We start from the raw sequence: 576,716 nt of genomic DNA on the forward strand, positions 1-576,716 counted from the left end.
CCAGCTACTCAGTAGGCTGAGGCAGGAGAATCACTTGAACCTGGGAGGCAGAGGTTGCAGTGAGCCGAGATTGTGCCACTGCACTCCAGCCTGGTGACAAAGAGAGACTCCGTTTCCAAAAAAAAAAAAAAATTAAGGAAATATATTTACATCTTACTGTTTAAAAAGTCTCTTCTCTCTTCATTGTTAATCCTGAAACATGCAAGAAATATAACTGTTCAAAATTTCAGATTCTAATCAAAATCTAAAGCTGACCTACCTTAAACAGGACATTTGGTAATTGTATTAAAAACCACTCCCTTTTGTAGACAGAAGGAAACAGAAAACCATATCAGCCTGTAGAAATGGTTGTAATGTTCTTTATAAAATCCTTAAGGCCACAGAGTTCTCATTAACTATTTGCAGGGAGGAGGCAACTGGGCTGGGTCAAACAGGCTAGATCCAAAGGTAATAAAATCAAATTTTTGTTTCCAGGCCGGGCACAGTGTCTCAGGCCTATAATCCCAGCACTTTGGGAGGCCAAGGCGGGCAGATCATTTGAGGTCAGGAGTTCAAGACCAGCTTGACCAAAATGGTGAAACCCCGTCTCTATTAAAAATACAAAAAAATTAGCCGGACATGGTGGCACATGCCTGTAGTCCCAGCTACTCAGGAGGCTGAGGCAAGAAAATCGCTTGAACCCGGGAGGCGGAGGTTGCAGTGAGCCGAGATCATGCCACTGCACTCCAGTCTGGGCGACAGAGTGAAACTCCATCTCAAAAAAAAAAAAAAAAACTGTTTCCAGCCTTAAAATCCCACTGGATGTTATCTGCCTTTATACACTTTTCTTTATAGTGTTTCAAGAACAAACTGTCACCAACTAGTTATTTTTTTCATTTAGGTCCAGAAAATGTATGTTATTTTTTCCTTCCTACTTCCCACATGCCAGCTAAAACCACTTATTTCCATTTATTCAAAGCTGTCTTCAAATATATCTCCTCCAAAAAAAGAAAGTTGCAAAACCATTACCTTCTGTATAATCTCATATTTCTTTTTTCCGACATATTTCCTGAGTGATACATCCTTCAAATTGAGTAATTTATATCTTGTCCAAAGAGCTTTGTACTGTTCTTTGTAGATGCTTTCTTGTTTTTTTCTTTTTTTCTCTTTTTTGCAGGTGCATGTGTTTGTGTTGGTGATCATAGTCGGAGGAAGAATTCATCATTCTTTCTTTACTCTTAAAAATACATCATCTCTTACTTTTCAGTTTATACAGGGGCTTCCATATTGGTGGGGGGAGTATGTATAGCTTTACAGATATAGATGTCCATTCATTCATCCATTCAACAAGCACCTATAGTGTTTTGGCACTGTTTTAGGTGTGCGATAGACAGCAGTGAAGAAAAGTTGAATTCTGCTCTCAGAGATCTTAAATCCCAGTAGGGATGATAGGCAAAAATAACACAAACAAGTAGACACATAGTATAATATCTGAAATGTCAGTAGATACATAGCATAGTGGTAAGTGCTATGTTACAAAAATAAAGCAGGGCAAGAGCAGTATAATGTCTTGTTTAAAAATAGCAGATGAGATCAGAAAATCTATGACACAATATGGTGACTATAGTTAAAACCAAGGTATTGTATTCTTAAAATTTGTTGAGAGTAGATTTTAAGTTTTCTTACCACAAAAAAATTATAAGTATGTGAGGTAATGTATTAATTAGCTCGATTTAGCTATTTCACAATGTATACTTATTTTGAAATAACATGTTGCACATGATAAACATATAAGATTTTTATTTGCCAATTTAATAACTACTTTTTAAAAAATATATAGCAGATGAGATGACCATATAGAATATGGCTCTGGAATTAAACTGCCTGGATTTTAATCCTGGCTCTGATACTTATGAGCTTTGTAACCTTAGGGAGGTTATTTAATCATTTGTATGACTCAGTTTGCACGTCTGTAAAGTGGGGATAATATAGTATCTACCTCAAAGAGTTGCTGTAAAGACTAAATGAGTTAAAATATGTAAAACAATGGCAGGGCACCATTGCTTACACCTGTAATCCCAGCACTTTGGGAGGCTGAGGCGGGCAGATCACTTGAGCTCAGGAGTTCCAGACCAGCCTGGGCAACATGGCAAAACCCCATCTCTACTAAAAATACAAAGAAAATTAGCTGGGCATGGTGGTGCACCCCTGTAGTCCCAGCTACTCAGGAGGCTGAGGTGGGAGGATCACCTGAGCCCAGGAGATAGTGGCTGCAGTGAGCTGTCATTGCACCACTGCACTCCAGAGCCCGGGCGACAGAGTGAAATCCTGTCTCAAAAAATAATTATAATAAGGCCGGGCACGGTGGCTCATGTCTGTAATCCTAGCACTTTGGGAGGCCGAGGTGGGTGGATCACCTGAGGTCAGGAGTTCAAGACCAGCCTGGCTGACATGCCGAAACCCTGTCTCTACTAAAAATACAAAAATTAGCCAGGTGTGGTGGCGGGCGCCTATAATCCCAGCTACTCAGGAGGCTGAGGCAGGAGAATCCCTTGAACCTAGGGGGTGGAGGTTCCAGTGAGCCAACATTGCATCACTTCATTCCAACCTGGGCAAAAATAGTGAAACTCCATCTCAAAAAATAATAATAACAATTATTATTATAAACTATTAATATTAAGAACCGGAAGTGATGGGGGTCCTATTAAAGTTTAATGAAAATCAATCTGAGGAGGTGATTGAAATGAAGGAAACAAATCTTGTGATGTCTACCAGACAAAACCTACCAGGCAGAAGAAAAAGCACACAGAAAAACAGATGAGGTTGGTATGGCTTGAGCAGAATGAGTGGGTAATAGTTGTAGGGAATGTGGTGAAAGAATGGAGTTGGAGTTGGGCCAAATCAGCTAGGGCCTTATAGGTCATAGAAAAACCTCAGGTGGTATTCTAAGAGTGATGGGAAGTCATCAGAGGGCTTTTAGCTGAGCAGTGTCATAACCTAATGTTTAGAAGGATTATCCTGGCTGCTATGTGGAGAATAGGCTAAAAGGGGCAAGACAGCTGGTTGTTAAAAACATCTACCAGCACACTACTGGATTCAAGATATACTAATAAATAGAAAAAGGCAAGGTGTGGGACAAAATGCGTGATATACTGCCATTGGCATTTTAAAAATCTCTATATATGTGTATTTATAACATATGTGTATACATACACATATGTACATTTTACACCTATACATAAACATTACATATATACATATACACAATGTATATTAGATATGTATTTTCTTCATATACATATCCTATCTCTGGAAGGAAGGATATGTAGGGGTGGGTTGCCCCTCCACACCTGTGGGTGTTTCTCATAAGGTGGAACGAGAGACTTAGGAAAGAAAAAGACACAGAGACAAAGTATAGAGAAAGAAATAAGGGGACCTGGGGAACCAGCGTTCAGCATATGGAGGATCCCGCCAGCCTCTGAGTTCCCTTAGTATTTATTGATCATTTGTGGGTGTTTCTCAAAGAGGGGGATGTGTCAGGGTCACAGGACAATTGTGGGGAGAGGGTCAGCAGACAAACACGTGAACAAAGGTCTTTGCATCATAGACAATGTAAAGGATTAAGTGCTGTGCTTTTAGATATGCATACACATAAACATCTTAATGCTTTACAAAGCAGTATTGCTGCCCGCAGGTCCCACCTCCAGCCCTAAGGCAGTTTTTCCCTATCTCAGTAGATGGAGCATACAATCGGGTTTTATACCGAGACATTCCATTGCCCAGGGACAGGCAGGAGACAGATGCCTTCCTCTTGTCTCAACTGCAAGAGGCATGCCTTCCTCTTATACTAATCCTCCTCAGCACAGACCCTTTACGGGTGTCGGGCTGGGGGACGGTCAGGTCTTTCCCTTCCCACGAGGCCGTATTTCAGACTATCACATGGGGAGAAACCTTGGCCAATACCTGGCTTTCCTAGGCAGAGGTCCCTGCGGCCTTCCGAAGTTTTTGTGTCCCTGGGTACTTGAGATTAGGGAGTGGTGATGACTGTTAAGGAGCGTGCTGCCTTCAAGCATCTGTTTAACAAAGCACATTTTGCACCACCCTTAATCCATTTAACTCTGAGTTTGACACAGCACATGTTTCAGAGAGCATGGGGTTGGGGGTAAGTTTATAGATTAACAGAATCTCAAGGCAGAAGAATTTTTCTTAGTACAGAACAAAATGGAGTCTCCTATGTCTACTTCTTTCTACACAGACACAGTAACAATCTGATCTCTCTTGCTTTTCCCCACAAGGATATGTAAGAGACTGGTAACAGTGATACTTTGGAGAAGGGAACTAGATTACAGGATTTAAAAGATTATCTTTTGCAATTTTTCAATTTTGTTATTTGAGACAGAGTCTCGCCTGTCGCCAGGCTGGAGTGCAGTGGCGCGATCTCGGCTCACTGCAACCTCTGCCTCCCGGGTTCAAGGATTCTGATGCCTCAGCCTCCCGAGTAGCGGGTCTACAGGCGTGCACCACCATGCCCAGCTAATTTTTGTAATTTTTAGTAGAGACGGAGTTTCACCATGTTGGCCAGGATGGTCTTGACCTCTTGTCCTCGTGATCTGCCTGCTTCAGCCTCCCAAAGTGCTGGAATTACAGGCATGAGCCACCGCGGCTGGCCTTGGATTTTGTTCTATGTGAATGTATTACCTATTTAAAAAAAGATAAATATTGTTGGAAACATGAAAAACAGAAAAATAAAAAAAAAGATAAATATACATTAAAAGGGAAAAAAAATCAGAATCATTTTACCCAAATGTTAAAAGGTGGTAGTGAAATCAAGGTTGAGGGACAGGGCTATAACTAAAGGTACCATGATGGATTGGATATGCTCGATAGGAAAAAACATGAACATCACCCCCAAAGGTCCTAGTATGTGTAAAATAAAGTAAAACATGGCATGGTTTCCTGATGCCTTTTTATTTCAATGATAATTTGACTAGTGTCAATTGGGTGTACAATTATTGTGTCATACTTTATTTCCTTGATTTTTTTTTTTTTTTTTTTTGAGACAGAGTCTCGCTCTGTCTCCCAGGCTGGAGTGCAGCTGTGCAATCTCGTTTCAATGCAACCTCCACCTGCTGGGTTCAAGCAATTCTCATGCCTCAGCCACCTGTGTAGCTGGAATTACAGGTGCGTGCAACCACGCCCAGCTAATTTTTGTAGTTTTAGTAGAGACAGGGTTTTGCCATGCTGGCCAGGCCAGTCTCGAACTCTGGACCTCAAGTGATCTGCCCGCTTCAGCCTTCCAAAGTGTTGGGATTACAGGCATGAGGTACCATGCCCAGCTTTCAATTCTTTCTAACTTTAAAAAATTTTGGTCATGTGTGATGACTCATTCCTGTATTCTCAACACTTTAAGAGGTTGAGGCAGGAGGTTCGTTTGACCCCAGGAGTTGGAGACAAGCCTGGGCAACATAGGGAGACCCCATCTCTATTAAAAAAAAAAAAAAATTAGCCAGAGGTGGTGGTGTGGACTACCTGTGGTCCCAGCTACTTGGGAGGATGAGGCAGGAGGATCACCTGAGCCTGGGGGGATTAAGGTTACAGTGAGCTATGATGGTGCCACTGCACTCCAGCCTGGGAGACAGGGTGAGACCCTGTTTCAAAAAAATTGTTTCTGTCGGCCGGACGCGGTGGCTCCCGCCTGTAATCCCAGCACTTTGGGAGGCCAAGGCGGGCGGATCACGAGTTCAGGAGATCGAGACCATCCTGGCTAACACGATGAAACCCCGTCTCTACTACAAAAATACAAAAAAAAAAAAATTAGCCTGGCGTGGTGGCAGGCGCCTGTAGTCCCAGCTACTCGGGAGGCTGAGGCAGGAGAATGGCATGAACCCAGGAGGCAGAGCTTGCAGTGAGCCGAGATTGTGCCACTGCACTCCAGCCTGGACAACAGAGCGAGACTCCGTCTCAAAAAAAAAAAAAAAAAAAAAAATTAGCCGGGTGTGTGGCGGGCGCCGGTAGTCCCAGTTACTCGGGAGGCTGAGGCAGGAGAATGGCGTGAACTCGGGAGGCGGAGCTTGCAGTAAGCCAGGAACGCGCCACTGCACCTGGACGACAGAGCAAGACTCCATCTCAAAAGCAAAAAAAAAGTTTCTGTCACTTAAAAAATGTTTTTCTTTTTAAAAAAGAAAAATCCTGCCCTCTGTGTACATCACTGTGTTTTCAACAATGTCTGTTTTCCTTTGTGCTGCTTGCACATCACGTTCACTTCCGCAAATTTTAACATTCTTTTCACTTCTCTCTAGGCCCTGCTGTCTCATGTTTCGTCAACAGGAAGAAAAATACGTCTTCAAGTTTGTTTTGTTTGTTTGTTTGTTTGAGATGGAATCTCGCTCTGTCGCCCAGGCTGGAGGTGCAGTGGAGCGATCTCGGCTCACTGCAACCTCCGCCTCCTGGGTTCAAGCGATTCTCCTGCCTCAGCCTCCCGAGTAGCTGGGACTACAGACGCCCGCCACCATGCCCGGCTAATTTTTTTGTATTTTTAGTAGAGACGGGGTTTCACTGTGTTAGCCCGGATGGTCTGGATCTCCTGACCTCATGATCCGCCCGCCTTGGTCTTCCAAAGTGCTGGGATTACAGGCATGAGCCAACACACTCGGCTGTCTTCATGTTTTATCTTATCTTCCCTGACGTCTATATTTCTGATTTGTGTTCTTTTAATTCATGACAATTTGTTTAGTCTCAACTTTTATTTGCTCTATGGTGAGAATGCTTTATCTACTATTTGTTTTGCCGGGGCGGGGGCTGGGTATTCCCATCTTTTCTTTTTTTTATAGTTCCTATGCTAGTTTTTATTTTACTTTAGGTCAACTTTAAATAAGGTGAGTTCTTATCTATTTACTGGAGTTTTGTATGAGAGAGGCCAAGATGGTATTCATTGTCAGCAGAAACTCTCCTCATGAGACAGGGTTATGTGCTATGTGTGTGAATAAACTTTATGTTTTGCTTCTCTGCAGCCTCCTTGAGATCAGCACCAATGGGATGTCACAATGCAGACTCTCTCCCCCACTGTTTCCTCAATTACAGACTACTTCCTGAAAAATATGATTAGTTTATGATATTTCTTGCTCAAATCTGCTTCCTCAGCTTTTTCTCAGTACCAAACTGTCCAGAAAAGTTCCCACCATCGGAACCTCATTCCATTGTTGCAAACAAAGAGATTATTGATTTTTCATCTTAGGCTATGCACTTCACGTTAGAGTCATGGATTCTGCTGGCTCTGTACATTTCTGTTTGATCTTCACTGCTTTTGGCAGACTTTTTTTCTATTTTAGTTTCAAATGTCTTCTAGTTGCATCAGATATAGAGTTGACATTACCGTTTCTTATTCTTCTTATTACTTTTGGGTGGCTAGGCAGTAAAGACCTACGTTCTTTGCCATATTAATACCTAGATAAGATCAGAAGATGATTTTGCATTAATTCTGCCTGGCATTTAGTAGACTCTTCCAATCCAAGTCTGGGAAATGTTTTTTTATTTCTTTGATAATTGTCTCCCTTTTATTCTTACAGTCCTATAGCTGTATAATTTTAGTTATATTTATCTTCTGTATCTCTTAATATTGCTGTACTTTTTCTTTTTCTTTTTTTTTTTTTTTCTTTGAGACAGAGTCTTGCTCTGTTGCCCAGGCTGGAGTGCAGTGGCACAATCTCGGCTCACTGCCCAGCTCTGCCTCCCGGGTTCACACCATTCTTCCCCCTCAGCCTCTGAGTATCTGGGACTACAGACGCCCGCCACCATGCCCAGATAATTTTTTTGTATTTTTAGTAGAGACGGGGTTTCACCATGTTAGCCAGGATGGTCTCGATCTCCTGACCTCATGATCCGCCCGTCTCTGCCTCCCAAAGTGCTGGGATTACAGGCATGAGCCACCACGCCTGGACTATTGCTGTACTTTTTCTTTTGTTCTTTTTTTTTTCTTTTTTGCATAAATTTTGGAAAAGTCTCTCAGCTCAATTTTCCAACTCATTAATTGTATATTCAGGTTAGGGTAAGGGTTATTGTATATTTAGCCCAATTATTGGATTTAGTCATTTTTTTTTTCTTTGAGAAGGATTCTCACTCCATCACCCAGACTGGAGTGCAGTGGCGCAATATCGGCTCACTGCAATCTCTGCCTCCTGGGTTCAAGCAATTCTCTTGCCTCAGCCTCCTGAGTAGCTGGGATTACAGGCGCCTGCCACCACGCCTAAGTTTTGTATTTTTAGTAGAGACGGGGTTTCACCATGTTGGCCAGGCTAGTCTTGAACTCCTGACCTCAAATGATCCACCCGCCTCGGCCTCCAAAAGTGCTGGGATTACAGGCATGAGCCAGCATGCCTGGCCGCAATAATATTTTAAAATTTCCATGAATTCTGGTTGTGTTTCATAGCAGCTGTCTCTTGTTTCAATGTGATATACTTTAAAGCAACTCTGAGGATCTGAACTATGTTTAATTTCAAGTTTTTATCTGTTTCTATTGACTATTCTTTTTAAGTGGGCTAGTTCTATTTGTTAAATTTGGTGCTCTCTTTAATGCTCTTGGTTTCTCCAAATGTTTGTTGGTTCTTTTGTTGTTGTTGTTCCATTTGTAGGAACAGAATTTCAGTCTAGACTGAAATTCATAGCTGGACGCATTTCCTCACTTCAAATGAGAACTCATGTTTACCTGGCAGTGAATGCAAGTTTTGATTACAAGAATCTGCCTCATGGGATTTGGTAGGGATAGGCAGACTCTGTAGGTAACGTCTCTTCTTAGAATGGTTTCCTGACCCTCCAGGGTATTATCCTTTTCCTCTGACCTTAGCTTACTCTGGAACAGTAATATGTTGGTAAATGTTTGACAGCCAGCTCTGGGTGGAGTGGGGGAAGTCCTAGTTTGCAGCATTTCCTGATTTCCATGCAATGTAAAATCTCCCACCCTAGCCAATTTTCAAGCTAGCAACATAACAGTCACTGAATGGGGAGTTAAGAGATGTGCAAACTAGATTCTTAAGAGACTGACTTCATTTAGCATACCATTGCTGTGGGGCTGCTGTACTATGTCAGAAAACTATACCCATGACTCTCATCTAAGCCCAAACAATGGAGCCAGCTGCTCCAAGAGCAACTCCAGGAATTGATGGGGACTTAGGGGTATGGCTCCGTTATTTCTTCAGTTAACAAAGTACTTTGTTCCTTTGAATGGTTTTAGGTTCTTATGCCCTCCTAGATTTCTCTACTGATTCCCACGTTTCTTATTTTTTTCAAAAATTCCTTTCTATATTGTTTGCTGGAAGCACCTTTTCTGGTTTTCCTGTGCTGCTTTGAATTTATTTTTCTATTTCTTTGTGATTTCAGTGGAATTTGGAGAAGGAATGGCAAAGCGGAAGTCCTTCTCCTATTTGATGTCTTAACTTGTTTTTACTGGAAGTCACTTCCTCTTTTGTCTCGGAGGCTGATTCGCCTCCCATAACCAGTGATTTTCCTGTAAGCTCATTATCCTGGATGATGGTTTGACTAACCAAGGCTACTGGCTGCTGAGGGGTTTCTGAGGAAACTTTGGTAGCCTGATTGAGGCCATCTGCCTCTCCACCTGGGCTGTAGTTGTGGAGTACACCACTCTGTTCATGGAGGCCATGCACACTGGCCAGAGAAGAGCAGCCCATGTGCAAAAGGATCCAAGTAAGCATTTTCCATTCTCACAGGTCAAATAAGAGGACTTCCCACATTTATTCAGAAGGTAGTTGAAAGTGGTCAGCCCCAGATCTCCTCTATGTGACTCTTTGGTTGATGCTACTTGTACCTCAACACTTGGAAGGCCCGTTCTGGACAGGAGCAACTTTCACTTTACTCTGGAAACGTGGGCAGGTGGGCACAGAATAGAGTGAATCTGAGGCAGAAACTCCTTCAGGCTAACTTTGTGACGGACACTGTTCTAAGTCTTCAGGTGAGTTAACTCATTTAGTCTTCAAGACAATCCTCTGAAGTAGGTATTTTTATCATCCTCAGTTTACAGACACAGAAACTGAGACACAGAAAGGCCATTCAGCCACTCAGTGGTTGAGGCAGGACTGACACTCAAGAAGTCTTGTGACAGTTGTAATGAGTTAGTCGTGATGGTGGCTACCAGGTAGGTGTGTGGATAGATATGTAGTGGCCTCTCCTCCGATGGAAAACTCCCAAAGCACTGAAACAGTCTGGTAGCTATAGTTGCCGAGGTGTGTAGGGGCATCGGTGAGCTCAGCAGACTGTGTTCCAAGTCACATTAAAGAGGCAGATTTATTGCAAGCCTATCTCCTAGAGACAGAATGTATTTTCCAAAAATGGGCAACACACTGTGTCCCATCTCACATGCTGTTCTTATAATATAACTTTGATACTACATTCTTATTTAGAAATGGAAGCCCATGTTTCCTCCCTTTGATGCTGGGCAGAATTGTGACTACAATGAAAATAATGCTATATGGCTTTTGAGGCTAGGTCCTAAAAGGTAATGCAATATACATATAGTTCTCTTGGAATATTTAATATTGAAATCCGACCACCATGCTGTAAAGAAGACTGCAGCCCATGGAGAAGTCCACACAGCCAGAAACTGAGGCCCAAGGCTCACATCCCCAGCTGAGCTCCTGGCCTACAGCCAGCCCCAAGGTGCCGTCATGTGAATGAGACATTTTGAAAGTGGATCCCCCAGGCCCAGGCAAGCCATTCCTGACAATAAAATGTGGAACAGAGATGTGATTCCTTTTTAAGACCTCCCCAAATAACAGATTCCTAAGCAAAAATAAAGGACTGTTGTTGTTTTAAGCCACTAGGTTTTGGAGTGGTTTGTTATGTGCCATAGATACATTCCTGCATATTACCTGTTTGTCTCCAAAAAATTCAAAACTCAGTCTAATAGGTGGGACTTCCCCTGAGGGCTCTGGCAATTATCAAACTTTCCCCATAACTTTCACCAAATTATTGAGCTGCTCCAGGAGAGGAAGAATATAAAGAGTATATTTACAATTCTGTCTGGAATTGGTGGGTTCTTGGTCTCGCTGACTTCAGGAATGAAGCCAGAAACCCTTGTGGTGAGTGTTACAGTTCTTAAAGATGGTGTGTCTGCAGTTTATTCCTTCAGATGTTCAGATGTGTCTGGAGTTTCTTCCTTCTCGTGGATTCATGGTCTCGCTGACTTCAGGAGTGAAGCTGCAGACCTTCGCGGTGAGTGTCACAGCTCTTAAAGGCGGCGCATCTGGAGTTGTTCATTCTTTCCCATAGGTTCGTGGTCTTGCTGGCCTCAGGAGTGAAGCTGCAGACCTTCACGGTGAATGTTACAGCTCTTAAAGGTGGTGCGGACCCAAAGAGTGAGCAGCAGCAAAATTTATTGTGAAGAGCGAAAGAACAAAGTTTCCACAGCATGGAAGGGGACCCAAGCATGTTGACGCTGTTGGCTCAGACAGCCTGCTTTTATTCCCTAATCTGGCCCCACCCACATCCTGATGATTGGTCCATTTTACAGAGAGCTGATCGGTCCATTTTACAGACAGCTGATTGGTCCATTTTGACAGAGTGCTGATTGGTGCATTTACAATCCCTGAGCTAGACAGAGAGTGCTGATTGGTGCATTTACAGTCCTCTAGCTAGACATCAAAGTTCTCCAAGTCCCCATCAGATTAGCTAGATACAGAGTGCTGACTGGTGCATCCACAAACCCTGAGCTACACACAGAGTACTGATTGGTGCATATACAATCCTCTAGCTAGACATGAAAGTTCTCCAAGTCCCCACCCGACTCAGGAACCCAGCTGGCTTCGCCTAGTGGATCCCACGCTGGGGCCATGGGTGGAGCTGCTCATCAGTCCCATGCTGCGTGCCTGCACTCCTCAGCCCTTGGGCGGTCGATGGGACTGGGCGCCGTGGAGCAGGGGCAGGGGGCGGTGCCCGTTGGGGAGGCTCCGGCTGCACGGGAGCCCACTGGTGTTGAGGGAGCTCAGGCATGGTGGGCTGCAGGTCCTGAGTACTGCCCCGCAGGGAGGTGGCTGAGGCCCCGCAAGAATTTGAGTGCAGCGCGGGCAGGCCAGCAGTGCTGGGGGACCCGGTGCACCTTCCACAGTTGCTGGCCCGGGTGCTAAGCCCCTCACTACCCGGGGCCGGCGGCGCCGGCCAGCCACTCTGAGTGCGGGGCCCGCTGAGCCCACGCCCACCCGGAACTCACGCTGGCCCGCGAGCACTGTGTGCAGCCCTGGTTCCCGCCCCCGCCTCTCCCTCCACACCTCCCCGCAAGCAGAGGGAGCCAGCTCCAGCCTCAGCCAGCCCAGAGAGGGGCTCCCACAGTGCAGCAGTGGGCTGAAGGGCTCCTCAAGCGCAGCCAGAGTGGACACCGAGGCCGAGGAGGCCTCTCAATCCCCCCTCTAAACAGGACACCCCAACTGCTGTTGGGAATTTGGCCGATGACCGCTCTAGCTACTTCTTGCTGGATAGGGGTGATGAAGGGGTCCTGCAGTTGTAGTTTCCTCCAGAGGGGAACTCTCTAGGCCAGTGAAAGTGCCAGCAGGTTGGTTCAGGGATCCTCGGTAGAAGTTGTTAGTTGAACTCATTTGGGGTTCCATTTGTAAGACCATCTGTAGCTTGATGGCCTCGATTCTAGAGGAAACAAATTTAACAAGGATGTTAAAAATACAGGGTCCATAGGCGAGTAACAGCAAGATGGCTGCCACGGGATCTAGAAAGGGGAGAGGCCATGTTTCCCAACTCCAGAGGTTGGTATAAGAATTTGACAGGCGTTGCCTGATTTCAGGAGCCTTTTCCTGTAAACGCCAGGTGGCATCTTGTACTATCCCTGACTGGTTAGTGTAAAAACAACACTCTTCCCCTAAGAAGGTACGGAGTCCTCCTTTCTCAGCAGTGAGGAGGTCTATGCCTCGGTGGTTTTGGAGAGTCACTGCTGGCAAAGAGTCTATTTGGGATTGTAGAGTAAGCATAGATTTCGTTATTTCTTGCAAACTATCTGAGAAAGCCTTTGAGAGTGTGTGGTAGTAGGATAATGAAATAGATAAACTGGCTATTTTGGTTTCTGTAGCAGTAGCCATTCCTAACCCTATAAGTAGGGGTATTAGTTGTATGGCTCTGTGCTGATGGACTTGAGCTTTGAGGGATACTGATAAGGTCTGGCTTCCTGGGGCAATGTTAATGTTGGGACTTAGAAAGACTAAGGTGCAGGTGCCTGTCCAGTTAGTGGGGAGGCAGATATAGGTCAATGTTCCACATAAGAAGAATATACCTTGCTGGGTAGACAGAACTGGTTGTGTATGTTAAAAAGGTGTGTGTATTTGTTGTTTTCATTTTCCCATACTCCTAGAGTACCTGCCAAGGTAGCTCCAGTGAGTGGCTGGAAAGGGGTGTTGGGAGCAAACTGAGTGGCTCCCTGTGTTCTATTTTCCCATTGGAGAAAAAAACGTTTTGTATCCACTAGGAACCATTTGAGACAGTGATTGAAATAGGGGATTAGAAGGCATTCACTAGTGGTGGGGGAGCTGCTATGGGGGGTCCAGGGGTGAATGGTCATGCAGGGAGTATGTTTGCCATTACCAAACCTGGACTGTTCATTAAGCAGGGAGGAGGTGATGATTTTTGGGGGCCCTGAGAAGTGGACAAGCCATCTGAATGGAGCTGTTTGGGTGACTTGGAAGTTACTATGATCAGCTGGGGCTTGAAGTTGTAGGGTGTAATTACACTGATGCGTTAGTAGGTGCCCCAGGGGCAGGCCTGATAACAGGTTGCGTTGGATGCATAAAGGGGCTTGGAAAGTTAAGATGGTATTCATAGTTACCGGGCCATGTATGGGCTTTTCATTGCTTGTGTAATAGGTGAGGTTGGAAATGTAAGAACGTAAAAGTTGGATTGCACGTCCTGTTAGGTTATTCTTGGTCCTATCAGGGATGGAGAAGTTGGCTAATGATTGTATATTTAGAAGTCAGAAAGAGTCTTTTCCTTCATAACAAGGGTGGTAGGTTAAATTGGTAAAGAAAGACCCAGTTTTTTGCGGGAATGGGAGTGGCAACATAAGTAGAGGTTGATAGAGAGATACAAAGCCAACAGTCATTTGCCAGGGAAGGATTGAACTGGTTTAACAGACAGTGGGTTAAATTGATAGTCTTGTAGAGGTAATTAGGAGCTAGTGGAAGGGGAGGGGTGATTGTATGAGGTATCCAAGGAAGCAGGAGGGATACATAGGCAATGAGCAAATAGGAAGATAAAGGGGGTGCTCTGGAAGAAGAGATCATTTTATTGAGTCTGAGTTAAAAGTAGGAGTAAACTGCTGTTAAAAGGAAGGAAGATAGAAAGAAGGTTGATGTGATTAGGATTTTTGTCCAGGCAGGAGCTACAGTATATAGTCCTATCGCAAAGAGTATGGTTAGAGCTGTTTTCACTTATCTTTTTTAAGGAGGAAGGGTTTTTTCCTCAGGATCAGTGGTAGGAGCCTTTTTAGTCTGGGATGTTTCCTTCTAAAATAGGAGATGCAAATCCTCCAATGGTTCGCAGGTGTATCGAGGCTGGTCTGGCTGATCTTGGGACTCCTAAGCTGATAGTCCTGCAGCTTCCTCAGGGGGTGTTCAAAGTTTAACTTGGGTGTGGTGAATCCAAGATTCCACTCCTGCCACCTTAAGTGCAGTGAGTAGAGAGGATTAGCAAGTGTGGTCCTTCCCACAAAGAGTCCATAGATGGGGAGGTAGAGGGGAGAGATTTGACCAACACTAGATCTCCTAGTTGAAACAACTCTGTTCCCTTTTCTCTGTGACATCCTGCAGGTAGGTTTTTAAGGTTTTGTTGATATTTTGCCAAAGAAGCTATATCTTTGATCAAGTTGGCCATTTCCTGATCAAGTAGGAGGTCATTTGTGAGAAAAGGTCATCCATACCGCATTTCATATGGACTGAGCCCTATTTTGTGGGGAGAATTTCAGATTCTCACCAGGGCCATGGGCAAAAGAGTAGGCCATGGGGGATGAGTTTCTTGTGTTAGTTTCCTTAAGTGCCTCTTGAGTGTTTCATTTGCCTTCTCGACCTTTCCTGAGGATTGTGGCCTCCAGGAGCAGTGAAGGTGATATTGTATCCCTAGCACCCTGGAAATTCCCTGAGTTATCGTGGCTTTAAAAGCTGGACCATTGTCGCTCTGTAAGCTTTGGGGAAGCCCAAATCTAGGAATTATTTCATGAATTAGGACTTTAGTCACTTCCTGAGCCTTCTCTGTCTTGCAGGGCAAAGCTTCTATCCAATTTGTAAAGGTATCAACACAGACCAACAAGTATTGAAATCCCTTTGACTTAGGCATATGGGTGAAGTCTACCTGCCAGTCCTCTCCAGGATAGTGACCTATTCTTTACTCCCCCAAAGGGGCCTTATGATGGACCAAGGGATTATTCCTTTGGCACATCTCACAGGCTTTGACTACCTGTTGGATAGTTCGGAGGAGATTTGGCCCTGTTAATAGGGATTTGGCCATTTGATGAGTGTTTTCAATACCCATATGAAAAGTTTGGTGGAGGGTTTTAAGTATTTTCCACTGGCTGGCTTAGAGTATAAGTACCTTTCCTTCTTCTGTCGCCAACCACCCTGAGGGGAGAAAACTATGCCCCCATGAAAGTCACCACTCTGCTTCAGTTGGGGAATACTGGGGCTTAATCTCTTGGAGGGGGTTGTTCCATACCAAGGGTCCTTCCGTAGGTATTTCTAGTGGGAGGTTCTGCCTGGCAGCAATTTTGGCCTCAGCTTCTGCCTGACAGTTTCCTCCTGCCTTTTCTCCTTCACCTTTCTGGTGGCTTTGGCAATGTAAGACTGTCACCTCCTTGGGTTTTTGCACTGTGTGCAATAACTCTATAATTTCCTTGTGGTATTTAATAGGGGTTCCCCCAGAGGTTAGGAATTCCCTTTCTTTCCATATTGCAGCATGGGCATGTAGGATTAGATAAGCATACTTGCTATCTGTATACACATTTATTCTTTTTCCCTTTCCCAGTTCTAAAGCTCGGGTAAATGCCACTAGTTCTGGTAACTGGGCACTGGTCCCTGGGGGAAGAGGCTTACTTTCAAGTATGGTTACATCACTAACTATGGCATAACCTGCCCTTCGTATCCCATTCTCCACAAATGAACTTCCATTGGTATATAGGTTAAAGTCAGGATTAGCTAAGGAGACTTCTAAGAGATCATCTCGGGCAGCATAAGTCTGGACTATAATTTGTTGGCAGCCATGCTCGATTGGATCCCCATCTTTTGGGAGAAAAGTGGCAGGGTTGAGGGCCATGCATGTACATTTTTGAAGCACCAGTCCCTCAAGGAGTAGCACCTGGTATCTAAGTAGGCGGTTGTCTGATAGCCATAAACTTCCTTTGGCACCTAGTACGCCATTTACATCATGAGTAGTCCAGACAGTGAGATCCTTTCCTTTTATTATTTTGATAGCCTCTGACACTAAGACAGCCACCGCCGCAACTACCCGTAAACAGTGAGGCCAGCCTTTCGCTACTACATCAGTTTCCTTACTTAGGTATGCCACTGGTGTGGGGTTTTCCCACGAGTCTGGGTAAGGACTCCAAGAGCTATCTCTGCTCTCTCTGTGACGTATAAAGATAAGTTTTGTCCTGTGGGAAGGCTTAAGGCTGGAGCTTGTACTAGGGCCTGCTGTTAGGTTTTGAAGGCTGTTTCTGCCTCTGGTTCCCATTCTACTAGACGTGTATTTGCCCTCTGGGTTTCCTTGATTAGAGTATAGAGGGGCCTGGCTTTCTCACTGTATCAGGGGATCCATAGTCAGCAAAAGCCGGTGATTCCAAGGAACCCCTGCAACTGTTTTAATGTCTTAGGGCAAGGATAAGCCAGTATAGGCTGTATTCATTCCTTGCTGAGGGCCTTGGTCCCTCTGGGCCTAGATATTTGACCTGCTGTAGGCAAAGCTGGGCCTTCGACCTAGATACCTTGTACCCTTGATTAGCTAGAAAGTTCAAGAGATCTAGAGTAGCCTGCTGGCATGAGGCTTCTGAACTGGTAGCCAAAAGCAAATCATCCACATACTGAAGGAACAGAGGGCCTGGACTTGAGAAGTGGCCTAGATCTTTGGCCAGTGCCTGACCAAACAGGAGAGGGCTATCCCTGAACCCTTGGGGCAAGACTGTCCACGTAAGTTGGGATGTGTGGTCTGTGGGATCCTCAAAGGCAAAGAGAAACTGGGAGTCAAAGTGCAGGGGAATACAGAAGAAGGCAACCCTGAGGTCCAGAACTGTGAACCATTCTGCTTCCTCTGGTATTTGAGAGAGGAGGGTATAGGAGTTGGGTACAACTGGATATAAAGGAATTACTACCTCATTGATGAGTCTAAGATCTTGCACTAGTCTCCACTGAACATTCGGTTTTTGTACTCCTAGAATTAGGGTGTTGCAGGGACTGCTGCATTTCCTTGCTAAGCCTTGAGCTTTTAAATGTTTAACAATATCCTGTAATCCTTTATGAGCTTCAGGCCTTAAGAGATATTGCCTTTAATAAGGAAAAGTGGTGGGGTCTTCTAGCCTGATTTGGACTGGGCAGGCATTTTTTGCCCTTCCAAATTGTCCTTCCAATACCCAGACTTCAGGGTTGATTCCCTCCTCAAGTAGGGGACAACAAATGGGTAACTTGTTCCCCATATTCATGTAGATAATAGCTCCAGCTTTGGCTAATATATCCCTCCCTAATAAGGGTGTGGGACTTTCAGGCATAACAAGAAAGGCATGTGAAAAGAGCAAAGTGTCCCGATTACAACTGAGGAGATGGGAGAAATACCTGGTTACAGGCTGTCCCAGGATTCCTCGGATGGTAATGGACCTTGAGGACAGTCGTCCAGGACAGGAGATTAGCACTGAGAAGGCCGCGCCAGTGTCCAGGAGGAAGTCAATTTCCTGGCCGTCAATGGTTAAATGTACCCGGGGCTCAGTGAGGGTGATGACATGAGCTGGCACTTGCCCCAGGCACCCTCAATCCTGTTGCTGGATCATCTGGTTGGGGGCTTCTGACCCAGAGAACCTTTGTCCTCTGGGGCAGTGCACCTTCCAGTGATTGCCTTGGCATAGCAGACATGGACGAGGGGGCAGCTTGTTTCTCACTGGACAATCTTTTTAAAAGTGTCCTTGCAAACCACACTGGTAACAAGTCCTACTGGGTGATTGGCCTGCTCCACCCTCTGTCCTCTCTGAACCACCAAGGCTTGCTTGTGTGGGGGCCAAGACTAAGGCTGCAGCCTTTTTCTGATCTTGCTTTTCCTTTTGGGCTTGTTCCTCTTGGTCCCTATTATAGAACACTGAGGTTGCCAGGTTTAATAATGCCTCCAAATTTTGTTCAGAGACCAGGGATTGCTTTTGGAGCTTTCCCCTGATATCTGCAGCTGACTGGGTAATAAAGTTATCTTTTAGAATCAATTGACCCTCGAGTGATTTGGGTGACAGGGGAGTATATTTCCTTAAGGCCTCCCATAGCTGCTCAAGGAAGGCAGGATTTTCTTCCTTTCCTTGAGTTATGGTGGACATCATTGAATAATTCATGGGCTTTTTCCTAATTCTCCTTAGTCCTTCTAGAACACAGGTCAACAGATATTTATGACTCCAGTCCCCATAATCTGAGTCAAGGTCCCAGTGGGGATCCATACTGGGCACGGCTTGCTGACCAGAAGGGAATTTATCCCTTTCTTCGGCTGTCATTCTATCATTCACTTGACTAAGATACCAAGTATCTTTAAACTCTCGGGCTGCAGCTAAAGCTGCATTCTTTTCATTAAAGGCCAGGGTTTGATCTAACAGTAGCATGACATCTCTCCAAGTGAGATCAAAGGTTTGCCCTAGACCCTGTAGGACATCTATGTACCTATCAGGATCATCTGAAAACTTCCCCAGTCTGCTTTGATCTGCTTTAAATCAGACAGGGAGAAGGGGACATGTACCCGGGTTGGGCCAAATTCCCCTCCCCCTACAGCTTGAAGGGGACATAACCGATAGCCTGGGGGTTTTTGTGGTCCTTTGGAGATTTCTTTGCTTATTTCCTTCTGGGCAGGGAAGATTAGAAGAAGATTATCATTAATAGGAAGGGTAGCTATAGGGATGCTAGGATATGGGGGTAAGCTGAGAGGTCCTCCTGTGGGATGTAAATTGCAAGCTTTGCATAGTTGTGTATTCTCCTTCAATGAAAAGAAAGCTTGGACATAAGGTATTTCACTCGATTTGCCTTCTCTCTTACAGAAAAGGTCAAGCTGCAGAATAGTATTATAATTTATACTTCCCTCAGGTGGCCATTTTTCCCCATCAGAGAGAGAATATTGGGGCCAAGCCATAGTGCAGAAAAAAATGAGCCACCTCTTTTTCAGGGTTTGTGGGTCAAATTGGTCCCAATGGCTTAGGATGCATTTCAAGGGTGAGCCTATTGATGCCTGTTTCCTATCTGAAAGACAAAACCGCCCATGGTTTTGGTTTGTTTTGTTTCTCCCCCTGCCCAAGAACCCGCAACAGTCCCTGGACCCTGCTGATCAGAACAGTTGCACTCACCAACGCAGCAGCAGAAACAACCCCTGCCCAAGAACCCGCAAAAGTCCCTGGACTCTGCTGATCGGAATAGTTGCGCTCACCAATGTAGCAGCAGAAATGCTAGTTTTCCTCCCAGACCACAAGGAGGACTGAGGAAGGTCGGATTTAGTGGCCCTTATTGATGCATTCTCGAAAACCTGCACCCTTGCCTGTCCTCCTAGACCACAAGGAGGACCCAGAAAAATCAGATTTAGTGGCCCCTTACTGACACATTCTCAAAAACCTGTTAGAGTCCTAAGCATTCTCCTATTAGTATTGGGACCTTACCCATGTCCTATAAAGATGTTATGCCCCAAAAATGAAATGGAGGGCCATACCCTGAGGGAGGGAAGAGATTCTCCAGGGTTGGAAGAGTGACACCTTTTGTCCTCACTTATATGAATAGAAAGGACACAATTTCTGAGGCTCCCCATATCCTAGCTTCAGGAATAGCTTTTGTTAGGCCTGCTAGTCTGAGGAGGGATCCTACAATTCCAGGTAGTCCCCCCTATGATGGGGCTTTGGGCAAAAATTATGTCTTTCTGATTGGTGAGCCCAGGTGCCTAAAGAAGGGAACAGAGTCCTAGAGTTTATACTAGCAGTCATTCTTATAGGAGAAACTAGAAAAGCACCAGAGACAGGGAGTGATTTTTAGAAGTGGGACTAGCCTCGGAGAAGAGAGGCGAGAGGAGGTTTGTTTGGCAGGCATTAGGACCCAGGGGGAAAGGGTCAGGGTAGATAGAATAGATGGGCGAGTCTCGCTTGGGCGACATGACTTTGAGAGTTCTGCTCATGGCTGCAGGGTCAATCAACTTGTTTTCGGGATCCTGGAGCTGAATGGCTTTCCTCTCTGTCAACCCTCGGCTCAGCCCAGAAGTACAGGAAAAGGAGAAACTGGTTCCAGGCAAACCAATGCTCCCAACTCTGAAGAGTTGGGGGTTGTTAGCCCTCTCCCAGAAAGCCTGACACCTGTGTCTTTAGTCTGGCGGCCGCACTAGTCACTTTTAACTGGCCGACAGGTGCCCAGTATTTAGCCCCCGAATTCTAAGGAAAAATAGGACAGAATAGCAAGCAAAAGGGGTCCAATGGTTCTCACTGCTTGGTGATAGGCAATAGTCTCACCGCTTGGCAATAGGCAACAGTCTCACTGCTCAGCGATAGGCAATAGTCTCACCGCTTGGCGATAGGTGATAGTCCCATCTGGGTCACCAAAATGTGTCTGAAATTGGTCTCGCTGACTTCAAGAATGAAGCTGCGGACCCTTGTGGTGAGTGTTATAGTTCTTAAAGATGGTGTGTCCGGAGTTTGTTCCTTCAGATGTTCAGATGTGTCCAGAGTTTCTTCCTTCTGGTGGGTTCGTGGTCTCGCTGACTTCAGGAGTGAAGCTGCAGACCTTTGCGGTGAGTGTTACAGCTCTTAAAGACAGTGCATCTGGAGTTGTTCGTTCCTTCTGGTGGGTTCATGGTCTTGCTGGCTTCAGGAGTGAAGCTGCAGACCCTCACAGTGTTACAGCCCTTAAAAGCAGTGCGGACTCAAAGAATGAGCAGCAGCAAGATTTATTGCGAAGAGCAAAAGAACAAAGTTTCCACAGCGTGGAAGGGGACCTGAGCAGGTTGCCACTGCTGGCTTGGGCAGCCTGCTTTTATTCCTTTATCTGGCCCCACCCACATCCTGCTGATTGGTCCATTTTACAGAGAGAGCTGATTGGTCCGTTTTACAGAGAGCTGATTGCTCCATTTTGACAGAGTGCTGATTGGTGCATATACAATCCCTGAGCTAGACACAGAGTGCTGATTGATGCATTTACAATCCTCTAGCTAGACATAAAAGTTCACCAAGTCCCCACCAGATTAGCTGGATACAGAGTGCTGATTGGTGCATCCACAAACCCTGAGCTACACACAGAGTACTGATGGGTGCATATACAATCCTCCAGTTAGACATAAAAGTTCTCCAAGTCCCCACAGGACTCAGGAGCCCAGCTGGCTTGGCCTAGTGGATCCCACGCTGGGGCCGTGGGCAGAGCTGCCCATCAATCCCACACGGCGCACCCACACTCAGCCCTTGGGCAGTTGATGGGACTGGGGGCCACGGAGCAGGGGGCGGCACCCGTCGAGGAGGCTCAGGCCACGTGGGAGCCCACTGGGGGTGGGGAGGCTCCAGCATGGTGGGCTGCAGGTCCTGAGCCCTGCCCCACGGGGAGGCAGCTGAGGCCCGGTGAGAATTCGAGCACAGCGCGGGCCGGCCGGCAGTGCTGGGGGACCCAGCGCACCCTCCACATCTGCTGGCCCGGGTACTAAGCCCCTCACTGCCCAGGGCCAGGAGTGCTGGCTGGCCACTCTGAGTGTGGGGCCCGTGGACCCTGTGCCCACCCAGAACTCGCACTGGCCCGCGAGTGCCGCACACAGCCCTAGTTCCCGCCCATGCCTCTCCCTCCACACCTCCCCACAAGCAGAGGGAGCCGGCTCCGGCCTCAGGCAGCCCAGAGAGGGGCTCCCACAGTGCAGTGGCGGGCTGAAGGGCTCCTCAAGCACAGCCAGAGTGGACGCAGAGGCCGAGGAGGCGCCGAGAGCGAGGGAGGGCTGCTAGCACGTTGTCACCTCTCACAATCTTCCTTTATTTCATTTATTTTTAAACCTTTTTTTTTTTTTTTGAGATGGAGTCTCAATCTGTTGCCCAGGCTGGAGTGCAGTGGCACAATCTTGGCTCATTGCAACCTCCACCTTGGGTTCAAGCGATTCTCCTGTATCAGCCTCCCAAGTAGCTGGAATTTACAAGCATGCGCCACCACACCTGGCTAATTTTTTTTTGTATTTTAGTAGAGATGGGATTTCACCATGTTTGCCAGGCTGGTCTCGAACTCCTAACCTCAAGTGATCCGCCCACCTCAGCCTCCCAAAGTGCTGGGATTACAGGTGTGAGCCACTGCACCCAGCTTACCTTTAAATCTTTAACCTATTTAGAATATAGTTTAGATGGAGTCATAACATAGGAATTTAACTTTATTTTGTTTCTAGTTATAACACAACAGTTAATTAAATTTTTCATCATTTTGCTATTGATTTAAAATATCACCTTTATCATAAATTGGGCCCGTAAAGGCAATATTATCAAGGTAAAGTTGAGCACAAAATAAATCTACACACAGAAGGGGATAGAAAGGAAATTTGCTAATTTGACCTTCACACTAGATGGAGAAAATCTCTGCTAAAAATTCATAACCACAAAGCAGGACTTACATGAATGTGTAGCCTGAGTTCATGGTACTTAAAAAAAATCAACCAACTCTCAAGCAGAAAATGTATTTCAGAGTGGCCCTGCATTACTTGTATGCCAAGTAAGTAGCAGAGGCAAACATAAATTTTCTCTGGACAACAATAATTTCAACTCATGCCTCAAGAACTTCCACAAATAAAGTTCTAAGAAACATGAAATAAGCAAATTTAAAAATCACAAAACACAAGGAAATCAGGTGCCATAAATAAGAGAGAATCACACATACAAAGAATTCAGATATTGAAATTATCAGACACAGAGTATAAACAACTATGTTGGCTGGGGGCAATGGCTCATGCCTGTAATCCCAGCACTTTGGGAGGCCAAGGTGGGAGGATCACTTGAGGCCAGGAGTTCAAGACCAGCTTGGGCAACATGGTGCGATCCTGTCTCAAACTAAAATAAAAAACTTACCCAGGCATGATGGCATGTGCCTGCAGTCCTAGCTACTCAGGAGGCTCTCTTGAGCCCAGGAGTTTGAGGCTGCAGTGAGCTATAATCATACTACCACACTCCAGCTCAGGCAACAGGGTGAGACCCTGTCTCTAAAAAGAAAAAAAAATTATGTTTAATATGTTTACACACAAAAAAGACATTGAAAATAATAAGCAAGAAAATAAGAGACTATATAAAGTAACCAGATTTGAAAAAGCATTAACTAGAACTTTTAGTTCAATACAATAAATAAAATTAAAAATTCAATGGAAAAATTAAGTGGAGGATTAAACAGAACCGAAGACAGAATTAGTGAACTGGAAGATTAGATATCTGAAGACAGTGAGAAAGAGATAAAAATATTAAAAAGTGGCCAGGCCCGGTGGCTCATGCCTCTAATCCCAGCACTTTGGGAGGCCGAGGTGGGTGGATCACTGGAGGTCAGGAGTTCAAGACTAGCCTGGCCAACGTGGCGAAACCCTATCTCTACTAAAAATACAAAAAAATTAGCAGGGTGCGGTGGTAGGCGCCTGTAATCCCAGCCACTCGGGAGGCTGAGACAGGAGAATCGCTTGAACCCAGGAGGTGAAGGTTGCAGTGAGCCAAGATCGCACCACTGCACTCCAGCCTGGGTGACAGAGCAAGACTCTATCTATCTATCTATCTATCTATGTATCTAAAAGTTATTAAAAGACAGACAACAGAGTGAGGTCTAACAAACATTTTATGATATTCCACAAGTAGACAAGAAAATATTCAATGTTTTAGAAGTGAACTGGTAAAAGTTATTAATAGGTATTAATCTGCATACCTAGCAAGACCAATGTCTCCCAAGCAGGATAAATTAGAAATATTTCCACAAACAGGATAAATTAGAAGGATTTCCACACTATTTTAAGATCTTAGAAACAAAGAGAAAAGCAGATGACCTATCAAAAAAATGAAAAAAAAGGTAATTCTCTGGGCATGGTGGCTCACACCTATAATCCCAGCACTTTGGGAGGCCGAGGCAGGCAGATCACCTGAGGTCAGGAGTTCGAGACCAGCCTGACCAACATGGAGAAATCCCGTCTCTACTAAAAATACAAAAAACTTAGCCGGGCGTGGTCACACATGCCTGTAATCCGAGCTACTCAGGAGGCTGAGGCAAGAGAATCGCTTGAACCCGGGAGGCGGAGGTTGCAGTAAGCCAAGATCGTGCCATTGCACTCTAGCCTGGGCAACAAGAGTGAAACTCAGTCTCAAAAATAAAATAAAATAAAATAAAATAAAAAAAGGTAATTAGACTGAGGACTTACTTGTCAACAACAACAATTTAAGGCTCAAGACAGTGGAATGATATCTTCAATGTGCTAAGAGAAAAAAAAATCAACCTAGAATTATCTGCCCAGTGAAAAGATCTTTCAAGAAAGAAAGCAGAATTAAAAAAAAAAAAAATTAGGCAAGCAAAAATAGAATTTACTACAAATGGTAATATGATTAGGCTGTGTCCCCACTGAAATCTCATCTTGAACTGTAGTTTCCATAATCCTCATGTGTCGTGGGAGGGACCCAGTGCGAGGTAATTTAATCATGGGGGTGGTTATCCTTATGCTGTTCTTGTGATAGTTGTCATGAGATCTGATGGTTTTATAAGGTTCTTTTCCCCCTTTTGCTTGGCACTTCTCCTTCCAAATTGCAAAATCAACAAAAAAAAATTTTTTTTAATTGGGACATTATTATTCAATATTAAATACAAAACTACAGGAATTTAACTTTCGGCCGCAAAACAAATTTGCTGTGGACAGAAAACGGATTAATTGAACAGTAAATGTATTTATTAATACCACACATCCCACCATTTATGTGCAAACTTCTGGTAGATAGAAAAATTTGAAATAGTCGTCTATTTTTTTTTTGGCCAGATTTGCAAGTAAGATTAAATTGGTGGCTTTGGAAGATTAGAAAAAGTAACAACGCCAAACAAAACTTTCTTCTGATAATATGAAGATTAACTGGAATGGCAATTCCTATCAGAAAGCCACAGAAGATAGCTTAGTACTGATCTCTGGTGCAGCGGAAACCCTGAAAAATAGATATTAAATAACTCCATTTGGCTGGTTGCCAACAAACACTTGAGGAGCTCCTGTCTTTATCAATCATCTTTAATTTGGGATTATGACAATTCATTCCTTTGGCTGATGAAACTATAAGACTTAACCACATTAGATAATGGGTTAAGGACTAGTGGGCCCCTTGTTCCTTCATTAACCCTGAGTGAGTCTTAACTGAATGTCTCTCTTGTTTCTTTCCCACCCCCGATGTGTGAGCCCAATCAGAGTGGGGAAATGCTCCGCACACCAGCAGTGTGCAGTCTTGACTACCATCATCAGGACTCTATGTTGTGGCATAGCAAACCTCACAATCAGACAGAAACAAGCAACCATAAACAGATATATCAGGCCTTTGGACAATAATGACCTGTATCAGTCTGATACTTGAGCTCTGTGTTGGTAATAACTTACCTAAAAACGGGTGGCAGTGACAGTAGAGTATTTTTGTTAAAGCATGGGCTCTTGAGTCACACTGATCAATTATTTGGGTTCAAATCCTGGTTTCATTACACATGACTTATTTGCTTCTCTGTGAGCCAGGAATAATAGAACTTACCTCAGAGGCTGTCAAGATTAAATGAGTTAATATACATAAAACACTTAGACATGTCCTCATTCATTCAACAAATATTTACTGAGCATTTACTCTGTTTCAGGAATTGTTCAGGGCACTGGAGATACTTAAGCAAACAAAATACACAAAGCCTCTGACATCTTGTGAAGTGTACATGCTATTTTGTTATTGTTATTAAAAGGGAACTTCAATTTCCCAAGAACTCTCTGGGTCCTTGCTAACTCAAAGTGAGTGAGGTCCATAAACAAACAATGAGGCATCACCTGGGAGCCTGTGAGAAACGCAGAATCTCAGGACCAATCCAGACTTAATGAATCAAGAGATGCATTTTAACAAGATTCTCAGGAGACATACATGTACATTAACGTTTGAAATGTCCTGTCTATATCATAAACACTGTACTTGGACTTAAGGAAATATCTTGAAAGTTTCCTGCATTCCAAGGTGAGAATGGCATTGAAATTTTAAAACTGCTCTAAAAAATGTTAAGATTATTTTCATGTAAAAATGCATGTTGAAGTAAGTGACCTTAAGGGGTGGAAATATGCTTATTATATGTATATGCCTTACATTCCTACAAAATACTGTTCTGATACTAACATTCCAGGGTTAATCTAGGTAAATGGCTCCCTCTAATGGAAATATTTTGATTTATACATCACTGGGTATAGCTTAAGCTTAGAGTCCTAAGAGAATCTCAAGAAAAATAAAACTCATTCTAAGAATCTTAAGGAAAATGTGCATGCCTACAAAGGACAAATAAACGATGAGGTTTAACAAAAACAGAAATGCTTGTAAAATCCTAGCATACATGGGAAAGATTTAGTAACCTTCAATTCCTTTCTTTTCACATATAAACAGTGGGCCTTCCAACAGGTGCTAACTTTTAAACTGTAAGGAAGTGTTAAGAAGAGAGCATCTCAGATATACTTTTCTAGTTGGGAATATGTGCCTTCAAAGTGAAAAAGTGAAAGTACTTAAGGAATTTTGTCAGTAAAGATGACAAAATTTCAATGGTAAGAACGTCAATTACTTTTGCATCAACCTAATGTATTATCTGTCGTTGTAGAAAATATTGAATACTTGAGTTTAACAACAAAAGCTCTTATACTCTTTAGTTCCCAAGAATACTGGATTAGTAATGATCTTGAGTTAACACATCATATAATAAGTTAAGTGTTGTTATAAATTTGCCTTTTTAGGATGGGCATGGTGGCTCATGCCTGTAATCCCAGCACTTTGGGAGACCGAGGCGGGTCAATCACCTGAGGTCAGGAGTTCGAGACTAGCCTGGCCAACGTGGTGAAACACTGTCTCTACTATTTAAAAAAAAAAATTAGCTGGGCATGGTGGCGGGCACCTGTAATTCCAGCTACTCAGGAGGCTGAGGCAGGAGAATCGCTTGAACCGAGGAGGCGGAGGTTGCAGTGAGCCAAGATTGTGCCACTGCACTCCAGCCTGGGCGACAAGAGCAAAACTCCATCTCAAAAAACAAACAAAAACACACACAAAAAACAAACAAAAAACTGCCTTTTTTCCCAGTCCTAGTTCTATTGTAAAAGGCAAACTTGCTAAAAAAAAAAATAATAAAAATAAAGATATGCTGCCATTGCATAGTAAGCAAATAGGTCTTCTCTGGTGCAATGAAGTTATGTGTGAAATGAGTATGTACCATTTAAAGAATATCCATGTGCCCACCACCCAGGTACACAGATGTTCATGATTGTATTCTCAGCTCTGCTTCAAAGATGTAACCATCTTAATTTTGTATTATACATGTATACATGCATCACTATGTATTTTTTGTTTTTAAACTTCGATATAAATGGCTTCTCTTTAGTTACAGAATTGAGACTGGCTTTTTTGGCCAAGCTCTATTTTAAAAATTTGCCCATTCTTTCGGGCATTTGGGTTATTCCTGTTTTTTTGCTATTATAATGCTGATATACATTGTTTCCTGGCACATATGTCAAGTTATTCTAAGGCATATATACACTGTACATACACCTTGGGGGTAGAACATAGGTCTAGGGGTAGGCATAGGTTTTAGCCTACGCAAGTGTTCAACTTTACTGGGTAATGGCAAATTGGTTTCCAAAGTAGTTGGACTAAATCATCACTGTAAATTCCTATTCCTCCATCATTCATCCTAACAATTGATAGAGGCTGAGTTTTCAATTTTTGCCAATTCAGTGAATGTGAAGATATTTAGCACCTTTCCATTTGTTTATGGGCTATCATGCAGGTTACTTAGGGGATGATTTATAGGTCAAACTATACACACACACACACATATATGTATTTTAAACATATTAGTAATTTGTAAGTTCCCTTCATGTTGTACTAATTTACTCCCACTAGCTATGTGTGAATGTCTGTTTTTGTATTCCCTAGATAAGAGTATGTCCTCAAACCTCTTTCACCTTTAATGTGTGTGTGACCTTTTAAATTTCAGTTGACTGGAGTGACTATCTTTAAAACTTAAATTCAAACTAATGAACTATACATACCCATTGCCTACTTTTCTATTGGGCCATCCTGACTTGTAGTGCTTTATAGATTAGAACATTACCATTTTCTGTGAAAGGAGTCTGTCAAGTTTTTCCCAAGCTTTACTGTCATGCAGACTTTTGTTGCTGTTGTTGTTTTTGAGACAGGGTATCATTCTGCTGCCCAGTCTGGAGTGCAGTGGCATGATCATAGCTCAGTGCAATCTTCAACTCCTAGGCTCAAGTGATCCTCGCGAACCAGCCTCCCAAAAGTAGCTAGGACCACAAGTGTGCGATACTATGCTCGGCTAATTTTATTTTTTGTAGAGATGGGCATCTCCCTAAGTTGCCCAGGCTGGTCTTCAACTCCTGGGCTTAAGCAGTCCTCCCAACTTGTCCAACCAAAGTGCCACAACGCCCAGGTAATTTTTGTACTTTTTGTAGAGATTGGGTTTCACCACGTTGCTCAGGCTAGTCTCGAACTCCTGAGCTCAAGATCCACCTGCCTTGGCCTCCCAAGGTGCTGAGATTATAGGCATGAGCCACCACACCTGGCCTTTTAAAAATTATACTTTGAAGTGCCATAAAATAGTTTCCAAATATACTAGTGTATTTAGATGTTTCTAAACTTAGTTCTTCTAAGCTGCCTATTCATGCATCAGTTTTAATTCCTGAAGCCACAATTTAAAAGAATGTCAAACTGGCATTGTCCCACACTAATTATTGTTTTAACAATTTTTCTGCCTTATCTTACTTTTTCATATGAACTCTAAAATAATCTCATCTAATTACAAAAACTTGTTGCTCATCTTTTTTTGGGGATGGTGTTTTATTTTGAATGTAGACACTACAAGCTGGTAATATTCAGGGTTGTAATGTGGCCACTTTGGCCTGTTTATTCACTCTTCATAAGCTTCCAAATTTTTTGAACAACTCAGTTTTAAAGAAACAAAGCCACTGAACTTGGCCTTGAGGAAAACAGAAGCCCAAGCTTTGTAGAACCCTAGAAGAGAGGAAGGAGATGGCCCTCATTCTACGTCTCCCATAGCCATACAGAAATACGCCAAAATAATGACCTTCATGCTATAAATGTAATTCTCACTGCAGACAATATACATCACAATACTACGCTCCTTTGATTTTTAGTCAGCTCTCAGACTTTAATGTTAAGTGCTACAGGGTTAGTCCCTACCATCTTTAATTGTTCCAGTCCTCAGATGATGTTCTTGTCCAATGATTTGAAACAGTATTTATACACCAAGTTCCAGCTTTCCATCTTCAGCCAGGTTATCTCCCTGAACTCCAACTGCCTACTCTACTTCTCATGGATGTCTCCAACCAAATGCCAGATCTTCCCTACTCTGGTTAAGGTAAATTGCACCCTTCCAGCTGCTCAAGTCAGACCAAAAGTCTTAAGAGCCATCTGTGATTCTTCTCTCCACAACCCAAATTCAGTATGTTGACAAATGTTGATTCCTCCTTAAAACATATCCAGATATCCAGCCACTTTTCACTTTCCCCACTACCACCCTGATTCAAGCCACTGATAACTCTTCCCTGTTCATAGTAGCATCCCCAAAAGGGTCTACTTGCTTCGACCCTTGTGCTATAGTCTATTCTCAATTACATCAGTTTTCTAACCCAAAACCCTACAATGACCCTTTACTTCATTCAGATATAACACCTATACCATCTGGCCTTGCAGTTATCTCTTAGATCTAATCTACTCTTCTCCCTTACTCTGGGTGCTCAAATTAGAACCCTCTCATTTGTTTTACACAAACGCATTATGGTTCTTGGGACATCTGTCCTTATTGTTCCCTTTACCTGAAGTATTCTTCCTCAGACATCCATCATTTCTTCAGCTTTTTGCTCATATGATGACACCCTCTCAGACCTACCTGCTTACTCCATTTGAAAAAGCAACCTCCCCCACTCTATCATCACCTTCCATCTCCTTCTTTCCTTATGGGCACTTGCCACCATTAACACACTACTATCTGTCTTCCTAAAAGAGAATGTTAAGCTCCATGAGATCACGGAACACTGCCTGCAATATAAGACTCAAATAACTGTTAAATATGTAATATAAAAACCTAGATTTTGTATATAAAATTTCCTAAAATTAGAAAATCATGCTATTAAATCACAACTTACAGCACACATGACAGAATCCACCGGAGTTGGTGCTGGATATGAAAATTAGTACAATTTAACTGAAAGGTAATCTGACTAGACCAACTACCTTTGACCTGCTAGTTTCACTAAGAAATCGCTACAGATGTTTGCAAACATTTAAGCATTGCAACTCTCACTAAAACTTTATTTCTAAGAGTGAAAAATTAGAAATAACTTCTGAATGTCCAACAACAGTAAGACAGTTGCATAAATTGCTTATAGAATAATATGTAGGTGTGTCCATGTATATTAACAAACAATTCTGGATATAACTAAAAACACAAATTCACCATATATTTATATATGTGCACAGGAATATTAACAGCAGTTATCACTAGGTAGTTGTATTACAATTCATTTAACTGTTCACTTGTCTTTCTTAAAATTGTTTCAAGTTCTTCAAGAAGTAACACAAAGCTTGAAAAGAATACTTAAGATTTAAATCATCAGAGTGAGACTGCCATAACATGCATGTAAGAATTGACTGGCACAAAAACCTAAAGGGTCTCAGTATAACAACTCTTCTCTGTATTGTTCTTGCCAATGGTTTAGAAATTGCGTTAAATCAGGGGTGGTGGCTCACACCTGTAATCCCAGCAATTTGGGAGGCAAAGGTGGGCATACCACTCGAGGTGTTCACTCGAGGTCAGGAGTTCGAGACCAGCCTGGCCAACACGGCCAAACTCTCTCCTAAAGGAAAAAAAAAAAAAAAAAAAAAAAAAAAAAAAAAAAAAAGCCAGGCGTGGTGGCGTGTGCCTGTAATCCCAGCTACTTGGGAGGCTGAGATGGGAGAATTGCTTGAACCTAGGAGGCGGAAGTTGCAGGGAGCAGATATCGTGCCACTGAAGACTGGGAGACAGAGCCAGAGTCCTCTCAATTAAAAAAAAAAATTTACAAATTGTGATGTGTAAATTATTTGTGTCTATCTGAATAATGGAGATGTTTCAGGGGGTTCTTAAACTTTTACATCAAATTAACAACTCAGAAATTAAGAATTTTAAAAATGACAGAGCTTTGGTAATTCCATATTCAACTGTATAGAACACAAAGGAAATTCAAGTTAGCTCTGTAGTTCCTACTGCCACTTTTCCAATCATTCTTAAAGAATCACGTGAAATTGTGGAGTCATACTGATTATGAACTCATTACAAGAATGCCCGCCAGTCCAAGAATTGTTAAGCCAGCCTTACTCATTTATCATTACGATGGTTTCATCACCTGAACTGAGAAGAAAAAGATCATTTGCATAAAATGGGTAGGGCTTTAGTATCACTAAAATATTGACGACTTAGAAAAGACTTTTGGTTCCTAATCTTGAACAAGAATTAGGATGACTTTAATTATCTTTTCCCCACAACCTAAGTCCTAAAATTCTGGAATATTAAACTCTTGAGGCTGTGTTTTAGAACATGATATCCAAGTTTCAATTTTATTTTCTTGTTAACACAAGAGAAGTATCTCTTCTCAAATATTTTCTTGGCCAGGTAACAAAGAAAAAGAAGCCAAGCCTCACCTCTCTTAAAAGTTTTGGAATTGTACTGATTTAATTTTAGGCTCTTTCCTGTTCTAAATCTCAAAAGACTGTATGACAAGGCCGGGCATGGTGGCTCACAGCTGTAATCCCAACACTTTGAGAGGCCGAGACAGGTGGATCACCTGAGGCCAGGAGTTCGAGACTAGCCTGGCCAACATGGTGAACCCCCATCTTTACTGAAAATATAAAAGTTAGCCGGGTGTGACGGCACATGCCTTAATCCCAACTACTTGGGAAGCTGAGGCAGGAGAATCGTTTGAACCCGGGAGGCAGAGGTTGCAGTGAGACAAGACTGTGCCACTGCACTGCAGCCTGGGCAACAGAGCAAGACTCCATCTCAAAAACAAGATAAAAAACAAAAAAAACCATATGACAGTTATGCACACATACTCCCTGAAATGTGTTAATACATTTAATTAGTAACATGCAACTATATTAATGCCTTACAACCTGAAGAAAAAATTACTCTTATAAATGTTAATTCCCCAAATTACAAATCTTAACTGTTTGAAGGATAAAGAGGAAGCCTTAATAGGACATACATTCATACACACTCATGCAATCTCTCCTTACATCAACGTTTTATATTCACAATTTCGCCTTTAATTCCTTTTACAGAAGAGTATGTCCCCCATCCTCAAACAGCAGAACCTATCATCAACTGTTTAAAACACATCAAGGAGTTCAGTTAAAATGTGGAAAAACAGGTTTTTACTATACTATACAAATAAGAAAACACTTGTTTTAAGAAATAAATGATGTTCAACAACAAAAGTGTACTAATATGTAAGCTAAGGAAAAAACAAAACAAAACCTCAAACTAAAAACAAGGAAAAAAATCCCAAAAAACATAAGGCTTATCTAGACCCAAAATGGGGTAAGAGGGAAAAAGAAAACTCATTTCCTTTCATTAAAAATCAGAGTGCAACATCTATAGTTAAACAACTTTATTAACATAGTCAAGCAGTGATTAACATTCACATCTATTATGTCACATCATACAAATGTAAATACAAAATTACTACAGTACAATATATATTCTCTGCATGATCCAAAATATTTGGTGGCCCCAAAAAACTCTCTTTAAAATTCAGCAGCTTATCAAAAATTAAAACCGTATTCTATTTAAAATGGAGATCTGTTAGCACAGAGTTAGACTTCAAGAAATATCAATTTAGTACAGTTTGAGAAGTTGCAGGAGGATATGTTTGAAGGACACATTCTAACATAGTGTGGCAGGTACAGGAAACATCAGATTTAAAGCTTTTAAGCATAACTCATACAACCTAAGTTGTCAGCAGAAAGATCCAGTTATTTGTAACTAAAGCTAATGCTACTAAATTATTGCACCCAATGTTAACATATTAAGTGTAAAACTGTTTTGTAATATGAAGTGATTTACCACGTTTAAACATCTCTTCTCACAAGATGATAATCTATTAAGTAAAACTAATTATACAGTATTGTCTAATTACTGTCTCCATAAAAATCACCCAAGCTCAATTTGCTTATATATCCACAAAGGAAAACAACAACAAAGTAATATGCGGAAAGTACAGTGGAACCCCTTTATGAGGCCAATATTAGAAGGGGACCAACACCGCCTTATAGGCTAACCATGTTATAATAGGCTTTTAAAAAGATGTAATACCAGCGAAATAGCTAATCTTGAATAATACCAAGCCACAGTATAAGGAAATTCTACGGCAGATAAACAAAAACTGCAATAAAAGGAAAAACTGCTTTTCTTATTAGTGATACACTGCTTGGCAAATAGATTTGGCCTGGTTTTAAAATGTACAAGAGGTGAAAAAAAATCACCATTTTAACTTCTTTCAAAGTCATGCATACATTCAGCTATTATGCATCTTTTAAAAAACACAATACATTCTGGGATACAAACCACAATGAACAATTGTGTAATTTAAATGTATACCTTAAAAATTAATATGTATAATAACTAGGCATAAAGAATTATCTATGTAAGTAATGCTAATGGGTGAAAGATCTATGTAAGATTGAAAAAATTAGTCACAATTCACTTGGAAAGCCTAAAGGTGAATAAAACTAACTTTTATGTAAAATTTAATTTTAGAGAGGCATTAGAAGTATCTCCATATTTAATACAGTATAAAATGCACTAAGTTGGTATACAACGCTATATTGCATGGTATTATTACCAGATAATATTGTTAACAACACAGCTCATTACTGATCTCACTTTTCACTTAGATTATCCCAGGCCCTTAACTATCTGAAGACCAGTTTTCTTAAATGTTCCAAGGCCTATACTTCATTAACAACACTAGTAGCAAGTTAGTTTCCCCTCCTTGTATTATTTGCAAAAATAATTCAGTAAGCAAAGCTGTGTATGTTTTGAAGTATTATCAAAGGAAGGACTTAAATTGCAGTTATGCATGATACACTCTTCCCCTGGGAAGAATGCTTTTGCACCATTATCTGTTAATACATTCAATATGAATAATATAGATTTACCATATGAAGCAAAAAACCACTTTTTCCTCATGGCAAAGGACTTAAATTTAGACTAAAATGTAATTAATTTATTTCTGGCATTTCTGCTAGGCAGAATAATTTTATATAGGGGAGAAAAATTTCCACTTTCCTATTTTGAGAGTTTGAAGAAAATGACGACCATATGTAGCTCATTTTCAGGTAAACCTGTAGGCAAAAGGCTTGTCAGGAGGGCTTTATACCACCCCAGCCTGCTAGAATATTAGGAAAAAAAATCAGACTAAATGGAAAGATTCTCAATGAAATACACTTAAAAAACAAAGAATGTAACTAGGATGACCCTTTATAAGCATGTCACCAAAGCAAAAACAATACAAGAGTATTCACCTGAGATAAAACTTGTATCTGAATATTTTATAACTGAGTAGACAAAGCATTTCAAGAGGAAAATCCATTGAAATTAGTTTAAAATATACATCTGATCCTATTTTACAATATATGCAATTTAAGCAATTCAGATCAATGAAAAAGTCTTAACCAAAAAAATCACAGTGTTTATCAATGTTAATTACAAAATGTATGCTACTTGTTTTGTTTTTAAGATGTAATGGCTTGGTTAAGTGTTTTAAAATCTATTCTTCTGAAATCTAACTTGCATAACAAAATCAAGTAGCAATAATGTAAAGCATCAGAACTGGCTCTTAAAAGATTATTTACATGTTGATTATTTGGGAAATAACCAACCAAAAAATATTAAAAAGTGATTTTTTTTTTACACAGTATGAAGTCATTGAAGAGATTAGACAATACAAAAAGCAAAATTCTTTCCTGAATAAATGAATACCTGTGGCACTAAGTTCACTCGCTAATGGACTGTAACATGGAACTGCCAAACATGCATTTAAGTTATATTAATTACACTTTCTGTTTCCAACTTAGGTTGATCAGCAGCTTTGTTCTGTTAGAATCCTTCAAAGAGAGAAGCTCAAACAGGAAAAAGAAGGCATATATAAAACAGTAAACACTGACCTCCTGAGGTTCCTACAACATAAAAATATTCAAGTAGAAAATCTACATCACTTAGCAGCGGCTATTTCTGTAGTTGAGCACACTAACAGCATTTTAGTGTGTAAGGAGCAGATGAAGTAAGCCGTGCTTTAAGCATGCCAAGAGGCAGAAACACTGGAATGTAACAAAGACAAACTCACAATTTCATAGACATTCAGTCAACATTCAAAACTATTAAGACTACACCACAAGAATTAAGTTGCTTTATATATATCCCATGATGTATTAGATTTTATCAGAATAAATGCTAAATCAGAGCTTACCTCAAAAGATAACTTAAATGGCTTCTGCAAATTCCTGTTCTACACTATGTATCTGAAATATAAATTAGGAAGAAACAATAACCTCAAGGGGGAAAAATACACAAAGAATCCCAACTCAAATTCAGGTTGCCAGTCATATTTACCTAATTTTATTTTCTATTTTCAAATTAAATTTCATTTAAATAAAAAAAAGTCAAGTGACTACAAAACTGGGTGCATTTTTAATAGTGTTATTCATCTGCCTAACTGGAAACTAATTTTTAATGAGACAGGTGACAATATTGCCTTTAGTCAATACAGAATTGTCAACCACAGGTTCAAATAACTTTACTGAAGATTGTTATGTGTTTGTTTTAAATTGAATTTGGTCATTTCAATTTAAAATACTCTCTATTCCAGAATATTAAACTATCTCTCATATTAGAATTCTAAGTATTTGAAGCACTACAGAATATCACTATAATCTAAGAATAAAACAGCTACTCTACTCAGTTATTAAAGACTAACAGGGAGGCAAATTTTGAGCTCCCAGTGAAGCAATGGTACTAGAAAACAAAATGCTGTATACTCTTTGAATCCAACTTATAATATTAAAAATATCAGGCACTATAAAATAATTTAATTTCAGGCTCTACAGACTGAAATTTGCAAAGCCAAAGTAGAGGAAAGGTGAAAGAACATGTTAAAAAACAGAACAAAACAAAACAAAACACACACACACACATAGTAACAAAAACCTTTCTACATGCTACCATGCATTTGAAATTTTTGAAACAGTATAAATTCACACGCACACAGCTCAAACTTCAGTGCAATGGCTGTATCATTCAACACTTTTAGAGAATAGAACCATGCAAAGAGGAGCAACTGCTTATAAAAATGGTTACTCAGTATTTATTCTGCAATGCAAAGGTGACAAACTAAAATATAAAAAGGCTGTTATGGCTTAACATTTTTGTTGCAGATTAAATATGCAGCATTGAAAAATGGAAAGGCGTGGCTTCATCTCTGACCAGCAGAGTTAAAAAGAAAAATCTCTCCATTTTCCTTCATCATCATGGGATACACTGTTCAGGCAATCCAAATTAATAAAGACTTGCACTTTCATATGAACACAAGATCAAGTGTACCAGTTAGGTTTTCACATTCACAGTATATAAGAAAATACACATGGAAGGAAAAGTAAAGGGTTAACTTAACAAGGATTTATTCACAGGAATACATGTAAGTAGAGAAAAATAACAGAAAAGCTAAACAAATGAAATGAAGAGGATCCAAACCAACTTTCACTCTGTAGCTTTTAACTTGCACCCTGTGTGCATATATCTAGGGCACGGAGGGCCACCAACATGCGCCAAAATACAGTGTAGGAACCCTGCATTACATCCATTAACTTAAACATATCTTTAAGATCATGCTTTGAACAAAAAAAGGGAAGCTTAGAAGGCAGTATGTTGAGTGGGAATAAACATTGAAATATAGCAATCATTTTTCAACTTCTACAATTGTCTTTATGTGCCAACTAACATTTATGCAGCCTTTTACAGATCTTTTACCACGTAATTTAAATTTTAGAAGTTTTGATAAAATCACTAGTAGTATATAACCATGCAGAAAGCACATCACACTGACAGCACAGAGGCAAAGATTTTGCACAGGTATATTAGCTTTCCACATTGTGCAGGTTACACACAATACAATATCAATCTTATTCCTAACAGATCCTAAAAAAGATATTTCAAGGCCTACCTGTAAACTACAGTACTTTATATATCTATGTTCTTAATAAAAATAAAATCCACAAATCTTAAAAAGGAACTTTAAATGCAGGGCTATATTGAATTGGTAAACTGCAACACAAACTGGCGCAACATAGGTAAATGAATACCAATCTCACTCTATGTGATGCAAGCATGCTACTTTCCCACTAATTTAAATTACTTTCAACCACTATGAGCCAGAATGCATGCCTGAACCTTAAACTGCACTTTAAAAAGTAACATCTTGGCCTAGAAATTAAATCTAATGAAGTATAACCATCAAATTATATCCACTACATTAATGTTCAATGCAAAATTAGGATGTCATCTTTAGTTTGATATGCCTAACCCCATTTATTCCTCCCTCCCTGCCCACCCCAAAAAAGGTAAAAGGAGTGACTCATTTGGCATTTCACAGGGTGCTTCATTGTTTGTTTGTTTTGTTTTATTTCCAACTTTTTTGGGGTACCTTAAATTGTAACTTCCAAGAACCTGCTTCTACTACGGGAAGGCAAGCTGACTTTTAACTATATTAGTTTTGTTTGTGTAGTTCTTCATCAACATGCAAAACAAGGCCCCATCATGTGGGAAAACTTACATAAAAAAACTTTAAATTAAAAAAAAAAAAAACTTCTTTACTATTTGTAACTCCCATTCTTAGGTTTCCTTTATTGTGCGCTATAGAATTGTTCCTCTTTCTTGTCCCTAGGCATCATTTATATGGTTCTTGTTTTGGTACAATTCCCCATAATATTCCACAATGTACTGTTTTGTGAGTAGACTGAATAGATTTTTTTTTTTTTTTTGCTTCTTCACATCCACTGCGGAGTTGTAACTGGAGACATATTTCCACCCACAAAGGCTCCAGATGTTAAAACGTTTCCCAACATCGACTTAATACAGTGACGGCAACACCTCCCTCCCGCCCCTCCCAGTAGGGTTGGGATTGTACTGTATTCCCTACTGGTTTACCCTTCCCCCCTGTAAAGGGTAACATTTTCCCTGGGTGCAGAGGCTCCCTTATAGTCTCCAAGACTGAAGGACCTATAAGAAAAAGAACAAAAACAATTTTATCTTTAACAATCGTTTGTCTTTCAAAGCCAGTGGAACAAAAAATTAATCAAATAAGAATGCTATCTTTACCTATAAAGAAAACGAGAAATTTGGACAAATTGCCTAATATCGTGTTAGTCACTTATAACCATGCTGCTTCCTTCTCCTATGGCACTGAATTGTTTGCTGCATCAGGTATGAAAAGTGAGGTCAAGCTGGGTAGGAGAGTTGTATAGACAGGTGTACAACACTTTGTATAGTGAAATATGCCTCGTATGATGCTATCAGTCTAATTCTTTATCCCCTTTTGCAAAATGGGACCCAATGGGAACTCGTTATTTCTTATATAACAAGTGGCCTTACTTTCTTAAAAATAAAGTAGCACTTTCTTTAGGACAATCCTTAGAATGAAAACACCATCTTTTCCCCCCCCAGTATTCCCAATATTAAGCAAACAGAAATCCAACCTATCAAAACACAAAAGAGCATTTGTTATTTGGGGTTGTCTGGTATTTTAGGCCTAGAAGGCACTAGAAGTGTTCATTACCACAGCAGGGTCACTACATTCAGTAAGTATCAACAAACAAATTCTACATAAAAAAAGAGAGAGAAAAAAGTAAATTTAACATTTATTTATTTATTTTGGAGATAGCACCTTGCTCTGTCACCAAGGCTGGAATGCAGTGGTGTGAATATGGCTCACTGAAGCCCCAACCTCCTGGGCTCAAGCAATCCTCCTGCCCAGTCTCCTGAGTAGCTGGGACCATAGGTGCATACCACCATGCCCAGCTCATTTTTTTCTTTTTAATTTTTTTCATAGAGATGGAGGTCTCATCATGTTGCCCAGGCAGGTCTCAAACTCCTGGGCTCAAGCAATGCTCCCACCTCAGCCTCCCAAAATGCTAGGATTATAGATGTGGGCCATCACACCCTGCCTACACTTGCCTTCTTGATGTTCCTAATTAGTTCTCATTCTGATCCTATTTCACTTGGTCATTTCCACTATCTTCCAGTCACTTGGTTTTTCTGGTAGGAACTTTTTTCTATGCTAAACAGTTTTAATGATAAAAAGGATATTAAGAAATAAGGTAAGATTACTGGGAGATTTAAACTGTTACCTGATAGTGGTCCTTTTACAAACAGAACTCTACTACCCAATCATGCCAAGTTTTGGCCATTTATGAACGTTCATGTGAATTCACAGAGGGCAGTGAATCCATCTGTGTAGAAATACAAGCAATCCCTTTTCTCCTGCCTCTGAAGAAAGGGAAGAGGAGTACAAAAAGGCAGGAATAAAAGATACTGATCTACTTTTAGCTCTAATTACAAAACCGAGAACTATTTCATACCTTGTCTTAGAACAGTTAATTCATGATTGGTGATGAGACCACAGAGGTAATAAATCTGAAAGTGCTCAAGACTTGTTAGTAGCTCATTGAAGCTTTGAAGCTACAAGTCATTCTCATCTTTTGCATTCTCATAATTTAACATAAGGTGAATCCAGCACTTTTCCAAAATGCCAAAGCCATTTTGGAAAACAGCTCTTGAGGACTCAAGACTGAAGTAGGACAACACATATGAAGGGCTCTGACACATTCTGGAAGCTTTGAGTCCATTTCTACTACCTTCTAGGTTAGACAGCTTGGATGGTGAAATCTTTCCAGATTTAAATTTTAGCTTGGAGTAAACAAGCAAGCAAGCCAAAAAAACTCCTCCAATTCAATCTAAAGTGTAATTCAACTTGGTGTACATCTTCTGTACATGCTCATTCAGCACATCTTCTGGCTTCCAGTCAGATATGTCTTAATTCATGTTGAAAATCTAAAGATGAATGTCAAAACCCTGATATTTATTGTACTGGCCCAGTTCCTAACCTTTACTGAGTAAACTTAGTGTGCCAGGCAACATACTAAGTTCTGGCATCACATACAGTATAGTATTTAATCCTCAACATAACTCAATGACAAAACCGAAGCTCAGAGATGAGAACTGCTAGTCCCATTTAAGTACAGAAGAGCTCAAGGAGCAAGAGTCCAAACGAATATAGTCCATCCCAAATTAAAACAGAATATTTCATTACTTATTTTAAAATATAGTCCTAGGCACTGGGCTCAGTGGCTTACGCCTGTAAATCCCAGCACTTTGGGAGGCCGAGGTGGGTGCATCACAAGGTCAGGAGTTCGAGACCAGCCCGGCCAACATGGTGAAACCCCATCTCTACTAAAAATACAAAAATTAGCCAGGCATGGTGGCATGTGCCTGTAATGCCAGCTACTTGGGAGGCTGGGGCAGGAGAATTGCTTGAACCCAAGAGGCGGAGATTACAGTGAACTCAGATTGCGCCACTGCACTCCAGCCTGGGCGAAAGAGTCTCTGTCTCAAAAAAAAAAAAAAAGAAAGAAAGAAAGAAAAAAAAGTGATGGGCACATGGTAGGTACTCAGTGAAACATACAGTGAAAAACAAAAACAGTGGGCCAAAACCCAACTGAGTTTTCTTTCAAAGCACGTGAAATGAAAAGTCCTTGTTACAGCAGAGACTATAAATTCATGCTCCAAAATGAAATCAATTTTACCCCATCACTATGAATGCCGATGTCTTCTTGCAGGAAAAAAGAAAGAAAAAAGGAATAGTTGAAGCAATGTTGAGAAATCCAACCAGCGTACCAACATGGATTTCTTTATACCTACGATTCAAACTGGAGCTAATCGTTTTTCTTGGCTTGTTGGTTCTATTAAGAAAATTTCTTTAGCCTTCACTTAGGTAATTTTATTTTCTATTTATTTGAGATGGAGTCTTGCTCTGTCCCCTAGGCTGGAGTGCACTGGCAAGATCTTGGCTCACTGCAACCCCCATCTCCCAGGTTCAAACAATATTCCCACCTCAGCCTCCTGAGTAGCAGGGACTACAAAAGCACGTCCCACCACACGTGGCTAATTTTTGTATTTTTAGTAGAGATGGGTTTTCACCATGTTGGCCAGGCTGGTCTCAAACTCCTGACCTCAAATGACCTGCCCACCTTGGCCTCCCCAAGTGCTGGGATTACAGACATGAGCCACCACACCTGGCCCACTTAAGTAATTTTAAATTTAAAGCCCAAGATAGAATGATATGAGGCTATGTTTTATTCAACCTCTATAGAAAACAAATAGCTTTTTATTCTATTTAGTAGTTTGAAATGATAGCCCTAACAAAATTTTCTTCATCCTGAAAATTTCCAAACTTCTTATAACTTACCCCTAATTTTGGGACTGCAGCTTAAGTGTATTAGATTAAACACCATAAAAAGCTGCAAGACGCTCTTTTAAGGGAAGAGGAAACTGGTCAGAGAAACGCCTCCAATTTTCATCGCCAACTTGATTTTTAAATCCATGAAGGATCTGTAAGAGTGAAAAACCATTAATTTATCAATAACAAGAGAAAAATTCAGATCAGCATAGCTTCTGAAATCCAACACAGCTGATTTTTTAATAAATTTTATCCATTTTAAAGTAGCAATTCTCAAACTTCGTAGGATTCTACACCATTCCCTGCTAATATGGTCTGGCTCTGTGTCCCCACCCAAATCTCATCTTGAATTGTACTCCCATAATTCCCACGTGTTGTGGGAGGGACCCAGTGGGAGATAACTGAATCATAGGGGTAGTTTTTCCTATACTCTTCTGGTGGTAGTGAATAAGTCTCATGAGATCTGATGGTTTGATAAGGGGAAACCTGTTTCATTTGATTCTCATTCTCTTTCTTGCCTGCTGCGATTTAAGACTTGTCTTTCACCTTCCACCATGACAGTGAGGCCTCCCCAACCACATGGAACTGTGAGTCGAATTAAACCTCTTTCTTTTGTAAATTACCCAGTCTTGGGCATATCTTTTTGTGTGTGTGTGGGGGACAGAGTTTCACTCTTACTGCTCATGCTGGAGTGCAACGGCACGATCTTGGCTCACTGCAACCTCCACTTCCTGGGTTCAAGCGATTCTCCTGCCTCAGCCTCCTGAGTAGCTGGGATTACAGGCGTCCGCCACCACCCCTAGCTAATTTTTTGTATTTTTAGTAGAGATGGCATTTCACCATGTTGGCCAGGCTGGTCTTGAACTCCTGACCTCAGGTGATCCACCTGCCTCGGCCTCCCAAAGTGCTGGGATTACAAGTGTGAGCCACTGAGCCTGGCCCTTGGGCATATATTTATCAGCAGCGTGAATATGGACTAATACACGTGCCTTGCCTAAAAGTACCTCATAGCATATGCTTAAACTCTGCTTTGAGAAGTTTAGAATTTGGCAAGTGTTCCAATAACAGATATACTCTAAGCAATCTCTGATACCATACTAATGAAAAAATAGAGAAGTCATCCAAGCAATACAATTTTTATGTCTTATTTTTTCAAACTGGAAATACACAAGCTTTGAGTTCATGACAAACTATAGTTCACTAATTTTAATCTTGGGTGATTCAAATGTGTAACTGCATTTTATTTTTTACTGTGGTTGAGTACTGACGAGTTAATCAAAAGAGGGTATTAACAAAGCAAATAATGACATGGGCTTACTCCTGTGGCAGCCATTTAGATTTACTCTTTTTCAGATTATACTCCAAGTCTCCATTTCCATCTTGAAAAACATATACTATTTTCCTTAAATGGAATAATGGGACCACCTAAACTAGTGGTACACTTGGGAAAATACTTTCAAAGTGCATCCTCTACAGATAAGAGTCACTGCTGTATTTTAAGAAAAGATCAAGCCAACTTTGTTACCAAGAATAAAGGTTATATATGTAAACTATCAATACTGACTTGAAGAGCCTAACTTTCACAAAAAATGTAAACATAATTTAAAGTTTTCCACTAGGATATTAACAGTCTCAAGATGATGCATTATAAAGACTTATTAGTTACCTTACAGAACATGTCTCTGAGATCATCTTTTGGGTTAATCCATGATGCAACGGCATCACAAAAAAATATAAAATCCTGTAACAAGCAAGAAATACATCTTAGGTTGATATTGTATTTGTCAAACTCAGCAAAAGATATATGTAAACCTCAGAGTTTATGTCACAATAGAATCTAGCTTAAAAAAGGAAACATTTAAAAATTAACTATGATCATAAGGAATTAGAAGAGATTACCTTAATGGCTGTCCCTATTAGCCCACAGTCAAGGAACCTCAACTCATTCAGTTTATACTGGACTTTAATGTCCTGCATCACACAACAAAATAACCCCCTGTGCAATAAATGTTCAGCATCAGAAATGAACTGAAAGCACCAAATCGACACCCATAAAAATACTCTTTCATTTACCGGATTAAAGAAAAACATAAAACCAATGATCTTACAGTTTTGACTGGCCTAGAAAGAAATTAAAGCTAGCTAAATATATATTAAATGATCTTGATTTGAAATAGAGAAATTAGTAATTTCAAGGTCCATTTTCAGACATAACTTAGTTGAAACAACCAAAAAATTGAAGAAAAACTAATTATGTAATTACAAATACCCAATCCAAACAAGAACAAAAAACCCAACTTTTGGACAATTACTTAAAAGATAATCAGGCTATTCTGACTACAAGAACAAGATAATAATATGCTTTAAGCATTTCATTAAAATATTCTCAATCTTGCCTATCATACTGAAACATTAACAGTTCAACAAACAGCATTCAACATATTGCTGATTTTCTGACATGTCAACTATAAATTTTACTATTATATTCAGAAAACTTCACTAATTTCAAAAAATTTGGTAATACTACAGTGTGTGTATGTTTATTTAAGCAAATAAGATTTGCTTAACACAATTTATTCAAATTATGTCTTCCAAATACCAGATCCGATGTTAAAAATTTAAATGCACAGATACCTAGAATTTGTGATTTAAAAATTTAAATGTAAATAAACCTATGACATTTTATTTTAACCATATCCAAAATAAGGTATGTGAATAAAAGTTATAAAACAGAAATTTCTACCAACTCTTAAGTTGGTAACAATTTTATGATCATACATGTGCTACTTTTATCATCTTAAAACATTAATTCAAAAAGAAAGAAATAAAATCTTGGTCGGAAGATACTTTTGAAAAAGATGGTACATGTCATATCAGATACCTCTAACACACATTTGAGATCACACAAAGTTCTTAAGTATTAAAAAAAAAAAAAAAAACCCAGAAAATGTCAAAAGCTTATTTTGTAACTAGAAACCTCTCAAGATGGCACTGGCTTGTTCTAACAGCAAGTTATGAATATTTTATGAGCGTGAAATCAGTCAGAAGTTATTTTCTAATTCTAACTTGTAGGTTTTCAACGTCTATCACCTATATCAATTTGAATTTTATAAAACAGAATTAACGTTTCTAAAACCGAGTTAAGAAAAACCACAATACGAGCTAGGAAACATCAAAAGGTCACAATTTTAAAATGTTCAAAACACTCCTCTCGGAGTGGAAAGTTTCAATTTTCTTGAAAATTAAGAAATGTGAGAAAGTTATTGCTATAAAAGCATTTTTTTGGGGCAGTTTTATAACTCTTGTGTGCATTCCTGGAAACCAAAATTTAGTTCTTTGCTTCCCTCCCTCAACTACATTTTTTTTTTTTCCAGATGAAGTCTCGCTCTTGTCCCCCAGACTGGAGTGCCATAGCGCGATCTCGGCTCATTGCAACCTCTGCCTCCCGGGTTCAAGCAATTCTCCTGCCTCAACCTCCCGAGAGCTGGGATTACAGGCACCTGCCACCAAGCCTGGCTAATTTTTTATCTGAAGTAGAGATGGGGTTTCACCATGTTGACCAGGCTGGTCTCGAACTCCTGACCTCGTGATCTGCCCGCCTCGGCCTCAACTACATTTTTCAATTGATTTGATGTATCTTGGGTCTCTTGTCTACAGGATTCCTTCCACGCTTTCTTTTCCTTAAACGTGTCTGCTGAAGAATCCAGGTATTTAACCTAGAGTCCCACAGTTAGCATTTTGTTCACTGAATATACATGGTGTAATTCAACATGTTTTTGTTTTGTGTGTCTAGAAAATTGGCAGTTGGATCCAGATGCTTAACTGGACTCATGTTCAATACTACTGCCGAATAATTAAAATGTCTACATATAACTTGAACTTGGAAAACAAAGTAAAGATGAATAAATCATAAGCTCTCAAAATTAGAGCAATTTCAATGGCTGATTTGTATTTTATTCATTATTTCTAAATCTGATTCAAAGTATTTTATTCAGAATAGAGAGACAGTATTCCTACTATTTGGTCACTCTATTAACTGTAGATATCCACAAACTGATATCCAGGGATGGGAGGCAGGGACAAAGTAAATAAATGAGGTCTGAAATTTGGATGAAAGAAGCCATAGCCTGATTCAAGACAAGAATATAACCTTGTTGTCCCAATCTGCTGTTACTATCTCATTTCATGACAAAAAAAATTTAGGAAAAAAAAAAGGCATTACAATTTCAAGATATTAAGAAATATACATTTTAAAGGTTTAACTGTATTTTGATATCTTTGAAAATAGTTAACTTTTTATAATTAAAGTATTAGAATGTTTCTTCCTTTAAAATTTTATTAATTAGACATTAAAAACAAATCTTTGTGAACATCTTACTTGGATTACGCCACTGGGATTCACACTGATCATGGTACAAATTCCACGGAATGCTGAATCCTTTTCCTCATTGTCTCTTATGTTTCTCAGAGAGGTGCACCTATTGAATTACAGAATTGAGTTTAGCATTTAAGTAACAAGCAGATTCAATGACAATACTAATGGACAGTATTTAATGGAATAAGCACCACAGTATAGATAATGATTATATTAAAAGAGTTTTTCGGAAAGCTTTAGTTTCGTTTACTCATACTTCCTGTTTGTTGGGCCCATCTTATCTCAATACAGTAGAAACAGTGAAATCCACATTTTCTTAATAAATTGCATTTATAAAGTAGATAACTAATTTGAATCTCCCATTTAAACTATTAATCAGCCTGAGCCAAGAAGAACAAATTACCAAATTAACTTTTAAAATTGTACTCATGACTTGTATTCCATTAAACACTACTAAAATGATTTGAATTGAAAGATTATCAATTGAAAGAAGCAAAACATAGGATATAGTGCCACAATATAAACTATTACTATATAGCTTATGGTATAGATGTTTAACTTTTACATTAACAAGCAAATAATATTTTTATACATAACAAATTTAAACATGTATTTCTTAATGCAATCCAAGTTTCCAAATTAATTCTAAAAAAGAAACGTAATGCAAAAACCTAAATTTATAGAATTTGCATGCATCTTTATTTTTCTGGTGGATATTTAAATGCTTTTTATGTATAATCAAGCTTTTTTAACACAGCAAGCATGTGACAATCTTATCCCATGCATCAATTAGTCGTTAGCCACAACATAAAATAAATATACATGACGATGCTATTGAAAAACCTCACAAACCTGATAGGACAAGATTAGTCACATGGTTGGCAATGATAAAGGATTGTGATTTTTGTAACCAACTGAAAATATATCTAAAAGTGAGATAGAGAAAGAAAGAGTGAAGAAAAATGAATTAAAAAAAAAGATTGAATAATACACACCAGGGTCTTATAAACTGCTGTAGCATGGGGGCCACCTCTTGAGGACAAACGTAACCAAGACGACCAATTGTTATTGCTAAGGTAACGCAATCACGGTTATACACCACCAAACGCCAACCAAGACATGAGCAAATGAGGGGGAAGGAGAAAAAATAAAGAAAAAACAACAAATAACTCAGAAACAGAAACCAACAGAATTTGTGTATGATAATAAACATAAGATTTCACCAGTGCTGTTTATTACCACCCCCTAAAATAAGGGGCAGCAACATATATGGCATACTCTTGGAAAAAGAAAAACAAAAGGAATTAAAAAAATCTAAAGATTGAGAGAACACCAAAAACCATGATGAAATTGCTTTTCTCGCTCAATCGAGTGTCAAGGTATCATTCTGTTAATAAGATGAGCAGTTAAATGGACAAATTTAGAGAACCTTCATTCAAAAGCCAGCCAAAATTTCAGAATTTAATAATAAAATCTATAGTTTTTTTCATGAGAAAATATCAGTAAATGGGATTATATTTCTCAAGCATCTCAAACTAATACAGGTGAAAGTGATTTCCATTCCTTGGAAATTATCTAGGGAATTTAAACCAAATTTTTGGTAGTTTCAAAAATTTTTTCTTTGATTAACATTTGCCAAACCAACCAGTGGAAATTTGTTACCTTACATCAAAATCAACTGTCAGATTTTAAGTCTCATGTTACTCACTGAATGAATGGATTAGAATATTGCTATGCTACAATGTCAAATCTCATGTTGTCAAACCTCTGATAACTCAGGTAACAGTCCACCAACTTTAAGCCATGTTTGAAATAAAATTCTAATAAAGGAAATTTACAGTCCACTGCAATGACATATGATATGTGGACCATAGGAAAAAATAAATATTCTGTTTCTGCTATTAAAGGTATAGCACAAAATAGATAATGCATTATACTAATTACACACTATTTTTTTTTACAATTTTGAAGTGGGCAAACATATATTCACCATAAAAATTGAGGAAGTCTTTAAACTTACAAAGAGCTAAAATAAGTGCAACTCGGAACTGCATTCTGCAATTCAAAGGTACGTACATGTAAATACATTCATACACAACAGGAAAAAATACAAACAGAAAACAAACCATGAAGTACTTTAATGGTGTTCTCTCAAAAACTTACAGGTTAACCTTTCATAAAAAAAGGGTGGGGGGTAAAGAAAAATGTTTAAGGATTACTTGAAGCAAACTACACAGATAATACTAAAATCCAGCAGATTCATATGAAGCAAGAGAAAGAAAACCTATGTTCAAAAGACACAAACTATGCAACATTCTCATTAAACAGGCAAGTATGAACAATCCAATGAAACATGCGATAAAGCAGATGATGGTCCATTGAAAAAGTTCAGTGCAGGATATACTAATCGGAAAAAAGCAAATTAACGGCAGACTAAGGAATTGGCTTTATGAAATATTGAGATAATGGTAATTAAAAGCTGCTAAAATCTAGATATTAGCCATTGACAATGATTTTAATAATTTAAAAAAACCCACTTTTTTGGGTAAGAAATAAAGAAAACAATACTTTATGCAGCCACTTGTGATAAGAGGTAATCTAATGAATCCCAAGTGTGTTTCTCAATAATATCAATTTAATCCATCAACTTTAGGGCATTACGACTTATTTATTTATGTAGGATATAATCATACTTAAAATATAATCTTATAAATAAAGCCAATTTGTTAAACAAACTATGTAACAAATTCACCAGCTGATATCCCACAAGAAACTTTCATATACATTACACTCAACATTTATTTGCAGTTAAGCATTCACATTTAAAAATAAATAGAAGTTTCTTTAGGTTCAACAATAATTTTATAATGGCAAGTGTTTCAAATCTGAATGTCATGTATAGGTACTGCATTCTGAAAAGATAAAATCCTAACAAGATTTCATAACCCATCCTATACATAGATTTTTGTACTTTTCAGCAAGAAAATCTAATTCACTTTGTGAAATAAACAGTACCCATACAGCCAAACAGCCAGATAACTGCTTCATAATTAAAAGATTTCCTTCCATACCAATAAACATTATCAATTTTAATAGCATTAGAATAAAATGAACTTTCTATAATTTAAAAATATCAAATAAAAATGCCTTTGAAAAGTAACTTTCTTATTTGGAAAACCTTATTTTAATCTTTGTCTAGTATTTTGGTAGAATACTCATTGAATTATAAATAAATTATGGGAATCATCTTAGTATGTAAAGAAAGGAATGTGCCTGAATGAAAACAAAATTTCTGTCTTTCTGGATTGTTAGCAGCAATCAGGGAGGGTAGAAAGAAAAGGACCGAATCCACCCACAAATGTGTTCTATAGTATGGAAGGTACTCTTTAATATAAACATGCTCTCTATAAATGCAAAAGAGAAACAAGCTTCCTAAAAAATAAATAAATAAATTAAAAAAAAATCCCATAACATACTGCCTAAATTCCCAATTCGAAGAAAATTATATGATGAAATACAAACTACAAATACCACTGTTAACCAATTTGCCACTGAATCTTTTTGACTACATTTGGACAGATTAAAAAAAAAAATTACTTCCCAGCTCCCAGTTACTCTCCGAATTAATTTAAAAGCAAAATTCAGGTGGTTCAATAGTTATCTTTGCTGGGATCCATTGCAGGAAGTACTAAAACACTGGAATAGGGGAAAAAAGTGTTTTTCTGGTTATACCACTGAATATATAACCACTGAAAACTGGTTATAGAATGTAGCTGCAACAGTCTATTTCATTACTGAAAATCCGAAATAGCAATTAAATACAAAATAAGCTCGATTTTAAAAGCTAGTTTTGCTTTGGTTTCTCTACGCATATTAAAATTAGAAGGCAACAAATTTTCTCTTCACTGAAACAGTTCAGTCATATGGTACCTGTATTCTCTAACAACGTCTTTGGTGTGTTGGGTCTGTTAATGATTTCTACAAGCTGGTGCAACACCATAGGAATATAAGGCTGCATCTCTATACCTAGAGATCATCCCAAAAAGAAAAAAACAAAAAAGAAAAAATTGAACGTTAAAATATCAATGTGAAATATTTTGCTTCCCGTATTAACTCTGACATGTCATATAAATATAGAAATACAAATAATTAAAATTAAAGCAATTACAAAAATATCAAGGCACCTAAAAATTTATATTTTATTTATTTATTTTGAGACAAAGTTTCGCTCCGTCACCAGGCTGGAGTGCAGTGGTGCAATCTCAGCTCACTGAAACCTCTGCCTCCCAGGTTCAAGTGATTCTCCTGACTCAGCCTCCCAAATAGTTGGGATTATAGGCACCCGCTACCACGCCAGCTAATTTTTGTATTTTTAGTAGAGATGGGGTTTCACCATGTCAACCAGGCTGGTCTCAAACTCCTGACCTCAGGTGATCTGCCCGCCTCAGCCTCCCGAAGTGCTGGGATTACAGGCGTGAGCCACCGCGCCAGGCCTTATGCTTTTAAATAGGGAAAAACATCTTACCCATTTGAATGGAGATTTCTCCAATTGCCCATGTGGCATTGTTGCAGACTGAAATGAATTCTGGATTTAGGTTGGTTCCCAATATTGGCATGAAATCAGCTAGAAAAAAAATTTAAACTATGTAGTAAACTTTTCAATAGCAGTATATTGTACTTTAAAGGAAATCTACTAGGTGGAAACAGAAATCTAAGCAAGAAATAACAAGTTTCACCATTAAAAAAATTACTGCAACATCAATTTTAAAATTGGTGGAAATAAACTAGGCAACTTTATTTAAAAATATTTTTTAAAGGAGTTGGTAACGTTTATCTTAAGAAACTGAAGAAAACAGTATCTGGCCAATGAACTTTCAAATAATGTGGAACAGGAAATACAAGTTTGGGTATATTTTACATACCACTAAAAAGAGTTGGTCAGAGTAATCTCTTGTAATTAGACTAAAAAAAAAAATCAATGATTTTGGCTTTTAAAGCAACTTTCACTCTTGTGCTCTGATTGTGGTCTCTGAGTACCATTTTCCACTAAAAAAAAATGGACTCTCAGAAAACGTCACATTACAGGCAAAGGCAGGAAATGTGCCAAATAAGTGGACTATCTTGTCATAATGAAAGGACTCAGGAGCCAACTTAAGTTCTCACTGCAAGCAGTACAACAGCTTGAACATCATGAAGTCACACTAGCACTAAAAACAATCAAACAAAAACAAAACTCTGAAACATCAAAGATACCTTTGGAGGATGATACGAATCAATTCATTATTTTGAAAATTGGTAAATAAAAAAAAGAATCAAGTATTTATCTTGCCTCTGCTATATGATTTTACCTCAGGATAGTAATTTATTGATATGGGAAATGTCTCCCTATATAAGTATCTTCATTATTAAATGAAGAATTAGAATATCATAATTTTTTAAACTCCTAATAAATCAGGAGATGTAAGCCAGGGTTTCTTGATCTCAGCAATATTGACAGTTTGGGCCAGATCATTTTTTTGTTGGGGGGAAGGGGAGCTGTCTCCTGTATTATAAGATGTTTAGCAACATCCTTTGCTTCTACCCACTAGACATCAATGGCACCTCTCCAGCATCAAACAAAATGTCTCCAGACATTGGCAAATGTTCCCCGAATGGCAAAATTGCCCCAGTTGAGAATCACTAATTGAGACAATCATCAAGATTGGTAACATTAAAAAAAAAAAGGAGGGACAACTAGACACTATGTACACTAAGTACACAATACCATCTATAAAGTCTTAAAAACAAAACAACGTAAATCTCATTAAACCTCGGTCTCTGCATCCAAACAATTTACAGTAAATACAACGGACAAAGGAACATGTTAAAGACAACAAAGATGCAATCAGTAAAATCCACAGTAAAGGAAACTCTTTAGAATAAAAAACATGGTTTCTTTAACAAAAAACAATTGTAAGAAGAGATAGTATAGTATGTACTAAAATATTAAGACGTCAAATGCTGTGTTTGAGATTTGCTCCAAAATATCTGAGATCTATGTGTCTCACCACTGACAACAGTATATAGGAAACATGATTGGACAGTTGAAGCTGGGTGATAGGAGATTTGTTACATTTTTTCTACTTTTGTACGTCTTAAACACTTTATAATAAAAAAATTAAATCCTTTCATATAAGTTTCAACTAAAAAACTAAATTAGATGGTAAATATGAGAATGATAAGCTTCCCATAAGAATTCATTACACTGTTAGGTTTAAACTTGATGGTTCTTAATATATCATAATTAATGTTAATTATGTTAGTTTTTTGAGAAATGGTTATCCAAAAGCACAATTATATCAGATGACAAAACATTCAATTAATATTTTAAATTAAGGTTTAAATGAAGTATTAAAACAATTTTTTTTTTGAGACAGAGTCTTGCTCTGTTGCCCAGGCTGGAGTGTAGTGGTACAGTATCAGCTCACTGCAGACTCTGCCTCCCGGGTTCAAGCGATTTTCCTGCCTCAGTTTCCCAAGTAGCTAGAACTACAGGCACAAGCCACCACACCTGGCTAAGTTTTTGTATTTTTAGTAAAAGCGGGGTTTCACCGTGTTAGCCAGGATGGTCTTGATCTCCTGACTTCGTGACCTGCCCGCCTTGGCCTTCCAAAGTGCTGGCATTACAGGTCTGAGCCGCCGTGCCCGGCTGTATTAAAACAATTGTTACCCAACATGCTGAGATGCAGAAAAGGGGGAAAAAAATTCCATAACTCATTTATAACCCATAGGTTTAAGAACAATTCCGGGTACAACATTCAAGGAATTTCTTATCATTGTCACAGAAGGCCAAGACAAATGCTATGCTAGTCTCGAACCTCGCACTCCTGACCTCAAGTGATCTGCCTGCCTTGGCCTCCCAAAGTGCTGGCATTACAGGTGTGAGCCCCCAGGCCCAGTCTCAGTTAAAGTGACATTTGTTGGAAGTTTTCTGCAATATCTGAAAAAGTATGCTGGTTTGCTAGAGAAGAAAACCTGATTATTACTATTTCTGTGTACCTCTACCAAAAAGGTGGCTACTCAAAAAAGAATCTATTAACTAGTCCATGGTACCAAGGCTTCCCTGGTGGGCATGTCCTTTACTCTAAAGTATATTACTAAGCTTTCCTCCAGTCACAGGAGTACCTAAAAAGCTGAGATGACGGCAAGCTCAAGGAAATATTAGGGGTTCCTGCCATCTTGCCTGTTTCAATCACAGCAAGTTTACTTTAACCAATAAAGTGTACATTTATAAATGTTGGGATTCCATGCAATTTCAGTTTAATAATAAAAAAACAAAGCTGATGTAAATGTTAACTTTAAAAAACCATATTCATAGCAGTAGAAAATATTCATACCTATACAAGGCTTAACATGCTGAAAGCAAGCTTTTGTGAGGTCACCTAACAGGGCAAAAGAACTCTGTCGAACTTCTGGCATTTTATCCTACAAGAAATAAGAAGAAATTAACCCCAATGTGACACAGAGAAACAGGCTTCAATTCATTTTCACCTTTCAAGTCTCACCTGCATGCACTGATACATTAGTGTCAGGATGTTACTTCGGGCTACCAGCTGTTCAATGTTGCCTCCAAGTCCTTCAGCCAGGCCACTCAGTAAATCAAGAGCCACTATCATAAAATCTTTATCTGGAGCTTCATATTGATCTGGTTGAGCATTGTTTAGCTGAAATTAGACACAATGTTTTTTGTAAGTTTGTTTTTAATTAACTACTTAAAAAGTCTGTATACATTATACCTATCTTTAGAAAAATGTCCACCATGTCAAGAAGGGGAAGACATTTTAAAAAAAATTACCATGGCTTGTGCAAGAGTCTTCTGTACTAGGTTTACACAACGCTGATACACAGGTTCACAGTACGGAAGGAAGCCAGACTGCAGTGCTGTGGCAACTGAAGATAGGCACTAGGAAGAATAAAGTACACATGCTAAACTTTCTGGGTATACTGAAGATTATGATGAATGCTTGAAACTGCGCTCTACAGGATCCTGATCATTTATGAGCTTGCTCTACTAGTTTCTACAGTAGCAGGTTCCCCTCCCCCCACCCCAATCCTCTCTTTTGGAAGCCATTCATTGTTGTTAGTTTGCCAGCCAATCAGGTCAGGTTTACTCAGAGGAAGCGTTTCTACAAGAAACATTATCTTTCAAGGACAGATTGAGTATTATGTGTTCATATTTTTCCCTCAAATTGAAGAGATTCATTTCATGCTCCCATCCTGGTCAATGTTGTGAATGGACTTTACTGGGCACATTCTGAGATCCCGCCGGAAAGTAATATATATACAGTTGGCCCTCTGTATCTATGGATTCAACCAATCTTGAATCAAAAGTATTTAGAAAAACAATTAAAATGATTTAAAGTATATTGGGAGGAGGTGCATAGGCCATATGCAAATACCACACCATTTTATATAAGGGACTTGAGCATCGCTGGATTTCTGTATCCAAGGGGAGTCCTGGAAACAATCCCCTGCAGATACTGAGGGACGACTGCATACAAAAAATGAACCATAATGATTCTTCTTGTTTTGTTGGGCCCAGAATTGCTCTTGGTCATAGAAATTTAACTTCTTTGGCTAAGAACAATCCACGGTAGAAGATGGTGAACCTTGAAATAACAGGGAGCAAGAATGAAAAGGCCTGAACTGGTTCTATCAATGTCAATTCAACTAAGTTTAAGTGACTACATTTCACAGTGTGTTCAGTTACTAGAACATCATATAAAAGTTTGCAATGAAAGGGGTGTTAAAAAAAAAAAAGTAGTAAGTACACATGGAAACATTTTCAAATTTGAAAATAAGTACCTCCTTACTGGCACCAAATCCCACTACTCAACATATATGTATGAGTGAAAAGATATATATATATATCCTGGTATATATATCCTCCCAGTATGTTATCTAACTCTATACTATATAGAGTAGTATGCTATCTACTCTATATAGAGAGTAGATAACATAAGAGAACTTAAAACTCTAATTTATTATCAATTAAGTAAAGCAGGTTAGAGAACAGTATGTATCATACAATTTCCTCCGTCTACTTCAGAATATAAATTTATTAACACTTATCATATATACCCATTTTGGATTTGAACATGTGTTCTTGGCAACAGATTAAATATTACTAGCCCTGCATACCTCAAGTAAAGGGAAGAGATCTTTATCTTCATCCTTTAACATGTTCCATTTCTGGATCAGTGGAGGCATTAGCATCTGAATATATTCCTATTTACAATGATGAAAAACATATAAAATTCCACTATCACATGTCAACAAGACCATTTTGAGTCTTTGAAAATTAAAATCCATTTTGAGCAATTGTGTAAAATCATTACAAAAGGCATTTTAAGAGTCATTCTTCACTCTGCACAGTCCCTTTTAAAGTTTTCCTTTCTTTTGCCTACCTTTATACTTACATGACCGTGTTCTAGTTTTAGATCTAGAACTAGTGATCTACTGATCTTTTATCCTTGTTGAAAAAAAGAGTCTATCAATAAACACACAGCTAATCAAAATCTATTACTTAAAAAAGTCACAATCAAGGAAGATCTAAGTTTTTCTCTTTTTTTTGAGGCGGAGTCTTGCTCTGTCGTCCAGGCTAGAGTGCAGCGGCGTGATCTCAGCTCACTGCAAGCTCCGCCTCCCAGGTCCACGCCATTCTCCTGCCTCAGCCTCCCGAGTAGCTGGGACTACAGGCACCCGCCACCACACCCGGCTAATTTTTTGTAGTTTTAGTAGAGACAGGGTTTCACCGTGTTAGCCAGGATGGTGTCGATCTCCTGACCTTTTGATCTGCCCACCTCAGCCTCCCAAAGTGCTGGGATTACAGGCGTGAGCCACTGAGCCCAGCCCTAAGTTTTTCTCTTTAAGTTACAGAATATTTTTAGTTCTGGGGCTGGGCATGGTGGCTCACACCTGTAATTCCAGCACTTTGAGAGGCTGAGGCAGGCAGATCACTTGAACCCAGGAGTTTGGGCCAGCCTGGGCAACATGGCAAAACTATCTCTACAAAAAGTTGGCCAGGAATGGTGGTACACGCCTGTGGTCTCAGCTACAGGGGAGGCTGAAATGGGAGGATCGCTTGAGCCCGGGAGGTGGAGGTTGCAATGAGCTGTGATCACACCACTGCACTCTAGCCTAGGTGACAGAGTGAGACCTTGTCACACACAAAAAAATTCCTTTTAGTCATGGAACTGTAACGTGTAATATGGCTGTTACTATATAGTACATTTTTAAATCAACAGGTAAACTTACACAGATGCTTTTGTAGAAAAACAAACTTAAAATCATTTAAGTGTCAAACTAAAGAATGATCCATAAAACGACTAAACATAGTGATCATGTAAACAGGGGCACAGACTCTAAAGACATTCAGAAAACAAACCCCCACAAAAGCCAAACCAAACAACCAACAGCAAAGCAAACCTATAAACTGCCCTGTACCAAATCTTAAGTGTAACTTAAAAATAAAACAATTTCTTAAGACTTTGGATATAGCAATCATATAGAAGTCTATTCAGCAGGGTATGTGGAGCTATATTAAAATTCTACTATCACTTAAATCCTCATTAGACAAATCCATCCTCCTCTTCTACTAACACTACTGGAAACAAGGCACTTTTGCATTACTATTTAGCATTTTTAAACCTTCTACCCCAATTTCTATTTGTTTTATACAGTATACTCCCCATACCTGCTGAAAAAACAAAGATGTCTAGATATGGTACTCTAAAGCTACAGTGTTTATGAAGTGGTAGATTCAAAAACATTAGGAATTAAGTAAAAGCAGATATCCAGATTATAAAAACTTTTTTATCCCTTTGCTTTAGTCATTCTAAAAAGTATCAGAGCATTCATGTGAAATGCTGCTGTAGTTTCCACACCAAGTATATACTTAAAGAATACCACATGAAAGGGGATATACTTGCTGCCTTTGTAAGATCTATACTCTTAAAGTAGCTAACGCTAACTATTCACATCTCCCAAAACATCTTAATTTCCAAATATATGCTAATCTATTAATTGTAACTATGCTACACATTATTTTCCCTAATAGTTCTTAACAGATACTTACTGGTTTGTTTAAATGATGTCCTACTGAATCTGCTAATGTTCCTATGGCATCGTAAAGAATGAGCAGGTTCTTATGCTGGTATTTACTAAATGCAAAGACCAGGGTATCAAGTATATAAGCAAGGTAAGGAACAAGTTCTGTACAAGCCTCCTCTTCTAGGGTAGCAAAGGCACTGTTTAAAAAAAAAAAAAAGAATAGTTATTGACTGTAAGATATATCTAACTCTTAATTGCTAAAATGTTTATGTTCTGTTTTACCCAATCAGGAATTTCCTAAAATGGTCTAAGCCATCTGTTAATGAAAGCCCTGGTCATCAGCACTGTGAATTATTTACCGATTTCTTCCATAGCACTTGCCATAAATGATAATTGTGTTGCTGCTTTGTATTTCCTACTAACCTGTAAGTCTCAAGATGGCAGGGACTTTATGTAAACTCAGCATTTAGTATATGCTTAACAATTAATAGCTAAAAAAAAAAAACCCAGGTACTGAATGAATAAATTATAGGATCTCAAACATAATCTATATCATCCCTCCCTTAATATCTTCCAGATATGACTGCTTCAGATGGATTAAGGTCAAACTCAAATTTACTATCCCTGCCAGGCGCGGTGGCTCACGCCTGCAATCCCAGCACTTTGGGAGGCCAAGATGGGTGGATCACTTGAGGTCAGGAGTTCAAGACCAGCCTGGCCAACATGGCAAAACCCCATCTCTACTAAAAATACAAAAATTAGCTGGGCATGGTGTCGCACACCTGTAGTCCCAGCTACTCAGGAGGCAGAGGCAGGAGAATTGCTTGAACCCGAGAGGCGGAGGTTACAGTAAGCCAAGATCGCACCACTGCACTCCAGCCTGGGCGACAGAGCAAGACTCCATCTAAAAAAAATAAAATAAAATTTTCCTTTTTTTTGTTCAGTTATTTTTTCCTACTATCAAGGTCAATGGTAAAAGCAAACCTACTTGAAAAATTAAGAACTATAAACATAAGCAGAAGGCCCTTTTAAAATATAAAGGTATGTTGCAGGAAACTGGAATATTTGTAGTAATAAAAGCAACTGCTGGCTTGATATAAAGAGACAGCCTCCAAACCAACCAATAGAATGGCTACTAGAGCAGAACTACTAAGCACTCAAAGACCTTTAACTGGTAAGTGACAGACCACAGGTCCCTGTGGGACTTTCTGAGTTATGGTGGTTGACTTGTAGTCTAAGGATGTCAATCTGCTCAAACTTTGTTATTCCTTCAAGAGTAGGAGTCCTGCCATCACTAGTTCAGACGTCTGAGGGAATTAGGGTGTAAGATAGTTGTTATAATAACCACTGAGTGGGAAAAATGAGCCAAAGAAGAAACAGCTAAGATCGATGTTGTCACATTTAGATCTACAAAATCATCAGGTAAAACCCACATGACAAAATTCTCCTGGCCAAACAAAATGTATAAAATACGCTAACATGCAAACCCAAAAGCTACAGATCCTGCAAAACACTTCACCAAGAAGAAAAAAGAAAACTTAAGCTTTCTGATATAACTGGAAAATTTTCAATTATGAAACACTTCATTATAGGTTTAACACCAACACTCCATCAGAAGGTTGAAAATTAAGTTTTTCACTACCACAAAGAACACTGTGTTATGAATCTGTCCCACCTGCAGGCAGCTTCTTGTACTCTCTTGTTGCTATCCAGGATGCGCTTTAGCAATTCTGTCATTAATGGCTTCAGGTACGTGTCTGGCGGCTGGCTGACCACCCAGTGTGCATAGCGGCTAAGAGTCCAGCATGTTATGGAACGCACAAGAGCCTTTTTATCAGAGAGGCACTGAATAAGGTGAGGAATAAGCTCAGGCAAGTATGGAATCATGCCCTGCATGCAACCTAGAAAAAAAATAAATCTTTCAAAATGCTAAAATTTAGTTAACATTATTTTGGTTGATTATGAAAATAAAACACGTATCTATGAAAAAATTCAGAATATTTCTACTGCTATACACATACTACAATAACCTATACCAAAATTATTTTTAAAACCCTGAAGTTAGAGCTACCTGCTCCCAAGCATCTTACAGTGTTTCAATTTCTTCTAATAGATGTTTACTGCCAGGACATCTGGCAGTAAAATCAATAATAACTCTTCATAGAGAATGATGAGAGTCTTGCCTTATTGTGTTTCCTATACTTACCTAAAGAATCAAGGATTTTTTTTTAAAGCAATGGGGATGCTTCAGACATCAGAGCCTTTCATTCTGTTCCCTTAATTTTTTTTGTTTTTATTTTTTATTGAGATGGAGTCTTGCTCTGTCACCCAGGCTGGAGTGCAATCGCACGAATTCAGCTCACTGCAACTACCACTTCCCAGGTTCAAGCAATTCTCCTGCCTCAGCCTTCCAAGTAGCTGGGACTACAGGCACATGCCACCACGCCCAGCTAATTTTTGTATTTTTAGCAGACGTGGTTTCGCCATGTTAACCAGGCTGGTCTTGAACCCATCTCAGGTAATCCACCCGCCTAGGCCTCCCAAAGTGCTGAGATTATAGGCGTGAGCCACCATGCCTGGCCTCTGTTACCTTTATTATAACAAAAACATTTTGCAAAATATCTAGCTGGGGTTAGAAGACGGCCTATGGCTGTTTAATACTAGCTATCTGGTTCAAAATAGAAATTCCTTAAAGTAGCCTAGCCTTATTAGTACCTAATAGTAGTAAGAAGCCAACTTACATAATTCAAACTGGACTTAGGCTTACCTTCAGCAATTGCTCCTAAAACCAAAATGCCTGATTCTTTAACAACCCATTCATGATGAAAAAGTAATTCTTTCAAAAGGGGCAAAATATGTGGCAGCAGTTCATCACGATACACATTTGCAAGAACATCCAGGGCAGCAGCAGAACATTTTCCTAAGGAAATATTTAATTCAAAAATATTACATTAACCTCTTATTACTTATATATTATTTATTGTATATGTAACATTTTATTCGTATCTCTAATACGGAGTTTTAAAATAAGAATTCAATTGAATAGGAGGTAGTTTGTCACGTGAAAACATTTTGTTTTTTTTTTGACATGGAGTCTTGTTCTGTCGCTCAGGCTGGAGTGCAGTGGTGAGATCTTGGCTCACTGCAACCTCCGCCTCCCAGGTTCAAGTGATTCTCCCGCTTTAGCCTCCTGAGTAGCTGGGATTACAGGTGTGTGCCAGCACGCACAGCTGATTTTTGTATTTTTAGGAGAGACGGGGTTTCACCATGTTGGCCAGGATGGTCTCAAACTCCTGACCTCGTGATCCACCCTCCTCAGCCTCCCAAAGTGCTGGGATTACAGGTGTGAGCCACCATGCCCAGCCAAAAACATTTTCTATTAAGATGAATATTTTTTATGACAAGAACTTACTTGGCAAATTAATTGTGAACACATTGTATTCTGTACATAACTGTCATACTAGAATTCTGTCTATACAGTAAAACAAATACTGTGCCACTCAATTCAGTGCTTCTAACATAACCATTCAATATGATACACTCATATTACAATCATGATTACAATCACTGTTACAATCATGCAAAAAACATACATTATTAACTCTACTTAACATTTCCAGCAGTATATCATCTAGAATTAAACAGACAATTACTTAGCTGGACTTTAGACACAAAAACTGGAAGAAAAGTCACTGGCACATGAAACATAACGCATGCTAGAAAATACTCTTTACAAAGAATTAACTATGGGACTATAAATCAACCCAGATTTTATTATCATAATAATTTAGACAAGAGCAACAAAATCGAAAAGAACAACAAAAATATCATTTAACTGTTATGGGTAGGAACGTGTTCCTGAAATTCATGTATTAGAAACCTAATCCCTAAAGCAACGAAGATGGGAGGTGGGGCCTATCAAGAGATGATTAGGTCTTAAGGGTTCTGCCTTCATAAATGGGTTAATGTCGTTATTGTAGGAGTGGGTTAGTTATCAAGAGAGTTGGCTTATTATAAGCGTGAATTGAGCTCTCTCTTAAGTGTGTCCTTCTGTCATCAGATGATGTTGCAAGGAGGTTCTCACCAGATGCAGCCCCTCCATTCTGAACTTCGGGTATCCTGTTATAGTAGCACAAAATGGACTAAGAAAATATCAGAAATTTCCAACGTGAACTAGGCATAGTAAATGGCTAATCACAAACTACTAGACAATAATAAAATCCTCAAAAAAAAAAAACCAAACCAAACCAAACCAAAACAAAACCATTACATTGGCCAGAAATTAACACCTTACCCATCAATAAGGATCTTAGTTATACCACATGGTAGAGCCATACAACTAAACAGTACACTGACATGCAACAAAAGGAAATCTAAATCTGTATGTACTGAGGAAGAATGAGGCATATGATACACAGAAAGAAAGCAGCAGAGTACATATAATCTGATTTCACTTTTAGAAAATTGGCTTCTCCTCTAAAAAAGATGCCTGTATGTTTTTCCAAGCACGCACAGAAAAGCTTTTGGAAGGATACAAAGAATGGGATGTGAAGAGGAAGTGTTCCCCCATCCATGTATGTATATTATTTAGTAGAGTTTTCTGTGTAATGATCTTGAGCCATCCTGCTCCCCTAATCTGAAAGTAGGGATACACTGGGAAGTAATTTGTAATAGTAGTAAACACCATGTGTTGTCTTAACAAGTGAGACTTGGGTCCCAGTACTAGATGTGCTATCAGTACTAGCTATGCTAACCTTGGGTATATCTCTCTTTCTGCAGTTTTCTTGCCTATTCAAGGTTGTTGGAAATCTTAAATATGACTTTATTCTTACTTATGATTAAACAGACTTTGATATGCATGCAAAGTCCTTGGCCTAGTGCCTGGCACATTAGGCACTCTAAATAGAATGTTAGTTACAGGAAACTGAAGAGGCAACAGAGAAATTAGCATTATCTAACCAAATGAAGAACACAGCCCAGACTGATAATGTCTGTTCTTAACTGCTTTAATCATAGTTATTAGAAATCCCAACACTTTGAACTAGAGTAGTGGCTCTAAACTGGGGTTGATTTTGTTCCCCCAGGAGATAATGGTTGTCACAACTGTGTTTGTGCTGCTGGCATCTTTGGGTAGAGGCCAGGGATGCTGCTTAACATCCCACAACGTGCAGGACAGCCTCCGCAACAAAGAATTACATGCATGATGTGGCATTCACATGTAGAAAAAAAAAAAAGAATTATGTGGCCCAAAATGCCAATAGTGCCAAGGCTGAGAAACCCTGAACTAGAGCAGCAGAGGTTTAAAATCCAGCAAACAAGCAAGCAAAATCAGAACACAGGTGTTTAGGTTCATCCCCAATTAGGAAGCGTGGGCCAGAATGCTAGCTCCACAGGTGATATGATTTGCAGCTAAGGTTGGAAATTAACATATTTTAAAAAGCATATTTCATAAGTTTTGAATATAACAAAGCAACTTATAATAAATTTGAATATAATAAAGCAACTTACATTATTTTAGAATTACCTATGATAGCCAATTTTCATGCAAATTACCAGACAGAAAACACTCATGTTAGAAAAACCAAAAAAGCTTGTGGCAATGTTCTTACAGTATTAAAACAAACAGCCTTTTGAGAAATGGTAGTTTAAGAATATAATAATGATAAAATAAGAGCAGGTCCACCAGGAAAATGCAAACCAAAACCACAAAATACCACTTCACATCCACTAGAATGACTATAATAATAAAGAGATAATAAAGCAAGTGAGCATGTGAAGAAACTGGAACCCTCCAGACAATGCTGCTAGGAAAGCAGAATGGTGCAGTCACTTTGGAAAACATCCTGGTTATTTCTCAAAAGGTTAAACATACAGTTACCATGTGACCCCAACAATCCTTCTCCTGAGTGTTTACCCAAGAGAACTGAATACACATTGGGCCAGACACAGTGGCTTATGCCTGTAATCCTAGCACTTTGGGAGGGCAAGGCGGGTGGATCGCTTGAGCCCAACAGTTCAAGACCAGCCTGGGCAACATGGCAAAACTGTCTCTACCAAAAAAAAAAAAATTCATCCAGGTGTATTGGTGAGCACCTGTAGTCCCAGCTACTTGGGGAGCTGAGGTGGGAGGATCACCAGAGCCCAGGGAGGTCAAGGCTGCGGTGGGCCATGACTGCGCCACTGCATAATCATGCTAGCCTGGGTGACAGAGACCCTGCCTCAAAACAAACAAACAAACAAACAAACAAACAAAAAAAGTCTACACACAAAAATTATACATGAGTATTTATAGCATCACAACTCAACAGCTACAAAAAGAGAAACACAAATGTCCACCAACCAATGAATGGAGAATATGTGGCATATTACAATGAAATATTATTTCACAATACAAGTGAATGCTACAACATGAACCGTGAAAACTTTATGCTAAGTTAAAGAAGATGGTCGCAAAGGACAATGCATTGTATGACTCCATTTACATGAAATGTCTAGAATAGGCAAACCCAGAGACAGAATATTGACTAGTAGTTGCCCAGAGCCAGTGAACAATAGGGAGTTACTGCTAAAGGGTATGGGTGATGAAAACATAGTCTACAACTGATTGTGGTAATGGTTGAACAGCTCTCTGAATATACTAAAAACTTTAATGGGTAGTAAACTGTACAGTAGATGAATTATACCCCAATAAAGTTATCATCAAAGTAGGCAACTGTGCATTTCCCTTTCTGACTTACTTAGATTCCAGTCAGAAATTGTATCATCATCATCAATTTCATCATCATCATCATCTTCCTCTTCAATTCCATCTTCATCATGCTGCTGAGCCACCGTCCTCGATCGGTGAAAACGTGGCCGTATATCCTGTTCACTATCAGGAATCGTTTCGTCTTCTTCAACATCACCCTGTTGTTTTTTTAAGAGAAATTTTTGGTGGCATTCATTATAGGCTAATAGTATGTACATGAGTAAGAGAAACAGAATATCCAGAGATGGGGTCATGCACAGAATTCTGAAATATACTTCCAGAGTGATTAAGAACCACGCCCATGTACAGAACATATTCCTTATGGAGGGGCGAATAGACTGACCTAACACACCTGTTAGGTTATACGGCCCTTTCAGCCAACTACATGGCCTCCACTGGCTGGTATAATCTAAGTTACCTGAATCAAATTCAGAGCAGCATATATAAGAATGTTTTTAAAATAACTCCAAGTAATTAAGGGGAAATTAATAATAACCCTACCAATGTCCCCATCTAGTACCAAATTAAGCAAGAATTTATCATTACTTAAACTTATGCTTCTATCTTTAAACTTCTGTAACCTATTATGGATAATAGGAAGTCTATTTACAGGAGATCTATTCTCAATGAATGTTTTATTGGCCAAATCCAAAGATGTACTAAGTCAATATAAAAATCTTGTTCCCTATTCATCAAAAAAGCTTCCTTACCTTAAGTAGGATAATATCTATGTCTGAGTACTTCATGCCATTCACTAACACAGGAATCAACCTATAAAGAAAGAAATTCATGAAACAAAGACCTTAAGATCTCAAGAGAATAATTAATAAGTCTTAACCTTACATGTACTAATAAAACCAATGAGATAATCAATGGTAATATTGTCTTTGAACTTATTCAGTGATATATGTCTGCTCTCATTAACTGAAGAAATGCTAATAGAGAAAAGGAAGCAGTCAAATATAAAATCCCCTGGATAGGTTTAAGAAATGTGGGCCAGCCAAACTTTCATGCTCAAAGTCCTTCTAAATTCTAAAATAGAAAGATTAGTAGTAATTAAACATTAGAGCTAGCATAATTTAACTAGGTAAGACTTACAATACATAGAGCTATATTTTGTAAGATACAGGTATTTTGCAGGAGAACCAGGTGTATCCGGATCACTAACAGTTAATCACTGATGATCTTTATCAACAATTTCAGGGAAATGGTGAGGACAGACATCAGAATGTTAAGATAATGAAGAGTTAACAAGATGTGGGTTAAAGAAGTGAAGACAGTAAGTCCCACTCAAAAAAAGTTTGAGTTTTTTTGTTTTTTGAAGACAAAAAACTGCAGCAAGTTATAAAGTTATGGAAAATGAGGCAACAAGGAGAAGCTAAGAGTGAATATTTATCTGGTACGGTGAGGGTCTCTGGGTATAAGAAAAATTTATACTATACAGACCTTAAGGAGAAAATTGGTTAGGGGAGAACAGCTCATATGAAATTACTACCTGTAAGTTTTGGGGCAAGATAAAGGGTCACCTGCTTTCTTTACAAGCCTAAGTGCTCAAAGTGAATTAAGAGAATATCAAAAGAGTAATAAAGGTTTCAAACAGTTGCTCTTGGTGAATAAAAGATAAAAGCTGATCTGGAACATGAATTAGCAGATTGTGAAGAGACCACTTGCGGTTGAAGACCACAGATTTCTATAGCCAACAATCCCCCTAGGGGAGTGTAAATTTCCCCAAAGGCATTCAACAACCTGGTTAAAGAAAAGAGTTCAGAGTTCAATTAGTCTAGAGCAGGGTAGATAGAAGTTTTGGGTTAGTATGGTTTATTCGTGGCTCTGATGTTTGTCAGATAAACAGAGAATAAAAAGAATCAGATTAGGTCGAGGCGAGCGGATCACGAGGTCAGGAGTTCGAGACCAGCCCGGCCAACATAGTGAAATCCAGTCTCTACTAAAAATACAAAAATTAGCTGGACGTGGTGGCACATGCCTGTAGTCCCAGCTACTCAGGAGGCTGAGGCAGGAGAATCACTTGAACCCGGGTGGTGGAGCTTGTAGTGAGCTGAGATCGCGCCACTGCACTCCAGCCTGGGAAACAGAGTGCGACTCCATCCCAAAATAATAATAATAAAAAAAAGAATCAGATTAGAACACAAAGAGGTCAAGGGCCTTGGAATGGGGTGGCAGATGGGCCTAGTAAGGTTTGCAAGAAATAAAGGACTGGCTGGTAAAGCTGGGCAAATAAGAAAAAATGAGGTCAGAAAATAAGACATGGAAATTAACCGTGACCATGTGGCAATTTGGCATGTGCCTGCCCAAGTCTAATCATGCTAGGCAAACTCTTATTTTTGAACAGGTCTAATTGTGAAGATTTCTCCTGAAGCCCCCATGTAGCCATTAAAAATGAGGTTTTTTTTTTTTTTTTTTTGAGATGGAGTCTTGCTCTTGTCACCCAGGCTGGAGTGCAATGGCACGATCTTGGCTCACTGCAATCTCCACTTCCCGGGTTCAAGCTATTCTCCTGCCTCAGCCACCCAAGTAGCTGGGACTACAAGCATGCGCCACCACGCCTGGCTAATTTTTTATATTTTTAGTAGAGATGGGGTTTCACCATGCTGGCCAAGCTGGTCTTGAACTCCAGACCTCAGGTGATACACCCGCCTTGGACTCCCAAAGTGCTGGGATTACAGGCATAAGCCACTGCACCCAGTCAAAAATGAGTTTTTTAATGCAACATCACATAAAGTAATAACATAGACAATAAACGTTTACTGAATACTTAAGTATGGGCTGAGCATTGGGTTGTTTCACATGGAAAATCCACACAACAGCCCTATAAGACATTAATGTACAAGAATAAAGGTGGGAAAAAGCCAAAACAATTTTGTAAAAACGAGAGAAATCAAGAGCTGCTATACCAGATCACAAAATACATTAATGTTCAATAATAAAAATAGTACTAGTTAAAAAAAAAAAAAAAAAGGGAGACTATATAGCCCAGAATAATAGAACTTAATATCCTCCTTGTTACACTGGTGCTTTTTTTTTCTGAGAAAGGGTCTCACTCTGTTGCCTAGGCTGGAGTGCAGTGGTGCCATTTCGGCTCATGGCTCACTGCAGTCTCTGCCTCCTGGGTTCAAGTGACTCTCCTGCCTCAGCCACACAAGTAGCTGGAATTACAGGCATGTGCTGCCACGCCCAGCTAATTTTTGTATTTTTGGTAGAGACGGGTTTCACCATGTTGTCCAGGCTGGTCTTGAACTCCTGAGCTCAAGCGATCTGCCTGCCTCAGGCTCCCAAAGTGCTGAGGTTACAGGCATGAGTCACTGTGCCCAGCCTACAATGGTGCTTTCTAAATGAGTTTATGAGTGATCTTGTAACACACACAATTTTAATTCCTATGCAAACACTTTTTGCTCGTATTATACTAAGCAAGTGTGGTTAATAAATAGGAAAAACAAGTTATTTCACTGTGCTTTTTAATCTCAGCATCAGATTGATGTTGATATTCTGCTATCCTGTCAATACATTATCTAAAACAATAAAAACAGCTGCGTTTTATATATAAAAGTGGCTCCCACTGGGTACCGTGGCCCATGGCTGTAATCCCAAAGTTTTGGGAGGCCAAGCAGTGTGAATTGCTTGAGGCAAGAGGATCAAGACCAGCTTGGGCAATACAGTGAGACCACCTCTCACAGTAGTAGGGAAGACATAAGTAAAACTCAGTCATGACTGGCTTGAGTTGTTTAATGTTGGCACTAATTAGCACAGCAAAATGGGTGGTGCTAATCTTTTAATTTCCTGCTTGGTTTAGGAATATTTGGATTATATTAGTGCAGTAATAGAGTTAGAGTACCTAGTTATAATTCCATATTTTTAACATCATCTCTAATGTTATAGCCTAGGTTTTCATTAGCATAGGTTTGTTATAGCATAGGTTTATGTTATAGCCTAGGTTTTCATTAATAAAATCTCTGGAGTGAAGCAGCTGCTGCTGAAATTTGGGGGCAAATAACTGCAGCCTGCTGGGAATAGGACTTCTAAAAGGAAGTATGTCTGGAAGGCTGTGGCCCAAGGCCTTTTCTGCTGGCTAAAAGCAGGGTCTCCAGAACCAAAGGAAACACACAGCTCTTGTTAAAATTGAAGATGTTGACGCATGAGGTGAAACAGAATTCTCTTTGGGCAAGAGATGTGCTTATGTACATAAAACAAAGAACAACACAAAGACTCCTGGCGGCAAACTAAACAAAGCCAGAGTAATCTGGGCCCATGGAAACAGTGGCATGGTTCGTGCCAAATTTCAAAGCAATCTTCCTGCTGAGACCATTGGACACAAAATCTGAGTGATGCTGTACCCCTCAAGGATTTAAACTAACGAAAAGTCAATAAATAAAAGTGGATTTCTGCTCTTGAAGAAAAAAAGAAAATCTCTGCAGTTTTTATAAAAATTAGTGTCTATGACATTTAGAATTATATGACCCCACAGAAACTCAAACGTATCATTAAAGTGGTATTACAAAGTAAAGAGAAAAGGAAGAACAATTAATAGATTTCCTAAAGAGAAAAAAATCCAGTCAGTGTATTTGGAGGGCAAGGTTAAGCAAGATACGACGCACCCTGCTTAACCTTACCCTCCAAATACACTGACTGGAATTGTTGCTTTCTTGATGGAAAGAAAAAACTCAGTTGACCATATGAAAATAGGAACATTCAAGTACCATAAACATCTGGGAAAAAAAACAAAACCCTTTACTATTAAGACATATTAAAAACTTTTTTTTTTTTTTTGCTTATCCAGATGGCTAAGATTTGAGAAATTAAAATTCATGGCTGGCAAAGTTGTGACAGAATAGACACACAGTGAGGTATACAGTTCTATAAATTTCCTAGAGAACTATTTGGAATATTGTGAAAAAACATTAAAATGCTCATATACTTTGAGGAAAAAAATCACTCCTGGTAATTATAACAAAAAGAAACAACCCTTTATTGACAAAGAAAGATATTCACTCCAGGATTATTTAAGAGGGGAAAAAAAGCCAAAACAACCTAAATATTCAATGGCAGAGAACAGTCTCTCTCTCTCTCTCTCTATAGCGTACACATATATAATCGTCATTTATGTAAATATGGTTATGTATACCATGATGGAATAGCATACCTCCACTGAAGTTTTAAAGACTAATGACATGGAGGAAAGCACACAGCATACAATAACTGAAAAGAACAAACCATTAAATAGTATATTTAAAATTTTAAGCACTAACTATAGGCGAGATGTCATGTTAATGTATTATATATTATTAAATCAAATTCCTTCTCAAACACCCTGAATACATGCTATTTAGTATACGGTACTTTCACAGAAAAGAACATTAAAAGATGACATAAAAAATACTACCAGTGATTACTCAGGGTGGTGAAAATGCGGAAAATATAAAATTTTCTGCAATTTAGTTTTTTCCCACGAGCTTATATTACAATACTTTTAGAAAAATGGGCTTAACATTAAGTTAACTAAATTCTGTTGCATCACAACTAGTGGGAAATTATTTTTCGGAAAAAAAACAAAACTTCACAATAGAGTCTGTGGTTAAATAACAAGGATTGTTTTTTAAAAACAAAACAAAACAAAAAACAAAAAAACCCCACAAAAATACTGTGCTGTAAATTATCCGAAATCAATTATAATTTAGAACAAACCATACTCACATAATTTTTTTTAAAATAGGCAATTGCTTTTTGAAAAATCTCTTTACCAACAATAAAATTAAGTCTGGCTTCTTTAGAATCTCACTCCCTGATGGCAAAAGAATGAATTTTATAAAAATATGAAAATGAAGAATCACTTAAGAAATTAAAGAATAAGGCAGCATTTATAAGAGGGAACACTTACTTAGGAAGATGCCTTACGAGTACATCTTTGCATATTGGCTGTTCAGCTAAAGTTAGCCAAAATTCACAGGCTTCTAAAGCCACATTTTCATCTTGATCTTGAGTCCTCTGTAGCATGTACTGGAAACACAATATCCTTAATATTAGTCAGTTTAAAAATCACACAATTAGTATCAATTCAGTCCTATTATCAAGCAAGCTTTTGACCTTATGGTTTTCAACCTAGGCAATTTTTTTTTTTTTTTTTTTTTTTTGAGATGGAGTCTCACTCTGTCGCCCAGGCTGGAGTGCAGTGGCGTGATCTCGGCTCACTGCAAGCTCTGCCTCCTGGGTTCATGCCATTCTCCTGCCTCAGCCTCCCGAGTAGATGGGACTACAGGCGCCTGCCACCACGCCCGGCTAATTTTTTTGTATTTTTAGTAGAGACAGGGTTTCACCGTGTTAGCCAGGATGGTCTCGATCTCCTGACCTCGTGATCTGCCCACCTCGGCCTCCCAAAGTGTTGGGATTACAGGTGTGAGCCACCGCACCCGGCCAGAATTTGAATTTTTAAAAAGTTTCCTAGGTGACTATAAAATACAGTTAAAATTAAGAAACACTGATTTAAACTGCTACTCAATGAAAAGTGTTCAGTGAATGTATTGTTTCTGTGTAGTTTTTTTATGATACTACTGAGATTTTTGAAATGTGAATGTTAATCAAATATTAAGCCTTCTTAGAAACATAAAAATAAAAATTAAGAACTCATTATATATTTCTTAAAATGAAGACTCTACAACTACTCAAGCTGTCTCTTGTATATAGACTTTCACGTATTTAAAGTGACATATACATACTGAAATTATAAAGATAATTTTTCATTTGGGAAGTAGTAGTGACATCTCTTAGTGCGAATATAATTTGTAATTCTCAACAAAATAGATTTCTCATGTCCTCTGGAACACACCAAGCCAAATTCACTCACGTGATTTTCACAACGTACCTGAGGGTAGAAGTGCCAACTAATAGACTGTACACATCCTCTTACGGACTGAAACATCTCACCTAACAAAATATGCCCACACAACAGTGTCATAGGCCAACCCCTATTACATGATACATCATGTCCTACTCTTTTGCTACTGAGTATTGTGGAAGAAAGAACTGTAACATTATAAATTAGGCTCCCCAGCTGTGACCAAGCAACTGATAAAATTTCTTCACTTTAGTTAACACTAAGCTTTCAATCAGTCCCGCCTGACTTTTCAAAGAAAAAACAGGCCTACTTTATGCAGTCATGTGTAAAGTTTTAGAACAGGAGTTGCTGCATACCATGAATGCTAGCCTTTTAACAGATCTTAGACTGCAACCTTTAAAAAAGATCCTCCCTTCTCTCTACCATATGGAACTTTGGAAGTGAAAAGGAGGCTCTAGAGAACATACTACTTAAAACACTTCCAAAGTTATACAGTATGTACAACTATACCCAGAAATACAAAACTCCCCACAAAGATAACTTATAATTTTAAGACAATTATAACTATTTTATAGTCCCCTTCCCATCCGGTATGTTGTATTTTCTACCTAGTATTTCTCTTAGGGGAAAGATGATGAAAGAGCCTTTAAATTGCCAGTGTTACCTCAACTATATTATGCATGTGAGGAAGCAGGCGATCCATTCGAACTTCGAGCAACATCACAAGCGCTCGGCACACATTTTTCCGTACCTCTGGTTCTTCATCACCAGCTAATGCAAAGAGATTCTGTTGCACAAGAAATAATTTTTTCTAGTTTTAGAAAGGCTTACACACAAGTAATAAGTAATCTGCAAGTTGGTGACATTTAAAGAAACCCTACAAAGGTACCAAAAACTGACTGAATTGGCCTACAATATTAGATTACAAGAATTAAATGTGGAATAACTGACAAAGATTATGATTTTGATAAAAGATGAAGAGCTATTCTTTTCTGATAGAGTACAATCAGCTATACTTTGAGGAAATTTTTAGTTTTTAAGAAACCATGTCATTAGGACATAGGAGCATTTGTTTGCTCACCCAGAAGCAGAGACAAAAGACTATTCCCTACCAACCCTGATTTTTAAGGTGAGAGGTGGTAATAGATTCAAGATTTATAAAAAGGTGATACAGATTCAATAATCGACAAATATTAGTATATACTGATTTTCTAACTTAACCCTAAACTGATGTTGTTCCATAAAATTAGTAATAAATATTATGCTGTTCCCTACGTCTGCAAGTAAAAAGCAATGTCTGAATGGACAACAGACTATTTTATCTTCAAAACTCTAAGACGTTATTATTCAATTTTACAAATAAGGAAATAAATTAATAGAAGTTAAGTAACTTGATAACCAGCAGAAGATCTGAATCTGGCTTTCATGGTATCAGAGTTCACACACTCATTTCCCTACACCAACAAGCTTCCACTAGAAGAAAAAGACATCTCTCAGAGTGGGGATGTGAGAGGAAAACACAATGAAGCCTTCCTCATGTCACACATAAAGTCTTACTTTATTTACACATACATGTATTAAAAGCAGTAAAACAAGCATTTAAAAAGTTAAGTAACATCCAATGTGTCCCACTGTCTTTTTCCAGGAAATCACAGAAATCCTCTACAAAATGAACCTAAAATCTCATTACAAGAAAGAGGAGAAATTCAACGATCAAATGGGACACTGTGTGAAGTACTATTGCAGCATTTTTAAAATGTTGATTTCCCCAAGTCCTGCTTCCACATTTGACACTCTCAAAACTACGTAGTTCCTGTTTTAATTGTATTTTACATACAAAAGAGCACTGTTTTCCCAGCAGGCACTGCCATTAACAGTACATCCTCCATTAAATTTTATTAAAAGATTTCATTAATTTACTCTAGAGAACAGCAACTGGGTTGGGGGTGGGGATACCCAATGCCATCATCTTGCATTTGTCACTTTTGTTACTACTGTTAATGAATACCCAGCTTTGCCAAGGTTATACATTATAGCCATGTACTGGTAACCAATAAACTTTTCATCAATATGTTAGACTTAGCAGACATGATACCATGAAAACAATGGCAAGTGAAGAAAATCAGTTTACTTATTCACTTGGCAAATTGCTATTGAGGGCCTACTATATGTTAGAGGCACTTCCTCCAGAGGTTTACTGTTTTTGTAGGGTGGAGAATTGGCTAAATCCTGTAGGACTATCAAGTAGTAAACAAGTATTAACATATTTAATAGTAAAGCAAAATATTTTAAAATGTTAGAAAATGTTTCTGCCTCACTTGCTGAGTACAGTCCTATGAAATTTTTATTTTCAGAGATAATTCAATTTCATTTATTTTAGATTATATATATTTCCTTATAAGGTGCTGGTATGTCTATCATTGTCCCCTTTATTAAACTGTGAAAGAGTAATACTAAAAGAAAACACCAGGATAATTGCAACAGAAATACTACTATTAACACTTTAATAGCTAACATGAAGTGCTTGCTTACTCTGTGGCAGCCATTGTTCCAATTTACTTATATCAACTAGGTTTATAACAATCCAACAAGGTAGGTCAATTATTGACTCATTTTACAGATGATATAAAGAAAACATCAGTTAAATAAAGCATCTAAGGTTAAAAGCTACTAAACTGAGAAGCTGGATTTGAACACCAATAGTCTACTCCAGACCTCTAGTATTATCCACTACATTATACTACCTCTAGACTAGACTGAAAGAAAACACCTTGCAGGCATAAAATTTAAGTATCCCTAGTATCAAACACAGTATCTGTTCCATAGTAGGTAGTAGTCAGTAAAACTATTTAAGACACATTTTGGTTTTAACTTGTAAATGGCTAAAGGATCTTTATGGCTACTACTCTTAGTTTATTGGTAAAAGATGCTCAGAAAGAAGCTGGTCAATTTAAGTGACGAGAAAAAAAGTAACGTAACCCCCCCTACTCTTCCTTATAATTTCCCAACAGTAGTATCAGCAGTCTGACTTCTAAGGGACTTTTAAAATTCCATTTCATGAAAATAAAAGTGAAGGTGCTTAAGGAACTTTAACAATCCTTTTAATTGTTATCAAGTAGCAGAGATTTTGAGAAGAAATTGTGGTGCTTATGGTTCCTGGCCAGAAAATTATGCTCTTTTCTTTCCACTTTTATCAGAAAGTTCAAAATGCCTAAAGAGTCTATTTTTCCTGATGCCTCTAATTTTACAATGGAAACCAATGGAAAATACTGTCCTTGTAGTCTGTGCCTTCAGATTCTACCAAATCAACTTAATCTAACCTCACCAATTTTTCACATTTCAAAAACTGCATGAGCTGAGGGACTTGGTTTCCATATGCAATTTGAACAGTATATTGAAGGAAAAATTTTTAAAGTAGTCAAGATACTAAACATACCCCGCCACCAAAATCAGTGTTTGTAGAATGATACAAGTAGAAAAATTAGTAAAAGTGCCTTCTCAGCTAACAAAAGTTAGTCTATCCCATATCCAGTTTTAATACTATCAGAAATAATTTAATTAAATATTGAGTTTAGAATTATAAATGATTCTTGTTTTAAAGCAAAACTACATGCAGTTAGCATCACCTAACCTTCTCAAAAAAAAAAGCTGGGGGGTTGGGAGGGAGACAAGAACAAGTCTTACCTCAATAAAAGAATCAATGTGCAACATTAGAGCTTGAGTCCTACTGATGATAAACTGATTGACACATGCAACAGCGTGAGACCTAGAAACAAAGTTTAAAATTTAACATATGCTCATTGTAACTTTGTTCTATCTATAGAAAATTGGTAAAAACATTCCTCCATAAAAATATTATGGTATGTCTATCAATATACCCACTAAAAAGAATACGTCAAACTTCTGTATCAACAAGGAAAGAATTTGAATGATATACTAAGTGCAAAACACAAGCTGCAGAGCAATATGTATTTCTAAGCAACTAAAAAATGTTAGAAAGGACATGTGCAAATTTTTAATAGTGCATACCCATAAAGAGTGGAGGTTGGGGAGGGGCAAAATTTTTTTTTTAGATACCTACAGATTTAAAAATGATAGGTAAACATTCCTTTTGAAACTAAAAATGGAGAATAGTCCATGTGATCTGGCATATGCAATTCAATTGCTCAGCAGTTCTTATTGACACCAACTTTAAAAATTTACTCTTAATCTAATCATTTCTCACTGCTTTCACTTCTCTCATCCAAGCCATGATCTCTGATCTCTTACCAGGGTTAATGAAATAGGCTATACTTGGTTTCCTGACTTCCATTGTGCCAAACCCCACTACAGCCTGTTTGACACACACAGACCACACTATACTCTCATTCAGATTGCTGCAATAAAACTTAATCTACTTTTTCTACAAAAGGTCAAACAGTAAATATTTTAAGCTTTATGGGCCACATGAAGACCTTTGTTGTCATTTTTTTCCCTCTTAATTACAACCTCTTAAATTTAAAAATCATCCTTACCTTGCAGGTCATGGGCTAAATTTGGCTCCATGGGACATAGTTTGCTGACTACTTGCCTAGACATTCCTTTATACTGTGGCTCCTCCCTTACCCCCTAACTTCAATTCCCATTATGCTGCTACAACCCAAAGTTTCTTTCTTTTGTCACTCTCAAAGGCTGATTCCTAATTCCAGAGACTTCTCACTTGCTGTTCTGTCTTAAACATTCTTCACCATCTTTCATAGACTCACTTCCTTACTTTGTTCAGTCTTTGCACAAATGTTTCCTTTACAGAGAGCCATTTACATAAAGTATCTCTGAATCACTGTCTATCCCTGATCTCATTATTTTTCCATTGTACTCATGACTGTATGAAATCATATTACTTATTCATTATCTGTCCTGTCTCCTCTTCTGAAATATAACCCCATGAAAACCTTTCTTTGTCTTAACCACTGTGCCAAAAACAGTTGATTTTTGGTTCTGCAGTTACAGCAAAGCACATAAACATTTACCAAGATAACATTAAGTGAAAAAAGCATACTATGGGGAGCTCAACCCCTTAAATGTTCAACACAGGGTAAGCTACCTATGCTTTAAAGTGTGTTTTTCTCATTCTATAAAACTACTACTGGCTGGGCGCAGTGACTCACGCCTGTAATCCTAGCACTTTGGGAGGCCGAGGCGGGCGGATCACTTGAGGTCAGGAGTTCTAGACCAGCCTGGCCAACATGGTGAAACCCTGCCTCTACTAAAAATACAAAAATTAGCCGGGCTTGGTGGTGCATGCCTGTAATCCCAGCTATTCGGGAGGCTGAGGCAGGAGGCAGGAGGCAGGAGAATCGCTTGAACCCGGGCAGCAGAGGTTGCAGTGAGCCGAGATCGCGCCACTGTACTCTAGCCTGGGTGATGGAGTGAGACTCAGTCTCAAAAAAAACCAACTCTGTCTCAAAAACAACAGCAACCTACAATTCATTCATTTGTTGGGGGGATTAAACTACATGAGCTAATATATATGTTAAGTACTTGGCATAGTAAACAAATGGAAAAAAAATACAATAAAGTCTTTTAAAGGGCCTTTAAATCAAGAACAAAAATCTTTTAACTTGCATTTTTTTTGTGTGCATGTAAGGCAAAATTTAAAGGCAGAAATCTCTCCTATCCCCAACCTCCAGAGGCACCTACTACTAGCCTCCCCAAACCATTTTTAGAAACTTGGGAACAGTTAGGACATAACATTTTAAATTAAAAGAAACAGTGTGACGTGCTTTCTTTGGAAGTTTAATATAGTTTCTATACATCAGCAATGAAGGAAAAAACTAGAAAGTGTAACTTAAATGCTACCATTTACAATAGTATCATAAGACCAAGTGCCTGGGAATACATTTAATATGTAATATGTTCAAGGCCTCTAAAAATAAAAGTATAAAACTTCATTAAAAACAAGCAATTGGCTGGGCACGGTGGCTCACGCCTGTAATCCCAGCACTCTGGGAGGCTACGGTGGGCAGATCACCTGAGGTCAGGAGTTGGAGACCAGGCTGGCCAACATGGTGAAACCCCATCTCCACCAAAAATAAAAAATTAGCTGGGAGTGATGGCATGCGCCTGTAATCCCAGCTATACTTGGGAGGCTGAGGCAGGAGAATCGCTTGAACCTGGGAGGTGGAGGTTGCAGTGAGCAGGGATAATGCCATTGCACTCTAGTGTGGGAGACAAGAGTGAAACTCCGTCTCAAAAAAAAAAAAAGAAAAGCAATTAGTATTGTGAAAATGACTATTTCTTCTAAATTGATCCACAGATTTAATGTTATTCCAATGTAAATTCCAACAAAGCTTTTCATAAAACTTGACAACTGTAGAATTTATAAGGAAGAGAAAAGGCATTCCTACTGTCCTACTGTAAGCTCTAAATATCATTTCCCAATAAAAGGAATCAGATCTAGGCCAGAAATACAGATGATAAACTTGGAATGCTATGGATATCTATGTATATAAAAATAAAACTTCCTTGTATTGATTTCTGGTGATCAAAGGCAATAACAAAGGCAGAATAATTACTCATGTCACATATTCATAATCAATATCAATTTGTTAATTAGATCTGTCTGATACTATATAAATGGCATTTGTTTGTGAAGAATGAATTTTTCTCCAATATGATCTCTTCCTTATAGATTATAAGAAAATATTCCCCCAGAAGCATCTGAGGTATTTAGTAAGCTCAGAGTAATTCTGTTAAATCATGTATATTTTCAATTCTAATTTCTCATCCTGAAAGTCTGCATATTCCAGGTCAAATTCTGATTTTTAGCCTTTCTTCAACTCATATTTTTATAAGGTAAAACTGTTTTTATTTATTTATTTTTTTGAGATGGAGTCTCACTCTGTCACCCAGGAGGGAGTGCAGTGGTGCAATGTCAGCTCACCACAACCTCCGCCTCCTGGGTTCAAGTGATTCTCCTGCCTCAGCCTCCCAAGTAACTGGGATTACAGGTGCATGCCACCATGCAAGGCTAACTTTTGTATTTTTAATGGAGGTAGGATTTTGCCATGTTGGCCGGGCTGGTCTCAAACTCCTGACCTCAGGTGATCCACTCGCCTCAGCCTCCCAAAGTGCTGGGATTACAGGTGTGAGCCACTACGCCCTGCCATTTATTATTTTAAAAGTCCTGCCAAATTTATATGTTGTAAAACTGTAGGCCTTATTTTCATTCCATTCTGGGACATAATATAAATTTACCTTATAAATAGGAGTAACGTTACCCAAAATTTTTTTCAAGTTGAGATAAGCCAGAACACAATAAAAATACGGAAAAATTATCTTAATATAGTTTCAGCTGTTTGTACAACTCTTTCCTTGCTGTGTAGAAATTCATTGCAGTATGTTATAAACTTTTTTCATTTTGAGATGGAGTTTTGCTCTTGTTGCCCATGCTGGAGTTGCAATGGCACGATCTCGGCTCACTGCAACCTCCGCCTCCCGGGTTCAAGTGATTCTCATGCCTCAGCCTCCCAAGTAGCTAGGATTACAAGCGCCCGCCACCACGTCCAGCTAATTTTTTGTATCTTTAGTAGAGACAGGGTTTCACCATGTTGGCCAGGCTAGTCTTGAACCCCTGACTTCAGGTGATCCACCGCGCCCAGCCTAAACTTTAAGTAACTGCAACTTGTTAAAAAAAGAAAAAAGCCTCAAACACTCCAATTTTTGCTCTAACATATATCAGAATTCAATTTGAAGCTTTAGTCATGAAACAGCAATAGAATAAAATAGAGGGCCCATTAATACACCTATGCACGCATATAACTAAGCATATAACAGAGGTAACATTTTAAACTGATGGGGAGAAGGGACTATAAAATAAATGTGACAGCAAGAAAAAGTTACATAAATGGAAAAGACAGAATGTTTATCTACCTCATAACACACCCACAAATGCCTGATATATTGTTTGTTTGTTTGTTTGTTTTTTGAGACAGAGTCTTGCTCTGTCATCCAGGCTGGAGTGCAGTGGCACAATCTCAGCTCACTGCAAGCTCCGTCTCCTGGGTTCATGCCATTCTCCTGCCTCAGCCTCCCGAGTTGCTGGGACTACAGGTGCCCGCCACCATGCCCGGCTAATTTTTTGTATTTTTAGTAGAGGTGGGGTTTCACCATGTTAGCAAGGATGGTCTCGATCTCCTGACCTCGTGATCCGCCTGCCTCGGCCTCCCAAAGTGCTGGGATTACAGGCGTGAGCCACCGCGCCCGGCCATATTAAGCTCTTAAATGTCAAAAAGCCCTTAACATTTTAAACTCTTAGTAAAGACAAAAAAGGATTAAGATATTCTCTACACACATAACTGATAAAGGATGAGAATTCCTGTAAATCAATGGAGTACAAATAACCTAGTAGAAAAAAGGAAGAGACAAGAACAAGATAAAGGCAATAAACATACAAGATCTTCAACATCATTAATGATAGCAAAGTATTATCAAGACCATAATGAAACACCAAATATCTATTTGATTGGCAACACTTAAAAAATATGCTAATTGTCATGCAATGGAATATTACAGAGGAGTCAAAATGAGCTATAGTGATTCAGTACAGACGAATGCAACATAACATTAAAGTTGCCTATGTCTACATTCAGTACTGTGCAGTTCTTACAATGCTAAAAACTAAGATATATCTCACCCTTTGCATATGCATGCAATAAAATTATCTATCAAGAAATGTAAGGGAAGTATGAAATTGTGATTTAGATGTAGACTGTTGTCAAGGTCTTCATTTTGTTTCAGGTGGTGGATCTGATTGCTTATGTTATTAAAAATAATATATAACTAAAGGCTAAATACGAGTAGGCCATGATGAGAATGTCATCAACTAAGAATAATTCAATTCTGAGTACCTAAAGTCTGATAAAATGGTTCTTATTTTTAAATTGTTTAGTCACTGCCTATAGAACTAGGCAATATATTTTCCTATACTCTAATTTTATATTCTTGAAGTCAACAGTTACGTTGAGAGAGAAGAACGCTTAAGAGTACATAGTAAATGTCAGTTAAACTACATTAATAAGGTATTAAATAATGTAGAATATCATCATATTAAAGATGGATGATACATTTAGTATATATTTACAGCAGATAGTTATTTACCCAAATATACATTAAAGAGAAAAATGCTAAAAGTATGCACAACAGAATCTCAAATGGGTATTAATCAACATTCACGGAACAGAATTTTTTTTTTTTCAGGCAGGGTCTTATTCCATCACCAGGCTAGAGCACAGTGGCTCACTGCAGCCTTGAATTCCTGGGTTCAACTGATTCTCCTGCTTGAGCCTCCAGAGTAGCTAGGACTATAGGCACACACACCACTACACTCAGCTAATTTTTTAAACTTATTTTTTGTAGAGAAAGGGTCTTGCTATGTTGCGTAGGCTGGTCTCTAACTCCTGGCCTCAAGCAATCCTCCTGCCTCAGCCTCCCAAAGCGCTGTGATTTTAGGTGAAATATTTCTGAATTGCTCTACTTTACCTAACATTTTAATCAAATGACCATCTACAAAATAAAAATCGTGAAAAAATATTAATATTTAATATCCAGCAATGGTGTATCGATTACCAGAAATATGATTTTTGAATTTTTTCTGTTTTTCTTTTTTGAGACAAGGTCTCATTCTGTCGCCCAGGCTGGAGTGCAGTGGTACAATCTCAGTCCACTGCAACCTCCTTCTTCTGGGCTTAAGCAATCCTCCCACCGTGACCCTCCAAGTAGCTGGGACCACAGGTGTGTGACACCATGCCCAGCTAATTTTTATATTTTTTGTACAGATGCGGTCTCATCACGTTGCCCAGGCTGGTCTTGAACTCCTGAGCTCAAGCGATCCACCCACCTGGGCCTCCCAAAGTGTTAGGATTACAGGTATGAGCCACCAGGCCCAGCTGTTTTTTTATTACTGAGAATCAGTCACAAAAAGTGAAGTATGTATATTGCCACATTTTCATTATCTTAGTTAAAATGTTAAAAGGGGGAAACTTCCTGGAAACGTGAACTCCTATCCAGTTAACTATGCCAGAAATAACAACATTATAATAATGTTGTAATAATGGAAAACCAAATACCTGCATGTTCTCACTTATAAGTGGGAGCTAAACATATGGTACACCTCGACATAAAGATGGGAACAACAGACACTGGGGAATATAAGAAGAGGGAGGGAGAGGGCCAAACTAGCTAATGGGTACTATGGTTACCACCTAGGTGATGGATTCATTTGTACTCTAAACCCCCAGCATCCACGCAATACGCCTTTGTAACAAACCTGCACATGTATCCCGATTCTAAAATCAAAGCTAAAAAAAAAACAAAAAAACAAACAAAAAAAACCCACAACTAATCCTGGCCTTAAATAAAGGAAGTTAGAAGATGCCTGTTAACTATCATGAATATAATTAACCACTGTAAAAGGCACAAAACTTTTATCATGTTTAACAAAAATTTCCTCACAAAGAGTCAACATTTCACAGGTTTTGTTACTGAAGTAGTCAATTTCAATTACATAAGTTCACCTCTCTGGAACATCCAATATCTTTTGATCTTTTGCTAATGTCAAAAATATTAGGTAATGAAAACTAAGATAATGGTCAGGTTTATCTCACAGTTAATCAATTAGTACTGGCAATATAAGTACCTTATTTTTGGACTACTATGCTTGAAGAACTGTAAAAATTTGGGAATCATGATGTTGAGAGGACGATCTAAAACATCACTGTCTAAAATCTCAGCAGAATCTTCACAAATCTTCTGAAGGGCACCAAATGCTCCCTGTAAGAGACACATTTAAATTATCAGAATTTGTTAAAAATGAAGCCATTTGAAAACAAACTGAAGAATGCTGATTAATTTGTATGGACTAATGTTCTCAGCCCACATAAAATGCCTTCTAAAATCCATGAATTTAATCATTCAATTTTTTTTTTTTTTGAGACGGAGTCTTGGTGTGTCGCCCAGGCTGGAGTGCAGTGGCACCATCTCGGGTCACTGCAACTTCTGCCTCCCGGGTTCAAGTGACTCTCCTGCCTCAGCCTCCCGAGTAGCTGGGATTACAGGTGCCTGCCATTGTGCCCGGCTAAGTTTTGTAATTTTAGTAGAGATGGGGTTTCACTGTGTTGGCCAGGCTGGTCTCAAACTCCTGACCTCAGCTGGTCCGCCTGCCTCAGCCTCCCAAAGTGCTGGGATTACAGGCGTGGGCCACCACGCCCGCTCTAATATTCAATTTTAAAACAAATTATTATATCATCGAGTATGTAAAAATCTCAGTTAAAATACAACGGTATATTTTAGTTTTAGCATTAAATGACTTAGAAGTGGAGGATATTTTGGTTGGCAGGAATTAAATACCAGTTTGTTTAAATTAAATATAAAACTCTACATTTACACAGAAGAGTAGTTAACCACTGTAATACTTTTCTTTTTGAAGCACAGAGAGGTCATTAATACCATTAAAAAGTTACTTAGGCCAGGTGTGGTGGCTCAAGCCTGTAATCCCAGCACTTTGGGAGGCCGACGCGGGTGGATTACCTGAGGTCAGGAGTTCAAGACCAGCCTAGCCAACATGGTGAAACCCTGTCTCTACTAAAAACAAAAAAATTAGCTGGGCGTGGTGGTGCATGCCTGTAATCCCAGCTACTCTGGAGGCTGAGGCATGAGAATCACTTGAACCTGGGAGGCAGAGGGTGCAGTGGGCCGAGATGGCACCACTGCACTCCAGCCTGGGTGACAGAGCAAAACTCTGTCTCAAAAAAAGGAAAAAAAAGTTACTTATAGAAAAAAAAAAAGTTACTTACATATAAAAGTATTCACTGGGTAACTGGTGACAAAATCTGTTGCAAGGGCAGGCAATGCAAATTGGCAACCATTTTCCTATAATCATTTTAATACTAAAGGGGATAATCCAGAGCCTTTGTACATAACATGTAACCTACTAGTTACCCACCCACCTACTTTACTGTTTATATTATATAATTCCATCAGCGGCAACTTGACGCTTATTCTCCATAGTACAGTTTTAAAGTGTCCAACAGAAGGTAAAATCCTTTAAGGAAACTACCCAACATCCTTTTAGATTTTATAATATCTTAAAAATATTAAATCTGAAAATATTTTTAAGTCTAAAATTTAATCAATATATTAAATTTCAGTCTTCAATTTAATATGCATTAAATATCAGGAATTTTAATTAACATGCTAAAATAGTCATATTCAATTATTAAGGTTTTTTTTTTAAAAAAAAGCTTTACTTCTGAAAGCCTATTACATCAAATTAAATGTGAACTTGTTACCCATGTGGCAATTAAAAATTTCAAATAAGAACAAACATTTAGCTATCACTCCATACCAACATCTGGAAAACCACTATCTTTAGTTCAGATGGATGGGAATATTGTTTATTTACAGTATGACTTCTATGTAGTACACTAGCTCAACAATTTCACAATTACTGCAGCTTAAATTTTTTATTCTTGGAAAGCACTTGCTTAAAATTTTGATCTTCTTTTATGTTATTACCATCACACCAAAGCACTATTTAAATGCAATCAACTGTCACATGATGACTTATTTAGCTTTTCTGTAATCTGTAATCTTATCAGTGTATTTCCAAAGCCTTTTTTTTTTTTTTTTGAGATGGCTGGAGTGCAGTGGTGCAATCTCAGTCCACTGCAATCTTCGCCTCCTGGGTTCAAGCAATTCTCCTGCCTCAGCCTCCAGAGTAGCTGAGATTACAGGCATTCGACACCATGCCTGGCTAATTTTTGTATTTCAGTAGAGATGGGGTTTCACCATGTTGGCCAGGCTGGTCTCTCAAACTCCTGACCTCAAATGATCCACCTGCCTCAGTCTCCCAAAGTGCTGGGATTACAGGTGTGAGCCACCACAGCCTCCTGAGTAGCTGGGACCACAGGCACACATCACCACACCTGGCCAATTTCTTCTAATAGGGTTTTACCACATTGCCCAGGCTGGTCTTGAACTCATGCAATCCACCCACCTAGGCCTTGGGATTACAGGTGTGAGCCACCATGGCCGATCGTTTCTTTTTTCCCTTTTAGGTTAGGTTATTCCTGTGGGGTTTTTTTGTTGTTGACAGGTTATTCCTGTGCCTGCCCTGCCTTCAACCTCTGCTCTTTGAGAGGTAGAGGAGTCGATGCTTTACAGAGTCAAAACACCAAATATGGTTTCCACAAAAAATAGATTTCTACCCAAATTGGAAGCCTGCTAATTAAAGAGATACTTACAGTATCCACTAACCATGAGAAATCATCCTCTCTCCCCAAACGAAAAGGATGCTAGTGATCTAATCAGTGGCAAAAAAAACCAAAAAAACCAAACACACACACACACACACACAAAAACCCACAGGTCAGAGTTAATGTATGATTACAACGAAGACAATGGTCCGGCGCAGTGGCTCACACCTGTAATCCTAACACTTTGGGAGGTTGAGACAGGTGGGTCATTTGAGTCCAGGAGTTCAAGACCAGCCTGTCCAACATGGTGAAACTCTGTCTCTACTAAAAATACAAAAAAATTAGGCGGGCGTGGTGGCTCATGCCTGTAATCGCAGCTACTTGGGAGGCTGAGGTGGGAGAATCACTTGATTCTGGGAGGCAGAGGTTGCAGTGAGCCGAGATTGCACCACTGCACTTCAGCCTGGGCAACAGAGCGAGACCCTGTTTGAAACAAACAAACAAACAAAAAAAACGAAGACCAGTTTAGTGAAGTGCAGTGGCTCATGCCTGTAATCCCAGCACTTTGGCTGGAGGATTTCTTGAGCTCAGGAGTTCAGGGTCAGCCTGAACAACAGCGCGACCCCATCTCTACCAAAAAAAAAAAGAGAAAAAATTAGTCTAGCATGGTAGTACATGCCTGTAGTCCCCACTACTTTGGGAAGCTGACGTAGGAGGATTGTTTGAGCCCAGGAGGTTGAGGTGAGCTATGATGGTGTCACTGCACTCCAGCCTGGGAAACAGAGTGAGACGTTGTCTCAAAAAAAAAAACAAAAACAAAAAACACAAGTTCAGCATCCCTTAGATATCTCATATAAGAGGCATAAAAACAATTTAGAGAAGCTAAAAAAGTACTCATGGTCCAGGAATTTGGTAAATTTCATTCTATCTTTAACTGATTAAGCTTGACAAAAACTGTATATTACATACATATACATCCAAGAATAATTTTAGAACAGAAAAGCAAGATACGTCCTTGTGTGAAATACAGTAAAAGAGGTTTATAATGTAACAGTTTTTATAGAAAAATAAATGATTTACAAATGTAATATAACACAAAGGTAACTTTAGGTTTCTAAGTTTTGAGAAGCTGTATGTTTCAGAGGAACTATTTTTCCCAAAAGCTGCTAATACACAACATGACAAGAAAAACAGAAAACACCCAATTATGTATGAAACAAATATCCTTACCTCACAGGTATTATAATCTTCAGAATCCAACAGGCTACAGAGTTTTGGTAAGAGGTCAGGCCAATTCTGCAATTCTCCCTTGGAGGCTATAGTTGTGATCAAAATACCTTGAACAAAAACACACTTCTTTAGGAAATCCAACAGCATTATGTCAGGCATTGCCATGTGAGCAACTGTGTGCACAAACACATTTTATGTAAATAATAACATTTGGCCAGGCATGGTGGCTCATGCTGTAATCCCAGCATTCTGGGAGGCTGAGGCGGGCAGATCTCTTGAGCCCAGGAATTCCAGACCAGCCTGGGCAACATGATGAAACCCTCTCACTACTAAAAATACAAGAAAATCAGCTGGGCGTGATGGTATGCGCCTGTGATCCCAGCTATTCAGGAGGCTGAAGTGAGAGGATCACCTGAGTCAAGGAGGTCGAGGCTGCAGTGAGCCATGACTATGAGACCACACTCATGCCTGGGCAGAGTGAGACCCTGTCTCAAAAAATTAGTAACACTCACCACCAACACCCATATCACCATTCCGTACCTTGTGGGAAAAAAAACCTCACATAAACCAGATCTGTTTCTAATAGTGTTTTTCAACATTTCACCCTCTAAGGTTTTTTGAGTTAAATTTACCAAGTATAAGAATGCAACTTCTTTTTCTGCCATAATACCAAGAATAGCTCCACCAATTAAAATTAATTCTAATGGCTGGGCACGGTGGCTCACACCTGTAATCCCAGCACTTTGGGAGGCCGAGGTGGGTGGATCACATGAGATTGGGAGTTCAAGACAGCCTGACCAACATGGAGAAACCCCATCTCTACTAAAAATACATAACTAGCCGGGCATGTGGTACATGCCTGTAATCTCAGCTACTCAGGAGGCTGAGGCAGGAGAATCGCTCGAACCCGGGAGGCGGAGGTTGCAGTGAGCCGAGATCACGCCACTGCACTCCAGTCTGGGCAACAAGAACGAAATTCTGTCTCAAAAAAAAAAAAAATAAATAAATTCTAATTTATCCATACAAAAGAGTAGAAAGAAAATATGCCAAGATGTTAGCAGCACTTAACACTGGGTGATAAACTTATGAGTCTGTTAGGTTCAAATAAAAGACACATTAAGAAGCTAAAAATAGCTCCCTGACTTAATCTGGAACCAGAGCCAAGGACCATGGTAGGAAAAACTTAAGCAGATGAGTATCACTTGAGAATAATCCTGTATGTTTCACTGCTTACAACACTCTCCCTCATGTAGGCAGGCTACATACTCCTACAACAGTTTCCACTTACTGGATCAAGAATGAGTCGCCAGAAAGGCAATCTTCGAGGCTGGGTGGCCCATGCTCACTGATCATGTTGTTCTGACTGAATGGATTATCTCAACTGTGTTATGCAGTAGAGTTGTGATAGTCAATGAATTATGCAAATACACACAAACGTAAGGAAAGTTTTGTGTTAACACAAACACAAGGACAACAGAAAGGTTTCAATATTTTTTTCTGCCTTAGTAAACATATTAGTGATATAATATGCTTAGTGATTATGGATCTTTTAGTGCCAGAAGAGTATAAACTCTGACAATAGGCAAATTATATGCATTCTAAGCTGCAAAATATGAGTGTACAAAAATGAAAAAAGAAAACTCTTCATAGGGTTATTTTGAAAATTCAATTGCATATATAGAAAATGCCTGGCATCTAGTAAACACTCAATGGCTATCACTGAACAGCAAATATCACCATGTGTATAAATTTTCTACCTTTAGTTCTGAAAAGGTTGCTCTCAATGATAAAGAACTAAAAAAGAATCTAGAAAGTAAAGCTCCCGGCAAATTTATTCTCCACACACAAAAAAATTAAATTGTATAGTAAGAATTAATGTACTGATAGCATTTTCAAGATATAGCCCTTACAATAAAATAGCCTTCCATTAAGATCCAAAAGCAGCAAGATCTGATCGTTCCTGCAAATTAGTCTTTCCTAAAGTTAAAATATAAAAGAAATAAGGGAATGAGAAAGATCTGGATCTGTCTAAAATAAACCAAGCATAACTTAATATTTCTCAGTATTTATAACAAATACGGGAATGAAATCAGTGTGCTTGGCAACACCTATTAAAATCTTAAAAATGTTTAAACACACTTTGACCCAATAATGCCAAATACACAAATTAATCCTATAGAAATTTTCCTGTAATTGTACAAACATACACAAGAGAATATTCATTGAAATAATAAAATTACAAACAAACTGTATACTCTCTAAACAAGAGAAACATCTTTACTTCATCTGATGAATTACCCCACAGTCATTCAGATGTGGTCCCTTCCAAATAGACTTCCTTGGTAAGATTCCCAACATGTATTGTTAAGGTTAATAAAAATTTTAAAAGCCAAAGCTGCTAGTCTATTTTTATAATCAGTAATCTTTTAATTAAAATATTTAAGTATTGTATATATTATTAATAGATGCTAAGAAATACAAAAATAACACATGGTCCTTTCCCTCAAGGAGATCAGTCAGGCACTCCCTGACCCCAACACGTGGCATGGTCTGGAGACATTTTTGGTTGCTACAGCAGGGTATGTGGCTGCTGCTGGTATCCAGTGGGTAGAGGTCAGGTGTGCTGATTAACATCCTGTAGTGCACAGACAAAATAGCCCAACAACAAAGAATTATCCAGTCCAAAATGTCAAGTGCTGAGGTTGGAAAACTCTGGTCTAGAGGAACAGAGTCCTACATCAACTGATAATGTAGAGTCAGAGTACTTGCACTACTATACATATACCAAGAATTTTCTGTGAAGGTTAGTAAGTGATGAAGAGTCTGTTGCCAATTCTTAGAGATGATTTTCAGAAACTCCAAAAAATTATTTCACTTACAAAATATGTTCCTAGAAGTGTTTTAAATCTTTTTCTCATGTAAACTAAGATTAGGCAATTTGGGTGATTAAAAAAAAAAAAAACCTTCCCAGATTAGTTGGAAAGCACCAATGTGTTTAAATAACTCATCAATTTTCCTGAAGCAAAACAAACAAAACAACAACAAAACTATAAAATACTTTAGAGTCTTTTTTTTTTTTGAGACGGAGTCTCACTCTGTCATTCAGGCTGGAGTGCAGTGGCGCGATCCTGGCTCACTGCAAGCTCCGCCTCCCGGGTTCATGCCATTCTCCTGCCTCAGCCTCCCGAGTAGCTGGGACTACAGGTACCCACCACCACACCCGGATAATTTTTTGTATTTTTAGTAGAGACGGGGTTTCACCATGTTAGCCAGGATGGTTTCGATCTCCTGACCTCGTGATCCGCCCGCCTTGGCCTCCCAAAGTGCTGGGATTACAGGCATGAGCCACCGCACCTGGCCAATACTTTAGTCTTAATGCTGTGCCCCCAAAATAATTTCTCCCCTCTTTGGGAAGAATCTGTCAATCATACTTTCCACCACCTTCACTAATACATATCAAAAAGTGGGGTGGAGGTGGGTGTGAAGGCAGGAGGGACAAAAACGAACTCATTTTTAGCTAACTTATTTCAAGCTCATAGCTGTTTTATCTAGTTAATATTACAGACTTTTTAAAATAGAAAATTTCACATACATATATAAAAATAGAAAAATATAATGAACTAAATGTATCCATTAACTAGCTTCAGCAGTCATTAATACATGGTCAATCTTGTTTCATCCATACTTCTACCCACAACCACCTTCACATTCCTAATTGCTTTTTTATCAAATCCTAGACTTCATGTCATTTGAAAATACACTGCAGTTATGCTTGAAGCTCCTTCATCTGTAGTAAAGCAACTAAATAAAAGCTGTTTCTATACTGAAAACTGCAGTGGTCCCTCACAATTAGAATACTTAAGTATCTATTTAACATAAACAAACTAAAATGAAAGACCTTTCATATTCTACTAATACACAGCAAGAAATAAAAATGCCTACATAAGTCAATTTCACCAATCTCTGTTTTAAAATAAGTCAGATAATACCTAAGTGCTTAAATAATTCCAAAGATAAAGTCAGCTCCTAAACATGTTCAAAAACCTTATGGAAGGTGAAAGTACTCATTAGGAGATAAAACCAATTCTTCTCTCCCTAGTACTATTACTTCTAACCTTTCAAATTTAAAGACACAAAGTATTGTAGTTTGAACCAAATGGCACTTAAAGATAGGTTTATAATGAAATACAGTTTAGGAAGAAACAATCTCATAACTCGTTTCTATATCCTCTCCTTTCCTTTCAGCTGAGTTGCCAACACTCAGAGGAAACCCACCTTCCTTCTAAATTCCATTCCACTTATGTATGGAGATTTCTCTCCTGGATCCGAAATGGAAAAGGCTGGCACACGCTCACCATTCTTTTTAACAGTGTCAAGAGTAGGTAAAGCCTTAAGGTACGTAAGAGTACATTAGAGTAATCTAGGGAGTTCTTTTTCTCAAACCACAAATGTCCTCTACCCATCAAATGTAAAATCAGTGTCAATGATGGCACTGTTTAATACAAGAATATCTGCAGGGAGGTCATAGAGCCAATGCTTTGTAAGTAAGAGATAAATATTTTTCAAACCCACAAGACAAAACAGGAACTCTTTTTTTTTTTTTGAGACAGATTTTCGCTCGTCACCCAGGCTGCAGTGCAATGGCGTGATCTCAGCTTACTGCAACCTGCACCTCCCGGGTTCAAGCAGTTTTCCTGCCTCAGGCTCCCAAGTAGCTGGGATTACAAGCACACGCCACCACACCCGGCTAATTTTTTTGTATTTTTAGTAGAGACAGGGTTTCACCATGTCAGGCTGGTCTCGAACTCCTGATCTCAGGTGATCCATCCGCCTCAGCCTCCCAAAGTGCTGGGATTACAGGTGTGAGCCACCGTGCCCAGTCAGGAACTCTTAATGAAAGCATCTGACTCATTTAACGGACTTTCATTTAACCAGCCTGGGTAGATTAACAGAAGCTTTCCAGGTCCTTGTAGAAGTTAGCTGCTTAAGCCCATGGTATATTAAAGGCTGCCCATTAGTAGGCTCCTCTTCAGTATGGCTATTTATTACTGCTTCCATTGGTTGGCAAATTGTGTTAACCAATAGCCAGTTGTGTGTGTTTCCAAATAGATTTATACGAGTTACTATAATTAAGCATGTTAATTCAGTATTACATAAGCTAACAGAAAGTTGTACTGCCCCTGAAAATAAGCTGAACGCTCTGAAAAGACTAAAAAGTTGCTGCTGAATTACTGACAAGGCTTATATTTAAAAACAAGGGAGAAAATAGTAAAAATCTAGAATCCTATATACACTTAGGTTTTTCATAAGCAATTAAAAAGTATTTCTTCACATGTAAAAGTGAAACAAGAAATTATGCATCATGCTAGGCAGAAAATAGGAACTCCAAGCCAGGCGCCATGGCTCAGGCCTGTAATCTCAGCACTTTGGGAGGCTGAGGCAGGCGGATCACCTGAGGTCAGGAGTTATAGACCAGCCTGGCCAACATGGTAAAACCCTGTCTCTACTAAAAAGTACAAAAATTAGCCAGGCATGGTGGCGGGTGCCTGTAATCACAGCTACTTGGGAGGCTGAGGCAGGAGAATCGCTTGAATCCAGGAGGCAGAGGTTGCAGTGAGTCAAGATTGTGCCACTGTACTCCAGCCTGGGCAACAGAGACTGCTTCAAAAAAAACCAAAAAAACAAACAGAACTCTAATCTGCATGCTCAAGAAAAAGTAGTGTCCGCAAATTAATATCACTTGTTGATGCCCCATTTTAACCAACTCTGATTAGGCTAAGTTTGATCAGGCTCTCCTCTTATCCAGGGTCACTAGTTTCACTGGATGAGAGCGCTTTTACCATGATTACACCATTTCAAAAGCATTTAAAGGCAATGAAAGTTTCCCCATCACAATTTAACATGAAACAGATAAAAATTCCTAAGGAAATAATCTGTCATCTCTAAAAATGACCCAGTTACAAACAAAGTAAGCAAAACTGTTGTAATATAACTTACCAACAGTGGCTCTAATCAGAGGAGAGGAGTCACCAATATTATTTAAACATTCACTTTTAATAAAGTCTGTTACACCATTTGGGAAGTTCTGAAAGTGTGCTTTCACATTATTCTTCAAGATAAGACCACTCAATGATCTTGTGGGTTCATCTGTAATAAAATAGTAATAGTAATGAGTTTTGAAGTAGTCTTAATTTCAAAATGTGCCGATAAGTTTTAAAAACATTTATATTCAAAAGTTGATTGACATTCAAACTTGCTATAACCAGTTAACATAATCATAACTGATTAACAAAAGATTAGCTCTATCATTTATAGCTCAGGGTTTTTCAACCTTGACATACTGACAATTATTTGTTGGAGGGTGCTGTCCTGTGCATTTTAAGATGTTAAGTAGCATCATCAGCCACAGATGCCAGCAGCACCCCTCCAAGTTGTGTTAACCAAAAATGTTTCCAGATAATGTCAAATGTTTTCTGGGGGTTAAAATTGCCAATGGTTGAGAACCACTGATTTAAGAGTTAATTTCGTTTATATATATGGCCACTGTGCTCAAGCTTTATTGTTTCCTGATATACACATCATTATAGGGCTGGAAGTATTAGTCTTAAACATATCCTATTAAAATTTTGTTGCTGGTTTTTTTTTTAAGGCTGGGCGTGGTGGTTCATGCCTGTAATCCCAGCACTTTGGAAGGCCAGGAGTTCGAGACCAGACCGGCCAACATGGTGAAACCCCGTATCTACTAAAAACCCCCAAATTAGCCAGGCATGGTGGTGTGTGCCTTTAATCTCAGCTGCTTGGGAGGCGGAGGCAGGAGAATCACTTGAACTCAGAAGGCAGAGGCTGCAGGCAGAGAAGCCAAGATCATGCCACTACACTCCAGCCCAGGCAACAGAGTGAGACTGTCTCAAAAACAAAAAAAAATTTTTTTGAAATCATTTTCCTCCAGTGTCAAAAAAATATAATATTGAAAAATTAAGCGCACAAAGAATATATAAGACCTTCATGTAACAAATATAATTGCTGTTAATTTATATCATGTTTTTCATTTGCCTCTGAACTTAAAAGCAAAAAAATACCTCCAAAAACATTTAAAAAGAGTTTTCTTAAAATAAGTTTAATCCATAGATAGTATTTACAAATTTTCAAAAAGCTACTTAATACTAGTAGAACATAACTGACGGCTTTACCAGTTGGCATCAACACCAACAATATTAGCAATAGTTAACATCTTCGAAATGCTTATGACTTATTAAACATTGCTAAGTGCTTTCCAAGTGGCACTGCACTTAATCCTTACAACTTCATGAGGCAGGTATTATTCACCCCATTGCACAAGTGAAGAAACTAAGGACTTTGAATCATTCTTCAGTATTACCCCCCCTCAAAGGGCTATAAGATGAAGAGCTGGCATGTTGAACAGAATGTTATTGTAACACCATTGTTTTACCCATCTTATTAAAAAATAATATATCCCAAGCTTGTTCTAGTTAGTATGATGTTCCCAAACTCTGAATGGCACTGAAATCTTCAAGAGTGAAGCACATGTAGAGGCAAAAAGAGCAGTTTCTCTGCACACAAACTTCATTCAGGTCATCACAGCACTATAAAACCTTGTATGTCATCATTTAAAAACTACTTTCCATTTTCAATTACAACCCATTGCGAGACTCCGTCTCAAACCACAACAAAACAAACAAACAAAAATACCTTTAAATTCTCTTAAAAGTTAAAAACTGCCATGAAATAAATGAAGCCAGATATTTAACTTCTTTAAGCAATAAACTTGCCTTAAATTACCTGTTAATAATTCAGCCATATAATTATTTTAAATGGCATGACTTTGTTTACGAGAAATATAGTATATTGTTTTTACCATAAAGGTTACAAGATGAAGAATTTTAATAAACCACAACATGAGGTGAAACAATTCAATATTAAAAGTATATACTCTCTTAAAATCCATTTTAAAAATTCAACGACTAACGATTTCCTCTGTTTTACAAAAATTAAGACTACTTCAGTGTACCCTCAATTTGTTCATTTGTAAAGTGAGATAATTAGAGCAGCTGATCTGAGGTCTCTTATAGATCAAAAATTTTACTCTACAATTCAGTGATAAGATTACTACATAAGCATTTTCATTTAAGATGTTACTTGTATTGCTGCTTTAATATGAACAGCCATGATGCAAAGATTTTTTTAAAATGGAAAACTACATGCAGCAAACTTGTGTCCCAATCTTCCCAGGGAAAAAAAATAAATGCATAAACACAAGAAGAAATATCAAGTGTTACACCAACGTAAAACTACTGCATCCTCAGAGAAACTGCATAATGAACATAAGAAACACATTTTAGGGTCAAGAAAATCTGAATAAAATCCTTTCCAACATTTTATGGTTTTGTAATTAATGTCTTTGTGGAAGCAATGACTTCCAAACTCTCTTGACACTACTTAAGTTGTGTGTTTGTGTTTTTTTAAGTACTTCTGAAGCACTTAAGTACACTGGAGTGCAGTGGCACGATCACAGCTCACTGTAGCCTTGACCTCCTGAGCTCAGGTGATCCTCCCACCTCAGCCTCCTGAGTAGCGGGACCACAGGTGTGTGCCACTATGCCAGCTAATTTTTACAGAGATGGAGTTTCACCATTCACTATGTTGCTGATCTTGAACTCCTTGCCTGAAGCAATCTTCCTGCTTTGGCCTCTCAAAGTGCTGGGATTACAGGCGTGAGCCACCTTGCCTGGCCTGAGGTATCCTTATATCCCAAGAAAGAGCCACCTTGCCTGGCCTGAAGGAAGTATCCTTATATCCCAAGAAAGCTGTACTCAAGAGTATAATATTGTAACAATCCTAATATTTGGAATGTAGGATAAGAACATGAGAGTGGACAGCTTAGTGAAAATAAATTTAAAAATTTCAAATAAAACAATTAGATTTAAAAAATCCATTTATAAATATCTTAGTATAAGAAACAAACAGGTTGATCACAAACTGTCAGAAAAATTTCTATATTAAGAAGCAATGTATCGCAAATATCAAACTAGGAATATTAATTGTTGAAATAATTCTTAGTTTCTTAAAACCTAGACTTAAGAGTTCTAAATTTTCTATTGTGTCCTTCATTCACAAATTAAAATCCCCCAAATTAACTACAAAATCAACTGAAAATAATTCAAAAGAAATCACCGTGCAAGAATTATGAAAATCTGAATACAAATCAGTGAGTTTTTACTACACATTAACACCATTAACCTGTCAGAATTTGGAGCTGATACTTTACAGATGGTCTGGTTGTCTAAAACTTGTTATTTCCCAATTCCAAGTGCAGTGATTTTATTAATTGCACCATGGCTTCTAAAACACTAATCACTGAATAGGGTACAGTGCTTTCATTTAGAGGCCAATCAGTTGCGCAATAAATATTTAATTGACTTCTATGTGTCCACAATGTTTCAGGAAGGGAATACCCAAATAATGCTATGAGAAACAACTCTCACTATAACGTAAGCTCCTTGAGGGCAGTGATTTTTGTCTGTTTTGTTCACTTTTCTCTCCTGAGCCTGTAAATTGCATGGCAGAGATGGCGCTCCATAAATATTTATGAAATAATGTCTAGTGGGATGCATTACATATTATTAGAAATAATCAAATGACCATGTTATTTAAAAATCAGACTACTCAGGCTTTAAACTGTCATAGAAATCATTTAAATTTAAAATTAAGAGTCATGAAAAAGTTTCATGTAGACTTTTAGAAGTTTTTTAAAAAGTTACAAAAGTCTACTTATGAATAGAATGATCCCACTTTTTGCTAAATAATTTTAAAATAGTATGTGACCATATAAGAGCAGAGAAGGATATAATTGAAGAGATCAACAATAATCATCTCTGGAAGATGGGATAAACAATTTTTCATTTTGATTATATGACCTTTCAATTTTTTTCTACAAAAAACACACATATTCAGTTATTAAAACCTACATTCAATCTTTGTATTACAACCTTTGTTATACCCATCTATATGCATGAAAGCAAAACATTAAAGTAGACTTTGCAACAAGTTTTTCATCTGCAAAGAATTAAGTAACTTATTATACAAACACCCTATTAAAAATGAATGCTGGCTGGGCACGGTGGCTCACACCTGCAATCCGAGCACTTTGGGAGACTGCGGCAGGCGAATCCCTAGAGGCCAGGAGTTCAAGGTTAGCCTGGCCAACAAGGCAAAACTCTGTCTCTACTAAAAATACAAAAAAATTAGCTGGATGTGATGGCGCATGCCTGTAATCCCGGCTACTAGGGAGGTTTGGCATGAGCATTGCTTGAACCCGGGAGGCAGATATTGTAGTGAGCCAAGATCGCACCACTGCACTCCAGCCTGGGTGATAGAGTGAGACTCTGTCTGTACATACATTAAAAAAAAGGAATTCTTATTAAACATGTAAATACTGAGTGGTATTAACTAAGACTGTTCATCCCACATCTATAAAGCACAAGGTTACTACAAAATGAAATCCTTTGAAATGAATAATTCTCAGTACATTTAAATAGGTCTTAAAGAAACTTTAAATAGTTATCAATACAAATCCTACTTACCTTCAGATTTTAATTTTGTAAGAACAAAAATCAAGTAGTTGTTAAAGTCTGGATACTGATTAAGTTGTTCCAGTTTCTAGAACAAACAGTAGTTAAGGAAACTTCTCTGTGTAATCTCAGGAAGAAATTAAGCATTTTAAATCTAAAAATCAAGGATCTCTTTGGTGGTATTTTCAGTCCTGCGTTTTTTTTTTAAACTAAGAATAAGGATATCTTACTAAATCTATCAACATCTATTTCAAAAACACGCTAGTGCTTGCTAAACCTCTTAGGTGCTTTATGGCTGAAATGTATCAGTTACATGCAATACAACGTAAGAAAGTTCCAGCTTCAGCATGCTCAATATAGCAAAAAATATTCAAAAAAATTCTTGGATTTCAACTTTAAACCACTCTAAATAGAAAGGTATTTAAGCATAAAATGACAAAAATAAAAGCATTCCAAATGAAAACAAGTCTTTCAGAGTTGAAGATCATTTAGAGAAATTAACTTTATAGAATAACTTTTAAAAAAAGATACTTTTCAGACTCATTTGTTCTTTAGAATCCAAAAAGATAAAGTGCCATTTATGCACAAGGCTATATATCTTATTATAAAGTCAGCATTATGAGATTATTGCACTACAGCTGTACAATTCTTCCCCTCATCCCCAAGACGCAACATTTCTAGTGATACCAATTTGCAGGTATTTCATCGCTGTCGGGAGGCAGCTGTGACAAAATGCTCTATTACATCTTTCTTCAAGCCCTGACTCCCAACCCCTAACTAACATGCTTCCCAATTGTGTTTTACTACACAGAAAGATTAAAATGTTTTGTTACCCAACAAATCTAAATTTCTGATTAAATCCATGAATCAAACTCCAGTAACACTTTATTAGCTATTTATTACATATTTGAATACCCTCAATGTTTATGGGTCAGAAAGTAAACGAACCAACAACATAGTCTCTAGTAAAACTGCAAGGTGTAACTACTTTCTCCAACCAAGACAGTAATTCTTGTTTTAGTGAATGGCCCAGATTAACAACAAGCTGATATGCCAATGAATTTTTCAAAACTATTTCCTGATAAAGTTTACCTTCTTACAACTTAAGCTACATCTCTTTATCCTATTATAGCGGTCTTTCAAAAAGTACTCAAAAGCCTATACAAAATAATAATTAAATATATTATCTTCTTAGGAGAAACAAAATAAGGCACTCTGAAACAGCAGTATGTATTCTTAGCTAAAGTAGTTTTCCTCTCACAGCAACAGAAAGTTGTTCTTTCTCAGAGGACATACTAAGTTCCAGGCACACAGAATAAACTGTAAATTGACTACTAGCCCAAGCACGGTACTAAGCATTTATGACGTACCTAATAAATGTAGACTAAAACAAGAAATTATGATATATGGTGCCACAGAATAACTACAATGCAGGATTGGGCTTAGCTAATTTAAGAAACTAGTAACTGTATCATATAATACCTGCAATTAATCAACTATCAACTTCTATCATCCCTAGAACTATGACAACACAAATTAAGACTGAGCCATAGCACTGTTTACAAGATACAAACGGCAATACATTCCAAAAGTGTTCTTTCCTCAGTACTAGAAGTATCCAAACAAAATGGCTTTAAAAAATCCAAGCAGATCTAAATCATTATCCCTTCCACTTTTAAATGGGAAGTATTACATTAACCAAGAAGGTAAGTACTAATTTTGTCATCTATTGAAGGTTTTAAATTACGGCAATGCAGTATTTCTGCGAAACCCTCGGGGTAAATAACTTCATCTTTACAGATGTTTTAAATGTAAATAAACTCAAACACGAAGAGCTTACTTACCAAACTCCATATTAAGTAATTTTGCTGCTTTTTGACAATAAAAATCAAGAGGCTTTTCTGCAAAAAATAGTAGACTTAACTAACTTCTTTAGGCTTAAGAGATCGGGGGTTAAAAGGTTATTCATGATATAATGAGTGAATGTTTCCTTTACTGGATCCAGTAAGAGCTCTACATTTGAGCACGGTTTAGGGCACTACAGAAAGCATACGTGGTGGAGTTTTGGTTCTCTTAATCTTTCCTGTCTCTAAAACCGTAGCAACAGGATCACTACACCAGCACACTCGGTAAAGACCTAGATAATTGTGCAGTCAGCCTTGAGCCAAAGCTTTAAAAAGAAAATCTCACTTGGGTGACAAGGAGTTCGCAACAGGTGTTAACACCAGTAACCCCAGGGTGAGGCATAGAGACCCCTTTCCCCCACCTGTAGGTCCCCAGCCCTTTTAGGGCAAGGACGTGGAAAAACCCCCAAGACTCACACAGCTGCAGTTCAAACCCCGCGCCAGCTCCACCCATTTCTGGCCAGTCAGGCGGCGAGCTCCGCCGCGCACAGAGCGCCCTCCACCCGGCCTCCCGCTCGGCCTGCCACCCCCACCCACGGGGCGCATTGTGTGGGCCCGGGCCGCTCCCGCCCGCCCGCTCCCTACCCCCGCGGCAGGTCAGCGGCGGGCGGGGACGTGGCGGCCCGGCCCGCGCACATGTCGCGATCCCGGGCGGCGGCCGGGGGCCCCCGCCTCCTGCGCGCCGGAAGCCGGTGGCCTTGGCGGCGTGAGCCCCACGCGGCGGCGCCCCCGGCCCAGGCACCAGGGCCGCGTGCGCGAGTCGCCCGGCAGGGGCAGCGGCGGCTTTCCCCGCGCGCGGACCCAGGGAGGAGGCCGGTCTCGGAGGATGGGGGAGGGGCAGAGGCGGAGGCGACGGGAGCCCCCGGCCGCCGGGAGCTAGGAGCTGGGCCGCAGCGCGGGGCGAGCTGCGCGGGTGGCGGCCAGGCCTCGGAAAGGATACTTGTTGCACGGTTCTCTGGATGGTGGTGTCTGGGGACTGGGACTCCTTCAACAACTGCAGGATTTGCTGGAGCCCTTGCTCGTCAGGTTTCCACTCATACTCCATCTTGGTTTGCTGCAAATAAAGCCAGACACAGGAAGAGACGGAGCAAATGTTACTCCCGGTGCACAGGCCCAGAGGCTTCCCGCGCGCAGCTGACCCGTTCTCCCCGCCACCACAACCCCAGCGCTCCCCAAACGCCGCGGACCTGCCTGAGGTGCCCCGAAGGAAGTCACGAACAGTGAAACCGGGCGGAACTGCTCCTGGCAGCCCGACCGCCAACGTCTGCTGCTGCTGCCGCCGCGGCCGCCGAGCGCAAGGAGCCGACCAGACTGAGTCACCGCGAATTTGCAATCTGGCCCCAAGATCCGCTCACGGGAGCCCCCTGGGTCCTAGTGCCACGCAGTTTTCTCCAACCCAACCCATCTCTAATTCCGTCCAGATTACTACTGACTTAAGGGCTAATAAAAAGTCAAGTCCTTATCAAAACCCCTGCGAAACACCTGAAGAGATCTGTTTTGGGTATATTATTTTACATACACATGGTGAATTAACGAAAAATGACTGAAATAGGGTAAAAAGGTTGTTCATTTCCCTGACAGTTCAGCAATAATTAGAAGCAATAAAAATGTTTACATTTCAATTTGATATATAAGGCACTAAAAAGTCTAAAATATTGATGCAGTCGCAACCCAGACCTCGAAAACCATTATATGCAACATTTGCAGAACTTGACTTAAAAAAAAATTGCATTTCTGCATAAACTTCAACTTTTGAACTCCTATTAAGGGAAATAAATTCCATTATGAAATAACTACATTCTAAAAGTAAGGACTTTGGGTCGAAGGAAACACAATAAAAACGATGTAATTTTACAACTGGGTAGTGTTTAATTCCATTAAAGTATTTTCACATACTACATTTTCTCATTTGATTTTCATTACAACCTAGTGAGGTATTATTTGCCTCCATGTGGCAACTAAAGCGAAAAAAGATCTGAGCAAACAACCACACTTAATCAGTGAAGACTGAGACACGAATATAGGTTTTTAAAGCTACTATGAGTTGCATCTGCTACAGTCAACTGAAGCTATTAATGACATTTTTCACTAAAACTAAATGCTTAAACAAAAACAACAGAATGTAAGTATCAAGCATGACTTATTTGTAAAAACCAAACAGTTTGATAAAGCAGAGGATTTTTAACATGAAAAGTCCCTTGCTAGTAGGGGCTTAAAAAAACTACCTTTCCACCTCTCTAGTTAGCTTTTTCTTTCTTTTTAAAAATGCCTTTTCCTCTCTCTTTCACTCTTATTTCTCTGCTTAATAGCCTGTAATCTGACTTTGCTCACCAAGTTCTAATGACTTCGTAAATGGCCCAATCTAATAAACTGTTCTTAAAAAAAACCTCAAAATAAAATCACCACCATCTGGACATAAAATGTATTAATACTATAGTGTTTTTATTCTAGTCTTCATTCTGTGTGTTTTTATGCACATTATATTTTATAATAATGGGATTGTCCTGTTTCTTGCCTGACTTCGTATATCATTATTTATTGAAAATATTTCAATAAAAAGTGAATAGTATTCCATTGTACCACTATGTCATTTATTTTTATACACTTTTATTTGATACAATATAGACACAACATTGTACAAATGATAAGCATATGATCCATAGATGGATTTTTACAAAGTGAACTCATCTGTGTAACCAACACCCAGCTCAAGATAGAGATCGCTGAGTATGAAGAGGTTTCTTTTGTGTCCAATCCCAGCCATCAACCCTTCCTAAAGTAATCCCCAGTATAATTTCTATCACTATAGATTTCTCCCCTTCCCTCTCTTAACTTCAGAAACTTTTAAAAAACTACAAATATTATAATAAATCAAACAACATGGTTGTATAAGACAAGTTAATTCAATCCTATCTCCAGGCTCCCTAGAGAACCCGTTTTAACAGTTTTATGTGAATCTTTCTACATTCTAATCTCACATATATTTTTCCTCTTTTTTTAAGATCATCCTCCATACTACACTAACTCTACAACATTTTTTACACATTAATATGACATGGCCATAATTCCAGGCCAATACATACCAATTTAACTCACCTTTTAATAGATGCACATTGGTCTTGAGAATGGATACAGCATAATTTGTTCAACCATCTCCTGATTGGCTTCCAGATTGCTTCTACTTTTTTGCCACTACCAACAACACAGCAAAAAAATTCTTGTACCAATGTCCCTACATAATAGTGGCAACCTGGTGGGGTTATTAGGCCAAAAAGTATGTGAATTTAAAAACTTTAAACAGTTATTACCAAATTACTTTCCAAAAAGTTATGCAGTTCACACACGCCAACAATATGAATGTTTCCTTTATCTCCACCAGCACATTCTTTTAATTTTCATGAAGCTAAACAATGACAATTTAATTTCCCCTGATACTAGTGGGGGTGGGGAACTTAAAGTCTGAGCCTTAGTAATATTAGAGTTGAAGCTGCTACCAGGCATACCCTACCTGCTGAGGTGACATTCGGATAGCCCACTTAACCCCCTAGCTGCCCTTTTAAACAAGAAACTAAAGCAAGGGACCAATAGCAGTCAAGTCTGAAAGGCATCTTCATTATCACATCCATCCTGAGGATGGCTGTACCATAATATCAGGCCAATAGCATGCTTCCTTCTTTATTTCTGTCGTCAAACAGGGTTTTCTTTTCAAACAGCTTGGTATTAAGGACATTTAATTTGATCAGCCTATGATGACAGAATAGGTGTTTCCCCACACCTTACTCAAATTATCTGTAACAAAGGGCTCTCAAGAATATTTGATTCAGATAGCTGCTTGATAAGAGATCTTAAGCCACTTTGAACTTTTCTATCACATCTTTTTAAAAAGTGTGATAAAATCTACATACATAACATTTATCATTTTAAGTATACAGTTCAGTGGCATCCATCTCCAAAACTTACCATATTTTAAAAGCCATTAAAATAAGGAAGAATCTTATACCCTGGGGTAGCCAGACATTGCAGGGTTAATTAGATAACATCTGAAGTACTTCAAGCTAACCAAGCACATCAGGATTATTATATGAGGTAGAAATCATTTATTTAAATAGTAAACTACATTTATATTAATTAAATAGAATATCAAGATCAATATTGGATTTTCTTATAAAATTTAAATATTACCTGGAGTATTCTTTTTGCATGTTGAAGGCTCAGCTTTCTAAATGTCTCAAAAAAAGGAAGTAGTACTTCAAATTTCGCTCCCTTAGATGATACTCCATACTACACTAATATTAACTTTACAACTTATGCCTGATTGGCCCATGACATTCAATGGTGACCAAAAAAAAAAAAAAAAAAAAGGCATTTCAACAAGCCAAAATACAGTTATTTGAAAAACAAGACAGAAGACAGCCCCAGAGTAAAAAGTAGCCTGCAAGTGGTGAGTTACTGTGATACCATTTTGGACTTTCAGAAGACTAGAGCTTACTCATGAGTAAGTTTTTAACTTAAATTTACATAAAAATTTTGAATTTGCTACAGTTGAGAATCATGTGAGGTAAAGAAGCCAGACCAGCTGAAGAGAAAGTAAAAATATATAGCTTCTTCCTTGTTGGATAGTCTGTAAAATATAGTTTAAAAAGCAGACTGGAGATATGGACCCAACTGACCACGTTTGAATTCTAGTTCTTCCACTTAGTAGCAGTGAAAACCTGGGCAAGTTAATTAATCTAAGTCTTAGTTTCCCAACCCGAAAATGGGAATATACTAACTCTGTATGCAGATCATAGGTCCCTGGCACACAATATGTGTAATTTGAAAAATAGTAGTTTTATAGTTAAATGAATGGCTTTCTAGCATCTGCAAGATAAAATCTAACTTCTTTTCATGGAAGAAGTCTCTTCATCATCTGGTTCATCACCTTCAAAGGCAATTTTATCTATGACTCAACTTCGAACTTTATGCTCCATCATCTTTTCCTGCACCTGTCCTACCTCTGAGCCTTTGCACAGGGATTTCCTGCTGGGAATGCCCTCCTTAAACCTGACCAATTGGCAAACTCCTTCTCACTCTTTAGAGCTACCCTCATTCACTGATTTTCCAAATATTTATTGAGAGTCTTTCTTGGCACTATGATTGATACTGGATACTATTTCTCTTCTGTGTCATTATTCCAAGATCTCCCCACAAGACTTAAGTGTATTTTTCATTACAGATCTATGGTTTATAGCTATTTCCATTCTAGAAACTGTCATATTGTATTATAATTATTTCTAGGTCTGTCCTGGCAATAGATCACAAGTTCCTTGAGAGCAGGGACAGTGTCTTTTCACTCTCTTTGCCTGGCAGAGTCCGATTCAACAAATACTTGTTGAATAAACGCTATTGTTGTTGCTATTAATTCAACTGAGTAACTATTAAGTAGAACTACCATGTGCTCAGTGAATTTTGGAGATTCAAAGATAAGTAAAATATAGTTTGTTTTTATCCCCACTAAGTTCTCATTTGGTGAGAGAGGCAGATGACCTGTCAATGAATAAAGTATATGATAAAGTACAATACGAAAAGAGAGAAAAGCAAATACATTCCACCAGGAGACAGAGATGCATTTTACCCCCATCTGGTTCAATTAAAATTTTTTCCATCTAATTTCAACTAAATTCAAAGTTAGATGTTTCTATCTATATGCTGAATCACTATGAATGTGAGAAATGTTGCTATTAGTGACGTCATTTCCCAAAATGGTAAACAACTCTTGGTAGAGATCCAAACAAAACAAGGTACAATTGTCCTTCAATAACATAGTAGTTTCTTGTTTTTTGGGTTTTTTTTTTTTTTTTTTTGAGATGGAATCTTGCTCTGTCACCCAGGCTGGAGTGCAGTGGTGCGATCTCGGCTCACTGCAACATCCGCCTCTCAGGTTCAAACAATTCTCCTGCCTCAGCCTCCTGAGTAGCTGGGATTACAGGTGTGTGCTAGCACGCTCGGTTAATTTTTGAATTTTTAGCAGAGACAGGGTTTCACCATGTTGTCCAGGCTGGTCTGGAACTCCTGACCTCAAGTGATCTGCCCGCCTCAGCCTCCTAAAGTGCTGGGATTACAGGCGTGAGCCACCCTGCCTGGCCATAGTTTTTATTCCTAGAAAATTCAACATATATTAAAACTCTGCAAAAAGTTCCACATGTATATGTAAAATTGAGTTAGGCTCTTGGCTCTGATATCTATAAACAGATTTCTTACACCTTTGTGACTATCTAACCAGACATTTACAAGTCATACAAAGCTAGGACAATTCTTCATGGTGAACATCTAGCACTCTCAGCCCTGCCCAGTAAATGACAAGAGCACCTCCCAGTCACTAGGACACCTCCAGAGAGCAGCACTGCCTCAGTGGAGAATGACTATGGTAAATGACTAAGGGCTGTGAAAACATTATGCTAACCCAGTTAGGAGGTCAAGAAAGGACTTCCTTGAGGAAGTGACTCTTTATCAGAAATCTAACAGGAATTATCAAAAAGCAAAAGTGAGGCTAGGAGGACCTCATAGATGATGTTAGGAAGCTTGGACTATCTTAAGGATAATACAAAGCTTGTGAAAGGGGTTTAAATTGATAAAAAACATGATCAAAGTCTGGAAAAGAATTAATCCTCCTAGAAATGGGGAAGGAGAGGTTCATCTTTTGTTCTATAGCTTTAATATTAGGTTAATTTTTAGAATGTGTCATATTTCAATAAAAATGATTTTTAAAACCCATCAGTTTGCAATGAGGGCAGGAGGAGCCATAGGAAGACCTAACTGTCCAATCTGCATATAAAATGGAGTTCCAGTTTGTTAGGGGAAAGGCAGTCCTGTTTCACAGAGAGCCAAGATGCTACCAAAAACTCTGGTACTTAAATATTGAAGACTTAAACACATGCACTACTTTGTTAGTAATAGTGATAGCTAATATTTTTGAGTGCCAAGCAGTGTTCTAAGCACTTCACAACTCTATGATGCTGCTCTATTAATTACATTTTACAAATAAGTACATTGAGGCACAGAGAAGTTACTTGCCTAAGGTTGGTCAGCTAGTAAATGCCAAAGCCATGATTCAAACCCAACTAATCTGGCTCCAGTGTCCAGTCTGGAAGCCCCTGATATACTGCCTTTCCAAAAGAAACATCAATCTCCATAAACTGGGAAACTACTCATAAATACAACCATGTGCATACGAAAGAACATATATTTTGATACCTTTGTGGTGAGGTAAAAGAGAAAAGTAAAATCACACTTCACCATCATAAAAGTCATAATAGATCTAAAAAACCAGTAGTATGTATATAGTATGACAATATAATAAAAATGAGGTATTCTCAGAGCACTGAGTAAATGAGTTAAAAACATTCTAAATATAATCTTCACAACACCCCTCTGTTGTAAGTAGGTAGCAAGTATTATTTTTATTTGACAAGCAGATAAATCAAAACAGCTTAAGAAATTTGCTGAATCATTTGCTGAATGTGAATCAGATATGTAGACTTCCACAGAAAATCTCTCTTATACTGTTTTTTTTTTTTTTTTTACAGAAAAATGCTATGATGAGCAAGGACAAAAAAAATCAGAGCTATCCAATGATCTAAAAAGAGCACGCTATTTAACGAATACAATTATTTAATAAAACTTTCATGAGAAATTGAACCAAAGTTCAGGTATGAAGGGAAAGAAGGAAAAGTTTACAGGCACCTAATGATGAATCAAAACGTTGACAAACTTGTTAAATTATAGCTATCAGTGGAACTAGAAAGTCCTTTAAGAAAGTCTATAGGCTGGGCGCGGTGGCTCATTCCTGTAATCCCAGCACTTTGGGAAGCCGAGGCGGGCGGATCACAAGGTCATGAGTTCGAGACCTGGTGAAACCCCGTCTCTACTAAAAAAATACAAAAATTAGCCAGGCGTGGTGGCATGCCCCTGTAATCTCAGCTACTTAGGAGGCTGAGGCATGAGAATCGCTTGAACCTGGGAGGCGGAAAAAAAAGTCTATAATGAGCCGGGCGCGGTGGCTCACGCCTGTAATCCCAGCACTTTGGGAGGCTGAGGCGGGTGGATCGCCTGAGGTCAGGAGTTCGAGACCAGCCTGGCCAACATGGTGAAACCCCATCTCTACTAAAAATACAAAACATTAGCTGGGTGTGGTAGTGGGTGCCTGTAATCCCTACTAGGGAGGCTGAGGCAGGAGAATCTCTTGAACCAAGGAGGTGGAGCTTGCAGTGAGCCAAGATTGTGCCATTGCACTCCAGCCTGGGCAACAAGAGGGAAATTCGGTCTCCAAAAAAAAAAAAAAAAAAAAAAAAAGAGAGAGAGAGTCTAAAACCAGAGGTTATGGATCAAGAAGGAAGAGAAAAAAATGCAAAACTAACTGTTGAGCTCATATTAGTTACGGAAATGAGCTCAACTAGATTAGAAGGGCAGGGACCATAACTCACGTTACACAGTGCTAGGCACATGGGGTTTAAATCATACTCGATTGAGACTGATGGGTAAATCATCTAGTTCACCACTTGAAAATAGGCTAAGACGTTAAAATTTTAACTCTCTGGCATTACAAAGTTATTGTCATCTAAGAGTTTAGAGATTAACAGAACACAGAAAATGGAAAATAGGTACTAAGGAAAGTTTGAATAAATGTATGCTTAGAGTGTCTTTTCTGGAAGAACTTTGAAGATGATTAGACATGCTTACCAAATGCTAGTTAAAGTTTACAAATCAACATTAAAAAAAAGAGTGTGGTATCAAATTGAGTGATAAGAAGGAAAGCTTGATCTCAAAATTTGACCCAATCTGTAACCAGACACTTCCTATACTTTAGCCCATTTAATATTCACAACAGCACTATGAGGTAGATGTTAACTCCATTTTATATTAACCGAGGTTCAGAGAGGTTAAGTAGCTTGCCCAGCTAGTATGTGGCAGATTAAGCATTCAAAACCAAACCTGTGTGATTCCAAAGTCTGAACCATGCCTACTAATAACAGCAACCCTGTTATCATTAATGGGTCCTTCCATGTGCCAGTTATTATATTAAATTCTTTAAATACATGATCTCATTTAATTCCATGAATATGTACTATAATTATCTCCATTTTACAGAAGAGGAACAGGCTTAAGAGAACTTAAGCAATGTGTCCAAGATCACACAGTAATGAACAAAGCGAGGACTCAAGCCCAGATGCACCCAACTCCAGAACCCATGCACTGAACTACTACTCTGCCATATTATTCTCGTTCTGCCACCCCACGAACATGTGACTAACCCTTAGAGAACTTAACAGTGGGCAGACTATGAGCAGTCTGCGTTATACAACTCTTTCCCTTTCTATTCCATGCATCACCAATAATTCAACAGCTCTCTTGATGAATGTCTACTTCAGGTCAATCACTTCAGATATGATAACTGCACCTTGCTTTTCAGAGCACAATTTTTTTCATTTTTAATGAAAACAAAAGGCTGATAGGAGTAACACCTCCCAGATATTTAACTTTTAGTTATCTCATTGTCACCCTCAAAACATCAACTCCTTGTTGAGTTCTAAAACAGATTTAACCCTCACGGTTGGTCTCACTCTCCATGTATGTTTAAGCAACTTAAATCAGTGGTTCTCAACCCTAACTACACATTATAATTACTGGGAACTTATAGCCAGTTGAGAACCATTATATTAAATTAATATATCTGCTCCTGGCAATTTCCATTATTTCTTACTCTAATAAGCAGCGGTGTTCTAGCTGTACTAGAAATAATAGAAAACAGAAAAAGACAACAGAATACAGACTGCATCGATTAATATGGGAAACATTACTAATCACTAAAAAAGTCTCTGATGAAAACCAAAACATAAGAACATACTATTTAAAGTTACATAATAATTTGTACCTCTTAGTAAGGACTAGTAAGTACAATGTTTATTTACTTTGTAATTTAACAGTGACAGAGAATGGGTAAGAAGTTCCACTTAAGTTGTAAGACAGAAATGAGAACTTGGGAAAAGTAAGTTTTGGGGGAAGTTTATCTCCAGTAAATAATAACAACACACACTAGAAAATTATGATCCTTAACTGGCAAAATATGATTTACATTTGTATATCAAATCAACTTATCTTGTGAGTAACTAGATCTTTCTTCAAATGGCAATATTAAGTCATTCATAAAAGTAAACTCTTCTAATAAGCCTACACATTAAAAACCAATTAATCAAAATAATTAAGTCCCTGATTCTCTTAGTATCATAGGATTTATTAATGTGCTTTACTAGGGATTGTCCCACTGCTACATTCAACTGGAGAGTTAGTTTTTAAGTAGTTCAATGGACTACTGTCACTGCCTATTGTTAACCCTAGTCCAATAGTTTTCATTTCTGTGACACAGATTTAAGAAAAAAAGCTTTTTAAAAGCCTTATGTATTATAACATGATTATAAATTTCCTTTCAGAACATTGATTTATCACTGCCAAGTGGTTTTAAGTAAACACAGTGCTTAAAAAGTTTCAAAGTACTTTCATATTTTACCTCATTTAATTTTCAAAACTACCCTGTGAGTTAAGGAAACTGTCTCAGTGATATTAAGTCACTTGCCAAAAATTGCTCAGCTAGTAAATGTTAAGAATTGGGTTGGAATGAATGTCTATTTCCGGTCGAATGTTTCTACTACTCCAAACTATTCCTTTAATTCATAGTTCATTAAATATGTAAGTACCATCAATTAAAAGAGTAGCTTGTCTTCAAGTAACACTGCTCTACACTGATTATACATCTGCTGATTTATATGATGATATGCATAAAAGATGGAGACAAGCTGTAGTACTCTAGGTAAAATAATGGCACTGGATGACAAAATATGAGCACCAGGCAAGTTACTAATTATAGCTATACTTACTGAATTTAAGGAGCTGGTAAAAAAGGCTATGATGCAAATAGCCAAATATTTTCCTGTGAAACACATCTGAAATTGTAAGTTAATAAAAGGTATGATTCAATATTTTAGAATCCACTTTACAAATTAATAAAGTGAGATATACCTAAACAGTTGATAAGCCAAGCTGATAATTAAAAAAAATTAGCACACTGGGATAACCATTATAGCTCATTTTGATAACTGCAAGTATACTGTTTTATTGCCGTTCGATTGCTCCTGAAGTTCTGAAGTGAGAAGGATCCAGGAATGTCTTATTCATGTCCAAAGCTATCCTTTATTAAGTATAATGTATGGATTCAGTATTTCACATTTTCAAGTGTATGCAGAAAAAGGAACACAGCACTGTATTTATTGGTAAGGGCTGAATGAGAAAAGGATCAGAGCAGTTTAGATAGCAAAATAGAAAGGTTAAAAAAAAGTTAAGTGGTTAGTAGGCTGATTAGCATTAGGTTTTACCTAACCATACATTTCTTCATAGAAATCTCACACACAACAGGGGCATATATTAGTCAGATCTCAGTTATGAAAAGAGACATAGCAGAAAAAACTTTTGAAAGGGAATCAATTTTTACAAGTTTAGTTCCTGATGGAGTAGAGGAAGCATGGGTTCTGGAGTCATACACTCATTGGCTCAAATCCCAGTTCTGTTAATTATTGACGCTGTCTTTTTTAGGAAAATTGTCCAATCTTCTAAGCCACAGTTTAGTCATCTGTGAAATGGGGTTGATGAGAAGATTAACTGAGAATGTAAAGTACCACAATAGTCAGTACTTAATGTTTGTTCCCTGCACACTACACTCCCAACTAAAATTGTCATTGAGACCCAGGTTTACTGATGGCAGTTCGTACCATCAGATAACAATAGGATGAAGATTTCTTAGATTATTTTTGTACAATCAAAGAATATGTATCAAAATGGACTGTTTAACTTGTCATTTAAATGAAGCGATGCTATGGTTTGAATGTTTGTATCCCTCCAAAATTCATGTTGAAACTTAATTCCAAATGCGATAGTATTAAGAGGTGGGGACTTTGGAAGGCACTTTGGACTGCCATTGTCATGAAGGCTCTGCCCTCGTGAATGGAATTAATGCCCTTATAAAAGGGCTTGAGGGCATCTATTTGGCCCTGCTGCTCCCCTTCAGCCATGTGAGAAAATAGTGTTTGTTCCTTCCTCCATGTGAGGATGCTGTAAGGTTTCACTTACAAAGCAGAAAGCCAGATTTCATGGCACACCTAATTCACTGGTGCCTTGAACTTGAACTTCCCAGCCTCCAGAAGTGTGAGAAATATATTATACTACTTACAAATTACCCAATCTAAAATATTTTGTTATAGCACAGGAATGGACTAAGACAGAAATTGGCACCAAGAAGCGGGGTGCTACTATAAGAAATACCTAAAAATGTGGAAGTGGCTTTGCAATTGGGTAATGGGTAAAGGTTGGATGGTAAAGGGCTATTCTGGTAAGGGCTCAGAAGAGGAGAGCTGCATGACATGCCTCAATCCTCTTAAAAGATTTCTTAAGTGGTCCTCTCTGTACTGGTAGAAATACAGACAGTAAAGGCTATTCTGATGAAGTCTCTGAGACAGATATGAGGAATATGTTATTGGAAACTAGAGGAAAGGCCATTCTTGTTGCAAAGGGGCAAAGAACTTTGCTGAATTGTGTTCATGTCCTAGCATTGTGTGGAAGGCAGGACTTAAGAGTGATGAAATAGGATATTTGGCAAAGTGTTCAAGGTGTGGCATGGCTTCTCTTGACTGCTTATAGTAAGATGCAGGAAGAGAGAAACAAATTAAAGATGGAATTTGTAACTAAAAGGAAGGCAGAACTTAAAGATTTGAAAAATTCTGAACCTGACTGTTTGATAAGGAGATTAGTATGGACAGAAAGAAGCTAGGTGCTATTCATCAAGACAATGAGCAAATGAACCAAAAGGCATTTCAGAGATGGTTGGGACTATCTTGCCTATTATAAGCCCAGAATGTCAGTGCCTTGGGAACAGAATGATTTCAAAGCTCTGCTACCCACATTATAGTGCAGCACTCCCTGGCTACCCTAGCTGTGGCTCAGCCACACCCAGGTGCAGCTCAGACCACCCCTCCAGAAAGCATAGGTGGTAAACCTTGGTGGTGTCTACATGGTGCTAACTCTGCAGGTGCACAGAATGCATAAGCTGTGGGAGCACTATTACCTCACCTAAATTTCAAAGAACACCCTGAAAAACCCTGGGGCTCAGGCAGAGCACCATCACAGGGTGGGGCCACCGCAGAGGCCCCACTAGGGCACTGCCTAGTGGAGCTGTGGTAGCGGGGATACAGCAGAGAGCCTACACAAGGGCAATAACTAATGGAGCTGTTGGAGTGGACCCCTTAGACTGAAAGAGCCACTGGAGTGCAATTCCAGCTTGGGAGAACCACAGGCAGTAAACTAACTCATGAGAGCTGCAGCATAGGCTGTGCCCAGCAAAGCCATGGGGACAGGGTGACCTGGAGACTTGGGGGCCCAACCCCTACCCAACTGTATCTGGAAGGCAATACATAAAAGTCAAAGAAGATTATTCTGGAGCCTTAAGATGTAATCTTGTTTGCCTTCTTGGGTCTTGGGCTTACTTGGTTTTGCAGGCTCATAGCTGGAGAGCAATTTGCCTCAAGATGAATCATACTTTGGGCCTCACTCATATCTGATTTAGATGAGATTCTCGGCTTCAGACTTTTGAATTAATGCTGGAATGAGTTAAGACTTCTGGGGCTCTTGGGATAGAATGAATGTATTTTGATAGAAGCACATAAATTTTGGGGGGCCAAGGGCAGAATGCTATGATTTGAATGTGTCCTACCAAAATTCATCTTGAAACTTAACCCTCAATGCAACAATATTAACAGGTGGAGTCTTTAGGAAGTGATTACGTCATGAGAGTTCTGTCCTCATTAATGGGATTAATACCCTTATCAAATGGCTTAAGGGAGCCAGTTTGGCCTTTCTGCTCCCCTTCCACCATGTGAGGGCGCATCCCTTCGTCCATGTGGGGATGCAGCAAGAAGGCTCCATTTATGAAGCAGAGGGCAAGCCTTCACTAGACATCAAATTGGCTGGACTTCCCAGGCTGTGTACTATTATGAGAAATACATTTTTATTATTTTGTAAATTACCCAGTCTAAGGTATTTTGCAACAGGAACAGACAAAGGCAGGTGATATTCTAAAGTAGAAAAATCAAAACAGAAATATTGGAAGAATAAGAACAAAGAAAAAAATGGAAACCAAGTGGTGGACATTAAAGCAGATATGAATTAAATCAGTACAAAAATTGTATAAGGGCAAAAACTTAGTCATGTGTCAGTTAAGGACAGGGATACGGTCTAAGAAATGCATTGTTAGGCAATTTCCTTGTTGTAGTAACATCATATAGTGTGCTTACACGAACTTAGATGGTATAGCCTACTACACACCTAGGCTATATGGTATAGCTTGTGGCTCCTAGGCCACAAACCTGTATAGCATGTTGCTGTACTGAATACTGCAGGCAATGGTAACACAATGGTAAGTACTTGTGTATCTACACATATGTAAACATACAAAAGGTACGGTAAAAAAGCATAAAAAGATAAAAGGCATAAAAATAAAAAATAAAGTATAAAAAGCATGAAAAATAAAAAAATGGTTTATCAATATAAGGGACTTAACATGAATGGAGCTTATAGGACTAGAAGTTGCCCTGGGTGAGTCAGAGAGTAAGCGGTGAGTGAATGCAAAGGCCTAGGACAATACTGTACACTACTGTACTTAAACAACAATTTCTTTCTTCAATAATAAATTAACCTCAGCTGTTACTGTAACTTTTTACTTTATGAACTTTAGATTTTAAAAGTTTTGACTCTTTTAATACTTAGCTTATAACACAAACACACTGTACAGCTATACAAAAGTATTTCCTCCTTATATCTGTATTCTACACACTTTTTTATATTAATTTTTGTTTTACTTTTTAAACTTTTTTGTTAAAAATGAAGACACAAACACACACATTGGCCTAGGCCTGCACAGGGTCAGTGTCATCAATGCCACTGTCTTCCACCTCTGTATCCTGTCCCACTGGAAGGTCTTCAGCAGCAATAACAAGCATGGAGCTGTCATCTCCCATGATAACAATGCCTTCTTCTAGAATACCTCCTGAAGGACCTGGCTGAGGTAGTTTTACAGTGGACTTTTTAAAAAATAAGTAGAAGTACACTAAAAATAACAATAATATAGTAAATACATGAACCAATAATAGTTATTTACTATCATTATCAAGTATTATATATTGTGCATAATCATATGTGCTATATTTTTATATAACTGGCAGTGCAGGTTTATTTACACCAGTGCCACCGCAGACATATGAGTGAGTAATGCATTGCATTATGGCATCAAGACGCAATAGAAGCTTTTCAGCTCTATCATAATCTTATGGGACCACCATGGTATATGTAGTCCATCATTGACTGAAATGCATGAGTGCAGTTAATGGAGGGTGCACCTCATATTATGCAAAGGGATAGGACAAGAAAATTCTATAGAGATGGTCCAAAAGTGGGAAAAAATCAGTAGGAACTAATGTCATATGATAGACTACCATACAACTAAAAGTTTAGTACAAAAAACAGCAGCATATATTCTGTAAGTGTTCACATTATTTTTCTGTTACTGTGATAAAGAAACATTGAGGCTCAACCAGGATTAATGAGACGTATAAAAATTCATGAGTATAAAAAACAGAATGAAATGTGAGATGGGAAGGAAATCTGAAATGACACTGGACACAAAAGATAATGTTAACCTGTACACATTAAGAAAGTGTTCAGTTTATAAGCATAGACCCTTAAAACTGAATCTTAGGTTAAAAAGCTTATTTTAGTCTTACAAATAGAGATATTAAGTTGTTGGCCAATTGAATATCATGTCCATTCATTCCCCTCAGCCCACAAAATAAAAATTTATTAACTTTAACTGTAATTAGAGAATGGCAATCATAGCATCTAAGCTTCAGAATGTAATGAGTACTAGACAACATCTATCCAATCCTCTTATTTTAAAAATGGGGAAATAAAGACCCAGAAATCAACATTACAGATTAAGAGGGGCTGTGTGCAGTGGCTCATGCTTGTAATACCAGCACTTAGGGAGGTAGAGGTGGATGAACTCCCTAAAACATTCAAATTCTTCCACTTAAAGCAAAAACATCTTGGGACTAGTTTGTCATAATACATAACATTATATAATTATGTAATATATATAATCATGTGGTATATATTTGAATTTTTATCTAATATTGCTATCCTGATTAAGCTCTTTTATTTTCAAGAGGGGGAATAACTCAAATTCGGATTGTCTAAGAGAAAAGGGGAGGTTTATTTTAAGTCATTCATGGATTAGAAATAGAAAGCCATCAGGAAGACGGCAGTTTTCAGCAGCAGGGAGTTCTCTAGGAATTGCAGGGTTGGTACAATGAAGGCTGATGACTGCCATGGGAATTAATTTCCTTTGATTTGAACACCAATGTAAATCTGAGAGCTGACATGCAAGTCTCTGAAAGGTAGGAAGTCTAATGAATATACCCAGATGGGTGGAGAGTAAACTGAGTGGGAAGAGTAGAGAAAACCCAGAATAAAGTCATCTGCCAATTCAGGTGTACACCTCTTTATGGACAACAGAATTCATTCCCCATCTACTTCTATCCCTCTCCTCTCCTCTCTTCCCCTATCTTTTCCAAATTACACTATTTTGTTTCTGAGCACTGACAATCACTGCCACTGATGCCATCAAGGGAAAAAATACCTCACAATATTCATTTTACTAACACTTTACACCAGGAGAAGATGTAGGGACAGTGGCAATTTACTCTCACTATGATGCTAGCTTTCAGGTAGTACTTGGTTCTCAAGACTCAGACACTCCATATCTCAAAGGACCTACAACATCTCTTAGGCATTTCCAGGAGGTACCACTGTTGACAAATATAGCAGATGAATATCTGCTTTATATGAACAAGCATAAAAGAGAGCTCCTAAAATATTCCAACAAGAAAGCAATATATTAGTAACTTTTCTGGGAAGCTAATATAGAACCAATAGCAGCACATGAAAGAAAATTCACAGGAGGAAATACAACATTAAACAAACATGAGAAAATGCTGAACCTTACTAGTAATCAAATAAATGTAATAATAAAGTAATGGTTTTAGTCCAATTAGCAAAGATAATTTTGGAATGATAATATCCTATGCTGCTGAGGAGATGATGATTCAACTTTTAACAAATTACTGATGGTAGTGTAAAACTAGTACGACCTATAAGAAATAACTCAACAATCTATATTGAGCCATATACATTTTCATACACTTTGTCCTCATGATTACACTTCTGAGCCTGTATCCTAAGAATCCTAAATACACAAAAGAGAGTATTATACTCAAAGATTTTATCCCAGGGTTACTTCTAGTATCAATAGTAAATATATGGCAAATAATATAACCTTCAACTGATGGGGCTATTATGCAACAATCAAAAAAAGAAGGTTAATTTCTGTAATGACGTGAAAAGTATTTATGCTTAAAAAGTGAGAAAAAAAGATAAAATACTTAAGTTACGGTACTTGAACGGTTACGTTTTAGTTACCTAGACAATTAATGTACTTAGAGCAACTTTTTCCCAGATTAAGCTATTAAAATAAGTAGGCATACTACGAAGAAAATACTGAAAACAAAAAATCCTCATAGTTATAAAAAAAATGGATTCAACTTTTGCAAAGCTCAAGCATTATACCAGAAAAATTGTCTGATAATCCAAGAGACTTAGTTTCAGAGAAAGGCTTTCTTGAATATTAGAGAACAGAAGTTTTACTTAGATAACAGGAGTTATTACATATTCTATACTTGTGATTACTGTTCTGATACCTTGTGTATACAAAATAATTTTTAATATGTTAATAATATGAAATTCATGTTGACATTTAAATGCCACAAAATACTAAGTAAAAAATACAGAAACAGTAATAGTACAAAATTTAGAAGAACAAATCCCCAAATTTTATTTTATATCAAAAGACATAATAATACAAGGATCTTTCACTGATTTCCTAATTTTTCAAATGCTGATACAAAATTCTGGAAATATAAGAAAAAACAATATATAGCTCAAACAATATGTTGAACTAGAAGAACTAAGAAAAAACCCTACTAAATATGTAAAAGCCAAAAGCAAATGAAAATGAATTTTAGCTTAGAAAAGAGGGCCTATATTCTTCTACAATGGTTCTTGAGACTTCTGCAGAAATAAGTTCTACAGACTGTCTCAATAATCATAACTAAAATATGTTAAGTAAAAAACTAATTCATAATGAAATCTCTACTGCAAAAACAAATAAATCTAAAGTAGTTATGTTAGAATCATCAATAGAGTCTTCTTAATACATTTTTCTGCCGAAGAAAACTAATGTGGTAAGTAAGAAGGGATGGAAAGAACATGAATGCTTACAAATATCTTGACTAACGAGCTAACGGCATAATTCTGTGTGCCTGTTTAGTCTTTAAGGTAGATACCATTCATGACTATACACTTACAACTGGTAGACCTAAGAGTCTAATTACTATTTCAAAAACACATACTATTTCCATTACGGCAAACTGATTCTTAGAAAAAAACATAAATTCATTTATTATAAACTTGTCCTAAATCCTGGAGGAGGGTTGAGAGACACAAAAAGAAAATCTTTGTCTTGAGTCACATGAAATGATACCCCAATTTAAAAAATAATTTCATGTAGTAACTGATCCATATTATTTAGTTAATAAAATACATAATCTTCAGTTAAGTCTTGGTCATACATTATTATAAGCATACTGTGCATCTTCCAGAAGGACGGAATGCCAGCTATTAAATCAAAAGCAAACATTTCTTAAGTGCTTGTATGTGCAGGATCTCACAGCTGGAAACTACCAATATAATAATAAAACATCCGAAATGAGAGGATGAACTCAGAAATTCCTAAGATTTCTTAACTTATTAATTTAAATTGTTATTAAATTCAGTAATTCGATATGTGGGTAGGCATTTGATGAACCTGCCCAAAAACATTTGAGATGTTCAGGAGTTTGTATTTCCCAGAATCAGAATACAATAATTTTATCTAAAATGACAATTTTGCCCTAGCTGCTGAGCAATTTAAACTCTACGGGAATCACACTCCAGTGAGTGTGTGTATATTCTGCTTTACAAATAAAAATTGCCTGCCACGTACCTAACAAAAGTCTCTAGCCCATTAGGATGTAAGGTTAAAACAAAGCTAGAATTTTTATTAGCACCTTATCCTCTTTATGTCTCATCCTTTTATTTCTCTACTCACTCTTAAGCTTCTCCATCAAATTCCTACATTAAATATTAAACTACTATACCACTGTCTTGATTCAGAGCTTATTATCTATGCTAAAATCAGACTCCAGGAAAATCTCCTACCTTCACAATCCCTTTATGGTTTTATTGTTTCCTACTTGGGCAGGGGTATCAGGCCAAGGGAAGGATGACACAGACACTTAAACTCACAGCCACAACCTGTCTAGAGCTAACAGCCCAGGGTAACTGCATGGGGCTTTAGGACTAACTGCCTTCCTCTAAGGGTGTTTAAGTCTTCAGTGCCAAGAAGAGCCAAAATAACATCAGAAAAAAAGAAGGGGCATCAGGAATCTGGGGCTCTTGTCTCAATTCTCTGCATAAGAACAGCCAGCTGGGAAATCCTACACCAATCACATACTCTCATTTGGTTTAGTTCCTCACCTATAAAGTAACTAAAGACCATGTTCCTTTCAGCTTCTAGAAGTAAAACATTTAGATAACTATAAACAAGGAATAGTCATACTTCACATACAAAAGCTGGCATTACTTCTTATACTTGCTACTGAAATTCTCCAAGCCACTCCTATCCTTGAGGGAAACTTGTATTCAACTCGATTGTTCAACAGTAGTTCTGGGTCTAAGTTACCTGAGTGAAAGCTACATGTCACTTGAATCTTTCAGCAAATACTTGGGCTCCTGTGAAAGAGCACAGTACTGTGCCAGCCTTAGGTGACTTCTTGCAGAAGTCATATTCAATAGCAGGAACAATCTTTGGTTGAAAATGTCGGAGACAAATTTTCATCATAACTTGTGCTTCTATCCAACGGAAGTCTTTACTCACTAACCCTCAAAACTGTGTAACAGAAAACTGTGTTCATCACTGAACCAAAAATCCAATGGAGCATTCTAATGCCTATTCTGAAGCACTTGTGGTTCCAATGTTTCACTCTTTAATGCTCTTTTCCTAAATTAAGTCTCACAATATTTTCTAATAAAGGTTTGACATGCAGGATTTTATGAGCTGAAACAAACTCTTTTTGAAAAACTCTTAAACCATGTCCATATAATACTGCCAACTCAACCCTATCACAAAAGAATCCAAGTTGTTTTACCTTTCTAAACAATGAGTACCAATAACTCTGAAAACACATAATTTATTTATGCCAAAGTCTGATAAATTTACATATAAAGTATCTTCACTTTTCTTGCTCTTCCTTCTGTCCTAATGTTTATCAGGATGACATATTAAACTGATCTACCATTATGAAGAGTTATAATACACATCTAGAAATTTTTAAATTATCCTTCTGATATAACGATCATTGCAAATACCTCTCCATCTAAAAAGACATGACAACTAAATATAGCATAAAATCCTAGACCAGATCAGGTACTGGTAGAAGAAAAAATGCTACAAAAGATGTTACTGGGACAACTGGCAAAATTGTAATGTGGGCTGTAAAAAACTAAATATCCTGAATTTGCTCACGTATGCAGTTTCATAAGATAATATCCTGGCTCTCAGGATATGCACATTAAAGTATTAAGGGCTAAAGAGGCACAGATGTATGCAGCCTACTCTCAAATGACCCCCCAAAAATTTGTGTGTGTATGTGTGTGTAGAGACAGCGAGAGAAGCAAACAAATGTAGCAAAATGTTAAAAACTGGTGAATCCATGTAAAGTAAATATGGGAGTTTTCTGAATTATTTGTACTACTTTTCTGTAGTTCAAAATTAATTTAAAATAATATCTTTAAAAACCAGCTTAGACTCCGTTCATCCCCCACAACTAAATTTCTCCACTCCCCACCATTCACAGAAACATCTTGAAAGTTGTAAATAGTCACTGTCTCCCATTGTACTCCACTCCACTGAGAGATTTCCATGGTGCCAAACCCAACAACTTCTTCTTGGCCTCATCTTAATTTCTTCACAGTGCTCAATGCAGGTGACCACTGTTTCACCTCTTATGGCACCACATCTCACTGGTTCTCCTCGTATCTCACTGGCTGCTCTTTGTCTCCTTCGCTGGCTCCCCTCAATATCCTAGACCCCCTTCTATTCACTATCTATATAATCTCATCAGTCTGCAACATTAAAAGCACCCTGAATTCCAGATTCAAGTATCCAACATCTGACAAGACATATCTGCTTGTTTGTCAAATGGGCATCTCAAACTTTGCTGGTTGAAAGAAAACTTTTTTTTTTTTTTTTGGTAGGATCTCCCTCTGTTGCCCAGCCTGGAGTGCAGTGGCATGACCACAGATCACTGCAACCTTGACCTCCCAGCCTCAAGTAATCCTCTCACCTCAGCATCCTGAGTAGCTGGGACTATAGGCACATGCCACCATGCCCAGCTAATTTAAAAAAAAAATTTTTTTTGTGGAGACAGGGTCTCCCTATGCTGCCCAGGCTTGAAACAAAACTCTTGATTCCCTTCTCCAACCCATTCCAATCTGCTCCTCCTCCAGTTGCCTAATACCACTAAATACTACTAGTTTTCACTCAGTTGTTCAGGCCAATTATGGAGATCAGAAGCAATGATCCTTATTTCCCTTGATTTCCTTCATATCCCAAATCCTAACCATCAGCCAAGACTCTTAAAATACACCATCAAAATATACTCTGAATTGACCACTTCTCACCCCCTCTGCTGTCTACCCTAGTCCATGGTTTAGGCAGATTTGCCTGCCTCCTCTTTTGTTCCCTTATAACCCATTGTCTGAGACAAAGCAGCAAAAATGATCTGTAATTATTAAATCTGTAATTAAATCATGTATTCCCCCCATCAAAATCTTCCAGTGGTTTCCTATCACACAGATCTTATATCCTCATCACAGCCTGCAAAGCTGTACCTAACATGGGTGCCTGCCCATCTCTCTGAACTTATCTCCCAGTAGTCTCTGTCCCCTTTTTCACTATGTTCATCACACTGGTTTTCTTACAGTGCCCAGATCATGCTAAGTTTGTTCCCACCTAAGGGCCTTTACTTTTGCATGCTCTTTCCCCCATATTCACATTGCTCACTCCTTCCCCTCTTTCAGATTGACTGCTGGCCAAATACGACATTTAAGAAAGGCAATGTCCTCTTCCTTTTCTCTCTACCCTACGCTTTACTCTCCATTTCCTCTCACTGCTTTATTTTCTTAATATGTATTTGTTTTTTTCTCATCTCTTCATTAAAAAAACTTAATGTAAAACATTAACATGTGACTGTTTCTCATTGCTAAAAAAAAGAAAAGCAAACAATACATATGAAATTCAAGGTCCTTTCAACTATCTCTCTTAATCTTGGTCCCCTCCCCAGAAGTACTTTAGTATGCATTTGGTTATGTATCCTTGTAGCGTTCTTCTCTATGGAATTAAATACACAGGTATCTGTAGAAACAAAAAGTGTTTTAGGCCTGTTCTGTAACAAACTTCAAAATACGCCTTAACTTTCCTAGTCATTATACAGATTTTGTTACTCATTGTGATATATAGGTCTATTGGTGAACATTTAACATAATTACCATTTTGCACCATCACGAACAATTCATTTAACAAATACTTACTAAGTGTCTACTACATTCTAGGCTCTGTATCTGTATCTCGCAGATACAGCAAAAAATAAAACAAAGATCTTGCCCTCTTGGAGCTTGTATTCTTGCAGGAGGAGGAGGACAATAAACAGAATAAAATACATAGTGTAAACTTTTTTGGAAAAGGGACAGAGAGTAAATATTTTAGGCTTTGCAGGCCACATATATATGTCACGTATTTTTTGCTTTGTTTCACAACCGTTTAAAAATGTAAAAACCATTCTTTTGCTTATAGGATGTACAAAAACAGGGCAGAAGCTCATGGAGCTGTGGCTTGCTGACCCCTAATATAGTATGTTAGAAGGTTGTATGTGCTATGCAAAAAATAAAAAGGAGTCCAGGATAAGAGTGGGTGGGGAAGGGCAGGATAGAATATAGTATTAAACAGGGTGTTCATAGATGGTAAGATCTGATCAAAGACTGGGAGGTAAGTCCATTGAGCCAAGCAGATATGTGGAAGAAGTACATTTCAGAGAGTGGAGCCAGCAAGAGTCCTAAAGTAGGAACAGGACAGACATAGCAAGCAGGCCAGTGAGTAAGGGGAGAACAGTGGTAACAGTAAATGAGGTCAGGAAGGTAAGGAGAAAGTGGAGTGGATTGGGCAGATCATGTAGAGCCTCACAGGACCAGCTTTTCTCTGAGTGAATGAAAGGGAATGTCTTAGTCCATTCGGGTTGCTATAACAAAATACCATAAATGAGATAGCTTATAAATGACAGAAATTGATTGCTTACCATTCTGTAGGATGGGAAGTCCAAGATCAAGGCATATTCAGTATCTGGTGAGGGCTGCTTTCTAGCTCACAGACTTCTTGCTGTGTCCTCAAGAGACAAAGGGCAAGGCATCTCTCTAGAGTTTTGTTTTGTTTTGAGACAGAGTCTCACCCTGTCACCCAGGCTGGAGTGCAGTGGCGTGACCTCAGCTCACTGCAACTTCCGCCTCCTGGGTTCAAGCAATTCTCCTGCCTCAGCCTCCCGAGTAGCTGGGACTACAGGCACGTGCCACCACGCCCGGCTAATTTTTTGTATTTTTAGTAGAGACAGGGTTTCACGGTTTTAGCCAGGATGGTCTCGATCTCCTGACCTCATGATCCGCCCACCTCAGCCTCCCAAAGTGCTGGGATTACAGACATAAGCCACCGCACCTGGCCTCTAGGACTTTTTAAGGGCACCAATCCTATTCATGAGGACTCCACTCCCATTTCCTAATACCTTGGGAGTTAGGATTTCAACAGTTTGGGAGGACACATACATTCAGACCGTAACAGGAGCCATTGCAGGAGAAGTGACAGGGTCTGTCTTAATTTGCGAAAGGTTTATTCTGGCTACTGTATTGAGAAAATACTGTTGGAAGGGGATAGGGCAGAAGGGGCAGACCAGGTAGTAACCTATTTCAGTAATCCAACAAGATGTGATGGTAGTGGCTTGGACAAGGGTGGTGGCAGTGGGGGAAGCAGTGAGGCATGATAGGATTTTGGATGTATTTTGACGATACAGAAAACAGATTGTCCTGAAAGAACAGATCTGAAGAGTAAAAGAAAAAGTGAAGTAAAAAAATAAGGCCAAGATTTTGGTCTGAGCTACAGGAGGACGGAGTTGCCACTGACAGAAATGGGGGAGTCTGTGGGCAAAGCAGGCATTGGGGAGAAAGTTTAGGAGTTTAGTTTTGGATATGCTGACTTTGATGTCTATTATTAAACATTTAGGGGAGATGTTGAATAGGTAGTTGCACATGTAAGACTGGAATTGAGGAGAGGGGCTAAAGATCTAAATTTGGGTATTGTTGATATTTACATGGTATTTCAAGCCATGAGACTAAATGAGATTACCAATAAAGTGAGCATAGACAGAAACAGATAAACAAACAATTAAGACTTGGGGCTCTCCAACATTAAGAGGTCAGTGAAAATAAAGGAAAAGGAGAATTACAAGGACCAGCACTGAGACAGCAGATAACCAGGAACGTGTGACGTCCTCGAAGGCAAAGAAGAAATGGTTTCAAGGCTAAGGGAAGCAAACAGCTGTGTCAAATGCTGCTGACAGGTCACATAGGATGAGAATCAATAACACAGGGCATTTAACAATATGGGGGCTACTGAAGAACCAGAGGAGCTGTTTCTGTGGGAGTGGTGCAGACAAACACCTCACTAGAGTGGGTTTAACAGAGTACTAGAGGAGAGAACTTGGCAATAGCAAGTACAGACAACTATTTTGAGAAATACTGCTCCCAAAGGAAACAAAAAATTGGGGTAATGTGGTGAAGTGGGACAAGATTTTTTCCTAAGAGGGGAGAAATAATAGCATATCTGTTTGCTGATAGAAATGATTCAATAAAAAGAACAAAATTGATGATGTGGAAGAAGAGAACCTGAAGCAAAGTCCTTGAGCAGATGAGAGAGAATGGGGCCTAGTACAAAGGCAGACAAGAATATGAACAGTTAATCTAAGGTAACAGGCAGGAAGACAGCCATGTACTGAGCAGATGCTGCGCAGACCCTTTCATAAATAGAGTGCCAGAGGTATGTGGAGTGGTGGCAATCTATGGAAGTTCTGATTACTTCAATTTTCTCAGCAAAGTGGGAAGCAAGGTCATGAGCTGAAGGTGAGGATGGGAAAAGAGATATAGAAGGTTTGGGGAAAATAAGATATGAAGTAGTCATTTAGAGGAGTGGAAGAGTAAGCAGACTAGGAAAATACAGTACAACCATCAGGCAGCATTACAGACCCACTTAAGGTTTGTGGCCATGTGTGGTTGTGTGGTTTTTTTCTGGCCATGCTCAGTTACATAGGGGCAAGTGCAAAAAAAACCCCAGAGTTTGTTTTAACTAGAGCTCTGGTTTTGCCAAACAAGCAAAGAGCAAGGAAAGGGATCCAAAGAAGTAATTAAACTGATTAACCATGAAATTTAGATGAGTAAATTCCACATAAAAGGGAGTGAAAACATCAAGAGGGTAAGGGGCAGGGGAGCAGTAATAGGATCAATGGGTTGGAGATTCCATTGGGGTCAGAAGATGGTTAGGGCTGAGGCACTAGGAGTGAGCTGCAAAAATAGGAAGAAGCGGTAACAGAGCAGAACACATGAAATGGCAACTATGGAGGGACTGCAGTTATTGACAGTGCACGAGGGTATCACTGTGGAATGAGTGGCTGATAAAACATAGATGGGAAGAGCACTGGAAGAGAGGTCTAGGAAGTGAGAGGCCAGGGTTTGGGTGGATCAGTTATGTACATTCTTATCAATTTCAATATAAAGACTGGAGAGTGGGACAGTGGGCCTTTATGACATAATTCAAAACTGAAGATTATAGGGAGAAAGGAGGAAGCATAGTCTGAAAGAAGTAAGAAGACTCATGACAGATATCTTTCCCACCGCTAGAAACAGTGGAAGGAAAGTTACGGAGCAAACAAACAAAAACAGCCACAACTGCACAGTGGAAGAGAGTCCGGTTTCCATTACAGCAAGAAAGTGAAAACAACATCTAAGAATGGTTCAGACTGGATTTTGCAGATGATGGATAGTTAATTTCACAAAGTACAGTAGAAGGGTATTAAAAGTTGAGAAGAGGTTTAAGAAAAAGCATAGACCCTGCTCCAGCCTGGACAAGAGAGCTAGACTGTGTCTCCAAAAAAAAAAAAAAGTGTAGACCCAGGCTGGGCCGGGCGCGGTGGCTCACACCTGTAATCCCAGCACTTTGGGAAGCCAAAGTGGGCAGATTGCCTGAGGTCAGAAGTTGGAGACCCGCCTGCACAGCACAGTGAAACGCCATCTCTACTAAAATACAAAAAATCAGCTGGGCATGGCGATGTGTGCCTGTAGTACCAGCTACTCGGGAGGCTGAGGCAGGAGAATTGCTTGAACCCAGGAGGCAGAGGTTGCAGTGAGCCGAAATCATGCCACTGCACTCCAGCCTGGGCAACAGAGCGAGACTCCATCTCCAAAAAAAAAAAAAAAAAAGTGTAGACCTTTTTATGAATGGAATGCCAGAGATAAAATGTGAACAGGAAGTCTGGAGTTTCTGTGGTTACTGACAAGGACTAATCCTAGCACACATGACTCCTGATATACTCATGTGTTTCTCTAAGAAATGGAAACTGCTGGGTCAAAGATGTTTTTACTTTAAAATAGCCGTACCGATATATTCAATGTTATCCCTACAACCTTCTCAATACATACTAACAAAACTTTTTTCTCTTTGGCCAGTATAATGAGAAAAAAAAAAGTCACTGCTTTACTTTGCATTTTTCTGCTGGTGAGGTAAATCATTATTCCATGTTTACCTGCTAGCCATATTTCCTCTTCTGTGGAACTTGCCCACTTAAAAAACTGAGTTGTTTTCCCTTTTAAATCGATGTAGAGTGCTTTAAAAATCTATTTTATTCTGCTCTTAATGATTCATACAAATCAATCTTCTAGATTCGTTTCATATCTTTCAATGGCTCATGATAGGGTGACATAAGGCTCAGTAGGTTCTCTCTCTTCAACATCCCTCTGTACTATATATTAGAGTTTGTCTAATTAAGACCTTAGTCAAATCTGGCCATACCATTGGTTTCATAACTGTTTTTGCACTACAGTGGTAGACATGGTGTGGCCCACAAAGCAGAAAATATTTGCTATCTGGCCCTTTACAGAAAGTTTGTGGACCCCTGCTATATACCTTTCAGGGCCCCTGAACCGCTTAAGAGTTCCAAGAACACAGCAGATCTTTATGTTTACTGACACACTCACTGAAATGCTGTTCCTAGTTCCCAAAATGCTCCAGACATTCCCCCTAATCTATTCAACGAATCTATTACTGGCCTTTCTTGGTGTTTTTACAGATTTATATCACAAAAGCTGTAAATACACTTATTGAACTTGTTTATTTACATATCTCTTTCTCCACTAGTATGTAAATCTCACGACAAGAGATAATCCCAGCACTAATAAATGGCACAAAAGTCCTTCATGGTTTGCTAGCTCTCTCATCATTTCCTAGTTCTGCTATGCTCCAGTCAAAATATATATTTAATTTCATTAAATATTTTTCAAAAACACAATTTCAAATGGTAGCATAATAATCAATAGTTCTGTACTTTTATATTCATATCTTTAAAATCTTGTTGGATACCACCTATTCCTAATAATTTATTTGCATTTATTTAGTATATTCATGATTTGCTGAAATACTTCTCTTCCTTAATTCCTTTCTTAGTAAAAACAAAAGTGATGGAATCTTATCCTTCCTAGCATTAACTTTTTCATCTGTGGTAGAAACATATGCATCTAGGATAAAGGGGCTCCACTAATAAATTATTTTACTAATGGCTTCCGAGTCATCTATAAAATGCAACTCAAATATGAGTGTTTTTTTCTCTAATTTTCAGTATAAATTTAACTTCCTACACCTTGTAGGCAGTTCTATTCTCCTTATGTGAAACACATATTTTTTTGCTTGTTTCCCCAGTAAAACCTTCATTTACTTTACCAGGAGTTTTACTAAACGTATATTTCAATTTAAGCACTTACGGGCCTTTTCATTTCTCTTACTCCCCAAATTTAATCAAATTTGAGATTTCTTTGGTTTTCTCTCACCTATTTGTGTTAAGATCATTAAGAATTGCACCCACAGATATTTGGTGCATTCACTTTAGAACCCGGTTTTATATAGTTGTTACCAATTATATCTCATCCAGGTAAAGATTTTCTTTTTCTAAAACGTGGAAAGTTAAGCCCTGTCTTGTTTAACTTTGCAACTTACCCATTCATTATTCCCAGCTCAGTTTAGCTATCTTAAAAATGTGGTCTGTGATCTATAGTTAGTTACAGTATAAAATTCTGAATATGTATATGATATAAAAGTATACAAATAAAACAGCATGATGAGCTTTGCAGTCAAGCAGATCTAGATTCAGATTCAGGCTCGAACGCTCTGAGCCCTTGGACAAAGTACTTACCTATTTACACTTTGTTTTCTCATCAGTAAAATAGAAGTAACTTCCATGTATAACACAGAGCCAACATAATAAATGAGAAAAATGTACATGAAAGTGACAATGTATGTTAAATGCCTACAAATGATGTCTAGTACATTACAAGGAAAACGTTAATCCACTCTCTATTCCTCCAATCCCAAAGCAACAGGAACAATACTGTGTAGTCTCAATTTATTATATTAATAAGTTCATTATTAAATTCCCTTAAGTAAAAGCAATTTGCAGTATGGACCATGAGCTTTGGATGTTTACTTTGACTCAGTATTTTTGCTTTGGGGACTCTAAATAATCCAGAATGCAGAAATTGATTTTTGTATGAGGATGTTCATTGCAGTGTTTCTTATAACTGCAAAAAAAATTAGAAACTGTTTAATAATGAGAAATCCACACAAACATGCAAACATTAAATATGGTGACAAAATAATTAAGTAGCATAAGAAAATGCTTATGGTGAGAATACAAAATTACTCACATAGTAAAGTCTCAACTGTGAAAAAAAATCCAATAAACTCAGAAAAAAAATTGGAAGGAAATGCGCAAAAGGGCTTACAGTAGTTACTACGTAGTACTGATATTTGTAATTTTTATTTTATGGTTTTCTATAGTTTTCTGAAATAATTAACAGTGATAATGACATTGATGATAACAGCAGTTATTATTTATAGAAAAGTTAATACATGTCAGGCCCAGTTTTAAGAGCTTAGTGTATTAACTCATTTAATCCTCATAACATAAGATGAAAAAGTGAGATTAAATAACTTGCCCAAGGTCACACAGATAATTACAGAAGGTGCCAAAATCTGAATCCAAATAGTGTGGCTCCAAAGCGCCTGTTCTCTACACTACATTGAAAAGTTTTGCTTTGTTTTAAAAATTTAACCATTAAAAAGGCATATATCAATCCCAACTTTATGGTCTCACGGTTATCAGCTTTTTTTCAGTACTGAGTTGTAATATTCGCTCTGGCATGGAGTGTCTTTTTGGATTAAGATGTAGCCACTATTCCTATATGTATTCTATCTACTCCAGAAAATTCCAGGACAAATCCACCTCCCTATTTCCCATTTCAATATCTCATTTGACCATTCAGACTCTAGAACTCTAATATTCCTACTTACTACAGCAACTTACAGTACTTCAAAGGACCCTTCAAAGCAACCCAATCAAACTTGCTTTTGAAAACCTCTCCTAACTAACATCCACGCATGCAACTACAAATCAGTTACCACTTGCTGTGGTTTGAATATGGCGTGTCTGTCTCCATCAAAATTCATGTTGAAATCTGATCATGATCTGGTGGACATGATTTAGTTCCCTGAGGGTGAGTTGTTAGAAAGCCAGGCCCTTCCCTCAGATTTCCCCCTCTTTGCCTGGGGTGGCTTCCCCTTTGACCTTCTCTAGCAGGTTATGATGCAGCACAACAAGCTGACCAGATGGCGGCGCCTTGCTTCTTATACTTCCCAGCCTGCAGAACCGTGAGCTAAATAATAAACCTCTTCTCTTTATAAATGACCCAGTCTCAGGTATTCTTTTACAGCAACACAATACGGATTAAGGCACCACTCTTGCAAACATCTGTCTTCCATTGTGAAGTTCATCCCTTGTACAACCCGGAAGACTCCTTCACCTGCCAACACTCAACAGATTTACCAAGGCAATGGCTGAATAGGGTCAACTAAGAAAAATCCTCAACCTCCAGGGGAATTTCACTGTTTCTGATCCTTCCTCTTTGAGGATGGCATTGTTCTCCATTGTTTTTGAAAACCTCATCAGTTTCTTTGATTCTCTCAGCTTTCTCATCCTTTTGCTGGTAAACCAAACTGTTTTGAGGGGGGAAGATATCTTTTTAGCACCAATATGTATTCAAATATCAATCTCAGGAAAAAATATCACAATTTATACCCTGGCCAATAAAAAGAACTCCCCCACTTACTGCTGTGCTCCTCTCTGCAGTTTATATTTGATAAATTCATTTATTTCATTACCTATGTCACTTGGTTTGACTTCACTTTATAACCAGGTTTCTTTTCTTAAAAAAACATTTGCAGAATCCAACATGGTTAAAATTCAAGAAATTCTTCTAAATATAGATGTTTACATTTAAATGTAGTAGCTCATTTACAACATTTAGAAAAACTGAGTTCATGGAATGGCTTTAAAATTATAAATAAGCAAAACTACAGTCATAAAAACAATGAATACAATAAGAAATGTTGATATTGGAAAAGCTTACAACTAGAATCATGTATTTTTACAAAAATCTTATTCTGCTCACATTATATAATGGTAATAAAACCACTGAGAGTTGAGGTAGAAGTGCAAACAAGATTTTTATAGATATTTCAGTGGGAGGAATTTAATAATTCCTGACTAGGAGAAAGATGCAGCCACATCAAGGGTGGCGGCCCCTTTTAGGAAAAAGAAAACAGAACACTAGTACTTCATTAGGCTCACGTTTAATTGCACGAAGTAAAAATCGTACTGCCAAACTAGTATAAATTTATGCACTGCATAGCTAGAGACTAAAAAAGATATCTGCACCTACAAACTATTGTTTCCCTTTTGTGGTTGCTAATTTTCATCCTGGCACAGCCTTCTCTAGGAACAACTACGGTGCCAGGTAAGGTGAAAGTGGAAAACAGATCCTTTCCCAAAAAACGGAACTTTCCCCTTTTCCACTAAACATAGCTTCTTCACCACTCTAACATGAAAGCTTTGATATAACAGGGAAACTTAAAATGCTGCAGGAACTTTTGTTATTCTAAAAGTGAGTAGTACGTCAGGACAGCCATTTTACAACCTTCATTTCCAAACACCTATTACACCATACATCTTGCAATTTTAAAAGTATCTTTTCTTTAGGGTAAAAAAAGTACCACTTACACATTCATCATTTAAGTCATTACTGTTTCAAAGGACAGTTATTAAGCTTCTTAATACAGCTGTCAAAATCAATTTGTAGATAGCCTCCAATTTCAAATTTCTACATTTACATCTACTGATAGACCATCCTGATTAGCGATTAAGATAACAGACTTAAACTCTAAGCAATCCTTGCAAAATCCAGTTGATTTTTAAAATCAGTAAGCAACACGCGATCATTTTTAAAGAAAGTCATTCCGAAAATAGCTTGATTGTGGTGGCCAGTCTGCTCCTCAGCAGCTGTTCCCTGTTGCTTGTACGCATGGGAGTGGAGGCAGAAGGGCAAAACCCACAAGCCCACGCAAAACGTGTACAGTCACAAACATTATGTAAACATGTCGTGAGGCCAAGCGGCCCCAAGGAGAAAGAACCGCCGGGAGGAAGAGAACGGCAAGCTGCATGTAAGGACGATGGGCGCTGTGTGCGGACGCAGGAGACCCGGGCAGAGGGGCCCAGGGCGGGACAAAGACTGGCCCATCTCGGGCAGCGCCGGCCAGCGCCCAGAACCAGTGAAAGGCAGCCGTCCCGGGGCAGCCGACTACAGCACTCAAGGGCCCTCAAACGCCACAGCTTAACAGGCGAGGCAAACGCTCCCCTGAATATAAGACCCTTCCCTTCCCGCCCCTTGTAACGGGCTCCCGCCGCCCCTAACGGGATCCTCGGACACTTGAGGAGCCGCCGTCGCCTGCTCCCTACCCGGGTCCCGCAGGGCGCCTGGGCGGGCAGCTGTTGGGGTTAGAACCGCGCCGCCGCTGCCTCTCGGCTTCAAACGGCCGGGCAGGCGCCGGGAGAGCGGGCGCGCCCGGCGTCTCTCCCGTAGGCGCGTCAGGCAGCTCGGCGCTCCCAGCCTCCGTTCCCGCCCCTCCAGTTCGGGGCCGCGCACCCTCACGCCACCTACCCGGTCCCACACCATCCCAGACGCCTCGGGCGCTCGGGCCTTCGGCCGAAGCGGCGCTGCCTCCTGTCCGGGGCCTGAAATGGCTGCGGAACAAAGAGAATCTGGGCTTCACCGAGCGCCGGTCCGATTGGCCGGGGGGCGGAGCCCGCCGCGGGAACGTTCGGCGGCGGTCGCCTTGGCAACGGCGGCGGGGCTAGGAAAATTGCTGCCTGGGTCGGCTGGGCCTGTAGGCCTGCGTCCGGCAGCGCGCGGCCGTGCTTTCTAAGCGGGCTCGGCAGCACCAGACTTCACCGGCCCGGCGCGGGGCTCACAAGTGCTCGCACTCCCTGCGGCCGGCGCGCTGACCGGAGCATCTGGGTCTCGCACGCAGCAGCTGCAGACGCTGCCCGGCGCGGTGGGGCTGTGAGGAAAACGGCCCGCTGGTGTGGTTGCCCAGACTGTGCTGGGCCCTCCTAGGTGGATGGCCCTGCCCCAGCCTAACTTCTGTACCCCAGCATAACCTCCAAAGTAACAGCCGTGCCCTGGGAGCCTGTTCAACACTGAACATATCCCACAATAACACTGTTCCAGCGTCGCTGGTAAAAAGCAGAAATGGCTTCGGTAGGTAGACGCGGGTGGATGGCTGCCCGCTTAGAACAAGATAGGCTTTTGACGTATGTTGTATGTGGCGTATAAACTATGTAATTAGAATTCAGTGATTTATAAAATGTTTACGCCTCCAGGTGTGCAATCCTATAAAACTGTAGTTTCTTGCTCTTAGAAATAACAAGCCTTTCTCTCCCTAACCTGCCATCATGAGAAATTAAAATGTCCTGTATTTTCTGTACGGCAAATGATTCAAAATGGGAGTGGTGGACGTTTTTATACCCAACTGCAACAAGGGTAATGAGATAAATATCAGTTTCCTTCCCTCAGATTATTCTTATATGTAAAATTTACTGTATAAAAATACTTAAAATTTGCATAGCTAGCTGATTTTTATTTTCTAAGGTGATGATGCCCGTGATAATATTCCTCACATGATCAGTGTGAGTAGAAATACCAGAAGTTCCGACTATCTTACTGGAAGTGCTGTATATATTTTGAAAATGTGTGACAGTTGTTGCCTTCCTGTCATAGTTTAGGTAAAATTACAGTACATAATACTAGAAAATGTCTGTAAATTTTTACTAAGATAATTTATTTGTTCTTCTAAACGTGTTAACAATTTTCATTTGAATTACAGTCATTTTGCAGGAACAACTAGTTTATTTAACTTAAAATTTGAGACTAAAAGTACCATTTTTTAATCATTGGGAAATTGAACTTAGCAAGGGAAAATAAAGATAACTAAAATATTCATGATTTCAACGTGTTATAATATTAATTTGATAGTAATTGGATACAGTAGTGTATATCAAAAAGAGCCCCCCCCCAAATAGGAGTAGATTACCAAGAAAAAAATGTAATATAAACTTTTCTAAATGGTAGTTTATCTGCAGGAAAATATACCCAGAAAAAGTATATTTATCCAAATAAAAAATGGCTTATTTCTGCATTTGAAAAGTTACATCGTGGACTAGGATCTATACAAATCAGAAGATGTGTAGTATTTGCATTCTACTTTGCTAAAGGAAAAAACACAAATATTTCTAAAATCCAAAGGATTAGCAAATAATGACAGATGTAAATACTACTGACTAAGCAATTAGTAGGAGTTCACTTGATTAATAGTTTGGAAATAACTGAAATGAATTGAAGAAAAAGTAACATATTATTTAGCATAAGAGGATTTATTGGCCAAAACATTTTGAAAGAAAAAAATGTTGATTATCAGATGTTGTAAAATTGAGATTAAGCAAATTAAATATGTATTCTTTTGTAAAAATTAAAGTGAATGAAAATACTAATATAAAATAATTCTGTTGAATAGAGATTCTTACACATGTAGCCTTTTTCTCTCTTCTAGGTCAAATTAAAAAAACATGTTTTAAACAGTAAATCTTATTCACAAGGATTTATTAACATGGCTTATTTTATTTTTCTTTGACAGTTTGCACATATAATAGCAGCTATCCAGTAGTATTTTCTCTTTATACCTAAATATGCTCATGTGGTAAAACTTTGAAGAATTATTAATAATTTTTAAATGACAAAAATGAAGTTAAAATTTATAAACTTTGTTTTTACCTTTAAAACATAGCTATCTTATATTTAAAATTTCTGTATTAATTTTATTTCCTTAGGTGAAAAATTTACCAAGATAAAAATAAAAACATGTTAGAAGTTACAAAATAGCATCTGAGGGAGAAAACATACCTATAAGCTTTCACCTAGGAATGACAAGATGCTTATTTTGTCAGGTGTAGCATTGTTAAAACAAGTGTGGAGCTTGCAGGCAGAGGACCTATATGCAGATGCTGGCTTTACCATTTATGAATGCTTTTGGCTCAGTCTTTCTGAGCTTCACTTTCTTTTGTCTGAAACAAGATTAAGTAAGATAAGTTACATAAAGAACTCATTAGCAGAGTGCAGGGCAGGTTGTTAGAGGGCAATGAATGAAAGTATTACTAGACATTAATATAAATCAAAGATGTTTGAGAAGGAGGAATATTATTGAAAAAGTAAGTCTGGAAATTCAAAAATTGTTAAATAAATATCTTTAATAGGCAATTGTTGGTGAGTATATGGAAACCTAGTAAGATAAGTAATTTTTTATATACAGGCAAGCTTCTAAAATAGAATAAGCCTGGGCTCAGTGGCTCACGCCTGTAATCCCAGCACTTTGGGAGGCCGAGATGGGTGGATTACCTGAGGTCAGCAGTTTGAGGCCAGCCTGGCCAACATGGTGAAACCTCGTCTCTACTAAAAATACAAAAATCAGCTGGGCATGGTGGCGGGCGCCTGTAATTCTAGCTACTCAGCAGGCTGAGGCAGGAGAATTGCTTGAACCTGGGAGGCAGAGGTTGCGGTGAGCCAAGATCAGGCCATTCATTTGCACTCCAGCCTGGGTGACAGAGGAAGACTTCGTCTCAAAAATAAATGAAAAAATAAAAATAAATAAACAAATAAAATAGAATAGGATCTCCTACAATATTGTCACCATTTATACTTCTGGAAGACAATTATTTCACATTAGGTAGTTTAAAGAATTGCCTTACACTGAAACATCTTCAGGTTGACACTATGAAAAAAAGTTTCAGTAATTATTTAGAAGAATTAAAATATTGAAGAGGACAATTGTAGTCAATATTCAGAAATGTGTAAATAATCTACAGGCATTTCTCATTTAAAGTAAACCCAATATATAAAGTTTGAATTCTTAAAAATATAAATTAGGGAGTTATTAACTGGGAAAAATTAACTTCAAATCTCCTTTAAGTATTAATATGTCCTAGTGATTATAATATGATTCTGCTTATAAAAAGGTCTACTTAGACTTCCACTTTTGGGAAGTTGGAATAGATATGCTTGTCCCTATTCCTCCCACTAAGTATAATTAAAACTTCTGAATATTATGTATAAAACAAACATAAAGGTCTCCAAATGGTGGAAAGAAGACAGATCAACTAGAGACCTTGGAACCCAAGGAACAACATGATGGTTAATTGCCTGTGTTTTCTTTTTGCTTTAGAGTCTTTAGAGACTTGAAACTTTACACATCAGCAACCTAGAAACACCAATGGCACAGACAAAAAAGGCCCCATCAAAACACTGCTCCAGCTGAAGGGCCAGAAAAGGAGTATAGCAGACAGAAAACTTTTTGACAATAATTGCATACTCTAGGCAAAACTACAGACAGAATTGTGACCCCATCCTACTCATGTCAGCAAAGTCCTAGTGGAGAGCCTAGATCCCCACCCTCACCAGACTATTAGGTAGTTTAAAGAATTGCCTTACACTGAAACATCTTCAGGTTAGCATTATGGAAAAATATTTAAATAATTATTTAGAGGTGCCCTAAGCCCGCCTTCCCAGGGTGGTGTCAGAGAAGGTCAAATAAAGAACCAGTACTTTCATCATCACAAGCCAGTAACAAGGGGTCTCCCATCCTGGGTGTCAGTGGAGGCCAAATGAGGAACTTGGATGTCTCCTCCAACTTGGCAACAATGAGGTGGTGCCTGTTCCCCATACCCACTTCCCCTGCCAGTACCATGTTAGAAAAAGCCAGCTAAAAGAGATTTTAATAAGATTCAAAACCTCATAAATATCCCATACGTCCAGGTTTTATGAAAGTCACTCATTATATCATGAACTAGGAAGATCTCAAACTGTATGAAAAAAGACCATTAATAAATGACAAAACCAAGAAGACAGAGATGTTAGAATTATCTGACAAAGATGTTAAAGCAGACATCATAAAAATGCTTCAGTGAGCAACTACAAAAACACTTGAAACAAATGAAAAAAATAGAAAGTCTCATTAAATAAGCAGAAGACATAAAGAAAAACCAAATGGAAATTTTAGAACTGAGAAATACAATAATCAAAATAAAAAACTAAATGAATTGAGTAACAGAACGAAGGAGACAAAGGAATGAATCAAGGAACTTGAAGACAGAACAACAGAAATTATCCACTCTAAAAAAGAGAGAAAATAGACTAAAAAGAACAGAGTCTCATGGAACTAAGTGACTACAACAAAAGATGTAACATTCATGAAATCAGAGTCCTAGAGGGAGAAAAGAAAAAGGGTGAGGCTAAAAATACTCAAATAAATAATGTCTGAAAACTTCTGAAATTTGGTGAAAGAGATAAACCTACAGATTCAAGAAGCTGAGTGAATTTTCAACAAAGGAGCCAAAACAGTTAAATGGGAAGAAGATAGTTATTTTTTAACAAATAGTGCTGAAACAACAGGGTATCCACATGTAAAAGAACAAAATTGGACGTCTGCTTCACACTGTATACAAAAATTAACTTAAAATGGATCACAGAACAAAATATAAGCGCTAAAACTATAAAATTATCAGAAGTAAACATGGAATTAAATTTTTGTGACCTGGAGTTAGGAAAAGACCTCCTACATATGACACCAAAAATGCAAGCAATAAAAGAAAAAGTAAACAAGTTGGATTTCATCAAAATTTCAAACTTTCATGCTTCAAATGGCACCACCAAGAAAGAAAATGAAAAGACAGCACACAGAATGGGAGAAAATATTTGCAAATTACATATCCAATAAGAGATTTATATTTAGTATAGATAAAAAACTCTTACACCTCAATAATAAAAAACAACCTAATTAAAAATGGAGAAAGGATCTGTATAGACATTTCTTCAAATAAGATATACAAATGACCAATAGGCTTATGAGAAGAAGCTCAAGATCATTAGCTATTAGGGAAATGCAAATCAAAACAAGGAGATACCACTTCACACTCATTAGAATATCTATAATATGAAGTACAGATAACAAGTACTGGGGAGGATATGGAGAAATTGGAACCCCCATACATTGCTGGTGGGAATGTAAAATGCTACAGCTGCTCTGGAAAACAGTGTGGCAGTTCCTCAAACAATTAAATATAGAGTTACCCTGTGACTCAGGAATTCTACTCCAAATAAAAATGAAAACATATGTCTACACAAAAAGTGGTACAAAAAGCAGGATTATTTGTAATTATTTGTAGTGTCCAAAAAGTGGAACAACTCAAATGTCCATCAATTGATTAATGAATAAACAAAATATAGTATATATATACAATGGACTATTAATTGACACTAAAAAGGAATAAAGTGCTAATACATGCTACAGTATGAATCAACCTTGAAAGCATTATGCTTTCTTTAAGTGAAAGAAGCCAGGTACAAAAGCCACATGTTACATGATTATGTGAAAGTCTAAAATAAGCAGATATATAGAGACAAAGCATATTAGTGGTTTCCAAGGGTCAAGGAGGGAAATAGTGATTACTAATAAGCATAGGGTTTCTTTTCTAGGTGATTAAAGTGTTCTAAAGTTAGATAGTGGAGGTTACACAATGTTGTGAATCTAAAAACCACTGAATTATAAACTTTAAAAGGGTGAGTTTTATGGTTAAAAATTATATCTCAATAAAGCTGTTACTAAAAAAAAGACAAATGAAACCTAATAGGATAAACTCAAAGAGAGTCATGCCAGGATATATCATTCAACTTTTGAAAACTAAGAACATAGAAAAAATTGTTAAAAGCAGAGAGCAAGAAATGACACCTTACTTGTAAGGGAAAAGCAATTTGAATGACAGTGGATCTTACATCAGAAACCATGGACTCCATAAGGAAGTGACACAACATCTTTCAAGTGTTGAGAGGAAAAAATTGTCAACCCAAATCCAATATCCAGCAAAAATATCCTTTAGGAATGGAGGGGAAATCATGACATTCTCAGATGAAGGGAAACTAAGAGATTTTGTCACTAGCAGTTTTTTTTCTAAAAGCATGGCTACAGAAAGTTCTTTAAACAGAAAGGAAATTATGAAAGAAAGAATATTGGAACATTAAGAACCAAGAAAACACTAAGTAAAAATATGAGTAAATATAATAGGCTTCCCTTCTCCTCTTGAGTTTTCTAAATTATATTTGAAGGTTAAAGCAGAAATTTTAACATCTGATTTGGTAGAGAGAATACTTGAGCAATCATATTATAAAAGGAAAAAGGCAAGGAGCTATAAAGGGAAATAAGGTTTCTACACTTCACTTGAACTGGCAAAATTACACCACAAGTACACTAGGATAGGTTTGATATCGATATTGACTTAGTCTGCTTATGCTGTTATATCACAATACCTGAGACTGAGTAATTTAGAATAAACTGAAATTTATTTTCTCACAGTTCTGGAAACTGGGAAGTCCTAGATCAAGGCATTGGCATCTGGTATCTGCTGAGGACCATCTTGTTGCATGAAGCCTCTTTCATAAGGGCCTTAATAACATTAATGAGGAAGAACTTTCATGACTTAATTACCTCTTAAAGACTTTACTACCTAATACCATCACATTGGCAATGCCTGAATTTTGGAAGGGACACATTTAAACCATAGCAAATATATGAAAAAATTTAAGTTATAAAAATATGTATAATTTTAATACCTAAAGCAACTAGTGAAAAAGAAATAGATACACTCAAAAACAAAAATTAATATGGAATTCTAAAAAGTAACCCACCGGAAGTAACCCACAAGAAGATAAGGAAAAGAAAACAGAGAAATGAAAAACAGAGAGAATAGACAGAAAACAAAATACAAAATAACTGACTTAAGCTCTAACATATCTGTAATTACATTCAACATAAATGGAATAAAGGATTGTTGGAGGTGGGTGGCAAGATGGCTGAATAGGAACAGCTCCAGTCTGCAGCTCCCAGTGAGATCAATGCAGAAGGGTGAGTGATTTCTGCATTTCCAACTGAGGTACTTGGCTCATCTCATTGGGACTGGTTAGATAGTGGGTTCAGCCCATGGAGGGCGAGTCAAAGCAGGGTGGGGTGTTACCCGGGAAGCACAGCGGGTCGGGGAACTCCCTCCCCTAGTCAAGGGAAGCCGTGAGGGACTGTGCCATGAGGAATGGTGCATTCTGGCCCAGATACTATGCTTTTCCCACAGTCTTTGCAACCTGCAGACCAGGAGATTCCCTTGGGTCCCTACTCCACCAGGGCCCTGGGTTTCATGCATAAAACTGGGCAGCCATTTGGGCAGACACAGAGCTAGCTGCAGGAGTTTTTTTTCATACCCCAGTGGCGCCTGGAACGCCAGCAAGACAGAAGCGTGCCCTCCCCTGGAAAGGGGGCTGAAGCCAGGGAGTCAAGTGGTCCAGCTCAGTGGATCCCACCCCCACAGAACCCAGAAAGCTAATACCCACTGGCTTGAAACTTTGCTGCCAGCACAGCAGTCTGAAGTTGACCTGGGATGCTCAAGCTTGCTGGAGGGAGGAGTATCTGCCATTACTGAGGCTTGATGGTTTTCCCCTCACAGTGTAAACAAAGCCTCCGGGGAGGTTCGAACTCAGTGGAGCCCACCGAAGCTTGGCAAAGCCGCTGTAGCCAGACTGTCTCTCTAGATTCCTCCTCTCTGGGCAGGGCATCTCTGAAAGAAAGGCAGTAGCACCAGTCAGGGGCTTATAGATAAAACTCCCATCTCCCTGGGACAGAGCACCTGGGGGAAGGGGCGGCTGTGGGTGCAGCTTTAGCAGACTTAAACCTTCCTGCCTGCCGGCTCTGAAGAGAGGAGTGGATCTTTCAGCACAGTGCTTGAGCTCTGCTACGGGACAGACTGCCTCCTCAAGTGGGTTCCTGACCCTCGTGCCTCTTGACTGGGGGACATCTCCCAGCAGGGGTCAACAGACACCTCATGCAGGAGAGCTCTGGCTGGCATCTGGCAGGTGCCCCTCTGGGATGAAGCTTCCAGAGGAAGGAAAAGGCAGCAATCTTTGCTGTTCTGCAGACTCTGCTGGTGATACCCAGGCACACAGAATCTGGAGTGGACTTCCAGCAAACTCCAGCAAACCTGCAGCAGGGGGGCCTGACTGTAACAAACAGAAAGAAATAGCATCAACATCAAGAAAAAGGAGGTCCACACAAAAACCCCATCTGAAGGTCACCAACATCAAAGACCAAAGGTAGATAAATCCACAAAGGTGAGGAAAAACCAGCGCAAAAGCCTGAAAATTCCAAAAATCAGAATGCTTCTTCTCTTCCAAAGGATCACACCTCCTTGCCAGCAAGGGAACAAAACTGGACACAGAATGAATTTGACAAATTGAACAGAAGTAGGCTTCAGAGGGTGGGTAATAACAAACTCCTCTGAGGTAAAGGAGCATGTTCTAATCCAATGCAAGGAAGCTAAGAACCTTGAAAAAAGGTTAGACGAATTGCTAACTAGAATAACCAGTTTACAGAAGAACATAAATTACCTGATGGAACTGAAAAACACAGCATGAGAACTTCGTGAAGCATACACAAGTATCAATAACCGAATCAATCAAGCAGAAGAAAGGCTATCAAAGATTGAAGATCAACTTAATGAAATAAAGTGTGAAGACAAGATTAGAGAAAAAAGAATGAAAAGTAATGAACAAAGCCTCCAAGAAATGTGGGACTATGTGAAAAGACCAAACCTACATTTGATTGGTGTACCTGGAAGTGACAGGGGGAATGGAACCAAGCTGGAAAACACTCTTCAGGATATTACCCAGGAGAACTTCCCCAGCCTAGCAAGACAGGCCAACATTCAAATTCAGGAAATACAGAGAACAGAGAACACCATGAAGATACTCCTCAAGAAGAGCAACCCCAAGACACTTAATTGTCAGATTCACTAAGGTTGAAATGAAGGTAAAAATGTTAAGGGCAGCCAGAGAGAAAGGTCAGGTTACCCCCAAAGGGAAGCTCATCAGACTAACAGTGGACCTCTCTGCAGAAACCCTACAAGCCAGAAGAGACTGGAGACTAATATTCAACATTCTTAAAGAAAAGAATTTTCAACCCAGAATTTCATATCCAGCCAAACTAAGCTTCATAAGCGAAGGAGAAATAAAATCCTTTACAGACAAGCAAATGCTGAGAGATTTTGTCACCACCAGGCCTACCTTACAAGAACTCCTGAAAGAAGCACTAAATATGGAAAGGAACAACTGGTACCAGCCACTGCAAAAACATACCAAATTGTAAAGACTATCAACACTATGAAGAAACTGCATCAACTAACAGGCAAAATAAACAGCTAGCATCATAATGATAGGATCAAATTCACACATAACAATATTAACCTTAAATGTAAACAGGCTAACTGCCCCAATTAAAAGATGCAGACTGGCAAATTGGATAAAGAGTCAAGACCCATTGGTGTGCTGTATTGAGGAGACCCATCTCACGTGCAAAGACACACATAGTCTGGGGATCAATGCAACAAGAAGAGCTAACTATCCTAAATATATATGCACCCAATACAGGAGCACCCAGATTCATAAAGCAAATTCTTAGAGACCTCCAAAGAGGCTTAGACTCACACACAATAATAGTGGGAGACTTTAACATCCCACTGTCAATGTTACACAGATCAACAAGACAGAAAATTAACAAGGATATTCAGGACTTGAACTCAGCTGTGGACCAAGCAGAGCTAATAGACATCTACAGAACTCTTCACCCCAAATCAACAGAATATACATTCTTCTCAGCACCACATCACACTTATTCTAAAATCGACCACGTAATTGGAAGTAAAACACTCCTCAGAAAATGCAAAAGAACAGAAATCATGACAAACAGTCTCTCAGACCACAGTGCAATCAAATTAGAACTCAGGATTAAGAAACTCACTCAAAATCACACAACTACACGGAAACTGAACAACCTGCTCCTGAATGACTACTGGATAAATAATGAAATTAAGGCAGAAATAAGTTCTTGGAGACCAATGAGAACAAAGACACAATGTACCAGAATCTCTGGAATGCAGCTGAAGCAGTGTTTAGAGGGAAATTTATAGCACTAAATGCCCACAGAAGAAAGTGGGAAAGGTCTAAAATCAACACTCTAACATCACAATTAAAAAAATTAGAGAAGCAGGGGCAGGCAGATTCAAAAGCTAGCTGAAGACAAGAAATAACTAGGATCAGAGCGGAAGTGAGGGAGATAAAAACACGAAAAACCCTTCAAAAAGTCAGTGAATCCAGGAGCTGGTTTTTTGAAAAGGCTAACAAAATAAATGGACCGCTAGCTGGATTAATAGGGAACACAGGAGAGAAGAATCAAATGGATACAATAGAGAATGATGGAGGGGATGTCACCATTGATCTCACAGAGATACGAACTACCGTCAGAGAATACTATAAACACCTCTGTGCAAATAAACTGGAAAGTCTGGAAGAGGTGGATACATTCCTGGATGCATGCACCCTCCGAGGACTAAACTGGGAGGAGGTTGAATCCCTGAATAGACCAATGACAAGTTCTGAAATCGAGGTTGTAATTAATAGCCTGCCAACCAAGGAAAGCCCAGGACCAGACAGATTCACAGCCAAATTCTACCAGGGATGCAGAGAGGAGCTGGTACCATTCCTTCTGAAACTGTTCCGAACAATGGAAAAAGAGGGACTCCTCCCTAGCTCATTTTATGAGGCCAGAATCGTCCTGGTGCCAAGACCTAGCAGAGACACAACAGAAAAAGGAAATTTTGGGCCAGTGTCTCTGGTGAACATTGATTTGAAAATCTTCAGTAAAATGCTGGTGGGCTGAGTTCAGCAGCACATCAAGAAGCTTATCCACCATGATTGGGTCGGCTTCATCCCTGGGGTGCAAGGCTGGTTCAACATAAGCAGATCGATGAACGTGGTCCATCACATGGGCAGAGCCAGTGACAAAGGCCACATGATCGTCTTAGTGGATGTGGAGAGGGCCTTTGATGGAGTTTGGCACCCCTTCATGCAGGAAACTCTCAATAAACTAGGTATTGATCGTATGTATCTCAAAATAAAGGGAGCTGTTTATGACAAACCCACAGCCAATGTCATGCTGAATGGTCAGGGGCTTTGAAAACCAGCACAAGACAGGGGTGCTCTCTCTCACCACTCCTACTCAACATAGTATTGGAAGTTCTGCCCAGGGCAATCAGGTAGGAGAAAGAAATGGGGGGTGTTCAGACAGGAAGAGAGGAAGTCAAATTGTCTCTGTTTGCAGATGACATGATTGTGTATTTGGAAAACCCCATTGTCTCAACCCAAGATCTCCTTAGGCTGGTGAGCAATTTCGGCAAAGTCTCGGGATACAAAATCAATGTGCAAGAATTGCAGGCATTCCTATACACCAATAATAGACAAACAGTGAGCCAATTCGTGAGTGAACGCCCATTCACAATTGCTACAAGGAGAATAGAATATCTAGGAATACAATTTACAGGGGATGTGAAGGACCTTTTCGAGGAGAGCTGCAGGCCACTGCTCAATGGAGATAGGAGAGGACACAAATGGAGTGTTTCAGGCTCATGGATGGGAAGAATCAATATTGTAGAAATGGCCGTACTGCCCAAAGTGATTTATAGATTCAATGCTGTCCCCATCAAGCTACCATTGACTTTATTCACAGAATTAGAAAAAACTACTTTAAATTTCATATGGAACCAAAAAGGAGCCCGTATAGCCAAGACAATCCCAAGCAAAAAGAGCAAAGCTAGAGGCATCATGCTACCTGACTTCAAACTATACTACAAGGCCACAGTAACCAAAACTGCATGGTACTGGTACCAAAATAGATATATAGGCCAATGGAACAGAACAGAGGCCTCAGAAATAATGCCACATATCTACAACCATCTGATCTTTGACAAACCTGACAAAAACAAGCAATGGGGAAAGGATTCCCTATTTCATAAATGGTGTTGGGAAAACTGGCTAGCCATATGTAGAAAACTGAAACTGGACCCCTTCCTTACACCTTATACAAAAATTAACTGAAGATGGATTAAAGACTTAAATGTAAGACCAAAAACCGTAAAAACTCTGGAAGAAAACCTAGGCAATACTATTTAGGACATAGGTATGGGAGAAGACTTCATGACTAAAACACCAAAAGCAATGGCAACAAAAGCCAAAATTGCCAGATGGGATCTTATTAAACTAACGAGCTTCTGCACAGCAAAAGAAACTATCATCAGAGTGAACAGGCAGCCTACAGAATGGGAAAAAATTTTTGCAATCCATCTGACAAAGGGTAATATCCAGAATCTACAAAGAACTTAAACAAATTTACAAGAAAAAATCAAACAACCCCATCAAAAAGTGGGCAAAGTGTATGAACAGACACTTCTCAAAAGAAGACATTTATGCAGCCAACAAGCATATGAAAAAAAGCTCATCATCACTGATCATTAGAGAAATGCAAATTAAAACCACAGTGAGATAACATCTCATGCCAGTTAGAATGGTGATTATTAAAAAGTTAGGAAACAACAGATGCTGGAGAGGATGTGGAGAAAAAGGAACACTTTTACGCTGTTGGTGGGAGTGTAAATTAGTTCAACCATTGTGGAAGACAGTGTGGCAATTCCTCAAGGATGTAGAACCAGAAATACCATTTGACCTAGCAATCCCATTACTGGGCATATACCCAAAGGATTATAAATCATTCTACTGTAAAGACACACGCTCATGTATGTTTATTGCAGCACTATTCACGATAGCAAAGACTTGGAGCTGATTCAAATGCCCATCAATGATAGACTGGATAAAGAAAATATGGCACCTATACACCATGTAATACTATGCAGCCATTAAAAAGGATGAGTTCATGTCCTTTGCAGGGACATGGATGAAGCTGGAAACTATCATTCTCAGCAAACTAACACAGGAACAGAAAACCAAACACTGCATGTTCTCACTCATAAGTGGGAGTCGAACAATGAGAACACATGGACACAGGGAGGGGAACATCACACACTGGGGTCTGTCTGGGGGTGGGGGGCTGGGGGAGGGATAGCATTAGGAGAAATACCTAATGTAGATGATGGGTTGATGGGTGCAGCAAACCACCATGGCATGTGTATACCTATGTAACAAACCTGCACATTCTGCACATGTATCCCAGAACGTAAAGTATAGTAAAAACAAACAAACAAAATAACAAAACATAAATGATCTACAACATTGTATTTTGACTGGCAGAATGGATTAGAAAATATGAACTGCGTATATGCTTTCTACAAGAAACTCACTTCAAGTATAATAATAGGCAAGTTGAAAGTAAAAGAATGAAAAAAGATATATGATGTAATAACCAAAAGAAAGTAGGAGTGGCTATATTGATATCACATAAAGCATACTTCAGAGCAAAGAAAAGTACCAGAGTCAAGGAGAGATATTATGTAATAATATAGGGTCAGTCCACCAAAAAGACACAGCAATTGTAAATGTGTCTGCACCAAATAACAGCTGCAAACTAGTGAAACAGGAAAAGTTCCGTTGTCCCCCTCAGGTCATGCAATGTGGGTGTGGCTTGCTTCTTCATTTCCCTGCTGGTCAAACCTCTAGAGGAGCATACAAATGAGCAATCTGTGGGCCTCCGACCCCATGGCAGTGTCTAGGGATGAATGTTTATAGCTGAACCCCCAGTGGGCATGTGTTACAGGGTGCTTTTTTAGTTTAGCCATCCATAGGTGGCTTGTATTAGCTCAATTAGGCTCCTGCCTTATCGCAAAGACAGAGGGCTTTCTGTATCCCAGGGTTCTTGCCTTGGTGTACCAGAAGAATCAGATCACACACGGGCTTGGAGAATGTGTGGAAGGTTTTATTGAGTGGGAAGTAGCTCTCAGCAGATGGGGGAGCCAGAAGGGAGATGTTTTCTCTTGAAGTTGGGGTGCTCGGCAGCCCAGGGTCTCCATCGATTGCCACGGCCAAACTCTGCCTTGTTCTGCTGGTCGATGGCATGCTGGTGCCTGTCATGTGCTCTTCTGCCAGTGTGCTCCCTCGCATTCCTCTCGCCGTCCAGCTGCTTGTGTGCCTCCCTGCTCGAATCTCGAGAGTTTTTATAGGCACAAGATGGGGGTGTGGTGGGCCAGGGTGGTCTTGGGAAATGCAACATTTGGGTATGGAGTCAGGAGTGCGTGTCCTCACCTAGTTCCACGGGGACAGGGCCAGCAACTAAGCCCTTGCCAGGGACCTGCCCTTCCCTTCCCAGCACTTCCTTGCCCACTTCTGTATCACTAGGTGAACTGATAGTACTAATAGGAGAGATAGGCAAATCCACAATTATAGTTAGAGACTTCAGCACCTCTTAATAGTTTATAGAACAACTAGATGAAAAATCAGGAAGAATACATAAGAACTCAACAATACCATCAGCCAAAAGGATCTAATCAACATTTATAAAATACTCTACCCAACAACAGCAGACTTAACATTCTTTTCAAGTGTTTATGGAACAAATATCAAGATAGACCATATCCTTGTTATAAAACAAAGCTCAATAAATTTCAAAGAATTGAAATTATATAGTGTTTTTTTACCATAACAAAATCAAACTAGAAATCAGTAACTGCAAAATGTTCTCCAAACATTTGTAAACTAAACAACACACTTCCAAATAACCTATGGGCCAGATAATTCTGAAGGGAAATTTAAAAATATATTGAACTGAATCAAAATGAAAATATAACATATAAAATTTTATGACACAGCTAAAACAGGGCTATAAGGGAAAGTTATAGCATATGTTAGGTTAAATTTAAGTGCATTTATTAGAAATGATGAAAAGTCTCAAATCAATAATCTAAGACAATAAATGTAATTTACCCTTATATCTCTTTACTGTCTCCTTTTTATAATTGTCTTAAATGTTTCCTCTAAATACATTTAGAATCACATCAGATAATGTGATTTTTCAGCCATCAAACGTAATTTAGAAAACTCAAGGGCCAGGCGTGGTGGCTCATGCCTGTAATCCCAGCACTTTGGGAGGCTGAGGCGGGAGGATCACGAGGTCAGGAGTTCAAGACCAGCCTGGCCAACATGGCGAACCCTGTCTCTACTAAAAATACAAAAATTAGTCGGGCGTGGTGGCGGGTGCCTGTAATCCCAGCTAGTCAGGAGGCTGAGGCAGCAGAATTGCTTGAACCCGGAAGGTGGAGGTTGCAGTGAGCCAAGATCATGACATTGCACTCCAGCCTGGGTGACAAGAGCAAGACTCCATCTCAAAAAAAAAAAAAAAAGAAAAAGAAAAAAAAAAGAAAAGAAAACTCAAGAGAAGGAAGCTTGTTGTATTTAGGCATATTTTTGAGTAAAGTATTTTTTCTTAGTTATCAAAGTTCCTAAATTGCTTCTTTTGTAATGTACTTTCTGTTTAGATTTTTTTTAGTCATTCTTTTAAAAGAAGTCTGCTAGTGACAAAATCTCTTAGTTTCCTTTCATCTGAGAATGCCATTATTTCCCCCTTCCCACCCCAAGAACCTAGAAAAAGAAAGAAAAACCAAAAGCAAGTGAAGAAACAGAATTAATAAAGGTAGAAACAGAAATTAATGAAGTTAAAAACAGAATAGAGAAAAATCAATGAAACAAAAAGCTTCTTTGGAAAAAAATTAAAATCAACAAACGTCCATCTCTTTTTCTTATGAACAAGAAAGAAGAGAGAAGACATGAATTACCAAACTCAAGAATGAAACAGAGGATATCACTACAAACCCTGCAGATATAAAAAAGATGATAAGGGAATAGTAAAAACAATTCTGCACGCAAAAATCTGACAACTTAGATGAAATGGATCAATTCCTTAAAAAGCACGAATGACTATAGTTTGCCCAAAATGAAATAGATAATTTGAATTATATAACTATTATATAAATGTAACTATTAAGAGAATTGGATTTATAATTTTAAAACTTCTTGAAAATAAATATCAAGGCCCAGGTGGTTTCACTGGACAATTCTACCAAACATTTAAAGAATTAACATCAATTAAATATCTTTTCCAGAAAAAAAGAGAGGAGGGAGCATTTCCCAATTCATTTTATGTAGCTACTCTCACCCTGTTATCAAAACCATACAAAGACAACATAAAAAGGAAATCTTCAGGCCAATATTTAACGAACATGAACTCAAAAATTCTTAACAAGATGTTAGCAAACAGAATTCAACAATATATAAAAAAAATTACATACCATGAAAAAGTGATTTTTTTTAATGGATGCAAGTCTAATCCAATATTCAAAAATCAGTCAACATCATTAGCCATTAGAGAAGTGCAAATTAAGCCACAATAAGGCATCACTACACACCTATCTGAATGTCTGGAATTTAAAAAATAAGTGACAGCACAATATCTGGCAAGAACTCAGAGAAACTGAATCACTTATACATTGCTGTTGGGAAAAAAATGAAACATGTGATTACCCTTTGACCTAGCCATTGTTAGAAGAGTTATCAAAGAAATGAAAGCTTATTTTCACAGAAAACCTGTACATGAGTGTTTATAGCAGTTTTATTTGTAATATCTAAAAACTGGAAACAACCCAGATGTTTTTCAATGAATGAAGAAAGAAAGTGTGGTACTTCCATAACCAAGGAATATTACTCAGAAATAAAAAACAGACAAACAATTGATACAAACAACAACCGGATAAATCTCTAGAGAATTTTAAGGGAAAAAGAGCCAATCCATGGTTCCCCTAGCAAAGGCCATTCCCTGTACATTATGTCCCTCCAGCCTTCTCTCTCCTGACTTCTTCAACCTCAAGTGACACATATTACCAATTTACCATTTAATCTCCTTCCTTTTGCATCTTCACAATACAACTCTGATTTTCTTTTTTCTTCTTTAAGAAGTAGTGAGCACAAGAGTTAAAGGTAAAGCATTAATGCCAGGTGTATCTAGGCTCAAATCTTGGCTTTGCCATCATGGAGACATCAATTGGCCTTTGGAAGCCTTGGTTTCCTCATCTGTCTGATAAGAATAAAAATAGTACCTATCTTCTAAGGTTGTTGAGAGGATTAAATGAGCCTATGCATGTAATGGACTTGTCACAGTGCCTAGCTCAAAGTAAGCACTCAACTAAATGCCAACTATGATTATTTTTATTCCTTGGGGTGAATAATAATTTGTTCTAGGTGAATTGAAAATAATGCCAATTCTACTAACATTATTAACAGTATAGCCAAAATGGAGGAATGCAAACTTTTTTCTTTAGAAATGTCTCAGTATTGATAAATGTTTTGAGTGAAAACATTAAATAAAGGTGAGTTGGGCATATTGTTTAATCCCAACAAAGCAAAACTAGTGGCAAATAATGGCAAAACTTAATGAGAATGCTATCTAAAGGTATCTCAATTTTAGATCTTTTGTTGAAAGGCATGGGGGTAAAAGACTGAGTTAGTCTTCTCTTATCTCTTGCATGATACTAATCAGAGTTAAAAATCAGTTTTCTTCTATTGCCTGCATTCTTCACCCACCCCCCCGCCAAGTTCTTTTTCTTCTGATCATTTTTGTTTATGCCTTTGATTTTGGAGGCTTTCTTTAAGTATCTGGTGAGGCTCGGTTCTCCATTCAGAAATATTTAAGAGTAAGGCACCGAAAAGCTGTTTGGAAGCTGTGTTGTAATGAGGAACTTGTAGACAGGTGGGCATCTCTTGAAGGATGTGGGACATTAAGACAGCTTTTGTGTTGAGGGACTTTCTGGGTCTCCATAGAAGGCTCCTCTGATGTCTTGATTGGGAGGAATAAGAATGATTCCTTGTGTCGTGGCACCTGGAAGGAGTTACAGGGCTAGAAGCGGAAGGTTGATTATGACTAATTAGTCCCTTATATTCTGGCTGGTGCCTCATCCCTGCTCTCTGTGTTCCTGGAGCCCTCAAATCTGGGGCCTCACTGGTTCAAATGCCATAGAAAATAAACCTCCTCCTTCCCGAAGGGTGAGACAAGAGTAGTTAGCTGGCTTCATAAGGTAGGGCTCCAGTGCTCTTTTCAACTGGTTCTCCCTCTGTCAGTCCCACCCTGCATCTCTGCCTTTTCTGTACCTCCAATTCCTGAGCCCTTCTCCAGCTTTATGGAGAGAATCAGCGTACTTCAGTATGGTATTAGGAACTTTGATTTCAGCTTTCTCTGCTCTTCTAAGAGCAGAATTTGGAAAAAATAGAAGAGTTCCATTTCCAAAATTTAGAAAAAATGGAAGACATTTACTCTCAGTTTTAGGTGCTTTCAGAAGAGAGAAGTGACAAAAATATATGTAGTAGCTTAAACCAAAATATTTGATACTACTCTAAAAATACTTTTTAATTTTTTTTTTTTTTTTTTTGAGACGGAGTTTCGCTCTTGTTGCCCAGGCTGGAGTGCAATGGCGCAATCTCGGCTCACTGCAACCTCTGCCTCCCGGATTCTCCTGCCTCAGCCTCCCGAGTAGCTGGGATTACAGGCATGTGCCATCACGCCTGGCTAATTTTGTATTTTTAGTAGAGACAGGGTTTCTGTATGTTGGTCAGGCTGATCTTGAACTCCCGACCTCAGGTGATCCGCCCCCCTCAGCCTCCCAAAGTGCTGGGATTACAGGTGTGAGCCACCGTGCCCAGCCTAAATTCATTTTATTTTTTAAGAGACCAGATAGGCTGGGCGCCATGGCTCATGCCTGTGATCCTAGCACTTTGGGAAGCCAAGGCCAGTGGATGGCTTGAGCTCCGGAGTGAGACCAGCCTGGGCAACATAGTGAACCCTACCCCTACAGAAAAAAACGTACAAAAAATTAGCCCAACTTGGTAGTGCGACTGTGGTCCCAGCTACTCAGGAGGCTGAGATGGAGGATCACCTGAGCCAGGCAGGCCAAGGCTGCAGTGAGCCAAGATTGTGCCACTGCACTCCAGCCTGGGCAACAGAGCAAGACCTTGTTTCTATTCCTGTTTTTTTTTTTTTTTTTTTTTTTTTTGAGAGACAGGGTTTTCTCTGTTGCCCATACTGGAGTGCAGTGGCACAATCATAGCTCACTGTAGCCTCAAACTTCTGGATTCAAGCGATCCTTCTGCCTCAGCTTCTCAAGTAGCTGGGACTACAGGCACACATCACCATGTCTGGCTAATTAAAAACATTCTTTTTTTTCATTTTTGTAGGGACTGTGGTGGAAGGGTGTGGAGAGTGTCCCACTTTATTGCCCAGACTGGTCTAGAGTTCCTGGGCTCAAATGATCCTCTCACTTCCAAAAATGTTGAGATTACAGGTATAACCCACAGTGCCCAGCCTGATACTACTTTTTAGAGCCATTAAATGATATTCTAAACATGGTTTCATTTTTAATTTTGATTGTAAGAAAAAAAGTAGTTCCGTGTATGACTGTATGTAATTTTGAGTTAGCAGGTTTACAACTAGAATTAAGTATTTTAAACATTTAGTTTCAATTTCATTAATAATTTAGAAGTCACTTATAATTTTATTATAATTACATGTGGAATAACATGTAATTGGTCCAAATAATCTGCCATATCATTTTTCATGTTTTGTATGTCACGAAAATTCTGCACAAAATTAATTTATACATGAATTCACAGCTTTCATAAAAAGAGACATTCTATCCAGAAAAGTGTATGTTCTCAAACCTAGATTGTTATAGCAAAATTTACAGATTGAAAAGTCAAGATTCCTATATACATATCTCTTAAATTATCCCTGGAGATAGAAACCAAATAAGGGCAATAGGAAAGTCTGTTTATAATTTTTAATTTCTGTACCAGAAATTCTGGAGTCATAATATCCAAGCATCAATGCTTTCCACCAAACCATGGAGCCTTTCTGCTACGAAGATGACTTCCAAACTTTTAAAGTAACGAAAGATTTCCTTATGAAGTTTTCCCTTGGGGTCTGAAGTCATACCTATGCTGGACTGGCTTCTTTTTCTCTTCCTCTGCATTTTTAGTTCAATTTCAACTGCACTTCTCAGCTATTACCTCTGTTTTGTCCTTAGTATTCACTGTTTTTCTTCCTTTAAGAGTCAATAGATTGGCAGTTTGTCAAAAGACCAATTTGTGATTCCGTATGTTATGCTTTTTCTAGCACTCCTGTCAGGGAAGATTTAAAGAATTCTAAAATGAGAACTGTCTCTTTTCTAGTTGGCCTGAAGTGTAAGTGGTAATTTGGATTTGCTTTGCCCATACTGGTAATGATTGTACAGTTAGAGAAATGAATTTTAAAGCATGAAAGCTCTGCCTCCATTTCACAGGGCTTGTGTTGCCCGTGGGGAAAAACATATCTCACGGTCCCTTAGGACTAAACAGAAGGAAGGCTTTCTAATCTGGGAAGTGGATTTTTTCTGAAGGCATACATATTTGCATAAATTACAAAGAAAAATCATTAGGGATTTTATTATGAAGAATATATAAGTTGATAAGACATCTACAAAAATCAAAACAGAGGAAAATTTCAACAATAGTTGTGGATAAGCTATTAATTTCTGTCCCTTAACACCTTTCCCACTTCCTCATTAACTCTTTTCTCTATGCTGGTTAGTCATATTTATGACTTTTTGCTCAAATAATTTGTATTCTTTCCTCAGAAGTATGTTCTGATATATGGAGTGCATAATTACTTTGTAATTCTTGTGGATATAATACTGGAATTTGACTGCTGAGGAAGTAGGAGGCCATCACATTGCTACATCAAGGATTTACCATGATTCTAGTATATCTTAAGTTGTTTTAATCTAAAAGATTATTTCTCTCAAATTATCACACATCTTTTATTTTTTCTCTCACTTCAAGATCTGAGAAGCTGAAATTAAGGCCCATCTTACAGGTGCAACAAAAATCTATACATAGTTTACATAGTGTCTAAGATCCTGTAAAATCTTCTTTAACAGACAACTGTACTACTCTGTGCAATAGAATCTGAAGGAGAAGGGCTCAGAAGTGACAGATTCAAGGTGAAAATATCTCTAAGCCACACAGATCAATTTTTGCTGGAGAAAGTACATCTTGTACTAGTTAAGCTAATGGGAAAATTTCAATTTAAAAGGAAGGAGTAATGTGAGCAGATAACTCAAGGCACTCTCATAGAAGTCACAGAGATGAACAGGGCTATGGGAAAAGTAATCATACCTGCTGGGAAGATTATCTGAAGATGAGAGATTTCATCTTATTAGAAGTTGCATTCTTTTAGATTTATTTATTTTTATTTATTTATTTTTTTTTCGGGGGAGAAGGCACCAAACAAGACTCTGACCAGCTTAGGCAAAAGGAAGAACTTATATAAAGTATACTGAGACGAGTTGAACAAACTACTCTACAGATAAGAAGCCAGCTAGCCTAGGGACCAGCAATATTAGATTCTCTGCTTGCTTCTTTTTTCTGTAGACCATCTTTTCCATGGGAACATATCTGCCTAGCACACCAAGGTTTTCACTTTATGGCTTCAAGAATGAGAGACCAACTTGCTTTCCATATTTTTTCCTATCCAAGACCCAAATTCCTGAAGATGGGACTCACTGGCTCTGATTAGGTGAGGTATCCACACCTGGATCACACAGATGATTAGCTGTGGCCAGGAGGAAGGGTCACATTATAGCTGCACTATGATGGGAGGATGAAAAAGAGAGGGAGGAGCAGTTCCTAGAACAAGCAGAGAAGCTAGAGAGACTACCCCAGAGTTTTCCATTGCAGAGGTACTACTCCAAATCATATGATTTGTGAGATTTAATTGGAAGAAATGACTTGATGTTTGGATACAAAAATTCCACTATCCCATCATCATATTTTGATAAGATAGCAGTACCTAAAGGTTTGCCAAGGTTTAACAATTTAGATATGAGTAGTTTATTAATATTAATTTTATATATTTCTCTAATAGGTTATTCATTTTAAATTGCAGCTGGAGGCATCGACAAATCTAATGCAGTAACCTCATTTTACAGAAGAGAACTCTAAGAGGATAACTAACTTGGCCAAGATCACATGGCAAATAGCGAAAACATCTGGGCTGGAGTCCAGGTGTTATTTTTTATCTAGTGCTACTATCTTGATCTCATTATTTGTTTAGAAATACTTTATCTTTTGCCAAAAATATATAACAATTATGGGTTCTTATATGTACAATCTTTGAATCGAAGTATACATAAATCCCAGGTCTCCCAGTGTCCATTAGCAGCAAGACTTAGAGGAGGTCAGAACGTTAGCTCAGAAACTGAGGAACGTGAATTCTATGTAGTACTCTGTGCTGAGTGAAAGGCCACTTCTGCACAGAGATGACTTGCAAAGAAATCTGCAGGAAAAGCCAGGATTTAGGAAGCAGCTTTGGATTCTATTAGCTCCAGGATAGTACTGTAATGCTAGATCAGGGTGTATCACAATTTAATATTGCAAAGATGATCTGACCAATAAAGATTTCAAAGCAAGCATTACCAGTAAGGGCGCCATGCATAGAAGATGGACAATAACATGTAAACCAGTGGCCCCCAACCTTTTTGGCACTAGGGACCGATTTTGTGGAGGACAGTTTTTCCAGGGACTGGAGTGGGGTCTGTGTAGGGGGGTGTGGGGGTATTGGGGGTGTGGGAGTGTATGGGTGAGGTGGGTAGGAGGGTGGTTTTGGGATGAAACTGTTCCACCTCAGATTATCAGGCATTTGATTCTTATAAAGAGTGTGCAACCTAGATCCCTCATGGTTTTGGGATGAAACTGTTCCACCTCAGATCATCAGGCCTTAGATTCTTACAAAGAGTATGCAACCTAGATCCCTCACATATGCAATTCACAATAGGATTCATGCTTCTATGAGAATCTGATGCCTCTGCTGATCTGACAGTAGGCAGAGCTCAGGCAGTAATGCTTGCTTGCCTCCTGCTGTGCAGCCCAGTTCCTAACAGGCCACGAACCAGTACCAGTCTTCAGCCAGGGAGTGGGGGACCCCTGATGTAAACAAACAAGTTAATTCAAAATAACAATAATAACTGCCATGAACAGAGCAAAATGAAGGATGTGATAAAGAGTGAGAGGGGAGGCTACTCAAGATTGGGGAATCAGGGAAATTCTCTCTCTAAATCAGTGAATGATTCAATGAAAAGGAAACTCAAAAATCACAGATCAGTAACTTCAATAATAAAGCCATATGTCAATAAAAGCCTCTAACAACATTTGATAAAATTCAAAAATCCAGTTTTAAAATACATTAAGTTAGAATATAGTTTTGCTATTTTATTACATCAAAAAAGGAAAAACTAAGAGTTTAAAGTTTTATAAAGGGTAGAACAAATCTAGAAACATTTTCCTTTAAAAAATGAACAAAGCAGCTGGGCACAGTGACTCATGCTTGTAATCCCAGCACGTTGTGAGGCAAAGGCGGGAGGATCACTTAAGGCCAGGAGTTTGAGACCAGCCTGGGCAACACAGTGAGACCCCTGTGTCTGCAAAAAATTAAAAAACTAGCTGGGCGTGGTGATGCATACCTATAGTCCCAGCTACTTGGGAGGCTGATGTGGGAGGATCACTTGAGCCCAGGAGGTCAAGGCTGCAGTGAGCTGTGATCGTGCCTCTGCATTCCAGCTTGGGCAACACAGCAAGACCCTGTCTCAAAAAAGGAAAAAAAAAAAAAGTAAACAAAGCATAAGGCTGTTTGTTATCATTATTTTCCAATTTAATGCTGAAAATTCTTTTAATCATGGTAGGTCCTCCAAAAGCAATGAGAATTAAATATTGGGAAAAGAGGAAACAAAGTTATTTGAAGAAATCGAAGACCCAAATTAAGCCATCTCCACTTGCAACAAAACTATTAGCAAAATCAAAAACATTCAGTGAAATGGGCAAATACAAGATAAATCTGCAAACACCTGTATCTTCCCTAAATATCAGGAATAGCCAACTAGAAAAGTTAATTGAAAGGAGATCTTATTCACAATGTCAGCAAATGATAAAATATATGGAAATTAATGTGGAATGTTGAAAGCTATAAACTGTGAAAGGAAAATAATCTTGGGGCCCTCAAATCAATAAGCTAAAGGGAAAAGCCAAGCTGGAAACTGCTTAGGGCAAACCGGCCTCCCATTTTTATTCAAAGTCACCCCCTCTGCTCACTGAGATAAATGCATATCTGATTGCCTCCTTTGGAGAGACTAATCAGAAACTCAAAAGAATGCAAACATTTTTCTCTTATCTACCTATGACCTGGAAGCTTCCTCCGTGCTTCGAGTTGTCCTGCCTTTTCTAGATGGAACCAATGTTCATCTTACCTATGTTGATTGGTGTCTCATGTCTTCCTAAAATGTATAAAACCAAACTGTACTCTGACCACCTTGGGCACATGTCATCAGGACCTCCTGAGGCTGTGTCACGGGCATGTGTCCTCAGCCTTGGCAAAATAAACTTTCTAAGTTAACTGAGACCTGTCTCAGATTTTTGGGGTTCACAAAAATATAAAAACTTAAATGAAATAATTTTTAAAAACCCAAATGAAAGCAAAGACATAGTATGACTATGAATAGTAAAGAAAATATTTCCCAAATTAATGTATAGATTTACCATATTCCTATTAAAAACCAAAGAATACTTTATAGAACTCAATAAAATGATTCCAAAACTGTTTTCCAAAATAAATGGGCAGAATTTTCATATAGTACTCTAAGAGAAGAAAAATTATAAGGAATAACTATTCTTGTTAGATACTAGGATTTTAAAAGAAATGAGTGGAAATGATATGGAATGAGTTTAAAAAATGAAGTAAGAGGTAATTGAACAGATAGATAGCCTAGTTTACATAGATGTTAAAGATATGATGAAGTCAGCTTATGCAAGTAATGAAGTAATTAAGAAAAGAACCATGATTTAAGAACTAGTAAGAAAACCAACAGGGCATGGTAGCTCATACCTGTCATCCCAGCTGTTCGGGAGGCTGAGGCAGGAGGATTGCTTGAGCCCAGAGCTTAAGAGTTCAGTGAGCCACTGCACTCCAGCCTGGGTGACAGTGAGACGCTGACTCTAAAAACAACAACAACAACAACAACAACAAAAAACAGCATGGGTTGGAAACTTAATCCTCAATGCAGTAATGTTGGGAGATAAGACCTAATGGGAGATGTTTATTTTCCACCCTCATGAATGGATTACTGCTGAATAAAAAGGAGTTGAGGCTTCAAGTTTGATCTCTTGCTTGCTAACATGCTCTCTTATCTTTCTGCCCTCTACCATGGGATAACACAGAAAGAAGGCCCTTGACAGATGCTGGCCTCTCAACCTTGGACTTCATATCCTCCAGAAATGTAAGAAATACACTTTTTTTTGGTTTTTTTTTTTTTGAGACAGGGTCACTCTGTCACCCAGGCTGAAGTGCAGTGGCACGATCATGGCTCACTGCAGCCTCAACTCCTGGGCTCAAGTGATCCTCCCACGTCAGCCTCCCAAGGAGCTAGGACTACCTGGCTAATTTTTCTTATGGTAGAGGTGGGGTCTCACTATGTTGCCCAGGCTGGTCTCAAATTCCTGGGCTCAAGTGATCCTCCCAACCTTCGCCTCCCAAAGTGCTGGGATTACAGCATGAGCCACTGTGTCCAGTCAAATTTCTTTTCTTTATAAATTACCCAGTTTGTGGTATTTTTCTATAGCAACAGAAAATGGACTAAGACAACCAGATATTAATATGCAAAAACTTTAACTTGGACCTTCACCTCACACTACTTTATTCATTCTGCAAGAGGCTGCACATCAGGACTTTACTTTTTTGGAAACCTGGCATTAAATCATTTAAAAGTTGCCAGATATTTTTTTTTATAAAGATAGAGTCATTGATTCATCTTTGGAGCAGGCTTTCTTTGTTTTGGGAGAATTACCAGAATAGGCCTTTTGAATTACACACATCTAGAGCAAGTACTCACTTGTTGCTTTTTGAGGAGATTGAAGTTTCTAGTAAGCTGACAAGTTTCGTTTAGAAGTATAAATTGGGTTTAGTGGCTTGTGTATATCCTTTCAAAATCAGAGGGGGAAAATATGTAGCCTTAGAATTGGATTTTGGCTGAATTGTCCTTGCAAAGTACTGTTTGTTTATTTATTTTGGAAGGAGAGTCAGAGAGAGAGAGAGAGAGTTTTGTCTAAGTAATTGGTAACAGGAGATTGTCTCACTGGACCATGCCAAGAGTGTTGTGTAGATCTCAGCTCTTTATTATGGAGATAAAAATTGTGAAAGGGAATCAGGGGACTAGGATTCGTATAATACCACCTGGATTTGGAGCACTGGTGCCTTTCACATAGTGGTATTTAAGACAGAATAACTCAGACTTGTGTTATTTAAGACAGAATAACTCAGACTTGTAAAATGTACTGCTGACCTTTATCATTGCCTGTCTGGCCATAGGAGCCAGACCGTACTCTGCATTAGTGGGTGCTCCCACTGTCAATTATTTAATTTAACTCATTTAATCTTCGCAACAGCCAAAAGAAGCAGGGCATGGATTTGAAGAGGAAAGATCTCTCTCTGAATCTCTTTGTCTGTCTCTACATCTCTTTCTCCTCTCTGCACACACACACATACTCCCACCACAGCGGTTCTTAGGGCCAGTGTTTCAGAGTGTGGAGATGCCTGGCGATCTTCTGTTGGTGGGGTGAGCTGGCCATTGCCACATTGTGTTCCCAAAGTAACTCCTTCCGGTAGTTGTTGGAATCTATACTGCATTGAGAGTTTCACTCTGTCACCCAGGCTGGCGTGCAGTGGTGCGATTTCGGCTCACTGCAGTCTCCACCTCCCAGGTTCAAGCGATTCTTGTGCCTCAACCTTCCAAGTAGCTGGGACTACAGGTGTGCACTGACATGTCTAGCTGATTTTTGTATTTTTAGTAGAGACAGAGTTTTGCCATGTTGGCCAGGCTGGTCTTCAACTCCTGGCCTCATGTGATCCACCTGCCTCGGCCTCCCAAAATGCTGGGATTATAGGCATGAGCCACTGTGCCCAGCCTGCATTGTACTTCTTTCATACCCAAGTTTGCAGTACATTTTTGTTAATTGTTTTATTCATGTGTTACCTGTGCTTTAGATAATTAAGGGAGGGATCAGAGTCTATGCTTGGAGAATAACTCATAGGGCGAGTAGTGTTCTAGAGAAGCTGGTTATCTGATGGCAGAAGTGACTTGCTGGACTCTAATAGCAGTGACAAATGTAGTACTGATTTAGTGGAACATTTAACAGATCCATGGGAAGGAAATCCTCCGGAAGAATAGTTTTTTTGTAGCCTATGGAATGCAAGTTCATAGTTTTTATAAGTTGGCTATTAAAGAAAAAGTGACCTTATTATGTAATCTCAAGTGGGTGTGGTCTGTGGACTGCTGGGGCCAATTCAGTTGTTCCTTCACTTACTCATTCATTCCACAAATATTTATTGGTAGTTCATTACATGCTGGGACTGGGCTAGGCATATAGATACAATGATGATTAACAGAGTCTCTGCCCTTTAGGAGAAAACTACAGGAAGTTAAATATTAACAAACCAAATTGTAACAAAATAAGAAGATAAGAGGAGAGCAATCAGAAATGAAAAAATAGAAGATGGACACACATAACTATACAAACATTTAAAATATCTATTATGTGAAAAACAATAAAAGGAGCTTAAAAAGAAAACAAGAGACTGAGAGAATTACTTGTACTAAATATGACAGATGAAGTAACGAAATTTTGAATATGTCAGTCTTTAGTCAAAACTAAAGCCTGGCCGGGCATGTTTACTTATGCCTGTAATCCCAGCACTTTGGGAGGCCAAGGCAGGAGGATCACTTGAGGCCAGGAGTTCGAGACCAGCCTGGCCAACATGGAAAAACCCTGTATTTACTAAAAATACAAAAAAAATTAGCCAGGTGTGGTGGTGAGTGCCTGTAGTCCCAGCTACTCAGGAGGCTGAGGCATGGATCGCTTGAACCCAGGAGGTGGAGGTTTCAGTGAGCTGAGATTGTGCCAATGCACTCCAGCCTGGGCAGCAGAGCGAGACTCTGTCTCAAAACAAACAAATAAGAAAACAACAACAACAAAAAAACAAAACAAAAACTAAAGCCTAACACCAAACCCCTAAAAACAAAAGGGCACTAACAGCATTCAAATAAGAGGAAATAGTCACTTAACTTACGAAACACCTTCAGTAGCAATTAAATAAATTCACATTAAAAACAATAAGGTAATGAATTAGAAAATTCATAAAGTATAAAAATAAAAATTCATTCTGGGCAACAGAAACAAGTGGAAACTCGCAGTTACACACTTTCAACCATTGAGATTTCTAATTTATGATGGATTTATCAGGATGTAACCCCATAGTAAGTGTCAAGGAGCATCTCTAGGTACCACCTAGATGCTGAATCCTACATGCTGAATTAATGCCAGACACTTTTCTAAGTGCCTTTCATATGTTAACTGATTTAATCTTCATAGCAGCCATATGAACTGGGAATTTTATTATCTCCATTTTACACATGAGGAAACTGAGGGAAACAAAGATTAAACAAATTGCTTAAGATCACATGGTTGGTTAATGGCAGAGCTGGGATTTGAGGCTAGAGAGTATGGCTCCAGGGTGTGGCCTCACTATCATTGCAGCATGCTGCTTCAGTGGAGGAAAAGAGCTCTATATACAAAGATGATGCTTGCGGCATCATCATTTATGAGGTAAAAGGAAAAAATATGGGGGAAAACTACATGTTCCACAGTAGGAGAATGGTTAAATATATTATGGCATATTCATTCAATAGGTAATTGCTCAACAGAATTGTTCAGAACTTTTCTTTCCTTTTCCCAGGGTGCAATGGTATGGGCCACAGACTTCATAAAAGTATTACTTGTCCTTTTGCAGTCCTATGTCCCCACATATTTGAGCAATTCATGAGAATAAGGAGGCCCTGTCCCAAATGGACACTTCATCATTTTCTCCCACAGTGGTCCGTGTCTCCATATATTATGTCATTAGATGTACTGAGAGTTGCTGGAGTATGAACTCTTTAGGAGTATAAATAACCACCTTCCCTGGATACTTAAGCCACACTTAATGAACTCATACATTTCTTTGACCTCACAGGTCCATCCTTGTTACCTTATCCAAGTAAAGCTGTTTCTTATCATAAATATATTAACACAATTATCAACCATTTTTTATCATAAAGGGCTGTGAAGTGCTAAGATTTTTTGTGTTGTAAATGTTTTCAAAATATTAAAAATAATTTTTATTTATGCAGAAACAAATTGAAACAAGGAAAGAAAAGCATATTATGTATTTTAGCATAAAGTCTTTTCATACTTAAAAAAATTAGTTACAAAAATGGTATATCACATTTATTAGATGTATACCATGTGCCAGGAACTATGCTAAGCTCTTTACGTAATTTATTGCTTTTAATCCTCTCAATAGCCATATAAAGTAGATATTATTTATTATCATCATTTTACAGATGAGAACACAGAAGCTTAGAGAAGTTTAGTCGCTTGCCCTAGGTCACACAGCTCATAAGTGGAGGAGCCAGGAACTGTCTGAATCCAGAGATCAAGCTGTTAATCATACTGATACTATCTTTTTCTTCCTCTTCTTTTCCAAAAATAAACTTGGAGTTACTGTCTCTAATGCTTAGTTCTATGATAAAGTTCTATGTCTGTGGTCACAAATAACATTTTAACCAGTTGCCTTGGAAATGAAGACGATTTAATAAATTACCACTAGAAGTGGCTTACCATATTGAATACGAAGTTCTTTGAGGAGAACCCTGCCATAATCATCAAATAAAGAAGAAAAACAAGTAAGGGAACATAAAAGCGGAATACAGAATACTCTGTTAACAAAGTTACATATATGGTTTACAAATATGTTTTCTAAAAGGAATATTGTATACAATAAGTGATAGTCTTAATAGGGAATGAAGTTTTGAAATTGCCTAAATATGTATTGATTTCAACTATAACTCTTTCAGAAGAATCTCTTCCTTCTTCTACTGGTTCATCCATACAAAGTACAACCTACCCACAGGAATCTCACTCATACCAAACATTTTCCATCTGACTGGAAGGCTGACACCTGTTCCTGAGTGGTAAGGTGTACCATTTTTGACAGAGCTCCACCACGCTGAGCCATGAATAGCCTCCAATATTTCTATTGCTTTTTCTTTCTTCCTTGATCATATTGTTGAATTTGAGAATAAAGAAGGTTGTTACAAACATAGGAAAAGATTGATAATTCTGAAGCCATGATAACAAGTAGCCACTATAACTTGTTTTAAATCTGTTTTATCAAACAATTCACCTCAGTAAATACAATTTTGCAATCCAACTACTCTGTCAATCTCACTTCTGAAGGTCAGCCAATCAGGGACAAACTCACTCCAACAAGCATGTCTCTGAGTGCTACCCAATCAGTAATAGTCTCACCTGAGTAATCACACTTCTACAGATGATGTCAACCTACTTGTGTTTCTGAGAGTCAACAAATTCCTGAATGCTATGCTTTCTTGAAACACTATATAAGATCAGCCATTTGTTCTGCTTGAAAAGGCTGTGCCTGACCCACATCTCTTACTGTAACAAGCAATAAGTTAACTTTGTCTTTGTATGTTAGATATTGAATGGTGGTCTTTTGACAATTATGGAGGTTCTACCAAGATTGTTGTAAAGCCCCTCATTTGGCAACCTTCTAGAGGACCATTAGGCCAACAGATGCACTCATTGGACACCTTGTACCAAAATTCTACTTACCCTTCAGATATGTTGCCAAGTTAGTTAATCTCAACAACAATGTGATCTCTGGCTAGTTTCATTGAGTCTTGGTGCTGAATTTATTTTGTTATTCCAGAATTTGTGGCCAAATAGGTCTTTGTTTAGGCCTAGGTCATTGCAAAAAGCAATTAGGCCTTTTTTAGTTATTAATATAAACCATACAATAAACAATTAGACTTAGGACTTTGTATAAGACAACAACTAGACCTTTTGTTTTGGAGGTATGCCATTTGATATATATATATTTTTTACTATTAACATGCTTATTCTTTTGCTCCTTGCTTTAATTTTGATTTTGTTTGTCTGTATGTACAAAGTCTTGTTTCATGTGTTTTGTTTTATCCTGGATTGTCTGTTTCTATTGAGTGTATAAAGGAGTGTTTCATAGAGAACATGTGGGAGTATAGGCCAGATAAGTTTCCAAAACAATGAAGGTGGCCTTAAGAACTAATGGCTGGAGGTCCATTAGACCAGCAATCACTTGGTGAAAAAAGGGTTAGTCAAACATTGTCTAGGGACTCCTATAAATCCTTTATGAGGGTACCCTTTTTCTTGTTAATTTGGAAAAGAAGCTTACTTTTTTTTGTCCCTTCTATGGAGTCAAGAATTGTCAGGTTGTTGACTGTGTGGCTCTTGTATAGTTTCTTCTTGGTTGGGGAAACCTAACACCCTTCAAAACCTCACAATGTAAACTGACTGTAGTGGCTTCTTTCTCTTGTGTGTTATGGGTTTGTCCATGTGAATGCCTCATCCTCCTCCTGAAATAACTTCTATTTCCTTTAAGAAGCACCATAATTTTAACTTTTCATTTTTATTGAAAAACGGCAAAAAGAAAAATTGTCTTGGAATAACAATGTCATGTTTTGACATGTCCAAATCTTTAAATTAATACCTTTAAGAGAAATGCTAAAAAGTTAGGAGACAAAATACCAAATAGTCAATAGTCTCCTCTAATTGATATTCCAAAGCCTTGAAAAATAATTCTAACTCCAAGAGAGTCTCTCTCAAAGACTTTGTAAACTTTTGAGACCTATCCTCTTTGCATTTTTCTCTTTTTCTACTCAGCTTCACCTGACCTTCTAAATGAGCTACTCTTTTGTCAGGGCAATAATAATTAAGTCATAAAATTTCTAGGCCATAAGGATGAATTAAAAATTCTGGTCTACAGACAAGTTAAGGGCCATGATAAAGGATTATGCTAAATTTTCAGAATATTGGTAGATCATTGTTATGGAAGTCAAAATTTTATTACATACTTGGTTTCTTCTACTACAGATCTGTACCAACTAGTTCAGCTAAGTGTTAGCCTCTTAGTTACAGAAAATGCTTAGTAAGCAGAAAGATAGGAAAGATTTGTCAACCAATTATGTAAAATTTTTGAACATTGTCTTAAAACAGCAATAAAAATTTAAAATTAACTACAATAAGGAAACTTAAGAAAACATTTTGATAGAAAAATTTAAAAGGTTCAAATTATAAACAAAGCAAAGATGAAAAATAGACTTCACGAAATACTCAAGAAGCTACCATAAAACTATAGCTGAAGTAGAGAACTGTATCTTCTCTTATTATAAATTGGATCCATCCCGAAATAGAGAATTTAATAATGAAAATTAAGTTGAAATGTAAAATTGCCAATTTAGAAAGTATTCAATATGTGTCAGACATTTCCAGAGCCTTAGAAAGTAAATAAGCTAAAACTCAATATAGTGTTTGGCTCTTCAGTTAAAAAACAACCAAAAAAACCTCTATTCTCTAAAAATTAGAAGCCTATGGATAAGGATACCTGTAGCTGTTGCAAGTACAATAGTAATTTAAAGACTCAATGTTCCATACTGGCTAAGAAACAGAAGGACAATTATTCGAAGTCTGTCCATTTTATTCATTGATCAATTAATCCATTAATGAGGGCAGAGCTCTCATTATCCAGTCACTTCTTAAAGGTCTCACCTCTCAATACTGTCACATTTGGGATTAAATTTCAACATGGGTTTTGGAGGGGGCATTCAAATCAAAGCATTCTGTCCCTGGCTCCTCAAAACTCATGTCCTTCTCACGTACAAATACATTTATTATATCCTTATAGCCCTAAAGTCTTTCCTCATTCCAGCACTAACTCAAAAATCCAAAGTCTAAAGTCTCATCTGTGAGCCTGTGAAATAAAAATGTTATTTGCTTTTAAAATATAATGGTGGGACAAGCATGGGGTACACATTCTCATTCAAAAAGAGAGGAATAGGTAAGAAGAAAGGGGTAACAGGGCCCAAGCAAGTATGAAACTCAAGAGAGCAAATATTGGGTCCGGAGACTTCAAAATAATCTCCTTTGACTCCCTGTTGGGCATCCTCTGCACACTGGTGGAAGGGTTGGGCCCCCAGGGCACTGGGAAGCTCTGTCCTTTTGACTTGGCTGGGCTCAGTACACCCAGCTCTCCCAAGCTGGCCTTGCATGCTGGCAGCTCTACAGTTCTGGGGTCTCAGTAGCAGTGAGACCCACTACCATGGCTTCAGAAGGCCTTGCCCTCTTGGGAACTCTCTGCAGTGACCTCACTTCCACAATGCCACTAGGCATTGCCCTGGTGGGGACTTTGCAGTGGCCGAGCTCCCTTGACTAGATATTACTGTAGTGGGACTCTCTGTGATGGCCTCACTTCCATAGCTCCACTAGGAATTGCCTTGATGGGGGCTCTCTGCAGCAGCTACAATCCTGTATTTCTGCTTGGCATTGGTCTAGTGAGACTTCTCTGCAGTGGTTCTGCCCCTGTAATTAGTCTCTGCCTAGGCCCCCAGGCTTTTAACAATAGGAATATCTTTTTAAGTCTAGTTAGGGGCTGCCAAGCCTCTACAGCTCTTGCTTTCTGTAAGCCTGCAGAATTAGCACCATGTGGATGCCACCAAGGTTTATGACTTGTACTTTCCTGAGCTGCAGCATAAGCCATACCTGAGGCTTAGAAGTGCTGTGCTGGGATGCAAATAGCACTCTGGGTCTGTCCCCTGAAATATTCTGCCCTCCTGTGCCCTTGAGCCTATGATGGGAGTGGTAGCATTGAAGGTCCCTGAAATGCCTTCCATTGTCTTTTTTTCCACTGTCTTGAGGAATAGCACCTGACTCCCTTCTATCTGTGCTAATCTCTTTAGCAAATGGTTTGTAGGCGTATTATACCCTTGGTTTCCTCTCCTGAACAAGCTTTTTCACTCTTTACTTTCCTAGGCTGAGGGTTTTCCAAATCTTTCCATTATGCTTTCATTTTAGTTATAAATTCTGTCTTTAAATTATTGTTTTTCTCCAAAATCTCAGCATAAGCAGCTAAAATTAACCATCGGCTCCTTCTATATTTTGCTTAGAAATTTATTCTGCTATATACCCTAGTTCATTACTCTCAATTTTGGCCTTCCACAAAGTTCTCAGGCATGGGCACCGTTCAGCCACGTTCTTTGCCAATTAGTAACAAGGATAGCCTTTACTCCAGTTTCCAATACCTTTGTCCTCAGTTCCATCTGAAACCTCATCAGAACGGCCTTTATTATCCATATTTTTTTCTTAAAAAATTTTTATTGATGCATAATAATTGTAAAGATTTGTGTGGTCCATTTAATATTTGATACATTCATACAATGATTAAATCAGAGTAGGATATCCATCACTTCAAACATTTATCATTTTTCTGTGTTGGGAACATTTCAAATATTTTCTAGCTATTTTGAAATATACGATAAATTATGGTTAACTATAGTCACTCTACTATGTTATCAAACACTGGAAATTATTCCTTCTGTTAGCTGTATTTTTGTACCTATTAACCAACCTCTTTTCACCCCCAATTCTCCCCTACTCTTCTCAGCCTCTGGTAATCATCATTCTACTCTGACCAAGAGACCAACTTTTTTACCTACCACATTTGAGTGAGAACATGTGATATTTGTGTTTCTGTGCCTGGCTTACGTCACATAACATAATGTCCTCCAGTTCCATCCTTGTTGCTGAGAATGACAGAATTTCATTTTTTTCATGGCTGAACAATATTCCATTGTGTATATATGCTACATTTTCCTTATCCATTCATTTTTGGACACTTAGATTGATTATATATGTTGGCTATTGTGAATAGTGCTGCAATAAATATGGAGTGCAGATATCTCTTCTGTATACTGATTTTCTTTCTTTTAGCTATATACCCAGCAGTGTGATTGCTGGATTATATGACAGATCTATTTTTAGTTATTTGTGAAACCTCCATACTGTTTTTCACAGTGCCTACACTAATTTACATTCTCACCAACAATGTACAAGCATTCCCCTTTCTCCACATTCCACAAGCATTTGTTATTTTTTGTCTTTTCAATAGCCATTTTAACTGAGGTGAGATGATATTACATTGTGTTTTTGATTGGCATTGCCCTGATGATTAGTGATATTGAACATTTTTCATATACCTGTTGGCAATTTGTGTGTCTTCTGAGAAAGGTCTACTCATATCATTTGCCCATTTTAAAATCAGATTTTTTTTTTTTTTGCTGTTGAGTCCTTGTATATTCTTTTTATTAATCCCTTGTCAGATGGATAGTTTGCAAATATTTTATCCCATTCAACAGTCTCTTCAGTCTACTGATCATTTCCTTTGCTGCACAGAAGCTTTTTAGTTTGCTGTAATCCCATTTGTCCATTTTTGCTTCTGTTGCTTTTGAGGTCTCACCCAAAAAATCTTTGCCCAGACCAATGTCCTAAAGCATTCTCCAATTTTTTTCTTCTAGCAGCTTCAGGATTTTTAGGTCTTACATTTAAGTCTTTAATCTATTTTCATTTGATTTTTGTATATGTTGAGAGATAGGGGTCTGGTTTTACTCTTCTGCATGAGTATATCCAGTTTTCCTGGCACCATTTATTGAAGAAACTGTCCTTTACCCAATGTATATTCTTGGCACCTTTGTCAAAAAATAGTTGGCTATAAATGTGTGAATTTATTTCTGGGTTCTATTCTGTTTTATTGGTCTATATGTCTGTTTTTATGCCAGTACCATGCTGTTTAGGTTACTATAGCAGCTCTTTAGTATAATTTGAAATCAGGTAGTGTGATGTCTCCAGCATTGTTCCTTTTGTTCAAGATCGCCTTGGCTAATCATGGTCTTCTGTGGTTCTATGCAAACTTTAGGATTTTTTTTTCTATTTCTGTGAAGGATATCATTGGTACTTTGAGAGGAGTTGCATTGAATTTGTAGATCACTTTGGATAGTATGGACATTTAAAAAACATTAGTTCCTCCAGTCCATGAGCATAGCATATCTTTCCATTTGTTTGAGCCCTCTTCCATTTCTTAGTTCAAGTGTTTAATCGATTTCATCATAGAGATCTTTCACTTCTTTGGTTACATTTATTCCTAGTTTCTTTTTTTCATAACCATAGTAAATGGGATTGCTTTATTGGTTAGTTTTTCAGATTGTTGGTTGTTAGTGTATAGAAATGCTGCTGATTTTTGTATGTTGATTTTGTATTCTGCAACTTTACTGAATTTATTGACCAGCTCTAACAATTTTTTTGGTGGCATCTTTTTCTAAATATAGGATCATGTTATCTGTGAGCAAGGATAATTTGATTTTCTCCTTTCCAATTTGGATGCCCTTTATTTTGTTCTCTTGCCTAATTGCCCTGGCTAGGACTTCCAGTACTATATTGAATAAATATGATGAAAGTGGGCATCCTTGTCTTAGTCCAGATATTAGAGGAAAGACTTTCAATTTTTCTCCATTTAGTATGATGTTAGCTGTGGATTTGTTATATATGTCTTTTATTGTTTTGAGGTATGTCAGTTCTATATCTAGTTTTTTGAGAGATTTTATCATAAAGGCATGTTGAATATTGTTGAATGATTTTTTAGCATTTATTGCAACTATCGCATGGTTTTTGTTCTTAATTCTGCTAATGTGATGTATCTGTTTATTGATTTGCATATGTTGAACCATCCTTGCATTCCTGGGATGAATCCCACTTGATCACAATGAATGAGGTTTTTAATGTGTTGCTGAATTCAGTTTACTAGTATTTTGCTGAGAAATTTTGCATCTATGTTCATCAGGGTTATTTGCCTGTAGTTTTCTTTTGTGTGTGTGTCCTCGTCTGATTTTGGTATCAGGGTAATGTTGACCTCATAGAATGAGTTTAAAAGTATTCCCTCCTCTTCAAATTTTTGGGATAGTTTGAGTAGAATTGGTGTTATTTCTTCTTTAAATGCTTGGTAGAATTTAGCAGTGAAGCCATCAGGTTCTGGGCTTTGATGGGAGACTTTTTTTACTGCTTCAATCTTGTTACTTGTTATTGATCAGTTCTGATTTTCTACTTCTTTGTGGTTCAGTCTTGGTAGATTGTATGTGTACAGGAGTTTTATCCATATCTTCTAGACTTTCCAATTTGTTGGCATATTTGTTCAGAATAACCTCTAATGATTCTTTATGTTTCTGTGGTATCAGTTATAATGTCTCCTTTTTCAACTCTGATTTCATTTATTTGGGTATTCTCTCTTTTTCTTAGTCTAGCTAAAGATTTGTCAATTTTGCTTATCTTTTTTTAAAAATCTACTTTTTATTTTGTTAATCTTCTTTTTTTGTCTCAGTTTCATTTATTTCTGCCCTGATCTTTATTATTTCTTCTCTTCTACTGATTTTGGGTTTGGTTTGTTCTTGCTTTTCTAGTTCCTTGAGATGCATCATTAAGTTGTTTATTTGAAGTCTTTCTACTTTTTTGATGTAGATATTTAATGCTATACCCTTCTTTCTTTGCACTACTTTTGCCATATCCCATAGGTTTTGGTACTTTGTGTTTCCATTTTAATTTGTCTTGAGGAATTTTAAGTTTTCTTTTAAATTTATTCATCAGTCCCACCATTTTTCAGGAGCATGTTGTTTTATTTCCATTAATTTGTACAGTTTTCAACATTCTTTCCATTATTGATTTCCAGGTTTATTCCAGAAAAAAATATGTTGTTATTATTTTGATTTTTTAAAAATTATTAAGATATATTGTCTCTCCTGGGGAATGTTTTGTGGAAACATTCCATGTGTTGTGGAAAAATATGTGTATTCTGCAGCTGTTAAATGGAATGTTCTGCAAATATCTGTTAGGTTCATTTGGTCTAGAGTACAGTTGAACTCTCATGTTTCTTTGCTGATTTTCTGTCTTCACAATCTGTCCATTGCTGAAAGTGGGGTGCTGAAGTCCCTTACTATTACTGCACTGTAATAATACATGGTATTATAATCTCTCCCTTTAGGTCAATTAATATTTGTTTTAAATGTTTGGGTGTTTTGGTGTTGAGTGTATATGTATTTGTTGTATCCTCTTGCTGTATTGACCCTTTTATCATTATATAATATCCTTCTTTTCCTTTTTTTTAAAACTGTTCTTGACTTAAAGTCTATTTTCTCTACTGTAAGTATAGCTACTCCTGCTCTTTTTTGGTTTCCAGTTGCATGGAATATCTGTTTTAATTCTGCCACTTTCAGTCTGTGCATGTCTTTATAGGTGAAGTGGGTTTCTTAAAGACAGCATATAATTGGGTCTTTTAAAAAATCTGAACCCATTTAGCCACTCTATGTCTTTTATTTGGAGAATTTAATACATTTACATTCAAAGGTATTATTGATAGGTAAGGATTTATTACTGCCATTTTGTTATTTGTTTTCTGATTGCTTTGTGGGTCCTTCCCTCCACCTTCCCTCTCTTACTGTCTTCTTTCTGGTTAAGCAATTTTCTCTAGTGATACATGTTGATTCCATGCTATTTATTTTAAGTGTCTCAATTATATATTGTTACTTTCTGGTTACTATAAAGCTTACAGAATCCTCTTATAGTTATAACAGGTTATCTCAAACTGATATTGACTTGACTTTGATTGCAAAGTAAAGAAAGTAACAAAACAAACTCTACAATTTAGCACCCTTCTTTTTGATTTTTGATTTTTCAGTTTACATCTTTTTATATTGCTTATTTCTTAACAAATTGTTGTCATTATTTTTATAAAATAGTTTTGTCTTTTAGTCTTCTTACTTAAGCCATTAGTGGTTTCTTTATCTCAATTACAGCATTAAACTATTCTAAATTTGTCTGTTTTCTTTCTTTTACCAGTAAGTTTAATATATTTAGATGTTTTCATGTTACACATTAGCATCCATTTCTTTCAGATTGAAGAACTCCCTTCAGTATTTCTTGTAAGGCAGGTCTGGTGTTGATGATTTCCTCAGCTTTTATTTGCCTGGGAAAGTCTTTATCTCTCTTTTGTGTTTGAAGGATAGCTTTTCTAGGTACAATATGCATGGCTGGCAGTTTATTTTCCTTCAGCACTTTGAATATAGCATCCTTATCTCTCTTGGCCTACAGGGTTTCTGCTGAGAAATCCATTGCACATCATATTGGAGCTCCATCAAATGTGATATTTTTTTCTTTCCTTTTGCTGTATTGAGTATCCTTTTTTGTCTTTGATTTTTGCTAATTTGAGTATGATGTGTCTTGAAGAATTCCTCTTTGGACTGAGTTTGGTTGATAACTTCTGAGCTGCTTGTACCTGGATGCTGTCATCCTTCTTCATTGTTTCCTTAAGTATGCTTTCTAAGCTCTTTTCTCTCTTGTTTCCTTCAGGAATTCCTATTATGCAGAGGTGAGTTCATTTAATGGTGTCCCGTAATTCTCATAGGCCTTCCTCATTCTTTTTAATTCTTTTGTTTTCTCCCTTGATTGGGTAATTTCATATGTTTTGTCTTCAGGCTCATTAATTCTTTCCTCTGTTTGATCAAGTCTGCTCTTGAAGCTTTCTAATGAGTTTTTCAGTTCAGTTATTGTATTCTTTATTTGTAGGTTTTCTATTATTTTAAAAATTGTTTTCATTTCTTTGTCAAATTTCTTATTTTGTTCCTGGATAGTTTTCCAAATTTCATTTAGTTTTCTATCCATATTTGCTTGTGATCTCTGAACTTGTTTAAGAGGATTATTTTGAATTCTCTCTCAGACATTTCATGGATATTCAATTCTTCTGGGTTCATTGCTGTAGCTTTGTTGGTTTCTCTTGGTCATGTCATATTTCTCTGAGTTTTCACAATCTTTGTGTCTTTACATTGATGCCTGAGAATTTGAGGAGACTGCCACCTCTTCCAGTGTTTGCAGATATTCATTGGTGGTGTTAGACATTTACTACTTACTCTCAGAACTTAAATGCTGTTCTGTTGTTGCTTCTCATTTTGGGGAGGACTTACGGTGAACTGAACTGACACACTGCAGTGGAACTAACTTGTTGCCCTATTGTTGTTTCCTGGCCTGTGGGAAGACTCATATTGAACACTGGAATTTAAATGCTTCTCCATAACTAAATTGTTGCCCTCATATTGTTTTTGAGTCTGTGGAAAACTTACAGTGATCACTGGAACTTAGATGTTGCCCCAGAAATATATTGCTGCCCTGCAAATATTTCCCATTCTGAGGAAGACTTAAGTTGGCACTGTAACTTAATTTTGACCTTTTAGTTGTTTCTGGGAAGGGAATGCTCCACACAAGCACCTGGGCTTTGTGGAACATCCAGCCAAGGATTTGGGCTTTCCTGTGGGTTGTGACCCTTGCAGTGCTATGGTGCTAATCAGTCTCTTCAACTTGGGATCTCCACTTATTGGAGTGCAGAGAAGCTCTCAAGATCTACTTTCCAATCATCGTGATTAATGCCCTGCTTTTTGTCCCCAATTCACTGCAGGTGGTTTAGCCCTCCTGGAACTCCTGATGATTCCTGTGGGACAGGAGAGGAGTAGGCTTCCATAAAGATTTGAAGATCAATGGAGAGATAGAACGTGCACCTCCAATTCCCTCCACTCACCACAGAAACCATGAGTTTAAAGAAATTCTCTATGAGTGGTATTTTGCTGGCTTGGGAAAGGCAATGGCACAGTCTGAAATGAACATTTCTTTTACCAGTTGTGACTTCTCTCAATTCTGTGGATGCAGGGGAGGTCTCCATTTCTTCCCCAAGTTCTGGAGAATTCAGGGTGATATTCTTGCCTTTGAATATTTTCTAGTTGTATTTTTGTTGTGGAACTGATACTGGGGAATCTTCTACTCCACAATCTTGCTGATGTCACTGTACTGTTCATATTTCTATCAGCATCCTAATCACAACCACTTAGGCAATAACTAAGGAGTTCCAAACTTTCTTTAGTCTTCTTGTCTGCTAAGCCCTCAAAATCTAGGCATTTTCTAGCTTGTTTCTACAAATTCTTCCAACCTTTTTCCATTACCCAGTTCCAAAGCCACTTCCACATTTTCAGGTATTTGTTATCAGCAACACCCCACTTCTCTGTACCAGTTTTCTGTATTAGCTTGTTTTCTGTTGCTTGTAACAGAATATTTGAAACTGCATAATTTAAAAGAAAAGAATTTATTTCTTACAATTATGGAGGCTAAGAAGTCTCAAGTTGAGGGGCGATAGCTGGTGAGAGCCTTCTTGCTGGTGGGACCTCTTTGAAGAGTCCCAAGGCAGTTCAAGGCATCACATGATGAGGGGGCTGAACATGTTAGCTCAGATTTCTAGTCCTTGTCTTATAAATCCACCAGTCCGACTCCCATGATAACCCATGAATCCATTAACCATTTAATCTATTAATTCATGAATGGATTAATCTGTTCATTATGGCTAAACCCTCATGATCCAATTACCTCTTAAAGGCCTCACCTCTCAAAGTTGCCACATTGGGGAGTAAGTTTCAAAATGAATTTTTTGAGGGGACATTTAAACCATGGCAGGGTATAGGGTTTCAGATTTGCAAGATAGAAGTCTGGAGATCTGTTTTACAACATGTGAACATACTTAACACTATTAAACTGTATGCTTAATGGTTAAGATGATAAATTACAGGTTATGTGTTTTTTACTATAATTTAAAAAAACTATGCCTGTTTTAAATAAGTAGCTCACTCTCTTGTAAAATTTACTACCTTATCAAATTGTTCAAATTGAACCAGTGACTAAACTGTGGTCTTCTCTAGGGTACTTAAAATTACTAAAATAAAAGAATAAGTATATAAACCAACAGCTGGTAATGCTTTTAAAATAATTCACTTATTTAAACTGTGACACAAAAAAGAGGTTTTAAAATCTTACTCAAGTACTCTTTAAATATAACAAATATATTAATTACTTGATGTCTTTACTATATCTAAAATAATTGCTGTAACAGAGGTAGGGACACAGTAAAAGAGGTACTATTGAAGCTAGTATACTATACTGTGGATACTATTGAAATACGTTAGAAGTACTATTGAAATATTTTAACAGAATAGCACACTAAACAGACTGACTGAAGTTCTTATACAAAGATCTCATGTAAATAACAACAAAATAATAATAAGTCCATCAATTCCATAAGAGATATATACAAAATTTGGATGCCAAAATTCTTTTTTTTTTTTTTGAGATGGAGTCTCATTCTGTCATCCAGGCTGGAGTGCAGTGGCGTGATCTCGACTCATTGCAACCTCTGCCTCCCATGTTCAAGTGATTCTCCTGGCTCAGCCTCCTGAGTAGCTGGGATTACAGGCATGTGCCACCATGCCCGGCTAATTTTTGTACTTTTAGTAGAGACGGGGTTTCACCATGTTGGCCAGGCTGGTCTCGAACTCCTGACCTCATGTGATCCACCTGCCTCAGCCTCCCAAAGTGCTGGGATTACAGGCATGAGCCATCGTGCCTGGCCTGGTTGCCAAACTGCTTAAAAGAAACATGGGAAGTTATCTCGTTATAAGCTCCATAAGACTAAGATCTGGCAAAATCGGATCTTGAAGTATGCGATGAAACCTCACATTGACACTTGCCAAAATTCTCCATTAAACACCCCATCACAGTAGGGATAAATTTGCCATGGTATTAAACACTGACTAGAAAACTTCTGTAGTATAGCAGAGGACATGTCCAGTTCATGCATTATCTATACTAAATTAAGCTCAGTATGGTTTTGGGATAATTCAAGCACATTACATTTATTGTGCACTTTATTTCTGTTATTATTACATTGTAATATATAATGAAGTAATTATACAACTCACCATAATGTTGAATTAGCGGGAGCCCTGAGCTTGTTTTCCTGCAACTGGAAGGTCTTATCTGGAGGTGATGGGAAACAGTGGCAGATAATCCTCACAAGGAGTAAGCCACCTAGATTTCTTGCATGTGCAGTTCACAATAAGATTCACACTTCTGTGAGAATCTAATGCCACCGCTGATCTGACAGGAGGCAGAGCTCAGGTGGTAATGTGAGTGATGGAGGACAGCTGGAAACACAGATGAAGCTTTGCTTGCTTGCCCACCACTCACCTCTGTGTGGCCCAGTTCCTAACAGGCCATGAACCGGTGCCAGGGGTTGTGGACCCCTGCTCTAAGTAATAGTTTTAGCATCCCCAAATAGATTTATATAATTTGTACAATTGTGTTTATTAATGTGTACTAATAGGTACAGTTATTTTCTGGGTAAGTTGAAGTATTTGCCTATCAAAAATCCACAGCCCTTACTATAGCAGAAAACAAAATAAAAACAAAACAAAGCAACAAAATAAAAGCACAATTAGATTTTGTGTTACTAACTTAGAATATTCCAATTATCTAATACAGACATATTTAATTAGAATGCTTATTTATAGAATGCTTACATAAAAGCTATGTAAGTCTTTTTCCATTAGTCATAAACTTTATTATCCTTATCACTCTTAATCCTCTGAAAAAACGAAAAGGTCCTTGACCAAACTGAAAAGTTACATCTGCTAGATATGTTAAATTGAGGTTCTCCAGAGCCTTCAGCAGATGGTTCACAGAAGTTGACTGCTAACCCAAGAGCCTCAGAATAAGCTAATGATTACATGGAGTAGATAATTTTGGCTCAAGATCGTTGGAAGAAGATTCTTCTATATATTACACTCTCTATTGCATATTCTTATATATTATGTTTGTGGTAATACTATTCTCCTTTATTGCCTTAAAGTATTCTACTTCTGACTTAGCTTATCATATTCACTTTACTAGTGATAATGAGTTACTATGTCTAGACCAGAGTTGACAAACTATGGCTTACAGACCTAATCTGGCCTGCCACCTGTTTTTGTAAATAAAATTTTTTTGGAACACAGCCACAGCCATTTTTTTAACATGTTGCCTATGGCTGCTCTTGTGCTACAACAGCAGAGCTGAGTTGTGACCAAAAAACAATATATGGCTCACAAAGCCAAAAATATTTAATATCCAGTTTTTTACAGAGAAAGTTTGCTGATCCTTGATCTAGATAATTATCATCATAACTGTATAATTCAGCTATTCCAAGCTATTTTTAGCTCAGCCATTTAAATAAATGATGTTAAGGTATGTTACTCTGACTTTCCAATAGCAATACTCTTTGTCCAAGAAGCATAATGAGAAGGAAAACAACAACAACAAAAAACAGAAAAAGCCAAACAAACAATACTCTGCATGCAATATATAAATGAAATAAAATGTCCTTGCACCAGGGAAATTACAAAATACAGACAACAACTATTTGTCAACAGTACTCAGAAACAGTATATCTGGAGTTCCATCAATGTTGAATTATCTCTTGTATATCTTTTTGTTAATTTTTTTCTATAAAACAATGAGACTCTTTAGTGCCAATATAGGACCAAGATTAATTGTTCTGTTGAATTATTAGTTAGGCCATTCCAACAGTGTAATTTCTATGGTAGTCAGTCTCTAAGATAGTACCTAATGATTTTCGCTTCTTGGTGTTCATGCACTTGTACACTGTACCTCTCCCACACCGTGCTGAGGTTGATATATGTGACCTCTATGGCAACAGTGATGATATGTCACTTCCAATGTTAGGTAATAAAAGACAATGTACTTTCTGCCTTATTCTCTATCATACAATTCACTCTAGGGAAACTTAGCTGCCATGTTGGCAGCAGCTCTGTGGAAAGGCCCATGTGGCAAGGAATTGAGAAATCTTGCCAACCGCCCATGAGAAACTGAGGCCTCAAGTCCACAGCCAGGTGAGTGAGCCTTCTCGGAAGTATGTGGATCCTATACTCTATTCCAGCCTTCAGAGAACGGCAGCCTTAGCTGACATCCTGGCTGCAACTTTGTAAGAGACACTAATCCAGAACCACTCAGATAAGATGCTCCAAAACTTATAAACCCTCAGGAACTATATGACATAATTTTCTTGTTTTCAAGCTTCTAAATTTGGAATCATTTGTTATAGAGCAAACGATAACTGATACAATTTAGCTCCCCAACTAAATTCCCCAACATCCCGAATGAATTATGTATCATTTCAAAGAGTATATAAAACCCTTTATGGAGAGAGAATTCTGAGAATAATGATTCTATCCACAGGAGTGAAGCTACTAGAAGCTTTCATAAAAAAATTACTTTGGTTGACATAGTAAATACTACGTCCCAAACTGTGAGGCACAGCAAACACAACAAACCAGTTTAAATTCCTTAAACCAAGTAGTTATAAATAATAGAATTGTCTTGGATTTTATTTTGGCCAACCAGGGAAGATTCTTTACGATTGCTAACATTGTGTATTATACCTAAACACTTCCAGTGAATTGGAATAATCTACCTCAAAGCTAAAAGAAAAGGCAACCTGGCTATCTAAAATAAACTTGGAAAATCTTTGAGACTTGTTTTTATGATCAGGTCTGGGAAATTTGGGGTCATGGTTCTGAAATATCTCCCGGGCCTTTCCAGTTATACTTATCTCACTGGTGTTCAATGTCTATGTTCCAGAATCTTAAATGCTTGTGTGCAGTCACCATCCTGACAAATGATTCAACAAATGATTCAAAGAGAAAAACCAGATTACAATTATTTTGATAGACACGTAAAACTGAAAATCAAATATCCACAGATGAAACTTCACCTTCAAGGAAAATCTCCAACAGTGGTAAAGAGCTGCACAACACTTGAAGTTTTCTCCTGCAGCTTTGATTGAACAAGCACCAGTAGGAGGGACTAAAAATAAAGAGGTTCCTACAAACATAGAAAAAGACTGTTTTTTTTTTCTGTAGCAATGGAAACAAAATAGCCACAAGAACCAGTTTTAAACCCATTCAGTTGGTCAAGAATAACCTGCATCAGTGAGCCCCTCTCGCTTGAGTCAGCTCACGGGGAAAGATTCACTCCAATAAACACCCCTCTCAGTGCCAGCTAATCAGCAGCAGTCTCACCTGAGTAACTGAGCTGCCGCAGATGATGTCCAACCACTCATACCCCTGAAAGTCTGTCAATTCCTAGCACTTCATGCTTCCCCTAAAGAAAAATCTGATATAAGGCTGTCTGCTGTGCCTGACTGGCATAGCCCTCCCTGATTATAGGAAGCAACGCATTCAGCTTTGTCTTGTCAATATTTTTGATGTTGAGTGCTCGTCTCATCATCTTCTGACCAATTCCCCTGATTCTTTTATCATTTTTTTAACCTCTTCCTGTTTAATACTACTAAGAGTAATAGTAAGGATGATGATGATTTTGTAACTGCTACTCACCATATGCCATGCACTGTGCCAAGGGCTTTCATTATCTTAATATCTGGCTACCAGCACTTTTTAGATTTTCAGGTAGCACTCACACCTGAGGCTATCCCTGGCTTATTCCATGTGTCAGTCATTTGCTGGTTGCCTTCGATTCATTCCTCACCCTTTCTCTGTTCTGTCACGGAAGGCTGACTCCTGCCGATGGAGTTTGCCAGGCTCTTCTGTCAGCTGGCTTCCAGCTCATTTCTGCTAATGGGAATATGTGGTGAAAGATGAAAGGCTGGAAGGGAGAAAGGAAGAATATTTCTTCCCTCTCTGCTTCTGGAGGTGGCTTGGCCAATATCTGTGTTTCTTCCCATTGCTCCAGCTCCTTTGAACATGCCTTATTTCTTTTGGTGATGAAGGCATGATGCTGTAGATATCTAGGTTGTTTGGCAATCCTGTTTGGATTCTCAGCTTTTACAACACCCAATAATAAATTATTTTTAAAACAGCTTCAGTCTTTGTAATTTCCTAGAACATTGACAGAATGAGCAAGAATAGGTGGTAGAATTTATACCAGGTAGAATTGAGAGTCTTGAGATTTAGTCCCAAGTCTGTCTCTGAATCACGTGTGACCTTGAAACAATTACAGGTTGGTGCCTTAGTTTTGCTATCTATATAATGGAATTACTGATCTTTAAAGGTTCCCCTCCTGGCCACTACCCTGCCCAATTAGAACCTTCTATAATGCTGGGATTGCAAGAATTAGTTTAACATTTATAAGAGTTATAACTGTTCTATTCTCTCATGTAAGAGTTCAAAAATTGCTTTAAAATGAAAATGCAGAGCCCTCATTTAAAGAGCAGGAAAAAAGTGTCATTAAAAGTGTTATAAATAAAGATTTTCCTTTAAAATTTGTATTATTTATAAAATGCTATAGAGGTAATAGTGATATATGAGCAACAATTAACTTAAAAAGTACAAAAAATTTTCTGGCATTATAATATTATACAATATATAATACTACTTTATTAATGTCATATCTTGATTAATGTTAAGATTTTTCAGGCTTGCTTTTCCACAAACTCATTTAATGGATCATCAAAATTTAAACTTTTAGAAATTTTATTTTCAATTGATGCAATTGAAAGTGACATTAGTTTCTCTTGGAAAATGTCAGATTGCAAATAATTTTTGATAATTTTAAATTTTGATGAGGATCTTACTGCTGATGCAATTGTTATTGGAGCTGTTAAGAGTATTTTGTAGCCTGTTACATTTGGGATACATTTCTGATAGATTATTATTGCTACTATATTTTAAGACTAGTTAAGTATAGTAGTGAGAAGGCGGAAAGAGTAGAACAAAGAGTTTGATCTGTAACTGACTGAATAATCAATTGAGATAACTCACTACTCTCAGGTCAGCCTGATAAATTGTTTTGAAATAAAAATTTTAGCATATGTAGAGCTGATGATTCTCTTGGAGCAATTTTTCTAAAAATATTTAATTCTTTATACAAATTAGTTTTGTATAAGACTAAATTTAATTTTAAATGTAAATTTATACAATGGTTTCTTAATGTTTCCTTTGACATTTCCTATAACTTGTAGAGGCTGTACAAGAAATTAAATGTGGCTTCTTGATTTGTATAAAATTCAAAATGATGGTTTATGCAGTCTACCAATGTATCTTCAATTATAAGGAAAAAACTAATTTAAACATGGTCTCAGCTGCCATGATGGCACCTACCTGCAGTCCTAGCTCCTTCGGAGCCTGAGGCAGAAGGATCCCTTGAATCCAGGAGTTGAAGGCAGAATCCCTTAAGTCCAGGAGTTCAAAGCTATAGTGTGCCATGATCATGTCTGTGACTAGCCACTGCTCTCCAGCCTGGGCAACACAGCAAAAGCCTGTCTCAAAAATAAATAAATAAATGTGAAATTGTTTTACTCATTAATAGTTTGCTCATTTGAAGCTTCATATGAAACTAGTGTATTTTTCTATCAAATGCCACCATCTTTAAATTTGTTTTATATTTTTAAGCCACGATCTTTAAATTTCTTTTCCATTTCCAAGCCTATTTCTCTTTCTAAGCAGCTTTGTAATGTTGAGGCTATTTTCAAAATGTAAGATTCTAAACTCTTTAGAGAATTTTAATGACTCCCTGATATGCTTTCTCGCAATGTCCGTGTGTGCAGTTTTATTTTGTAATAATCTACTGAGAGTTTACTGCCTGTGTCCTGGCAGTACCTATCTTGGCCTCAGGCCAGAATTAATATTTGTACAGACACCACAAGGTTAGGCTCCAGGGACTGATGGCCAAGCCCATCTCCCTCTATGGGTCCCAGTGATGCCTACACGCAGAATCCCTTCTTTCTCCCTTGGCTGCAGCCACTGCTGCTCTTGCGGCTGCTGTCACTCTCCCTGCTGCCATCCTGGTCCCATGTCCAGGTCCAGCAGCCTTAGTCAGTTAAATATAATCTTTTTGTGTACTTAAGACCTTGAAAGATGAGCAGAATACTGCACAAGAGGAGCCAGGGGTGTTTATCTTCTTTGTACAAGAAATTTTTGTAGCCTCAAATGTGAGGGACCTCAGTCATTGAGACTTACTGGCACCAGTAAGTCTAAAATCAGGGGCCCAGACACAGAGCCACAGATGCTCAGGAAAAGCCTTAGCATTGCCAGGGGACCCAGGGGATTGAGTACAATTGTTTCCGAGATGTTCAACAACATATTCAGTATTATAGGTGACTGAGAATCTTCCAGAAGTGGTGTTACGTGAAGATCGGTGTGTTGGAGCAAACAGTATCTGACCACCTTGAGGAAACTTGACAAGTTTACTTACATGCCAGCATGTTATCTTTAGTACTTCTTGAATATTCTACATGATTCATTCACTGTAGGTGTGAGATATATTGTACTTTTTTTTTTTACAATGATACTGTAAAAAATTTAATGGAAATGTGTTTTAAAACAAGTTTTGAAAACTTTTTGTTATGGAAAATTTCAAACATATTCAAAAGTAGAGTGAATAGATAGTATAATGAACCCCGCTTTAGGTACCCGTTAATTCAGCTTCAGTGATTTCTTGACTGAATTTTATCTACGTCTCCATTCCCTTCCCTCAGTCCTGGGTTATTTTGAAACAAATCCCGAACATCCTATCATTTTATCAGCAAATATTTTAATAATATCTTTAAAAGATTAAGTACTATTATTTCACCTAAAAAAATGAATGATTCTTAATACTATAAAATAGTTATTAGTTAAATTTCTCTAATTATCTCAATTTTTTTTCAGAGTTTGTTTGAACCATGATCTAAACACACACTGCATACTGCTATTAGTTGGTATGCTTCTTAAGTCTCTTTTAATATATAATTGTTGGCTGGGTGCCATGGCTAATGCCTGTAATCCTGGCACTTTGGGAGGTCGAGGTGGCCAGATCACTTGAGCTCAGAAGTTCAAGACTAGCCTAGGCAAAATAGAGAAACCCTGTCTCTACAAAAAAGTACATAAAAAAATTAGTTGGGCACGGTGGCGTGTGCCTGTGGTCCCAGCAACTTGGCAGGCTAAGACAGGAGGATTTCTTGAGCCTGTGAGGTGGAGGTTGCAGTGAGCTGAGATTGCACCACTGCAATCCAGCTGGGGTGACAGGAGTAAAACTCTGTCTGAAAAACAAGAAACAAAACAAAAAAGAAAAAAGAAAACCCTGTCTCAAAAAAAAAAAAACAACACGAACAAACCCAGATGTATGTGTGTGTGTGTGTGTGTGTGTGTATATATATGTGTATATATATATATATATATTTGCCCCATCTCCTCTTTTTTCCTTTGTAATTTCTTTGTTGAAGAAACTGGCTCATTTTGTCCTGTAGAATGAATCATGGTATGGATTCCGCTTCTTGCATCCTGCTGTGGTCTGAATGTTTGTGTCCCTGCAAAACTCATATGCTGAAATTCCAGTCTCTAAGGGAATGGTATTAGGAGATGAGGTTTTTGGGAGGTAATTAGGTCATGAGGGTGGAGCCCTCATGAATGGCATTAGTGCCCTTCATCAAAGAGATCCAAGAGAGACCTTGTGTTCCTTCCACCGTGTGGGGACATGGTAAAAATATGGTTGTCCATGAACTATAAGTGGGCCCTTGCTAGACATCAAAGCCTTGATCTTGGAGTTCTTAGCCTCCAGAATTTGAGAAATAAATTTCTGTTTTTTATAAGCCATTCAGTTTATTGTATATTTTTTAGAGCAGCCTGAATGGGCAAAGACACACCTCTAGGTGATTGTTTAACACATTCTGCTGTTCTTTGTATTTCTGTAACTTGTTCCTTGTATTTTTGTAGGCTTAAGAGATTTCTCTTTGATTATTTGGTGTGTGGCTACTTCATAGATGGTCTTGTGTACTTCTATCCAGACACAATAATGTCACTTTTTTGTGATGTTAGCAGCCATTAAATCTTTTTTCAGATCCATTATTTCATGAGGGTTTACAAAAGGATTATATTTAAATTGTATCATTATTTATTAGCTGGGCTATTTCTATAAAGATAAACCTCTCTGTATAAAATATGGTTATTATGGTCTGAAGTATAGTATGCATAAAAAAATAAGACTTATGCTTATGCTTGATTCTTTCTCTTTATTTATCAGTTTTCAAAATAGTGAATTGCTTCTCCAGCATCCTCCATATGTGACCAATGAGTTTTTAAAAGAATAATTATGAAGTCATGAGTTTAAATTTATTTGATGTGTTTTAATCCCTACTAATGCCCACATTGTCTCATCTTTGGCCAGTGAGAGAATTGCTTGGCTCTTGAGTCCTTTGACAGGCTCACACTAGTCTTTTATAGTTTCCTTGCTTTTTGGTATAGTCTGATATTCCAGCTTCATCTGGCACATTTTCTGTCCCAGGTTTGGAAACAGCTATTTCTCCAATGTATCCTGTGTTTTTTAGTGGAAATGATGTTTTCAAACTACAGTCAAGTTTGTAGGTGTTTCCAGTAGACAGAGCCAGGAGTTTTAAAAAATAAAATAAATGATGAATTCATACTGATACTTCTAATTCAAACTCAGGATCACAGGGTTTTTGTTTAACATTATCAATCTTATGTCATCTGTATCTTCTTTCTCCATGAAGAAATTGGTTGCTTCTCAAGGACACCAACATAATTATTCATTTGCTTTGTCCCACAGAACATAACCCCCAAAAATAACTGTATCAACACTATACCAACAATGTGTTTAGTGCAGACAATTTATAATTATTTTATTTTATTTTTAGAGAACAAGGTCTCACTTTGACACCCAGGCTGGAATGCAATGGCATGATTACTGTAATCTTGAGCCCAGAATAGCTGGGACTACAGGAGCACTCCTTTACACCCAGCTAATTTAAAAATTATTTGTACAGGCAGGGCCTCACTATGTTGCCCAGGCTAGTCTTGAACTCCTGGGCGTAAATGACCCTCCTACCTCAGGCTTCTAGAGCCCTGGGATTACAGGTGTGAGTCACTGCACTGGCCCAATTTATTGTTATTTATATAGTACTTTTTGTCTTTAGGTTTAATCCTACTAGGATTAAACAACCAAATTATTGTGTTATAAAGTCATTGGAAATAATTTGTGTGATCTATTTTTAAAATTTTGTTTTTGTTTTATAGAATTTAATTTTTAAATTTAATTTTGTTTTATAATTATGTAAAATATTTATGTGTCCTCAAAGTCAAATATACAAAATGAAATATATTCAGAGTAGTGCAACTTTTGCCTCTGCCCCTACTCTATTCTCTCTCTCTCTCCCATAGTTTTTTTAAAATTAAATTTTTGGTTTAGTATTCTATTTTTTATAGTTATTATAGTGTGTCAAGAAGATATATAAAGTTGGTCAGGGTCATTAGCAAACTAGGTATCTTTCACAACCTGAAGTTGTAGAATCTGGGGGTGAGGAGGGAAAAGGAGGATGGAGGTAGGCATTGGGCTTCTGATGGGCACAGCAAGAGTAAATATGACCTGGAGATTGAAGAGTCTGCTGTTGCTTGCTCAAGTAAACAAAGGAAAATGCTATAAATACCTGGGAGATATTAGAAAAACTAGAATGATAGTGAGAAGCAAGGTAAAGATTCATTCAACACTTATCAAGAACTCATTGTTTTCTAGGAATGGTGACAAGGCAAGACTGATCAAGTTTCAGGGAAGGTCTAATTTCTTAGTCAGTATACATTTTCATTTGTGATTCCTTGGGTTCTCTTATTTTATTCATATAGTAATGAAGTAGTTGAGAAGAAGTTGACTTTGAATTGGGCATATCAGGAAATGTTTCTAAGGTTCTATAGTGTCTTGTTTCAGTAGCTGGCTCTTGGTAGATAGACAGCCAAAGAGATAGATAGAGAGGCAAAGAGAATAGATTGAGAGGCAAAAGCTAGACAGGGAGACAAAGAGAAAGGGCATCCCAGGAAGAAGGGGACAGGTGACCTAGGTGTGTTTGTGAGCATTCATTCATGGCTGTTCTCATATGAATCATTTCTTTTTCTTTTTTGTGTGATGAAGTCTTGTTCTGTTGCCCACGCTGGAGTGCAGTGGCGTGATCTTGGCTCACTGCAACCTCTGCCTCCTGGATTCAAGCGATTCTCCTGTCTCAGCCTCCAGAGTAGTTGTGATTACAGGCATGTGCCACCACACCCAGCTAATTTTTGTTGTTTTATAGAAACAAGTTTTCACCATGTTGTTCTTGAACTCCTGACCTCAAGTGATCTGCCCACCTTGGCTTCCCAAAGCACTGGGAATACAGGTGTGAGCCATTGCCCCTGGCCAGGTAACTATGGAAGGTGATGGATATATATATATATGTATTTTTAAGAGATCGGGACTTGCTATGTTGCAGGCTGGTCTTGAACTCCTGGGCTCAAACAATCCTTGCACCTTGGCCTCCCAAAATGCTAGGATTACAGGTGAATCATATGAATCATTTCTAAAACCAGGACTTGGGCCAAAATAACTTAACATGCCTAAAAATACTAGATGATTTGGCAGAACCAACAAGTATAGGATAAATGGAACATTTTAAAATAAGGATAATTTATTTTCTCTCATAGAATTATGTTATCTGGAGTAAGATGATTAATTGTGTGTGTCCACTTGACTGGCCACAGGGTGCCTAGACTAAATATGATTTCTGTTGTGTCTTTCTAGATGTTTCTGGATGAGATTAGCATTCAAATTCGTGGACTTATTAAAGTAGATGGCCCTCTCCAATATGGGTGGGCATCATCCAATCTGTTGAAGGCGTGAAGAGAACAAGAGAAGGAGGAAGGAAGAATTCACCTTTTTTCTTGCTGCCCACCTGCTTGGGCTGGGACATTGCATCTCACCTTCTCCAGCCTTTGGATGAGGATTTACACCCTGGTTCTCAGGCCTTCAGGCTCTAACTGGAGCTACACTATCAACTTTCCTGGGCCTCCAGATTGCAGATGGTGGATCACGGTACTTTTTAGCCTCCATCATAATGTAAGCCAATTCCTAATAATAAATCTCTTTCTCTCTCTATCTATATATCTATCTCCTCTCTAGTTCCGTTTCTCTGGAGAACCCTGACACATAGAGTTAGAAATTAGGTTTTTTGCTTTTTGCTTTTTTTGAGATGGAGTTTCGCTCTTGTTGCCCAGGTTGGAGTGCAATGGCGTGATCTTGGCTTACTGCAACTCCAGTTCTCATGCTTCAGCTTCCTGAATAGCTGGGACTACAGGTGCATGCCAGTATTCTTAGTAGAGACGGAGTTTCACCATGTTGACCAGTCTGGTCTTGAACTCCTGACCTCAGGTGATCCACCCACCTCAGCCTCCCAAAGTGCTGGGATTACAGGCGTAAGCCACCGCGCCTGGTCGAAATTAGTTAGTTTTTTTTTTAAATTTAAATAAGGCCCGTCTGTGAAAAAGGCAAAAAGAGCCCTTTTAAACAATCCTGTTATTTCACAAAAATCTCAGTTGTTCTTATCACAGCTCTAAAAGTGAAATAGTCAGGTGAAGTGGGAAAAAATAGTTCTCGATTATTCTAAATGGTTGTAAGGCACCCCTTGTTATAGTGCTCCTTTTATTTTTTGTGTTACTTGTCAGGTTTGTGAGGAAGTAAAATACATTCTTGGATACAGTAGTAAGAGAGAGAAGAAATTTCTGCATTTCATCAACTTAAGATGCCATGGACTATAAGATGTACTGTTATTTTATGCACATTAAGAAAGAGAAAAAAACTGTCCTTAAACCATAACACAATATAAGATCCATTTCAATTTCAGAGATGTTAAAATGTGAAAATAAGTGTGCATTTTAGAATCAATATGATATAGTAATTGTTGACTGCCTACTGTCTACCAGGCTTTGTTGCTGATCCTTGACAAACACTATCTTCATTAACCTAGTGATGTGTGTACCCCTGGCCCTATTTTACAGATGAGAAAAAAGAGGCACAGTGAAGCTAAATATATTGGCTAAAGATCACAAAGCTAGTAAGTAGAACAAGCTACTTACCTACTTGAACAAGAAACTTCCTCTTTTCAAACCTCTGTTCTGTTCTTTTTTTTGAAACTACGACAGTCATTTATTCTCTCTAACAGTTACTATTGGTGAGGAATTTTGGAGTAATTTGATTGGGTGTTCTGGCTCAAGGGTCTCTTATGAGTTTGCAGTCAGATGTCAGCTGTGGCTACATCATCTGGACACATGACTGAGGGTGGAACATTCAATTTCAAGGTATCTCACTCATATGGTTGGTAAGTTGGTTCTGGCTGTTGGCTAAGAGTCTTAATTTCTGGCCACATGGGCCACTCCATGAGGCTGCTTGAGTGTCCTCTCAACATGGTGTCTGGATCTTTGGATTACAAAAGACTAATGTGGAATCTGCAATGCCATTTATAATTTATCCTTGAAAGTTCACACACTTCTGCTGTACAAACTTCTGTTCTTACCCGTGACTCTTTTGTCAAGCTGTGTCTTGATAAATTGTAACACTTTTGAGTCTTTGAAGAAAGTGATCTATTTTTAGTGTGGGTACTTTTCATTGATCTCAAACACTTGTAGCATAATACTGGGAAGATAATGAGTCACTGAGTTTTAAATCATTACTTGAGTAATGTTAATGAACATCTTTTGGGGTATGTATTTGAATGCCAACTAGTTATTGACTATCCAAAAAGTGGTTTTCCTTGGTCTCTAGACAGGGACTTTGCATTTGTCAAGAGTTCTTAAGTAGATAGAAAGAAAGCAAGATAAATCAATAGATAGATTTAGATACAGCCATATGAGAGGGGATTTAGTAGGGGAATTGGCTTACATGATTATGGAGGCTGAGAAGCCCCACAACAGGCCATCTGCAAGCTAGAGACCCCAGGATACCTGTAGCATGTCTCAGTCTAAGTCCGAAGCCCTCAGAACCAGGGAGGCTGCTGTTTAACTCTCAGTCTGAAGCTGAAGGCCTGAGAACCTGGGGGGCCACTGGTATAAGCCCTGAAGTTTAAAAGCCAGAGAGCCTGGAGTTCTGATATCCAAGGACAGGAGAAGAATGTATCCCAGCTCTAGAAGAGAGGAAATTTATTTTTGTTCTATCTGGATCCCCAGCCAATTGGGTGGTGCCAGCTCACATTGAGGGCAGATCTTCACTGGTCAGTCTACTGACTCACACACCAGTCTCCTCCAGAATCACCCTCACAGACACACCAAGAAATGATCCATTACCAGTTCTCTAGATATTCCTTAATCCAGTCAGGTTGGCACCTAAAATTAACCACCACAGGGCTTTACTTTATATGTCTAACATTCCTCAAAGAGTTCCTGGCCAAGGGCTATTGTTGTGTTCAATGGTAGAATGCTAAAATGCCTTTTATCAAGACAGTTCCATATTGCTTTTAAAACGCTCTGGGCTATTTCCATTCTAAACTACTGAAGCATACACTTGTGGAAAAGCAGCAAGAATCCTAACACATAATCTAGTTGAGAGCAGAACTCAGAAAATGAGACACTTAACAGGTAAGCATTTGTCTTTGGGGTGAAACTTCCCTTTGTTTTAGTGTGGACAACTTGAGTGAATTATTTTAGTAATGTATTTGTAGAGCAAACACCTATCCAGTTTTTTGGGGGAAGTCCAAGATGTAAAGTAATAATCTCAAATGCAAAAGTTTTAGAGTAAGATATTAAGTGTTTGTTTAATAATATAAATGTAGTGTATTAGCAAGTTAATGAAAAAAAATCCTAAATCTGGATTTAGACTATCCTTTACATGAAAATTATTGTGTTAGTGGAATTACATGTCTTTTTGTTCAAGCAGCATCGTTTCAAGGTTGGGAACCATGGCAGGAAGATCATGCAGGTCTGGACTTCCTTTCCCCTCAAGGCAAATAGAATTCTGTGATAAAGATATAGAGCGGCTTGAAGCTAGATGAACTGGACCATTGGTGTCCTACACAGAAGCTATTTAAGAAGGAACAGCCCTGATTTGGAAAAATGTTTAACGACTCACTCTAGTGATTGTCCCGGGTGTGTCTTTGAGATGAGGGCAGCCTCACCCTGAAGGAACTGGGTTCTCATATTCCTGCCATCCTGAGGTGAAAAAGAAAAGGGTCTTGGACAATGGAGTGAAGGCAATCAATCCTTGTTTCTTGGGAGCAAAGAGGGAATTGAGATTGTCCTCTGCTATATGGAAGTGTCTGAAGATTTCTGTGGATGGGGGTGCAGCTGACTCCCACTCCTATTAGAAAAAAAAACCTGTGGGAGTCGGGTAGAGAGAGTCAACTTGTGTTTGGTCTGTGGCTTTCAAAGTAACCACCTTTAGTCATGCTATAGGTTGCCTTCTAGGGGTATTCTATTCTTTCAAATCTTTTAGTGAAGCCTTATTTAAAGGGATAGCCCCTTCCTAGATGTGCCTTGGGGGCATTAATGAAAGGATCTATGTCCATACTTGGGGTCTACATGACACTGGGGAGGCAGAAAGAGTCTAGGGCAGGGGGTTAGGTCTGAGCGGAGATGCTGTGCATGGAGTAGCCCAATAATCCAGAAACAGCATCTGTCTGGGGGATCCCAAGAATTTGCAGAACTTGCCATCATTCCTCAGGTTTTCACTGCTATACTTGAGAAAGTAACCAAATGAAAGATGTGACTTTCTGCTTTTACAGGGATGTAGGTCAGGCTATTGTCATTTGGGCATTGAAGAGAAGGTTGCCTTTGGAAAGCAGGAGAACTTGGGGGGAATAGCTGACTTGCACATCCTTCAATACTCCACTTAGCTATCATTCCTTCTAACGTCTCCTCAGCTTCATGTCTGAGTTCAGTGTCTTTTCTAGTGTTCCTTTAGTCCCCGGATGCTATCATTTACACAAGCAAATAATAATTACAACAGACTCTTATTGAGTACTTACATTGTGCCAAACACTAAGTTAAGTGCTTTACATGGATTATCTCATTCAGTAATTTGGTAATCTCTATTTTTCAGCAGAGGACACTGAAACCTAGAGAAATTATGTGATTTGCTTCAAGTCCTACAGAGGGACACTCATAGAGCCAGATTTTAAACCAAGATGGTCTAGTCCAGAGCCAGTACATGCAGGATTTAGAATATACTCATTTTATTTTTCCCCTTTTCCAGTTTTTTTTTTAAAGTACTATGAGCTTTCTTAGAATAGTCTCTTTCCTTTATATCTGCATCCTTATCTTTTAGTATAGGGCTAGGCACCTTAGTAAGTGTTTGACAAATGTTTGTGAAAAGGATAAATGAAAGACAGAGCCTAAGGCATAAAATTTTAAGACAATACACTGAAGCTGTTACAGTTTATGACTGAATAAATAAAGTACTCAGCACTCCTCTTGGTACATAATCATCATTTAATAAGTGTTAATTGTTTGTTATCATTAAGTTAGTTATTTTATTATCATTTAAGGCCGGAGGATCACTTGAGGCCAGGATTTCAAGACCAGCCTGGGCAACATAGTGAGACCCCTGGATCTCTGCAAAAAAAAAAAAAGTTATATTTATTTAGAAAAACAATTATTTTTGCATAGGAATGCATCATATGTCTTAATTTTTCAAAATTTCCTTCGCTTTAATCACGTATTTCCATATGATTTTAGAAAGAGGTGAATGGTTAGTTTCTATGCAGTATTTTGAATGTATAGGAGTTAAATGTCACTTTTGATAGTTTTCCCTTGAAATTTGAGCTGTGCTTGCTTGAAATATGAATATAGTTAAGTAGAAAAGCAGGCTGCTACAAGTTCAATTTAAGAAATCTGTAGTGTAACAATTTGGGAATGAAGATGACAGTAAATGTAAATGGTTTCTTATCATGTGTGTCCAGCTACACAGCCTGAGGACAAAAGCCAACCACCAGATTAGAGGAATATTATGATTTTGGTATACAAAACTTAGCTTTCTCATTTTTTGCTTCACAGCCAATCTATTCCCATTATTCTTACTACAAAAGTTCCTAAATTGATTTTACATTAAAAATTTTATAAATCTAAAATGTATTATGATACCTACTTATGGTATTGGAATATCCTGATGTGGATGTCTTTGAGGAGGTATCTCAAGTAAATTATTATATCTCATTATTGTTATATTTACCCTTTACCCATTTGTGGCAGAGCCTGGTGGTTGTACATTCAAATATCCATTCTCTCTCCTCCTTACGAACAGAATCTTGCATTTATATGGCGGCAATACACCCAAATAATGGACTTAAGCCTTCCTTGCAACTAGGTGTGGGTGGATTATCTGCTCAAAAAGATAAAAATGCAAGTGCTGTGAGTTATTTTGGGAAAATCTCTTTTAAAAGGAGAGAGTAGACCCTTCTTTCCCCCTTCTTTTTTCCCATTGCCTGGAATGTATACCTAATGCCTGGAGCTCCAGCAGCTATTCTGGAACATGAGGTGACATCAGGAATAGAAGCCATAAATGGCAAACAATAATGTAGAAAGATCCTGGGCCTCTAACACCATGAAGCCTTAACACTAGCATTGAACTACCAATTTCTGGCCTTCTGTTATGTGAAAGAGGTATAAACTTTCATCTTATTTCCACTGTTACTTTGGGTCTTTCTGTTATATATGGCCAAACCCAATCCTACTAAATAAACCATTATTTTAATAAAGTATCAGAAACTTTTCAAGAGAACTTTCTTTGTATTTCTATCAGTGTGTCAAGGTGCCTTCATTATGTGGTGTTTTGTTTTTGTTCATCTCTAGCCTCCTGGTCCTATCTTCCCTTCTCTAACACTCTTGTTAGTTTCCCTTTAAGATGTCAGCTATTTTGAGGACCCTTATTGCCATACTCCTGTTTTCAGTATTACTGTAAGGATCTTATCATTTTCTCAGATATCGCTCTTTTCTCTGAAATTTGCCTGGGGCCGCAGCATAAATCTACAGTTACAACCATGAAGATAGAAGTTGCTCATTAATTCAGAGGGCAGGAACTTGTGAACATAACTGTTGTAAGTGATATTTTATTTAATAGGATTTGTGGATACTAATTTTTAGATGGTGTTTCTAGGATGATAGATTAGCAAATAATGAGTTGAATACAGATAGTCTTGATTTCAACCAAGCATTTGATAGTCTCTAATGAGAAACAGTGCATACAAAGAACCCTGACCAAGGAGTCTAGAGCTTTGACTCCCATCTCTGACATTCATTAGCTATAAGAAAATATATCTTTTGACTTGGAAAAGACATCTAAACTCCTTGACCCTCTGTTTCCTTATCTGTAAAATGAGCTGTGATAATGATAAAATGAGTTGTGATAAATATTAAATGAGTTAATGCACATGTACAAACATTTTTGTTTTTAGTTCTAACGTACTTTGCAAATATAATGTACTATGCAAACATAACGTACTTTGGGCCAATGGTAAAAAATCTGAGTCCAGAACTAAGTATAGTCTTGCTAGCTATGTGATTTGGGCCAAATTATTTAATGTCTCTGAGCCTCAGCTTTCCTATCTATAAAATGAAAATGATGATAGTACAGCCTTACATGGCTGTTATGAGAATTAAATGAAATAATATATGTGAAGACTCCAAGGCAGTACCAGGTACTCAAAAAATGAAAAATATTAGTATTCTTATGGTTATTGCCATTATTACTTTCTTGGAGATAAATGGTGAACTTGGAGATAAATGTCTTGCTGACATTTAGAGTAGATAAATGGATGTGTAGTTGACCCATACTATAAAAAGAATATCTATTACTAGCTTAAAATCAACTTAAAGGAACAAATTGGGTAGAATATTGCAGGCTCAGCCAATGTTTTTATTAATGTGATGTGTGAAGATCAAGTTTGCTTATTACATGTGATCATAACACCAAGTTGATAGGAATGAAACCATGGATGTAATATAATGGAAAAGACTTGGAGTTTGAACACTTTGGCTTTGAGACCCAAAATTCAACCATATGACTCAGTTTCTTCATCTGTAAAATGATATTAACGCTAGCAAAATTCCAGGAAGATGCATTGTGAGTATATGTTTTAAAGTATCTCACATAATTCATGACTCATTCTGAAAAATGACAGTAGGTTTGCTTGTTTACCATTTAAAGTAGATCCAATAAATGGCAATAATATAAATACCATTTACAAGCTTCAAACTTATGCAATTTCTTTTAAAAAATAGGGAATTTGAATTATTTCAAATTTTATGCACAAAATATACCTTTACTAGTATTTCCAATTCATGTACTAAAAATTTGCATGTACTAAATGTACTAAATGCATGTACTAAAAATGAATCAACCTGGGCTGCTACTCAGGATATGGCTGGATTTTTTGGATTCTGAAACCAGCCTGAAACATTGGGAAGATTTGAGAAGAGCAATTTGACCAAAACCTGATGGTTGTTCCTAGAAAGATCAATTTTGATAGAAGACTGACAATACATTTTTTTGTCTCTCAGCTGTATCTCGAAGACAATGATGCCCTGCTGGTATGGGGTAAATGCTGGCTGAAGCTGACTAGATAAGCTAGATTTATGTATTAAGTTGGATAAAACTGAAATTTGAAGCTATACTGGGTACCTGTTATTTTCCTGTTTGTCGTTCAGACTACAAGAAGGGTCTAGCCACAGATATCTACCAACAATGGCTATATCAAATGTGGTCTTTCAGTCTTACTTGACTTCTAAAGCCTTGTGTTTTTATGGCTTTGCCATAGCTACTGTGGTGAAGAGCTCTACGTGGGCCCATGCATTTCTCTTACCTGAGGCTAACACTCAGAATCTCTGGCCTATCTTACCATTACTAGATTTCTATGAAGTCCTACATAGAAGACTAGCTGCTAGTGGCTGCCGAAGTGGCCACCGCCTGGGTGTTCAGAGGAATCCACTCCTCATAGAGCAAATTTTGATTAGGGGGAAATAGGAATCAGGATGGAGCTAGCAGAAAAATTCCCTCCCTACTTCTCCCTGTAGTGGACTGTTCTGAGTTATGATTTTTCCATATAGCCTGCCCAGACAGGTCCTGCATGGCCAAGTGGGAGTCAAGCAATGCTTGTTTTGGAATAGTAGCCAGTGTGATCAATGCATTACCTTACATTTGCTTCCCATATTCTGCTGCTTCAATTATCTTTTCCTTTTCTCTTGCTGCCCTGGGATTACGCTTGTCCATAAGCCTTGCCTCACACTCATTTTTTTTTTTTTTTTTCTAGAGAACTCAGACTAGAGCACTTACTATGAGCAGTAAATTCAGCTAGGTACTGAGTCCGTACTTTCTAAAAGCTACCATTTAGGTTAAGAGACAGACACATGAAGCGTACAATACAAAACCACACATGATGACAACACATGATCTCATCTTTGAGATCCTCCAAAACTTGGGTAGTTATCTCGGGTTCTGGTGATTTCTTTTTGCACTACTTATCACATCCTAATTTGCCTCTAACATTGCAGTTAGTCCTCTGAGATTTATTTAAGCTCTTCACCTTATGTGAAGGCCAGCATTTTCCTTGGAGTTTCAATAAAATATTTTGAATGTGTTTGTTTCTGTGGATATTTTGCTTTAGAAAATATACCACTTAGTTTTTCTTTAATAATAGCATTTTATCATAGTTCTCTTTTAAAATCAAATTACTGTCAGATTTTTTGGCTATTCTTCTGAGTCAGATAATTGAATATAATGATGTTGTTTACCCATAGATACTATTTAGACTAATTTTTGTTCTGCTTTGTTAAATTAATTTAGCAGTCCTTGCAGCCTAGCTAGCTGCCTGTATGGTACTATGGTGGGTGTTTTGGACCCAGACTTTATATTTTTGAACACAGTTGTCTCTAAGTGGAGACAAAAATGTGACTCAATTTGAAAAGTGCCAGAAATTTGCTTTAGTTGACTAAAGGTAGAAGATAAAATGTGTTGTGGGGGAAGTCTTTTTCTTCATTTGGGAGGATTACTTTGTTGTCTTATTCATGTAGATATAAATTAGGTATATAGGTTAAATATTGCTGCTTAACAAATCATCCTAAAACTTGCAACAAGAACAGTAATTTATTTTTCACAAAGTTTCTGAGGGTCATTAACTCAGGAATAGCTTAGCTGCATAGTTCTGGCTCAGGGTCTGCCATGAGATTTGCTAATCCATCACTTGGCAGTTATGATGTTGATCAGGGCTGTAGTCTTCAAAAGGCTTTACTGGGGCGGGAAGATCCATTTCCAAACGGGCTCACTCATAGGGTTAGCCAAGTTGGTGCTGGCAGTTGGAGGAGGCCTCAGTTCCTCACCACTTGGATATCTCCATGGGGCTGTTTTGGTATTCTCATGACATGGTAGCTGGTTTCCCCAGCATGAATGATCAAAGAGAAAACAAGGAGGGGGTAGAATGTTTTAAATGACATAGCCTTGATAGTCGCACATTGTCACTTCCATTGGATTCTGTTGGTTGCACAGACCAACCCTGTTACACTGTAGGAGGGAACTATACAAGGAAGGTAATGAGCACCAGGAGGCAAGAGTCATTAGGGAGCCATCTGGAGGCTGGCTACCACATTAAATTATATCTGTTATTTTTCTTGAAAGCCTTTTAACTGTGGAGTAATCCAAATGCAAATCTTATCAGACAGGGATGAGAGGTATTTTGTTTGATAATAACATTCTCAAAGGCTGACCTGATGGGAGATCAGCATGCATCTCTGTAGAGATTAATTTAATGGTAAGTGATTTTTCTTCCTCCTCTGCTGGAGAGACCACCAGTGGTAGTGAGAAGGGAAAAAACGAGATGCCCATTGGAAGGACTCACGGGGATGGGGTAAAATCTTAAGTTTTTGGTTTTAACTTTAGTAACTCAAAGTTCCTGTAGCTCACACTTCTGGCAAAATTCCCACAGAAAGTTCTGTGATTCTCCAAAGGGCCCCTGGCTTCATGCATGCCCACAGTCCAGCCTGTTAGGAGCAATCATCACATGGGACTGCTGTGTTCTCTCTCATGTTCCAGCTTCCCTGAGTCCATGTCTGCAGCCTCCATTTTTTTTTTCTGGAATATACTTTTTTCCCTGAAGCTACAAATCCCCTAGGAGCCAAAGGGATGCTGGATCCAGTGCAGCTGATTTCTCACAGGGAAATCAGCCCTTTCTCTAACTTTTGGGTCCTACGTCATTGCCAGGGCCCTGAAGCTGCACCACCTATGCCCAGACCATCGCAAGGTGTTTCATGAAAACAGGTCCTTTATATCTTTGATTAACTATCCACCAAAAATGCGCAAGGACCAATAGTAGCGTTTAGGCACAGTTAGTCTAAAACCACAATCCAAAAGGAAACATGCCTCCAAAGGAAATGGTGTTTGCAGAAAATCAGCTCGTCCTATAACATAGATAACATTTTCTTGTCTCAGCTTGAGCATTCTTTTTTCCTTGAGAGGTACTCTCTTAACTATTTCTTTTTTCATTATGGCCTGTGACTTGCATACCCAAAGACGCTTTCTGGTAGGCTTTCCTAGAACAAAGAGTGAGGCTTCTGTAATGCCTTATCAAAATCTCTACTTCTTAGGCTAGCAGGGTGGCTCATGCCTGTAATACCAGCACTCTGAGAGACTGAGGAGGGAGGATCACTTGAGCCCAGGAATTCGAGACCACCTTGACAACATAGCAAGACCCCCCATCTCTAAAAAAATTAAAAATTAATCGGACACGGTGCTTCAGTGAGCCATGATCACACCACTGCACTCCAGCCTGGTGACAGGGTGAGATCCTGTTTCAAAAAAACAAAAACAAAAACTCTACTTCTTGCATATCAAAAGCTCTTGCATAGCTGGACTAAATCCTTCTTGGTCATGGTGTATAATTCTTTTTACACATTGTGGGGTTTGATTTCCTAATATCTTAGAGGATTTTGTGGCTGAGTTCATGAAAGATGCTAGTCTGTAGTTTTCTGTTTTCTGGAAGAGATTGTGTAAAATTGGTGTTAAATTTTTGGTAGAATTCTACAGTGAAACCATCTGACAATTGATCGGCTTCTCCTTCCCTCTTTCCTTCCCTCCCTCCTCCCTTCCTTCGTCTTTCTCTTCCTTCCTTCCTTTCTTTTGATAGACTTTATTTTTTAGAGCAGTTTTAGGTTCACAGCAAAATCGAGCAGAAGGTACAGAGATTTTCCACATGCTCTCTTGTCCCCACGCATGGGTGCCCTTCCCCATTATCTACTTCCTTCACCAGAGTGGTGCATTTGTTACAACTGATGAACCCACATTAACACATTATTATCACCCAAAGTCTGTGGTTTACATTAGGCTTTACTCTTGGTGTTATACCTTCCATGGATTTACACAAATGTATAATGACATGTATGCACCATTATAGTACTGCACAGAGTTGTTTCACTGCCCTGCGAATCCTCAGCCTATTCATTCCTCTCTCCCCTGGCAACCACGCATCTTTTCACTGTCTCTGTAGTTTTGCTTTTTCCAGAATGTCATATACTGTAGTATGTGACACACAGCACAGCACATAGCTACGCACAGCACGTAGCTTTTTCAGGTTGGCTTCTTTCACTTAGTAATAAGCATTTAGGTTTCCTCTATGTCTTTTTATGGCTTGACAGTCATTTCTTTTTAGTGCTGAATAATATTCTATTGTTTGGATATACCACACTTTATCTATTCATCTACTGAAGGACATCTTGTTTTTTTCCAAGTTTTGGTAACTGTGAATAAAGCTACTATAAACATCTGTGTGCAGGTTTTTGTCAATTATATCCAGTTGATTGATGGGTCACTGAGTTCAACTATGTCCTTATTGATTTTCTGCCTAATGGATCTGTCCATTTCTGACAGAGGGATATTGAAGCCTCTAACTACAGTAGTGGATTCATCTCTTTCTCTTTGCAGTTCTATTAGTTTTTGCCTACTTTATTTTGATGTGTGCTTGTCAGGTGACAGGTTGTTATGTGTTCTTGGAGAATTAGGCCTTTTATCATTATGTAATAATGCTCCTCTCTATCCCTGAGAACTTTCCTTGCTCTGAAGTTTGCTCTAACATTAATATAGCTAGTCCTGCTTTGTTTTGGTTAGTGTTAGCATAGTATATCTTTCTTTATTCATTAACTTTTAATCTATGTGTGTCTTTATATTTAAAGTGGGTTTCTTGCAGACAATGTAGAGTTGGGTGGTTTTTTGATCAATTTGGATAATCTGTCTTTTAATTGGTACACTTACACCACTGACATTTAAAGTGATTAGTAATATATTTGGATTAATATCTAGCATATTTATTACTGCTATTTGTTCCTCCTTTTTCTTATTCCCTTTTTGTCTTCCACTCTTTTTCTATCTTTTGTGGTTTTGATTGAATATTTTATGATTCCTTTTTTCTCCTTTCTTCACATATCAGTTAAATTTTTTTTTTACCTTTTTTTCAGTGGCTGCCCTAGAGTTTGCAATATATATTCACAACTAATCCACGTTCAAATAACACTATACTGCTTCACAATTAGTGCAAGTACCTTATAATTAAAAAATAATCACAATTCCTCCCTGCCATCCTCTGTGTATCACTGCTTGCATTCATTTCACTAACACAGAAGGATACATAATCAAATACAGTAGTCCCCCCTTATCTTCAGTGGATACCTTCCAAGACCCCTAGTTGATGCCTGAAATCAAAGATAGTACTGACACTGATTGGCATCAAGTGGAACACACTTCTGTTCACGTCTTCCACCCACAAATTTAATGCCTTTTTCATCTTAACAAAGCACTTATCATGCACTGTGACTGTAACTTTTGCAGTCTGAGGTCTGACAGCAAAACTAGCATGCATTTGTTTTTCTTTCTGCACAGTTCATGGATTGAAATTCATTCTTATTGTAGAATTTAGCAACCTCAGCATTTGGTTTTTTCCCCTTTCCCTATTAAGTAAAAAAACTCACCTTTTCATTTAAAGGGAGCACTTTAAGGCTTCCCTTTGGCCTATTCAAACTGCCACCATCACTACTCTTGTGCTTTGGGGCCAAGCACAAGGACTGCGATACTGAGGCAGCTGATCTGATTACCAAAATGGCTGCTAAGTGACTGACATGTGGTTAGGGTACACAACAGAGGTCCCCCACCCCCGTCGGTCGCGGACCTGGACCTGTTTGTAGCTTGTTAGGAACGGGCCGCAGAGCAGGAGGTGAGCACCCGGCAAGCATTACCTACCGCCTGAGCTCCACCTCCTGTCAGATCAGCAGCGGCATTAGATTCTCATAGGAGCGCTAACCCTATTGTGAACCGGTATGCGAGGGATCTAGATCGAGTGTTCCTTATGAGAATCTAATGCCTGATGCTCTGAGGTGGAACAGTTCCATCCAGAAAGCATCCCCTCACCACCCTGCCGTCCGTGGAAAAATTGTCTTCCACAAAACCGGTCTCTGGTGCCAAAAAAGTTGGGGACCGCTAGTATACAGCATAGATACGCTGGATGAAGGGATGATTCACGCCCCAGGCAGGATGGCATGAGTTCATCACATTGCTCAGAACGGCGGACAATTCAAAACTTACGAATTGTTTATTTCTAGAATTTTCCATTTGGTACTGGTATTGTATTGTATTGTATTGTATTGTGTTGTAATTATTTTTTGAGACAGTGTCTCTCACTCTGTTGCCCAGGCTGGAGTGCGGTGGCGCCATCTCGGCTCACTGCAACCTCCGCTCCGCCTCCCGGGTTCAAGTGATTTTCCTGCCTCAGCCTCCCGAGTTTAGCTGGGATTACAGGCATGCGCCACCAGGCCCAGCTAATTTTTGCGTTTTTAGTAGAGATAGGTTTTGCCACGTTGGCCAGACTGGCCTCAAACTCCTGGCCTCAAGCAATCCACCTGTCTTGGTCTCCCAAAATGTTGGGATTACAGGTGTGAGCCACCGCGCCTAGCCTTCATGTAATATTTTCGACCTTGGTTGACCATAGGTAAATGAAACCAAAGAAACCGGAACTGCAGATAAATGGGAACTATTGTACATTGTTGTTATTATTTTTTTGAACAAACTCTTCTCTGTGGGATTAATTAAAATAAGAACAAATAAAACTTTTAATTTTACCTTCACTTATTCATTCTTTCTTGTTCTTCCTTTATGTAGATATGAGTTTCTGACTTATATATTTTCCCTTCTCTCTAAAGAACTTACAACATTTCTTGCAAGGCAAATCTATTGGCAATCCATTCCATCCATTTTTATTTGTCTGAGAAAGTCTTTATTTCTCCTTCAGTTTTGAAATATAATTTTGCAGAATTTTAGGTTGGCTTTTTTTCTTTTTATCTCAACACTTTGAATGTTTCACTCCATTCTTTTCCAGCTTGCATGGTTTCTGAGAAGCTGGATGTAATTCTTATCTTTGCTTCTCTGTAAGTTAGGTGTTTTTTTCCCCTGTGGCTTTTTTCCTGATTTTTGGTTTATCTTTAGTTTTCTGTAGTTTGAATATGCTGAGGCATAGTTTTTTGACATGTATCCTGCTTGGTGTTCTCTGAGCTTCCTAGATCTGTGGTTTGGCATCTGACATTAATTTGGTAAGGTTCCCAGTTATTATCGTTTCAGATATTTTTCTTCCCTTCCTTTTGTCTCTTTCTTGTATTGTCATTGTGTGTGTGTTATACCTTTTATATAGTTGTCCCACGGTTCTTGAATATTCTGGGGGGTTTTCAGTCTTTTTTTCTCTTTGTTTTTCAGTCTTAGCAGTTTCTGTTGAGATATCCTCAAGTTCAGAGATTCCTTCCTCAGCCATGTCCAATGTGCCAATAAGCTCATTATTCTGTAGTTCTGTGTTTTCGATCTCTAGCATTTCTTTTGGGTTTCTACTTAGAATTTCACCTCTCTGCTTACATTGCCCATCTGTATGCATAGTGTTTACTTTACACATTAAAGCCCTTATCATCTTAATCATAGTTGTTTTAAATTCCCAATTTGGTAATTCCAACATCCCTGCTATATCTGGGTCTGGTTCTGATACTTAACTCTGTTTTTTCACATTATGTTTTTCACCTTTTAGTATACCTTGTAGTTTTTTCTTTTTTGATGTCATCTGAAATAAAGATAATTTATTTTTCACTTTTCAAACTGAAGGTCTTTTTTTTTTCTTGCATAATTTTCCTGGCATCACCAGAACAATGTTTAGAGGAAATAATAAAAGTGAACATTCTTATCTGGTTCTCAATCTTCTGAGGAAAATATTCAGTGTTCAGTCTTTCATCATTAAAACTGAGGCTGAAGCTGGCCACCGTGGCTCACGCCTGTAATCCCAGCACTTTGGGAGGCCGAGGCAGATGTATCATTTGAGGTCAGGAGTTCAAGATCAGGCATGCCAACATGGTGAAACCCTGTCTCTATTAAAAATACAAAAATTAGCTGAGTAGTAGTGCGTGCTCCTGTAATCCCAGTTACTCTGGAGGCTGAGACAAGAGAATTGCTTGAGCCTGGGCCTGTAATCCCAGCTACTCTGGAGGCTGAGACAAGAGAATTGCTTGAGCCTGGGAGGCGGAGGTTGCAGTGAGCCGAGATCGTGACACGGCACTCCAGTCTGGGTGACACAGTGAGATGGAGTGAGACCCTGTCTCAAAAAAAAAAAAAAAAAAAAAAGATAAAAAGATGCTAGTCACAGATTTGTAGTCTTTATCAGCCATCTGTAAATAGCAATCTTTTTTTCTTTCTATGTAATTTTTTTTTGATAGCCTGACATGATGTACTGGGTAAAGAGCACTTTGTAAATAAGCCTTTAGTAATTAAGATGTGGGGTGAGGGGAAGCCTTCCATAGCCCTGTGGTTAGGTCTCAGTCTTTTAGTGAGCCCATGCCTCTGGACTGTAAACTTAGGGGGTGGTTCTCAGTTTTTCCCCTTTAGGTGGGACAGGATGGCTAGAGGAGGCTTGAGTTGGGTATTTTTCTTGTGTTACTAAGAAGGCTTGAACCAGCTGGTTGGATATTTCCTTTCCCCCAGGTCAGCTAGGCTCTGATAAAACCCCAGCAGGTTAGGCTGTGATTTGTTTCTTCTGAGGGCAGGCTTTGTTAAGAAGAACAGAATGCTCTGGAGCATTCACAATTACTCATTTTCTTTCCTTTTACTGGAATCATTAAGGGATGTTTCTCTGATATTTACTCTCACAAAAATGTGCCATCTTCCCCATCCCCCTTGACTGGGTATCCCTGGAGTTTTTATCTTCCAGACTTGTCCACACTGAGCCTCCAGCAATTTGTCAATTACAGTTCAGATTCTCCCACCCTGTCACCAGTTCCACATAGGTTTCTGCTCATGAGTTCCTGCTTTGGTAAATTATGATTCTCTGTATTTACCTGCTTCCCAATTTGGGGGGCAGCAGTTTGCCCTACAAGCTCTCTTCTCTTATGGACCTAAGAGGAGCTGTTGATTTTTCAGGTTATTCAGCTTTTTACTTGTGATTAGGGCAGAGTGACCACGTCAAAGTTTCTTATATGTTGGACCAGAAATTGGGAGTCCAAGATTTCTTATTCAGAAGCTTTTAAATTATAAATTTGATTTAATGGCTATAGGGGTAATTTGGTTATCAATGTAATCTAGGCAGAGTATTGGTAGTTTGTTATTTTTAAGGAATTGATTGGTCTATTTCTTCAAAGTTGTTGACTACATGAACGTGAGGTTGTTATATAGTGATATGGTTAGGCTTTGTGTCCCCACCCAAACTTCATCTTGAATTGTAATCCCCATAATCCTCATAACCCCCATGCGTCAAGGGAGAGACCAGGTAGAAGTAATTGAATCATGGGGATGGTTTCCTCCATGATGTTATTGTGATAGTGAGTGAGTTCTCATGAGTTCTGATGGTTTTTATAAGGGGCTCTTCTCCCTTCTCTTGGCATTTCTCCTTCCTGATGCCTTGTGAAGAAGGTGCCTTGCTTCCCCTTCACCTTCCACCACAACTGTAAGTTCATGAGGCCTCCCTAGCCATGTTGAACTGTGAGTCAATTAAACCTCTTTCCTTTATAAATTACCCAGTCTCAGGCAGTTCTTTATAGCACTGTGAAAATGGACTAATACATGTAGTATTTCCTTATCATCCTTTTACTGGCTGCAGGATCTGTAGTGATATCTTATTTCATTCCTGCTATTGATAACTTTTGTCTTCCCTTTTTTTATTTTTTACCAGTATCGCTAGAGGATTATCAATTTTATTGATTTTTTTAAATCCACCCTCTTATTTCGTTGACTTTCTCTATCATTTTCCTATTTTTTATTTCATTGATTTCTGCTCTTATTATTTCCTTTTTTCTGCTGGGTTTGAGTTTGCTTTGATCTTGTTTTTCTAATTTCTTGAGGTGGGAACTTAGTTTATTAATTTGAGATCTTTCCTCTTTTCTAATGTAAGCATTAGAAATGTAAGTGCTGTAAGTTTCTCAGCATTGCTTTAACTGCATCCCACATATTTTGATATGTTGTAATTTTAATTGCATTGAAATTTTATGTGTTTAAAAATTTTTGTTTGAACTCCATCTTTGACCCATGGGTCATTTAAAAGTGTGTTGTTTAATTTCTAAGTATTTTAAGAAAATTTTATCTTATTACTGATTCCTGGTTTGTTTCTGTTGTGATTAGAAAAACACTCTGTATGATTTTAATTTTAAAACATTTGTTGAGGTTTTATGGCCCAGGAGATGGTCTACCTTGGTGAATGAATGTTCCATGGGCACTGGAAAAAAGTGTCTATTCCGTTTTTTTTGGGTGGAATGTTTTATATGTCAATTGGGTACTGTTGGTTAATTATATTTTTCAAATATTCTATATCCTTGATGATTTTCCATCTAATAGTTTTCTCATTTGCTGAGCAATCAAAAGCTCTTTAGTTTTAAAAAGAGGCTTTTTGGAAGAATCATCATCCTCAATAATAAACAGTTAAAGATCAATTTCAAAGCAACATGTGCTTTCTTTCCTTCTAGGAATATCTCTGTTGTTTCCAAACTCAGGCTAGAATCAATCAGTGGTCACTCTTTCCTTTTGCAAATAACCCAAATTATATTCTAGATTCTTTATTTTGGATGCAGCTGAATAACCTTCCAACCTGACTTATATTTATAGGTTGCTATTTTCTTCCCGTATATTTACATAGTCTGCTAGTTATTCCCCATACTGCCAAATGTCTTCTGAAATAATCAGCTGTCAGAGGTGAGAAAAATCTGTTAACACATGATGTGTGGCATAGCACAGAGCTGTGATTAAAAAATGATCTGGAGTATTAGAAATTCAAGCTGTCCTCTTCTAGCTAAGCTTTAAGCAAGTGCTAGTCACCTGCCCAAGGTCATTTGACTTTTGCCAGATTCTCTGTACTTTGAACGCTCTTGTAATACTTCTTATGTGGCACCATTTACAACTTCCTTGCATACCGTCTAGATATTTTACATGGAACTGCTAAGTAAACTGTGCTTAATGTCTTGGATCCATCCAGTCTCTTGGGCCAGAGCTCTGGGAATCCCTAATCGGCGGTTTCTCTGTTATTGCACACATTGCACGTATCTCCTGTGGATTCTGCCTCCAAAATTCCTTTCAAATTTATCTCTTTCTCCTCATCTCCACTGCCATTGGCTTGGTTCAGGCCCTCATCAAGACTTTCCTGGATAATTCCAATAGTATGCACACTGGACTCACCTTGCTTTAATTCATCCTCCATGTTACTACTGTGAGAATAATCTAAATATAAATGAAATCACATTTCTCCTTCTTTAAGTCCTTCTATAAATCTTCTCATAGGTACTGGGATCAAATTCAAGCGATAAGTTAGCTGACAGATATTTGCCTACCTCTCTAATCTCATTTTCACCAACCTCCCTTCTGTGCTTATTTGCAGCCACTTAAACTGCAATTACCTTAAGTTTATGCTATTTATTGCCCTATGCATTAGCAGTCATTGTTGCTTCTGCCTTACATGAATTTTCTACTCATCCTTCAAGACCTAGGTCAGGCATCATCCCCTCTAAAATGGCTTTCTGGTGTGGGTTGGATGTTTCTCCCATGTTCCACAGCATCTTCTACATGATTCCTTCCATATGAGATGCTGTATTGCATTGTGTTGCGGGCTCTGAAGCCACAGTATGTGAGTGTAAGTTGCCCTTTTTAATTCTTGTTTTTGACAGAGTGTTGCTCTCTCACCCAGGCTGGAGTGCAGTGGCGTGATCTCGGCTCACTGCCACCTCTGTCTCCTGGGTTCAAGCGATTCTCCTGCCCCAGCCTCCAAAGTAGCTGGGATTACAGGCCTGTGCCACCATGCCCGGCTAATTTTTGTATTTTTAGTAGAGACAGGGTTTCCCCATGTTGACATGCTGCTCTCAAACTCCTGACCTCAGGTGATCAGCCCGCCTCGGCCTCCCAAAGTGTTGGGATTACAGGTGTGAGCCACCGCGCCCGACCATAAATCAGTTTTTTAAAATGACTACCTGTGTGACCTCTGCAAGTTTTTTAGCTTTTTTCATTCCTCAGTTTCCCTGTCTGTGGAGTGATAACAGTATCTGTCTCATGTGGTTGCTTTGGGTTTTATATTGAGGTGACAAACATGGAGTCCTTAGAATTATGCCTACATGAGAGTCAGACGCTCAATGCATGTCAGCCGTTCCCAGTAATTTATTTTCTTTTCAGTTTGCTGTTTCATAAGATCCTAAACTTTCAAAGGGATGGAACTAGTCTTTGTTTTCTCAGCATCTAATGCAAAGAAGGCATTCAATACTTTGTGAATGCATAAATGAACTATAAGCACCATATGTAAGGTGTTATTTTACTTGGTGATACTTTCCTATTCCCCAGTACTTTCTGACACATTTAGCTCATACAAGAACAAGCTAGCAGTGTGCATAGCAAGTCTTTAAACAATTATAGTAAATTATAGCATATATATTATATAAGATAGTATATTATTTATTTCCAAAGCAAGGTTTCTTAAGTTAGAGAAGAATAATCTGTAAATTTGATAGAAATTTATTGTTTGGGTGATTTGTTTTGAAAAGCCAGCACTGTTCTTTCTTGTTGGTGTGTGGCATCTTCTATGATACCGTGTGCCACTAGCTTCAAATTATGACAAAATCCACATATTGTTCATGTTGTTGACATAGGGGAAAATTCTGTTTCCTATCTTCTTTGAATCTCTCACATATTTTTGCATTTTACACAATGTTTCATAATCATATCATGTGTGCAATAGACTAAAAACAAGCAAGCTCCTGCCATCTCCCTGAGAAAAGGCTGCTAAGTGGCACAAGATTTCATTTTCCAGCAACATTGTCTGGCAAATATATAAGACGTTCATCTTCCTCCATTTCTAGATTAATATGTTTTTATTTAATAAAACTAACCACATTGTGTAGCAGTCCATAGTCTTCTGGATGTCTATATTAGAATTAGGTTTGACTGTGAATGATAGAAACTCAAAATAACAATGGCTTAAACAAGTTAAAAGCTTATTTCTCTTATGTAAACAGAAGCAGTCCTGAGCTAGAATGGCAGTTCAATCATCAGAGACCAAGGCTGTCTCCAGCATGCTGCTCTGCCATCCTTAATACACAGGTTCAACTCCTAGTTTAAGAGAGCTCTTCCTTTCCAGCCTTCACATCATCAGTCCAGCCAGCAGGAAAACGAAAACACCCTGCTGCTATTTAAGGACACTCCCTGTAAGTTGCATATGCGTTCCCATTTATCAGAACTTGGTCACAGGGCCACATCTAGCTCAAAGGAAGTCTTGGGAATGTAGTCTTTGTCCTGGGTGGCCATGTGCTCAGCTGAAAATTGTGGGTCCTATTTCTGAGAAGGAATAAATGTATATTAGATAACTACAACCAGTCTGTGCTACTTTGTCTTTGCCATTTAAGTGTCTGAGCTTACTTGGGTCCAAGATTAAAAAAATAGTGGGGTAAAATGGCCTATTGATGTAAAAAATATGTATTTGATCCTTCAGAAAGGGTCAAAATTAGGGTGTTAGCTAGTATGAGACTCTTTTTAAATTTTAGAAGCTATGTTAATTTTATGAATTGACTCCAAAATATTTTTTAAAATGTTAATATTGTTATAGAAAATGTTTCTCATAAAGGAGCAACACGAAAATAAACTGGCATATGACACCAAAGGCACAGGCAACAAAAGACAAAGTAGACAAATTGTACTTCATCAAAATCAAAAGCTTTGTGTATCAGTGGCCAGGTGCAGTGGCTCATGCCTGTAATCCCAGTACTTTGGGAGGCTGAGGTGGGAGGATCACTTGAAACCAGGAGTTTGAGACCAGCCTGGGCAACATGGCCAGGCCCTGTATCAGAAAAAAAAAAAAAAAAAAAGAAAAAAAAGAAAGATATACCTGAGATATCTGAGAAGGGAGAAATATCAAGAATATGTGAAGAACTACAACTCAACAACAAAAAAACCATACAATCCAATTTTAAAAATGGGCAAAGGACTTGAGTAGACATTTTCTAAAGAAACTATATAAATGGCCAAAAAGCACATGAAAAGATGCTCAACATCACTAATCACTAGAGAAATGCAAATAAAAAACACAAGGAGATACCCCTTTTCACCTATTAGAATAGGTATTATTTTAAAAAATCAGTAAATAAGGGTTGGCAAGAATGTGGAGAAACTGGAACCCTTGTGTAGTGATGCTGAGAATGTAAAATGTTATGACCTTGGTAAAAAACTGTATAGTGGTTCCTCAAAAAGTTAAAAATAAAATTACCTTATGATCCAGGAATTTCACTTTTGAGTATATACCCAAAAGAATTGAAAACAGGGCCTCAAATGGACATTTATACACTCATGTTCATAACAGTATTATTCACAATAGCCAAAAGGTGGGAGCAATCCAAGTGTCTATCAGTGGATGAATGGATAATACAAATATTGTGTCTACATATAATCAAATATTATTCAGCATTAAAAAGAAAGGGAATTCTGATGCATATTACAATATAGATAAGCCTTATAGACATTATGTTAGGTGAAATAAGTCGGTCACTAGAGGACAAGTACTGTCTGATTCTACTTATATGAGGTATCTACAATTGTCAGATTCATAGAGACAAAAAGTAGAATGGTGGTTGCCGGAGCCTCGGGGGAGGAGGAGTGGAGATGTTTTGTTTAATGGGTATGGTTTCATTTTGGGAAGATGAAAGGGTTCTAGAGATGGATGATGGTGATAGTTGTACAATATGAATATATTTAATGCCACTGAACTATACTCTTAAAAATGGTTAAAATGCTAAATTTTATGTAAATTTTATATTTTACCATTTTATATAAAAATATTTTATATTTTTATACACATGCATTTATAAAATCAGTCTTAAAGGCATTTCTAGAATTTTTTTCCCAAGAATCTTGATCTTATTTTGAAATGTTATTTTTTTTAAAATGCTATAAAACATACACAAAACAGAGATAATAACATATGGAAAAATTCCTAGTTCCCTTTACTTAATGTTAACACCTCAATTTGTAATAAATATTTTCTGTGAATGATTAGACCATTGCCCCAATTGTTGAGTGCCATTTGTATTCATCCCTCTCATTCCAGTGATTTGAAAAGCCAGCTATGAACTTTTCATATCTGTGAACTGAACTGAACTAAAAAAGCCTTAGAAAACCTGACTTACTATAGATTCTGCAAAAATAGCAGCATTGTACAGACCAAGAGTTGGCTAACTTTTTCTGTAAAAAGCCAGATAGTAATTAAACATCCTAGGCTTTGTGGACCACATTAGGCCTGTTGAATAGTCTTTAAAAAAATTTTTTTAAACATCCCTATAAAAATATAAAAACTCTTCTTAGCTAGTGGGGCCCTGAAGTAAAAGGCTATAATTTGCTGACCTCTGGAAGATCATGAAGCCCTTTTGTCACCAAGCCACAGTTAATAGGTAGATGTGGGCATGAGATAAAGGTAAGCCAATCTTTAGAGTGCCAGCAACCCCTCTCTGGGCCTGACTCAGATAGAATGAGTGAAGCACATTGGGTTTATTTCCTGAAACTCTGATAAGGAAGCATGTAGAAGTAAGCCACCCCAGGAGGAACAGAGTGGGTCCTAAGTGAGAGACGAGGGGGTGGTTATTCCCTAGAATAGGCTCAGTTCCAATCCCACAGTATACATATAATAAACCACTTTTTGTTGAGGGAATTTATGTGTTCCTTGTAACCAGAAGAACCTAAATTACTTTCATCTATTACAAATGTAAATTGATACAACAGAAGACAGCCTGGCAATATTTAATAAAGTTGAATATGGGCATATTAATGATCCAGCAATTCCATGCTTAGATAGTTTTCCTAAAAAATTATTGGACATGTGTACCAGAAGACATTTATAATAACACTCACAGCATGTAGCAGAGGGTCCACAGAGTCTCTTTTAACCTGATCAAATCCCAGCTCTGCTCCTTACACAGTTGTGTGACCTCGGATAAATTGCGTAGTTCTCTGTGCCCCATTTTCCTGACGTGTGGGGTGAGAACAATTATTTTATCCTTACAAGGTTGTGATGGGGGTTAAATAAGTTAATATACATAGAGTGCTGGGCACAATCCAAATGCTATATTTTTAGCTATTATTACAACTCTCATGATTATAGCATCATTGTTCGTAATAGTAAAAAAACTGAAAACAAGCTAAACCTCTATTACTAGAGCATGGGTAAATAAATTGCAGTATGTTTATACTATAGAATCTTATAGCATAGGAGTAAAAAGAGTGAACTAGAGCCACATATATTAATAGGTACAAATCTTGGACACATAGTGTTAAAAGAAAAGTCCAGGCACAGAAGAACACATGTAGTATGATCCCTATGTTATAACATAAGCAAAATTAAACCTATTCTTTAGAGACACACATATAGGTAGCAACAGTACAAATTAAAAATGGGAAAGAAACAAAACTCAAGATAGTGAAGAGGCAGATGGGATTGGGAAAGAGCTTCAGAGACCTTTGTGAGGTTCGTAAGTTCATGAATTTGGTGGTAGGTTCATGAGTGTTCTAAATGTGGAACAATTAACCTCAATGAACCAAATCTTTAAGAAATTTTCTTCAAGAAAATTTACATGGACGTGAACTGCGCAGTGGAAAATCTGGAAATAAGAAGGAAAACAAATAGTTTTAATAGTTAATATGCTCTTTCAAGAATTCATTCAGGAACTAAATTGGTTGAATGAAATTTGCTCTATGAAATACTTTTTGATGGAAATTTATCACTGCTAGTATACTTATTAGGATGTTTGTCTTAATATGTCTCAATAAATTCAAAGTCATTATGATCTGATAGTCATATTTAGCTGAATAAAATCATCCTGTGCATAGTTAACAAAAACTTATGGTACACTAGACGTCGAATTTATATAATGAGCTTTACATATTCATAGGAAAAACAAGGTTTTGACAGAAGTCTGGGTGGGAATCAGGTGTCAGGTAAACCTAAATGGCCAACTAGCTAAAAGGCAAAATAGCAAGAAAGTATTCATCTCTGGAGATAAGAGAAACAGGAAAATACCAAGAAATAGATCATCAAGGCAGAAAACTAACAGATATTTGGGACCCAAACTTGACACTTGACCAAATGGACCTAACAGACATCTATAGAACACTGCACCAAACAACAGAATATACATTCTTTTCATCTGCACATGGCACATACTGTGAGATTGACCACAGACTCAGCCATAAGGCAATTCTCAACAAATTAAAAAAACCTGAAATCATGCCAACCACACACTCAGACCATGGAGCAGTAAAAATAGACATCAATACCAAGAAGATCTCTCAAAACCATACAATTACATGGAAATTAAGCAATCTGCTCCTGAATGACTTTTGGATAAAGGCAGGAATCAAGAAATTCTTTGAAACTAATGAAAATAAAAATACAACACACCAAAATCTCCAGGATATAGCTAAAGCAGTGTTGAGGAAAGTTTATAGTGCCAAATGCCTATGTCAAAAAATCAGAAAAATCTCTAACAACCTAACATCCCACCTAGAGGAGCTAGAAAAATTAAGAGCAAACCAACTCCAAACCTAGCAGAAGAAAAGAAATAACCCAAATTCGAGCTGAACTGAACAAAATTCAGATGCAAAAATCCATGCAAAAGATTAATGAAACCAAAAGTGGGTTTTTTTTAAGAATAAATAAGATAGTAATAAAAAGGAAGATCCAAATAAACAGCATTAGAAGTGACAAAGGTGACATTACCACTGAACCCACAGAAATACAAAAGAAAACCCCTCAGAGACTATTATGAACACCTCTATGTACACAAATGAGAAAACCTAGAAGAAATGGTAACATCCTGGAAGTCTACAGCCTTCCAAGATTGAACCAAGAAGAAATTTAATAACTGAATAGACCAATAATGAGTTCCAAAATTAAGTCATTAATAAAAAACCTACCAACCAGAAAAATGCCCTTGGACCAGATGGATTCATAGCCAAATTCTACCAGATATATAAAGAAGACCTGGTAGGCCAGGCACAGCGGCTCATGCCTGTCATCCTAGCACTTTGGGAGGCTGAGGTGGGTGGATTATCTCAGGACAGGGGTTCAAGACTGACCTGGAAAACATGACGAGACCCTGTCTCTACAAAAAGTACAAAATTCACTAGATGTGGTGGTGCATGCCTATAGTTCCAGCTACTTGGGGGGCTGAGGTGGGAGGATCACTTGAGCCCAGGAGATCAAGGCTGCAGTGAGCTGTGATCACACCACTGCACTCCACCCTGGGCAACAGAGTGAGGCCCTACCACAAAAAAAAATAAATAAATAAAGAGCTGGTATCAATTCTACTGAAAGTATTTCAAAAAATTGAGGAGGAAAGACTCTTCCTTAACTCATTCAGTGAGGCCAGCATCATTCTGATAGCAAAACTTGGCAGAAACTCAATGAAGAAGAAAACTTTAGGCCAATATCCCTGATGAACATAGATGCAAAAATCCTCAACAAAATACTAGCAAATCGAATTCAGCAGCACTTCAAAAAGCTAATCCACCTTGATCAAGTAGGCTTTATCCCTAGGAGGCAAGGTAGATTCAATATATGCAAATCAATTAATGCAATTCATCACATAAACAGAACTAAAAACAAAAGCCACATAATCATCTCAATAGATGCAGAAAAGGCTTTTGATAAAATTCAACACCTGTTCATGTTAAAAACCCTCAACAAACTAGGCATCAAAGGAACATGCCTCAAAATAATTAGGGCCATATATGACAAACCCATAGCCAACATCATAGTGAATGGGCAAAAGCTGGAAGCATTTCCCTTGAGAAATGGAAGAGACGGATGCTCACTCTCACTACTCATATTCAACATAGTACTGGAAGTCCTAGCCAAAGCAATTAGGCAAGAGAAGGGAATAAAAGGCATCTAAATAGGAGGAGAGGAAGTCGAACTATCTCTCTTCATGGATGATATGATTCTATACCTAGGAAACCCCATAGCCTCTGCACAAAAGCTCCTAGAACTGATAACTTTAATAAAGTTTCAGGATACAAAATCAATGTACAAAAATCAGTAGCATTTCTATATACCAATAATGTCCAAGCTGAGAGCTGAATCAAGAATGCAATCCTATTCATAATCACCACAAAAAGAATAAAATGCATAGAAATACAGCTAACCAGGGAGGCGAAAGATCTCTACAACAAGAATTACAATAAAATACTGCTGAAAGAAATCAGAGACGACACAAGCAAATAGAAAAATATTCCATGCTAATGGATAGGAAGAATCAATATTGTTAAAATAGCCATAACTGCCCAAAGCAATTTATACACTCAATGCTATTCCTATCAAACTACCAATGACATTCTTGATAGAAAAAAAAAACCGTTCTAAAATTCATATGGAACCAAAAATGAACCCTAATAGTCAAAGCAATCCTAAGCAAAAAGAACAAAGCTGGAGGCAATCTGACTTCAACTGTACTACAAGGCTACAGTAACTGAAACAGCATGCTACTGGTATAAAAACAGACACATAGACCAATGAAGCATGTTAAACAACCCAGAAATAAAGCCACACACCTACAATCATCTGATCTTTGACAAAGTCAATAATAAGCAATGGGGAAAGGATTCCCTTATCAATAAATGATGCTGGAATAACTGGCTAGCCATATGCAAAAGACTGAAACTGGACCCATACCTTTCACCATATACAGAAATCAACTTGAGACGGGTTAAAGACTTAAACATAGAACCCAAAACTATAAAGACCCTAGTGGGGAGAACCTAGGAAATACTATTTATTCTGGACATAGACCTCGGCAAAGATTTCATGACAAAAGCTGTAAAAACAATTGCAACAAAACAAAGAAATTGATAAATGAGACCTAATTAAACTAAAGAGCTGGGACACAGCAAAAGAAACTATCAACAGGGTAAACCGATAGTCTACATAAGGGGAGAACATTTTTGCAAACTAAACATCTGACAAAAGGTTTAATATCCAGAATCTATAAGGAGCTTAAACAAGCAAAAAAGAAACCACCTCATTAAAAAATGGGCAAAGAACATAAACAGACGCTTCTCAAAAGAAGACATACAGGTAACCAACAGGCATATGAATAAATGCTCAAGATCATTCATCATTAGAGAAATGCAAATCAAAACTACAATGAGATACTATCTCACACCAGTCAGAATGGCTATTATTAAAAAGTCAAAAAATAATAGATGTTGGCAAGGTTGTGAAGAAAAGAGAATACTCATACACTCCTGGTGGGAATGCAAATTAGTTCAGCCACTGTGGAAAACAGTTTGGTGATTTCTCAAAGAACTTAAAACAGAATTACCACTAGACCCAGCAATCCCATTACTGGATATATGCTCAGAGGAATATGAATTATTCTATCATAAAGACACATGCATGTGCATGCTTATTGCAGCACGTTTCACAATAGCAAAGACATGTAATCAACCTAGATGTCCATCAACAGTGGACTGGATAAAGAAAATGTGGTACATATACACCATAGAATGCTATGCAGCCATAAAAGAGTGAAATCATGTTCTTTGCAGCAACATGATGCAGCTAGAGGCCATTATCCTAAGTGAATTAATGCAGGAACAGAAAACCAAATACTGCATGTTCTCATAAGTGGGTGTTAAACATTGAGTATACCTGGACACAAAGGCAGGAACAACAGACACCAAGACTCGCTTGAGGGTGAAGGCTGGGAGGAGAGTGAGGATAAAAAGCTACCTATTGGGTATTATGCTCACTATGTGAGTGATGAAATCATTCGTACACCAAACCCCAGTGACATGCAACTTATCCATGTAACAAACCTGCACATGTACACCCTGATCCTAAAATAAAAGTTGGAAGAAAAAATAAATAAATAAAAAAGAATGAATTCAATGTTGAGTTGATCATTTGGATGATAAGTTTGATCAATGAAGCTGGCACATGCAGTTTAGGAGTGGACATATCTGTGGACCACGTCACTTCCAAAAGCCGCTGCATAGTTAGCTGTTTTCTGAGGCAACAGCAAATACACTGCCTTCAGGATATCTTCAGGGGGAGAGTACAGCGATTTCTAGAATACATCAGCCTGTAAGCTTTTATGACAATGTGTTGAAATAAGAAGTTAATCAGAGCATTCATGAGGTCTAAAGTGCGAGACGATATGCCTCTACAGGGCACCACTTCCTTTAGGACCTTGTTTACAAAGAATGAGTAATTTCCGTGGCCAAAATCAATGCTGGAATATGCTTTCTTTGCTTTCTTTCTGGAGGTTGGGGTTTGATGTCTTTTGGAGTACTTATACTTTTTGGTGCTGGACCTAGCCATTGTGGATGTTGTTCCTCTGATCAGTTATGAATGGAGAGGAGAAGGGCCCAAGAATAGGTGGGAGTGCTCATCTTTATTATTATTATTATACTCTAAGTTCTAGGGTACATGTGCACAAAGTGCAGGTTTTTTACATATGTATACATGTGCCATGTTGGTGTGCTGCACCCATTAATTCATCATTTTCATTAGGTATATCTCCTAATGCTGTCCCTCCCCCGTCCCCCCACCCCACGACAGGCCCTGGTGTGTGATGTTCCCCACCCTGTGTCCAACTGTTCTCATTGTTCAATTCCCAACTATGAGTGAGAACATGTGGTGTTTGGTTTTCTGTCCTTGCGATAGTTTGCTCAGAATGATGGTTTCCAGCTTCATCCATGTCCCTACAAAGGACATGAACTCATCATTTTTTATGGCTACATAGTATTCCATGGTGTATATGTGCCACATTTTCTTAATCCAGTCTATCATTGATGGACATTTGGGTTGGTTCCAAGTCTTTGCTATTGTGAATAGTGCCGCAATAAACATACATGTGCATGTGTCTTTATAGCAGCATGATTTATAATCCTATGGGTATATGCCCAGTAATGGGATGGCTGGGTCAAAAGGTATTTCTAGTTCTAGATTCTTGAGGAATCGCCACACTGTCTTCCACAGTGGTTGAACTAGTTTACAGTCCCACCAGCAGTGTAAAAGCGTTCCTATTTCTCCACATCCTCTCCAGCACCTGTTGTTTCCTGACTTTTTAATGATCGCCATTCTAACAGGTGTGAGATGGTATCTCATTGTGGTTTTGATTTGCTTTTCTCTGATGGCCAGTGATGATGAATATTTTTTCATGTGTCTGTTGGCTGCATAAATGTCTTCTTTTGAGAAGTATCTGTTCATATCCTTTGCCCACTTTTTGATGGGGTTGTTTGATTTTTTTCTTGTAAATTTGTTTAAGTTCTTTGTAGATTCTGGATATTAGCCCTTTGTCAGATTCGTAGATTGCAAAACTTTTCTCCCATTCTGTGGGTTGCCTATTCACTCTGATGGTAGTTTCTGTTGCTGTGCAGAAGCTCTTTATTTTAATGAGATCCCATTTGTCAATTTTGTCTTTTGTTGCCATGGCTTTCGGTGTTTTAGTCATGAAGTCCTTTCCCATGCCTATGTCCTGAATGGTATTGCCTAGGTTTTCTTCTAGGGTTTTTATGGCTTTTGGTATAACATTTAAGTCTTTAATCCATCGTGAATTAATTTTTGTATAAGGTGTAAGGTAGGGATCCAGTTTCAGCTTTCTACGTATGGCTAGCCAGTTTTCCCAGCACCATTCATTACATAGGGACTCCTTTCCCCATTGCTTGTTTTTGTCAGGTTTGTCAAAGATCAGATGGTTGTAGATCTGTGGTATTATTTCTGAGGACTCTATTCTGTTCCATTGGTCTATATCTCTGTTTTGGTACCAGTACCATGCTGTTTTAGTTACTGTATCCTTGTAGCATAGTTTGAAGTCAGATAGCGTGATGCCTCCAGCTTTGTTCTTTTGGCTTAGGATTGTCTTGGCAACGTGGGCTCTTTTCTGGTTCCATATGAACTTTAAATTAGTTTTTTTCCAATTCTGTGAAGAAAGTCATTGGTAGTTTGATGGGGATGGCATTGAATTTATAAATTACCTTGGGCAGTATGGCCATTTTCATGATATTGATTCTTCCTATCCATGAGCGTGGAATGTTCTTCCATTTGTTTGTGTCTTCTATTTCGTTGAGCAGTGGTTTGTAGTTCTCCTTGAAGAGGTCCTTCAGGTCCCTTGTAAGTTGGATTCCTAGGTATTTTATTCTCTTTGAAGCAATAGTGAATGGGAGTTCACTCATGATTTGGCTCTCTGTTTGTCTGTTATTGGTGTATAAGAATGCTTGTGATTTTTGCACATTGATTTTGTATCCTGAGACTTTGCTGAAGTTGCTTATCAGCTTAAGGAGATTTTGGGCTGAGACGATGGGGTTTTCTAAATATACAATGATGTCATCTGCAAACAGGGACAATTTGACTTCCTCTTTTCCTAATTGAATACCCTTTATTTCTTTCTCCTGCCTGATTGCCCTGGCTAGAACTTCCAACACTATGTTGAATAGGAGTGGTGAGAGAGGGCATCCCTGTCTTGTGCCAGTTTTCAAAGGGAATGCTTCCAGTTTTTGCCCATTCAGTATGATATTGGCTGTGGGTTTGTCATAAATAGCTCTTATTATTTTGAGATACGTCCCATCAATACCTAATTTATTGAGAGTTTTTAGCATGAAGGGCTGTTGAATTTTGTCAAAGGCTTTTTCTGCATCTATTGAGATAATCATGTGGTTTTTGTCTTTGGTTCTGTTTATATGCTGGATTACGTTTATTGATTTGCATATGTTGAACCAGCCTTGCACCCCAGGGATGAAGCCAACCCGATCGTGGTGGATAAGATTTTTGATGTGTTGCTGGATTCAGTTTGCCAGTATCTTATTGAGGATTTTTGCATCGATGTTCATCAGGGATATTGGTCTAAAATTCTCTTTTTTTGTTGCGTCTCTGCCAGGCTTTGGTAACAGGATGATGTTGGCCTCATAAAATGAGTTAGGGAGGATTCCCTCTTTTTCTATTGATTGGAATAGTTTCAGAATGAATGGTACCAGCTCCTCTTTGTACCTCTGGTAGAATTTGGCTGTGAATCTGTCTGGTCCTGGACTTTTTTTGATTGGTAGGGCATTAATTATTGCCTCAATTTCAGAGCCTGTTATTGGTCTATTCAGGCATTCAACTTCTTCCTTGTTTAGTCTTGGGAGGATGTATGTGTCAAGGAATTTATCCATTTCTTCTAGATTTTCTAGTTTATTTGCATAGAGGTGTTTATAATATTCTCTGATGGTAGTTTGTATTTCTGTGGGATGGGTGGTGATATCCCCTTTATCATTTTTTATTGCACCTATTTGATTCTCCTATCTTTTCTTCTTTATTAGTCTTGCTAGCAGTCTATCAATTTTGTTGATCTTTTAAAAAAAACCAGCTCCTGGATTCATGGATTTTTTGAAGGGTTTTTTATGTCTCTATCTCCTTCAGTTCTGCTCTGATTTTAGTTATTTCTTGCCTTCTGCTAGCTTTTGAATGTGTTTGCTCTTACTTCTCTAGTTCTTTTAATTGTGATGTTAGGGTGTCGATTTTAGATCTTTCCTGCTTTCTCTTGTGGGCATTTAGTGCTATAAATTTCCCTCTACACACTGCTTTGAATGTGTCCCAGAGATTCTGGTATGTTGTGTCTTTGTTCTCATTGGTTTCCAAGAACATCTTTATTTCTGCCTTCATTTCGTTATGTACCCAGTAGTCATTCAGGAGCAGGTTGTTCAGTTTCCATGTAGTTGGGCGGTTTTGAGTGAGTTTCTTAATCATGAGTTCTAGTTTGATTGCACTGTGGTCTGAGAGACAGTTTGTTGTAATTTCTGTTCTTTTACATTTGCTGAGGAGTGCTTTACTTCCAACTATGTGGTCAATTTTGGAATAAGTGTGATGTGGTGCTGAAAAAAATGAATATTCTGTTGATTTGGGGTGGAGAGTTCTGTAGATGTCTATTAGGTCCACTTGGTGCAGAGCTGAATTCAATTCCTGGAAATCCTTGTTAACTTTCTGTCTCGTTACTCTGTCTAATGTTGACAATGGGGTGTTAAAGTCTCCTATTATTATTGTTTGGGAGTCTAAGTCTGTTTGTAGTTGTCCAAGGACTTGCTTTATGAATCTGAGTGCTCCTGTATTGGGTGCATATATATTTAGGACAGTTAGCTCTTCTTGTTGAATTGATCCCTTTACGATTATGTAATGGCCTTGTCTCTTTTCATCTTTGTTGGTTTAAAGTCTGTTTTATCAGAGACAAGATTGCAACTCCTGCTTTTTTTGTTTTCCATTTGCTTGGTAGATCTTCCTCCATTCCTTTATTTTGAGTCTATGTGTGTCTCTGCATGTGAGATGGGTCTCCTGAATACAGCACACTGATGGGTCTTGACTCTTTATCCAATTTGCCAGTCTGTGTCTTTTAATTGGAGCATTTAGCCCATTTACATTTAAGGTTAATATTGTTATGTGTGAATTTGATCCTGTCATTATGATGTTAGCTGGTTATTTTGCTCGATAGTTGATGCAGTTTCTTCCTAGCCTTGATGGTCTTTACAATTTGGCATGTTTTGCAGTGGCTGGTACTGGTTGTTCCTTTCCATGTTTAATGCTTCCTTCAGGAGCTCTTGTAAGGCAGGCCTGGTGGTGACAAAACCTCTCAGCATTTGTTTGTCTGTAAAGGATTTTATTTCTCCTTCACTTAGGAAGCTTAGTTTGGCTGGATATGAAATTCTGGGTTGAAAATTCTTTTCTTTAACAATGTTGAATATTGGCTCCCACTCTCTTCTGACTTGTAGAGTTTCTGCCAAGAGATCTGCTGTTAGTCTGTTGGGCTTCCCTTTGTGGGTAGCCCAACCTTTCTCTCTGGCTGCCCTTAACATTTTTTTCCTTCATTTCAACTTTGGCGAATCTGACAATTATGTGTCTTGGAGTTGCTCTTCTCAAGGAGTATCTTTGTGGCATTCTCTGTATTTCCTGAATTTGAATGTTGGCCTGACTTGCTAGGTTGGGGAAGTTCTCCTGGATAATGTCCTGCAGAGTGTTTTCCAACTTGGTTCCATTCTCCCCATCACTTTCAGGTACACCAATCAGATGTAGATTTGGTCTTTTCACATAGTCCCATAATTCTTGGAGGCTTTGTCCATTTCTTTTTATTCTTTTTTCTCTAAACTTCTATTCTCACTTCATTTCATTCATTTGATCTTCAATCACTGATGTCCTTTCTTCCAGTTGATCGAATCGGCTACTGAAGATTGTGCATGCATCACATAGTTCTCGTGCCATGGTTTTCAGCTCCATCAGGTCATTTAAGGACTTCTCTACACTGTTGATTGTAGTTAGCCATTCTTCTCATCTTTTTTCAAGGTTTTTAGCTTCTTTGTGATGGGTTAGAACATACTCCTTTAGCTTGGAGAAGTTTGTTATTACCAATCGTCTGAAGCCTTCTCTCAGCTTGTCAAAGTCATTCTCTGTCCAGCTTTGTTCCATTGCTGGTGAGGAGCTGCATTCCTTTGGAGGAGAAGAGGTGCTCTGATTTTTAGAATTTTCAGCTTTTCTGCTCTGATTTCTCCCCATCTTTGTGGTTTTATCTATCTTTGGTCTTTGATGATGGTGATGGACAGATGGGGTTTTGGTGCAGATGGCCTTTCTGTTTGTTAGTTTTCCTTCTAACAGTCAGGACCCTCAGCTGCAGGTCTGTTGGAGTTTGCTGGAGGTCCACTCCAGACGCTGTTTGCCTGGGTATCACCAGCGGAGGCTGCAGAACAGCAAATATTGCAGAACGGCAGATGTTGCTGCCTGATCCTTCCTCTGGAAGCTTCGTCTCAGAGGGGCACCCAGCTGTATGAGGTGTCAGTCGGCCCCTACTGGGAGGTGTCTCCCAGTTAGGCTACTCGGGGGTCAGGGACCCACTTGAGGAGGCAGTCTGTCCATTCTCAGATCTCAAACTCTGTGCTGGGAGAACCACTATTCTCTTCAAAGGTGTCAGACAGGGATGTTTAAGTCTGCAGAAGTTTCTGCTGCCTTTTGTTCGACTATGCCCTGCCCCCAGACGGGGAGTCTACATAGGCAGGCAGGCCTCCTTGAGCTGTTGTGGGCTCCACCCAGTTCGAGCTTCCAGGCCACTTTGTTTACCTACTCAAGCCTCAGCAATGGCGGATGCCCCTCCCCCAGCCTTGCTGCCACCTTGCAGTTTGATCTCAGATTGCTGTGCTAGCAGTGAGCGAGGCTCCGTGGGTGTAGGATCCTCTGAGCCAGGCACAGGATATAATCTCCTCGTGTGCCATTTGCTAAGGCTGTTGGAAAAGTGCAGTATTAGCGTGGGAGTGTTCTGATTTTCCAGGTACCATCAGTCACGGCTTCCCTTTGCTAGGAAAGGGAATTCCGGGACCCCTTGTGCTTCCTGGGTGAGGCGATGCCCCAACCTGCCCTGTGTGCTGCACCCACTATCTGACAAGCCCCAGTGAGATGAACCGAGTACCTCAGTTGGAAATGCAGAAAACACACGTCTTCTGCATCGCTCATGCTGGGAGCTGCAGACTGGAGCTGTTCCTATTCAGCCATCTTGGAACCTCCCTGCTGGGAGTGCTCATCTTTATAGAGACATGTCACAGTCAGACTTCAGAGGCTTCTCTCTGATTGGAGGTTGCTTTACCTATGTCAGAATCACCCAGCAATAGCACTGATTTGTTGTTAAGGGCAAATCTTGTTCTTGACCACTTAAAGCTTTCCTAAGAAGGAGGATTGAGGCTGATTTCAGGGCTGAAAAGAGGAGTACTCATTCTTTCAACTTTGTTTCTTAGCAATTTGCAAGCATAATATACAGTATCGTCAGATTTGCAAAATCCCATCAAACTGGGAGGGTTAGTGAAAGGGAAGGAAAGTTGCCATAGGCCTTTTCTCAGGGCCACTTTGTTCATAAAAGCATTCATAAATTCATTTTATGAGCAAATGAATAATTAAATAAGCCACTAAAGTCTCAAAATGATTATTTTATTTAAAAAAGTATGGCTAATCTGGTTTTAAGAATTGTGACCATTACTTTAAAAATGCTTAAGTTTTTGTCTAGACTCATGCTCCGCAGGAGTGAGTATGTACAACCGAAGAATAAAACAAAAACTCCCCTATTTTATTGTTAAAATTGTGACATGTGGACTGTATTTTTTAACCTTTTATAATGACATTAATATTATTCTTGCAAATTTCACAGATTTCATTGCATGGTCTGCATTTACTTGATATTGATTTTTTGTTTTTTGTTTTTGTTTTTTTTTGCAGAGACAAGTGAACATTTATTTTTATGCCTTTCTTCCTATGTGTATTTCAAGTATTTTTCAAAACAAGGCCCCAGGACTCTCCAGATTCAATTATGCCCTTGGCCTTGGTCTACTGCTGCAGGAGTCTTAGGGAGCCTTGTACAAATGCTAGAGTGACTCATTTACCAACATTAAACCCTAGGATAGATGCAACAAAGCGGGACTCCTTCTTCCATGGAATGTGCTGATTTCAGACAATGCAGCACCCAATGTAGAAAACGCCGGAATTTTTCCTTGGAACTGGACTGTGATGAGAGGTGCTTGCCATGAACATAAGCTACTGTCTTTTCCTTTCTTTTTTTGAGATGGAGTTTTGCTCCTTGCCCAGGCTGGACTGCAATGGCGTGATCTCGGCTCACTGCAACTTCCATCTTCCAGGTTTGAGTGATTCTCCTGCCTCAGCCTCCCGAGTAGCTGGGATTACAGGCATGCACCACCATGCCCGGTCAATTTTTGTATTTTTAATAGAGACGGCATTTCTCCATGTTGGTCAGGCTGGTCTCGAACTCCCAACCTCAGGTGATCCACCCGCCTCAGCTTCCCAAAGTGTTGGGATTACAAGCATGAGCCACCACGCCCGGCCAGCTAATGTCTTTTCTTTGACACTTCCTTTCCAGTTTTTGAAGATAAAGCAGGAAATAACCTTCTCTGAAGATACTTGATAAAAATTCCTAAAACAGCAAAACACATGCTTCCACTTCATTGATAAAAATTTACCGCAGTTTGGCACGTGGGTCTAGTTCAGCTGGCGGATGAGCTGATTGATGCGTTCACCCCGATAGCCAGGTGTGCCCATCTCCTTGAGGAAGCCCACTCTATTTTTGGTAGCATGACGGGCCACTGAGAGGTGGAAAGGGCGCAAGAACCACGAGATCTCCTGGAAATGCTTCCCTGGGAAGGCAATTTCATGAATGAGGTCTTCCAAGCAAATGATGCCAAACTTCCCCAGGTGCTCCTCAATCACTGTATTGTCTGTCAGAGGGATGGTCTTATTCTTGACCTTGGCTTGTCCACGTTTCAAAATGAGTTCTCGGACAGACTTCAGATTTGGAAATCCCCAGGTCACATAAGGTTCCACTATACACAGCATTTTTAGATTCTGGGGGGTGACTTTTACAAAGACACCACTAAAAATTTTCTTTAGGCGAAGTCTTGCAATGATTCTCTGCACCAGTAAACTCACGCCATCAATCCTTTTGATGTGTACAGCAAAGGCCAAGGAATGTTTATCTGGCAATTCCAAGGCTTGAGGTTTCACTTCTAGTCTTCTGAAATGTCACGTTTCTGCTGCCAGGAATCATGTAGGAATGATTCCAGTCGCTTAAACCTGAGCCCTTTTCCTTTCTTCTGCTCCTTCTTTGCCAAAAGTGCCTGATTTGACTGGGTGGCATTGAGGGCTTGATAAGCCTTACTCTTTTTCAGGAGATTTTCTGGAACCAAAGGGATTTTTCTTTGCTCTTGCTCCGCCATCTTTCTAGTGGTGCAGCTACTGATCATCTACTTGATATTATAGTTCTGTTATTAACCAAAAGATGTTTGTAAGGTCACTCGAACATGTGCTTTTAAAACATATTTCACTTGCTTTCTTAATCAAATTTATCCTTAAGTAAAAGAAAAAGACATACAAGTAACTATAAAAATAATAGGCTTGGTGCCATGGTTCACACCTGTAATCCCAGCACCTTGAGAGGCTAAGTGGGGTGGATTGCTTGAGCCCAGGATTTCAAGGCCAGCCTGGGCACCATAGCAAAACCACATCTCTACAAAATATATGAAAATTAGTGGAGAGTGGTGGTGCACACCTGTAGTCCCAGCTACTTGAGAGGCTGAGAAGGGAGCATCACCCGAGCCCGGGAAGTCAAGGCTGTGGTGAGCTGTGATTGTGCCACTGCACTCCAGCCTGGGCAATACAGTGAGACCCTGTCTCAGAAATAAAAACAAAAAACAGTGTATGAACATTTCAATTATTCACAATTGCCACAACTCTTAATGCTGTCACTAAATGTCCTTCACTAGGAGCTTCTTCACAGACAAGGTAGACTGGCTAATGTGTAATTTCTGGAATGTTATCTGTAGTTTCTCCCCTTTCTCTCCCACTCAAGAAAGTAAATCTGAAATGAGGTAAGAATAATGTTACTATAGGGATACTTTGAAAAAGCTCTGAATTCTAAAGACAACAGACATCGTTTGAAAATAGCCATACCATATTGTAAGTAACACACCTCAGACTGTTCATTACACTAAGAGGGAGGCTGCTGCTTCCAGGGGTGCTTGGGAGTGATGGATCTTTAGTCAGCTCTTGCTAATTTTGCTTTCAAATTTCTCTCTATATAATTACTTAGTTAGCTTAATTATAGCATAGTTTTATTTGCTACCATTTAGAAGTAACTATCAGGTGGAGAACATTGATTCCCTCTTCTTCAATATATCCATGTTAAAGAGCTTCCACAAGCCTAACGATCCTGGCCTCTCTTCCTGCATCACTTACTCTTCCCTGGAACAAATGACTTACTGATGGGGAGGTGAAGACCGGACAGCCACGCGGGTCTCAGCCCCTTCAGGATTCTCCCTGGGATATGACTGTGGGGAGCTCTGTCACTGGGAAAGGGTCACTATTTGCCAGCTGCTTGTGACTGAGTAGGTCCTTCTGCTTAATGATTTGGTGCTATATTAGAAGCTTATTGTTGCTCCACACCTAAAGACTGTTCTCCAAATAGCTTGCCAGTAATAAAGCTGATGTTTTCTTCTCCATCTTTCTGGCTCCTTTGACTCTCTCAATTGGTTCTGTGCTTCAGTGAGGAGAAGGAAGGATGCAAAGTATTACAGTAGCTAAAAGAAAAGCATTTTTAAAGCCCAAACAATAAGCTGTCTGCTAAGATACTGAATGACCAGAAAGTCCAGAAAATGAGGAATACTGGTTCTGTAAAAGTTATGGCTAACTTAGGGTTAACTCAAATTTCCTTCTAAAATTCAATGAATTATTCTAAAATATGTATGAGTTCACCACTGATAGGCTGTTTTTTTTTTCCTTCTCACTTCCTCCTCCTCCAGACAGACTGGGACAAAGGATAAACACCTTTTTGCATAGTGGCCTGCAGGAGATGCCCACAATATGATTAATCCAGGCAGTGCAGCAAGTCTGTTTACTTTGCATCTCTCACACCCTGAGAATGGACAGTGTAAGAACCTCTGTCTCTTCTCCCCTTCCCCTCTGCCTCCATCCCAAGATCCCAGCTTTAGAATGAAGCCTGGTGTCCTTCAGCAGGAGACACAATAGATTGAAAGGACTGATGACTAGTATACCAGAGGTCCTCGGTCTCCAACCTATTCAAAAGGCAGACTGGAGTCCAAAGTCAAGAACTGTTTCATGCATTTTTCCAGGCTCTTGTTTTGTGCTCCATCATATTATGTCTATATAGGACATGGACTATATTGTATCCTCCTTTCCATGATTGAGTAGGTAAAGGATTAGAGTTATAGCGGCTTTTTCTTTCATTGATGACTCAGGATCTTGTAATGATTCAAGGTCATCAACAAGACTACCCGTGATTATCTCACAATAATATAACTGTGGCAGAGGTGACATTAACTCAAAGCAGAAGCATGCACTGACAGGTATGAGTGTACTCTAGGAACATTTTTATACCCACAGTATTAGTTTTCTATTGCTTTAACAAATCACCACAAATCTAGCAGCTTGAAACAACACAGATCTACTGTCTTACAATTCTGGCCTCTCGCTGGGCTAAAATCAAGATGTGGTCAGGGTTGCTTTCCTTTCTGGAGGCTCCAGCGGAGGTTCTGCTTTCTTGCCTTTTCCAGCTTCTAGAGGCCGCTTGCGTTCTTTAGCTTTTCCTCCGTCTTCCAAGCCAGCAGTGGCAGGTGGAGTCTTTCACACATTGCATCATCCTGACCCTGACTCTCCTGCCTCCCTCTTTTACTTAGAAGGACCCTTGTGATCACATTGGGCCCACCCCGATAATCTCCAGGATAATCTCCCTATCTTAAGGTCTTTAGTTTAATCACATCTGCAAAGTCCCTTTTGCCATGCAATGGAACATATTCATAGGTTCCAGGGTTTGAGACATGGATGTTTTTGGCAGTGGGGGTGGGGGTGGGGATTTATTTTGCCCACCACAGCCACCATCAACAGAATGGGATTGTCATAGAAGATCTGGGTCACTGATGGTACAGTAGTGAGAGATGAAAAATACTGTCCTTAGTAGGTGACCAGAAATATATTCTAAAAAATACTTTCTATATCTATGGGTTTTCTTGTCACTTGCTTATTTTTCTTCTAAAAAATAGAGAGAGTTGCCTTGGATTTTTACTTTCTGTGCTGTGTCTCTACATTATAGTTCCAAAAATATGCTTAGTAAAACATTTTACCCTTGGAAGGCAGGATGATGACAGTAGAGGTGAGGTATTTCTTCTTCTTTTTTTTTTTTATTTGAGACGGAGTCTTGCTCTGCCACCCAGGCTGGAGTGCAGTGGTGCAATCTCGGCTCACTGCAACCTCTGCCTCCATGGTTCAAGCAATTCTCCTGCTTCAGCCTCCCGAGTAGCTGGGATTACAGGCAACTGCCACCACGCCCGGCTAATTTTTGTGTTTTTAGTAGAATCGGGGTTTCACTATGTTGGCCAGGCTGGTCTTGAACTCCTGACCTCAAGTGATCCACCTGCCTTGGCCGCCCAAACTACTGGGATTACAGCAAGATATTTATTCTTTTCTTTCTTACTTCTCTTCTTCTCACATTCCCTTCTCCATCTCTTCTCTCCTGCTTGCTCTTTTTCACAAGTATTTATCTGATGCCAACCATGTGCCAGGCACTGCATGAGTTACACTGTGCAGATACAGAGATGAAGAAGATATAATTCCCACTCTTAAAGAACTCACAGTTTATTGAGGTAGGCAGACATGGAAATAGCTGATTATTATAAACAGAGAGATAAAGGCTATGCCAGGCATCCATAGGGCTTAAGCAAGGAGAGAGCGAGAGACAGTGGTTTGTAGATCACTTGGCCTCTCAGGGCAGTCTTCTAAGAGGGGGAGTTACTGTTTTAGTTGCATTTTGAAGGACACAGATGTTATTCAGGCAGATAAGGTTGGTGGTGGTGGGGAGAGGGTGTGTGGGGCACGCAAATAAAGTACTTTCAGGAAATGTTTTCCTTTGTGCATGCGGATGGGAGACCCAAGGTCTAGAAGAGGCAATGTGGGGCCTGAGATTGACGGTCCCATCTTGTCTGGCAGTACTCTGGTATGGGAGGATGTGGAATCTCCAGAGAGAGGCGCAGGAAGCATGTTTGCCAGGAGATAATCTAGGTACCAGTTAAGGCAGTAGTTCTTTAGACTGGGTACACCCTGGAAACACCTAGGGATGTTAAACAAACAAAACCAAAACAACAGAACATCCACGCCAGGGCTAGACCCAGGCTAACTAAATCAGATTCTGCAGGGGCCAGGAGAACCAATGAGCTAAGACAGAGCAAAATATTTGAAGGTGTTGGGGAGCTTTTTAATTTTTTTCTCAAACACAGAGGAAAGGGTTAAGAGGGAGGGAAAAGAAGAAGGATAGGAGGTGAGCAGATGGGAGGGCAGATGAGTGGAAAAATGGCCTCAGAGGGCGACACATGTTCTCTGATCATGAGACTCCTAGCACTGAGACATGAAGAGAAGTAGACTTTGATGTAAACTTGTTTCTGTGCATTATAGATTGAAACAATCTGAAAAGTTCCTTCAGCGTTTGACAAGAAAGAGATCTAGAAGAACTGAGAAAGGCTGAGGAGGGAGGAGCCAGGCTGGTGTCCTCTTTGCTGGGGAGACCAGTTTAGCTTTTGCCTGTCTTATATTTCTATGTTTGGAAATAAAACAACAAACAATGTTCCATGCTCCCCTTTCCTGACTTGTTGACAATTTTCTGGCCTAGGTAATTTCTCTTTGACTTCCCCGTCTTTCACTGCATTCCTAAGGCTAATGTTCCTGACCTCACCAGTGCAGAGATCTCCCACACCCAAGTCACTTGTGTCCTGCTTTGGCTAATCTGAAAGCTGGGTCATTGTTCTCAGGTGACCTGAGAGAGAGAGAGAGAGAGTGAGAGAGAGAGAGAGAGAGAGAGAGAGAGAGAGAGAGAGAAATTAGAGTAGCTTTGTGCAGAGTAAGAATGTCATAATAAAGGAATTAGCCTTGAGATTAAGTTGAAGGTTGTCAAATCCTGGATGAGTTTCCTGAGAAGTCCGAAGATCTTTAGTAGAAAACGGAAAATGTACTAGGACAACAGAGAGAAGAAAATTCTAATTTTGTTTTGGGTTCTCATTCACTTATTGTAGTAAAACATAATGAACTAAAAAGCAATTAAAGCCCTCTGAATCAATACTTTTATCACTGTAAGTGGATTTTTCTCTTACTATGCTAAGAGTGTCCTTGTTCAGCACACGGAATTGGCATTGAAGTTGCCCAAGATCACATGCCTGCCAAGTTATGGAGCCAGAAGGTAAACGAGGCCTGTCAGACATCTAAGCTGGGGCTCTTAATCACTGTACTACACTCCCTCCCATTCACTGGCCGGAAAGGGAGGATGTTCTAAGCAGGAAGAAAAGAATAAATAAAAACAGTGAGGCATGAAATCACAAGCTACATTCAAGAACTAAGGGGAAATTATTTTGCTAAGAGTAGAGAGATTACGTGTGAGAGAGAGATGGTTCAAAAGGTATGGTCGGGCTGGGCGCGGTGGCTCATGCCTGTAATCCCAGCACTTTGGGAGGCCGAGGCGGGTGGATCACGAGGTCAGGAGATAGAGACCATCCTGGCTAACAGGGTGAAACTCCGTCTCTACTAAAAGTACAAACAAACAAACAAACAAAAACCACACAATTAGCTGGGCATGGTGGCGGGCGCCTGTAGTCCCCAGCTACTAAGGAGTCTGAGGCGGGAGAATGGCGTGAACCCGGGAGGCGGAGCTTGCAGTGAGTCGAGATTGCGCTACTGCACCCCAGCCTGGGCGACAGAGCGAGACTCATTCCCAGAAAAAAAAAAAATAGGTATGGTGGGCTCAGTTTATAATGTCTCAATTGTAGTCTAAGGTATTACAATTCTTCTATAGGTATTTGAGAATCACCAAGAATTGGAAGCATGAATGTAATTGGCTTAAAGTGATGTTTTGAGATGATCGATTTGGAGCCAGGTGCAGGAGGGAATAGAAGAAATGAGGTTAGAGAGTCCAGCAATGCTATTGCTCAGTGGCTTGGGAGGGGCAAAATAGAGGCCTGGACTGGAGGCAATGGGAATGAAAAGGAGGAATCATCTCTGAAAGAATTGGTGAGGTGTGATGATTGATTTACTACTTAGACCAAAAAGAAAGAAGCCTCTAATAAAATGCTAACATGTACTGAGCACCGATGATGTGTCAGGCACTGTTCTACATACTTTCCAGGTATCAGTCGGTTCTCACAACAACCCTATTATACAGGTACTATCATTAGCATCTCCTGTTCCCAGGTGAGGAAACTAAGCGGGCCTCAGATCACGTAGCTAGTAGCAGAGCCAGGATTCAGAGCCAAGCACCTTGGTTGCAGGCCCCATGCTCCTTACTCTCAGACACCCTGCTTCTCCCTGGGCCCTTAGGTGTGTGGTGCTCTACCTGCACGTAACCATTGTGTCTCGTTCATCTCCACAGGCGTCCAGGCAAGCAGGGAGTACTTCTGCCTCACAGCTGTAAATTAGCCGTTGCCAACAAATAAGTGTCAGAATCATGACTTGAACCCAGATCTTCTAACTCTGTCTCCAGTGCCCTGGCCAAAACTTCATGCTTGAGACTACAAGGGAAAAAGAAAAAAGAAAGATTCATGAACCAAAATAGTGCACTGGGGGCAATGGAGAAGATATGATTTCAGGATTTAGGATGAAAAATCTGATTTTAAGCAACTTCAGGAGTATGCTTTTCTCATTTTATGTTCAGTAGAATTCCTGAGGCTGTGGTCTGTATAAAGGGGGAATCATTTCTTTTCTCAGCAAAAGAGAAGATTCTGACAGCCGTCATGTAGGTTTACATTCTAGATGAGTCGGAAGGAAAGCGACACCTTTACCTAGGGGGAAAGGATGATTGATTCTAAATTGGGAAGAAAGGATTTAAGGAAGGGAGCCTACACTAAGAGAATCCTAATACGGTTTTAAAAGCGTGTATCTTCTTCAGTTGTCCTGCAATGCCCTTTTAAGCTGGCTTACACATAAAGAAACCAGAAAGATGAATATATTACACATCATAAAATTAGAGGCTAATAAGCATAATAAGAAAATTATGTCCATTGCAAAATAGCCAACTAGAAACCAGGGGCTGCCAAGTGTTTTCTTTAAGTGCACAGGAATATTTTCCAGTCTAAGTGATATAATAAAGTCCTGCCTTGGTTATACTCAAATAACAAAATCCAGTATTGAATTTGGTGATATCTAAAGACCTAGATCCACTGTCCCTCCAGGGCCCGATGAAAGAAAAGAATTCTCTAAGGAGCTCAGTCTGAAGACATTCATGCCAAGGCTAGTTCCCAATGTTCTTGTTGCTGAGTTTTATTTTAAATAAGTTTTATTTCAATGTAGTACAGTCTTTCTCTTGGTTTCCCAGTCTCTCTAGTCTCTCTGGGCAAGGCTGTGCTGCTAGAGACCTCTTAGAGGAATGCTAGACTGAGTGAGGCAATTCATTTCAGTGTGTGCTGGAGGCTGCCATCTGGGGACATAATCTCTCTGGTCTATTGTTTCCCGAAATCATCATTTATGATTAACATCTGCAGAGTACTTTCTGCCTTCCAAAATGTCAAGAGTTGATCAACTGAAAGAGTAATACTATATCCTGGAGTAGGCCTTGTCAGTTTCCCTGATGAGGCCCCATCTCCTCTCTCTTGTATAAAAATGTATTATTTTTTCACAAGAAAGGGTTTAGGGGACATCTGCTTACATGGATCTGTCTAGGATCCACAGAATATTGTAACCAAGAGTCTTGGGCCAATAGAACACCTTAGACGTGCTTATTTTTTTCCAGCTATACAGATAAGGCAAGTTATGATATAATTGAGGACTCTAAAATAACACTGTGGTTCTTCTCTGAATGGTGCTTCCAACAGAGCTGGTTCAAGAAATCTCTTGGCTTCTGGGCATTTTATCTTCACTATTGAGAATCTCATCACCTTGAAGAAGTCAAGGCAATACAACACAAAGAATTTTTAAAACACAGTTTCCTTCCATTTCCTTACTAATCCTTTGATATGAGCAGGCTAGCCCTACTGCTTTACAGGTGAAACTCAGAGAAATTAAGCTACTTACTTCAAAGATGCATACCCCAGAAATATGTTAAACTGAGCCTAGAACTAGGTTTTTTTGTTTTTGTTTTTGTTTTTTTGAGACGGGGTTTCGCTCTTGTTGCCCAGGCTGGAGTGCAATGGTGTGATCTCAGCTCACCGCAACCTCTGCCTCCTGGATTCAAGTGATTCTCCTGCCTCAGCCTCCTGAGTAGATGGGATTACAGGCATGGGCCACCACTCTCGGCTCACGCTTGTAATCCTAGCACTTTGGGAAGCCAAGGTGGGGCGGGGGATCACCTGAGGTCAGGAGTTCGAGACCAACCTGATCGACATGGAGAAACCCCGTCTCTACAAAAAATACAAAATTAGCAGATCTAGGTTTCTTTACACTGCATTGTACTGCTGGAATCAAAGCACATACCTAACTCTGCAGCCTTAGTGCAGTTGGTGGTTTTCAGGGGACTTAGTAGTATTTGTTAGAGAGTCTCTTTGGGGTTCTGCAGGCCCTTCATTCGTGTAAGAATCTTTGATGTGCACCCCAGTACTTAGGGAAATACTGACTTACATGTCTCAGAGACTCATGAACTATTTCCTTTCCAAAATGCTCTTCTTCTCCTACCTGTCACTTCATGATTTGTTCTACCATCTTGCCATCCAAATCAACTGCAATTTCAACAAAAAGAGAAAAAACTATTATAAAAAGGACTGTGGAAGTAGTCAAAATTGGCTTATTTTTTCTGCGTGGGCCTTTCCTCTGGCTCCTCACCTCCACTACAGATCGTACTCCTAACAACCTAAATCACTCACTTAACACTTGCATTTCTCTACCTTTTCTCTCTTCACTTAAGTAGGATTTTAATGCACTGAGAGGTAAAAACAGATTATGGAGAGGAGCTCAAATTCTGGATCTGCCACTGAAGTTTAAGCTGCATGTCTTTGTGCATACCCATTCTCTATCAGTGCTTTCTCCATCTTTAGGACATTCTCTAATGGAAGACAGGGCCTAAAATTCCTAGAATGATAGGAAATGGGAGCTCCTGAGGGTCTTAGTCATTATTATATTCCTAGTGCTAGCACAATTACTTATACCTACTGGTGTTCAAAAAGTAATTCTGAATGAATGAATAGGGCCCTCCCAGAGCAGTTGGCAGGCCACATCTCAATCTTTCACATTGCAGGGAACTGCAGGGAACAAATATTTGTGAATGCTGTTGTGCGGGTGCTTTATATGTGTAATCTCATTTAATCCTCGTAATAGCTCCATGAAGTAGGTTTTATGAGCGCTGTGCTCCAGTGAGGGAAGCAAGGATCACAGATAGAGGTGAAGGAATGTGCTCAAGATCATAAGTCAGTGATAGGACTGGAATTGGAAGTTCATTCTGCCCATCTTTGGAGCCTGTGTTTTCTGATACACTGAGCTACTCCCAAAGGACATAGGTATTGTCTCTAGAAGTCACCTTATTTTATTTCACTCTCCTCCACCCCATCAGAAGGAACCTTGAATACCACTATATTCAAATATTTAAACGTTTTCTCTTGGGCTCAGTTCAAAGTTTTCTTTTTTCCCCTTGGCTGTTTGTCTACTTTCTCACCTATGATGTAAGTATTTCACAAAATGCTCCTGAAGTTAAAACCCAATATAACAATATCAAGAGCAAATTTAGAGAAAAGATGTCATATGACTTAAGAGAGCTATATTTAGCAATGTTTATAATACTGTAAAAATATTTTTGTGGAATAGCTCTTACTACAGAAGTTTTTAAAATACTTAATCAAGAGTTGAGGTTATTACTGATTCTCTAGCATGCAAGCAACCTCCACCTTTTGTAATTGTTAGTCCCCTCCATGGTGAAGTGACTCCATGGCTGAGCTGGGTCTGCTGTGCATCCAGACCCTCAGACATCCTCAGGTGTTAGATCTGCCACAGGAAGCAATGAGATGTGAGATGTGTCGGCTTTATGTCTGAAGATGTCTTGTGCCATGACAAAATTTAACTGGTCCAATATTACTTAACCATGCATACTTTGGAGTAGTCAATAAAGATTCCAAATGGGTTCAGAAACCCGGGAACAGGAATGAGCAACCTAAAGCTCTGGAAGTAGTTTCATGACAAAATGTTAGAAGCTAAATGTTATGACATTTACCTAATTTTCCTTCATATTATACATGTTTTGTCTTCTCTACTAGACTGTAAATGACTTGATAAAAAGAATGTTTTTGTATTCCTCCACTGCTCTTATCACAGTGCCTTTTAAAGAACATTTTTTCAATAAACATGTATTTTTCCTATTTATTTTCCTATTTCATATATTACACCTTGCTAAATGCTTCATTGTTTCATTTTGGCCCTCATCAGCAATGTGAGGAAGGTATTTTTTCCCTTAAATTAGTGGTTTCATGGTTATCCCTATCAGTATATTTACCTTTTCCTATTTCTTACATTCTTATTTCTTTTATTTCTATTTCCTATTTCTTACGGAAAACGGGATAACTCTTTTATCTTTCCTAAGTAGCCAACATAAACTCATATTTTTCCGAAATAGTTGATTTCTATAGAATCCACTAGCCTGTTAGAACCAAGGTAATTCTTCTACTTAGAGTAATAAGATAAGGTTCTGGAAGGAAAAGATATTATGCGGATCTCAATTTTCTTAGCTGTGAAGTAAATAAAAAATAAATATGGACTCATGATGCCCTGAATTAATAGAAAAATAATTTCCTGGAGACCAGGAGAAAGTGTTCCTTAGGGGAGATGACCACCTTCTTCTTGGAGCAGCTCCTGCTGGTGTAAGGGATGGCCATGGTCTGCAGACACAGTAACCTTTGGTAATGAGATCACATCAATTTTTTTTTAACTGAGCAAAAATCACTGAAGTTGTTGAGTAATTCATGTAAACAAAGAGGAACAAATTATTGAGTGCCTACTATGTGCTAAGCGCCCTGCTAAATGCTTCATTGTTTCATTTTGGCCTCTCAGCAGCAATGTGAGAAAGATATTATTTTCCACAAATTAGTGGTTTCATGGTTATCCCTATAATTATGTTCACTCACTTGTATTCTGATATACTTCCTCGAATAAGAAAAAAATAGGGTAGGGCTCCAGGTTTTCCACAAGAAGTTGCCCAGAAGTTCAGACACTCACATGAGATTGTGCTGGCCATGGCAATGCCATCTATGTATATCTTGGTGGAAAGAAAAAAAGATTGAGAATGGCTGGACTGTAACTTGAAATGTAACCCTGGGCAGAATCACTGGGGTTTCCTATCACTGGGGAAATAGTAGGTGGCTCATTCATACATATTTTTATTTTTAAAGTTGTATTATTTAAGGTATAAGTGAACAGCACATCCTCAAGTTATAATTTCTCACATGTTATGACTTAGGACAAGTATAAACAAAAACCCAGGATGATTTACTTACAGACAATGTAGAGGCGAATATTAAGTAATTAATGGTGATACGAATGGATGATATGCAGATATGACAAAATCTTGGAGATGACATGTGATTGACTGGCATTTGGAAAACCAGGGTGCTGCCTGGTCTGAGGTCTGGAGCTCTGTGTCAATCTTTATTGAGTAACACTCACTCACCTTCTAGGACCCAAAGAATCTTCTCTGGGTGACTTTAGGCACTCCAGATTGGAGTGTTCAAGAGTGGAATAAAGTTGAATCTGAGTCAGACAATCAGTACCCTAATATGTCAGTTCTCCCTTCTAAATATTGGCAGAGAACAAATTTATTTTATAAATTTGTATATATCTATCTATAGAGAGAGATGGGGGGAAGGAAAAGAGAGATTTGTTATAGGAATTGGCTCATGCCATTTTGGAGGCTGGGAAGTTCTGTAAGCTGGTGTCTGCAAGCTGGAGAACCAGGAGCTGGTGTTGTACAGATCCAAAGGCCTGAGAACTAGGGGAGCAGATGGTATAACTCCCAGTGGGAGTCCAAGGGTCTGAGAATTGGGGGCAGGGGATGAAGAGGGGAAAGTGGGTGGGGAGGGAGCTGCTAGTGTAAGCTCTGAGGTCTGAAGAGCCTAGAATCAGGAGCTTTGATGTCCAAGGACAGGAGAAGATGGATGTTCAGCTCAAACAGAGGGAGTGAATTCACCCTTCCTCCTCCTTTTTGTTCAATTTGGGCCCTCAACAGATTGGATGGTGCCTACATGCATTGGTGAGGGTGGATCTTCTTTATTCAGCCCATGGATTCAAACATTAATCTCTTTTGGAAACACCCTCACAGACACACCCAGAACTAATGTCTCACCAGTCTTCTGGGCATCCTTTAGCCCAGTCAAACTGACACATAAAAACCGTCACATGGGTGAAACTCAAGGACTCTTATCAACCGGCTTTCTGTGGAAGAGACAGAAAACAATCTGTTTTTCTTTGACATTGGTGAGGCTTCCTTGACTCTTGCTTTATTTTATTGTAGTGGTTTTCTTCACTTCTCAGAATGGAAAATAGTCCAGGGACAGTTTATCAAGTACTATCTATGTGCCAGACAGTGCTGACTAGAGAAATGACAGAATCATGCCCCTGAAAAGCTAAGTAAAACATTTTTAAGGGGATCTCGGGATACTGATCAGGGAGATGCAATACATTAAAGATGCTGATTAAGGACAGGTAAGCCCAGTAAATAACAAAGACTTCTAAGAAAATCTCTGTGTATTATACTGTGGTGAAGAGGGAATTGGATTCGAGAAAATTCAACACAGAATCATAGCTGCGTATGGATGGATGCATTTGTGAAAGCTCAGGTATCCCAGGTATCCAGTTTGCCCTTAAGCCACTACTAAAAGATAGTAGTTACCCTTATTTCTTAATATCTTCAAAGATGGGATTTCCACATTTTCCCCACAATGCTTATACCCAGGCTATTTTCTAATGTCTATCCTAAATCCCTCCTCTTGAAAGTTAAGCCTGTCCTTTCTTGGGGAATGGTTGTCTCATGTTTCTTTCAATATCGTGAATGATTGAAAAGAACTTCTTATGAATCTGCCCTCCCTGTCCATCTATATTCCATTCCAAATTCTACTGTTCTCAGCACCTCTGGCCATGAATGCTATCATCCTGTTTTTTCCTTCTTGTATTTTTTTTCTACCCCCAGATAATTGCACCATTACTTTTAGTGTTTCCTTCAAACTATATAAACATAAATTTCTTTTGGCTTGTCATGCCTTCTCCCATATTTCAAATCTCTAAGGTTTCACATTCTCCCTTTTTGCATTTTTTATTCTTCTTCAAATTTCTCTTCTCTTATAAACTCTAAATTTTAATTTTATTTAAGGTCCACATCTTTTTATCTCTTAGCTGGATTTAAATTCCTTCTTAGAATCAGTATTGCCTCTTTCATTCCAAGCCTCAGAGTGTATTTAGGCATTTTCATTTCTCTCTCTCTAGAGATATCTTTGGGCTGAAGCTTGATGAGAGGAGTCTGCTTCATGGAGATCTGTACAGATGGGCTGAGAAGGAAGTGAAAATGCTTTCATGTGCCCACTGCAGTTGGTGCATCCCATTAGGGGCAGTTATTGGGAGGTACATACTTCTTAAGGGAGTCTCAGATTATTTCTTACCTCGGACCAGAAGAAACATGGACAATGGTCACCTCTCATATGTATGTACCATCGTACATACAAGACAAGGGAGCCCACCGGTTTAAATTGTGCTTTGCTGTGTTCTGAGCGTTATCACTACATTATTCAGTGTGTGAGAATTTGAGGGAAAAAATTATACTTCCACTGTTTTGAATGCTTTTCTGGGCTGTAATTTCCAGGACCTGGATCTTTAGGGGTGTATTACTGTTATTGCAAGAAGGGAGGGAGCAGATGGAAAATAAATATACTCAAGGGCTCAGAGGCTATTACTGATGCTGGAGGCAGGTAGTCAGGCAACAGGAAGTAAATACAGTGAAACAGTGGGAAAAAGACATTTACCTTTGGTCTCTTGAGCTGCACGAGTCAGGAGCTAGGGGATGATTAGTCCCAGGGCTTCTGCATGGGGCAGCCTTAACAGGTGGTTCATAGAATATTCTACTCGTATAGCAATTGACTCTGAGCAGCTGCATCTTATAGACCTAAAAATAGCCCCAAAATGAGATTTCTGAGACCCCAGAGCTGCATACGGCAGAGCTGGTGACAGTAATGACAGCTGGGCATCAGTGATATTGAACAGCTCTTTGCAAAGCTCCTTCCATGCCTATTGTTGGAAAGAACCTGGTAACAACCCTGTGAGGGACAAGGGCAAATGTCACTAAGACTGTTGTGCAGATGAAGAAACTGAGGCTGAAGGAGCTTAAATAAATTGTCCAAAGCCACGTACTTAGTTTTAATGTTACCCCACGCTTCCCAGGGCATAACAGCTTCAGGGTAGAATTGGATCCTAATAACATTTTCTAAGCAGTATTTCTTTTATTGCTATTCACCAACTTTTGGGAATTCCAGATCTCCTAAAATTCCTTATAATAATAACATTAATAATGGTAATTGCATTTAAAATTAGCTATTATTGTTTAAGCATTTACCACATGCTCTTTAAACCTCACAAAAATCCTAACACCTCACAGTGTTATTGTTACCCCTACTTAAAAAATATATATATAAAAAAGGTTCAGAGAAGTTTAATAATTTCCTGAGATAATACAGCTAGTGAGCAGCTGGTCTAAGATCATAACCACCGGATATATAGTTCCAGAGTCACGTATTTGCATTAGGACATATTCAGGTACTCATTTAGGGAGTCCCCAGGGATGTTCCTGTGTGCTAATAAGCACAGCCCTCCTGGCAACAACAGCCTTTCCTCCTTTCCCGCGTGTGGCACATTGGGTCTGCTCTGACTCTTGGCCTTGGTGGATGTGGGTCTGGGTCTCTGTTCATGGTGGCTCTGGCTGCTTCATCTCTCTCCCCATTTCTATTCCCTGTTAAAGTGGCAGTAGTCACTTCAGTGAAGGAGGACCCAGTGTAAACTACTTCTCCAAGAATCACAGCCTGATGCTCTGGTTTCTTAAAGAGATGTCAGCAGTAAATACCTTTTTACCTTTTTATGTATCTCTTCTTCCTAAGAACTTGGGCATGAACCCAGAGGGGCAGTGCAGAAGGGCATGCTCTTTGATCTGTGAAAAATTGCTCTTCTCTTTCAACTGCTACTTCTCAACTTTACACAAATCATGCTGCCCCTCATCTCTTTCATGCCTAAGCACACTTTCTTACCTTTCACCTACATAGGGCCCAGGGGGCCATTCAGATGTGAGCAAGACGGTCTGACCTCTCAGAATTAATATTTCCTTTGGGGTCTTAAACTGGAAGACCCATTATCCCCACTGTTACAATCATTGCTTATTATACATGTCTTAAAACCTCTCCTACTAAGTTGTGGATGTGAGGGGTTTTTTTTGTTTTTGTTTTTGTTTTTGAGATGGAGTTTCTCTCTTGTTGCCCAGGCTGGAATGCAAAGCTGCGATCTCAGTTCACTGCCACCGAATGTGAGGATTTTTTTGGGGCAACACATCTTTGCATTTCCATACACAGCAGGGTGCTTGATATGTAGTTTATGATATGAATGAAAATATGAATGAATGCATGTAGGTAAACAACATTAAGTAGTGTAGTTACTGTTGATTTTAGATTATATTTCTATCAGAATATTAAATTAAACCTTGGCTTGTACTCATTGGAAAGAATTTACATTTTTATTAAAAAAGAATGTTAAAATAAACCCAACTCATTTCTGCCACAGGGTATTTGTACTTTCTATTTCCTTTCACCGAATACTCTTCGCTGAATCTTGCATGGCTTCCTTTCTCATTTCTCTTAAATCCAATGTAACCTTCTTATAGAGGCTGTCCATGATAGCTCCATTTAAAATATTATCTACAGACGTTCTTTACTCTTTTACTCTGACCTATTTTTTCTTAACAGAGCTGTTGAATGTTTTCTTATTGTGGGTAAAATAAAGTTCCATGAAGATTGAGATCCTTGTCTTATTTCCTGCTCTATCTCTAGGACCTTGAATAGTCACTGACACGTAAGTAGTGATGGTGGCAGTGGCCCATCTGGAGCAGCTGCTGTGGGAATGCCAACTGCAGCAGGGGAGGCATGGTTGGGGCTGTACACTCCATGGAGCTGGCAGGGCCTGGGAACAGGCAGAAGCCTCGCCCCCTACTGAGTTGGTGGGATGGGAGCCCTGTGATCCTGGGCAGGGCTGCAGCTGCCCAGCCATGGCTCCAGATCCAGGCATCCCTGCACTCTAGGGAGCCCAGGAAGCTCTCCTTCTCCACAGGCTCAGAAGTGCCCACTCCTGCTCCCTGGCCTCTCCCTGCTCCTGGTGCCTGCTCCAATTTCAGAGCAAAGTTGAAGCCAAGCCCAGGCATTGTTGCAACCAGCCCTCACACTGCCTCAGCCCCCTCTGAAACTTTGGGCACCAGTGAGCTCAGGGAGGGAGGCTGGGGGCTGCTGAGGGCAGTTCGGAGCAGGCCTGTAGGTGCCCCTTGGTGCAAGCAGTCTGGGCACCATGGAGAGCATGTTGATAGTTGCAGGAGGCAGACAGATTTCTAGGAGGGAAGGGGTGGGTCCCTGGTGAAGATCCACCTTCGAGCCAGGGATGACCTGCAGCCTTGGGGCCAGGCTGCCAGTTCCAGGTGGGGTCCGTGACCCAGGACGAGAACTTATGGTGCATTTTCCAGGCCTGCCCGTGGCCACCCATGGTCCATTCAATATGCACTTCCTCCCTTCTGAGCCCATAAAAATCCCAGACTCAGTCAGACTTGCACACTCATTGGGATTACCTGCCTGCTGAAAGGACCTACCCACTGCAGGTCTCCTCTCCGTTGAGAGCTGGACAACCTGTCTGCAGAAAGGAGCCACTCACTTCAGGTCTCCCGCAAGCTATTCTGTTACTCAGTAAAGTTCTCGCTGCCTTGCTAACCCTCCAGTTATCTGTATACCTCATTCTTCTTGGATGAGGGACAAGAACTTGGGACCCACTGAAAGGTGAGATTGAAAGAGCTGTAACATAAACAGGGCTGAAACATGCTCCCTATTCACCACCTTGCAGGTGATGAGAAGGAGAGAAGAGCTGCCACCTTTCTGGGAGCCTAGACCTTGGAGCTCCCCAAGCCAGGGCCGTGGCATGCTGTAACACCCTCTTTGGGGCTCTGCAGTTCCTGGTGTCTTTGAGTTTTCTGGCACCATTGCGTTCTCCATGTCCAGACGCTGGTGCCCACAGCGGAAGCTGCTTGCAGTATGTCTGGTCCAGCTGTAGCTTTACATGGAGCCAGCACCTGTGCTGGCAGCTGGAGCTGCCTGCCCTGCTATAGCTGGTACACCTGGCTGTACACAGTGGCCAGACCCTGCACTCACTCACTCACACACCTCTCACTGCTCTGCAGCTGGCTCACCCTTGGCAGGTGTGGGATCTGGGCCAGTAGCGCAAGCTGAGTGCAGCTGCTGGACTGAGTGGGCAGAATGAGCCAGCGGGCACAAGCAAAACCCAAGTAGAGGCACTGCTGGCCACAGAGATTTCCAGTTGGTGAAGCGACACCCTAAGGACCCTGTGACAATAGGAGCTCAATAAATTGTACTGAGTCAATGAATTAAGCCAAGAAAGGCTCCCTAAAGGGGTGTGTGCCCACATGCAGAGGTTTCCTTAGTTTTTGTTAGATGCCACTCTAGTGAAGACATTCAAAGTTCAACAGTTTGGTAACATCTAAAATGTCGACTCCTCAAAAAAGTTAATTGTTTATTGATCTCTTGTTATTGCTCCTTGAAAATGTGTATCTAGACCTATACAACTCTTAGTTCAGAGTCCATTATTTCCTAGTATTTACAGCTGGACAGTCTCATGATGAACAACAGCTTATATGAAAACCTGGTTTTATCTGCCAAAATTGAAAAATAAGTAGACTTGAGTGCAGTGTAGATTTTAAAAATACATTTATACTAAAAAAACAAACTATTTTGCTGACATTAAAATATTTGACAAATTTTGGACCTTTGCTTCTGGTCATGATGAAGTAATAACGATTAGATTTGCTCTCTTGCCTGAAATAAGTAAAAAATAGGACAAAGTATATGAAACAATGGTTCTCAGGATATTGGACATCAGATCGGCAAAACAGTGACCTTTGAGAGACAGTAAACAAGCAAGGCGAACCCTACAGTTGCCCCAGCTTACTGTCTTGAGACAGTGTCTAGGCTGTGGAACAGGGAGAAGAATCCAGAACAGAGCTTGGCAGCCTCCCTGAGTCTAGGGGCTGGAGCTGGAAGTCCAGGTAAGTTAAGCCAAGTGGTTGGAGTTCAAGGACAGAGTACCAGAGAAAGAGAGATGCACAGAGAACTCAAGAGACATGCATAGGGTCCCCTCAAGCATTCAGCTGAGTACTGATCAGCTCATGCATATGTAAAACCCAACTGGGCTCTGGGAATAACCACTCAGAATGATTAGAGGGAGCAACCTCTCGGGCTCACATGGCACAGGGAATAGTGCCTGCTCCCACCAGCGGTGGTGGAAAATGTTGTAATTCACAGGGTATCCAGTGAAGTATTAAGAAGTATTTTCTCTCAGTAGCACAGCAAAATTAGCTGTATCCTAAATGCTACTCTGGTCCTGCCTGACAAAGCCTGAAAGCAAGACTTGAAGTTTCCAAGTAACTTAACCATGTCCCAGATTGTGATAAATACGAAATACAACCTGCAATTAGGTAAAAAGAAAAAAAAAAATCTGTCAGTAGAAACTGACCCCAAACTGACACAAATGTTAGAAATGCTAGACCAAGACGTTAAAACAGCAATAACTATATCTGTTCAAGAAGCTAAAGGAAAGGTTGAACATGTTAAGTAGAGATATGAAAGATATTTTTAAAAGACCCAAATTGAACTTCTAGAGATTAAAGCAACAATAAGACCAAAAGCACACTAAATTGTGTTAGTGGCAGATTAGACATTACAGAAGAAAAGACTAGGAAACTTGAAGGCATATCAGCAGAAACTATAATTGACAGGTTCAACAGTCATATCTCAAAAATTGCTAGAATAAGTAGACTAAAATTCAGTAAGAATATAGAAGACTTAACTAATACTATCAACCAACTTGACCTTTTTGATATTTCTAGAACATTCCACTTCATGACAGCAAAATACACATTCTTTCAAGTGTACACAGAACATTCACCAAGGCAGGGCATATTTTAGACCACATAACAAATCTCAATACGTTTAAAATAATTCAAGTCACACACATTATGCTCTCTGACCACAAGTGACTGAAATTAGAAAGCAACTGAAAGATATCTGTAAAATCCCCAAACATTTGGAAGATAAAGAAACATTTCTAAATACACTGTGAGTCCAAGAAGAAATTAATAGAGAAATTAGAAAGTATTTTGAACTGAAGGAAATGAAAATATAACATATCAAAATTTGTGGCATACAGCTTAAGCAGGACTTAGAGAAAAAAATACAGTGCTATATAACTGTGTTAGAACAGAAAAAAGTTCTCAAATCAGTGACCTTAGCTTCCACCTTAAGAAAGCTGTAAAAGAAGAGCAAATAAAATACAGATAGGCAGAATAAGGAAACAATAATTATCAGAGCACCATTGAATGACACAGAAGACAAAAATAATAGGGAAAAGTTAATGAAACCAAAAGCTTATTGAAAGGTCAATAAAATGGATAAACCTCTAGCCAGACTGATTAGGATTGAGAGGTGGCGTCACTACAGATTACAGGGATATTAAAAGGATAATAAGGGAATACCATGAACAACTTCTTGCCAATAAATTCAACAATATAGATGAAATGGACAAATTCCTTGAAAGATACAAATTACTAAAGCTCATTCAAGAAGAAATAGATAACCTAAATATCCCTATATCTACAAAGTTTGAGTTTGTAGTGAAAAACATCCCGCAAAGAAAAATTCAGTACCAGATAACTTCAATGGTAAATCCTACCAAACATTTAAGAAAGAAACAATACGAATTTTCACAAACTCTTCCAGAAAATTGGAAAGGAGAAAGTACTTTCCAACTCATTTCATGAAACTAGAATTGCATTGATACCAAAACCTGACAAAAACATTACAAGGAAAAAAAAAATCACAAATCTGGAGCCTGGCTCTGGCCAAAATTCTATGTATGATCTTTTAGGGCTGACCAAGGTAATTACAAAGGTTTTATCTAGCAGGTCTCATGAGGAAAGCTGCCCTCCTAACACCAGACTTGCACTGAAGTTTCTGAAGGGAGTTGCAGTCCAGGACTCAGGCCCCTTGGCTAGCCACTTGGAGAGGCCTTTGGTTGGGACATCGCTGCCAAGACCTCCCTCCTCATTGGAAAGTGGAGTTGGGGAGGATTTGAAGACACTTTTCCCCACTCTGACTCAGTACTCAGTACTTTTCTACTCTGGTCCTTCCCCTTTACCCTCCCTCCCCACCCTCTGGGTCCCATAGAATGGTAGGAGCCTTTTATATGGCGAGCCCTTGACCATGAGACAATGTCCCTCAGTCCATGCTGAGACATCTGACCCCAACTGGATGTCATTCTATAGGGCAAAAAGGGGACATTGAGGGAACCAGCACTTTCTCCTGTTTGGCCTCTTGCTTATACTATTGCAGTAAGTGATTCAGTTAGGGGTGTCTAATCTTTTGGCTTCCCTGGGCCACATTGGAAGAAGAATTGTCTTGGGCCACACATAAAATACACTGACACTAATGACAGCTGATGAGCTAAAAAAAAAAAAAGCAAGAAAATGTCATAATGTTTTAAGAAAGTTTACAAGTTTTGTTGGGCCATATTCAAAGCCATCCTGGGCCACACACAGCCTGTGGGCCATGGATTGGACAAGCTTGGATTCAAGGCTTCAATGTTATTTTCATCTTGGTTTGTCTTAATGGCTACTCTGACATCCAGAAGCTAAGCACTCTCCAACTCAGTTCAACTCTTGACAAAACCAATATTCTTCATGAAATATAGAAAATCAAACCCTACAATATATAAAAGGAATACATATCATTACCAAGAGAGGTTTATCCCAGGAATGCAAGATTGGTTTAACATTTGAAAATTAATGAAAATAATTCACCATATTAAAACAAATTTAAAAATAATAATCATATGATCATCTCAAAAGATGCAGAAAGAGCATTTGACAAAGTCTAATAACCATTCCTGATTAAAAAAATAATCTTAGCAAACTAGGAATAGAAGAGAAACATCCTCATTTTGATTAAGGACATTTATGAAAAACAAAACTAACATCATACTTAAAATGCTTTCTTCCTGAGATAGAAACAAAACAAGGTTATCTGTTATTATACTTCTATTGAACTGGAGGTTGTAGTCCATTCAGTAAAGCAAGAAAAAAATAAAAAGCGTCTAGATTAGAACAGAAGTAGTAAATTAGTTTTTATTCATAGATCATCTATGTGGACAATTTTATGGACTCTACAAAAAAGTCACTAGAATGAATAAGTAAGTTAGCAAGTTTGCAGGATACAAGATCAATATACAATTAAAATTGCATTTATATTTACTAGCAACAAATAATGTGGAATTAAAATTTTAAAATAATATTATTTATAATAGAATTAAAATCATGAAAATCATGAAATATTTAGGGATAAATCTGACAAAAGATGTGCAAGACCTGTGCACTGAAAACTATAAAATATTGGTGAGAGGGATTAAAGAAGACCTAAACAAACAGAGAGAGATAATGTCTTCATGGATCAGAGACTCAGTATTTTAGAAATTTCAATTGTCCCCAAATTGATTGATAGATTCAATGCAATCTATCAATCTAAATTCCAGAAAATTTTACGTAGAAATTGACAAGCTGAATCTAAAAGTTATATGAAAATGCAAACAGCCAAAGAACTTTAGAAAGGAGAAAGTAGAAGGCTAACACTACCTTATAAGATTTTAAAGTCTTATAGTAATCAAGGTCAGTATGGTACTGGCATAAAAATAGACAAATAGATCAGCACAGCAGAATATAGAGTCCAGAAATAGAACTACACATATGGGGTCAACCTGATTTTGACTAAATAGCAGAGACAATTCAAGGAGGAAAGATACTCATTTCAAAAAATGGTGGTGTTACAATGGGATATGAAAGAACCCCTGATATTATACACAAAAATTAACTCAAAAGGGATCATGGACCTAAATGTAAAACCTGAAACTAAAAACTCTTACTGTCACTGAACTGAGCTGGGTCCATTTGCCAGTACACAATTGAAAGCCAAACACTGAAGCGCTAGGTTTTTGTACAGAGAAAAGTTTGTGGCAAGGCTGTTGAGCAAAGAGATCAGTGCCTGGCTCAAATCTGGAGCTGGGGTTCAGGGCAGATTTTATAGGCAGAGGATAATGAGGCATGATGTGATTGGATCTTGCAATGAGGTGATGCTGGGAGGTCTAATTTGACTGGCTTCTACAATGGGGTGACACCAGGGCTTGATCTGATTGAATCCTTGATCCTGCCATTTGCCTTCTGCATCTTAATTTGGCCCCTGTTTCTTGGTCCAAGCACTTATGTTCTGCTCATCGCTGCAGGCTTAGTTCATCTGGGTATGCTCAGGTTACATGACCTTCAGCCTGGGGGCGGTCTGTGGCAACTGAAAAACAACTCAGCTTTGTTACATAAAAGTTGAACCAGATTGATTTGGTGATTAAGAAAACATGGGGAGAAAACTCTTTCTGGCCTTAAATTAGGCCCTTCCCTTCCCTCCCCTTCCCTCCCCTTCCCTCCCCTTCCCTCCCCTTCCCTCCCCGTCCCTCCCCTCACGTCCCCTCCCCTCCCTTCCCTTCCTTTCCCTTCCCTTTTTTTTGAGACAGGTCTCACTCTGTCACCCAGACTAGAGTGCAGTGGTGTGATCTTGGCTTACTGCAACCTCCATCTCCCAGGTTCAAGAGATTCTCCTGCCTCAGCCCTCCAAGTAGCTGGGATTACAGGAGCACACCATCATGTCCAGCTAATTTTTTGTATTTTTAGTAGAGACAAGATTTCCTCATTTTGCCCAGGTTGGTCTTGAACTCCTGAGCTCAAGCAATCCGCCTGCCTTGGCCTCCCAAACAGCTGGGATTACAGGCGTGAGCCACTGCACCTGGCAAAATTAGGCAAATATTTCTTCATGAAACACCAAAAACATGATATATAAAAAAACAAATTAAACTGAACTTCACTAAAACTAAGAACTTCTTCTTTTCAAAAGATCCTTAACTGGCACAAGACAGGGAAGCCCTCTCTCACCACTCCTATTCAACATAGTGTTGGAAGTTCTGGCCAGGGCAATCAGGCAGGAGAAAGAAATAAAGGGTATTCAATTAGGAAAAGAGGAAGTCAAATTGTCCCTGTTTGCAGATGACATCATTGTATATTTAGAAAACCCCATCGTCTCAGCCCAAAATCTCCTTAAGCTGATAAGCAACTTCAGCAAAGTCTCAGAATACAAAGTCAATGTGCAAAAATCACAAGCATTCTTATACACCAATAACAGACAAACAGAGAGCCAAATCATGAGTGAACTCCCATTCACTATTGCTTCAAAGAGAATAAAATACCTAGGAATCCAACTTACAAGGGATGTGAAGGACCTCTTCAAGGAGAACTACAAACCACTGCTCAACGAAATAAAAGAAGACACAAACAAATGGAAGAACATTCCATGCTCATGGATAGGAAGAATCAATATCGTGAAAATGGCCATACTGCCCAAGGTAATTTATAGATTCAATGCCATCCCCATCAAGCTACCAATGACTTTCTTCACAGAATTGGAAAAAACTACTTGAAAGTTCATATGGAACCAAAAAAGCACCCGCATTGCCAAGACAATCCTAAGCCAAAAGAACAAAGCTAGAGGCATCACGCTACCTGACTTCAAACTATACTACAAGGCTATAGTAACCAAAACAGCATGATACTAGTACCAAAACAGAGATATAGACCAATGGAACAGAACAGAGCCCTCAGGAATAATACCACAGATCTACAACCATCTGATCTTAGACAAACCTGAGAAAAACAAGAAATGGGGAAAGGATTCCCTATTTAATAAATGGTGCTGGGAAAACTGGCTAAGCTGAAACTGGATCCCTACCTTACACCTTATACAAAAATTAATTCAAGATGGATTAAAGACTTAAATCTTAGACCTAAAACCATAAAAACCCTAGAAGAAAACCTAGGCAATACCATTCAGGACTTAGGCATGGGCAAGGACTTCACGTCTAAAACACCAAAAGCAATGGCAACAGAAGCCAAAATTGACAAATGGGATCTCATTAAACTAAAGAGCTTCTGCACAGCAAAAGAAACTGCCATCAGAGGCAACCTACAGAAGGGGAGAAAATTTTTGCAATCTACTCATCTGACAAAGGGCTAATATCCAGAATCTACAAAGAACTCAAACAAATTTACAAGAAATAAACAACCCCATCAAAAAGTGGGCAAAGGATATGAACAGACACTTCTCAAAAGAAGACATTTATGCAGCCAACAGACACATGAAAAAATATTCATCATCACTGGCCATCAGAGAAATGCAAATCAAAACCACAGTGAGATACCATCTCACACCAGTTAGAATGGTGATCATTAAAAAGTCAGGAAACAACAGGTGCTGGAGAGGATGTGGAGAAATAGGAACGCTTTTACACTGCTGGTGGGACTGTAAACTAGTTCAACCATTGTGGAAGACAGTGTGGCGATTCCTCAAGGATCTAGAACTAGAAATACCATTTGACCCAGCCATCCCATTACTGGGTATATACCCAAAGGATTATAAATCATGCTGCCATAAAGACACATGCACATGTATGTTTATTGCAGCACTATTCACAATAGCAAAGACTTGGAACCAACCCAAATGTCCATCAATGATAGACTGGATTAAGAAATTGTGGCACATATACACCATGGAATACCATGCAGCCATAAAAAAGCATGAGTTCATGTCCTTTGTAGGGACATGGATGAAGCTGGAAACCATCACTCTCAGCAAACTATCACAAGGACAAAAAAACAAACACCACTTGTTCTCACTCATAGTTGGGAATTGAAAAATGAGAACACTTGGACACAGGAAGGGGAACATCACACACCGGGGCCTGTCATGTGGTGGGGGGATGGGGGAGGGATAGCATTAGAGATATACCTAATGCTAAATGATGAGTTAATGGGTGCAGAACACCAACATGGCGCATGTATACATATGTGACAAACATGTTGTGCACATGTACCCTAGAACTTAAAGTATAATAAAAAAAAATTTTTAAAAAGACAGAAAAAAAAGAGAATAAAAAGACAAGCCACAGATGGGGAGGAAATATTTGCAGATCATATATCTGATAAAGGACATGTACAAATAATATATAAAGAACTTTCAAAGACTAATAATAAGAAAACAAACAACGCAATTAAAAAATGGACAACATATTTGGATAGTAGTTTTACCAAAAAATATATATGTATGGGAAATAAGCACATGAAAATATGCTGAACCTCATTCGTTACTAGGAAAATACAAATTAAAACTACATTCAGATACCACTACAGACTTGTTAGAATATCTAAAATGAAAATGACTGACTCTCTACCATGTGTTGGTATAGATATGAAGTAACTGGAACTCTCATCTACTGCTGGAAGAAATGGAAAATACTACAGTCAGTTTGGAAAACAATTTCTAAAAATAATTTCTGAAAATGTTAAACATATACCTACTGTCTAATCCAGTCATTCCTTTCTAAGGTATTAATCCAAGAGAAACGAGCATATCTCCATACCAAGAGTTATACATAAATGTTTTCAAGAACTTTATTTTTAATAGCCCCAAGCTGGAAACAATTATAATATATCCATCAACAGGTAAAAGGGTAAACAAATTATAGTATGTTCACATAATGGAATTCTATTCAGCAATTTGAAAAAAATTAACTATTGATACACACAGCAATATGGATGGATTTCAAAACAATCGCATTGACTGGAAGAAGCCAAACAAAAAGATTAGATAGTGTATGATTCCATTTATGCAAAATTATAGAAAATGAAAACTAATCTACAGTGACAGCAGATCAGTAGTTGCCCAGAGATTGTTCATGGGGCGGAGATATGCAGGAAAAAGGCATTACAAAGGGGTGTGAATAATCTTTTGGAGGTAATAAGTATGCTCATTTTCATAATTTTTGGGATGGTTTTACAGATATATTCATATATCAAAACCTCCAATAATGTACACTTTACATATATGGATTATATTGTTCATTAATTATGCCTCAATACAGCTCTTAAAAATATGTAACAACTTTTCATTAAAATCTTTTAAAAAAGAATTTTACTTATTTTGCATTTTTAAAAAGAGTGAATTGAACACAATTCAATACCTTCTGAGTGACTCTGGGTCATCATTGTGAATATGAATTATTATGAGACAGCCTCAAAAATGAACTCAGATGAGTATAAGTGATTGAGTTTATACCTGGGATTTTGGTCTGTTCTTCAAGTTCTTCAGGCCCCTCTCTCTGCTGTCAGTGTTCATGACCCCCTGCCACCAGCACATCCTCCTCTAATCTGAAACTTTCTTTAAAGCACCGTAGGCCAAAGGTGTATTGCCAAACCTTTCTACAGACTAAAGTTCACAGGCCACCTCAGCAGATGCCATCCCCCCCTTATTTCTGAATACTAAGAAGTTCTCACTTGCTCAACATCGTTGGGCTAGCCCCAGCCTTCTCTCCCTCTTCATTTTCAAGGTCAATCCCAGCCAGTGGGACATGTGTTACCTTTCAAAGGCATGGCTAGTAAACGTTCTCTGTTCAGTAAGTGAATGAATGAAAAAGAGATGAAAAAATTCTATAACCTGACATATGGTATCTTCTTTTTGGTGCCTCTATCTGAGTTGCTGATCTTTCAGTGCTGTTTTCTGGAAATGCTGCACTGTGGGATCCTGCTGTGGCTTGTGGTGACACGGACATTAGAGACCAGGGACCTAAGGTGTTAGTCACATTACATTGTGAACATCTAAGTCCCAGAGATGAAAGGAACAGCGTGATTGCTGTGGAAAATGACATACACTTTGTTTTGTTGCTAGCTCTGTGTATATGGAAATCGGGATAATTTTTGTCTGCCAAGACAGCTAGATATTTTCACATTTCTTTTTCTCCTCTTGATCATCCTAAATGTTTAAAGTTATTTCTGGTGCCTCTTCTATCATTTATTTTGAATGCAGTAAGCCTTTCTCTGCAGGTTTGTTGACGTCTTCTCATTGAACTTTCCTGGAAACAAGCATGTTAATGACATATTTAATGTCAGTATAAGCCATTGATTTGGGTTTGTAATATTTGCTGGAACATTGTGTCCTGAATAAAACATAAAAACACACTAAAATGTAACCTAAGAAACTGAATATTTAAATGGTCACGAATGAGAAAGCACAATCCAATTATTTTTTTCCCCTGGAGTATAAAGAATGTGGAAATCTAAATCTGAGGGATTCATATTTGATTTTAAGAAGTGTTATGTTTCAGAAAAATTCTTTTTAAGAACAAATAAAGAATATAAATAATGACATCTAAAAAGTTTCTTGCTTAAAATTGCTTTAAAAGGTGTAGTATAGATGATAGTAAAAGTCACTTGCTGGCATTTATCATTGAAATGTTGGTCTTTAGAAATGAATTGCTGTAAAAAAATAAATTTGGTATTGCTGCTGTTCTTAAAAAAGCATACTGAAATCATAATCCCTCTGAAGTTGATGACTTCATTTTTTTTCATTGTTGAAAACTGTTACTCTGCTATTGGATTAATTAAGAGTCTGTGTTCAGAAATCTTTTTTTTTCTTTTTTCTTTTTTTCATACAGGGTAATGCTTTGTCACCCAGGCTGGAATTCAGTGGCACGCTCAAGGCTCACTGCAGTCTCAACCTCCTGGGCTCAAGCAATCCTCCTACCTCAGTTTCCCAAGTAGCTGGGACTACAGGCGTGCACCACTACACCTGGCTAATTTTTCTATTTTTGTAGAGATGGGGTTTCACCATGTTGCTCAGGCTGGTCTCGAACTCCTGGGTTCAAGCGATCTGACTGCCTTGGCCTTCCAAAGTGCTGGGATTACAGGAGTGAGCCACTGTGCCCAGCCTGGAAATCTTAACTTTGAAATAGGAAAACAAAATTAAGGTTTTTTTCTTGCTGTGGTAAATGGTAGCATTGGCCCTAATCCTTCAACCCTTGCTGTGTCTCTGTCCTTTGCTATGTGAATTTACAGTTCCCTTCACTCCGGTGAGTGGAGGATATTTTCTCTGCCCTGTGATATTGTGCTGGCTGAAGAGAATAGAACAGAAGCAACAGTGTAACAGTTCTGAGTCCAATTCTTTTGTGATTCTGTTTCTCTTGTGCCTCTGCCATTACCATGAAAGAATATGCCTCCTCTCAACTGCCCATAGGTGGAAGAGGGTGAGGGGCACAAGGAACAGAGCCACCCAAACTGAGCCCAGGCTAGATCAGCTGGGCCCTGGCCCACACAGCGATGTGCAAATTAAATAAATGCCTATCGTGGTATGCCACTGAGATTTCATGGTTATATGTTACACAACATTATCATAGCAATATCTAACAATACTGTACAAAGAGAATTTCAATGATAGCACCAAAAATAGTTATCCACAGTGAGTTTTCTAAACATTTGTAGCAAAATGACATATATAGTGTTTTGCTTGTGTGTTAAGAGCCTAGATTAAAAATAATTGTGGTAGCAATTCTTAGAAATATAGATGTTAATCAATCCATGATAATATTAAATTAAATAAGTCATATGAAAAGTATAAAAGTTTGGGTTGTGCTTGCCTTACTTATTCATCTTTTACACAATGTCTGTTACCTTTCAATACATTCAACAAATTCTTACTGAATTTGAAATAAATGAACGAAGGAGTGAAATATCTTTTCCTTCCTTAATTTTCATTATTTTTTTCCCCTTAAAAGTTTACTACAAAAAGGCAAAACATCTAAAGAAGAGACTTCAAACAACAAACAAACCAATCAGAAATTCACAAATCATTGCTCTAGGTCAGTGGTTCTCAATGGGATGTGACTATGCCCCTCAGGGGAATTTGACAATGTCTGGAGACATTTTTGGTTGTCATATCTAGGGGTAGGGTGCTAATGACATCTAGTAGGTAGAGGCCAGGGATATTGCCAAATATCCTACAAATGCACAAGATAGACACCCCCCCCATAATAAAGAATTATTTAGCCCTAATAATTTTGTGTGTCCTTTGATTATTTTTGTATTCTTTTGTCTTGCAGGTTCCTAAATCTTTCCCTCTTGTTTCTTTTTGCATTCTCCACGCAGTCTCCAAAGATCACCTCTACTTTTCCTTTGTCTTTTTCTTCCCCAGCCTTTCCAGAACTGCCTCCCTGAATCTCATGTCACTTTTCAGTTTCTTCCTTGTTGTCTGTATTCTTATCCACAAAAACTCTCTTTCAGTATTTTGACATTGAAGATGGGCTTTCTCTTTCTGGGAGCTATTTTAGCTTAATCCCCTCTTCTCTCTTCCTCCCAGATTTTCTGGAGATCCTCTTTCCCCTGATCAATCTCTGCTAAGGTTTGTAGTGGAAGATTTAGTATAGTGTGTCTGTACATACTTTTTTTTGTTAATTACAGATAATTTAAAGTTTGTAGTGTTACTGGTTTTGATGAAGGTGTGGAATTTGTGTATGTATCTTTTTTCTTCTTTTTGACCTATGTTGTTTTTGGGAGGATGTGTGGAGAGATTCAGATTTAGGTAGCCACCATTATCTCAGCTATCCAGAAATGATGGCATTTGTTTTTTAACTTTGCTTGTAGTATCCTGGTTGTAAAGAAGTTTTGCAATTTTGTGTAGTTAAATCTGTCTTTCTATGTTGTTTGTGGACTTTCATCATGCTTGAGAAATGTTTGTTCCCCTCAAGATTGTAAAAATGTAATCTCATATTTTTTCCAGTATGTTTTTTTAAACAAAAATTTAAAAATCTGAATGTATTTATATTGTAGGACATAGGATTCAATTTTTTTTTCTTTTTCTACTTCTATTTTAGAGCAGAGTACATGTGCGGGTTTGTTACAAAGGTATATTGTGTAATGCTGAGGTTTGGATAAACTGAAATCATTACCCAGGTGGTAAGCACAGTACTCAACAGGTAGTTTTTCAGCCCTTTCCCCACTTTCTATCTCCTCCTCTCTAGTAGTCCCCAGTGTCTATCATTCCCATTTTTAGGATATAGGATTCTAATTTTAATTTTTCCTATAGATAGTAGATTTAAAAAATAATATAGGATTTCAGGCAGGTAAGCGTCCTTCCCAAATTCTTAGGCTAAAGAAATATTAAAGCCTGTATAGGGCATTTGTAAAGAATTTTGATTTGAAAATTCCCTGGTGCAACCTATACCAACTTGTGAATAAGCATTTGAAATACAAGTATTTAAAGATTAGGAAATGATTGTGCTCTGTGCACACAATCAGGCGTGGCAAATAAATTTTGATTCATGTACCATCTCTAGTTGATAATGGCTGCCTTGGAACTCTGGGTTGAGAAAGGCTGTCAGGCCAAATTTGAGCTCAGCTGAAAAGAAGGACATAATGACTACTGATAGGGCGAAGTGAGCTCTGCATCAGTGGAGATGCTGTGAATACAACACATTGCCGTTCCCATAAGCACCTTTAATTTTGATCATCATTGCCTAGGATGGTGTCTGGCATATGGTAGAGCTTGAGCACAAAAGTTAGGCTGCCTGGGTTTGGTTGGATTCTGGCTTTAGTACTTACTAGTTTTATAACTTTGGGTTGATTATTCAGCCTCTCAGCATTTCACTTTATCTGTGAAATGGGTGTAATAATAACATCTATCATATAAAGTTGTTTTAAAGAATAACAACTTATATGTAAAATGTTCAGAATAGTCCATGATTTATTATAAACAATAGTTATTATTATTATTATTCCAGATGTTAGTTATCTGTGGAATGAATATATTCAGCTGTTTTATTACAATGTTCCTTGTGTGTATAGGAAATTATGCTAGTATCTGTGAGTCTAATGGTGTTAACCACTCTTTTGGAAAGTTTAATTATACTCAATAAGAGAATCATATTCAACATAGATGTTCTATTTAGTATCTACTTACCCGAATTATAGAAAAATTATATTGCCTTTAGATATTAACCTTGCAAATCCAGAAATTTATAATGTGACCCATTGTCTTAACAAACTCAGAAAAGTTTATTGGGAGAATGAATATGAGGTGTTATGAGCTCCTCAGAAGAAAGTTGCTATTAAGTACAGGATCATAAAATCATGAAATGTGAACTAGAATATTGTGAATCTTTGACATTTATCTCCATAGTTGAATCTATATTAGGCTAATAAATTTCGAAGGGAGTTAATTTTAGTAATTTCAGAAATCTTATTTAAGTACGTCACACTTAAATAAACTTTGCACAGCAGATGCTATAGGTGAGAACGTGAACTTGAATCCTATTCTCAGGAAGAGGTTTTCAAAAATAAAGAGAGCATATTTCGATTTGTTTATGTACATTTACTGCAAAGGAAGAGCCAAGCAGTCATCAATAGTGCAGCTGTGGATAACTATTGGCTTTAAGCTTTGCTTTAAATGAATCTGTGTGTGTTCTGCCTTGGATCACTTCCTGAAGTCAATACTCATTGGCCTCAAAGGACCTCTCTGAGATCTAAAAAGATGTCTATCCATGGAGATAACATTTAGGGAGATTACTACTGTGTTTTAAAATTCATGTTTAAAATCCACTCTCTTTAAAAATAATCATTGTTATCTTTCAGGAAACAAATCACATGCAATTACGTAACTGTGTTTCTATTTTCTGTTGGAAATTTTAGAGAAGATTATCAAGGTTATCTGTGCTCAATGTGTGCATCTCAGATCAGCAGCATCAGCATCACCTGGGAGCTTGTTAGAGATGGAGACTCTCAGGCTCCACGGCAGACTTCCTGAATCAGAAGCTACAATTTAACAGGATCCTCGGGTGATCTGAAAATGCAATAAAGTTTGGGAAGCACTGCTGTTGGTCATTAGACAATCTAATGAACTAAGACTTTTGCCGAGCATCTGGTAGGTGGAGGGGGTCCATCATACAATTCTGAATGGCAGTCATTTAGATAAGTACAAGTTGGCTAAGGTGGGAATAAAATGTTTGCTCAAATGATCTGTTAATTTTTGTAAAAAGAAGAAAGGGCAATAATACCTGGAGTTATTAAATTGTAATACCCGAGGGTATTAAAATGAAGAAAGGCAGTGTCTGATGGCTGTGTGTCAGGGTAGTCATGCCCTATTGCATAATTAGGAGTGTATTGTTTCTGTTCTCTGCTTTTACAGTCAGATAAACATTGAACAGACATCACATCTGTTTAGTGATTCAGGAGTTGGACTTTCGAGGGGGAAAGTTATCTAATTATAATGTCACTAAACGTGTGCTAATTTCACAACACTCATTTTTCGGTCTCCTATGGAGAGTGAGATTAGGAAACATCCAGAAAGGGCAAGTCAGGTCTGTAGAATGAAGTCAGCAATCATTGGTTAATTTAAACAAAACAGCCACCCAGCCCAACCCATACACAATCATCCTGTTGCCTTCTGCAGACACTTTCTCTGTTGGAGCTGATATCCGAGGACATTTATCCTCTCTTTCCCAGGCTTAAAGCACAGGTGGATTTAAAGCTCTCTTTCGTATGGTTTGTCACGAAGTAACAGTAACTGATAGATGGTGTCTCCACTCTGGATATAGAGCGAGCTAATGAGATTTGACGATGGCCACTGGTTAAAGACCCAGGACTGATGAGTGCGCTAGTGACTCTAGTGACCCCAGCCTACTGATTTTTATTGACAGCCTGTTGACATAACTAAGAGTTTGTGATTTAAGCTTTTTTAAGCCCTTAAATAAAAATAAGGTCTCTCTAATAGTACTTCTTTGTAATTTGTCTTAATTAAACATACCACCTTTTTTGGAAGCACTCTGTTTTTTAGTTATTTGCAAAATGGCTTTGTCTAAAGAGAAGTGTGTGTGCGGGGGTGTGTGTGTGTGTGTGTGTGTGTATTTTTTACCATCCCGCCTCCTGCTATGGCAAAACTCAGCAACATATGAAACCCGAGAGCTGTAATTGATTTTTCCATTTCTATGTTCTTGGGAGATGGAAGTAAAAGGGTTACATCAGAATCTTTCTAGAAACATTCTGCTCTAAATCAAACTCTGCTGGTGAGTAATCGTTGTTGCCTTGGTGAGCTTTATTGCCATTTGCTGATGCAGCTTGCTGTAGCCAAACTACCACAAGGGACGTATAATGGGGGCCCTGTATTCAAGCCCTTCTTGGAAGAAATCTATAAAAGAGCAGAGATGTGAACCTAGCAATAAATCCTAGAGGCATTTGTGCTGGAGCCATGAAATGATACCAATAACTCCTTAGTAACACATTAAAGGGACAATAAAGGGAACTCGCCAGGGAATTTTATGTATTAAGGCTATTTTTAATTGAAACTCATCAAAGAGACAACAGAGCATGAGACAGCAGCTGTTTCCCCATTGCTTTTCATTCATTTTAGATTTTATTGTGAACTCTACTTTTATCTTGCCACTTAACAGCTCATTATTTAAAACAGCCTCAAAGATTGGTCAACGCTACTCAAGAGCCCCTAAGTGGGTTCATCAACCTATAAGCTCCACACTTGTTCTCACCCTTTCAGAGCTGCTTTCTGTGATCTCATCTAGACGTCCTGAATAAGTCAGTTAAGTAATCGGCCAGTCAGTTTAGGTTGAGTTGGTGCCTACTATGTGTCTAGTAGTATGCTAAGTGTCACAGAGAATATGAGGAAAGAGAGATCACTGCTCCTCAAGGGGCTCAGAGCTTATTTAGAGCTGCTCAGAATAAAACAAGGGGGCCAGGAGAATAATGCAAAGTAGAGTTAAATGCTAAACCGTTTAAGGAGTGGGGATCTCAGGGTGGTGGGAATAATGAGGGAGGGTTTCTTGGAAGAGGAGGACCCGAGATGGGCTCTGAACAGGAGGCAGAGAGTAAGGGCAAGTGGGAGGTGTTGTAGGTGCAGACAGGGCTGTCTGAAGCATGAGCTTTATGTTAGAGACTGGTGGGAAAACTTGGATGAATTGGGGGTGGGATGTAGGGTAAAGAAGATGATATAGGAGGACTTCACTTGGAGAAGACCAAACTGGAGCCAGAGAGGTAAAACTGTGGTGCCTCCAAGGCGGGAGAAGATAAGGGAAGGGGAAGGGGAAGGGGGTATAGTGGGGGAAGGAAAAGCCGAAGAGACATTGTAAAGGGCTTGAGGTCTCTTTCCCCCATTTTAGAAATTCCTTAGCTAACTTCCTTCTACTCAATGTTTCTCAGAATGTGTTCTGTGAACCACCTACATTGAACTTGTTAAAAAGGCAGATTTTTGGCAGATTCCTTGGACCTACTAAATTAGAATCATTGGAAATACAGATCTTTAATAATTCCTATACATTTTACCCAGGAGGAAATGGAAGCTCAGGGAGGCTAAGTAATTTGCCCAATTATCACAAAGCTCAGAAAGTAGTGGAGCTGCGGCTTGCATCCAGCCTCCAAAGTTCATCCTGTTTCTATCCCAGTTGCCTCTCTGTTTACTCTATCTCTATGTCGTATGGAGAAACTAGGCTGGCCACATTTGTGTTGTGGCTTTCATGTGTTTATGTTTTTAAAAAAGTTTTTTCTTGTGTGCTGTGTGTTTGCGGGACAAACATTCTGACAATAAAGGGAATAAAAAAGTTATCCTCAATATTTTACCTCATCAAGTGAACTATTTTCATTTATAATGTTTCTAATGGGCTGGGAGAGATAGCGTAAATGTAGCAAAATGTCCACAATTAATCAATCTGGGTGAAAAGCTCTTGGTTCCATTTTTTTGTCTTTCCTTTTTTTTCTATAGAGTTGAAATTTTTCAAGATGAAAAGTTGCTAAAGAAAGAGAAAGGGAAGCGGTTTGCTCCAGTATTCCTCTTTCCACCTTCCCACTGACTGGGAAGCAGCGGTTAGCAGAGCCACAGCCTTGGATTAGAGATAAGAGGGACGTGTTGAGGAAGGTGGAGTCTCCCCCACAGCCCTGGACCAGGTACGTCTGTGCTAGTGTTCAACACAGAAATAAACACCTATCTTATTTAACAACAACAAAATGACAACACAACCACTTTTAGTTATCAGTGTGGTTTCTGGACTGCTTGGGTCCAATCCCAGTTCCTCCGCTTGCTAATTAGGTGAGTTATTGAAACCTGTGTCCCAGTTCACATGTTTTAAATGGGTGTAATATCACTTTTCCATAGGGTTGTTTTGAACATTGGTCACAACATGTGACACATGTAGAATAGTGCCTGGCATACAGTAAGCATTCAATACATGTAATTACTATTACATGCATTTAATACGTGTATCACATGTAATTAAATATAACTATAAAACACCAACGAAGTTGACAATGAACTGCAAACCTGGCTCTGAGGGACACTGGGCAAGTTTTTGTGGAAGTCAGAGGAAGAAAGTGAGTTTCATATTGGTTTGGGATTTGAGGTAGTTCTGCAATAAAAGGAATGTTGGTGTCAAACTAGGTATAAATCTGTATTTTATGTGATAAACAACCTATAAAAAGGCCATAGGAAAAGCAAGTCTATTCATTTACTTTCAGGCTCCAGTGCCAACAAAAGCCAAGAAGAACCTCTGGGGCAATCAGTCTGTGAGTGCCTGGGATATATTGCTGTTACAATGGGGTCAGTGAGGGCCAGTTGAGAGAGTGCTAGGCTGACAGACAAGGACCTGGGCTTCCAGCTCTGCCACCTACCAACTGTGTGATTTCTCTGGTTTTAGTTTCCCCATCTGCAGGAGGGGATTTGATTTTAAAGATCTGGATTCTTAAGTAAGCATTGCCTGGAGGAGTTTCTTTGAATTTAAGCAGAGATCATTCAATAATGCTTCACCTTTCATTTCCAATATAGCAGGCAGATATTTATTGTTATGCCAGTCCTTTGATGCCTACTGACTCAACCCATGCCCTCAGCTTTACAGCCTGATGCACTTATCTGGGTGGAGACGTTTGCTTTCCTGCATGGATCCTTGTTCATTTGTTCATTCATTCATTCATTCATTCATTTAATATATATGTATGTGCCAGACTCTAAGCTAGGCTCTGGCTACACAATGATAAACAAAACAGCCATAGTCTCTGTGTCCTGACATGTAGAGTCTCATGGATGAGGCAGCCAATAAACAAGGAAGCCAACAAAAGAAAATATACTTATAGAATTGTGTTAGGCACTATAAAGGAACACAACGAGCATCACTTGGTAGGCTGGCTGGGAGATTTCTGAGGATATGAATTTAGGTAATCGTCTAAATTTTAGGGGAAAGAAAGCTCTCTTTTTATTACTCTCAGATATAATCACTTTAGTAGTATTAGGCATTATATCTACATCCATCTCTGCATCTATGTCTCTGCTGCTCAGCCTGTGTCTGTATCCGCATCTGTTTCCATTTTCATTTCCATATCTATATCTATCTCCAAGGAAGCATATAGCTTGTATTATTTTACAACTTGCTTTTTTATTTGTGAAACAAATCCCAGGCATCATATCATTTCATCTGTAAATATTTCAGCATATACACATGTTTTTCCTAGGGGGGGTTCGTACTGTACTGAGGTGGTAAGGGAAATAACAATGACAGCTATCAATCATTGCATTTGGGCCACTGAGAATAATTGGACAAACAGTTCTTACTCTAATAGCTTTCCAATAATAGCAGCAACAATCATTAACATTTATTTAACATTTACAACTTTATCCCAATTTTCTCATTTTATTCTGTTAGGAAGCATTTTTTACTCATTTTACAGACAAGGAAATGGAGGATCAGAGAAGTGACACAGACATCCTCAAGTTGACAAAAGAGGAGAGACACTGCTTACACACTGTCAGTCTAGGTCTGAATTCTCTGCATCTTGATGTCTTCTGATCACCAGGATATGCCCAGTGCTCCTAAACTCTAGTTAACAAGATGCATTGGGATTTTAATTGGATATTAATTAATAATTTGGACTGGAAGTGTTTCCTCAGCATGACAGAGCAGATAAGACCAAAGTAAATATTCGATAATGTATTTAGTAAGATCCCACTTTTAAGAACTTACTGGCACATATGCAATGTGAAAGAATTATACCTTCCAAAAAATATAAAGAGGCCCTCAAATTCTAGGAAATACTGGATACCAAGTGAGCTGTTTGATTTCATTTCTGTCTGTGAGTTTTTCAGTTTCTTATAAAGTAACATGTTCTTTCCTAGCATATACATTTGAACACAAATTTCAAGTCTTGAGTCATATTATTAAGCACAAAGAGCTAGATATGTAACCCACGGATAGGGAGGCAACAATGGATGTGCTTCCTCTCCAGCAGAGGAAATCAAGCCCTCCTCCTTGTTATTCCAGTCTATCACAGCAAACTGATTACTAGGATGCATTTTGAATAGCTCATCTAAAATGACTCGAGGCAAGCAGACACTTGAGATTTTATAATCAACCTTTGGGCTTCTATAGATCATTCTTATGCACAGAGGGCACCTTTGACAGATGAATAAACATGCGTGGGTTTTGCTGGGGATTAAACTGGTCATTCTTGTATGCTATTAAAAGATTTTCTATCTGGGTTGCCAGATTTCTGCAGAGACAGAGAAACAAGTATTTTTTAACTTGAAAAGATTCCATGATACTACTAGTAATAATAATAATTAAACTTTCCATCATGCTTTGTAGTTTATCAGGAGCTTCTAATTATCTTATTAACAACACATTGAATTTAGCATTCTTTTCACTTTCAATGTTTTAGATGAGGGAACTTAGACTAAGAGACATTTAGTGACTGGAAACCATGTGCTTCAAGCATGGGTTCCAGTGTTTTCTGTAGCAATTTGTAGCTTTGCACACTCAGCAATCATAATGAACAATAAGATTTCAGTTCCAGGGATGGTGCTAATATCTTTCTTGGATGATGAAGGTTATCTAAAGAGGAGACAATCCAATCTATCACCTTCTTATGCTTCCAGCTCTGCTGAGGGAGTGCATTTTGCTTCCAGCACAGTGCTCAACTCACACAGTTCCCATGGAAACCCAGGGGCTACAGAGGTGTCTAGACCCTGTTTGGCACTCTAACCAGAAGTATTCCCAGAGACTACAAGCACACTGCACACCTTGGCTCAGTTTCAAACTGGAGACAGGCAGAGAAAGAAAGATCTTCCTCCCCTACTTTCCTGGGGAGGTCTTGAGGAGACTTCCTTTTTGTTAGTTGTTTCCAAATTGTCCCTATCTGAGTGGTTCTCAAACGGTGGGTCTTCGCGTGGTCATGAAGGGCCTGCAAGAAGATAAGGGCACCAAGCGTGGCCTGTGGCTGAGATAAATGAAGCATCTCTCATATATGTGTTATGATTTTTCAAGTAAATGAGGTTGCTATTGGGCTTAATTAAAATAAAAACTAATTTAAGAGCAATGCTACATAGCTTTTTGCCATGATGTATTTTTGTAACCAGTGATTATGAAAACTACTGCCACTCTCACATGGGGAATGGCGGAATTGTTTACTGTGAAACTCTGCTCTTACATGGAAGGCTGGGAACCCCTGCTTACTTCCAGAGGAGTAGGGCTGCGATATGCAGCTGATGATGTTCTCTTCTTTATGTTGCTTACAGCTATGATGGCTCCCATTATTGATGGGACACAGAGTCTCATCCTTTGAGGTTAGAGCCACAAGGATCCTCAGAGATCAGCCAGTCAGAGTCCTCATTCTAAAGATGAAGAACCTAAAGCCAGGAGAGGTGGAGTGACTTGCCAGAGGTCATATACTTAGTGGAGGCAGGCTGGACCCAGGTCTGAAGCCCTCTGACTCTTTGAGTCCAGAGTACCCACTTGGCTGCCACTATCTGTAGTAGCCCTTAATTATAATGGCCTCATTATCTGAATCTTCATAGCAATAGGTGGTAGACCTTTGCATTCCCCTTTTATAGATGGAGAGGCTGAGGCACTAGGCAATCGGGAACTTGCCCAGAGTCATCCATCTAGTGTATATGAATTGGGCTGTACCCCCGGGGCACCTCAAAGCCCATGTGCTTGACTACTGCACCATGTATATATGGGGTCATATGACATTATTTTGTAATCTGCTTTTTTCACTTAAAAATATATCATTAAATTTTTCACTAATGTTTTCTACCCCATGATTTCAATTTTATTATATACATTATACTCTGGTATGAGCAGCTTCACTGTCAAATTTCACTAATGGAAACAGTGCTAAATTTTGCAGAAAATTATTTGTTATTTCCTTAGGCTAAATTCCCAGAAATTAAATTGCTGGACTAAATTTAGGCATACACATTTAAAAATATTTTGCTATGTGTATTAGTCTGCTTGGACCATCATAACAAAATACCACAGACTGTGGTTTCAACAATAGAAATTAATTTTCTCACTGTTCTGGAGGCAGCAAGGTTCCAGCAGTGTTTGGTGTCTGGTAAGAGCTCTCTTCCTGACTTGCAGGCTACCACTATGTCCTCCCATGGCCCTTCTCCTGTGTGTGCATCAGAGACAGAGAGGTCTCTGGCCTCTCTTTCTCTTCTTATAAGAACACCAGTCCCATCGGATTAGGGACTCACCCTTATGACCTCGTGTAACCTTAATTACCTACTTAAAGTCCCTATCTCCAAATATAGTCACTTTGATGGCTAGGACTTCAAAACATGAATCTGGAGGAGGGAGGAACAATTCAGCTCTAAGGACAGTATTCCAAACTGTCCTTTAGTTGGGATGTACAGTTGATGTGTCTACCATTGGTGCATGAAGAGCTTTCCCCTGAACCCTTGTCAACACAGTATTGTTTAAAAATATTTGTCAATTTGATGGCTAAAAAATCATCTTTCATAGTTCTAATTGCAATAATTTTTCATACATATACATTTTGGATGCATTTCCTATTTATTCCGTTTATCCATTTTTCTATTTGTTATTTATCATTTGAGACTTACTTGGGCGTATATACTTTTTGTCATATGCTACTAAGTTTTTTTGCAGGTCATTTTTACTTTATAATTTTGTTTATGAGTATCACTTTTTAAATTTTATTGTGATTTATTAGATAATATTATACTTTAAAATATGATTTTTAATTACCAGCGTGTATCTTTGCTTCTTTATTTTATTTTATTTTTATTTAATTTTTGAGATGGAGTTTCGCTCTTGTTGCCCAGGCTAGTGTGCAATGGCGTGATCTTGGCTCATCACAACCTCCGCCTCCCAGGTTCAAGCGATTCTCCTGTGTCAGCCTCCTGAGTAGCTGGGATTACAGGCATGTGCCACCATGCCCGGCTAACTTTTTGTATTTTTCTTTTAGTAGAGACGGGGTTTCTCCATGTTGGTCAGGCTGGTCTCAAACTCCCGACCTCAGGTGATTCACCAGCCTCGGCCTCCCAAAGTGCTGGGATTACAGGTGTGAGTCACCGCGCCCGGCCTTGCTTCTTTATTTTATACAGGAAATACGAATTTATTATAGCAAGCCTAAGAGGCATAGACAAGCAAGACAAAGAAAAAAAATCACTTAGATGTAACCCCTGTAGACATTTTTGGGTATAGCCCTTCAGACTTAACCATGCAAATATATACATGTGAATATCTATGTTATACATAGCCTTTTAAAAGTTTTGTAAAAATGGGATCATACTTGTACCAAACCTGGTTTATGCAACAGCCCAAATTTGTTTGGTCCTGCTTCTCCTTGCTTGTCTGATGGAGCTGCCCTAGGTAGCCCTGGTGACCACCCCTGCCCCTGCCATTGGCACCACCTCCAACAAGACACACCGTGAGTGTCTCTGGATGGGACCCACAGAGGCCATAGCATTCCCAGTGGCTGCTTGGAGAGGCCAGGCAACACAACCCAGAGAAGGAGGGAGAGAGAGGGCTATTGCCCTGTGGGGGGACTTTGACAGTGAGAAACAAAAGGTGGAAGGGACCAGCAGAAAAAGGATTCATCTTGCCTTCATCCAGTGGACTGTTCTGACAAGCAGTGGTATGGGCACCTCTTTAGAGATGTTTTGTTTGTGCAACATTGTGATACTTAATAATGCATCATGATGAATTTGCTCTCCCTCCTTCCCTGCCTCACTTTTCTGCTTCCTTCATTCATGTTTCCTTAGGATTGCACCTCCAAAAAAGCACTGGAGCAAAAATGTTTGCCTCATACTGTATATCCTGGAGAATTTTGGCTAAGACTCTTTTTGTATTTTTATCACACTGTGGCAAATTGATTTGTTTAATTTTGAGCAATTAGCTTTAACTATCTTGAGTGTTGTGTTGAGAAAGATTCTGAAGCTCTGCTCTAAGCTGAAAAGAAAGTCATGGTTGAAAAGTAATATCTATGATGTGTGTTTGGAATGGGCTTGGCAGAGTGGTAGAATGTGTAAGCTGAATTGACTTCCTGAAAGATCATCCGAGTTTATACAGCAGTATACTGAACCCTACATACATACAGTACTATGTTTTTCTCCTATACGCATATATGTATAATAAATTCTAATTTATAAATTAGGCACAGTAAGAGATTAACAACAATAACTGATAATAAAATAGAACAATTGTAACAATGTACTGTGATAAAAGTTCTATGAATGTGGCAAATCCCAGCCAGGCACCATGCCTCTCTGCCTTCTTCTCTGCTTTTGCTGTTTCCTGTCACTTCTCCTTTGAATTCCAGTGTCCTCTCTGGATAATGTATTTGAAATGTGACTGTTTATACACTATTTTGGTTCTTCTAAGTGGAAGGGGTGGGCATAAAATGCTTCTGGTCAGTCATCTTGAAGCCCACTTCCCAGGTACAGGGAAGTTTTAGGGCAATGAAACTGTGCCATATGATACTGTAATAATGGTGGATACGTGTCAAACTCCCTTTCTCTCTCTCTCAAAATATCTTATCGTCTGTACTAACCTATTTTCAGATTGCAGTTGATCACTGGTAACTAAAACTGTAGATAATGGGGGACTACTGGGTATGATTGTCATTTCTTGTGTTGCAGATTTTCTTCTAAAATAATTTTTCTTTCTCTTGGTGTACACCCTTTAGAAATTCTTTACTGGGAATCTCAGGTTTTGTTCTTCTGAAATATTTTTATTCATTCTTGAATGGCAGGTTTTTGGAGTATAAAATTTTAATTCATGATTATTTATTTTCACTGAGCACATTTAAGAAATTATTTTAAGTGGCCTCCACTGTTGATTTTGAAGTCAACTGTCAGTCTATTTGTCTCTTCTTTGTAGGTAATTTGTATAGTTTCCAGCTGCTCTTAAGATAGACTCTGTATTCTAAGTATTCTTCTATCTTACTATGATGTGTGTAGGTGTGTCTTTAAATTTATTTATTCTGTGTGGAATTCATTGTGCTTCGTGATTAAAAAATGCATGGAATATTCTGGAATATTATTTATACAATCTCTTCAAGTGTTGTCATTCCTTTATTCTTTCTTTCTTTCTTTTTTTTTTTTAGATGAGGTCTTGCTCTTTCGCCCAGGCTATGGTAAAGTGGCATGATTGCAGCTCACTGTAACCTCCACCTCCTGGGTTCAAGCGATTCTCCTGCCTTAGCCCCTGGAGTAGCTGGGATTACAGGCATGTGCCACCATGCCCAGCTAATTTTTGTATTTTTAGTAGAGACGAGGTTTTCCCATGTTGGCCAGTTTGGTCTTGAACTCCTTACCTCAGGTGATCCACCTGCCTTGGCCTCCCAAAGTGCTAGGATTAACAGGCATGAGCCACTGCTCCAGGCCTCCTTTATTCTTTTTGTAATCTCTGCTGTTTCTGAAACTCTGAGTAGACGTATGTTGGTCCTTCTCATTCTTTTCTCTGTACCTCTTAACTTCATTGCTATATATGAAGTGTGTGTATAAGTATATATGTGTGTGTAGTTTTTGTCTCTTTATGCTGCATTGTGTATAACTTTTTTCTGATTCATTAATTCTTTCTATTTCTAATCTGCTGTTTAATTCATCCATTAAGCTTTTTTTCCCATGATGTTCCTTTAAATATAGTTAATAGACTTTATTTTTTAGAGCAGTTTTAGGTCCACAGCAAAACTGAATGTAAAGTACATAGAGTTCCCACATAAACTCTTGCTACACACATTCCAGCCTCCCCACCATGCACATCCAACACCAGTGTGGTCCAGTTGTTACAATCAATGAACCAAAACTGATTCTTCATTATAAACCAAAATCCATAGTTTAAGATTAACTTTTTATGTACATTATATAGGTTTGACAAATGTTTAATGACACATATCCACTGTTATAGCATTATATGGAATAGTTTCATTGGCCTAAATATTCTCTGTGCCTGAGGGGTGGGCTTCAAGATGACTGACTAGAAGCATTTCATGCCCACCCCTTCCACTTAAAAGAACCAAAATAGTGTATAAACAGTTCCACTTCAAATATATTATCCAAGAGAAGACACTGGAATTCAACAGAGAAGTGACAGGAAACACCAGAAGTAGAGAAGGAAAAGGTGGAGAGGCAGCACCCCTGGCCAGGATTTGCTGAGAGCCGTGAGTAAGTTCTTCATGTGAGGAAAGAGTGAGTGAAAGCCTTCTAGTGCCCCACATCCTCACTATGAATCATGCAATGCTGGCCACAAAATTACCTCTCAACCCTCCTAACCCCTGAAACCAACATGGGGGAGTTGCCAGGAGACCATGGGATGAAACGACACCAGGGAGGGAGCTCGTGCTGGGTCCCATACCTCTTCAAAGACATAAGAAGCTATAGCAAGGCCCCACTGTCAAACCCATGCTTTGACAGACTGTAGACTGTCCTGGAGCACAGTGGCACTGGGACTGAGGTGTTATGGAAACCCAGGCTGTGGTTGCTGGGACTAGGGAGTGAGCTGGGAGCGCTCCTGCAGTTGGGACCAAGAAATGAATGAGGTGTGGGGTGCAGCTGCTAATGCTGGGAAGTGAGCACTGCTGAGATGAAGACCAGAAGGCAAGTGGTGCTTGAGTTGCCACTGGGATTTGGTCACCAGCTGGGTGGGGGTGTCCTGCAGCCTGGTTGGGGACATTACTAGGTCCAGGCTACTGCTACCAGGGCTGGAGGACAAGCCCCACCAGGACTGGGACATGAGAGGGCTATGCATTTTCTACTTGCTGGCGCAGGCTTGGACGCTGAGTATGGCTGCACCCTCTCCAGTGGCAGAGTCTCAGCACTGCTGCTACCACCCCTCAGCCAAGCACTCTGCCAGGAGTCCAAGGGATGCCCCACCCTTGCCTACCATGGCTGCTGCCAACTTTTACCCTTGCAGGGCCTGAATATAAGCCCACCCAACCTGACTTCCCTCCTACACCCCTGCAGCAGAGCACATGGCATGGGGTCCTGGAATTGCCCAACCTAACCCACCACATAGGGCATCAGGGCACTCCTCCTGGGGGCCTGAGGTTGGGCCTAAACTCTCAACCACTGCCATCTTAGTTGGCACCTACCCGCAAGTGCCACCTGTAGGCCTGGAGACTGGCCCACCCAGCTCATTTCAGCCACTGCCAATATCAACACACACTGCTTGGAACCCAGAGAATTGTCCTGCCAATGCTACTGTCATTGCCCATCCCACACTAGCTGCCCAGGGGACCAAGAATCCACCCACTCTCCTAGTTCACCACTGCCACTATCAGCATCTAAGTAAGTAAGCCACTTGGAAGCCCAAGAATTATCCACTTAAAACATAGAATGGCTGAATAAATTTTAAAAGCCGTGTTTCCAACTGCATGCTGCTTACAAGAAACTCATCTTACCAGTAAATACATAAAGACTGAAAGTTAAGGGATGGAAAAATATATACCATGCAATAAAAACCAAAAGTAAGCAGGAGTAGCTATATGTATATCAGATAAAACACACTTTAAATCAACAGCAGTAAAAAAAGAAAGGCAAAGAAAGTCATTACATAATAATAAAGGCATCAATCCACCAAGAGGATTTCACAATTCTAAATATATATGTGCTCAACACTAGAGCACCCAGATTCATAAAGCAAATATTACTAGATCTAAAGAGAGAGACAGACTGTAATACAATAATAGTGGGGGACTTCACCACCCCACTCTCAGCATTAGGCAGATCATCTAGACAGAAAATCTAGATTAAAAAACATTGGATTTGAACTGTACTTTAGACCAAATGAACCTAACATTTACAGAACATTCTATCCAACAACTGCAGAATATACATTCTTTTAATCAACACATAGAACATTCTCCAGGCTAGACTATATGTAAAGATGCAAAATAAATCTAAAAAAATTTTTAAAACTTGAAGTCATATCATGTATCCTTTTAGACCACGATGGAGTAAAAATAGAAATCAATACCAGGAGGAACTTTGGAAACTATATAATTACATGGAAATTAAACAACATGTCCCTAATGACCATTGGATCAATGCAGCAATCAAGATGGAAATTAAAGCATTTCTTGAAACAAATGAAAATGGAAATACAATTTACCAGAACCTGTGGGATATAAAAAAAGCAATGCTAAGAGGGAAGTTTATAGCAACAAATGCCTACATTAAAAGAGTGGAAAGATTACAAATGAACGATCTAACAATGTACCTCAAGGAAGTAGGAAAATAAGAACAAATCAAACCCCAAATTAGCAGAAGAAAAGGGATAATAAAGATCAGAGCAGAGCTAAATGAAATAGACTAACAAAACACTACAAAGCATCAATGACATGAAAAGTTGGTTATTTGAAAAGATAAACACAGTGGCTCATGTCTGTAATCCCAGCACTTTGGGAGGCTGAGGTGGGCGGATCACGACGTCAGGAGATTGAGACCAACCTGGCTAATATGGTGAACCCTGTCTCAACTAAAAATACAAAAAATTAGCTGGGCGTGGTGGCGGGTGCCTGTAGTGCCAGCTACTTGGGAGGCTGAGGCAGGAGAATGGTATGAACCCAGGAGGCAGAGCTTGCAGTGAGCCGAGATGGTGCCACTGCCCTCTAGCCTGAGTGACAGAGCGAGACTCTGTCTCAAAAAAAAAAAAAAAAAGATAAACAAAACTGATAAACTTCCAGCTAAACTGACCAAGAAAAGAAAAAAGAACCAAATAAACAAAATGAAAAATGAAAAAGAAGACATTATAACTGATACAACAGAAATACCAAAGTTATCAGAGACTATTATGAACAACAATATGCTGACAAACTGGAAAATCTGGAATAAGTGGATAAATTTCTGGAAACATGAAACTTCCCAAGATGGAATGAGGAAGAAATAGATGACCTGAACAGACTGATAGTAAGTACGAGATTCAATTAGTAATAAAAAGTTTCCCAAAAAAGAAAAGCCCAGGACCAGATGGATTCACAGCCAAAGTCTACCAAACACACAAAGAAGAAATAATACTAATCTTCCTGAAACTATTCCAAAAAATAAAAGGGGGGAATTTTCCCTAACTCATTCTACAAGGCAAACATCACCCTAATATCAAAACCAGACAAGGGTACAACCAAAAACAAACAAAACAAAACAACAAGCTTATTTCCCTGATGAACATAGACACAAAAATTCTCAATAAAAATACTAGTAAACCAAATCCAATAGCACAATAAAAGGATAATAAATCACAAACAAGTAGGATTTATATCAGAATGCAAGGATGTTTAATGCCTACAAATAAAAAAACATGCATATCACATCAAAAGAATGAAGGACAAAAACCCTATGGTTATCTCAACAGATGCAGAAAAAACATTTGATAAAATTCAACATCCTTTCTTCATAAAAACTCTCACCAAACGATGCAGAGAAGGAACATACCTCAAAATAATAAAGGCATGTATGACAGACCCACAGCTAACAACATATTGAACGGGAAAAACTTAAAAGCCTTTTTTTCTAAGGACTGGAACAAGACTGGGATGTGCACTTTCACCACTCCTAGCCAGAACAACCAGGCAAGAGAAATAAATAAAAGGCACCCAACTTGGAAAAGAGGCAGTCCAATTGTCCCTCTTTGCTGATGATATGATCTTATATCTAGAAAGACCCAAAGACTCCATCAATAAACTCTTAGATTTGATAAATAAATTCAGTAAAGTTGCAGGATACAAAATCGATGCACAAAAATTGGTAGCATTTCTGTATACCAATAATGATATAGTTTGGAAAGAAAATCAAGACACCAATCTCATTTATAGCAGCTACTAACAAATACCTAGGAATAAATTTAACCAAGGAGATGAAAAATCTCTGCAAGGAAAACTACAAAACATTGATTAAAGAAATAGAAGATGACACAAACAAATAGAAAACATTCCATGATGATGGATTGGAAGAATTAATATTGTTAAAATGACTATATTGCTTATAGCAATACACATATTCAGTGCAATCCCTATAAAAAGATCAACACCATTTTTCACATAATTAGAAAAAACAATCCAAAAATCCATATGGAAGCCAAAAGGAACTCCAATAACAAAAGCAATCCTGAGGAAAAAGAACAAAGCTGGAGGCATCACATTATCTGATTTCAAAATATATTGCAAGTCTATACTAACCAAAACAGCATGGTATTGAGATAAAAATAGACACATAGGTTCATAGAACAGAATAGAGAACCCAGGAATAAACCCATATATTTACAGCCAACTGACCTTTGACAAAGCCAACAAGAGGTTAAATTGGTGAAAGGATACCCTCTTCAACAAATAGTGCTGGGAAAACTGGATAGCCATGTAGAGAAGACTGAAACCAGATCCCTGTCTCTCACTGTATCGAAAAATCCACTCAAAGTGGATTAAAGACTTAAATGTAAGACCTCAAACTATAAAAATGATAGAACAAAACATAGGGAAAACTCTCCTGGACATTGGTTTAGACAAGAATTTATAACTAAGACCTCAAAAACACAGTCAACAAAAACAAAAATAGACAAATGGCAAAGGAAACAATCAACAGAGTGAACAGACAGCCTGTTGAATGGGATAAAATATTGTAAACTATTCATCTGACTGGGTGCTAATATCCAGAATATGCAAGGAACTCAAACAACTCAACAGGGAAAAAAATCCCATTAAGAAGTGGGCAAAGGACATGAATAGACATTTCTCAAAAGGAGATGTTCAAATGGCCAACAGTTCTATGAAAAAATGCTCAACATCTCTAATTAAAGAAATGCAGCCTAGGTGTGGTTGTTCACACCTGTAATCCCAGCACTTTGGGAGGCCGAGACAGGCAGATCACTTGAGGTCAGGAGTTCAAGACCAGCCTGGCCAAAATGGTGAAACCCTGTCTCTACTAAAATACAAAAATTAGCCAGGCATGGTGGCAGGTACCTGTAATCCCAGCTACTTGGGAGGCAGAGGCAGGAGAATTGCTCGAACCCAGGAGGCGGAGGCTGCAGTGAGCCGAGATCATGCCACTGCACTCCAGTCCAGGCGACAGAGTGAGAGTCCCTCTCAAAATAAAATAAAAAAGAGAAATGCAAATCAAAACCACAATGAGATATCACCTTCTACCAGTCAGAATGGCTATTACTAAAAAGACAAAAAATAGGCCAGGCATGGTGACTCATGCCTGTAATCCCAGCACTTTGAGAGGGGGAGGCGGGTGGATCACGAGGTCAGGAGATAAAGACCATCCTGGCCAACATGGTGAAACCATGTCTCTACTAAAAAAAATATAAAAAATTAGCCAGGCGTGATGATGGGCACCTGTAGTCCCAGCTACTCGGGAGGCTGAAGCAGGAGAATGGCGTGAACCCGGGAGGCAGAGCTTGCAGTGAGCCAAGATTGCCCCACTGCACTCCAGCCTGGGTGACAGAGCGAGACTCTGTCTCAAAAAAAAAAAAAAAAAAGACAAAAAATAACAGATGTTGGTGAGGATGCAGAGATGAGGGAACTCTTCTACACCGTTGGTGGGAATGTAAGCTAGTACAGCCACTATAGAAAACAATATGAAGATAAAAAAAAAAACCTAAAAATAGAATAGCCATTCAATCTAGCAATCCTACTATTGGATGGCTACCCAAAGGAAAAGAAATCAATATATCAAAGGAAGACCTACCTGCACTCACGTGTTTATTGCAGCACTAATCACAATAGCAAAGATGTGTGATCAACCTAAATGTTTATCAATGAATCAATAGATAAAGAAAATGTGGCATATACTGAATGGGCAAAAGCTGGAAGCATCCCCTTTGAAAACTGGCACAAGACAAGGATGCTCTCTCTCACCACTCCTATTCAATATAGTACTGGAAGTTCTGGCGAGGGCAATCAGGCAAGAGAAAGAAATAAAGCATATTCCAATAGGAAGAGAGGAAGTCGAATTGTCTCTGTTTGCAAACGACATGATTCTGTATTTAGAAAACTCCATCATCTCAGTCCAAAAACTCCTTAAGCTGATAAGCAACTTCAGCAAAGTCTCAGGATACAAAATCAATGTGCAAAAATCACAAGCATTCCTATACATCAACAATAGACAAGCAGAGAGCCAAATCATGAATAAACTCCCATTCACAATTGCTACAAAGAGAATAATATACCTAGAAATACAGCTAACAAGGGATGTGAAGGACCACTTCAAAGAGAATTACAAACCACTGCTCAAGGAAATAAGAGAAGACACAAACAAATGGAAAAAAAATTCCACCTTCATGGATAGGAAGAATCAATATCATGAAAATGCCCATACTGCCCAAAGTAATTTATAAATTCAATGCTATTCCCATCAAACTACCATTGATATTCTTCACAGAATTAAAAAAACTACTTTAAATTTCATATGGAACCAAAAAAGAGCCCATGTAGCCAAGACAAACCTAAGAAAAAGAACAAAGCTGGAGGGATTATGCTACCTGACTTCAAACTATACTACAAGGCTACAGTAACCAAAAAAGCATGGTACTGGTACCAAAACACACATAAGACCAATGGAACAGAACAGAGACCTCAGAAATAACACCACAGATTTACAACCATCTGATCTTTGACAAACCTGAGAAAAACGATCAATGAGGAAAGGATTCCCTATTAATAAATGGTGCTTGGAAAACTGGCTAGCCATATGCAGAAAACCGAAACTGGACCCCTTTCTCACATCTTATACAAAAAATAACTCAAGATGGATTAAAGACTTAGATGTAAAACACAAAACCACAAAAACCCTAGAAGAAAACCGGGTAATACCATTCAGGACATAAGCATGGGCAAAGACTTCATAACGAAAATGCCAAAAACAATTGCAACAAAAGCCAAAATTGACAAATGATATCTAATTAAACTCAAGAGCTTCTGCACAGCAAAAGAAACTATTATCAGAGTGAACAGGCAACCTACAGAATGGGAGAAAATTTTTGCAATCTACCCATCTGACAAAGGTCTACTATCCAGAATCTACAAGGAACTTAAACATGTTTACAAGAAAAAAGCAACACTATCAAAAAGTGGGCAAAGGATATGAACAGACACTTCTCAAAAGAAGACATTTATGCAGCCAACAGATATATGAAAAAAAGCTAAACATCACTGATCATTAGAGAAATGCAAATCAAAACCACAATGAGATACCATCTCATACCAGTCAGAATGGTGATTAATACAAAGTCAAGAAACAATAGATGCTGGAGAGGCTGTGGGAAAATGGGAACACTTTTACACTGTTGATTGGAATGTAAATTGGTTCAACCTTTGTGGAAGACAATGTGGCAATTCCTCAAGGATCTAGAACCAGAAATACCATTTGACCCAGCAATCCCATTACTAGGTACATACCCAAAGAAATATAAATCATTCTACTATAAAGACACATGCACACATATGTTTAATGCAGCACTATTTACAATAGCAAAAACATGGAAGCAACCCATATGCCCATCGATGATGGACTGGGTAAAGAAAATGTGGTACATATATACCATGGAATACTATGCAGCCATAAAAAGGAATGAGATCATGTCCTTTGCAGGGACATGAATGAAGCTGGAAGCCATCATCCTCAGCAAACCAACATGGGAACAGAAAACCAAACACCACATGTTCTCACTCATATGTGGGAGTTGAACAATGAGAAAACATGGACACAGGAAGGAGAACAGCCCACTGGGGCCAGTTGCGGGGTTGGGTGGGGGAAGGAAGAGCATTAGGCCAAATAGCTAATGCATGCAGGGCTTAAAACCTAAATGATGGGTTGATAGGTGCGGCAAACCACCATGGCACATGTATACCTATGTAACAAACCTGCACGTTCTGCACTTGTATCCCAGAACTTAAAGTGAAAAAAAAAAAAAGTAGTATAAATACACAATAGAATACTTTCCAGCCACAAAAAAGAATGAAATCCTGTAATTTTTGCAGCAACATGGATGGAACTTGAGGTTATTATGTTAAGTGAAATAAGCCAGGCACAAAAAGATAAATCTCACACGTTCCTGGTTACATGTGGGAGCTAAAAAATGTGATCACATGCAGGTAGAGAGTGGAAAGATAGATATCAGACTAGGAAGGGTGGGTGCTGGGGAGAGGGAAGGGTGAAGAGAACTGGGTTGTAGGGTATAAACATATAGTAAAATAAAAGGAATAAATTCAATGCTTGGTAGTAGAGTAGGATGACTATACTTAACAAAAGTTGTCACTTGTCATCCTGGCTGTACCAGCTGAAACTTACTAACTTGCCTGCACCTCAGTTTTTTCATTTATGAGGAACTGCATCACCCCCATGAGATCTTGGAGCCCTCTTCTAGCCTGGGCATTTGCTGAAGAGCACAGATTCTTTCATGAAACTGGCACCTGCAGCTGTCAGTTTTTGATTTATGGTTTAGAACACAATTTGCCCTAAGTACTTTTAAACACAGATTTTATTTTAGCTTGAGTGTTTTACAGGACTCTTGTATAGCTACTCTACTCAAGTAGAGTCTTGTCTCACCTTGGAGATATCACTGAGACTGATATCTTGGAGAAAGCCTATGTAGAACCCTGGGGTTTGAATCCTCAGAGTCGATAGTGACATTAGAAGGGAAGGCTTGGTTTGGGGACTGCTGTTTTAATCCTCTCCCTTTCTTCCTTTCACTCTCTCTCCTTCCCCTGATTTCTGCTTGCCTACTTTCTCCCTCATTCCCTTCTTTCCACAAATAAATATTTATTGACCATTTACAATATGGTGTGGAATGCAGTGGTGAACAAAACAAATATGGTCCTAGTCTTTAAAAAGCTGACAATCTAGTGAGGGAGACAGATACTAAACAAATATAACACGTGCAGATCTGTGTCATAACATATTGGCACAAGAAATGACACATCATTTTTTAAAAAAATCAAATTAAGTTTAGCTTGCACAGATAATTATTTAGTCTAAGGGATACAAATATGTTTCTGGGTAGCCTGTTTCCCTTCCCTGGGGTTTGCAAAATCCAGGAGTTTATGAACTCCAAGGAATTAAGAAATACAGGAAAATTGAGAAAAGGCCTCTGGTCTTTAGGCCATCAACTGGCTGTGCAATGATCTCAGTCCAAGCCTCCAGTGTCCACTGGGAGGTGGGAGACTCTGCTGCTCCAGGCACCCACTCTCTTGGAACCACATGCTATATTGATTTATGGTAATTCACTTGGAAATATTTCAGTTCGAGGAGTGTGATGTAAGTACAAACAAGTTAATCTGAACAAACACCTTGAAGTTGGTTAAGTAATAAAAGAGATGTTAGAAATAATTTTTGGGTAGGTGATATTAGTGGTATTTAAGATATCTCTTGGTTAGGAGTGATGTAGCAAGAGCTGTAGCCCTGGTAGGAATAAAATATTAAAAGCTCAAGCTTGATAATTTGAGCTGGTAGTCCTTCCTTCTCCAGTTCACAGAGGATCCTGTTGACAGTTTCTAACATTAGAAGAATCCTAACAGTCACCAAAAGGTCCCTGACCGTCACAGTCTGATCAAGTTAGCCTAGATCTCTTTCTCATATGCTTGGCCAATAGTGTTTTATATATTTATTTAAATTGACAGGTAAAAATTGTAAATGTCTGTGGTGAACAACATGATGCTTTGATATATATAAACATTGTGGAATGCCTAAGTCAAGCAATTTAACTTATGCATTGCCTTGCATACTTTCACTTTTTGGGCTGAGAATACTTAAAATCTACTCTGTTAGCAATTTTCAAATATTCAATGTACTGTTATTAACTGTAGTCACCACGATGTACAATACATCGCTTGAACTTATTCCTCCCATCAATAATGTCTTGATTGAGATCCACAAGGCCAGAGTGCATCATGCCCATGACATAATGCCATGTAGGCTCCCCAGTGGAGATGGTGCCATCTGGGAAAGGCTGTGTGGGATGAGGCATCTGTCCCCGACCCTCCTGGGACTGACCACACCTCTATTCTTTGTCACCTGCTCCTTCAGTTGCTCCCTTTTCAGATGATCTAGTTCTACATGTTTTGAGATGTAGAATTTAACACATGGTGGACTAAATCTAAAGTCTCTGTGTTCTGCCCTGGGGAAAAGGAAACCTCTCACCACCTTGTGAGGGGAGGGCTTAACACCAATCAGACTTTCTTCTTGGGCCCACTGCTGAGAAAAGACAGCCTGGGGTAATTTCTCAGTCAAGTTATTCTGCTACACAAATAATTACACAAATAACAATTTTAGTTTTAACTTTAATTTCTCTGAATTGTCCATCCAAGTTGAGTTAGCTATTTTTGAAGGTCTGATAGAATCTACTTGTTAGGACTTTTCCTGAAAGACATGAGAGAAATGGCAAATGAAACCCTAGACATGAGAATTTTTTTTTGTTTCGGCATACATACACTGAAGGATTCAGGGTAAGCGTATTTCAAAGAAATCACCAATGTCCTTGAGGTAGTAATGATGATTCTAAGGAGAATAATGTAAAAAGTTGAATGTTACATGCATTTACATTGTTCTCTAAGCAATTGGTCTAGTTCGGCCCTGGTGGGATATTTTGCTTTCTGAAACCATGCTCACCCACACATACATATTGCAAAGCGTAACAAAATCCTTTCAAAGAAGACAAAGCATGATCTTCTGGGTTTTGCACTCCAATGAGTCTATAGTACATAGTACACAGAGATACTTTCTTTTTCTTTTGGCTATACAAACAGAAGGAATCTAGCACTTTGATGAAAATACCAGACTTCTGCTCTGCCTAGAGTGTACACATTTTCCCTGTGGATTTTTCCTCAGTTGAGATGATGAAAACATTGAACCAGAAAAAAACAAAACAAAACATCAATTTATGCTTCCATTTGATGTCCTGCAAAATGGAGACAGGCATGAGTGCAGCACTCAAACAACAAATTGAACCACATGTATAATAAACAGGACTGAGCTTTCCTATTGCTATGAAAACATTATACATTCTCTGATTTGCAACATTTACATATCTCGTTATGAGCTAGATGCTTAAAATGCTATAGAGGATTTCATTTCACCTCTTTTGTGCAATACATGGTTTCCAAGTATCTCATAAATCTTTATTTACTGAGTCTAGTGTCTTTTTAAATTTGCGTTTGCAAACTATGATTGCATTATGTTCCTGGAACCCTGGGATATGAATTTACTATTGCATTTATAGGCAGCTTGGTTAGAGACTCTTATTAAGAAATGTTGGGGGAGGAATAATCACTGATAAAGACATATTTGAAATTCATCTGTACACATTCTTTTGTAGCAACAACAGAACTTAAATCTGCAAAAAAGAATACATTTGCTCATCTTTCATTTCAAGAAAACTTCCTTTAAATGTCTTGAATTTATACACTTTGGAATCTTATATACACTGTTAATTTGAATGCCCTTCCTTAAAGGCTGAGCTTTTAAAGAAAATAAATAAAGGGTAGAGCACTAATTGTCATTTTATCCTTGAGGGAGATTGCATTAATTTTTAATTTGCAGCATATTTGCATTTTACAGTGGCAACCAGGTCTGTGCATAATCTAGAGATCAAATTGTTCCTGATTCTCAATCTCTGATGAGCTATGCCACGCTTAGAAGGTGGACAAGCGGTGCATCTTGATGTGGAAAACAGGTTTTTCTTTACATTTTCTCAATCCTAGGAAGAATGGACATCACAAGGAACTGCCAAGGTAGAGAACATCATCTCTGCCCTCTAGAAGCTCACAGAGTAAAGGGATGATTTCCTAAGGATGGGGCTTTCACTGCTGGTGGTTCTGCAAAGATTGTATTCATACATAGACATCTTTTAAAATGTCAATAATGATACATTTTTTGTAATGTGTATTTGAAAACACTGATATCGAAACCAATATTATTTCTCAGGACAAGGCTAAAGAAGGTGGCAATGCTGGATGAGTTAATACAAAGAAAAGTATATTAGTTTAGTAATAATATGGCAGATACTAAGATAAGGCAAGTTTTCTCCACCAGCTGCTCTAACTGCCTGAATATCTGCAAGAGTCCTCCAGTCTGTTCCTTACCAAATCTTTCCTTCCTTCCTTCCTTCCTTCGTTCCTTCCTTCCTCCCTCCCTCCCTTCCTCCCTCCCTCCCTTCTTTCCCTCCCTCCCTCCCTCCCTCCTTTTGAGACAGGGTCTCACTCTATCACCCAGGCTGGAGTGCAGTGGCAGGATCACTCACCACAGCCTTGACCTCCCAGGCTCAGGTGATCCTCCCACCTCAGCCTCCTGAGTAGCTGGGACTACAGGTGCACGCCACCATGCCTGGCTACTTTTGGTATTTTTTGTAGAGATGGGGTTTTTGCCTTGTTGCCCAGGCTGGTCTCAAACTCCTGGGCTCAAGTGATCTTCCCACCTCCACCTTCCAAAGTGTTTGGATTACAGGCATGAGCTGCTGCACCCAGCTTTCCCATCTTATTTCTGCTGGCACCCTACTTTCCCTTCCCAAGCCTCTAGCACCCTTACCCACTCTTTCTAGTCTTGGATAACACGATGGTCACGAGACAGCCCACCCTGCCTCAGCTTGCCCTCCGTGGGCTGCACCCACTGTCTAACTAGTCCCGATGACATGAGCCGGCTACCTCAGTTGGAAATGCAGTAATCGCTGGCTTTTTGCGTTGATTTCGCTGGGAGCTGCAGACCAGAGCTGTTCCTATTCGGCCATCTTGTCAGCCACCTCATGCATTTTAATTACTAAACTCTTTCCTTGAATGCTCTATTTTCAGAGCTTATTTATGGCATGGTCATGCCTTCCCATAGCTGAAAACAAAATTAAGGGAAATAATTGTGCAAAATGTCTTTAACTAAACCTTATAATAACTTTTTTTCTCCAGTTGTATCTTAGGAAAAATTCTCAATATGGCCATATTTATACATGCTCCTTTATCCTATTGAAGAGCTAGAATCAGGAATGGACTCCTGTTTACAAATTTCTATGGTATACTTATAATCTGTGCTATATGATGTAATAAGGTGTATCTTATTTAGAAAATGCAGTTCTGGGGATAGAAGCTCTGAGTTAAATCGGTGCTATTTGGTCCTCCTGGCACATCTCCAGAGAGGATGAATGTTCAGTGGTATGGCATGGTGGTTCCATTCTCTTCAGCTCTTTCTGCAGCTGTTGATTAAGCCTCCCTGGCTGGGTTCTAATGGGTGGTGTTTTAATGTTTCATTTTTCTTTTTGTTTTTTGTTTTTTAGCACCAAAGAATCCTATATTTCCTGTTGATTTGTACTCTTGATTTCCTAGCCATTTTTGTGAATGCGACTTTGAGCCCCCGTTATTCTTGTGATTTGCAGCCAGTAGGATGTTTTTCTTATTTTTGGCAGATCAAACATAGTTACTTGTATACCTTTTTCAGGCATTATTCATCAAAATTGTCATCAGAAAAGAAAATACTGGCAAGAAGGGAGCTTTGCTGAGTAAATGGAATAGACAGTGCTTCTTAAATGGAGAAAAGTAGACTAGATCATATTAGAACTCACTGGTTAAGTGTCACAAACTGTGAAGGATCTGAAATTTGACCTTCCTTGCAAGCTAACAAGTTAGCCTCCCATAGTTTCATGGATGCTGGTAGAAGACATGAGACTCCTGGAGAAATAATAGTATTCCTCACAGCAATAGCAGCAGCTAGAGTACTAGCAATTTTGAGTGGGTTCCCTAACCTCTAATTCTCATAGTGTGATACTAATAGGGCCAGATGACACCTGTGCAGGCACTGGATTGCATTACAGAGAGGAACCGTGAGCACAGGAAACCCAAATCTTTTATAATAGACAGTGAGCAAGCCTGCTTTTTGCTCAGGAAAGAAAAGTGCTCTGGGAACCACTCTATCTTCCAAGACTTTTTGTTATACAAACATCCTTGCAAAGATAGTCTGGAACAAGGGAAGTCAGCGCCTTGCTTATAAGACATGTAGAAACATGAGAGACCAATGGACAATTGTTTCCCAAAACTGAGAACATAAAAGAACATGCTTTTCACTGCAGTGACTCCTTGGCTGTGAGAGTTATACATTAAGTGAACAAGTTAGCATCATAATGAATTAATATCAGGACTACATGGGCAGTGCTAAAAGAGGTGTGCTTCTTTCTACTTACCTGATGCTTGTCTAGCATTTCCAGTTAGATTCCAAACACTATATATATATATATACACACACACACATATATATACAAATATATATACACATATATACACACACACATACACATAGACACACTGTTTCACCCTGTTTATCTCTTACAGAACAGAGCACAGAGTTGATTGATAATGCTAAGAACAGTGTAGGAATTTAAGGATTGCTTATTCTTTATAGCTCAGAAGGCAGCTGTCTTGGGTTTCTTCAGGGCTAAACATAATGAGGTTTTAGCATTTTTTGGCTATGTTATTTTCTAGTATTTTGGTCCAGTGTCTAGCAGAACCCTTGGCAAAAAACGGCCACCTGGAAAATCTGTTGACTCTGGCTCTGGCTACTGCCTTTTCAGCCATCCATGTCCTGGAGGACTTGGCTGAGATCTTGTTGAAAGGAGGCAAAGATGGGCTTGCTTCTCCAGTCAGATCGGGGATGCTGCTTGTGAGGGGTGGGGGAATGGCAGGAAGCCATTCTGGTGGTGAGAAGGAGGACACTCAGGAACGGGAAGGAAGGAAAGACTTCATATAGCTGCGTAATGATCTTGGTAGGTGGTGGGAAGCCAGGGTCTATTTATCTGGTTGTAAGCTGCAGTAATCAATTGCTTTGGGGGTCTTGTATTTTTTCTTATGAAAAATATTATTTCCACTTTTTATTTTTGGTAACATTTCCCTCCTAAATGCAAAAATAATGCATGCTTAGTATGTAAATTTGGGAAACACAGAAACATAAAAAAAAAATGACCCTAGCATTTGGGATCTGGTAACCTGAAGCTCCCTTCCACACTCCCGGTAACATACATACCTTGGTGTATCTGGAGGCTGGATAGTAGAATGGTATTGTGAACAGGGTGTGGTCAGTGTCAAAGACAAAGCCAATCCTAGTTAAAGTGGTAAGTACAGATTTTATCAGTAATATACGATTGCAATGGGGAAAAGGGTCCCGAGTGTACTGCACTCAATTTTAATTTGCACAGAGGTACCCATGGCGTTTCAAGAGAGAATGAGGGAGTGTCGGTGGGAGTGGGGAGGTTGCTCAGTAGAGTCAAGGAAATGTAAAATTACAAAAAGCAGGATGATGGGGAGAGGGTTTGTCCATGTGAAACCCATCTGGGATTGCTAACTGTCGCATATCGAGCTAGGCTCCTACCCTCCCGCAGAGGTTAGGAGACAGGGGCCCCATCTTCAGGAATTGGCTGGAATAAACAGTCAATTCAATTGGCAACCTTGAGTTTTCTCACAGGTACTTTAAGGACACTAGGGTCATCCTAGGGATGCAGCCTTGCACTGTTGGAAACTATGTTAGTGTTTCGTTCAGATCTTCATAGGCCGAGGTTAAGACATAGTCAAGAAGAGTGCTCCAAGGGGCCTGGCTAGAGTTTGATCGAGGAGAATCTTGGCCATGAGGCAGGCTGGGTTTAATTCCTGGCTCCACTAACACTGTAGGTGATTTATGTAATCTTTTTAAGTCTCTGTGTGCTCCTACCTACCCCATTCCATACGTACCTCATTGTGTCTCTCTGAGGATTAATGAAGGTCTGTAGCCCAGTGCCTGGCACATAGTAAGCACTCAGCAAACACTAGCTCTTGTTATTATTATTGTTCTTTTCTCCCACAATGCAATCATAGCTTACATCCTCTTTTGTAACCTGGTTTCCAAATTTAGAGTTATGTCATGAACACTGCTTCTGGTTTTGGGGTTCTTTCTTCAAGCAAATTAATCTCTTTTTTGTTTTGCTTTGTTATTTTGAGACAGAGTCCTGTTCTGTTGGCCAGGCTGTAGTGCAGTGGCGCAATCTCGGCTCACTGCAATCTCTGTCTCCCAGGCTCAAGCAATTCTCCTGCCTCAGCCTCTTGAGTAGCTGGGATTACAGGCACCCGCCACCATGCCCAGCTAATTTTTGTATTTTTAGTAGAGGCGGGGTTTTGCTGTGTTGTCCAGGCTGGTCTTGAACTCCTGACCTCAGGTGATCCACCCACCTCGGCCTTCCAAAGTGCTGGGATTACAGGCGTGAGCCACTGCGTCTGGCCAAATGAACCTCTTACTCAGCAGTGGATGTAAATCAGGCTGACCACTGCAGGAAACAGCAAGCTGGTGTCTGAAGTGCCTCGTCCACTCGGGAGTGCATTGCTCTTGGGCCTGACTTGGGAGGTGGCCCGTGAGGAGAAGGCACAAGGTTACAGGAGACACAAACAAAAGTGTAATCCTTTTGAGGCCCACAGAGTGAGGACTCGTCACACTCAGCCCAGGCAGGGGACTCAGGCCCCTTTGTAGAGATGGAGAAAACCTTTGATTTGGGGGATAAAAGAGAATTTTTTGATCCTGTTCATGAAGGAGGGCGACATAATGTGTTTAGAGGTAACCTGATGTCAGGTGCTTTTGCGCCAGACATGGCACACTTTTTTTCTTTAGATCCCAGCTAGAAACCTGGGGAATTCTCTTCCCTGAGCAGTTGTTTGGGCCTGTAGGCACCCTGTGCCCAGAAGGCAGCTTTGTCGAAAGAAAAGAAAATCAAACCCGTGTTCTGCAACAGGCCGAGTTCCACCCAAAGCCCCCCCACCCTAGAGACTCAGGGACAGGATGCCTTCTCTGAGAAGTCTGTGGTGCTGCCCTCTGCTACCTCACCTATTTGGAACTCACACAGTTTTTCTTTTGTCTCCTGGATTTAAATCCCAGCTCTGCCACTTTCTAGCTGTGTGATCTGGGGTAAGTAATTAACCTCTCTGTGCCTCACTTTCTACACATGTAAAATGAAGATGATAATGATACCTCATAGGGCTGTCACAAATATTAGATGCACCTATAAATAAATTACATCAGTGTCCAGTATGTGGCAAACAATAATTATTGTTTTTAATAATCACCATCATATAGCTTCAGTGTTCTCAGCCTGATTGGTGCAGTTATTACTAACTCTCTACCAGATTCTCCAACTCATTGCAATACACACTAGGTCAGGGCCCTTCGTGGTCTTAGCAGATTTAAATATTTTGATACTCACCCAGGAGGGTGCCTTTGTCTTTTGTTTAGAGAAGTAACGTTCCGCTCTGTTTTGGGGCTCACTTTTCCCTTTGGTTGTGGGAGAAGCAGCAGGGTTCATTCTGTTTATTAAAGAGCCAGCTTATCCCCCCAGCCTAGTCCATTCTTTTTTTTTTTTTTTTTTTGAGATGGAGTCTTGCTCTGTCGCCCAAGCTGGAGTGCAGTGGCGCGATCCGGGCTCACTGCAAGCTCCACCTCCAGGGTTCATGCCATTCTCCTGCCTCAGTCTCCCGAGTAGCTGGGATAGCTGGGACTATAGGCACCCGCCACCACGCCCGGCTAATTTTTTGTATTTTTAGTAGAGACAGGGTTTCACCATGTTAGCCAGGATGGTCTCGATCTCCTGACCTTGTGATCCACCCGCCTCAGCCTCCAAAGTGCTGGGATTACAGGCATGAGCCACCGCACCCGGCCTCCCAGCCTAATCCATTCTTTATGACAGGATGCAGTGGCCCCTCTTAGAGGCAACTTGTTGTCCAGGAGCCTCAGCTACTCTCTCACTCCAGACAAGCTGGAAAAGGAGCAGGGATTCTTGCAGAAAGCTTTTCTGTGGCCACTGGTTCTTAGGTGGGAGGTCAGAGCTCTCAGAGCTGTTGTTACCAAAGAGGGCTTTGCAGGCATAACAGCAGCACATGGTCTCATGCATATGCTCTCTTGAATGATTTTTAAACTGGTCACTTCTGGAATACATCCATATTAATAATGCCTTTTGGTTCTGCAGTGATCATAACCCAAGTCTTCAAGCTCTGGGATGAGACAGGGCCTGGCAGGGCTTCCATAGTTCCTCTATGTAGGTAGATAATGTGCTTTCGCCCTTCTCTGGAGCAGGAAGAAAACAGCAGCAATGGAAAGGTAGGCTGGGGCTGGGAGCAGAAACCTGCCTTCCAAAACAGCACCGTGCTGTGGCGTCTGTCCCAGGATTCAGCCTTCTGTGTTGCCTTGTGGAGCTCTCGGAGTGGTTTTTGGTTCATTGGCTTGCAAAATGATGGTGGCCACCACCAGCTTGGGGGCTGCTAGCAGAACACAGCCCAAGGCTTGAGACTAGAGAATGACACTTAGTGCAAATGAACAAAAAGGCAGAAATGGCTAAATCTCTAGGGCAGTCTGTTAGTAGCTCTCACCTGGCCCTCACCTAACCTGCCTGGGAGAACACCCAGAGCTCCTAAGCAAGGTACAGTTCTGCCCTGCCATGGGATTAGACTTCTTGATTTGAATCCCAGCTTCACCACTTGTGAGATGCTGGGTAAAATGCTTCACCTCTTTTAGCCACAGTCCGATTGTCATACAATGGAGATGCTAATAGTACCACACTCATCATAATGAGGATGAGAATGGACACTTTACGTAGAAGCTGAGCAGAGGCCTGGCCCACAGCAACTGCTCAGGGAATGTCAGCCACGGTGGCATTGATATTACTCCATAAGGGATCTGCGCACTTACCTCACCCTGTCTCCCATGTTGTACACTTCTTGAGTGAAGAGGTGATGTTTCTCTTCCTGTATGGGGCAGTGCAATGAGAAGGGAGCACGCAGACCCTGGAGTCGGCCAGTCTGCACCCGACCTCTGCTGCCTGACAGCTTTTAACTTTGGGCGCATTCCTTCACCTCCTCGTGCTTCAGATCCCTTTCTGTGAATGGGAGAACAATAGGATCTGCCTTCTAGGGGTGTTGTGAGGATCAACGAACTCATCCACATGAAGCCCTTCCACTCAGCACTGGGTGAGTGCCCAGAAAACACTAGCAATGATGGCTCCATGTCCAGGGAGGACCTGGCTCTCTGCCTCTCATCAATTTGGTACTCAACAAATGCCTCTGTGCTGGGTTGGACCCAACATGCTGGACCTGCCTCTTGTGGTTCCTTGCTGTTCCCCACTTTTCCAAAGTTCCATTGAAAGTCTCTGAATGTATAACCCAAGAGCAACAACAGAAATATGTTGGAGGTACCAACTGGCCCTGTTTGACAGGTTCTGAGTGGTTTCTTGGGATGCAGGACTTTTCTGTGCTAAAGCCAGGACAGTCTTGGGCAAACCAGGATGGTCAGTCACTCTACTATTGCTCACAACTTCCATCCCAGGGCTGGTGCTAAGGCGTTTGCTCCTAGAGGCAACTGTCCTGGAGTGAGTGGCAATTTTGGTGATGGCTTTTCCCTCTGCTTTTTAATTAATGCTGCCTCTCTCTCCAATGCTACTAAAATCGGCAGCCTGCAACCTGACACTCTACCCTCAACAATGAATGCTGGGGTGGCTTCCAAGGGAGTAGAATATGTTGGCCAGGGAAGGTGGAAAATATCTTGAGCAGCTCACAGTTATTTCATCAAAGTCTGTTTCCAGGCAATCACACCAATTTCTTGAGAGGTTGGTGCCAATGGGAACTCGGGGCCCATGCAGCACAGACTGGGGGTTGATATACCTGATTCTAATAATCACTTTCTTCTCTGAGCTATGTGACTTTGGACAAGATTCTTAACTTCTGTGGGCATCTAGTTTTCTCATCTGTAAAAAAGGAAGGACATTAGATAATCCATCTAGGACCATTCCCTCATGCTCATCAAGGCAGAGGCATTGGCTATGCTGGCCTTGGTCTGTGGAGGGCAGTGGGAAGAGGATGTCTCACCCTGGGCATGTTATTAAGCCCTTTTAGCCTCATGTATCAAATGAGGATAATTACAGTACCCTGTATTGTTGCTAGAATAATTCTTTAAAGGCTAAGTATCTGGATTCAAGAGACTGGTTTTCATGTGAGCCTGTAAAATCAATCCTTTATTCTATATCCATACCTCATTCTTTAGTTCAATCATTAAATAAATATTTACTCAGCTCTTACTGTGTGCCAGGTACTGAGCTAGGTCCTAGGGACACAATAATGAATAAATTAGCAGGTCGTTTCTTTTCTTCCTCCTCCTCCTTTTTTTCTTCTTTTTTGTAAACAACAATTTGTTAAGAACTTACGGTTGCAAAAATTTTAGGTCTCTAACCAGTATAATCCTTCCTTTCCTTTTTAGTACGGAATCCCTGTATTCTAGGATTTGGCAAGCTGTCCACTGAAACATTATTTTTCCCAGCCTTGTTTGCAGAGGTGTGTATGTGTCATGGGATGAGGGCGGTGGGTGGGCAGAGTAATATGTAACTGGAAGTCACTGAGTGGGGCTTACAGGGAAAGCTTTTTAAAGGAGGATGACTCAGTCAGCAGGTCCCACTGTCTTTCCTTGTGTCTCCCTTGTCTGTTCCTAGAACACTCAAGTGAGAGCTTGAGCTCCAGCAGTCATCTTATAAGCCTGAGGACAAGGGCCACAGCCTAGGGATGGTGAAGCCTAGAGCTGGAAAGAGCCTATGTGCCTGATGGTGCTTTGGAGTCATCATACCTGCATTGCTCTTATTTTATAAGGGGAAAAAATCCTTGCTTTATTTAAGCCAATATTTAAGTCTCTGTTACTAGTAGCTGAATACAATTTCCAGTTGATTTATCTAATATGTATGGAGCAAAATGCAGAGACATATTTAATTGTTTTTCCCTAAACATCAAGAAGTGAAGGCTATAGAAATCTAACACATAAGAACTTAATGTTCAAACTCAAGACATTCATTAATCTTTCTCAATACCTACCAAGGGAAGCTGATGAAACTAGCCTTTTCCTCATATGCTTACTGTAAAAGAGGTAAATTTGAAATACCTTTAAATCCCGGTTTCTCTAAGGTTTGACACCATGGAATAAAATTCACACAATTAAGTGTTTTATTTCAGCCTTTTTTGGGCTTAAGATGATATGCCCAATTCATCTTTTTTTATTAGTAGAGTGCTCACAAATTCTCAAAACCTTTATGAGAAATCCATGTGGTTTTATTCAATCTGCAACCCTAATATGGTTGTATTTTTAATAATGCTAATGGAATTAAAATTTTAAAATTCTCCTGGCACATATTTTCACTCACTCCAAGAAATTATAAAAATAGCTGGCATTCACTGAGTACTTACTCTTTGCCAGCCTCTCTGATAAATACTTAACAAGCAAAATATCATTTAATCAGCTCAACACTCCTATGAGGTAGGTGTTATTATTATTGCCATTTTGTAGGTGGGGAAACTGAGGCAAAGGGTGTTTAAGTAGTCTGCCCAAAGTCACACAGCTAAGAAGCAGTGATGGGATATGAAGTCAAACAGTCTTAAAAGCAAGCTATCCTGTTGCAAAATAGGTAAGTGGCTTTGAACAAATTATTTTACTGTTTAAAAAGAAAACTTGTACAGTTTTCATATGACTATGTGTCAAAAAGAAGGTATATTTCAAGAAACTTTATGTAAATATGCCCAAGGGCACAATGAATCTGTCCACGATCTTGGCCAATGTCTAGGAAGACCTTTGTCTTAAGGGATGGTAAAATAGATGCCTCTTGATTTGAAGACAACCAATAACATGCAATATTTGTGCTTTGGCATCCTTATTTAGAACATCTGCATTTTTCTAACCATGCAGTTAAGTAGGAAGGTGGGGAAGATATTCAGTATGGAATGCCTGATAAGTCACCAGGTACTTAACGGAATGAAAACCAGGTAGTACCTGCCCGTCAGCCCTGTAGGGAGCTAACTACTATTGCCTCTTTAACAGATGAGAGAAGCAAGGCCCAGAGAAATCAAGTGATTACCAAATACTGATGGCCAGGCTCAGGCTCAGGAGGCTCAGATTCAGTTGGTTTGAGATGAGGCCCAGGCATCACTAATTTTAGCAACACCGTTGGTTATTCTATTTTGCAGCCAAGGTTGAGAACCACAACTCTATACTCCTCAGAGGTAACAAGTGATAACACTAGACCACATACTTGAGCCTTTGGTCAGCAGTTACAAGCGTTTACACTCTCTGGCCTGTGGATCCCTTGGACTCTGTTGCTGTGACCTGGTGCTTGCGCTCTGGTGGCTCCTCCTGAAATGGATTCCTCACCCACAGCACTGGCCAGCATTCTTTGTGCTGATTTTCATTGCCTCACTCTGGTAGAAGAGAACGAAACTCCCAGAGTGTGTGTGAGGTTGGGTTCCCTAGGAACCAGACTCTGCGATGGAGACCAGTGTGTAGGCAGCTTACAGGAGCGAAGGCGGCGGGACTGGGCAGAGGGAAGAGGTGAACTGCCTTGTGGGTGCTGATTCCGTAGGAGCTTGGGAGTCGGAGAGACTCTTCAGGGTTGTGCCACTTGGCAGCAAAAGGGCTGGCCATTGACCAGTCTTTGGATATGGGTCCACCTCCCTCTACTCAGGAGCCTGTGATTCAGAGAAGGGCAATTCCTATAGAAGGACTCAGCTGGGAGCTGGGAGCTTCTAATACTCCCAGCAGCTGGCCAAATGATTGTTTCAGTCTTGAAGAGGTACTGGGGGGCCCAGTGGAAGGAAACAAAAGGGCCCACCACAGCACTCACTACACAACAAAAAGGAGAATAGGAGAGAAAGTCTGTCTGTCTGTGGCTTTGCTGTCACTTTGTTGTTGGCTTCACCACAAGACAGCTGTGACCATTTACCTCTCTGGGTGCGTCCTGCAGGGGCAGTTCCTTTCTCCAAGCCATGTCTCATATTTTTGCAGTGGAGTATCTCTCTGAATGATACAGATCATCCCAATGAGAGTGAACCTGGAATGAAAACTGGTATAATAGTGTGGTACTAGGCATGAGTCTTACCTTCGAACAAGGTCCTTGGAACCTGGGGTAAGGTGATGTTGGACTCTAGTAGTGCTGTAGGAATCACACCTCTTTTATAGTGAGCCTCCTCTTGTCCTGGAGGGAGACATGACCTCATCCCTCAAGGCTGCTCACTGCAAATGCAATCTTGGGAAATGGCCCAAGTAAAGAGTTGTCAGGGCCTTGCATTCTTGGTGTATCCAGCAAGCTGAACATGAGAGATCCATGGAGGAGAGCAGGAGAGGGCGTTCCGGGAGAAGGAACAGCATATGCAAACTTTTCTAAAGTATTTTCTGTGGAAGCTTGCCTCCTGAAATGTTATAGAGGCTATTGAAAAAAAAAAAGAGTTTCAAGGTCAAATACATTACTTATTTAAAAAGGTTGGCAAGATTTTTGTTTGTTTATTTATAACTGATGGGTTTCTGAGAGCCTTTAATACACTAATGAGCATTGTGAATATTCAAAAAGAGGGAACAATATGTAACATTTCCCTTTTTTTCTGGATCTTGGAGCCATTTTTGGTGTAGTACACTGAATGCTATATTGCATTCTAATGGCCACAGATACTAGGATAAGGTCCCTGTTGGAGTTTTAGGAAGGTCAATAATGCTGCTCAGATTGGAATCCACTGAGAGATAGATCTAGATCAGTTGCATGCAGATAGATATATCACATTTGTTATTGCCAATGCTATGTAAGGAATGTGGCCTAGGTGGTTCAGTAATTCTAATATTCTACCCAGATGTAGGCAGACCTGTTTACCCAGCTCCCAGCTGTGCTGGAAAACCATAGGCCTCCCCACCTTGGAGGAGCAGGTAATGTGTGCTACCTACACGCTAGTAGGCTCCAGGGAACCAGAGAGAGGAGGGAAGGACTCAAATGTTCACAGCAGATTATTCTTCCATGTTCACCAACGAGGTTAGTCAGGCCAGGAGCACTACTCTGATGGACACTCCTCAACAGACATGAAGCCATGAAGACTGGGGAGTAAGTGTTCCTCCCTAACACCCCGTCAAGATTGTATGATGTGTCCAGGTCAGTGTTTTGATGCTAAGCCAGGCAATACACCAAGGGTGCTGAGAAACAGGCTTATCACCCTAACAGAGCTGACAGAGGGACACAATTATCCTCCCAGAGTTAGGGCACTTTACAAGTTTCTCACTGCAGTTGGGGCATTGGGGAGAGAACACGAGGAAGGGATGGAGATTCCTCAGAGTGCCCCCTCAGAGACTGAGTGAGTGACTGTCCTCTATTTTTAGGAAAGGAACCTGCACACTGAAGGCAGAGTGAGTGAAATGAGCCCTGACGCTGATTCTGAGACTGTTGTACCAGACACTGTTAGTGTTCCATCCATGTCTCTTCAGCTGTCCTATTGCAAGCACTGCCCCTCTCTGCCTGAAGGTTTCCTCTTAGTCAAAAGTCTTCCAAGCTGGAAGTTAATGCTCCTTGGAGTAGTCCTTAGCCAATGCTAGATGAAACTTAGAGGTTCAAAACCCCACTTCCTTGCACCTTGGGTGGGATGACTCTAAGCCATGTTCTATAAAGTCTCCAGAAATCCCTGGTGGGATTGAGCCCTGCTCACCCATAGTGGTAACCTGATTGATGACACATAATTTATTTGCTTCCTTCCCATACCCATCTCACATCTCAAATAAATGACTTTCACTCAAATCCTTGTCTCAGGATCAGCTTCTGGGTAACCCAAACTAAGACTCATGTTATCCACAACATCCATCCATTCATCCTTCCATCCATCCATCTATCCATCCATCCATCCATCCATCCATCCATCCATCCATCCATGCATTCATCCATGCATCCATGCTTTCATCCATCCATCCATGCATCCATGCACCCATTCATGCCTCCCTCTATGCATCCATCTATCTGCTCATCCATCCTACCAAGCTATCATATGCCAGGCAACATATGAGGTTCTCAGAATAAGGGATAATAAATCACAGTCTTTGAACTAAAGTTGCTCAACTGAATTGCTTTATATTCCCCATATCACCAGGCAGAGATACTCAATACACCAGATACCAAAGGGGCATTGGAAATTCTGAATAATCTTCTTTTCAAAGGCTTGAAGAGGGTTGTCAAGCTGAGCCATCCCCGCTGGGGCAAACAGTGCCTGGCACATGGTGGATGTTCAAGAAATGTTCACCGAATGAGTGTTCAAATAGGCAGAGTGCACAGATGGATTCATTGTAAAGTAGGTCAGCTTTCTCTGGAATCCCTTGCTTTCTGAATCCTTGCCCCAAACTGTAAATTTATAGTAAATTTACAATTTAAAAGATGATCTCAGAAAATCAAAAAACTCACTTAGGTCAGGTGAGTGCGAGATCCCTTGGAGGAAAGTTTTACACTTAAAAGAAGAGGCAGCAGGGAGATAGATGAAACCAAGTGACTGGCGCTGAAGGCCTGCTGCAACAGTGTGCAGAGATGTGGAGTGGCAGTCTTTTCTGGTACCTTTCAAATCACAGAATACAAATAAGGTTAGTCCCAACTGCAAGAATGAACAAGGCCATGTTTTGAGTTCTTAGGTTGTCAGTTACTAAGTGCAACCCATGAGCCATCATTTGTGATGCTTATACAGTTGGGAGTTATAAGAGTGACAGCTCTTAACCTTTCCCCTTTGCAGTGTGGAGGGGTCTGATGAGGCCTGATCCCTGATGAGTTGCCACAGGGCTGAAGCATGCAAATGGCTTGTGTGATGGGAGAGTTCGTACTAAGCTGTTGATTCATGGTGGGCTGCTGATTCGTGGTGGGCTCTTAGAGACTATGAGGCAGAAGGGGCTTGAGCTGGTTCTTAGAACATGAGTAGGATTTGGCTAGGTGGAGGAAATAGTAACAGTCCCTATTTATCAAGTACTCTGTGCAGGCTCTGGGATAAGAGCTTCTAAACAGAATCTCATTTAATTCTCCCAAAACCTAAACAAGCACCTCTATCATTATTTCTGTTTCAAAGACGAATGATAGAAAGGTTAAATAATTTATTCATAACAAAACAATGAATAAAAGACAGAGCCAAAGTTCAGAGTCAGTGGACTTCCTTAAGGGCTTGTACCTTCAGCAACCCTTTTGAACAATGCTACTGCTGTGCTATTTCTTGGAGGGGAGAGAGGGAGGGAATTTAAAAATGAAAAAAATAAAAAAGAAAAGAAAAAAAAGAAAAAGAAACCATTTTCCAATGATCATGACCTTGAATGTCAGGATGAGCTTCTATCCACTGCTTCCTTGGTGGTGGCATTCCTTGTGGGTACGGCCTAGTCAGAGTGGAAGCCAGGGCTGTTCCCAATCCCTTTCATTCAGTACATAACACACCACTGAGCATTCCTATCTGAGTGCTGACAATGGTTCCTTTGGGTGTGGGTTCAGGTGTCTTATGCAGAGGAGTCTTCAGTGACCCAGAAGGAAGCTAAGGGGTGAACAGGCCAAATTCTTCTGCTGGTCATTGAATGCGGCCACAGGCTATGGAGCTGAGGCATCTGCCCTCTCTGCAAGGGCTCAGCCAGAGACACACTGGAGTGTCGAGTACCTCTGCTGCACCGTGGCCTTGCCGTGCTTTCTCATGTAGCTCATCTCCTGCCACCCTGGTTTCTTATTTTAATTTTTAATTGCGGTAAAATACACAGAACAAAATTTACCATCGTAACCATTCTTAAGTTCAGAAGTGTTAAGTACATTCACATTGCTGTCTAAATGATCTGCAGAACTTTTTCATCTTGCAAAAACGTGAACTCTGTACCTATTAAATAACAATTCTCCATTCGCCAGTCCGTGGTGACCACCATTCTACTTTCTGTTTCTATGAATTTGACACATACTTCACAGAAGTGGAATCGTTCAGTATTTGTCTTTGTGTGACTGGCTGATTTCACTTAGCATAATGCCTTCAAGTTTCATCCTTGTTGTAGCACATGTCAGAATTCTCTTCCTTTTAAGGGCTGAGTAATATATTGTATGTCTGTATATGCCACATTTGGTTATCCACTCATTTGCTGATGGACACTTGGGCAGCTCCCACCTTTTAGCTATTATGACTAATGCTGCTATAAACATGGATGTGCAAATGTCTCTCCGAGATCCTGCTTTCCATTCTTTCGAGTAAATAGACCATCGTTTTCTATGTTCAGTGGCCATCGTAGAGGGAAAAGAGGAGGAAAATGGCAAACAAATAAATAAATGGAAAACTCCAAGATGCTCACAGAGGACTCCATAAGAAGCCATAAAGATAGTGTAACAACCCAGCAAAGGAGGAGCGAAACCTCACAGCCCTAGCAGGCAGTTTCAAAGACAATTGCTCAGCCCAAAGAGTCCAACAGCTCTCAATCTTAGTGGGGCTAGAAAAGAATCTGGAGACACCATATCCAACTCCCTCTTGATCTTTTCAATCTGACATCCCTGTTGCACCCTTGCTTTAGGTTCTGCATTCAGCTGGAGCATTATTCAGAATTTGTTTTTACAAAGGATGGAGTCTAGATAGGAAGCCCTAAATCCAAGCCATAATGACCAGTGACTCCCAGCTCTGCTCCAGAGGCCCAGACAGGAGGCAAGAGCCTTGAAAGAGATTTTTCTCAACCTTCAGCTAGCCTGTCTCCTTAGCTGTGGAAAGCAAGCCTCAGCCTGTCACCAGGGCCCAATCCTGTACCATCTGGGCTCTCAGGGGAAGCTGTATGAAAGCGTGAGTTGCTGCAGCCTTGCTATTTAGGGCTGGCTGCATGGCAGATGTCCTTTACACAGAAGCCATATGTACCCCTCCCTCTGTGGGGAGAGAGGAGGAGTGCTGCTCGAAGGTCCCCATGAACCTTATAGGGAGGTCTCCATGTCCTGTAAAGTGGCCTGGTCCTGGGGGATGCAGGGTGGCCCTCAGCACAGGGAGGGATGCCTTGTGTCTCTGGGAGGGACTATCTCTTCTAAGGCTTTCAGCGACAAGTGCCGAACTGTGGCTGGGTCCAGGGAGACAGGGGAGGGCAGAAGGCAGTAGAAGTCAAGTCAGGGCACAATATTTATGTGCAGAAAGCCCAAAAGAGAGGCCTTGGTGTCATTTGTCCCACTCTGCACTAAGTACTTTTCTGGCTGGCAGCTCCACTATGAACTAAGTGGAAAACAGGCCTGGAAGGGAACAGGGTATGGCTGGTCCCAGATGTGTGCCTCCCAGAGCCTGTGCACTCTGGATCACAGTGAGAGTTTCTTGTGGCTGCAGCATTGGGAATGCAGACTGGCCCCTCCTTAGAGGTCTGCACTTAGCATCCTGTTAGAGCTGCAAGGGGCCCTGGAGACCATCTGGTTCAAGCTGGTCATTTTATAGTTTTAATCAAGCCAGGAATGTGAAATGACTTGCTCCAGGCCACACAGTGTGAAAAAGAGCAGATCCAGCAGCGTGACTCCAAAGTTTCTTCCTTCTGCCCTGCAGGGCCTCCCTGAAGGGTCAAGTTACTAATATCGTCTCCTACTAGTTGTCTCAAGTGTGATAAACACAAGTTTTAATCAAGGAATATGACATCATGAGGACATATACCATGCAGGCAGGTAATAACAAGTGGATGCAGGAGGTAGAAAATAGCTTTGGCCAATGTAGGAGATGCCTCTTTCTGTAATCTCCTTGTGATTAATTAAGTTCTCAAAAAATGCCTCCCTTCACAGAGAGAATCTAGATTCTCAGGTTCCATTTAGTTAGTCTCTGGAGTTGAGCAAATATCCTGTCTCCTTTTCATCCAAGTTACAGAGCCCAGACCCTCCAATTGTTCAGCCATTGCTCATCCCTGAGTGTCTTCTATGTTCCAAAAGTGTTCCATATATTATCTTTAATCTTCACGACAGTCCCAAGTGTCAGCTACAGTTACATGTTTTCAGGTACAGAAACTGAGGCTGAGAGTCTCTTATTCGTTCAAAGCTCTAAGACGAGGGACACACACACACACAGAGGACTGACTATGAAGCACCTCCTTCCAAAACATCCCAACTCTGGTGAGAGACTCCTGGGGAGCCAACTCAGTAACACATGAGACCCTGGGATTCATATTGTTTATAAAGTGAGCCCCTGAAACTGCACAATTAGCCCATTGATGTTATTCAAGGCTGTATTTTGAGGACTGGGCACTAGGATGAACAATCACGCAAAGGGTTATGAACAAGCTAGCTGCTGATTCACCCTGCAGTTTCTAAGGGCATTTAGAGCTCAGGTCAGAGCTCTGATCTGCCTGCATCAGAGATCTTCTCCATCGAAGGACAGGAGTGTGAAGGGGCTGCCTGCCTGGCTCAGATGATGATGCTCTCCTCTGCAGCAGCACCTGCTGCGTGTGCCTTTTCTGCAGAGGCATATCCAGGAGGGAGCCTGTGAGGTACTGGACATCAGACAGGGCTGGAGGAGACCTTAAACATCATCCAGACCAGTGACTTCCAAATGTGTCTTTATCCATACAAGACTTTACAGGGAAGTCATAGTAGATGCTGTTGGTGCCTTGCACATATCCCCTTCACTCACCCAGGGGTCTTCTGCAGCAGTTTTCAGCAGCGTCTGCATAAACATGCCCCTGCCCCCACGCTGAGCAAGCCCAAGGTGTGCTCTGCCGTCTCTCAAAGGCCCAGCACTAGAGAGTTCTGTTGTCACAGCCACGCCCCTGCAGTATTGCTTCTTTTGTTGACCTTCCTCCTATCCTTGTCCCACTTCTCCACTCCTTCATGGTGCTTTTTAAGATCATCTCCCAAATAAATGGATTGCACCCAATTCTTGTCTCAGGGTGTGCTTAGAAGAACCAAACAAATACAGATAATCCTAGGTTCTAGGGGAGCTCTGAGGTAGCCTTAGTTTGCCCAACTCAGAAAATGTTAGTCTTGTTCAGTGACTTAGGTGATGGCTAGTCAACCCGCTCCTTGAGTATCATATATCTTCCTATCTCCCCATCCCCAAGACGCTTGTGTAGTACATATAGAAGGATCAAGTCTCTCTTAGTTTTAAGTGATGGGTAACTCAAACTGGCTTAAGCCAAAAAGAGAATTTATTCACACAGGAAATGAAAAGTTTGGAGAGTTGAGCCTGGACTACCAGCAGCCCAAATGGCACCTTTGTGAAAATTTAAATGTGTCATCATGAAGGCACTATCTGGCCATCTGCCAGAAAACTTTTTAGTAAATAAACAAACCAGAATGACTTTGAGGTGAATGGCACATTCCAGCCCCGAGAAGAGCTGGGCTTAGGCTGCATCCAGATTTCTGTCCTCTCTCTATGTCTCTCTCCTGCCATCTCTTAGAAATGCCTTCTATAGGGTTCATTCTCAAGCGAGCTCTTCCCTCATGGTGACAAGGCAGCTGACAGCAGTTTCAGGCTTATATCCCATTTTCTCAGCAACCTCGGTATAAAAGATCATGCCTGCTTCTTCCAACTGTACTGACCAAAGCCCTGGAATTATGTCTTATTTGCTGTGATTGGCCTGATTTGTGTCACAAGACACAAATCATGAATCAATCAGTATGGCTGCAGTGATGTCATGCTCTGCTTGGCCACGGCTGGGTCTCACGTCCATGGTGGAATTAAGGGAACATGTTAGTACTCCCACCCCAGCCCTAACACCCTGAGACTGGGAGGAGGGCTGGGTTCCTGAGACAAATCAGGGAGCATTGTTGGAAGAAGAGTAGTGGCTATGGAGGCTGAGCAGGCAAAAACAGTAGATGTCAATTCTAGCAGCGTGGCTGAAACTTGAATGTGCATGAGTCACCTGGGGATCTTGTTAGACATAGGTTCTTGGGGATCATTCTTAAAGATTGTAATTCAGAAAATCTGCGGAGGGGCCCATGAATTTGCATCTCTGAGAATGCTGATGTTGCCAGTGCCTGAGCACACTGCGTCATGGTACACTGCGTCAGTGATCATTAGATTTCTCAAGCTGCTGCTGAAGCCCTTGAAGCAGTGTGCCCTGGAGGCAGGCTTCTTTGAAGATCTGCGAAATATGGCCATAGAGAAAAACACTCAGCCATATTTTCCTCTCTCTCTTCCTGTTTACCAGAAGACAATGGGACTTGGCCAAAGATGCTTGTGTGGTGTTTCTCTTTGAGGAACGTTATATGACAGCTTGGGTACCCCACACAAGACTCTTTACCCCTGCATATCTTTCCCTAAGAGAATTTTTGATTTGGGAAGAAGAAGGGATAGAGAATGCAATTAAGGACCCAGGGCTAGGGTGGAACAGATGAAAGTGATTTGTCTTTCAGGAAGGATAATGAGTTTCTGAAAGTAGAAATAGTGTAGGGAGGGACTGGATTTTTAAGAAGCCTGAAAAAGGCCAATGCCCTGGAATGGCTATATACTAGGATGGGATCCTTTCAAACACATCCAGATGTACCTATGGACTGACCTGCTGAGCTAGGAGCTGGGTTCAGAGGAGGTCTGATTGCTTGTACAGCTGCAGAAGTAGGGGCAGCAAGCTTGCATCCTATCTCACCTACTTGGCCAGCAGAAATGCTAACTTCAGTGCAGCATGATAGAAACATAATAAAGATGTACTGTGAGCCACATATGCAACTTAAAATTTTCTAGTAGCCAGATTATAAAAGTAAAAAGAAAGAGGTGAACTTGATTTTAATAACATATTTTACTTAACCCAATATGCTCAACACATTATCATTTCGGCACATACTCAATTTAAAAATTCCAGGTCTACATGGATGTAGCTAGAAGACATCATCCTCAGCAAACTAACACAGGAACAGAAAACCAAACACCACATGTTCTCACTCATAATTGGGAGTTATACAATGAGGACACATGGACACAGGGAGGGGAACATCACACACTGGGGCCTTCTGGGGGGTGAGGGGGTGAGGGGAGGGAACCTACAGGACAAGTCAATAGGTGCAGCAAACCACCATGGCACATGTATACCTACGTAACAAATCTGCACATTCTGCACATGTATCCTGGAACTTAAATAAATAAATAAATACATATTCCATTTCTAATCCCACTCATACAGTGTTATGATTCTTCAGCATAAACATGAAAGCATGATTTACTTTAGAATTCAAATGTTAACTCTGGAATATTATAAAGGCAATGACAAGTCATAATAATTTCATGAAGTCATCCTTGCTAGAAAAAGCTGTCCGTCATCTGTAATACATACATACATTGTGACTGAGCCATTTCACATTGTTCCCCATATAAAAACCTTTGAAATGTGCTGTGCATTTTACAACACAGCACATCTCAATTTGGACTGACCACATTTCAGGTGCCCAATAAACACGTGGGGCTAGTGGCTGCTGAATTGGATGGTACGTCTTTAGTCCTGGCAGACCAAAGCTGCCCACCATCTCTTCCTCATTTTCTTCCTCTTACAGAGCACTGTGGGTATCGTTTGGATGCTGAGCAGAGATAGTACCAGGTCTGGCAAAGGCTTAGCTTCAACGGTGGTGGTGGCTGTGTAGACTCAGAACAAAGCATGACAACTGGCTTGTTTTGTGACAAGGCCTCTCCTGCCTTGCTTGCTCTGTGCAATGTGTGAGTCATTGTGGGAGGCTGGGAGGAGGGGAAGGATGAGGTTCTCTCTATTCTGAGGGCTCGTCACAGGCCCTCGGGTGTGTGGGGGCAGGAAAGAGGGACTGACACAGTGGAGAATGGGACAGTGAGGGGCTTTGGAAGAAGGAGCCTGGATTCACAAAAATAGATCTGTACTCTGGGGTGGGAACAAAACTCAAAATACCATTTGTCTGTGCAGGGGAGGAGCAGGACGAGGGAGAGATGAAAGAGCTACACGCTTTTATGATTCAAACACTCAGGAAAGAGAATGAAGACCAGAGCCATTGGAAATGTCAGGCTCTGGGATTCTTTTTAAAATCAGATCTTAGAGTTGTCTCAATTTTCCAGAGTTTTGTCTGAAGAGCCATTTTTCTTTCATGCGTCACACACCTGTTTTCAGTCCTTCCTACTTGATTTGAACATTAAAAAAACTTGCTTCATGAACAAACTTCCACTGGGTTCTGAAATGTGCAGATGTATCATCTTTGAAAAGCATCTGGTCAAATGGTCCCTCACAAGACAGGGCCATGGAGCTCTGAGTCTTTTGGGAAAAGCACTTCACCCTAGAAAAAGTGACAGTGATCTCCAGGACTCATCAGTACAGTGGCTATGAGCTCAGGCTGGGTTTGGCTCAGCCATCCTGTTACTTTTCTAGGCCTCTGTGAAGTTATTTAATCTCCCCAAGCCTCAGTTTCTTGTTCCACCACATGTGAATAATAATAGTTCTTACCTCACTGGGATGTTGGGAGGATTGAAAAAAAAAAAAAGATGTATATTATGCTTAGCTCCATGCCTGGCACAGGTAATCATGATGGTTTTTCTGCAAGAAACACCAGCTCTTCTGGGCTCCCAGCCAGCCTCTGCAGTTCAGTGATGAGGCTGGCCAGGGAGAGTCTTCTCCTTTACCAAATTGCTTGGCTTTAAATTAGACATGACTGTGTAACCTGACAGATGCGGGAGATGACACACAGAGAGGAGGGAACTGGCTGTAGCTGCTTAGGGAATTGATGGCAGAACTCAAGACAAAACCCAGAATAACTATTTTCCAGTGCTTATTTAACAGGGTCTTCTGGCACCTGTGAGTTAAATTTCAGAAAGCGCAGAGAGGCCATGGAGAAGGCAGGGTTTGAGTATGTAGCTGCAGAACAAACGCAGCAGCCTGATATAAAGGCAAATATGAAACCCTGAAATGCAAGTCTAACATATTCAATAGGATTGGTGAATATGTAGTCATGAAAAATCTTACAGTGAATATTGATTTGACATGGGAAAAACACTTTTGATCTATGTCAAGTAAAAAAACAGGAAATAAAACTGCACATAATTTAATGCCATAAATTTAAAATCAATCAATCAACCTATCTATCTATGCCAAAATGCTCTAAACCAGATGTTATGTTTCTTATCTCTGTTGGGTAATAGCATTTTTTCTTGAGGCTTTGGTGTATTTTCTACAATGAACACTTGCTACTTCCATAATCAGGAAAAACAATACAGGTTATAAAATATTTCCAGTCTCCAGTTCACACCAGGAAGCCTGCAGCTCATTCTCATCTCTCTCAGCCTAGCAGGACTCCTAGAGGCTTCAAAGCCTGCTTTGTTTACAAAAGGATGATTATGTGGGTGTCCAGGGAGACAGACTGATAGAGAACAAAGTGAGACATGTTTTATTGAAGACGATAACCAGAGTCAAGACGCTCTCCAACAAAAACCTTCAGTGAATTCAGTGGATGGCTGGTACAGAGTAAATTGGGTAAATGGCAAATGGGAATGTTAGCAAGCTCTGTGGTGGAGGACCATAGACTTCTTCATCTGTCTCTATGGGGCAATAATTAAAAATAAAGTTCAGCATGATTGTGATTTTTATTTAGTTGGGGATCAGTTAACCCAGTTAATCAGGAGTCTGATGAGGTCAGTGGCTATGGTTCCTCCCTCCCCCTCATCTCACTGGGTTTCTGACCAGCTTGTCTCCAAATCACATGGGAATTCTGCTTCTGTTCTCTCAGGCCCTAGAGTCTCACCTATGGCTGTCTTCCCACGCCTGTCCATTCTGTCTTTTTGCCCTGATTGAAGTTCTTTGGAGTTGGATCCAGTTGTTCTTCTCTGCCCAGCCTCTTTGGGTCTGTCCATTGTCTACACAATCTTTGTTGTGTTGACCCTACATTTGGCCCTTTGCTGATTCCTCAGATCCCTTCCCTGTAGCTTTGGGGCAATCAGCCTTGCTCCTCTCCCATGTCCACTGACCCCACCCAGGTCACAGCCCTGCTCCTATGTGCTCAGGAGAGATGTCTGGACATCACTGGCCCTCTGGCTTTGCTCTGCCCCACTGCCACAGAGTCTCTGCAACTCTGTTATTCTTGACAGCCATTCTCCAGCCATAAGTCAGCACCAAAGCCTGGGAGATGGGACACTGACAGATTAAAGAGGCCCACCCTATGACTTGGTTCTGCCACCCCTAGTTGGGAGACTTTGGGCAAGGTACTTGACCTCTCTCAGCCTCAGTTTCCTCATCTGCAAAGTGATGACAATAATAGTCATCTGATGAGTTGAGCTGTTACATGTAAAGTATGTCCAAGTTGTTTGGCCCATAACCGGTACTCAATAAGTGTTAGTTGTTACGATGTTATTATTTTATTATTATAAAAGCAGCCTAACCTAAGTGGTAAGAGGATAGGCTCTGGAGTCAGACAGACTTGGTAAAACTGCTCTTCTGACTGTGACTACCTGTGGCATACCCTGTGTGCCTCAATTTCTTCTTCTGTAAAATGGGACAATACAGAGCACTACCTCTAGGACTTGCTGTCGAGATAAAATGAAATAATGCAATGATACACTTTCAAAATGCCTGATATATAGCACCATAAAATGTTTGCTGTTGTTTATATGACAGATGATGGTCAGCTTTTTCTAGCAAGGATGACTTTATGAAATTATCATTACTCATCATTATATTTATAATATTGCAGTGTTGACACTTGAACTCTACAGTAGATCAAGCTTTCATGGCTGTGCTGAAGAACCAGAAACTTATAAGGGTGAGATTAGGACCAGAATTGGCCAGCCGGGTTTTCCCTCTGTCCAGGAGAATGAGCTCATTTTGTCCTAAACCAGATTCTATTTGTCTTGAGTGCACATGAGCTGAAACCAAGGGGCCTCTGAATCGGGGAATGTACTGGCCAGCAGCAATGTGTTTGGAAGCATACATGGATCACAATGTTAAAGATCTAGCCTCATTGCTTCACATAAGGAGAAGTGAGAATCCTCTCAAAAATTATCATTTTTTTGTTCAAGAATATTAAAATGACTCAAAATCATCCTGGGAATCACTAGGTACAGGAAAATATGACCTCATGGAGTCCTTGGAGATGGCTAGATGTCTTCTAGAGAAAGGCGGCCTTTGACATCGTTACGAACCCTCCCTATTTTAGAAAAAAATCATAAAGCTCAAGGAGGAAAACTTTCCTGCTTGCAAGGAACATGGTTTATGAAAGTTAAGCCTTGCCATCATTTCAGTCAGTCACAGATGAATTCCCATTTATTTCCTGAATGCCTTTGTAGCAAAATCTATTTGTTAGAAAGCAGCAAAATAGATTTCTAGATTTGCCAAAACAAGTCACTCAAGTACTAATGTAATAAGAGGTTGCTTTGTATATTAAATGAGGCTTTGATATCAGATATTCAAAAGTTTTTTTATCCATTGTTTTATTAAAGATGACTGGGCTTTATTAACCAGGTACCAGCTGCTTTTTCTAAGAAAAATAAGCACCAAAGAATCCAGGGACCAGGGCTAAGCTGTGAGTACATCAGTAGAGAGTGGAACATCAAATTGAGACCTCCGTTTTTATATCTAGACTTCAGGGCCACATTATCTATGCACCCAACACCTAGGTAATTGGTGTATGCAGCAGGGAAAATGTCGTCTAGGTTAAGCCTGTTTACTAAGAAGCTCAGCAGAGAACAGCCCGTTGATCCTGACCTCAAGGACTATAGATTCAGCAGAGATGATGAAAAAGAGGTACCCGAAAACCAAACAAAACCACAAACTCAGCAGCTATCCTCAAGTAGAGTTTTTCTCTTACACATTAAATAAAAGTGTAAAAATAAGCTGTGTAAAAAAGGAAAGTAAGGTCTATCTGCAAATGCAACAGTCAGTATTTTGTATGTTTCACAAAGGCAATGATCAGATATTGTTCACTAAACTCTAATGCATGTCTAGTGTGTGCTATGGCAGATGTCATGCAAATCAGTCTAAATACAGCAAATCGTCTTTATGCTTTAACATGCTTACAAATTGCAGCAGGTGCATGTTAAAAACATGGACTCCCTGGCACCACCTCCAGAAAATCAGATCTAGTAGGCCATGGGTGAGTCTGAGAACTTTCATTTTTCTTAAAGAATCACATTAGGTGGTTCTGATGCAGATGGTCCACAGACCACACTTGGAGAGACACTTGATATAGCAAATACAGTAAATTACAAGCCAAATCAGAACACTACACATTGTAAAAGCAAGAAAACTAATAAATCCACAAATATAACTATGTAATAGTTGCATGAAAAAAGCCAACATAGCTAAAAAGCTGTCTCAAAGCTGTGTTTTTAAAAACATGCAGGTAAGTGTTTGAAGGGGCTAGTTAACCCTTATATGAGGCACAAAAGTGAATTCAAAGCCAGCTAGCTAATTTAATAGATGATATTAATCAACGACTTACATGTCAATATTTAATGGTAGTCCAGTGATTCTCCACCCTATATGGATGCATGTTAGAATCATGTGGGAGCTTTTGATAAGCTGATCCCTGAGGCTCCAGCTCCAGTGACTGATTGACTCAATTGATCTGGACTGGGGCCCAGGCATGGGCATGGTTATAAAGCTGCTCAGATGACTCTGATGTACAGGTAGGACTGAGACTCTGTCTACCTCCTGTACCCATACTCTCTCTTTCTCTTCTTTCTCTCTCTCTTAAGAAGATAGGTTAGGAAAATACAGTCAGAGAGATTAAGCAATTTGTCCAGGCTATAAATCAAGTTACCAAATACTGACATAAGCTCCAAAGTAAAAAAAACTAGACAACAAAATGGTCAAGGAAAGGGAAGTTACCCTGGTTGAGAGGAGATATGTGAAATCAAGCTGCTCTGGTCTCCCTGCAGCTCGGGAGGAGAAAAATCAGCAATGAGCAAAGAGAACTGCACAAAATACTATCCTGTGGGAGCAGAAAGCTTTAAAAAGGGGACGAGTTAATGGGTGCAGCACACCAACATGGCACATGTATACATATGTAACAAACCTGCACGTTGTGCACATGTACCCTAGAACTTAAAGTATAATAAAAAAAGGGGATGCTTTCTTTTGATGAAAAGGGACAGAAAAGCACTAGAAGGTATAAAGAAGTGTTCCAAGGAGGCAAATTAACCCCTTCCTCTCGGTGAGTAGAAACTCGGTGGATAAGGGTTGCATGATATGGAGGAGGCAGCTTGATTGCCCTTGTCCTTCCCCCAACCAATGCTCAAGGCGAAGTTACTCATTGTTGTTAACAGCACTCTCTCCCTGGAGCCTAGGCCCAGCCTCAATGTGCTTAGCCGAGCACTCACCTATCACTAATTGATCAGATTGGCTGCAACTTCAAATCTATCTGCCTTCTCTGGCATAATGGAAAAGGTATGGTCTTTGCACTTAGAACCAACTTTGAGCCCAGCTTTGCCCATTCCTAGCTGTGTGGTCTTGGGCAAATTACTTAAGTTCCTGAGTTTTAGTTCTCTCATAAGTTAAAAAGAATAGTTTAACGAAGAAGACAAAAAATACATATCTCATAATATTTTGTGAGGCAAGGACAAGAAGAGTGTCTGGCACATGGTAGGTCCTTAATAATGATAGCCAGAATTATTGGGTGTCTGGGAATAAATATGATAAATGGCCTTGAGGTAGAAATATGAACGTAGGTAACACTCCAAAATGGCGCCTTGGAAGGCCTCCCTTAGTACAAACCTTAGCCCGTGTGCAAATCCACATTTGAAAAGGAACTTTCAAGCTGCGAATGAAATAAGCGAGACTTGCCAAATCACATGAGCTCACTGTATGACCCGCTGGCTACACATGGAAGAAATGCTGCTATGACAAAGCAATTCTCTGCTCTGTGATGTTTGCAATTAGTCCCTCAATTAAGAGAACATTAGGAAAAAAAAAGTCACTCAGGGGCCAGAACCTGAAAAGAAGAAGCCAAAGAAGGGAGGTCTCTGCCTATCTCCCCTGCCCACAGGGCCATCTTCTCTCATCTCATCCTAACCGCAGCCACATGAGGTCTATTATTATCATGATGGCACCTAGTTCACCAATCAGAAAATTGAGGTCAGAGAAGAGAAATATCCTTCATGGAAGTGGTGGAGCTGAAATCTGAATTTATGTATTTAAACCCCAGAACCTGAGTTCTTTGCCAGGTATTAGACACAGTCATCTAGACTCCTTGGTAAAAAACGAAGAAACAAAATTCTTCCAGGGAAACATGCGTGTAATATTCTTCTGCTCTTGGGTCACTCCGATTATTGAAATAATCTGTAAGCAACAGCCATTTCCACTAAATAAGAGCCTTGTTCCTCCTGTCAGTTATATTTAGTTCAACGAGAGAATTATGGAGGGCAAAGTAGTTGTAAGCTAGTCAGTGGTTATTTGTGGATGTTTATCATTTTGCTTTGATTTGCCCATATTAAAGAATGAGAGAATTCAAATACTTTATTAAGTATTCTTCCATGTGAGAAACTTCATAAAGTAACACTTCAGGTCCTTTAATAGTTTGAACTGCTGTCGTTGGCAAGGAACACAGAATCTGATGTAAAGAAAGTAAAACAAATCCAGTATCTCTATGTGCTCTGTGCTACATACAGAATCAAGATAAAATCTCATGGAACAAAAGTTAGGTAGGTAACTAAGAATGCACAACGATAGTTTTCTTCTTTTATACTGGATTATGAGGGCTGTGTGGTATGGTATCTCTGGATTGGTGTCCATGGGGTTGGGCCTCCCAGCAGCAGAGATGGTAGGGCCCTCATGGAGGGGCTGGGGTTTGTGGTAGGTATTTGGATAGAGCTGGCAGAGGCTTAGAAACCAATGGCTTTTAAACCTTCTCAGAATGCACTTTCTTTTCCTGCAGGTAAGAGAGAGAGAATTTTATTTTAGAGAAGGATTTGTGGTTTGAATTAGAATAGCACTATTGTGACAAAGTTGGCTTTCAGTCTAAGTGATATATTTGCTGAAAATTGTATCTGTGCCTTCAGCGGGAGCTCACAGTGGCTTATAGCTTACAACTATGTTTTGAAAATAAGTCCATAAGCAGTAAGAGAGCAGAAGTTCTTTAGAGTTATGTTGATTTAAATGTCATTTTGCATCATCCTAGGAGTTACGATGGTATAGGTTTGGTTCCCTGGATGAATGTTGGAGCTAGTTCTTTCACATAGCAATATAGTTTTGAATGCTTCTAGGATTTTATGAAAAAAAAGGTATTTGATATTTGGTCACATTTGAACTAAATCCTTGAAGTGCTTAAAAATGTGCTGGGAAATTTCGACAAAATTTTCTCAAATGGTGTCTATTTCTTTCTTGTAAATCCACCTATCAAAAGGTGAAGTGAAATGTCACATCAGGTAGATCAGGGATTATTCATTTGAAAAGTTTATGAGATGATATGGTCCAGGCCATGGAAAGGATTAAATATTCAATGAAACCTAGAGAAACCTCAAAGACAGTCAGACCAGAGATCTCAGAATACCAAATGGATCTTCAAACCTATCAGTTTCCCTCAAGCTCTAAAATGCATGGATTGCATGATGTGACGAATGTTAAAAATGGCATCTCAGACCACGTCTGCCTGAATTTTTGTGTCCTGGAAACTGAATTGGCAAATGGAAGGCAAGGCCTAACTGGCAATGCTTAGACAAAAAAAGTGCCCAGAAGTCTCAGTATATTTAGAATGATACTTTGCTCATTAGAAAATTAATGAGGTAGAGAAAATGATATTTTCAAGTCTTCAAGGATTCTTTGGAGGAAACGAGGCTAAATAATGGCCATCTTAAATTGCAAAGGCAGAAGCCAGGAATCGCAACTGTTAAATTCAGTTTAGCCTAAAGCTGCCTCCTTACATATTTTATATTCAGTAAAGGTTTCTCTGTACATAGTGAACTGTAACCTACCTGGATGTGTAAATAGACCATAACCTTTTACCAGGTTTAGGCCAATCAAAGGTGGCCAACTGTTTGAACCATGTTCAAATATGACAAACACCTAGTTGTAACCAACCCAGCTGTGACTGTTTCAGTATCTCATCTCTGTTTTCTGTACATCACTTTTTTTCTGTCCATAAATCTTCTTTGACCATGTGTTAGCATTGGAGCCTCTCTGAACCTGTTCTTGTTTGGAGGCTGCCTGATTCATCATTTTTTGCTGAATTAAGGTCTGTTAAATTTAGTTTGTTTAAGGTTTTTCTTTTTCTTTCTTTTTTTTTTTTATGAGACAGAATCTCGCTCTGTCACCCAGACTGCAGTGCAGTGGCATGATATCAGCTCACTGCAACCTTTGCCTCCTGGGTTCAAGCGATTCTTCTGCCTCAGCCTCTCAAGTAGCTGGGACTACAGGTGCATGCCACCACGCCTGGCTAATTTTTGAATTTTTAGTAGAGACAGGGTTTTACCATATTGGCCAGGCTGGTCTCAAACTCCTGACCTCATGATCCGCCTGCCTTGGCCTCCCAAAGTGCTGGAATTACAGGCATGAGCCACCGCGCCTAGCCAGGTTTTTCTTTTAACATTACATTTGAACATATGATCCATCAGTCCTAAAGAAACTAAAAGCAATGCAAAATGAATTGGTAATGAATTCATGGAAAATACAAGCACTATTCTAGAAATGGGTTATGAATCACTGAATTAGGAACATTAAGAAGCAAACAGATTATTCTATTCTGGGAATTTTATGTGCTTTCTACTTGCCTTTATTATTTTATTTGTTCATATCCTTTGCCCACTTTTTGATGGGGTTGTTTGTTTATTTCTTGTAAATTTGTTTGTATTCTTTATAGATTCTGGATATTAGCCCTTTGTCAGATTAGCAGATTGCAAAAATTTTCTCCCATTCTGTAGGTTGCCTCTGATGGCAATTTATTTTGCTGTGCAGAAGCTCTTTATTTTAATTAGATCCCATTTGTCAATTTTGGCTTTTGTTGCCATTGCTTTTGGTGTTTTAGACATGAAGTCCTTGTCCATGCCTAAGTCCTGAATGGTAATGCCTAGGTTTTCCTCTAGGGTTTTTATGGTTTTAGGTCTAACATTTAAGTCTTTAATCCATCTTGAATTAATTTTTGTATAAGGTGTAAGGAAGGGATCCAGTTTCAGCTTTCTACATATGACTAGCCAGTTTTCCCAGCACCATTTATTAAATAGGGAATCCTTTCCCCATTTCTTGTTTTTGTCAGGTTTGTCAAAGATCAAATAGTTGGGAAAATTATTTCTTTAATCTTCACCGCAATACTGGTGGAGTTGTGGGGGGAGGTGGGGAAAATATTGTGTCCCCAGTTGTCAAATAAAGCTAAGGCTTATGGACTTTGACCTGAGGTCACACAGCTATTAAGTGGCAGAGCCAGGACTCTGAGACAGCTAGGCCTGTGCAAGTCCAGAGCCATTACTTCCAGAAAATGTTTGATCTCACAGGTGGTGAAACAGGATTTGCCCATCTTCTGTTTCCCAAATCAACAAATTGCCTCCATATAGGCAATCCTGGGCACAGGAATAGCAGCTCCCTAACATGTAGGCTACCTTGTCTTTTCCTTTTGGCTTCACCTGCTTTTGGACACCAGCCTTTGAATACAAAAAACCCTATGTGGAAGATGACAGCAACATCAGTAATCCTTTACCAACAATCCCCTAGCCATGTCCCCTTCTTTCTAAACATGTAGTTTAAAATCTACTTCCAGGAACGTTTTCTTGATTGATTTTATCCAGCAAGTTTTTATTTTTAGCATGTTTTTATTATTATTTAAATAATATTTTTATTTTATTTTATTTTAGATTGGAAAGAAAGGGAGGGAGAAGATGGTAATACTCAAATCTCGGTGCCTTGCATCCTGGGCAGCTTCTCTTTTTGTAGAGTGGGATATATCTTATCTTGTTCTTCCAGGATTTCTCTTTCTACCCTGCTCTCTGGCCAGAAGGATGACTGCTTGGACCACAAAAAATGGGCTCCGTTTGGTCATGGCCAAGGGAGGGGTCCCAGTAGAGGATTACAGAGATGAGGAGATGAAGATTGGGGTAGGGATTCCCTGCTTTCCTCCCTATGAGGAACCTCAGGCTGGCTGTTTCTCTGGACAAAACACAACTTATTTTCCATTATACGTCTCTTCACTACTCTCTCATTTTGAATTCCAGTCACTATATTTTCCCCTCCTTCCTTCAGCTCTAGGGATGGTGGTAGCTCCACTGTTCCTATCCCTGGGATTCTGCACCTTCCCTTACAGTTTCCCTATGCCCTGCCTGCACTATTGTAAACAGTCTCTCCTTAGATCATCCTCGTATGAGCACACTTCTGCTTCCTGCTGGGTTCCTGATTGGTACTAATTGTAAATGCTTCTCCTAACTGGTGCTTCTTCCTGTGTCCCCTCATACTGCATCATTTTTATTGGCAAGCAAACCTGCTGTCCTGTGGTCAGTGCTCTCTGGGAGAGTCCAGTCATTCAACTGGATATTCAACAGGCAAGCGGTTGCTCTGTGGATGTATATCACATTAGGCCAGCCAGGAATCATAAATTCACATTCAGAGAGAAGATAAGGCTGGTGTGAGTGCGATTTACAGAAATCATTCATTACATTCCCTTCCCACTCATGCCTTTTAATGGTAGCACTGTGTGTATTTTTGGGTGGCATGCTACCAGTCTTTCTGTAGAAAGGAGAGGGGGAACTGGGGATGTTGATGCTTTTTGTACAACCACTAATTGAGTTGGCTCTGAAAATTGAGTTCTATTTGAATTCCTCACACTATGTGGACAAATATGCCCAACCTCATTTGATAATTGAGGACACTGAGGTCCCTAGGAGGCTAAATAACTTGCCAGATCACATGAGCAGTTGATGGCAAAGCCAAGGCTAGACCTGGGTCTCCTGATTCCTGATCAGAGGCGCTCGTCCATGAGTAGTAGCCTGTGTTATTGTTTCTCAGTACTATTCAGCTTAAGTTTTTATTTCTCTGCTAGAGGAGTTTTTCTCATCTTTGTTTTCTCTTACCAACTGTATTGCCCCCAGACTGCCCACATATGAAGCATACAGCAAAAGAAAAGGGCATGCTACTGGGAAAAGGAGGAGGGGAGGTGGGTGCTGAATCAGAGGCTGACAGTTTCTGCTGGCTGCCTGGGAGGGAGCCCTGCTGGGCCTCCTCTCCTATTTTACTTTGACAACTCCGCCACATACCAAAGGCATAAACTTGGCCTTCTCTGAGCTTGTTCCTTCTGTCCCCCAGATTGTGCTGGATGTTTTAAATGAATTGCATGGGAGTGGATGACTCACATGTGGGATGGTAATGAAATTTTGGAAATGAGTACCTACAGAGAGGCAGAAAAATTGCAGGCCCTGCAGGACTTCAAGATGCTGAGAGCTTATCCACGATGCAAGGGAATTATAAAAGTCTCAATTTAGATTTATTAAATAAGTAGGACAGGAAATAATATAAAATATATGGTACAGTAAGTTGATTTTTCAAAAGGTTCTCTTTCTTTCTCCGTTTCAGTCCTTTCCCTGCCTCCCTCTCTGTGACTACCTACACATACACAAATAGGTGTGCGTGCTCAGAGATTCTATTACCGACACAAGACGAACTCCTTTTCTCCTCTTTACTGTGACCTAAGATGCATTTCAGCATGATGACTTTGGTAACAATTTTTGCACAATAGTTCTTCAGATCTGAAGACTGTCTTGCTTCCAGATTATAGGCTCCAAGTTTTGGCAAACATGATGCCATTTTGTAATCCTTTCAATGGTTCTATGGGTGTGAGCAGCACACACAGTCTCCTTATGTTGCAGCAGGAGAAACTAGGTGGGGAGGAGGGATAAGAAGCAGACTTACTGTGTTGTGGAAAAGTACTAGCCGGGGAGTCAGGAGGGCTGGATGCTGGCCCTGCTCTGCCGCTGACCAGATATGCAAGACCTCTGACCTCCATGGGACTCTGTTGATAATTTGGGCACTGAAGGACTTGCCAAGATGATTGCTAAGCTTCTTCCCAGTGCTAACATTGTGTAACGAGACATTTTAATTGTGTGTTACAATTTACATACCATTTCCACGTCTATTCCCCCAATCTTTACAATTCATCTAACAAGGCAAGGAAACTGGAACCCAGAGAGGATAAGGGATTGGTTTTGAGGACACAGAACTCATAGATAGCACAGCCAGGTTTAGAAACTGAGTTTGTGACCCCAAAGCCATGTTCAGCCTGTGAAGTTTTTTAAAAGGTATATGTGCTTTCACTTCTTATGGTAGAAAATGTGTGATTTTTCAACACTACTTTTTTAAAAAGGTGACTTTTCAAGTATATCAATCTGAATATTGTGTTCAGTCGAGCATGGTAATTTTCCATCCCAGAGCTGCTCAAGAGCCAGGCCATGAGTTGCTCTGAAGAAGGGCGAACTTTGATCTCACTGGAAGCTAAAGTCCTCTGTAGAAAACCATCATGCAAAGTGCATGGTCCATGTACGTGGAAGTGTGCATTCAGCCTTGTGTTATGGAGGTGTCTCTGGGAATGTTCTCTTTATGCAGTTGCATTTGGTAAGTCAAGTTATATTTTGAATATGCAAAACTCATCTGCCCTTTAAAGTGGTCCTCTTAAGAAATTCTTGCATAGTTTAAAAAGAGAAAGAATATTTTCTAACCCAACTTTACTTGGTCACATTCCTAGCTAAGCAATAGAGCAAGGGGGACTTCCAACTAGGCAGAAGGGGGAGACTTTGACCAAAGAGGGCGAATGGAATCAGCTCCCAGTAGTCACTGCTGCTCACCGCCCCTTCAGGACTGAAGCACTTGTTCCTGCAGCTGCTGGGAGTGTTGATTGTCCATAGCTCACAGCTGAGCCCCTGTACCAGGGTCTGCCTAAACTCAAGAGGGTGCCTAAGCCAAGGCTACATTTCAATTTCCTGAGGCAGCCTGTATCCCATGACTGCTTGATACGGCGGTATTCACAATATAAAACCCTGGCCCCTTTGCTCCAACTGAGGACAACTCTGCAAGGCCAGTCAAGCTCCAGAGCTCAACTGTGGGCTTGGCTGAGGCCTTTGTTGTGGCTGCATCACAGCCCAGCTGATCCCTTTGCCCAGTCCTGCCTTTCTCACTCCCCTGTAAATGTATTGCACCCCAATCTCCACCTCAGAGTCTGCTTCCTGGGACCCTGATCTGTAATACGCATCTTCCTTTCTCTCCATCCTGAGATGGAAGATTCTACAAAACTCCTTTTCTTTGATTATTATCAGCAATTCTCCTGGATGAACTTGGGAGGTGAGAACCAATATGGAGGCAAACTGGTTGTGGCTGTTTGTGAATATTGCTTCATGTGTACATACAGTTTTGGAAATTGGGAGCTGCCTTTCAAAACAAAGCCATACAAAGAATAAGTGATTTGGCAGAATAAATGGAATATAGAGAAAATGATGCTGCATAGTAAATTTAGAGGAAATTCTACCACATATGCAAATACTTCAGGTAGGAAAAAATAAAGTCCTCTCTGCCTGCTTCCTGAGGGTCCTGTCTTCAGGCCACCCCATGTCTACAGCAGCACAATCGGGTGCACCTTCCTTCCCATAACTTCACTGACGGTGCATTTCCTGCATGAATTCTCTACCCTAAGTGTCAGGGTATTTGTATTTGCCTTGTAATCAGCTTAATATGCTGTGAATTTTTCTCCCTAACAGAGAAGTAAATTATTCAATTATAAAATCTAAATAAGTCTGCATAAAACTAGCTATATCCTAAATCATGGTCAAAACATCATAAACTGGTTCCATAATCAATAGCATTTCTCAGGTTCTAATGTTCTAATGTTTTTGGACAACCAAATCATCTGTGCTGAGGGCCACACACAACTAAATTCAAAGACTGTTATGGTGCACAGAAAGTTATAATTGAATGATGTTGTCTGACTACTGGGTTGCTACATTTTTAACTATAGGTTAACAAGTATGAAAAAAACCATAACAACAACAATAAAAGCCATGCTAACCTCTAACAATCAGGTCAGTTCTAACATGACTGTGAGGAGATTAGGTAGAAATTGTGACGTATAATTTGGAGAGAACTCTGGGATGGGCGTCTGATTTTGTAACTTTATCAAACTTTTTCTAGTTATTGCACAATGATTGTAGAAGTGCTCAGAAATGTGAACAGCTTTTATAAATGTCAAATTATTTTATACATTAAATATGAATTATACACTCAATTTCAATGTGGTTCTTCTATATGATAGGCAAGTACGGAGCTCCTAAGGGGACCTCTGCAGCTCCCACTGCCTTCCAATGCACATGGCAGCACAGCAATGCTGGCTTGCTTTTCCTTATTAAGAAGGAAGTCAGCTAAGAGGTGAATGTGACAAATGAGCCCCATAGAAGCTCTCAAGCCATTGACTTGGGGTGCACTGACATTGGAGTTGGGTTTCTGGGGCTGTCATAACCAGGTCAAAAGATTCTCATAGCAAAGTGTCACTTGCCGGCAGGTGCCACACTGTGGCCCCTTGGCATCACTCATTTCCAGCTATACTTAGGAAAGCTAATCAAGTTTTCATCTTCTCTTGGGAGTGCCAGCTTGAAAAACACAGTGTGAAAAATGCCCCTGCCTTCTGCCACAGAGGGAGTCCATGCAGAGAGCCCTACTGGCAGGGAAGGCTCTGAAAATAAGCCACTGCATCAAGAAACAGGTGGTGAAGGGGAAGTGGGGGCATAGCTCCCACAGTCTTATTTCTATGTGTAGCATTTGAAACTGAAGAAGGAGTTAGAACTAGCTCTCGGCTAAGTCTCACACTCAGAAATTCACGCAAGAGCTTGCTGCTGCCAGACACACCACTGCATGACCAGCATGGTGTTCTCTGCTTTTGGAACAAACTTAACTCTTTCAGAGGTGGTTGTGTTCTTGTACCTAAATATTCTCTTCATCCTAAAAATTCCTTGTATGGAAGAGTCATGCTGCCCTATATATAGGAAATTCAGCATATGGGCTGAAGAACTTCTGGGGACTGGATATATATTAACATACTAGAGTTGGGTTGGAGCTTTCATTTCCATTTGGTGGCTAAGAGATTCCTTCCTTAAGCTCTTCAGCATACAGCAGAGTTACTTCAATTTTTATCTTGGAGGAAGAAAAGGGAGCTTGTGACCCACAGGAGGCACAGCTAACCTAAATTTGGAGAGAAGAGAGAATTCTATGACTTACCATGGAGTTAGGCACAAGGAGAAAATCTTTTCTGTTTCATGGTGGGTTTTGTGTGTGTGTGTGTGTGTGTGTGTGTGTGCGAGTTCTCTCAAATTCTAGGAGCGTAATCCCTGGGCTTCTTCAAATCTGTCTGCTCAATTATTTCTATAAGGGGAAAACTCCAGCAGGATTATAGGCTGCAGAAAAAGTCAAAATTAGAGACGGAGGCAAAATGAGTGGTAGGGTTTAAGGTAACTGGACTAAGGATCTGACAACCCAAGTTATACTCCTCACTGTATCATTTATTAGCTCAGACACCATGGGAAAAAATCACTTTTACTTATGCAAGCCTTAGGTTCACCTAAGAAGATAATACAGGAATTATAGCTGCCTCTTGCACCAGCACTCCTTCTCTTGGCCCCATACACTTCACAGTTGTAAGGATGGGCATGAAAGTTTTTTGCAAACTATAAAGCACAATTTTTCCAGAATTGGACACATCTTGCTCAAGTGCATGCATGTGAATATGTGTAAGTGAATACCAGGCTGACATATTGTTGATGTTCAAGCTTTCCATTTTAACTTTCAGTTTTGTTTGCTAATGGGGTAAATTGGAGGGAACCATGTTAGGAAAGAGAGATTGCTTGTGATATTTATGATGTTCATGGCAGGGTGGATGCATTAGCCAATCTGCACTCGCCTGTGGACAGGAAGTTTACAACTGTAGAAATTTTGCCTTGGTTAGACTCTGTCCTGGGATGGGGCTACATTATTCTTCGGGCAGTGACAGGTGGACCTGTGACAAGGTTCCAAGTCAAAAGTCTGCTATAAGAGAAGAATGTCAAAGGTAAACATTGGGAACTCAACATTGCTTTTTTCATTCCTAGAAAGTCCAATTATGGTCCAAAATATTTTCCATTGCATCTCTCTGGCCTGGAAGACCCTTATCTGATCTTGAAAAAATGTTTAATTTAAGAACTCTTTAATGTTTTGTTTTGATTTGGTTTGGGGTGAGATTCTTAGGGAGAAAGAAATCTTCCTTTTTTTTTTTCTTTTTAAAATAGATATTTTTACAGGAGAATCCTCTAGGATTAAAGGAGCAGTGTCTATATGGGGAAAGATAACTGCATTCTGCAATACCTGTGGAACTAGTTGCACATGCTTTTGTGTGCAACTTAAAAAAAGATTGTTTTCCCCTCTACTGCAAGGAAAGAACTGGATTCCAACACCACTGTATTAGGCCAAGTTCCCTTAGTATGGCTTTCAGATGCAACAGACAAAGTACTGAATAACCCTCCCATTGGCACTGCCCTAAAATTGCATGGCTAACCTTAGAAGCCAAAGCAGGTGAAATTAAACAACAGGCCAAATGTAAAGACAAGGTGTGTGTTTCCATGAAAAAAGGATCCTCAGGTTTTCTTGTCAAGTTCAAGACCAGTGAATGCTTAGAAATATTTCCTAAGAACATTTTTAAGAGAGAGAGGGAGAGAGTGAGTGAGTGAGAATTTTTCTTAACTTTTAAGTTCAGGGATACAAATGCAGGTTTGTTACACAGGTAAACTTGTGTCATGGGGGTTTGTTGTACAGATTATTTCAACACCCAGTTATTAAGCCTAGTACCCATTAGTTATTTTTCCTGATCCCCTCCCTCCCCTCACTCTCCACCCTCTGATAGGCCCCAGTATGTGTTGTTCCCCTCCATGTGTCCATGTTTTCTCATCATTTAGCTCCCACTTATGAGTGAGAACATGCAGTATTTAGTTTTCTGTTCCTGCATTAGTTTGCTAAGGATAATGGCCTCCAGCTTCATCCATATCCCTGCAAAGGACATGATCTCATTGTATTTTATGGCTGCATAATATTCCATGGTATATAAGTACCACATTTTCTTAATCCAGTCTATCATTGATGGGCATTTAGGTTGGTTTCAAGTCCTTGCTATTGTGAATAATACTGCAATGAACATATGAGTGCATGTGTCTTTATAAAAGAATGATCAATATTCATTTGGACATATACCAAGTAATGGGATTGCTGGTATATAAAGGAATATAAATTGCCACAGTGAGGAATCACCACACTGTCTTCCACAATGGTTGAACTAATTTACACTCCCACCAACAGTGTATAAGCATTCTTTTTTCTCCACAACATCACCAGCATCTGTTATTTATTTATTTTTTTTACTTTCTTAATAATAACCATTCTGACTGGTGTGAGATGGCATCTCATTGTGGTTTTTATTTGCATTTGTCTAATGATCAGTGATGTTGAGCTTTTTTTCATATGCCTGTTGGCTGCATGTATGTCTTCTTTTGAGAAGTATCTGTTCATGTCCTTTGCGCAGTTTTTAATGGGGTTGTTTGTTTTTTCCTTGTAAATTTGTTTAAATTCCTTATACTTGCTGGATATTAGACCTTTGTCAGATATATAGTTTCCAAAAATTTTCTCCCATTCTGTTGGTTGTCTGTTCACTCTGATGATAGTTTCTTTTGCTGTGCAGAAGCTCTTTAGTTTAATTAGATCCCACTTGTCAAGTTTTGCTTTTGTTGCGATTGCTTTTGGTGTCTTTGTCATGAAATCTTTGCCCGTGACTGTGTCCAGAACAGTATTGCCTAGGTTGTCTTCCAGGGTTTTTATAGTTTTGAATTTTACATTTAAGTCTTTAATCCATCCTGAGTTAATTTTTGTGCATGGTGTAAGGAAGGGGTTCAGTTTCAATTTTCTGCATATGTCCAGCCAGTTATCCCAGCACAATTTATTAAATAGAGAATCCTTTCCCCGTTGCTTGTTTTTGTCAGATTTGTCGAAGATCAGATAGTTGTAGGTGTGCAGTCTTATTTCTGAGTTCTCTATTCTGTTCCACTGGTCTATGTGTCTTTCTTGTACCAGTACCAAGCTGTTTTGGTTACTGTATCCCTGTAGTATAGTTTGAAGTCAGGTAGCATGATGTTTCCAGCTTTGTTCTTTTTACTTAGGATTGCCTTGGACATTTGGGCTATTTTTTGGTTCCATACAAATTTTAAAATAGTTTTCTCTAGTTCTGTGAAGAAAGTCACTGGTATTTTAATGGGAATAACATTGAATCTATAAATTGCTTTGGGCAATATGGCCATTTTAATGATATTGATTCTTCCTATCCATGAGCATGGAATGTTTTTCCACTTGTTTGTGTCATCTCTGATTTGTTTGAGCAGTGGTTTGTAGTTCCCATTGTAGGGCTCTTTCACCTCCCTTGCTAGCTGTATTCCTAGGAAGAATACCTGAATTTTGGACAATTAGTAATAACAGTGTAAATTTATACTGGTATATTTTACCTTTTCTCCAAAGAACTCAGTGAACCACAAATATTCAGCACTCACCACTTTCTTAGTCCTCATATCTTTAAATTCATTTTATCCACAGACTTCAAGTAGTTTTCTATCAGCTTTTGAATCTCAATAGAGGTGGGAGTGGTGAGAGGTGAGGCTGTGTGGCCATTGGACCTGTTTATTGGTTGAGACAGACTTGGATTCAAAGGATTCTTCTTTTTGCAGGTTATGGTGAGGTTTTTTGGTGAAACAGAGGCTAGGGGCCTGTTGGCAACACCCTCTATTTTGTTGATCTAAACTCTTGATGGTCTTTTTCCAAAGTGCATTTCTGTATTGTCTTAAATTACTTGAACCAGTAAAATTTTCACTTGACCTCTTCCTTTGCTCTCATGGTAAATCAAGCTCTTGACCCTCTCCATCAACATCAGTGAAATAAGAAAGCAAAGGACTAGAAGGGATTGGTTTCTCTATGTAGTTCTGCCAGGCTTTGATTTGTAACTGGAAAATCACTGGCTCTGGGCTAACCTGAGTTTCTGCATCTTTTTTTTTTTTTTTTTGACGGAGTCTTGCTCTGCTCCCCAGGCTGGAGTGCAGTGGTGTGATCTCGGCTCACTGCAACCTCCGCCTCCCAGGTTCAAGCAATTCTCCCACCTCTGCCTCCCGAGTAGCTGGGATTACAGGCATGCACCACCATACCTGGCTAATTTTTGTATTTTTAGTAGAGACGGAGTTTGGTGAGTTTCTGCATCTTTATTTTTAACTGGGCATTGCTTTCCTCACTCAACCTGTAGATATCTGTAGTAAATATAACTGTTGTCTGTAATGACACAAAAAAGCAGGAGAGGTACACTTTGGATATGTAAACTGTATGTCTTATGAAGTGCTATGAATTGTCTGTTACCACACTTCATAATATCTTGCAATTTTAGTAGGTGAAAATACGTTAGCCTCTATTTGCTGACTAAGGCCTTGCCCCTACTATCTTACAATTGAGAATGTTAAAAATGTTCTCAGTTCAGCAGTTAATATACATTGAGTATCACATTCCAAGTATTAGATAAGGAGCTAAGCCTTTTTCTAAATTATAAAGGGGACAGGGGAAAAATGGGACCCAACAAGCCATCTGTAGTACATGCCCCCAGCACAGTTCTGCAGAATTGAAGGCAAAAGTTGCCTGTGAAACCATGGTCAAGACAGCCATCTGGGAGGAAGGGGCTCTTGACCTTGGGGCCATCTCTGAGCATTTGCCTTGTGGCAAATGAAAGCTGAAGCATTGCTCTATTTTTCAATATGCCCAACTCACTCTAAGCCTGAGGATGATCACCATGCTGCATGAATTTTGTAACCAGTCTGTGAAATTTGGCTGCTGCCCCACGGCCAAATTTGAGAGTGGTTGCTGGGCCTGGTCCAGCCATAACCACCCTGGTTGTGGTTGTAAATCCCTGGGAGGTTGTGAACGAGTGTCTGTAAAAGGCTGGTTGCTTGAAGCTCTTTTTCTGCTTGGAAACTGCAGAGAAGTAGATACCAATAGTTGAACATGCCCTTCTTTGGATGGAGCCCCGGCATCAGACCTCTCCTCCCTAGTCCAATCTCAGGCCCCATCCTCTTCTCTGTTTCTTTTTAGTGTGCCTGTCCCTGTTCCCCCATCCTAACAATGCTGCCTGGGTTTTTAAAGCACATAACATTCTTCCGTGAATCAAGTCATTATAGTTGTTTTGAATTCCAGAGCATTTGATTGATGTGACTGTTTGTATAAGCAACATCCTCTTCTACTCCGAATAAATTTCCAGCCCCTCTTTGGGAAACTGACTCATAGCAGAGCTATGACACTGAAGTGCGAGGATTGGAGATGGAGAGTGCTGTCTCCAGTTAAATTGGAGATGGTGCTTAGAAATCATCACTTAAACCACCCCCCGCCCAAAAGAAAAAATAAACCTCCAGATGCACTGATCCTATTTCCTCAGGACTCTCAATTCAGGGTGGTATCATTGCCCTACAATGATCAAAACTCTTTTGTGTTTTGCTATATCAGTGGCAATCAGCATCATTAAAATTCATGACAGTGTAATTTTATATACTTTTAGAAATGATCTAACAATGATCTAATAATTCAATGTATTAAAATGAATGCTAAAATTAAAGAAAAAATATCCAAGAGAAAAAACAAAGAGAAACAGACTGGTGGTATAAGAACCCAAAAATCATTAAAAAAAAGAAAGAAACACCTAAAACATTTTGGTTTGATTTTTACCTTGGGGTGAAGGCAACAATGCTGTCTGAAACTTTGAAAACCATTGGTAGAGAATTGAAATGAGACAAAAGAAAATAATAAAGAACTGGAATAAAAATCTTCACCAAGTCTGTTACCCTGCACAAGAGCCAAATGTAACTTTGAAACCTGATGCTAATCCCAAGTGCTCCAAGTTACTGCCTTTGCTCTTTTTAATATGCTGGCTGATTATGGAGCTAATAATGCATATAATTGAAAATCGCTGTTGGATCCTTTGAAGTTTGCTGCCAAATAATATCCTACAGAAGAAAGGAAAAAAAAATTTAAACCCTTGGGGAAATTCTTCAAACAATGCTTTAAATATTCAGAATCAACAGTTAATGGTGTTAGACTTACCTCAAGAAGTTCATCATGATTAGAAAATATACTATTAAGTCAGAAAAGCAATCTAATAGTTTCTATCTCTAATAAATGTCACCAGGCAGTCATTGTCTGAATTACTTAATTTCTGCCTCACTCTGGCTCACATTAATATTTTATTTCTAGAAAAGTATGTGACCAGAACAAAGTGCCCAAATCAGTTCTTGTCAGCCAACTTCATCCATGACTTTGGAAGCGACGCTGCTAAGACAAAGTGGTTCTTTAGGAGAGACAATGTCATGCTGCCGAGGCTTTCATTTTAGGACAGGGTTTTTGCAGTGAATTAATAGCCTCTGGGAATGGTGCAGAGCTACAATAACAGCTTTCTCGTTTTGATTATAAGGCAGAATGGTTTCTGGTTTTCTGTAATATTTGCATTGTGAATGGGATTCTGTTTTTTCTCATTTAGATGCAGTGATCAGGTGAGAGGAATCTGAGCCTGTTCCATCAAAGCCCTATATTGTGACCAGAATACAAATTACTTGATTCTGGTTCTTTTAAAAATGTAGCTTATTTTAAAACTGCGAGAGTCTTAAGGCAATGTAAAAATGAGAATCTGAGATGGTGCCCAAGCTGAAGTCACTAAGTGTTGCTCTGGGTTCCATGCATGGCAGCCAGCTGCATACCTCTCCACCAAAATGCTTTCATCACACTACTCTAATGAGCTGGATCTTTAAGAGTATTGATGGGAATACAGCTTAAACAGTCAGGATGGTGGGGAGGAATGTTATCTCAAACCATCACCATATTCACAACTCCAAGGAGGTTGCTAATTGAGATAAGAGGCATCATAGCCCATCAATTCAGCAGCCAGGTGTGAAGAGTGAGAAAAATGGAGTGGTGGGTTCTAGTCTTCCCCTCAGACCTGGGAAAATTACTGAAGTGCCTTTCCCTTATTTAATTTTCTTCCCACTAAAAATGGAATGGTGATGGTGTGTACCTAATCGTAATGCTGATCAAAATCTCTGGAAACGGCTTTTTCAGAGAGAAGGTTTCCTAATCTTAACAATGTAAAAAAATGGCTTAAGGCTGAACTAGACTTTTTCAAGGCATAGTGAAACCTCTTGTTTTATTACTAAGGTTTATACTTTTAATCAGTGCCATTTCCAAGCCCCTGGCATTTCCTATGTAAAAAGATTTTGTATAACAGTTTAGCTCCACATTGAACACTAATTCCTCTTTCATGTGACTGTCCTAAAAATATGTGAAACAGCTGTCATGATGCCCTAAGTATTCTTCCTTCCAGGCTAAACAAGTCCAGTTCTTCATAGGCCAAGGTCTTAAGCGCCCTTGTTGTCTTAGGTCATCCTAGCTGGATGTGTTTCAGTTTACTGAGGTCCGCGTTAATGGTGAATTACTGGGAGCAGAGCATGGGGCTCCCATTGTGGTCTGTCCATGTGGAATCTGGCAAGAATTTTCACTCCACATATTCAGCCTACCATGGCTCTTTAAAGACAGCTGAAGTCTGATCAGTTATTTTTGGAGGCTACATCAGATCACTGGCTTATGTTGAACTTGGAGTCAATTAAAACTACAAGTCTTTTTCACACATGCTCCTGCTAAGCTACCGTGTGTGTATGTACCTATATATAGTTATTATCTGTTGAGTGCTTATTATAGGCAAGACAATGTGCTAAATGCTTTGAATCTTTTGCATCTCATTTAATCCTCTCATTAACCCAATGAGGTAGTAAGTAACCTTAGCTCCACACTGGGTTAGGCTGAGGCTCCCACCAGTAGAGACTTGCCTAAAGGGGTCTGACTCCAGAGCAGATAATCTTGAGCTTGGTGCTATTTTGTCCTCTGTACTGATGTGATGTTTTTGTTGCTGATCTTTCTTGGAAGACGGACACAGAGGGCCCACCACCAAAAAGCAGGACTATGAAATATAAATTGGGTTGGAACTGCTCATCCTCTTAGCCTACTGGAATCTTGTTGGATCCTGATCTTGCCCCCAAATATATTAGCCATTCCCTTAAAGCTTCATGCCGCCCATGGATTTCATCAGCTGCCATTGCTCTTTTTATTCAAGTCATTACCTCAAAAAATAGAACCAAGCCAAGGACAGAGAGCTCCAACCCACACCAGAGCCACCATCATGCTTGGCTTTGGTCACTATTCTGATCAAGTTACAAGCCCATTGTACTGTGACTCAGTCATATTTTTCCTTCTTTTCCATCAGCAAGATCACCTTGCCAAATCCCTTGCTAAAATTCAACAGCAAAATTTCTAAAGCATGCTTTTAATGAGTCTAGCACCATTGCCACAGAGAGCAAAAGGGCCAGTGTGGCAAAAGTTGAACAAATGAACACTACGAACACATAGTGAAATTGTGTTGGTTTTAACTGATCATCATTCCCCGTGCTAAGGGAGCAGGGACCAGCCCCAACTCTCCATTCTAGACTCCGGTCTAGGACTGATATCAAGGTCACCAGCTTCTAGTTTACAGCATCAACCTTCTTTCTTTTTTGAACATCTGTTCTACATGTGACCATATTCACTTTTTCTGTAGTTTTCCCCATTTTTCAAAATTCTTGAAAGATCAGTGACAGTGGTTGGATGCTTTCATTGTACAGGTTCTTTTTGTATCTTGAAAGGTATTTTTTTCTTGGCAAGGAGATGTGAACATATTTAGGACATTACCATATCTTTTGAAACTTTTCCAGGCTAAGTAACAATTTTATTTTACAAAGAAGACAAAAATAAAATGAAAGTTAAGTGATTCTGTAGGGCCTTTCACTTGATGATCTGCATTTTATTCCATTTCCCTTTAAACTATTGAAATGCCTTTGTTCTATCAGTAAAGTGTTATATCATTATGTCTCAGTATTGGATCTGCTTTTAAAACTGGTGTTCCAAGGTGTGTAGACACCCTCGGATGTGATTTTTTAAAATGAGATAAAATCATGGGACACATTACTAATATCCTAGAAAAATAAAAACATTAGGAGATAGACCCCATACTATACTGGATATTTACAAACTTTAACATACAGCACAAATCAGCTGATTGGAGAGAATAGAGCTTCTTCAGTTTTTCTGTACTTAATGGCTTGACAAATAATATTAATAGCTAATTTGATATTTCTATCACGCCCTTACACCACTAAACTTGAGTCTGATACAATAACTTAAATGGTCTCTGTGGGCAATGCATCATTTGAATAAAAACAGTCTCTGGAGGTTGCTTTCATCTTCCAGGAAGGTTACTTCTTCCCTAAGATGTCATCCAATATGGGGGTTTGGGGAGAGACCTTATATACTCTCACGGCATTGTGCAAAGATGAGATGCTTAGCTTCATGCTGGTTTTCTGTTTGTATTGGCTTATTCTTGATTGGCCTCTAAAGCAATGACCTGGGTGCCTTTGGTTTTCGGGTTTCTGGGTGCTGTTGTGGCCTCCACAGTTGCTGTTTTTGACCAGTACTTGTGGTCTGTTATTTTGGCTTGCATATGCTCCCTGGAAGGATGGGCCATCTCCCCCTTAAGGACTCAACTTCCTTTCAGATCTCACAGGAGGCAGGTCCTAGGATTTCTGTGACTTCTCCAGCAGTGCCCTGGGCTAGTGGTTCACTCATCCTTTGCTATGAGGTCAGCTTGTCCACCCCAGTGACCTTCAATTCCATATTCATCCCATGCAGGAACTGGGTTAGCTCCTGAGTACCAATCAGGCCTCCTTCTGTGTGACCATGTGTTTTGACCTCTACTCCTGGAATCCCACGTGGGAACTGAAAGAAGATGCCCTTGCCTTTCATGCTCTCCTCCTTGTACCTGTCATCCCCATTCCTGCAGGCCAAGCCTCAGGAAGGAGTAGTCAGGAAAAGGTCTTACTGTTTGCCCCTCTGCCTTCTTTCACTTCTCTGTCCCCTTTCCAATTTCTCCAAGGCAGGAAAAAGAGCTGGCATTTCTTTGGTTTCCCCAAAATTATGACCTGTTTCTTTCTCGTTCCAGCTAAGCTATGGTGGTGAGTGTACCTATCTCCTCTGCACTGCAGTAATTCTTTCTCTCTGAGCTGAGTCCGCAAAGTTCAGATGTTGAGAGGCCAAGGGGAAGACAGAAGAATTAGAATAGCTTTGTCTCAAGGCAATGAGTGGCCTGGCTTTCAAGGCTGCCCTCCTGCTGCTTGTTGTTATGAGCTATACATGCTCTTCCTTGCTGTGACTTTCCCTGGCCTCTCTAATGAAGCACCTGGCAAAGAGTGGGGCACTTAGACTCTCTCCATCTCCATTTCTGAAGAATCATCTTCATTCACTTAGGCAGCCATAATTACTGTTAGACAGGAAAGAGGAAATTATAGCATCTTTTCTTTGGATGACAAAAAAAAGTCTTGCTTTCATAAAAATTTCTAGTAAATGACTGTGGCACTTTTGGGAAGCGCCTTTTGAATTTTGAAGGTTCGCTTCCATAAACCCTAACAAGGTGCATTTGATCAAAGAGGAAATGGCCCTGGTTCAAGGCAGGAGAAGGGATCTGAAGTTAGGAGGGCTGAATTATCAACCATTGGTAGAAACTTGCTGGGCTGATTACACCACTCACTTAATTCCTGCCTGCCCTCTTTCCTTGTATCTAAAGGGAAACAAGAAATGCTCACACGGTTAACACATGAAAAGTAAGATGACACTAGAAAAGGAAGTGACTACACATTGCCCAAGCTTTGCCCCTATCCTTTTTGACCTCTTTTCCATATATACCTTGCCAGTTGCTTCTAAAAATATAAATCCGCTGGTTCCACACTTCTAGAGCCACGTGACTGTAACCCAACTCCTGGACCAAGCAGCGAGAGTGAAAATATTTCTCTCACTGTTCTGTCCCTCCCATCAATGACATACAGGGTAAGCAAGGCTGAGATCGAGGGACAGAAACTCTTAGATGATAAAATTGTGGTCTCCACAAAATGTAAGGAAAAATTGTTCCTAGTATTTTGTGAATTTTTGTTTTATAAAACATAGATCCTCCATTTCTTTCATTTAAATTGTTCAAATGTGTGCTTGATCTATCTGTAAAGATAGAGAAAAAGGAGATTTCTTTTTCTATTATTTCCAACCATTATCAACCATTTGCCTCTATCACTTTTGGTCTGTTGAACAATTGTTTCCTTCCAGTGGTCTGAGTGATTGTCATCTGGGGTCTGAGTGATTGTCATCTGAACATCCTTGGGAGGGTGGAATTTTACCTTGAGCTGAGAGTGGGCAGGGCACCCTGTGCTCCATCTTAGAACTCATCTACATCTGAATTCATCTTAGAACTGGCAAGACCAGAAGCCAGCTCTCAGCGCACTAGGCAATAGACTTGAACTCCTGAAAAAATGAAGTCTGAGGTGCAAGGACACCTTGTTTTTCCATGAAGTAAACGTTTAAACATTGAGTTGGGCCCAGTGGCCCACACCTGTAATCCCAACACTTTGGGAGGCCAAGGCAGGAGGATCCTGCTTGAGGCTGGGACTTCGAGGCCAGCCTGGGCAACACCGAAAGCCCCTGTCTCTACAAAAGAAAAATAAGAAAATTATCCAGGCGTAGTGGCATGTACCTAGTGCCTGTAGTCCTAGCTGCTCAGGAGGCAGAGAATCACTTGAGCCCAGGAGTTTGAGGCTGCAGTGAGCCATGATCTGCAGCTATTGCACTGCAGGCTAGATGACAGAGTGAGACCCCATCTCAAAACAAAACAAAAAAGGTTTAAACATTGATAATGACCCCAGGTTACATCTGGCTGAGATAAAAATTTCAGGAGCCAATGTAAGTAGCAAAGATACTCCTTTCCTCTTGGGAAAGAGGGTAGTTCTCCACTCTCACCTTTGGTTAAGGTCAGCCATGGACCATAGCTGCTGGTGGAACTTGAGGTGATGACAACCCAAATACTCTCAGCTGCCAGTCTATGCACAGGGGCATTAACACTTACTGTTGGTATAAGCCTATTTGTTTTATGTCTGTCTCAATGCTCTGTAGTTTTTGATTGCTTATAAAGGAAAGGAGGAAAACATTAGAGGCATGTTTTTGTGGTTTTTCCTTTTGTTATATCACTCTCTCTCTTCTTCCCACTCATACAGGATGGTCTTATCCACTTCTTTCCTGTCAGTCAAGTCTCACCAGTACAGTCGAATGTCTTCATGAGGTCTAGCTTGGCTATTCTAGCCCACAGTGAAATTTTGTTTATTAGTTCATTGCTTGCTCACTCACTCATTCATTTTTGTTTTAAAATTTTTAGTGAGGTACAACTATATTCATTAAGATGCACAGTTCTTAACTATGCAGTTCGATGAGTTTTGACAAATGTATGTAACCACCAACACCCTAAGCAAGGCCTAGAATATTGCTGCCATCTTTCCTAGTCAATTCCTATACTCTGAATTCTATCCTCTAGATCAGTTTTGCCTGTTCTTACCACATGTACTCGCTTTGTGTACAGTTCCTTCTGTTCAACATAATGTTTTTGAGATTTATCCATATTATTGTATATATCGGTAGTTCATTCCTTTTTATTGCTAGTAGAATTCTATTGTATAAATTTATCACAGTTTGTTTATTTGTTCTTCTATTGGGAGAATGTTGGAATTGTTTCTAAATTTTTTGCAATACAATAAAGTGCCAGTAAACATTCTCAAACAAGTCTTTTTGTGGACATCTATTCTCATTTTTCTTGAGTAAATACCTAGGAGCGAAATTACTGGGTCATAAGCCAGGTGTATGTCTAACTTTGTAAGAAACTCCCAAACTGTTTTTCAACATGGTTGTACCATTTTCAATCCCATGGGTAGTGACCATTGGTATGGTCAGTCTTTTAAATTTTTTCATTCCAATTAATGTGTGGTGATATATCACTGTGGTTTTAATTTGCATTTTCTTGCTGGCTAATGAGGTTGAGCATCTTGTTATGTGCTTATTGGACATTTCATTTTCTCTTTTGTAAAGTGTCCATCTAAGACTTTTTATTTTTTTAATTAGACTGTCTTTTTATTTTTGATTTGTATGTTTTCTCACATTTTCATTTCTTGTGGAATATATATTGCAAATATTTTCTCCCAGGTCTGATAATTTTTGGCGAAGAGAAGTCAAGTTTATCAATTTTTATTTGATGATTTTTTTTTGCATTCTCTAACAAATCTGTGCTTGTTTGATGCTGAAAAGACATTCTCCTATGTTTTCCTCTAGGAACTTCCTAGTTTTAGCTTTTATATTGGAGCCTGCATTCCATCTTGAATAACTTTTATATAGCATGAGAAAAGTGTCAAGGCTCATTTTTTTGTGTGTAGATATCTACTTTTCTAGTATCAGTTGTTGAAAAGTCTTTCCTTTTTCCTCATTAAATTGCATTGGCACATTTTATCATAAATCAATTAACAGTATTTGTGAGTTTCTCAATTGTCTATTGAATTCAAGTGACCTATTTGTCTATATTTATGTTCATACCATACTTTGTTAATTATTGTAGCTTTATGGTAAGTTTTAAAATCTGGTAGTGTATATGCTTCAACTTTATTTTTTCCTCAAGATTGTGTTGTCTACTCCAGTTCCATTACATTTCCATGTAACTTTTAGTTTCAGCTTATAAATTTCTACAACAAAGTCTTTGGGATTTTAATGGAAGTACATTGAACTTATAATAAGATAGATCAATTTGGGGACAACTGACATATTACACTATAGAGTTTTCCAACCCATAAACATGGGGTATACACACACACACACACACACACAAACACACGTGCATGTACATAAACATTGACCTTGTTTTGAGGCTTTGCTGAATTTGTTTATTAAATCTCATAGTCCTTTTTTTTCTTCTTTGAGGATTCCTTGGTATATTCTAGGTACATAATCATGTTGTACATGAATAAAGACTTGCTGCTGTGTGCAGTGGCTTATGCCTGTAGTCCCAGCACTTTTGGAGGCCGAGGCAGGTCGATCACTTGAGCCTAGGAGTTTGAGACCATCCTGGGCAACATGGCACAACCTTGTCTCTACAAAAAATACAAAAATTAGCCAGACATGGTGGCACGCGCCTGTGATCCCAGCTACTTAGAAGGCTGAGGTGGGAGGATTGCTTGAGCCCAGGAAGCAGAGGTTGCAGTGAGCCATGATCACACCACTGCACTCCAGCCTGGGTGACAGAGCAAGACTCTGTCTCAAAAAATAAATTAAATTAAAAATAAAACAAAGACTGTTTTACTTTTTCTTCTTTTTTATTTTTATGCCTTTCATTTGTTTTTCTTATGCCTTTATTGATTTCTTAAAATCTAATTTTGAAATGTTTTTGGCATTATTTCTTCAAATATTTTTCTGACCTACTAAAATCCCTTAGCCTTTGGCAGCCCTTTCTCCCCAGCTGTCCTCACTCTTATCTAGCTTTTACCCCTAAGAAACTGCCATAGCTTTCTGTTTATCTATGAAAGGCTTGTCTTTAGGAATTCAGTTCATCAAGGCTTTCTTGCATCAACTGCTCTTCAATGATTTTTATATTAATTAGATTTTTCTTTTTACATGTATTTGTATTATCTCATGTAATCTTTGTGAAGCCCTCTGAGGTTTGTATCATTTCATATTCAATAGGCATGTGACTGAGATAAAGCACAATTAAGTCACTTTGTTAGGGTCACCCAACAAATAGTGGCATAGCTGAGATTTGAAACCTGCTAACTGACTCCAAGGCTTGTGCTCTGGGTCACTATGAGTTTTCTTTGTGTCTTGCTCGCATATTCATCACCTAAAAACCATGTGTCACATTTAGCAGCTCTTCAAATATTATTTATACAATGAATGAGTAAGGGGAACCTGTTTTTGAAACTGTCAAACTACTTACTTGAAGAACACATGGGGAAAAGCTTCGTGATGTTGGTCTGGGCAAGGACTTTTTTGGATATGACCCTAAAAGCACAAGCAACAAAAGTGAAATTAGAAAGATGGGATTACATAAAAGTAAAAAGCTGGAATTACTCCTGTAATTCCAGTACTTCGGCAGGCTGAGGCGGGCGGATCATGGGATCAGGAGATCGAGACCATCCTGACTAACACGGTGAAACCCCATCTCTACTAAAAAGATACAAAAAATTAGCCAGGCATGGTGGCAGGCACCTGTAAGCTCAGCTACTCGGGAGGCTGAGGCAGGAGAATCGCTTGAATGCGGGAGGCGGAAGTTGCAGTGAGCCGAGATCATGTCACTGCACTCCAGCCTGGGAGACAGAGCAAGAGTGTTTCCAAAAAAAAGAAAGAAAAAGAAAAAAAGAAAAAACTAAAAGGCTTCTGTGCAGCAAACAGTCAGCAGAGTGAAGAGACAACCTACATAGTAGGAGAAAATATTTACAAATCATATATCTGATCAGGAGTTAAAATCCAAAATACATAAGGAACTTGACTCAATAACAAGAAAACAAATAACCTGATTAAAAAGTGGGCAATAGATCTGAATAGATATTTCTCAAAAGAAGACATACAATGGCTAACAGGTATACGAAAAAATGTTCAACATCACTAATCATCAAGGAAACACAAAATAAAACCACAAGGAGATATCACCTGGCACTTGTTAGAATGACTATTATCAAAAAGATGAAAGGTAAGTGTTGGCGAGGATGTGGAGAAAAGGGAACCCTTCTACATGGTTGGTAGGAATGTAAATTAGTACAACCATTATGTAAAACAGTGTGGAGGTTCCTCAGAAAATTAAAAATAGATCCACCATATGATCCAACAATCCCACTTCTGGGTATATAGCCAAGGGAATTGAAACCTGTATGTCAAAGAGATATCTGCACTCTCATGTTCACACAGTAGTATCACAGTAAGCAAGATATGGAATCAACCTAAGGTACATCAATAGTTGGATGGGTAAAGAAAATGTGGTATATATACACAGTGGAGTACTACTCCACCTTAAGTAAAGAAGAAAATCCTGTAATTTGCAACAACATAGATGAACCTGCAGGACGTTAGTTTAAGCGAGATCAGCCATGCCCAGAAAAACAAATACTGCAGGCTCTCACTTATATTTGGAATCTAAAGAAGTTGAACTCCGAGAAGCAGAGTAGAATGATAGTTACCAGCGCTGGAGTGGTGGTGGGGGAAGAGGGTTGAGGAGAAGTTGTTCCAAGGATACAAAATTTCAGTTTCAGATAGTAAGAATAAGTTCCAGAGATCTATTGTACAACATGGTGACTATGGTTAATAACAATGTATTATATTCTTGAAAATTGCTAAGAGGGTAGGTGTTAAGTGTTCTTACCCCCAAAAATGATAACTGTGTGAGGTACTGCATATGTTAATCAGCTCAATGTAGCCATTCCACAATATATATATATATTTTAAAACATCATGTTGTACATGATAAATATGTACAACTTTTATTTTTCAATTAAAAAATGAATCAACTTTTAAAAGGCCTATTCTCTGGTGAGTAAGCACTTTCTGCACTTAAAGTTCATACTAATAATCTGGCAGTTTTAAAAATGCATTATAAAATAAAGTATGAGATTCTATGCTGACATTTAAGAGAAAAATTTTGATAGAAACAGTGTCAGCACATAATATGCGCTCAGTAAATACTTACTGAATGAGTGATCAAAAGACAGGCTAATGTTACAGTAAACCTCCCTGTAGATGATATTATATATTTGTGGCTTTTGGAGAAGTACACGATGCACATTTGTTTTCAACTCCTGCCTTATGTTCTGACTTCTTCCAGCCTTCATAGCATGCAACCTCCAACCCTGAGAAATGTTACAGGGTAGGAGGCTTGAATTGCACATTCTTTACCGGACCCCCACATTAACTGAGGTATCTTGTCCTACTTCCATTTGGCTCACTCTTCAGAAAGACTCTTTGAAAACAATTCATTTCCTCAGCCGATCATAGCTCCACAAAGAAAGGTGTGAGCTGGTTACAGAGAGTAGAAAACCAGGGCCAAGGTGGCTCTTCCCCCAGAATTTGAAGTGGTGATGCCCATCCTCAAATACAGTGTGGGGACACAGAAGCCACCGCAGGCCCAAGCTGTGGCAGCAAAGTGGTTTTCTTCCCCTGCCTTTTTCTATCTCCATAGGATAATTCTTTTGTTTGGTTTGAAGGATGGTATTCTAAATGCAAACTAAGTACTTTCCAAAGTTAAGGACCAAATGTCAGACATCAGCCACCTGGTTTATTTGCAATTTGGCGTTATCTGCACATCTGTGAATGGGTGTCTCTCAGTACATTCCTGCTAACCATCTCTAGTCCTCTTTCTCAGATCTCCTTGTTGAAACCATCAATAAATATGTCCTTCAATGGCCTCAATAGTAATGTTAGACTCTTAAAGCAAAGGTAATTTTATTTTGTAGGAATGTGCAGAGAGGAACTGGAGGAAGGAATTATTGAGTCTCACGAACTTTTCAGTGGCTTTTGAGGCTGGACGTAGAAAAGGTGCCGGGGGTTCCCCATGACTCTTCAATGATTAGTGCTCACCATGCTGTCCATCAGCAGGGGCTGAGCTAAGAGACTTTGACTCTAACTGCCCTTAAATCCCCTGGAGGCAGGAATCATCTTGTTGACCTGGCACAGAATACGGGCTCAGTTGGTCTCTTGGGTGAATAAAAGAAGGAAAGATCATGTTGACATGATGAGACTTGACCCTGTCCACCCCTACGTGGACTCACTGCACCCCTTTCCTATGGGCCAGCCATTTTCCATTTGTGAGCAGCATTAGCTTGAACCACTTATTGGGGATTAATGATTCCTCTTACTTACGGGAACCTGAGCTAGAAAATATTTGGTTCTAATAGTGTTGGCAAAGATTCAATAGATTGTATTATGATATAGATTTTCCTGTGTTGTGTCTCTTTTTTTAAGTTACAAAAAAACTGTTTTAGGCTTAAATGTATTCACCAGCCATTTAGTACTCTTAGACACACTGCATATTTAATGTTCCACTTGACTGCCTACTGAAAGAAATAAATGCATAATAAAATGCTTTGGAAAATGCTTAATTTTTCAACTGTTGATTTAATACATAACAGTTCAATAAGGTGGTGGGTCAGCCTGGTCTACAACTATTGAAAAATAGAAAAATTACCCTCACTGGAATGTTGAATCTGTGAATATTAAGTCTGTCAATGTAATTTATGACTCTGCAGGTAATATACTGGTAATTTGCATACTAATTACTATGGTGGAAGCCAAACGACTTTCATTCACTAAATTATCCTGCCTAAATGGAAGCCAGCAACTGCCTCTCTGTGCTGGGGAGAAGCTTGTTTAGGAGGGAGGAAATGGAGCTCTGGCCAGGAGGCCTCTCAGAGCTGAAGAGGCCCCCTGCTGGTAGGCTGCAAAGCCCACAGCTTTGCCCAGAGCCCAGTGTCGGCTTCTCAGATCCAAAGCCCAGTGGATTTTCCAAGTGATTCAAATTCAGAAAACAGAAGAGTGAGGTCAAAGGAGTTCGCTCTAGGCAAAAACAATACATGTTTGTGTGTCCAGTAACAGAAACAAATAGAAATTTGAAGGCAGAAAAATAATCCGTCCCAGCTTCCTAAAAGGAGTCCTTTTAACGATAGGCATCTGTTCTTTAATTCTCTCAAAAAGAGGTTTGATTCTCTTTTTGTAAATAGGAGTGTGTTTGGAGAATTGTGGGAGAATCAAATGATGTTTTAAGTCTCCTGGGTGCAGTATGCATAAGAAAAGATATTCAGCCTCCTCAATCATCAGGAAAGAAAGCAAAGCAAAACACGGAGGCATAATCTTCTAGCAAAAATTAAAAAGATTGAAAGCTTTTATTATTGTCAAGGGCATGGGGAATGAGCACAGTATAAATTGGCATATCTATGAGGTGGGTAGTGTAGTAGTAGTCATCGAAATAAAAATGCACATCTTCTTTGATGCACCAATCCCACTTCAAGAAGTGTATCCTATAGAAATACAAATGTATAGTATGAGCCATTTGAAATTACTGCTATTCAACCATTTTTTGATATACACAAACAGCAATTTGAAATGATTCAACTTAACACAAGGGTGTTCATTGTAGGAATTTTGTAATGATGACAGTTTAGAAAAAGTCTAAGTGTTCAGCAGGAGGAGACTGATTAAATAAGTAATGGTACCTACGAAGCTTTTCTTAGGTAGAGCTCACCTACACTGACATGGAAAGATGAGCATGGAAGATAAAATAAACAGACCGAGTTGTGTAACATTATACATAATCCTATTTTTGTTTTTTAAAAGTGTAGCATGTGTGTATATGTATTTTGATTTGTGTATAATATAAATGTAGAAAAAGATTGGACAGCTATATCCTAATGTTTAACCATTGCTCTTTTTTTTTAAGACAGAGTCTCGCTCTGTTGCCAGACTGGAGTGCAGTGGCACGATAGCAGCTCACTGCAACCTCCGCCTCCCGGGTTCAAGCGATTCTCCTGCCTCAGCCTCCCGAGTAGCTGGGATTATAGGGGCGTGCCACCACACCCAGAAATTTTTTTGGTATTTTTAGTAGAGATGGGGTTTCACCCTGTTGGCCAGGATGGTCTCGATCTCTTGACCTCGTGATCCACCCACCTCGGCTTCCCAAAGTGCTGGGATTACAGGTGTGAGCCACCGTGCCCAGCCAACCGTTGCTCTCTTTAAACAGTAGGACTTGGGATAGAGTCTAGGGAAAGACGTTTTAGCCTTTTGTGTTATTTGAATTCAACATAGCCATAGCTCTTTTTACAGGTATTAAAAAACCCATAAAACAAAAGATAATGAAAATAAAGCATAAAAGTGATAGGGATTTACTCAATTAAAAAGAATACTTGGTGAACTAAGTTTATATGCAGTAATATAATATTTGCTGTGTTTGACATATAAAGACTTTAACATATGAAACTTTTTTAAAAAGAAGGATGGGCCTATACTTTACGTGTGTAAGGATATTTTAAGAGAGGTGGTAAAAATTAGGACACAGATTATATTAAAATTCACTATACGTAATTCAAATGTAGCTCAGCGGCTCACAGAGTATGCAGTGTCAAGCCAGCTATTTACTATGATCGTGGTGAGCCTCAATTTTAGAAAATGGAACTCATGAAGGCTTGAAACGGCACATAAGGACATGAAAGTCACAAATGAACAACTAGACTGGTTCACTAACTGAAGACACTATTTTATCCTTTTTTTCTTCTTTGCTACCAGTGCCTTATTGAGGTAATTTTATACACATTAAAATTCATAAATCTTAAGTGTATACTTTGATGAAGCTGGACAAATGTATTCAAGGGTATGCTGGTAAAGTGGCCCTCTGTAGAAAGACCCAAACTTGATTTGTAGCATTTGTTGGTTTGCATGGTTTAAATACTCCCACCATAGCTGATTTTAATCTAGCGATGGTTTAACAATTGGCCTACAAAAATTCTACCCTCAGGAGTGTAAGAGACACACTCAGCATACTACTGATTGTGTTAAATCATGTAACTATATCCCAAATCAAGAAACAGAAGGTTTTCGTCACTCCACAATATTCTGTCATGGTTTTTTCCGGTTAATTCACCCCTTATCCTGCCATAGACAAACACAATTCTGGCTTTTAGCACTGTTAATTAGTTTTGAACTTCATATAAATGGTTCTACAGAGCAGATACTCTTTTGTTTGTGATTTCTTTTGCTCACCTTAATATTTTTAAAATTCATCCATGTTGTTGCAGAAAACACCATTTTAAAATCGTGTGTTTACCTGTAAATCAATTATCTATGTCCTTGTATTGATCCTTGGTCTATTACTGGAATAGAACCTGCACTGTAAAACAGTTTTCCTCCTTTCAAACTCCTCTTTCTTATTTACTTCTTCTAGTTGCTCAATGTATTATGTTGGCCACCCTGCACATAGGTTGCACAAGAAAGCAGATTTTATGATTATTTATTTTGAAATTTCAAATGTCACATTTTATCAAAATGAGTAGAAAAAAATAATAGACTATCATGGGAAGCTGTTCCTCAGTTGATTTCTTTTTCTTGGTGTGTGTGTGTGTGTGTGTGTGTTGGTAATTTTTGAATATCATTCAGAAAGCCTGGCCACAGATAGTATGCAGCAGCCAGCAGCCAGACTCAAATCTGAAAACAGCCTGACTTTGGTTCAGCAGCTGTGAGTGCTTTCCATGGCAACGCTCCAGGCTCATCATAAAGACCACATTAGAAATCAGAGGCTAGGGATAAAGACCACAATATCCAGGCAGAGGCCTTGGTGGCTGAATGCAGGAGCTTCCCAGATAAACTGAAGCCTTCGATCCCTGTGATGCCGTGCGCCATCACTAAGAATTTCTGTAACACTTTACAATTTCATGGTATTTTTAGTCATTGCCCCAAGATTTTCCAAAATAGCCATTCCAACTGCCCCAGAATTGCTGTTTTTTAAATTTTTATTTCTATTTCAATAGTTTTTGGGGTATAGGTAGTTTTTGGTTACATGCATAAATTCTTTAGTGGTGATTTCTGAGATTTTGGTGCACCCATCACTCAAGCAGTGCAAACTCTACCCAATATGTAGTCTTTTATCCCTCAGCCCCCACAACCTTCTCCCTGAGTCCCCAAATTCCATTATATCATTCTTATGCCTTTGCGTCCTCGTACCTTAGCTCCCACTTTTAAGCGAGAACATATGATATTTGGTTTTACAAAGAGAGAGGGAAACAATGGGATCTTGAACCAGAGGGGATTTCAAATTTTCTGTTCCCATTGGGGATAAAATGCTGATCCCTAAATTCTGATCAGCATTTATTTAAATGTGTCAGTTGGGGCTAGGTGAACATTGGGGATGGAGTTCAAGGAAGAATTTCTGGGCACTCGCATTGACTGGATTTTTATTATAAGCTGAGCTAACTTTTGGGTTTAAATGAACTGCTATAGACCCAGCATACACCCCTCTCCTTTAAACCAACTAGGTCAGATTCCTGCGATCCTTGGAGCTTGTGTGCTGCCAGATGGCTGCCCCAAGGGCCCCCTGGGAGGCAGGTGTGAGTTTCTGCTGCGTCCTGGTTTCCAGGCTTGGCCTCTCCCCTCTACTCTGGTCTGGCTCCATTCAGGTGGTCTGTTATCCTTTCTCCCTGTTCTGGGAGGCAGGTAGGCTGACACTGGGCAGATTGTGGAGACAGGTAAGAGGGAGGGACAAACACACCACTGCCGCCTCTGTGTGGAGGGCCCACCTCTTGGAGGCTGCTCCCTGCCAGTGCTCCATGTGGCAGAGGTACCAGAGCAGATAACTTCCAGGGAAATGGGGCCTCTCTGCTAGCTGACTTTGGGCTCAAGGACTCCCCAAAGGCTTTGCTGAAACTATCTTGACCTGCATGCAATCTAGGAAGCTTCCACCCAATCTTCCCTGCCTCTATCATTCACTGAGGTCAGACTTGCATCTTGGTGATGGCTCTCCCAGCCTTTCCTGGCCCCCTTCCTATTTCTTTCATTCAGGTACTTCAACTAATAAAATCTCTGCACGTTTTTTGTTTTGTTTTGTTTTGTTTTTGACACGGAGTCTCGTTCTGTCACCCAAGCTGGAGTGCAGTGGCACGATCTTGGCTCACTGCAACTTCTGCCTCCCGGGTTCAAGTGATTCTCCTGCCTCAGCCTCCTGAGTAGCTGGGATTACAGGCACCTGCCACCATGCCTGGCTAATTTTTGTATTTTTAGTAGAGACGGGGTTTCACCATGTTGGCCAGGCTGGTCTCAAACTCCTGACCTCAGGTGATCCGCCCACCTCGGCCTCCCAAAGTGCTGGGATTACAGGAGTGAGCCATTGTGCCCAGCCAAAATCTCTGCACATTTAATTTTGCCTTGACATCTGTTTTTCAGAGTATCCGGTCTAATGCAGGCTATTCAAGCACAGCTTGCATGTCTACTTGTGAAAGATAGCATAGGTAGGATTCAAAATCAGGCAGGTGGTGACTTGCTGATCTTAAGTTCTGCTTCAACGCTGGCATGTATGATCTACTTTTCTAAGTTCCCCTGAAATTCCTTCCCTAGCTTTGGCCAAAGAAGGGCTCCTTCACAGCAGCAGCAGCAGCAGCAGCTGTCTTGGCTGTTGCCACAGCCACAGGGGGACTGTGGAGGAGCGGCCCTCGGCAATGCATGGCTTGGTGTCCTTACTCAGCATGTGTTCTCTTGTCCGTGCCATTTTTGTAGCACACAGGACACCTCCCTGCATTAAAGGCAACTCTGGGCTTAAAATCAACAATAAAGTGGGAATGAAGAGTGGATGGATGTGAAAATCTGGACCAATATCCTTAGTTACTCTAGAATCAACCAGAAGACAAAGGAATGCTGTCCAGACACTGCTCCTTCCGAGTATCACGGAGAGCAGTAACAGAGTCTGCCCGTCAGGCCAGATTCCAACAGTAGGTAGTAGACACAGGAGGAACCAAGAAAAAGAGAGAAGAGACTAAAGATCTTTGCCTTTCCCTAACATTTCTAGCTGCCATTTTTAGTCAACTATTGAAAATTGAATAGGAAAGTAGTTAAACAAAAATCCTGAAGCCTGTTTCCTCTCTTCCAGCTTCAAAGGGTCACTTACCATTAAGTCCTAGGAATGTGGTCAGAAAGTTGGGATAAAGAAGGCTACTCTCTTTTCTGGTGGCTCAGTTGAACCAAAGCTGGTCACTCTGGATCCTAGGGATTCCTCAAGGGCTGGTTTGTTTCAATCTGGCAGGGAAATCTAATCCCTTGTATGGAGGGCCCAGAGCCCAGTTCTGTCCAAGGCCTTGCTAGAGACAGCCAGAAGAGAGCCACATCTGGATCCAGCTTTTGGTCTCATCCCAATCCAGATTATACTCTGGGAACTGGGCCAAGTTCTATAAGCATCTGAGAATTGGAGGAGGATTTGGGACTAGAAAGTGAAGGATGATGTTTTCTGGGGCTCACAGTCAGGCCTTTGCACAATCAGGCTTTAGTGGACCAACTGTCTCTCTCATTCTTTTTTTTTTTTTTCGAGGTGGAGTTTCACTCTTGTTGCCCAGGCTGGAGTGCAATGCCCCGATCTTGGCTCACTGCAACCTCCGCCTCCCAGGTTCAAGTGATTCTCCTGCCTCAGCCTCCCGAATAGCTGGGATTACAGGCATGTGCCACCATGCCCAGCTAATTTTGTATTTTTTGTAGAGACAGGGTTTCTCCATATTGGTCAGGCTGGTCGTGAACACCTGAACTCAGGTGATCCACCCACCTTGGCCTCCCAAAGTGCTGGGATTACAGGCGTGAGCCACCGCGCCTACTCTCTCATTCTTGAAGTGTGAAGAAGAGTCCTCTGTGCTCGAGCCAGGACCTTCTCCGCCTCTCACGAAGGGTTTCATCAGGGCTGAATCTGCACATGTGCAACCCACTACAGGAATGTGTCTAGTGAAATTATTGGTTTTACTCGATTTTACAAAACAAATGAACGTTTTTTTCATCCAGCGATAATTTGGGGCAATGAAACAAAAATTTCCAAACTTGGGGGACACAGAAGGGATATAGCTAAGCCATAGAAGCTTGACATATGCTTGTTAAACCGTCAGGATTTGAGAGCAAAATTAAACCATTCTCTGGACCCAATTCACAAGGCAGCCCTAAGTACTTAGAGACACATGGCTAACAGGAACTGGACACACTAAATTAGCTCCCAGATGCACAGTCTAAAATATAGGCATACAATTTGAATACCAATTGTCCCTTTGCCAAACCTAGCAATATTAAGCATTATTGGGAAGATGGTCTCATTGCAATTCATCCTGCTTTTGCAATCTTCGCAGCCAGCAGAGACTTGATATATCTATATCTTTCCTCCTCTCCAGGAAAAACGTCATTTGCAAAGCTAAGCCCGTTGGCAGGGGCCTCTGGGGTTGCTCTATTATGGGCTGTGGGACACAAATTAATTATTTCATTTCTATTCTGGACACAATTGCATGCATATGAATTCCACAGGTGCATGCTTTTTTATTAAAAAAAAATAACAAGGGAAGTGGAGTTAGACCTTGGAACAATTTGTTCCATAGAACTGAGTGAATCATCTCCTATAATGAGCAGCATTGGCCAGAACTGCAGCAAACATTGAACATTCCCATTTATCAATTATTCAGGGGCCTTCTGCCTACCAAGGACATTCATTAATATGTGAAAAGCTGATTGGCTCTTTGCTCGGTTACTCAGCGTCCATCGGAAGGATATGGACTCACTTGCCATTCTTACTGAACAATTGTGTGCATTTCAATTAAAGATAAGAGGCTTCATTACGGAGAATTTTCCCCAGAATGTCTCTCCCCATAACTGAGGACCCAATGCCACGTGATGTGGAGTCCTTTTGTGAGGACCAGGAAGCAGACGGGGTTGTGCTGTGTAAGCCTGCATCCCAGGAGCGGTTCTTGTCCAGTCAACAAGTCTTTGACTGGAGAGAAGCACGGCTCTCAACCAACAAGTTTTTGTTGACTCTATGCCAAGTCCTTGCTACCCAAAGAGTTGTCTGTGGCATGCACGTGGATGCTTGTTAGAAATGCAGAATCTCGCCTCTATCCCAAACCTACTGAACCAAAGTCTGCATTTTAATCCAAGTTTGAGAAGTACTTTAGAAAGCAACAGGGTACTGAATGCTGGAGATATAAAGCATCCTGGCCTCTGCTTTCCCAGAGCTGCGATGAAGGTTGGGAATGTGTTAAAAGAAAACTCCTTCCGCGAGGGGCATGCTATGGTAGCTGTTTGTACCACGTGTTAGGTAACAGAAGAGACAGTGGTTGCCTTCACTGGGGTGACAGGAACTCTGGAAGGTGATGGTTTTCCAGGTGAAGAAGGGACAGTAGGTTTCCCTGCTTTACTGCTATCTCCCTATGGCCTTCGGTCAGGCCTGAACTGTGGTGAGAGTCTCTGCCCCTGCTCTTTGGGATTCCTCAAATGTCCTCCCTTCATTGTTCCCTGAATTATCTAGATCAATACAAACCAATCCCTCCTCTGCTTAAAACTTTTAATTGCTTACAGGGCAAAGTGCAGACTCCTTAGCTGGCGCACAAGCCTTTTGCACCTGGCACACATAGAGCTTTCTAGGGCTATCTCCTGCCATTCTCTAGCCTGTCTCCTTCTGCTCTGGTTCTCCAGAACTGCCCATGAATTCCCTCACATGCCTTTCTGGTTTGGGCACCTGACCTTTTCAGCAGCTGTTCCTTCTGCCTGGACTGCTTTTCCTCCACGTTCACTTGGTGAACTTCTCTTCATCCTTCAAAGCTCTGCTCTAGCATTACATCCTCGGTGAGGCCTTTCGTGAATGACTCCTAAAGAAAGTTAATCATCTCCGACTTTGGTCTATTTCGGCACTTTGCATATCTATTACTTTATAGATCAGGTTCTATTATTTGCTTAGTGGGCGGTTTATCTGCAATGGTAGTTGTAAGTCTATTTTTTGAAGGCAGGAAATATGTTGATTTGAATCCTCAGAATGGCACATAGAAAGCTTTAAGTATTGCTTTTTGAATGAACTATAATTTGAAAAAAAAATGGAAAGCATGAAGGTGCTGCACATGTTGAGAGATGTGCAGTTCTTTTGATCTGGTTTCAGCACAAAATGAGTGAGGGGATGCAGATATACACTGCAAAGGTAGCTAAAGCCTAAGTTGGGAAGGGCCTTAAGTGCTCCACTAAAGAGTTTGAACTCTCAGAAATCACTAGTGTTATTTACAGCAGGGGGATGATGTTACAAGATCTTTGTTTGGATAGTTGGCTGGAGACAGAGGAATGAGGGATTGGCAGTGAGAAAAACAGGAACCAGGGAGGCCAGAGAAGCTGCGATCCTAAAAGCCTGCATAAAGAATGACAGAGGCCTGAAGCAGAGCTAGGAAGAAGAGGAAGGGAAAAGAGTCCGTGCTTGTCTCTTAGAAAAGTGCCTTCAAAACAGCCTAAACAGTGATCTTATTGTTTGAGTGTTTATACTAAGGCCAGTGTGTTATTGGAAGCATTTGCTTTAGTAAACAGACATTTGTGAAGTTGGGTCAATACGGATGGGGGTTGAGATGGGGATAGGGGGTGCGTTCTGATTAATCGAATTTTCTGGTGAACTCAGAGTATTGGAAAATTCATCCTTTTTGTTTTCACCAATATTACATTTTTTTTTCCTGCAGTAACTATTTTCCTGCCTTAAGTTATAGAACAGAAAGAACATCTTGCATTGGCCTTTGAGTGGGGCCATGGGCTAACAAAGGAGCAGAGTGGAAGCTGGGAGGTTGGATTTTGGTCCCAGTTCTGTCATGGCTTTGTGCAAGTCACTGAACCTTCCTGGGCCTTAGAATCCTCCTTTTAAAAGTGAGGTGTTTTCCTCAGACCATGCTAGAGGGAATGTAAAATGGTGCAGCCTCCATGGAAACAGTCTGGTAGTTTCTCAAAAGTTAAACAGAATGATCACATAATCCAGCAATTCCACACCCAAGGGAACTAGAAAGATGTTCAAACAAAAGCTTACACATGAACGTTCATGAATTCTATTCATGGTAGCCAAAAAAGTGGAAATGACCCAATGTTCATCAACTGATGAATGAATTTTTAAAAGTGGTATATCCATACAATGGAATAGTATTCATCCATAAAAAGGGAGACATACTAACACATGTTACAACATGGGTGAACCTTGAAAACCTTGAAAATGAAGTGAAAGAAATCAGACACAAAAGGCCACATCTTACAGGATTCCATGTATATGAAATGTCTAGAACAGGCAAATCCATAGCAAAAAGTAGATTATCATTTGACAGGGGCTGTGGGGGAGAGAGAAATGGGAAGTGCCTGCTAAATGGGCCCAGGGTTTCTTTTGGGGGTGATAAAATGTTCTGGAGCTGCTAGGTAGTAGTGATGGTTGACAATATTATGAATAGACTAAAAACGACTTAATTGTATTAATACACTTTAAAATGGTTAAATGGTGAATTTTATGTTATATGACTTTTATCTCAATTAAGAAAATGAGAAGTTTAAACTTAAACGTCTCAAAGATTTCTTAAAGCTCTAAGACTCTGTGATTTAATGACACCTTTCTAATACACAGTAAATGATCACTAAACATGTGATGAATTGAATGGAAAGAAATGTTGCAATATAACTCAGACTATAGACAATACTTTCCTAATTGTAAAGGTAGCTGGATCAGATGACATCTTCAGGGTCCTGATATGGTATAACCTGTAGGAAAGAATCATCTTTAAATTAATGCATTTCACCAAATGTGTGCTGGTAAAGGCTTAACAACCAGTTCTCCAAGAAAAAAATAAAATATGCAATATATATGTATGCACATTTATTATAAATTTTTGCATCACCTCCCTGCAAAAATACTTGCACTTGAATCCTTGTCTCTGGATCTCCTGGGGAACACAAACTGAAATATCTGTGTAATCTATTTCCTGCATTAAATCTTCTCTACTTTTGTACTTGTATAGTTTCTATTTTCCTGTTTAGACTCCAACTGCTGCCTCTCCACTGTGACATGGATCCCTGCCATAGCCCTACCTTTCTGCCTTGCTAGGAAGGAGAAGGAGTCCTGCCAGGCCACTGTTCCTCAGAGCAGCCTGAAATATAGGTCTGAATATATATAAACAATATAAATTAAGAACCTATAGGAGGCAGAGAATCCCCATTATCATTATGCATGGCATCATTGAACCACTCCTCAAGGTCTGGAAAGTGTTTGAATCCAGCCTGTTTGATTTCAAATTCTCTCAGATACTGTTCTATGGTGACTCATGCCTGGGCAAGTCTCAATGTTCTAGTCTTTTCCTTCTCAGGATTAAAAGGGCCCATTCTAGCTGTCTGCTACATGGTGCATCTGCAAAATAGGGAGCTGCAAAGGAGCTTTCTAGTGGGTTTGCTCAGTGCTGGACTACTCGGATGGGTGGGCTACTCAGGAGTTTATTGCACCAAACAAAAAAGCGTTGGAGGGGAACTTATGTTTGATATTTCAAAACTAGCATTAACACAGTCATGAGAAAAAAATGCCACAGAATTTTGTTGCATTTCCTCACAAGTTTTATGACTTGTGCTTTGTCATAAAACAAACTTATTTTATGGCTTGGCGTTGTGCTTGTTTTACATGACATCTGTGCATAGTGTTGCATGACTATCGGATAGACACACAGCCCTATGTGACTAATGCCCCCGTGGTTGTGTGATGCAGCAGCCCTGGGAGAAGGAGGCATGAGAATAATTTTGATGCTGGTGGCTTCCATACATTTCAATATGCTCTTGAGTCTTTAATATACAGGGGAACTAGAAATCAAGAAGTTATGTGACTGCATGACATCTGGCTCTTAGGAGGTCAAAGGACGTAAATATCCAAAACGACAACAGCCAAAACCCAAGGTGTCTGTTAAGGGAAGCAGGCTTAGTGGGAAGTGCCCAGGAAAATCTCCTTGGAGGGTTTGTTCCTCAGGGAAGAGAGTAAGAGAGGAGAGAGAGCCCTTGGCTCGCATAGCTAATTGCAAGCAGGAGGAAGCGAAAAAGAACATGATTAGCATGTTTCTCTCCTTCCCTCTATAAAGATGACAGAAGCAGGCAATCTGCTGTTTGTGCAGAAGGGGCACAGGGAAGGAGAGAAGAGAGCATCTGTTCTGAGAAACTGCTGTTTAAAAATGCAAGAACACAAAGCAAAGGAGGAAATCTCCATTGTGCAGGCCACTGGCTCTGAAAACCATGAGAACTGGAGAGGTACCTGCCGAGAAAGCCTCAGGTTGCCCTGACTCTGGATCTGGCACCTGGGCTCAGAAGCCCTGTTGGGGGCCTTCTTCTCTGCCCTTCAAAGCTGAGGCTTTCAGTTGTGGTCCCTGGCTGTGACCTCCAACTAAGGAACAGCCTTCCTAAGGACAGACACGCCACCCATGTCTGCAGTCAGCCATCCTCACCCTTACTGACCAGGGCTGTCAATTTTTAAAGTGAGTTAGCAAAGCTTCCTGGCCAGAGAGTGAGTCACAGTCTCCACCCTCACACCTCCTCCTCTGTTCTCTGTCCAAGAATTGATGCTAATTATTTTTGTGGAAAATAAGGGGAGCCAATGTCTCCAATGGATGATGTAACTGGGAATCCCAAAGTTTGAAGGCCTCCATGCTTCTAGAAGAATCAGGGAATGCCTTCGAAGGAGCCAGCAGAATGACCTCTCAGCCAAGCCAAATATCTGATGTCCTGAGGGTTGGTCTTGGCCTCTAGAGCCTCCCTCTTTTGTGGGAAGTATCAGGAGCAAGGTCCCCTATCACATACCTCTAGCTGCCTTTGATAGGCAAATCCACCTACTCAAAGGCCATTCATCAGAAGGGATGTAGTGTGACCCCAGATTCTGTAGGTACTTTTCTATTTATATTCTATCTCAGTTTATTTGTAGACTGAACTGGATCGTAAACATGTGTGGGTGGCAGCCATCCTTGCATTCCTGGTGTTGATGAGCTCAATGCTATTCTAATAGTAGGTACTTAATAGTTATTTAAGTTTGTGAATAATTGGCCCTCAGATCTTGCACCTCTATCAGTTAAAATGAGAGAAGAGAGAAAGAGACCCCCCCATATTGTTCTATATTGTTTTATACTCAGTACCTGTTTTAAGAAGAAACAGGGAAGCGAAACCAAAAGCAGGCAGCCCGGCACCAGGCACCAGACCCAAAACCAGACCCAAAACCAGGCCTGGGCCTGCCTGACTTTACCTGATAGTTAAAATTCAACCCATGACCTAGCAACCGATCTTATCCATAGATTCCAGACATCGTATGGAAGGACATTGTGAAACTTCCTGTTCTGTTCTGTTTCACTCTGACTACCAGTACATGAAGCCCCTGTCACATACCCCCTAGATTGCTCAATCAATCACGGCCCTTTCATGTAAAATCTTTAGTGTTGTGAAGGGACAGAAATTGTGCACTCGAGAAGCTTGGATTTTGAGACATTAGTCTGCTGATGCTTCCAGCTGATTAAAGCCACTTCCTTCACTACCTCGGTGTCTGTGGGGTTTTGTCCACAGCTCGTCCTGCTACAAAAATAAACCAGCCTTGCAAATAAGAACAGAAATCTGAACAATCTTCTTTCCTGATGATATGGTTTGGCTGTGTCCCCACCCAAATCTCATCTTGAATTGTAATCCCCATAATCCCCACGTGTCATGGGAGGGACCCCATGGGAGGTAACTGAATCATGGGGGTGGTTTCCCCCATGCTGTTCTCGTGAAAGTGAGTGAGTTCTCATGAGATCTGATGGTTTTATAAGCATATGGCATTTCCCCTACTGGCATTAATTCTCTCTCCTGCCACCTTGTGAAGAGGTGCCTTCCACCATGATTGTAAGTTTCCTGAGGCTTCTCCAGTCATGTGGAACTGTGAGTCAATTAAACCTGTTTTCTTTATAAATTACCCAGTCTCAGGTATTTCTTCATAGCAGCATGAGAACAGACTAATACACCTGAGTCCCAGGGGTCTTTATCCCGCTACTTACTGGAAGAAAGGATCACTTTCAAATCTATTTTCTCATAGTAAAGTGGGAGTAATAATAGAACCTTCCACAGGATTTAATGAGGGCAGGCATATAAAACAGCACCATATCTAATGCTAGCTGTTTTATCATCACTGTCATCATCATTTTTCAGATTGTTATTTCTAAGATGAAGCATATTTTCTCCAGGGATTCTGTGAGCAGGGTGGGCACCCTCTGACTCTCCCCTTTGAAAGAGAATCATAGAAACATGGATGACAGATAAGAAACCTAGCAACAGTCACGCTGATATTCTATCAGCTCTCTGGCAGCCATTTCTCCATGACTAAGCACTTGCATTCCTTAGCCTGTCTGCAAATCCAGTGATATCCACAGACACATATCTTTCCTTCTCCTGTTAGTGAGGCCAAGCATTGCCATTTCCTTGAGATAAGTACTGCCTGTAGCCCTGCCGTGGGTGTGAAAGGATACTTTCATCTGGTTTCGGCTTGCTTTTAGGTCAAGACAATTTATCCTCAGGCTTCAGGCTCTGAGGAAATTATTGGCAGTTGTAAAGAAAAGATGTATTGGTATACCTGTGCTCTGTGACAGCCCCCACAACAAGCCCTGTGCTCCTTCTCACCCACAAAGTCCAAGGAGGCACCTGGTTAGCTAGGATGATTGATGGGTTTATGACCTGCCTTGCAAGAAAGCCTGTCACTGAATCACATTTTAATATTGTATCCTAGTCTTTTAAAATCAGGGGTTAATATAATAACAGACATTTAAAGAATGTTTATGTGTCTTCAATACAACCATCACAGAACACATTATTATTATTTGCTGGCGCTGATACTCTCAGTCCTAGTGCTAGTAACGATATTTTAAATTTGTAATGTGTTCATTACATTACAAGTCACATTACAGATGGTGAAATGAGATGAGAAAGGTGAAGTGATGGTGTAGGTGGGGCTCAGGCCCAATGCCATGGGTATCTGTGCTCCAGAACCTGTCCTCCCTTTGTACCACATTGGCTAATGTGCTGCGCTGGTATAGTGAATCACACAATAAAGTCCTCTAAGAATAAAGACCAGAAAAAAACATTTTCATTGCCTGCTTTCTTGTATCAGATAATGTTTTACTTTGGCTTCAGAGCGTCAGTGAGTTCAGAAGCAAATGCCAAGGTCAACAAACCATATCAGCCTAGGCTTCTGGAATTCAAATGTCCCCATCCATTTCTATTTCACATGATTTTTAAATTTCCATTTTAATGGTTTTATTGTTTGTGCTTTTTATTTTACCACTTCAGTCATTTGGGAAGTAAAAAGGGAATACACATGCTAAGAAAGACAAATCCATCCGTCAGTTATTTCAGTTTGACTCAGTAGGAAAAAGGATCATAGAACTTTCCTTTTGTGCCAGATGTTTTGTTGCTCTGCTTTCTTGGGAAATGTCTATTCAGGGTAAGGTTGCCAGATAAAATATAGGGCACCCAGATAAATTTAAATTTTAGACAAATAATGAGTAGTTTTTCTATAAATATGTCCCAAATATTGCATGTTAATTTTTATACTAAAAATTATTTATTGCTTATCTGAAATTAAATATAACTGGAGGTCCTGTATTGGATCTACTAAATCTGGCAATCCTTATTCAGAGCCACAAAGATCCTAGACGTGTAACTTGTTTTTGCACCTAGGCACAGAATCTGGCTAAGGATCAAGGTGCAAAATTGAAACAAGTTTATAATAACAGTTAAAACCATGAAGATGAGCTGGGCCTGTTTAAAGACAAATTTTGAACATCTGGCCTTTGGAAACCATTAGGTTCACTGGCTGGAAGTTCATTGCCTAAGGCCAGAGGTGGTACACTCTACCAGGATAGGATCTGATTTTTAGCTTGAGATCCTTGAAGACCACCTGTACCTGCGTGTGGTTTCCCAGAGGCTGGCAAGCAGAACTTGACTGTACCTGCCTCTCCAGATCGAATGTTTTGCCCAGTTTTCCCAACCTTTTTTTAAATTGCATTTTTAACTCCCATTTTCCCATATGTCATATTAGCTTTCACTGATTCCTTGAATCCTGCTTCCTCACTCCCACCTCCATGTAAAGGAGGCAAAATTCTTTCTCTGTCCCAATCAAAAATATCTGCCAATTACTTGTGGGATCCTGAGGGTATTGTATTGGAACACCCAGCGTCTTCTCATGGTCTCCTTCCCAGTCCCCTCATCGTTGTCTGTGCTCTCAGTTAAATGAGGGGGCCTGGCTGCTGGAACACATCCAGTGAGCCACCAAGTGGGCGTGGCTGCTGGCCTCCTCTCCCATGGACCCCCAAGCCTGCAGATCCCTACATCTCCTCCAACCTCAGTACCTTGCTGTGCTACAGGTGGAAAGGCAGAGCACCATCCCTCATGAACCCTGTCACTCTGCTCACACATGGGCCCCAAATCAAGTGGGGCTGCTTGGGGCCCCCACGAGTCACAGAGTGCTTGAGGACCAGTGCTCCTTCTACCTTTTCCTGAAGTCCTCCCCACAGGGCTGAAATGACCGATCCCTGGGGCCTAGCCCGGGGTGCATACTTTACGTCTGCTTTCATTTCACCTGACAGCAGAGGGCAAAACCTTCTCCTAATAACAATAAAAGCCCTCATGCAAATTAGCTTATCATGGAAGCTCCAGTCTAGAAGCATTTCTAGTGGTTTGCTAAACATGCTTCATCTTAAAATTCAGTGGGGGAACAGACCCTACAACTCACACTGTGTTCTCATGACACAAACCATGTCTGACAAGGGGACGGTAGGTAGGTGGCCTCAAAGAAGGTTGTGCCTGTGATCCTACTCTGTTTAAATCTGTGTTCCAAGGGATTTAGACTGCCTGTCAGATGCTCATACCCCTTTCCCCTGATGCTGCTCTTTTGCAAGCATGAACTGCAGATTTTTTAAATTTACCCCAACCAGGCTAGTAGCCAATAACCCAAGATGCTGCAGAAGGGATCCAGGGGCAAGGCATCCTGCTGAGTTCAGAGTATGTGCTCCCCATTGAAGACAAGGAATGGGTGGCTAAATAAAATCTTTACAGGGCACCTGAACATGCTTTCTCTTTTTCTCCTGTATTTTTTGCTCCCTTCTGTACAAGTGATGGATGATGTTGCCTGCAGAACACTGAGAACCTCCATCCCCATGTGCCGATGCATCACTTCTCAGCACTGGTACTCTGACCTGACTGTGCTCTGCAGGCGCCCCTGGGTGTCTTTGTTCCGTGCTAGAATCTGACCGAAAGGCACTGGAAGGGACGGCCATGTGATGTGTTTCTCCCTTCTAAGGAGGGTGCCTCTCATTTTCTCAGTGTAGTTTGTTTGAATGAATCCAAGATTTCGTATGTCCCAGCCACTAGGCTGGAAGTCCCTGAGGGCAGGTTCCCCCAAAAGTTGACCTTGAAACAAGGATTTGGGTGCAAGTAGTTTGTTTAGAAAATGATCTCAAGAATTACAGTGAGGGAGTGAGGAAATGAGGAAGGGAATGGAGGAGAGTCAATAAAGGGAGCGTTAATGATATTCCTGATGTGAATTCTAGAACTGGGGCTTAGCTTTCCTGGGGAGTCTTGGATAGTCTGGAGCACACTTCATATCGTCCCACTTAAGGGCAGGGAAGCCGGGGCATTTACCCAACAGCTCCTGCCCCTGTGGGCTGAGGGACACTCCTGTCCATGGGCTAAGCATGCCATGGCCAGAAAACACCCTCAGGCAGAGAGAGGCTGGATGCCTGTGGCCTGCAAAAACCTGTATGCTGGGGACCTTCAGGATAGGGGGATATAAGTGGGGCACCAACAGCCTCTGTGGCAGGAACTATGCCTTCTTTCTCTCTGCATCCTTAACACCTAGACAGCACCTGGCATTTCTGATACTCAGTAAACATTCGTTGAATAAGCACATGAATGAATGAGGAGCACAAGTAAAGAAATATAATGTAATGGTTCAGCAAATGCTACTCAATAGGAAAAAATTATCTAGGACCTTTGCAAAAACCAACTCAAGTGCCAATGACAGCAGTTAGTAGAGGGCATACCAAAACAACGGGTCTGTTTTCAGTTTGAAGTTCTTGACCAGAGTGGACTGGGAAGAACCAGCAAGTTCGTCAGATGTAAGGCCAAAAAAGAGCATCTCCCCATAAGGCACCTCAGAAAAGATAATGTGTGATGCCAATTAAAGATACCACCTCATTTCCTGGCTTTATCTGGGCATAGAAGACTCAGAACCCCACTGGACAGCCTATCTCACTGTTATGTAGCTTTGGTATTTAGGCAAGCCTTTTTAAATTATTTATTTATTTATTTATTTATTTTGAAATGGAGTCTTGCTCTGTCACCCAGGCTGGAGTACAGTGGCACAATCTCAGCTCACCGCAACTTCCGCCTCCTGGGTTCAAGCAATTCTCTGTCTCAGCCTCCCGAGTAGCTGGGATTATAGGTGCCTGCCATCATGCCTGGCTAATTTTTGTATTTTTAGTAGAGACAGATTTTCACCATCTTGGGCAGGCTGGTCTTGAACTCCTGACTTCATAAGGCCCACCTTGGCCTCCCAAAGTGCTGGGATTACAGGCGTGAGCCACCACGCCTGGCCTAGACAAGCCTTTTTATAATGTACCATAATCTGCCTCCTAATGGCTCACTGTTTTCCAATGCTTCAAATTCCTGCCTCAACATCACTAGCTGTGTCACTGTGGTTCAGAGGCTTATTTTTTTTGGTGCCTTGTTTTCCTCACCTGTAAAATGCCTATGGTAAGCATTGTGCTTAAAAGCTGGACTCTGACTTCCAGCTGCCTTGGTTCCACTTCAGGTTCCACTGTGTACTAGCTTGATTTAGAATGGGCTTCCATAACCTCTCTGTGCCTTTGTTTCCTTATCTTCAAAACAACAGTATAGCACTAACACATGGGGTAGCTGTAAGCACTTAGTAAGTGATACATGTGTTAGTTGTTATTTTACCTCTTAAGGGTGTGTCAGGTATTAGATGAGAGAATACACATAAAGCTTCTGTAGAACACAGTGTCCGATGTAGGTTAAATAAATGTCAGTTATTATTTTTAAACTGCAGCAATATTAAGATACGTTGCCATTTATTTGTGGCCCCTACTACCTTTCACTTCCAGACTAATCACCTGTTCTTCATAGCACTCATAGTCAAGTGTTCATCCCTGTGCGTGATGTGACCTGTGCAAATCCCCTGGGACCGTCACCCTGCCTGCCCTCTGTACTTTGACTGTGGCGATGAAAATTGCTATGCTCCAGTAAAGTATTTTCTTTTAATCTTCTTCACAATCACTCAAATATCAATTATCATCAGCAAATGGCACCATATTTGAGCATTTACCAAAAGGCTGGGTCAATGCAGCCTACAGCTGCACCTTACAACATCTGCTGTCTACAGAGACCTAGCTTTGTATTTTGGCCAAATAGCCTCATTTTCTCTCCAACAAGTCCTGCCCCACTAGCCCAATTTCAAACCAAACAACAGAATCTATGTTTGGAATTCACAGAGAGATTACATGCGAGAGCAGTAATCTCCTCGTCCACTGAAGCTGAAGTTTCATGATTCAGCTTCAAGTGTCCCCCATGGCCACATCTTGGGCACTGTCATGCATCTGACATTAGTTTTTTCTAAGACCTGACCATCAATTGCCCACTTTGAGAATTCCCTTTTTTCAGCTTTTTCATCTCTTTGAGACCTTATACCTTTCGTTCTGTTGACTGCAGTCACCAGTCTTGTGCTCTTGCCTCCACAAGCCCTCAGGGAATCACCCGGTTTCCCTCCTGCCCCTCTATAGCTCTTTCTCTAGTTCTGTCATGGGACTGCCTTAAATCCTAACATCCTTCTCTATAATGTCCTTCGGTGTTCTCACTGACACCCACACCTTCCACTAGCATCCACGCTCTGACAACCTCCAAGTCTAAATCCCTAGCTCAAACTTCCCTCCTCTCTTTGAGACTGGCCCACACACTGCTAACCTCTAACTAAACATTTTTATCTAGATTTCCTACTAGTCCCAAAATTGACAATGTCCAATATGAAACTCTTTATTTCTTCCCATCTCCAACCTCTTCATCATGCTGTGTTTTCTGTTTTGGATAATGACACAACTGTCCAAACCTGAAACCTGGGAATTATTGCAGATTCCCTTTTCCCCCACTCCAATGGGATCCCATTGATAGTATTTATTATGTATTTCTTGCATCTGTGTCATCTTCTGCATGTCCCTTGTCAATGCCATTATTTAGACATTTTCCCACTCAGACCATTCCAACAGCTTCCAAAAGATCTCCCTGCTAGCATCGTCTCTCCACTTCTTTCCCCCTTCTACCTTTGTCCTCTACTAGACCATTGAAGCCACTTCCTAGCTTGCAGGCATTATCATCATTGACATGGTATTTATAGCTCTTCATCAACCAGACCCTCCTTACCTCTCCAGGTATTTGTCAATACCTAAGGATTAGTATTTTATTTCTCAAAATCAACCAGTTAAAAATATTTTTTAAACACCTTCCACATGCTTAGGATTGTGTTAGGTCTTGTGGAGGACATAAAGAAGTTTAGTAGATGTAATCTTCAACTTCTAAAGACTTTCAAAATTAACATGAAAAAATATTGCATAATTAAGTGCTTCATTGTGTGGCATAGTCTATAGAAGCAATATGAAGTGTATCTTTAGGCTGCTTTCCAAGGTTTATAAAAGCTCACAAACATGTACAGTCAAGCATCGCTTAATGATGGGGATATATTCTGAGAAACGCATCGTTAGGTGGCTTTGTTATTGTGTGGACATCATAGAGTGTACTCGCCCAAACCTAGATGGTATAGCCTACTACACAGCTAGGCCATATGGTATAGCCTTTAGCTCCTGGGCTACGCCTGTACAGCATGTTACTGTACTGAATACTGTAGGCAATTGCAACAATATGGTAAGTACTTGTGTATCTAAACAGAAAAGGTACAATAAAAGTACGGTATTATAATCTTACGGGCCCACCAGCATACGTGCAGTCCATTGTTGACTGAAACGTTGTTATGCAGTGCATTACTGTATATGCACATAAATTATGTATGTGAAAGTCCCTGATAAAAAGTTTATAATACAAATTTGCCTTGGTAACTCTAGTTATTTTTATTATGAAGAGAGAAGGAAGTCACCTCTATCAGATAACATACCTTCATTAGTTAACTTCACAAGAGTGCTTATTTTATTGAATATTCATTCTGTTCTCTTTTCAGTAGGAAGAAAAATAGTTTCTGTAATTGAAATACAAAAATGGGCCATTGCTTTCACTCCTTAGAGGGACAAAAATCAGACAGAGTCAACAGCAGGTCAAACGGGCAAGGGAAGGAAGAAAAATAACACATAGCTTTAGCATAACCACCTAAATAAATGTGTTGCCTGGCTTCAAAATAAAGAAATCTAGCTTAAAGCAGATGATCTCTCAAACAGATGGGACCTCCACAACCAAGAGCTAGCTACAGGTCTAGCTCTTCCACTATGAAGCCCAGGCAGGCTGGCCTGTTGTGATGCTCTCTTGTGAACCCCCAGTGCAGAACTCCACAGGGAGGCTACAGCACAAGTACCCCTGTTTTCCTCCCAGAAAAACAGATGGACTTGGCTTTGCAAAAAGGGAATCAATTTAGAGAAAGCCTGGAGTCTGTGACTTTCCTCATGCAAATTGCTCTAAGGTAAGGTATCAGAAGTCCAGGGGAATCATATAATCTTTCCTAGTTCTTGCTCATTAACTTGTATGGGCTTGAAACAAAGCGCTAATAGGTTTAAATCATGCTAGAGGGTTTTCCAGGATGGGCAGAGTTTTGGACTAGGAGCCAAGAGGAATAAGCTCTCTTCCTAGCTCTGCTGTTAACCAGTTGTGTGTGCAACAAGAAACAACAAAATGATCAACAAAAGCCCCTTAATTTCTGGAGTCTCAGTCTCCTTATTTCTCATAAAGCCTTGTTGGTGATAAAAACATTAGTGTCAAAAATATTTCAGGAAGTTGAGTGTTCTAAGAAACAGAGGCAATCTGAGACTCTCATGGCAAAGCTTTCAAGCACCCTGACCATTTTTATCCCAGGGCCACAACCCCTTCGTGACTTGCCTCTGTGCCTAGTTTACCATCATGGTGAGCAGAAACACCTGCTCACTTGTTCCAGGGCCAAAATTAGATTTGAAAGGACCTATCGTATTAACAGAATGTTTGGAAGTTTTGAAAACACTTTCACATTTCCCATTTCATTGAATCCTTAAAACACCTTTGAAATAGGCAGAGCTAGTCCTCTTCTTGTTCCTAATTTGGGGGCGAGGGAATTGAGGCTGAGAGTCCAGAAACAGTGTACCTCTCTCGACTCCTCCCAACTCCTTCCAACTCCCCAGCCTCTCTCTCTTCTTCCTTGGGCTCCTATGTCTGTTTTTCAGATCCTACTAGATCCTCTGTGCTTTTGGATTAGAACCTAGAAGCTTGGATTTGTCTTCCCACCCACCTGTAAAGACAAATTTTGTCTCCTGCTCCTTTTAATCCCAGGGAGAGAAATGAAAAATCCCACCTTCTCCGCAAGCACATACGGACTGCCTCCCCTATGAGGGTTTTCTGCCTGTTCTCCTCCTTCCGCCACTTTTACTCTCCATCATTATCAAAAGCATTTATTTATTCCACAAATGTTCCCCAAGTTTCTAGTTTTTTGCAGGGCACTATTTAGATATTTGGAAGTGAAGGTAGCAGGCACACACGTGAGGTGCTCCAGTCGGTGGGGCAGCTAGCTGCATTGTCAAGTGGTATGCCTGTTTTATGATTGCTCTGTCTTCCTCTTCATTTGTATTTTCAATCTTGGATTGTAAAATACACAGAAGGGGTCCCTGCATTTTGAACTCACCCCTAAGTGGTATATGGAGAGAGATACCTCAAAGGGGTGTTTTGTTTTGTTTGTTTGTTTTTGCTAAGCTGATTTCCATTGATATCAAAAGTCAGGACTGGTAGAAACAGAAAAACAAAACAGTTTCATCTTAAGAGAAATACCTGAAGAAATGGTGGCAAAACCAGTATCATTTTAATTAATTAATTAATCACAATAAATATTCTTAAGTCTATTTACAAGACTACAGAGATTCTTCTACACTCGGTGTTGGATTAATGGAAATTTTCTCCTAAGAACCAGCTCCATTTACTAATGCTCATTTGTGCATCTGGTACATGAAGCCTGCACTGAAGTAGAAGTTCAAGACCTTTCTAATTCATTAGTCAGTGACTTATTGATTCTGAAAGCTACAGACCCTGCGCCTTGTCATCATTTTCATAAAGCAGTCCTCAGGGTAGTGTTCACTGTAAAATATTGAGCTTATTAGGAGTTTTTGGGCCTCTGATTAACTTTCACAGCAAAAGCTATGTTAAGTAAATTAGGTACCAAATAAATCTAAAATGATTGTAGAAAGTCATCAGCTAAATTAAGACGCTGACAGCTCACATAACAAGATGCAAAGCAATAGTAATTAAGAAAAATAATCACCTCTGCTGCTGAGAGGATACGTTTGGCCCCAGGTGAAGTAGCTCCCAAGGCATCTGCTTTCTAAAAGGAAAGTCTTGCTGTTTTGTTCTGCTGTGAAGGGGTGAGGGTAAGAGATCCTTTTCTGTATTGCAGTATTCACCACATACTCTAAAGGAGAGCATTATCTTTGGGAAATAATCTTATGTGGGGCAGAAAAACAGATTTGCAGAATTACCCAAGATCTCTTATAGCCCTAGTGTGGCAAACATTGTGAACTGGCCCCACTGGCACACACAACTCCTTTCTCCCTGCTTTCCTCTAATGGAGAAGTAAGAAGATGAAAACATTCACCTCTTAGACTCCTTCGCCAGGAGTAGTGGTCATGTGACCCAGTTCTCGTCAATGAGATGGGCGTGGGAGTTGCTGGGTAGAGCTTCTAGGAAAGCTTTTAAAACGGACAGATGAGACTGGATGCCCATTCTGCCTTTTGCATTCTTGTCTTTCTCCCTTCTTCCTGCTTGGAACATAAACAGGAAGTCAGAAGGAGACTGGGTTGCCTGCTCCTCACTGCCTGCTCACTGGAGGGAAGAGCTGTATCTGCTGAAGCCATTTTCAGCATGGGGTTTATTGTTTGAAGTCAAATACAAGCCTAACTTTAGGACTTTTCAGTTCAGAGGATAATTCCTCAGCAGTGCTGTGGGCTTTAGTAGAAGTAAAACCACAACCAAAAACAACAACAGTATTGTATCTGTCTGCGTACCAATTTCCATTAGTAATTTTTAGGCAATGACATGAATTTTTTTGGAGAACTGAAAGCCAGCCCTGTGAATGCAATGCAGGTGTGCTTGTCATCGGGTCCTTTACTCTCTTAATCTGGTGACAATTCTCTTCTCTGAAGATAACTTGCGACCAATTCCAGGGGATTTGTTTGAGAAGCAGGATTGTATTTTCCTTGCTGGCTCCTTGGAATAGTGCATCTGTTTTAGCTATCTTGAGATTTAGAATTTAAGTTCTTCCTGCTCCAAAGGATGCTTCTAAATGTATAAACATAAGATGGCGTTTCTTGGCTGTATTGTTTTTACCTACAATACTTTGTTTTTTCTTGTAATCCTGGAAAATGAAGCAGTGATAACAAAGATTATTAATTCAGGCCTAAAAGAGAGGGAAGGAGAGAGAATCAGTGAGTGAAGAGCCTTAACTCCCTTATTATCTCCTGGGTCACATTGCCTGTTTTTCTTGCCAGTCCACATACATTTTGGACATTCCTTGCATATTCAAGGAAGAAGACAACAATATACAGTCTACATTGGTCAACAGTGAAGTGAATCACAACATCTTTCCTTGCTTTCTTTTTGTATTTTGGGCCCATAAAGAGGGTATATTATGATTGAGAGTCAACTTTTCTCCCTGCCAAGGGCCTAGGAGTATATGTTTGAAAAGTTTTTTTGTTTAGTTTAGTTTAGTTACTAAGCATACTTGGGATTTGGTTATGTTCCTTCTTGAGATATGATTTATTTCCTGGACAAATATTTATTAAACACTGTATTAGTAATCTATTGCTACATAAAAAAATTATCCCCCAAAACTTAGTGGCTTAAAACAAAAAAAAGCATCTATTATCTCACACAGTGTCTATGGGTCAGGAATCAAGGGGCAATTTAGCTTGGCCATTTAGTTGCAGTCAAGATCTTGGCAGGGCTGCAGTCATCTAAAGGTTTGACTGGGGCTGGAGAAGCCACTTCTAAGATGGTGCATTCACATGGCTGCGGGCAGGAGGCCTGCCTCAGTTCTTCACGGGCTGTTCACAAGAGGCCTCACTAGTCAGTGTTACTCTTTCCCGGCATAAGTCTTAATTGTGCTTGGCTCCATGCTCTGAGTTCTTGGTTCTACCCCCGAGTCATATTTCTTTTTCCATAAAAGGTAGACTGTATATGTAGCTGCAAAGTTTTCTCAGTTACAAGACAAAAGTGTAATTTTTTTGTAACTTAGCTTCAAAAGTCACAGACCATCATTTCCTCAAAATCTTATTGGTTGCATAAACTAGACCTATTCAATATTTAAAGAGACCACACAAGGGCATGAAAACCAGGAGGCAAGAACCACTGGGGCCATCTCAGAAGCTGATTATCACAAACATTTACCAAGGCCAAGGCTCTATGCAGGGCACACTGGGGACAGAAGACCAGGTTCTTTTTCTCAAGAAACTTATACTCTAACTGGGATGATTAGACACACACACACACACACAAATAATGTGAAAAATATCGCTGACTTATATAACCAAATTGCTGTAAGGAAAAAGCACTCACTTGGTGTATTTCTCTGTTTGTTTCTCCCACTAGTTTTTAAGCTCTTGGCAAGGCATTTCTCATCTTTATTCCCCACAGGGCTTAGTTCAGAGCCTTGCCAAAGTAGATCTTTAGTAAATATTTTCTGAGTGGACAAAACTCCATGGAAAGGTCAAGAAAGTCTGAAAACTAAGAATAGGTCATTGGGTCAAATGATTCAATTTTGATTATTTTAATTTTCTAGGAAAATAATTCCAGGAGACTCTTGGATTAAAATTGAAATTGCAAGGCATAAAGAAGGTGGCAAATTCGATCATTCAGCAAATTTGGAAGTAAAAGGGAGGGTGAAAATGGATTTAACTTGAGAGGAATTGGCCAACAGATTCTTTTTTTTAAAGTTTAAGTTTAAAGTTTTTTTAAAGTTTGAGTTTAAAGTTTTTAAAAAAGTTTTGTGGGCATTTTTCTAGCTAAGGGAGGAGTCATAAAGAGAAGAGAAAATGGAAATGAAGAAGAGAATGTTGATAACTGATGAAGCAATGTCCCAGGAAGGGTTCACAAGGACAAAAGGACTAGACATTGAAAAGAAAAGGAATATATCTTTTTTGGAAAGGACAAAAGATAAAGAGACATTGTAGAGTGAAGAAAAGGGAAGCTTTGTTAGGTCATGTTGAATGGCCTTGATTTTTTTCAGTAAAGTTGGGGGAAGGCAAGGTCATTCTACAGACTGAGGGGATCCAGAAGGGGATGGATCCAACAATGGAATATGCAACAAACTATTGGAAGAAATTACAGCGTGAGTGACCCGAATACTCACTGGATGGCAGTGAGGGGCATCTGGGTTGGGAGAACCAGTATGCAGGAGGACACAATATCCTCTATTACTACTGGAACCATGGATGAAAAATAATAGCTACCTACACAAATGGCCATAGCTGGGAACCTTGGGAGACAGTCCAGCAGGTTTCTACCCTGACTGAATGTTCTAGTTCCATGATATAATTTCTTTCTTTTGAAGGTCACTAGGAACCTTGGGCTGAGAAGAAGTGGCATAATCTGCCACTTAAATGTGTGATGTGCAATGTGGAAAATATGGAAAGTGTTTTCAATCTTTCTAGCAATTCTTAACATGAGCACTTTAAGATTCAATTACTAATGAGCACTGCTTCAGATCATATAAATGATGTCAATACCCTCTTCATATTAGCCAATGTGAAATCAACACTTAATTCCCACGTTCTGTAGGTAGGTCCTACATCAAACTACATAAAGACAATGGCATTTTATGGAAAACATTCTCAAATGGATAGGAAATGACTAGATTGGGGCTTAGGAGACCTAGTTCCATTCCAGCTCTGCCACTATCTCACCCTAGGCAAGTCACTTAATCACTTGCCTAGTGATAGAAAGATAGTAACCACTCATTTGTAAAGCTAGAAAACTGGATTAGATGCTCTCTAGTTCTTTCCAGCTTGAGCATTCCATGATTCTGTGGTCTCCAGTCCATCAAATCACCTAGATTTTCCCCTGTGAGTGCCACACAAGTTGGACACTAGGGGTCACATTTAGATAACCACTCACAAGCACATCTGTCTGAATCTCCTAAACACGCTTCATTTACTTCAATAGGAGGCTCTTAGTTAGATGATGATTGACCTAGTTTCTCGATACAAAGTCCTTAGATGGGATCATGTTATTTCCTTTTCTGGCTGGCTGAGAAATCTAGGGGAAAGTGAGAAACATGGGTTTCTCTGACTCAGAGACATTCATTTTGGGTTAATGCTATTTTCTTCCTGTCACACATGACCTCAAATTAGGCCAGTCTTTTACTCATGGGGCAGATAGATTCTTCTTGAAGCTTTCATAGATTTCGTCCACGAATGCTCCTTAGCTGGATGGGTAGTGTCCCCATCCAGATCATGTTATTAAAAAATCAGAGTTGCCTTCAAGGAAAACCAGTTTTGATAGCTCCTCATTGAATGATCAATATTTCTTCCACAATCTATTTCATGGCAAAATGAACAGTATCTTTCACCATCTGTTTCATGGCTTATTTTGCTTTCAGGGGAAGTCAACCAGAGAAATGGGCTTCTTCCCCAATCTCTTTGCCAGAAGATCCCTGAAATCTTTCTTGACCATGTTTTAATTATAGCATTAGTTTGTCTAACTTAAGTCCAATTTTCCTCATTTTAAAGGTCAATTCTGAGGGAAATTAAAATGATTAGCCATCACAGGAGTGATAATGTTATAAATAAACCTTACCAAACTTAATAGTAATACTTCCCTTCATCTATATGGCTTTACAGTTTTCCAAGGGTCTTTACATATATTGTCTCATTTGAGTATCAATTGTAGTTTTTCTTTCCCCTTTCCCCCCATATCTCCTTTGCCAAAAAATAAAACCCAAGAGGGGTATAGGAAGGAAGGGACAGCAGAGAAGGCAGTCGGCCTGGAGAAATGGGTGAAACACTCATTTGTGGTGACCTGGATTGTAGCCCGATTCTGTTTCTTACCAGTTGTGTGTCTTTTGGCAAGTTACACTCACTCTCTGAGCCTGGATTTCCTCACCTGTAAAGTATGTATATGAATGCCCCCTCTACCTAGTTGCACTGTGTTATTACCATCCCTCTTTTCTCATTCTCTCTTGAAGCTTCTCCAATCAAGTTTTTGACCCTATCACTCCTCAACATTGGCTATAGTTGAGGGCACCAGTCTTGTGGCTTCATACAACATCTATATGTTGAAATACCTACATTTCTGTAATCTGGACACCTCCTTTAAAATTCAGACTCATATATCTAATTGCCCTTCCAGCATCTTACTCGAATGTTTGTTGAGTCTCCAAATGGAACAGATCCAAAACAGAACCCCTGAGTTTTCTTTTCTTTTTTTTTTTTTGTTATTATTATACTTTAAGTTTTAGGGTACACGTGCACAACGTGCAGGTTTGTTACATATGTATACATGTGCCACGTTGGTGTGCTGCACCCATTAACTCATCATTTAGCATTAGGTATATCTCCTAATGCTATCCCTCCCCCCTCCCCCCATTCCACAACAGTCCCTGGTGTGTGATGTTCCCCTTCCTGTGTCCATGTGTTCTCATTGTTCAATTCCCACCTATGAGTGAGAACATGCGGTGTTTGGCTTTTTGTCCTTGCAATAGTTTGCTGGGAATGATGATTTCCAATTTCATCCATGTCCCTACAAAGGACATGAACTCATCATTTTTTATGGCTGCATAGTATTCCATGGTGTATATGTGCCACGTTTTCTTAATCCAGCCTATCATTTTTGGACATTTGGGTTGGTTCCAAGTCTTTGCTATTGTGAATAGTGCCACAATAAACATATGTGTGCATGTGTCTTTATAGCAGCATGATTTATAATCCTTTGGGTATATACCCAGTAATGGGATGGATGGGTCAAATGGGTATTTCTAGTTCTAGATCCCTGAGGAATCGCCACACCGACTTCCACAATGGTTGAACTAGTTTACAGTCCCACCAACAGTGTAAAAGTGTTCCTATTTCTCCACATCGTCTCCAGCACCTGTTGTTTTCTGACTTTTTAATGATCTCCATTCTAACTGGTATGAGATGGTATCTCATTGTGGTTTTGATTTTCATTTCTCTGATGGCCAGTGATGATGAGCATTTTTTCATGTGTTTTTTGGCTGCATAAATGTTTCTTTTGAGAAGTGTCTGTTCATATCCTTTGCCCACTTTTTGATGGGGTTGTTTGTTTTTTTCTTGTAAATTTGTTTGAGTTCATTGTAGATTCTGGATATTAGCACTTTGTCAGATGAGTAGGTTGCAAAAATTTTCTCCCATTCTGTAGGTTGACTGTTCACTCTGATGGTGGTTTCTTTTGCTGTGCAGAAGCTCTTGAGTTAAATTAGATCCCATTTGTCAATTTTGGCTTTTGTTGCCATTGCTTTTGGTGTTTTAGACATGAAGTCCTTGCCCATGCCTATGTCCTGAATGGTATTGCCTAGGTTTTCTTCTAGGGTTTTTATGGTTTTAGGTCTAACATGTAAGTCTTTAATCCATCTTGAATTAATTTTTGTATAAGGTGTAAGGAAGGGATCCAGTTTCAGCTTTCTACATAAGGCTAGCCAGTTTTCCCAGCACCATTTATTAAATAGGGAATCCTTTCCCCATTGCTTGTTTTTGTCAGGTTCATCAAAGATCAGATAGTTGTAGATATGCGGCATTATTTCTGAGGCCTCTGTTCTGTTCCATTGGTCTATACCTCTGTTTTGGTACAAGTACCGTGCTGTTTTGGTTACTGTAGCCTTGTAGTATAGTTTGAAGTCAGGTAGCATGATGCCTCCAGCTTTGTTCTTTTGGCTTAGGATTGACTTGGCGATGCGGGCTCTTTTTTGGCTCCATATGAACTTTAAAGTAGGTTTTTCCAATTCTATGAAGAAAGTCATTGGTAGCTTGATGGGGATGGCATTGAATCTATAAATTACCTTGGGCAGTATGGCCATTTTCACGATATTGATTCTTCCTATCCATGAGCATGGAATGTTCTTCCATTTGTTTGTATCCTCTTATTTCACTGAGCAGTGGTTTGTAGTTCTCCTTGAAGAGGTCCTTCACATCCCTTGTAAGTTGGATTCCTAGGTATTTTATTCTCTTTGAAGCAATTGTGAATGGGAGTTCACTCATGATTTGGCTCTCTGTTTGCCTGTTATTGGTGTATAGGAATGCTTGTGATTTTTGCACATTGATTTTGTATCCTGAGACTTTGCTGAAGTTGCTTATCAGCTTAAGGAGATTTTGGGCTGAGATGATGGGGTTTTCTAGATATACAATCATGTCATCTGCAAACAGGGACAATTTGACTTCCTCTTTTCCTAATTGAATGCCGTTTATTTCCTTCTCCTGCCTGATTGCCCTGGCCAGAACTTCCAACACTATGTCGAATAGGAGTGGTGAGAGAGGGCATCCCTGTCTTGTGCTAGTTTTCAAAGGGAATGCTTCCAGTTTTTGTCCATTCAGTATGATATTGGCTGTGGGTTTGTCAGAGATAGCTCTTATTATTTTGAGATATGTCCCATCAATACCTAATTTATTGAGAGTTTTTAGCAGGAAGGGCTGTTGAATTTTGTCAAAGGCCTTTTCTGCATCTATTGAGATAATCATGTGTTTTTTGTCTTTGGTTCTGTCTATATGCTGGATTACGTTTATTGATTTTCATATGTTAAACCAGCCTTGCATCCCAGGGATGAAGCCCACTTGATCATGGTGGATAAGCTTTTTGATGTGCTGCTGGATTCGGTTTGCCAGTATTTTATTGAGGATTTTTGCATGAATGTTCATCAAGGATATTGGTCTAAAATTCTCTTTTTTTGTTGTGTCTCTGCCAGGCTTTGGTAACAGGATGATGCTGGCCTCATAAAATGAGTTAGGGAGGATTCCCTCTTTTTCTACTGATTGGAATAGTTTCAGAAGGAATGGTACCAGTTCCTCCTTGTACCTCTGGTAGAATTCAGCTGTGAATCCATCTGTTCCTTGACTTTTTTTGGTTGGTAAGCTATTAATTATTGCCTCAATTTCAGAGCCTGTTATTGGTCTATTCAGAGATTCAACTTCTTCCTGGTTTAGTCTTGGGAGGGTGTATGTGTCAAGGAATTTATCCACTTCTAGATTTTCTGGTTTATTTGCATAGAGGTGTTTATAGTATTCTCTGATGGTAGTTTGTATTTCTGTGGGATCGGTGGTGATATCCCCTTTATCATTTTTTATTGTGTCTATTTGATCCTTCTCTCTTTTCTTCTTTATTAGTCTTGCTAGTGGTCTATCAATTTTGTTGATCTTTTCAAAAAACCAGCTCCTGGATTCATTAATTTTTTGAAGGGTTTTTTGTGTCTCTATTTCCTTGAGTTCTGCTCTGATCTTAGTTATTTCTTGCCTTCTGCTAGCTTTTGAATGTGTTTGCTCTTGCTTCTCTAGTTCTTTTAATTGTGATGTTAGGGTGTCAATTTTAGATCTTTCCTGCTTTCTCTTGTGGGCATTTAGTGCTATAAATTTCCCTCTACACACTGCTTTGACTGTGTCCCAGAGATTCTGGTATGTTGTGTCTTTGTTCTCATTGGTTTCCAAGAACATCTTTATTTCTGCCTTCATTTCGTTATGTACCCAGTAGTCATTCAGGAGCAGGTTGTTCAGTTTCCATATAGTTGAGTGGTTTTGAGTGAGTTTCTTAATCCTGAGTTCTAGTTTGATTGCACTGTGGTCTGAGAGACAGTTTGTTATAATTTCTGTTCTTTTACATTTGCTGAGGAGAGCTTTACTTCCAACTATGTGGTCAATTTTGGAATAGGTGTTGTGTGGTGCTGAAAAGATGTATATTCTGTTGATTTGGGGTGGAGAGTTCTGTAGATGTCTATTAGGTCCGCTTGGTGCAGAGGTGAGTTCAATTCCTGGATATCCTTGTTGACTTTCTGTCTCTTTGATCTGTCCAATGTTGACAGTGGGGTGTTAAAGTCTCCCATTATTATTGTGTGGGAGTCTGAGTCTCTTTGTAGGTCACTAAGGACTTGCTTTATGAATCTGGGTGCTCCTGTATTGGGTGCATATATATTTAGGATAGTTGGCTCTTCTTATTGAATTGATCCCTTTACTATTATGTAATGGCCTTCTTTGTCTCTTTTGATCTTTGTTGGTTTAAGGTCTGTTTTATCTGAGACTAGGATTGCAACCCCTGCCTTTTTTTGTTTTCCATTTGGTTGGTAGATCTTCCTCTATCCCTTTATTTTGAACCTATGTGTGTCTCTGCACGTGAGATGGGTTTCCTGAATACAGCACACTGATGGGTCTTGACTCTTTATCCAATTTGCCAGTCTGTGTCTTTTAATTGGAGCATTTAGCCCATTTACATTTAAGGTTAATATTGTTATGTGTGAATTTGATCCTGTCATTATGATGTTAGCCAGTTATTTTGCTTGTTAGTTGATGCAGTTTCTTCCTAGCCTTGATGGTCTTTACAATTTGGCATGTTTTTGCAGTGGCTGGTACCGGTTGTTCCTTTCCATGTTTAGTACTTCCTTCAGGAGCTCTTGTAGGGCAGGCCTGGTGGTGACAAAATCTCTCAGCATTTGCTTGTCTGTAAAGGATTTTATTTCTCCTTCACTTAGGAAGCTTAGTTTGGCTGGATATGAAATTCTGGGTTGAAAATTCTTTTCTTTAAGAATGTTGAATATTGGCCCCCACTCTCTTGTAGAGTTTCTGCTGAGAGATCAAGCTGTTAGTCTGATGGGCTTCACTTTGTGGGTAACCTGCCCTTTCTCTCTGGCTGCCCTTAACATTTTTTCCTTCATTTCAACTTTGGTGAATCTGACAATTTTGTGTCTTGGAGTTGCTCTTCTTGAGGAGTATCTTTGTGGCGTTCTCTGTATTTCCTGAATTTGAATGTTGGCCTGCCTTGCTAGATTGGGGAAGTTCTCCTGGATAATATCCTGCAGAGTGTTTTCCAACTTGGTTCCATTCTCCCTGTCACTTTCAGATACACCAATCAGATGTAGATTTGGTCTTTTCACATAGTCCCATATTTGTTGGAGGCTTTGTTAGTTTCTTTTTATTCTTTTTTCTCTAAACTTCTGTTCTTGCTTCATTTCATTCATTTCGTCTTCCATCGCTGATACCCTTTCTTCCAGTTGATCACATCGACTACTGAGCCTTGTGCATTCATGACGTAGTTCTCGTGCTGTGGTTTTCAGCTCCATCAGGTCCTTTAAGGACTTATCTGCATTGGTTATTCTAGTTAGCCATTTGTCTAATTTTTTTCAAGGTTTTTAACTTCTTTGCCATTGGTTCGAACTTCCTCCTTTAGCTCGGAGTAGTTTGATCTTCTGAAGGCTTCTTCTCTGAACTCGTCAAAGTCATTCTCTGTCCAGCTTTGTTCCGTTGCTGGTGAGGAGCTGTGTTCCTTTGGAGGGGGAGAGGTGCTCTGATTTTTAGAGTTTCTTGTTTTTTTGCTCTGTTTTTTCCCCATCTTTGTGGTTTTATCTACCTTTGGTCTTTGATGATGGTGATGTACAGATGGGTTTTTGGTGTGGATGTCCTTTCTGTTTGTTTGTTTTCCTTCTAACAGTCAGGACCCTCAGCTGTGGGTCTGTTGGAGTTTGCTGGAGGTCCACTCCAGACCTTGTTTGCCTGGGTATCAGCAGCGGTGGCTGCAGAACAGCGGATATTGGTGAACCACAAATGCTGCTGCCTGATTGTTCATCTGGAAGTTTTGTCTCAGAGGAGTACCCAGCCGTGTGAGGTGTCAGTCTGCCCCTACTGGGGGGTGCCTCCCAGTTAGGCTACTCAGGAGTCAGGGACCCACTTGAGGAGGCAGTCTGCCCATTCTCAGATATCAAGTTGCATGCTGGGAGAACCACTACTCTCTTCAAAGCTGTCAGACAGGGACATTTAAGTCTGCAGAGGTTATTGCTGTCTTTTGTTTGCCTGCGCCCTGCCCCCAGAAGTGGAGCCTACAGAGGCAGGCAGACCTCCTTGAGCTGTGGTGGGCTCCACCCAGTTCGAGCTTCCTGGCTGCTTTGTTTACCTAATCAAGCCTGAGCAATGGCGGGCACCCCTCCCCCAGCCTCGCTGCTGCCTTGCAGTTTGATCTCAGACTGCTGTGCTAGCAATAAGCGAGGCTCCGTGGGCGTAGGACCCTTGAGCCAGTTGCAGGATATAATCTCCTGGTGTGCTGTTTGTTAAGCCTGTTGTTAAAGCGCAATATTAGAGTGGGAGTGACCCAATTTTCCAGGTGCCATCTGTCACCCCTTTCTTTGACTAGGAAAGGGAATTCCCTGACCCCTTGCTCTTCCCAGGTGAGGCGATGGCTCACCCTGCTTTGGCTCACGCACGGTGTGCTGCACCCACTGTCCTGCACCCACTTTCTGGCATTCCCCAGTGAGATGAACCTAGTACCTCAGTTGGAAATGCAGAAATCACTGTCTTCTGTGTCGCTCACGCTGGGAGCTGTAGACTGGAGCTGTTCCTATTCAGCCATCTTGTCTCCACCCCCTCCCTGAGTTTTCTTTCTTCTCCCCTCAACTGCTCCCCTCGCAGCCTCCCCATTTTAGTTGATGGAAACTCTATTCTTCCAGTTGTTCAGGCCAAGAGCTTTGGAGTCATCCTGGATTCTTCACTCTCACATTAATTTATTAGCAAATTCTATCAGCTTCGCCTTCAAAATATATCTAAAATTTGACCAATTCTCATCACCTCTGTTATTTACCACTCTGGTTCATGCTACCATTCCTGCCCATCTAGACTATCTTAATTGTTTCCTTACTGGCTTCCCTGTTTTCACTCTGGCCCCTGTAATGGTTAGTTTCATGTCAACTTGGCTAGGCTATAGTTCCGAGTTGTTTGGTTAAATATGTCTAGATGTTGCTATGAAAATATTTTTTAGATGTGACAGACATTTAAATCAGTAGACTCTGAATAAAGCAGATTACCCTTCATTATGTAGGTGAGCCTCATCCAATGAGTTGAAGATCTAAATTATTAGGTGAGCCTCATCCAATGAGTTGAAGATCTTAAGAGTAAACATTGAGGTTTCCTGGAAAAGAAGGGATTCTACCTCCAGCTTGCAACATATGATTACCACATATACAAATGTAGGAGTTTCAGCATATAGATGTGGTATTAAGTCACAAGACTGGTGGCCTCAACTATGGCCATTGTGGAAGAGGACCTGATGGGGTCAAAATCTTAACTGGAGGGGCTTCAGAGAGAATGAGAAGAGCGGGGTGTAATGAGAAATTCTGCCTGAGTTTCCAGCCTTTGAACTCAAAACAGCAACATCAATTCTTACCAGAATCTCAAGCCTGCTGGCTTGCTCTGGGGATTTTGGACTTGTCAGCACCCCCAGTTGTATGAGGCAATTCTTTAAATCGCTCTCTTTCTCTTACGTTATTTCTTCTATTAGTTCTGTTTCTCTGGAGAACCCTTCCTTCCTTCCTTCCTTTCTTTCTTCCTTCCTTCCTTCCTTCTTGTCTTGCTCTGTTGCTCAGGCAGGAGTGCAGTTCTCTTCATATAGCAGTCAGAGGGAGCTCCTTAAAATGAAAGTCAGTGCATAATTCCTTGATAAAAAACAAACAAAAAACACCGTTCTCCTGGCCTCTCATTTCAAACAGAGCAAGAATCCAGGTATTTACAATGGCTTGCAATGTCATCTGGCTTACCCATTCCTTTTCTAATATTGTCTCCTATTCTCCTTTTCAAGCCAGTTCAAGTTAGACAGTGTTGTTGTAAGGATACAGCAGGAAATATCATGGACAAATGTGGATGATACAAAGACAGGAAACAAATTACATGTCAGAGGCCTAATGGGAATTGGAATTGGGAACTGGAAAGTTGAGGATCATGGCTACTCTTTCTTTCTCTCAGGACTTTACAGTCTCTCCTTGCCTTGCTTCCCCTCTGCCCCGCCATGTATATTCTCTTCTCTGCTCCACTCTGCTCACTGTCTTGCAGACGGCTTCCAAATGGATGACTGATGGATTGACTTTGGTTCAACAAGTATTTAGTGAATGCCTAATATGTGTCAGTCACTGTTCTAGGCCCTGTGAAGAAGGCACTGAAGAAAACCAACAAAAATGATTGCCTTTCTAGGGCTTATGTTGTAGGGTGTGTGAGTGAGTAGAGAGTGCAGAAGTTAGGGGGGAAATACAAAATAAACAAAATAAATATGCGAACTATACATATGTCACATTGTTATTAAAAACTGTTTCAAAAATAAAGCAGGGAAGAGGAACAGAGAACATTGGAGAGGTGCAATATTTATCAAGGTGGGAGGGAAGGTCTTATTGAGATGACCCATAAAAAAAATCTGTGTGAAGTAAGGAAACAAGCAAGGAGAAAGGGTGGCTGGGGAGAGTAGAAGGAGTGACGTTAGATTGCTGAGTGGTAGAAAGTGGATTAGGAAGGGCCCTGAAGGCCATAAAGTTTCTGGCTTTTATGTTGGGTGGCATGGGGAATTCTTGGAGGGTCTTGATCAGAGGACTTCCATGGTCTGACTCACATTTTAACAGGATCACTCTGGCTACTATGTTGAGAATAGATGGTAGGAAGACAAGAGCAGAAGGAGGGATTCCATTAAAGAGTCCATTGAGAATGACAGGGACAGCTTGGACCACAGTGGAAGCAGTGGTAGCCTTCCACTATTCTGGTGTGGGCTGGAGTGGATTCTTTGTAAAGGGTTTGTGGAATAGATAAGGAAGAGACCAAAACATGACCAAAATATGATTAAGGTCTGCTTTGAATAACCCTCCAGGTGGCTGACACACTCTCTGTGAGCAGATGATCACCAAATTTGATCACTAAAGATTCATTTTTCACCCACTGTCCCGACTCCCTGGGGTATTTGACAGCACTTGTTCTACATGAGGAAACTAAATTTTAACATAATTCGTTCAGTGAATTATTTAACTAGAAAGGAGCCTTAGCATCTTTCACTGACTTTTATCTCTATTCAGAAATTAGTTGATAACGTCTTCCAGGAGACCTACGGCCATCCTACTGATATGAACCAGATCATACCTGCCCTGATGGGATGCCAGAGAAAGACTGCTGCAAGGTACTCGCCACTCACAGACCTCTCCGTTTATCTCACTGATGCAAAGGACCCTGAGGTAATTTTTGAAAACATTTTTTCCCATCTTAAGAAGATAAATGAAATGAATTGAAATGTTGGAAAACTTATTGAGATAGTATGAGGATTATAGTAAATGGAAAAGTGAGATAACCTCTAGGAATTTCACTCTGGAGTACTCGTCTATCCATTTAACTCACTGTGCCTCTTCCTTTTGTGCACAGTAGGGCTCCTCTGGAAACAGAACAGAGGGAAGAAGATACCTTCCTTGAAGCCCAGATGTTCCAGAAGCCTGCGCCTCATTCACAAAGTCACCCCAAAAATGCCCTAGAGTTTGGAGTTTTGAAGAAGTGGGAAGAAGGCCTGAGTAAGGGCCTGGGAACCAAGTTAGATCCTGCTTCAGCATCAGCACATGCCAGCGATGGTGCACACAGGTGGAGAGCGGCCTGCCTGTCTTTTCCATGGTGCCCACAGACCCATTTAGGATGAAAGATCAGAAAATTCTCTCCATGTCACCGCTTCTGAAACATGTGAATATTAATATTTGGTGCCTAAAAGGTCATGGCAAATTTTCGTTGGTTTTATCTTATTCATGATTATAGAGTTGAAAGAATACATATTCCCATGGGGATCAATGAAGACATTCTCATTTTGAATGAAGTAGAATATAAGTTGTAAAGATATAGAATTTTCCTGAACTGAACCTTGAACCAAAAATCCCCTCAATTACCCTGGAACTAAACACAGTCCCTGAAGATAAAAAGGAGTTTCAGGATGCCACAGGGCTGTCTGTGCAGTATGGGGCTGCTTGCTGCATCTCTGGTATCTGAGGCAGATAGGCTACTCAGGCCCCTCTCTGGTCTTAAGGTGGGCTGGCTGAGATGTCAGTTTCTTCCTCAGTGACAGCTTGGGTACAGTATGTGTAAACTGATTGTCAGCTGAGCTGAAGGGACTCTGCCCATATTGGAGTGTTCTACAAGAAGAGGTGTCAAACATAAAGGTCTAAAATGACTATGAAAGGAGTATTGGAAACCACTGGGACAATTGTGATCACAACTGGTGGTAGCCTTCTAGTTTGGGTGAGAAAGACAGAAAGAAGGAAGATGTGTTAGTCAGGGTTCTCTAGAGGGACAGAACTAATAGGATATATGTATATATGAGAGGCAGTTTATTAAGGAGAATTGACTCACGTGATCACAAGCTAAAGTCCCAAGATAGGCTGTCTGCAAGTTGAGGAGCGAGGAAGTCATTGGTGGATTGTTCTGGGTACCAAAACCTCAAAAGTAGGGAAATCGACAGTGCAGCCTTCAATCTGTGGTCAAAGGCTCGAGGGGCCCTGGCAGACCAATGGTGTAAGTCCAAGAGTCCCAGAAGCTGAAGAACTTGGAGTCTGATGTTTGAGGGCAGGAAGCATCCAGCACAGGAGAAAGACGGATGCTGGAAGACTTAGCAAGTCTGTTCTTTCCAATTTCTTCTGCCTGCTTTTATTCTAGCCATGCTGGCAGCTGATTAGATGGTGCCCACCCAAATTGAGGGTGGCTGTGCTTCTCCCAGTCCACTGACTCAAATGTTAATCTCCTTTGGCAACACCCTTACAGACACACCCAGGAACAATACTTTGCATCCTTCATTCCAATCAAGTTGACACTCAATATTAACCATCACAGAAGGAGAACTTCAGGCTGAGTCCAAACACTATGGCCCCAGCCCCAGCTTCCCCTTTCTGGGTTGAATAACCAGACTGAGCCTAAGAAAAGGAAAAGAGTTGACTTTCTCCCAAAAGGCCTGCAGCGGGTTAGAAGGCAATGGTTTGGGGACCATACTGAGTGCCTAGGATGCTCTGGACCACAAAGCTTGAAGTCAAATTGTTCATGCACTTGTTTCATGATAGAAAGAGAGAGAGAGAGAGAGAGAGAGAGAAATTTCCTTTCCTTGAAGAATGGCAAAACACGTCTCTTGTTCTGGGGGCTATATCTTGAAGGGTATCTGATCTCCCCCTCATGGGAGGAACTAGAATGCCCTAAGGCAGCCGTGGCTCCTGGAGCTGAGAGATCTTTCTGACACTTTGTGAGAGCTGCAAGGCTAAGTCTGGAGCCAGAAAAGTCCATGTGGACAAGTGCAGAGCAAGCAGATCTGAGACACATGTGGGAGCAAGCTGGACATGTCCAAAAATCAGAGGAAGCAAGAGCAGACATGCATGAGCAGGCAGATGAGGCTGGTGCCCAGGCAGCAGGCTGAGGCTCTGGCTGGGCTTTGGATGCTCCTGAGAGTCCAGTTAGAGACCAGTGAGCAAACTCACAGTGAACTCTTATTCCTCACGCAGCAGGACGAGGGATTAAGCACAAAGCCTTAAAGGTCTGAGTGTCTCTTTATCCTGACCTCAGGAAAGAGAGGCAAGTATCATGTTTCTAAAAGTCTGAGAAGTCTTCACATGACAGCCTACACCAAAAGAACTCAAATGCACATCCACTGCATACACGCATGTGTGCACACATATACATGTGTACACATGCATGCCCACACACAACCCTCTGGAAGAGGAAGTAAAGAGACTTTATGTTTTCAGCCCCTCTTGAGGAAACTTAAACTAAGTCTTTCTGTGGGGTTAGTGGTGGAGACAGAGAGGGTCTGGGGTCACCGAGGCCGAGGTGGCTGGACCCAGAGGGTAGAGCTGAGGGGATCCCCTGAGACTGGGAAGATGGAGCAGAAGCAGATGGCAGATGGCAGCAGGTGAGAGCAGACTGGATTTCTCCTAAATCACCAGATCCAGCCAACCTTTCTTTCCTTAGGGACACCTCCAGATCCCATTCCAAATGAACTCTTTCTCTGACCTTTCACCTCAATTCAGAATTTGGGAAATTTAGCCATGATCTTAGGAACACAGAGGCTTGAAACAATCTTTTCTAACCACCCGTTTGTTCAGACTGTGTAAGTTCTGCTTCTGCATCCAGTGTCAAGACCCAAGAACCATTTTAAAGGGGAGCCATCCTTTGAAATTAAACTTCTTTTAATAATAAAGACAGATTTCAGGGTTGACATAAAAGATAGCCACAATAAAGCCAATCCTCCAGTGTATAACATTTTTCAAAGTTTCCTTCCTCTTCATTGCTGGTGTTCATGTACAGTCTAGAGTTAGTCTACATTAAATTATAGATTGTTTTCAGCAATAATGCAAACATTTGGAAGCCTTCAAACTCTCTGATAACTAACTTCTACATTCTCTCTGCTATTATTATATAGAAAGGGAAATTTTACCTGATGCTGTTAAACTCCTCACGAACATAGTGATCCGAATTGGCTGAAGTGGAAAACTAAATGTTAGTTGATTTTCAAAACAAGATTTCCACTCTGAATTCCCATTTTTCACATGTGATCATATGCCTTGTTGTGAATTTGAACTAAAAAGAAAATCCATGCCCACTGGATTAATGCTAGAAGATAATCTAGAGCATAGTAATTTCTTAGACTTCACTTTATTAGCCACTAAACTTGGAATGATTATTTCTACGTTCAATTATTAAGTCTATATCTCCATTTCTTAAAAAGGTCTGAGGCAGCCCCTTTGAATATTAATATGCATTTATTTTCATCTCTCAAATAAAAAAAATAGTTCACAGTGGTACTGATATGTCTTCATTTAAAAAACATTTAAATAATTTTATCAAAATCTAAAAAATATATATTTATAGTATTTTAAATAATCAACTATTATTTGGTATATTGCAGTTTTCCTAAATAATACAACTCTATCAAACTTGAAATTTGCCATTTTGGACTTCACATTATCCTAAACAAGTTGATCACATGGTTCAGTTCTATCTGAAAACCAGCCAGAAAACCCAAAGTCATCAATCTTTCCCCCACTGTCTTGGACCGGCAGCAGGCACCATATTAATTCTTACTTCTCAGCATCAAGTATCTAGATGAATCTTACCAATTCTCCTTTTACTCTGTTGCCTGGCATTGATTCTACCTTAATTGGAACTCCATCTTTGCCTTCTCGATAAGTTAGCTTGCTTTCTCATTCCTTTTTTTCTTTCTTTCTTTTTTGTGTCTTCCTCAAACTTACCCTTACCCTGCTATCTCTTCCTGTTTGATTATTTCACTCTGAAGTTTTGTCACAGTTTTTTTTTTTTACTGCAGCTTCCAAGGTCATTTGAAATTTGTGTGTTCATGGTAATTACCACTCTGCTATAATGTTGGAGTAAAGGCAAAAATTATCATTCATTCTATATTGGCTTTTCTCAAACTATATTCTACAGAATTATAATTCTTCCAGATGTTAATGTTTGTTATGAGAAAAGGTTCCATGATTAGTGTGGCTTGGGAAATGCTGGTGATTCATTACACACATTAGCATTTAAAAGGCTCCAAGAAGTCATATGATAAAGAAAATTGCTTAATTTTATTTAATCCAGTATTTCCCAAATTTATTTGCTAAAAGACTCCACCATTACCACCACCACTTTCATGAAATATAGTTTGGGACACATATATTCATGGATCTTACAGACTAATAGAGTTAGCCAGTCATTATCCAGAGGACACAGGTAAGGATATATCTACAAACTGAGTTAATTACTCTTGAGGAAGGGATGGCAGTTCTGTGAGAACATGTAACAAAAGACAGTGACTTAGGCTAGGGGTAGAGAATACTTTCTCAAAGATTCCACTCTTTTGCTGAGACCTGAATGGTGAGTAGGAGCCAGGGGCCTGCTGGGGGACACGGGGTGGGGGAGGAATCTTCCTCACTCGCACAGTCCATACTTAACGTCTGAGTGGAGTGGCTGGCTTCTAGGTCAGCTCTGAAGACAGGGATTGGGAGCAGAGATTTCATTCTCTTGTGACATATGGCCGTCCATTTTCGTTTCTGTTAACACTGAGATTTCTTTAGAGAAAAGGACAGAATAGAGAAGCTACTAAAGCTTTTCAGAGAAACAAAATCCCTCACAGGATCAGGAGACAGCTGGGATGTGGGAGGTGGTAGCTGGAGGGAGTGAGGAGAGAGATACCAAAAATAACACCCATTTTTGTAACAAGACTTGGTTATTTTTACAAATGATTGTATAGATTGTTCAACTGTGGTCTGTGAAATACAGACTGTCACTCGTCAGTAGTATGGTATATTGGGTAGTACAAACCTCAAGAGTGTAACATACTTCCCACCACACACTTGTTAATTAGATGCTGAAATTATCCACCTTTACCCATGAATGGACTAAAATTAGTGTTTAAAGGATTGAGACCAGGTGCAGGAGACATTCACAATTAGGGAAGCAATTGTGTGTTTATTTAAAGACCATAAAGTTGAAGCCTCTTTTCTTGATTTGATTTGACTTTTTTTTTAGATTTTCAGGGAAGATGATATGAACATTCTGCTCTCTCTGGCAGAGCAGCTACTTTTGAAAAATCCAACATGCACTTGCTTCTAGGTTCCTGTAAATTCAATACAGTACAGTAAGCCAGACCTTAAGTGCAGCATAAAACACATGATGATGGCTTGTCAGAGGTGACGTAGGTCTTGATAAATGACCAACACAGAACTATTAATACACAATTTAGCATGGTAGACACTTGGCTTTGGAGGTCAGATGGCCAGAAATCTAGTCGGAAAAGAGAAAGAGATAGGAGAGAGAGAGAACACAAACAAAATACTGAGACCTGGGAGTGTCGGTAGGACGGGTTATCCTAAGAAAATAGGATCTCTGAAGGTTGAAGCTAGGAGAGGGATAAGAAACCAAGAGCACTAGGTTTATTGCAGTTTTCCTAAATAATATAACTCTATAGAACTTGAAATTTATAATTATATTATATATTATAAATAACTCTATAGAACTGTATAGAACTTGAAATAACTCTATAGAACTTGAAATTTCCTGTTTGCTGCTCCCAAGCAGTGGTAAGCCTATTGAGCAACTTGAGATTTCAATCTGGCTCAATAGCGTACATTCAGTTCGGTGCCATGGCAATTCTTCACTTGGTTCCTCACCTGGCAGCAAATCCAGGACTACTAGATTGGCCCTGGGGGTTCAGGAAGCAGAGTTAGAAAAGGGCAACGGGTTGTTGTGCAAGGGGCAGCCGTTAGAAATGAACTCTTCTGGTCCCATGTTGATCTTTGGGATGGGGTACTAAAAAATTAACTCCTAACCATGAGCAGTGGAAACATGTCATGGGAAGGCCTTGCTATGGGCTTGCTCTGGGGGAACATCACTAGTTTGTAGTGAAAGCTGAGAAATCTCTCTGTGATTTAACTGTCAATATAGTGCAGTCTTCAGAGTGTGGGTTCTGGAGTCACACAGACTGAACTTCACATCCTCACTCTGCCTCCTGGTTAACTGTTGCATCAGTCAGGTCCGTTCAGGAAAACAGAGCCATGCCAGGTAATAGGTGAGATTTAACATGGAGAACGAGTCACAAATGGTTTGAAAGAAGTAAAACTCTAAACAAGAGACAGGAGGCCACCCAAAGATTAGCAAAAGCCAGAAAGTGCTACCATTCTTAGGACTGGAGGGTTGGGGGCGGCCTGGTGGGAGGGGACTGGAACATGGAAGAAAGGCCCTCTCATGGGATCTGGGACACGAAGAAGGTGTAACCCTTGCCAGAGATGCTGCCCAGAATACACAGGGAGAAATATCCTGGCTTCTCCCTTCTTTCTACTCATAAATTTCCCTCCAGTGACCCTCTTGGTGAACCAGAAGCCAGTTGGCAAGGGAGCCTACAAAATAGACTTTGCTCAGCCAGCAAAGCAGAGGAAGGCGGGGAAATAGATGTGAGGTCACACAGGCAAACAAACATCCTTTCAGTTCCATGATCCTGCTGCGTAATGTCCCGTAGCCTCAGTTTCCTCACTTGTAAGATGGAAATAGTACTCCTACCTCACAGGGCCATTAAGAGGATTACATGAGCTAGCACATGTTTCAGTTAGGTTTTCTTGAACAGTCTCACTCAAGAACCTCAAGTGATTGGAGTGAAGGGAGGAAGACTGTTAGAAAGAGATACATGAAACCAAGGAAATAGGGGTCCAAGCCCAGAGCTTTACAGTAGCTGAGGAGGAGCCAGACAACCCATCCCAAGAAGAGCAGGAATTACTGTGGAGCTGGGTCTCATGGAGACTGAGGTCAGGAAGACCCTCAGCATCCAAAGCACTCCTCTGGATCTCAGCAGAGGGAGGTGTAGAGTTTTGCTTTTTCTCTTCTACATTAAGATGACCCCAAATCTCTCTCTGGGTCTGGTTTCCTCTTTTAGCTATCAGGCAGTTATCCTCCAGTCTAAAGTTATCCCTTACTTATCCTCTAGCCTAAAGCTTTTCTCTGAAGCTAATAAGTTTTTGATCTTAGAATTTCTGCTTCCCATGGCTTTGGCTTGATCATGAACCTTTTGCCTCCTCTCAAACTTAAGATCTTTCAGCTTCAGCTTCCACTGAAAATTGTTTACTTCCTCCAACATTTCCCAATTTAATTTCATTGGAACAAGAATCTTATAGGGCCAGCTCTTTTTTATTTGGTAGAACTTTTCATTCGAGATCCTCTCACAGCAAGTATGGCTTCAATGTTTTGGGGGAAGTGCCCAGGCTTGGTCCAATTATCAGTTTTGGAGGGAGAGAGGCAGGGCGATGTGGTCTAAAATGTGGTTGCCCCACACCGTCCCTTCAGAAGGGGCTGTGGATGGATAACTAAGAACTTTCCCCCACCACAACCACCACCTCTGGGGTAGTTTGGTTCCTATAACCTCACAGGATCTAGAACTCTGGGCCACCTCTGTTGACTTCTGGTTCAGACCTCAATGGTTTCACATTCCACCTGTTGTTTCTCTTCTGATTCTAGTACATAGAGATACTTGTCTTGTTTTAGCATGGCCATGGCTTTTGATTTTCCTTTTTCTTCTTTCTTTTTTTTGTTTTGTTTTTGTTTTTGAGACAGAGTTTCACTCTTGTCAGCTAGGCTGGAGTGCAATGGTGCCATCTCAGCTCACTGCAACCTCTGCCTCCCAGGTTCAAGTGATTCTCCTGCCTTAGCCTCCCAAGTAGCGGGGATTACAGGCGCCCGCCACCATGCCCAGCTACTTTTTTGTATTTTTAGTAGAGACGGGGTTTCACCATGTTGGCTAGGCTGGTCTCAAACTCCTGACCTCAGGTGATCTGCCTGCCTTGGTCTCCCAAAGTGCTGGGATTACAGGCGTGAACCATCGTGCCCAGCCTCTTTTTTTTTCTTTTTTATAGGTCATGGCAATCAATGACTTTGAAGCAAAACAAAGCCTCAATTTTTGAATTCACAATACCATCTTGTCTGGAATTCATGCCAATAATTTCTAAAACTTAGAACAAATACAAAGCTAGACATTACCAAAATTAAGTTCTTATGAGAAACTCTTTTAAGAAGAGGGAGTGACCAAATGGAGAAAAGAGGAAAAAGTTGAAGATAACCTAGTTCGCAGATTGAGAGAACATGAAGACGATAATATCACTAAGGGTATCTGAAAACTAGAGTACTGCAGGGAATAAAGCTTCAGGCATACATAGTTTGAGAGATGGAGATGAAGATGGACTCCTTATCTTAAAATCAATAACCCTCTCACCAAAAAACCAAAACAAACCATAAAACCCATAAACAACAATAACAATAAAAATCAATAAACAACCCAAATATGGGTATTCACGAGTGAATGAGTCAAAGTGATGAAGGGAAAATGAGCTTAGATAAAGATAATTTTCGAGACTGAAATGAGAGGGTCACTTTATCTTCAAATTATCAGATCCTACTTGCCATCACCCCCACAGCTGGCCAAGAACCCTAAACCAACAAACAAAAATTCAAGAATAAAATGGGACTAGGCCATATATGGAACCACATGAAAAAAATGAACTGCTCACAGGCTTTATCGTTGAGTGAAGGAAGGTTCTAGGGAGAAAAGGATCATAGAGTAAGACTTTGCAAGCATATCTCAGCTTCTGTGGTGGGGTGGACAGAAAGGAGGACAAGACAGAAATAGCTGACTCAGCTCTGCCTCCCACACTTTGGGGGTCAGTGTGGGTTCAGAGCAGCACCCCAGACTGGCTGTGAATGAGGACATGGTCTTTTCTCAATGCCCCTGTGGCCTGTCAGGACTTATCACTACTTCGTACCTCATCAACGCATTTGTGGGAGCTCCTTCCTTATGGGGTGGGGATAGGGCAAAAGAGGATTGAGAAGTTTCTGGCTTTGGCATTCCCAGGGAGAGAAAGGCAGGGCTTTCTGAGAATTAGAATGTAAACTGTGGGGCTTTCTTTAGCTCCATACCTATTTCCAATGCATGTCAGACTTACAGAGTGAATACAGACTGACTGAAGAGAGAAGGAACTGTCTTCAAGAATGGGACACTTCCCTGGTTGAACATATTCTGGCTGGATTGCTGACTGGACAAAGGAAGACTCACTTGGTGCTGCCAGAAAAGAACACTCTTGGCTGACATCTGCGGGGTTGTTCCTGGCCTCAAAACAGACAGGATATCGACTAGTTGCCTCCTGAACTATTACATGGAGGCTGGAAAGTGGACCAGGCCATGGTAAACCAGAAGGAGATGAATCAAAGTGAGTTGAATCTAGCCTGGAGGCGTGGAGGGTTGGCTAGGGAGTCAAGAGATCTAGGCCCCCTTCTGAGTCCTGAGACTCTCTCACAGTGTGGCCCAGACTTCTTTTTCTTCTTCAACAAAAGGAAGGATTGGACATGATTATTTTCAAAGTCCTTCTAGCTCTAATAGTCATTCTGGTAGGTGGGAAGGGGGTGGGAGGTGGGGACAGACAGGGCATAGACAGTGGTTCATTTGGGAGCAGAGGGAATAATTCAAGCTTAAAAATCAAACTGATAAAAATGGTAAAGAGAAGAAAGGACTTAATCTTTCTCCCCTTGGAAAGATCAAGAGCTTTTAGATCTGGTCTCATTAAAGTTTTTTTCTCTTTTCTCTCTCTCTCTCAAAAAAAATTCATATTGTAATTTATGTTACTCGTAATCCCTTGCGATGACTTTAATACTTTTTCAGCTTCTGTGTAGCTACTGGTTTTCACATTTAAGACAGGAAATCTTCATTTAGTGATCTTAAAAGTGTTGGTATGGACCCCACCAATGGCCACACTCTAGGAAACTATGGAAACTATGACTGGTGTTTTTGTTCCTTTTCTATTTATTCAGATCCATCCCTTTGCTTTTTCTTCCAGATAGAATCGTCCAGAGGAAATGCCTTTTTACAGTCACAACTCTAAAAAGTTCAGTCTTTATTCAATATTTCTTGAGAGCTGCTATGTGTTGAATGCTAGCACTGAGATAGACGCTAGTGAGCAAGGAGAAAACAAGACAAATGGGATCCCCATGTTCCTGACATGTACAAGGATTTGTGTGTATGGTGTGTGTGTGTGTGTGTGTGTGTGTGTGTGTGTGTGTGTGTGTGTGTTTAGACGGCACAGCCTGGAAACAGGAAAGCAGAAAAATAAGTGAAATGATTATCAGACTATGTATTGTGATAAGAGCTATAAAGTAGACAAAGGGCTGAGATAGAGTAAATGGCAGAGCAATGATGTGTCCATCTGGGTGTGGGGAGGTGATTATGGCTTGGATCTGTTTTCCCACCCAAATCTCAGGTTGAATTGTAATCCCCAGTGCTGGAGGTGGGGCCTGGTGGGAGGTGACTGGATCATGGGGGTGGATTTCTCATGAATGATTTAGCACCATCCCCTTGGTACTGTCCTTATAATAGCGAGTTCTTATGAGATCTGGTGGTTTACAAACGTGTGGCACCTCCTTCCCCCCCACATCCTGCCCTCGCCATGTGATAATGCCTGCTTTCCCTTCACCTTCCACCATGATTGTAAGTTTCCTGAGGCCTCCCCAGAAGCCAAGCAGATGCCAGCATCATGCTTCCTGTACTGTCTGCAGAGCCCTAAGCCAATTTCACCTCTTTTTCTGTATAAATTGCCCACTCTTAGGTATTCCTTTATAGCAATGTGAGAGCAGATTAATATAGGAGAGGTGCGAGGTGAGTGGGGTGCTTTTGAGTTTGTAGCCAGAGAAGGCCTCTTTGCTAAAGGAAGCAGCTACACCAAGAGTGGAGACCTGTTGGGTGGGTGAGAGTGACCAGTGGAAAGAATTACTGCATCCTCAGAGCAGCTGGGGAGATGGATGCACTAGTATCCTCTTCTCTACACATTAGAATACATGAAATTTTTATCTGTGAGATTTAGTTTAGCTATCAAAAAGAATGTCCTAAGCTCACATATATTCACATATATGTGAATATACGAAGCATTGTCAAGTCTCCTTAAGGCCAGTCTGGAACTGCTCAGCAGGCCCCACCTTCTTTAGCACAGGCTCCAGAGGAAGTGGGCTCAGTGTGTTGCCTCTTTCAGTGGTGAAGGCAAGCCGGGATACTGTGTGCAAAGTTTGGGACTGAAAATAATCTCCACTTAAAAAAAATCCTTCCATCAGGAGGAGATCGAAGAATTAAAAATAGAATCAAATAATAATAATTGTTGTCATTATTATTTTTATTAGATTATCTAATTTATGCCAGGCTCTTTCTAATTATTTTACAAGTTTATTTTAAGCCCTGACTCATCTGCATGAAGTAGGAATTATTGTTATCCCAATTTTACAGATAAAGACAATGAGGCCCAAAGAGCTCAAAGTGCTTGCCCAAGGTTCCAGAATACATTCCCTTAACCTTAGGCAACACTGCTTTGGAGGGGTTAGTTTCATATGAGTTAGTTTCATATGAGTATTTTAGGTAGCACACATTAGGTAGCACAACATTAGAAAGTAAGAAGTTCTTTTCAGAGTTAAGAGAATGCCAGTTTTCCATTTGAGAGTGAGATTTCCCATCATCTCCAAATTAGAATCTCTGGGTGTAGAACTCAGGTATTTGCACTTTCTAAACACTGTTTGCACTTTCTAAACACTGTTTGCGAAGCATGGTTGTGTGGGCACTCACAAGTATGGAGCCAAGAGAGTAGACTCTGAATTCCTTCAAAAATAATAATACTAATAACAACAACAACAATAATAATAGTGATAATAATGCTATTTCTTGAGTGCCTTCTCTGGGTTAGACATTTAGCTGTTTCCATGTGTGATTATATTTAATGTTGACAACTCTACAAGAATTGTATGATTTTTTACATTTTACAAATGAGGATAAATCTAAACTTAGAGAGATAAGTATCTTGCCTAAAGTCATATAGACAGAGAGTTGCAAATCTGATGTTCAAACCTCATCTGCCTGTTCATGTTCCACAACTTCATGCTTGTTATCTGCAATTCTATAGGCTCATTTTTAGATTACAGAGATCAACCTAAAATTTTTGATCTTGTCTCATCTCAAAACATAACCAAATGAACAAATGACATTTTTCCAGGTATATGGTCTTTGACAAGTTGCTTAGCCTCTCATTTTCTTACTTATAAGATGAAAATAGTAGTGCCTACCTCATGAGTTTGTTGTAAGGATTAAATGGGATACTCCATGTATAGCCTGGAAAGCACCTGGCATTTGGTAAGCACTCAATAGATGTAGCTGCTCTCACTAGTACCATGATTATACTGCCCAACTCTTCCTAAGTGAATTTATGCAATTGTTCCATAATTAGAATTTCTGTCCACCAATATTGATTGCTGGTTTCCTCTTGGCCATATTGAACTGACAAAGATCAACCTACTCCTTAATAAGCAAAAACAAAGAATCCTCAGATGTCTGTGACTATTCCTGTGTTCAAACTTCTTTCTCCCAACTGACTTCCAGGAAGATATGCCGCATCGTCAGCTGAGCTCTAGTTGCCAATCTGCAAAGTCACTGTCTCCTTCCTACTATCTTCCCTTTATCGGGGAAACTTACACTTTTCACCCATCATTGACATCCTCTTCATTCAGTCACTCATTCATCCAGCAAATATTTATTGAAGACCTATTCTGTGTCAGGCACTCATTATTCCAGGCACCATAGATGCAGCAGTGAACAAAGATCTCTGACTTTTTGAAGCTTACATTCTAATGGGAGCTGAGCAAGACAGACAAAAACAAGTTGAGTATAACATATGTTAGCTGGTGATAAGTTCTATGGAGGAAACTAAAGCAGGGAAAGGGGATAAGGGTTGCAGAGAAGCAGGGAAAGGGGGTGATGCAGTTTTATGTAGCATTGTTAGAGAAGCCTTCACAACGGGAATATTTCAGCAAAGGCTTGAAGGAGGTGAGGGAGTGAGTCATGAGGATTTCCAGGGAAGAATTTGCCAGGTAAAATTTAGCACATAAATAGTCCTTGAGGCAGATACCTTTAAGTGGCTGCTGCAGATTGAGTAAAGGCTGCAGACTGAGTGAAGGGGACTGTGATAGGCTATGTGCTCAGAGAGATAATGGGGATGGGTATGCATAGGGCCCTGTAGGCCACTGTAAAAGTCTATTGCTTTTAATCTGAGTGGAATGGGATGCATTTGAGGGTTCTGAATGGAGAAATGTTATGCTATAATTGATATTGTTACAGGAACTCTAACTATTCCATTGAGAACACCTGCAAAAAATGGCAAGGCTCGAGGTAGAGAGACCACTGCGTGACTTGCAATAATCCAGGGTAATTTAAGAAGAAAAGAGGCCGGGCACAGTGGCTCACTCCTCTAATTCCAGCAGGTGGGTGCATCACCTGAAGTCAGGAGTTCAAGACCAGCCTGACCAATATGGTGTAAACCTGTCTCTACTAAAAATACAAAAAAAAAAAAAAAAAAAAAATTAGCCAGGCGTGGTGGTGCATGCCTGTAATCCCACCTACTTGGGAGGCTGAGGCAGAAGAATTGCTTGAACCAGGAAGACAGAGGTTGCAGTGAACTGAGATTGCGCCATTGCACTCTAGCCTGGGCAACAAGAAACTCTGTCTCAAAAAAAAAAAAAACGAGAAAGAAATATTTTATTCAAAGGATATTGTGTAGCTCATCAAATATATCTACAAGGTCTAAAACCAGCTCCGTCATAGTATAGAACTGGTCCTGCAATGCCCTCTCCACTGCCAGCACTGCATCCCCAATGTTGCAGCCTGCCCCCACCAATGTCCTTGATACTGGACCCATCTGCTAGAACCACTGCCACTGCTGCATCTGACAACCAAAAATAGCTGCCATCATGCGTCACTTCTGGTCACTGAGCTTTTGATTCTAAGTCTGGGGATTGTCTGTGCTTGGTGGACTCTGGTCAGTAGCTATGCCCATGCTTTAGCTACAAAGGCAGCATACAAAGTGTGTGTCTGATGCTCTTAGCTTCTGTCAGGGAGGTGGGTGATTCCCAACCATAGGGCAGAGATTCAGTTGTTAATTGGGGGAAAAAAATGACAACTGCCCCCTACTGGTGGGTCCTTGTGTTCCTTAGCTGCTGCATTCCTACCTGGTTGCATACCAAATGGCAGTTTGGGGTCTGTCGTCTTGTTTTCAACAGCGGCAGCAGCAGTAGAGTATCAATTGTTCCCATAGTCACCCACAGCAAAACCTCACAATGTTGCTGATTCATATACAGAAGGGAGCCATGTTTAGATGTTACTTCCCCATTTTCCCATTGTTCATAGCTTCTTACCTAGTTCATCACTGAAGGCCTGTTTTTTCCCTCCGTCTGCTCTTATCATTATAACTGACAGTTCAGAATGGGGACTAGATGGGGAAATTGACAAGAGGTGGAAACAAGAATGAGTAATAAACATCCTGGTAGTTTCACAGCTGTTGATATTTTTACTTCAATCACTTTATCATCAGATGATTCATGTTATGAATGAACCACGTGTTTGAAATAAGCAGAATTTAGAATTTCCCATTCCTCATTTATCTTAGAGACTGGACAATGAGGCATTGTGTCACTCCCTGAAAGACCCCTTCTCCTCTCTCCCCTTTTCTATTTATTTCTTTATCTTTGAGGCCCCATGTCACTCTGTCACCAGGCTGGAGTGCAGTAGTGCAACCGTAACTCAATGCAGCCTGGAAGTCCTGGGCTCAAGTGAGCCTTCTGAGTAGTTGGTACTACAGGCATGCGCCACCACCCCTGGCTAATTTATTTTATCACAATTTTTTTTTTTTTTTGGTAGAGACAAGGTCTCATGTTATTGCCCAAGTTGGTCTTGAACTCGTGGGCTCAAGCAATTCTCCTACCTTGGCCACCCAAAGTGCTGAGATTATAGGTGTGAGTCACTGTGCCCAACCCCCTTTTCTATATAAATTCAATATTAACAGGTACAAAATGACCTAGGAGGAATTTATATGATTTTCAAGCCCAAAAACTAAAATGACCTGAAAAGGCTAATTTGTAGCCTCTACTTGCAAAATGCTTAATTCAAAAGTTAGTATTTAAAGATAGTTATCAGAAAGTGGGAGTATATTACCCTCCTCCACTCTTGTTTGATATTGTACTTTTGATGTTCACTCCTTGCTTAAAGCTTCTGGCACTGTAAGTAAAACCATGATGGGACTTTAGAAGACAGTTTCCCTGGTCAAATTAAATAGGGAGCTGCCAAAAATACCTACATCTGGACTCACTCAAGATCTATTAAATGAGAGTCCCTGAGGCCCAGCCCCTCACTCCTCCTTGATTCTAACTTACAGCCAGAGCTGAGAACCACTGTTCTAGGCCTTGGAGGCATTTGTGTATTGAATCAAAGAACAGCCAGGTGGTGGCTCAGCAGGTAACTCAAACTTGACTCAAGCAAGAAATGGGAATTTATTAGGTGGCCTAAAGATAGTATAGGCTTTAGCACGGGGGTGGGCGGGGGGCAGGAAGGGGGAAACAAGACAAGTTAGTGAACTTGAGGCTGTATCAGGGGTAGGGGAGAAGAGATGAGGTTGCAGGGAACACTGGTGCTTCCTGCCAAGGTCACACCATTCTGTTCCTGAACAAGACCTTAAAAAGCTGACTTTCACCCAAGGGTAAAATCAGCCTTAAAAACAGGTGGATTGCTGTCTCAAATGAATCAAACAATGTGGGTTGAAGAGGGTGGGCCTTCCCAGGACCAGAGACAGACCTGCAGGAATAATAACAGTCAGAACTATTAGGTTGTGTAAGACTTTGATTTGGAAGGCAATGCTGCAATGAACATGGTATCTTGAGAAAGCGCAGTTAGCAGAAGCAGCAGTGCCAGAAGCCCTAATAGATGCCTTGCAGGCCTGAACAGGTGGTGCAAGCTGTGAGGCCCATGCCAGCTGCTGCAGCAGGAAGAATCTGCAGGAGAATCTGGTGATGGGATTTGAGAAGCCTTTCTGGCTTCATGGCTTCCAAGCTGGATTCCCCAGCCTTCCTAGGGATTCTGGTCCTCAGCATCCCTTAATAAACGGCTGTTGTGCTTAAACCAACAGAAGCTCTGTGTTTATAATTAGTATCTCCAAATGACACACATTCATTCTCATTTAACATTCATTCAACCCAGTGGGATAGAAGATATTATCCCTATTTAATAGAAAAGAAATCAAAAATCAGAGAAGTTAAGAAGCTTGTCCGAGGCCAGACAGCCAGAAAACGGCAACACTGGAGTCAGATTCACATGTGAATGATCCCGAAGCCCATGCTCCTTCTCTGTCCGGCTCCAGGAAAGGGACCACATACGCGGCGTAGTAGCAGCGAGCCTGTCTTTGGCGCGGCCTCCTTTGTCTTCACGGTTCAGTTGAGGAAAATGACCTGAGCCCCAAGGTTGCCTAAAATTTGCCTGCTAGCGTCTGCCTTTTACTAAAGTTCCTCACAAGAATGTGGGCTCTGATTGGATGCTTCTACGGTTTTGTGTTTTTGTACTTCATAATTTCCTAGCAAAATGTCTCTCTGAAAAATGACCTCCTTTCAGCATTGAACTACAGGAAAAGAGATTTTTCCCATGTCTAAGCCAGTGGCAGGGTGGTCATACATGTGTGGCTCGGAGACCCAGTTTTAGAAGAACTGAGGCAGGTGGTGAGTGTCCAGGAGAGAAGAAACCCGGGGTCACTGTTGGCCCCTCTTCCTGAGGGCAGCTCACAGATGCCACCTACCCGTGGCCCCCAGAAACAATGCATTTAGACCCCAAACCACTGTTCTGGAATAGCTCTATCCAACTTCCAGTTCTCTAGTTCAGGAAAGTCCCTGAATTTAAAAGCTGGAAGAGACCTTACATATTTCATTTTGCAAATGAGAAAACTCAGAAAGGATTTTCCTGAGGTCACAGAATTAGTGGCTGGGCAGGATTATTGCTTACAACAGAAACTACAGAAAAAAAAATTGCTTAAAGCAAAAAAAGCATATGGCTCTTTATGCTTCACAATTTACCTGGGAGACATATACCGAGAGATGAGACATCGTGTGAACTGTAAACGTCCTACAGGAACACAGGCGTGGGGGACCACGGAGGCCGCAGCGGTTAGAAAAGGCTTCAGGGGAGGTGAGGGGCTAGCGTGGGCCCCTGGAGGACGAACAGGAGAGCCTGGCAGAGAGAGGGCGACGGCGAGGAAAGGAGCAGAGAGACAGGGCCCCTCTCTGGCTGGGCCTAAGGAAGGGGAGGAACCCTGCCACCCCACCTCACCCCACCCCTGCTCAAATCTCTGGATCCTGGAGCAAAAATGGGAAAAAGCGACCAGACAGCTCTGCGGGGTGGCTCCTCCCTCTCTCAGAGAGTGTTAAGCAAGCCCATGTGCTGGGACGCGGCTAAGGGGATCCGGGCATGCTTGGCGGGCGGCCAGGAGGAGGCGCCCGCCCCTGCCCGAGGCAGCCCCTCTGCGCCCCTCCCCGCCGCCCTTCGCTCTGTCCTCCGCCTGGCTCCGTACTGTAGGCTCCCAGTCACCTCTCCACCCGCCTCCCTCGTCGGTCGCCTATTGCTGCTTTAGCCGTGAAAGGCCCAGAACACGCTGCCTTTTCCAGTTAACGTGGGGGCTGGAGGGAAGGAGAGAGCTCGTGCTCCCCTCCTTTTCCCTCCTTTGTCCTCACCCCTGCCCTGCTTGTCTAGGCGAAGGAGGCCCAGGAAAGCGGCCCTGCCCGCAGCCCTGCCGGCCTCAGCTCGCGCAGTCCACCCTTAGATCTTACAACTGAAGATGGCGCTTTCAAATCCCAGTTTCATTACATATTTGTGCTTCCTATCTACCGGATACCGCGAACTGCTCTTCATGCTACAGGGGGAGAAAAAGATGCATTCAGACCTTCAGTTTGTTTACTACAGTAACCATGACGCTGGAAGACCGGGCGTGCAATATAAAACCCAGGAAGGGAGCGATTAAAAGAATAGAAACAAGACAAACAGGCAACACAGCCCAAATCCCAGAAAGCAGAAGGGGCATTGCTCTCAGGTTGCTGCCTCGGCCCCGTCAGCCGGGGAGAAGGGCTTTTTGGAGCATTTGTTAAGTGCCACAAAGCCCTACCAGGATTGATAAAAAGCGTTTTCCTCTGAGGTTTTCATGCATTCCTTCAACAAATATTTACCAAGTGCCTAATATGTTACAAACATTGTTCTAATTGACAGACATCTTTGCCCTCATAAGAACTGACATTATCATGGAGGAAAGAGAAAATAAAGAACAAACATAATAAATAAGTGAATTACATATTGGAAGGTAATTTTTAAAAAACAGAGCAAGCTAACAGCATGAGTGTGTGGGGGTTCCAGTTTTAAAGAGAGTGGCCTGGGTGGGCCCCAGGGGGAAACCTGCTGGCAGGAAATAGGCAATCCCAGATTAGCCTGCTGTGCCTATGAGCTCACGGGCCCTTCCTTGTGCTCATACATGTGCATAGAGCTGGAGACCCTTGCAGAGGGTGGCTGTCTTTTACTGCTTGAATAGGATGAGAGGTGGGGCATCAGTTATTCACACTTTAATAGACCATTGCAGCTTTGACTTCCCCTGCTTCCATTCCTAACCTCTGGAGAGCTGCGAAATGGTGCCGATTTCCGAAAACAGGTAGGAAGGTAAGGGAGGAAAAAACCCTAAAATGAGGAGTTGTGTGCTTTGGAGAGGCACTGGCATCCCCGGATTGACTCCTGAGAAAGCTAATGGAAGATGGATCCAGCTTTAGGGTAGGAACTAGCTATTTATCTACTAGTCAAGGGACATGTTTTAACCATCCTGAATTAGATTTTGCAATCAGGTTGATAATAATGACAATAATAATTAAAATAGCTGGTGTTTATTGAGTACTTACTAGGTAACAGGTATCGTGCATAGGTTTCACATGTAACCTTTTAGTTTTTTCTTCAGCTAGAATGTCATGTAAGCTCCATGAGAGTAGAGACTTTATTTTGTTCACTGCTGTGTCAGAATCAATGCCTGGCACCTAGATGGCACTCACTGCACGAATGAATGAATGATTGCATTCTGGTAAAGAGGTTCAAGGCGCTCTTGCTCTGGGCCTTACAATGAGATGCTGAGGAGGTTTTAGGCCCTTCCTCTTCTTCAGAGTGCAGCAAACATAACACATACCTGTTTCTTGTTATTGTTGACTGCTCTATAGATACTCCAGGCATTCTTAGAGGGACAGTTTCTTCTCTTTACTGTGTTTTCCACCCTCCCCATCTCCTTGATGGGCAGGTGGTTAGAGGAGGAAAAAAAGGGGGTGAGGGGAAAACAAAACTTTATCTTGCCATTCATCCATGACTTCATTTACATTTAGTTCTTACAACAACCCATTTTACAGAAGAGGAAACTGAGACTCAGAAAGATTAAGCAGCTGTCAAGGTCTTGTGCAAGTTAATGCCAAGGAGCCTCAGCCCCTGGATCTGTGCTCTTACCCATTACACTAGATGGCAGGGCAAAGAATGCAATATCACTATTTTGCATTTTTTCTGTTGTTTCGCTTACCCCATCTCCAGGGGTAGGGCAATGTTTAGGGCAGGTTCCCTACTGTCTAGGGGGATATTTAAAAGCATGCCAAATATTTTGACAATGAATTCAAAGCAAGAGATCACATTATTTTCTTTCTTGGAATTAACAGTGAACTGGCTAGAGTTCATTATTACTAACAGTTGGCTCAGTGGAGGAATATTGGGCCATGAAGCTTATTTGGGCACAGGGTGTTTGTTGTTGTTCGGCTGCTTACCTCCTTTGGGGTTGTCAAGGAATAGGGGTTTGTTAGTGCCTATTATACATTTGGTGCTTAAGCAAGTTACTGAGTGGGGAGGGCCAGGAAGGATTAAAATTGCAGCAGAAGTCCTGCTTAATCTGACTGCATTGATGGCTGGCAGCTACTAAAGAGAATAATAATAAAAAAGACTACTACCAGACCATCCTGGCTAACACAGTGAAACCCCATCTCTACTAAAAATACAAAAAATTAGCCGGGCGTGGTGGTGGGCACCTGTAGTCCCAGCTACTCAGGAGGCTGAGGCAGGAGAATGGCGTGAACCCAAGAGGCAGAGGTTGCAGTGAGCCGAGATCGTGCCACTGCACTCCAGCCTGGGCGACAGAGTGAGACTCCATCTCAAAAAAAAAAAAAAAAACCAAACAAAAAAAACAAATTAAAAAAACTACTACCTAAAACATTTTAATTGTACATATACCTGAAGTTAATATGTAAACATATAAATTCATATAAATACATATACATATAAATTCAATTGTCAGTTTTTCATGGAAAGCTAAGACCTGTGCTTTGGTTCTAGATCAGCTGATAAGAGTTCCGTATGATCCTTCTGGAATACATCATATCCATAGTGAATAATCTATTATTTCCAGTTTTGGTTTCTTTCAAGTGACTCAACAACATAAAGACAGTTTTCATGCAAGCTGACTGTGGATGACTTACAGATTTTTCGTATATTTCCCCCTATGTTATTTGAGTTGTCTTTCTCACACCTAATTTGAGAATGAAGTTTTTGTGTATGTGTGGTTCAATTTTATGTGTCTTTTCACAGCATTCAAATCAGTTTTTGTAGAAACAGTTTTTTAATTCACGTGCTCTAAATTTATCTGTTAGGTGAAAGCACTACTGATGTAAGGACATAGGGCTACAAACATGGCTGATCCTTGGCAAGCTCGTAACTCAAGGGAAGAAGTAGACACAGAGCGACTTCCTAGCTGAGAGACTTCTCTATGCCATGGGCATGGAGCAGTAACTTTTCTAGAGGAAATGGAGATCGTAAGTAAATTTGGAGAGTCAGCCAAGTGGAGGCTGAAGAAGGGAGCTTCTACTATATATGTACCTGAGACATGTCACTATTCTAGCCCTCCAGAATCTCACAACTTATTGGGAATATGTCCTAGAAATGTGTCCCCATATGCCTTACTCATAATCCACAGAGGTCTCCTCCCCTAAATCATTGTTTAGAACCAAGGGGTTCAACTTGCCTTATCCCCCAGATCACTTGAGGTGAACACCCCACCCACAGATAGCTGCCTACGCCTTGGAGTCTTTATGGAAAAGAAAAGTCAAGTCAATTATATTCCCCTAACAAGGAATTTACACTTAGGAAACAGAGAAACTCAACAAATTGGTGATGGGTGCTCAAATGAGAGGTCATGAAGTCAGGTTTGGGTAGCTATGATGGGACCATTGGGGTTTTGAGAAAACAGAAGTACAGATGGACCAGGTAAAGAAAAGCGGAAATCTAGATGAAATAGTTATGCAAAGAAATAGGCAGTCCATAAGAGAGAGGGAAATGAAGTGTGGCTGGTTCTTCAAGATTCCTGGCTTTCTCCCTTCCTGGGTCTTAATTGTTTTGCATTTCCTGAATCTCTCTGTGACCTTGCTATAGTCTTGCCATTTGACATCCCTTTTAACTTGAGTTAGTTTGAATAGGTTTGTGGCCCTTGCAATCCAAAAAAAAAAAAAAAAAAAAAAAACAAAAAACCCAATTAGATTAAGAGACAAGGTGAGAATAAGGTAGTGTTAAATTGTATGTTTCTATGCATTAAGAATTCCCAAGAGTTCAGAGAAGAGAGAGATGGGTCGATATCTTAATTTTTTGCTCTTCTATTCCGCTAAACTTGGAAGATAGGCTCAAATAAGCTCTGCCATTAGTTCTGCCCAGCCCATTTCAAACATCGAACACTGCATTTACCCATCCTTGCCCCTTGGCCAGGATTCCATCCTTCCCTCTGTTGTTCCCACTCTGATTTTGTATTCTAGACCAGTATCTCCTGTCTCTGCCCAGTCCCCAGTGTCCACCAGTTTTAGTGTACTGGAACTGAGATTTGCCTTTCTTCCTTCTTTGGAGCTTCCAAGACTGCCCCTACCATTGAAGCTGCTCATGTGGCCAGTTCCAGCTACTGGCTGAGGCCTCCTCCCTGACGCCTTTCTCCCTACACTCCCTCTTTATTATTGGCTATAGAAACCTCTCTTAGTCACACAGGCTATTTACCAGGATCTTGCCCTTCCCTGTCCTTGTTCTTTTAATCATTATTATCTCAGGAATTTCACAGACAAGGTGGGACTTGGCTGGGCTTGGAAGGATAAGTGGATGTGGTTTGGCAGAGGGGCAGGAGAAAGGCAGTCCAGTTGTGATGGTTTATACCAACTTCATTCTCATTGGCTTTCAGACTATGGCCCTGTTTTTAGTAAGAGCATGATATCATTGTCGTAGGAATGAAGAGCCATCTGTTTACCATTTTACGCAGGGACAAATGTATACGTTTGTTAGCTGTGATATGAAAATTTTTAAAGTCAGTACTTGCACATGATGCCAAAGCTTAATTCCATGAAAGGCCCAAGAAATGTATGAGTCATGTTTCCTGTAATTGTGAGAAGTTGTGGGTTAAATGGAATAAGGAGCATCGGTAAGAATACTCTCAACCATTCCAGTTAAAAAAGGTAGCTACGCCTGTAATCCCAGCACTTTGGGAGGCTCAGCGGGCAGATCACAAGATCAGGAGATCGAGACCATCCTGGCTAACACAGTGAAACCCCGTCTCTACTAAAAACATACAAAAAAATTAGCCAGGTGTGGTGGCAGACGCCTGTAGTCCCAGCTACTCGGGAGGCTGAGGCAGGAGAATGGCGTGAACCCGGGAGGCGGAGCTTGCAGTGAGCCGAGATCGCGCCACTGCACTCCAGCCTGGGTGACAGAGCGAGACTCTGTCTCAAAAAAAAAAAAAAAAAAAAAGGTAGCTATACTCAGTACTCAGCAGAAGACTGACTGATCGTAACATTACAACTACCACTTTAACTCCTCAGGTTAAAGAAAAAATATTTACCAATCTACTATATCATCTGAAAGGGAATATCTAGTAACCTCTCAGTTATACGGTATTGAGAATAAGTGAACTTTTTACATAATTGAAAGTTATTCCTTTAAGTGGTAAAATGTTTATTGGAAGTTGTATCAGATTTTCCTGCTTTTATCAAACAGAGAGTTTTAAACTAAATTAATACTCCTAGGTGGTTCAAGTTCTCCCTAGACATTTTGTAACATCTGTTTGCCACAATTTCCACTGATGAGCAGGCCTAGGGTAGCTATGCTTTGAAGCATGTGACTCTCCTCCCAACTGATTGAATAAAAATGGGCACCTGTTTCAAAAGTAGCCAGTCTACAAGCTGGCCAATGATGATTGACCTACAGTCTGGCTTAAAAAGTTGAGTTGGACAAATAGGATGCTCAGTAATTTAAGCCAAATATGGAAAGAGGTAAAGATTTGCAAGCCGAGCCTAAATAAAACCTCTGTGACATAAAGTCAGGGCTGAAGAGTCCATGATGGACTATAAGTAAGCAAAGCTGTGAGGAAGCAGTCACTGTGGTGAGGCAGATAAAGTCAATTGAGGGAAGACTAAGGAGCTGATATGCAGACATCTCTGTTCCTAAAAGCCAAAAGAATCTAGCTAGAATGAAGGCCCTTCCTTCATTCCTTCAGCACCATGTGTAGGCGTTCAGCCATCCTGAAGTGTTCAGAGCAGGGCAGCTAACACTGAGCGTCTCCAGTTTGCTCTTCTCTTTGGGCTGGGGCTACTTGTCCTTGGTAGTCTTCCGGGTTCCCATAAGTCCCCTGTCTTCACTCTTGGGAAGTCTATATTTTCCCGAATCATCAACATTTCTAGGCTTCGCTCCGGCTCCTCTGTTTTGGCCAGTTGGTTGCCATTTTTCATCACTTTTTCAGTTCCTCCTGTCCTAGGTCTCCTGGGATTCTGGGTTTTGACTTTATTGTGGACTGGCTTCTATAGCCTTCAGATGTCCTGCTCTCTTAGGTGTGTGCTGTTGTCTAGAAAAAGAACCAGTTGCCTCACGTCTTCTGTAATCTTCAAGGTTGGATCTTCCCAAAGTGAACCACTGCTCACTCCCAGAGGCCTTTGGGGGCTATTTCAAGTTTGCAGCTGTTTTGGAGAATAGGGGGTACCAGATGTCAGAGAAATACCAATTGGCTAACAATGTATTATGTTCTTTTCTTTTCTTTCCTTTTTTTGGCAGCAAAGGCTTGCCTTTCAAGTCCCTTGCTTATTTTAAAATTAGTTTGCCTTCCATGAGCTTAAACTATTTGAGCTGTAGGGGGTAAATGATCTGAGATGTTTGTTGTGCTAAATTTCAGGGAAAAGTCAACCCGAATTAAAATTCGACCTCAGGTAATGAACAAAATAAATATTGTTAGATAATTAAGAATTGATAATAGTGCTGATTCTACCACGATATAGAAAATACCTGAACACAATATTAACAAACAAAATAGAACAATTAAGAGGGAGAATTTTAAACTTTCTAAATGCCAGGTGAGCAAACATACTATTAGTAAATCTCTTACTGCCCATTTTCTTGAGAGATTGGAATACCTATGCTCTGTCTAGCTTCTGGATTCCTGTGGGCCTTTTATGTCTGATAATCTGGAGATGAAACTAAGGGTCACAGCTTGGCCTAATAGCATGAGAAAGTAAAGTGACCCAACATCTTTAAAACACCAATCATTTTCCCCTCCATATGCTTTTAGAAAGAAAACATGGGACAAATTGACTCCAAGCATAGCTTCCCACCTCCCCTTTCTCTGGCCCCAGTTTGGAAAAGAAGACAAACAGCTCTCCCTGCAATCCTGCATCTTCCTGTGGAGCACTCTTACCCTGAGCTGTAAAAGACTTCTGGGTACCAAATAAAGAATTTAGACATGCATCCCTTCTGAGAGAGAGTCACAGGAAAGTAAAGGAAAGGAAGGTTTGGGAGGAAATATTAAAGATGTGGCACTGTTTCATTCAGATGACAAAGTCATGGTGAGTTTCTTTGCCTCCATCCATCCATGCATCCATCCAGCCAGCCAGCCAGCTATGTAGCTTAGAATGAGAATTCAGAAGTAATGTTTGCTGAGGAATGTGTACTAACATGTGTATTTGAAATGATTTAGAAAACATAATAGAAAGCCATGTCTATATGAAAGTAAGCCTGATTTGCTAATTAATTTGACAATGACAATGGCTTTGCCAATTATGTTATATGGTGGACCTTTTCTATAAATTGTATGAGCCAATGCAGTTTCATTGTTTTTTTAAAAATAAAATATTTAAACAATTTATAAGATGGTAGAAATTTCACTCTTTGCATTTATTTAAATGAATGATAAAGATGCCAGCTTAAAAATGTGGATGGGTGTAGAGTTTTAAAAAATTATTTTACCCTAGAAATACTAGAACAAAAGAATTGAGTACCACTGCTATAAAGAATGGTTAAGGGAGCTATGGTATTTTGCTTGGGGAAGATGAAGAGAGGTGGGAATTGTGGAGGTGGTGGGGATGTGGGGACTTGTTCTTAAACAATTCAACTAAGCAAGTGTTATAAACACTTTCTTTGTGCAGAGCACGCGACAAGGTACTGTGGTCACACAGAGATGAGTAGATGCTGATGACATTGCCATGCCTTTAAACTAGGTTAATTTGTATCAAGAAAGATTTATGCTATACATCATTTTGGGAGGAGTAGGTGCTCTAATGAAATAAAAATGGGGTATCATAACTCCAAAAATGTTAATCTTGGGAGTGAACCATCTTCCTCATAAAGAGGGATAGACCAATGATGGGAAGCCCTGCATCAGACTTTTAAAATAAGATCTGGCATGTGCGAGAATGTTCACAGCAACACTACGCACATGGTCACAAACCAAACCAACCCAAATGTCCTCTTCAGTAGAATGGATAGAAAAATCACATATTTAAACAACAGAATATTGTAGAACAATAAGACCAAATGTCAAGAAACTACAACTATGCACAATATGGATGAATCTCACAAACGTTATGTTTGGTAACAAAAACGACATAAAAGGTCACCTACAAAATATAGAAAATTAACTCAAAAGGTCAAATCTAAGAACTATTGGTGTTCAAGAGGAAGTTGAGCAACAGCAAGGGGTAGAAAGCTTATTTAGAGATATAATAACAGAAAAATTCCCAAAACTTGAGGAAGGTATACATATCCAGGTACAGGAAGGTCAAAGAACACCAAACAGATTTGATCCAAGTAAGACTAACCCAGGGCATATAATAATCAAATTTTCAAAGGTCAAGAACAAATAGAAAATTCTAAAAGCAGCATGAGAAAACAAGTAAATAACATATAAAGGAGTGTCAATTCATCTGGCAACAGACTTCTCAACAGAAACCGTACAGCCCAGGAGGGAATCCTGAAAGAAAAAAAAAACTGTCATTTAAGAATACTGTATTCAGCAAAGTTCTCCTTAAAATATAAAGGAAATATAGTCTTTCCCAGGCAAACAAAAACAGAGAATTCATCACCACCAGACCCATCTTATGAGAAATACTAAAGGAAGTTCTTTAATCTGAAAGAAAAAAGCACTAATATTAAAAAGAAAACACAAACATTTGAAAATACAAAACCTACTGGTAAAATTAAGTACATAGACAAACCCAGAATAGTCTAATACTGTAATTTTGGTGTATAATACACTCATAACAGTAGTACGAAGTCCCCCATCAACCTATCAAAAACAATAATACCTACAGAAACGTGTTAAGAGACAGGTAACATAAAAATATTAAATTGAGGCTGGGTGCAGTGGTGTATGCTTGTAATCCCAACACTTTGGAAGGCTGAGATAGGAGGATTGTTTGAGGCCAGGTGTTTGAGACCAGCCTGGTCAACATAATGAAACCACATCTCTATAAAAATTAAAAATTAGCCAGGCATCCTGGCGTACACCAGTAGTCCTAGCTACTCTAGAGACTGAGGCAGGAAGATCTCTTGAGTTGTCTCAATGTACATATATATATATCTGTTCTTTTCTTTGTGATCTGAGACCAGTTGTCATCTCTTTAAAATAACTTATTTCTATGAGATGGTTTTTGTAAGCCTCATAGTAACTACAATGCAAAAACCTATAATAGATTCACTAAAATTAAAAAGCAATACATTAAAACATACTACCAGAAGCAATTACTTAACCACAAAGGAAGATGGTGAGAAAGGAAGAAAGGTGTTAAAAAGCAACCAGAAAAGAAGCAACAAAATAGCAGTAGTAAGTCCTTACTTATTAATAATAACACTGAATGTAAGTGAACTCAATTCTCCTATTAAAAGGCACACAGTGGTTGAATGGATAAAGAAACAAGACCCAACCATATGCTGCCTACAGGAAGCCCATTTCACCTATAAAGACACACATAAACTGAAAATAAAGGGGTGGAAAATGATGTTCCGTGCAACTGGAAACAAAAAAAAAGCAAGAGTAGTTATATCAGGTAAAAAACTACAAATTAAAGACTGTAAAAAGAGACAAAGGAGGTCATTATATGATGATAAAGAGGTCAATTCACCAAGAGGATATAACAATTATAACTATCTATGCACCTAACACTGGAGCATCTAAGTGTATAAAACAAATATAAATAGAACTAAAGGGAGAGATAGACTGCAATACAATAATAGTAGAAGACTTCTACACCTCACTTTCTATAATAGACAGATCATTGAGACAGAAAGTCAACAAAGAAACATCAGAGTTAAACTATACACTAGACCAAATAGGCCTAACTAACATTTACTGGCCATTTCACCCAACTGCTGTGGAATACACATTCTTTTCATCAGCACAGGGAACATTCTCCAGAATAGACCATGTCTCACACTACAAAACAAGTCTCAACAAATTCCAAAAGGTAGAAATCATATCAAGTATCTTTCTGGCCACAATGGAATAAAACTACAAATCAATAACAAGAGGAACATTGAAGACTTCACAAACACATAGAAATTAAACAACGTGCTCCTGGACAACAAATGGGTCAATGAAGAAATTAAGAAGGAAATTAAATAATTTCTTGAGGCAAATAAAAACAGAAATACAACATACCAAAATCTATGGGATACAGCAAAAGCTGTGCTTTGAGGGAAGTTTATAGCTATAAATGCTTATATCAATTAAGTAGAAAGGCTTCAAATAAACAATCTAATGATGCACCTTAAGGAGCTATAAAAGCAAGAACAAACCAAACTCCAAATTAGTAGAATGAAAGAAATAATAAAGATGAGAACAGAAATAAATGAAAATAAGACCAAAAAAAAAAAAAAAAAACCAATACAGAAGAAAAATGAAATGAAAGTTGTTGTTTGGACAATATAAACAAAGCTGACAAACCTTTGGTTAGACTTTGGTTTTCAAGAAAAAAAGAGAGAAGACCCAAATGAATAACATCGGAAATGAAAAAGAAGACATAGCAATGGAAACCACAGAAATACAAAGAATCACTAGAGACTATCATGAACAACTATATGCTAACAAATTGGAAAACCTAGAAGAAATGGATAAAATCCTGATCACATACAACCTACCAAGATTGAACCATGAAGACATAGAAAACCTCAATAAATAAATTATATAATGAGATCAAAGCCATAATTAAAAGTCTTCCATCAAAGAAAAGTCTAGGACTTTTCTTTGGCTTCACTTCTGAATTCTACAAAGCATTTAAAGAACTGATGTCAAATCTACTCAAACTCTTCAAAAAAATTGATAAAGAAGAAATACTTTCAAACTCACCCTACAAGATCAGAATTACTCTGATGCCAAAACCAGGCAGGGACACACACACACAAAAAGAAAACTACAGGCCAATATCAGTGATGAACATAGATGGAAAAATTCTCAACAAAATACTATCAAACTGAATTTAACCATACATTAAAAATATCACTCCCCATGACCAAGAGGGATTCATCCCAGGGATGCAAGGATGGTTCAATGTAAGCAAATTAATAAGCATAATACATCACATTAACAGAACCAAGAACAAAAGCCACATGATTACTTCAATAGATGCCAGAAAACATTTGATAAAATTCAACATTCCTGTATTAAAAGCCCTCATCAAATTGGGTATAGATGGAATATATAACAAATTAATAAAGGCCATATATGACAGACTCACAGCTAACAACATTGTAAGGAAAGGGGAAAAATGGAAGGCCTTTCCTTCCTTTAAAATCTGGAACAAGACAAGGATGCCCACTTTCACCTCTTTTATTCAATATAATACTGTAAATCCTGGCCAGAGGAATTAGGTAAGAGAAAGAAATAAAGGGCATTCAAACTGGAATGAAGAAGTCAAATTAGCCTTGTTTGGAGATTACATGATCTTATACTTAGGAAAACCTAAAGACTCTACAAAAACTGTTAGAATTGATAAATGAATCCAGTAAAGTTTCAGGATACAAAATCAACATTCAGAAATTGGTGGCATTTATAACACACTGAAAGCAAATAATCTGAAAAAGAAATCAAGAGAGCAACCCCAGGCCGGGTGCAGTGGCTCACACCTGTAATCCCAGCACTTTGGGAGGCTGAGGCAGGCAGATCACAAAGTCAGGAGATCAAGACAATCCTGGCTAACACGGTGAAACCCCATCTCTACTAAAAACCCAAAAATATTAGCCAGGCGTGGTGGTGGGTGCCTGTAGTCCCAGCTGCTCAGGAGGCTGAGGCAGGAGAATGGCATGAATCCAGGAGGCAGAGCTTGCAGTGAGCTGAGATAGCGCCACCACACTCCAGCTTGGGGGACTAAGCAAGACTCCGTCTCGTCTCAAAAGAAAAAAAAAAGAGAAAGAGCAACCCCATTTACAATAAAAGAATACAAAATACCTAGAAATCAATCTAACAAAGAAGTGAAAGATCTATACCAGGAAAACTATAAAGTAGTGATGAAAGCTGCTATAAAGACACATGTACACGTATGTTTATTGCGGCACTATTCACAATAGCAAAGACTTAAAGACTTGGAACCAACCAAAATGTCCATCAATGATAGACTGGATTAAGAAAATGTGGCACATATACACCATGGAATACTATGCAACCATAAAAAATGATGAGTTCACGTCCTTTGTAGGGACATGGATGACGCTGGAAACCATCATTCTTAGCAAACTATCGTAAGGACAAAAAACCAAACACTGCATGGTCTCACTCATAGGTGGGAACTGAACAATGAGAACACTTGGACACAGGAAGGGGAACATCAGACACTGGGGCCTGTTGTGGGGTGGGGGGAGGGGGGAGGGATAGCATTAGGAGATATACCTAATGTAAATGACGAGTTAATGGGTGCAGCACACCAACATGGTGCACGTATACATATGTAACAAACCTGCACGTTGTGCACATGTACCCTAGAACTTAAAGAATAAAAAAAATAGTGATGAAAGAGACAAAAGAGGATACAAAATAATAGATATTCCATGCTCATAAATTAAAAGAATTAATTTGTTAAAATGACAATGGTACGCAAGGCAATTTACAGATTCAATGCAATCCCTATCAAAATACCAATGACATTCTTCACAAAAATGAAAAAACATTCCTAAAATTGATATAGAACCACAAAAGACCCCAAATAGCCGAAATAATCCTGAGCAAAAAAAACGAAGCTGGAGGCATCACACTCTCTGACTTCAAAATTTATGCAAAGCTATAGTAACCAAATCAGAATGGTACTGGCACAAAAACAGACAAATAGACCAAGTAACAGAAGAGAACCCAGATATAAACCTATACATTTACAGCCAGTTCATCTTCAACAAAGGCACCATGAACATATAATGGGGAAAAGACAGTCTCTTCAATAAATGGTGCTGGGAAAACAGGATAACTACGTGCAGAAGAATGAGACTAGGCCCCTATCTCTCACGATATATATAAAAATCAAATCAAAATGGTTTAAAAACTTAAGTCTAAGACCTGAAACTAGTCTGAAAGTACTAGAAGAAAACATTGGGAAAATGGTCCGGTACATTGGTCTGGACAAATATTTTCTTGTGCAAGACCTCAAAACCACAGACAGCCAAAGCAAAAATAGATGAATGCGGTTACATCAAGCTATAAAGCTGCTGCACAGCAAATGAAACAATCAAAAGAGTGATGTGACAACCCGCAGAGTAGGAGAAAATATTGGCAAACTATCCATGGAACAAGAAATTAAAAACCAGAGTACATAAGGGATACAAACAACTCAAAAGCAAAGAAACAAACAATTCAATTTAAAAATGGGCAAAAGATCTGAACAGACATTTCTCAAAAGAAGACATACAAATGGCCAAGAGATATACAAAAAAATGCTCAATATCGCTAATCACTGGAAAAATGCAAATTAAAACTACAATGAGATATCTCACTCCAGTTAAAATGGCTATTATCAAAAAGGTAGGCAATAATGGATGCTGGTGAGGACACAGAGAAAGGGGAACTCTGTGCACTGTTGGTGGGAATGTAAACTAGCACAGCCACGATGGAGAACAGTATGAAGGTTCCTCAAAAAACTAAAAATGGAACCACCATATAATCCAGCAATTTCACTACTTGGTATATACCCAAAAGAAAGGAAATCAATGTATTAAAAAGACATCTGCATTCCCATATATATTGTAGCACTATTCATGATAGCCAAAATATGGAATCAACCTAAGTGTTCATCAGTGGACTAATGGATAAAGAAAATGTGGTATATATACATAATGAAATAGTATTCACCCATGAAAAAGAATGAAGTCCTGTCATCTGCAGCAACATGGATGGAACTGGATGTCATTATGTTAAGTAAAATAAGCCAAGCACAGAAACAAATATAATTCTCAGTCTTACGTGGGAGCTAAAAAGTGGATCTCATGAAGAAAGAGAGTAGATTGGTAGTTACCAGAGGCTGGGAAGGGTAGGCAGGAGGGAGAGATCAAGAGAAGTTGAATAATGGGTACAAATGTATGTTTGATAGAATAAATAAGATCTAGTTTTACATAGATCAGTAGCTTGACTAGACTTTACAATATCTTTTTTTAAAGACACTTCTATAAAGAAATACAATATCTATTGTATCTTTCAAAATAGCTAGAAGAGAAGAAGTCAACTGATTCCAGCAAAAAGAAAAGGCAAATATTTAAGGTGATGGATATTCCAAGTACACTGATTTAATCTTTGCAAACTACATGAATGCATTAAATTATCACATGTACCCCCAAATTATGTATATTTATTATGCATCAATAAACATTTTTCAATTTAAAAAATTAATAGAGCTGACTATGATTTGTCTTTTTATGTATATCTGTTACACATCAATAACATTTTTTTAAAATAACAAAATCTCATGGCGTTCAATGTTAAGTTAGTCCTGGGTTGAAAGGATCATCCTGTTGCTCTGGATAACTGTACATGAAGTAGGAATAAAGACACCTCAGAGGTGGAAGGCCATGTTGAATAGAGTTTAGGATTTTGCTGTGCCCATTCAGAGTTCTGCTACTGCTGCTTCTACCTCATCAATCACAGGCCATGGTCCTCCTCCATCTCCCCACCTCATCACTAGAGCTGTCAGAGCTCTGGCTCTCATTCAAGCTGTGAAATGGCACACAATTTGAAACTTATTTACTGGGTCTGAGCCAAGGCCATATCCCATTCCTGCTCATGCATCTCAGTTGGCTCAGCACAAACTTCCATTCCCTTCACTTTCAGTCAGGATCCAGATAAGCCAGGACAGAGCTAGAGCTCCAGTGGCCTGATTAGAAATCTTTCCATCCTAGCTTAATGGGAGGGTTCGGAGTTTCAGCTCCTGACACCCAGTGGGTGGTTTCACACGTTTTAGAAGGTGATTGTTCAGGTGATTGGCAGCTCAGGGAAAGAGGGAAAAGCCTTTTCTGTGAATCTCGCAGGCAGGGTTGCAACGCGGTGTGAGCATGGAGCAGCTTGGCACAAAGCAGCATTGACAGTCCCCTGGCTGGCTGCGGGGATGATATCAGATCCCGACTGGATGCTGCCCCCATTCAGTCAAAGCCGTGCAGCCTGAAAGAAATGGCACATGTCCCCGCGGGTCAGCTGGCCTGGAGAAAACATGGCCTCAATGTGACAGTCCCCACATTCTGCAGACTTAAAAGGGAAATCCCTTGGATTCTGCCTGGACTCCTGGGGCTCAGCCCTGGCCTTGCCCTGGGGCTGCAAAGAGAAATAAAAATATGGGAAGGCCTGTGTGTGGCTGCGATGGATTCTTCAACGATCAGAGGCCGTTTCCTGCCTGTGAGAAGTTGGTAGCCTGAGCGTCTTGTTCCTTGGATCCCTCCTTTCCTCTGCTGCTGATGTGTCCAACACCTCACCCCCTCCCTATTGCTTCTCCTCACCCCACCTCACTCCCACACACACACATACCCCTACCTAGAGGCTGAATCAGAATGTTTCTTAGCCTTGACTCACTTTAGCAGCTCCTTGCTATCAGGTGTAACTCCACACCCCATTTTATTTTTCAAAATTTTGTGAAATGAAAACATTAATTCAAGGCTGATTTTCTTTTGCTGCCACAGATGTCCACATAATTATTGGATCCTCATAGTGGCGAAGGTGGTCTGCCGTCCCTACCTCAAGGCAGACAAAGGGAATGGCAGTTAGATCCAGAGAGACACGATAAGACAAAGCGATTCAGAGATGTAGAGAGCAGAGTCTGGCAGAATTAGATATAGAATTGCACTAGGGAAGAGTACTGGGTTACATGTGGGTTTTTGCAGAATCCACTTGACCTGCTCTCTACTTGGTGCCTTGTGGCTGCCACTAACTTCTGTGCTCAAAGGGACAGTATTTTTCTGATTAGCCAAACCCAGATTCTGCTTATATTTGCACCCAGATCCTTATATGATGTGAATAGGTCTGTTACCCTCCAACATCAGTTAATTAGGATAAATATTTCTCACTTTCAAAACAATTTACACAGAGATGGGATTTTGTTTCAAAGTAGAAGGGCAAATGTAAATGGGAATATCTGTGTGAATACTCAAAATCCAAGTCAAAGAGAGTCTCAAGTTTACTGTGGACTCAGGACTGCAATATGACCTAAGGATTAACTTTCTGTCAGAATATAAAATATGTTGCTTTCTATTAAGAAGAAGAAGAAAATAAATATATCTTAATACCTGCTATGTGCTAGGCACTTTACATATATTATTTTATTTGATTCTAATCATAACTCTCTAAAGAGATATTTAATTCCCTTTTCACTAATGAGGCAACTTGAAGAGGATACAGAGCAGCCATAGAGCCAAAGCCAGAGTTGTAACCCACACACTGAAGCCACTAATTCCACATGACCTCATCAAACCATAACTCTGCCATCTTCTTTCACCACATTTAATTTCATTTTGTTCCTGGTACTATGCTGGTGCTATGACTATCATAAAAGAATAAGATGATCCCTCCCTTTGAAAGCTTACTCATTTGAGAGAAATTAGAACCAAAGACACAAAAGCATTAGAGCATATCTGGTATATAACTGAGATGGAGGAGGATCTTGAGTTAATGAGTGAATCAGATTCAACTAAGTACAAATAGATGGATGTCAGATGAGGTCCAATTAGGGAATCCACCCTAGAACACATGGAAAGGTTTCATGGAAGGAATGGCACTAGGTCCTGAAAGATAAAGTTGGCAAAGTGAGAAAGGAAAGATTGGCTGGCTGTCTCGGGGCAAGAAATTCAACCCCCTGCAGTGGTTAGCCCCAATACATTCATTTCCGTGGTAGTTGGTAATAAAGAGATTTAAATTGCAACTGAATTTGATAAGAAACTATTGTTGTAATTTATCCTTTGTTTTTCTGTTCCTTATTTTCTTTTTCTATGTCATTTTAAAATTATGCCTTTCAAATGGAGGGTTTTTCCTTTTTTCTGCTTATGCAAAACTAAGCAAAGAGGGGCTATCCATAGAGAAAGCTTGTCTTCTATCTTTTTGGAGTTGCCTATTTAATCCCTTGAAGCCTCAACTGCATTCCCCTATATCTGTGTTGTTTGAAATTCGTGCCAATAATTGACAGGAATGTAAATATCCTGGCTCTTTCACCTCTCATGGAGGATGACTCTGTGGCAGGTGTTTTATCCTGGATCCAAGAACTTCCTCAATGAAAATTCACTTCAGTTGCCATAGTCATAGCTGGGTTGATAATCCACTTCTAATCATCTTCCCTGTCTCACTTTCTTATCCCACTTGCCCACTTCTTACCTCCTAAATAAACTGCTATCATTCTAATCCTTGCCTTTGATTCTGCTTCTAGGAGAGCCCAAACTAAGACAAACGTATAAATAGATCTATAGTCAGAGAATGAAAAACAAACAGAAATTATACATATTTATGAATAAATTATATTTTCCATATGTGGCATCAGTTGCAATATTTGTACTGAATGTGGGCTATATTGGTACAATAAACTCAAAATTTCAAATGATTAAAAATATTTTTCCTACTTGGGTTTTTTAAATGCTTTGGTATTCTCATTTGCTTATGAAAATAGCTGGTGGCTTAAGAATTTTCAGGATTTCAAATAAAATAATGAAGCCACTAATTAAAAGACTCTTCCTCAACTGCTTATCTTGTTCCTACAAACTCTATGTTAAAGTTTTACTTTGCCCATTGATGTTAAGCACCAGCTTAAAATGCATGTCTGCTGTAGTTTTTCTTCATATTATTCCTGGTTTTCGAAAAATTATTGTTTTCATTTTCTCTTTTCTTCTAGGTGCCTGACTGGATAGGAAAGATGGATGTAAACAATAATATAAGCTGAATAATTTTCAAATCTACCTGCTTAATTACAAGTATTTGCCCACGGAACTCCAAACAAGGTTTTCTGTGGATAATGCATTTTATGTTTTTGAAAAGAAGTTGCATCTTTATCTGCTAAAGATATGGCCACTTTCATAGGAAGCCTATATGTCCAGATTTCCAGGAAGGCTTGGGATGAGAGCATTGGAGACCAGGAAGACACCGGTCTCAGCTCACATCTCATGTTCCCAGACATGTATAAGATTCTCATCTGACCACAAATTTCTTCTGCTGGCATACTTCAGTTTTAAGTAATTGAATTTCTTTATGGACCATGTCAAAGGATTATTTTCTTCATATTAGTTTTTATCTGTCTTGTCTCTCTAGTTTCTGAAACTTCATCTAGCTCTCTTCCTCTTTGTTATTTCCTTCAGACTTTTCTAAAAACAGTTTGTACCCAAGAGGATTTCATTACCCCCAGAATACACTTCGTAAGGGAATCTTCTAGTCTATGATCAGCTGTAAATTGCACTCCAATTGTTTCGTGTGTAATCTAGTTTTTCCTTCAGCTAAACTGTAAGCCCTTGAAGGCAGGAATTGAAGCATCTTTTTGTATTTACCATAAAATAGCACTGAACACATAGTAAGAATCAATACATACTGACTAGTTGGTTCACTCTTGCACTGTATGACAATAAATACAATATCTGCAGGTCCTTTAAGTTTAATTGAGAATTCAAACTAGGAAATCGCACATAGAATGGCACCTCCACCATGGCTACCTTGCTTATCCAAACAATTTTGCAGCTGTTTAAGGCTGTATAGCTTACAAAGCACTTTTAAATGTTATGTTTATTTCATCCTCACAGTAGACATTTGAGGGAGAAAAGGCAGGGATTAGATCTCCATTTCACAGTTGAGAAACCAAGGGTAAGGGATTTGCACATGGTTATGAGGCTGGTATATTGTGGAGCTGGAACTAGAGCCCAAGCCTTTTCAAATCAATTTATTCCATAAAGATCTTACTACCTATAGTGCTGTGTATTAAACTGGAACTAGGCTCAGAGGAAATTTACCATCTATTCTTGAGCATTGTATTCACCCAATTTTATGACCAACCTTAAAGATGCCCCGTAAAGTGCTTTCGCTTAATGCTTATGAGCTTAGGTACTGTAGTCAGCCTGCCCCAGCTTCGCCACTTAATCTCTGTAAGCTTCAGTTTGCTCAGCTCTAAAACGGAGATGATAAGTATACTTACCTTCTAGGCTCTTTGTTAAGATTGGGCCAGACTATATAGCAAGGATTTAGCATAGTGCCTCCATAAATATTAGCAATTATCCCATTACTCCTTTGTAATCTTTGGACCTTTTTATCCCTGCCTTGTAAATCATAGCCATTGTTTTGAAACTTCATTGGTTTAACTCTTACATTTTTAAGTTTACTTTTATTCTACTCTACATATAATAAAATGTACCCACCAGCAATGTGTCAGAGTTTTAGTTGCTCTATATTCTTACCAATACATAGTATTTGCAGTCTTCTTCATTTTTGCCATTTTAGTGGGCATAGAGATGTATCTCACTGTGGTTTTAATTTGCATTTCCCTGACGATCAGTCATACTGAGTATCTTTTCATGTGCTTATTTGCCATTCGTATGTCTATTTTTGTGAAGTGACTGCTCAAATCTGCCAATTTTTAATTGATTGCCTGATTTCTTATTGAGTTGTAAATTCTGGTTCTTCATTAAATATGTGTATTGTATTAGTCAGGGCTCTCCAGAGGGACAGAACTAATGGAACAGTTATATATATATATATATATATATATATATATATATATATATATATAAAGGGGAGTTTATTAATTATTAACTCACATGATCACAGGGTCCCACAACAGGCCATCTGCAGGCTGAGGAGCAAGGAGAGCCAGTCCGAGTTCCAAAACTGAAGAACTTGGAGTCCGATATTCGAGGGCAGAAAGCACCCAGCATTGGAGAAAGATGTAGGCTGGGAAGCTAGGTCGGTCTCTGCTTTCACATTTTTCTGCCCACTTTATATCCTAGCTGTGCTGGCAGCTGATTAGATGGTGCCCACCCAGATTAAGCGTGCGTCTGCCTTTCCCAGCCCACTGACTCAAATGTTAATCTCCTTTGGCAACACCCTTGAAGACACACCCGGGATCAATACTTTGTATCCTTCAATCCAATCAAGTTGACACTCAGTATTAACCATCATATGTATCACAAATATTTTCTCCCATTCTATGATTTCTCTTTCTATTTTCTTAGTGGTATTTTTCAGGGAACATAAAATTTTAATTTTGAAAAAATCTAATTTATCAAAGTTTTTTTTAAAACCTTTTTTTTTTGCATTCTAAGAAATCTTCGCCACCTCCAAGATTGCAAGTATTTACTCTTGTGTTTTATCCTAGTTTTATAGGTTAACTTCTTATATTTAAATGTGTGATCTATTTTGAGTTAATTTTTGTGTATCATGTGATGTAAGGGTTGAGGTCTATTTTTTTGCCTAGTAATATCCAATTATTTCAATACCATTTGTTGGAAAGTTATCCTTTTCTCATTGAATTGCCATGGCATCTTTTTTAAAAAGTCTATTTACCACTGATGTGTGGACCTATTTCTGATCTCTCCATTAATCTAAATGCCTGTTGTTCTGCTGATACCAGACTCAGTTTCTTCAGCTTTATAGTAAGTCTTGAAATAAGGCAGTGTAAATCCTTCAACTGTGTTCTTCTTTTTCAAAGTTGTTTTGGTTCATCTAGGTACTTTGCATTCCCATATAGATATATAATGAGCTCATGAATTTCTTACTGCACACATATACAAAAGCCTACTTGGAGTTTGATTGGAATTGCATTGAATCTATACATCAATCTGGGGATAATTCACATCTTAACAATATTGAATCTTCTAATTTGGGTACGGCATAACATTCCATTTATTTAGGTCTTTTAAATTTTTTCTCAGCAGTATTTTCTAGACTTCACCATACAGGCATTGTACATATTTTGTTAAATTTATCTCAGTGTTCCATGTTTTTAGAAGCTATTATAGTATTCCATGTTTTAGAAGCTATTGTACATTGAAAGTTAAAATTTTATTATTCAATTATTCATTGTAATATATGTAAATACAAATGATTTTGGACTTTTATCATGTAAACTTGTTAAATTCACTTCTTAATTTGTAGATTTCTTAGGATTTACTATGTACAGAATTACGTTTTCTGCAAATGCATTTTTTATATATGTGTGTATTAGTTTGTTTTTTATTGTTGAATATTATTTCATTTTATGAATATACCCCGATTTTTAAACCATTCACTTGTCAATTGACATTTGGGTTATTTTCAATTTTGAGGCATTACATTTAAAGCTCCTATGAACATTTTTAACAATTTTGTGTGCGGACATGTGCTTTAATTTCTCTTTGGTAAATATCAAGGAATAGAATGGCTGGATCAGAAAACAGGTGTACATTTTCCTTTGTAAGAAAACACCAAAATATTTTCTGAAGCGGTCGTGCTATTTTACATTACCACTAGCAGAAAACGCAGTCTATTTCTTCACACTGTAAGTGAGAAGTAAGGAGGAAATACTGTAAGTAGCCTCAGCTCTCATTTTATTGTTTGCTGTAATGGTCATTTTCTTTCTTTTAACCATCTTCTGGATGACCATCTATGCTCCAGACACCTGCTCCCTCTCAGAGGCTTAAGCACACAAAACAGTTCCTGCCTTATGGCCTCCATGCAAGTTTCTTTCTCGGCCCAGGACACTCTTCCTGTATCTCCTCACAGGCCACCTCTATCTCGTTGATCAGCTCTCAGGTTGTGTATCACTTCCTGCGAGGCCTTTTTTAACCATTCTATCTAGGTAGCTCCCACCCCCACCCCATCGTACTCTATTGTTTCTTTCCTTTGTAGCACTCATTACTACTTGGAATTTTATTATTATTTGTTTATTTACTTGGTTTTGACTATCTCTCTAGCTAAACAGTAAGTTCAGTGAGAGCAGTTTTATCTACCACATATTTATAAGTGCCTAGGTTAGAACAGAGTAGATGCTCAGTTAATATTTGCTGATCGAATAAATGAGCATCCCCTTCTTGGGGAACTTCAGAGTCCTTGCCCTACCTTGACCCCCTGCTCTACATGTGATTGCCAGGCTTTGTGCCACCTGACCTGCCACCCTGGGTGACTCAAAATGCACATTCCCATGTTGAAGGCTCTGAAAGGCCCTTCAGGAAAAAAAAAATTCCATTTAACTCAGTATTTCTCAAAAGTATTTGATAATCTAATCCTTTCTTTGTGGCTTCTTTATTTGCTTCCTACACAGGAACATCCTGTAGAATCCTTATTTGGGAAATTCTAGCTAAAGCCAAAGCTAGATCCCAGCTCAGTTAAGCAGACTGAGTTGAATGCATGTATAATGATCAACATCCCTTCCTCCCCTTCCTCCTCTTTAGAAAGGATGAGGTGAAGAATATGGTGAAGAACAGTGCTATGTGTTACACATACTTGATCAATAAAAATACCTTTTTGTATTTGATGCAGTTCAGTTGTTTTATATTTTGATGTCTCCCTCAAAATGGATTTATCAAATCAGCTGATCAAATTGTCTTGCCTTGATTTGAATGAAACTTTTCAATACAAGTAAAAACAGGCCAAATAGGATTATAAAATAGGAATTGTGAAGTTTCCTATAATTCTTGTATACTTTGAACATCTTCAAACATTTTCCAGTCTGTAAATGTTTAGTACATATAGGACTACTAAAGTTGGTTGCTTCTCCTTTTGGGAACATCTTTTCCGTTAAGTCTTTGAGCACAGTTATAGTAGCTGCTTTAAAGTACCTGCCTGGTAAATTCATCTGTGTTATTTCAGGATTGGTCTCCCTTGATTGCCTTTTTCTCTTGAATATGAGTCACATTTTTCTTTTCTTTTTTTTGTATGTCTAGCAATTTTTTATTGTATCCTTGACATTGTGGGCAATACACTAAGGATATTCTCTATTCTGTTATTAGGTTGGTGCAAACATAATTGCAGTTTTGCCATTACTTTAAATTACTTTTGCATCAACTTAATATGTTCATTCAAAGAATATTGACTTTTTTAAAGCAAGCAGAACCAAAGTCTTAAATATAATTTCAGTGCTTAGCCTTAATTGGGTTGTTTGGAGTCTGCCCCACACATGATGATTCAAGAGTCAGCCAGAAATTTGAGTGGTTTATAAGCAGATTTGAGGACTCTTCCTCTCTGACTCTGTTCTTTCTGGAATTTCTCCCCTCACTTTCTTTTTTTTTTTCTGGAGACTGAGTCTCACCCTGTCCCCCAGGCTGCCAGGCTGAAGTGCAGTGGTACGATCTCGGCTCACCGCAACCTCTGCCTCCCAGATGCAAGCGATTCTCCCACCTCAGCCTCCCAAGTAGCTGGGACTACAGTCGTGCGCCACCACACATGGCTAATTTTTCTATTTTTAGTAGAGATGGGGTTTCATCATATTGGCCAGGCTGATCTCGAACTCCTGACCTCAAGTGATCTGCCCTCCCTGGCCTCCCAAAGTGCTGGGATTACAGGTATAAGCCACTGTACCCGAGAACCCCTCACTTTCTAGCTGGTATGATTGTCTTGATCTCTGTCTCCTAATTCTTTAAGCAATAAGATTATGGGTTTCTATGTCCTGCAGAGTGTGGACCAGGTCTGCCTTTAGGCTAAAAGCTGTGAAACAAAACAAAAGAAAAAAATAGGAAACTCATCTAATGTCACTGGTCTCTTCTAGATTTCAAACCCTTTCTAGTATCTACCTGCTCTTACTTACTCTCCAATACTTTCAGGTGGTGGTTCTAAAATACTTGGTCCAGAGTTTCTCATTATTATTTGCAATAGGACCTCCTCAGCCATTACTGGAAGTGGAAACTGTCCTCGTGGGAATGTCCAGTTCCGACCACAATTGAGAGAAGACCTGAGTGGAGACATAATTTAGGCTTTCTTGCAAATCATATGACAACTTATGAAAATTCGTGTGTAAGTGTGACCCTATAATGGTTTTTGTGTCTTTTGTTTTTTTTTTTTTTTTTGGATGGAGTCTCACTCTGTCGCCCAGGCTGGAGTGCAGTGGCCTGATCTCGGCTCACTGCAAGCTCCGCCTCCTGGGTTCACGCCATTCTCCTGCCTCAGTCTCCCAAGTAGCTGGGACTACAGGCACCCGCCACCACACCCGGTTATTTTATTTTATATTTTTTTTGTATTTTTTTAGTAGAGACGGGGTTTCACCATATTAGCCAGGATGGTCTCGATCTCCTGACCTCATGATCCACCCGCTTCGGGCTCCCAAAGTGCTGGGATTACAGGCGTGAGCCACCGCGCCCGGCCTTTTGTGTCATTTTTTAAAGAGTGTCTTACATCTAAACAAGTTAATTTCCTCTCAGAGGCCATTTGCCAGGGCTCCTTGCCTACACGCAGGAGAATGGTGACAGAATCTTCCCACAGGCTAGGGCTGGGCAAGCAGAGCTAGGCTTCCAGGGCAGAAGTCCTTCAGAACTATTTCCCTGGAGGCAAAAGCAGACCCAGAAACTGCCTCTTCTATATGTTGGCCTGGACTCTCTAGTGGCTGCTCAGCTTCCCAGAAAACCTGCCTCTCTAGGCATAGAGAGTTTCACTGCCTGGTCATTAGTTCACCCTGGTGGCAGAGGCATCCAAACCCACTTCAAGTGGCAGGAATTCAAAATAGTTCTCCTGCTCAAAGACATATTGGATATTAGAGAAGGAAAAAAGAGAGAGAGAGAGAGAGAGAGAGAAAGCTAACAGAGCCGGTCTTTGGGAATGCATTTTCTTCTTGGAAACCTGCATGCAACTTTACAACTGGTTCTTGCGTAAAATGTCATTAGACTGGAAATAACCCACTCAGTATGCCCTCTTGGCATCATTCCACACACACTGAACAATGTAACACTTTCCTCTCCCAACCCTCTCCATCTGCTTCTGCTACCAGAATATTGCCTGGCCTCAGAAAGTACACAGAGGGATGGCCTCCCTTCCTCACGTGTTATCCCTAATCCTTCCACTCCCAACACAAAGGAAAGGCCAATCATAATTCACTCTTCAAACACTTGGCCACTCAGAGGAGTCTGAAGAAACTTGGGACTCTATTGGAAAAGAGGAAGGGAGAAGAAATTGTTGAGCAGATAGCCAATTATATCAACCTCACCTCAATATTTTTAGTAAACCTGTTTGGATATTAATATGTTTTAAAATATTTGTTAATAATTGACAACACGGATCATAGTCCACTTGTTCTCAAACCTGACTTCATATAGCAATCATTTAGGGAGTTTGAGAAAATGCTGATGCCAGGGTGCTTCCTCCAGAGATTCTGGTTTAATTGGTTTGGGACACAGCCTGGGCGATGGGATTTTAAAAAGCTCTCAGATGATTCCAATATACAGAAAAATTTGAGAACCATTGTCGTAGTCTGCTATGGTTTGAATGTGTCCCCTAAAATGCATGTGTTGGGAACTTAATCCCCAATGCAATAGCGCTAGGAGGCAGGGCCTCATGGAAGGTGTTTAGGTCATGGGCACTCCACCCTCATGAATGGATTAATGTTGATTATAAAAGGGCTTGAGACAGTAAGTTTGATCCTTTGTGCTCTCTCATCCTCTCTTTACTCTTCTGCCATGGGATGACACAGGAAGAAGGTCCTCACTGGACGCCAGCCCCTTGATCTTTGACTTCCCTGCCCCCAGAACTGTGAGCCAATCAATTTCTGTTTATTATAAATTACCCAGTCTGTGGTATTCTGCAATAGAAGCACAGAATAGACTAAGACATAGTCCATCACTATTTCACACACTCCATCTAGAAAAGAGAGCCAGAAAGGTAGTTGCAGTTAAAAACTAATGTCAATAAAGCCAGACCGTTCATAAATGGTATTTTTTAATCTACTGTAATTGGTATGTGTACATACAAAGTTAAAACTCCATTTTAGCATTTGAAATAATCATTTGAGTCTCCTCCCTGTGCCCCCCACATGCTAATCAGTAGAAAACCCGCCTCCCTCTCTAGGAATCCCCCTCATTCTGACCTTGAATTTGTCCAAGAATATCTTGGCGCTTACTGAGTACCAAGTGCTGGTCCTGATTCTAATCATGGATAAAGAAATGTGGGATGTATTCACTCCTCCAGCAGGCCCTTCGTCTTCTCCTGCCATCGCTTCTGTGCCTGCCACATGATGCCATTTCGTTAAGACAGATGTGCGTGTGCTGTCTGCTGCTACCAAGATCACTCTGCCGGAAGCAGCCAGCAATAGTTATTTGGCTATTATAAAAATAATAAAGCTACACTTCACTAGGTACCCACTGTGTGTTTTTATTCACTCTTGCAAGTCCTTAACTCAAAGGAAAAAAATTGTTTTGTTTTGTTAGCTGGTTAGATGAAACTTGAGCTAGAAAAGTTTCCTTTCAAAACTTGCTCCTGACTTCTTTACCTGCCTGTAATCTAAGTATCCCCTCTTACTTATACAAACATAAGATGAGCAGGCACTTAATACTCTGGAAGTTTAAATGACATTTATGACTTAAAAAATAACTTTACTTTTTGTTGCAGTACCTCTTTTTATGCAGAATTGGCCCATAGAGACTTAAACATTTTATAGAGATGGAGGTAAAGAACGCTTCTGAAATGAGAGAGATAAGATCTCTCCTCTTTTGAAGTTGAATATGGTTTTGACTGAAGTATACCAGCAGGACAAGGCCTTGAGGGCCCTATCAGGATAACCGACAGCAAGGGAAGGTGGGGAAGGGGCTGTGGCCCCTAACCAGGGCTCACTAGCAGTCTTGGATGTTCCTGTTTGGAGTGCTGGTTCAGCTCATCATGTGTCTGAGACCAGAACACATCCCCAACTCCCCAGGAATAAGGGGACGAGGTGAGTGTGAGCCAAAATGCTTATCTTGGGAACTCCAACAGGGGGCCTCACCCAGTCCATTAAGAACCCTGAATGCAGCAGTGAGAAGGGGCAGCTGCAGTCCCAAACACGCATGCTGGGGCACTGTCTAGATGGGCAGCCACTAGCCACACATGGCTTTTGAGCCCCTAAAATGTGGCTATTCTGAATGGAGACATGTTGTGCTCTAAGTGTAAAATGCACATTAGATTTTGAGGACTTACTGTAAAACAGGATTATAAAATTTCTCAATTGTTATGTTGATTACCTGCCAAAATAGTATTTTGCATATATTGGGTTAAATATGGTATATTATTAGATTTAATTTCATCTTAATGGGGTTATTAAAAATAATTAAAAATCACATATGTGGTGCATATTTGTGGCTTGCATTGCATTCCTGTTGGACAGTGCTGGTCTAGAAGATCCCATTGTCACTGCTGGAGCCATTTGGAAACAGGTAGTGTCATTAGGATGTCTTAGTTTCAAGGAATAACAACCCCAACTCAAAGTGGTATTAATAATAAAGAAACGCATTATCTCAGAGCAGTTCGAGGCTGGGGAGCACCAGTGTTTCGAACACCATGGCTTGCTGGCATCATTAGACCCAGTGCTTCTCACTTTCCCACTTTGCTGTCATCTGGCTCATGCGAGGTCAATGTGTATCTATGGAAGTCCCAAGCGTCCATCTAATGTCCAGAGAAAACTAGGTGGCGGGGGGGTGGTGTTGCCTTTTCTTATCTCCCTTATTAGAAGTGGAGACATCTTTCTAGATGTCTAATTAGCCATAATTGGGTCACATAGTTTTGCTGAACCACTCACTGGCAAAGTCGTCGGATCCTGAATGGCTTGGAGTAATCTAGAGTAAGAAGTCTGTTGGGGAGGAAAGAACCAAGGCCATGATAGGAGGAACGAACATTTTGGACCAAATAACCCTTGATGTTCTTGGACAATTTAGTGAAACATCACAGGTCTCACAAGGACTACTACATATTCTGCTACTGAGACAGGGCTTATTTAGTTTGAAACACAAAAGAGATGTTATTGTGTTTGTATTCACAGGCTATTGTAGCTTAACAAACAAATAACTTTATATAAATAGACAAAGCAAATAAAATCCCATAGTTCCATGTGGCAGAATGGAAAGAACACTGTATCCAAATACCACAATCTAGAGAGTTGGCTTTACTAACACCTTGACTACTAATTTGTTGTGGCACCTGTAAAGCTCAGCTAACCTTTCTGTGCTTCTGCTGGTTAACCTCTAACATGAATGTCCAAAGATTATGAGTCCATATGGCAAAATAATTACATGAATTCTTCATTTATTCTCTAATACAAACATATAACGCATGGTGATAGAAATGGAATATAACATATTTTTAAAATACATGTCTTAGAGAAAAAGGGAACATCTCTTTTAAAAATAAAAAAATAGCAAGTGTTTGGAAAGTTGAAGTTATGGGGCTCATAGGGAGTAGGTGCTGTCAAAGTTCCTTTGGAAATGAGGGTCAAGAGAACTCTATTTATTATGAGAGACCAAGTTCCTTGAATTAAGCAGGGGGCTGGACAGCACCTCCATCCAGGGAACTGGGACTGAAATTTTTCTGCTTGACCACATAGCTATGGCTAGAAACATTCTACTTGTGTAGAGAGGAGCCCATGTAATAAAGAGAACCAGGCCAGCACAGGGCACAGGTGTAATGCATTAACTGCTTGAGCTGAATGATTGGAACTTTCATGTAAGACTATCCTGGAAGTGTGAGGTCTAGAAGGCCAGGCTAAGGCAACCATGGGAAGGAACAGGCATTCAGGAAAGTTTCATGCAAGATGAAATCTCAAATAAAATCTACAAAGCACACACAAAAAATTATTGCAACACGAATCCATTATGAGATTCAACGAGTGAGAATTCATACCCAAAGAAATTGGAATGACATATAAATTTCAAATAACTTTAAACTTAACATGCTTAGAATTCTTAAAGAGATTAAGGATGTATTAATAGCATTCTTTCGATATTAAATGGGAGGTTATATGGCAAGAACAAGAAGATATAAAATAAGCTTGTTGAAAATTAAATTTTATTCCCTGAATTAGGAAAAAACACACTCAAAAAGTAAACCTTAATACTTAGCATAAACAAGAGACTGGGCAGACTTGAAGGCAGAATAAAAGAATTGGAAGATTGTGCTGAGAGGGGTCATACAGAACTTAGCCTAGACCTAGCCTAGAAAGAGGAGATAGAATAAAAGAGTTCAGGTAAAAGAAAAATAGAGAAACACAGACCACACATCCAATGGGAGTTCCAGAAGGAATGAATAATAAAAATTGGGCAGAAAAACTACCTAAAAATATAATAACAGAAAAAACATTTAATTGAAAAAATATAAAAATCCTCAGACTGAAAAATCATCCTGAATGCTTAGGAGGACAAAAATAAATAAAAATAAAATTCACATTTAGATAGAGTGGTCTAAAATTAAAATGGATATTAAACAATTAAAAAGTTGTCTTGATTTTATGAAATTATTTTGAGGCTCAAATGAACAATGAGTGGGAAGGTGCCCTGTGGAGAAGAGCAGGTAATGCTACGATGTGCTGGGGTTAGAGGTGATAATCAGTCATATCTCCCCCCAACTCTGAGTTTGGAACCAGTTGAGAAATAGCCACAAAAGATAGAGAATGAAGATACAAATATCAGCTTCATTATGGATAAGTCTAGATTGGAGAACACTATCCACCTTCAAGCAAGATGATTCTGATACATAATAATACTTAGGGGCTGGCCGCAGCAGCTCACGCCTGCAATCTCAGCATTTTGGGAGGCCGAGGTGGGAGGATCACTTGAGGTTAGGAGTTTGAGACCAGCCTGGCCAATATGGTGAAACCCTGTCTCTATTAAAAATACAAAAATTAGCCAGGCGTGGTGGTGGGCCCCCACTTGGGAGGCTGATGCAGGAGAATTGCTTGAACCCAGAAGGCAGAGGCTGCAGTGAGCCAAGATCGCACCACTGCACTCCAGCCTGGACAACAGCATGAGACCCTGTCTCAAAAAACAAAAAACAAACAAAAAACAAAAAAGAGGAATCACTTGCTGCATTCCTTTTCTTTCTTTTTCTTTTTTGAGACAGGGCCTTGCTCTGTCACCCAGGCTGGAGTGCAGTGGTGTGATCTCGGCTCACTGCAACCTCTGCCTCCCAGGTTCGAACAATTCTCCTGCCTCAGCCTTCCCAGTAGCTGGGATTACACCTGCCACCACACCTGGCTAATTTTTAAATTTTTTTGTAGAGAAGGGGTCTCACTATGTTGCCCAGGCTGGTCTCAAACTCCTGGACTCAAGCAATCCTTCTGTGTTGGCCTCCCAAAGTGCTGGGATTACAAGTATAAACCACCATGCATGTCCACTGTACTCACTTTCTATTGCTGTGTAATAAATATTTTAAATTTACCAGCTCAAAACAACACAGATTTATGATGTCACCATTCCTGCAAGTCAGGAATCTAGACATTGCTTAACTGGATCCTCTGCTTGGGGCCTCACAAGATTGTCTGCAAAGAATTGACCAGGTCTCCTTCCTTCCTGGAGTTCAGAGTCCTCTTCTAACCCTAGGGGGATGTTGAGCAAGAGTTAGTTCCTTGTGGTTACAGGACTGAGGCTGGAAGTTTCCTAGAGACTTCCCACAATTCCCTGTTTTGTGACTCTCAACATATGCAGTTGATGTGATGGCAACTTGCTTCTTCAAGGCCAGCAGGAAAGTCTTGCTTCTTCAGTCTGCTAAAACTTCTATCACAACATAATTATGGGGTGATAGCCCGACATCTTTGTTGTATAATCTAATCTAAGCAAGGGAGTGATTGCCTATCACTTTTGCCATATTCTGTTGAGTAGAAGCAAGTCACAGATTCATCCACACATACAGGGAGTGGATTACAAAGGGCTTGAACAGCAGACAGCAGGAATTACCGGCAGTCATCCTAAGGTCTGTCCACCACGCTCACTGTCCTAATCTATAAAATGGGAATATTTGTTGTGTGTATCAAACAAAATAATAATATGAGAAAGGGCTTGACACAAAGAAAATGCTCAGTAATGTGAAATACCCTTTTCTGGCCCAAGAAGAGGGTCAGTGACGATCAGACCACAGGGTAGTAATTTAAATTTTTAGCCAATGCCTCAGTGCTGATGCAGATTGTCTAAGGGCTGTATTTTTAAAAACACAGAGAGGATATGTCATCTGCCCAAGGTCCTATAATGATAGAGCACAGGCAACCTGGAGACTTTGTCTGACTTCACAGTCAGCACATCACAGTGCCCAGCCGCTCCTGTCCAATGACCTGAGGCCTCTCAGTTCCCCTGTAGCCCTAGAATTCATGTCACTCTGAAGGTCCACCCAAGGGCTCTGCTTTTTAAACTAAGTCTGGAGTCTCCAGATTTCTTTATGTACCCCTTCCTCAAATTTGAGCATACATCCCCAAAATGTGTATCTGTGTTTGATTGTTTATAAATTATACATATAAGCTATCATATTAGTTTATTATAAAACATACCCAAAAGAACTTTTCAAAAGATAGAAAACATGTAATAAACCATACGTTAAAGTTTTCTGCCAATTGCAATGGCTCTTGGGCTGGTATTAGTTGGGGTTTCCATTAATGATTGATGGTTTAAATCTATACTTCAGATAAACTTCTTGGTGGAGTTCAATACACTTTGGCCTCTGTGTAGGCTTCTTTGTGGATCTGATTCAATTATCATTATTTTTACTTTGTAATATGATTGAAGGAGTAGGAAAAATGTCTGCTTTGCCATTTTCTTATTCTTTGCAGAATTATTAATTGCATTATTATTAATTGCACTATTATTTGATTTAACTTATTATTCTATTTAACTTGTAATTCTATTTAGTTTGTAATTTAGAGGGCAGGAGTCTTTTAAAAAATTGTTAGTTGGCAACATACAAACTGTATTGCGTCACAATACACTAAACACCAGTGAAGGAATGATAGTATAACAGTCAACCTCTTCACGGTGTGAATTCCCACTTTTCCTTCAGGATAACTCAAGTTCTGTTTGTGACCCATGACCAGCTTATATATGGACCAAGTGAGAGTACCAGTGCTATTATGTATACTAAATGTTGATCAATCTAGATTGCTTATGGGGTAGGATGAATATAAATAACTTTGGAAGTTCTGCAAACCTGTCTTTAGAGACCAGTGAATAGGATTTTTCAGTTGCGAATCCAAGTTAATCAATATTGGAGATTCTGGCATCAATATGAATAGTCATTTTAAAAAAGTATTTATCACACCTTTGCCACCTCTAATGTGTAATATTTCCATATGTCACTTAAGATATCTTGCCAAGTGAGTTAAATGAAGCTTAAGAGAATTCAGTTTTATCTCAGCAGAGGGCGTCCCTTCCTTCAACAAGAGGCTGTCTTAAGACCTGGAACCTAAGCAAAGAGGTCATGAGAATAATCTCTGAGTCTAAAAGGACTAAATGAAGTTCATCCATTATCCAACCTAATGTCCTAATTTCCTGTGTGAGCTGAAGTCCAGAGAACTGCTCAGAATTCCATGGTTAGCTGATGACTAGAGCAGGACTAGAATTCAGGCATCCTATCCTCAGCTCAGGGCATTCTCCAATATTCCCCACAGCCCTTTAATGCACGTTTATTAGGAAATATTTATTAGGAATAGTAAGGCTAGCTCATTTACATTTAATGGAATCACTGATAAATTTGGATTTTAATCTAGCATCTTATTTCATGATTGATATGTTCTACCTCTTCTATGATTCTTTTTCTCATCTCTTGACTTCTTTGGGATCAACTAAGATATTTTAATCATTAATCTTCCCCTTTACTATTTTGGAAGATTTACAATAACTATTCTTTTAGTGGCTGGCCTAAAAATTATTATTGTTTTCTATTTATTATTTTATTTTTAACCTTTCATTGTTAACTTATCCAAATATAATATAAATGTTAATCTCTATCATTGGCCTATACAATTCAGAAAGATTAGAACACTTCAATCCCATCTATCTACATCCCAATTAATTGGCGCTTGTCACAATTTAAAATTCTATGTAATTTTAAAATTCTATAATATATTTTTATTGTTTTTTGGTCTTCACTTCCTGAATCTCAGATTTTCCATCTGGATCATTTTACTTATCCCTTAAATAATCCTTTAAAATTTTCCAAACTCTCAGTTTTTTAGAAAAAAGTATTTATCTTTACCATATATAATATAAATGGATATATAATATAACAATATATTAATAAATAGAATATCTCCTGGGAATAGAAATCTAAGTGAGCAATTATTTTCTGTGAACATGTTGACAATACTATTTTACTGTCTTCTGACTTCAATTATTAACTTTTAAAAGTCAGCTGTCGATTTAATTTTATTTCTTTAAAGATAATATGTCCTTTTCTCTATGGCTGCTTTTAGTGTATGGTGTGCTTACAGTTCAGTTTCTTTGGTTTCCTATGGTTTCACTATAATGTTTCTGGCAGTGCTGTTCTTTAAATTTATATTGTGTAAGCTCTATTAGGCTTCTTGAATCTATTGATTGATGTCTTCTATTAGTCCTTAATATTCTTGGCTATCATATCTTAAAACATTGCCTTTAGTTTATTCTGTCTGTTTTCTTCTTCAAACACAGCAGAGTTATTTTATAGTTTGTGACTAATAATTCCAACAGACATTATTTCCAGTCATTATGGGTCTATTTGTGTTGTCTGTTGTTTCTGCTGGTGTTGTTCAGTGAACTCTGTTTCCATGTATGACTGGTTGTTTTTGACAATGTGTTGGACATTGTGTTTTAAAGATTATTTGTACTAATTTTCATAATAATTTGAGGCCTAGCATAACATCATCTTCTTCCAAAGAGGATTTTCCTCTGCCTCTGCCAGACACTTGAGGTGCTACCAGTCTGGGTCTATCTTAAACCAAGTTCAAGGCTTGCAGTTTCCTGGACCACCCGAATGACATAAAGCCAAATCAAAATTCTTTGCAGGGATTAGCTTACTCATGATTTACCTTACCTGGATCCTTTGGGATCCCAATTTAAAATGGTCATGATTTATTAAAATCCTGACTTCTGGTGGATTACAGGTCTTGCCTTTTGCCTCCTGGCCCCAGGAATTTACCAAAAATGAATTTCTTTAGGCTTAGCAAATGTTCTTAGAGCAAAATCAGATTCAGATGTTGGTTTTACTCTCTAGGTTCTCCTCTTCTTGATTTTCTTTTTGTAATTCCTCAATATATTGTTAATACTTTGATTCTTTTAAGAAGTTTTTTAAATATTTCATTCAGTTCTTTATGTTTCCTTAGTGGGAGGATTGATCCAAATTTTCTAATCATCAGTTATTGTGAGTAGAAGTTTCAGTTTATGTATTTATCAGAAGGAAGAATATCTTTCATAGCTTTCTATTTCTACTTTATGTTTATGAAATTGTTAGTCACTATAAAGCACTTTATATATACCAAGTATATATATATATATATATAACATATCCTACAGAACCAAAATTGTTATGTAGCATTTATCAAGTCCCTTTAAAGACCCAATCCGGTATGATATGAAATTGTTTATAAGATAATTTTAAGTCGTGACTACTTCAGGTGTTTGATATTCAGTATGATAAATGTGTGCTTTACCAACTCATAAAAATATAATGGAAGATTCAGTGATCTATATATAACATACATACATAATATCATATCCCACCAAGGGTGCTTATTCATCCCACTGAATGAAAGTGTATTCCCCTTCCCTGGCCTCTTTCAGGTCTTTTCTCTATCCTCATCTTCTCAATGAAGCCTTTCCTATATATCCTATTTAAAATTGCAAACTCCCCCACCCTATTCCTGCATTTCTTAATCTCTTCTTGTTTTTCGCTTTTCTCCATCATACATACTTATATACTAAACATTATATATCCTGGCTCTATCTATCACTGCCTCTCCAATCTTGGTAAATCTACTTAACATCTCAATTCCTCATTTTCCCTAGATATAAAACAGCATGAAGAAAAGCATCCCACTCTTCTTCATCTGGATGCCTCACAGTGAGTATGGTGATAGATCACAAAGGGAGTTAAATTTTAATAAGATTGTTACCATTATTGTTGCATAATAGCATTTTTTATATTAATGTGCTGGATTGTAAGAAATGACCACAAATTCCTCCTATCTATATATGCACAAATACAGTCTAATCTTCATTCTCTTATATCTGGATAGCCTTATGACCTGCTTTGTGGTAAAAATGACACTGTATGTTTTAATTGCAGGCTTCAAGAGCCTATGTAGCATCCACTCTTACCCTCCTAGAACCCTGAGACATTTATGTGAAAAAGTCTGGGATAGCCTTCTTGAGAATGAGAGACCACATGAGAAGAGAGGCCCAGCCAACTTCTTGCATCGATTGCCAGTGAGTGAGAATGTCTTCGACCATATAATCCCAGTCAAGCCACTGGAAGAATGCAACCACATATGTAACAATAAACAAGACCAGCAGAAGAGTTGCCCATCAATCCCAGCCCCAACTGCTGACCCATAGAACCATGAGAAAATAAATAGAAAACTGAGAGAAACTATTTGCTAAAGAGCAAAATTGACTAAGTCTTAGAAAATATTTGAATAGTTATTTGTCCAAGAAGCAAAAGAATAAAAGTTATACTCCCTTTTATAGTAATAAACCCCTACCTACCCAACTTTTCTGCAGATAATAATTTAAAACTTCAGAAAAATAGAAAAATACCTGAGGGCAAATAAGAACAGGCAGATATTACAGAAGAGTCTATACTTGAAGAAGGAAATACCATGAGTTAAGTTTTATGTTTTCCTTTTTTATAGCTTTTATCCTGAGAGCAGGCTATAGTTGGTGCGACATGGGGGGTCACTGAAACTCAGATAGAAACCCACAGTTTTCCTGGCTTGCAGAACCAAATGTCAGAGTTCAAGGCGGCCACAGCTTCTTGAAAATAAGAGGGAAATTCCATGAAGGAGATAATCAGAGAGAGAGAGAGAGAGAGGGAGAAAGAGAGGACACCCAAATGTTGCCTAGAAATTTCTGGTTGAACCCTATGTCTCACATTTGTGGGACAGAGCTCAGGCCTCTCAGCTGAGGCTAAGAAAACGACTTGGATTTGAGCTGCTGCCTACTTCAGGGCACACAGAATTTGCAATTTGAATTCAGCCAAGATACCTGCCTGCCTAGAAAAAGCTGCACAATATTCTTTAGAACAGCATGACAGAATACAGAGTCTCTTCAATATATCATTTATAATAGACAGAATACATTCCAAAATTGCTCAACATTTGAAGAAAAAAAAAATGACCCATTCTCAAGAGAAAAAAGAACAATTTGAAGATAATACAGGTGATAGAATTGGCAGACTAGATTTTAAAGTGGTTATTGTAGCTATACTTAAGGACATAAAGAAAAACATTCCTAATAAATGAAAAGATAAGAAAGCTCAATAAAGAACTAAAAACTATTTTTTTCTTAAAAGAACCAAATAAAAATTCTAGAATTAAAAATTACAATATCTAAAATAAAAAATTTACTGATTGGCCTTAACAGTAAAATAGAAATAACAGAAAAGTTAGTAAGCTTTAAAATCATTCAATAGAAGTTATTCAATATGCAGAACAGAGAGAAGAGACATTGAAAAACAATGGGCAGGTCCTCTGGGAACAGTGGACAATATCAATAGGTCTAATACATATGTAACTGGAGTCTGAGAAGGAGAAGAGAAAAAAATTGATCAGAAAAAATATTTGAAAAAAAGTATAGGTGAAAATTATTCAAATTTAGAGAAAGGCATAAAGTTACAAATTTAGGAAGGAGAGCAATCCCCAAGCAGAAGAGGATTAAACACACACCTACACATGCCCACACACACACAGGAACATCAGAGTCAAACTGCTAAAAACCAGAGAACACAAAGGATCTTATTGTAGACTCATTCTACACCAAATAAAATACTACATCCAGAGTTTCATGAACTGTTTTTATTCAGGAAATTTTCAGTGTAGGATAAATTGTTGCTTTTCACTGGAGACACAAATCCTGGGTGTGAGGAGCTCATCCACACAGTCAGGGCCCCAGGAGGTGGGTGGTTGAGGAGGAGACTACCAGCCTTTCACTTCCATTTCAGCTGGGGAAGAGCTTCTGGAGGAGAAAGGATGCTGTGAGCTCTCTGGAAGACAGGAAGATTTTGACATAAATAACTCTAAAATCAGGGAAAGAGAAGTGAGATCCTCATGGTAAACTTGAGAATGACCCAACCAGAGAATCTAGTGCCTTGGAGCCAAGGGAGTTTTTGAAATGGAATTAGCAGAAAGAAATCTGGGGGGAATGGGGAAGGCCCAGAAGATTTTGATCCTTACAGCATGTATTTCCTCATATGCTTTCCCTCCTTTCTCCCACAATTTAGCATAACCCTATTCAGGGTGGATCACTTTGAAACATAGGGAGGTAGATTCTTTCCCTTCCTTTTCACCAATAGATCAGAGATGTCTGGAGGTAGCTGCCTTGGGGAATGTGTGGCCTTGTTTTGACAAATGTGGACCTCTTAGTTCATAGAGGATGATGTTAATAATTGAAAACAAATAAATAACAAAACCTCCAAATGTAAACCCAAAGTTTGCTGCTTGTTATAATTATGTTTTTCATACTAGACTAGAAATAAGGCTATTGTGTTTTTGTTTGTAGTGTAAGCCTCTTTTTCTCTTTTTATTGCCCCTCCCTTAATTCTTCATCCCTCTATCCCACACCATCTTGTTTTAGGGGCAATATTCCCAAGGGAAGGTAGTAGTCCAAGAAATAGCTGGAGGCTGGTTGCCTGAGGTTGAGGCAACGGCCTGGTGTGATTCCAGGCTGAACACCAGTGGGGAATAGTGCAATCCAGCAGCATTATGGCCGGTCTTTCAGCCCGTCTGCAGCTCTTCCTGGAACACAGGCCTTTTCCTGTGTTTGAACTCACCGCCAATGGCTGTCCTACCAAAGGTAAACAGCAGCAGTCTAAGCAAACTACTCTGTTTCCAAAAGAAAGCTTTTAACTTTTCTTCTGGAGGAGGCAGGAGGGGGTTGTTTGAGGACTGGGTGGAGGAGAGAGAGGAGGTTAGACCAGAGGAAACACAAGTGACCCTGGAGCCTTGCCCTGCTGTGTTTCTTTCTTTTCTTTTCTTTTTTTTTTTCTTTTCACCGCTCTCATTATTTTTGGCTGGCTCCTTTGTGCGTGCTGCCTCTATTCACTGACAGCTGCTTTGAACATCAGTCATATCAGGTCATGTGCCAAGCTGTGCGCCTCTGGTCACATCGCTCTGAGGCCTCGGGTTTTTTAGCTTCAAAGCATCTCACAAGTAGTGACCCGCCTCCTTCGGGGAGGGTGTTAAAAAAAAGGGGAAGCTTGGGACAGACTCACGAAACCTCTGGTGTTAAGGCTGGAAGCTTCGATCTCGTTTTGCAGAGGAAGAAATTAGGACTGAAGAAGTGCGGCAGAGGCCTACTTCCAGGGCCTTGTGGTCAGGACCGGGGGTAGAAGCCAGATCTATTCTTATCTAGTCTGAAGGTGTTCTTCCCACTCTTTGGATTTCAAACCAGATTTCTTAAGAAGTCTTAGCCTACCTCAAATGTGTCTCATTGATGATGACATTTTGAGAGCGAGATGGGTGAAGGGGTGGGGCAAGGCGAATGCCCCATGGACAGAAACATCCTCCTCCTCCAAGTGAAGCCTCTTCTCTTTGGTCTCATTTACTCACATATTCATTCATTCAAAGTTGCTTGTTGAACAAATTTCACATGCCAAGTGTCTTCCAGACACCGGAATACAGCAGTGACCCAGCAAAGTCTGATTCCCATGAAGCTTACATTCTGTTGTTTGAATTTGTTTCCAAGGAGGATTATTTTTTGGTGAAAGAGTTCTGTTGATTTTTTTTCTCCTTTAAACAAAATAACATCTTTTCAACATCTAGCCTTCAGAGTATTAACTGGCATTCATTAAGGACTTGCAACACTAGGTATAGTCACCATCTAAAGCAAATTAGCTGCTGATCTTCTAACCCATGGTAATGTAAAATCTATGAAGAAAAGACACCTAAAAAGAAAACTTGCCTAGACAGCATCACCTCCACTCACTAACAAATGTGGGAAAGAAATAAACAAGTCGATGGCATAGTTGGTGAGTTAAACTCCTGTGGCTTGTAGTCTACAAAGGGACACTAATACGTGTAGTTGGTGAGTTAAACTCCTGTGGCTTGTAGTCTACAAAGGGACACTAATACATTCACTTTTTTGTTATCTCATATATGATATAGGGTGGTGAAAAAATATGTGACTATTTTACAGCAGACCCCCTTGGTTGGTGGTGTGGTGAAGGTGGATGCAGCAGTTAACAGCCTTAGTTAGTTTCAGAGTCAAACTTTGAGAGCCACCCACCTGTGAATATTCCCACCTGGGATATTTGGTTTGAAAAGTTAGAGCCAAAATTGTAAACTAGCAGCCTCTCAGCTGCTGAGTATATCACTTATCTTTTGTTACATAACAAATTATACCAACACTTGCTGGTTTTAAAATAAATGTTTATTATCTTATAGTTTCTATAGGGCAGGAATTCAGAAACAGCTTATCTGAGTGGTTTGGCTGAGGATCTCTGATGAGGTTGCATTCAGTGTGGCAGGGGCTGCCATGGTCTAAAAGTGTGACTGGGCTGGATGCTGGATCCATTGCCAAGACAGTGCACTCAAAAGGCTGTTAGTGGGAGCCTCAGTTTCTCTCCGTGTGGCCCTCTCCATAGATTACTTGGGTATCCTCATGACATGGCTGCTAATTTCCCCCCAAAGCAAGCAATCCAAGAAAGTGTAAAAAAGGAGGGAACCCCAATGCCTTCAGTGACTATCTCTTCTAAGTCCCTTACTGTCACTTCTGCCTTATCCTGCTTTTATGTCCAACTCACACTGAAAGGATAGGTAATTAGATGTCATCTCTCAAAGAAAGGAACATCAAAGAATTTGGGGACGTATTTTAAAACCCTAACACTAGGTCCCCTTCACACATATAATTTATTTTTTTCTTAAGTTATTTTATTTTATTTTATTTTGAGAGGGTCTTGCTCTGTTGCCAAGGCTTGAGTGCAGCGGGGTTATCACTGCTCACTGCATCCTTGACCTCCCAGGCTCAAGCAATCCTCTCACCTCAGCCTCCCAAGTAGCTGGGACCACAGGCGTGCACCACTCTGCCCAGCTAATTTTCTTATTTTTTGGCCAGGCGCAGTGGCTCATGCCTGTAATCCCAGCACTTTGGGAGGCCAAGGCAGGTGGATCATGAGGTCAGGAGATCGAGACCATCCTGGCTAACATGGTGAAACCCCGTCTCTACTAAAAATACAAAAAATTCGCCGGGTGTGGCAGTGGGCAGCTGTAGTCCCAGCTACTGGGGAGGCTGAGGCAGGAGAATGGCGTGAACCTGGGAGGCGGAGCTTGCAGTGAGCCAAGATTGGGCCACTGCACTCCAGCCTGGGTGACAGAGTGAGACTCCATCTAAAAAAAAAAAAAAATTAAATTAATTTTCTTATTTTTCTCCTGTAGAGACGGGTCTTGCTATGTTGACCAGGCTGGTTTCAAACTCCTGGCCTCAAGCAATTCTATGGTCTTGGCTGCCCAAAGTGTTGGGATTACAAGCCTGAGCCACCATGTCTGGCCCAATTCTAAAATTTTTAAATTGTAGATTCCACATACGTATTCAGATTTTTTTCTTACTTTTTAAAAAAAATATGGTCACACTAGGCCTACGTGCTCACAAAACACTTTATATTGAACACAGACTCTTCAATTTGCCATACTCCCCACCAAATCCTCTGTATTAAACATGGCACACTTACTTAACACATGTGTGTTACCTACTTGGATGATTTAAATAGTTGAGTTTAGAGCTAAATACTGATCTAGATTTAATGAGACTGGAAGACATGGCAATGGAATTGAAGAAAGAAGCCTGACCCCTGGTGTGAGTTGAATCCCAGAAGATTGGGAAATGAGACATGTTGTGGGTTTTCTTATAGTGGCAGCAACCTTGCATTACACCTGCATAGGACTGTAGAGATGACAGGGGCAACTGTGGCGATCTGGGCGTGAGGCAATAGTCAAATAGATTTGGCAGACATTCTTGGGATGGAACTTGACACTGAGTGTGTAGAGTCACCAGGGGAACCAGCCCCCTTGAGAGGCCCATGAATGACCCAGCGTGGATCAAGGCTCGGTGCTGTCTTCCTGAGACTGCCTGAGCCCTAGGTCTGGGACAACCTAAGGAAGGATCCATGTGGGATCCATTAAAAATAATGATATAGAACTGTTAGCCAACTTTGTCAAGGAGGGGAGCTCTAATCATATTTAATTTAATGTATAAAAATAAAGAAAGTTATTTCCTGTCCCTGGTGTGCCACAGACACATAAATAAGCATTTAGAATGCTTGAAGAGAGCCTACAAGCAGAGGAAAAGGCCTTTACAACCTCTCTGGAGGAGACTGTGAAAAGGTGAGCTTTACTAAATTACGGAAATGAATACTGGAGAATGATTAGCCTAATAATAAACCCACAGTTGACAGTGCACTCAAAAGGCTGTTAGTAGGAGCCCTCCGTTTCTCTCCATGTGGATCTCTCCATGGGTTACCTGGGTATCCTCATGACAGGGCTGCTAATTTACCCCCAAAGCAAGCAATCCAAGAGAGAATAAACAAGGTCATGCCTGTAATCCCAGCTCTTTGGGAGGCTGAGGCAGGCAGATTATCTGAGGTCAGGAGTTCGAGACCAGCCTGGCCAACATGATGAAACCCTGTCTCTACTAAAAACACAAAAATTAGCTGTGCATGGTGGCACGTGCCTGTAATCCCAGCTACTAGTGGTGGCTGAGGCAGGAGGATCACTTGAACCTGGGAGGCAGAGGTTGCAGTGAGCTGAGACTGTGCCATTGCACTCCAGCTTGGGCAACAGAGCGAGACTCTGTCTCAAAAAAAAAAAGAGTAAACAAGGAGGACTTGTTTTACTTGTAGTATGACTACAGCCATTCCCCAACTTAAAAATGTTTGTTTGCTCATACCAGATATTTGGAGCTCAGACTGCATGTTCCTTGGTGGTTAAGTCCGCAAGCCAGTTGTGATATGGTGAAATATATATTTTGCCTTGGTCCTCATTTCCTGGCATACAACTCCTAAAATCCTTGGAATCTTCAAAATGATGTGTCTTTTGGTATGCTAGTGAGTTGACTGGTGGCCGGCAGCCCAAGGTAGCTTCGGAATGGGGGCTGGTCACGGGAAAGACCAAGTTGTAATTACAGAATTGGGACTCTCAGCCTCACCCCCCTACCTCCAGGAAAGGGAGAGGGGCTGAAGGTTAAATTGATATCAATGGCCAATGACTTACCCAATCATGCCAATATAATGAAACTTTCATAAAAACCCAAAAGGACTGGGTTTGAGAGCTTCTGGATGGCATGCCCAGAGAGGACATGGAAGTTTCGCCCTCCTTCTTCCATATTTTGCCCTATCCAACTCTTCATCTGGTGTTCATTGGTATCCTTTGTAATATCCTTAATAATAAACTAGTAAATGTAAGTAACCTGAGTTCTGTGAGCTACTCTAGCAAATTAATTGAACCTGAGGAGGGGGTCATGGGCATACTGATTTATAGCTGATTAGTCAGAAGTACAGGTGAAACAACCTGGGGCTTTTGATTGGCATCTGAAGTGGAGGAAAGTATCATAGGACTGAATCCTCAACCTGTGGGATCTGATACTGTCTCTAGGTAGATAGTGTGGACACTGAATTGAATTAGGACATCCTACTGGTGTCTACTGAAGAATTGGTTGATTCCTAGGTGTGTGGGGAAAACTCCCATACATCTGGTGTCAGAAGTGTTCTGTGTTGTGAAAGCATGGCAGGAAAAACTGAGCGTTTCTTTCCTATATCCCCAGACTAGTTCTTAAAACCATATGTGCTGGAACTCTGTTATAACACCAGCAATCTACCAAGTGTAACAGTTTTCTTAGAAATTTCAGCCTGGGTTCTACATGGAACGCCTGGGGTACATTTTCTCCAATGCTAGTAGTTCAAACACTGAGTTCTACTCCATCCCTCCCACTTACCACTCCTGGGCTAGCTTGGAGGATGCCACTAGCTTTTTGGTAACAGCACTGGGTGTGTGTTAAAGGAAAAGGAGCTCTCTGTTGGGTGAGTATTGAGAAATTTAGACATGGGACAATGACAGCAAGGCAAGGCAAACAGACAGGAGGCTGGGGTGGAATAAAGGAGGGTAGGCACTCAGCTTTGGAGGCTCTGGAAATTGGGGATGGCAGGGCAATGGTAGATGTTGCTGTTTGAAAGTAGGAAGCTTTCATAAGCCAGTTATTCTTAGGCCAGGCATTGCCTATATTAATTCTCCAATAGACTCTTGTCATACAACATCTGAGCACAGCTCTCAAACTTGGTTGTCCTATGACCTCTCCAGGCACTGACATTGAAACCGCCTTTGCAAAAATTATAACTGAGGAAATCATGACAGTGAAAGAAATCAGACCTAATTGACTCCGTCTTGCTTCTAACCTTTAAGCTGTCCTTGTTCATTTCTGGGCATAGGCTGAACTAACTTTGGGAAGGAATTCAGTTCATGGTTTGACTCTGAAACAAAATTGACAATAGCCCTTTCTGGAAAAGACCCCCTTCTTGCCTGGGAACCAGTCTACCTTTGCAGGACTAACAAATTAGCTATAAGATTAGAAATTACAGTTTATGGGTCATGTAGCCTCTGGCTCCAAGAGACTGAGCCTCCCCAAATTGCTTCTGGGGATAACATCACTGCTGTACAACCTAAGATCAGTGTTTGAGATAGTTTGCAGACCCTGCACGGGGTGGATCAGCTGACACCACCTAGACTGGTAATCTGGCTCAACCAGTTCTGCCATCCCACCCAGGAACAGAAGACAGCAAGAAAACCTGACTTCCACCCCCTGTGATTCCATCTCCAACCTGACCAATCAGCACTCCCCACTTCCCAAGCCCCTACCCGCCAAATTATCTTTTAAAATTCCAATCCCCAAATGCTTGGCAAGACCGATTTGAGTAATAAAAAATCTCCAGTCTCCCTCACAGCCAGCTCTGTGTGAATTACTCTTTCTCCACTGCAATTCCCCTGTCTTGATAAATGGGCTCTGTCTAGGCAGCAAGCAAAGTGAACCCACTGGGTGGTTACAACATGCCCACCTATGTCTCTTGATAGGCCCTATTGGCAGGATTGAACTTAGCCTAGATTTTTACAGCTGCTCATCTGCTCCCACTCTTGTCCTCCTTCATTCTTTGCACAGTGACCAAAAATAGTCTTTCTGAAATGCAAACCTGATCATTCTATACCCTTAGTAAAATCTTTAATGATTTCCCACCCTTCTCAGGATCAAGGTCACAATCTGAACCCAGACCTGTCTGACTGGCCCTTGCATGAGCTGCTCCTCACCATCTTCCCTGACTCATGCTCATTCTTGAGGTCTCAGCTGACATGCCATTTTCAGGAAGAGCCTCCTGACCTTCTTGCCCAGATTTGGTCCCCTGCTATATGCTCTTGTAACTCCCAGACTTAATCTTCAGAGCACTGACCGCCGTGGTAACTGTTTAGGTATTCAGGTATGGTTTGTTTGATTTATTTATCTCTCCTCTACGAGGCAATAAAATCCAGAAGCACGTTAACCACACCTAGCATGGGGCTTCCTGGTCCATAAGACATGCTTATTAAAGGGTTGCCCAATGAATCTTTGTGTCTATTATAAACCTGTGGTTCTCCAATTTTAGGGAGCAGTCATTAGTTTTTACTATGCGACATGCAGTGCTAGTTTAGAGAGCAAGGTATGTTAGCTTTGTGGTTAAAAATTAGGGCTCCGAGCCAGAATTTCCTGGGATTGAAATCTTACTATTTGTGTGGTATCAAGGAGGTAGTATGATGTCTCCATTACTCAGTTCCTTCATCTGTAAAAAGGGCAGGGGGATGGTGGACGATAATAGCACCTACTTCATAGGACTGTTGTGATGACTAAGTTGGTTTGATGTGTGAAGTGTTTAGAAGTGTCTGGCACATGGTAAGTATGTGAAAGATGTTAACCTATTCTTATTTACTCCAAATACTGTACAAAATAGATGTGTTCTTATCCCCACTTGTCATATGAAAAAACTGGATGCATAAAATAGACTTTCTTCAATAACTTGTCTAAATGAATCCTTCATATTATCTTTTCATGCTGAAAAAAAAACTTAAAAGGAAAAAAGAAATGAACATTCTCACATTTTTGAGAGTTGGAACTTGGAGGCTTTGGGGGTTTGGCAAGTTGAAGACAATAAATCAAAGAAACTAAGGAAGTTTCAAAGCAGTTTCAGGCCGGGGACTGCGCCATCCCTCCTGCACTTTCATATAACAAAACTCAGCATGTTCGTGAGAAGCCCAGAGCGGGGAGGAGAGACACATTTTCCATCGAATCTGTAGTGGAGATGGGGAGCCGCTGGAGCATGACTCAGAGCAGCAGGAACTAGCATCTCCAGGTTGCTGCAGGAAGTGAGAACAGTGGCTCCTAACCAGTGCCCAAGCGCCTCAGGAACTCTGCCAGTGTCTCCAAAGGCATGGCCGTGTCCTCAAATCAAAGTCATTTGATTTCTTTTTTTAAATCTATGCTATGCATCCCCTTTGAGAGGAAGTGAGTGCCAAAGGATACCAAACAGAAAGACTGAGTCACTGGAGTGGCCAATCTTCCTGGAGAGAGATGAGTCCTGCATCAGGCTTCTAAAAAGACATCTGGCAGGGACAGGAATATTCCTGGCAGCCCATTTGTAATGGCTCCAAACTAGAAACAATCCAATGTCTGTCTTAAGTAGAACAGACATCTAAATGGTGATATATTCACAGAATGAAACCCTATCCAGCAATGAGAGCGAATGAGCCACAGCTACACTCAACAATAGGGACGAATCCCATGAATATACTATCGAGGCAAAGAAACCAAATGAAGTGCAAGCCAATGCCATTTTCATGTAAATTCAAAACCAGGTAATGTGCATCCATGTCAGGTGCTGGAAGTCAGGGCACCTGAGAGGAGGTAGTGACAGGAGGGGCTTGGGGGGCCTCTGTCCTCTTTCTTAATCTGAGGGCTGGCTACTCAGATATGTTCCTTTTGTGAAGTTCCCTGACCGGTACACTTACGTTTTGTGTACTTTTCTGAAGAATATGTTCTATTCCAAACCTTTCTCCATTTTCTCCTACGCTGCTACCTCCATGACCTGAAGTCAAGTTAGTCTGGGAGTCAACAGATAACCCCAGAGTCTGTGTCATTGGAAGCTGGTGCCATACAAATTAGGACGCTTCAGAGGCAGGACGCCATTTTGAGTAGAGCACCTATTCCTGTGGTGCTGGTTCTGAGGGTTAGGGTCACAGCACTGTCCTCACCTAGGTTTCTCTCCTGTCCTCCTATCTCGTCCCAGGGGTGGGCAGCTCCTCTCTCTACTCAAGTGATCTCTATGATACGCTGTGCAACATGGGGCTTTCCTGAGGGGTGAGAGCCAAGGCCATATGCCATTCCTGCTCATGCGTCTCAGTTGGATCCTTCACTTTTAGTCAGGATCCAGACAGGCCAGGACAGAGTTAGAGCTCCAGTGGACTGATCAGAAATCTGTCCTGCCAAACCTAATGGGAGGGTTAGGAATTTCTGCTCCTGACACCCAGCGGGTGGTTTCACAAGTTTTAGAGGGTGACTGTTCAGGTGACTGGCAGCACAAGGAAAGAGGGAAAAGCCTTTTCTGTGAATTTCACAGGCAGGGTTGCAACGCGGTGTGAGCATGGAGCAGCTTGGCACAAGGCAGCCTTGAGAGTCCCCTGGCTGGCTGCGGGGATGATGTCAGATCCCGACTGGATGCTGCCTCATTCAGTCAAAGCCGTGCAGCCTGAAATGGCACATGTCCCCATCCAGGCTGTCTGGGCGGGTCAGCTGGCCTGGAGACAACAACACGGCCTCAACGTGACAGTCCCCACATTCTGCAGACTTAAAAGGGAAATCCTTTGGATTCTGCCTGGACTCCTGGGGCTCAGCCCTGGCCTTGCCTTGAGGGTGCAAAGAGGAGTAAAAATATGGGAAGGCCTGTGTGCAGCTGCAATGGATTCTTCAAGTGATCAGAGGCGGTTTCCTGCTTGTGAGGAGTTGGTACCATGAGCGTCTTGTTCCTTGGGTCCCTCCTTTCCTCTGCTGCTGATGCCCCGCACACCTTGCCCCCTCCCTATTGCTTCTCCTCACCCCACCTCACTCCCAAGGACGTCTGCTTTTTTATTGTGAATTTCAGCTGCCTGCTTGTTTCACCTCCGGTTACTCAAAGGTTTGCCCCAGTGTTTCTCCCCCTTTAAAAGACTCCATTCCTAGGCCTTCCTGCTCCATTCCCTCATGCCCTTCCCTGGCTTTCTCAGATTTTCATTTTCATTTCCCTTCCCATTTCTACAAAGGCAGGATGTAGAGGAAGGCCAGCAGAGGGCAAAGAGCCCGAGAGCCGGGATCAGGAGACAGGAACGTGTTGGCGTGTGGCTCTAAGCAAACCATAGAGACTGTCTCTGGTCATCCGTGTTCCCCACTGTTGGTGAGGCCGGGTCACCCAGGCCAGAACTCAGTGCCATGGGTTGTGCCAGTGTTGGTGCTGTGGCGGATGCAAGGAATGGGACTCTGCTCTGGCTTGTGCACACCTACCGAGTAACAAAATCTTCATGTCTCTCTCTGATACATGCACACATATTCAGATAACTAGATAGACAGGGAGATAGATAGATATATGGATAGATTAGATAGATAGATGATAGATAGATAGATAGATAGATAGATAGATAGATAGATAGATAGACAGATAGATGATAGAAAAATATCTGTCAGAATAAAAACATAATCCTATAGGCCAATAAGGACTCAATCAAAATCTTACAGGGTCACTGAATCAGAATCATTCTTCCCCTGAACTCACTTTCATGACTCTTTGCAATCAGGTGTATCTGTCCACCCCATTTTTTTCACAGTTGGGTGAAATGAGGAAGTAGTGTAAAGCTGGTTTTTCTTTTGCTGCCACAAAGGTCTACATAACTGCTGGTTCCTGTTCACAGTGAAAATGGTCCTAACCAGATGAATAAGGGACACAAGAGACATAACACAAATCAGAGAAGTTAAAACCAAGCTTATTCCTAAGTGCAACTAGCCTAAGCAAGCTCATGCCTGCCTGCTGAAGCCCCAAGTCTTCTACCTTGATAAAGGGTACTCCCTCCATTTTAACTGCTCCTGCCTCCCCTATCTTTTTTCGAACAGCGTGGCTGATTTATCTAAACCCTATGCTGCTTCGCAGTATTTTGAAAACAAATGAGAAATCTCCTTCCAGTTTTCCAGAGGTGATTAAATCCAAGACGCCTTAGGAATGCAGAGGATAGAATAATATAAACAACAGATCTGAGATAACCATGGCCGGCAGCAGTTGTGGTTAGTTGCTTCTTTTCCTTTTTCATCCATCAGTGATGGAAGCTGGATTGGGTCCACTGTATAAAGTTCGGTGGGCATACATCTGCTATTTGATCCTGGAAAAACTCTAAGGATCTAGAGTCAGCGAGGAATTGCAGCAATGCTGGTGTTTCAAAGGGCCTAGGAAAAGCCAGGAGTCCTGGCTGCCCAGCCCCGACACTGTCTTACAGGCTGCAGGTTTACCTCGGTTAGCACAACAGGCCAAGCTCTCCCTTGCTGTAAGTCGACATGACATGATTTGTTCCCTTTCGGCTGTGTCAGTTCTGCAAACCAGATACCAGAGGCTGCAGGCTCAGGAGAGCCTGCCTGTCTGGAACACCGTTTGTTTGGACAGGACAGGCCACTAAGGCGTTTCATCTCTTTAAAGCTCCCAGGGCAGAGAGCATATTTGAGGAATTCCTTTTTTCAAAGATTTCTTTTTTTTTTTTTTTTTGCCCCTTCCAACATTTTGTTTAAGAGAAAATGAGATGTCTATCTTCTGTTTCCTTATTTTTTTTCAGGAAAGCAAAGGGTTGTTGACTTCCTCCCTCTCCCCTCCCTTCCTTCCTTCTTCCCGAAGGTACTCATCTGAGAAAAAGAGAACGAAGTATTGTTCCTGTTCTCTTTCTTAAGTCATTCGAAACACTGTCCCTGCGAGTTCTTTAAGTTCCCTGCAATCTGTACACAAGAGAAAGAGGGAGAGAGAGAGGGAGAGAGACAGAGAGAGCAGGGATCAGGTAAAGGAGTGGGGCTGCTGCAGCCATTCAGACCTCAGGAGCTGGTAAGTTACCCATGCAATCATTTCTGCTTCCATTTCAAGGTTCCTGGGTGGATACTGCTGTGGGCATCTTCAACAGAAAATACCTTACTGGGAGTAGTCCTTAACCAAAGGGTATAAGTGATAGATGGCCCAGAATTTCAGCTAATACTTTTTTTTGGTAAGAGAATACTGATGCTTTGCAGAACTAAGGCTGGCAAAACTAGAAATAGAATTACATTGGGACTAAAGAGGACACTGTGTTAAATCTGAATTTTGGCACAGATCATGTGGCTGGGAGAACCAGGAGCCACTGGCGTGTGAGATGTGTCCCACTGGAGAATTTGCTCTTCCTCAGTACTGTGTCCTGGGAGCCTTATCAGGGTGTCTGTTAAGGACTGTGGTTTGCTCTGGGGTTTTTGTTAATACGTTACCTGGATTGAGGTGCCCTTCTCCTGTTCTTTTCTTTCCATTCAGCATCCCCCTAAAGGAGGATTGTTAATTGTTATATGATGGTTATTCTGCATCACTGAAGTAGAAGGGAAAGAGAGAAGGGAATGTCACTTGGAAATAGTTCTGCATGTGGGGAGCTTATGTGTTCAGGTTCCCCATGTGGGTTGAGTGTAAATTTATTATTCACTGTCAGTGGAAGATGTCATCTGCCACATGATAGAAGGCAAAGGTTTTGGGGCATATAGTTTTAGTTTTGGAAAACAATATGCAGCTAGAATGGGAGGATTAAGATGGATCATTTATGTCAGTAGGAGGGAAAAACTAAGTTACAGACGCAATTGAAAAGCATTCACCCAGTGCCTGGTTTTCCAAGCACCAAATAGGGCGTAGCAAGCTAGTCAAGCTAACATACACAACTAGTTTTTAAAAGTCTAACTTGCTTCAATTAAATTAGTCATAAAGGATAATGTTACCAGCACCTATCATCGCAAGCCATGAGGGAGCCGAAATCATGTTGTCAAAAATAGGTCAGCAAGGTCACTCTGAGAGACTCGTTATGTTTCCCAATATTAATACTTTAATTCAGAGAGATGCCGAATGGGTAAAAGCCAATGGCCAAGCATACTTTTTAAAAATATTCACTGCTATGAAATTTACTGATTGAAATCACCTGGGATGTGAAGAATAAGATAAAAATAGCTGGACTCTCATTTTAAAAATTAATTTGGCTAGACTATGCTTTAACCACATTCAAGTAATTAATCTTTATTCAAAATTGAACCATCGTCTTACTAAGGATGAGAAAACATGACAGAACTAGACTGTGATGTAGCTTTTGTTCCATTAGTCAGACCTCTTTTTTCTTCTCCTTTTTTCAAGGATTTTCTTTAGGAGCACCATAAAATGAGCAATGTAAAGCGTTTGCCAGCTTGCGGATGCAAAATTATTCTAATAACAATTGAAAGTGTTTTACTGCTACCCTACCACCTCCCCTAACTACTCCATTTCCATAGATCTTCAGATCAAAAGGTAGCTGGAATAGATTGTCGAGGGCATTATTGCATCATTTATCAGCAATTGTGGCCCCAGAAGAAAACGCAGGTCTGCGATCTTGACTTGCTCCTTTCAGTTTCATTTCTCTTGATAATGTATTGAATTTTGTGCTCAACTAAAACAACATCACAGAACACATTCTAGTTTTGTTTACTGAGTAAAAGCACCAGATGCAACACAATAGGAAACAAATGACAGCAGAGACATTTGTTAAAGACAAGGAAGGCAATTAAATTAAAGACAAGGAAAGCACAAGGTGGGTAGGCCAGTGGCTCAGAAAACAGCCCCACTGCTAGCATGACTATGGCTTGAGATTAAGAAGCTGAGGATATGCAGTTTTCTTTTAAAGAAAAAAGTGTATTCAATATTTCCATTTAAGTTGTTAAGTCATTGCTGTGAAAATATTTCTTTGATACTGGGGGAAATGAATTTTAGCTACCCGAAGAATAAAAGCCATCGATTAGTTTCATCGAAGTCACTACCACTCAATCTATCTTTACTCACTCAACTCCAAAGAGTGAGTTGGCATTTGTGGAAACTTCCAGTGTGTGATTCTTTGGGGGTCATCAGAGGCTCTTTTGTGATATCATTGGGGGAATTCCAGTTTGAAGTGATCCAGAATTTGAGACACACAGTATTTTATTCGTTAATTTCTGCCAAAACTGTACACATAACTAAATTACAGTTTCTTATACACATTTTAAATTATGTTAGGATGTGTGTCCTGTAGATCTGTGTGCTGGGATGTGAGTCAAATTAGAGTGAGTAGAGCACAGTCTCTGTTGTTGTACTACTTTTGGTTTGAATTTCAGCTTCGTTGCCTACTGTTTATGGGCCTCGGGGCAGGTACTTAACTGCTCTAAATCTCAGTGTCCCCAAATGTAAAATTGCACCAACATAATGGAGTTGTGAGAATTAAATACAACTATCGGCATAAAACACTTAACATAATGTTTGGCAAGTAGCAGGAGTCAATCAGTGTCAGTTATGTATTTTTTAAGGGTCATATATTAACACTGAAGAGTACTGTATTTTGTTAATACAGAGAACAGAATGAGTCTCCTATAATTTGTGTCATTATTCTTGCTTAATACTATACCAGGGATCTATCAGAGCAGATATTATTCCTCATAGCTTTAGAGTTGGGCACACACTGAGTGAAGATATTCTGAATTCTAAATTCTTATAAAATAAAAGAGTGTAGAGTTTAATGTATTGATATTCATCTTCACGAATGGCAGAAATGGCAGATTTAGCTTCACTGAATGCAGCTGTATTCAACACAGCTCAATGCAGGGGAAAGTTTGTCTTGGGATAAAAGTTTTCAACTTAGATGAACGTGCGAAGAGAGTTCAGTTATATTGTGGACATTTTATTCTCCCTTTCACCCACTTCCCCAACTGCTTGAGCTCTGTGTTATTGGTGACCTTTTCCCTGGTTGTGGAGGGCTGGAGACACTTTTTTTGGAGACCATCGTGGTTGTACCATGACTCAGCTAAAGAGGAAAGGACTTAAAGTGACACATTCTCCTCCTGCCCAGGGCTGAGCACACTTGGGGTTCTGTCTCCTCAAACATTGTAACAGTGAGCCACTCACCTTCACACAGAGAAACAGAACACTATATATCACCATGGGTGTGCGTGTGTGTGTGCACACGCGCGCATGTGTGTGCGCATGTGTGTGTGCGTGCATGTGTGTGTGCGTGTGTGCATGTGTGTGTGTGGTGCCTGATTGATCCAACTGCTATTTTTCTTTCACTCTAAACTTTAAAACCTGTGTGACCGTTAGTTTGTCAAGTAATAACGATACTTTTACTTAGTTAAATTTCTCTCCACTTTCCAAAAGCAAAACACACAACAGCAAGAATAACAAAAAATCTACCACCAATAACCAAAGCCATTCAGGTCCTTTTGTTAGACTGAGAGCTTGTGAAACAACAGAGACGTGTTTGGACACTTAACCTTAGGGACGAATCGAAGCTGAGTTGTTCTGCACTAACGTGTAAAAGGTGCCCTCTCCTGTGGCTTGGTGGAGTAGAAAAAGACCAGATTGGGAGTCAGAACACTGCTGTTCTCATCCAATCTCTGCATTTCCTATATGCATGACTTGACAGGTTGCTTTACTTGCTTGGATCTCAATTTTCTCATCTGTGAAATGACAAAATGGGATAAATAAGTAATTTTCGAGGTGTGTGTGTGTGTGTGTGTGTGTGTATTAAAATTCACCTACGGGCTTGTTTATAGTCTCCTCCTGCCCTGCCCACTTCATGGGATGATCTGTGAGACTCTTTTGCTGACATGCTGTGATTCTCTAAAACAGATGGTCAGTGTCTTGCTCCGTCTTCTTCTCGGTGGCATTAATATTAACTGTAAATGCTCGTTTTAAGAGCCATGCTTTTAAATGGAATTCCTATTCAGCACTGGATGTTCTCTCTAGAAGATAGTTCTGAGTATATCAAATGTTATTTTAGAAGCTATTAGTATTATGGAATAAGGAATGTCCTAGCCGGTTGAGCAATCTGATGATAATGATCAGTGTTCTAGAACCATATGTAAATCACAAGATCAATTACTTAGATCTGTAAACATTATAAATCAATATAAATAGCACTTTTTTTTTGAGACAGAGTCAGGCTCTGTCACCCAGGCTAGAGTACAGTGGCACAATCTTGGCTCACTGCAACCTCCGCCTCCCAGGTTCAAGTGATTCTCCTGTGTCAGCCTCCCGAGTAGCTGGGATTACAGCTGCCCGCCACCACGCCTGGCTAATTTTTTGTATTTTTAGTAGAGATGGGGATTCACCATGTTGGTCACACTGGTCTCGAACTCCTGACCTCAAGTGATCCACCTGCCTTGGCCTCCCAAAATGCTGGGATTACAGGCATGAGCTACTGCGCCCGGTGGAATAGCACTTTTTGATTTATCCATTTCTATATTATTTGCATCTTAGAGTGAGCATGTATTTGTTAATCAAGAAAAACACAGATACTAAGCTTTTTCTATTCCCTTTAAAAAATATTAGTAGATTCTATCTCATAAGGTTTTGTTTCTTATTTTTTTACAACGTGTGCTGTGATGAACCTATTTTACAAGTTAGATCCTTGCCCCTAATTTAATGGTGATGTAGAAAGGCAAAAAGATTGATAATGGTGTTTGAAAAATCAGCATTCATAGGTCATATTGTATGCTTCAATTATAATGAAAATATAAACCTTATAGAAAAAGTTGTTCTAATTTTCCTGATTGAGTTTTTACCTAAATCACTCATTTTTTTTTCTTACATGTTTATATGGATAATGAAATAAAGCAGCAATGGACACAGATCTCCCTCTGACAGGAACATAGAGACAGCAAATAATTTTAATGTGCACCCTCAGAAACAACTAGCCTAATGAAGGCTGTTCTTTTAGACTATTCAAAAACCAAATACATTTACATAAAACAATGGTATTTACATAAAAGAATAAGAACATGTCTTCATCCAGCATTATGTGTAATACATAAGTTCACAAGAAAGGAAGCAGCATGAGGATAGGGACTTTGTTTTGTCCACTGCTGTCTGCCCAGGGCCTACAACAGCACAGAGCCTGTCATAGATGCACAATAAATATTTGTTAAATAGATGAGTTAATGAATCAGTGGGCTGTAGAATGAAAGATGCTATCTTTATACAATGCCAAATGAAGCCATTAATTTGAAAAAAAGAGTTAGTCAAACTTTTTTGGAGTCTAGACAATGCCAAACTGCCAGCTTGATGGATTTATCCCTCACCTGAACTGACTGGAACTATATGGGCTTGTTCTGCTGTTGTGTGCATGGGGCTGCTACATGTGTATTAAAATGTCATCTTGGCAAGCACCCCCACCCATTTGTTCATGGGAAATTAACATTTATCAGATAGATACACAGAAAAGACTGTTGTTGCATTTTATTTTCCATTTATTTTCTGGGCAGATGACGGGTTTGCAAATTGTTTTTGGCGAGACAGAGAACGGTCATTTGTTTTTCCTTGACTAAAAGAGCTGTGAGCCAGGATCCAGCCTTGTAGGAAGTGTTCAGCTCTCTGGTTTGTTATAGGCAAAGGCTGTGAATCCAAGCTAAAGGAATGCCACTTGGGCTGAATTGACAAAACACCATGGGGTAAATTCAGGGACAGAAATGTGATACCCTTGCTGAGCACAATGCCCTTTCCTTTCTTTAATTCAAGCCAATTGAAGAAAGCCAAAACCACTGGATCGAGTCAGTTTTATACTTATTTGGCAAATTTAAAGTGGCAAATCTAAACATCTAGTAACAAAAGTTGGGATTTTGGATGATGCTTTTTACATTTAACAACATTGGGGTTCTAGGTGTCTGTTAATTGGAGTAGAAACTGAAAAGGCTCTCTCTATTAACATTGATAGAATCTCTCTTTAGTGTCAAGTACCAGGGCACACAAAGAGAATACTGGGCAATTCTCCTATATTCCTTTGATAGATTATGGCCCCACTCTGACCTCTTTCTGTGATGGCCACTGATACTAAATGGGAGAGTGATTTACCAACAACGGCACTGCCACCACCAGCGCCAACAATTATGGAGGAGTCATTACTAGGTTTGGGGCCTCCTCAGAACTTTAGATACTTCATTTCACTTACCCCATTCTCAAGTACGTGCCTTATTCTCCTCTTCTTAGAGCTGAAAAAAGGCACACCTTGTTTAACAGATAAACTACAGAAAGTATGTGATTTGCTCAAGGTCAGTAAATTAATGTTGCTTGTTTTCAGTTTCCTTATAAGGAAAAAGTGTCATCTGTAGCTAATAATTTCTTTAAAACAAATATGTATCCTTTAAGGTAGTAGCCTTCAAATGGGGTCCAAAGACCAACACCATGGCACCACCTAGAAGCTTGTTAGAAATGCAGAATCAATCCCAGCTCCACCGCAGATCTACTGAATCAGAATCAGCATTTTAACAAGATCTCCAAGTGACCAGTTGCACATTCAAGTCTGAGCAGCACTGCCTTATGGTTTTGAACTGTTGCACACAGATTGATCAGGGAATGTAGGACCCTATTCTAAGGAGTTACAAAGCCATTTGTTAACTTTGACCTTGTCCAAGACAACATACCTCCCTATTAAATAGTGGCATTACTGGACAAGTCTCCAATCTATTCAGCTCTGAGCAACAGTAGGCATGATTTCTGTGATTTTTCCCACGAAGTTAACTCCATATCATGGGATCCTAGCACTCTCAGAGAGGAAAGGTCGAGGGTATTATTTTCAGGTGCTTTCTGAGCACCAATCATCAGAGTTACCTGGGGCAGATTTCTAGGCCCTTCTCCAGATCTAACAAAGCTGAAGAGGGGACCAAGGCTCTGCTTATTATTCAAGCTGCTGGCTCAAGGTAAGGAAGCCCCCAGGGAGGGTAGTGATGAGTATTTCAGGGAGATTACCCTAAAAAATAGTTTAGCTTTTTTCAGTAGCTTGAAAAAAACATTTAAAACCATAGCGCACGCATTAGGGCACCGCGAGTTCTTCCAGGAAGAAAAGGTACTCTGCCGGTTTCTTCCTTTGAATGCTTGAGAATAAGGACGAGAAATCTAGCTGTCTGCCCTGTGTCTTCCTCAGGGAGAAAGGGAGGACCCGCTTCTCCAGCATCACAGCCAAAGAGGAGACGCCAGTCCACACGCCTCCCTCTTCCCAGTAAGAAAACTCTGTGGAAAGAATCCTTAGAGTTTCCTTTGCACTGGGGACTCACCGTTCTCTCTTGGAACAGAAATCAAGAGGAGACTATTGTTGGAGGGGTGGGGGAAGGAAGCAGCGCCGGAAGAGAGCGAGGGAGAGGACCGGAATCGCCTCTGGTTTGCTGAAGCCTGGACAAAATGGGGCCTCTGCCTGGATGGAGCCCATGGCATCTCTCCCGTGACTGAGGCCCTCTGGCCACCTTCCATGGAAAGTGCAGGGAGATGAGGAATTTCAGGTTTTCAGCGCTGTTTAATGGAACGCCTACCTCCCTAGTGTCCACCACTTGTTTCTTGCTGTTTTTCTAGTTCAGGCATTTTCTTTCCCACAGCACAGTGGAATTTCCTCCTCTCACCCCTACTTCCAGAGAACTTTTTCAGTTGTTTTTTTCTTTTTTAAGTACAAAGAAGGGTCTTCTAGCATTATCCTAAAAAGTCTAGATATTGAACATTTTTAGGGTACCAAAGAGTTCCATGCTTAATCTATAAAGGCGGGGTTGGTGACAGAGCGAGACTCCGTCTCAAAAAAAAAAAAAAAAAAAAAAAAAGGCAGGGTTCCTGAAGTGCTAGAATTTGAATTCTTAGGGTGAGGAATATGTGAAAAGTTCTGAAAGGTTGCCGGCAGGCATACCCAGAATCTCACCTCCTACCTGGCTTTTCAGAGATCTGGGCAAGGAGGGACTATTCCCAGCATCGTCTTTCTTGATATTCAGGAAACAATCAGTGGTGCAGCAGGCAAGCAGGCGTTTCCTCCAACATGGTCTGCAGCCCTCCTAGCACCCAGTGATTTCATGGCACAATCACCTGTCTCTGGCTGGGGAGAAGTCTCCAGGGGCAGAGAGTTCTTCTGGTGGCAGCCTGGGCCCCAGATCTAAATGGGGATGTTTGTGAAGGAATAGAGACACCGGTTTTGTGGGTAACAAAGTTCTGCTCAAAACTGCATCATTTTGCAGAAGGCAGTCCCATTCCATGTGTCTTCACATCCTCCATATGTTCAGACACATCCCACTATTTAGAATGACTGACATTGGCTCTTTTCCCCCTTGAGTCTCCTAGGAGAGAAATTTCAGCATCACATCTTTAATACATGCAGTTGGGAAGGACATTTAATGGTGAGAAAATCCCATTTCAGAAGGATTAGGACATAAAATGCCAAATGTATTTGCTCTTCAAGCAATATGGATATTTTGGGAGGAGCAGTGGCTTGCTGAAGTGCTATCGCTAGGTACATGGTACATGTACCTTACACTTGTGTATACATACACACACTGCCTACCCAAAATCATTGGTTCTTATAAAAGATTATGAGCCAATGGGTTAGCCCCAAATTGTTTGACTCAAGAATGTAGTATCTGATGTTCAATCTCTTAAACTTCCAAACAGATTTACTGTCCTAATTATATTTTTCTTAGTGATGTTAAAAAGAGTTTGAATATTGTTAGCTAGTGGGGGCAGGGAGAAAATGAGAGAAGATTTAAGTGTTACTACTAGCAATTCATAAAGCACTTCATTCACTTACTGTGTGTTGTTTTGAGAATGTGAGTAACGCAGGAAAGAATGCTACTTGGAGTCAGAGAATAGAGGATTGAGTGTGTGTACTGACACATGAATGGATGGCAGATCAGTGAACTAAAATGCATATGGGAATTTAGTACATGATAAAAATAACATGTATATATCAGCAGAGAAAGTTGAATTATGTAATTAATGAGATTGGGACAACTGGGTAGCTATTTGGGAAAAAAATAAACTTATATTCCTACTTGATTTTTTAAATTAAAATAAATTCCAGATAGATGAAAGACTTAAAATGTTAAAAATAAAAATATACTGTGAACTTAAAATTTTGCTTTAAAAAGTCTTAAAGAAAACATAACAACTGTAGAGATATTTTTTTTTCGAATAGCAGAGTAGGAAGGGCCTTTCTAGTTTTACGCAGAGGCCTTAACATTTATCATGCATTTTATTGCATTACAATAAAAAGCTTCTGCAGGGCCAAAACTCAATAAACAAAGCCAAAAGACAAACAAAAAACGGAGGAAGCATTTGCAACATGTATCACAAAGAGCTTAGTATAAACAGAAAAATGAGCAAATGACATGAAACACATACTTCACATAAAATGAAATATAGTTGGCTTATAAACATGCACAAAATAAAAGATATTTTAATTCATAATAAGAAGATGCAAATTAAAACTATGAGATACCAATTTTTATTTACTTGATCGGCAAAGATGAAACATTTGTTAGCACACTTGTCTCTGGGGTTCTGGAGAGAGCTCTCAGATATTTCTGGTGTAACTGAATTAGCAGAACATCTACAGACAGCAATTTGTGAATGTCTATCAAAATGTAACATTGACTCCTCTTGAATTTATCCTATATAAATAAGATGTAAAAAGACATACCTACAATGCAATGTATCTGCCACAGCATTATTTGGACAGAAAATAATTAGAAATAGCACAATTGTCCATTAATAACAGACTGGTTAAATTAGTACAGGGCATCTGTACAATGGAATATTGTGCAGACCTACTAAATGAGGGAACATAATAGAGTCCAGAAATGGACTCTCGGTATATGTTCAATTGATTTGACAAAGGTGTCAATGAGGGGAAAATAGTCTTTTAAACAAATGGTACTGAAACGATTCCATATCTATAACAAAAGAAAAAATGAACTTTGGCTCTTATCTCACACTATACACATGTTTTAACTTGGAGTAGATCATAGGCCTGAATGTAAGAGTTAGAACTTTAACAATTCTATAGGGAAACACAGGAGAAAATCTTTGTAACTTTGGCTTAGGCAAAGATTTCTTAGTTATGACGCAAAACATGAAATACATGAAAACACTGATAAATTAGACTTTATCAAAATTAAAGACTTTTGCTCTTCAAGAAAAAGATACCGTTATAAAAATAAAAAGACAAGTGGCAAACTAGGAGAAAATATTTGTGAAACATATCTGATAAAGGACTTGTTTTAAGAATATCTGATAAAGGACTTGTTTTATACATATTTTAAAACTCTTAAAATAAGGGAAACAACCCAATTTAAAAATGGACACAAATTTTGAATAAATACTTAAAAAAGATATAGAAATGGCAAATCAGCACATCAAAGATACACAATATTGTTAGATTATGAAAATGCAAACTAAAACCATGATGAGATATCACTACACACCCAGTAAAATGTCTAAAACCAAAAAGATGGAAAATATGAAGTATTGGTAAGGACGTGGAGAAACTGAAATTCCCATATGTTGCTGGCAGGAATGTAAAAGGGTACTACCTCTTTGCGAAACAGTTTGGTAGTTTCTTAAAAAGTTAAATATATGCTTACCATGCAACCCAGCCATTTTACTCCTGGGTAACTACCCTCAAAAACTGAAATCATATGTTCCCATGAAGACTTGCACGCAATGTTCACTGCAGCATTATTCATAATGCCCCCAACTGGAAACAATCCAAAGGCTCATAAATTGGTGAGTGGATAAGCAAAAGTTGGTTTATCTATGCAATGGAATACTACTCAACAATAAAAAGGAACTATTGACATATGAAACAATGGATGAATCTCAAAATCATCACACTGAGAGAAAGAAGCCAGACACAATATTATTAAAGGAACCAGACACACAGTAAATATCAAATGATTTTGTTTATAAGAAATTTCTAAAAGCACAAAACTATAGAGACAGAAAATAGATTGGTGGTTTCCTGGGGCCAGGGGTGGGAGCAAGATCGGCTGCTAATGGACATAATGGAACTTACTGGAGTGATGAAATTATTCCAAAGTTGGATTTTTTGATGGTTGCACAACTGTATAAATTTTCTAAAACACATCGCACTGCATATTTTAAAACACATGAATTGTATATCATGTAAATTATACCTCAATAAAGCTCTTTAGCTTGAAAAAAAATGAGGCAGCTTTATAAGTTCTGATAAGGGAGCAATCTCCAACCTGTATAGTTAAGTAAAAAGGCCAAGGTACTTTAATTCTATAGAGTGCTATCATTTTTGTAAAAAAAAAGTGTATTTTTCATATGTGTAGAATATCTCCAGAAAGATACAATAGACTGGCTAATAGAATTTGCCTTTGGACAGGGGAGTAGGATGGCTGGAAGACAGGGATGTAAGGAAACATTTAACTGTATTTCCTTTTTGTACCAGGGTGGGGTGGGGTGGTTGAGACCCAGGTCAGCCATACCAGCTCTTTTATAGTGGGCAAATGTCTGAGCCTTTGTTGTCTCATCTGTAAAGTAAAGTTGATCTTTAAAGATACTTCTGATTTTAAGTACCATGCTATGAGAATTTCTTTAAGGATGAGCATCTCTCGCCTGCCGACATTCCTCTTGTTCTTTCCCTGCCAGCATGTCACCAAATGCCACGTATAAAATCACAACCAACGGCTTTGTTCCTTTCCATTCAGTTGCCTCTCAGTTTATTGGGACCATGTTCCCTTGTCAAATATGTAAAATATGTCAACCACGGTGAAACGGCAGCCTAGAAAGCTAGGGGCAAACACACAAGACGGTATACAGGAGCAGTTACAACCACGTCCTAGGGGCAGCTGCTTGAGATGAAACCCCAGCCACCTTGCTTGCTAACAGCATGACCATGGGGAGTTCACCTGTGCAGTTTCTTCATCTGTATGACAGGTATAAAATAGCATCCCCTCTTTGGGTAGGAATTAAGAGTGATAATTCATGTAATTAGTAATATTCAATAAACGATTAGCCCCTTTTAATTATTAATCTGAACTCCCCTACTCATGGGACCAGGAGCTTTCCTGGGAGTGGGGAAAAGAAAGGCGTGTAAGTTAACAGGTTGTATATTCTTTACCACTGTGAACTGGGAGCCCTGGCAGTGATGAAATGGCTTATTTTTTCATGCCACAACCCAAAGGGAGAGGCTGGAGTAAATTATGCTCCCCACAAGCCAACATCAATGAGGGAAACTTCCTCAAGAAACTTCTTCCAAGATTCCATCCCCTGGAGTCAGTTTCATCCTGAAAATGTGAAGGCAAGCTGTAAAACTACAAGATTGTGACATTATGCGGGGGGTTGAGCCAGTTAAGTTACAGTGAGTTTCAGTTTACATGATAAATGTGCCTTAAATTACATTTGGATTAGAATATTATTAAATATTAATATGGGGACAATTGCATAACCTCCTTGCCATAGCAGTCATTCGGCAAAAATGAGTTGCTGCTTCAAATCAAACGAAACCAAACCAAACACCTCTAATTACCATGATATGTGCACGCCCCTGTTTCCCAACTTCAGTCTCAGTGCAGAAGCAAGGGTTTTATCTAAATCCAGACAATTATCTGTGAATCCCTGTAACTTCAAGTGTCTCAGTCATGGATAGTAGCCCTCCTGACACCAAAAAAAAAAAAAAAAAAAAAATCTCTGACAGCTTTTAAAGGAGCTGAATTTCCCCTGTGTGTATAAGGTGATAGCAGACCCCTTTTCATGATCAGATCACATTTTAGAACTGGATTCTAGAAGGCACAGCTCAGTTTAGTGGTTGCTCTGCTTAATAATTCTTTCATGTCTGTCTGCTCTTCTTAACTACATCAGGACTGTATTTGTCAGGAACTGTATTTTAAATGATGTTTGTACTTTCTAGGACAAGAGGCCCTCCAAATTCTTGCTGGTCTCACATTAATTCTCTCAGATTCTTTGAAGAAATAACAGCTCTTATTATCCCTACCTTAGAGATGAGGAAACTACAGCTCAGACAGAGTAAAGGATTCGGCTGAAGTCCTATAGCTCCACGGATCTTCAGGGTAATGTAGAGTTATTGCAAAGAGTCTGTATGTAGATGTCAAGTGCTTAATGTTTTTGGACTGACTAAATAGTATTTAGTCATATGTTATAGTATATGTTATGTTATGGTTATGTTACAGTAATTAACTCATTCATTGATTAAATTTTAAGGCTGGGTGTAGTGGCTCACTCCTGTAATCCCAGAACTTTGGGAGGCCGAGGTGGGCAGATCACAAGGTCAGGAGTTCGAGACTGGCCTGGCCAATATGGTGAAACCCCACCTCTACTAAAAATACAAAAAAAAAAAAAAAAAAAAAAAAAAAAAGCTGGGCATGGTGGCTCACGCCTGTAATCCCAACTACTTGGGAGGCTGAGGCAGAGGAATTGCTTGAACCCAGGAGGCAGAGGTTGCAGTGAGCTGAGGTCATGCCACTGAACTCCAGCATGGGCAACAGAGCAAGACTCCGCCTCAAGAAAAAAAGAAAAAAAATGTTTAATGTTACTGAATTCAAAATAGCTTTTATTTTGTATTTTTCTAACTTATTAGTAATGTGCAAAATGGGTTTATTTTTAAACTTACAAGAGGTCCTTGATCTGAGAAGTCTGGAATCCGCTGAAGTAGACCAAAGCAAGGGCTCACTAACAAGTTGCAGAAGGTGTGTTTTGAAGAATCTAGGTCTTCTGATAGCAAAGAACATTTTTATTCTTCAATTGCTACCTATAATAGGTTTGCATACTTGATCAAAGTCTAGAAAATGCTTGGAAGTATTGATCATCATTGTTAAATTTCTTCCTTCATCTAACAACTATCTCCCAAAAAATTTCTAATTCTTTCCTTTATTATCTGTGTGACCTTGGGAAATTTGCTTAACTTATTTGTGTCCTAGTTTCCTCATTGACAAGATAAGGAGAACAGCAATACCTACCTCAGAGGGTGCTGTGATGATCACATGAGTTAATGCCTATGATGTCTTTAGCACATTCTTGTCACATAGGAAATACTCAGCAAATGTGATTGTTGCTGAATACTTGAGACTGTTTTTGACACATAGTTGGGGCTCAATAGACATTTTTGGAATGCATTAGTGAGTAAATGAAAATGTGAAGTAGGAATAAGGGCAGTTCTATATATATAATTTTCTAGTTACATTTCCTTGGTCACAGGCAGGCAATTAGGAGAGTTGCTTTTGTGCAGAGGCTACATTTGGGGAATATTCATTTTGGTGAGCTCAAGCTAGAGAGCTGATGATGTTTCTATATTTTCTGGCCCAGCAGACTTTACAGGTTTATCAGCTTTATCTGCTAGATGTATCACAACATGCATTTAAGGGATCAGGCGGGAAGAATTTGGGCTTGGAACTGATGTGAAGTAAAGGCTTTATTCCTCATTAAAAACTGTCAGAGGAAACAAGGCCATTAGACCCTCTAAATGGGAGAAGAGAAGCGATGCTTTCTTGCCACAAACCAGAATGCTGAGGACCACAGCTGTAAGAAGGTCAAAGGAAGTTAGAATGAACTTTCATAGCAGGCTCAATGTTTAGCTAGCTTAAAATTTTGCTTTCAGATCATCTCAGGGATGGCTATTCGGTTTACTACATAAACAACCTTCTAGCCTTATAGAAACAGTTGTTTTTGCTTTTGTTTTGTTTTTGTGAGGTTTTGAAGATAGGAGAAAAGAACCTATTGCTTGACTTTAAAAGATGAGCTGTCCTGAGTTTCAGCACTGGCTGACATGGTTGGTTTTTGTTGTTGTTGTTGTTGTTTGTTTGTTTGTTGTTTAGCAAAGGTATTTCCCACATGGGCCAATGAAGAAAAAATTAGTTTCTCAGACTCCACTGCTTTTTCCAAGACTAGGCAATAATCAGATGACAGGTCATAGTGATGATAGCAGCTAGTGCTCCTTGGCACTCCATGCTGGGGAGGCCCTGTGCTGATGTTACAGGCACTAAAGTAAGACCCATTTTCTGCCTTACAGAACTTTCTTGGCATAGTTACAATAAGGGACATTAATATGCTTCCCTGTCACCTATATTCACTGGCCCCATGTCTACCCACTGGGATCAAATGAAACAAATCAAGTTCTTTCAAGTGTAAGCTCTTTGAAGTATTTAAACATAAGCTATCAAGAACCCAGGTCTCCAACACACTTCCTTATTAACATACTAGGGAACTCCAGCCATCTAAGTAAGGTATGGTTTTATGTCTCCTCACCAGTAGGTCACGTTGCTTTGCACACTCTCTAATTTGTTCCTGTCCGTATGTTTGACCTAGAACACTCCTCCACCACCACCATCCCAGGGGTTTTGGCCAGTACACAGTAGAGCTGGGCTCTCCAGGGCCAATATTCAATATTCAGAGTCATAGCAACTGCTGGAATTCTTCCTCAAAAAGCCCAGGTGAAGGGACCTTGAGTAAATAAATAAGAAACTTGAAATAAAATGATTGATTTTCTTTATTATATTTTTAGATCCCCAGCCCTAATCTTGTCTCAGGTCTTCCTCCTTTCTCTGTAGAACCATGAGAATATCTTCTTACCAGTGTTGTTAGGAAAACCAAATACTAGTATAATTGCCATTTATTAAGTGTCTTTTTCTGGTATCAGGCGCTTTAATTTATTATTTTATGAAATCTTATAATAACCAGGCAAGTTGGGTTATTAGTGTTTTTTATCCCCATTTTCCATAGGAGGAAACTGTGGCTTAGAGATTAAGTAACTTGCCACAGTTCTAGAATTCAAACCTGGGGCTGCCTGACTCCCAAGCTTCTGCTCCTTCTCACAAATCACTCAGTGTATCTGTGATATATTAATAACATACTGGGACACACTTAGTACTTTGGCTGGCCATGCTAGGTGCTCAATAATTGTTAGTTTCCCTTTTTCTCATCATCCTTCTTCTTCTCCCAAATAATCACATGCAACCTAAAAATGAGGAAGAGGGCTTAGAGTGGACAAAACTGTGTGCCAGGTTCCCAGAGTTGTCAGATAAAATGAATTCTGCAATGACGTGTCTTTGGCCACGTACACCCCTTTTGTGGGACTGTGGGCCAGCTCTACATCTATTAACATGTACTAGGCCAACTTGCTTACTATCAAGGAATGTCTAGGAGTTCTTTCTAACCAATCCCTAACCCATATAGTTTCTCCTTATTTCTTCAAATAATTATATGCACTCCCTAAACCATTCCATTAAATCCAGTGACTTTTGAGATCTCCACAGCAACTCAGAGCTGACCCTGTCTTCTTCGGACTCAGAGTCCACAGGTCAGGGAAAGATGTAGACAGCACATGCCATCAGGGAGAAGAGGGTCTCAGGGCAGGTTTCTTTTTGGCTCCTACCATTGCTGGGGTTCTTTGCACTCCTCTGAGAGCTGTGTACTATGTTACTTACAGCAACTATCATGCTCAAGTTCAGTAGTTCTCAACTGGGAGCAGTCTAATGCCTACAGAGGCATTTGGAAATAGGGAGGATCTTTCTGGTTATCACAATTACTAAGGGGCACTTTTGGCATCTGGTAGCTGGGGGTGGGCAGGGATGTTAAAATTCTGCAATGCACACAACAGTCTGGCATGACGAAAAATAGACCCCAAATAGCAATGCCGTTGCCCCCATTGAGAAGGCCAGGGCCACCACTGTCTTCTTGCCATTGTCCCTCCATGCCCAGCACAGTGCCCATGCCTCCACAAAAGCTAAGTACAAATCTCATGAATGAATGCTCTCCTTGGTACCTTGCCATCTTTCAGCATGTCTCCTCTCCCAGGGGAGCTGTCCTGCTCGCCTCTCATTTCTGGAACTGACTTCAAAAGTGGAGGCTTTATTCAGCTCTATCTCATCTGTTTTCCATTCGTTTTTCCTTCCCTTATTCTCAAAATTTTCAAAATTTACCTTCTAAATTGATCAATTATGATTTACCCTTTGAGTAAAACTCAAAGACGTGGTTTTCTAGAGTAATTTTAGGTAGGAGCTTTTATCTCCACAGTAGATGTAAACACTCCAAAAAGGTATTATGTTGATGGCCTAATTGACTAGGTTATTAAATGATTAAGTGATTTGGCCAAAGCAGCAACATTGGCCCTGTTGACTTCCCTTCTCTGACCCTTGAAGCTACTCTTGAAGCCTGGAACTTGTGGAGGAAGGGAAGGGAGTCTTAAGGAGTCAGCAAGGAGGAAGCTCAAGCTCAAGCTTTAACCTCTTCATCATTCCTGCTGAAATGTCAGAAAAGCTGGTACTAAGCAGATCAAGGACTGCAGCTCCCTCCAGACAGATAACCTGCTAGAAGAGAGTCAGAAATGTGTCCCCATGAGATGCCTGTATCCTGATTCCAGTTAAGTGATAGCAGCATGATGCTACTGCATTGTGGAGCATTATCTGTGGTTGGAAATTTTCAGAGGTCATGGGTTTTACTTTCTGGCTGATTCCCTTGAGAAGACCCTTAGCTCTTTTCTTCTTGTAAATTTCAGAGAGAAGGTTCTCTTCCCATGGTGGGAATTCCCAACTCTGCTCCATTCAGGGGCTCTCCCATTTTCTTAAATGGTATTAGGGAATACTTTTAAAGGTCTTAAAACAAAGTTCATTCTCATTCTTCTCAAATTGAAAACAACTTTCTGAAGGGTAGCAAAGCTCAGGGCTGGTAAGTGTGGGCTGGGAAAAATCGTGGAGCAGAGAAATTTGGTAAGAGGGGAAAGAACAAACATTTACTTAGCACTTGCCATGTGCCTTGCACATTACCTATTAGGTACATTATTTAATCTTCCTCCAGCTCCATGAAGAAATATATTAGTCAGGATGGATGAGGTTATGCTCCAATAACAAACAACCCCTAAATCTCCCGGCTTTAAAAAAAAGAAAGAATACAAGAATATATGCCTTACTTGTATTACATATCCACTATATAAATCCAGGTCATCTTACCTTTAGGCCCTAGACTGACAGAGTAACTGTTATCTGAAATGTTTCAGGTTGCTATGGCAGACAGACAGAAAATAATATGAAATTGTGGACTATTTCTTTTTTTTTTCTTAATTTCTTTTTGAGATGGGGTCTTGTTGTGTTGCTTAGGCTGGTCTTGAGCTCCTGGGCTCAAGTGATCCACCCACCTTGGCCTCCCAAAGGGCTGGGATTACAGGCATGAGCCACCACATCTGGCCAGAACTGTGGGCTATTTCTTAAAGATTCCACAAGGAAATGACACATGTCATTTGTGCTCATGTGCTCACATTTTATTACACAAAGCAAGTCATGTGCCATGCCCACCTATAAAGGGATAGGAAAATGCAATACAACCATGTGCCCAAAAAAAGAGCTAGAAATATTTCATGAATAAAGTATTATTGTCTCTGTTTTATAGCTGAGGAACTGAGGCTTAGGGAAGTTAGGAAGTGATGGAGCTGGCTTTCAAGGCCAGGTTTTGTGATGTCAGCTTCTGAGCTCTTTGCTCTCCTATAGTGGGTGCATTTCACAAGCATGTTCCATACATGGTACCCAACCTCTTCTCCAAATGCGGTTTCTGGGCTAAGGTGTTCTTGGGGCTTAAGGGGGTATGCACATGCCCCAGATGTGGACAGGTTAAAACAAAATCTAAATCACTGTGGCTCAGCTATTATTTTGTTTTACCCACTTCAATTCTCCTTCAAGGGATTCAACACATTCGATGTGAAATCATATGAGAAGAAGTGGTATCTTTGAACACATGCTAGATTTTTCTTTTTAATCCTAGTTTCAAGTGTCATAGATTTCCTTGCTTATTACTTTTATTTGTTAAATAATAAGAAAAGAGTTACTCTGCTCTTACTTTGGTAAGGCTGCTGCCTGGTGGATGTTCATAATCCAGGGAAAAGAATGTTCCCAAATTCCCTCTATTTTTTTCACCCAAAACAGTCTCCAGGAAAAAAAATCTTTGTTCAAAGGAGCAATAAAATAACAATACTTAAAGACTGATTCCACCAGCCCTTAGAAAATCAATTCCAGCATTTCTTCCTCCTGGAACCCAGAGGAAACACCCTGCTATGTAAGTTCTTTTTTTGTTTTTTCTTTCAGATGGGGTCTCACTCTGTCGTTACCCAGGCTGGAGTGCAATGACGCAATCTTGGCTCACTTCAACCTCTGCCTCCTGGGTTCAGGCGATTCTCTCCCCTCAGCCTCCCCAGTAGCTGGGACTATAGGTGTGCATGACCACACCTGGCTAATTTTTTTGTATTTTTAGTAGAGAGGGGGTTTTACCATGTTGGCCAGGCTGGTCTCGAACTCCTGACCTCAAGTGATCCACCCACCTCAGCTTCCCAAAGCACTGGGATTACAGCTGTGAGCCACCGCACCCAGTACCCTGTTATGTCAGTTCTTCTCAGACTTTCCTGTTTCTAATGGGGGAGAAAAATATGAGGAAGAAATCCTAAGCAGTCTGCCACAGGTAGAATTTCAGACTTTAACCTGTCCTGGTATTTTGCATTTTGCAAAATACCCATATTTGTCCACTACTACATAGGCCAAAAGATACACTAACTTATTCTGTGGTTTCCACCACACCTAGGAACTTGAGCTTAAGCCTTCCCCATCTTTTAACAGCAATATGCTTATCTGAAAGTGGGTCCCTGAGGGAGAGGGACAAGGGTTGCTGTCAGGCTAGGGGCATGGTAGTTGACCCTTGGCAGCTAGAGTATCCCAGAAGCCAAAGAGGATGAAGGAAAAGAGGAGGAGGGAGAGAGGAGGGGAGAAGAAGGACTGTGAAATGATATCAGAAGACTAGGAAGAACCCCAAATATGGCCTTAAAAGGCATATGGAAATGACTTGGAATCAAATTACTGAAAACATAGTTGTTAGGGGACTACATTTTTTATTCATTATATTTTTCTGATTCATTAAAAAAGACAAAGTACTTTGTTTAGAGCAAAGCAGGTTTTAGCCTGAGGCAAATTGTTTAACCTTGCTGGGGTCCAATCCATAAAGCACGAGCTCAAGCACTGCTCAGCCTAATGAGGTGTAAAGTTTGCAAAACTCTTTGAAGACAGAGAGCTCAATTTCAGTATTATGCATTATTGAATAAAATGCCAGTTTAGGAAGGAAACTCTCCGGTAGCATTATATATGCCTAAACTGGTAGCCAACCGGAAGAGCTGGTTGTCAAAGCTTCATGACAGAAAGAACCTAATTGTTGATCACTTAAAATGGAAAATAAGAATCCGGGCGTAGTGGCTCATGCCTGTAATCCCAGCACTTTGGGAGGCCGAGGCGGGTGGATCACAAGGTCAGGAGTTCAAGATCAGTCTGGCCAACATGGTGAAACCCCGTCTCTACTAAAATACAAAAAGGAGCCAGGCATGGTGGCAAGCGCCTGTAATCCCAGCTACTCAAGAGGCTGAGGCAGGAAAATCGCTTGAACCCGGGATGCGGAGGTTGCAGTGAGCCCAGATCAGAGGCCATTGCACTCCAGCCTGGGTGACAGAGTGACTCCATCTAAAAAAAAAAAAAAAGGAAAATAAAAGAACAAAGAAATAAACCAGGCAGTAACAAATGGCATGCACCATTACAGCACTGGCTTGGTTCAGAGACAGATTCCTGAGCTAAAGAAGGCCTAATTTACTGGAATGGAAAAATATAAGGCCAGGAAATTGCTCAGAGGTCTCCTGTCCTTTCCTGTACACATGGGATGCACTATGTGTTGGCTACTGTTTTGGATCAGAATCTCAGTTTTAGAAATAGCCCGAGTCTGTCCTTGGGAAGGGAGAGAATGTTGTGGTATATTTGTGTGTGGTGGTGTAGGGCAGGGGAGGTACACAGGATGTTGGGAGGAGCCAGTTAGACCCTCCCTGAATCCAAACTGTTTCCTTGGGCCTCACAGTCATCAGAACTGAGCTGTAAGATTGGGCAGCCAATCTGAATGCAAGGAGCCTCCAAGTCTCCTGAACTAGCACCAAGGTAGAGCTGAGTTGGTCCCACTGACAGCACAGGCCAATTCTGCATGTTCAAGCCCAATGGCTGGTCTCAAGTCTGCCTATTTTTCAGGTGCATAGGCTAAGCTTTAGTCTCACAGTCAACAGATATTTACCAGGCAACAACCTCTCATGAAACATTATTTTAGGCAGTAGGAATATATAAGGAAACAAAAGACAAACATTCCTGTGTACACAGAGTTGCATTCTAGTGGAGGAAAATGAACAATGACTAAAGTAAGGTGCACAGTGTGTTAGAAGATATGGAGAAAAATTAAGTCAGGAAGGAGAGAGAATACGGAGTGCTTGGCAGCCAGAGTTTGGGTGGCCTCACTTCAGACACAGTATTGAGCAAAAACTTGAAGGAAGCAAAAGAGGCATGTGGGTATCTGGGGGAAGAGCTGTCCAGGCAGAAAGAACAGCAAGTGAAAGGCCCTGGGGTAGGAGAATGCCTGGTGTGTGCCAGGAACAACCAGAGGCTGGAGAGTGGGAGTGGAAGAAGCAAGTGAGCAGGTGGTAGGGCATGAGATCATAGGACTAACAGGGAGAAACTTCATGTAGAGACTTGTAGGCCACGGCGCGGACTGTGGCTTTTACTCTGAAATAGATGGAAAATCACTAGAGAGTTTTGAGCAGGGGAATGACAAGATCTGATTTACATTTTAATAGAACCTGCCTGACTATTGTGTTGAGCAGACAGGAGCCCAAGGGAGAAGACAGGAGAAGAGTCAGGAGGCTGTTACAATGATCCTGGAAGGAACCTCTGGCGGCCTGACCAGGATAGAGGCAGTGGAAGTGGTGAGAAGTGCTTGGATTCTAGACAGACATTGAAAATGGAGCCCATAGGATTTGCTAATTCATATACCAGGTTACTCAGGTGGCCTGTCCAAGAACACATTAGTGAACTGGGAAGAGGTAATAAAGAAGGAAGGGACACAGCTAGAGCAGGCAGGATTCCAGTTGTTCTTCCTTTGTTCCTTTCTTTAACTGAGGGTCTGTTATAGGGCAGGCACAATAGTGACTGTGAACTAACAGGATCCCTGACCTCATGGAGCAAACAGTATGGAGAGAGTCAGACATTAAGTGAATAATCACACAAATCCATGTAAAATGACCACTCTAACATGTGCTGAGTGTCAATGTTGAAAAATATTTTTTCCGCATTTAATCAAGAGAATACAATAATTACTAAACAATTTTTAATGTTTTTTTACTAAATTTTTGAAATCCAGTGTGCATTTTACATGTACAGCGTACCTCTATCCAGGTTAACTGAATTTGATGTGCTCAAAAGCCACACGTGGCTAATGATGAGTACTGAATTATACAGCACATCTCTAAACCATCAAGCCACACACATTTTAAAGCCATGAACAAAGCACTGGAAATATAGGTCCTTCTGTGGTAATTTAAAAAGTAGGTAAGACCTTAAATAGAGCCTCTTGCATTTTAAAATTGAATACTTTGTCATTAATTAGCTGTGTGCATTTGGGGACATCAGCTTACTATCCTGTGCCTCAGTCTACAATAAGGAAGTGTGATGGGGCTGGGTAATGGGTACTTACCCTTTCAGTCTTAATGATCATTGACTCTGGATAAGGACATCCAAATAGTTTTTCCTTCTCTTGTCATCGCTCCTGAAGAGATCTTTCCTTTCAACCTTAACTCTTCTATGATATCTGAAAGGTGGAATTTGACTAGTTCAATAGTGAACTGACAAAACTCCAAAATGACCTTCATTCCAAAGCAAAAGAGTTGAATTTTTCTAGAGAAATTTGAATACTATTTAAATGATTAATGAAACTATTGAGTTTTAGGTATAATATACTATTGTGGCTAAGTTTTAAGAAAAATTCCCCATGTTTAAGAGATACATTCTGAAATATTTATAGATGAAATAATATGATGTCATGGATCTGTTTCAAAAGCATCCCAATCGGAAGGTGGGGAAAGTGAGTGAGGTATAGATGAAATGAGATTGGTCATGAATTGAAACTAAGTATAAGGACAGATATTATTCTGTCTACTTTCATAGTTTGAACTTTTCCTTAATAAAAAGTTTTTTTTTAAGTAGATCTTCAGACTTTCTTAGATTTTAAACTTTCCCCTTAAATACTGTGTATCCCTCATGGTACAGATGAAAAAACCTGCTTGAGGGCCAGGAGCACATGATTCTTACTTAATACTCCAGTGGGATGAAGCCCCGGGCCCATCACTCCCATCACAGTTTAAATATCTCTGGCAGTTTTAGTGGTAACACAACTTTGTTCTCTCATCATTCCCCTTGGTACAGTTTAGGATCAATATTTAGAAGTGAAAGGCTGTCTCCCCTGTGATTCAAGGAGAGCCCCAAACTCTGCCAGAGCCACACAGGTGTCCAGGGAGCATGGCGATATAGCACTGGTTTGTACAAAATACACTGAAAATCTAGAAAGGTGCAGATGCTTGGCTCACAGGCACAAAGAATGTTACTTCTTCTCATATTGTGGAAGCTACATGCCACAGAGACAGGTAGGGGCTATCTGAGGAAGGATCTCAGAGGGAATGTGACCTCAAAGGCCAGGAAGCCAGCATCTGGGACCCACCACAGGGGTGGGTATAGGTCTCTTGTTACCCTGGGTTGCCTGGGCATTATCTAAATGTCTGGCATAATGCTCTAAGTTCAATGTGAGCTTTCTTGTCTCCACCTGTTCACTTTACCCTCTCAAACATCATGATAGAGGATGAAGAAGCTGGACCTCACCTCTGAGTTACTACCCAAGACACTGTGAGGGGCTGAATGGTAAATGGAGAGCACAGGACAACCTTGCAGGGTTGACACCTTCAGGTACCTTTGCCTGACCAGCATGGATCTTCTAGCTTTGACACCACTGGATGCCTGACTTCTCACCATGAATTACAGCAGGCACTCATTTTTACTTCCAAAGGAAGACTACTGCTAATTTCTTTAAAACAGCATCTACAAAGAAAGAGAACAGGACTCAGTCTGGAAATGTTTTCCTTTTGCATTTCCATCAGCCAAAAAAGTATTGAGTTTAGGGTACTAACATACGGTGCAAATGTTAATTTTAAGGGAAATTTGGCACACTCAGCATGCTAAACTGTGCTACTTTCTACACATGTGATACTTGGCTTCAGTGGTGGCAATACAGTGCCAGATTTTCTTAAATGTCAGGCATTTTAAGAGATGGTTTCTCAGAATTTAAAATCACACACACACACACACACACACACACACACACACAAAATAGAAATGCGACTGTGATGTTTCTAAATAAAATAAATTTGACTGCCATAGGAAAACAAGGCAACAGCTCTCCGGAGCCTGTGGTGGACCATGGGTTGATGCTCAAACACCTGCACAGTGCTGTTTTAAGCTCTAAGCAATATATTGTAATCCCATAATACATTAACATGATGATAATCTGCAACATAGAATATTCAATCTTTAGGGCTCATAGATGGTTTTCCTTGAAGGTGTCCCCTGTCTGCTGAAAGAACTCACTTATGCTACCTAAATCAGAGAAACAGGTGAGAATTATCCAGAGGAGTCCCAGCAAATGTCAGCATTTGGTAGTCCTCATTGTCAGAATAGTCTGATACTGAAATACGTTGAGCCTGGAACCCTACACTTCTTCTTACTAAACTTCCCCTTGACTACTTTGGTTTATCAAGTTTATCCTAAGCACAGATCTGACTCTTTCAACTTCATTGGCTCATTACATGATCTTGGGGGATCTTTTCTAGGTTTTCACCCACATCATAGGTAAAACATTCATTTCAAGACTGTTTTGTCTCTACTTATGAGTCCGAGTCCAGATTTCTAGTTATTTTCATACTCCTGGAAGAGCAAGAAACCTAATGGTGTACTTCCCAATGGACTGATGAAACAGTGCAGATGAGGAGGAAATTAAGAATGATACAAAGCTTTACACGGACCAGGATAGAGTCAAAGTCATCCAGTAAGAAGGAATATATGAACCGAGATTCCTGACACTTGGACTCTAGAAATTTAAAACTCTCATATCTTGCCCATGCCTCTATCAGATGAATGAAACCTGAACTAGAGGATATCAGAAACCCTTTCCCATGCACTAAACATTCTATAATTAGAATGTTTAGTTCTATAATTCTATAATTCTCTTCACCTCAGGGGTTTGGGGGGAACTAAACGTACTAATGGGTATGAAAATTTTTGAAAGAATTGAGAGTTATCTCAGTGTAAGTTAGCACAACGTCATGAAATAATTATCTCGATAAACCTAGAATTGTTTCTTATTCTTATTATAATGTTGGGTCAAATGTAGGAGCTTACTTAATGTCAGGTGAAAAACAAAAGGAGTCAGAGAAGACAAAAAGATACATTTATAGAAATGAGTAATATAAGTATAAATTAGGTTGATCTTTTGGGAAAACAATTTAGCAATATGTATTAAGACCTGAAAATTAATATACTTTCACTTTGTAATTCTATTTCTAGAGAATCTAATCTAAGGAAATGATAGAGATGTAACAAGGATTTATGAACAAAGTTGTCTACCGCAGTGCTATTTGTCTAGTGCATAGAGATATATAATACGTAGTGCTGTAAAAGAAAATATATTCATGCATAGTAAAAGACTTGAAAGAAACGGACCAAAATATTAACACAGTAACTCTTGGTGGTAGCATTATTGATTATTTTAATTTTCTTTCTTAGATATTTCAGCCTTCTATTTACAATGGTAATAAATTATACTATTTAAAGGTCATTAAAAATAAATTATATAGAATTGTTCACCTTAATCTAATTTGGGTACCAACACATTTTGTCTTTTAATATATCTGATCAGTAGCCAGCTTATCTCTACTGCTTTCAGGACTTTCTTCTGTTCTTTGCTAACCATGAGGCTGCACGGGCTTTTTATTACGGCTATTATTTGCCAATAGCCCTCTAACACCCAGAGAGCTGAGTCACCTGTCCGTTTTAGGGTGTCCACACATGGTGTTCCTTCCGTCCTTCAATATTCCCCGCACTCTTTCTCCACATGAAGTTCACAAGCTGTGAATTGGCCCAGGGCTCACTTCTTCGGCAATACGATATACAGGGGCTCTTAAAGTGTGGCTTGCTTAATCCTCCCTACAAAGCAGTCTTCACTCACGTTGAATTTTCAATGAATTTCTACAGAATAGCTATTTACTCTGAGAACCCAAAGGTTTTAGAAACTATAGGCAATTTTGCAAACTCTAGATTGAATTTGCTTGTATTTTGTTGTTATTAAAAAGACTCGAATTATCTCTTTCCAGGTGAGACCTTCAGTAGAAAGATGTTTTGTTATTTATTCACTCCATTATTTATTTATGCGTTCAAATTAGTTCTGTCTTAGGTTCGCCTCACCAGTTCTTCAATCAGTATAAATGAAGATGAAAACTTGAAAGGTTCATTTCCCAAATGCCCATTAAATGTTATCTAATGTACTCCTTTTATAAGGAAGTTAGAGAAGGTTAGTGATAAAACAGAATCAACCTGTTACTCCACCAAGACAGGGGGATTGTGGGGAAGCATGGAGTACAGGAAGGGAGGGATATTGATTGAAATCCACCAGAACCAAGTCATTCCAAACCACTAAAAGTCGAAAAGCTCCAAGGAACAGAAAATAAGTTATGGGAAAGCACTTAAAAGAACTCTTTCTTTTGCCAAACCTTCCAAGAAAATATTCTTTATGCAGAATCTTCTTCTAGATTCAGTCTGTGGCATCCAGTCTCTCAGAATAGGCCCCTCAGTGTCTTAATTGGCTTTCCCTCAGTACCTCATCAATTTGTCACACAATTCTTATTCAATTTAGATCCAGCTATTTCTGCATACTTTCACATTGATTTGGAAAATGTCCTTCACACTTTGGTTTTAGTCTCTACTCATGAAGTGTCATTTGCTTTAGGATGATTTAGTTTCATGAATGGATTTTTCTCATGTATGATTCTGCCTTAGATGAGCCTTGGACCGTGTATGCCACATTCCATCCATTGCTGCAAAACAAGACTTTGTGAGCCTGCTTGCATCTCCTCCTTAAATATATCTGTTTTTTCACCCTTTGTTCAAGTTCTCAGGCTGAAGTCTTGGTTATATTAGTATGTGTTGTTTTTACAAATTTTAAACCTGAAATTCAGTCCAATCCCTGTCTCCAGTCTTATACCTTCCAGTCATCTAAGCTGTCTCAGGCAGGTGTGTGTTTATATACAGATTACACATGCTTGTGCACACACACTCATGCAACTTAAATATGCCAGATATGATCCTGTGTATTTTGTCTAAACATCTCTATTACTGGTGATTCTATGATAACTAGGAATCTGGTGTTACTTGAAACTAGCCCCCAAAAAAGTTTTAAAAAATTCGTCATTAGTATTGTTCTTCTACATTGCATTTTGGTGGCTGTTGACCAATTTTCCACTTTAAGTTGTCACTTTTGTGATTGATTTATAGAAGCTTTTAGATGTTGAATAACATTAATTATTTGTCATATGTTGAAAAAAATTTTTTTGGTTTGTCATTTCCTTTTAAATGTTACATGATTTTTGACATACAGGATTTTTTTTATTTTTCTTTTTTTAATTTTTAATTTTTTAATTTTTTTAATAAATAGAGACAGTGTCTCCCTATGTTGCCCAGGCTGGTCTCAAACTCCTAGGCTCAAGCCATCCTCCTGCCTCGGACTCCCAAAGTGCTGGGATTACAGGTGTAAGCCACCACACCAAGCCAGGATTTATTTTGTTGTACAATCAGGCTATTCAACCTTCCTAGTTTCTGACTTTTAGCCAGAGGTTTAAAAAATCTTAGGGGCAAGGCAGACTCACTAAAGCCATCTCTACCAATGAGTTGGAGCTTTGGACCTGGAATGAAGCTGGTACAATGTTTTCTGTTACAAAGATATTGTTGAAACAAATGGGCAAGGGCTAGGTCTGGGATAAAGGGCTGGATTTACACTCGTCCTCTGGAGGAAGAGCCCATTTGAAACTAGAACAGAAGTAGGAGGAAAATCTCTTGGAGCAAAGCAGGGAGGGAGGCAGGGATGGTGATGAAACAAGTGTTTATAAGAGTCATTTATGTGAGTAGAAATTGAATGACTATTCTGTAACCTTTTCCAAGTTCCTGGGCTTTGAACTGATTTCAGGGGATTTTTAGAGGCCAATGTCTTCCCAGACTTGAGCCGTCTGAATGATTCAGTAGACAAAGTCCCCTTGGGGTGGGCAAACCCTTTCAATGGCCAGTTCCCTGGCAGGTGCCACCACTTTACATTTGCAGAATATTTCCACCCTTTGCAAAAATCTTTCACCTACTCTATCTTGCTTATTACAGCAATCATGTAAAATGAGTAGGATTACCAGGGTTTCCTTTTCTTTTCTAGGGGTAAAAATAAATAGACTCTCAAATGTAACTGACTTTCCAAACTCAGTGACTGAGTTAAGCAAGGTGAGGTGTGCAGTTCACTCTAAAGGAGCAGTGTGGACTAATGAAAGATGTACAGGCAAAGAAATTGGGCACATTTGGGGTGGAATGCCAGCTCAGCCACTTACTCACTCCCTCACCTCAGGCAAGCCAGTTCCTTTCTATGCTTTGATTTCTCATCCATAAAATGGAATAATGGCACTGTGTTGCAGGATTGATGCAGGGATTAAATGATACAATGCTCCATTTCCTTCCATTATTCTATCTTTGTGGTTGTGTGTGTTTTTGTGTGCCAGCTTGAAACCTGCATAGAAGGGGTGGTATATCAAGACACTGAAGAAATGGGTGAGTGTGAAGGGCCCCCCCACAGGGCCTGGCACAGAGCAGACATTGCATAAATCTGACTCCTGTTTCACTGCCCAGCTCACAAACTCCTGGGAGCCATGACGCCCTTGGAGGCTTTCCCCTGAAGGTTTCTTATGTAGTCTTACAATCCTACTCACTGAAATGTCTTTTCCCACCAAAACTTTGAGAGTGTTGCTGGAATTCAGAAATAGGATTCATTAAAAAAAAAACAAACCCTCAATTATTTATCCAGAAGGCCATTATATAAGTGGGCTCAACAACTGTTTGCAATAGTTCTTATGTCATGACTAAGAGCAGAAATTGGCAAACTATAGACCTCAGGTCAAATCCAGCCCACCACTTTTTTTTTTTTTTGTAAATAAAGTTTTATTAAAACACAGCCACTTCCGTTTGTTTATGTGGTGACTCTGGCTGCTTTCATTGCCACTGACAGGATTGAGTAGTTGCAACAGAGACTGTGTGCCTCAGAAAGCTGAAAATATTTACGGTCTGATCCCTTACTTCCAGGTTATGTGACCATAGATAAGTCATTTATATTCGTTGTGCCTCAAATTCCTTACCTATAAAATAGGGATAATTGTACTGATTAAACCATAGACTCCATATAAAAGACTTGCATGTGGTGAGTCCTCAGTTAATAATAGCTATCATTATTATTACCAGAATAGTTGATTTGCAGCAAAGCTCTTTAGGTAAAACACTAACCCAGGAACAGAAACCTATTTGGTCACCCTCAGTTTTAAAGGTCTCTCCTGCAGATATCAATAGCAGCTAGAATAGTCATCCTTCCTTGTCACAATCATGTTTTCTTAAGATCAGCCATTTCAATGCCATTAGCTCAACTTCCAGGACATTAAAAGCATACCCTCCCATTCCTCCACACTTAATGTAGATGCTTGGATGAGTGCCACTGGATATTTTCCAATATTCTGTGTACCCTCTCTGGGAAAGAAGGAATTGAATGAGGCATTTTGTTGAAATTAAATGTCAAGAGTACCAGCTGCTTCTTTCTAAAAATATGAGCTGGATATTCCAAAAGGTGTGAACCATCAATCAAAGTACAAGGGAAGATTTTGCATTTAGTTGTTTGTTGTTAGAAATTTTTTTAATATTGTAAAGAAAACCAACCTTTTGACAAATGGCATTGAAAGCCATTAAGGGAGTTGAAAAACCAGCAGTTCCACTTTGTCTCCTCTATATGGTGGGAAATGCTTTCTCAATGTAAAGAAATTGTATCCTGAAGTCCAACCAGCATATGGAGGTGATTTCCAAGACAGAAGTGAAAAAAAAAAAATCCCGCAGCCCGACCTTTCAGAAGTATCATAGTCATGCAGAGAGAAAGCATCCTGCCCTCTTCCTCATTGTTAAGCTTTGTGGGTTAGAAGAGCCATCCCTATGGTGGTAGCCGTATCTCCAACCCAGCTTCTCACCAAGTGGCTGGGCAGGGTCTTGATGTGGGATGGAGAGAAGTCTTCCGCTCAGGGCTCACATGCATACAAATGGTGCACCTGTGAGCACTCCCCACTGCCGCCAGGGGAGAGCATAACCTGTTCAGGACTTTTCCTTTGTGATTACCTGGACCCCAGATGGCCATTGCCATGGCTGTGCCTCATCAACTCAATCTTGACATACAGAAAAGTTTTCTCCACACCTCCAACACCCCACCATTAGTATCCTGGGTGGGTGGTGGAAAGGGAGGGATGACTGCAAGTCATAGGGCTTTTTCCAGCAGAATGTCTCTTCTGCCATGCTCACCCACTCACCATGCCCATTCACACTTCCCTTATTGTAGAGACTTCCATTTACATTGAACAGAGATTCACTGAGTACTCCCTACAGTACTTTTCAGCCTAGGATGGCCATGAGAATCACCTACAATATAGAGCTCTTAAAAAACATCGATGCCTGACTCCCACCCAAGAGATCCTGAGGTGATTTTGATCTAGGAAAGAGCCTAGGTTTGCATTTTTTAAGGGAGGGGGCATTGTATGTTTAAAACTTCCCAAGTGATTCTCGTGTGCTGACCTACCATGTACCAGCCATTCTTCTAGAGACATACAACAGTGAACACAGGCCAGGTACCTGGTCTTATGAAACTTAGGATCTAGTGGGGCAAGTCAGATAATAAACATATGAATGACCAAGATTTTTTTTATGGTGCTACCAGGAAAATAAAACTTGAGGCTGTGAAAGAGACAGCCAGGGATGCAGAGATTTGTAACTGTAGAGTGGTCAGGGCATCATTGTTATGGGGTCATACTTTGCTTCTTTACACGTGGTGAGCTCAGTGCTACAACAGGGCTGCAGTCAGACAGATCCTGCTCCTTGTTCATGACGGCATGGTGTCACCGTGTTCCCCGAGGCCAGATTTTACGGACTGATGGACAATGAGAGCCTCTGATTGGGCAGATCAGCCCAAATCAACCACTGGTGCTGGAAGCCACCTTAGAGGGCATGTCTTACCCTCAGTGATTTGGTTTCAGAATGCTCCAGTCTTTTTGTCTTTTACCTACTGTTAAATCAATAGCAGAACTCCTTTGACTACCTCACTCCAACATGATATCCTATTATCGGCATCATCTATTGAATACAGTTTTCTGACTTGTATATTGATAGTACTAAAAGCAGATCAAAACTCACTTATTCTGTACAGGCCCTCTGCAAGATAATGGTCTCATTCAATGAATTGCTAAGGTAGGCATTACCAGCTGAGTTTCATAAATGTGGAAACCAAGCCTCTGAAAGTTTAAGAGAATTTAGTGCGGCTTACCTCTGTAGTCCTTTTAGGTTCCTTCCAGCTTAGAAAATCTATGGTCCTATGATCTTTAGTGGGTTTCCTCCAATGACGTAGCAAGCCTCTAAGGGAAGGCATTTCATCTTCCCTTAGAAGGAAGATCTCTGCAGAAGACCCCCTTCTCTCCCACCCACCATGGGCCTTGCTTGTGTTGGGCAGTAAATACATCAGAGACCAGTCTGTGAAGGCAGCTTTCTGCTCACTTTTGGGTCCCTGAGCCCTACAGGAAGGTCTTCAGGCTGTGGGCTTCAGGATTGCTGCTCATAAGCTCCTGCATGTCAGAGCAAAGATGGTAACTCTGGCCTTTCTTCTCAAGACTCCAGGGTGGAGTTCTCAGTAAGCAACATTGAGCCTCCTCAAAGAAGCTCCCAAAGCACCTCACAGGCTTTTATAAAGGCTTCTGTGGGTGTTTGTCCCAAGATCTGTACCCTGGACAGAAAAGTTCAAGAGAAACAATTCTTTTATGCTACCCCTCCTTTCTTTCTAATTAAATTTTTAAAAATTGAGATTAAAATGCCAAATAAAGAGTCATTGTAATACCTAAATTAGGAATTATTATTCAATAAGGCAGACTTAGAATTCCAAATAGTAAGTGGATTCTGTGGTTAAAGATGTGGAGGATTCCATACAGAGAAGGAAATTCCAGTAAGGTTGCTAAGGGAACTATATCTTTGAAGGGAACCCCCTATTTTGTTAATGTAGTGCACACACAAAGAATAAGCAACTTGGATTACTTTACATGGCTTGTGTGTGTGTCTGTGTGTGTGTGTGTGTGCATGGGTGTACATTTGAGACAAAGAAAAAGAAAGCAAGGTTATGAATGTGATGAAATCTTATTTAAAAAATTAACATAGAAAACTGAAAAATTACAGTAACGTTCCTTTCTGAATTTGGACTTTCCCTCCCTTACTCTGATGTCCTTTTTTATTTTCACAGTTTAAGTCCCAAAAGAGAGATACAAACCTGTCCAAGATATAAGTCCTGTGATTATTTCAATTTAGTGGAAGAATACTTAAACCCTCACAGATTTAATCAACAGTGGCATTTTCCCCCCTCCCCTGTCCTTTCTCCTTTGTGTGCAGTGGAGAACCACAGCCCTCCAAGGAGACTTTCAGGATGGCTTAGCTGCCCCAGCTCCATGCAGGAGCCTGAGAGTTCTGAGCCTTTTAATTGGCCTTTGTGGTGCTTCTGAGACAGTGTCAGAAACTCCTGATCTCATCTTCTTGAGGCCAAAGACATAGATTTAAGGGGTTAAAGGTTCATCTCCAGTACCAACAAATGCTCTTTAAACAATGTGCAAATTCAACATAGTGCTCACAGCAATAAATAAGCCATAATGATAATGTTTGCTGCTGCAAATTTCTCCACATGGCAAATTAATTCATTCTGATTCTGAACTGGCAACCAATGGCAACATTAATTTGCCAGATGGAGATACAACCTAAATTCACATGTGCTCTTCAAGCCACAGACAAACCTCTTTTCAAAGGCAGATACAGCAATGCATAGTAAGAGGATCACAACCAAGCAAGGGATATCTACTGAGTATCTTCATGGTGACCAGTACAGTGCAAGGTGCAATGACAGAAGAGAGTATGAATCCTAGGCTGCAGGGAGCTTAAGCACTGGTTAAGCACTAAACCTAAACACAAAATAATCAGAGTGCAATATAGGGGGAAAACATACATTTAACCCGGGGATCAGTGGGTTTAATGTCATAGGATTTGAAACAAGAGACAGATAACTGAGTAGGGAGCAAAGGTGTCTGGGAAGAAGCTGAACTTAAGTTCAGCCTGGAAGAATGGAATGGGTCAATGAAAAGAACATTTCTGGATGGCCAATCAGTCTAAACAAAGGCAACGAGGAAGGAATTATTATGCCCCTTGTAGCTAATTGTGAAAGTCTGATCTGACTGCAGTTGACAGGATTTTAGAGAGAAGGGGAACAGAGTTGGACTTGATTACGGAGAACTTTGACAGTCAGGTAGAGGAATTGACATTTGATTTGCTCTATATATCAGATAAGGATTGTGTTTAGCTGCAAGCCACAGAACTCTGAATAAATTTTCTTAACCAAGTAAAGGATTCATTTTCTCAAATAACAAGAAGACCAGCACCAAGTGGGTACAGGAGCTCCACACTGACAATCTCCCTCTACCTCTTGACCATACATGGTAGGAAGCATTGTTGCCTCATTGTTCCAATATGGCTGCTCCTCCTCCAGCCTCATATCCACATTCCAGGCAGTTTTATCTACTATTTATTGTAAAAGAACAGAACAAAATTCTCTTAAGACTAGCAAATTATAGCAATTTGAAAATCCATCACTTACAAATGTTAAGTACTGGTCATTGTATAAGATAGTGACAATGCAGAAAGGTTTAGGAAATGGTCCCTGGCTTCAAGGAGATCCCAGTGTTGTGGGAGGTTAGATTATGCAATACCCCATGAGGAAGCTCCCTCTAGGGTGTGGGCATAGTCTGTGGGAGTTGAGAGGAAGGGGGACTGATTCTGTCTGAGGGCTGGGGCATGATTTGCACTTTGATATTGTGTTGTTCTACAGTGGTACAAATAGGACTGGACTTTTCATTTACCCTGAAAGCAGCTTTTAAGCAACTCAACTACATTAGGGCCCCGGGGAAGGACTTTACATTGCCAAAATCTAAAGGGCTCACCCTTGACACGCCAGAGTGCCCTCTCAGCACTGGGGAAGAAGCCAGGGAGAAACTCGGAGGGCTGGAATGGAGAAACTGGATTAATCATATTTGCAGTGTGTAATTCTGTAATTACTATGAATCTTTCTAACCGATTCTTCTTTATTTCAAGGTTAACTGCAGTTCATTTTTGGACTTATACTTACTGGCTTTCTTAATGCAGTTAATTGAAGGTCAGCCTAATTTTGCAAGTCCCCAAATTCTTCCTCTGTTCTACAGAACCCACTGGTAGGGAAGGCTGTGGCACTGGTTGGGAAAGGGGAAACTTTTTCTCTCATCCTTCACATCCAAAGATAGTCCTTCATCCTTTTCACGTTGTTTTAACTGACATTTTAATGATTAAATAAAAAAACACAAAAAAAGAACATTTTGAAAGAAAATAGTTTCTGATGTTAGTCAAGGAAATGTAGTTCTGCTTTTTGTTCTCTCATGTTCAGTAAATCAACCAACCAGTTCAATATTCTTCTAGTAGCTCCTAAAACGTTTTGCACGACATCTGGTTGTCAGTTTCTTTCACTAGATGGTGAGTTCCTTGAACCTAGTTTTTGGTTTATAAGACATTGTCCTCCTGGCACCCAGCATAGTGCAGACACAGAAGAGACACTTGAAGCAGTTTGCTGAGTGAATACCTGCAGGGCAGTTCCTCACAGTCTGAGTTTTTACTGTGGCTTGTATTTATTTTCCTGATGATACAAACCTAGGTCATAAAACTGTATGCCCAAAGAAAAAGCCTGGGTGAAGTCTGACAGGAGCATCCAAAGATCTTAGGCAGAGGCTAAGGCTGGAGGATCACTTGAGGCCAGGAGTTCAAGACCAGCCTGGGCAACAAAGTGAGACCCCGTCTCTTAAAAAAAATTTTTTTTAAGACCTTGGGCAGAAAAATCAAGGAGTCTATTAAAATGCCTCAAGGGAATTTTTCAGAGCTCAAAAGGAAGGGAATCCCAAGTCTAATTTTGTCTGAGTGTTTGCTGTTTGAAAGCCAATATGAATTTTTACATTTTTAATGCAAGTGTTTGAATAGCTAAGTCATCTACAGTGTATAGAAGTATAAGTTGCAAAAGTATACCATTAAAAGTTTCCTTTCCACCCAGGCACTGAACAGCTGCAGAGGCACCCACCCATAGACTATGATGGGAACGGCCCCTCCATAAATTGGTAACTCAGCTGCTTCACTCCCAAACCTTCCTCCTCCAGCCATACAGTCCTTTTCCCCGGAGACAGCAGATAATACCAGATTCTTCTATTTCCTTCTAGAGCTAGGCTATCTGTACATGTACACAAGGAGATAAGTGCATGTATTTTATCAGTATGTATATTTTATAAGAATGATTTTAGTGAGCAGAATCAATAGAAAAAAATCAATATGAAGCAGACAAATGATAAGACTTGGAACAATAAAAATGTAAAGTGGGGAGAAAAGGTATCCAGATGCAGAGTGATCATTCATCAGAAGGCAGAAATATAGCAAGAAGTCTATCTACATAAAATAAAAAGAAACAGTGAACAGTGGGGTCACAGACCCATCTGCCCATGAGGATGGGCTTTTCCACAAAGCGAATGAGCATTTGCATGGAGAGTCATGGGGAATCTGCAGCTATTGAGTCAGTGAGGGAAATCATGGTGGCCTGCTCCCCCAGGACACACTGTATTTGCAGGAATGTGAGCGTGTTTTACTCTGTGGTTGCATACTCACTCAGAGACTCATTGGCATTTGCCCACTGTCACCTTGGGCATTTTCAGAACCTTCCCACATTCCTTTATGTTATTTCAGTGAAACAGGACATTCTATCTTTCATATCAAAGGAACATGCCACTCATTGGCCAGGGAGCCTGAGCCAGGATGAAGCAGGGACCATCCATTCTGAGGAGCACTACCCCAGTCCCTGCTATGCCATGGCTAAAGCACCTTCCTCATGGGAGATGTTCTTGGCAGTTAATTTACGCGAGGTTGGCTTGGGATAAACTGGGACAGGACAAGTCAACCAGTTAGTCCTGTCTTCCGGAAATGGAAAAATTTTGCTTGGGATCAGGGAGCAAGAGAAACCTAGGACATGGTTATTTGCCAAGTAAATTTCCAAGTAATGATTGGATTTGAACCATGTATGAGGCACCAGGCAAGTTTCTGACTTTCTAACCAAACTATGTTAGAAATATAGGACATCCACCCACACAGAAAGGTGACTGGCAGCACAGGACCCTGCCAATGAGTGGAACATCCAACAATTGTGATAGGCTTCAGAGAAGTGAGGGGTTCACTTCTGGCTCTTTTGGAAAGAAAGGTTTCACCTAGAAGTCTCCATAAAGACTCCACTGGGGAAGGTTCTCTCCTCCTCCTGCCCTGCAGAATCTTGCAGCAATATGGCGGATACAGCCAATGAAATGTCAAAGAAAGAAGGCAGTTGGCTGCTCAGGTAGGCTGCATGGGAGAGCAGCATCTGGTGGGGCCATGGCAACTTAGGATTTGGCCTGCAAGTGTGGAGATTATTATAATAAACAACTTCCATGTTGTCAGAGAACTCAGTTTATCAAGCTTAGGGGATATGATGCCCAAGAGTAACCTATCAATACCAATCTTTTGATTTACAAGAGGTAGAAGTAAATTTTCTAATGGCCAGAATGATCTTGTCCACTGATAGCAGACTACTTTATTATTATTATTATTTATTTTTTAAGTCGGGGTCTTGCTGTGTTGCCCAGGTTAGAATGCAGTGGCCTGATCAGGGCTCACTGCAGCCTTGAAATCCCAGGCTCAAGCAATCTTCCCACCTCAGTCTCCTGAATAGCTGGGAAGGCAGGCCCATACCACCATACCTGGCTAAGTTTTTTGTTGTTGTTATTGTTGCTGTTGTTGTTTGCAGAGACAGTGATCTCAAACTCCTGGCCTCAAGCAATCCTCTGGCCTCAGCCTCCCTAGTTGCTGGGATTACAGGCATGAGCCACTGTGCCAGGCTCCAGATGATTTTGCATTTCAAGGAATGTTAGGGCAATTATAGAAGATTGTTTACTGAACATGCAATCAAGGCAAAAGACTACCTTGAAGGATAACTTAATGCATCATCCCTGCCCCCACAATATTCTTGCTGAATAGACTATACACACACAAAAATGCTGGTATCTATGATATTTAAAATCTCCCCTTTGGAAAGAGCAGGAATTAAGATCATTAAATTCTCATAACCCTGTTCCCCTCTGTATATATCATATGAATATCATTGGACACATTCCACAAATATGAATTGATTATTGGGTGGGGTCTGGTCACCATGGCTATTGCTAGATGTTTTCTAAATATCCTCATATACACTTTTAATAACGACGTGCAGAATAGCATTTTTTGTATATTTCTTTTATATTTTTTAACATTTTTAATTTAAATTCAGTAAAATTCATTCCTTCGGTTCTTTAAATTTTGACAAATTACAGAGTTGTGTAATTACCACCACAAGCAAAATACAAAATATTTCTATCAACCTCTCCCCAGCTAATATTTCCTTGAGTTATGCTTTTAAAATAGGCTCCTTCCACAGATGGCTAACCTCATCAATTATGCATTGATTCTCAGCACTTTTGCTCGCGCATCATCGTATTTTCTGGTACTATCTACCAGACTGAATTCTGGAGCCCACCAGACTGAATATGCTATCATTTCCAGAGGTGGACAAAATGAAGGTTTCTAACACACATGTGTATTTTTTGTGTAGCTAAGAGTAAGTTTATCAAATTTATTTGATATATGAACATGAACAAACAACATATATTCTAAAGACATTCCCTCCAAAGAAAGTTGGAGAAAAATTCTAACATTCTAGTTAGAGCACCATCTATAAGAGATATACTAGCTCTGAGGGTTGGGGAAGAGAACTTCTAAGTCATATCTCCAATTCATTTCCTTCCTTTAAATGGGTCACGAGGACAGAGATAACCCCAACACACTAGCAGCTGTTCCAAGCTCAAATAATTATATTCACTCCTGCTTTCCAGAAACTAGGCCTAGGTATTCAGCACTTAAAAGAAAAACTTCTCTTTCCTAAATGAAACCCACATCCATTTTAACCTATGCAAGTTAGTAGCTGAATCTGTTGTTGATAATTTTTTTACTAAGGGCTTCTTATCAATATATACATTTAAGATACACAAATGGTAAATATGCATGTTCATTATGGACAATTTAAACAATACACAACTAAACTTGACTTTATATTATGTCTTGGTTGTATTTAGGAACTTTCAAAAATTGATTTTGTGAGTTCAATTGGCTGTTTCACGTGTGAACAAGTCTCATCACCAAATTGTATTTTCTGGCCACCTAGAGGACTCGGCCCACATCATGGGCTGACAGATTATTTTTATAACAAAATGGGAGGAATTGGGGTTTATAAATTAAATGGGGGCCAGAAGGGCATCTGGAAGGGTCCTGGGGCCTGGCCCAGTATCGGGTTACCTCTTTTTGGTTCTACCACTGACCCAGAGAGTGACGAGGCAGAACATTCACTTTTTTGACCACATATTGCTCCATTTGCCAGCTATCTTTTGAGACCGTTCTATTCCTGCCAATCGCAGGAATGCCAGACTGAGTCATCACTTGCCAAATATCTACAAATGAAGAACTCAGCAGTACAAGTTCATATATATTAAGACAATTATGTTGAAACGTTAGAACATTTCATTTTAAGACTTAAAAATCCCTCTTCAGAGGACCCTCACTAGGAGATCTTTTGTATGAACAGAGAAGATAACCGCCAGTTCATGTCTATCCTCCTCTGCCTTCCTGTAGTCCTCCCCACCCCCTACCCTTTGCTTCTCTTCACACTGCTGTTTATTCTCACCATTTTCCTTGACTCTCACCTTTTCCCTGCTTCCACCTCTGTTGAGAACAGAGCTCTAGGGTACATCACATAAGTAAACTGCCACTCTCATATTACAAGGGAAGTCAGGGCCTCCAAGAGTAAAATGTAACATTTTCCAATGAAAATGGGAAAGCTTCAAGGAATAAAGAGTTCATTTTCTCTCTTTCGTGGAAGAGTGAATATTCTTTTGTGAATTTCAGGACCAACAGAAGTCAGTGTGTTGGAGGAGAGATAAAGAGATTTGCCCCTGGCATGCTGGCTCACTGTGACTCTTTCAAGAATATTTACTGGAATGACCTTTGATTTGAATGCGAACCACAAAATACCAGTAATTTTATCTGGGGAATATTTATATTTTGGTGCAGTAGGTGATTTCCCAATTAAAGACCATTATTAGCAGCATATTTCCCCCAAAACTAAATGTGGTTTTATCTTGGTCAGGCCTTGGATTTCTCTCATTGGTCCTTATGGGTCAAAGAGGAGGTTTTGGTTTTGGTTTTAAAATTCATTCATTCCCGATTTCCCTATTTCTATAACCAACTCTTATGGATAATAGCAGTTAAGGAAGCTATCTGAGTCCCAGATTCCTTTAACACAGATGAACCCAATATTTTCCTTTTCAAACTATTTGTTTCTTGATTTATGGCCTATTGGGTTTGGGTGATGCATTGTAGAAAGCCAGGGACCTTAGAACAATGTCTGACCGTAACAATGAAAATGTATGATTATTCTAAAGTCTTCTCCCTCTTATTAGTACAAAGAATGGGCTGCAACTAATTTCCCAAACATTTTTTTAGGTGGAAGAGTGCAGGGTGACCACCCATTCTTGGTTTACATTTCCCTTTCTCAGTCCAGGGGTCTTTCTTTCTACCCATGACTGCCCTTCGGCCTTTTCAGGAATCTGTTTTCTGGCTGGGTTGCAGAACTTGGTGGCACTTTGATAATGGCTCTCCAGCATTAGTGTAGCCAGGACTTAGGGCTTACCCTGAATCTGAGAGTTAGTTCAGAGAATAGTGCCCTTGGATGAGGAGGGTACGCAACAACTCACACAAAGCGTGTGTATCAAGTTCTTTTCATAATAACTACCTAATAACTTATAGATGTGCTGATGATTTCATTAGGGAAATATCGAAAGTCATCCACAGTCTAAATAATACAAGATAAAATTATACCTTTTAAAACTTCATGGGGAGACTTTAAAAATAAGAACCACCCATTTCTTCTCTCATCCCAAAGCAGTTGATTGGGCATCTACTTTGAGCCAGGTGCCATCCCGGGAACTGAAGATGCAGCAGTGAATAAAACAGATCCAGTCCCTGTCTTCACAGTTTAGCAAGAATTGCAAGAGCTGGTTTGCTAGTGTTGATCCAGCACTATTCTAGTGTCTGAGACTTTGGGTTTGACAAACAGGTCCTCCTGTCCCTAGGAAGGTGACCTCTGATGTTAGATTCGGGGCAATGTTTCAGTTTCTCACACACTGGCTGAAATAGCTCATGAGATCAGCCTTTGCTTCAACTCCCCATTCATCAAAGCAGACTGTTATTAATATAAGCTTGAAAACATCTCCGTAATAGCAAAAACAGCCATAGAGAAGGGATGGGGAGGTATTCTTTAACTACATGGTTTATCGCCACATGGTATGAATAAACTCACCCTAGCCTTATCCATAGCCTTTTTGAGCATGGTTCACCTTCGCTGCTGTGACAAGACCAACTCAGGATAAATGGGTAAAGTCTTGGTTAACTTGCAAGGCAGAGGCCCAGATGCCATGAGTCATGATCAAGAGCTTCAGCTTAGAAAACAGACATGATGTCAGACAGCATCAAACCACTGATCACAACCCAGTCCCCCTCTCCTGTCCACTCTTTCTCACTCCTTAAGGGCAGCATACTGTCTAGTGTTTAACATACTTTCTCATACACATTCTAAATTTCCAACAACCCTATGAGGATATCCTAACTCCCATTTCATGAATGAGAAAATCAAACCTCAAAAGTAACTTACTCACTCTCCCACAGCTGCTAGCACAAAGCCAACATTCAAACCTAGACTTTCAGGCTCCAAACCAATGCTCTTTCCATTATCCCACACGCAGCGGCTTTTACATTTTCAGTTCTTCTTTCTTTTTGCATGTTGTTTCAACTCTTTCTGGTGGGGAACTGTCTTACAACCTGCTGGTTTTCTCCAGGGCCTCTGGAGGCAGCCATGGATCAATGACTCAGAGGAGGCCTTGCCCCACCTCCTCATGTTTTGGGTCTCCTAACCAGATTGCCATCCCCAAGCCTCTCCTGCCTCCTGCATAAGAATCCTGTCAGTTTTATGGGTGCCTGTGGATCTACTTTAAGAAATAGAGGGGAGCATGTGGGTGGTACACATTGAGGTTTTCTATGAATCTATTAATATTTTTGCTGAGGACACCCAGAATTTTAACTTGACTGATTTCAAGATAAATTACCTCCTCAGGAAGACATCCTTCCCCTGCTTTTCCCTTCAACACTCCCCTTCCCCAGGATGGTTTGTTTGCTAGATTTTGTTGTTGTTGTTGTTTCACCATCTCGGGCTTCTCCTTATCACCTGGTGCTGGTGCTCAAAGGCAGGGATATTAATAGCTAGAAGCAGCCACAGCTGATCTCTCTTTCAAGCAGGCCAAGGGGAAATCAGATCTAGTTCTCCTTGACCTCTGTAGGGACCGGTGATGATCCTTAAGGTCTTTATGCAGAAAAACATCTGTATTCAGAAAGGGACTGCTGTTTTAAATGTCTGTAAAAATTTCCCTGGATAGATCCTACTTTTTTCTTTTTTGTTTTTTTTTTAGACAGAGTCTTGCTCTGTCACCCAGACTAGAGTGCAGTGGTGCAATCTCGGCTCACTGCAACCTCCGACTCGTGGGTTCAAGCAATCATCCTGCGTCAGCCTCCCAAGTAGCTGGGATTACAGGCACCCGCCACTACACCTGGCTAATTTTTGAATTTTTAATAGAGACGGGTTTCACCATCTTGGCCAGGCTGGTCTCAAACTCCTGACCTCGTGATCCACCTGCCTCAGCCTCCCAAATTGCTGGGATTACAGGCATGAGCCATTGCGCCCGGCCGAGATCCTACTTTTTAAAAAACCTTCTGGGTTTCTGATTTTATTCTAGTGTGCACAGACTACTATTTTAAGGGTGGGAGAATCATTATACATACACACAGAAACTGGGGGAAATTAATATTATGACATTAAGATATGTAAAAAATTAAAATGTATGCACCTAAAGTCTCTGCATTTGGGGACATAATTGTGCCATTTATGTTTAAAGAAATAGCCACATCATCTCTGTTCAACATTTTTTTTTTTTTTTGCTTTACTAGGACAATGGTGACAAAAATTCAAATGCTGAAAATAAATATGCTTTTGAGATTAACATTATATTAGGAGTAGATTACAACTCCTAATGTATTAAAAGGAAACAATTAGTTGATTATGTCATAACTAAAAACAAAAATATTAAACAAAGGCAATAATAACGTGCATAGACTGAAATAACTTCCGTTTCACAATTAGTGATAACATTCCATTCCAAATCGGTAGCTTTCCAGTATAGGCTACAGCACGTTGTATAAAGATACAACACGTCATTAGCCATGTACTTAAGAAGAAGTAACTTCTTAATAATAAAATACACAGGAAACTCAGTAAGTTTTGGCCCAGGTTCTGACATGTTTCTTTTTCACTAATTCTCAACCCAAGCTCTCTAGCATGTACCAGGAATTATTGCCTCTTTTAATCAGAGGAAATTTTTAAAAAGAGAACCAGTTTGCTTCTCGATGGGCTCTGCAATGGTTTGCCATAGGTACTTGTAGTCTGGAAGAGACTTTTCCAATCTGAGCAGCCTTTCTACTAAAAGAAATTTATCTCTCAAGGGGTTATAAACCAACTGTGTTCCAAATGAAATAATAGGGAAAGGATCTTCCATTTTCCCCTCCAATTCAGCAGGACACATTTAGTCTTGTTGAAAGTCAATTATTTTTATAGATGCAACAAATTCTTGGGCCAGGGCCACACCCTCTATAACTCTATGTGAATCTAGAGATCAGGACCTGCTGGATTGCAAGCTAAGAGATGATTTAGTAAACAAGAAAAACCATCAAATAACCTGTGTTTCCCCATCCTCCTGCTGGTCCTTTCTGATAGCGCAGCACGACTCTCATTTCACCCACCCACACCCCTCCGGGTCTCATAAAGCTAGACATTTCATTCTCCCACTGCCCTTGTCACTTCCTACAATTGCCTGGCCCTTGAGGCAGCAGTGGAAGAAGATCTAGCATGGCAATAAGAATTTTAGGAGGAAGCAAAGCTAAGACACAGGCTGGGCCTCCCATTTGCTGGACATACAAGAGCTTGCTCATAATTACTAAGCCCCAAACCCACGGTAAGAAAGACAAGCCAGGGCTATCTTTCCACTCACATAAACACAAAGCAAATATTAAGCATTATTTTTTATTTATCTGTCCAGCTTTAAATAATGCCCAGATAGTTATATAATAAGGCACATATTTTTTCCTCATTGGATTGTCTGTATATAGACTAGGTAACCAAACAAAAAAAGGCTCATTTTTGTTTTAATTGTACTGCAGCTCTCAAGCCTCCCAAAAAGACACACATGCCATTTAAGAATTTAAGAACAGCTGGATCATTGTAAAAGCTGTATCTGACTCGCCAAGGACCATAGAAAATCACTGAAAACTGTTGGCCCTCTCAGCCCTGGGACCTTCACCCCATATTGCCTTGTTTGTAGACAATCCCAAGGGCTAGAGCCCTGAGTTAGTCTAAGACTCTATGTCAGCCCTGTCTCCAGTGGCCCTACACCTGGAGGGCTCTTACACCTGGCCTTACACCTGGCCAAGCCAGCTGGCTCCATGGGAGCATCTGATGAGCAAAAGGGATTGATCTCACTCAAACTCAGAGGACTTGGGTAGAACTGACCCTCACTGGAAATGTGGAGTTAGCACTTGGTTCATTCTGTCAGTATCCATATGAAGAAGACAGAAAACTGGCAAGGATGGGTGCAGTGGCTCACGCTGTAATCCCACAACTGTGGGAGGCCGAGGCGGGTGGATCACTTGAGATTGGGAGTTCAAGACCAGCCTGGCCAACATGGTGAAACCCCGTCTCTATTAAAAATACAAAGATTAACAGGGCGTGGTGGCGCACACCTGTAATCTCAGCTACTCGGGAGGCTGAGGCACAAGGGTCACTTGAACCCAGGAGGCAGATGTTGCAGTAAGCTAAGATTGTGCCACTGGACTGCACTTCAGCCTGGGCAACAGAGCCAGACTCCATCTCAAAAAAAAGAAAGAAAGAAAGAAAGAAAGAAAGAAAGAAAGAAAGAAAGAAAGAAAGAAAGAAAGAAAGAAAACTGGCAAGGCGACGTGAAAAACACTGCCCCTTGTTCAGACTCTAGTCCCACCACCAGCTCTTTCAGACATGCCTATGTCTCAGGACACAGTAACCGGCTGTGTCAGCAGGGGACATGTCAGGCACCACAGGAGTCACCAAGCCTGCCCCTTACTTTGACACCTGTCTGAAAGGAGAGACCCATGTGTGGCTTTATTTCACATAATAAAGGAATATTTCATTCCAGCTTGCTTCAGGTTTAAGACTGGAATGTGTACATTGCCAGGATGACTTTATAACATTGAGCTACTCAATATGCTTTTTAAAATCATGTTTATGTCATTCACTCCCTATGCCTTAGTAGCACACCTTACTCAGAGCGGATACTCAGAAACGATTAGATCTGAGTTAAGCATTAACATCCCTTCTCCTATGAGGCTTTGAATATCCTCATTTTCCAGCAGCAAAGGCCCAAGCAAGGGAGTAGCAGTGAAAATTGGTTTCCTTACACAAAAGAAAAGACCCTAAAAGTCACTTTCCAATCACCATTAGTAGATGTAATTACAACTCAGATTGAAAAGCTGCAGCAGAATGGGTCTAGTGCTCACTCCTTCAGTGAGTACCTATGTAACTTGAGAATGTCATTTCATTTATCTGGACTTTGGTACCCTGATCAAAGAGGTACTTTGGTACCTCTTGGTCACCCCAAGAGGCCAGTGCTATCCATATTGATAACTGGGTTTGCAAGGAGAAAGAAAAGCGATATTTTGAACAGCCCTAGGATAAATGAGGGTCCATATTAAGCAAGTATTACTCTTCATAAATTAGTACTGATAAATAGCCAGAATCCTTAAGGAAAAAGAGGATTTTAAACAAAACCAAACCAAAACACACAAGTTTCTTTCTCTTTAAAGGAAAATTGCCAAGGATGCAGAAGGAAATGAAGATGATCAAAGATGAGGATGTGCATTTCAACTTGGCTGTGAAGAAGACCCCCTCCTTTCCCCACTGCCTGCAGCCAGTGGCTTCTCGGGGAAAGGCTCCCCAAAGACACCCCTTCCCAGAAGCTCTCCGAGGGCCATTTTCCCAGTTTCGGTATGAACCTCCTCCAGGAGACCTAGATGGGTTCCCCGGGGTCTTCGAAGGAGCAGGGTCTAGGAAACGGAAGAGCATGCCCACAAAGATGCCCTATAACCACCCTGCAGAAGAAGTCACCCTCGCCCTCCACTCAGAGGAGAACAAAAACCACGGCCTTCCCAACCTCCCTTTGCTGTTCCCGCAGCCCCCGCGCCCCAAGTATGACTCTCAGATGATCGACCTGTGCAACGTGGGCTTCCAATTCTACCGCAGCCTGGAACACTTTGGGGGCAAGCCCGTCAAGCAGGAACCCATTAAGCCCAGTGCCGTGTGGCCCCAGCCGACGCCCACTCCATTCCTGCCCACGCCCTACCCCTACTACCCCAAAGTCCACCCGGGCCTCATGTTCCCCTTCTTCGTGCCCTCGTCCTCGCCCTTCCCCTTCAGCCGGCACACCTTCCTGCCCAAGCAGCCCCCGGAACCTCTGCTGCCCCGGAAAGCCGAGCCCCAGGAGAGCGAGGAGACCAAGCAGAAGGTGGAGAGGGTGGACGTGAACGTGCAGATCGATGACAGCTACTACGTGGACGTGGGCGGCTCGCAGAAGCGCTGGCAGTGCCCCACCTGCGAGAAGTCCTACACCTCCAAATACAACCTGGTCACCCACATCCTGGGCCACAGTGGGATCAAGCCGCACGCGTGCACGCACTGCGGGAAGCTCTTCAAGCAGCTCAGCCACCTGCATACCCACATGCTGACCCACCAGGGCACGCGGCCCCACAAGTGCCAGGTGTGCCACAAGGCCTTCACCCAGACCAGCCACCTGAAGCGCCACATGATGCAGCACAGCGAGGTGAAGCCGCACAACTGCCGCGTGTGCGGCCGCGGCTTTGCCTACCCCAGCGAGCTCAAGGCCCACGAAGCCAAGCACGCCAGTGGGCGCGAGAACATCTGTGTGGAGTGCGGCCTCGACTTCCCCACCTTGGCCCAGCTGAAGAGACACCTCACCACGCACCGGGGCCCCATCCAGTACAACTGCTCCGAGTGCGACAAGACCTTCCAGTACCCGAGCCAGCTGCAGAACCACATGATGAAGCACAAGGACATCCGGCCCTACATCTGCTCAGAGTGCGGCATGGAGTTTGTGCAGCCGCACCACCTCAAGCAGCACTCCCTCACCCACAAGGTACTGCGGGGCCTCTGGTGGGGCGGACGGGGCCTTGGGAAGAGGAGCGGGGCCCTGAGCAGAGCACTGGGGAGCAGGACGCCTGTGCCGCTCTGCACCTTACCCCGGACAAGCGGTCCCTTGGCCGAGCCCTGAGGTCCTTCCTCACGTTTAAATAAGAGAGAACGATTCTCGACCAAGCCCTTTGCCCCAGCAGCCTTCTAGACTCTAAGGTAGGCCTAGAAATAAATGCAGACATTTGCAGAGGAGATGAGGAAGGATGCTCCCTAGCCTCCAAGAATCTTGCAGATTCGGTTTCTAGAAACTTCATCCAAGGCACTAGCATGAGTGTGTCATCAGACCCTAGATCAGCTCTGTGCCTGGGATGTGCCAGGGAGCACCTTCTGGATAATTCTCTTCGTCTTTTACTGTTGAAGCAGTGGAAAACTTTTTGGATGTTTTCTCCCTCAACTGTGAGACCTGCTTCATATGCAAGTTCTCCAAGGGAAGCAGAGCTTGGCTGAGGCCGGCAGGGCCTATGCCTCCCTGCGTTGGACCCGTGCCTAGCTGGGTGAAGTGCCCTGTGGTTTACATTGTAGGAGGCATGAGAAAGCATCCTTCTCCGTTTGGTTTTGTTTGATCTTCTCTGTGCTCAGGTCTTCAAGGGGAAATACAGGCCCAAGAGTCTGAGTTCAGCCCAGTTTGCAACCATAGCCCTGGAGTCATTCAGGCTGAACTAAAACAAGGCCCTAGTGGTGTTCCTGAAATCTTACCCCAGCTAAAGTATGGAACCTGCTTTGAGCCTCCGAGAGGGAGTTTTGCCCCCACTGACTCCTACTCTCACACCCTTAACCTCAAGTGGTTTTCTTGGCAGGAAAGACTTCTAGCAAGCCAGAGTTTCTAAAGCATTCTTTAATTCTGAAAGGTCAGGAGAGGACTTTGCCCAGCCAAGATAATGTTTCTGCTGTGCTATAATACGTTTCACTTCTTAGGTTAGGACAAAACACAGGGTATTTTCTGGCTCTGCAGCAGAGATGAAATGTGTGGCTGCCTTGTGGGCTCTGCACAAACAGCTCCTGCCCTACAAAAGGCACCTGTAGATACTATCCAGAGGGGAGTCGCCTGCCAAGTGCAGGAACCATCAACAAAGGACCCAGACTGGGATTCAGCCATAAAGGGGACCATTCGCTAACTTCAGGGGCTCCTTTGTGTGTGGGAAAGGAATCAAAAGTGCATTTTAGAGCATATGAAGATCCTGTAAGATGGTAGAAAATGAAGTCAAAATGGGAGAAACAGCCTGGTGTCTGAAATAAGTTTCATTTGAATTAGAAAACAAAATACATTTTAATGAGAGGTGTCAGCAAACAGTGAGAGGTAGTATTTGTTGAACACTTGCTATATGACAGGTGTTTCACTCTTCATTTAATCCTCATTTACTTCTCAACAACTGTAAGAGCTACTCCCGATCTGCAGTTGAAGACACTGAGGCATGGGAGGTCACTCAGGAATCTCTGACACAGGCACCTGTGCCTTGGCCACTCTACAGTGAACACTTCCCCTTTTCCACCTGCTTCCCTGTTCGCACCCCTGACCACCTGACAGGCTCCGACTCTGTGATTCCACTGATCCTATCAGAGAGACAACAGCTTCCTTTGTTGCCTTAAAGTTGTGTCCAGGCTCCTGCTCATTTGCATTCTAGGCCAGCCTACAGGTGAATCTTACTTTGGACACAGAATTCTCTTTAAAGAATTCTGAAAACAGTGATAAGCAGAAACGTCTCCTTGGTTTCAGGACAAATGGATCAGAGCCAAGCCCAGAGAAAATCTTGAGAGAAGAAAGATGCTGGCCGGGCGCGGTGGCTCACGCCTGTAATCCCAGCACTTTGGGAGGCCGAGACGGGTGGATCACGAGGTCAGGAGATCGAGGCCATCCTGGCTAACACGGTGAAACCCCGTCTCTACTAAAAATACAAAAAATTAGCCGGGCGTGGTGGCGGGCACCTGTAGTTCCAGCTCCTCGGAAGGCTGAGGCTGGAGAATGGCGTGAACCCGGAAGGCGGAGCTTGCAGTGAGCCGAGACCATGCCACTGCACTCCAGCCTGGGCAACAGAGTGAGATTCCATCTCAAAAAAAAAAAAAAAAAAAAGAAAGATGCTAAAATAAAATTTAAAATCCATTAAGAAAATGTTTTTCATTAATTTTATAATCTTAAACTGAGTGTTTGAATATGCACTACATTTTAAAGATTCATCTCCATAGGCAGAATCAAAATTTAATTTCTAAAGGAGGTTGATTTCTAGGTCTCCTTATTAACATAAATGCATACTCATGTACCATGATCTGGACTAGACAGTGCTTGAGTTAGAAAGAACCCCAGGGTTCTCATGACCCACCACTTCATCTTGTGATGAGAAGCCTTCACTAAAAAAGGCCGCACGACTCATCTAAGGTTTTACAGCCAGTAAACAGCTGGGCAGAGACCTGAATCCACCATTTAGTACCATGGGCCCACCAGAACTGCAGAGTGGTTCTTTCTTACCATGCCTCAAAGTAAAGAAATGGAAACATAGACAGAGAGAGTCAGAGATGAGCTTGGAATCCCTCCTTCCCTCCTTCAGCCACTATGAATACCAGGCAATATGGATTTCATCAGGTACAGTTGTTAACTAAGTAACTTGTTCTAATCCTATGATAACCTTCAGTTTAGTGCCCTGGTTCTCTAAATTTTTCTTCCCAAAAGTCATTCAGGGTCAAGACCTCTTGCAAAGGCCTTTGTGGGGAAGCAGTGGATAGTCAGGATTAGTGAATGCCTGGCTCAAGCTGTGAGTCCCTGGAAATGCTCTCAATTAAGGGCCTTGGTTCAAACACACCTTCACGCACAGCAAGGAAACAAGAAAGCCTCCTGTCCTGTTCCTTAATTCAGAAAGCTATCTCTTGCCAAATTTCTTTATAAGAAGGAGCTGGCTTAGGGAAGGCTCCATAACCATGTCATTGTGGAGGTCAGTGTGGCCTGTGGGAACCCAGGGGACCAACTTGAGAGGGTGATTATCAAGTTGTAATTTAAGTTGTAATTTACTGCAGTGTGGATATAAGTTGTTCTGGGATTTTCAAGTCCATTAATGAGAACCCAAGAGAACATTGGTTTCCATAAGGGAAATGATAATATCATTTTGGAAGATTTTTTTTTCATTATCATGAAAGCTGGATTATGGACTCATATTGCATATCAGCCCATAGTGCTCTTACTAAAAGCCTGTTAATCCTCAAGAACTATCACCGGAGACTTAACCCCAGCAGCAGCTGGAACAACAAAAACAAGAGCTTTCTTTTCCTCTAATAGTCTGGCTAGTTTATGGTTTTCAGAAGGAAAAAAAAAGATTATATAATCAACACTTTTCAAGAAAATAGTAATTTAACAAGGCTGAAGCTACACCATTTGAAACTCAACATCTATCACCAAGCTCTTTGTGGATTTATGTGGCAGAGAGGAAAATGAAGCCTATGATCCTGATGAAAGCATGTTACCTGTCAATCACCACTTTTCTGAATCTTGCCTCCCTGCAGGGTGTGAAGGAGCATAAGTGTGGGATTTGTGGGCGGGAGTTCACCCTGCTGGCCAACATGAAGCGACACGTGCTGATCCACACCAACATCCGCGCCTACCAGTGTCACCTCTGCTACAAGAGCTTCGTGCAGAAGCAGACCCTCAAGGCACACATGATCGTCCACTCTGACGTGAAGCCTTTCAAATGCAAGGTGGGCAGTGGGACTAGAGAGGAACCAGAGGGTTGTGCAAATGCCTGATGGGAAAGGGTCCCCAGGGAGCCTTCTACTCTGTTTCATCAGTGGGGCTACGGGGGCTCAGAGTAGGTTCGTGGCCAACCCCAGGTCCCATCTGCCACTCTATCCCTCTCTGCACACCCCACTTACATCATGCCAGGCTGGAGGTCCCTAAGGAGCCTGCCCTATTTGTCTCACTGTGGCATCCATGCCCAGGGGTAGAGCCAGGCACTAGGGAAAGGTCTGAGGCTGGAAGGCCCTTTTGGAGAAGGAGGCTGTTAAAGGATGCAAGTGATGTGGAGAGCCTTTTGTTCTAGAGAGGAGAAAGCAAGTTTAGCCTTCTTCTCTTTACAAGGCAATGAGCAGGACATAGAAAAGAGTCAGAGAAGCTTCTAGCACAGCTTCCCCCCCACCCACCGCCACCTCCTCTCCTCTCCTTGCCTCTTGACACTTGGGCTGAGCCATATGTATAGTTTGAGGGCAGGCCTCCTAGAGACGGTGAGAGGGATTCCAAAGCTAGCCCCTCAGAGGCCCTCAGAAATGCTTGCTGGGGCTGTGGAATAACTGCGAGCACGGTCACTTCAAGTGCCTTTCACCTATTGCTAAGTGCCATGTAGCAGAGGGATGGAGCATCTTTGTTAAAATATCTGTTAGACTAATTTGGTTGGGTTTGTATTCCATCAGCCGAGAAAACGTGTGAGCTGGAGATTTGTAAAGCCCAAGGCGCTGACGGGCATTACTCAGAAATGCTCCGGCTCCCCGAGGCTGTCCCCACCTCACAAGAGTGTTTCCTCTCTCTACTTCTAAAATGAGGAGAGAGCATTGGCCATGACTGGGTTTAATCCGAGTGATGTACTGGCCAAGTGTCATCCGGTCATGAAGAAGGCTGAGGGGGAAGAAGAGGGAAATTACCACATTCAGATATCGTTACAGCCCTTCTGTTTGAAATGGAGGTTTTTTCTCTCTGCTACTGGGTACCTAATCGGGTTCAAATGATACTCTGCTGATCTATATTCCTGAAGTGGGGTTCCCTGTTTCCAGGGACTGTTCCTGCTTTAGTACCTCTGCAGTGTGGCCCCACTTGAAGGAATCCCCTGTGAAGCTGACTTCTTTCCTGTGTTGGCAACTCTTGGAAGGGGTGAGGGGTCAGACACCAGAGCTTCCCTAGACCTGTGTGGGCATTGTCCAGAGGTGGGAGAGGGAGGCTTCTCCCTCCAGCCCTTTTCCTGCCACCCACTTCTGTTTCCCCTCCTTTTCTTCATATTCCCAGTGGTTCGAAAGTCAATTTACATCCGTCTAAAGCGAGAGTCAGCTTCATGCAGCACAGGCCACATCTTTTTCAGGACTCAATGCAAAATGGAAATGCAAGGCTCCTTGTTCAAACATTACCAGGAGTTAAAGATGATGGAAGCAGAGCATTAAGCCAAACTCAGGAGCTTTCTGACTATGGGACCTTGTGTTGTATGCCCATGAAGTGAGGCCTTGGCTGCATGCGGCGATGGACTCCACGACCTCGTCTTCTCTCTCTCTTTAGGGACTTCTTTCGTTTCCTTCCCACTTCACTGAGCCCCCAGAGCACTTCACATTTCACAGAGCTGTTTCTTCTTGCAAAGGGTTTACTGTCTCCTACAATGGAGGTTCAAGCAGGTCTCTTTGCCATTCTTCATTCCTTGTGTTGAGTTTACTCTTGGGCTTCAAGCATTAACTGAATTTTTAATCTTATCAACTGATAGTGGTGGAGTCAAGTTGATAAAATATGAAGGGAGCCATTAACATAGTTTATAATCCCCTGAAAATTCACATCTGTCGAGTTCAGCCATCTCCTACCTCCACCTCATCAATTCTGGTCCAGTAGCAGTGGTAAAACCAGGCAGCAAATGTTCCTGAAATATAGGGTTAGGTCAGGGGGCAAAGCTAGTGTAGGCTGTGTGTGGTTTGAGGGTACAAAGGCATTTCTGCTTCTCTACCCTCAGGGGCTTGGAGGACTTCTTGGACCAGGTAGTATCTGAGGATCTAGAGGGTTCTCTCTAGTATTAGTGCACAAGAGACTGCAAGGTGCTATGTAACCTGGGCCCTTGATGCAATAAGCAATCCCAGCTTGATGTTCAGGGCCTCCCTTCATGAACGATGGCTCCTTCCTGCTCCACTCCAATGATGGTGCATGTACATGGTCCAAAAGATGTTGGATGCTCAGCTTTACAGTTCAGAAACTATTTTACCCATTTCTTGAGGTTAGATGAGGCTCCATGTCTGGTCCACACCATCACAACCCATAAGAGAGTGGTTTATAAAGTAGAATGCCAGCTTTGAAACAACGCACAGCTTATATTTTACAATGGGAGAGATGGGCCTGGCACAGGAATTGGACTGATCATTTGCAAAGGTTGCTTCTTCCTGTTGGTAAGTCCTCTCAGGAGACCTCACTAGAGGTCAGGAGGCTCCCCAGAGAGTGTCGTCTATCATCAGACAAAAAGAATTGGATGTGAAAGGGCGTTCTTGTGAAGCAATGGAGAAGGTGGGCCTTCTCCATTCTTAGCCATTTGTGAAACAAGAATGAGTGTCAGCCACCTTGACTCACAGCCCTCTGTCTCTGAGACAGTGCTCAAAGCATACAGTCAGGGTCTTCCTCTCCCTGTCCCCATCTCCCATCAGTGTCACCCTGCTGGGTGCCCTCTTTGTACCATTGCCCTTCTTCATTTCAACAGACTTGCAGAGCATGTCTGGGTTTACAGATTATGTCACAAGGCTCTTTGCATTTGTAAACTAGCTCCAGGTCACATTGTGGCGTGAGCCATCTCACGATGCTGTCCTGTGGTTCTTGCTTCCCAACTATGCTGTGCTAGATTCTTGGAAATTTGGCCTTGGTTGAAGGTTGTTGGGGATTTGGGAGTTGACAGAGGGATGGAGGGCCATTTGCCCATTGCAATGCAATTCACAGCCATCTGAGAGACATGGCTGGCTGGCTGCTCCGTGGTGTTGGAGTACAAGCCAGGCAACTGAACTTGTGTTTTGTTGCCATAACAGGGAAGAGCCATCCACTTCATGTCTTGTGATTGACATGGCTGGGCAGAAGAGGCAGTCTTTGCTCTCTCTCCTTTACCCAAAAACTCACAGCAAGGAAGAGGCTTTTAGTAACAGATTCTAATTCTTTGGGATTCTCACCATTAAAATTCCTTCTTAACATGCATCCTTCCTCCTGTCTCAATATGAACTGATCTTCTCCAGCCCTGTGCTCAGTGGAAACAGCTGTCCCTAGCACGCAGAAATGTTCAGTCACTGTGGGATTAGGCATTCACAATAGGATGGAAAATTAGAGGAGAGGAAAGGTTTCCATTCCATGTTTCTTTTCTTTTTTTCCTTATAAAAAAGTTACTGCCCTTCTGGGCTCTTTTGCTGTTGGCTGGACTTCTGGACTCGTGCTTCTTGGAGCCAGCTGGAGTTTTTCCAGAGACCTGCGCCTGTAGACTTAAGCCACTTTTCAGAAATATGCTTCCCAGATTCTGGGTAAGCACACAGGGGTTGATTTGGAGCCTATCCTTGTAGTGGCCAAACTCCATAACAGCAAAGAACCAGCTGCCGTCTTCGGGAAACCTGTCCAGGAAAAGCAGCCATCCAGAATTTCCGGGACAAATTCTCTTTTGAGATGGGTGAAGCCGGCAGCTGCCTAAGTTGTGAATCACCAGGTCATCTGAAACCTTGTCTGTAGCAGAAGGCTGAAGGCCAGAGGGCAGAGCTGTCAGAATAGGGATGAGATCTCCCTGCAGAGGGGTTCCACCACTGTTGTCAAACTGGCTCCATTTTCCCTTCACTTTCTTTGACGCTCCAGGAAGGAAGAAACCAGATGGGGGGCTTTGAGGGGCCCAGTGCTTGGGGTCAGAGTTTTCAGGCTGGCATGGAGGGGGTTAAGGCAGTGACCAGATAGCAGCCTTTTGGCAGCAAAGCCCTCCTCAGCAGAAGGAAGGATATAGCCATATGAACTGCCTGCTTAACAATGCCTCACATGTCCCCAGGGGACCGCCTGCAAATAGATTTCATCTTGCTTTCTCTTGTACTTTTCAAAGCTTCCTGTTTTCTCACGGTCCTTTTGGACAGTTTACAGTCTCTCTCTCCCTCCCTCCCTCTCTCTCCCTTTGAGGAAAGGAACACCCTTCTTATTAAAAGAGAGAGAGGGAGAAGAATGTGCGGGAAGGGCAGTTTCACGGAGGCCATTCTCCTCAGCTGCAGGCCGCAGCTCTCTGACCTCTTCTCTCTGAATAGGAAAACACAGGCTTCCTGGTGCATCTCATTTCTAAAGCTCACACCAGGCTGGCTGGGGCGAGGCGGTGTGCTGCTTCTGGCCCCAGCCCAGTGGCTGCCCACTGCTATCACCCTGTCTCTGGCCACAGCCGACTTCTCCATGGCTGTCAGCACGGCCACTGGGGTTCATGGCAAGTGCCTGAGGTGCCTCCAGGCCCTGGACCAGGGAGGAGAAGGGTGCCAGGAGGCCGGGACGAGGAGGCCCGGAGCACACAGGCATCCGTCAGCTGTTCAAAGGGCAGACTAAGGATGGGGGAGCCAAATAACTCGGCCCTCTCCCAGCCCTGAACCTTGAATGAAGCCTCTTTTTCCATCCTCATTTCCTAGACCTGGGGCAGGCACAACCGCTTGCATTTCTACTACACTCCAAGTAGCCTGGTGGGTATATTTACTAAGCAGATTCCTCATTTGGCTCTTCCTTTAATATTCCCCTCATCTTCAAAGAGCTTTCCATTTCTGGAATGTAAAAGAATCTACTATATACACAATAATGATAGTAAAAAGAGCTAATATTTATTGAGCTCTTACTATTTGCCAAGTCCTTCTTGTGAATTATCTCACTTGATCCTCACAACAACCTTCATAGGAAACAATGATTATTATCAACATTATACAGAAGAGAAAATGGAGCAAGCTCTCTGTCCTTCTGTGTCTACACCTCCTCTCTCTACTCTGACATCTCAAAGCCTAATAACCCATGCAACCCATGTTTAAAGGGCACTTTAAAATATTTGTTTCCATTTTTTATTAAATTTTGAAGTCCACCTCCATCTTAAAAAGCGGGTGGATGGAGAAGCTGAGATTTCATGTCAAGACACACTGACGGTGCTCCTCGGAGTGACTGAGAGGTCAAGCGGGGGCACGCTGGTGGAGATGTGCACCTGCGCAATGAGATCAGAGTCCTCACCACTCCAGCGGCTTCCTGAACCAACATCCACTCCTATTTTCATCTCCACAGACCTTGGCAGAGATGATTCAGCAGGTCCTGCTTGGGCACACTCTTAGCTTCACATCGCATGATTTAAGGAGACCTTGACTTCAATGGCTGCTTTTCTCTGGAGAAGAACCTAGAGATTTGGTGTCCTTCCCATCCATTCCTCCTCCCTCTCGTCTAACTCCCATCCCCTACTGTGACAATTCTGCTTGGGGCTCGCATCTCAGGCTCCACCCAAGAGCACCGTGATTCACTGGCCCCATCCTCTTTCTCTGGCCTCTCTTTACTAACAGTGTGTGAGAGGTTTCTCTCTTGAGTTTCACAGACATAAAATATCTCCATACACTTGGGTGTTTTCAGATGAGGACAATCTTCTGTGAAAGGTGAGAAGGCCAAGTGTTCTGGATAAGAACCTAAAGGCTTGGTGGAAGGTCAGAGGCTGAGAGGAAGAAGCTAAGTACCTACCGCCCAGGTGTGAATGGAGCCCGAGTATCTCAGGTCCTGTGTTAATTGGCTCTATCCTTCTGCCACTGAGGAGTTTAGTTTGAAAACTAATAGGTTTTGTGGGGAAAGGATGAGAGCTGGTGATGGCTGCTTTGTAGAATTTTGCATGAAGTAATGATATTTCCCTGACTTGTTTATTTCCCCAACCAAAGACTTAGGCATTCAGAAGTGTACCATATGTGTAGTCCTGTGCTTGATACTGAGTTGGCTGCAAAGAAAAGGAAGTCAGCTCATTGGAGACTCCCTGGGATGCTGTTTAGAGCCCAGACACCATTTTACCAGGCGCACACCCCTGTGCATGGAGTTGGGGAAGGGAAATAGATGGGGCCTTGGGGCAGGTGAATTGCAAGGTCTACAGTACCCCAAGGTCCCAGAAGGTGTGGCAGCAACAAGAATTTGATCATTGTCACAATAGTAGTTACCTTACTTGTGGTGTAAGGTTGACTGAAGTGTCTGAAAATATCTTATGAAGAGACTTTATCTTTGTGTACAACAAACTGCACTCTACACATTTTTCACAGGCTAAAATTCCATCCCCTTTCCAAAACCTTCTCAGACCAGTTCAGTTTCTAAGGCTTCAGCAACCACAGATAATAACTGAAAGAATTTCTCTCATCATGCGAGCCAAGTGCAGAAGGTGCTTGTCACTTCTTTTCAATGACCTCTTTCTGGCCTATAGGACCACCAGACCCCGTTCATGCCTGGACTAGTGCAGTAGCCTAATTGATCTTCTGGCCTTCAGCTTCTCTCCCGCTACATGCCTTGTCCTTAACCACTCATGGCTTTTCCTTTGATCAATTCTTCTGTGGCTATGTTTCCCACCCCTTTCCTCACTCAGCAGATGCTTACTGAGGAACTATGATGTGTCACGCCAATACTAGGCAGATAATAAATAAAAAAGCAGGCAAAGCTTTAATGCATGTTGCAGTCTCCTGAGTGAGAACATATCTGAACCAAATACTGGTTATACTCAGCAATTGTAACAGCAGCTTCACTCCAAATAACCAGGAACCATCCCACAATCCAAATGAGGTAAGCTTTTTCTAAAAATGACCCGTGACTGGAAATGCCTAATGTAGAATCTCTAGGTTCAAAGCTTCTTTTTGGCCTGGCATGGTCGCTTATCCCTGTAATCCCAGCACTTTGGGAGGCTGAGGCGGATGGATCACTTGAGGTCAGGAGTTTGGGACCGGCCTGGCCAACATGGCCAGAGATCCCCATCTCTACTAAAAATACAAAAATTAGCCAGGCGCCTGTAGTCCCAGCTACTTGGCAGGCTGAGGCACGAGAATCACTTGAACCTGGGAAGTGGAGGCTGCAGTGAGCCAAGATGGCACCACTGCACTCCAGCCTGGACAACAGAGCGAGACTCCATCTCAAAAAAAAAAAAAAACCTTTCAGCCATGATGGTGGAGAAGTGGGCAAATTAAGCTAATAAATACAACTCTAATAGAACTTTTATACATGTGCATGCTGAGCCACAGATTGATACATCTTAATAAATTATCTCAATTGAGAATAAAGGAGTCATCTATCTTACATATTGCTTTTCTTGAGAAAGTTGGAATTAGACCAATTCTGTCATCCTTTTCCCCTCTTAGGTCACCATTTTCAAATGAATGTGGTGTGCAGGTGCTCTGTCTGGATGCTGAGCTTGGAACCCCACCTTGTAGGCCAAATTCATTCATGCTAGTAAGAGAGAGCAAAAGTGAGGAAAGTACTTACAATTCTCAAACATGAATCATTCAAGAATACAGAACCAGCCATTTATTATCCATACATGGACCCAGCATTCTTCTACGCTAAACTCCCCAAATCATCATTTGAGAGGTCTATCTACTCTTTCAAGACGAGCTCAACACTCATCTCCCATAGCCAACTAATGAAATTATTGCCTTCATTAATAAAAATTAGTCCAGAATCCCCAGCATTGGCCCTAAAAATATATCTCAGTGAGAAAGGAAAACTGGTGTAAGCCTCAGAGGATGCCTCACCCTGAGTGTCTCTGTGGCCTCTCTCACTACATAGTGCAGCCCCAGCTCCACTGGCCTCTGAGGTTGGGGAGGGAAGGAGAATTCTCCTCCCTTAACATTCTTGTCCAATCACAGACACAAAATCACTGTTTGCATTCCTCCTACCACAGCCAAGGAAGGGCTGAAATTTTCCTGTTCTAGTAAGGCTTGGGGACAACAAAAGCACCCCCAGAGAAGTCTGCTTCTGGGTTACACTTTCTGCATATACAAAATCACCTGTGAGAAGAGAGTTCTGCTCCTCTTCCAAAAGCAGTTGGAGAACCAGTTGTCCTTCATGTATTTGCACTTTGATTGAAATAGAGAGAATGACGAGAAAGAAAGAAAGAGTATAAAACATGCTTACTTCCTGTACACCTGAGATACTACTCTCACTACTTCAAATTTCTACCCAGAGAAAAGACACACTCCTTCCTTAGATGATTTTTCATTTTTTTATCTTTGAAATCCATGCCAGTAATTAGAAAATAAAGCAACTTAAAAAGCATTGTCTGATACATTGTATACAATAATACAGTGTATTATAATAATACATTGTATATAAGAATACAGTGTACTCTTTTAGTCTCTTCTGCCTGATACAGAAGAGTTGTGTTGGGAGACGCACAGTATGGTCTGGTGGTTGACCATGTGTTCTCTGGCATCTGATGGCCTGAGTTCATTAACCCAGCTTCAGCACCCACTACTTGTATGCCTCGGCCAAGTGACGTAAGTCCTCAGATTGTGCATCTGTAAAATGGGGGTGGTAATAGCAACCATCTCATATGATTGGTGTGAGAATTAAATAAGATATTCCACGGTAGACTTAGAACAATGCCTTCCATATTGCAAATGCTGCATAAATATTAAACACATAATCACATTCTTATTATTAAAGGAGGAGCACTTGTAGCCACTGCTTTTTAGATCAGCTCTTCTCCTTTTCAAAAGCTTTTATTCAAAAGAAGCTTTACAAGCTTTGATATTTTTACTTTGAATTTAAAGATCTCTGAAATCCAGGAACAAATCTCATGAATCTACCCCTACTTGCTCCACCTCTGAGGCTCCTTCCTGATTTCCTTATGGACATTTTCCTTGCAAGCAGATTAAAATGTCAATGTCCAAACAAAGTAGAAGCGGTATCTGTGCTCCAGGGGCCTGGATGGGGCTTCACTCGGGCAGAGTAACCTGTGTTCTCATCCCCATCTTCAACAGCTTTGTGGGAAGGAATTCAACCGGATGCACAACCTGATGGGCCACATGCACCTGCACTCAGACAGCAAACCCTTCAAGTGCCTCTATTGCCCAAGCAAATTCACCCTGAAGGGGAACCTGACACGCCACATGAAAGTCAAGCATGGAGTCATGGAGCGGGGCCTTCATTCCCAAGGTAATCACTCTTCTGGGAAGCCCTGCAAGTCAGTCCAGTGGACAACAAATGAGAGCTGAATTCGTTTTATGGGGCATTACCTTGAGGGTTATTCTTGTCAAGACCACAGCAGAGTAGCAAGACTAACCTTATAATGTTACTAGAAAAAATCTGATGCTAATTTCTGACATAGTAAGTACAAGTGAATTAGAGTAAATTGGACTATCATCATGATGCCAGTCGGTACCATTATTTGTTCCTTTGTTCCAGACACTACATCAGGTGGCTTGTCACTAATATTCATGGCAACTCCAGGCTGGAAGAACTTCTATTATTTCTATTTTACAGCGGGGGAATGAAGGCTTCAAGAGATCAATTTGCCCAAAGTTGCTCTGCTGAAAAGTGGCAGAGTCAAGATTTGAACCTAGCCCTTTCTGACTGTGCAGCCTTTATTGTATCCTCTTCATGGCTTTGCTGTGAATGGGCACGCAATTTTTCTTTCCTTTTTAGAAAACAGATGTGCAAGCCTTACTGTTAGCAGAAGTATGTTGGTAGCAGGCTAGGTCTTTCCTACTTGTTCACAACCAGACACACCCAAGGACAATTTTCCTGCTTGGTAGGTAGGGCTGATTGGCCCATATGCAGAGCAGGGGTTTACACCTCCCCCACTGAATCCTCACTGAACTAATGAAAAGTTCTCACTGCCTTTACCTTCTCAGTCCCAGAGCCCTTGGCAGTGAAGAGTTTATGTTCCAGATCTACTCAATTCAGCAGGGTTGCTCCTTAATCGTCTAATCAACCAGCCCTTCAATAAACAGGCAATAAATGCACTTGTGTCCAAAGCAGTGAACTACACGCAGCGGCAGATACTAGGGGAAGGAGACCATCTGCCCTCTAGGATGTCTGTGTTTACAAAATCATATTAACAGCTTTTCGGTCACTAGTATGATCAAAGCACAGGGTGAGACACCTTAGGGACATTATTGCTTGGCCCTACAATGCCGTGAAAGAGACTGTGTTATTCTCATTTTATATAAGAGGAGACCAAGGCCTAGAGGTGTTAGATAAACTGCTCAAGGTCAAACAGCAAGTCTGAAGACAGAACTGGGATTCCAACTCAATTTCTGAATCAAGCCAGTGCTCACTACCCTAGGCAGAAACATGGGGTGATTTGTTTATGTGCTGTTTCACTCACCTCCTTACAAAAGAGATGGTCGAGTGGACGAGCATATTCATAAATAGATAGACATATGCACACACAGTGTGAAACAAAATGATTGTAGCTTTCAGGTTTTTCACAGTACCCGCCGAGTTTCTAGTGACTCCTGGATAACAGGGAGCTGTGGTCACAAAAAAAGGGCTGGAGTTTGTGCAAAAGCCCTGAAAAAAATTGTAGTTAAAACAAAAACAATTTTATTTTTCCTGCAAACGTTTTTCCCCTGAATTATTCACTGAATCTCTAGTTGCCTGAGCCACTTCCCCAGGCTAGACCTGGATTTTTCCGGAAGCGGTGAGGTTTGCTCTGTCATCAGGACGGGAGACATACAAGTCAGTGAGGAGACCACACTCCAACTGAAAGCATGACCTGGTCGCCATGATTTACCCCACACTGCTGCTCAAATCCTAAAAGACACCTAACAGCTCTGTTGTTCTGGAAAAATAACTATCAGAGGGTTGCTTTGAAAAATTTTAACAGACTTTCAACAATCTCAGTGTTTTCATCTACAAAGGGTATTAGCTTTTATTTTTCACTCTAGCTTTTGAAATGGCTCAAAAATCATTAAAAAGATCTTTCCTGTCCCCTGACAAGATTAAAGATACAGACAGCTTCATTGCCTGACAGCATCAAAAAGTGAACAAAATTGGACATCATCGCCCCTACCCTTCTTTTTTGCACCCCACTCCCAGAAGCCTGGTCTGGCTGCACCCCAGGACCCCTCCCTTCCTGTTGCTCCTCCTCAGTGTCCAGCCCATCCCTGGAGGCCTGACTATTGGCTCATCAAAGGTCAAAGCCTTAAAGACAGGATCAAATGAAACTGCCATGCTGAAAAGCCCATCCCTACAGCCCTGCAAACTGAAGCCAAAAGTGAGGCCTCCTTGAATCACTGTGCCCAACAGCAGGGACACTGGAGGTCAGACACAGGGGCTGTGTGAGCTCCTCAGAGGACCTCTTCATGCCATCTCTACCCTGTCTATGAGTAGGCTGTTGGCAAAGGGGCCACAGTCAGGGGTGGTGTCTGCTGCCCCAAATAGGATCTCTTTGTTTTGTTCAAGATGAAAATGGCTTTATTATTGATTTACTTTTGTTTATGATAAAACATATGCTCATGGTAAAAAATAAAACAATAATACATTACAAGTGAAAAGAGAATGTTCGTTACTTTAAGATTTTGACATCCCTCCTTCCAAATATTTTTTAATAGAAATGGCTAACTAGATAAAATCAGGTCTGCACTATAAATAAATACACACACACATACTTACATATATTTTTGTTTTTACTTAAAATACATAGCAAATATCTTTTTGTGATCATTAGTAGGTCTCTACATCCCCTATGCATAATTTGCTATATGGATATATCATTATTTATTTAACCAAACCCCTATTATTAAATACAAAATTTTTTCACTGTTTGACTGTGATAAAAAAAAATATGGTGATATGCATCCACACAGTGTTTTGTGCACCTGCCTGCCTATTTTTTTGGTTTAAATTCTCAGTAGCATAATTGCTAAGTCAAAGCTTATTTTTAAAGCTTTTGGTGCATGTTGCCAAATTCACCTTAAAGGGATTAAACCAATTTGGACACTGTCTGTTACAAGCCTCCCAAGACCACATCCTTACTGGGAATGATCTATTTTTAAAATACGCATCGGAATACATTAAACGGCCCCGGGCTGCTCCCCTTCCTCAAGGTCCCATTTCCACAGCATTTCCTCAGGTGCATGAATTCTTACTCTGCTCTTGCAGGTCTGGGAAGGGGGAGAATCGCCCTGGCACAGACAGCCGGTGTCCTGAGGAGTCTGGAGCAGGAGGAGCCCTTTGACCTCTCTCAGAAGCGCCGGGCCAAGGTGCCGGTGTTCCAGTCAGACGGGGAGAGTGCCCAGGGCAGCCACTGCCACGAGGAGGAAGAGGAGGATAACTGCTACGAGGTGGAGCCCTACAGCCCTGGCCTGGCCCCCCAGAGCCAGCAGCTCTGCACACCCGAGGATCTGTCCACCAAGTCGGAGCACGCCCCCGAGGTGCTGGAGGAAGCCTGCAAGGAGGAGAAGGAAGATGCATCCAAGGGAGAATGGGAGAAGAGGAGCAAGGGTGACCTTGGGGCAGAGGGCAGCCAGGAGAGAGACTGTGCCGGCAGAGATGAGTGTCTCAGCCTCAGGGCTTTTCAGAGTACCCGGCGGGGCCCCTCTTTTTCTGATTACTTATACTTCAAGCACAGAGATGAGAGTTTGAAAGAATTACTGGAGAGGAAAATGGAAAAACAAGCAGTGCTTTTAGGTATCTAAGTGGACAGTTTTAAAATTACATTTGGAAAATGAGAACGAGGCAGTTCAAATATAGCTTTCTGCATGAACTGTCATTTTCTGGAGACTGGCGAATAGTACCAATCTCTACAAATGGCTTAGACTAAATGAGCAGGGATGTAGGTAATGGAAAGCCTTCTCAGGTCATTCACGGGGCCCTTGATACCCTTCACACGTGTGCAGGGTCTTCATCAGTGGCGTTTTATGCATTGCCAGTATAATAAACTGTGAGTATTCTTCCAGATATCTAATTGTAAGCTGATGCTGAGGTGCTTTTAGAAATTCTACTTTCCTTTGATTCATATGCAATACATGGTAAATTTCTAATTGCAAAAATATGGTGCTTGAGGTGTCACCTTATTAATAACTATTTAGGTGAATTTGTGAAGGTTATAATATTTTCCATATAGATGAAAATATTTGTTGTCATATATATAAAAATAGCCTTTATTCTATAACCAAAAATGTCAGAAATGGCCCAGGAGGATGAGCTATTGAAGAGAATGCTCTCCAGTAGTTGCTGCAGATATAAGGTAAAATTTCAGGAGAAGAATAATTTTGACTAAGGGAAACTGGTGACCTAGAATACTTAGATTCTCTTGTTCTGTGTCGGCTGTCTTCATCAGATTGAGCATTTGGAGCATTATTTTTCAGATGATATGATGATGTTTGGGGCCCTGGCTCCTCAGACAAACCCTCACTTCTTGAGCACGGCTCCCTCCTGGAGACCATTGCTGTCTTGCTCTGAGGCCTCATGCCCCATAAGACAGATGCAGGGGCCGGGCGCAGAGGCTCACGCCTGTAATCCCAGCACTTTGGGAGGCCGAGGCAGGCAGATCACTTGAGGTCAGGAGTTTGAGACCAACCTGGCCAACGTGGCAAAACCCCTTCTCTACTAAAAATACAAAAATTAGCCAGGCATGATGGCAGGAGCCTGTAGTTCCAGCTACTCGGGAGGCTGAAGCAGGAGAATCGCTTGAACCCAGGCGGTGGAGATTGCAGTGAGCTGAGCTGAGATCACGCTACTGCACTACAGCCTGGGTGACAGAGTGAGACTCTGCCTCAAAAAAAAAAAAAAAAAAAGGACAGATGCAGGAAGACTTGTCACCAGTGACCAGGGGGCTTTCTCCTCAGAGCTAGAGCTGGGGGGGTGACCTCAGAGAATTCTCCCAGAAATCTAAGCTCTGACTTATTTGGGGTACTAGAATAGTTGACAGCAAATCATTAGTAAAGAAGACTCTGGACTGTGTTCTCAGTGCTGGCTGTACATTAGAAGCATCTGGGGTGACCTTTAAAAAAAAAACCACCAAACCAAGGCCTCACCCATTAAGATTCTGATTTAATTGATCTGGAGTGGAGCCCTAGGACTGAAATTTTCCAAATTGCTCCTGGCAATTCTTATGTGCAGCCAAGATTGAGAAGATTGAGGGGACTAAAATAGAACTCACCATTTCTGTGGCTTCCAGGACACTTCCCAGAGACTTCATAAGTATTTCTGTTCCTAGCCTCAGACTCTTTAAGGTTGAGAATAGGAGACCTCACAATCATACTGCTGACTTAGGCCTTCTTACCTGTCTGTAAGAGCCTTATGAGCGGACACACATACTCTATATATAGATACACACTTTTTACGTTATACTAGAAGATGATGCCTGTGATGTTTATGGTCACTTACTATGTTGAAAAATGCATGACTGGCCTATGGTGACTCATTATTTCTTCCCAGATGCTTGAACCATGATGCCAGTGAGTGGAAATGACTCTATTGGGTGGGATGGGCCCAGCAGGTCAGACTTACTTAGGCACTGGCACTGAGAAAAGCAATACTGACCGGGTGTCGTGTACGTGTGACTGCCCATAGCAATAACCCTCTGGTACTGTGTCTGTTTATGTAAAAACTTCTTGTTTGGTAGTTTTGACTCTTATTTGTAGAGCTAGGTACTGGTTATTATTGTGCTTCATCCTATCCCAGATTTCCCAGTACATTCCTTTAGAAGACATGTCCATCTCCAACTGCTGGGGGCTGGCCTTTTCTGTAGGCCAAGGTGCTGCCCCATTAGCCCCACCTGGTTGTCATCACTCACCCATGTGTTGTGTCCATCTCTGACTCATTTCGCCTGCCACCTTGCCTAAAGCTTCTCCTGTCAGCCTCCCCACCACCATGAAGTGCTAAGAGTACTATGTCCTGAGGTAAGGGCACCTGCAACAGAGATTGTGAAGAGAAGACTGTGGGTTTCTGTGGTTACAAGCACAACTCTGGGTCAAAAACCCATTCCAAGTCCTCAGAGGGGCAAGTCCCTTCCATTCAGTATTAATATAGCTCATCAGTGCCTCTGATGAAATTGCCCAGGATGCTGGCAGTGTGGCCTGGGAGGCTTCCAGCTCTTAGGGTCTGGTTACACATTTATTCACACTGCGGCCATGTGTTGAGGACCTACTATGTGCTGTGTTTGACCACACGTCCTGTAGAATGCCGTTTGGTTCTGAGTATGCCTGGCTGGAATGGAAACCAGGAAATTCTAGAGTAACAGGCTCTAGTCCTTTCCAATCAAAACAAACCTCATGGGAATGTTTGAGGGACCAGTTAATGTTGAGACAGAGAGAGTATGGTCTAGAATGGTGGTTTTCAGATTGTGTTTAGAGAAGCCAGAGGTCATCTTTAGGCCTCTGAAGAGTGGTAAGGGGAGGAGAAGCTCTCAACTCCCACACCCACCTCACTCCAAGCAGCTCAAGTTCCATCTGATTTATACATTAGCATTCTAAGTAAAATTTTATTTGGAGGCAGTAAAAAGGTCTAGGAGAAATAAAAACAATTTGTTATGGAGTATTCCAGGGCCTGTTTTTAGTTGTTGACTCTGGGCATAAGACACTTAATTAGATCTAACCTGATGGTTAATACAGCATTAACCTGAGCACCAAGGCTAAAACATTGGTTTTGTATGCTGTTGAGTAACCAACATCCTGGTTTGCCTGGGATGATCCTGGTTTAGACCTGTTGTCCCAGGATAATTATTCAAGTGTCACCCTAATTCTCAAAAGTATTCCAGTTTGGGTGAGAAATTACATGGACACTTTATGCATGAGCACAGAGTTAAGGGAAGGGTTGGCCAGCCTTGCCTAATGAGCTGATGAACCAGAAGGCAAGCCTTGAAGGAGAGTCCATGTGGGCCATCTCAGAGAACTAAGGGATGAAGCCTTCCAAGATTACCAGCATTCCAAAACCAGAATATCACATTGTGAGACTCTGAAAATAGGTCACTACCAAATGCTTTCCAGCCTTTTGACCACTGTCACTTTGAACAAATCAATGGACCAGCAAAGTGGCATATTTTTCTTTTATTCTTTTTATTCTTTCCTATGATTACTCCTCATGTTACCTTTCAATTCCTCTTTCTGTCTCTCTTTTTAAAAATTTGACTCCCCACTGGCCATGAGACTAAGGCTGACCTTTCATAAACCCACAAGAGTAACTGGTATATTTGTATATGAGTAGTTGCATGAGAAAGCTCAATGTGCATACTGTATTTATTAAGCCCTGAAGGCATTTAATAAAATATTAACATGGTGTTTTGAATTATGATCTTTGTCTGCTTTGCTGGAACAAAATATAACAGAGCTAACGTTTGAAATCCTTCGCATATTTGGACAACATTACACCAAATGTTGATTTTGTACAGAACTCTGGCTTGCTATTTAAAAACTAAAACTCTAAGTATATAGCAGCCCAAGTTGTGAATATTGCTTTCTGCTTCACTGAAAAAGCAGTTTACCTGAAAAGAGCATGTAACCTATATTTTGTTAATTTAAGCAAATAAAGACATGTTGAAAAAGCTGAGTTAATTATTTGCAGATAACTGAAATTTTGCAAGGAAGCTGCCATTGTCAACATCTCACTCCTGCCATTATACCCTCGGCCAGGGTGGTTCCCAGTGCTTGGCTCCTCAGCCCCAGGGATACAAGTGTGTTGGATTCTCCCTCCCTCAGGCTTCAGAAAGAGAAGAATGAATTTCAATCTATCTGCAGGAAGGTGACATCTTCCTCATCCTGTTGCCCTTTCCTATTCAGAAAAAAAATTATTCTGGAAGGATGTCACAGGCAAGTGGGAGGTGAAGGCAGGATTGTCTCATTCTGCCTCACATTCTTTGTAAAATAAAGTTCAACAAAGAGGCAGTAGACGCTATAAGCAAAAGCTCAAATTCTGCTCCCAGGTGGCCTGTGTTCAAAGCCCAGCTCTCCCACTTCCAATCTTTGGGACCTGAGACCAGTTCATGAACCACTTTGCACCTCATTTCCTTATCTGTGAGATGGGACTAGGAACTCTACCTTTTTCACTGGGTTGTTGAAATGACTTAAAACATGCAAGACACTTGGAATATGCTGGGCTCACAGTGATGCTGAGTTAAGAATTAGGCACTGCAAGGTCGGGCACAGTGGCTCACGCCTGTAATCCCAGCACTCTGGGAGGCCTAGGTAGGCAGATCACAAGGTCAAGAGATCGAGACCATCCTGGCCAACATGGTGAAACCTTGTCTCTACTAAAAATACAAAAATTAGCTGGGCGTGGTGGTGCGTGCCTGCAGTCCCAACTACTCGGGAGGCTGAGGCAGGAGAATTGCTTGAACCTGGGAGGCAGAGGTTGCAGTGAGCTGAGATCGCGCCACTGCACTCCAGCCTAGCTACAGAGCGAGATTCCGTAAAAAAAAAAAAAAAAAAAAAAAAAAAGAATTAGGCACTGCGATTGTCAACAATGTGGCCAGAAGACTGAGCACTCAGCTTCCTGTCCTCAGCAGAAACCTCACAAAGTTGTGTCAGCATGGGGGACTGTCCATTCTTGGGGAGCTTCCCTTTAAAACAGCAAAACTGCAGCACATATTGAACACTGTGATATACCAAGCACACTGTGCCAGGTGGTTTACATAGTCGCATATGTATGTATATGCCCCAAATTACCTAGTTAGCAAGTTTCTCCTTTGTCTGTAGCAGGCAAAGCATATAGCCTATAGCCTCTTGGGTTCTCTGGAAGCAGATGCTGAGACAAATTTGGATGGAAGCTACTTATTAAGGATGAACACCAGTAAAAAGAGGGAAGAGGAAAGAAAGATTGAGCAGAGGAAGAAAGCAACCTGCAGTGCAGCCCTGACAAAGCCTCAGCCTGCATGGTGGGCAGCTCTGGGGCAAATGTTGCCCATCAGAGTTGTGCCAATTTGAACAGAAATGTCCATTCCTCTACACCCCTGCCTGGCTCAGTCACCAGATGTGGGCTTCCCCAGGAAAGGTGTGACTCTCTGCAACTGAGGCAGACCCCGAAGGAGCTGGCAGGTGGAGGCTGTCTGCCAACTGCACTCTCATAGCTCAGGTGCAAGTGCTTCCTTGAAGAGAGACTAGGTGACTCATCTCTGCCTCACCCCAGTCCACTTATTCATGCATATTCATGAAGCATCTCCTGCAGGTTCCAGTGGGCTTCTCTTCTCGATTGAAAACTTAGAAGAGAAGGTGAGCACAAATTTCAGCCCCCACAGCTGCAATGAATCTAGGGACCAAAACTGATACTCATTTTCTCTTTCTCCATTACCCAGTCTAGACTCCCCTCACCATCAGATACCACCTCTGGCAGTCTTGGTGGTTTTCCTAGTGATTTCATCCAGGTTCTCAACTGCAAGAGGTCTGAGCCCTTGTCACCATGCTACTATGGACTGAATATTTGTGTCCCTCCAAAATTCATATCTTGAAACCATAATCCCCAATGTGATGGTGTTTGGAGGTAGGTTCTTTGGGAGGCATTTAGGTTTGGATTTAAGTTATGTATGGGGCCCTCATGATGTGATTAGTGCCCTTAGACGAAGAGGAGGAGACTAGGCCTTCTCTCTCTCTCCCATGTGAGGATGTAGCAAGGCAGCTCTCTGCAAACCAGGAACAGAGCCCTCGCCAGACATTGAATCTGCCTGCATCTTGATGTGCACTTCCCAGCCTCCAGAATTGTGAGAAATAGATATTTGTTGTTTTAGCCACCCAGTCTATGGTGTTTCGTTACAGCAGCTCATATGCTATTTGACATATGCCTTTTGTGGAATAAGGTTGCTGTGCCTGTTCATTTAACATCACAAGTGGGCCAGGAAGTATCAAAATGAGCCTAAGTAGGTCGTTGGGTTCCATACTACACTTCCTGACCCACTCTGTAACAACAGCCCTACTTCCTCCTGATGATCAGGTCAATTACCTCTGCCAAGATGGTGATTGTCTTCTCCTTGTCTTCTGCACCCTGGAGGCAAGGAATAAAAGTGTCCAGGTGGCAGCTGTGGCTTATAATTTAATGATACTCTTGCTATGTTCCAAGGTGAAAGTGTACCATCTTTGAGAATGGGAGTTTCTAACCCTGCAGAGCCCAGAGTTACATGATAAGAAGTACAACACTACCACCCCCCGCAACCCGCCAATCACCCCAGAGTGTTATTGGGAGTGATGGCAAGCGGGGCCACTCCAACTTCCTCTCCTGGTCCCTGGACCTATGCAGTCTTTCTATTAGGACATAGCAGCATATAAAAGTCTTTGATTCAATTATATACCAGAGGGTGGCACCCCATCCTTCCAGAGTATTGCCTCCAAGAAGCACTGTAGGGAGCTAGCCACTTCTGGGTGGTGCATATTTGATATGATCAGTAGATCCTGTGGCCAGGGCTCATTTCTAACCTCAGTTACTATAAGCTGAAGGCCATGGCTTGATGCGATGTTATATAGGATTCTATGCCAACATAGCAAGCATTCCATAACCCCATCCCTTGCATAGTAGTGCTGGCTAAGTTCCCATGAGCAGAAAAGCAAACATATACCCAGAGTATGTGTCTATGCCTGTAATGAGGAACCACTGGCCCCTCAGGATGAAAGGAGCTCATTAGAGTCAACATCTTACCAAGTGACTGATTGGTTTTCTTGAGCAGTGGTGTCATACTGGAAACCCATCACCAGTCCTCATGGTTGGCATATTGGATATCCAGCAGTGGTAGTAGCTAGATCAGCCTTTGTAAATGCAGTTCTTGCTGTTGGACCCGTGTGTAATGTCTGCCAATGTGGCTACTTTGTTCACATGTTCTTTGCTCCAGCACTGGGGTGGCTGAAGTCAACTGGTGAGGTCATTTTTGTCTGCCAGGTTATTTAATGTCTACTCCATGGTAGATGCTATCTAATGATGTGTATTAACATGTGATATAAAGATTTTCATACTCTGTATTCACTCTCATATGTCTAGCCACATGCTCTACCCTAGACAGAGAATAATAGTGAATGCCTACTTTAAGTAAAATGGTGAAGAATTGCCTATCTGAGGAAGTGAAATTTAATTTGAGAACTGAAGTATAGAAGAAACAGGCCAGGGAAAGAGAGAAGAACATTCCAGATAGAGCAGACAGCAGATGCAAAGGTCCTGGGAGATATATATATATATATATATAAAGTATGGCCAGTTTAACAATTCATTATATTAAGCATTCTGGCAAATAATTTTGTTTCTTCTTCTAGGAAACTGGTATCAACCTTGTGTCAAATGAGGGGATAGATAAGGTAAAATCTATTCATCATCTTCCACCTGCACAGACTGTTGTTGTGTCATTTATCATTGCTGAAGGACAGCTTCCCTTCCAAACTGTGGCAAGTCTAGCGAAGAAAACAGTTTCACTTGGAATGGCAGGTTATCCAAGTCAGGACAATATTTAAAATCCTCAGCAGTGGTTTTGCAAGAGTGTATACATACAAGATTGAGTCAATTGCCTCTCTTCACCCCTTAAGACGGTGTGGTAGAGCACAGCAGAAGAGGGTGTGTGCGGCAAGGTGAGGCTAACATGGAAAGCCATTGAGCAAGGAGGTGAAATAATGAGATTCAGTTTTTGAAAGCTCATTCTGACTATAGTGGATAGGGTTGGAAGAAAGCCAGGGTGATGCTAGAAGACCATCAAAAGGCAGTTTCCATAATCTCTGAGAGATAATACTGGCCTGGATTAAGGAGGTAGCAAATAATTTAGAAATGAATGGTTCAAAATCTGACGTGGAGGTCCAATGGACTTGTTATACTGAAGGTAAATTGTAATAAGATGCATATTTTTCTAAGTTCAAAGTAAAATGCCACTTGATATAAAGTCCATCTCCTCACATAATGACTGAAGGGATCAATTAGATTTTTATGCTGTCATGAAAACCGTGCTCTTCACTTAGTTGGCAGGAGGGAAGATTTACTAAGTAATGTATGTAAAACTAAGTCCATTTGGTTTCTCTCAGTTTTGCTTACGTTACAACTGGTGAAGAAGTAAATAGTCAAGACTGAGGAAGGCAATGAGGCTTCTCAGACACAGATTCTGGGAAGAAATGACAGAATAACAATGCCAAATGAACACTGAGTTAGAAGATCAGAAAACTAATGGAAAGGCCAGAATTTCAAGACCATCATGTGAGGCTGCAGAGTCCTTTTCATCTCCATAGACCTTGAGGACATCTTTGATACAGCCAATAAAGTAATACACCCATGAACATGAACTTGCACAATCAAAGAGTTAACCATCTTTATTGTTTTTATTCACTAAATGGAGTCCAGATACATTTCCATTTTTAAAATACAGTTCGCAAAGGATGACAGTCCAGTTACCTGGAAAATTTTATCCCATGATCATCTTACTTAGCAACGGTGTAGAATAAATGAGATATCGTCACATTTTAAGTCCCAAAGTTAATTGGCCCATGGCATCACTGATAGCACGTTAAGAAGAAACAAAAACACCAAAACATGTGGAAGGAATTTGTTCCTGCCCTTAAGGAACACACTGTTCTTAGCTGGCCTGCTGAGGCTGGCAGGAACATGGCTAATGATTTCTGAAATCTCCTTTCTCCAAATCTCCAAAGCCTTAAAGCTAAAAATCTCTGTCCTGTGAAAATCCAGGTGTGAACACAGCCTGGTTCCCTGAAGCACTGTGGCATTTCTTTTTCTTTTCTTTTTATTTTTCTTTTTATTTTATTTTTTTCAACATCAGAGCTGAGCCAAGAGTAACTTCCATTCCCGTTAAAAACTCACTCTGCAAGTGGAGGAAGACATGCTCATTTGATAGCTGGGGAGTGACCCTTATGGGGTCCCTGGGGACCCAGTATCAGTGGCGCTCACTGTTTCCTCTTCCCTGGATGCAACAATATATTAAGGGAGAAAACAAAAAAGAGGAGGTTGGCTCTTTTCATGATTTTCCTTTTTAATTTTTGTTGAAAATGGAACAGTGTTCTCTTGATCCTTCAAACAAATGGAGGGGAAGTGGAAGCCCAAAAGTTTCTCTTACGTTCCCCAGAGAGGGTGGCTGTGTTTGTAGTGTGATGTGGGAAAGTCCTTGTGTATCTACTGCATTGTCATGGTGTACCAATGTGTTTTGCAGTAGGAAGTGTGGGATGAATAGAATTTTTATGTAAGAGAGAAAGTGATGGAGCCGCATTCTTTGAATCAAAGATCTCCATTTGCCCTTCATCTCTGAGACATGCTTCCCCTGATGCCACCCCTTATCTTTATTAGCTGATGAGAAAAAACATAAGAGCTCTCTCTGAGCCTGACCCAAACAATGAGTCCAAGCAGAAGTCCTTGCTACTCAGAATGCACTTGGGCAACGAAAGTGAGAGAGTGAGGGTACTTGGCAGGACACACCAGAGATCACACAGGCAATGTGAAGGGGAGGCAGAGGGCTATTAAAACTTCTGGCATCATACCTGAAGAATCATTTTAAACGGACGTTTGAAATACACCATGTGACTCTTTTCACAGAATGGATCTTAATAAACAAATGGTCTTTGTAAGGAAAATGGATAGATATATTAAGAGACATCAAAAAGATTACAAGGATAGTGCTTTCAGCTTAGAAATTCATCATATTAAGCATGCTGGCAAATGGTTTTGTTTCTTCTTCTAGAATGTAGCAATAATGAAATTGGTCTCTCTTTGTGTCAAAGCTTTTGGAAATAAAGCTTTGGATGAAGGAAGATCTATTCATCATTCTGGACTTGCAGAAACAATTGCTGTGTCATTTATCATTGCTGAAGGACAGCTTCCCTTCCAAACTGTGGCAAGTCTAGCGAAGAAAACAGCTTCACTTGGAGTGGCAAGTTATTCAAGTCAGAATAATATTTCAAATCTTCAGCAGTGGTTTTACAAGACTGTATACATATGGCATGGAGTCAATTGCCTCTTCTCCCTCCTTAAAAACCAATTGAAAATAAAAGAAATATGAAATCCCCAGTAACGGCAAAGTCCTTACAGAAAAAAAAAAAAAGCAAAAGTCAAAGCAAAGTTATGCAGAGCCTCAGAAACAGATAATTACAATGTCAGCCTCCCCAGGGACATTCAATAAACATTCGTCAGGTATACTGATGCATCTTTCTGAAGCACACTGTTAACAGGGTCTAATCCCCTTAGAAGTCAATCTAAGCCCCTCTCTGAGGACACAGGTGATTTTGTGGATTTCAAATGGCTCTATTTCCAAAAGCTCCATATGCCTCCATGCTATTAATCTCCTTACCTTCCTGCAGGGATACTTTACTTTTGATCTCAAGTTTATCTACTCAAATGCTTTGCCTTACTCAGACTGTTAGCTCTCTGAGCGAAGGGCCTGGCTACTACTACACCATCTTCAGCAAGGTTTTAAATATACTTGCAATTGGATACAGCCACTATCTCTTCTTCTCCTTAGAATTCCATCAGACCAAGATTGATACATGAATTTATCAGGAGAAGCCTTCAAGAGGACTTCTACAAAATGCTGCTGTTTTAAAAGATGCATTTTCCACTATGGTTAATTAAAACTCTATGAGGAAGAGAGGAGCTTCCAGAATGATAATGTAATGATGCCAGTGAAACTTCTCCCCCAGGGAGACATCTATTAAACAGGTAAAAGACAATCACTCAAAAATCTTTGGTGATTGGCCAAAGGGCTTACAACAATTTAAGGAATATTTATTCAACAAATCTACAGAAACTCAGTAGTAACAGTGAGAGGCCATGGCAATCAAGCTAGGATCTTCACCCTTCCCCCTCCCCAGCTCCAGGTGGCTTGTCCAGTGGGCTTGGCAGCCAGGTGGCAACTCCCACCTCCCCAGCCTATACAGACAGAAGATCTCTCCTGGGTGGGCATCCAGGTGACAGTTTCCCCCACCCTCAGCTGCTGCTCAGTGGGGAGGAGCTGAGCGGAGAAGCTGGTGAGGAGTATAGCCCCTCTTTCCCCGCAATTCTGTGTTGTGGTGGAGCTGTTCTAGTGGGTTCGGCAGCCAACTGGCATTCCCATCTCCCCATTTCCTGGTGTAGGAAAGCTATTCTAGGCCAACTGAGCAGCCAATGAACACCAACAGGTTCCATTTCCCCTGGCTGTGCACTGTGGCAGACCTACACTGAGGGAGGTAGCAGAGCATGGTGGTGATGGTTGTACAACATTGTGAATATAATTAACCTATTCTTAGGTTTTACAATATCATCTTTATTGTTGTAGAAATACAGGCCAGGTGCGGTGGCTCACATCTGTAATCCTAGCACTTTGGGAGGCCAAGGTGGGCGGATTGCCTGAGCTTGGGAGTTCCAGACCAGCCTGGGCAACACGGTGAAACCCCGTCTCTACTAAAAACACACACACACACACACACAAAATTAGCCAGGCATGGCTGTATTCTCCTGTAGTCCCAGCTACTCGGGAGGCTGAGGCAGGAGAATTGCTTGAACGTGGGAAGTTGCAATGAGCCAAGATCGCGCCACTGCACTCCAGCCTGGGTGACAGAGTGAGATGCTGTCTCCAAAAAAAAAGAGAAAGAAATATATACATAACATAAAATTTATCATTTTAAGTGTATAATTCAATGGCAGTAAGTATATTCTCAATGTTGTGCAATCATCCCCACTATTACCAGAAAATTTCCAATATCCCAAACAGAAACTCTGCACCCATTAAACAATAACTCCCGCTATCTCTTTTCCCCAGCCCCTGGTAATCTCTATTCTACTTTCTGACTCTGAATTTGACTACTCAGGTACCCTATATAAGTGAAATTACACAATATTTGTCCTTTATCTTAGGCTTATTTTACTAGCATAATGTTTTCAAAGTTGATGCATGTTATAGCACATGTCACAATTTCCTTCATTTTTAAGGCTGAATAATATTTCATTATATATATTTATACTACATTTTGTTTATCCATTTATCCATCAACGAATGCTTGGGTTGTTTCTACGTTTTGTCTGTTGTGAATAATTCTCCTATGAACATTGGGGTACAAATATTTATTTGAGTCTCAGTTTTCAGTTCTTTCCATTTTGATTTTGAGTATATACTGTCTTGATTCATTTTCTGCTGCTATGAAAGAATACCACAGACTGAGTAATTTATAAACAGTAGAAGTTTGCTTGGCTCATGGTTCTGGAGACTGGGAAGTCCAAGATTGAGGGACTAGCATCTGGTGAGGGCTTTGTTGCTGCATCATACCACGGCAGAAGGCATCACATGGGTGAGAGAGAGAAAGGGGCCAAACTCATCCTTTTATCAGGAACCCACTCCCAAGATAATGGCATTAATCCATTTATGAGGGCAGAGTCTTCAGGACCTGACCACCTCTTAAAGGTTGTACCTCTGAACAATGTGGCAGTGGGGATTAAGTTTCCAACACATGAACTTTGAGGGACACATTCAAACCATAGCATATACCTAGAAGTGGGATTGCTGGGTCATGTGGTAATATTCTATGTTTAACTGTTTGTGGTACTGCCAATCTGTTTTGCACAGAAATTGCACCATTTTAAATTCCCGCCAGCAATGCACGAGGGCTCCATTATCCCCACATCCTCATTCAACACTTGTTATTTTCCATGTTTTAATAATAGCCATCCCAATGGGTGTGAGGTGTATCTCACTGTGGTCATAATTTTTTAATTAAAGCACTTGAATTCCTTTATATATTCAGCTGTTAATGCTGGGATCCATATTTACTTTCATAATCTCCCTTCTTTTCTCATGAATATAAAAATAAAAAATAAAAGATGAACTGTACCTGCTCCTCATAAATAGAAACTGGATGCCCAGTGAATTATATGGGGTTTATTCCTATAGCTGTGCTGTTGTTCTGTACCTCTTATCCTTCAAACAACAAGGACCCTATCTGGGTTTTGAATAGAAGCTTTGTCTTAGTCCATTTTGTGTTGCTATAAAGGAATATCTGAGGCTAGGTAATTTATAAAGAAAAGAGGTTTATTTGGCTCATGGTTCTGCAGGTTGTTCAAGAAGCATGGTGCCAGCATCTGCTTCTAGTGAAGGTCACAAGCTGCTTCCACTCATGGTGGAAGGTGAAGGGGAGCCAGCATGTGCAGACATCCCATGGCAAGAGAGGAGGCAAGAGAGAAAGGAGGTGCAGACTGTTTTCAATAATCAGCTCTCTCAGGAACTAACAGAGGGAGAATTCACACCCCTCTGCCCAGGGTGGGTGGGCACTAGTCTATTCATGAGGGAGCCCCACCTCTGCCATGGCCCAAACACCTATCATTAGGCCCTACCTCCAACATTGGGAATAAATTTCAACATGAGAATTCAAGGGGATGAACACCAAACTATATCAAGTCTTTACTCTAGTTAGGGCATTTTCTTCTGTTTTACCATTCCATTTTCTGTTTCCACCCTGGATCCTATTTTCCCTTTATCCTGCATTGCAAGGTGACCTAATAGCTAACTGTGCCCTTGGTTGGCCTCTATAAAACTTGCATCACAAATATTGTGGGTTAATCTTTCCTGGGACTTGCCTGTGAATAGTAGACAAGCACTGCATCTTCCCTTTGGGTGGGTGGAGGTGGTGATGTGCATGCACAGGGAAGTAGCAGAACATGTATCCAACCAGGATTCAAGTTACTGGGTCTACCCCTTTGTTGAAGTTTGCACATTTTAAACTGTAAAAACTTCAGAAAGCAAGCAAGCAAAAACCCCAGAAAACCTCTATGGGGCTTTTGTTTGTTTAGAGAGAAAGAACCAATGTGGCTAAGTACTCACATGAGGTATTTAGCGATAAAAGCCTATACTTAGCCACTGAAGATAAGCTATAGTCATCATATGCAAAGCCTTGATACTTTGTTTCAAAGTTAAAAATTTTTCTGTAGTATTTGCCAACCAAGACTTTTCCCTTTGAAATCAAAACAAGAGGACCCACAGCTTCATTTACTCATTCAATGAATGTTCATTGAGCACCTGCTACATGGCAGGCACTGTGTTGGGGAGGCTCTGGAGACCCCAGAATAAGCATTACAGATGCAGTCACTGTCCTAAATGAACTTAACAGTTTTGTGAGGCCATTATCAGTCTGTCAATCTGACTACCCTAATAAGCAACAATACATAAGCGATATAGAAAGCTCCCAAATTATAAGCAGAATGATTAAATTCCTTTCGAGGCAATGATCTAGAATTCTACTTATGTAAATTAACTAGGTATAATATTAACAACTATTACAATTATGACTTAAATGCATACAATAGGTTGAGGTTGTCAATCTAGACACCTCTCCCCTACCCCAAATTTTAAATGTCTTCCCTGGCAGTAGAAATTCCTTTTCTGATGCTTTCCAAGGTAACAGTGGAGAAGGACTTGAGTGCTAAGTATTGTAAGAACCATGAAATTGGAAACCATCATTCTCAGTAAACTATCACAAGAACAAAAAACCAAACACCGCATATTCTCACTCATAGGTGGGAATTGAACAATGAGATCACATGGACACAGGAAGGGGAATATCATACTCTGGGGACTGTGGTGGGGAGGGGGGAGGGGGGAGGGATAGCATTGGGAGATATACCTAATGCTAGATGACGAGTTAGTGGGTGCAGCGCACCAGCATGGCACATGTATACATATGTAACTAACCTGCACAATGTGCACATGTACCCTAAAACTTAAAGTATAATAAAAAAAAAAAAAAAAAAAGAACCATGAAACATGGTTCCTGACCACAAGCAGTTTATTTCTATTCATCTAAGCAATAAAGTATAACATTTCTCTTGTCATAAGGTACATGGTTTAAGAAGGAATTTTAAAAGTCAAGTCTTACATTTATATTCAACTTTAAAATGTCCAAATCCTTCACACTTCTAGCTTTGATCCTTAGGGAGCTCATAAAAGCCCACTGGCTTGCAGTTATTTGTCTGAAGACACAGAATGATTTATTTGAGACCTCGTCCCCTGGCCCTTCACCCCCCAGCAAGCTTATGGAGAGTCAACACTAGAACACATGTTTCTCAATAGCAGCCCTAGATCTTTCCATCCTACCATGTTCAAACTTGCATTCCAGAAAGAATCACATTTCCCCTTAAATTTCTCCTGGCCACCATGGGCCCAGGAAGCAGCAGAGTTGAAGGGTTCTAGTGAAAGAACCTGGCTTTGACGTCAAGACAGACTCTTTGTGAATCCTGGCTCTGCCACCTGTTAGCTGTGGAACCGGGGTTACATACCCTTTACTTACTCTTTTTGAGCCAGTTCCCTCCCCTACAATAATTCAGGGTGGTGGTGACGAGCACAGGCTGTGGACTAGGGAATACCTGGGCTCTAGTCCTGGTTCTGTCTTACACTAGCTGTGAAGCCCTGGGGAAATTATTCCTTCCATCTAAACTTTAGTTTCTTCATCTGAAAAATTGGGAGTCATATAGTACGAACCTCATAGAATTGTGAGATGTAAATGTGATAATGCTTGTAAATACCTAAAGAAAAATAAGCACCCAATACATGTTAGCTCTTATTACACCTACTCCAGTGACTACACAGGTATGTGCCTAGAGTAAGGCCTGACACACAGCTGACCCACAAACCATCACATCAGTTTCCCTCCTCTGTGTCCCTAGGCTGACCAAACACAAATGTAAGATCATTAATATTACTCCGGGTGTGATGGCATAACGTTAGGGAGAATTCTTTTACATCTGCCTTCTCATTTTACTCTATTCCCCAGGATTCCCCATACAGCCGATTACTCTTCCTAGTGACAGACACACACGCCTCTCCCCACCACGTAACCCAGTCAGCTGCAGGGAGACAGATTCTTGGCCTGGGCAGACTAGCATTTGCATTCTTTTCCTGTGAACTCCATCAGAGGGCATCTGGAGAGAAAGTACCTCTCCAGCTGCGACAGACAGTCAAGAAGAATGACAGAACAAGGTGCACTTACTGATATTCCCAATACCAGCCCCAAATGACAGCACATTCATGCCGACTTATGAGAAAGTCTTGGATTTATGTTGCTTCCAGCACATTTGGCAGGGATAACTTCTAACTTTTAAAGGAAGAACAAATCTAACAAGCAGGGCTCAAAGGCTTTTAAGGTTTTTATTACACAAGGCAAACACTTGGATTTTACTCCAGGCCTGTAGTGTGGTATAGAGAGTGTGGTGTTTTTAAAACTGCAGGTCATGACCCATTAGTAGATTGTGAAATTCAGTGGGTTGAGACCAGCATTTTTACAAAATGGAAGAGACTAGAATATAAACTATCAGAAAATATTATGCATAATAAGGCTAAGTGCTTTTGGTGATGCTTTTCAAAAAGATATACATAGATGGGTAGATGGTTGGATGGATTGTATTGTCAATGTGTTTCATACTGTTAGCCATGGTCAAAATAGACTGGAAGTCACTGAAACATTAGATGTACATAAAAACACATGTGCATTTTATCAAAACAAAGAAAACCACTCTGGATTAAAGAAGTACATGAAGATAGTGGAAAAGCTACTTCATTCAACCAATGCCCTCTATTCATAATGGTATAGTTTTACTTCATCACAAAAAAATTGTGTGTCTATGTGTGAGAGAAAAATGAAAAGATAGAGGGAGTCCACCCAAGAGTGTATTTCTATCCTCAGTGACCTCAGGGCAATTTCTCCCCTGGCAACTGGAGCTGTGTCGTTGAGGGAGAAAAACCAACTGATTGAATTTAGCTCTTCTGAGTCCCAACTGGTGGGGAGAATTGATTTCCAACTTCTGAAGGGTGAAGACCAAGTCTTTCATTTCTTTTTGGCTCTCACACTATGTTTTATCACATTAGGTGTTTGAGAACTTTTTATTGACCTAAGAGTCTATGCAGGACACAGTAATGGACTTGTTGGAATAGTCCTGTTTTAATGTTTTTAATAACTCACCCATAAAGTTTTCAGCTATTTTCTCTGAGTTTACATAAAGTGCTCCTTATCTGATGAGTACAGTAGGGTCTCCAGGCAGCTTACAGTTAGTAGAAGTTCCAGTACTTGAGTGAGAACTAGGAGTAGGTAGATGATGCATAAAGGATCAGGCAACTCCTGTAGATACTGAGTGAGAAGCCTGGATATCAACAATTCCAATTCTAGGGATTTGTTCTGTGTTTTTATATGTATGTGTACAAAAAGGTGATGGTACACATAGGTACCTTGAAGCATGCTTTGAAATACTAAAATAATCTAAATGTCCATCCATAGGGGATTGTCTAAATAAATTGTTGTACCTACCACCATACAGTGGAATAACCCTTTATGTACTGATATGGGACAGTTTCTAACAGGGTTAAAAATAAAATGTCTATAGTTTTAAAAAGTAATAACTGTGATTCTTTCTCTTCTGTTCCACAGGTCCAGAGGCATAAGGAATCACCCCAAAACTTAGTTGCTTAAGGAATCACCCCAAAACTTAATTGCTTAAGGAATCACCCCAAAACTTAGTTGCTTAAAACAACAATATGCATTAAAATCTCATGGGTCAGGAATTGGGGAGTGGCTTATCTGGGTTGATCCAGCATATGGTCTCTCATGAGGTTATGGTCAAGATGTCAGCTGGGTCTGTTTCCCCAGCCCCAGGCAGAAACTGGTGGGAAATGCCCTTATTTAAGCTGACTGTGCTTATCATGCCTGAGGGATAGATAGGTAGTGAGAACATCATTGAAGCTGCAACTAAGCCATATTAGAAAAAGAGCATGTCTTCAGTTCTAACAGCCTGTAGAGGAGGAAATTCTATTACCCAGATCAGTCTCCACTCTAGCCATGGCTTCAGCCTGCTTTCTTTTATTATGTCTACCTTGGGCATGGAGAATATGTGCTCATCATTATTTCCCCATTAACTTTTTTGGACTTAGACAGTGATGAACTCCTCTCTCTTTTCTCTAATAAGGTGAAATTATCTCATTACTATTATATCTCTTTCCCTCACCATTCTTTTCATTATTTTTTCTACTTGCACGGGTAAAAATGGAAATATAGCCTGGAAATCTGAATTGTACTCCCTTCAAATAATTTTTATATATTGCATTATCGGGGTCGGGTTGTGTGTCTTGTCCTCCTCACAAACACCTTTTTCACAGTTCTCTGCATCTTTTTCAGCACAACTTAATCATCAGTGGAGTAAACGTATCTGATTGTGAGGAGGTGGGTTGAGGATTCTTGCCTCTCTATAGCCATTAGACCACATCTCCTTCAACCTTGAAGCTACCCCAAAATAAATGCAAAATCTAACTGAATCTGCTTTAATTAAGCCCCCAGTCCCTTCTCCCAACAACATTGTCATCCCTGAGACCGTCCAAATAGATGCTTAGGAGTGGCTGCTGGTCTTGGTATACTGCATGATAAGCCATACCTTTGACTTTCCAGCTTCTACTCATTAAGGGGAACAGCTCCTGATGATAAGATTCTAGAGCTCTTCATTTTTACTTTGCTTCAGGTTAAGAGAATGGAAGATGTTTCTTTTTGGGGGAATGGTTGTTCTTATTGAGTCTGCCCAGTGCTTTTAACACAGGTGTCATACCACAGAGAGTCACTTATATAAAAGAGAAAGTTCTCATCTCCCAGCCCCAATTAATGGTAAAATGGTCTTTCTTTAGTCTATCTTCTTGTGCTGTTCTTGAATTCCTGGAACATGGATCTGGCCTCCCTCATTTTGACTCTTAGATACACTCTCTTAAATGTTTCACTTTCAGCTTCCTTTATGTCTAAGTACCCCAGAAAGTGACCTTACCTAGTAAATGCCAGAGCCTGGGATCCACTCCATGGCTGCTTGCTTGGCCATTGTCAGATCTTATGACTTCATTAAAGGCAGTTGAAAGGAAAGGAAAACTGGATCATGAGCAAGTTTCACATTTCCAGATTAGTGGTCTTGAAAACTAAAAGGGCATCCTGATGACAGATTCCAGAACAATCTCCTCATGGGAACCACCATTTATCTTAGCAGCTGTGGTTTCTCAAAAGTGACCAAAGTCCAAGTCTTTCTGGGATTGATGACACCTGTGTATGACATTTAGGACTTCTTTTGTTCCCTGCCTCAGTCTCAAATACAGTGTCTAAAGGTCAGAAGGCTTTACAAAATAATCTTCCAGTTCAACTGTAATTCTAATTTGCTGGGCAGGGGAGAGCTCCAGGATGGCATGAGAAAACTCACTAACAGGAAAATTTATCAAGGAATCTTGCTTTTCCTATTACCATGTTACTCCCTTAATCTCATTCTTCCAACCCCTATTACCATCTCTTAGGATTTTGTCTTTGAATCAATGATTCTAAGAATTACTTTTACTCTTCCAATATCTATATGCCCACTAATTTTCCAGGTGAAAGATGTGTTTTCGGAGCTTATCCGTAGTGAGAATAAGGAGATGACTGTAGTTTTCCTGACCCAGTCAATTCAGAACTGTGTCACCTGTTTGAAGATATCTGAAAAGGAGAGCCCAGCCTAAGCCTGCTACCACTCATCTGTGTGCTCACATGGGAACAAATGATAAAGTCAGGAGAAATTTACATATGTCTCTATTCTAGATAGGAAATTTAAGAACTAGGCACCACAATAATAATTTTATCCTTCTTGTTGAAGATTCTGTCTTTAAAAGAAGGCAGTTGTGAGATGTGAGTGGTAGCTACATGGCTGGCATACCATGGCTTGGGATAAGTTCCTGGCAAAGATTGAGAGCCACTTATGAAGGCTTGAAGGAATTCATTTAAAAAGAAAAAGAAATGGAAATCCTGAAATGATGAGGAAGAAAAAAAGTCTAAGAAAAACTATAAAAATATGAAAGAAAGATGACACAGAATATTGAGTGCTAGATGGTCAGCATCTATATGGGAGAGGTTATTAATGTTATTGAGGGGCAATTAACAATTTTCAAGAAGAAATAGTGGGAAAGTTTCAGGAATAATATTTGTGATTCCCAATGGCTATACAATAAGCCCCAAATGTGATTGATTGCTAAAGTAATTTAACAGGTTAATATGAGGCAAATGCTTTTGTTGATACTCCTTTCTAAAAGATTTGGGGCCACAAGGTAATAGAATTTTGGTAGTATTGTTAAAACTGGCACAGATATTACCAATATTCCTGGGACTTCCACTACTAGGATACCTGTGGGAAGTCTCATCCTGCTGAAGGCAGAACATCTCATAAATTTCTAATATCATTTACTAATAACATCTTTTTTCAGAAGCAGATGGATCAATAAAGGAAATACGGCCAACTCTTAACTCTGAGCAAAAAGGTAGAACCCATTAGTAAAGTGGAAATGAGGTGAACCTTGGGAGACAGTAGCTACAATGGACATCGGTTGTTCTTCAGCATTCTATCATGTATTCACCCCACTACAGGTAATTGCACCCCAATTTCCTCTGGGAGCATTACCACCTCCCCATTGCCTGTAGCCTTATTGGACATGTAAATCAGAGTTCCCTAGCCTCCCCTAGCCAAGGGATAGGCATCTGACCTATGCTGGGCCAATCAGACTCACTGCTTCTCTTAAGATTTTTAATCTGAAGTATATGAAGCGTCTTCAAATTGTTCATGGAAGTGAATATTATGAAAAAACTGAGTGAATTTCAATTTTGTGTACCAAAATAAACTTGTACTAACTTGTTATAACATATCTGAATAGGGTCTAGTTTGAGGCATGTGAAGAAGGATAAGACTTCAGTTTGAAAAGAGGCCATATCAGAGCAACATGAAATCTGCTAAAAATGAAGAAAGAACAAACATCAAATTTATGATGAAGCTTGGGTGGAAGAATGGTGAAATCATTGATGCTTTACAAAAAGTTTATGGGCACAATGATGCTTTCTAAAAGATTTGGGGCCACAAAATATACAAAAAGTTTATGGCCTCAAATAAATCAGCAGTTTACAAATGGATAACTCATTTTAAGAAGGGATAGGACAGTGTTGAAGATGAAGCCAGCAGTGGCAGACCATCCACATCAATTTGCAAAAAAAAAAAAAATAAATCATCTTGTTCTTGCCATAATTGACGAGGGCCAACAATTAAGTGCCCTAATTGAACAGGGCTGATAATAACAGCTGAAATAATGGCCAACACCACAAACGTCTCAACTGGTTCAGCTTATACATGTGACTGAAGAATTAAAATTGAACAAACTTTCCACTCAATGAGTGCCAAAACTGTTGTGCCCAGATCAGCTGAAACAAGAGCAGAGCTTTCAATGGATATTTTAAACAAGTGGGATCAAGATCCTGAAGCATTTCTTTGAAGAACTGTAACAGAAAATGAAACATGGCTTTACCAGGACAATCCTGAAGACAAAGCCCAATCAGAGCAATGGCTACCAAGAGTGGCCCAGTCAAGAGCAAAGGTCATGGCAACAGTGTTTTGGGATGCTCAACTCACTTAGCTGTTGACTTTCTGGAGAGCCAAATAACAACAGCGTCTGCTTATTATGAGAGTGTTCGAGAAAGCCAAAGCTTTAGCAGAAACACACACACACAAACACACACCTGGGAAAGCTTCACTGGAGAGTCCTTCTTTACCACAACAATGTTCCTGCTCATTCATCTCATCAAACATGGGCAATTTTGTAAAAGTTTTGGTGGAAAATCTTTAGGCATCCACCTTACAGTCCTGATTTGGCTCTTTCTGACTTCTCTTTGTTTCCTGATCTTAAAAAAATTTTTTTAAAGGGCACCCATTTTTATTCTGTTAAATATTTAAATTAGACTTCATTGACATGGTTACATTTCCAGGGCCCTCAGTTCTTTAAGGATGGACTAAATGGCTGGTATCATGGCTTACAAAAGTGTCTTGACCTTGATGGAGCTTATGTTGAGACATAAAGTTTATATTTTATAATTTTTATCTTTCAATTTTGTTTTTCCATGAACTTTTGAAATCCTCTTTTATTAGCACCAGGACAGATTAATTCTTGCTGAATAAACTTCTGGAGCCACCCTGGTTCTGACTGTTGCATAGCCTGATTCTGACCATGAGTTTTAAGCTTCTTGATAATCCCTCCAACAAATTCCATTTTTATTTACCGTAGCCATAGTCTGTTTCTGCTGCTACTAACCTAAGAACCTTCTTGAATGATATCCATACACTCTCCATTGTGTCCAGAAGAAGACAGAAAGCAGAATGAGGCATCTGAGATTTCAAATATTTAAGAGAGAGATAGGTATTTTAATACAGCTAGAGCCTTTATATAAAAGGAGAAGTGGCCTAAGAGTCTATAAAAAAATCTGAAGATATTATTTTTAAAAAATGATCTTGGGGTAAAAGAAAACAGACAGGAAGGTAAGGAAGCAAATGAGTAGCTAAGGCCACTTCAGTGGAATCAGATTGTAAAAGATCACACACACACAAGATCAAAAAGTAGTACCTGACTAGGAGAAAAAAGAAAGATTGGTAGAGAGGAGTCAAAATTATAGCCAGAAGGCTGAAGCCAAGAAAAAAAATTAATCAAAGCTTACGAAAAAATCTAGAGGCATCAAAATGGCTTTTGTTGGATACAACCAGAGTAAAAATGGCCGGAACTGTGTAATGAGGCTCAAGTTCTAAAGCTAATGGAAGATGGTGAGTAGAACTTCTTTACAGCTTCTATTTTGCTTCTGTCTTCTCTATGAAAATGAGAAAGCTTCAAAACCTGAAGGTGTAGAACAAACGTGGTTGCACTGAAGTCCAAGATAGGGGCCAAGATAGTAAGAGAACAAGGAGCCTTCGTGAAAGACTTTGATTCTTCAGACTTGGATACATTCTAGCTCAAGACGTAAGAACTAAGAAAAATAATTGTAGAATCGCTGCCATTAATTTTTGGAAAATCAAAAAGAATAGAAAAAGTGTCTGAAAATTGGAGATGGACAAATGACTTTATTTCTGAAAGCCGGTAAGGTAATACAATTTTAAAAATTATATATAATAGAGACAGGGTCTTACTATGTTGCCCAGGCTGGTCTTGAACTCCTGGGCACAAGTGATCCTCCTGCCTCAGCCTCCCAAAGTGCTGGAATTACAGACATGAGCCACCACGCCTGGCCAGTAGTACGATATTGAAGTTTGGAATCTACAAATAGTCAATTTAATATGAAGCCCGGTTATTTGGGAATTACAAGAGTTAGATTACCATATCTGTAGGCTGCATATTATCGTATCTGTAGGCTGCATATTATCATAACTTAAACAGATAAGGCCCCTCACACTATCCGTCTGTGTGAGGATAAATTTTATTTATTTATTTATTTATTTATTTATTTTGAGACGTAGTCTCGCTTTGTCGCCCAGGCTGGAGTGCAGTGGTGCGATCTCGGCTGGGCTGACTGCAAGCTCCGCCTCCCAGGTTCACGCCATTCTCCTGCCTCAGCCTCCCGAGTAGCTGGGTCTACAGGCACCCGCCACTACGTCCGGCAAATATTTTGTATTTTTTAGTAGAGACGGGGTTTCACTGTGTTAGCCTGGATGGTCTCGATATCCTGACCTCGTGATCCACCCGCCTCGGCCTCCCAGAGTGCTGGGATTACAGGCGTGAGCCACCGCGTCCGGCCCGTGAATTTCTAATTGGTTGAAAACTGCTACACAAGAAGTGCTGAATTGTGAATCAGTAGTCTTCCGGAGGGAAAAATATTGGGCTATGAGGCGGGATTCTGTTTTTGTTTATACCATACAATATTTTATCAACAACATGCACAAAAACACAGAAGCCACTTTGTGGCTGACTCAGAGCTAGAAGAAATAGTACATAATACTCTAGATGTAAGACTGAATCTAAAAATTACTGCTATGGGTCATTTATGTGTGGAAATTTGTTTATGGATAATTTAGAAAGACATTTATTAAGATTCTAGAAAGATATACACCGAAGTATTCACAATGATTAACTGTGGGTGAGTGCCATAATAAAATTTTAATGTTATTTTTTGTTTATCTGCACTTCATAGTATTTTTGTAATGAGCAAATATTCCTTTCATTAAAAAACAATAAAAAAGATTTATTTCAAAAAGAAAAAAATTACTTTGGCTGATGCAATATAAAAACAAACCAGATGAAAGTTAGCATGGATAACTATAAAGTCCTGTGTCAAGGTGGGAAAAAAAAGTACTTACGTAAGCATAAGATGCAGGCAAGAAGGGTCTGAAAACAGTTTATTTGAAAAATATTTGGAAGTCTTGGACAAAAAGTGAATACACACCAAAAAGAATAAACTAATGCAATCACAGGCAGTATTAATAGAATATCAAATTCCAGAAGAAGGAAAATGATGAACCCAGTGAATTGTCAGATTCCATGTGGAGCACTATGTCCAGTTCTGAGCCTCCATGGCCTAGAGAAAGGTCAGAGGAGGGTCTTCTGGATAGTCACAGGTTTGAAGTCACTGTTCATTAAGACTTCTCTGGCCTAGGACAATTAACCTAGATCACAGGTTCTCAGAAGCCTTTTTAAAAAAAATTATTTAAGACTTTAATTAACAGGTCCTTACAGTTTGTTGACTTTTTTGAAAAAACCAAGTCGTAAACTTTTATTACAAATTAAAAATGAAGTTCTTAAAAATCTCAACTTGACCAGATATGAAACAATTTAAAAATCTTTAAAGGTATATTGAAAAAAAGGGGGGGGGGGCTTAAAAAATGTTTGTTATTACCAAAAAGAGACGTCTTCAAGTAAAAACAATTTTTAAAAAACTGTCTGGAGGCGAGCGGATGGCTTGAACTCAGGAGTTAGAGACCAGCCTGGGCAACACTGCGAGACTCCCCCGCCCCGGTATAAAAATTAACCTGTATAACCAGTATATAAAAATTAACCAGTATAAAAATTAACCTGGCATGGGCCGGGCACGGTGGCTCATGCCTGTAATCCCAGCACTTTGGGAGGCCGAGGCGGGCAGATCACGATGTCAGGAGATCGAGACCATCCTGGCTAACACGGTGAAACCCCGTCTCTACTAAAAATACAAAAAATTAGCCGGGCGTGGTGGTGGGCGCCAGTAGTCCCAGCTACTGGGGAGGCTAAGGCAGGAGAATGGCATGAACCCGGGAGGACGAGCTTGCAATGGGCCGAGATGGCGCCACTGCACTCCAGCCTGGGCGAAAGAGCGAGACTCCATCTCAACAAAACAAAACAAAACAAAACAAAAACAAAAAATTAACCTGGCATGATGTGCGCATCTGTGGTCCCAGCTACTCGAGAGGCTGAGGCGGGAGGATCTCTTGAGCCCAGGAGGAGGTTGCAGTGAGCGAGACTGCACCACTGCACTCCAGCCTGGGTGACATCATGAGTCCCTATCTCAAAAGCAAAACAAAATACCATGCTGCATAGACAATGCAGATAGTTCTAGTTGTCTGGTCAACGGACAAAAAACAAGCACTTAAGATCTTCAGCTCCAATCTTTTGTTCATTTCTTGTTGCTGGAATTTCGCATTCCTTTCTTCTTCTTGGATGATAACCAGGATGGTGGTAGAGATGGTAAGCCCGCATTTACTCAGCCTTGGGAGCCGGATTCTCAGCTGATGGATTGCTTTTGTCTCTTTGCCATCTTGTGGTTTAGAGTTTTCTGGGTGTCTGTGTCGGTAGTTGAAGTTGAGGCGGCTGCTCACCTTGGGTCTTAGCCCCTTGATTTTCTTTATCGTCTTGGTCGGTGTCCACTGCTGGCTGTCTCTGGCGAGGAGAATCGGGGTGTGAGTCCCGGCTGCACATCCTGCCTCCCTGGTCTACCCTGTTCTCCTGCGCCTGACTGTGGGCACCCCCATCCCTGCTCCTGCAGGAGGGCTGGAGTGGTAGTCCGCGCCCGTGGGTCTCCGCAGGTGGTAAGTGGGGCCCTGCGCCTGCAGCCGGCGCGTGGTTGGGCCTGGCCCTTGGGCGCGCTCCCATCCCTTGTTTTTCACCCACGCCCACTATTCTGTTGATCCTGCTGCTAAGAGCACGAGGCGCCTGCAGTGCGGATGGCGTCTCGAAGGGTTGCGGTCGCTGCATGTACTGCCTCGGACTGGACCGCCACCAGGGCCCGTGGCATTTGCCGCCTCCGCACCCTTTGCTCCTTCAACACCAAACTCCACAGCTCTCCACGACCACGCTGCGAAGGTGCTTCCTGAGCTGCTGCTGCTTTATGGCAGTCTGCTGTACAAAATACATCTTCCTTGGTGTCATTCCCGCTGATGAAACCCCATCCTTCTTGTCCTCGCGGGCAGGCGCAGCCGATGTGAGGCACCCTGGCCACCGATCCCTGTGCGCTGCCCCTGGTGCTGGACGTGGTGTCGCGGCGGCGGCTCGGCCTGGGCCTCTTTGCTCATGGGTGCGGGGATGGAGAGTGGCGCCCGCTGCGCACTTGTGGCTCCTCCCAGGGCTGGGCGTGAGGTTAACCGGGCCGGGACGGCGGTGGGGCTGCTCAGGGTCTCTGGAGTCTATTCCCTGCACCCATACCATCTAACTCAGAAGTTTTAAGGTACATGTGACATCTGTCATCGCTACAACTCAGTTTGTGGAGGGACAGGACACAGTATAATCCACAGGCCAGATTAACCCCCGACGAAGTGGCTATGATGGAGGAAGTTTCTAGCACCTGGAAGGCCAGGAAGGCAGTTGGAGAACAGACACATCTTGCAGATGACAATAGGTAAAGGCCCAGGAAAGCAGGTGGTATGGGGCGTCTTAGAGCAGAGAGTGGGGACCCAGCAATGTTCTGGTAGACTTAGAGGGAAAAGGGAGCCAGTCCCTGAGGAGTTAGGGTACCAGGCAGGCAACAAAGGAAGCCACTCAAAAATGGGGATCAAGAGCTGGATTCAGTGAGAACACAGTAGTGGTTCTCAAAATGTCTTTCTCAGACTGGCAGCAGCAGCACCTAGGAACTAGTCAGAAATGCAAATCCTTACTCCTCCTCCCGCAAGACGTCTGAATCGCAAACACCTAGCAGTCTATGTTTGAGCAGGCCCTCTGGGATTCTAAGAAATGCTCACGTTTGAGAACCACTGGCTTAGAGATTAAGCGCATGGACTCTAAAGCCATCCCAGTTGTGCCAGTAACTAGCTATGTGATCTCAGTTTCCTCATCTGTAAAATGGGGATAAAAATGGTACCCACCTCAGGGTAGTTGCAAGGAGTAAGTGGTACACACACACACACACACACACACACCACACAAATTACTTAGAACAGTGACTCCAGCACATGTAATTGTCAGCTAATGCTGCTCTTATCGTTAGTCATCAGAACTAGGGTATTCAGGTGAAGCAGAACCACCCATAACACTGCTTGATTTGGAAGCAAAGAGGTTTGCATTCAAGGTCCTTTCATCTTGGTCCCTCATTGGCCTGTACTGAGAGGTAAGGGGTTCCAGCTGTAGAAACTGGGGAACTCAGGGATCCAGGAAGTGGAATGTAACAACTGGCTTTAAATGTTTCAACACTGGGCTTCCCTTACTCCACATTACTCTTGAAAAGCAAAACTCATTCTAAAAGTGGCCATTAGGATGTTTTTAATTCAAGATCAGAAGAATATTAAAAACTGTTCTGTCCAGCAATGGAATGAGCTGTCTCCTGAAGAAGTCAACTGTTTCTTACCATACACACATAGTGTGAGACAAAGTACTCATTGGCAAGGCATGTCAGACACAGATCTCTAAGTGGGGAGGGAAGTTCGAGTCTCAATGATTCCTTCCGCATTTTAGAATCTGGGAGTCTAGACCTTAGCATTTAGACGTGCAATAGGCTCCGGCCTTTCACCTTTATAAATGCCCTCTCCAATCTGCACAAATGCTTCCCTCCCCACTGCCACCCTGTGATTTTCTTTTGGTTCACATCTATGTCAGCTTTGGAATCCAGATGTGACCTGATTTTGAGTCTGGAATGAATTCATATTTAACAAGATGAGTTACCGTAATATTAATTGTTGCATTTTTTTTGTTCCTTCTTAGTCTAGACTTTTCTAAAGAAACAAAGATGATTATACTCCCTTCTCCCACAAATAAAAGCTAGGCAGTTAGGGTTTTACTCTTATCTTTGAGAGGGAATTAACAGTGGTTTCATATGCCTCAGTGACGACACACACACACACACACACACACACACACACACACAAACACCAGGGAGACAACTCCAAAGAGGCCTTATTTTTAGAGACCTGGGGATTGCTTCTGCATGGAGAAACTCTTATATTTTGAAGGTAAAAGAAGGGCGTGTTATGGGGTTGTTGGTTTCCAAGATACTAGGAAAGAGACAGGGTTTGTGAGTTCCTCGTGGGGGCAAGATCCAACTTATACAACCTGTGTGCTGCCTACAGAGGCCAGATGTCAAACAACTCTGCTGCCCTTCAGAGCAGAGCTAGGTCCCTCCGTCCAGACTCTAGCAAAGGCGGAGCTCTGTGAAACCTGTCTAGAGTGGTCTTACCAATGAACAGGGGGCCAGCTCTCCACCCCAGCAGCATGCAGCAAAAGGAACCATGATGTTGAGGGTGACCAGTGTGATCTGATAGGCAGATTCCTTTCCCGTTCCCTCCAAATAGACACACACACACACGGATGTGTGTATGCACACATAATTGGAGACACATTGATAAGGAGCCACTGTCCAAGTGCAATCCAAAAGAAAGGGTGAACATGAAAAATGACAAATATTAGACTGATACTGACTCCCCTAATTGGGGTCTTCGGGTCACAATTTGTTTTAGAAAAATAAAGACATCTGTCACTCCTTGAAGCTGACATGATCTGATGCAACTGATACATGTTATAAATCGATAGCTCTTTATTAAGTGCCTGTGAAGTGACCAGCAGCAGAAGCTCCCAGGCTTTTACATAGTTTTTAAATGGAAATGAACACCTTCGAGACAGGTATTATCTCCATTTTGCAGATCTCACAGTCAAATTAGCAGAACCAGGACATGAAGATTTTCTACCAAACTATGCTACTTTGCTCAGTGCCAGATCATTAAAAAAAAAAAAAAAAGGTCTTTGTGATGTCAGACAAAAAGCCAAGAATCTACCATAACTGATACAGAGGGGGAAATCTTATTTCCAGGAGAATTAGAACAAGTTTTATACTTGTTCCTGTTTTTATTAAAACAAGATTAATTATGTGCAGGTATAGATAATGGGTTAAAATTACACGGTTGGCAAATAAATTGAAATTAAGTTTCCTTTAACAAAAATGCAATGTCAATAAAATTTCCTACAAAAACAAACAAGCAAGCATCATCCTCTCAAGACAAGGTTATACAACAGTATGCAATGGCACCATCTCACTGGAAAGCTTCTGACAAACAAACAAGCCCAGACTGAATTTCATGATGACAAGATACAGAATAAGCATATGTTTGACAATTTAAAACAAAACTTTTCTCAAATTAAGTTTTGTTTCCTTAGTCTTCAAAATATCCGATTTGAATATATTCTTTTACCTTCATTTGTATAAAATATTTATTTTTAAAGCCTTGTGCCAACAAATCAATGTTTCTCCCTTCCTGAATGATTCTGCTATTTAAAACCTAGGGACCTTTGGCTTCACTTTGATTTCTGAATTTGAAAGCTTGGAGATTTTAAATTTTCCATTCTACAGCAGCCATAGAAAACATATCACATTGCCGTTTATGCTATTGTAATATGTTAAACATCTTTTTAAAAAATATGCTAAATATCTCATCTCTTTTAAAAAAATGTTAAACATCTTTTTCAAATGTGCATAGATTCATAGTTCTACTTCTAAATTCATCCTAAGAAAATCACTGTACAGGTACACAAAAATATAGGTACAAAGGAATGTTTTTAATAGGCAAAAGAAGAAACAATTTAAATATGTAATAATAGACTGACTAAGCAAATCCAGGTATATTCAAATAAATGAGATATTATGCAGCTATTTAATAAAGATGACATAAATGCATGTTGACATAAGAGATATTGAAATTATACTGTTCAGTTTAAAAAGGAGATGACTAAACAGCTTGCACAGCATGGAAAAAAGTCCGGAAGGTTGCCTACCAAGATGTTGACAGAGTTCATGTGTCTTCATGGTACGATTAAAGGTTTCTTCAATAAATTTCTTCTTCCTGTTTTCTTATCTGTATATTTTCTAATGTGGCTACAACAAACCTATCTCCCTTGTGTCATAAATAAAGAAATGAACACTACATAGGAGAAAAAAATAACACTTACTTCCCATCATGAAGAAAACATTCCTTTGACCCCATGTCTTCCAGCTTCTGCCCATTTTCTGCTCCCATTTATAGCAAATCTTTTCCTGCTGTTTCTGCTTCCTTCCTCCCCTTTCTCTCAAGCCATCTCCCTACACTCCACCAAAGCTACTCTGTTAATGTCACCATTCACCTCCACGTTGCCCCATCTTCTGGCCTTAGCTACTTGTTCCTCAGCATTGGACAGAGCTAATCACAATTTCCTTCTTGAAACATTTCCTCACCTGGATTTGGGACACTTCTCCCTTCTCTTTGCCCCTTCTTCCTTAACAACTCCTTCTCAGTCTCTTCTGCTGACCCTTTCTCATCTTCCTGACCTCTTGTTGTTGGAGTGCCTAGAGCTCAGTCCTTGGGCCTCCTCTCTCTGCACTCCCAATACCATCTGCATAGACTCCACCAATACCCACATTAGTATCTCCTCTGCATTCCAGACCTTGATAACCAACTCTCTTTCCTACATTTCCATTTGGATGTCTAAAACATGTCTTTCTCCAACCTATCGATCCTCTACTCTTTCATATCTATTAGCAAATCTTGAAATCTCTACCTTCAAAATCGATCATAAATATGACAATGTCTCAACTACCTTTACCACTGCTACCTGAGTCCAAGCTAGCGCCATTCTCCTCTGGGTAGAGCTCTGCAAAAGTCTCCCATGCTCCTCATATCCCCGCTACCATATTCTTCTTGCTGCTCCTTGGACAGGACATCATGCATTCTGGACTCAGGCCTTTGTGCTTGCTATTTCCTCTCCCTAGAATTTCCTTTCCTCAGCTATCCCATTGCTCATTCTCTTAACTGTCTTTGGCCTCTGGTCAAATGCATTTATCAGAGACATCTTTCCTGCCCAACCGATTTAAAATATTACAGTCCATCCCAGCTTCACCTCCATTGTCTTGCCTTAGTTTACCCACAGTACTTACTGCTTTCTAACATACCATACATTTATTTGCTATTGTCAGTCTCTCTCAACTAGGTTATAAGTCTCATGTGTGCAGGGAATTTTTTTGTTGTTCACTGCTGCACTGCCAGCTCCTAGAACAAAACCTGAGACAGGATAAGAACTCAACAAATATTTGTGGAGTTAATGACTTGCCAGTCTAAGAAAAGTCTAAGACTTTTCTTAGACTTAGAGGGAACTCTTTTCACATTCTCATAATTCTTAATATCTTGGGGTGGTGAGATGAGATTAGTAGTGATGCACCAGTGGGGCAGAGCAAGGAAGAGGAGCTGTAGCCCCTTCTTCTGGAAGTCTCAGTCAACTACAGGCTACTAATGTGACAAGAAGAGCAAGGAACAGCAGAAACTAGCTGGGAAATAGCCCAGCACCTCCAGTCTATGTTTGGGGATGGGGTCTCTTAGCATAGGTGTTGATCACTGAGGTTTCCCATTGAACAGTTTGGCCTTCAAATGGAAGAAAAGAAAAACCACTCTTGAACAGCAAGCTCCAGACCACGCCAGGAAGATCAGTTCAATTTCATGAAAACTCTAGACAAGAACAGCCCAAGGTGTCTGCGGTACAAATGACCCTTTCTCCTCACTCCTGCTTAGGGGCAGCCACACTTCTGCAATCACAGTGTCTTGGCCCTAGTTCCCTTTACCCAGCCTTGTTTTCCTAGGTGCCCTCTGAAATACCTGGTTTAGATCTAATATCAGAAAAGATTCTTCTCTCACCTTCCTTCGTAACTTCTGTTATCTGACATCCTTCACAACTTACATATCATCTGACATGACAGCAAGCATTAGGGTGGATTATGTCTGTCTCTTTTGGAAAACAAATGTCTGATAATCACTTTAAAAGGCTCAACAAATTTGCAAAATGCCTCCTACCCCTTATAGTGACCATGAGCCCTTTCTGTCATCACCTTCTTAATGTAGGAAAGTAAAATACAAATCAGGAGTCCCAATAAATTAAGTTCCCTGGATGGGAACTTAAAGGTAGTCTGTGCCTTTGATTTGCCTGAGCCTCTGATATCTCACCTAGAGTGGGCCTGAGGGTGGGCAGCCAGCAAGCTGCTGTCTCTGCCTGAACTGTCTGCAAATTGTTATAAGCAAACTTCTTCTACAGTTTGCCTTTCTGCAGGCTCCTGGAGGCTTTTATTTACTTAAGGAGACTTGTCTTCTGGTCCGAATACTGGATGTGTTAATGGATTGCTTTATTTGAAATCTATTTAGACAGAGACCTAGGGGGGCTCCCTTGTCCTGGGAGAGTAAACTGTAGCACCTATGGAATATTTCAGATCTTAGGACAAGTCTCTGTTTCTGAGACTATTACCAAGGGGCAGTAATTTCATTATGCTATTCTGGGAGAAAATCATTCCTATCTTATTTTTGCATTTGTATAACACTGGTTGTGTTGATGTGGTTAATTTCAAAGATACTGTTCATTCTCGTGTTATTCATTCTCTCATCATTAAATACTAACACACGCACACACACTGAACACCTACTATGAGTCTTGAACAGGGCTAAACCTTGAGGATACAAGCTAAGAAGAAAGGAACTTCCGAGGGCTTGTGCTCCAGCAGCTGAATCACTAAGTTAGGGACCTGAAGGCAGAGTCTGTTGGATTCCTTGCTGGATTTTTGAGTTGCATCATGATGTATATTTTAACAGTGATGTAAGTTCAAGAGTTCAGGAGAGCAAATATTAAGTCCCAGTAAAATTTCAACATTCAGAAACAAAACGAGCCACTTGTAAATGGCAACTCTCACTTTGCATGTAACAGGGCAATTAATACATAATTCCATTCCAAGTCTGGAATATTTATTGAGCACCCACAGAGGTGCTCAATGTGTATGAGGCACATGGCAGGTCTGCAGCATTTCTCAGACTTTCCCAAGGAAGTGCTCTGAAGGGCACAAGGAAATGAACTGCAGACCCACAAATTTGGGAGTTAGGGGTCTCAGTGGCCAGTGTCTGCTGCAAGCTTGACATTTCTCTGAGTTTCTGTGTTTTGTTTTAAATATTCATATGAATTTTCTTCTTTCTGTTCAATAATACATCAGAATCTGTTTTAAACTATTGTTTTCTCCAAAACCTTCAATAAAATGGGTGTTCCAAATAGGTGCTTATACTGTGGCTTTGAATAGCCCTGACACAAAGCAGTAAATACAAACACTCCAATTTGACCAGCACAGCTCTAGGGGCTACCATGTGGAACTTGGTAAAGCACCCACCCTCAGGCGTGCTCCAGCTAGGCTCAAGCTTCAGATATCACCCTTCTTGACCTTCCCTGACTGCTAGGTCTACAGTAGTCTCCCTTTCCCCCAAATACCATGTTTTTGTTTTCACAGCATTTATCACCATCTGAAATTATCATCTTCTTTATTTTTAAGATTTTAAACAACCAGAAAGTTTAATAACAGGAGACAGGTTAAAACTATAATATACCTATATTATAGAATGCTATCAAATGATTTAATATTTGAAATGTTTTATTATTTTCTCAATGCATTGTTAAGATTAAAAGTGAAGCTACCAAATAGCATGTATAGAATACTATAACTTCATAAAAGAAATATATATACACATATACGTTAACAGTGGTTGCCTCTGAGTGGTAAGATCAGAGAGGACTTCAATATTTTTCTGGTTCCTTCTCTAATTTCCAGATTTCCCACAGTAGTATCTATTGCCTTTGAAATTAGAGGAAAATATTATACAGTGCCATGGGGACACTGGTACAGAGCTTGGAGATGGGAGGAAAGGAGAAGGTGGGTCCCCATGCTCTACCTCAGGTGGCACCTCTGAAAGTCACTGCTAAGGATCCAGCTCATGGCCACCAGGCTTGTCATGGTTCTAGATCCCATCTGATGCCCACGACTCCTGCTGCCCACAGGAATGGCAGCGGCTTCACTCCTAAACTCTGGATTGCCTCGTCTTCCCTGTTGGCTCTGCAGTGAATTCTAGCACCTGTGTAATCTTTCTTTTTTTTTTTTTTTGCATTAATTCCCACACTGTTACAAAAATTTAAAGGGAGTTTTCTGTTTTCTTGGTTGGACTTGAATTGATACTCTGACTCATCATTCATTTCCAGTAATCTATCATAGAGAAATAGAGAGGGTAACATCAAAGAGTTATGTAAAATATTGCAGCATTGTCATTTGGAAAAAATAGAAATAAACATAAATGTTCAACAGGAAGTGTTGTGGGTTAAATTGTGTCCCACCAAAAAGATATGTTCAGGTCCCGACTCCCATACTTGTGAATGCAACGTTATTTGGAAATAGTGTCTTTGCAGATATAATCAACCTTAGATGAGGTGATACTGGATTAGAGTGGCCCTTAATCCAATGACTGGTCCTTATAAGAAGAGAGAAATAGGGACACAGACACACAAGGAGAACAACACATGACAATGGAAGCAGAGATTGAAGTGATGTAGCTGCAAGACAAAGAATGCTTGGGCTGCTGGCAAACACCAGAAACTAGAAGGGTCAAGAAAGGATTCTCCTTAGAGCCCTCAGAGGGAGCATGTGCCTACTAACACCTGGATTTCAGACTTCTAGCCTCTGAAACTGTGAGAGAATACATCTCTGTCCTTTCAAGCCACCTAGTTTATGTTAACTTGTTTAGGCAACACTGGGAAACTAATATAGTAAACTAATAATAAATGTTTTAGAAGAACTGGAATTTACCCTAACATTGCTGTTAAATATATACGCACATATACACCCACATATATAAATAAAATCTAAATAATAACACAAAACTTAATGAGAGAGCTTGTTTACGATGTTGCAATGCAGTTTTCTGGGCCTCACTGTAGGTATTCTGATGCAATAAGCTTGATTTAGCAGCCAGTAATGTGTTCTGGAAATATTAGCCATTATCACATGATAGGCTTCTCAGCTACCCCAGCTGGAGTCAGTCACAGACCTTAATCTTGTTTCCTGAGATATAATTTAAATGATTTAAGAAGGAGAGAGAGAGAGAAACCACTTTTCTTGGTTTCTACTCTCAAGTAGTCTCAGACTTCAATGGAGCCTTAATTTCCAGTGAAATGACCTGTCAATCTTACTTAGAAGAAATTTGTTTACTTCAATCAGCGTTGGGAAGATGTCACTGAAGCCTGAAGAGACATTTTCCAGCTTTCTCACTGTCTTAGATAAGATTCTTCTAGTCCCAAATTACAAAAACCAACCCTAGCTAACTTAAACATAAGTAAACAAGTAGCTAAGTAAGCAAATAAATAAGAAAATCAAAGGAGAATCCGAACAGTCAGCCTGGGAGAGGACTGGGCCCAGGACAGATCCAATCATCAGCATCAGCATCAATTGCAGGCCATTGACCTCCCTCGACCACATGGACTCCTGAAACCACTCAGTTCAAATCTCCAAATTCCTCAGAGACAAGCTAATTGGTTCCACTTAGGTCAGGGTTCCCCTGAACCAATCAGTTATGGTTAAGAAAGAATAGGTTCAAGTGATTCAGATGCAGCAGTTTGGGGTCCATTTATGTGAGTGAGGGCCAGTTCTCAGAAAACGGGAAATGAGAGAGCGGCAACATCTCCAAGAGGCCTCTACTCTCCCGACTCCCTTCCCTAACTCCTAACTCTTAGTCCATGCTCTGAGAACAGATCTTAAACTTTCTCCTAGAATAAGCCATTCCTGTCTTCTCTTCCCAGTTCTCCACATTCCATTCCAACTCAAGGCATTTCGGAAATGCCTCCCAGGTCCCCTTTCCCTACTGGTCCCATCCATGTGGAATTTAAGCATTTGTTCATCTTGCTTATTTATGCACTTTGGTGAAAACCCCTCTCTAGAGGGAACTCCTTTAAGATCAATTTAGATGATATTGCTCTTTGGATAAATGACACAAGAAAAAGCCAGTAAGTTCTGGTTTGGGTTATTTATTCTAGTGGCAGTAATGGGTCGTGTTGAGTCACACATACTAGTTTCCCTTTTGACTGCTATTGCACAATGAAGAGCAACCTGGGTGACTGGGGCATATAGTCTATGGCTAACCACAAAACATGGCTTTTCCCAGCGGAAAGGATGGCTGGCCACTGTAGGAGAAGGGAAGTTAATTCAGGCACAACAGCATGACACCTTAAACTGAATGAGTTATCAATTTTGAAAACAACTTATGTCTATATCAACATCAAGTCAACTCTCCTGTCCCCATTCTCTCCTTCAAGGATGAGCTGACTACATTGTTAAAAAAAAAAAATCAAAGTTTCCTTGGGTACCTTCCTACTTTATTCTGTCTCCACAGAAACTATCTTAGCTATCATATCATCGAACATCATTAATTATAACGACACAGTTATCTCTTAAGAGTCATGAAAAGGTGCCATGAAACTCAGACATGTCCTCTGAACTGAACTAAGAAAAATACATATTGGAAGTGCTTAGGTCACACTATCTGTGTGTCATTGGCCAGTTACATAACCTCTCCACAACTCTTTTCTCACCAGTGAGATATCATAATAATAATCCCTCCGTCAGGGGATTGTTGGAAAAATTAAATAAGTGTCAAAAAATTAGAGCAGCTCATGTTTTGAGTCAAGTGCCTAATAAATGTTAATTAACTATTATAACCATTTCCTATCCCTCGGGTAATGTCTGATACACCTTCTTTCTATGAAACATCCTGCATTGTAAATATCAACCTACTTGTCTTTCTTCACTGCTAGACCAGGGCACTAGGTGGGAGCTTCTTCATCTTGTATCTCTAGCACCCAGGTAGCCACAGTGATGTTGGCTGCATATATGGACAGTGTCACAAGAGCTAAGTGTGTGTCATCAGGACTGGGATGTAATCAAGAGAACTGTGATCGCCCCCGACAAGGCAGTTTAGCCTATGTGAAGGCATTCATTGAAGGATTTTCCTGAAAATCATAAAGAGGGAGTGGAGAGGATAGTTATGAGTTTTGTGTGAACTTGGGAAAGCTGTTTCACCATTCTTAGCCTCAGTTTCTTCATCTGTAACATGTAGATAAGAAGACTTGCCTTACATCATTGTGTGAGAATTGAATGCAATAACAGGAGGACCGTGCTTGGCCCATAATCAGCATAAATAATAACTATACAAGTAAGAGTCTCCTTACCAAAAGATATAATGATAAACGCTGTTAACACCACCAACTATGCCTCTGGCTTTGACTCTACTTTTACCAATCACCTTCTGGATAGTAATTTTGTTTCTTCTACAGACTTATCTAGAGGAGAGAGGGGACTTATCAGCCAAGGGGAGTCCACTTGACTCTTGTGTCCTGTTTAAACTCGGCAGGCATTTATAAATTTTCTTTGAGAACCTCACTGAGTTGGAACAGCTCTCGGTGACAAAAAGGGGTGTTTCTGGACCTACAAAGGTCAAGACCTGATACTGGTGCAGAGCACCCCATCTTATCGGCCACTCAGTCAAAGTGTATTTACCAGAGGTACCAGCTCATCTCCTCCTTCTCTTTAACAGCGAAAACCACTACTAGATGACGGAATCAGATAGAAAGAAGCCTAGAAAGTCAGCATTACTTCACAGAGGAGCAATTCGTATGGGAATACTCTTTCATTCTGGGAATACAGTTTTGGAAGGCACACTGATAATTCTGGCCCATATTTTTGTGTGAAATATCCTATTTTTAATAGTTTGAAAGATACATTATTAGCTTTTTTAAAGTGAGGTGCAGAAGACTGTGTAGTTGCTGAAACTCATCTAAAAGCGTTTAAATGTGTAGACCATGTCCAGAAAGATTTATGATAAACTGATGGTCTTGGTAGCCTTTGGGGAGGGAGCTGGGTGATTAAGGGTTAGGGATAAGAGGAAGACTTCCTATGTGTGCCTTTTTGAACCTTTGAAAATTTTGAGCAATGTGAACATAATTGCTTGTCAAAAACTACAGTTTTTAAATGTTAAAAAATTAAATGAAAGAATCCATTTCCGACACACTTAGTAATTTCCTAGTCTCTCGCCTATGCCTATATGCTTGTGGTTAATTACATTTACATTCATGACCTAATTAGTTCAAAAATTGCAGTTCCGTCATTTCATTCTGAGGGATATTTATTTAAGGGATGGGGTCTCACTGTGCTGCCCACGCTGGTCTCAAACTCCTGGGCTCAAACAATGGATATTTATTTTTAAATACTCTTTCAAGCTTTTTGTCTTTGGTTATTGAAGCCCACATTCATTCACATTTTTTTAAATCTCGATAAACTTTTGAGGGGAGAATTCTTGAATCTGAAAGACTGCAAGATAGTTCCCATGATGGCTAGATAGTATTTTCTGGGTAGGTGGCAGGGGAGGAGAGGTAATGTGTCCAGAGTCAGTTCCTTCTGGTGGGTTAGTGGTCTTGCTGACTTCAAGAATGGAGCTGCAGACCTGCGGGTGAGGGTTACGGCTCTTAAAGATGGCACGGACCTGAAGAGTGGGCAGCAGCAAGATTTATTGTGAAGAGTGAAACAACAAAGCATCCACAGCATGGGAGAGGACCCTAGTGGGTGGCTGGGTTGGCCAGCTTTTATTCCCTTATTTGTCCCTTCCCATGTCTTGTTTCTGTCCTATCAGAATGTCCTTTTCTCAATCCTCCCTGCAATTGGTTACTTTTAGAATTCTGCTGATTGGTCCATTTTACAGAGTGCTGATTGGTCCACTTTACAGAGCACTGATTGGTCCATTTTACAGAGCACTGATTGGTCCATTTTACAATGGTTTTACAAACCTTTTGCTAGCTACAGAGCACTGATTGGTGTGTTTTTACAAAGTGCTGATTGGTGCATTTTACAAACCTCTTGCTAGCTACAGAGCGCTGATTGGTGCATTTTACAATCCCCTTGTAAGACAGAAAAGTTCTCCAAGTCCCTACTTAACCCAGGAAGTCCAGCTGGCTTCACCTCTCAGTAAGGCAAAAATATAAAGAAAAGGGGAACTTTTTTAGTGAATATTTTCCTGTTTCCCTTCAATATGAGATCATTCTGATATTTGATTAAACTTTTCTTGTTGAGCTTGCCCTAAATCTTCAGTCACTGAAATTAATGAATGACTAGTTCCAATGTTTAGCAGATTCTTCATGGTATAGAGGACTCTTTACTGAGACCATGCCATTCCTTGGCATGGAGCTTGTGGGCCCCATCCTGTCTGGGGCCTCACAGTAAGACTGGACTGAGAACAACAGAGCAAGAGTGGGAGCGAAGGTGGATGCTGTGAGGTTGCCATCCTCTGCCTTCAGTCACCTTCCTCCTTCTCATGGTGCCTCCTGCCTCATGCTGCCCTGAGCCTCCACCCTTTCCAGACCCCTCCACAACACACTCACACTCACACTCTTCCTCACGTCTATAGCAACAGATGTCAGATGGGAGTGTGCATTGAGTCACCTGGAGGGCTTGTTAAAACCCAGATTTATGGGCCCCACTTCCAGATTTTCTGATCTAGAAGGTCTGGAGTGGGGCCCAAGAATTTGCATTTCTAACAAGTTCCCAGGGAATGCTAAAGCTTCTGACCTGGGAATCGCACTTTGAGAACTTTTTACTCATCTTTCTCTTTCCTCTTCTAAAAGTGTGGGTTTTACTTTTGGTTACTTAGAAAGGATCTAATCAATGAATTAATTCTAGTATAATGGAAAGAGCTTGAAGTTGGAGGCAAGTAAAGCCAGATTCACAGATAGACCCCATCATTTTTTAGCCATGTGATGCTGAGCAAGAATCTTAACTTGTCGCAGCCTCAATTTCCTCATCCCTAAAATGGGAATATTAACACCTACCTCATATAATTAAATAATGTGTGTAATGGGTCTAGACCACATTAGATATTCAATGAGCATCAGCTTCTTTAACCCCAATCCCTTTCTTGATATACAATGGGCTGGTTACCACTCAAGGTATTAACCCATGCAGGAATTCCCAGGATGATATGAGCAATTACTTATATACATGCAACTCTTTACATTTACAAAATAAATTAATATACTTTATCTTCTGAAGGAAATTTGAGAATATACATTTTTAACAAACATCCAAGATAATTTTCATATGCGCCAAAGTTTGAAACCAACAAATATCTCACTTAATCCTCACAGCAACCTAAAAGATGACATTATTAATCAGATTTTACAGATGAGAAACTAAGACTCAAAGAAGTTAAGTGACTCGCCACAACAGCAGAGCTAGATCCCAGACCTCTGGCTTGTGAATTCAGCTCTTCAATATGAAGATAAAAATCTTTAATGGTGGTATTTTAGGCATCAGAGACAGGAAAATGGGAGATATTTTTGCCTGGATGACCACAGTTGGCGCCACCTGATGTCCGACGGGTGAGTTGCATGGGAATCTGGGAGGCTGATTGGTTAGTTCTAATATGATAGGGTCTGATTCTGTGGCTCCTGTACAGTTAACTTACAAAAGGATGCACCTGATCCAGGTGTCTTGCGGCCTTTCAACTCTGAATGGCTGACCAAGTGCCAGTTGGCTTTCTGGAATGGAATATTTAGTGACCCTGCTGACAGACAAGCTTCCACCTTTTCCATTCCTTCTTTTATAGCTCGAGCCTTAATAAGGGAAGGATGCAGTTGTTCCTAAATGTGGCTCTGGAAAAATCTTAACCCAGGAAAGAACAAATATTGGTTTGGAGCTTTACAAGTGGGGATGGCCACCAGCCAACAAACTACCCGTTAGGTTATTTATACTGCAAAAGGAAATGATGTACTTGCAAGCTGCTTCTTTTCAGCTCATGCCTAATCCAAAATATTGTTCCAGAAATCAAAACCTGGGGTTGAAATTAACAAAAAATATTTAGTGGACATCACATGGCTTCCTATTATAAATTCACAATTCCATGTAGTTACCTATGACACATGCTCACGGTTTAAGTGGCCATTTTTAATCAAGACTGACTTGATTCTCTATCTGACCTTCCCATCCTAAAACCTTATTTGCTTCTTGGAAACTCCCTGTGACCACATGTGTAAGGAATGCCCCTCAGGCTTCCATGGAGAATTTTTTTTTTGTACTTATTTATTTTAAGTAAAAGATATTTGAGAGGAACATAACTTTGGACAAGGGCACTGAAACTAGCCAAGGGAGAAATTAATCCACAACTTGGTACAAACAGTTCAACAACTGGAAATGGGATTCTTATACTTAAGGACACTCAGACCAATGTGGGTGTGGTAGCAAAATCATGTAAGCCAAAAATTTCCCCATGAGCTCTGGGAGGGAAATTCCACTTTCTCATCAAAGAAATGAAGCTTACCCCCTCTACTTCCAGCTGGAGACAAAGCATGATTTTTCTTGATGTTGGTATCCCAAGAATTCATCATAAGCCTCACTGGGAAAATGACACCTGAACTCAGAGTCAGCTCTGGTGCTGTCGGCAAAGAGCTTTAATAGGTTTGCCTATACTAGACTGCAAAATACTTCAGGGCTCAAAACCACCTCTTCACCCTCCTTTTGCAGGTGAGCATGAGCCTGGATTGAAGTGGGTGGTAATGAACTCTTGAAGGAAGCAGTAACTGTGAAATAGATCATTTTCGCATTGTGGACATGCTGAATTTGTGGTGTTCACAGACCATGGTGAAATCAAATAAGAAACATTAGAATCAATTTCTCAACTCTAGCTGAAGATGCAAAGCAAGAGTTTATAAGCCTGGTGAGAGAATGAACACATTTTCTTTACATTATAAATTTCTCCAGTTGAGGGTGAAAGTTTTCAGGAGGAATACCAAGTAGTTCAGTCATTTGACATCTAAAGCAGAGCTTGTCTCCTGCATATGAACAAAACCACTCATCTTGAGCTATTTCCCTAAAGGTGGGCTACTTCTTAGCCAGCTGAGATACATCAGCTACTGAAATTCTCAATCAAGGAATCCAAGACAAGAATTGACTCAGGGTCCTTCTTTATTGGTGTCAGTCCAATTTTACTTAATGCTAGACCTGTACTAATTTGCACTATAGAATTCTTTTAAAAAAATAAATTTTATTTTTGAGACAGGGTCTTGCTGTGTTGTGAAGGCTGGGATGTGGTGACACGATCTTTGCTCACGGTAACCTCCACCTACCAGGCTCAAATGATTCTCCCACATCAGCCTCCTGAGTAGCTGGGACTACAGGTGTATGCCACCATGCCTGGCTAGTTTTTTGTATTTTTTGTGGAGATGAGGTCTTGCCATGTTGCCCAGGCTGGTCTTGAACTCTTGGACTCAAGCAATTTGCCTGCCTTGGACTCCCAAAGTGCTGGGATTACAGGCATGAGCCACCATGCCTGGTCTGCACTATAGATTTCTGAAATTAAACTCTAGAATTAAGCAAATCTGATGCATACCATGATGATGAAGACAAATATAGAAGACAATACAATTTCTGTGTAATTCAGAAATGTGAGTGATAGATTTATTTATTCACTCATTCATTTATTCAATAAATATCCAATAAGCTTCTGGTCAGGGGGTCACTGTACAACCCTAGGGCATACCATTCATAGATATCTCCATGCTGGGGAAACAAGGGATGCTTCCTGTAACAGCCCAACAGGTTATCCTTGCCTGCTGCCCAGATAAAGCCAATTTGTCAAGACAGGGGAATTGCAATAGAGAAAGAGTTTAATTCGCACAGAGCTAGCTGACTGGGAGACAGGAGTTTTATTACTCAAATCAGTATCTCCAAAAATTCAGAGGCTAGGATTTACAAGGATAATTTGGTGGGCAGGGGAATTGGTGGTGCTGATTGTTTGGGGATGCAATCATAAGAGTGTGAAAAACAGTCCTTGCACACTGAGTCCACTTCTGGATGGGGGCCATAGGACCAGATGAGTCAAGAGCTGTGGGTCTGGGTGGGGACATTTGCAGAAATGCAAAAGCCTGAAAAGACATCTCAAAAGGCCAGTCTTAGATTCTATAATAGTGATGTTATCTGCAGGAATAATTGGGGGAAGGTGCAAACCTTGTGACCTCCAGAATAATGGCTAGTAATCATTTATGCCTACATTTTAGCAGATTTCAGGCTCTTCTCATCTTCCTAACCTGGTAGTCTTCCATTAGTTTTGCAAATGCAGTTTAGTTTGGGGAAGGGCAGTTATTATTTAAACTATAAACTAAATTTCTCCCAAAGTTAGTTTGGGCCAAGCCCAGGAATGACTAAGGGCAGTTTGGAGGTTAAAGGCAAGATGGAGATTGGTTATATCAGATCTCTTTCACTGTCATACTTTTCTCACTGTTATAATTTTTGCAAGGTGGTTTCATCCCTGCCTTCAAGGGCCTCATGGTGCAGTGTGGGAAGGGACAAGCAGTCAGGCCATGCAATACGGAGTGGAAGGACCCAAGATGGCACGGTTAATAACTGTGATCCTGGGATCTCACAGGTGGGACACTTATCTCAGCCTTAGGGGATCAACAGAAGCTACCTGGGAGAGGCTGTACCTGAGAAGACTCTGAGAGAACAGACAGGACCTAGTCAGGCTAAGAAGAGGGAGAACAGTGCAGGGTGAGGATGCAGCCTATGTAAATTCAAGAAAAAGAGGGAGACAAGGTGGGATAGCTAGAGGAAGCCATTTTAGACCAGCTCAGTAGACAGACGAGAGGAGATTTGCCAAGAAAGAAGAGGAGAGAAGGGGAAGGGAGGGGTAGGAAGGAAACAGGAGGGAAAGGAAGGAGAGAGCAAGGGGTCAGAGAAGAGGATTTAGCCAGAGCCCAAGGCTGCCCTGGTTCTCACCCTCCGCACAGCCTAGTGATCAGATTCCCCTGAGTTTTCAGCCTGTGAGTCCTTTTCCTGCATTAGCATGGGACCACACTGTTCCTTACAATCAAAAGAATCGTAATCCTAACAGGGGCTCTTGACATTCAACAGACTGAAATGTAAGTAGGCCTTTTCATCTTTTAGCATGTAGTAAATAAGCATGTGGTTTTGAACAGAGTAATTCCAACTTTGCCATTTTGATAGTCTGAGTACAAACCACTCCTGAGGATTGGAGGTGCAAACAGCTTGTTTTGCCACATTATTTCCCATCGCTTTACATGAAGCGATGTAAATCACTTTTGCTACTTTGCCTTACATCTGCCCACTTGAAAAAATTCTTGCTCTGAATTCCTCCCTTCTAAGTCTTCGCTGCTTAACAGTTGAGCACCCAACCAGTATTTTCTCTAGTCGTCTCGTAGTTGTTATCCCATAGAGAAAATACTGGTTGTGGATTTTTCAACAGATTTTAACCAGATTTCAACTTAACAATGCAACATATTCTAGTGGGAAAAGTGCTACAAAAGAAGTTTTAAAATGACAAAGCAAGCCTTATATTTTCCCAAATATCATTTCCTTTATCTTCATAATTCCTATACTTTAAAAATCAAAATATGAAAACCTAGTTCAGTGAATAATAACTGCCTAACAACAAAAATAGCTTAACCCCATTTTGAAGAAATCATTCTTTTCTCTCCATTTTAGCACTTCCTAGTCAATCATCATCTATTAATTTTTTTCACACCACATTCAGAAACCGATAACACAGTTAGCGAACGTAAACATCTGTAGTCTACCTCTTTTACAGTTTTGTTCCTCATTTTTCTTCCCACTTCCCCTTAAGGAGGATTTTTCTCTCTTTCCTAAATGGGCTCAAACTCCTAATTCGTCCTTTAAAAGCTTTTGCAGGATCTTATTTTCTCATGTACAATGCCTTTAGGGCTTTAATCCCAACACAAAGATCTTCAAAAATACAGTGGCTATTTTTGAAAGAAAAAAAGAAATTCTAAGAAGTCTGGTTGCAATTGTTAGACCGTTCTGCAAACAGTTATAACCATAAAGTAAAACAGAATAAATTTCACAGATGGTACTACTTCATAAACATCAATGGTTCTCATTTTCTTAGCCAGACCCTCTAAATATCATCATCTTCTTCAATTATTAAAAAAAAGACAATGTACCATTGGGGTCATTCATGTCCCTTTTCTCACATCATGCCTTCTATTGTCTGCTTAATCTTTTCTTATTACCAGTGGGTTTCAGTCCATCCCACCATTCCTTTGCCTTTACACTAAATGGGTCATGACTGAGGGCTTAACATTCAGCACCCAGCAATCAAGGCCACCTCTCTTCATTCCCACTGTCAGCCATGGGTGACACTTGTCACCCTCTGGCTGAAGCCCTCCCTTCACATTCCCATGGTGTGTGAACCACATTCTGTCTCTACTTCTCCCTGGAAGTTTCAATTCTTAAAACTTGGTAATACTGAATCTTTTCTTAGTTTCCCCCCAAGTTGAATTCCTCTCTTTGGGTACATTTTTCTCTCAGAATTTAAAAAAAAAAAAGAAAGAAAAGAAAACAGAAAAAACTTGTCTCATTCTTTTTGCTACCCATTCTATAAGCATATTTCTAGCTTTAAATCCATTTTATGTAGGTGTGATTCCCTTCTGCCAATTTAAAATGGGCAAGACTAAAGCTAATTCTTTTTCTCCAACCTTCTTTTTGTATCTGTGAGAGGAAGAAAAAAAAAGAAGTCGGGACCCCAGTTCACTATGCCAAAGGCAAAAAATTAAGCTGAAAGCTGAGTCATACAAGAAACTGCCTTTCCTTCTCTTCCTAAGCAGATAGCTATAGATAAAAGGTTCCATATCTCCACAGGTAGCTACTCTGCCTTCATCCTATCTTATGTAAGGTGCCGATTTTCTGAGCACCAGAGGAATACGTAGTTGACCTTTCCCCTACCTGCTCCTTTTCTCTTGCAACAGGTGGATTAGCATACCCTCCCTCTTTCCCCTCCAGCCTGCTTTTCCCCTTTAAATATCGAAGCCCTCAAATTCATCTTTGGAGAAAGGCACAGACCGCCGACAGTTTCTGTGATTATGCGTTTTTTTTTTTTTCTTCTGGGCATGTCCTTAACCTTGGCAAAATAAACTTCTAAATTGATTGAGATCTGTCTCAGATACTTTTTGGTTACATATCGTAAAAACATCTGAAGAAAATTTGTCCTGTTTATTCAATTTTTTATAAAAATATGCTTAATCAGTGGTTATTTCTGAGGTGTGAGAATTAGGTGGTTTTAGATAAGAATTGACAGGGGAATGGCATGCTTTTGCACTTCATTTTTATATCCATTTTTCTATTACTTGAAGTTTTTATAACAATAACATTATTTTTACAATGAAAAATCTTTCTTTTTCTGCATGTGTTTACTTGAAACAGGGTATTACCCTGTCGCCCAGGCTGAAGAGCAGTAGCATGATCATGGCTCACTGGCAGCCTCAACTTCTCCGGGCTCAGGTGGTCCTCCCACCTCAGCTTCCAGGGTACCTGGGACTACAGGCACATGCCACCACACCCAACTGATTTTTTTTTCTTTTTTATAGCGACGAGGGTCTCACCATGTTGTCCAGGCTGGTCATGAACTCCTGAACTCAGCAGATCCACCCATCTTGGCCTGCCAAAGTGCTAGGATTACAGGTGTGAGCCACCGTGCCCAGTCCTTTCTTTTCCTTAAAAATACCTTTAAGTTATTCAGAAGGAAAAAAAAATTCTACCTAATGCTTTTTAAAACTCCTCTAAGATTATGATTATTAAGCTTTTTATCACTAAATAATTACTCGTTGAAAAGAAGAGAGGAACAGAGCTAGTGGGAAACTAAAGCTGGGGAAGTTTCAGGGAATTGTACCAAGCTGGTGTCCCTTGACTTGTTTTCAAGCTGTGAATGTATAACCACATTCTGTGAGCATCATGCTTTGAAGGCTGAGTATGGAGAAAGTTTACGTTATTTTGAAATAAAAATATTTAAGTAACTTTGATGCCTCTTTAGGAGCTTCTGATTCAAAACAAAAATCTGACTCAGTTTTTTTCTCTATACAATTTGATATATTCAGGGTTTTTTCAAAATCAGCACATGTTGCTGTAGTAATTAAACACACAAATATACACACGCAAATAAATACATGGAGAAGTGGAGGAAAGAGAAAGTCTCAAAGGACATACTGTAAAGTGTCAGCTTTGGCTAATGGAATTATAAGTAGTTTTTACTTTGTAGAAATACTGTATAACTTGCTACTGTGTGGGCTTTTTGCAGTTAGTATGGATTACAGAGATATACAATAAAACTCTTACTATCTCACACACAAAAAGACCTGCAGGCAAAGAGCCCTGCATCCATAACACAAGGGGCTTTCTGACAGGGGTGTCATTGCCTAGAATCAGGGTTCATTTATCTATTTTCTCCTTCCTTCTTTCCCTTAAGTTTGGCCTTGAGGAGGCACAAATGTTATTTACAGAAATACACTTTCATACGAAAACACACCACACACACACATCCCAAACAAAACTCCCATTCTTATTCTCCTGAGGTTGATAAATGTGATCAGGGTTCTTTTCGATTGCCTAACACTAAGGTGTGGTGGTGTTCATCAGGGTCCCACAGGAAGCCAGAGAGCAAAAGCCCTGATTGATGCAATCCATACAGGACAAGCCTCCCAGGGCCAAGAGCAGCGCAGTCACCAGTGGAGAGGAAGAACAGAAAAATACCCAGCACGAGTGTGAATGTTGAAGTTACTTTAGTAGTTTTTATACAACATCGTATTCAACTATTGAAGCATATATTTTAGAACTCAGTCACAGCCATTTTATATGCCACAAATAAGTCGCCTTGGTGGGTCTAAGCTGGGGGCTAACAACCAGATTTGCAAGCCCAGAGAATGAGGGGAAAACTTCCAATCCCTGAAAATATTCTTTTCTATGACAAGCTATTTAATTGTAATATTTGTGGTTAACAGGATTTCTCCAAGCACAGGTGTACAGGTCCAGATCTATTTGCAAATATCCAGGTCTTTCCAAATTTAATTGCTATGTCTAACATTGCGATCTGAAAGCTACCCACCCCCAGTGTCACATTCCAAATTATCAGCTTTTTCTGGATTCCTATTTAAACGAGATTCTATCTGCAGAATTAAAACTTGTCCTCAGCATTTTTCACATGTGAGTTTTTTGTTTGTTTGTTTGTTTGTTTGTTTTTGAGACAGAGGTTTGCTCTTTGTTGCCCAGGCTGGAACCTCCACCTCCCAGGTTCAAGCGATTCTCCTGTCTCAGTCTCCTGAGTAGCTGGGATTACAGGCCCACCACCACACTCAGATAATTTTTGTATTTTTAGTAGAGACGGGGTTTCACCATGTTGGCCAGGCCGGTCTCAAACTCCTGACCTCAGGTGATCCACCCGCCTTGGCCTCCCAAAGTGCTGGGATTACAGGCATGAGCCACCATGCCCAGCCCACATGTGAATTTTTAAGTACTGGTATGTGTCTTAAGGCAGGAATTCTTTATTTTATTTTCTTACTTCATTCAAAATACTTTCCCTCTTAAAGAAATTTTTTGGGCAACTCCGTCTTATCAACCACCTTAAAATTTCTTCTGGAAAAACTCTTTCTGGCGCGTAAAGTCTTACTTCTATGAAGAGTTCTTCCTTGCGGTAGAATCATAAACAAGAAATAGTCTCAGAGGTTATCTCAACCAACGTCTTCAATTGCCTGATAAGAAAAATTCCTCATGCTTTTTTCTTTTTTTAATGATAGTGCTTAGATTTCAACAAAACTCTTCTGCTCTCATTTGTTCTCTAGTATCATTTATCTTTCAATTATTGTTTAAGATCTCCCACACCATTAATAACTTAAGATAAAAACAGAAATCTACAGAGTTTCTTTCTCTCTGAGAGCTTTTCCTGTATTCCACTCCCCGTGTTAGATGACTGATGAGCCTGGGATTCTTCCTCTTAATGTCTGGTTAGGTTTTCAGAGGAAATGTTGACTTTTGCCACGAATGGTGGCAATCTCTAATCTTCTGGGACCTCATGCTAGCACACTCTTGCACCACCTAGAGGTGCTTTGGCCCAGAGCTTTTCTGGATCTTTGTGGTAGAGACCTCTGGGTTCCTACAGTGCAGTGGGCACATTCACAAGCAACTCCCCCAACCTCACCCCCACCTGATTCTGCTATAAAGAGGAATTATTGTCTGCATGTTAAAGGGGAAGAAACAATGACTGTGAGATCAAGTGTACTGACAGAATTTCACTAGTTGAGGCTATAGCTGGGATATAAGCCTGGGTTTTCTGACTCCAATTTATCTACATCGCTATTTTCTTTACCTATTGCTAGGCTTTTTTCTCCTCTCTTTTACACTCTACTAACCAGCCCCATCCTGTGCCACCAGAAAAGAGGTGAGTGAATAACAGGGAAGAAAGCACTGCCAGTCCCTCCTTGGACCATCTGGAGTTAAGAACTCCCCTCCTTAAACAATTAAGGCCTCTGTTTTTTCACTTATTGTCCCCAGAAAGAATCAATAATGTTATGTTGTTTGTTTTTTTGAGACGGGTCCAACTGTTCTTCGAGACGGGGTCCAACTATGTTGCCCAGGGTGGTCTTGAACTCCCGAGCTCAAGCAATAACAACGTTAAGTTTTAACCACTTCTTCCCTTCCTGCTCGTCTGGATTGCTAATAACTGTTAATATTAATTTAATGTTAGGTTTAATGCAACATTTATCTCAGAATAACTTTCTTGCTGTGTTTTAGGGGTTTTTTCTCCCCTTCATTCAAATCAAGGTCATTTTTCTCCAATCTCAAAGCAATGTTAGAGACTATGCCTATCTGAAACTCCCTTATCACTATTTTTCTTCAGAAGCATACTTTTGAGCTGCTTTAGGGATATAGCAAAACAGAAAGAGGAGAATATATGTTCCCATGCACCCATTTATGGTAGAACCATTATAAAAAAAGTCACAATGAAAGCATAATCCATAAAATATGAATATTGATAAATTGGACTTCATCACAATCAAAAACTTTTGTACTTCAAAAGACCCCACTAAGTCAACAAAAAGACAAGTCGCAGGCTAGAAGAAAGTATACTTGCAAATCATGTATCTAACAAAGGACCTGAATTTAGAACATATAAAGAACTCTTATAACTCGATATATAAGAAAACAAACAACACAATTTAAAAATGGACTGAACAAATATTTCACCAAGAAGATATAGGATTGTTTAACAAGCATATGAAAAGATGTTGGATGTCATTGCTCACTAGAGAAATGCAAAGTAAAACCACAATGAGTTACTACTCGATACACTAGGGTGGCTAAAATAGAAAAGATGGACAATAAAGAGTGCTGGAGAGAATATGAAGCAATTGGAAAATTGCTGATGGGGATGGAAAATGGTACAGCTACTTTGGAAAATAGTTTGGTAGTTTCTGAAAAAAATAAACATAAACTCACCATACAAACCAGTAATTCCACTCTGAAGTGTCTATCCAAGAGAAATAAAATCAAGTATCTATACAAAGACTTGTAGGCAAATGTTCATTGCATGATTCTTCATAAAAGCCAAACTTTATGCTAACTGAAAGGAGCCAGATGTACACATGAATACATATTGTATCTCATTTATATGAAATCTATAGAGACAGAAATTAGATTAGTGGTTGCCTGGGGCTGAGGGTGGAGTAGAGATTCACTGCAAATGGGCATGAGGCAATTCTTTGAGGCAATGAAAAAGTTGTAAAACTGGGTGGTAGTGATGGTTGCATAATTCTGCAAAAATAATCCAATTGAAAACTTGAAACAGACAAATTTTATGGTGTGGAAATTAATCTCAGTTAGACAATTTCCTTACTTCAACATTGCTAAGTGCTTATCTTTAGCTTTATTGATTGGCGTTTGAACATATGAGCCCACCTTAATTTGCTAGGCATTTACTCATTTCTGGGCAAACTAGCATCAGAGGAGAGGGTCAAAACACAGTACATTATCACCTGGTGCTATTTACCCCTGCATGAAAACTGAGCAACTTATACTCCATACAGACTTTTAAAAGTGTATGTTGATTTCCTTTAGCGGTGTACCAAATTTTGACAATGTTAGTCAATGTCTTCAAACTCTAATATCAAATAAACAAATACATTTGAAATGCTAACTCTTAAACTTTACCAGACTGGTCTTCTTGCCACTAAGAGGGCATTAACCTACTCTGGTTTCATGTTGATAGAAGGTCAAGAATGTTTGCCATCTGCCCTAACTCCATTCAAACATCACGTGGCCTGCCTTAGAGCTGTACTATTTTAGTAACGAGAATTATCCACCTGGGAAAGAGGCCAGAGTAGCTGAAGAAACCAAACCAGAGGCTAACAGACAGAATCCCCTTGTTTGGCTTTAAGTACTTGTAATGAAATTAAACTTTCTTGTCAGACTATTTACACAAATGCCAGTTCCACACAGGTTATAACTGGACTCTGTGCTGCACAGCTTAGGCAGTTTACTCATCACCTACCAAATATGCTCTGCCATGTTAAGGTAAGAAGTTATATAACCCTTTTCTTGGCAAACATTTTAAGCAACAACAAAATAGCTGTGAAATTAGGCTGTGATTCATTAAACAGCTCCAACTTAAATGCTATGCTTTGCATGGGCTCGAGTCCTCACAAATATGAATTCCCCCTAAGTCTTGAGAGGTCATTTGTGCGTTTGGAAATGGAAAGAAATCTGATAATAGATGTCTCCAAAAGTGCACCCAGTCAGCTGGCTCTTCCATTTTCCTTTGTTTTCATGATGGGCCAACCTGATTCCAGTTGGCATGCTCTGCCAGGTATAGTCATTTCTAAGGGGACTGGAGTCACTCTATCTCCTTTAGGATATCTGAGTGTCTCTAGTATAAAACAAGATGTATTGATTTGGAAGGCTAATTTATAATCAGTATGCTGAACAAGAACAATTCTTAGGATGTAATCATCAAGCAATTTTATCTTCTGCCCCCATTGACTCTAAATTAACTCTTCAGACTAGTTCTTCTCCAGCTCCTGGAAGAAGTCTCAAACAATCTCATGCTATTTCTGGTCACTCTCTGGGAATAAAATATAACAAGTTTTGATCTCAATTCAGTAAGCAAAAATATTTGGCTTTATATAATCATTGAAACTCTAACTCAGTTTAAGGCTAAAACACTTTCTCCCTCCCATTTGCAAGTTACCAGCAGACAGAGGAAGCGACTTAGCTTCTCACAGTCTGCTTTTGCTATCTTTATAAAATAACATAGACTGGGGGGCTTAAACAACAGAAATATATTTCTCACAATTCTAGAGGCTGGGAGTCCAGGATCAAGATGCTGGCCAATTTGGATCCCGGTAAGGGCTCCCTTCCTGGCTTACAGATGGCCACCTTCTTTCTGTGTCCTCATATGGTAGAGACAGCAAGCAAGCTCTCTGCTGTCTTTTCTTATAAGTACACTAATCCTATTAGATAAGGGCTTATGATATCATTTAACCTTAATTATTTCCATAAAAGCCTTATCTTTTAGAGATAACTCATTAGGAGTTGAGGCTTCAACATATAAATTCGGGGGGACACAATTAAGTCCATAACACTCATTTTCATCACCTTTCATCTCCTCCTTCATTCTCTCTTGTACCCGTAGTATCTGGCCTTTGAAGTATGGGGAAAGAGGAGATTAAAGAAGGCAGGACCATTGATACTGTCTGGAGCTGGTGTGAGCCTTCAGCATCCTCCCCAGGCCTGGCAGGCAATAAACCCAATTCTTTTTCTTAGGGGAAATGTTTGGAAATGCTGTACTCTCTTCCTGTTCCACGCCACACCTCTTTCCTCACCCCTAAGAATTTCATGGCTGACCTCCAGCCTCTTCCTGGTGAAGCCCCTTCTCCTCTTCAGACAACCCACATGGACAGACATGAATCAACTCCACATCAGCTCTCTTTGGAATGTGGGCCATCAAGTCCATCAGAAACCTTCATGCTTCCTTTTACTTTCTTCCTCTTGAATCTGAAGCTCTAGAAGAACAGGCCAATCACGATGCAGTGCCAAATTGCTTTGCTCCTGTAGTCAGAGTGTCTCTCATTTTCACATTCCCCAGGCAGGAGTCAGAATACATCCCACCCTAATGCCCAAACTGCAGAGGACACACTTCTAGCTTTCTGAGTAGTGTCCCTGAAGCTCTTCTTTTTTGACCTGAGGGAAGGAGAGACTCATTCCACTAAAATCATCCCCCCAGTTCTCTCTTCTGTAACAGATGTGACGAATTGGTCCTCAGCACCAATTCCAACCTATTTTCTTGGGTGCTTTCCTTCATTGCAAAATTGAAAACAATTATTTTCAGATTATTTTGAATTTAGGATTCTAAATGCAAATAACGTTCTGCCAATTGAAGGTACTTGAGGCCAGGCATGGTGGCTCATGCCTGTAATCCCAGCACTTTGGGAGGCCGAGCGGGTGCATCACCTGAGGTCAGGAGTTCAAGATCAGCCTGGCCAACATGATGAAACTTCGTTCCTACTAAAAATACAAAAAATTAGCCGGGCGTGGTGGTGGGCGCCTATAATCCTAGCTACTCGGTAGGCTGAGGCAGGAGAATTGCTTGAACCCGGGAGGCAGAGGTTGCAGTGAGCCAAGATAGAACCACTGCACTCCAGCTTGGGCAACAAGAGTGAAACTCCGTCTCGAGGGAAAAAAAAAAGGGTACTTGAACAAGATTTGAAAGGCAGACAGGGTTGGAGTTGGGTCTTCCCACTGCATGCAACCCAGGGGAGAAGAGAGTATTTTTCCGCATCTATGATCCAGGGTCCAACTTTTGTTCTACCTTCAAGTAGCAGCCCCGCTTCCTTTTAACTTCTCCCCACCTCAAACATCTCAGTCACCTAAACAAAATGGATTTCCACTCCCAAATCCTAGTAAGCCACAGATTTCAGGACCTTGAGAGAAAAAATACAGTTAAATGGAGGTCTTGAGTTTTCTTTTCCTTTACTGTGTTCAAACCAAATTACGCTGTTTTGTATAATTAATTCATTACCTAGAGAACAGGCCCAAATTATGCCTCACAGACTATAGCTTTTGTAGACTGATTTTACCAAGTTATTTATTTCAAATCTGTTATAGTTGCTGCCAAGGAATTTTGATGTCATACGAAGTATACTGTGGAGAGGTTTTATACTTATGTCAATAAGTGAAGCCATTTCTCTGACCCTTTTTATTAATGGAGTTTCTATGAACTTGTTCCGTTTATAGCTGGCTATGGTGATGCATAAGCTATTAAAGCAGCAAGTCACACTAGCTCGCTCACACACACACACGCACACACATCATCTTCACTCACTACATCCTCCCAAGGTAACCTGGGAGGGTTACCTATATCTTCCCAATATACCTTTAATAATACACACCTCCCACACAGACCCAATACTCCAGCCAATTTTAAGACAGTTGTACATAGACAGACCTGTTGCCCACATGGCGGCCTCTGCCAATCACGAAGAACAGGAGTTTGCTTGGCAGGAGAATCAGTCACCATCTCCGAGTTCCTATGCTTATGGCTGGTATGAGTGTTCTCTTCTGCTCAGATGTGAGGATTCAATGAAAAGTACCTGTCAAATCTATGCATTTATGTGGAAATGAGACATTGTTCTGTAATGTCAGTGTGTGTTTTGAGGACGACATTGCCTGTAAGACACTCAATTCTCATTATTTTAAGAAAGCAGTGATCTAACTAGGAGATATTTTTATGTATGCGTCTTTAGATTTACACCACCTTTCTTCCTGAGGCCCATGACCACCAGCCTTATAGAAGCCACCGTCATCTCTCACTGGACTACCGCTTTGTTTCCTAACTGGTCTCCCTGATTCCAGGTGAACCCCATTACAATGTTCTCCACATCAAATATAGAACAGTCACTTAAAAATGCAAATCAGTTCCAGTCCCGACCTGGTTTATGAACCCCTCAGTGGCTTTCCACTGCACTTTAAATAAAATAGAACTTGGCGCTGGGTGTTGTCCTCCCTGTACCCCAGCCAGCCCGGCTGAGCCACGCGTCTGAGACTGCGCCAAGTTCATCCTACGCAGCCTCTGCCTTGCTCTCCTCTGCCTGAGGCATCGCCTCTCCAGGTCCTCCCTAAACTGACTCCTTCTCTTTCTTCAATTCAGTCTCCTCAGTGGGGCCTCCCCTGACCAACTACCAAAGCTAACTTCTCCTTATTCTCCTTACAGCTTCCTATTCACTTTTCTTTTAACACATATTATCTATCTATAATTACGTGTTTATTGTCTACCTCCCCTACTTGACTGAAAATTACATATGGGTGTGGACCATTACCACTTGTATCCCAAACACCTTGTTCAAGCATCCACTGATACCCCGAGAGGTCTGGGAGCCCAGGTTCCCAACTCCTACCATACCATCCGTGTGTTATCACCTGCAAAATTTGCTTTAACATTCTTGTTAACATCATCAACATAATTTTACTGAACAATTTGCCAATACCCTAAAATTTGTTAACTTTTCCAATAAAAATCTAATAAGAAAAGCTTTTAAGCCAACAACAAGGAAGCCAGGATGTAGAAAACAGCCAGCTTTGACAAAAGAGTGTGGCTTAGGTGAGCGTTTCATCAGTTTGAAGGTGCTATAGCCGATTTTTGTGGTAAGCTGAAGATCAGAGTGCAGTTCCACAGGACAGGATGCAAAAGCATGACTCTGCTGTCTCAACTCAGATGTTTTTACAATGACCTCATCATTTTATTTGAAACAATGAGAATTCCAGGATCATTGGAACATCCGTACTCAAAAATCATAAAGAAAATATGTTAACCTTTTCTTCAACTCTTCATGTCAAAGTCTCCTTCCATTCATATACATAACCAGTATGATTTATTGTAACACATAAATAAACTATTAAAATAACCAGTTTAAATGTTCTTAGTTTTTAACAATAAAATTATTTATACATTAGTGAAGATTTAGTCAAAGTCACAGCTAAGAATTATTGTGATTTTATGGAGACATATTTGAAATATAGAAAATTAGACATGAAGATATTAAAAGACATATTTTACAATGGCTACATAGTTACACAGCTTTGGGGGAAAAACCAGATATGTTTATCACCAATAAAAAAAGTAGAAGGCTAATTAAGACAAGAGCCTATTGTGAATCTCATTTAACTAATCAATTGAATTGACACGTTTATTGAGCTTCTACTATGACCTTAGGAAGTGTAAGACATGGTTCCAGCTCACAAGAAGCTTAAGTTCAGGGGGGAAAAGGGAGCACAGCGGCTATCATATTGTACATTTATTACATTAGTAAGTGTCTTCTTACATTTATGAGGTGCTTACCAGTTCCAAGTTCTCTGCTAAGACTTTTTGCATGCACTATTTCATTTTATTCTCACAACAACATCATGTACTTTAACTACATAGCAATTTAACTTTTAAGACAACTAAGGCTCAGAGCAATTCATTGGCTGTCTACTGACATACAGCTAGCGAGTGGCTGAGTTAGAATTCCACCCAGATCTGCCTGATTCAAAGGTTCAGAGCTCTCTCTACCATCAAAAATGTGCTGTGGTGAGGCTTTCCCCAGGAAGGAATGCAAAAATAAGACCAGATAATAAAATGAAAATGTGAACTTCATGAGGGCTAGACCATGTTCATTTTGTTTCTCATTTTATTTCCCAAACCCAGGACAGTACCTGCACTGATTAGTATTTTTTGAATGAATGGCATCTGACAATTAAGCTTTGAAAGCAACAGATTTTAACTCAGAGCAGAGAGGCACTGGGGGGAGCTTAAAAAGACAACTCCCAGTTATATAAAATCTGGGAGAGCTGACTGAACATATTGTCATATTAGAATAAAGATTTAAAGCAGTCTTCAGAGAGGCTGGTTAGCCTTGAAAACATAGAAAAGGAGAGTGAAACTATAGAGGTGAAAGCTCATCTTTGTACATCCAGTTTATTTTTCCCAAATTTACCAAGGAGAGAAGCTACTGCATCTTCCTGGGGGCTGAAAGAGAAGAATTGAGTGAAAGGGGAAGAGGAAGAAAGGCCAGGCCATTATAGCAACTGATCTTCACCCACAAAGAGGGAAGCGGCAGGCAGGAAAGAAGCACCCCCATGTAAACTAGGCAATAAAGCCCCATGAGTGTGACAGGACTATCTGAGAGTTGGGACATCCAGGAGATCAACCAAGGAGAACTCAAGGCAATGGGTTGGAATGTTATAGGACTTTAGTTGGAGAGATGCATGAACAGAATAGCACAGACTAGAACATAGAAAAATGAAACCGTGTGTGTGTGTGTGTGTGTGTGTGTGTGTGTGAGAGAGAGACAGAAAGAGACACAGAGAGAGAGAGAGATCTGTTAGGGTGATCTAAGCATTGACACTGTGGAGCCAATTTCCCTTGGTTTGTACCTCTAATAAATTGTCTCACCCTACCCCCACCACTGCCCACCCCCTCACCAGTAATTGTATATTTTTCATCATACATGAAAAGAATCAGCATTCTGGTTTGTATATATCAGTCTCTGTAGCCTTGGTTAACACACATAATCCCCAAGTGGAGAGACCCTTCATCTGTATATAGGACAAATAAAGTCCTATGTCTGGATGGCTGACACAATACCTTGAACCCTTGTGAATTCCTACAGGATAAATGCCACTTGGAATGGCCTCCTGACAGTCAACCAGTGCTCTCCTGTGCTACAGTATACCACCCCCATACTACAGTGGGGCCAATGTTTCCTTCTGAACTGACATTATCAAAGAGTACATAACCGCAAGAAAATACATTTCAGTCCTAAGAGGAGATCATCAACTGCACAAATACAACACAGAGGTTATGGTACAGTGTATGATGGGGAGTGGGGAGGGAGGAAAGAGAGGAGAAGAACTGATATGCATTCGATTTCTAGCTTGTTTTTAAGAAGTCTTACATACTTACCTTACACAGACAATAACCAGAGAACTAGAGGCTTGGTAAGGGTAAGTCAATTGACCAGAAGTCACTCAACTAGTAACTCTCAGGGATTTCAAACCCAACTAGTAACTCTCAGAGATTTTTAAACTCTCAGGTATTCAAATGCAGTCCTGTCTAGTTCAAGGGTAATAATAACAACGAGTACATAATTAGTATAAAAATAAATAGAAAAGACCCTCGTAGTAAGACTTATAAATTAGAATGCACAGTTACCTAAGAGACACTGCTCTCTCTCTCTAGTTCTTTTTAAAATATTCAATAGAAGACCAGGTGCAGTGGCTCACACCTGTAATCCCAGCACTTTGGGAGGCCGAGGCAGGTGGATCATCTGAGGTCAGGAGTTCAAAACCAAACTGACCAACATGGTGAAACCCTGTCTCTACTAAAAATACAAAAATTAGCCAGGCAAGGTGGCACGCGCCTGTAATCCCAGCTCCTTGGGAGGCTGAGGTAAGAGAATCACTTGAACCTGGGAGACGGAAGTTGCAGTGAACCAAGATTGCGCCACTGCACTCCAGTCTGGGCCACAGAGTGAGACTCCATCTCAAAAAAAAAAATAAATAAATAATAGAAGAATACTCAATAGAAGTATGCTGTTTGGACTTCATTTTTGTGAAGGCAAAGAAAAATAAGTGAAATGAGAAACTATATAAAAACAAACTGTGGCGTCTAATTCCTCCCCCTGCCCCTGTTCCATCCAAGGAGTGTGTTTGCGCAACCGGTATATAGAAATGTTAGGAGAAGTGATGGAAACTTTATAGGAATTTATATGAATTGGTTTTTCCCTTGTGGATTTTACAAGCAGATTAAATTCCACATTTAAATTGCTGCACTGCAACTTATTAAATCTTCACTTTTCAAAATAAGTTGATGCATTATTTACAGCAGAGCAGATTCAATATTTAAATTGTTTTCTCAAAGAGTTCCTGACTAGAGGATGTAACCAGCACCTTCCTCCCGGACCAGGCGATGAGATGAAATGAGTCTTATTTGGTGCAAATCCTAAGAACAAAGGCCTAACCTGAACTGGAAAGCCAGCTTTGGTTAATGCCAAATTCCAGGCTGCATCCACTTCTGGACCTCTGACTTGCCTTCTTCTTGGCCTCACACAGCATCTTGTCCCTCATCAGCGTTTCTCTCACTAAAGGCATCTGGCTACTTGGGGTGGAATCATCTGGGATGAGTTTTCAAAATGCATTGGCATTAAAAACAATGGTTTTTAAACCTCAGGGTTGAGAATCACTGCTCTAACCAAGGTAGTGCCTAGTAAGAAAGCCTTCTTAAGCCTTATCCTAGACTCAGAGTTCAGACTTTGTCTTGTGAGCTCTGGGAGACACCAAAAGGGTTAAAGCAGAGAAAGGACATGTTCACATTTTGCACTTTAAGAGTAGTGTAGCTGCAATGTGGAGAATAGAACACTCGGGAAAAGGAGACCAGGTGAGACAGTGGTCTAGGCGAGAGAGGACGTGGACCCAAGGTAGAGCAGTGGCCATGGAAGGATTTGAGAGGCACTTAGGAAAGATAATCGATGGAGCCCAGAGCCTCATCGCATGGAGGGTGGGGAGGTCAGCAGGTGACAGAGAGAAAGAAAATAAAGAAGAACTTGCTGTGTTTAGGGTGGAATGTGCTAACATGAACACTACTTGTTATTATGAGACTCAGATTATAACCTCAATGTTCTGATACCTAAGGTTTTACAAATGTACTCTGTTTTCCTAAAATCAATTAAGTGGTTGAGTTTTGATTTATTTTATAGTTAACAAAAGGACATTCTTTGAAGTTCTTTTTGGTATGGGGTGCTAAATAATATAGAGTAAATTAAAACAATGTATCTAGGATCCTAGTAAAGTTATTTCTCTTTAGCTTCTCTGAGAAGCTGGGCAATGAACCAAAGCCTGGGCTTTCATTCCGTAGTACTGAAAATACTCAAGTCTCCTAACCTCAAATTTGGAAGTAAGCTCTGTCTTTTTAAATCACTGGCAAGTCACCTCCTCCTTTTCCTCTCTATCTCACTCCCTCTATCCTAGATTTTTCAGGCTTTATTTGGAGATTGTGAGTCCACAGATGGGTGCTGTCTAGCTGGAACTGGAGAAATTTACAGACGACAGAATGTAGCAATAGTTGTAGGACAAGACGCAAAAATCTGATCTTCTGATCTCTTTATTTTTCAGTTGTAGTCTGTATAGTTGCAGTGTTCTTTTTTCCTAATCATAAAATAATTACAATGTATTATTATTAGGAATTCAAACAATTCAGGAAAGTATGATACAGAAAGTGAAAATACCCTGACACCTCAACCTCAGGAACATCCACGTTAACAGGTTGGTGTATACCCTTCCAGATTCCTGCAGTAACATAGGATTAAGGTGAGGAATTAGGCAGGCACCGAGCAGGAGGTCAGGGCTCCAGGCAGATGGAGAGCACGTGTTCTTAAGAGAATGCATGACACATCAGGGAAGCTGGAGGTTCCCTATGGCGCTGGTATCCGAAGTGTGAGGTGGGCGTGGTGAGATGCAAGGAATGGAGGTTGGCAAGGACCCTTTAGAATGTGTGTGCACACGTGTACACCTTTTAAGAATATCAGATCATACTATGCATTGTCTTCTAAAACTTGTTTTTCTACAAGGAAATCTTCCCACATCAGTGCATTTAGGTATAATTCACCCTTTAAAAAAGGGATATATAGTACTCTATTATTTGGATGGACAAAGTTTTTTTAACTAACCCACTACCAATGTGAGTAGCTTCTAGTTTTTGCTATTAAGAGCAAATCAACATTATTAAGTAAATACCCACAGAAGAATATCTCAAGGCTGAACTTCCAGGATTGATATTGCTAGGTCAATGGCTATGCCTATTTACAATTTTATATTACCTACTGTATATAGGATTGGCTAATTCCTTACACCCTTACCAGCACTGGATGCCATTTATTTATTTGTTGTCACTCTTATGGGCAAAAAACGAAAGGTCATTTTAAATGTTATTTTAATGAACATTGCAGTTGAACACCTTTTCATATCTTTCTTGCCTACAGGTATTTATTCTGTGAATTACTAGTCCATGCCTTTTGTATCTGATCATTTTATTTTATTTATTCATTTAATTTATTTCGGGACAGAGTCTCACTCTGTCACCCAGGCTAGAGTGCAGTGGCACAATCTTGGCTCACTGCAACCTCCGCCTCCTGGGTTCAAGTGATTCTCCAGCTCAGCCTCTCAAATAGCTGGGATTACGGGCACAGGCTACCACACCTGGCTAATTTTTGTATTTTTGTAGAGATAGGGTTTCACCATGTTGGCCAGGCTGGTCTCGAACTCCTGACCTCAGGTGATCTGCCTGCCTCTGCCTCCCAAAGTGCTGGGATTACAGGCGTGGGCCACCGCGCCCAGCCTGTATCTGATTATTTTAGATCAGCCACGCAGAGAGGTGGTTGATCTAAAGTAATCAGATATAATAGGCTACTGTAGAGTTGATTAGTTTTCGTTTTTGTTTTTTGGTGGCACTAGGACCTACCAGGCCATGCCTTAGTCCAGGTGCTGGGGCTTGCCCATGGTGCTCTTGATGTATAAAGCCTGGGCATTCTGCCAATTCACCTTGAGCAGTGACACCAGGAAGCTAACATCCAGAAGGATGTTGTACACAAGCTCATCGTCTGTCATCTTCACATGGCATTGGTCATGGCCAGACACAGCACCTCCGTCTGGAAGTTGATTGTGGACTTCACCTCATCAACTCTGGCCACCATGTTTTCATTGTGCATGAACAGAGAAGGGAATTTGCCAGCTTTATTCAGGCTGGGGCTGAGGATGTGTTTGATCAGAGTCCTCATACTTTATGGCCAACTTCTCGATGAGCTTCTTATTCTGGTTGAGTTTCTTCAGCACCCCAAAGCTCACATGGTGATAGCCACAGCCTTGGCTTTATCAAAGTGTTGTTGGTCCCCAGTATACACACAGAGAGCTTGGGGCAGGGAGTGGACTAAAGTCTGCAGGGGGAGCACTTGTCCTTCTGAGTTCATCGTTCTTCAAGGTGATCTTCAGCTATACCCAAAAGTGTCCAGTGCTTGCACTGGTTCCTCTGTGGGACGCCTAGTACAGAGTATCTCGAGAGGTTTTGATGCTCTTGGTGCCTCATGCCACAGAAACAAGAAATGAGCGTTACTGTAGAGTCTTGCACCTTCATTTAACTAACTGGTGAAACAATGAAAGTCACTGACCTTCAGTATCTTGGAGTCATGTGTGCCTTTAGGTTTTTACTGAAATTGCAGGACATTAAACTTCTTTTATAACTAGCCGTGTTTGTTCTTGGCTTTTTCTATTGGCCTCTACCACTGTGTCTATGGACCTCAAAACTTCTGATTTCTACCAATAAATTTAATATTTTTGAGAAGGACATTTAAAATGCTTCTCAAGATCACTTTGCGAATCACACCTTCACTTTCCATTTATGGATTTATAGTTTTCTGGGAGGAGGACACATCTTTTCCTTTGAATATGGCCTGGTCTGTCTTCCTATTTAGATTCACAGTTCTCCATCAGCAACCAGCCTTGATCTTGTGCCGTTAGGAATCCAAATTAGTTCACATGTCTGTTCCAACTAGTGCTGGAGTGAAACTCACACCAGTATAAACATTCTTTATACTTAGTCTGTAACTGGACAAATTGAAATAAATAAGTTATCCTAGAAATTGTGGCACAGACTTCTTTCTACACAGTCAAGGGTGGGGAAAAAACACAGCAAAGAATTTTAAATACAGATGTTAAGAGCCATTGGAATCATAGATTGAGGAATGTTTAGGTCTTAGCATCACAGAATTTGGAGTGAAAATGCCCTTTTGATGAGACACAAATCAACTTCCTCATTTTGTGGGTGAGACCAAGACAAGTCAGACAGCTGCTCAGCTTGCCCGGCCAGCAAGTGACAAGGCCGAAATGCAGCTTTCCTGACTCCTGGGCCACAGTCTTTCTTCTTCTAGGCTGCCTCCTTTCCTAATCTAGTTGAAAGAAGACATTTACTTAGAAGATTAATATCCCAGAAGTCACTTTGCTGGTCACCTATCACAAAGGAGGAACTGAGTCTCAAGGAGATGAAGTGACTCGCTGAGGGTCACAGGGCTAGCAGGCGCACGCCCATCCCAGGGCACAGGTTGCGCTGCTTCTCATTGCCAAGGAGGGCTCTACCAAGTAACTCTGGCATTTTCTGCCAGGGATGGTCAGAGTCCTCGGAGCAGGTGGAAACATTCCTAAAGTCTCACACTCTAGTGGCTGCTCTCAGAAATCCTAAGAGGCCCCCTTCTTTCAATACTCTGAGAAAACAGTCTGTCCTTTAAGACAGTCTAACCCTGCACCTTGTGTCTTATTAAAAATAAATCCTCATGATTCTCCTGGGTTTGTGACTTGTGTAATAGTGCATGTGTTCAGAGTAGTTGTATTTTATTTTCTTGCAGTAAAATATGTCACTGTTTTCCTCCTAAGTTGGGTTCTTTTGTTTTTAAGGAATACTGCTGTAAGTGAGCTTGAGACCAGAGGGTTTTATTGTAGGAACTGAGATAGTATTGGGGACTGAGGTCACCTGAGAAACTGGTCAGCTCTGGGGACCCAGTACTGTCTCCATTGCTTTCTCACGGCTTCTTCTTCTTCCTCGTGCTTCCGCTCAGATCTCCTCTCTACCGCCTGGCTTATCCTGCTTATTAGAGGTTTCTGAACCTCCCTAACTGTGAGTTACTCATAGGTTTTGCTTGCTATGTCCCTGACTTTCCCTCAGGGCATCTCTAAGGATATAGGAAAAAAACAAACTCTGTTTCTCCCACTATGCTCTCACAACATACAACGCTTCTGCGACCAAATGTGTGGGTGTATTGTCTCAACACCAAGCAAGCAATAAGTTCTGCAGCAGATACCAGCTGGGTGTCCTCTAAATCAATTCAGTTCTGACACTGTCTACCCGGAGATGGCGTCAGGTTCCACAGGTCGAGGGCTCAGTCCCACAACACTGTCCCCCACTTCCAATGACAATCACAAGCTCCAGGTTGTTTTACCTGTGCTCTGACCAGTCAGCTATGAATCAGGGGTCCCATGGCCCCCTCCTTAGTTTTGATTAATTTGCTAGAGTGGCTTACAGAACTCAGGGAAACACTTAGGTTTACTGGTTTATCCTGAAAGGTGTTACAAAAGATATAGATAAAAGCCAGATGAAAGAGAGGCATAGGGTGAAGTACGTGGGAAGAGGCAAGGAGCTTCCAAGCCCTCCCCAGGTGAGCCGCCCTCCAGGAACCTCCCCCTGTTCAGCTATCTGGAAGTTCCATGAACCCAGTACTTTCGGGGTTTAGGAAAACTTCATTTAGGCATGATTGACTAAATCACTGGCCATTGATGATCAACTTAACCTTCAGCCTCCCCCAAGTTTAGAGAGTGGGGCTGAACGTTCCAACCCTATAATCCCCCCTTGGTCTTTTATGGGATCAACCCCCATCCTGAAGCAACCTAGGGCTGCCAGCCACCAGTCATCTCATTTGCATACAAAAGATACTCTTGTCATTTTGGAGATTTCAAGGATTTTAGGAGCTGTATGACAGAAAATGAGACAAAGACCAAATATATACTTTATAATATCACAGCATCCTTGCAGTTTCTGTTCTTGTTGCTGTGGGCTCATTCCTTCTGTGTTTCCTAGTTTTAGGAAAGACAGAGAACATGATTGGCTCAGCTCATCTTTTGCACTAGGACATAGCTCATAGTTACTGTCCAGCCTATGGGAATGGCTGCCCTTTGGTCAGGTGACTGACCTTGCACCAATCAGATATGGGCAAAGAGGGGTTTCATCACATGGCAAATTATCTGGCAAATTAAACATCTGTTGGTGGGGCAATTTTTTTAGAAGCGGGAGAGGAATTGTAAGCATGTCTAATGCATCTGCTTTTTTTTTTTAATTAAGCTTCAAGTGCCATGGAACTGAATCTGCTAATTGGCATCTTTTGTAAATTTCTTAGGAATTACAAAAAAAAATGTTATTCAGGAACTCCTTCAACTATCTAACAGTGAGTCATGGCAATGCTATAATTTCCCGTCCGTGAACTGCTTGGCTATTTTCCAAGTACTCCTATTGGGTTCCACTCCCCTGAGGCTGAAATTTCAGTGTGCCATTGGCAGAGAATGAGCCCATATGCCTCGGCCTCTGAGCTTTGTCCTGAGAAGGTCTTATGATCTCTATATTCCTGACCTGGCCCATTCCTTTATGACACCTTTAATGAATAGAGGTGAATCTGCAACACTGAACATAAACCTTATGCTCACATGCAAACCCTATGCTATGGCCCATATGATAGAAATTAGTTGATTTAGGAGCTTGGGAGGATGCATGGGAGCTGGGTAGACATGCAGGAAAAAGGAGTTAACCTTTACTGAGCACCTACCATGAACCTGATGTGTATAGAGAATCTGGTGTATAGATGAGGAACCTGAGGTTCAGAGAAGGTGAGACACCTGCCCAACAACACACAGCAAGCAGGTAGTAGAGCTAGAATTTAACCCAGATCTCTCTAATTCCAAATCACACTCTTTGCATCATATGTTGAAGTTGGTGGTTGAGAAGGGGTTAGAGGGAGATATTCCAGATGAAGAAAATGGAGACCATTACAGGTAAATATGTGAAGGTGGGTAAATAGAAAGTGGTGTGGGCACTGGAGTGACAGATTTCTGTTGGAATAGAGGGAGATTAAATGTCAGAGGCAGCCAGATTCTTGCACAATATAAAGGCCAGGCCAGGGCGTAACTGACATTTTTGGAGGCCTTGGGGAGTCACTGAAGGCAAGGCAAGGCATGACGTCTCCAAGGCAGCTGTTCAGATTAGAAGGATTAGCCTGGAGACAGGTGTCAGATGGATTGGAATAGGAAGAGACTCGAGGTGATTTAGGCACGCATAACTGTGGAGGGCCCCTGTAATCTCAGGGAATGTTTCACAGCTGGCTTCATTTTATTAAGCAAGGACCCTTTTTAGTCCCTCTCCCTCCTTATCTCTGTAATAGTCACGAGCTTAAAATTGCCTGTCCTCCACAGAAACTAAGTTTGCTGTACAGCATTACGTTTGATGAAGAGAAATGCTGTCAATTTTTTTGTAATAATTTCTATCTGAAGCCTCCGAATGCTGTGTTTTTGATTTTTAAAAACAGAACTACTCCAAAGGGTAGCGAGTACTGGGAAGCCGAGGCTGTGGTCTAAATTTCCCCTGAAAGTCTTAACCACGGGTGAGATTTTGTATGTGTATCAATCATACCATTTCCATCCTCATTCTCTGTTCCTGTCACTCCAAGTGTGAGAAAAGATAGATGATTAAGATAAAGTCCAGTTCCTAGGACTTTACCTTCTATTTCTCCTTTTTCTTTTCCAAAGTAAAATCACCATGAAATTACAAGACGTTGCAGGCAATTTGGCTAAGGTACTTGTGGATTTGCTTTGGGAAGAGTAAAAATCAGCAAATGCTTTCTTCCCCGCATTTTGCAGCTATTGAGGGTATTCATATAATTTGGGCATGGCTAACATAAAGAGTATTGGTGCTGAAACATATCTTTCCTTTACCAGAGATTAAGTATCAAGTTTGGCGATGAATTAGTTTGTCAGTTTTATTGGTGAGAAAACTGAAGTGGAGTTTAACCCCTGGACTCTGCGGGGCTCAGTAATCATGTAGGTGGAAATCCAGTGGATAAAAATGGCAGCAGGATCGTGGCACACCTGTAGTCCTGCCTACTTGGGAGGCTGAGGAGGAAGAATTGTTTGAGGCCAGGAGTTCGAGACCAGCCTGGGCAACGTAGCAAGACCCCCACCTCTACAAAAAATGTTAAAAAAAATCAGCCGGACATGGTGACAGGTGCCTATAGTCCCAGCTACACAGGCAGCTGAGGCGGGCAGATCTCTTGAGCCCAGGAGTTTGAGTACAGCCTGGGCAACAGAGTACTTCTCTCTAACAAGAAAGAAAAATGGCAAGAGGTTGATCTGTGTTTTCCTTTTGCCCTAGGCTAAATTTGGAGCCCCTCTTCCTTGACACACTTGAGGTAATAAAATTCACAGCTTTGACAAAACCACTGGAAGAGGTCCTTCAAGCAAAAGTTAAACTTGTGGTCTCCCCACCCAAAAAAACAACAATACAACCAAAGCAGAAGCCTTAATTGGCTGCCCTCAATGTGGAGGGTATTGTGCTAGGAGAGAACTTAAATAACTTTTCCTTAAGAGTGTAGTGTCAGATAAATTGTTTACTATAATAGCGACAGTCTTCACTGAAGCAGAGGTGAGTTATTCTATTTAATAATTCCAAGAGCACACTCTTTACCCAGTGCTTTCTCTGCTGAGTCTGAAAAATCAACTCACTGCATTCTTTAGTGCTTAAAGCACAGGTCATTAGACTCACTACACCCAGGGACTCAATGAAATGGCTACCATTTTCAGGGGACTGTGAAGATGTCAAGATGTGAAAGCAACCTCTGGCTACCAAATCAAGGGGCTTTGCTGTCAGGCCTGGGTCAGGCCAGATGCTGGGTGATTCTCAAACCAACACCTTCGAATGGTCTACTGGTTAGGATCACCATGTCCCCTCATGGTCCCATCACAGCTGGATTGGGCAGACCTATGGGGTACTAGAGTTGTAGGTAGGAACGGTGAGAAATCGTTCAAACAGAATGGAATTGGTCAAGGCCAGATTTGTGCACAGTCCTATTTGGTATCCAGTTCAAATCCAAGGAGGTCATCATGGTGGGGTCTCGTCTATATATTTGCACCTCTGGGAATTTGGGGGAGCCAAGGCAGACTGTCCATAATAGAACTAATGACTATTGGTGTTTAAAGTCCTTGGGAAAAAATAGTGGGAACTTTGGGATTCTTGAACAAAGAAAGAAGGCGTGGCCTGTGTCAACCACTCAGAAGGAAGGAGTGCCCCAAGCAGGCAGAGAATTCATCTTCTGAGGTGAAGGAGGGACATAGTTCATATTCCCCATATTGAGACACCTTTTTTTCCTAGTCAAGGGATGCTTTTGTGTATGACAAAGAGCTGTCTTTCTGCCCAGGGCACTTGTAGATTCCTACATTGAGGTTGTCTCAAGGGGCCTTAAAAGTCTGTGGTCACTTAAGGGTCAGACAATTGAAAGTTACCTGAAGGAATTGTATTTGCTTGGGGTGGGGCTGAGATCCAATACCTTTAGTTTTGACAGGAACAGAGCAGATCAGGGACTGCAGGAGAACTGAGGACAGGAGGAAAGAATGACAGCAATTGTTGAGAAATGGAACACCCCAGAAGCAGCGGCCAAAACTCTAGGGAGATAGCAAGGATCGCTGGGGAATGCACGGGACTGGGGGTTTGGAGTTACAGTAACACAACTGTGTGAGAACTTGAAGCCAAATGTCTCTGTGCCCATCACCCAAGCTGTGAATATCGCCAAGGCATGTGTAGCCTGAAAAACCAAGGGTTTCTCTCAAAACTTTGTCAAATATTGGCTACTTTAAAAATGTTACCATTTTCATCAGTTTTGTGATGTGAAAGGCTTGGGAAGGTGGATTCATGCCAGGGATTCATGTGGACAGTTTGCCAGCTGCTGGGGGTGAGGAACAGAGAAGGGACCCCAAGATTAGCTCTTGGGGCAAGACTTGTCCCTCTATGTTAAGAGATGACCTACATACAGGACACAAGTAAGAGGAGATTATCTGACTTGGTGTCCTGTGATATTCTCTGAAAGTTTGTCTGATGTGGCAGATAGCACCAAGATGACAGACATTCTCACCTTCCTCAGGTCAGGTGAGGATCTGAAAATACTAAGTTGCTGAGAATGTCCTCTTTAGTTACCTCTTCATATCTGGGGAAGGGGAAGTCCTGATTTAGTTAAACCAGTCATCTTGCCCTGTAGCCCCTGTGAACAGAGATCAGTCAAGAACCAGAACTGACCATGTAGGAGGTGACTCCATTGATATTTGTACAGCCATTTACAATAAGCATGTATTAATTACGTATTTCTCCGTAACAAGTTACCCCCCAAATTTTGCAGCTTAAATCCACAATAAACATTTATCTCATATAGTCCCTATAAGTCAAGATTTCAGGAGTGGCTTAACTGGCTCTCCTGAAGTTGCAGTCAAGAAATTGCCAGGACTGCAGTCATCTGAAAGCTTGACTGGGGCTGGAGAATCAGTCTACAAGATGGCTCACTTGGATGATCACCTCATGCTGGCAAGAAGCCCAGCTCCTCACCATCTGGACTTCTCCATAGGGCTGCTGAAGTGTCCTCACAACATGGTGTCTGGTGTCTGGCTCCCCCCAGATCAAGTGATCCAAAAGAGAGCAAGACAGAAGCCTCAGTAATTTTTGCAACCTAGTCTCAGAAGTCACACTCAGGCAATTCTCCAATATCTTATTGGTCACGTAGATCAGTCCTATTCAGTGTAGGAGGGGACTATATACAAGGGCATGAATACCAGGTCAGAGTCACTGGGCCCACCTCGGAGACTGGCCACCAAAAATAGCCACTACCTATCAAGAGCTTACTGTGAGACAGGCACCTTGCCAATAACCTTACATACAGTAATCCTTCAGAGTTATTGTTTTCTTACTCTCCTCATTTCTACAGATGAGGACACTGAAGCCTAGAGAGGGTACATGACTTCCCAAGGATTTTCCATGCTGAGCTTGCCTTTGGTTTGCACCTCTAAGGAATAAAGTTCAGGTCATATTTTCATTCAGCACACAGACATTGAGTGTCTACTATGAGACAAGCACCGTGTTAGGCTCAAGAATATGAGTAACAGCCAGACCCAAGCCCTGAGGTATGTGAAAAAGTTACAGGCACAAAAATGGCCCTGTGTTTAAGGTATAATCTGGCTCTACAGAGGAAGTCGTCAATTATTTGAGGATAGGAATAGGTCAGAAAAGTCTTATTGTATGGGTGGTGCTTGAGGTAAGTCTTAAGGGGTCAGGAACATTCTCAAGTGGGAATGTGCCAGAACTTCAGGCCTGGAGTAGGAGCGGGGAGTTCTGAGTGATTCCTACAGAGCACGTGGGAATCTCCCATCTTCATCTTCTAGCTTTTGGTCTGTGTTTGGTGAAGCCAGATGACACTTTATCGTATGGCCAGCCTAATGGAGCTGGGGTAGGTGTGGGTGGGGCTAGAACCAGGAGACTCAGGTTTTATGTGCTGTTTTCCCATCCACCCCCTGTATGATCTCTGGCAAATTCTTAGCTTACATATGCTTTGGTTCTGGCTTCTGTTAAATGAGAATAAAACAATCTTTCCTCACATTGTGGAGGGGGAGGAGCTGGAAGCATGGTTGTGACGATGTCAAATGCAACTGAAAAATTTAAAGCTCTCCTTTCTACATGATCTGAAGTCAGAGCTACTTCCACTGCAACACACTTCTTCTCTGCCACCCCACTCTGCCTGCACCGTACAGACACAGAAGGGCTATAACTTAAAATTTTGTTTTCAGTTACTTTTAGCCAAGGGAAAAGAGTCAACAGCTCCTGAGGATGTTTGGTACACTAGGCTCCCTCTGAAAAAATGTGCAAGCACTTCAGTTGTCCATCTAAAATTGTTACTGAAAAAGTTGGCTGATGGGAGAAGAGAAAGAAGTCTGCTGTTTCCAACTGTGCCATCGTCATCTGTGCTTTGTGCAGCTCTTTCAGGACAGCTATCAGGTGGATGACACTACGATTCTTACAGTTGCCATGCATTTCGTTCTCTGAGAAGTCAAGCACATTCTTTTTTTTTTTTTGATGCAGTAATGCTGCAACTTATTATTTTTATTGCAGAAGCAACTAAGCAATATTTTTCCTGTGAACAGCACTCTCATATATATGTAAACCACAGTCTGCAGTTCCTCAAAAAAAAAAAAAAGAGAGGGATACTGAATATTCTTACTCTCAACTGGATGCATATAGGGTACAATTCAATGTAGAGGTCACCACTGCCTTCCTATGCATACCCTGAGCCCCCATCCTCACCATCATTGGCATAGGTGAGCAACTAGATATTTTGGCCAAGCAAAAAAATCTCCCGGAAGTATTGATCATTTCATATATGCGTGAATCTGCTGATACTATTCATATGAATAATACACACAGAATATTGATCTCCCAAGAGTCATTTTCATTTCATTTTGCTCTTTTCCTTCTCTTGCCTGAAACCTTGGAAAGCTAACCCCACACACTCCTTTAGGCTCTCCCTTATCACTTCCCTGAGCCCCTTTCATCTGCACAAGAGCATCAGACAAAATATTGTGACCTGTGCACAACCTCAAAGTGTACTGGCACATCTGTTCCAGTATCTATTGATTTCTAAAGTCATTTTCTCTCTTCTCATCAAGAAAACTCAGACAATTCTGGGGTGGAATTTGGTAATCCTGGATTGAGAAGTGAAGATCACCTTGTTCTATGGAAAGTGAAAGAGGAATTGAAGCAAGGAAGCTAAAGTTCTTCATGTAGTTCCAGAATATCGACTTTCTCCTCTCTCCTCTTGAGCTTTTCAATTGCCACCAATAGTCAAGGCCTTGTTGCCTGGTGCATTTTTTAAATTATGGCTTTCAATATTTTATTGTGGTTAGAAGAAGATGGGCAAGTATTAAAAGCCCATCGTATTCTTCAAAGACTACTTGTTTTGCTCTTTAATTAACATACAGTAAAATCATTTTCTTGGTGTACAGTTTTATGAATTTTAATGCATGTATGGATTCATGTAACCACCACCACAATCAGGATATGTAACCGTTTCATCATCCCCCAAAACTCTCATGCTGCCCTCTGTAGTCACACTCTCCCCCACCGAAAACTTATAACCACTGATCTGTTCTCTTTATTGTTTTGCCTTTTCCAGAAAGTCATGTAAATGACACTTGCCAGTTATGTATTGGCATCAGCCAGTATGCAGCTTCTGAGACAGCCTTATTTTCCTCAGCATCACATCTTTCAGATTCATCCATGTTGTTGCACTTATCAATAACTAGTTCTTTTTTATTGATTACTAGGATTCAATTGTTCTCGTGCATATTGAACTCAGCAGCGGTTTTCAGTATAATACAGACCCCATGGGTCCCAGGAAGAAAGGCCGGTTGGGTAACCAAGCGAGGAAGTAGCTAAAGTTCATTCTTCAAATTCTATGGTTACTTGTCATAATCATGTTGGGTGATCATCTGGAGATGAAGAGGCACAGCGGTTTTTATTCAAGAGCAAAAGAAGCCAAGAGAAAGCCGAGGCCCAATCACCTCAGGCTTTCAATAGCCCCCTTCCCCCGTGCGGCATCTGCGAGTTCTTTTTTCATTTTGTTTTGTTTTGTTTTGTTTTTGAGACGGAGTCTCGGACTGTCGCCCAGGATGGAGTGCAATGGTGTGATCTCAGCTCACTGCAACCTCCGCTTCCCAGGTTCAAGCGATTCCCCTGCCTCAGCCTCTTGAGTAGCCGGGATTACAGGTGCACACCACCACACCCAGCTAATTTTTTGTATTTTTAGTAGAGATGGGGTGTCACTATGTTGGCCAGACTGGTTGATCACTAGTATCTTGACCTCGTGATCCGCCCGCCTTGGCCTCCCAAAGTGCTGGGATTACAGGTGTGAGCCACCGTGCCCGGCCACGAGTTCTTAACATACTTCACTTTCAAGCTGCCCAGCGTCTTCCTGACTCAGGCTAATGTAGCAGTTCTCCCCAGCGGGTGATATTGCCCCTCATGAAGCATTTGACAAAGTTGGGAGACATTTTTGGTTGTCAGGACTCGGGGACTGCTACTGGCATCCAGTGGATATTGAATACCTAAGTGCCAGGCAATATTCTGTGCTGGGGATACAGGTGTGGACACAAAAGGCAGAGTCCCTGCCCTCATGGGGCTTACAGTCTAGAGCAGGGGTTGGCAAACTTTTTCTGTAAAAGGCCAGATGATCAATATTTTCAGCTTTGTGGACCATGTGGTCTCTATTGCAGTGTGAAGGCCGACAAAGACAATGTGCAAACAGATGATAGTGTCCGTGCCCCAATGCAACTTGACTTACAAAAGTAGGCAGCTTGTATGACGTAGCCCTCAGGCTGTAATTTGCCAACTCTTCTTCTAGCGAGAAGACAAATCATTGACAAACAAATATAAAATTCAAGTAGTAAGTGCTATATATATTTTTAAAGGCAAGATAAGGGATAGAGAGGAGGAAAGGTGCAATTTAGACTAGGTGGTCAGGGAAGGCCTCTCTGAGGAGGTGACATTTGATCAGGCACCTGAATGACATGCAGGACTGAGCCAGAGGGAACAGCAAGTGCAAACGCCCTGAAGCAGGAATGTGCTGGTGTCTTCAAGGAACAGAAAGAAGACCAGGGTGCAGGAATAACGCACGGAAGGTGTGGGGAAGCTGAGGTTAGAGAGGTCAGTAGGCTCAGGGCATGTTAGCACTTGGACTTTGGAGTTGATGCTCAGGGTGCTGAGAAGCCTTGGGGGCTTTGGGAGAGGGATGCCATGTTCCACATTCTCACCATCAAGCAGAAGAGTTCAGGTGACTTTTCATGGCCTCCATTCATCCACATGTGGGTTTGGGTGAATTAGTGAAAGGTGCCTCTCCCTATTGGCGGCAGCAGCCTTGGATCCTGGCCTCCACTCCCCACCTCTGCCACATGCCCGTAGTTGGGGTATGACTTGCACAGCTGTACATTCCAGTCCTTGGTCTTAAGTGCTGCTGAGGTTACTTAAACTTTAAGCAAATGGTATTCTTCAGACTTTCTAGGACTTTAATATATTTGGTATGCAAATTATTGTTATTAGGCAGTGGTTTCTGGGGCTCCAGCTCAGTGTTCCAGGGCAGATTGGAGAACATCTAATCTGAGGGTGCCCTTCCTTTTCCTTTGAAAGGAATCTCGACCCATTCCTGAGACCTTTCACTGCTAGGACCAGCAGTCCCCCTTCTTTGCTTTGAGGTAATGCAAAGTGGTATGAATGAGGGAAACAGAGTAAGCAGCAAAAGCATCTCTCTAAGTTATGGAAACTTGCATAAAAGGAACCTTGTGGCAATAGTGAGGCCTTTCATTTCCTATTCTTTATTAAATGACAGGTTGCCAGGAAAGCACTGTCACACATTTGCATGCAGGTTAAATTTCTCAAAATCTGAGCCCCTACAGCGAGTGACAGTGGGAAGTGTGAAAGAAAGGCTCGAGATTCGCTGCTGTGCTGTTGTTATTGTCAGTGGGTAAATTTCTTTAGCAACTTGTGGTTCTATTGGAACTGACTGGAACAAATCCAGCCATGAGCTATTTGTTAGTTGGTTTTCTTTTCTATTTATTACTTTGAATGGAAAGCATGATAACCAGGGATAAATAATGAAAGGCATTTTCGTTATCATCATTTAATACCAAACATAGGTGACTACAGAAATCCTAAAATAACTAGATGAGCTCATCATGGACCAACATCTTTCACTTTTCTAATGTGCTTTTGGAGGTTTTGACACCAGGAATGCTGCAGTGCTTTCCAAATAGTGTGGACTTTACCTAGAAGTATTATCAACTGAGTCATAATGAACATCATGGTTCACTCTTTTCCCATGGTTGTCTTAATTAGCTGCACAATTTTCCCTGATCTCACTTGAAACAATCTTCAAATTCTTACCCAGAGGTTTGATTGAGCATTTTCTATTCATTTGTCAATTCTAAGAACTAGTTACTGGGATTAACTTACAAATGAATATTCCTTCCCTAATTGCTGCAGACAAATGCAGTTTGGCTGCTTCAACTTAAAACAATAAAGATGAAAGTAGTAGTATAATATAATTAATTTTGTGGTAGTAAGCATCTTCTAAGCTGTAAGTAGAGGATGAGACATGTAGTTCCAGAGTTGGGCTTTAAACCTACATCTAAAGTTCACTGTTATTAGGTGGTATCTGAATATTAGGCCTGGAAATATTGAATTGGCAAACATTTTACTGTTTTTAAACTTTCCTCTATGTTTTCCAGGGGGAAAAACTGATATTTGTTAATATTCTCCTTCAAATAAACTGGGAAAGTTAAAATGTACCTTGGGTTGCAGTAAAAGATGGTTGTGTAGTAGGTTGATCTTTCCCATGGCTTACCTTGAGGGACTTTACTCATGTCAAAGGCTGCATAAGATGCTGGGCATTGGGAGACACATTTGGGGAGCAAATGGACAGCTCCAAGTGTCCTTGTCACCTTTCTACAGGATGTAGCCCAAGGGCAGCTGGTGAGGAAAATGATTTTTAGGCTTGTTGCTTGCTTTTCTCAACTTGGCCTACACATCTTCTCCCTTGAAATAAGAGTTTTAGGCTCGGGAGAAAACAGGACTGAAAGCAAACCTCTGGCTTCTCCTAAGTTCCAGTAAAGCAGCCTCTACTCTGAGTCAGTGAGTGAAAGAGTGAGAACACAGGAAGCCAAGCTCTGTCACAAAAGAACCTGAAAAAGGGACCTAAAATATTTTTTTTTTCAAAGGGAGAAGCATTAACAAAATGATGGGGAAGACACAAAATAGAAGAACAGAGAAAGAAAAAAGAGGAAGTAAAATTCAAGGAGAAAAAAAATCATAACACATTAGTTTATTTGAAATGTGAACAGACAGCAAAATTGCACATGGCCCATTTAGTCCAGCTTGCTTGCCAACTCTTCTACTCAAAGACAGGGGGACCTATTCCGCCTATCTGTCTCAGAACCTTTAAAATGGGGTCAGGAAATTTGCTACTTGGGCTTAGCAATGTGCTGGTTGTCTTTGTCCCACACTCTGCATCTATCTAGGTGTTTTGCATATAAGAACATTTCAATAGCATTAAATCATCAACAACCTAAAAGTCATGTCTACACCTGCAAAGTGAAATGTGGAATTGAGATAGTTTAGAGAAGAAAAAGGGATTTTTGAAAATAGACCCAAATAGTCCATATGAAAAAAAGATTTATACTTTTGGGCAAGACTCATGGCCCACTGAATTTGATATTTTGACTCTAAGGGTGTATCACAGGCTGTGGAATGAAAGGGGTATAGGAGCCCAGAGCCACTCAATTGGTTCACTGGTTAACCGCCCAGCTCTCCACTTTGTCATGGTGGGTCCTGCAGAAGTGAGCTTCATGCTACTGATTATTTACTTGCAAAGTGGGCGTTGTGCCTGGGTGATACCCTGCCTCCCTATGCAGTGCAGTAGAACACAGCCTAACTGTGTTCCTCCCTCCACTTCTAACACCTGAATGAGATAAAAGCCTGCTTAACACAGCATGTAAAGAAAGACTGAGTTCTGGCCACTCAACTCCAGACTCCTAGAGGTGTCTGACCAAATGGCCATCAACCAGGTGTTTTGGGTTTTTTTCATTTGATAAGTGAGGTAAATCACAGACATTATGTAAGGAATATGTACAATAGGATTTTCCCCAAGATTTTTTCTAGTACCTTTATCCCTGAGCTGGTGTGGCCAAACCATACCAACTCTGCGGGCCACATTGTTTAGAGTCATTAACAGTTTGTTTCTTTTACCTCATCAGTTGTTGTACAATGCACAGTTGCACTAGGGTCTCCTCTAGGTACTTTGGGTGGTTTTCAAGAATGTATCTATCGATGCCCATGAAGAAGTCATCTTGAACAAGGGCATCTGTTCTTTCTTCCTCCTGAGCTCTGGTCTCTGTCAGGGATATCTCTCATCAGAATCCCCATCCCAGCCCCAGTATAGTTAGTGCTCTGTGAAGTCTCAATATATATTAAAGTTTCATGATAATGGGAATTTCATCTTTGACCTGTTCTTAGAGATGGGCAGTGATAAATACACCGGGAATCCAACATTTCCCTCACTTAAATGGAGAACGCTCCAAGATTTAGTCATTCCTGATGATGGCAGGAAGAGACAGTAAGGTTGACTATCATTTGATGAATCTGGAAGGGTAGAGAGACAATCAAAATAACCAAGATCTTAATTCCTTTTTACTTCTTTCACACACAAATGTGATTTTAGTTAATAAAGGCAAACAGTTAATTGGGGGGATTTTCCTTCTCAATTTGGGAGGAAACCCTTTCCCAAGTGAGACAAATGACCATCCTTTTTCTTTCATAAGAAACTGAGTGTATGTTTTCTCACAAAACATCTAATGTGTGTGTGCATGTGTGCTCACGTGTACACGCACATGGACACATTGCATGATACTTACATTGGTCTACTTTCTGCAGAGGATCAACTTTACTGCTTTCTCTCTTTTAAAAGTATCCTTTCAACACTAAATATTTCTTAACCTGCGTGAAGGCAATATTCTATATATTCCCTAAAGTCTATCTACAACTACCTTTCCTGTCTAGCCTGCTATGTGGACTTCTGTTCTCTCTGAATTCCAGAAATGCTTTTGAAAACTAGCACCTTTTAAAAATAGTGACTCTGGACGCCCTCTGCCGTCTATTGTAAGTTCTTCAGCTCTGCTACTGACAGCAAAGCAGGAAGTTGGCCAGGGATTATTGAGAATACATGCACACAGCCAGCACTTGGGCAGGCAATACAGAGATAGGGTTAAAAACATGACCTCCAGCATCAGACCTCCTGGGTTCAAATACTGTGCTCTCCCACTCTCTAGTGTTATATCCACAGGCAAGCAACTAAACGTCTCTGAGCTTCAGTTTCCTTATCTGTGAAATGGGATAATAGTACTTTATGGGGTTTCCCAGGGATTAAATGAGATAAAGTGCTTTGCACAGGACCTGGCAAATGGTAAGTCTTATTATTATTATTATTTGAAACGTAGTTTCGCTCTTGTTGCCTAGGCTAGAGTGCAATGGCGCAGTCTAGGCTCACTGTAACCTCTGTCTCCCAGGTTCAAGCAATTCTCCCGTCTCAACCTCCTGAGTAGCTGAAATTACAGATGCCCGCCACCATGCCTGGCTAATTTTTTTGTATTTTTAGTAGAGATGGGGTTTCACCATGCTGGCAAGGCTGGTCTAGAACTCCTGACCTCAGGTGATCTGCCTGCCTCGGCCTCCCTAAGTGCTGGGATTACAAGCTTGAGCTACCTTGCCCAGCTGGTAAGTCTTATATGTTATCTATTTTTGTCTATAATCTTTGTAATTTTATGAACCCTGGCTTTTTATAAGCCCCGTTTTTGTTGAATTCTGTATCACCTAAGGACCAATGTGTTAAAAATCGATTATGATCTTCTAAATTGGAAATGACATTTTCTGTGCTCTCTATAGCTTTTTTATATAATGACAAGCTTTTTAGGCCAAAGCCTCATGATGCATGCAGCCATCTTGCTACCAGCTATAACCGGAACATACTCCTCACCCTACCTGACATCAACCCAGTAATTTGCAGCCATAAAACGGAAGGTTAACTTAATCCTCTTCAGTCTTCATGGCTACATGAGTCTCCCTGGGATGCGGTAGAATACATCAGCAGATTCTGTTACTGTTAGTTACCAGGAATGAGACTTGCACTTGCAGATTCAAAATCAAATTGAGTTGTAGGGCAGTCCCTTTGCAGGGGTTATGCCTTCCTTCATGCTGTCAATTGTAACAGATGATGTTGCTGTCTAGGGGTAAGGGATACTTTGG

General features: G+C 40.3%; 2 protein-coding genes, 1 long non-coding RNA gene and 2 pseudogenes across 19 annotated transcripts; 3 read left to right on the forward strand and 2 right to left on the reverse strand.

The window, feature by feature from the left end:
- Positions 1 to 33,066: 33,066 nt before the first annotated feature.
- On the reverse strand, positions 33,067 to 131,324 carry TNPO1 (transportin 1). 11 transcript variants are annotated; one of them, XM_001153549.6, is made up of 25 exons: positions 130,693 to 131,324; positions 98,933 to 99,046; positions 96,101 to 96,176; positions 91,497 to 91,646; positions 85,500 to 85,606; positions 81,713 to 81,846; positions 74,722 to 74,803; positions 71,702 to 71,824; positions 70,084 to 70,202; positions 64,904 to 64,964; positions 64,183 to 64,351; positions 60,213 to 60,365; positions 59,121 to 59,346; positions 57,471 to 57,642; positions 55,535 to 55,621; positions 54,189 to 54,296; positions 53,899 to 54,057; positions 53,731 to 53,818; positions 50,880 to 50,978; positions 50,285 to 50,380; positions 47,350 to 47,425; positions 46,358 to 46,457; positions 43,646 to 43,720; positions 41,989 to 42,131; positions 33,067 to 38,744 (listed from the first exon to the last, which is right to left on the reverse strand). In XM_001153549.6, the coding sequence occupies exons 1-24, from the start codon at positions 130,705 to 130,707 to the stop codon at positions 42,024 to 42,026; spliced, it is 2,697 nt and encodes an 898-aa protein (XP_001153549.2). In that variant the 5' UTR covers positions 130,708 to 131,324; the 3' UTR covers positions 33,067 to 38,744; positions 41,989 to 42,023. The 11 variants fall into 11 exon arrangements, 7 of the variants coding, with proteins under 7 accessions (XP_001153549.2, XP_063667222.1, XP_517712.2 ...); XM_063811152.1 differs by having other exon boundaries at positions 130,491 to 130,784; XM_517712.8 differs by lacking the exon at positions 130,693 to 131,324 and adding an exon at positions 99,180 to 100,405.
- Positions 68,240 to 68,593, forward strand: LOC107974708 (large ribosomal subunit protein eL33-like; annotated as a pseudogene).
- Positions 130,870 to 371,414, forward strand: LOC104006409 (uncharacterized). Of its 7 annotated transcripts, XR_010157218.1 has the most exons (11): positions 130,870 to 131,292; positions 184,519 to 184,833; positions 185,772 to 185,827; positions 190,680 to 190,795; positions 250,769 to 250,852; positions 253,677 to 253,908; positions 256,753 to 256,934; positions 285,496 to 285,569; positions 286,567 to 286,684; positions 367,682 to 367,837; positions 368,022 to 368,430. It is a non-coding gene; the product is annotated as an uncharacterized LOC104006409 (long non-coding RNA). The 7 variants fall into 7 exon arrangements; XR_010157217.1 differs by lacking the exon at positions 250,769 to 250,852 and having other exon boundaries at positions 368,025 to 368,363; XR_001717644.4 differs by lacking the exons at positions 250,769 to 250,852; positions 286,567 to 286,684 and adding an exon at positions 175,745 to 175,856 and having other exon boundaries at positions 131,206 to 131,292; positions 368,022 to 368,363.
- Positions 221,197 to 222,012, reverse strand: LOC100610337 (ribosomal protein uL30-like; annotated as a pseudogene).
- Positions 371,415 to 434,838: 63,424 nt separating the features above from the next.
- On the forward strand, positions 434,839 to 501,926 carry ZNF366 (zinc finger protein 366). Its single transcript, XM_526899.6, has 5 exons — positions 434,839 to 434,998; positions 480,349 to 481,694; positions 485,237 to 485,428; positions 494,411 to 494,585; positions 497,538 to 501,926. Exons 2-5 carry the CDS (start codon positions 480,363 to 480,365, stop codon positions 498,071 to 498,073), a joined length of 2,235 nt encoding a protein of 744 aa, XP_526899.2. The 5' UTR covers positions 434,839 to 434,998; positions 480,349 to 480,362; the 3' UTR covers positions 498,074 to 501,926.
- Positions 501,927 to 576,716: the final 74,790 nt, after the last annotated feature.

The sequence above is a fragment of the Pan troglodytes genome, chromosome 4 (genome assembly GCF_028858775.2).
Source record: "Pan troglodytes isolate AG18354 chromosome 4, NHGRI_mPanTro3-v2.0_pri, whole genome shotgun sequence".
NCBI lineage: Eukaryota > Metazoa > Chordata > Mammalia > Primates > Hominidae > Pan > Pan troglodytes.

Excerpts from the sequence above, each read along its gene's own strand:
- TNPO1 (XM_001153549.6), bottom strand. Across the intron at positions 71,825-74,721 it reads ACATTGATTCTTTTATTGAG|AATCTCTTTGCATTAGCTGG; the intron begins GTAAGACTTGTT and ends CTTGTGCAACAG. Across the intron at positions 53,819-53,898 it reads TAATGTATCAGTGCATGCAG|GATAAAATGCCAGAAGTTCG; the intron begins GTGAGACTTGAA and ends TATTTCTTGTAG.
- ZNF366 (XM_526899.6), top strand. The coding sequence starts at position 480,363 with ATGCAGAAGGAAATGAAGATGATCAAAGATGAGGATGTGCATTTCAAC. Across the intron at positions 481,695-485,236 it reads AGCACTCCCTCACCCACAAG|GGTGTGAAGGAGCATAAGTG; the intron begins GTACTGCGGGGC and ends GCCTCCCTGCAG. Across the intron at positions 485,429-494,410 it reads TGAAGCCTTTCAAATGCAAG|CTTTGTGGGAAGGAATTCAA; the intron begins GTGGGCAGTGGG and ends CATCTTCAACAG.